This window comes from Ambystoma mexicanum, chromosome 14 (genome assembly GCF_040938575.1).
Source record: "Ambystoma mexicanum isolate Mex_15411 chromosome 14, UKY_AmexF1_1, whole genome shotgun sequence".
Taxonomy (NCBI): domain Eukaryota; kingdom Metazoa; phylum Chordata; class Amphibia; order Caudata; family Ambystomatidae; genus Ambystoma; species Ambystoma mexicanum.
This window is the reverse complement of record NC_090940.1, coordinates 155,162,124-155,726,825: the sequence shown is the minus strand read 5'-3', so window position 1 is coordinate 155,726,825 and position 564,702 is coordinate 155,162,124. Positions and strand designations below refer to the sequence as shown.

At 48.1% G+C, this 564,702-nt stretch overlaps 1 protein-coding gene across 2 annotated transcripts; it reads left to right on the top strand.

The window, feature by feature from the left end:
• Positions 1 to 158,653: 158,653 nt before the first annotated feature.
• Positions 158,654 to 516,720, top strand: LOC138527536 (synaptosomal-associated protein 23-like). 2 transcript variants are annotated; one of them, XM_069638783.1, is made up of 8 exons: positions 158,654 to 158,778; positions 281,916 to 282,032; positions 296,271 to 296,312; positions 310,777 to 310,825; positions 333,191 to 333,308; positions 377,928 to 378,074; positions 431,732 to 431,876; positions 515,148 to 516,720. In XM_069638783.1, the coding sequence occupies exons 2-8, from the start codon at positions 281,976 to 281,978 to the stop codon at positions 515,208 to 515,210; spliced, it is 621 nt and encodes a 206-aa protein (XP_069494884.1). In that variant the 5' UTR covers positions 158,654 to 158,778; positions 281,916 to 281,975; the 3' UTR covers positions 515,211 to 516,720. The 2 variants fall into 2 exon arrangements, with proteins under 2 accessions (XP_069494884.1, XP_069494885.1); XM_069638784.1 differs by lacking the exon at positions 158,654 to 158,778 and adding an exon at positions 184,207 to 184,385.
• The last annotated feature ends 47,982 nt before the right edge of the window (positions 516,721 to 564,702 follow it).

Genomic DNA, 564,702 nt, shown 5'->3' with positions numbered 1-564,702 from the left:
CCTCCACCAGGCCCCACTCATGTCTCCCACCCACCCCCACCCCCCAGTATCCAGGGGCACCCTCCACCAGGCCCCCACTCATGTCCAACTCATGTCTCCCACCACCCCCAACACCCCAGCAGTGCAGGGGCAGCCTCCACCAGGCCCCCACTCATGTCTCCCACCACCCCCACCCCCCAGCAGTGCAGGGGCAGCCTCCACCAGGCCCCCACTCATGTCTACCACCACCCCCACCCCCCAGCATCCAGGAGCACCCTCCACCAGGCCCCCACTCAGGTCTACCACCACCCCCACCCCCCAGCAGTGCAGGGGCAGCCTCCACCAGGCCCCCACTCATGTCTACCACCACCCCCACCCCCCAGCCACCAGGGGCAGCCTCCACCAGGCCCCCACTCATGTCTACCACCACCCAAACCCCCCAGCATCCAGGGGCACCCTCCACCAGGCCCCCACTCGTATCTACCATCACCCCCACCCCCCCAGCAGTGCAGGGGCACCCTCCACCAGGCCACCACTCATGTCTACCATCACCCCCACCCCCCAGAAGTGCAGGGGCAGCCTCCACCAGGCCCCCACTCATGTCTCCCACCACCCCCACCCCCCAGCAGTGCAGGGCAGCCTCCACCAGGCTCCCACTCATGTCTATCACCCCCCCACCACCCAGCACCAGGCCCACACTCATGTCTCACAGCAACCCCACCCCCCAGCATCCAGGGGCACCGTCCACCAGGCCCTCACTCATGTCTCCCACCACCCCCACCCCCCAGCAGTGCAGGGGCAGCCTCCACCAGGCCCCCACTCATGTCTCCCACCACCCCCACCCCCCAGCATCCAGGGGCACCCTCCACCAGGCCCCCACTCATGTCCAACTCATGTCTCCCACCACCCCCACCCCCCAACAGTGCAGGGGCAGCCTCCACCAGGCCCCCAATCATGTCTACCATCACCCCCACCCTCAGCAGTGCAGGGGCAGCCTCCACCAGGCCCCCACTCATGTCTCCCCACCCCCACCCCCCAGCATCCAGGGGCACCCTCCACCAGGCCCCCACTCATGTCCAACTCATGTCTCCCACCACCCCCACCCCCAGCAGTGCAGGGGCAGCCTCCACCAGGCCCCCACTCATGTCCAACTCATGTCTCCCACCACCCCACCCCCTAGCATCCAGGGGCACCCTCCACCAGGCCCCCACTCATGTCCAACTCATGTCTCCCACCACCCCCACCCCCCAGCAGTGCAGGGGCAACCTCCACAAGGCCCCCACTCATGTCTACCATCACCCCCCACCCCCCAGCAGTGCAGGGGCAGCCTCCACCAGAACCCCAATCATGACTACCATCACCCCCACCCCCCAGCAGTGCAGGGGCAGCCTCCACCAGGCCCCCACTCATGTCTCACACCACCCCCACCCCCCAGCAGTGCAGGGGCAGCCTCCACCAGGCCCCCACTCATGTCTACCATCACCCCCACCCCCCAGCAGTGCAGGGGCAGCCTCCACCAGGCCCCCACTCATGTCTACCACCACCCCCACCCCCCAGCCACCAGGGGCACCCTCCACCAGGCCCCCACTCATGTCTCCCACCACCCCCACCCCCCAGCAACGAGGGGCAGCCTCCACCAGGCCCCCACTCATGTCTCCCACCACCCCCACCCCCCAGCATCCAGGGGCACCCTCCACCAGGCTCCCACCCATGTCTATCACCCCCCCACCCCCCAGCAGTGCAGGGGCAGCCTCCACTAGGCCCCCACTCATGTCTACCACCACCCCCACCCCCCAGCCACCAGGGGCACCCTCCACCAGGCCCCCACTCATGTCTCCCACCATCCCCACCCCCCAGCAGTGCAGGAGCAGCCTCCACCAGGCCCCACTCATGTCTCCCACCACCCCCACCCCCAGCATCCAGGGGCACCCTCCACCAGGCCCCCACTCATGTCCAACTCATGTCTCCCTGCACCCCCACCCCCCAGCAGTGCAGGGGCAGCCTCCACCAGGCCCCCACTCATGTCTACCATCGCCCCCACCCCCCAGCAGTGCAGGGGCAGACTCCACCAGGCCCACACTCATGTCTCCCAGCACCCCCACCCCCAGCATCCAGGGGCACCCTCCACCAGGCCCCCACTCATGTCTCCCACCACCCCCACCCCCACCCCCCAGCTTTGCAGGGGCAGCCTCCACCAGGCCCCCACTCATGTCTACCATCACCCCCACCTCCCAACAGTGCAGGGGCACCCTCCACCAGGCCCCCACTCATGTCTACCACCACCCCCACCCCCCAGCCACCAGGGGCACCCTCCACCAGGCTCCCACTCATGTCTCTCACCAGCCCCACCCCCCCAGCATCCAGGGGCACCCTCCACCAGGCCCCCACTCATGTCCAACTCATGTCTCCCACCACCCCCACCCCCCAGCAGTTCAGGGGCAGCCTCCACCAGGCCCCCACTCATGTCTCCCACCACACCCACCCCCCAGCATCCAGGGGCACCCTCCACCAGGCTCCCACTCATGTCTATCACCCCCCCCACCCCCCAGCAGTGCAGGGGCAGACTCCACCAGGCCCACACTCATGTCTACCACCACCCCACCCCCCCCAGCCACCAGGAGCACCCTCCACCAGGCCCCACTCATGTCTCCCCACCACCCCCACCCCCAGCAGTGCAGGGGCAGCCTCCACCAGGCCCCCACTCATGTCTACCACCACCCCCACCCCCCAGCCACCAGGGGCACCCTCCGCGAGGCCCCCACTCATGTCTCCCACCACCCCCACCCCTCAGCAGTGCAGGGGAAGCCTCCACCAGGCCCCCACTCATGTCTACCATCACCCCCACCCCCCAGCAGTGCAGGGGCAGCCTCCACCAGGCCCCCACTCATGTCTCCCACCACCCCCACCCCCCAGCCACCAGGGGCACCCTCCACCAGGCCCCCACTCATGTCTCCCACCACCCCCACCCCCCAGCATCCAGGGGCACCCTCCACCAGGCCCCCACTCATGTCCAACTCATGTCTCCCACCACCCCAACCCCCAGCAGTGCAGGGGCTGCCTCCACCAGGCCCCCACTCATGTCTACCATCACCCCCACACCTCAGCATCCAGGGGCACCCTCCACCAGGCCCCCACTCATGTCCAACTCATGTCTCCCACCACCCCCACCCCCCAGCATCCAGGTGCACCCTCCACCAGGCCCCCACTCATGTCCAACTCATGTCTCCCACCACCCCCACCCCCCAACAGTGCAGGGGCAGCCTCCACCAGGCCCCCAATCATGTCTACCATCACCCCCACCCCCCAGCAGTGCAGGGGCAGCCTCCACCAGGCCCCCACTTATGTCTCCCACCACCCCCACCCCCCAGCAGTGCAGGGGCAGCCTCCACCAGGCCCCCACTCATGTCTACCATCACCCCCACCCCCCGGCAGTGCAGGGGCAGCCTCCACCAGGCCCCCACTCATGTCTACCACCACCCCCACCCCCAGCCACCAGGGGCACCCTCCACCAGGCCCCCACTCATTTCTCCCACCACCCCCACTCCCCAGCAACGAGGGGCAGCCTCCACCAGGCCCCCACTCATGTCTCCCACCACCCCACCCCCCAGCATCCAGGGGCACCCTCCACCAGGCTCCCACTCATGTCTATCATCCCCCCACCCCCCAGCAGTGCAGGGGCAGCCTCCACCAGGCCACACTCATGTCTCCCAGCACCCCCAGCACCCCCACCCCCCCAGCATCCAGGGGCACCGTCCACCAGGCCCTCACTCATGTCTCCCACCACCCCCACCCCCCAGCAATGAAGGGGCACCCTCCACCAGGCCCCCACTCATGTCTCCCACCACCCCCACCCCCCAGCAATGAAGGGGCACCCTCCACCAGGCCCCCACTCATGTCTCCCACCACCCCCACCCCCCAGCATTGCAGGGGCAGCCTCCACCAGGCCCCCACTCATGTCTACCATCACCCCCACCCCGCAGCAGTGCAGGGGCACCCTCCACCAGGCCCCCACTCATGTCTCCCACCACCCCCACCCCCCAGCATTGCAGGGGCAGCCTCCACCAGGCCCCCACTCATGTCTACCATCACCCCCACCCCGCAGCAGTGCAGGGGCACCCTCCACCAGGCCCCCACTCATGTCTACCACCACCCCCACCCCCCAGCCACCAGGGGCACCCTCCGCCAGGCCCCCACTCATGTCCCCCACCACCCCCACCCCCCAGCATCCAGGGGCACCCTCCACCAGGCCCCCACTCATGTCCAACTCATGTCTCCCACCACCCCCACCCCCCAGCAGTGCAGGGGCAGCCTCCACCAGGCCCCCACTCATGTCCAACTCATGTCTTCCTGCACCCCCACCCCCCAGCAGTGCAGGGGCAGCCTCCACCAGGCCCCCACTCATGTCTACCATCGCCCCCACCCCCCAGCAGTGCAGGGGCAGCCTCCACCAGACCCCCACTCATGTCTACCATCACCCCCACCCCCCAGCAGTGCAGGGGCAGCCTCCACCAGGCCCCCACTCATGTCTCCCACCACCCCCACCCCCCAGCCACCAGGGGCACCCTCCACCAGTCCCCCACTCATGTCTCCCACCACCCCCACCCCCAAGCATCCAGGGGCACCCTCCACCAGGCCCCCACTCATGTCCAACTCATGTCTCCCACCACCCCCACCCCCAGCAGTGCAGGGGCAGCCTCCACCAGGCCCCCACTCATGTCTACCATCACCCCCACCCCCAGCAGTGCAGGGGCAGCCTCCACCACGCCCCCACTCATGTCTACCATCACCCCCACCCGCCAGCAGTGCAGGGGCAGCCTCCACCAGGCCCCCACTCATGTCTCCTACCACCCCCACCCCCCAGCAGTGCAGGGGCAGCCTCCACCAGGCCCCCACTCATGTCTACCATCACCCCCACCCCCCAGCAGTGCAGGGGCAGCCTCCACCAGGCCCCCACTCATGTCTACCACCACCCCCACCCCCCAGCAGTGCAGGGGCAGCCTCCACCAGGCCCCCACTCATGTCTCCCACCACCCCCACCCCCCAGCATCCAGGGGCACCCTCCACCAGGCTCCCACTCATGTCTATCACCCCCCCACCCCCCAGCAGTGCAGGGGCAGACTCCACCAGGCCCACACTCATGTCTACCACCACCCCACCCCTCCAGCCACCAGGGGCACCCTCCACCAGGCCCCCACTCATGTCTCCCACCACCCCCACCCCCAGCAGTGCAGGGGCAGCCTCCACCAGGCCCCCACTCATGTCTACCACCACCCCACCCCCCAGCCACCAGGGGCACCCTCCACGAGGCCCCCACTCATGTCTCCCACCACCCCCACCCCTCAGCAGTGCAGGGGAAGCCTCCACCAGGCCCCCACTCATGTCTCCCACCACCCCCAGCATCCAGGGGCACCCTCCACCAGGCTCCCACTCATGTCTATCACCCCCCACCCCCCAGCAGTGCAGGGGCAGACTCCACCAGGCCCACACTCATGTCTCCCAGCACCACCACCCCCAGCATCCAGGGGCACCCTCCACCAGGCCCCCACTTATGTCTCCCACCACCCCCACCCCCCAGCTTTGCAGGGGCAGCCTCCACCAGGCCCCCACTCATGTCTACCATCACCCCCACCCCCCAGCCACGAGGGGCACCCTCCACCAGGCCCCCAATCATGTCTCTCACCAGCCCCACCCCCCAGCATCCAGGGGCACCCTCCACCAGGCCCCCTCTCATGTCCAACTCATGTCTCCCACCACCCCCACCCCCCGGCAGTGCAGGGGCAGCCTCCACCAGGCCCCCACTCATGTCCAACTCATGTCTCCCTGCACCCCCACCCCCCAGCAGTGCAGGGGCAGCCTCCACCAGGCCCCCACTCATGTCTACCATCGCCCCCACCCCCCAGCAGTGCAGGGGCAGCCTCCACCAGGCCCCCACTCATGTCTACCATCACCCCCACCCCCCAGCAGTGCAGGGGCAGCCTCCACCAGGCCCCCACTCATGTCTCCCACCACCCCACCCCCCAGCCACCAGGGGCACCCTCCACCAGGCCCCCACTCATGTCCAACTCATGTCTCCCTGCACCCCCACCCCCCAGCAGTGCAGGGGCAGCCTCCACCAGGCCCCCACTCATGTCTACCATCGCCCCCACCCCCCAGCAGTGCAGGGGCAGACTCCACCAGGCCCACACTCATGTCTCCCAGCACCCCCACCCCCAGCATCCAGGGGCACCCTCCACCAGGCCCCCACTCATGTCTCCCACCACCCCCACCCCCCAGCTTTGCAGGGGCAGCCTCCACCAGGCCCCCACTCATGTCTACCATCACCCCCACCCCCCAGCAGTGCAGGGGCAGCCTCCACCAGGCCCCCACTCATGTCTACCATCACCCCCACCCCCCAGCAGTGCAGGGGCAGCCTCCACCAGGCCCCCACTCATGTCTACCATCACCCCCACCCCCCAGCAGTGCAGGGGCAGCCTCCACCAGGCCCCCACTCATGCCTGCCACCACCCCCACCCCCCAGCATCCAGGGGCACCCTCCACCAGGGCCCCATTCATGCCCAACTCATGTCTCCCACCACCCCCACCCCCAGCAGTGCAGGGGCAGCCTCCACCAGGCCACCACTCATGTCCAACTCATGTCTCCCACCACCCCCACCCCCCAACAGTGCAGGGGCAGCCTCCACCAGGCCACACTCATGTCTACCATCACCCCCCACCCCCCAGCAGTGCAGGGGCAGCCTCCACCAGGCCCCCAATCAGGTCTACCATCACCCCCACCCCCCAGCAGTGCAGGGGCAGCCTCCACCAGGCCCCCACTCATGTCTCCCACCACCCCCACCCTCCAGCAGTGCAGGGGCAGCCTCCACCAGGCCCCCACTCATGTCTACCATCACCCCCACCCCCCAGCAGTGCAGGGGCAGCCTCCACCAGGCCCCCACTCATGTCTACCACCACCCCCACCCCCCAGCCACCAGGGGCACCCTCCACCAGGCCCCCACTCATGTCTCCCACCACCCCCACCCCCCAGCAACGAGGGGCAGCCTCCACCAGGCCCCCACTCATGTCTCCCACCACCCCCACCCCCCAGCATCCAGGGGCACCCTCCACCAGGCTCCCACTCATGTCTATCACCCCCCACCCCCCAGCACCAGGCCCACACTCATGTCTCACAGCAACCCCACCCCCCAGCATCCAGGGGCACCGTCCACCAGGCCCTCACTCATGTCTCCCACCACCCCCACCCCCCAGCAGTGCAGGGGCAGCCTCCACCAGGCCCCCACTCATGTCTCCCACCACCCCCACCCCCCAGCAGTGCAGGGGCAACCTCCACCAGGCCCCCACTCATGTATCCCACCACCCCCACCCCCCAGCAGTGCAGGGGCAGCCTCCACCAGGCCCCCACTCATGTCTACCATCACCCCCACCCCCCAGCAGTGCAGGGGCACCCTCCACCCGGCCCCCACTCATGTCTACCACCACCCGCACCCCCCAGCCACCAGGGGCACCCTCCGCCAGGCCCCCACTCATGTCCCCCACCACCCCCACCCCCCAGCATCCAGGGGCACCCTCCACCAGGCCCCCACTCATGCCCAACTCATGTCTCCCACCACCCCCACCCCCCAGCAGTGCAGGGGCAGCCTCCACCAGGCCCCCACTCATGTCCAGCTCATGTCTCCCTGCACCCCCACCCCCCAGCAGTGCAGGGGCAGCCTCCACCAGGCCCCCACTCATGTCTACCATCGCCCCACCCCCCAGCAGTGCAGGGGTAGCCTCCACCAGGCCCCCACTCATGTCTCCCACCACCCCCACCCCCCAGCCACAAGGGGCACCCTCCACCAGGCCCCCACTCATGTCTCCCACCACCCCACCCTCCAGCATCCAGGGGCACCCTCCACCAGGCCCCCACTCATGTCCAACTCATGTCTCCCACCACCCCCACCCCCAGCAGTGCAGGGGCAGCCTCCACCAGGCCCCCACTCATTTCTACCATCACCCCCACACCCCAGCATCCAGGGGCACCCTCCACCAGGCCCCCACTCATGTCCAACTCATGTCTCCCACCACCCCCACCCCCCAGCATCCAGGGGCACCCTCCACCAGGCCCACACTCATGTCAAACTAATGTCTCCCACCACCCCCACCCCCACCCCCCAGTATCCAGGGGCACCCTCCACCAGGCCCCCACTCATGTCCAACTCATGTCTCCCACCACCCCCAACACCCAGCAGTGCAGGGGCAGCCTCCACCAGGCCCCCACTCATGTCTCCCACCACCCCCACCCCCCAGCAGTGCAGGGGCAGCCTCCACCAGGCCCCCACTCATGTCTACCACCACCCCCACCCCCCAGCATCCAGGAGCACCCTCCACCAGGCCCCCACTCAGGTCTACCACCACCCCCACCCCCCAGCAGTGCAGGGGCAGCCTCCACCAGGCCCCCACTCATGTCTACCACCACCCCCACCCCCCAGCCACCAGGGGCAGCCTCCACCAGGCCCCCACTCATGTCTACCACCACCCAAACCCCCCAGCATCCAGGGGCACCCTCCACCAGGCCCCCACTCGTATCTACCATCACCCCCACCCCCCCAGCAGTGCAGGGGCACCCTCCACCAGGCCACCACTCATGTCTACCATCACCCCCACCCCCCAGAAGTGCAGGGGCAGCCTCCACCAGGCCCCCACTCATGTCTCCCACCACCCCCACCCCCCAGCAGTGCAGGGGCAGCCTCCACCAGGCTCCCACTCATGTCTATCACCCCCCCACCACCCAGCACCAGGCCCACACTCATGTCTCACAGCAACCCCACCCCCCAGCATCCAGGGGCACCGTCCACCAGGCCCTCACTCATGTCTCCCACCACCCCCACCCCCCAGCAGTGCAGGGGCAGCCTCCACCAGGCCCCCACTCATGTCTCCCACCACCCCCACCCCCCAGCATCCAGGGGCACCCTCCACCAGGCCCCCACTCATGTCCAACTCATGTCTCCCACCACCCCCACCCCCCAACAGTGCAGGGGCAGCCTCCACCAGGCCCCCAATCATGTCTACCATCACCCCCACCCTCCAGCAGGGCAGGGGCAGCCTCCACCAGGCCCCCACTCATGTCTCCCACCACCCCCACCCCCACCCCCCAGCAGTGCAGGGGCAGCCTCCACCAGGCCCCCACTCATGTCTACCATCACCCCCACCCCCCGGCAGTGCAGGGGCAGCCTCCACCAGGCCCCCACTCATGTCTACCACCACCCCCACCCCCCAGCCACCAGGGGCAGCCTCCACCAGGCCCCCACTCATGTCTCCCACCACCCCCGCCCCCAGCATCCAGGGGCACCCTCCACCAGGCTCCCACTCATGTCTATCATCCCCCCACCCCCCAGCAGTGCAGGGGCAGCCTCCACCAGGCCCACACTCATGTCTCCCAGCACCCCCACCCCCCAGCATCCAGGGGCACCGTCCACCAGGCCCTCACTCATGTCTCCCACCACCCCCACCCCCCAGCAGTGCAGGGGCAGCCTCCACCAGGCCCCCACTCATGTCTCCCACCACCCCCACCCCCCAGCAGTGCAGGGGCACCCTCCACCAGGCCCCCACTCATGTCTCCCACCCCCCCCCACCCCCCAGCAGTGCAGGGGCAGCCTCCACCAGGCCCCCACTCATGTCTACCATCACCCCCACCCCCAAGCAGTGCAGGGGCACCCTCCACCAGGCCCCCACTCATGTCTCCCACCACCCCCACCCCCCAGCCACCAGGGGCACCCTCCACCAGTCCCCCACTCATGTCTCCCACCACCCCCACCCCCCAGCATCCAGGGGCAGCCTCCACCAGGCCCCCACTCATGTCTCCCACCACCCCCACCCCCCAGCAGTGCAGGGGCACCCTCCACCAGGCCCCCACTCATGTCTCCCACCACCCCCACACCCCAGCAGTGCAGGGGCAGCCTCCACCAGGCCCCCACTCATGTCTACCATCACCCCCACCCCCCAGCAGTGCAGGGGCAGCCTCCACCCGGCCCCCACTCATGTCTCCCACCACCCCCACCCCCCCAGCCACCAGGGGCACCCTCCACCAGTCCCCCACTCATGTCTCCCACCACCCCCACCCCCCAGCATCCAGGGGCACCCTCCACCAGGCCCCCACTCATGTCCAACTCATGTCTCCCACCACCCCCACCCCCCAGCAGTGCAGGGGCAGCCTCCACCAGGCCCCCACTCATGTCTACCATCACCCCCACCCCCCAACAGTGCAGGGGCAGCCTCCACCAGGCCCACACTCATGTCTACCTGCACCCCCACCCCCCAGCAGTGCAGGGGCAGCCTCCACCAGGCCCCCACCCATGTCTCCCACCACCCCCACCCCCGAGCAGTGCAGGGGCAGCCTCCACCAGGCCCCCACCCCCAGCAGTGCAGGGGCAGCCTCCACCAGGCCCCCACTCATGTCTACCACCACCCCACCCCCAGCCACCAGGGGCACCCTCCACCAGGCCCCCACTCATGTCTCCCACCACCCCCACCCCCCAGCAGTGCAGGGGCAGCCTCCACCAGGCCCCCACTCATGTCTCCCACCACCCCCACCCCCCAGCATCCAGGGGCACCCTCCACCAGGCTCCCACTCATGTCTATCACCCCCCCCACCCCCCAGCAGTGCAGGGGCAGACTCCACCAGGCCCACACTCATGTCTACCACCACCCCCACCCCCCAGCCACCAGGGGCACCCTCCACCAGGCCCCCACGCATGTCTCCCACCCCCCCACCCCCCCAGCAGTGCAGGGGCAGCCTCCACCAGGCCCCCACTCATGTCTACCACCACCCCCACCCCCCAGCCACCAGGGGCACCCTCCACGAGGCCCCCACTCATGTCTCCCACCACCCCCACCCCTCACCAGTGCAGGGGAAGCCTCCACCAGGCCCCCACTCATGTCTCCCACCACCCCCACCCCCAGCATCCAGGGGCACCCTCCACCAGGCTCCCACTCATGTCTATCACCCCCCACCCCCCAGCAGTGCAGGGGCAGACTCCACCAGGCCCACACTCATGTCTCCCAGCACCACCACCCCCCAGCATCCAGGGGCACCCTCCACCAGGCCCCCACTCATGTCTCCCACCACCCCCACCCCCAGCTTTGCAGGGGCACCCTCCACCAGGCCCCCACTCATGTCTACCACCACCCCCACCCCCCAGCCACCAGGGGCACCCTCCACCAGGCCCCCACTCATGTCTCTCACCAGCCCCACCCCCCAGCATCCAGGGGCACCCTCCACCAGGCCCCCACTCATGTCCAACTCATGTCTCCCACCACCCCAACCCCCCAGCAGTGCAGGGGCAGCCTCCACCAGGCCCCCACTCATGTCCAACTCATGTCTCCCTGCACCCCCACCCCCCAGCAGTGCAGGGGCAGCCTCCACCAGGCCCCCACTCATGTCTACCATCGTCCCCACCCCCCCAGCAGTGCAGGGGCAGCCTCCACCAGGCCCCCACTCATGTCTACCATCACCCCCACCCCCCAGCAGTGCAGGGGCAGCCTCCACCAGGCCCCCACTCATGTCTACCATCACCCCCACCCCCCGGCAGTGCAGGGGCAGCCTCCACCAGGCCCCCACTCATGTCTACCATCGTCCCCACCCCCCAGCAGTGCAGGGGCACCCTCCACCAGGCCCCCACTCATGTCTACCACCACCCCCACCCCCCAGCCACCAGGGGCACCCTCCACCAGGCCCCCACTCATGTCTCTCACCAGCCCCACCCCCCAGCATCCAGGGGCACCCTCCACCAGGCCCCCACTCATGTCCAACTCATGTCTCCCACCACCCCACCCCCCAGCCACCAGGGGCACCCTCCACCAGGCCCCCACTCATGTCCAACTCATGTCTCCCTGCACCCCCACCCCCCAGCAGTGCAGGGGCAGCCTCCACCAGGCCCCCACTCATGTCTACCATCGTCCCCACCCCCCAGCAGTGCAGGGGCAGCCTCCACCAGGCCCCCACTCATGTCTACCATCACCCCCACCCCTCAGCAGTGCAGGGGCAGCCTCCACCAGGCCCCCACTCATGTCTCCCACCACCCCCACCCCCCAGCATCCAGGGGCACCCTCCACCAGGCCCCCACTCATGTCCAACTCATGTCTCCCACCACCCCCACCCCCAGCAGTGCAGGGGCAGCCTCCACCAGGCCCCCACTCATGTCCAACTCATGTCTCCCACCACCCCCACCCCCTAGCATCCAGGGGCACCCTCCACCAGGCCCCCACTCATGTCCAACTCATGTCTCCCACCACCCCCACCCCCCAGCAGTGCAGGGGCAACCTCCACAAGGCCCCCACTCATGTCTACCATCACCCCCCACCCCCCAGCAGTGCAGGGGCAGCCTCCACCAGAACCCCAATCATGACTACCATCACCCCCACCCCCCAGCAGTGCAGGGGCAGCCTCCACCAGGCCCCCACTCATGTCTCACACGACCCCCACCCCCCAGCAGTGCAGGGGCAGCCTCCACCAGGCCCCCACTCATGTCTCCCACCACCCCCACCCCCCAGCAGTGCAGGGGCACCCTCCACCAGGCCCCCACTCATGTCTACCACCACCCCCACCCCCCAGCCACCAGGGGCACCCTCCACCAGGCCCCCACTCATGTCTCCCACCACCCCCACCCCCCAGCAACGAGGGGCAGCCTCCACCAGGCCCCCACTCATGTCTCCCACCACCCTCACCCCCCAGCATCCAGGGGCACCCTCCACCAGGCTCCCACCCATGTCTATCACCCCCCCACCCCCCAGCAGTGCAGGGGCAGCCTCCACTAGGCCCCCACTCATGTCTACCACCACCCCCACCCCCCAGCCACCAGGGGCACCCTCCACCAGGCCCCCACTCATGTCTCCCACCATCCCCACCCCCCAGCAGTGCAGGAGCAGCCTCCACCAGGCCCCCACTCATGTCTCCCACCACCCCCACCCCCAGCATCCAGGGGCACCCTCCACCAGGCCCCCACTCATGTCCAACTCATGTCTCCCTGCACCCCCACCCCCCAGCAGTGCAGGGGCAGCCTCCACCAGGCCCCCACTCATGTCTACCATCGCCCCCACCCCCCAGCAGTGCAGGGGCAGACTCCACCAGGCCCACACTCATGTCTCCCAGCACCCCCACCCCCAGCATCCAGGGGCACCCTCCACCAGGCCCCCACTCATGTCTCCCACCACCCCCACCCCCCAGCTTTGCAGGGGCAGCCTCCACCAGGCCCCCACTCATGTCTACCATCACCCCCACCTCCCAACAGTGCAGGGGCACCCTCCACCAGGCCCCCACTCATGTCTACCACCACCCCCACCCCCCAGCCACCAGGGGCACCCTCCACCAGTCTCCCACTCATGTCTCTCACCAGCCCCACCCCCCCAGCATCCAGGGGCACCCTCCACCAGGCCCCCACTCATGTCCAACTCATGTCTCCCACCACCCCCACCCCCCAGCAGTTCAGGGGCAGCCTCCACCAGGCCCCCACTCATGTCTCCCACCACCCCCACCCCCCAGCATCCAGGGGCACCCTCCACCAGGCTCCCACTCATGTCTATCACCCCCCCCCACCCCCCAGCAGTGCAGGGGCAGACTCCACCAGGCCCACACTCATGTCTACCACCACCCCACCCCCCCCAGCCACCAGGAGCACCCTCCACCAGGCCCCACTCATGTCTCCCACCACCCCCACCCCCAGCAGTGCAGGGGCAGCCTCCACCAGGCCCCCACTCATGTCTACCACCACCCCCACCCCCCAGCCACCAGGGGCACCCTCCGCGAGGCCCCCACTCATGTCTCCCACCACCCCCACCCCTCAGCAGTGCAGGGGAAGCCTCCACCAGGCCCCCACTCATGTCTACCATCACCCCCACCCCCCAGCAGTGCAGGGGCAGCCTCCACCAGGCCCCCACTCATGTCTCCCACCACCCCCACCCCCCAGCCACCAGGGGCACCCTCCACCAGGCCCCCACTCATGTCTCCCACCACCCCCACCCCCCAGCATCCAGGGGCACCCTCCACCAGGCCCCCACTCATGTCCAACTCATGTCTCCCACCACCCCAACCCCCAGCAGTGCAGGGGCAGCCTCCACCAGGCCCCCACTCATGTCTACCATCACCCCCACACCTCAGCATCCAGGGGCACCCTCCACCAGGCCCCCACTCATGTCCAACTCATGTCTCCCACCACCCCCACCCCCCAGCATCCAGGTGCACCCTCCACCAGGCCCTCACTCATGTCCAACTCATGTCTCCCACCACCCCCACCCCCCAACAGTGCAGGGGCAGCCTCCACCAGGCCCCCAATCATGTCTACCATCACCCCCACCCCCCAGCAGTGCAGGGGCAGCCTCCACCAGGCCCCCACTTATGTCTCCCACCACCCCCACCCCCCAGCAGTGCAGGGGCAGCCTCCACCAGGCCCCCACTCATGTCTACCATCACCCCCACCCCCCGGCAGTGCAGGGGCAGCCTCCACCAGGCCCCCACTCATGTCTACCACCACCCCCACCCCCAGCCACCAGGGGCACCCTCCACCAGGCCCCCACTCATGTCTCCCACCACCCCCACTCCCCAGCAACGAGGGGCAGCCTCCACCAGGCCCCCACTCATGTCTCCCACCACCCCCACCCCCCAGCATCCAGGGGCACCCTCCACCAGGCTCCCACTCATGTCTATCATCCCCCCACCCCCCAGCAGTGCAGGGGCAGCCTCCACCAGGCCCACACTCATGTCTCCCAGCACCCCCACCCCCCCAGCATCCAGGGGCACCGTCCACCAGGCCCCACTCATGTCTCCCACCACCCCCACCCCCAGCAGTGCAGGGGCAGCCTCCACCAGGCCCCCACTCATGTCCCCCACCACCCCCACCCCCCAGCATCCAGGGGCACCCTCCACCAGGCCCCCACTCATGCCCAACTCATGTCTCCCACCACCCCCACCCCCCAGCAGTGCAGGGGCAGCCTCCACCAGGCCCCCACTCATGTCCAGCTCATGTCTCCCTGCACCCCCACCCCCCAGCAGTGCAGGGGCAGCCTCCACCAGGCCCCCACTCATGTCTACCATCGCCCCACCCCCCAGCAGTGCAGGGGTAGCCTCCACCAGGCCCCCACTCATGTCTCCCACCACCCCCACCCCCCAGCCACAAGGGGCACCCTCCACCAGGCCCCCACTCATGTCTCCCACCACCCCACCCTCCAGCATCCAGGGGCACCCTCCACCAGGCCCCCACTCATGTCCAACTCATGTCTCCCACCACCCCCACCCCCAGCAGTGCAGGGGCAGCCTCCACCAGGCCCCCACTCATTTCTACCATCACCCCCACACCCCAGCATCCAGGGGCACCCTCCACCAGGCCCCCACTCATGTCCAACTCATGTCTCCCACCACCCCCACCCCCCAGCATCCAGGGGCACCCTCCACCAGGCCCACACTCATGTCAAACTAATGTCTCCCACCACCCCCACCCCCACCCCCCAGTATCCAGGGGCACCCTCCACCAGGCCCCCACTCATGTCCAACTCATGTCTCCCACCACCCCCAACACCCAGCAGTGCAGGGGCAGCCTCCACCAGGCCCCCACTCATGTCTCCCACCACCCCCACCCCCCAGCAGTGCAGGGGCAGCCTCCACCAGGCCCCCACTCATGTCTACCACCACCCCCACCCCCCAGCATCCAGGAGCACCCTCCACCAGGCCCCCACTCAGGTCTACCACCACCCCCACCCCCCAGCAGTGCAGGGGCAGCCTCCACCAGGCCCCCACTCATGTCTACCACCACCCCCACCCCCCAGCCACCAGGGGCAGCCTCCACCAGGCCCCCACTCATGTCTACCACCACCCAAACCCCCCAGCATCCAGGGGCACCCTCCACCAGGCCCCCACTCGTATCTACCATCACCCCCACCCCCCCAGCAGTGCAGGGGCACCCTCCACCAGGCCACCACTCATGTCTACCATCACCCCCACCCCCCAGAAGTGCAGGGGCAGCCTCCACCAGGCCCCCACTCATGTCTCCCACCACCCCCACCCCCCAGCAGTGCAGGGGCAGCCTCCACCAGGCTCCCACTCATGTCTATCACCCCCCCACCACCCAGCACCAGGCCCACACTCATGTCTCACAGCAACCCCACCCCCCAGCATCCAGGGGCACCGTCCACCAGGCCCTCACTCATGTCTCCCACCACCCCCACCCCCCAGCAGTGCAGGGGCAGCCTCCACCAGGCCCCCACTCATGTCTCCCACCACCCCCACCCCCCAGCATCCAGGGGCACCCTCCACCAGGCCCCCACTCATGTCCAACTCATGTCTCCCACCACCCCCACCCCCCAACAGTGCAGGGGCAGCCTCCACCAGGCCCCCAATCATGTCTACCATCACCCCCACCCTCCAGCAGGGCAGGGGCAGCCTCCACCAGGCCCCCACTCATGTCTCCCACCACCCCCACCCCCACCCCCCAGCAGTGCAGGGGCAGCCTCCACCAGGCCCCCACTCATGTCTACCATCACCCCCACCCCCCGGCAGTGCAGGGGCAGCCTCCACCAGGCCCCCACTCATGTCTACCACCACCCCCACCCCCCAGCCACCAGGGGCAGCCTCCACCAGGCCCCCACTCATGTCTCCCACCACCCCCGCCCCCAGCATCCAGGGGCACCCTCCACCAGGCTCCCACTCATGTCTATCATCCCCCCACCCCCCAGCAGTGCAGGGGCAGCCTCCACCAGGCCCACACTCATGTCTCCCAGCACCCCCACCCCCCAGCATCCAGGGGCACCGTCCACCAGGCCCTCACTCATGTCTCCCACCACCCCCACCCCCCAGCAGTGCAGGGGCAGCCTCCACCAGGCCCCCACTCATGTCTCCCACCACCCCCACCCCCCAGCAGTGCAGGGGCACCCTCCACCAGGCCCCCACTCATGTCTCCCATCCCCCCCCCACCCCCCAGCAGTGCAGGGGCAGCCTCCACCAGGCCCCCACTCATGTCTACCATCACCCCCACCCCCAAGCAGTGCAGGGGCACCCTCCACCAGGCCCCCACTCATGTCTCCCACCACCCCCACCCCCCAGCCACCAGGGGCACCCTCCACCAGTCCCCCACTCATGTCTCCCACCACCCCCACCCCCCAGCATCCAGGGGCAGCCTCCACCAGGCCCCCACTCATGTCTCCCACCACCCCCACCCCCCAGCAGTGCAGGGGCACCCTCCACCAGGCCCCCACTCATGTCTCCCACCACCCCCACACCCCAGCAGTGCAGGGGCAGCCTCCACCAGGCCCCCACTCATGTCTACCATCACCCCCACCCCCCAGCAGTGCAGGGGCAGCCTCCACCCGGCCCCCACTCATGTCTCCCACCACCCCCACCCCCCCAGCCACCAGGGGCACCCTCCACCAGTCCCCCACTCATGTCTCCCACCACCCCCACCCCCCAGCATCCAGGGGCACCCTCCACCAGGCCCCCACTCATGTCCAACTCATGTCTCCCACCACCCCCACCCCCCAGCAGTGCAGGGGCAGCCTCCACCAGGCCCCCACTCATGTCTACCATCACCCCCACCCCCCAACAGTGCAGGGGCAGCCTCCACCAGGCCCACACTCATGTCTACCTGCACCCCCACCCCCCAGCAGTGCAGGGGCAGCCTCCACCAGGCCCCCACCCATGTCTCCCACCACCCCCACCCCCGAGCAGTGCAGGGGCAGCCTCCACCAGGCCCCCACCCCCAGCAGTGCAGGGGCAGCCTCCACCAGGCCCCCACTCATGTCTACCACCACCCCACCCCCAGCCACCAGGGGCACCCTCCACCAGGCCCCCACTCATGTCTCCCACCACCCCCACCCCCCAGCAGTGCAGGGGCAGCCTCCACCAGGCCCCCACTCATGTCTCCCACCACCCCCACCCCCCAGCATCCAGGGGCACCCTCCACCAGGCTCCCACTCATGTCTATCACCCCCCCCACCCCCCAGCAGTGCAGGGGCAGACTCCACCAGGCCCACACTCATGTCTACCACCACCCCCACCCCCCAGCCACCAGGGGCACCCTCCACCAGGCCCCCACGCATGTCTCCCACCCCCCCACCCCCCCAGCAGTGCAGGGGCAGCCTCCACCAGGCCCCCACTCATGTCTACCACCACCCCCACCCCCCAGCCACCAGGGGCACCCTCCACGAGGCCCCCACTCATGTCTCCCACCACCCCCACCCCTCACCAGTGCAGGGGAAGCCTCCACCAGGCCCCCACTCATGTCTCCCACCACCCCCACCCCCAGCATCCAGGGGCACCCTCCACCAGGCTCCCACTCATGTCTATCACCCCCCACCCCCCAGCAGTGCAGGGGCAGACTCCACCAGGCCCACACTCATGTCTCCCAGCACCACCACCCCCCAGCATCCAGGGGCACCCTCCACCAGGCCCCCACTCATGTCTCCCACCACCCCCACCCCCAGCTTTGCAGGGGCACCCTCCACCAGGCCCCCACTCATGTCTACCACCACCCCCACCCCCCAGCCACCAGGGGCACCCTCCACCAGGCCCCCACTCATGTCTCTCACCAGCCCCACCCCCCAGCATCCAGGGGCACCCTCCACCAGGCCCCCACTCATGTCCAACTCATGTCTCCCACCACCCCAACCCCCCAGCAGTGCAGGGGCAGCCTCCACCAGGCCCCCACTCATGTCCAACTCATGTCTCCCTGCACCCCCACCCCCCAGCAGTGCAGGGGCAGCCTCCACCAGGCCCCCACTCATGTCTACCATCGTCCCCACCCCCCCAGCAGTGCAGGGGCAGCCTCCACCAGGCCCCCACTCATGTCTACCATCACCCCCACCCCCCAGCAGTGCAGGGGCAGCCTCCACCAGGCCCCCACTCATGTCTACCATCACCCCCACCCCCCGGCAGTGCAGGGGCTGCCTCCACCAGGCCCCCACTCATGTCTACCATCGTCCCCACCCCCCAGCAGTGCAGGGGCACCCTCCACCAGGCCCCCACTCATGTCTACCACCACCCCCACCCCCCAGCCACCAGGGGCACCCTCCACCAGGCCCCCACTCATGTCTCTCACCAGCCCCACCCCCCAGCATCCAGGGGCACCCTCCACCAGGCCCCCACTCATGTCCAACTCATGTCTCCCACCACCCCACCCCCCAGCCACCAGGGGCACCCTCCACCAGGCCCCCACTCATGTCCAACTCATGTCTCCCTGCACCCCCACCCCCCAGCAGTGCAGGGGCAGCCTCCACCAGGCCCCCACTCATGTCTACCATCGTCCCCACCCCCCAGCAGTGCAGGGGCAGCCTCCACCAGGCCCCCACTCATGTCTACCATCACCCCCACCCCTCAGCAGTGCAGGGGCAGCCTCCACCAGGCCCCCACTCATGTCTCCCACCACCCCCACCCCCCAGCATCCAGGGGCACCCTCCACCAGGCCCCCACTCATGTCCAACTCATGTCTCCCACCACCCCCACCCCCAGCAGTGCAGGGGCAGCCTCCACCAGGCCCCCACTCATGTCCAACTCATGTCTCCCACCACCCCCACCCCCTAGCATCCAGGGGCACCCTCCACCAGGCCCCCACTCATGTCCAACTCATGTCTCCCACCACCCCCACCCCCCAGCAGTGCAGGGGCAACCTCCACAAGGCCCCCACTCATGTCTACCATCACCCCCCACCCCCCAGCAGTGCAGGGGCAGCCTCCACCAGAACCCCAATCATGACTACCATCACCCCCACCCCCCAGCAGTGCAGGGGCAGCCTCCACCAGGCCCCCACTCATGTCTCACACCACCCCCACCCCCCAGCAGTGCAGGGGCAGCCTCCACCAGGCCCCCACTCATGTCTCCCACCACCCCCACCCCCCAGCAGTGCAGGGGCACCCTCCACCAGGCCCCCACTCATGTCTACCACCACCCCCACCCCCCAGCCACCAGGGGCACCCTCCACCAGGCCCCCACTCATGTCTCCCACCACCCCCACCCCCCAGCAACAAGGGGCAGCCTCCACCAGGCCCCCACTCATGTCTCCCACCACCCCCACCCCCCAGAATCCAGGGGCACCCTCCACCAGGCTCCCACCCATGTCTATCACCCCCCCACCCCCCAGCAGTGCAGGGGCAGCCTCCACTAGGCCCCCACTCATGTCTACCACCACCCCCACCCCCCAGCCACCAGGGGCACCCTCCACCAGGCCCCCACTCATGTCTCCCACCATCCCCACCCCCCAGCAGTGCAGGAGCAGCCTCCACCAGGCCCCCACTCATGTCTCCCACCACCCCCACCCCCAGCATCCAGGGGCACCCTCCACCAGGCCCCCACTCATGTCCAACTCATGTCTCCCTGCACCCCCACCCCCCAGCAGTGCAGGGGCAGCCTCCACCAGGCCCCCACTCATGTCTACCATCGCCCCCACCCCCCAGCAGTGCAGGGGCAGACTCCACCAGGCCCACACTCATGTCTCCCAGCACCCCCACCCCCAGCATCCAGGGGCACCCTCCACCAGGCCCCCACTCATGTCTCCCACCACCCCCACCCCCCAGCTTTGCAGGGGCAGCCTCCACCAGGCCCCCACTCATGTCTACCATCACCCCCACCTCCCAACAGTGCAGGGGCACCCTCCACCAGGCCCCCACTCATGTCTACCACCACCCCCACCCCCCAGCCACCAGGGGCACCCTCCACCAGGCTCCCACTCATGTCTCTCACCAGCCCCACCCCCCAGCATCCAGGGGCACCCTCCACCAGGCCCCCACTCATGTCCAACTCATGTCTCCCACCACCCCCACCCCCCAGCAGTTCAGGGGCAGCCTCCACCAGGCCCCCACTCATGTCTCCCACCACCCCCACCCCCCAGCATCCAGGGGCACCCTCCACCAGGCTCCCACTCATGTCTATCACCCCCCCCACCCCCCAGCAGTGCAGGGGCAGACTCCACCAGGCCCACACTCATGTCTACCACCACCCCACCCCCCCCAGCCACCAGGAGCACCCTCCACCAGGCCCCACTCATGTCTCCCACCACCCCCACCCCCAGCAGTGCAGGGGCAGCCTCCACCAGGCCCCCACTCATGTCTACCACCACCCCCACCCCCCAGCCACCAGGGGCACCCTCCGCGAGGCCCCCACTCATGTCTCCCACCACCCCCACCCCTCAGCAGTGCAGGGGAAGCCTCCACCAGGCCCCCACTCATGTCTACCATCACCCCCACCCCCCAGCAGTGCAGGGGCAGCCTCCACCAGGCCCCCACTCATGTCTCCCACCACCCCCACCCCCCAGCCACCAGGGGCACCCTCCACCAGGCCCCCACTCATGTCTCCCACCACCCCCACCCCCCAGCATCCAGGGGCACCCTCCACCAGGCCCCCACTCATGTCCAACTCATGTCTCCCACCACCCCAACCCCCAGCAGTGCAGGGGCAGCCTCCACCAGGCCCCCACTCATGTCTACCATCACCCCCACACCTCAGCATCCAGGGGCACCCTCCACCAGGCCCCCACTCATGTCCAACTCATGTCTCCCACCACCCCCACCCCCCAGCATCCAGGTGCACCCTCCACCAGGCCCCCACTCATGTCCAACTCATGTCTCCCACCACCCCCACCCCCCAACAGTGCAGGGGCAGCCTCCACCAGGCCCCCAATCATGTCTACCATCACCCCCACCCCCCAGCAGTGCAGGGGCAGCCTCCACCAGGCCCCCACTTATGTCTCCCACCACCCCCACCCCCCAGCAGTGCAGGGGCAGCCTCCACCAGGCCCCCACTCATGTCTACCATCACCCCCACCCCCCGGCAGTGCAGGGGCAGCCTCCACCAGGCCCCCACTCATGTCTACCACCACCCCCACCCCCAGCCACCAGGGGCACCCTCCACCAGGCCCCCACTCATTTCTCCCACCACCCCCACTCCCCAGCAACGAGGGGCAGCCTCCACCAGGCCCCACTCATGTCTCCCACCACCACCACCCCCCAGCATCCAGGGGCACCCTCCACCAGGCTCCCACTCATGTCTATCATCCCCCCACCCCCCAGCAGTGCAGGGGCAGCCTCCACCAGGCCCACACTCATGTCTCCCAGCACCCCCACCCCCCCAGCATCCAGGGGCACCGTCCACCAGGCCCCACTCATGTCTCCCACCACCCCCACCCCCAGCAGTGCAGGGGCAGCCTCCACCAGGCCCCCACTCATGTCTACCACCACCCCCACCCCCCAGCCACCAGGGGCACCCTCCGCGAGGCCCCCACTCATGTCTCCCACCACCCCCACCCCTCAGCAGTGCAGGGGAAGCCTCCACCAGGCCCCCACTCATGTCTACCATCACCCCCACCCCCCAGCAGTGCAGGGGCAGCCTCCACCAGGCCCCCACTCATGTCTCCCACCACCCCCACCCCCCAGCCACCAGGGGCACCCTCCACCAGGCCCCCACTCATGTCTACCACCACCCCCACCCCCCAGCCACCAGGGGCACCCTCCGCGAGGCCCCCACTCATGTCTCCCACCACCCCCACCCCTCAGCAGTGCAGGGGAAGCCTCCACCAGGCCCCCACTCATGTCTACCATCACCCCCACCCCCCAGCAGTGCAGGGGCAGCCTCCACCAGGCCCCCACTCATGTCTCCCACCACCCCCACCCCCCAGCCACCAGGGGCAGCCTCCACCAGGCCCCCACTCATGTCTACCACCACCCCCACCCCCCAGCCACCAGGGGCACCCTCCGCGAGGCCCCCACTCATGTCTACCATCACCCCCACCCCCCAGCAGTGCAGGGGCACCCTCCACCAGGCCCCCACTCATGTCCAACTCATGTCTCCCACCACCCCCACCCCCAGCAGTGCAGGGGCAGCCTCCACCAGGCCCCCACTCATGTCTACCACCACCCCCACCCCCCAGCCACCAGGGGCACCCTCCGCGAGGCCCCCACTCATGTCTCCCACCACCCCCACCCCTCAGCAGTGCAGGGGAAGCCTCCACCAGGCCCCCACTCATGTCTACCATCACCCCCACCCCCCAGCAGTGCAGGGGCAGCCTCCACCAGGCCCCCACTCATGTCTCCCACCACCCCCACCCCCAGCAGTGCAGGGGCAGCCTCCACCAGGCCCCCACTCATGTCTACCACCACCCCCACCCCCCAGCCACCAGGGGCACCCTCCGCGAGGCCCCCACTCATGTCTCCCACCACCCCCACCCCTCAGCAGTGCAGGGGAAGCCTCCACCAGGCCCCCACTCATGTCTACCATCACCCCCACCCCCCAGCAGTGCAGGGGCAGCCTCCACCAGGCCCCCACTCATGTCTCCCACCACCCCCACCCCCCAGCCACCAGGGGCACCCTCCACCAGGCCCCCACTCATGTCTCCCACCACCCCCACCCCCCAGCATCCAGGGGCACCCTCCACCAGGCCCCCACTCATGTCCAACTCATGTCTCCCACCACCCCAACCCCCAGCAGTGCAGGGGCAGCCTCCACCAGGCCCCCACTCATGTCTACCATCACCCCCACACCTCAGCATCCAGGGGCACCCTCCACCAGGCCCCCACTCATGTCCAACTCATGTCTCCCACCACCCCCACCCCCCAGCATCCAGGTGCACCCTCCACCAGGCCCCCACTCATATCCAACTCATGTCTCCCACCACCCCCACCCCCCAACAGTGCAGGGGCAGCCTCCACCAGGCCCCCAATCATGTCTACCATCACCCCCACCCCCCAGCAGTGCAGGGGCAGCCTCCACCAGGCCCCCACTTATGTCTCCCACCACCCCCACCCCCCAGCAGTGCAGGGGCAGCCTCCACCAGGCCCCCACTCATGTCTACCATCACCCCCACCCCCCGGCAGTGCAGGGGCAGCCTCCACCAGGCCCCCACTCATGTCTACCACCACCCCCACCCCCAGCCACCAGGGGCACCCTCCACCAGGCCCCCACTCATTTCTCCCACCACCCCCACTCCCCAGCAACGAGGGGCAGCCTCCACCAGGCCCCCACTCATGTCTCCCACCACCCCCACCCCCCAGCATCCAGGGGCACCCTCCACCAGGCTCCCACTCATGTCTATCATCCCCCCACCCCCCAGCAGTGCAGGGGCAGCCTCCACCAGGCCCACACTCATGTCTCCCAGCACCCCCACCCCCCCAGCATCCAGGGGCACCGTCCACCAGGCCCTCACTCATGTCTCCCACCACCCCCACCCCCACCCCCCAGCAGTGCAGGGGCAGCCTCCACCAGGCCCCCACTCATGTCTCCCACCACCCCCACCCCCCAGCAATGAAGGGGCACCCTCCACCAGGCCCCCACTCATGTCTCCCACCACCCCCACCCCCCAGCATTGCAGGGGCAGCCTCCACCAGGCCCCCACTCATGTCTACCATCACCCCCACCCCGCAGCAGTGCAGGGGCACCCTCCACCAGGCCCCCACTCATGTCTACCACCACCCCCACCCCCCAGCCACCAGGGGCACCCTCCGCCAGGCCTCCACTCATGTCCCCCACCACCCCCACCCCCCAGCATCCAGGGGCACCCTCCACCAGGCCCCCACTCATGTCCAACTCATGTCTCCCACCACCCCCACCCCCCAGCAGTGCAGGGGCAGCCTCCACCAGGCCCCCACTCATGTCCAACTCATGTCTTCCTGCACCCCCACCCCCCAGCAGTGCAGGGGCAGCCTCCACCAGGCCCCCACTCATGTCTACCATCGCCCCCACCCCCCAGCAGTGCAGGGACAGCCTCCACCAGACCCCCACTCATGTCTACCATCACCCCCACCCCCCAGCAGTGCAGGGGCAGCCTCCACCAGGCCCCCACTCATGTCTCCCACCACCCCCACCCCCCAGCCACCAGGGGCACCCTCCACCAGTCCCCCACTCATGTCTCCCACCACCCCCACCCCCAAGCATCCAGGGGCACCCTCCACCAGGCCCCCACTCATGTCCAACTCATGTCTCCCACCACCCCCACCCCCAGCAGTGCAGGGGCAGCCTCCACCAGGCCCCCACTCATGTCTACCATCACCCCCACCCCCAGCAGTGCAGGGGCAGCCTCCACCACGCCCCCACTCATGTCTACCATCACCCCCACCCCCCAGCAGTGCAGGGGCAGCCTCCACCAGGCCCCCACTCATGTCTCCTACCCCCCCACCCCCCAGCAGTGCAGGGGCAGCCTCCACCAGGCCCCCACTCATGTCTACCATCACCCCCACCCCCCAGCAGTGCAGGGGCAGCCTCCACCAGGCCCCCACTCATGTCTACCACCACCCCCACCCCCCAGCAGTGCAGGGGCAGCCTCCACCAGGCCCCCACTCATGTCTCCCACCACCCCCACCCCCCAGCATCCAGGGGCACCCTCCACCAGGCTCCCACTCATGTCTATCACCCCCCCCCACCCCCCAGCAGTGCAGGGGCAGACTCCACCAGGCCCACACTCATGTCTACCACCACCCCACCCCTCCAGCCACCAGAGGCACCCTCCACCAGGCCCCCACTCATGTCTCCCACCACCCCCACCCCCAGCAGTGCAGGGGCAGCCTCCACCAGGCCCCCACTCATGTCTACCACCACCCCACCCCCCAGCCACCAGGGGCACCCTCCACGAGGCCCCCACTCATGTCTCCCACCACCCCCACCCCTCAGCAGTGCAGGGGAAGCCTCCACCAGGCCCCCACTCATGTCTCCCACCACCCCCAGCATCCAGGGGCACCCTCCACCAGGCTCCCACTCATGTCTATCACCCCCCACCCCCCAGCAGTGCAGGGGCAGACTCCACCAGGCCCACACTCATGTCTCCCAGCACCACCACCCCCCAGCATCCAGGGGCACCCTCCACCAGGCCCCCACTTATGTCTCCCACCACCCCCACCCCCCAACTTTGCAGGGGCAGCCTCCACCAGGCCCCCACTCATGTCTACCATCACCCCCACCCCCCAGCTTTGCAGGGGCACCCTCCACCAGGCACCTACTCATGTCTACCACCACCCCCACCCCCCAGCCACGAGGGGCACCCTCCACCAGGCCCCCACTCATGTCTCTCACCAGCCCCACCCCCCCAGCATCCAGGGGCACCCTCCACCAGGCCCCCTCTCATGTCCAACTCATGTCTCCCACCACCCCCACCCCCCGGCAGTGCAGGGGCAGCCTCCACCAGGCCCCCACTCATGTCCAACTCATGTCTCCCTGCACCCCCACCCCCCAGCAGTGCACGGGCAGCCTCCACCAGGCCCCCACTCATGTCTACCATCGCCCCCACCCCCCAGCAGTGCAGGGGCAGCCTCCACCAGGCCCCCACTCATGTCTACCATCACCCCCACCCCCCAGCAGTGCAGGGGCAGCCTCCACCAGGCCCCCACTCATGTCTCCCACCACCCCACCCCCCAGCCACCAGGGGCACCCTCCATCAGGCCCCCACTCATGTCCAACTCATGTCTCCCTGCACCCCCACCCCCCAGCAGTGCAGGGGCAGCCTCCACCAGGCCCCCACTCATGTCTACCATCGCCCCCACCCCCCAGCAGTGCAGGGGCAGACTCCACCAGGCCCACACTCATGTCTCCCAGCACCCCCACCCCCAGCATCCAGGGGCACCCTCCACCAGGCCCCCACTCATGTCTCCCACCACCCCCACCCCCCAGCTTTGCAGGGGCAGCCTCCACCAGGCCCCCACTCATGTCTACCATCGCCCCCACCCCCCAGCAGTGCAGGGGCAGCCTCCACCAGGCCCCCACTCATGTCTACCATCACCCCCACCCCCCAGCAGTGCAGGGGCAGCCTCCACCAGGCCCCCACTCATGTCTACCATCACCCCCACCCCCCAGCAGTGCAGGGGCAGCCTCCACCAGGCCCCCACTCATGCCTGCCACCACCCCCACCCCCCAGCATCCAGGGGCACCCTCCACCAGGGCCCCATTCATGCCCAACTCATGTCTCCCACCACCCCCACCCCCAGCAGTGCAGGGGCAGCCTCCACCAGGCCACCACTCATGTCCAACTCATGTCTCCCACCACCCCCACCCCCCAGCAGTGCAGGGGCAGCCTCCACCAGGCCACACTCATGTCTACCATCACCCCCCACCCCCCAGCAGTGCAGGGGCAGCCTCCACCAGGCCCCCAATCAGGTCTACCATCACCCCCACCCCCCAGCAGTGCAGGGGCAGCCTCCACCAGGCCCCCACTCATGTCTCCCACCACCCCCACCCTCCAGCAGTGCAGGGGCAGCCTCCACCAGGCCCCCACTCATGTCTACCATCACCCCCACCCCCCAGCAGTGCAGGGGCAGCCTCCACCAGGCCCCCACTCATGTCTACCACCACCCCCACCCCCCAGCCACCAGGGGCACCCTCCACCAGGCCCCCACTCATGTCTCCCACCACCCCCACCCCCCAGCAACGAGGGGCAGCCTCCACCAGGCCCCCACTCATGTCTCCCACCACCCCCACCCCCCAGCATCCAGGGGCACCCTCCACCAGGCTCCCACTCATGTCTATCACCCCCCCACCCCCCAGCACCAGGCCCACACTCATGTCTCACAGCAACCCCACCCCCCAGCATCCAGGGGCACCGTCCACCAGGCCCTCACTCATGTCTCCCACCACCCCCACCCCCCAGCAGTGCAGGGGCAGCCTCCACCAGGCCCCCACTCATGTCTCCCACCACCCCCACCCCCCAGCAGTGCAGGGGCAACCTCCACCAGGCCCCCACTCATGTCTCCCACCACCCCCACCCCCCAGCATCCAGGGGCACCCTCCACCAGGCCCCCACTCATGTCTCCCACCACCCCCACCCCCCAGCTTTGCAGGGGCAGCCTCCACCAGGCCCCCACTCATGTCTACCATCGCCCCCACCCCCCAGCAGTGCAGGGGCAGCCTCCACCAGGCCCCCACTCATGTCTACCATCACCCCCACCCCCCAGCAGTGCAGGGGCAGCCTCCACCAGGCCCCCACTCATGTCTACCATCACCCCCACCCCCCAGCAGTGCAGGGGCAGCCTCCACCAGGCCCCCACTCATGCCTGCCACCACCCCCACCCCCCAGCATCCAGGGGCACCCTCCACCAGGGCCCCATTCATGCCCAACTCATGTCTCCCACCACCCCCACCCCCAGCAGTGCAGGGGCAGCCTCCACCAGGCCACCACTCATGTCCAACTCATGTCTCCCACCACCCCCACCCCCCAGCAGTGCAGGGGCAGCCTCCACCAGGCCACACTCATGTCTACCATCACCCCCCACCCCCCAGCAGTGCAGGGGCAGCCTCCACCAGGCCCCCAATCAGGTCTACCATCACCCCCACCCCCCAGCAGTGCAGGGGCAGCCTCCACCAGGCCCCCACTCATGTCTCCCACCACCCCCACCCTCCAGCAGTGCAGGGGCAGCCTCCACCAGGCCCCCACTCATGTCTACCATCACCCCCACCCCCCAGCAGTGCAGGGGCAGCCTCCACCAGGCCCCCACTCATGTCTACCACCACCCCCACCCCCCAGTCACCAGGGGCACCCTCCACCAGGCCCCCACTCATGTCTCCCACCACCCCCACCCCCCAGCAACGAGGGGCAGCCTCCACCAGGCCCCCACTCATGTCTCCCACCACCCCCACCCCCCAGCATCCAGGGGCACCCTCCACCAGGCTCCCACTCATGTCTATCACCCCCCCACCCCCCAGCACCAGGCCCACACTCATGTCTCACAGCAACCCCACCCCCCAGCATCCAGGGGCACCGTCCACCAGGCCCTCACTCATGTCTCCCACCACCCCCACCCCCCAGCAGTGCAGGGGCAGCCTCCACCAGGCCCCCACTCATGTCTCCCACCACCCCCACCCCCCAGCAGTGCAGGGGCAACCTCCACCAGGCCCCCACTCATGTATCCCACCACCCCCACCCCCCAGCAGTGCAGGGGCAGCCTCCACCAGGCCCCCACTCATGTCTACCATCACCCCCACCCCCCAGCAGTGCAGGGGCACCCTCCACCCGGCCCCCACTCATGTCTACCACCACCCCCACCCCCCAGCCACCAGGGGCACCCTCCGCCAGGCCCCCACTCATGTCCCCCACCACCCCCACCCCCCAGCATCCAGGGGCACCCTCCACCAGGCCCCCACTCATGCCCAACTCATGTCTCCCACCACCCCCACCCCCCAGCAGTGCAGGGGCAGCCTCCACCAGGCCCCCACTCATGTCCAGCTCATGTCTCCCTGCACCCCCACCCCCCAGCAGTGCAGGGGCAGCCTCCACCAGGCCCCCACTCATGTCTACCATCGCCCCACCCCCCAGCAGTGCAGGGGTAGCCTCCACCAGGCCCCCACTCATGTCTCCCACCACCCCCACCCCCCAGCCACAAGGGGCACCCTCCACCAGGCCCCCACTCATGTCTCCCACCACCCCACCCTCCAGCATCCAGGGGCACCCTCCACCAGGCCCCCACTCATGTCCAACTCATGTCTCTCACCACCCCCACCCCAGCAGTGCAGGGGCAGCCTCCACCAGGCCCCCACTCATTTCTACCATCACCCCCACACCCCAGCATCCAGGGGCACCCTCCACCAGGCCCCCACTCATGTCCAACTCATGTCTCCCACCACCCCCACCCCCCAGCATCCAGGGGCACCCTCCACCAGGCCCACACTCATGTCCAACTAATGTCTCCCACCACCCCCACCCCCACCCCCACCCCCCAGTATCCAGGGGCACCCTCCACCAGGCCCCCACTCATGTCCAACTCATGTCTCCCACCACCCCCAACACCCAGCAGTGCAGGGGCAGCCTCCACCAGGCCCCCACTCATGTCTCCCACCACCCCCACCCCCCAGCAGTGCAGGGGCAGCCTCCACCAGGCCCCCACTCATGTCTACCACCACCCCCACCCCCCAGCATCCAGGAGCACCCTCCACCAGGCCCCCACTCAGGTCTACCACCACCCCCACCCCCCAGCAGTGCAGGGGCAGCCTCCACCAGGCCCCCACTCATGTCTACCACCACCCCCACCCCCCAGCCACCAGGGGCAGCCTCCACCAGGCCCCCACTCATGTCTACCACCACCCAAACCCCCCAGCATCCAGGGGCACCCTCCACCAGGCCCCCACTCGTATCTACCATCACCCCCACCCCCCCAGCAGTGCAGGGGCACCCTCCACCAGGCCCCCACTCATGTCTACCATCACCCCCACCCCCCAGAAGTGCAGGGGCAGCCTCCACCAGGCCCCCACTCATGTCTCCCACAACCCCCAACCCCCAGCAGTGCAGGGGCAGCCTCCACCAGGCCCCCACTCATGTCTACCATCACCCCACCCCCCAGCAGTGCAGGGGCACCCTCCACCAGGCCCCTCACTCATGTCTACCACCACCCCCACCCCCCACCCCCCAGCCACCAGGGGCACCCTCCACCAGGCCCCCACTCATGTCCCCCACCACCCCCAGCATCCAGGGGCACCCTCCACCAGGCCCCCACTCATGTCCAAATCATGTCTCCCACCACTCCCACCACCCCCACCCCCCAGCAGTGCAGGGGCAGCCTCCACCAGGCCCCCACTCATGTCTACCATCGCCCCCCACCCCCCAGCAGTGCAGGGGCAGCCTCCACCAGGCCCCCACTCATGTCTACCATCACCCCCACCCCCCAGCATCCAGGGGCACCCTCCACCAGGCCCCCACTCATGTCCAACTCATGTCTCCCACCACCCCCACCCCCCAGCAGTGCAGGGGCAGCCTCCACCAGGCCCCCACTCATGTCCAACTCATGTCTCCCACCACCCCCACCCCCCAGTAGTGCAGGGGCAGCCTCCACCAGGCCCTCACTCACGTCTCCCACCACCCCCACCCCCCAGCAGTGCAGGGGCACCCTCCACCAGGCTCTCACTCATGTCTCCCACCACCCCCACCCCCCAGCAGTGCAGGGGCAGCCTCCACCAGGCCCCCGCTCATGTCTACCATCACCCCCACCCCCCAGCAGTGCAGGGGCACCCTCCACCAGGGCCCCACTCATGTCTACCACCACCCCCACCCCCCAGCCACCAGGGGCACCCTCCACCAGGCCCCCACTCATGTCCAACTCATGTCTCCCACCACCCCCACCCCCCAGCATCCAGGGGCACCCTCCACCAGGCCCACACTCATGTCCAACTAATGTCTCCCACCACCCCCACCCCCCAGTATCCAGGGGCACCCTCCACCAGGCCCCCACTCATGTCCAACTCATGTCTCCCACCACCCCCAACACCCAGCAGTGCAGGGGCAGCCTCCACCAGGCCCCCACTCATGTCTCCCACCACCCCCACCCCCCAGCAGTGCAGGCGCAGCCTCCACCAGGCCCCCACTCATGTCTACCACCACCCCCACCCCCCAGCATCCAGGGGCACCCTCCACCAGGCCCCCACTCAGGTCTACCACCACCCCCACCCCCCAGCAGTGCAGGGGCAGCCTCCACCAGGCCCCCACTCATGTCTACCACCACCCCCACCCCCCAGCCACCAGGGGCACCCCCCACCAGGCCCCCACTCATGTCTACCATCACCCCCACCCCCCAGCATCCAGGGGCACCCTCCACCAGGCCCCCACTCATATCTACCATCACCCCCACCCCCCAGCAGTGCAGGGGCACCCTCCACCAGGCCTCCACTCATGTCTACCATCACCCCCACCCCCCAGAAGTGCAGGGGCAGCCTCCACCAGGCCCCCACTCATGTCTCCCACCACCCCCACCCCCCAGCAGTGCAGGGGCAGCCTCCACCAGGCCCCCACTCATGTCTACCATCACCCCCACCCCCCAGCAGTGCAGGGGCAGCCTCCACCAGGCCCCCACTCATGTCTACCACCACCCCCACCCCCCAGCATCCAGGGGCATCCTCCACCAGGCCCCCACTCATGTCTCCCACCACCCCCACCCCCCAGCAGTGCAGGGGCAGCCTCCACCAGGCCCCCACTCATGTCTCCCACCACCCCCACTCCTTAGCATCCAGGGGCACCCTCCACCAGGCCCCCACTCATGTCTACCATCACCCCCACCCCCCAGCAGTGCAGGGGCAGCCTCCATCAGGCCTCCACTCATGTCTCCCACCACCCCCACCCCCCAGTAGTGCAGGGGCAGCCTCCACCAGGCCCCCACTCATGTCTACCATCACCCCCACCCCCCAGCAGTGCAGGGGCAGCCTCCACCAGGCCCCCACTCATGTCTACCACCTCCCCCACCCCCCAGCCACCAGGGGCACCCTCCACCAGGCCCCCACTCATGTCTACCACCACTCCCCCCCCCAGCCACCAGGGGCACCCTCCACCAGGCCCCCACTCATGTCTACCATCACCCCCACCCCCAGCATCCAGGGGCACCCTCCATCAGGCCCCCACTCATGTCTACCACCACCCCCACCCCCCAGCCACCAGGGGCACCCTCCACCAGGCCCCCACTCATGTCTCCCACCACCCCCACCCCCCAGCCACCAGGGGCACCCTCCACCAGGCCCCCACTCATGTCTCCCACCACCCCCACCCCCCAGCATCTAGGGGCACCCTCCACCAGGCCCCCACTCATGTCTCCCACCACCCCCACCCCCCAGGGGCACCCTCCACCAGGCCCCCACTCATGTCTCCCACCACCCCCACCCCCCTGCCACCAGCAGCACCCTCCACCAGGCCCCCACTCGTCTCCCACCACCCCCACCCCCCAGCATCCAGGGGCACCCTCCACCAGGCCCCCACTCATGTCTCCCACCACCCCCACCCCCCAGGGGCACCCTCCACCAGGCCCCCACTCATGTCTCCCACCACCCCCAGCATCCAGGGGCACCCTCCACCAGGCCCCCACTCATGTCCAACTCATGTCTCCCACCACCCCCACCCCCCAGCAGTGCAAGGGCAGCCTCCACCAGGCCCCCACTCATGTCTCCCACCACCCCCACCCCCCAGCCACCAGGGGCACCCTCCACCAGGTCCCCACTCATGTCTCCCACCACCCCCACCCCCCAGCATCCAGGGGCACCCTCCACCAGGCCCCCACGCATGTCCAACTCATGTCTCCCACCACCCCCACCCCCCAGCATCCAGGGGCAGCCTCCACCAGGCCCCCACTCATGTCTACCATCACCCCACCCCCCAGCATCCAGGGGCACCCTCCACCAGGCCCCCACTCATGTCTACCACCACCCCCACCCCCAGCCACCAGGGGCACCCTCCACCAGGCCCCCACTCATGTCTACCACCACCCCCACCCCCCAGCCACCAGGGGCACCCTCCACCAGGCCCCCACTCATGTCTCCCACCACCCCCACCCCCCAGCATCCAGGGCCAGCCTCCACCAGGCCCCCACTCATGTCTACCACCACCCCCACCCCCAGCCACCAGGGGCACCCTCCACCAGGCCCCCACTCATGTCTACCATCACCCCCACCCCCAGCATCCAGGGGCACCCTCCACCAGGCCCCCACTCATGTCTACCACCACCCCCACCCCCCAGCCACCAGTGGCACCCTCCACCAGGCCCCCACTCATGTCCAACTCATGTCTCCCACCACCCCCACCCCCCAGCAGTGCAGGGGCAGCCTCCACCAGGCCCCCAATCATGTCTCCCACCACCCCCACCCCCCAGCATCCAGGGGCACCCTCCACCAGGCCCCCACTCATGTCCAACTCATGTCTCCCACCACCCCCAACCCCCAGAAGTGCAGGGGCAGCTGGAGGGTGCCCCTGCACTGCTGGGGGTGGGGTGGTGGGAGACATGAGTGGGAGCCTGGTGGAGGGTGCCCCTGGTGGCTGGGGGTGGTGGTAGACATGAGTGGGGGCCTGGTGAAGGGTGCCCCTGGTGGCTGGGAGTGCAGGGGGACATGCATTGGTGGGCAGTAGTGCAAGGTGACATGTGGGTTGGCTGGGGGGCATGGCCATGGTGGATGGGGTGCCTGCAGGACATGTGCAGGGTAGGCCCCTGTGGTGTGGGCCACCTGCAGGGGCCGTGGAGGGCGTAGAGGGAACACCTGGGAGGACCCACACGTGCAATTCACGTGTGGTGCACCCCGCGCACCCCTGGAATACACGTACCCTGATGGAATCACGTGTGATACTTCCTGCGCACCCCTGAAATACACGTACCCTGCTGCTTTTGCGTGTGATACTTCCCACGCACCCCTGGAATACACGTACCCTGCTGCTTTTGCGTGTGATACTTCCCGCGCACCCCTGGAATGCACGTACCCTGATGGAATCGCGTGTGATACTTCTCGCGCACCCCTGAAATACACGTACCCTGCTGCTTTTGCGTGTGATACCTCCCGCGCACCCCTCAAATACACGTACCCTGCTGCTTTTGCGTGTGATACTTCCCGCGCACCCCTAAAATACACGTACCCTGCTGCTTTTGCGTGTGATACTTCCCGCGCACCCCTGAAATACACGTACCCTGCTGCTTTTGCGTGTGATACTTCCCGCGCACCCCTGGAATACACGTACCCTGCTGTTTTTGCGTGTGATACTTCCCGCGCACCCCTGGAACACACGTGCCCTGATGGAATCGCGTGTGTTACTTCCCACGCATCCCTGATGTACACGTACCCAGGACAATCGATTGTGGAACTTCCCGCGAACCACTGAAATACACGTTCCCCGCTTGGCGTTTGCTGTTTGGCAGCCCTGTGAACTGGTCCAGGGTTAGCGCAGCCCTTTGCGATGATTTGGGGATTTTGAAGGCTTTTCCTTGCGCAAGGGCGTTCTTGGGGGCGTAACTGGCGCTGCTGCAGGGTCGCTGCGCCACTCTGCGCCACGGCTGGTTTCGGAGGCTAAAATCCATGAATACGCTGTGCGATGAAAAGGATTTTTTCGCACGCAACTGGCGCAGTGTATCGCACGGGGACACTGTGCGCCAGCCGCGTGCGCCATTTTTGTGCGAATTTCTATGAATTACCCTGTAAACTTGTTGATGCTTGTTTAAAGATTTGCCCCTGTTGCTAAATATTATGTTGAGAGTTAATACTCAGAAGGGCAGGACGGTCTACCACTCGACACTGAATCAGAACGTGGGCACTGGAGGTGTGACAGACCTTGCTGAACAGCTGGCATCACCACAGCGTGATCAATATTAAACAGACTTGAGCTTGGGCCAGTAACGCAAGTCCTCTGACTCAGCGGTGGCCAACCCTGGTTTGCCACTGTGGATGCAGCATCTGCCAGGCTCAAGACCACCTCCAAGTCCACTCCTACATGAGCTTCATCTACTGTAATTATCTTCTGAGTTGGATCATCTGTCATCGCACCATCTGTGTCCACCAATACAGGCTCCACCAGTGTCCTTTCAAATACAGCTTTAACAGATGGTTGAGTAAACAAAGAACAGATCCTTTTCCACAAGGCTTGTGTGTTTAAATGCTGGAGCGGCCTGTTCTTGGTTTTATTCAGTAACTGATTTTTTCGAGCACATGTAACATTCAAATTACTCACCCCTTCCCCCATTCGCTTTTCTTCAAGTTGCTGTTTGTCACTATTTGTGGCTCACATGTTTCATCCAGACAAATTACATCATCTGCGATGACCAAACCATCACTGACCCTCACATCTGTCTCTGCACAGAGAGTCTGAGCATAGGATGCTTTACCACCTCCTTTTACCACAGGTAGATCAGGGACAATTGACTTTTCAGGCTCAATAACATTGTTTGAATTAGGCAGAGCAAAAACAAAGAGGTGATGGCTGGAAGGTTTAGAATGAATATTAACCACTGGCGTTGCTCTGGGCAACCCTCCAGACCACCGTTCTTCCCCTGCCAAGCCATTACAGAAGGGGAAAGACAATATGCAAATCAGGCTTGGCCCCACCCCAAAAGGGGCAGTCCAGCCCGAATTGCTAGGTCACATCCCTTCTGCACGAGACCACAAGCATCCCCAAACATGTTTCGCCCTTGTTGGGGCTCATCAGTGAGGAGTAGCTTGGGTCTCTAGGCCCAGCAGGCACGGGACCCACGTCTGGGCATACCCGTCCCACTCGGGGTGACGGGTATGCCTAATTGTTTACTGGAAATTAAGTATATTTCCTTTTTTTGGAATTCTCTTGAATAATTGTTTTATGAAATTACTTAGATTGGGTGAATGTATGGATGTTTGACATATAGGATGTTTTTTACAAATGTTTTTTTATAAATGTCAAGTGATTAAAATGTTTAATGAATTTTTTACATATTCAAGTCAAAATAAAATGAGACAAATGACTTGATTTCACTAGCTTCTTGCCTTCCTTCTGCTGAATAGTGTTCTTCACCTGGCATCACCTTCTGTTTCATTGTATGTGCTTACCTCAAGACGCCAGTGAATGCTGAGGTTCCCACCTTGGGTTTTGTATATTAGTCTCCTGCCAGGACTTTTTTTATCTTGCTCAGTATTGGGGTCTACCCTGCCAGACTCACACCTTTCATCAGCAATCCCCTTTGCTTTCAGCCACTTAACTATGTTCTCCACGGGGGGCGTGGCCAAGAAGCCATGTGAAAAGACGAGTCCATTCGGGGGCTCCTGCAGATCCGCACATTATCCGACTGAAAACCGTGTAAGGACCGATGCAATTCGGTTGTGACAAAGAGGATCGCGTACATGAAGCTCGGGTGCACGTGTGGATACATTTCGACACGGGCCCGCACCGGGAAAAGCGCTGCTAGAAGCTAAAAGAAAATCTGGAGGCGAGAGCGCGACGAAGGAGAAAATGGCCACCGCCGCATAATCGAGGAACAAAGGAGTGGCTGGCCTGGGCGCCTGGCAGTTGCAACGGAGGAAAGCAGCATTGGTGGGGCATGGATCGGGTGCGTCGTGCACATTAGGACATCCGGTATCCAGCCCTAGGCCCACGAGGTGTGCAACCTCTGCAGTGTGGCGGCTCTGTGCGACGCAACCCCGGAGTCCGGGAGTCGCCGCAGCGGCCAGGTGTGAGAGCGTCGAGATCGGAGGGTGCGCAGCCTGCCCGATTCATCGTTGCTGAGGACAGCGTGTAACCGAAAGGGAGCCGGGCCTGGCCAGAGGTACTTTGTAACCTGACTTGTAGGCTACGGAAGTAGTGTGCGTCTGGACATGGAGCGGGCCCCTGACCTTTCGTAGCCCAAGCGCCGGCTCTTAATAAGCATACAGCTGGAGATAGATGGGGTGAAGGCCGGGTTTAGCTGGTGGTGAGAGCCTGCAATATGGTATCGGATGGTGGAACTGCAGGAGGGCGAAGGGCCTAAAGCGCAGATAAGGACCCCAGTGGTTGTTGGAAACACACGTGCGCCCTCAGAACTTTTCAAAGGGAGAAGCGCAACCTGGCCTATCATGGGGCTGTGAAAGGTAGAGGAAGAAGATAGAATGGTCGGAAGGGCCAGGGAACAAAGGAGCCTCGTGACAGGAATGCAACGATAGCGAAGGGACAGCAAAAGAGTGCACGGGGACATCCTGCTGCAGATCCGAGCGCGGACAGGAGGCTGCCTCTGACGGAAGAAATGTCTAATAAGCTCCTGAGAGCAAAGAATAAACAGCCCACGCTCGACGAATACGCCAAGACACCGACTGGCCCGGACGGAGCCAGAAGTAAAGACAAATCTCAAGCAAGGGAAATGGCCGCGGGGGGCGCGAATCAGGAGGTCCTCGCGGCGATCGCGGATCTGAAGGTGGCTTGGGAGACCAAGCTCCAGCTGGCTGTGACGGAACTGAAGACCGCAATGGAACTCCAGGTCGGGGCGGTGCAGGAAGACGTGAACCTCCTAAGGCAGGACGTGCGGACTCTGGCGGAGCGCACGGAGACTCTGGAGAAAGAAATGGGCCCTACTGCGGCAGACTGTGCTACACAAAAGCGTGAGCTCCATGCACTGGTGCAACGTGTGGGCAACTTGGAGAGTAGGGCGGAGGAGGCGGAAGGGCGCGCCCGGAGGAACAACATCCGTATTGTGGGCCTGCCGGAGGGAGCCGAGGGCCACAACCCTACGGAGTTCATTGAAAATATGCTGCTGCAGGAGATCACTGGAGGCACCCTGTCGCAGGGTTTTGCGGTGGAAAGAGCGCACAGGGCCTTAACTAGAAAGCCGCCGCCGGGAGATCGCCAAGATCCTCAATTACCGGGACCGGGAAAGGATCCTTGAACACTTCTGCAAGGGAGGAACAATAAAACGAGGAGCGGCGAACATAACTGCCTATCCTGATTATACCCTGCAGGTACAGCGCAGTCGCATGAACTTTGGATCGGTCAAGAGGAGATTGCGGGAAGTCGGGTACAAATACATGCTGCTCTACCCGGCCAAGCTAAAGGTTTTCTTTAAGAACAGGATGCTGTTCTTTGATACTCCAGAGGATGTTATGGAGTGGCTGGACGCGCAAAACTGCCCTCAAGAGCCAGATGTCCAGACGGCAGATGAAGTAGGACGAGATAAGTAACGCTGTGGGCCCGGTCGGGCTGCGAACGGTGGGACTTGAATATAGTCATTGAAGCAGTTGGAGAACATGTATGTGTCAGTGTTTAGGAAGCACGGTCCGTGAGCACGGATACGGCTGCGAGAGGAAGGAGCCTCCAGGGGCCGTTCTTTATACCCCCATTCAGAGTTCAGTCTAGTCACTGTTAGTGGGGTGACACCCTGTCGGGTTCGCTACTCGGGTTTCCCAGGGAGAACCAAACACGGGGATGCCTGAGATCCAGGGATGGAGCTGGGCAGTTGGTTGGGTTGGGGTTTTGGGGTGTGTAAGTTTAAATATGAGCCTGGGGGGAGGAACTAAAATTAGGTGTCTGCTTGGTGTGGGGGGGAGGGTTGCTTCGAAAGGGGAAGGGAAACTATTGATGAACCATGGGGGACCTTAGGATATCAACATGGAATGTTAGAGGGCTCAACAGTTATTTGAAGCGAAACAAGGTCATGCTGTATCTGAAGCGACAGAAGATAGACGTTGCCTTGCTACAGGAGACGCATCTGACGCGAGAGAAAATGGAGTTGGTAGGGAGGAAATGGAAAGGGACAGCGGTGGGGTCAACGTACTCTGCCTATGCTAGAGGAGTACTGGTTTGGGTGGCGCCACATGTCCCATTTAAGTTAACTGAGGAGGTTGTGGAGGCGGACGGGAGGTTGGTCATAGTTGGAGGGCTGTTAGAGAACAAAGAAGTATGCATTGTAAACACATATGCTCCCAACCAAAACACGGCGGCATATTTTAGGACGCTGTGTACCAAGCTCAGTGTCGGTGTGGGGGGTGCGGTGATTTGGGGTGGGGATTTCAATTGTGTATTGAATCCTAGGGTGGACAGGTCAGATGATAAGACGGCCAAGCCCAGCCCGGCGGCCATAGTACTGCAGACGCTGCTAGCGGACTTTGGCTTGGTAGATGTGTGGAGAGCGAGACACCCAGGTGTGAGGCAATACTCGCACTATTCGGCTCCGCATCAACTGCACACGAGGCTTGACTACTTCTTTGCCACTCCGGACGTAGTCGCGGAGTGCGACCATATAGACTACAGAGCGAGAGTTCTCTCTGATCACTCGCCCCTGGTCCTGTGGTGGCAGTATTGCCCCCCAAGGGCGCGCATACCAACATGGCGCCTCAGGGCGGAGGCGCTCAAGGACCCAGTCTTCAGAGAGGACATAAGGGAGGAGATTATTGCTTACTTCGAAGTGAATACTGGTAGTGTAAAGTCGGCCGGTACTTTATGGGAAGCTTTTAAAGTCGTAATGCAGGGGATCGCCATTGCGAAGTCAAAGGGACTGATAGGTGGAGTCCTAGCTGATCTGCATAGAGCTGAGACTGAGCTGGAAAGAGAGTTGGAAGGTGATGGGATCGATACGGAGGTAGTCTCCAAATTACAACAGAAGTGCGCAGAATACTGGGACAGGCTCTGTAACCTAAATTATAAAAAGTATATAGAGAGACAGCATGCGGGAGGTGACAAAACGGGCCGACTTCTAGCGTGGTTGTACAAGAGCGAAACCCCAAGATCCCCGATTCGATTAGTAATCAATGATGAGGGCGAGGAGGTGGACACCCAAGAAGGTGTAAATAGGGCATTTGTGGAATACTATAAGGCATTATATGAGGGTAGTGAGGTGGGCAGCCAGGAGGAGATAGACGAGGTACTGGAAGATATAGGCCTGCCTAAGGTCAGTGACGAGGAGAGAGAGGAGCTGGATGCTCCGATCACTCTGGAAGAGTTGAAGGAGATTGTGAGGCAGTTACCCACCAGCAAGGCTCCAGGTGCAGACGGGTTCCCCAGTGAATTTTATAAAGTGTATGGAGAAGAGGTGCTCCCGCCCATGCTAGAAATGCTTAATGAAGCGTTCGAGGTAGGACGGTTGCCAGAGTCACTCAGGGAGGCGATTATAATACCGCTCCCTAAGCCCAATAAACCGGGACACAGTTGCGGCTCCTACAGGCCCCTGTCGATGCTGAACCAGGACAGCAAGATCCTGACAGCTGTCCTGGCTAACAGAATGCGGAGAGTGATCGGCCAGTTGATCCACCCTGACCAAACGGGCTATGTCCCGAACAGGAACATCACTCACAACCACAGACGCCTCCACCGGGTGGTCGAATGGGAGTGTAGTGATGATGGTGAAATGGCGTTAGTGGCATTGGACGCGGTTAAAGCGTTCGACTCTGTTAAGTGGCCGTGGTTGCTGACGGCCCTAGGAAGGTATGGAGTGGGGCCAGGCTACATTAGGTGGGCCGAGATGTTATACAGTGCACCACTGGCCAGGGTCCGCACGGGTGCAGTGGTGTCGGAAAGATGGCACCTGGGCAGAGGCACTAGGCAGGGGTGCCCCTGGTCCCCAATGTTGTACATATTGGCCCTGGAACCCCTAGCAATTAACCTCAGGCAGCAATATGACCCGATCGGTATCGAGGTGGGAGGGGAGTGTCACCTTATATCCCTGTATGCAGATGACATGCTACTATATCTGAGATACCCGGAAGAAAATCTGCAGTATGTCTTGGAGGTGATGGGGAGATATGCCCGGCTGTCCGGTATAGCGGTGAACCCCCAGAAATCTACTCTATTTCCGCTGGGTAGCTATGTGGGGACTCCTGTGGAGAGGTTGCCAGTGTTGCAGATTCCGTGGGCGACAAGCTCTTTCCGCTACCTGGGAATAGACGTGTATCACACGATAGAGGAAGAACATAGGCACAATACTGAACTAGCCATTGGGAAGATTGGGAAATGCATGAGCTTCTGGGAGAGATTGCCATTAGCGATGATGGGCCGGGGTGCTATGCTTAAAATGGTTGTACTACCTAGGCTTTTGCATTACTTCAACAACATCCCATACATGATACCCAAGAAGTTTTTTGTAAAGCTGCACAGTATGTGCAGGGAATTCCTGTGGCACGGTACCCGGAACAGAGTTGCATTATGGAAGCTGCAGAACTTCTACGAGAAAGGCGGTATTAAACTGACAAATTTTGAAGCCTACTATGTGGCAGCGCAACTGCAATATGTGGCCAAGTGGCTCTCCGATGATGAGACCCCTGAACACAGGCTACTCGGGAGGGATTGTACCCCCTTTTATCTGCGGGAGATGATCTGGGTGGCCAGCGCAAACATGAGGGAGCGTCCTAGAATGCTGGCCTTGGGGCGGAACATGTGGCGCCGAGCCTGTCGGATGATGGGGGACCCATTGCCGTGTGTTCCACAGATACTACTGGTCGCACTGGCGAGGGGAGACAGGCAGCTGAGGGCGATCATCAGGACATACTGGGAGTCAGTGGGGCTAGTCAGTATGGGAGACATTTGGCAGGACGGGACCATTATGGAGTTCGAGGAACTTGAGGAGGCGTCGGGATTGCATAGAGGCCAATATGTCACTTATCATAGGGTAGTACAGGAGATCCGGAGTAGGTGGCCTGAAACTATCCTGGCGAATGAACCGGATGAACGGTTGAGATAATATATGACACATCGGAGGGCGGACATGAGGTCTCTAGATTGTATGAGATGTTGATGACTAAGGTCGGGAATGACCTAGTGCACTTGAGATTGGAATGGGAAACAGAGATGGGAGCCCCGATGGCAGATGGGCTGTGGGAACGTGCGTTGGGATATCACAAGAAGGTGTCGAGAAATGCCAGGTTCAAGCAGACACAGCTATATATAACACATAGGGCGTACATGACCCCCCTGAGAATATCCAAGTTTCGGAACACTGGACACCAGGCGTGCCCTAAGTGTGACGAGGAGAATGCTGACATGATGCACATGTTCTGGGCGTGCCCAGTAATCGCAAGCTACTGGGGTGAAGTGGCGCAGAAACTAGCAGGAAAGGGTGTCACGCTCAAAGTAGATTCGGCCTGGGCCTGCTTGCTGGGGGGGTATCCCAGAGCGCGAAAACTCAAACATGTTGAGAAACTGAGAGATTTGGCATATGTGCTTGCGAAACGTAGGATCGCCATGGGATGGAAGGAGTGTCATAAGCCACGGGTGGAGGTCTGGTGGAGGGACCTACAAAAATGGGCGGAGGCTGAAACAGTGGTGTGGCAAGAGGCTAGTAATGCGGGGGAGGATGAAGAAATGGGCTCCCTCATGGCATGGAAATTACTGATAGCTGAACTGTTTGGAGCAGTGCCGTCTCCTGTTGAATCCGAGGACGGCGATACCCTGCCGCACGAAGCGGATACTGAATGCGAAAACCATACAGGCTCATAGGGGGGAGGGACGGGGATTGCGGTGTTTATGTTGTTTAATGTGTTTATTTATGTTCTGTTGTATTGTTGTTTGGTTTCAATAAAATAAAAATATATTTAAAAAAAAAAAATATGTTCTCCACAGTTTAGGTTAACAACCCCCTTTCCACAGTTTTACTTTCTTTGATCACTTTTCTGGCTCCCTTGTTTGGGCTCACTTGACTTGTGAACGGTACGCGGCATCCGCCCTGAAGTGCCACGGTAAAAACAATGTCCCTCTCTGGGTTTACCGGTCTCCTTCAGCGGCTTCAGCGTTCCTCGTGTCTCTCTGTTCTCGCTGCCGCTTACTTGCTGGTTGTTAGAGCGTCCTGTCGGCTCTCCGGTACACGCTCTGCCTTCTTCTTCGTGGGGCAGCTCCTGCTGTCTACAACACCAGCTCATTGAACCTTTGTCTACTCAACTTTTGAGGGCGGTGTCCTCAGCGGCTTCTCTGCTCTAGTGTACAGCTTCCTTGCTTTAGGTGTACCCAATCCGCGTTGGGAGAATTGAGTCTCCAGTTCAGTTCAGGTGTGTTGTATTTGAATGTCCCGGTCTTGGTTAACTTTAGCCAACAACTAGAACACTGCAGTTGGCTTTCTACTTCTGCTGATCTTCATTACTCCAGCCCTCTTCCACATCTGAGTGGTTTGCAACAGAGAGAAAAGTAAGAAATGTTGCTGATCAGTCATGACTGGGAATTCCTCTTCTGTAATCCAATATGCCATACAAGAATGGGGGAAAGACAAGAGTGGTTCATCAAGAGGAACAGAAAAGGTCTAGTTTAATCTAGCGAATTTCCTCCACTTCTCTGGGGGTTGTCTTTGCTCATGTGGTCCTCCCACAGATAGCCACCCGAGGGTCAGAGTCAGGTAGTTTCTGCCTTTCCCTGGCCACATGAGGGGAGATTTACCCCAGAAAAATAGTGACGAGATCACCTGATCCATCACTGGGGGCAGTGTGGGGGGTCCTCCCCCATATTCTGTGGTAAAAAAGTAGAAAAAAAGGTTAAAAATAATTGGTGAAAGTGTAGGTTGGCAAACAAACGTGCCAATCATTCTTAGAACCACATGGGACCCTGCAGGCCTCTGTCCTTCAAACTAAGGGGACTCTAAGGAAGGCATAGTATCAAACAGTAAAACAGACACAAGTGACCACAGTTCAAGTGTTTTTATTTAACTTCAATTGGGTTTGAAAAACGCCTATGTAATCCTAAATCTAAAAATGGGAGCAGGTTACGAATATCAAACAATAATAAAGAAGTCCTGGTGGTGTCTTGTCAAAATAAAAGGGCCTATGCTAATAAACCTATTGCCAATCCTTACTTGTAAATACAAATGGGGTGGGAAACAATGTTATACAAAAGAAAAGCGTTCAATAAATGATATGCCTGGATAGTTGAGCCGTTAGCTTCCCTTCCCCATGTTTTCAGCATGGGACAAGGCGGTACACTCGAGCTTAACACATACTCTGGCTTTTCTAGCACAAGGATGCAGTACAAAACCTCAGTATCAGGGCCTTCTGTGCCAAAGTCTCTTATTTCAGAGGGCCTGATGACAAACAAACATTTAAAGTTCCTTTCTTCTCAGGATTCTCATATGCACAGCTTATCTGGTGATTCACTCTTCACCCCGGGTACCTCTTCGTCTGGCTCAGAGCCACTTGAACACAAACTTTCAATTGGTCTCCCTCTGCTTGGCTCAGACCAAATTGATCTAATTTTCCCAAACTTTCTTTACTTTATCAAAATTGAAGACTTTCAACTGTGTACAGGATTTTGCAGAACCCGTCGCAAGACCACTTTGATTCACAATTATTTGTTTCTCTTCTTAATACATCCCTTTAACTTCCACTTCTGCCACTTCTCAGCTGGATACCTTACAGAGACCTTTGATTGAGCACCGACACGGTGCTGGACCACTCTGTCAAAAGTATCGTATCTTGCTTTTCAAAGTTCAAACACTCATCAGCAGTTGGACTTTACTTGTGTCTTTTATCACACGCGTTTTAACAATGTTCATTCCAGCGGTCACCATACAATTTTGCGGTTTGCAATCTTTTTTTTTTTTTATATTGCATTTAATTGAATTTAAACAACAACACAATCAACGAAAACCACAAAAAGAAAAAACAAGGTCAAAACATACGCATTCAAGGAACAAATCAATAAGTGAAGGCACGATAAGAGTCAAATGATCTCCATTTGTCGCCCTTTCCATGTACAGTTCAGTCTAATGTCTTAGGGCATCATGAGGTTACTGGGATTCTCTCTCCTCCCATTTGTCCCAAATCTTAGAAGCTTTGGTAGGGCAGCCTCTTGCTTTATAAACTCTGTGCTCTAACATTACTAGCGTGTCCATATCATCTGCCCATTGTTCCAGTGTTGGGGACTCTGGGGCTCCCCATTTTTGTGCAATGTTCCGCTTCATCAGTCCTGAGGCCGTGGATAGGAGCAATCCTTCCCATTTATCAGTAGTGTTCTCATCGGGAGAACCCAAAAATAACACCTTCGGGTCCATTGTTATATTGCAGCCTAGCACCCTGGATAGTTCATTGCAGCAATTCCCCCACAAAGTCTGGATCCACGGACATTCCCAGAGGATGTGTATGAATGTACCGACCTCCCCCCCACATCGGAGGCAGTTCGGGTTTGGGGCACGTTTCCAGCCATGCATCATGGTTCTTGGGTAATATATTCTGTGAAGGATTTTAAGTTGGACCAAGCGGAGTCTGGAGGAGATAGCAATCTCCCTGGGATGCATTAGGATCTGGATCCAGTCCTCCGGGTCTATGGCTCCCACATCGTCCTCCCATTTGGATTTAAGACGAGGAAGTTCCGGAGTAGCAAAGGAGGACATGGCATTGTATAATATAGAAGTGACTCTAGTAGGGATATGTGTTGGGAGTATATTGCATTCTATGAGTGTATACTCGGGAATAGCGGGGTCCAACTGGATATGTGTTCGTAGGGCGTGAGTCAGTTGAGTATGGTGATAGCGTTCGGTTGCTGGAAGGTGGAATTTCTGCTGCAATGCTACAAAGGAGGCGATTTCCCCATCTATCAAAACATCCCCAATCCATGTGATTCCGGCCTCCTCCCATTTGGGCCATGGTATGAGTTTCCCCAATTCGGCCAGGTTACTATTGTGCCACAGGGGTTGTGTCGTGGTGATCTTGTCTTTCCATCCCACATAGGCGTGGGCCTGTCTCCAGACCCTTGAGACATGTGTTGCCATTGTTTGGGGTAGGGGTCTGTGGAGGGGCTGGTAGAGCAGGTGTAATGGGTCAGTGTCATGGATGGCTGCAATTTCTGCCTTTATGTGCGGAAGTTCCCTATCCCCATGTAATAGGTCGTTAACCACCGCCAGTTGGGAGGCCCAGTAGCAAACTCGGAGACAGGGCACGCCAATACCCCCCTCCCAAACCGATCTCTGGAGTGTAGCCAGTGCAATATGAGGCTGTCCCCCTCCCCATATGAGGTCTCTAAGGAGAGAGTCAAGGCGGTCAAATTCGGCGTCCTGAATCTCCAGTGGTGCGTTTTGTAGTACATAGAGGAATCTGGGCAGGGTGATCATCTTAAAGAGGGCGGCTCTACCCATTAGTGTCAGGGGGAGAAGCGTCCAGTGGCGGACATCGTCTTTAAAACGGTCCATGATCGGCTGTAGGTTATGGGCTGCGTAGCGCGTCAGGTCCTCCGATATCCAAATCCCAAGATACCGGAAGCCGCTTGGTTCCACCTTGTATGGGCATTCCTGGGGGACGGCCAGTGTACCGCCCTTTACCGCGAACAGGATAGATTTGTCCCAGTTGATTCTCAGCCCACTAAATTCACTGTATCGGATGAGCATTTGCGTTACTATGGGGCAGGTTCGTATCGGGTCACCCAAGTATATCAAGAGGTCGTCCGCGTACAGAGACGCCTTGTCTTCGTGCCCCTCCGGCCACCTGAATCCCAACCAGTCCTTGCTCTGGCAGAGCCACAGGGCGAGTGTCTCTATCGCGAGGGCGAAGAGAAGGGGGGGACAAGGGGCATCCTTGCTGTGTGCCCTTGCCCAGGGGGAAAAGTTCAGAGGGCCACCCATTTACCTTCACCTCAGCTTGTGGGTCTGTGTAGAGAAGTTGTACCCATCCCAGGAAGTTGTCCCCAAATCCCATTCTCCGCATAGTTTCCCAGAGGCTGTCCCAGCGAACCGAGTCGAACGCCTTTTCAAAATCTATGGCAAGTAGTGCAAGCGGTTTGTCTATGACAGGGGCCCTTTCCAGCAATAGGTGGAGGCGCCGCAAGTTCATACGTGTTGATTTATGTGGCATAAGCCCACATTGGTCCGGGTGGACCAGGGAGGTAATTACCGCTTGCAACCGGTTGGCCAGGATCTTGGCAAGGATTTTGGTTTCGCCATTGAGTAATGAGATAGGCCTATAGGAGGCAAATTGCTCGGGTGGTTTACCTGGTTTGGGAATAACGACTATCATGGCTTTACGCAGATCCGGCAGGAGAGCGCCCTGGTCGCGGGCCCCGAGAAACATTTTGTGAAGGTTTGGCGCCGGTTTCTCCCCACCCAGTTTCTTCCAGGTCTCGACCAGGAACCCGTTGGGGCCTGGTGTTTTCCCCGACTGCAATTGAGCTACAGCCTCAGCGATCTCCGCTTAGGTGAGAGCAGAGTACAGTTGTGCCCTCTGTTGTTCCGATAGGAATGGCAGGGTGATATTGTCTAGTAGGCAGGGATCCAGAGGGGACACTGGGGCGGCGTACAGAGTAGCATAGAAGTCAGCGAAAGCCAGTGCTATATCCCAGTCTGAGTGGCATTTCCCATTCTGCGGGGTTATGATCTCTCTAACGTGGCGTTGACCCTCATCTCTTCTCTCAAGCCAGGCCAACATTTTCCCAGCTTTGTCCCTGTGTTCATATACCCTTGCCATGGAGTCTTGGTGGGCTTGCCTGGCGTTGTCTAGTTCGATATGTCGAAGGCGTTCTCTAGCACCCTTAAGGGATCTGAGAGACTCCGGGCTTGGGTCACAAACATATTTGGCTTCCCAGTCGCCCACATCAGTTTCTGCCTCCAGCAACTTCCGAAGTCGCTCCCTCTTGTTTCCCGCTACCCAGGAAATCGCCTCCCCCCTCAATACCGTTTTGTATGCTTCCCATATCGTGACTGGGTCATCGACCGTAGAGGTATTAATTTCAAAATATTCATTAGTTACTTCCGTGAGGTGGTCAACAAGATCAGGGGAGTCCAGATAGTAGCTATCCAGCCTCCATGATCGGGGTGGGGTTTCACTTTGTATGCGCAGTACCGCCATGAGGGGTGAGTGGTCTGAGATGCCTTGGGAGAGTAGGTCTGCAGCGGTCGCCCTGTGTATATCGGTGCCTGGGAGGAAGAGGTAATCTAGTCTGGACATTGGCCCGTGTGCTCCTGAGTGGAACTAGTAGGCCTCGTTTACAGGGTGGAGATGCCGCCACACATCCCGAAGGCCCAGGGCCGACGAAAATTTTGCTAGTTTGGTGGGAGTGTTCGGGTTACGGTCCCTGATGTGAGTGCGGCCTTTCATATTACACATGACGTCATTAAAATCGCCCCCCAAAATCCACGTATCAGGTTGGTGTTTTGCCATAAGGGTGACCAACTCCTCCAGGAGTTCCTCTCCCAGTCTTGGCGGGGAGTACACTGACGCAATGGCCAGTGTTTCTTGTCCCAGTGTTCCTACAACCACCATATAGCGACCCCGGGGGTCTTGTTCAACTATTAGAAATGTGAATGGGACGCGTTTATGTATCAGGATAAGAGTCCCTCTAGATCCCATAGTGTATCCCGCATGTAGGGCCAATTGGTAGTTGGTTCTATGAAAGAAAGTGCAGCTGGACCCAGCTAAGTGTGTCTCATTTATCAGGGCGACGTCGGGAGAATGTCTGTTCAAGAATTGCAGAACAAGACATCGCTTGATTCCGGACCCCAGCCCATTCACGTTACATGTGATTATTTTGAGAGATCTGGGGCGCTCAGGGGTTGATGCGTGGGTCAGTGTGGTCGCCATTTATTGTGTACAGTACCAGGTTCGCAGACATTATGGGTTGTTTCATGGAGTTGCCGTGTGTCGGGTGTGTTGGGTGGTGTGATTCATTAATTTCGTGAATGCGTAGTAAATGTGTATTAATACTATAACAAAAACAACATAAACTCACCCATCCCCCCTCCCTATACTCCACCGCAACACGAAGTACCTGTCGCCCGAACATCGTTGGCACTCGGAACTAGAGTGTCGGCTCAAACTTGGGGTCCTGGCTGGCAGGCGAACAGAGTGGGTCCCCTCGGGTCCGCAGCTCCTACCACCTTTGAGCATTCCGTAGTTCTTAGGGTTCACTTATGAGGTTGGTTTCTCTTCGTTTCAATATTCCATCGCTTCCTAGTGTTCGTTGGTTTCCCTCGCTTTAATTGGCGGGATTTGCCGCCTGTTCCAGGATCGCTAGTTCCTGGGCCTCCGGGTGCCCCCCGGAAGAGTGACGACCCCCCCCAGGCCGGAGTCTCCTTCCCCGATCCGTCAGTCTTGCCGTCCAGTCCCCTTCAATGTGCGTTTCCGCCCATCTCCAGGCCTCCTTCGGATCCATGAAATGAACTGTGGTTCCCTTGTGGTGGATCTTGAGTTGGGCCGGAAACAACAGCAGTCTGTATCTTACTTTCATGTGGAATAGTTGCCTCTTCAGCAGTTCAAACGACTGTCTTGCCCTCTGCACCTCCCGGGTGTAGTCAGGGAAAAAGGCGATTCGGGAACCGTTATGGGTGATTGTACCCTTAAAACGAGCCATTTGAAGGAGTGCATCTCTGTCCCGATAGTTAAGGAATCTGGCTATGATCGTTCTGGGTGGTGCGCCTGGTATAGGCCTGCCCGATGGCATGCTATGAGCTCTCTCCACCGAGAAGAACTTAGAGAAGGTGTCAGGCGCATAGATGTTCGCCAACCATTGTTCCAGAAAGAGCGCCATGCTGGGCCCTTCCTCCCCCTCGGGGAGGCCGAGGATGCGTATATTGTTGCGGCGCGATCTTCCTTCCCCCTCATCCACACGGGCCTCTAACATTTTCAGACGATTTAGTGTCTGGGAGAGTTGTTGATTAATGCCTCTAATGTTAGCTTCAGTCCCCGAGATGCGCTGTTCCGCCTCCCCGAACGAGCGGAGAGTTTCTGCAAGTCATGGCGCAGAAAGGAGACATCCGCCGCTATACTGTCAATTTTCATCTCAATCGAGGAGCGGGAGTTGGCAATGGCGGCCCTCACGTCTCTCAGGGAGAGGGCAGTCTCGTCCTCGGGGGGGGGGGGTGGTGTCTGTGGTGTGTGGGACTGCGAGGCCTGGGCCTGTGCCACCGCAAATTGGTCCATCTTGCTTTGCGTAGAGGCTTTTTTCAATTTGTCTTTGCCCATCCTTGGAGAGAGCTAGTTTCGCCGGTTTCGTGGTGCTATTTAGTCCCGGTGGCCACGGGATTGTGTGCGCCCGGGAGGGACCGAGGCTTGCTGTGGATCGGGTAGGTCAGTGTGTGCGGCGGCAGTCCCGGTCAGGCGAGTTCTTCAGCCGAAGTCTCTCGCAGGTGCGGCTCGGAGAGGGGCTTCCACATCTGGTTTACCAGTGCGTGGGTTTGGGCTGGTGACTGGGGCCACTCACCGGGCTCGCTGGATGTCGCGGTAAGAGAGTCTTCCCGGCTCGGCAGTCGAGCTCCCCCGCATCCCGACAGGCCCCGAATTGCATTATGCGCCGGTGGCAGCCATCTTGGAAGCGCGGGAGCCCTCTCCGCTTCGCTCTTCACTCGCCTCGGGTTCGCTCTTGGGGCTCCGATTTTCCCTGAATTTTGCATCCGATAGTGCCCAGTACGTCAGCTATCGATGCAGGTATCAGAAGTGTATAGAACTCTCAGGAATCAGGCTATAAAAGACGGGATATTTGTAGCGGTCACGGAGCCGATCGAACTCACATCCGCTCCATTGCGCTGCTGGCCACGCCCCCCGCGGTTTGCAATCTTGACTTCAACACAGACAGGTCTTGTATCGGTCTTCCCAGCTCACCGGCTTTGTTGAGTTCACTGACGCTGCTTTGTTCTTGGAGCCAATGGTGGTACCACAGAGGCTGCTGCTTCTGCCCGCCTTGGTTAGTGACAAGGAAAGGCCCTGGGTATCCCCAACACACAATACAGGATTATTTAGCCTGGTTTCCTGGCATTATGCTTTCTGATCTTGAGGGCTCGTGAAAGTAACGGCTTCTCATCGGAAAGGTCAAGGGAACTTCCCACCTTGCGATCCCCTCCTGTTTTGCCAGCTTTCTTCTCTCGTTCAGCTGCTGTCTCGAAACTACTGTTTCCTCTAGAGGATCAAAGGGCTGAGGACTTCACTGTTTGGCTGTGGCGAGTGTCTCTATCATGAGGAGAAGGAGAGGAGTAGAGACTGAGGTGTATGTGCCTGTAGTACCTTTAACAACGGACCAAGTCACCTGACCTAGGTCACCCGGTACAAAAGGCCGCCTCTGCCGCCCTTGCGGCGCTAAGTCCTGAGGATCAAAGGGCTGAGGACTTCACTGTTTGGCAAGTGGCGCAAGGCGCTTGCCCTGCCGCGCTCCGCAGATGATGGATCCATCCAATCTAATTTCAAGGACCAGAGCCCAAGTAAAACGTATGGCCAATTTAGAGGATCTCCCTGCAAAACGACTGCGTCAACAACAGGTGAGCCAATATTTTTCATGCAGATCAGTGTCTGAAAACACAGGAATATCCGAAGAACCAACTGTAGTGATGGTAGATGATGTTTTTGAACTTTTGCGAACTGGCTGGCTCCTACTCCTGTCGCATTAGTGCCTACCGTTCACCCAGAAACACCCCTTCAACCACATCGTTGCCCCCACCCCCTTCTTCCATCATAATTCAGCAAGCTGAGGATATGATTCAGTCCCTGACGCAAAGCATAACATGCACGAAGAATACAATCAACAAGCCTGCCAACGTCATTGATCCCGACTTACCGGCTGGCGAGGCCGGGGCGACCGCTGTCCCGTGGTCGTCGTGTGGGGGTGGAGCGGCGAGCGTGGTGGCCGTGGCTCCGGGTTGCACGGAAGCCGCCACAGAGCAGTCACAGGAAACAGGGATGCTGACCACGGCCGCTTCTGATGACACTGGTGGGCGGGGCCGGGTTGTTAGTGCGGCGTCCCTGTGCGAGCATGGCGTTGCCTCAGAAGCCTCGGAAGCCGCGCAGCGTCTGTTGGACTAGGCCAAGATGCGTCTAGTCAGCCACTCGCTCGCCCTCTCTGGGTCGGCGTGGGAGCCGAAAGCCGTGTCTGGTGGAAGATGCAATGTTGGATCTGAAGATGATTTAGAAGTAAGTGTAACTCTTGTTTCTCCCAGGGGTGGAAACGCGATCTTGACCGGAACTTTAAGTGTTGATCAATGTGAAGCTCCTGCATCCATACTGAAAACCCCTACCGCTGAGGCATACTTAATGGAACCTCACTTCAAAGCACCAATCTTTACCACAGCATTACAAAGCGAATGTGAGCAGAGGGCTGTCGGGGAAGGTCCACCCTACATTGACAAAATAAACTCTTTAGAGGTGGTGTCTTCTGTATTACAAAATCTGATCAACTTAAACAAATCTCGCTCATGTAAATGGATAGCTGCGTCTACCCCGGTGCAGGATTCGATGCATAAAGCCCCCCAGAAAAGGCACTGCGTTAATATTGCTGATGTAAATCGAGATATATGGGGATCTGGCAACTACAAAAGACTTAAGTCACAAGAGATTGTATCTTCGGACGGGTCAGTACAGTCACAAGAGGGCAATGTGGCTGACTTCCAGAAAAGACGGCCTTCCCACATTAATGCAGCGCACGATCCTAGGATGAGAAATCAAATCCAACTAAGTCAATCCTCAAATTGTGAGGACTCGTCAGATGACCCCACTACAAGGGACTCTTCGCTCGTCGAGCGTCCATTTCCAAAAATTCGGAGAGAACGCGCACGGTTTGTACGAGCCGCACGTGAGCCACAGGGGAAATCTGGAGGGGGTGCCCTGCCCCATGTGTACACGTGCCTTCAAATGACCTTCTAATAGCCCTAACATCTGCAATGGCAATCTCTCTTACACCTTTCACCAAGCTGTACGAAACCCTAAATGAAAATGTGAAGGATGTTACAACTTTACTGGCTATGATGCACCTGGAAGTAATGCATGGCGCACAAAACACCAAACTAGAAGAAGTGAATCATAAAATATTGGCGGGCATAGAATCAGCTAATGATGCAAAACGGAATGACACGATGGATAAAAAACTGTTCGCAGAAGTTGCGAAAGAAGCCCTGTCTCTTTTTCGTAAATCACATACAGATCAAAGAGGTGAGGAGCTGGGTAATGTTGGCAACATGAAAGATATGGCAACGAAAGAACAATCATCTTTCGTAAAAGTTCCATCCAACACCGTCAAGTTAGCCAAGAAGGCTGCCTGCCAATTGCAGCCAGTGCAACCCCTGAAACAGACTCCCCAGCCCATCATGCTATCGGAAAGTCTTGTAGCGGAAGGGAATTACTTACTCAATCTAGGGCCTAAGGTCGCCTCTCCGCTGGTAGTAATCGAGGTGGAAAATCTGAACAACCTCAGTGAGATGCAGAGTAAAAGTGATGGGCAGCCCAATTTACTGGAAATGTCGTTTAATACGGCATTTCTGCAAGCCAAAAATGCATCAAATCCAGCCTTACTGGACTCTCAAAAGGCATCTAGCTCATCTCCTCCAGTGAAAGTGGTGGATCAGGCAGCTGGTATGAAGGAGGTGCCCGTTGTTTTCACGATGTCTGCAGGATTATTTTCTATCTTTGGAAGTCTAGATGCCGAAGCTCAAACTAAATCAAATGTGGATGCTAAAAAAAAAAATCCCCCCCAAATGAAAAAGCAAAAAAACTTGCCATCCCGTAAAAAATCTCAACAAAAAGGAAAAAAGGAGCTCGAAAATTCCTTCGCAACATCAATATGTTTCAGCTTGTAGATAAAGCAATCACTACCAGTCTGAAATTAGCAGACACAATCAAAGAGAACAAAGTGGCCCAACCAGAAACAGTGGGAACTAACATGAAACTTGCGGAAACTCTGCTAAACGAGGAGGAATTGGCAATTCATGAAGAGTTAATGGAACTATCAACCTATGAAGACCCTGCGCAAGTGGCTGCTGAACTTGTGAAAGCCCCTCTCGCAGTTCCATGCACTCAAAAAGTCACTCTACTGCCAACGAACTCAAAAGCATTCAGTGAGCCTAAGAACTTGGCAACAGATCCCTTAAACCCCAAACGGAGTATGCCACAAAAGATCCAGGTTTCACCAACTAAGACAACACGAGAGATCAAAGAGAGGTTATGTGAGTTGGTGCCTCTTGATGTAGAAGTAAGGGATGGGGGCCCCAAGCCTAGGAGCCCGGAGTTCATTACGTTACAAGCAAAGGCCAAGCGTGCAGACGAGGCACCAGGATGTTGGTGGACCACGCCAACGTCTTTTGAACGGGGTGAACTTTGCAAGAGGAAATGAAGCGCCTGCGACGGCAGCTTCGGCCGGTGTCCAGTCAAATGGTCGACAGTGATTTGGTCGACAGACAATTGGTCGACTGAATTTGGTCGAATGCCAAATGGTTGAATTTTTTTTTTTTTAATATATATATGTGTTTTGTGGGTTTTCGTGTGGGGAAAAAAAATAAAAAAGAAAAAAATGGGGTTGGGGGGGGGGGACCCCCCCCAAAAAAACCAAAAAATGGGTAAAAAAAAAAAAAAAATTCGACCATTTGGCATTCGACCAAATGGTGTCGACCAAATTGTCTGTCGACCAAATGTTTTCGACCATTTGACTGGTAACCGCTTCGGCCGCCGTTCTATCTACGCCCCAGAAATTTGACCACCATCAAGTGGAAACGTTAGTAAAAAATCAGAAGACAAGGAACCGGCAGGAAACAGCCTGAACCTTGGAACCGACTCCCTTGATTAAACTCATGCTGGAGAGGCTGGCAGGAGGTGACAAACTAATCTTGACTAGAACAAACGTGTTAAGACTGATCCATCATATACCTCGGCTCCGATCTCTCGATATAAAAAATTGCCGAATTCCCGGACGATTTGTGTACCGATAAGGTGATTCTGCACGTAAACTCTGATATAATTGCGAACGTAATCCTAGATGCAGATGAAGAGTTGTTATCGTTGGGATTCGATACTTACAAAGTAATGGAACCTGAAAGGTGTAAAAAAAGTGGAGAGGAAAGATGGAGTAGGCGAAGCATGGCTTACTCAAAAGGGTAAGTCATCGTCTCTGGAGATCTCGCAAAAAACTAAAGTAATCGAACAGAATCAGCAGGAACAGTTTGGTCAGATTGGACCAGGCCTTAAAGTTCGACAATCCGCACTCACACCTCAAAGTGTAGTTGCTGTTGAGCAGGTGGAGTCACCTAGAACCAGTCCAATGGCGAAAATTAAAATTACCATAAACAATGGTGGTCCAGCCGACAAGTCTGCTGCAACGAAAACAAGTAGCCTAATGGAACACGAACCTACGCAAGAATGGAATTGGCTGGCCTTGGCCTTGAATGCTAACTCTCACAGCTAATGCTTGAAGTCCAGCACGGTTCAGGAATGTTCCTTTGCTTCATGGAACACGCGCGGATTCATACATCTCCTAAATAATGACTGGCTACACGATTTACAACTGATCTGTCTTCAAGAAACCTGGATGTGTGATTTGCCAGTGATCCCTGAATTTGAATGTGCTTTGAATCCAGCCATTAAAGCCGAAAAGGGGCAGCCGTTAGCAGGGCTCTTAACGATGATCAAACGGTCCTCAGGCTACCGGTTGCTAAATTCTAAGAACTATACGCCCTACATTCAAGCTTGTGAGATAAGAAAAATCATTGGTACACCGAAAGTGTACGATGTCATCCACATAATCAACTTATATTGGAACCAACGATGGACCGGGACATATTCATTCATTGATCGGGTTACCTCAATAATTGATAACGTGCTAGAGTCAACCAGTGGAAGTGGCTTGATAGTCTGTCGTGATCTAAATATTGACTTTTTCAAACCACAGAGTGTTGCCAAAGGTCAATTAGCTAAAACCTGGTCAGAAGAACTGAAAGCAAGAGGTCTATCAATGTTAAACGGATGTACCCAAGGAGACATTCCGGCGAAGTCTACGTGGCAGCGTGAAAGCCAAAGCTCGATCATCGACTATATCTTTGCCTCTGGTACGATGCATGCGAGGATAAAGACCATGAATATTCTTGCAATGGTCAACAGTGACCATGAAATGCTGGTATCAAAATTTCAAGATATAAGAGGCGTGCAATGCAAACAATGGGGCACAAAAGTTCGGGTGGGTCAAATCGCCTATGTGTAAGACTGGAGGAACATGAGGTGGCCAATATATGCTCCCAATTTTTCTTTTTTTCAAATATGTTTTTATTGGTATTTATGCATGCCAGCTTAACATTGCAATGATTGAGACGCCTTTCGCAGAAGGCTAGCAAGAGGTGTATCACAACCGAAAAGAGCAACAAAATAAAACCTTAACTGAACACATATTGGGCCCAACGGTGGGCGAGTCTTTGGGTTTCTAGAGGGGGAGATCGCGGGGGAGCTATCTACTGAGGGGGTTGTCGGGGGAGCAGAGTGTTTTCGGTTGATGGTGCGAGTGGTGGGGCTTATTGCGTGTTCGGGCAAGGGGGGCCCTGACTAGCTTGCCATGCTCCCAATTTAAGTCGACACCAGAGGAGATTGAATATGCGCCTATATTGTCGCAATTTAAAGCCAAAAACAATGGAATGAAAAACTGCTCATTTCAGAAAAAACACTGTTTCGATCTAATGGTGATGCAGTGCAAAAGAACTATGAGAGCTGAAATCCGGAAAAATAATCAAGGACCAAAGGAAGAAATAACGGCAAGAAACAAAGTAACCAAACAGCCCTATAAAAATTGGATTAAAAGCCATCAATTTGTATTACACCAGAATGATGTTGAGGCTATGTTGAAGACCCTAACAAATAAGAACAGTGGTGAGTTCTGGCGAACCATTAATTGCATGGAAACACTGCAAGAGGCACTGCAAGTATGCCTGGTTTCAGAAACTGAGTGGGTGCATCATTTCATTGCGCTATATCACAAAAATCTTGCTCCGAACTTCGCAACATCTAACCAAGCATAATGGAATTTACACTTTAAAAGGGATGCCATCCGAGAGGTAATCATGAGAGCAAAAAATTCTAGGGCGCCGGGTCCCGACGGTTTGTCGAATTTCATGATCAAACAGTTTCCTGATCTTTGGGCTGACCTGTGTTCTGATCTTTTTGCAAGAATCAACTCGCAAAAACAAGTGCCAACCTCATGGAAGACAGGGACAATAGTGCCAATTTTCAAGAAAGGAAACAGATCTTCACCGAAAAACTATCGTCCGGTGGCTCTGCTCGATGTACTGGGCAAGATTTACGCCTCTTTGCTGCAAACAAAATTTATCAACTGGGCCAGAACAGCTAAAAGAGTGGACGAAAGACAAGCAGGCTTCGTGAAATTTGTTGGGGGTTCCCTGAACCAACTTGTCCTAAACCTACTGAAAATGGAAGCCCTGCGAGCTAACACGAAAGTGTATCTTGCCTTTGTCGACTTTTCTATGGCATTTGACATGATTGATCGGGAAGCGTTTTGGCAAAAAATGGAAGTGTGGGGTTGTCCGGCAGATTTACTTGCGGCAATTAAAGAACTTCACACAGACACTTCAATTGCTATTCGACTAGATCAATCAGGTTCCCTGTCAGCTCAAATTAAGACGCTCAAAGGGGTGAAACAGGGATGCCCGTTGGCAGATGCAATTTTTAGCCTTTTCATTTCCGACATCGGTGAAGCGATTCAATCTGTGAGGGCTTATCCACCTAAGCTCAACTCATCGCAGTTAAATTGGTTGTTGTACGCCGCCGATTTGGCAATCTTAGATCTAACTCCGATTGGCCTTCAACGCAAACTTGAGGCAGTGCAAAATTATGTGAGCATGAACAATCTGAAGATAAACACAGCAAAGACTGAAATACTGGTGTTTGAGAACTTAAGAACAAGCCAAAAGTCAAGGGTCTCAAAATACGTGTGATCATTAGATCAAGATCAACTACGTATTTCAAAAAGCGTAAAGTACCTGGGTATGATTCTGAACTCTAGTATCTGTGATGAGACTTGGGTAGCTGAATCCAAGAGGAAATGCGGCCAGCTGGCATGTCAGGGTCTTGTGATACACAGAAAATTTGGGCGTTTTTCAATGCGGCTGCTGCGAAACTTTTACGAACAGAAAGTGGTCCCGATCCTGACCTACGGTGCGGAAAACGCCTTTGAAAGCCCGTCGACCCATTGGGCTTTACTGGAACACACGGTCTGGACCAAGGCATTAAGCTTACCAATCGGAATATCTACAGCCTGCATAAGGTATGAACTCGCCCTAGTTTTGCTGCATGCCTGGATCTGCTGGAACCAACTAGCCTTGTTTCGGAAATCCAGAGCCGAGAAGGGAATCTTCCAATTCAAGATCTTCCACAATGCGTCAGCTAGAGTCTCAGATATTCTATCTCAATGGGTGAAACGATGTGAAGACCTCTTAAGAATTAATAATATCATTTTGGAAACTCTCCACTCAAATCCTACGGCAGCTAAAGTGATGATTTGGCGTGCCGATTGGATTAGTACATGTAGTGAGCGCCAATCTGCTAGCGAATTGAAAGACGCTCCTGCCAAAGCAAGAGGCTACAATGTGCTACAAAAATATGTGAATCGCTTCCCAAATTCGAAAGCCAGCAGACTTTTCATGTTATTCCGGCTAAATGCGATTAATACTAAGGAGTGGACTAGCCATTGGGCTTGTAAGGTAGGACTAAATTTCACTTGTCGCTTTTGCAACAATGAGCTGGAATCCCTCAAGCACCTTGTGCTTTTCTGTCCGGAACTAAAGGATGAAAGATCTATTCATCTGGGCCAGTGGTATGATGACCATCAGACGGTGTGCGCGGAGGAATGGTGGCAGAGAATGTGGAATGGTTTGGACATGAAATTAATTATGCCCCTGACTTCTTTTTTGGCCGTAATTGAAGAGACTAAAAAATGCAATTGAACGGCCTCTGGCTAAAGATGTCAAGTAAATTTAAGGACGATTCAGTAACGCGAAAACCTCGATCAGGCAAGGTCTGCTGGAATAACATGACATGGGATGTGAGAAGGGAGGAGGATAGCTGGGGCATAATATTAATGTGTTCATTGTTGTTTTGTTTGTGTAACATTTTAAAGGTTTGAATTTAAACCAATAAAATAAAAATAAAAAATACTGTTTCCTCGTGTGCTTTGCCTCACTCAGAGTATGCTTTTATGCTCTGCCTTTTATTCATTTAGGGAAGCTTAATGGAAGTCAGGTGTGAGTGTCGGTCAATGATTGCCTGACCATTGTATACTGCTCGGGTGTTAGTCTGTTTTCCCCCAGAGCGGGCTGTCCGTGTGAATACGTTTGTGTGGGAAAAAGGTGGTGGGTAGAGTTCCTACGTATCCTACTTGGTAAGTTGAGGTAAAGGTGTTACAGGGAAGGGGATACTGCATCCGTCATTCGGTGTCCCACTCCCTGAAGACCCCTTACCCAGGAGATCCTCCCACACTGGTCCACCCCCAGGAACTGGATCCAAAAGCAATGGTTGTGTCCTGGCCATCTGGATGAGAGGTTCCCGGGGACCAGTGGGTGAGACACCTTCTGGTTTCTCACAGGACAGACCGGTTTACTCCCTGGATCTGAGACCAATCCGCAGTTTTCTTCCTACTGAACTATTGGACCTTATCCCTGACCTGGTGTTCAGGAACTACCTTCAAACTGTTACATACAGTCCCTTCAGACTCTTCTCTGATCTTGACTTTGTTGTGACTAGCACTTCATGACTCAGATATATCAGTGCTCCTTTTATTCATCCACCTCACTATGATTGCTGCTTTTAACACCACTTGTCACGAGTACTATGGTCATTCAACACACCCTTGGACTCACATTGAGAACACTTTCCTTCACCTGGCATGGCAGAACGACTGTGTGCAAAATATTTCTGATTGTTGGATTTGTGTACACCTCCCTCATGATTTGATCTCTGGTTTCCCAGTAGCCCCTGTGCCCGTCAACTTGGGTGATGTTTGCCGAGACCTTCTGCTGGTATCCCGAAACCCTGTTCATGGACCCTGTAGTGGTCGCCATTCCCAGATGGTGTTTGCTGGTCCTCCAAATGTTCACTCCTCCGATCAGTTATCACAAAAGCCTGCCACGCGTCACCTTTCTGCTCAGGCTGCAGGATTGCTTTGTTATACAAGCTACAGTGCATTATTCATGGGAAACAGTAAACATCCGCCTTATCCTTCAACCAACACCAGTATATTCATAAACACCCGAAGTGTACGCCAAGTGTACCTGCTGTTTGTCTGGGGACTCTCGTGCTCTCATCTGCCTATGGACTTTGGCTTCCTTGTCTGGAGCGAGACCTCCGTCCGTAAGAGGAAGTGTCAAATGCCGTGATCGAGATGAAACTTTTACTGGACTGATACAGCGTCTCTACTGCTCAACGGGCTCCGCCCCCTTGTCCCATCAGACCTACTTCTGCTCCGTGCACGGGCACCCACAAGCGCAACCGAAGTGTACACCAAGTGTACCTGCTGTTTGGCTGCGGACTCTCGTGCTCTCATCTGCCTATGGACTTTGGCTTCCTTGTCTGGACCGAGACCTCAGTCAGTAAGCAGAAATGTCATCTGCCATGATAGAGACGAAACCTTTACTGGACTGAAAGTAATTATTCTTTTTTCACTGTGTGTTGACCTGGAAGGTCTTTAGGTTTGACTATTGCAGCTTTTTGTTTCTGCTGCCAGTGGATAATAGTCTCTCTCGACTTTCTTTTCAGCAGCGTCTCTACTGCTTAACGGGCTCCGCCCCCTGTTCCCATCAGGCCTACTTCTGCTCTGTGCATGGGGGTGCGCGGTGGAGAGAATAGTGGCTTGATGGTAAGTGGTTCTCTATATTCTATTTTGTCGGGAGAATGGCACTGTGAATTGTATAGACACAGGGTCAATCCCGTATTGCTCAGTTTTGCTTGGCTATTGATTTAGTGTTGTTCTCTCTTAACAAGGATTGTACCATTGTAAGTCTGAGAAGGTGATCGGCAAAGGGTGTAGGTGCTTTTAGTTACTATAATGAGAATAAAACTATGGCATCGAAAAAGGACACACTGCCGGACATGTTTGCGGCAATTAACACCTGCAGAGCAAGTCTGGCAATGGCAGCTGCCATACCGCTACCGGACTCAAGCGATATTGCAAGGAGTTATTAGAATGTGCCCAGGATTGTTTTAACCGTTTAAAAATGTAAAATAAAGATATTAATGCAAACACATTATCAAGTGCCAATGTAGATAGCTCCCCTCGGGAAGTGCCCACTGATTCTTTTCAATCGTTGTTTGCTGAGGATCGGTATAGAGAGGGTGGGTCCAGGGACAGGCACCCAAGTCTCTAGAGCCAAGAGGCAGCCCCCAGACAGTGACAAGCCCAGATAAATCATTTATAGATACACTGGCTATATTCCAAAACGGCGAGATATCATTGATTGGGCAAACTTTACATAATGTAGAGGGTGAAGAGGAACAGGGACTGAACCCTCCAAGGTCAGAGCTTTCCACAATGATGGGGATCCATAACGGGGTAATAATTCAGGAGCTCCGCAAACAAACAAGTATAATGAATGAGGTTCTCAGAGTGATGGGCTTGTTACGTGAACAATTTAATGAAGCAATGAAGCAATGCAGCGCATATTGGGCACCGTTTTATCCGGAATGCAAGAAGATTGCCTTGTAAGGGCGATGGCCAGCAGTGGTCTAAGTAATGGTGTGACCAACGAAGAGGAGGGCATTATTGAAATAACTGATACCCTGCCGAATGAAAGCAACAAAACGGGCTCAGTCATGGCGGGGGTAGCGGAAGCTCAAGCGAACAAAGAAATCACTGACCCTGAAAATGGTGGGATTGGAGCCTCCTACTTTACAGTGAAACTATCTAAAAAACAAGAAAAAGAAATGAGGCAGAAAATTCAAGAATCAGAACAAATCCTCGAGAAAGTTCTTGAAGGATAAGGGTCTTCGAAATAGAATTGAGGAGGATTGTGTTGAGGAGGGGCTGCAGAAACACCATAATGCTAAATTAGATAAAGTAAAAGATACCCAAGAACCTCCCAGTAGTAGATTGAAGTCCTTTAAGTCTAGAGATAACCAGGCCACTCAAAGTGAGTATCAAGATGGGGAAAATAACCTTTCGATGTTTTGAAAAATAAAAAGGATTCAGGAAGGCTAGAAATACAATTGAAGACAATTGAATACGGGGTTAATGACATATTTTAAATATTTAAAAATCCAGCTGCCCCATCTCGAACAGTGACCACAGTGCCCGTCACTTGTATGAACTGGCCTCCTGATATGTCTTTTGGAAACGGGGTCCACCCCTTGATGCCCAACACCCATAAGGAAGTGTTACCTAATGATGTGCCCTTACCTGTAAGAAACAGTGATCCAGCTCACTCTGTGAATACAGGCTTGAGCAATCATGAGAGAAGTCCCGAGTGGAATCTAGGTATAGTATCAGATAAAAGTAGCATCAGGGTTAGTAGAGAGGGTATGGACCCCATTATAGAGTTCGAGAAGACTGCAAATAAGGAGGAAATAATTCCTAAAGATCTAGACCCCAAGAGACACAATAATGGGAATTTACAAGAAGAGGCAGTGAAATGAATCATAGAAGAGATGCTGGGGAAGATGAAGGCTAAGAACGCTGATACAAATGCTAGGGGCAATGGGACAGGATGCATCGATACCAGTCACAAAGTGGCTCCTTTCGGTGCAAATGAGAGAAGAACCCCGGGGAATAATGATGGAGATCCGAGAAAGCCAGTCTATCCTGACCTCCCTAGCTTCACAATGAGTTATATATTTGAGGAAGGAGGTCCATATTATTTTAATTGGCCTTATATTTTATCTTTATTGGCAAAGATTCCAGAATTAAGATTAATTTCATCAGCAGATATTTTACTGGTGGATTTCATACACAAGCAGCGGTACGACTATGTGCGCCTCGTAATACCTTCTCCTTTGGTCAGGTCGCTGCTATTGAAGGAGGTAGGGGCATTCCAGAGACATGGCTTTGATATTATGGCCTTTAATCCTGTGCGTCCTCAAACTGAAAGAAGAATGGAGAATGCAAGGGGGGGGTCCTTAAAGAAGAATCCACCAAACTGACGAATGTTGAAGTTCTCAGGGGGTCGAACCCACAAGAATGGCGATGGCTGGCCATGTCTCTGCGAGACTCGATTACCCAATTAAAGATGTTGGGGAAACCCCTTTAGCTCTACTGGCTCACTGAGTATATTCAGTTTGAACTCCTGTGACCATACTCACTTGTTAAAAAATGAGTAACTTATGGACGAATTGTCCCGTTTCGATTTTATCTTACTACAAGAAACCTGGGCGAGAGGTAATCTTTTGTGGGAAGGTTTTGATACTATTTCCATGCATGCTACGATGGGACAAAGGGGACGACCCAAAAGTGGCTTATTTAAGGGTTATCGCAAGGGGAAACACATGGTAAAAAGAGCGGAATGGTCAATAGCAAATTCTATGACGATAGTCACGTTTTGCGTATGTGAACACTACCCCATGATGATTATTAATATCTATTGGAACCCCGCGGACCGTAATGATAAAAGGTTAGAGGCAGATCTACAAACTTTGGGGGAACACATTGACCAGTGGCTGTATGTGAAGCAAGCGGGGCAAATTGCAGTGGCAGGTGACCTAAATGCTGACTGGAATTTAGATCCACTGGACTAAGATGAATGGATGTCACACTCAGGGGACAAAGTACAGAAGGAAGGGAATAGAACATTCCGAGGGTTGGTGTGGTTAGATTTTGGGCATTTATGGGGCTTGGAGTTGGTGGCTAATAATTTACCAACCTGAAAAGCGAGGGGAAGGTCTTCAGTGATTGATTATATTTTTATTTCAAGTAATTTGGGTAAATATATGAGAAAGTTTGAACTAAAAGACTCAATTGTCAGTGACCACACCATGTTAGTAGTACATTTTGAAGTTTCGGTGTCAAATGTAATTTCTTACCTACTTTAATGTAGGTGTTAAGGTGACCACAAGAGGCACCAAAATAAAATGGAATCAACAGAAAATAAACTGATACATGATTATGAGACAACTGTGTTGGAAAAGAGAGTATTGAGGTATTCGGTAACTTCCTTCCCATCATATTTGATGGACAATATGGTCAAGTTTAAGGATAAAAACAATGTAAGTCATAATCCGGTCCGGTAGCACAGCGAGTAGAGCGCTTGCTTTGACATCTGTGCAGAGCCTGCTGATGCAGGTTCGAATCCCGGCAGGGTCAAACTCAGCCTTTCATCCTTCCGAGGTCGATAAATGAGCACCACACACCGTGGGTAATAATAATCAGCGCTCAGATACCTGAGGGGTTGTGAAGCTATATAAATGCTAAATTATTATTATAATAAAAAAACAAGTCCACAAACATAGTACAGACATCTTAATTCACGATTGCAAAGTTTTAATGTGCAACGAAGTTCGTCAAATAAGAAAAGAGGGTGGAATAGAGCAAGAAATACAAATTAAGCTTAAGCGAGTGAGACAACAATATAATAATTGGGTGTTTTTTTTTACAGAGGGAATAGAAGGATGGAGAAGATGGAACAAGTTACTTACCTGTAACTGTTGTTCTCCAGCATGGGTCTGGCATGGATTCACATGCTCATGAATATTCCCCGTTGTCAGGCTGGGAATCCTCGGTAAAGAAAAAATCAGTATCAGTTTCGTTTCTTATCTGTCTTTCTTAGTAGTAACCGATCAGTGGTCTCTGGGTCATACTGCCCCAGCCAATGACTGCCCTCTCCCTAAGCCCCACCCCTGGCAGCCATCCTCAGATTTGGTAGCATGTAAAGTGGCAGTGAAGAGCCGCAGAGGGGTAGGAGGGAGGGTTTGCATGTGAATCCATGCCAGACCCATGCTGGAGAACAACAGTTACAGGTAAGTAACTTGTTCCTTCTCCAGCATGGGGTCTGGCATGGATTCACATGCTCATGAATATAAGAATACATAGCAGTACACACATTCCAAACCACGGGAGGTGGCAAGGCGCAACATTAAGCATTACATAAACTCAACATCAAGCAACTCTTACCTCCTCACCAGGCCCACCTTCAGACGAACAGGTTGCGCAGCACTGCTTGGCCGACTCTGGACTCCTCCCTGGAATCCCGGTCGACGCAGTAGAATTTCGTGAAGGTGTGCGTCGACCTCCACATAGCAGCCCTGCAGATGTCCAGCAGGGGCACACCAGACAAGAACGCCGTAGTAGCAGCGATCGCTCTGGTCGAATGGGCTCTCGGACGGCCGGGCAACGGTCGGTTTGCCAACCGATGACAGTGCATGATGCAGCAGGAGATCCATCTGGAAATGGAAGCCTTCGAGAGGGCCTTCCCTTGATTCACAGGTCCAAAGTTCACAAAAACCTGTGATGTCTTCCGATAAATCTTCGTGTGGTCCACGTAGAACTTCAGCGCTCTAGGTATATCCAGCGAGTGAAAAGTCCTCTCGGCCGGCGACAAAGGCGACGGGAAGAAAACTGGCAACACCAAGGGCTTGTTGAGGTAGAAGTCCAACGGCACCTTGGGCATGAAGGAGGGTTGGGTCCTCAGCATCCCCCTCGTTTCGTGGAAAGTCAAGTATGGAGGCTTGTAGGATAGGGCCTTGATCTCTCCCACTCATCGTGCGGAGGTGATGGCCACAAGGAACGCTGTTTTCCACGACAGAAATTTCAACGGTGCCGAATGCAGAGGCTCGAATGGCGGCCCCATGAGCCTGGTCAGCACCACGTTTAGCTCCCATGCCGGGGCCGGAGCCTTCACCGGCGGGAACGATCGGAACAGTCCCTTCATAAATTCCTTCACCAGGTGATGAGAGCACAGGGATGACCGTCCCGTAGTCCTGGTGTAACGGGAAATCGCTGCAAGATGGATCTTGATGGAAGCATGAGCTGGCCCCGCCTTGGCAAGCGACAGCAGGTATAGCAGCACTTGATAGGCCATAATTCGCAGAGGGTTAATTTTCTGTGCACGGCACCAGACAGAGAACCTCTTCCACTTGTGTCCGTAGCACTTTAGAGTTGAGGACGCCCCAGCCCTTGCAAGCACCTCCTTGCAATCTGCCGGGATATCGTACCCTCCAAACTCTAGTGCTGCAGGAGCCAGGCCTGCAAGATCAGTGACTCCGGGTCGTGATGGAGGATGGCGCCTCCTTCTCTGGAGAGAAGATCTGCGTCCGTCGACAGTCTGACTGCGGGGGACACTGACAAGTCCAGAAGGTCCGGGAACCAGATCTGTCTCGGCCACGCCGGTGCGACGAGGATCATCCTGCACCGGGACCTCTTGAGTTGGTTGATGAGTCGGAGCAGCAACGGCAACAGAGGGAACGCATACAGGAACAGGCCGTCCCAGGGGAACGAGAAAGCATCGCCATGCTCCTCGGCTGGGGAAACCTGCTGGCGAACCTCTGGCACTTAGAGTTTGTCGCCGTCGCAAACAAGTCGATCTGGGGTTTGCCCCCTCGTTGGAAAATTCGATCCATTTGATCATGACGCAGCTCCCACTCGTGGTACGAGCGCAGCTCCCTGCTGAGTGAGTCGGCGATGACCTTCTTTGCTCCTGCTAGATGGAAGGGCACCAGAAACATCCCCTGGGCGACGGCCCAGTGCCACAGATCCTGGGCCTCTTTGGACAGGGCTGGGGATCTGGTGACTCCCTGCTTCCGGTTGTAGAACATTGTGGTGGTGTTGTTGGTGAAGATCCTCACCACCTTGCCCTTGTGGGATGGGAGAAACAACCTGAGGGCCCAGAACACTGCTCGGAATTCCAGGATGTTGATGTGGAGTGACCTCTCCTCCGGAAGCCAAAGGCCTCTTGCGTGCAGATCTCTGGTGTGCGCTTCCCATCCCTCCAGGGAGGCGTCCGTCGTCACCGTCTCCTGATGTACCGGGGTCTGAAAGTCCTTGCCCGCCGTGATATGCGCACAGGTGTCCCACCATCGAATCGCTTGGCGGAAAACCTCGTTGAGCGGGATCCTGTGTTTGAAGCTGCCCCTCGCTTGTATCCAACGGGTGTCTAGGAACTCTTGTAGAGGACGCATCCATAGCCTGCACAGGCGCACCAGGTAGATGCATGAGGACCTCATTCCGAGCAGGGACTTGATGGATCTCACCCTGGCCACGCCCGTGGCCAGCAGGCGCTGCACCTTGCCCAAGATGGCCTTCGTCCTCTCCTCCGACGGCGAAGCCAATCGCGCCACTGTATCGAGCTTGGCTCCCAGAAACAGTGCGACATGCGACGGGACCAGGTGGGATTTCGAGTAGTTGATGGAGAATCCCAGATCCGTGAGAAGTTGGACGGTCTCTGCTGTGTGTTCGACGGCGAGTTCTCTTGTCCTTGCACGGATGAGCCAATTGTCCAGGTAGGAGTAGACTTAGATCCCCTGCAGGCGCAGCCGCGCCGCCACTGGTGCAAGGCACTTGGTAAACACCCTGGATGCCGACTTCAGCCCGAATGGCAGGGCCTTGCATTGGTAGTGCCGCCCTCGGACTACGAATCTGAGAAACTTTCGGTGTCCTTTTAGAATGGGGATGTGGAAGTAAGCATCCTCCAAGTCCAACGACGATAGGAAGTCGCCCTCCTCCAGCTGTCCCAGCACGTGCTGGAGGGTGACCATCCTGAACTTTTGTGCCTTGATGTATTTGTTTAACCTCCGCAGGTCCAGGATGGGGCGCCGCCAACCGCCTGTCTTCTTTCTGACGAAGAAGTACCTTGAGTATACTCCGGAGCCCCGGAGCCTCTTCGGGACGAGCTTGATGGCACCCTTCTTGAGCATCTCCCTTACTTCTAACAGCAGTTGAGGGACGTGATTTTCCTTCCTGGCCATGGGAGGAATGCGGTGGCACTTCTTTTGAAATTTGAGAGTGTGCCTGTGGGCCAGGGCATCCAGCACCCAACGGTCGGTGGAGATGGACTCCCACACGCTGAAGAAGTTCGCCAGCCGGCCTCTCACCGGGGTGCTCCATGGGGGCCCGACGCAATGGCCAGTTCAGTCCTGCTTGGAGGCGGCCTTGCCGCCTTGGCCTGCTTGGCGACGACGACGAGAACCTCCTGACTTGCCGCGTCCTCTGTAGGCCTCCTGCGCCGAGGAGCGGCCCGCCTGGCGGTACGTCGAGGAGCCGCCGCCAGATCCCTTGGAGGCACCCTGTCTGCCTCTGGCGTTCCGAAAGGGCGGCCGTCGTTGCTGCAACACTCCCAAGGCCCGAGGCGTCTCCATGTCAGTCTTGATGGCCTGAAGTGACTCATCCACTGTTTTTCCAAACAGGTTGTTCCCGTCGAAGGGCATGTCCAAAACTCTGGTTTGCACATCCTGGCGGCGATCAGTTGCCTTGAACCATCCCCGCTGTCGAAGGCAAACACTGTTGCCCAACTGGTGGAATCCAGTGTCAGCGATATCCGTGGCCACCGTTATGGCGTGGTCCGATGCCACCTCACCTTCCTGTAGGATCTCCGGGGCCTCCGACCTCTTGTCGTTCGGTAGGAAGTCCAGCAGGGGAGCGATCTTGTACCACAGCTCCCTGTCGTAGCAGGCCACAATCGCTAGGGCGTTGGCCGCCTTAATTGTCGTTGCCGCAGACGAGATGACTTGTCGTCACATGGCGTCCAGCTTCTTTCCCTCGCCGTCAGGTGGGGAGGTCCAAGTTGAGGATGACGCCCCCGCCGCCGAGATGACCCCGAATCCGGGGTCGGTTGTGCCCTAAGGCACAAAGGGGTGGAATCGGGGACCCGGTACTTCTTCTCGTATCGATCCCTCTTGGCAGGCGTCGTGGACGGGTTCTTCAGGAGAGCAAGTCCCTCCTCCCAGATAACGTCAATCAATGGTACCGCGAGGACCGTCTTCCTCTTGGCCTCGCGCCACTGATAGAGGAAACCTTCCTTCTTCTGTTCCCCAGGGGAGAGCTGAAAAAGCTTGGATGCCCTAGCAATCACGGTGTGGAAGGAGCCAATTTCGTCGGGCAGGGAGGCCCGAGGGAGTGGTGATGGAAGGCCCATCCCGTCATCAACACCGTCGTCATCCGTCCCCGTCGTGGCCGTATCCGTTCCCGTGTCATCCCTAGGATCAGGGGAAGGAGATGAAGGCCGAGCGGGCCGAGAGGGCTGGAAAGGCGGGGGGGATGAACTCTCCTCCGCTTGTTTGGAGCGCTTCCCAACGGGCCCGGTTCTGCTGCGTCGTCCGTTGGGGTGATGGGCAATCTCATCCTTATATCCATGCATAAGGTTTGGATTGCCATCAAAATGGCCACCGAGTTGTCCTGAGGCTCGGGCACTGGCTGCGACGGGCACGATGGTTGCTCCTCCTCCACGGGAGTCTCGTCGGCCCCACCGTCGCTCTCTTCGTCCGCCTCCTCAGGGTTCTCCCGTGGGACCGGACCTCCTCGAACCTCTTGTTGAGGCCCTTCACGACTTCAACCAGCTCCTCCTCAGAGGCTGTATCCGTGTCCGTGATGGCCATCGACCCCACCCCCTCTTTTTCCACTGGGGCCTTCACGGGAGTCTTATCGATGGGCTGAAAAGAGGATTCCCTGTGTGGTGGCAGGAAAACTCTGGGCCCCGAGGTTGCCTCCGCTGGGTTAGCCTCCACAGGCTTCGCCAGGGCCACCACGACTCCCTCAATAGAGGCCTTCACCGGGTGAATCAAGGCCTTCACCACCTTGGGCGCGCTTGAGGCCTTCACCTGGGGGGAGGGGTCACTGCCTCACTCCCCCTCGGCTGATCGCTTTGAGATCGACCGGGGAATCTCCAGAAGCTTAGCCGGGTTCTCAGATTTTCTCTTCCCCGAGCCAGAGCGTTGGCTCGTGGTTGATGGCGTTGGTGAAAGTAAACCCTGCCTGGAAGCCGAGGAGCCCGACCCTTCGGCGCTCCCGGTGCCCGCGGACTCACGGTGCTTTGCCTTCTGTTGGGCCCCCGTCGCCAGGGCGCCCTCACAGGACTTAGAAGACCACTCGGACGACTTCTTCTTCTCACCTGCTGGGCCTTTCTCCAGCCAGCTGGCGAGGCAGGTCCGACATTCCCTCATAGTCCGTTCCAACAGGTTCTTGAAAAACGCACAGTCCTTTTCCACGTGCGTCTTGTCTTCGTGAAGGCAGTAGAGACATCTCGAATGCTCATCCGCCTTGAAAACATTCTGTAATCCGCATCCAGGGCAGTTCCTGAACAGCTTGGGTCCAGGTGTCGAGCTTCCCTTGTCCTGAGCCATGTCCTCGAGCTAGGCCTCAGATCTTCTGGAATCCTCCAAGAAGAGTGACTCGACGAAAACTTCGACCTTGAGGGGCGTAGAAAATTACGAAACGGGTCCCCATTGATGGGAAGTAGAAACGGTGGAGCTTGAGGCTCGATTGACCAAAAAAATGGGTTTAAACACCTTGAAAAAACACAAACGCAGTAAAAGCTCGAGAGCTATAGCACGAGGACTCCCAACACTTGAACGTGAGGTAAAAATCAGAGGATGGCTGATTTCCGCCGTGATATGCGCACAGGTGTCCCACCATCGAATTGCTTGGCGGAAAACCTCGTTGAGCGGGATCCTGTGTTTGAAGCTGCCCCTCGATTGTATCCAATGGGTGTCTAGGAACTCTTGTAGAGGACGCATCCATGGCCTGCACAGGCGCACCAGGTAGATGCATGAGGACCTCATTCCGAGCAGGGACTTGATGGATCTCACCCTGGCCACGCCTGTGGCCAGCAGGCGCTGCACCTTGCCCAAGATGGCCTTCGTCCTCTCCTCCGACGGCGAAGCCAATCGCGCCACTGTATCGAGCTTGGCTCCCAGAAACAGTGCGACATGCGACGGGACCAGGTGGGATTTCGAGTAGTTGATGGAGAATCCCAGATCCGTAAGAAGTTGGACGGTCTCTGCTGTGTATTCGACGGCGAGTTCTCTTGTCCTTGCACGGATGAGCCAATTGTCCAGGTAGGGGTAGACTTAGATCCCCTGCAGGTGCAGCCGCGCCGCCACTGGTGCGAGGTACTTGGTAAACACCCTGGGTGCCGACCTCAGCCCGAATGGCAGGGCCTTGCATTGGTAGTGCCGCCCTCGGACTACGAATCTGAGAAACTTTCGGTGTCCTTTTAGAATGGGGATGTGGAAGTAAGCATCCTCCAAGTCCAACGACGATAGGAAGTCGCCCTCCTCCAGCTGTCCCAGCACGTGCTGGAGGGTGACCATCCTGAACTTTTGTGCCTTGATGTATTTGTTTAACCTCCGCAGGTCCAGGATGGGGCGCCGCCAACCGCCTGTCTTCTTTCTGACGAAGTAGTACCTTGAGTATACTCCGGAGCCCCGGAGCCTCTTCGGGACGAGCTTGATGGCACCCTTCTTGAGCATCTGTTAGGCGATCCTCTGCACACCGATCCACTGCACACCAGAATACTGCTCACATTTCCCCAACACCTCCCTCCAGGGTTCGAGGCTCATGTGATTCGGTTTACCCAAAGGACCGAAAGCTCCGTACCAGGTATGATTTACGGGCTCGATTGCAACCCTTCCTGCACTAGCAGTTGCCATGGAGAACATACAGCAGAAGAGGCGGCGTTACATCTCCACGCCGATCGGTCACTTGCTCACGTGATCCAGAGTGGCGTTCCTCACGTGACCTTGGTGGACGTCACATGACCCCGAAACGCTCAGTATATAAGGCTTGAGACACGGAACACTCATTGCTTCTCAGCTGTCTTCAGACCCTGTTTGGCGTTATGTTTGGTGTGCTTTCCTGGTTTACCTTGATCTTGGAACTCTCTCTTGGACTCCTTCGGATTACCCCTTTGTACCTTTGCTTGGAACTGTTTACCTGTTGCTGGATTTCGGACACGACCCTGACTTGCCTTTGGATCATCCCTTGGTACCTTGTTGAACTTTTACACCTTTTCCCTTTTTGGGATTCAAGTCACGCCTTCAGTCCTACAGGTGGTTTATCCTGCATCCACACTTGTCTGCGGTCCTCATGTTCTAGGGACCGCTTCATCTGAGTCTCGAACCTCCCTCCTAGGTTTCCTGGGTTTTCCAAACACCGGATAGGTAAGGTTATTCAGATCCATTGGTTATTGTGATTATATACTGTAATTGCCTTGTACTTAACCTCGCTCTTTTTGACAGCAGCATTGGTGTTCCAGAGGTTCCGTGGATCCGGGAAGTAACATCTCCCACCTGTGGCCCCAAAGGTCGCACAGCAGGTTTCTTTTAGTTCCCCTGTGCGTCACTTGAGGACGGAGGTTTCAACGGTCTACACGACACTCAAGTCAGAACAGACTGAGAAGCCATATAGTCGTGTTAGACAATGCAGGGGTCCACGGAAGAACCCATAGCTGCTTTAGTTCAGGCGATTACAGTATTAAGGGCAGATATTGCCGCCGCTAATACGGTGATTCACCAGAGGTTAGATTCTATACAGAGTGTTCAGCATTCTCTCCCTGCAGACCCTGAATTCGGGGATGCTAGCACTTCAACCACACCGCCTCCGTTGGCAAGTACCCCAACTCCAGCTCCAGTGGTCCTCCCAACCCCTTACCCTTTGGCTGCTCCAGAATGTTATCAAGGTGATCCCAAGAAGTTCAGGACTTTCCTCAATCAGTGCAAATTACATTTCTTGTGTAGACCTCTGGCATTTCCTAATACCACCGCCAAAGCCGCTTTTGCCCTTTCCCATCTGGCCGGGACAGCTGCCGCTTGGGCTAACCCTTTATTGGAGAACAATAGCCCGGTTCTTTATGATTTTGATATGTTAGTTCTAGAAATGTCTCGAGTCTTTGATACCAGACACAAGGCACAGTCTAGGGATTTGGAGTTGTTAGAACTAACCCAGGGCAGAGGGACTTTGATAGATTACATCACCCGGTTCAATCAATTGGTTGCCGAGACATCATGGCCAGAAAGCAAGCAGGCAGTTATATTTTATAGGGGGTTGAATAACGCAATGAAAGATGCCTTAGCAGTGATTCCTTCCATGCCCACTCAGTATCAGGAACTAGTGGATCTTGCCCTGCAGGTGGATGCACGGCGATCAGAGCGCAGAGCTGAGTTGGGGGTTTCTTCCCACCCTACAGTTGTCAGTACCCCTGCTTCCAGTACTGAAGAACCTATGCAAGTAGGAGGTTTACGTAGCCCTATCACAACATCTGAGAGAGAACGTAGAAGGGCGGATAATGCATGCTTTTATTGTGGCACCACGGGACATTATGTGAAGGAATGTCCTCGACGTCCCAGGAAGAGTCAGGTTTTTCGGACAGCTCGACCTTAGATCCGGAGACCAGGTCGAGTGTTCAGTCTTCATCTCCGGGTACCCCTCTTGCCTTTGCTCGTGTCCAGCCCATCTTTGTACAGGCCACTCTTTGTCCCTCTACAGGTATTTCTCATGCAGTCACGATCATCATTGACTCAGGTGCCACTGGGAACTACATAGACATTGCGTTAGCCCATTCCCTCAATCTACCTTTAGTGGTAAAAACCCGACCTGAACCTGTTCAGGCCGTAGATGGCACTGCACTAGTCTCTGGTCCTGTTAGACACCAAACTGCACCTCTATTGTTGACCATACAAGACATTCACACAGAGACGTTAAGTTTTGACTTGATTACCACACCTCAATTCGGTAACATATTAGGAATACCATGGTTACGTGAACACAATCCTCTGATTAATTGGCAATCAGGCACGGTGCTCTTCGAGTCTGAGATTTGTCAGAACTATTGTCTCCCAACCCATCAAGCAACCGATACTCCTTCTCGGGCCTTTGGAGCTCTAGCTCAACTCACGCTGAATGATGATGGATCAGAGGTTGTGAATTCCCCTACCGTTGGGGGGGTGGTGTCAGGGATTCCATCTGAGTATAAAGCATTCGAATCAGTTTTCGATCGCGGTTCTTCCGAGGTACTTCCTCCACACAGACCATATGACTGCCCAATTGAATGAATCCCTAATTCCACCATTCCTTCGGGCAGGATTTATTCCTTGTCTCCCTCGGAAGAACAAGCGTTGAAACAGTATGTACAGAACGCCCTACGATTAGGACATATCCGCCCCTCTACTTCACCAGCTGCAAGTCCCATATTTTTTGTACCTAAGAAAGAGGGGGACTTACGTCCTTGTGTGGATTATCGGCGTCTTAACGCTATCACGAAAAAGGATAGATATCCGATTCCGTTAATCACACCTCTTCTGGACCACTTATCTCATGCTTCTGTTTTCACCAAGCTGGATCTTCGCGGCGCATACAATCTAGTGCGCGTTCGCGAAGGCGATGAGTGGAAAACTGCCTTTTGCACCCGTTACGGCTTGTATGAATATCTAGTCATGCCCTTCGGTCTATGCAACGCCCCGGCAACATTCCAGCGTTTTATGAATGACATATTCAGGGACATTCTGAACGTATACATGGTTGTTTATTTGGACATCTTGATCTTTTCACGGAATCTTGATGACCATGTAAAGCATGTCCGGGAAGTATTATCCCGTCTGAGGGAACATTCCCTATTTGCCAAACCCAAGAAATGTCAGTTCCATAAAACGTCTGTTGAGTTTCTGGGTTTCCACATTACCCCTGGGGCATTATCCATGAACGAATCCAAGGTTAAAGCAGTCCTAGATTGGCCAGTTCCCCAAACACTCAAGTCCTTGCAGGCCTTTTTGGGCTTCGCCAACTTTTATAGACGTTTTATTTCCTCCTTTTCCACAATTGTAGCCCCACTCACGGCCCTGACCAGCCCTCAGGTACCCTATCGATGGCAGAAGGAACATCAAGAATCTTTTGAGGCTTTAAAAACCGCTTTCACTACCGCACCGGTGCTCCAGCACCCCAATCCCGATCTTCCGTTCATAGTTGAGGCGGATGCCTCTTCTTTTGCTCTTGGTGCGGTATTGTCTCAGACATGTCCTACAACAGGCAAGTTGCACCCGGTGGCATACCACTCCCGGAAGTTCTCCAATACTGAGACCCATTATACCGTAACGGAGAAGCAACTCCTGGCTGTCATGGACACCTTTCGTCTCTGGCGCCATCATCTTCTGGGGGCTAAGCATCCAATCACTGTATACTCAGATCATCGAAATCTACAGGATCTGGCCTCATTGAAGTGCATCAATAGCAGACAGGTCCGGTGGCATCTTTTCTTTTCCGCTTTTGATTTCCACATTATGCATCGTCCGGGAAACTCACATGGAAAAGCGGATGCCTTGTCAAGTTCCCCGGGTGGGGTCGAATTGCAAACCTTCCCGGACACTGTTCTTGGAAAGAGTCATGTGATTTGTCTCTGAACTCCCTCTTTGTCATTGTTAGATTCTGTACGAGCTTGGACTAGCAATCATTCCGACCAACTGCGGGATTGGGATCCCGTTTATTCTGATGGTTTGCCTTTCGTGCATGAACGTCTGTTTCTTCCCACACCTGACACTCGTAACTTGGCCCTTGAGTGGTCTCATGATGCTCCCTTTAATGCCCATCCCGGTCAAGAGCGCACTTTGGATCTCCTAAAGCGCTGGTGCTGGTGGCCCTCTATGAAGCGCGATGTGGAATGCTATGTCAATTCATGCGCTGTTTGTGCTCAGGCTAAACATCAAAGAGGGCGACCGGTTGGGCTGCTGCTTCCGCTTCCGGTACCTCCAAGACCTTGGCATACACTGACAATGGATTTCGTGACCGATCTCCCCAAGGTACGAGGTTTTGACACCATCTGGGTGGTGGTGGACACGTTCACAAAAATGGCTTGTTTTGTTCCTTGTAAGGGTATTCCTTCAGCCCCTGTCTTGGCAGACTTGTTTTTTGAACATGTGTTCGTGTTATTTGGACTCCCTTCGGTCATTGTATCCGATCGAGGGTCACAATTCACCTCTCGTTTTTGGAGGTCATTGACTAAATTACTTGGCATCGATACCAGGTATTCTTCGGCCTATCATCCTGAGACTGACGGGCAGACCGAAAGGACGAATCAATCTATGGAGCAGTATCTTCGGTGTCTTATATTGCAGCAACAGACCTCCTGGTTGAGCGCTTTACGGCTTGCTGAGTTCGCATACAATAACGCGGCTCATTCTGCTACAGGTTTTTCTCCTTTCTACGCCCTCTACGGCCAACACCCCAAGGTCTTGCCTGTCCCTGATGCTTCTGTTTCTTCGAATCCTGCGGCCACGGCTTGTTTTAGGGATCTGTCTGCTGTTCATGCTAGTACTGTGGTCCATCTTACTGAAGCAAAGGCTTCTATGAAGGCTCGTGTTGACGGCAAGCGCCTGGCTGCTCCTCCCCTGGTGGTGGGTTCTAGGGTGTGGTTGTCTTCACGTCACCTTCGCCTGGTGGGTTGCCGGAAACTTCTACCTCGTTTCGTTGGCCCGTATGTGATCTCTCAGGTCGTGAATCCAGTGGCTTTTCGTCTAGTTCTCCCAAGTTCTTGGCGTATCCTTCCTGCACACCAGAATACTGCTCACATTTCCCCAACACCTCCATCCAGGGTTCGAGGCTCATGTGATTCGGTTTACCCAAAGGACCGAAAGCTCCGTACCAGGTATGATTTACAGGCTCGATTGCAACCCTTCCTGCACTGGCAGTTGCCATGGAGAACATACAGCAGAAGAGGCGGCGTTACATCTCCACGCCAATCGGTCACTTGCTCATGTGATCCAGAGTGGCGTTCCACACGTGACCTTGGTGGACGTCACATGACCCCGAAACGCTCAGTATATAAGGCTTGAGACACGGAACACTCATTGCTTCTCAGCTGTCTTCAGACCCTGTTTGGCGTTACGTTTTGGTTTGCTTTCCTGGTTTACCTTGATCTTGGAACTCTCTCTTGGACTCCTTCGGATTACCCCTTTGTACCATTGATTGGAACTGTTTACCTGTTGCTGGATTTCGGACACGACCCTGACTTGCCTTTGGATCATCCCTTGGTACCTTGTTGAACTTTTACGCCTTTTCCCTTTTTGGGATTCAAGTCACGCCTTCAGTCCTACAGGTGGTTTATCCTGCATCCACACTTGTCTGCGGTCTTTATGTTCTAGGGACCGCTTCATCTGAGTCTCGAACCTCCCTCCTAGGTTTCCTGGGTTTTCCAAACACCGGATAGGTAAGGTTATTCAGATCCTTTGGTTATTGTGATTATATACTGTAATTGCCTTGTACTTAACCTCGCTCTTTTTGACAGCAGCATTGGTGTTCCGGAGGTTCCGTGGATCCGGGAAGTAACATCTCCCACCTGTGGCCCCAAAGGTCGCACAGCGGGTTTCTTTTAGTTCCCCTGTGCGTCACTTGAGGACGGAGGTTTCAACGGTCTACACGACACTCAAGTCAGAACAGCATCACCCTTACTTCTAACAGCAGTTGAGGGACGTGATTTTCCTTCCTGGCCATGGAAGGAATGCGGTGGCACTTCCTTTGAAATTTGAGAGTGTGCCTGTGGGCCAGGGCATCCAGCACCCAACGGTCGGTGGAGATGGACTCCCACACGCTGAAGAAGTTCGCCAGCCGGCCTCTCACCAGGGTGCTCCGTGGGGGCCCGACGCAATGGCCGGTTCAGTCCTGCTTGGAGGCGGCCTTGCCGCCTTGGCCTGCTTGGCGACAAAGATGAGATCCTGCTGACTTGCCGCGTCCTCTGTAGACCTCCTGCGCCGAGGAGCGGCCCGCCTGGCGGTACGTCGAGGAGCCGCCGCCAGATCCCTTGGAGGCACCCTGTCTGCCTCTGGCGTTCCGAAAGGGCGGCCGTCGTTGCTGCAACACTCCCAAGGCCCGAGGCGTCTCCATGTCGGTCTTGATGGCCTGAAGTGACTCATCCACTGTTTTTCCAAACAGGTTGTTCCCGTCGAAGGGCATGTCCAAAACTCTGGTTTGCACATCCTGGCGGAAATCAGTTGCCTTGAACCATCCCCGCCGTCGAAGGCAAACACCGTTGCCCAACTGGTGGAATCCAGGGTCAGCGATATCCGTGGCCACCGTTATGGCGTGGTCCGACGCCACCTCACCTTCCTGTAGGATCTCCGGGGCCTCCGACCTCTTGTCGTCCGGTAGGAAGTCCAGCAGGGGAGCGATCTTGTACCACAGCTCCCTGTCGTAGCAGGCCACAATCGCTAGGGCGTTGGCCGCCTTAATTGTTGTCGCCGCAGATGAGATGACTTGTCGTCCCATTGCGTCCAGCTTCTTTCCCTCGCCGTCAGGTGGGGAGGTCCAAGTTGAGGATGACGCCCCCGCCGCCTTCTTCTTGGCCGCCGCCGAGATGACCCCGAATCCAGGGTCGGTTGTGCCCTAAGGCACAAAGGGGTGGAATCGGGGACCCGGTACTTCTTCTCGTATCGATCCCTTTTGGCAGGCGTCGTGGACGGGTTCTTCAGGAGAGCAAGTCCCTCCTCCCAGATGACGTCAATCAATGGTACCGCGAGGACCATCTTCCTCTTGGCCTCGCGCCACTGATAGAGGAAACCTTCCTTCTTCTATTCCCCAGGGCAGAGCTGAAAAAGCTTGGATGCCCTAGCAATCATGGTGTGGAAGGAGCCAATTTCGTCGGGCAGGGAGGCCCGAGGGAGTGGTGATGGAAGGCCCATCCCGTCATCAACACCGTCGTCATCCGTCCCCGTCGTGGCCGTATCCGTTCCCATGTCATCCCTAGGATCAGGGGAAGGAGATGAAGGCCGAGCGGGCCGAGAGGGCTGGAAAGGCGGGGGGGGGATGAACTCTCCTCCACTTGTTTGGAGCGCTTCCCAACGGGCCCGGTTCTGCTGGGTCGTCCGTTGGGGTGAGGGGCAATCTCATCCTTAATAAGGTTTGGATTGCCATCAAAATGGCCACCGAGTTGTCCTGAGGCTCGGGCACTGGCTGCGACGGGCACGATGGTTGCTCCTCCTCCACGGGAGTCTCGTCGGCCCCACCGTCGCTCTCTTCGTCCGCCTCCTCAGGGTTCTCCCGTGGGACCGGACCTCCTCGAACCTCTTGTTGAGGCCCTTCACGACTTCAACCAGCTCCTCCTCAGAGGCTGTATCCGTGTCCGTGATGGCCATCGACCCCACCCCCTCTTTTTCCACTGGGGCCTTCACGGGAGTCTTATCGATGGGCTGAAAAGAGGATTCCCTCTGTGGTGGCAGGAAAAGTCTGGGCCCCGAGGTTGCCTCCGCTGGGTTAGCCTCCACAGGCTTCGCCAGGGCCACCACGACTCCCTCAATAGAGGCCTTCACCGGGTCAATCAAGGCCTTCACCACCTTGGGCGCGCTTGAGGCCTTCACCTGGGGGGAGGGGTCACTGCCTCACTCCCCCTCGGCTGATCGCTTTGAGATCGACCGGGGCCTCTCCAGAAGCTTAGCCGGGTTCTCAGATTTTCTCTTCCCCGAGCCAGAGCGTTGGCTCGTGGTTGATGGCGTTGGTGAAAGTGCGCCCTGCCTGGAAGCCGAGGAGCCCGACCCTTCGGCGCTCCCGGTGCCCGCGGACTCACGGTGCTTTGCCTTCTGTTGGGCCCCCGTCGCCAGGGCGCCCTCACAGGACTTAGAAGACCACTCGGACGACTTCTTCTTCTCACCTGCTGGGCCTTTCTCCAGCCAGCTGGCGAGGCAGGTCCGACATTCCCTCATAGTCCGTTCCAACAGGTTCTTGAAAAACGCACAGTCCTTTTCCACGTGCGTCTTGTCTTCGTGAAGGCAGTAGAGACATCTCGAATGCTCATCCGCCTTGAAAACATTCTGTAATCCGCATTCAGGGCAGTTCCTGAACAGCTTGGGTCCAGGTGTCGAGCTTCCCTTGTCCTGAGCCATGTCCTCGAGCTAGGCCTCAGATCTTCTGGAATCCTCCAAGAAGAGTGACTCGACGAAAACTTCGACCTTGAGGGGCGTAGAAAATTACGAAACGGGTCCCCATTGATGGGAAGTAGAAACGGTGGAGCTTGAGGCTCGATTGACCAAAAAAATGGGATTAAACTCCTTGAAAAAACACAAACGCAGTAAAAGCTCGAGAGCTATAGCACGAGGACTCCCAACACTTGAACGTGCGGTAAAAATCAGAGGATGGCTGATTTCCGCCGTGATATGCGCACAGGTGTCCCACCATCGAATCGCTTGGCGGAAAACCTCATTGAGCGGGATCCTGTGTTTGAAGCTGCCCCTCGATTGTATCCAACGGGTGTCTAGGAACTCTTGTAGAGGACGCATCCATGGCCTGCACAGGCGCACCACGTAGATGCATGAGGACCTCATTCCGAGCAGGGACTTGATGGATCTCACCCTGGCCACGCCCGTGGCCAGCAGGCGCTGCACCTTGCCCAAGATGGCCTTCGTCCTCTCCTCCGACGGCGAAGCCAATCGCGCCACTGTATCGAGCTTGGCTCCCAGAAACAGTGCGACATGCGACGGGACCAGGTGGGATTTCGAGTAGTTGATGGAGAATCCCAGATCCGTGAGAAGTTGGACGGTCTCTGCTGTGTGTTCGACGGCGAGTTCTCTTGTCCTTGCACGGATGAGCCAATTGTCCAGGTAGGGGTAGACTTAGATCCCCTGCAGGTGCAGCCGCGCCGCCACTGGTGCGAGGTACTTGGTAAACACCCTGGGTGCCGACCTCAGCCCGAATGGCAGGGCCTTGCATTGGTAGTGCCGCCCTCGGACTACGAATCTGAGAAACTTTCGGTGTCCTTTTAGAATGGGGATGTGGAAGTAAGCATCCTCCAAGTCCAACGACGATAGGAAGTCGCCCTCCTCCAGCTGTCCCAGCACGTGCTGGAGGGTGACCATCCTGAACTTTTGTGCCTTGATGTATTTGTTTAACCTCCGCAGGTCCAGGATGGGGCACCGCCAACCGCCTGTCTTCTTTCTGACGAAGTAGTACCTTGAGTATACTCTGGAGCCCTGGAGCCTCTCTGGGACGAGCTTGATGGCACCCTTCTTGAGCATCTGTTAGGCGATCCTCTGCACACCGATGCACTGCACACCAGAATACTGCTCACATTTCCCCAACACCTCCCTCCAGGGTTCGAGGCTCATGTGATTCGGTTTACCCAAAGGACGGAAAGCTCCGTACCAGGTATGATTTACGGGCTCGATTGCAACGCTTCCTGCACTGGCAGTTGCCATGGAGAACATACAGCAGAAGAGGCGGCGTTACATCTCCACGCCGATCGGTCACTTGCTCACGTGATCCAGAGTGACGTTCCTCACGTGACCTTGGTGGACGTCACATGACCCCGAAACGCTCAGTATATAAGGCTTGAGACACGGAACACTCATTGCTTCTCAGCTGTCTTCAGACCCTGTTTGGCGTTATGTTTGGTTTGCTTTCCTGGTTTACCTTGATCTTGGAACTCTCTCTTGGACTCCTTCGGATTACCCCTTTGTACCTTTGCTTGGAACTGTTTACCTGTTGCTGGATTTCGGACACGACCCTGACTTGCCTTTGGATCATCCCTTGGTACCTTGTTGAACTTTTACGCCTTTTCCCTTTTTGGGATTCAAGTCACGCCTTCAGTCCTACAGGTGGTTTATCCTGCATCCACACTTGTCTGCGGTCCTCATGTTCTAGGGACCGCTTCATCTGAGTCTCGAACCTCCCTCCTAGGTTTCCTGGGTTTTCCAAACACCGGATAGGTAAGGTTATTCAGATCCTTTGGTTATTGTGATTATATACTGTAATTGCCTTGTACTTAACCTCGCTCTTTTTGACAGCAGCATTGGTGTTCCAGAGGTTCTGTGGATCCGGGAAGTAACATCTCCCACCTGTGGCCCCAAAGGTCGCACAGCGGGTTTCTTTTAGTTCCCCTGTGCGTCACTTGAGGACGGAGGTTTCAACGGTCTACACGACACTCAAGTCAGAACAGACTGAGAAGCCATATAGTCGTGTTAGACAATGCAGGGGTCCACGGAAGAACCCATAGCTGCTTTAGTTCAGGCGATTACAGTATTAAGGGCAGATATTGCCGCCGCTAATACGGTGATTCACCAGAGGTTAGATTCTATACAGAGTGTTCAGCATTCTCTCCCTGCAGACCCTGAATTCGGGGATGCTAGCACTTCAACCACACCGCCTCCGTTGGTAAGTACCCCAACTCCAGCTCCAGTGGTCCTCCCAACCCCTTCCTCTTTGGCTGCTCCAGAACGTTATCAAGGTGATCCCAAGAAGTTCAGGACTTTCCTCAATCAGTGCAAATTACATTTCTTGTGTAGACCTCTGGCATTTCCTAATACCACCGCCAAAGCCGCTTTTGCCCTTTCCCATCTGGCCGGGACAGCTGCCGCTTGGGCTAACCCTTTATTGGAGAACAATAGCCCGGTTCTTTATGATTTTGATTTGTTAGTTCTAGAAATGTCTCGAGTCTTTGATACCAGACACAAGGCACAGTCTAGGGATTTGGAGTTGTTAGAACTAACCCAGGGCAGAGGGACTTTGATAGATTACATCACCCGGTTCAATCAATTGGTTGCCGAGACATCATGGCCAGAAAGCAAGCAGGCAGTTATATTTTATAGGGGGTTGAATAACGCAATGAAAGATGCCTTAGCAGTGATTCCTTCCATGCCCACTCAGTATCAGGAACTAGTGGATCTTGCCCTGCAGGTGGATGCACGGCGATCAGAGCGCAGAGCTGAGTTGGGGGTTTCTTCCCACCCTACAGTTGTCAGTACCCCTGCTTCCAGTACTGAAGAACCTATGCAAGTAGGAGGTTTACGTAGCCCTATCACAACATCTGAGAGAGAACGTAGAAGGGCGGATAATGCATGCTTTTATTGTGGCACCACGGGACATTATGTGAAGGAATGTCCTCGACGTCCCAGGAAGAGTCAGGTTTTTCGGACAGCTCGACCTTAGATCCGGAGACCAGGTCGAGTGTTCAGTCTTCATCTCCGGGTACCCCTCTTGCCTTTGCTCGTGTCCAGCCCATCTTTGTACAGGCCACTCTTTGTCCCTCTACAGGTATTTCTCATGCAGTCACGATCATCATTGACTCAGGTGCCACTGGGAACTACATAGACATTGCGTTAGCCCATTCCCTCAATCTACCTTTAGTGGTAAAAACCCGACCTGAACCTGTTCAGGCCGTAGATGGCACTGCACTAGTCTCTGGTCCTGTTAGACACCAAACTGCACCTCTATTGTTGACCATACAAGACATTCACACAGAGACGTTAAGTTTTGACTTGATTACCACACCTCAATTCGGTATCATATTAGGAATACCATGGTTACGTGAACACAATCCTCTGATTAATTGGCAATCAGGCACGGTGCTCTTCGAGTCTGAGATTTGTCAGAACTATTGTCTCCCAACCCATCAAGCAACCGATACTCCTTCTCGGGCCTTGGGAGCTCTAGCTCAACTCACGCTGAATGATGATGGATCAGAGGTTGTGAATTCCCATACCGTTGGGGGGGTGGTGTCAGGGATTCCATCTGAGTATAAAGCATTTGAATCAGTTTTCGATCGCGTTCTTCCGAGGTACTTCCTCCACACAGACCATATGACTGCCCAATTGAATTAATCCCTAATTCCACCATTCCTTCGGGCAGGATTTATTCCTTGTCTCCCTCGGAAGAACAAGCGTTGAAACAGTATGTACAGAACGCCCTACGATTAGGACATATCCGCCCCTCTACTTCACCAGCTGCAAGTCCCATATTTTTTGTACCTAAGAAAGAGGGGGACTTACGTCCTTGTGTGGATTATCGGCGTCTTAACGCTATCACGAAAAAGGATAGATATCCGATTCCGTTAATCACACCTCTTCTGGACCACTTATCTCATGCTTCTGTTTTCACCAAGCTGGATCTTCGCGGCGCATACAATCTAGTGCGCGTTCGCGAAGGCGATGAGTGGAAAACTGCCTTTTGCACCCGTTACGGCTTGTATGAAAATCTAGTCATGCCCTTCGGTCTATGCAACGCCCCGGCAACATTCCAGCGTTTTATGAATGACATATTGAGGGACATTCTGGACGTATACATGGTTGTTTATTTGGACATCTTGATCTTTTCACGGAATCTTGATGACCATGTAAAGCATGTAAAGCATGTCCGGGAAGTATTATCCCGTCTGAGGGAACCTTCCCTATGTGCCAAACCCAAGAAATGTCAGTTCCATAAAACGTCTGTTGAGTTTCTGGGTTTCCACATTACCCCTGGGGCATTATCCATGAACGAATCCAAGGTTAAAGCAGTCCTAGATTGGCCAGTTCCCCAAACACTCAAGTCCTTGCAGGCCTTTTTGGGCTTCGCCAACTTTTATAGACGTTTTATTTCCTCCTGTTCCACAATTGTAGCCCCACTCACGGCCCTGGCCAGCCCTCAGGTACCCTATCGATGGCAGAAGGAACATCAGGAATCTTTTGAGGCTTTAAAAACCGCTTTCACTACCGCACCGGTGCTCCAGCACCCCAATCCCGATCTTCCGTTCATAGTTGAGGCGGATGCCTCTTATTTTGCTCTTGGTGCGGTATTGTCTCAGACATGTCCTACAACAGGCAAGTTGCACCCGGTGGCATACCACTCCCGGAAGTTCTCCAATACTGAGACCCATTATACCGTAACGGAGAAGCAACTCCTGGCTGTCATGGACGCCTTTCGTGTCTGGCGCCATCATCTTCTGGGGGCTAAGCATCCAATCACTGTATACTCAGATCATCGAAATCTACAGGATCTGGCGTCATTGAAGTGCATCAATAGCAGACAGGTCCGGTGGCATCTTTTCTTTTCCGCTTTTGATTTCCAAATTATGCATCGTCCGGGAAACTCACATGGAAAAGCGGACGCCTTGTCAAGTTCCCCGGGTGGGGTCGAATTGCCAACCTTCCCGGACACTGTTCTTGGAAAGAGTCATGTGATTTGTCTCTGCACTCCCTCTTTGTCATTGTTAGATTCTGTACGAGCTTGGACTAGCAATCATTCCGACCAACTGCGGGATTGGGACCCCGTTTATTCTGATGGTTTGCCTTTCGTGCATGAATGTCTGTTTCTTCCCACACCTGACACTCTTAACTTGGCCCTTGAGTGGTCTCATGATGCTCTCTTTAATGCCCATCCCGGTCAAGAGCGCACTTTGGATCTCCTAAAGCGCTGGTGCTGGTGGCCCTCTATGAAGCGCGATGTGGAATGCTATGTCAATTCATGCGCTGTTTGTGCTCAGGCTAAACATCAAAGAGGGCGACCGGTTGGGCTGCTGCTTCCGCTTCCGGTACCTCCAAGACCTTGGCATACACTGACGATGGATTTCGTGACCGATCTCCCCAAGGTACGAGGTTTTGACACCATCTGGGTGGCGGTGGACACGTTCACAAAAATGGCTCGTTTTGTTCCTTGTAAGGGTATTCCTTCGGCCCCTGTCTTGGCAGACTTGTTTTTTGAACATGTGTTCGTGTTATTTGGACTCCCTTCGGTCATTGTATCCGATCGAGGGTCACAATTCACCTCTCGTTTTTGGAGGTCATTGACTAAATTACTTGGCATCGATACCAGGTATTCTTCGGCCTATCATCCTGAGACTGAAGGGCATACCGAAAGGACGAATCAATCTATGGAGCAGTATCTTCGGTGTCTTATATTGCAGCAACAGACCTCCTGGTTGAGCGCTTTACGGCTTGCTGAGTTCGCATACAATAACGCGGCTCATTCTGCTACAGGTTTTTCTCCTTTCTACGCCCTCTACGGCCAACACCCCAAGGTCTTGCCTGTCCCTGATGCTTCTGTTTCTTCGAATCCTGCGGCCACGGCTTGTTTTAGGGATCTGTCTGCTGTTCATGCTAGTACTGTGGTCCATCTTACTGAAGCAAAGGCTTCTATGAAGGCTCGTGTTGACGGCAAGCGCCTGGCTGCTCCTCCCCTGGTGGTGGGTTCTAGGGTGTGGTTGTCTTCACGTCACCTTCGCCTGGTGGGTTGCCGGAAACTTCTACCTCGTTTCGTTGGCCCGTATGTGATCTCTCAGGTCGTGAATCCAGTGGCTTTTCGTCTAGTTCTCCCAAGTTCTTGGCGTATCCTTCCTGCACACCAGAATACTGCTCACATTTCCCCAACACCTCCATCCAGGGTTCGAGGCTCATGTGATTCGGTTTACCCAAAGGACCGAAAGCTCCGTACCAGGTATGATTTACGGGCTCGATTGCAACCCTTCCTGCACTGGCAGTTGCCATGGAGAACATACAGCAGAAGAGGCGGCGTTACATCTCCACGCCAATCGGTCACTTGCTCACGTGATCCAGAGTGGCGTTCCTCACGTGACCTTGGTGGACGTCACATGACCCCGAAACGCTCAGTATATAAGGCTTGAGACACGGAACACTCATTGCTTCTCAGCTGTCTTCAGACCCTGTTTGGCGTTACGTTTTGGTTTGCTTTCCTGGTTTACCTTGATCTTGGAACTCTCTCTTGGACTCCTTCGGATTACCCCTTTGTACCTTTGCTTGGAACTGTTTACCTGTTGCTGGATTTCGGACACGACCCTGACTTGCCTTTGGATCATCCCTTGGTACCTTGTTGAACTTTTACGCCTTTTCCCTTTTTGGGATTCAAGTCACGCCTTCAGTCCTACAGGTGGTTTATCCTGCATCCACACTTGTCTGCGGTCTTTATGTTCTAGGGACCGCTTCATCTGAGTCTCGAACCTCCCTCCTAGGTTTCCTGGGTTTTCCAAACACCGGATAGGTAAGGTTATCCAGATCCTTTGGTTATTGTGATTATATACTGTAATTGCCTTGTACTTAACCTCGCTCTTTTTGACAGCAGCATTGGTGTTCCGGAGGTTCCGTGGATCCGGGAAGTAACATCTCCCACCTGTGGCCCCAAAGGTCGCACAGCGGGTTTCTTTTAGTTCCCCTGTGCGTCACTTGAGGACGGAGGTTTCAACGGTCTACACGACACTCAAGTCAGAACAGCATCACCCTTACTTCTAACAGCAGTTGAGGGACGTGATTTTCCTTCCTGGCCATGGGAGGAATGCGGTGGCACTTCCTTTGAAATTTGAGAGTGTGCCTGTGGGCCAGGGTATCCAGCACCCAACGGTCGGTGGAGATGGACTCCCACACGCTGAAGAAGTTCGCCAGCCGGCCTCTCACCGGGGTGCTCCGCGGGGGCCCGACGCAATGGCCGCCTTGGCCTGCTTGGCGATGACGACGAGATCCTCCTGACTTGCCGCGTCCTCTGTAGGCCTCCTGCGCCGAGGAGCGGCCCGCCTGGCGGTACGTCGAGGAGCCGCCGCCAGATCCCTTGGAGGCACCCTGTCTGCCTCTGGCGTTCCGAAAGGGCGGCCGTCGTTGCTGCAACACTCCCAAGGCCCGAGGCGTCTCCATGTCGGTCTTGATGGCCTGAAGTGACTCATCCACTGTTTTTCCAAACAGGTTGTTCCCGTCGAAGGCCATGTCCAAAACTCTGGTTTGCACATCCTGGCGGAAATCAGTTGCCTTGAACCATCCCCGCCGTCGAAGGCAAACACCGTTGCCCAACTGGTGGAATCCAGTGTCAGCGATATCCGTGGCCACCGTTATGGCGTGGTCCGACGCCACCTCACCTTCCTGTAGGATCTCCGGGGCCTCCGACCTCTTGTCGTCCGGTAGGAAGTCCAGCAGGGGAGCGATCTTGTACCACAGCTCCCTGTCGTAGCAGGCCACAATCGCTAGGGCGTTGGCCGCCTTAATTGTCGTCGCCGCAGACGAGATGACTTGTCGTCCCATGGCGTCCAGCTTCTTTCCCTCGCCGTCAGGTGGGGAGGTCCAAGTTGAGGATGACGCCCCCGCCGCCTTCTTCTTGGCCGCCGCCGAGATGACCCCGAATCCAGGGTCGGTTGTGCCCTAAGGCACAAAGGGGTGGAATCGGGGACCCGGTACTTCTTCTCGTATCGATCCCTTTTGGCAGGCGTCGTGGACGGGTTCTTCAGGAGAGCAAGTCCCTCCTCCCAGATAACGTCAATCAATGGTACCGCGAGGACCGTCTTCCTCTTGGCCTCGCGCCACTGATAGAGGAAACCTTCCTTCTTCTATTCCCCAGGGCAGAGCTGAAAAAGCTTGGATGCCCTAGCAATCATGGTGTGGAAGGAGCCAATTTCGTCGGGCAGGGAGGCCCGAGGGAGTGGTGATGGAAGGCCCATCCCGTCATCAACACCGTCGTCATCCGTCCCCGTCGTGGCCGTATCCGTTCCCATGTCATCCCTAGGATCAGGGGAAGGAGATGAAGGCCGAGCGGGCCGAGAGGGCTGGAAAGGCGGGGGGGGATGAACTCTCCTCCGCTTGTTTGGAGCGCTTCCCAACGGGCCCGGTTCTGCTGGGTCGTCCGTTGGGGTGTGGGGCAATCTCATCCTTAATAAGGTTTGGATTGCCATCAAAATGGCCACCGAGTTGTCCTGAGGCTCGGGCACTGGCTGCGACGGGCACGATGGTTGCTCCTCCTCCACGGGAGTCTCGTCGGCCCCACCGTCGCTCTCTTCGTCCGCCTCCTCAGGGTTCTCCCGTGGGACCGGACCTCCTCAAACCTCTTGTTGAGGCCCTTCACGACTTCAACCAGCTCCTCCTCAGAGGCTGTATCCGTGTCCGTGATGGCCATCGACCCCACCCCCTCTTTTTCCACCGGGGCCTTCACGGGAGTCTTATCGATGGGCTGAAAAGAGGATTCCCTCTGTGGCGGCAGGGAAACTCTGGGCCCTGAGGTCGCCTCTGCTGGGTTAGCCTCCACAGGCTTCGCCAGGGCCACTACGACTCCCTCAATAGAGGCCTTCACCGGGTGAATCAAGGCCTTCACCACCTTGGGCGCGCTTAAGACCTTCACCTGGGGGGGAGGGGTCACCGCCTCACTCCCCCTTGGCTGATCGCTTCGAGATCGACCAGGGCCTCTCCAGAAGCTTAGCCGGGTTCTCGGATTTTCTCTTCCCCGAGCCAGAGCGTTGGCTCGTGGTTGATGGCGTTGGTGAAAGTGCGCCCTGCCTGGAAGCCGAGGAGCCCGACCCTTCGGCGCTTCCGGTGCCCGCGGACTCACGGTGCTTTGCCTTCTGTTGGGCCCCCGTCGCCAGGGCGCCCTCACAGGACTTAGAAGACCACTCGGACGACTTCTTCTTCTCACCTGCTGGGCCTTTCTCCAGCCAGCTGGCGAGGCAGGTCCGACATTCCCTCATAGTCCGTTCCAACAGGTTCTTGAAAAACGCACAGTCCTTTTCCACGTGCGTCTTGTCTTCATGAAGGCAGTAGAGACATCTCGAATGCTCATCCGCCTTGAAAACATTCTATAATCCGCATCCAGGGCAGTTCCTGAACAGCTTGGGTCCAGGTGTCGAGCTTCCATTGTCCTGGGCCATGTCCTCGAGCTAGGCCTCAGATCTTCTGGAATCCTCCAAGAAGAGTGACTCGATGAAAACTCCGCCCTTGAGGGGCGTAGAAAATTACGAAACGGGTCCCCGTTGATCAGAGTAGAAACGGTGGAGCTTGAGGCTCGATTGACCAAAAAAATGGGATTAAACTCCTTGAAAAAACACAAACGCAGTAAAAGCTCGAGAGCTATAGCACGAGGACTCCCAACACTTGAACGTGCGGTAAAAATCAGAGGATGTCTGCTAGGGGCGGGGCTTAGGGAGAGGGCAGTCATTGGCTGGGGGCAGTATGACCCAGAGACCAGTGATTGGTTACTGCTAAGAAAGACAGATCAGAAACGAAACTGATACTGATTTTTTCTTTACCGAGGATTCCCAGCCTGACGACGGGGAATATTCATGAGCATGTGAATCCATGCCAGACCCCATGCTGGAGAAATGATGCGCTTTTTGAAGGGACACAGTTCCTCAAATTTTTGGGATCTTGTTAACAGTGTAGAGACAACACAAACTCAATTGACCATTAATCCTATTGAAGAGTCAGTATGGATTGCACATTTTGAGAATCTATATAAAGGACTTGAGGAGCGGGAAGATAAATAGGATAACGGCCAACAGGAATTGACAATAGAAAATACAGTAGAGATTGTCTCTCAGTTAATTGTAAAGTCAAAGAATAGAACACCGGGTCCGAACGATCTGTCAAACAAGATTTTGAAATCCAATCTTCCTTTTTTGGTCGAATGTATTGCACATTCTTTTTGCAGTTGTTCTGAATACAAAGACTATGCCCCCCTCATGGAAACTTTCATATGTAGTACCGATTTGTAAAAAGGGTGGACGTTTAAATCCAACAAGCTATAGACCTATAGCTGACGTCGACTCAAAAATGTTTGCCTCACTTTTCTTATTACATGTCCAAGAATGGATAGAGGTGAACCATATACTTGACAAAAAACAGGTTTAAAAAAAGTAATGGGCACAGATTGTGGAGGCCTGCTACTGCAAAGTTTACAGAAGAAAGTACTTCAACAGGGTAAGGGGACAGTATTTATAGCTTCCATGGATCTTACCATGGCCTTTGATATGGTTGACCATCCTATATTATGAACCCAATTAAAAGAATTGGCTATGCCAAAGGGTTTACTAGCTATAATTGTCTCCCTCTATTCTTGCACTAAAAGGAGAGTTTGTTTAAATACAGAGGGTCTGATGTCAAGGGAAATACTAACTACAAAGGGGCTTAGGCAGGTGTGCATGCTTGCTCCGACTCTTTTTATTCTTTACACCACTGAGGCAGGAAGAGCTCTGGAGGATAAAGGTATGGTCATCACCTAAGGTAGGGGTTATGAGTATAGGATGGATTTCTTATGCAGATGACTTCCTCCTTTCAGATACTACGAAAGTGGGGCTCCAACGCCTAATTACTGCGTTCAGTGTCTTTGTGAGGGATTTAAAATTATAAATGAACCCATCCAGGACAGTCATTCTTAGATTGGGAAGGAGGAATAAGAGCTAAGCCAAGTTTTCATGGTTGTGTGAAGGAAAACAAATCAAAGCACAGAAAAACGTACAGTATTTAGGATACTATTTTACAGGTTCGGATTCAATTGCCACAGCTAAAAGCTGTTTGGAAGCAAAGGCTGAAATAGCCGCAAGACAAATGCGTCTTGTGGAGAGGAAATATGGCTAATTCTCCTTGTCCCCTTGCAGAGAGTTTTATAGGTCTAAGATATTGCAGAGATTGCTGTACGGACTTGAATTTTTTGCACATGATTTTATGGACTACCTTAAAGTGATAGAAGGTATTGGTTGGAGGGTGCTGTTGTTTTTTCTACCTAAAGGGGTACCACTTGAATTAATAAGATATGAATTTGGGTTACACTTGTTGAAATCCTGTGTGTTATAAAAAAGAATCTCACTTTGGAGGAAATGTTTAACAGCTAAAAAGGAAGAGTTATATGCAATTATAGGAGCAGATACCTCTGAGGTTTCTGTGCTGGAATTAAAAACATAGGTGGAAAGCTTTTTAATGAGTCTCGGGGTACAAATATCTATCCTCCTAATAAATCCTGAAAGTGAAGCAAATTGTGAGAGGAAACGATTGGTGTAATAACAATGCAATCATTTCCCAGTCCAAACTGTATAGTCAAGAAGCATCCCCATGGAAACTCTATCCTGCAATAGTAGGATACCTAAGTAAATATCCAAGCTGAGTGATCAGAAAAGAAATGATGCGCTTCAGACTGAATGCTATGAAAACGCAAGGGGTACTCAACATTAGAAATAGGTTTAGAGGATCAGTAAATTGGTCTAAATTCTGTAATGTGGTGGGTGAAGTTGAAACCCTTCAACATCTTTTGTTAGTATGTCCCATTCTTCTCCCGCAAAGAATTATGTATTCCTCAAAAACTTTGTAAGCTTGATTTCCATGGTTAATAGAGAATTACTTTGGTCTCAGATGTTACATGGTTCTATCATGTCATTCATAATTAGAATCATAGCCTTTTAAAAAACTTTTTGTGATTTGACATGATTTTATGAAAGTATAATAATGGACAAGTGTCAATGTCTGTTCTGTATAGATGTGGAAAATACCAATGTAGATAAGCTATCCTCACTTGTACTATTCAAATATAGGACTGACAGTTCAAGCCATTTTAGTAGTACAATAAAAATTACATTTTAGAATACATTTGCACAATTGTTAAGAGTAGTAATGGTGTGAAGAAATGTTTGTTTGATAGAAATTCTGTTCTTATAGGGTAAATGTAAATCGAAGAGATGTATAGTGTATAGTGTAGAGTTTCTCATATGTTTGTATTCCAATGTCATATTTGTGTTTTTGATGCATTTGCGAGATTTTTTTAAAAATGTTGTAAATGTTTAAATAAACCAAAAAAATAATCATCAACAATGTCATCTTTGCTTTTGAGACAGGTTTCACTTTCTCAGAATCCGGGTTCTCCACCTATCATGAGACTTACTTTCTCTGTGGTGTGTGAAAACTGAAGGTACTCTCACATATACTCCCCAGGGATCTTCTGTTCAGGTGGCCATGGAAGGGCCATCACTTTTGGATCCTGACCCTGGGGTTGAACAAGTGAGGGAAGATCACCTGGGTTGAGGGTCCTTGCGGATTGGGGAGGGAGTGCCTAAAGGCGAGACATGGTATCCCCCTTCACTAACACTGACACATACCCTACTCTTCCTCAGTATTCATGGGATATTGTCAATCTTATCCCACTTTTCCCTGTAGTTTTCCACCAAATGCTGAGCAAAGGAAGAGGCAGCTAAGAGTAGTGCACACCTATTGCAAACACCACCCTAGTACTGGGACAAAGAAGAGGGGCCTGGGGCATCCAGTAATGAAGATCAGGCATGTGACACTAACAGGCTTATACAAGGTCAGGCAATTGAGTGGAGCCCAAAAAAATACAGAGAGAGAGGGAGAGGAGAGAATCTACTGTATTGGGACAAGACCAGGAAGTCGAAACGCTGACAACAATCAGTGGAAATCTGCAAGAAGGACTTTGCAGGACCGGGATCCCTCATATTGTAAGGCAGGCAGCTGGCACTGCCGTACAGCAGACGAGTGAGAAAAGCCTCCGTGCCGATGCCCAGGTGCAGCAGGAGCTGCGTACGCCAGGGACCGGAAGGGACACGGACCGCATGTGGAGCAGAGGAGAGAAGCCGGTGTATGCATGGAGAAATGCACTGCAAACTGGTGATCTGTTTCCCATTCAGGGAGAGCTGCCGGGAGGAGCTGCGTTGAACCGGTAAGTGTCAGAAGACACTGGGGAGACCGCAACGCTACAAAGGGACCGCAAATAAGTAACGGTCCACGATCACAAGTAAATGCTATATCTGTGAATACCAACTTGAAAGACATGTGCTACTTGTGTAAACTGCAATGTTCTTAATGGTGAATGAACACTCTAAGACAAATAGGCATATGTAAGGAAGGCATGGTATCAACAGTAAAACAGACAAGTGACCACAGTTCAAGGGTGTTTATTGAACTTCAACAAGGGTGTGATAAACGCCCATCTAATCCTAAATCTACAGATGGGAGCAAGCTACAACCAATAAATAATAATAATGTAGTCCTAGTGGAGTCTCATCAAAATAAAAGGGCCTATACAAAATAATAGTATTGCCAATCCTTACCTCTAAATACAAAGTTTGGGGTAGTGTTTATAAAAAAGAAAGACGTGTTAAAAAAATGATATGTCAGGATGTTCAGGCCATTGGCGTCCCTTCCCCACGTTTTCAGCACAGGACAAGGCGGTTCCCTCGAGCATAGCACACTCTCTTGCTTCTTTGGCATGAGGATACAGTTCCATTACCAGCCTCAGGGCCTTCTGTGCCCAAGTCTCTTTACTCATCAAAATCTCTTGATGAGAGGGCCTGATGTACCAAAATAAACAAAAAGTTCCTTTCCTCTTACAAGCATTCAATTCAGGTGATTCACTCTTCACCCTAGATCCCCCTCAGCTGGGCTCAGATCCCTTTTTATACCAAAATCATTACTTTGGATTCCCTCTTCCGGGCTCAGATCCCCTTCTACAATGTTCAGAGAATATTATTTCTCGGGTGACTCATGGTTCACCCCGGATATCCCTCAGCCGGGCTCGGACCAATTTCAGTTCATATTAACTATCAAAGACTTTCGAATGTGCACAGGGTTTAGCTTGACCCGCTGCAGGACCACTTCGATTTCACAATTCCTTTTTACATTTGCCACCTCTCAGTTGGATACCTAACAGAGACCTTTGAATGAGCACCTACATGACGGTGGACCACTCTGCATACAGTATCTATCTTGGCTTCAAAAGTTCAGTTACTCCTTTGATATTCAATTATATTTGTGTCGCTCGTCACATACACTTCACACACTGTTCTCTCCAGATTTCTCCTTACAATGTTGCCGCTTGCAACCTTGGTTCTAACACAGACTGGTCTGCTATCAGTCTATCTGACTCACCGGCTGTGCTTACTTTACTGGTGGACTTTGTTGTAGGAGCCAAGGACAGTAAAACGGCAGCGAACAATCCTCCCGGCCTTGGCTATCAACATGGGAGTACCTCTGACACACCATGCAGGTTTCTTCTGCTTTAATTCCAGGTCTTATGTTTCTTATTCCCAAAGGCTCGTGAAAGTAACGGTTTTCATCTGAAAAAGTCAAGGGCACTTTCCTCCTTGCAACCCTCTCTGGTCTTGCTGTCTATCTCCTTGTATTAAACTGCCATCTTGGAACTGCTGCTTCCTTCTGTGCTTTGCCTTGCTCAGAGTGTGCTTTTGTGCTCCACCTTTTATGCGTGTGGGGAAGTGTGATGGAAGTCAGGTGTGTGTAATAATCAGTAATTGCCTGACTCTGCCTGAAAATAGTATTGGGACATGTCAGATATATGGCTCGGGTGTTAGTCCATTTTCTCTCACAGTGAGCTGTCCGTGAGAAAGTGTTTGTGTCGGGAAAGGCGGGCGGGCTGAATGCCTAAGTATCCTACCTGGTAGGATGGGGAAAAGGTGTTATAGGGAAGGGGTTACCACGTCTCACCATCCGGCTTCCCACTCCCATTCCCTGGAGACCACTCATCCAGGTGATCCTCCCACTCTGGTCCACTCCTAGGAACTCAGTCCAAAAGCAATGACCCTGTCCTGGCCCCCTGGATTGCAGCCCCCCCTGGGAACTAGCGCGTGAGACACCTTCAGGTTTCTCACACATATCAAACGGCACAATGCCAGTAAAGCATACTGTGAACAGAACTAAAGGCATGTGAAGGATCGAAGAGTTATTTTGAGTATTACAAGTGCAACGATAAGAAAGGATGTCAATTATAACTGCAAACGTGAGAAAGAGTCACTAGTATATGACAAGCCAAGAACTGGTATAAAAGAGTGTTACAAGGAATACAAGTGTGGAAAGTGAAAGCCCAAGGCAGAAGAGTCTATGAGGGTCCCAACAGCTTTGGAGAGACGTGTGGTTGCTCGACCTGTGATGGGTGGACCGTGTGGTCTGACAACTGCGCCTAGACCGGCAATCCCTGAATGGTGAACAAGCTTCAAAGAACTGTAAAACAATTAGTGAAGCAAACCTGAAGGTGGGTCAAATTAACCCAGTATTTTCTTTTGAACTTTGAGCAGATAAAACCAACGTGAGTGCTATGTTAAAGTCTTGGGGAAGGGAACCCTGAGAGTCAAACAACCAGATAACTCTCTCTTGGAGTAGGGAGTCCTAGAACCTCCATTTTGTGTGAATTGTGGTACATTTGAACTTGAAAAAGGTAATTTCAGAACTTGACAAAACAATATTGAAGTGAACCTCTATTGGAACTGTATTGAACTTGATATAGGGAACCCAAGAAGAATTCAAGCTGAAAGTAGCTTAGCCTTTAATTTTGAACACTTATATTTTTGCTGAGAAGATTCCCACACCATGTTTAGTTATAGTTGTGAGGACAAGCATAGATTTAGACACAGAGTTTTGTTTTGGACTTGCAGACGCAGACTTTCCTTAGTTTCTTTAGGTAGGGAAAATCCCACTATAGTATAGGGCAAATTAGGTGCTACACCATCCTGATCATTAATAACGTTTTGTTTAGAACTGCACATCTGTTGTCTGTGTCATCTCTCTTGATACAATGACTGTCTCACAGTGGGGATAATGCCTATCCATGACTGTACACAAATTGGGGAGGAATTAGTTATATGGGTTATGTTTTAGCGGCAATCCACAATTCCGGAACATTCCTCTTCCTGCCGGAGGAGACGTTTGGGTTTGGACAATTTCCTTGGTTGGGTTGGATACCTTATCCCTGAGCTGAGTGTGAAAGTGAACAGGGGCAAACTGACCAAGCTGTCTAAGTTGTTCGAGGATATCGCTAATGCCACCTCTTCCTCACTCCTACTGTACCACAAACAGGTTGCCATCCGTACCATGGTACTTCAGAACTGTATGTCTTTAGATACACATATAGCTTCAAAACAGGGCATGCACGCAGTCGTAAAAAAGACATCTTCACTTACATGCCCAATTCTGATAGCAATATCACTGGTATAGTATCACACATTCGACAGACTATTGCCACTCTCCATGAGAATAGCAATTCCGAGTGGTCAGTATAGTCTTGGTTTACCAATGTCTTTGGCTCCTTAGGTACATCAATCCTGCAAATTGCCTGATGAGACTTATTCTATTCCTGATTGTTAATTGTTTGTTATTACTCCTCAAAGGAGTATGCATCTGTATTTGAAAATAATTATAAAATGCCTCTGTGAGTAGCACGAATGTTATACCTAATGAAAACCACTGTAGAAGTACACTATGAGGATGCACAATTATGTTATATATGTAACTCTAAGTCAGTAATCGATGAGACCAGAGTGATGCTCTGATAGGAGGGAATTGTGGTGAAAAATAAGATGCATGCTACTATTAATTGAATTACCTTCCATGTCTTACTTGCAAAGCTTAGCTAGACTCAGGTTTGACATCTCTAATTATAATACACAGCATCAACCTGCCTAACCCTATGCTGTTGAGCGCATTGTGATGATTTACCAGGTATCGTCATTTCTCCCCAGGGGAGCCCTTTCCCATGAGGCTAGGGAGGTGAGGAAGTTACCCAATAGTCCCCCTTGGGTGATTTAATGTGGGAGGATCTCATGATGAGGGACTTCCCTCCTGGGGACAAGGATGACCACCTGAGGTACAGCTTGTTAAATGTCATACCCCAACATCCCCTAGGCCTCCCTCTATTCCAAATCACTGCCTTGAGAGTAGACCAATGTATTACTGTAATACTGCCAAGACAGAAAGTACCAGGACGAAAGCACAGGAGACATGAAGATTAAGGACTGTGCAAGTACTGGTACAAGGTGGCCTTGCAGAGGCATAAAGATCAAGCTGGCAAAAGGAACAAAGGACTTTAACAATCCACCAGGGAGGGACTGGCAACAATGTATAAGAAGAGACAAAGGACTAACTAAGAAGTCAAGCCCAGCCGGGAAAGGCAGCAGGTATGGAAACTGTCCAGCAAAGGATTTTGAATCTTGATGGCAAACCAGAAGAAGAGAATAGTAGAAAACACTGGCTAGCCGCTGAGGGAGTTCTCTGTGGGTTCTGCTGCAGTGGCCCCAGATATGAGACCGAGAACGGGAACTAAGCTGAATAGTCCGGGAACACGCTGGGTTGCAGTGGCAGTCGCGGAGAGAAGCCCAAAGAGCCGGAGAGATGGACACCAGTCCCAGGAAGCTCCAGTGACATACCAAAGTCCCTTTGAAGGTAGCAGGAGGTATGGGAGAGCCGGAGGGGACACAGAGGTGGGCACGAGATGAATCCAAGCAGTTCACCCTCGGACCAGTAGTAGTGATACAACTATTGGGCCTATCAAGTGTCAACCGTGCATCAAACGTAATCATCCTCGTGTCAGTGGCAGGGAAAAGCCCACTGACCACTAGAGAAGGTTTGGAGACCCTAGTATCAGTGTACCAAGTATCAGTGGCACGGAGCGAGGGAGAGCCAGGAATCGCCAGAGAGACGCGGCCAGTGTGCCGGAAAAAAGCACAGTGGTGAAACCATCTGTAGACCCGGTGGCGGTGCAGGAGTGCCAGAGAAGCAGAGCGTCCACGGAGATGGTGCCTCAGCGAGGAAGGGGCCAGCTGACATTCCAGGGCTGGCAAGCCCACTTCAGCAGCTGAAAACCACACTGCCGGATGAGAGACAGTGGAAATGGGAAGCTTCTGGTGATACAGGGCCGGCCACCAGGAGGGTTTGGTGCGGCATGTGCAGGAGGCAGCGAGAGTGCAGGGGGGGAATCCAGTCCACGAGAAGGCTCAACTTCAACCCAAGGCCCCTGAACTCTTTGACTCTTTGCTGTGAGGAGCTGCTGGAGGGGCAAAGGGAACTGGGACAAGATCCTTCCTGATAACTGCATTGATCATCCATCGGGACGGGTGCAATGCTGAGAAGATGGGATGTAGGTCGGACTGAGTTGGAGCGGGGCGACCAGGGCTGAGGGCATCCTTACATACTCTAGCATATGCCCCCTGTGCTTTCATTGCCGGGCTTTGGTTTATATGGGACGATAGATGCTTTAAATTGGGGGGGAGGGTTAGGGAGGCAGGATTCATTCGGGAAATGGGTTCCTGTTCTTGATGTTGGTTGTTCATTGGCAGAGCACACAAAATGGTAAGGTCTCCCAGAGTCGCAGTGCAATGAAACTTATCAGAGTAATTAGGATTCCACACCATAGACACACGAGATCTCAGGGGGCAGATGAGGGGTTGAGCAAAGAAGAAAACTGAAATGCCTCACATGGAACATTAATGGCCTGAATGTCAAAATAAAAAGGGGGCTAGCGTCACGGTACTTGGGAAGACACAGAATAGACATAGCCCTACGACAGGCGACACACCTGATGGACACTTATTTCGGTTTTCTAGGCCGGGGTCAATACACACATGTTGCACATGCGGGGGCTACGGGAGCTCGAGAGGGGTTGCTGTAATTATCAGATGCATCATCCCCTTTGAACTGAAGGTATTTAAGAGGGACCTGCTAGAGCGATTTGTGATAGTCATGTGTGATCTGCGGGGGGAGAGCATCGCAATTGTGAGTGTGAATGCACCCTCACCTCTGAAGGCATACTTCAAGACAGAAATACATGGACTGCTGGCTCAACATGGGGCTGATATTACGATAGTGGATGGTGACATTTGCAATGTCATGTGCAAAGGACAAGGCAGATCTGAGCAGGGGGAAGGGCCTCTCTAAACACAAACACGATGAGAACTTTGCTAGCTACCTTCGGGGAAGTGGTTGGACTGGTAGATGTCTGGTGGGATATGCGCCCGACGGATAGTGGTTTCTCGTTCTACTCCGGGGTGCACAATACACTTTTCCGCATAGATTATTTATTTCTCCCATGTACAGGGGCTGGAAGGGTCACTGAAGCGGAGTACCTGCCACAGGTAATATCGGACCATGCCCAGTCAACCATTAAAATAACTGCAAAGGAGTTAAAAGGACAAAGGTAGTGGAGGCTAAATGCTTATTTTTTGGGAAGTGAGGATATACTGAAGGGCTGCAAGAAGGAACAGATGAGATTTTTGAGCTTTTTTCTTTAGCTAAACGCTTGCTCAGTGGAAGGAAAGGCCACCCTGTGTGAGGCATCCAAAATGGTCCTATGGGCGAGGGCCTTGTTAGAGATCAGCAAGCATCGAAAGAACAGGTGTGCTGCGACTGTAGATTTAGAAAAAGCAATCAAAAAGAAAGAGGACTACTGCAGGCCACCCAGCGATTTAAAGAGGTGGTGGCTGATGAAGCCAAATAAGTGCACTGGGCCAGCAAAGCCAGAGTCTATGAGACAGGGGAAAAGGTCGGGAGACTATTGGCCTGGCTAGAGAAGCGAGAGGCAGGTTCCAGATGGATAAGAGGGATAGAGCCTACGAGCACTGGGACAGTTACCATAAAAATGTTTGCCCACCACACGGGACCCAAACAAAGAGAGTCACCCTAGGTGTCTGAGGAAACTGCATTTGTTTCCCTCATCATAGTCTCATGTAGTGTACGAATCTCCTCTATGGTGCTGCGTACAGTCACAGGGCTGCCTCCTTTTGTTGCCCTGCTGTCTTGCCCCGGCCGCCTCGAGTTCATCGGAATGGGTGTCAAGAGTCTCTGCACCTCGACCCTGACCTGGTCTGGGCATAGAGGATACGGATTAGCAGGTACGCTCTCGGTTCGCTTGGTGTAGCGCCGGCATGGAGTGTTTGCTTTTTCCTTCATCCTATTTCATTGCAGTGTTGTCTGCTAGAGAAGTCTCTCTTGTTTTTGCCTTTTTTAAAACAACATTCTGCATTAGTAATGTCTGCCAGTCCCACTCGATCTCTACTCACTTCCCCGGCTACTTCGTCGCCTCATACAAGGGATCGACTGTCCAAAGTTCTCACATTAAGTATATGCAAGAGGCAGGGTATTCGTGCTAAGCACACCGAGACACTTTCTGACCCCACGGGGTCGCCTACCAAGCTCTTTGTAACTCTCATAAAAGATCAAGAGCAGGGTCAATCTCTAACAAGCTCAGTTATTAAGACCCAAGAAAAAAACAAAATGCCTTACAGCTCATGTGGCTTTACATTGCGTGGATTTGTGGACTCCCATATCCCTGGTAAGTTCCTCCAAGGCAGAGGGGGGGGTGCAAAATCTAGCGATGTTCCTCCTTTTAACTCTATAAGCAGAGAGGGGCTATTGACGTTCTCCCCTATGTCAACTCCCCTACGGATGGAAGGCAAAATCTAACTATGATGCCCCACAAAGCTCTCTGGTAGCCACAGAGTAACATTACTTCCGAGCCCTGGAGGGATTGGAAGGTCACCCTTATCAACGAGCTGAACAATTGTGCTACTGCCGTGGACTTTGATGCTTGGCTTGTATCCCCAGACATTTCTGCCGAGAAATATCATGACCTTGTCCTTGAAAGAAGGGCTCATATAGTCCAGGCTCTAACCGTGAGCCCCCTGTCTATCAACAAAGTGAACTGCTCCTCTCAAACAGACTGGCTGTTACACTAAGTTGACATTCATGTGCACACCCCCAGGGTGGATGGTGTTAGTCCCACCCCGAGATCACGTTACCCATGAAGGAAGTACCTTTACCGTCTGCCCACCCAGATAGTAAGCAACCACAGAATTACTGCTCTGTTGCCCATGAGAACGTCCCTCCGGATGGTCCTTGTGAATCCATGAATTATAAATTGCCTAATTTACAGAGTTTTCGTTCAAGAAAAGCTAAGATGTCAATTCCCAAAGATGCCTCTATCAAAGCTCTGGTTTTTGACCACTGTAATTTCATCATCACGAATGTCATGAAACCTGCTCAGAGAGAAGCAAGAGATCCTCTGCGAAATAAAGTCCTTGCATGGCTTCGGTTGTTCGCTGCTCGCACTTGAAGTTCCTGCGTGGGATTGAACTGGATGACTGTTGTGCCCAGGGGAACAGGGACTGCATACTGGTTGGGTGTGGAGTCACTACTTTGCCTCTCCACTTGAGACAGTTAAATACTTGCCATGGGGCTCTTCAAACCTCAGAATGCTAATTTGAGCCGTACTTATCCTTTGTAAACCTTTGGGTTGATGGGTCGAATCTAGTCCATTCTACTGTGCCTTTTGCTTCTGCATTCAATGGTTGTTGTTAGGTATGTTGTACATTTGTGAACCATGTTTTTTGTAGCACTTTGAGGCCTATGGGCAAAAAGCGCTTTATAAGAACTTGAAATAAATAAATAAATTGCCTCTGTCAACGTTCCATTAGTGACGCATTATTATTCTGGTATTATTCTGCAGTCTTGTTACTCCATTCTGTATTAGTTGGGGGTGAGGCTGCTTTTGGAGAGTCCAGCAAAGAGAGCATTTCCCTAGTCCATTTTGGATGGAACTAGGGCTTGGACTGCCGTGCGGAGGTTGTTAGGGGAAGGATGTATTTTATCTTGTATTGGAGGTGTACTTTTGCATGTTTTGGTATTGGCTGCAATATAGTGTGTGAAGGATAGGTGGGTGTTGATGGTGAAAACTATTGTTATTTTAATGCTTTTTATTGCCATTTCAAATAAACATTACCCTGGTGGGAATTACTGCCATTTCGACGCCAGGACAACAAGACATAACATAAATACATACATAAAAACAGCATATCTATACCTTTAGCCCAAAAGAGATGATGGGCCTCATTACGAGTCCGGCGGTAACCCCGGCGGTAAAACCACCTGGTTACCGCCGGACTCGTATTACCATTCCGCCTCCGTGACTCCCGGAATTACCAGGGCATTACAGCCCCGTTGTCCCGGGAGTCACGGAGGCGGAATGGTGTTAATCCCCATTCCCATTGAGTCCCACAGGACTCAATGGGAATGGGGAAGTGGAAACACTGGCGCCATCTCGTGATGCTGCTGGTGTTTCTACGTCCGCCTGCAGGGGTCGGGATCGGGCGGTCCGGAATTAACAGTGGCGGCGGTTTTACCGCCACTGTTAATTCCGGACCGCCCGACCCGTAATGCGGCCCGATATCTTATAGAGATAAGAATTTCCAATTAAACCCTGTCTCTGGGAATGCTCATTCTTGTATTCTTAACTCCCACCCTGGCCCAAAAATCTCAAGAAATTACCTAACCCAGGAGTAACAGCTAAGTAAGAAGATATGTCAATACCCAAGTCCGGGTCAGCGTTCAAGGCGGCATATCAGCAGAAGGAAAGAACAGCAATTGCATAAGTGAGTTTCAAGCTAAAATATTCACATTCTCATTTTGTGTACCCTTATATATATTCCTGTACCATATATTAGTTTCCGCCATAGACGATAATTTAAGATCAGCCCACCAAACCCCGAATTGTGGACCAAAGGGTTCTTTCCAGATCATGGGAATCCTACAATTCATCAAAATACAGGCAAAATCCAGCAGCTTGGCTACATGTTTGTTAGTTTTTGGCCATTGGTTTATACCCAGTAGACAGGCTTCAGGTGACCATTTAAACCTGGTGATTCTCACAGTTTTCATTTCCCACTGAATGTTACCCCACAATTGTCTCATCACAGAGCAAGACCAACACATGTGCATCAAATCAGCCCCAGAAGCAGGGGGATGCCAATTGGGAGAATCTAGCTACTCAATATACTGTTGTACTCTGCCATTTTAAGACTGTGCGCTCAAAGATCATAGTGTTCTACCCTGCCATTTTATGATTGTGCACTCAAAGATTATAGTGTTGTACCCTGCCATCCTAAGATTGTGTGCTCAAAGATTATAGTGCTGTTCTCTGCCATTTTAAGATTGTGCGCTCAAATATCATAGTGTTGTACTCTGCCATTTTGAGATTGTGTGCTCCAAGATCATAGTGTTGTACTCTGTCATTTTAAGATTGTGCGCTCAAAGATTACTGTGTTGTATCTGCCTCCTTAAGACTCTCTCACATCTAGATTGCGTTCTCAAAGATTAGTGTGCTGAAAAGTTTACTGTGTTGTATTCTACCTCTTAAGACTGTTCCACATCTAGATAGAGCGCTGAAAAGTTTACTGTATTGTATTCTACCTCTTAAGATGGTTCCACATCTAGATGGTGCGCTGAAAAGTTTACATAGTTGTATTCTACCTCTTAAGACTTAGTCACATCTTGATCGTGCACTCAACGATTACTGTGTTGTATTCTGCCTCTTTAGACTGTGACACATCTAGATATTGTGCCCAAGAGTTATTGGGCTGCATACCACTCTCTTGAACTATCGAATCTAGACAGTGCACTGAAGAGTTTACTGTGTTGTACTCTGCCTCATAAGAGTTGTATTCTACCTCTTAATATTGTGTCACATCTAGACACAAAGATTACTGTGTTGTATCTGCCTCCTTAAGACTCTCTCACATCTAGATTGCATGATCAAAGATTAGTGCGCTGAAAGATTACTGTGTTGTACTCTGCCTCTTATGACTATGTCACATCTAGATAGTGCGCTGAAAAGTTTACTGAGTTGTATTCTAACTCTTAAGACGGCGTCACATCAAGATATTGTGCCCAAGAGATATTGTGCTGCATACCACTATCTTAGCCTATCAAATCTAGACAGTGCCCTGAAGAGTTTACTGTGTTGTACTCTGCCTCATAAGAGTTGTATTCTACCTCTTAAGATTGTGTCAGATCTAGATAGTGCGCTCAAAGATTACTGTGTTGTAGTCTGCCTCTTAAGACTGTCACACCTAGATAGTGCGCTCAAAGATTACTGAGTTGTATTCTACCTCTTAAAACTGAGTCACATCTAGATAGTGGGCCGAATGTTTACTGTGTTGTACTCGCCCTCTTAAGTCTGTCACATCTAGACAGTATGCTGAAAAGTTTACTGAGTAGTATTCTACCTCTTAAAACTGTGTCACATCTAGATAGTGCATTCAAAGATTACCGAAAATATTAATGAGTAGTATTCTACTGCTTTGCACTGTGTCACATCTAGATAGTGGGGTCAACGATTACTGTGTTGTACTTTGCCTCTTAAGACTGTATCACATATAGATATTGTGCCCAAGTGATATTGTGTTGCATTCCACCATCTTAGCCTATCTCAAATCTAGATAGTGCACTGAAAGGTTACTGTGTTGTCTTCTATCTCGTAAGACTGTCCGATCTAGATGGAGACCCCGTCTCGCAAGTACCTCTCACACCCGTCCGGATCCCTAGAAACCCCTGCTCCAATCCTCCCGCCCTCACTCAGTCCCCACAGCTCACCACCCACACTCTAGCACCCTCCATCTCGAGCCCCCTCATCATTCCTTCCTTGGGCACATCCATAGAAATCCCCCCACCCACCACCTTTCAGCATAATGCCACTCGTCCAATCTCCTACCACCACCCTGCATCCAACTCTAAAATCAGAGCTGCACTCTGGCACGCCAACCACCTCCCTCCTCAGAAGCCCACTCCACCCTCCCCTTCCCACCCAAACTCATTGCTTCCCACCCTCCTTCTGACCACTACTGAGAAATCCCCAATACACCACGCCACAACACCCCACGCCCTATCAAACTCCCAAGCCCGAGGAGCCCACTGGCGCTCCTAACAGCTCAAACCCTCACCTTCTTCCACCCCTTCCTTTCAACCTCCAACAATCATCCCTCCCTTCCGTTCGCCCACCCATACCTCGGAGTCCCTCTGCCCTAACCTATCACAGAACTGCCCACCCTCCAACCCACATCCCCCTCCCTTCCCCGCCCATCCCCTTATCCCCCCCTCGACACCAGCCAACAGCCCCTCTCTCACCCCTACTGCACAGAAACCCTTGAAAAGAAGGAAACGAGCCTGGTCCCCCTCCATGACTGTCTACTCCTCACCACTTCTACCTCTACCAGGCCTCCCACTCTCTCCCTCTGCATCCCCATTACACTCCCCCCTGCCCTCGCCCTGCTTCCACCCCCTCTCGACTTCTCTCCCTGCACACCCGACTTCCCCATTCCCTCGAGACTCTCCCCCCAAACCGCCCCTCGCCCACTGACCATCTGTCCACTCGCCCACCACGCCTCAACTCTACCCACACCCTTCACATATCCTCCTCCGCCTGCCTATTTTTCCCAGCCTCCACCGACTTGCCCACTCCCTCCGTCACCCAGAGTCCGCTTACATCCTACCTCCCCACTACCACCCTCTCCCTGCCTCATCGACCTTGAGCGCCCCTCCCTGCCCCACCACTATCCCCCAAGCACCTCCTACTCACACCTCAACACCTTCCATGACCACACCCCACTCCGAAGTCAAGTTCATCCTTTTTAAGGCCCGCTCTGTAGTGAAAAACAGACACAACATCTTCGAACCTCCTCTCCTCTGACAAACCTTTCCTAGTCTTTATCACTGAAACCTGGTTCTCCGATGACTATGCTCCTGTTGCACATGAGACATTCCCCCGGCTACTCACTCGTTCCGCTCACCAGACCCTCAAGAGGAGTCGGCGTGGCAGTCCTCTTTAAATCTCACTTCTCTGTCCCACTGGCTGATTCTCAAACATTCATTCCATCATGCGAATCCCTCCTTGTTAAACTCTCACTAACTCTGACTTTCTCCCACAGCTTCCGAATCATTTACAGACCTCCTGGTTACGACAGACATTTCACAACCAATCTCTGTGACTCTGTAGCCAGCATTCAAGAAAATCACCCCTCCCTGACTCTCCTAGGAGACTTCAATGTCTGGTTGGACATTCCCACTAAACCCATGACCCACTTACTGGTTGACAGTCCTGATGCGCTCAACCTCTCCCTTCATATGAACAGTCCAACCCACTCAAAAGGGCACAGCCTAGATGCTATCTTCAGCTCCCATGACCTGATACATCTAGCCCCCCCTACCAGTCATCTGGTGCGACCACTTTGTCGTTCCTTTCTCCATCATCTCCCCTGCCACTCTGCCTACCCCCTTCCCACCTCCCCCTTTCACCGCAAATTCTGAAACGTAGTAAAGATTGTTCCTGACCTAGCCGAAGCCCTTCTTCTTAGACCCCCCACCACTGCCCCTCCTGACAGATCCCTAACAATCGGCTCCTTTGACTCATGGCTCAATGATTCACTAATTCCCCTCACCCCTTCGAGCCACTCTTCCTCACGAATCGGACCATTTCCCAAATGGTTCACTCCCGAACTGAGGAATGTCAAAAAACTAAATAAATTGCTGGAACGCAAATGGCATGCAGAAAAAAACAGTCTCAGCAGTTCCACTTTCGCCTTGCACCATCGCAACTGCAAAGCGGAAATCTGAAAAGCCAAAAAAGCCTACTACAACAATCAGATTCTCAACTGTGGAAACTGCAGCAAAGAACTCCAGAACTCCACAGAATCATATCTGAATTTGTCAAACCCACTTGCACCTACTCCCAACTGCCCCATCACAATTGCTCCGTGACTCTCTCTCCATCCACTTCTACACCACCGCTCTTGACAGGACGACATCCCTCAACAACAAACTGTCCCTCCTTTCCCACACTCAACTACCGACCAATCCAACAAACCCCCACCACCCCCGCCGCCCCAACCCCCACCTTACCCACCTTTGACTCCTTCAGACCGATCTTCAAAGAAGAATTTCTTGACCTTCTGTCTGCTAACAAACCATCTGGCTCCCCCCTAGACCCCTGCCCCACCTCAGTCCTCAAAGAAATATCCTCGTCCACCTACGCAGGAGAGCATGCAAGAACCATTATAAATGACTTCCTCAGCTCTGGAATCTTTCCTGATGCCTTCACAATTCCACATGACTCCCTTTGTTAAACCAGAAACGACCCTATAGTATGTATAGTAGTATATTATGTTGCCCAGAAACCAATCGCATCACGTGACAAACATCGCAATCGCAGAATCGTCAATGTAACCAGAGAGCGTCCATTTTGAGAAATGTCAGCAATTAGCTTTTTTTTCTGTAAGAACACTTTGCAAAATGTATTCTATGCTTCGAACTCACACATGGTGCAAGGGCATGGCCTGAATGCTGAAAGACTAACACAGACAGGAATGTCAAACGATACAGAAATACATTGTTTTTCTCCCTCACTTAGTCCTTGAAGGCGAGCAGAAGCCGCATCTAATCCGCAGACCAGGTGCCGGCCTGTCTTGCAAACACTGTAGTAAAAGGCAGTTAAAGCATAAATTATATTCTTTTAGCGGTACTCCTTTGCGGAGATTGGTATTTTCTTCTTCAGAACTGTCTGACCCTTAGTTTCATGAATCGAAACACATAGATAACGTGCTAAGGAATGTTTCTCTCCTACGAACATGATTTCCTTGCTGAACTAAGAGCTTTATATTCCCCATAACAGAAAGCTGTCTCTGCTACTATTGCTAGAATAACTATATTTAGAATGAATAAGAGACTTGTCATAACGTGTCATAATTGTCATGATTGTCAATAACCGAACCCTAGCGTGAACGATACATTTGTGGGCGGATTGATTTGCCTTCAAAAGATTGCATGTTATGTATATATATTGTTGCTTGAGCATTGCTCGCTCTCTTGCGTCTCACGAGGTCTGGGAACACACGTTGCGAGACGTAGAGACCCAGTCGGCCGACTGAGAATACTTTAAAATAAACCGGACTTGTTTGGAAATCGAACCTCGTGTCTGTCGTGTCACTAGAATATATGGTTATTGTGCCTTAGTTTCCATATGTGGTCTTTATGGCCTAGCAAATATGGCGCCCGAATAGGGACCCTCCCCCTTTTGCTCCATTGTATACGTTGAGTTTGAAGAAGGCAAAAACGAGTCGAGGACGAAGCTGTCGAGCCGGGATCGAAAGGTGTTCGGGGCGCCCCTGTAGAAGTGATGAGAGACTCCTTTGCAGATCTGTACATAGCTGATCCCTGATCGACGAGCAGCGCCCAGAGAGCATCGAGGCGAGGGTCCTGGAACGAGGCAGATTGAGCCAGACATGAAGTCACGATGATTCTTGGTTGCGTCTGTATACGGACGAATTGCGTCCTGAGTGACGAATTGATTGATCAGGTGAGTCGTGCCCCGATTCTTAAACGTCCTGATATTGGTCGAGAGTTGCTCTTGCAAGATCAAACGCCCAGGGTAAGAGAAGGGTAAGGATTAACCATGCCTGGGAAATTGTCTTCCTGCTTAGTGTGATTTTTCCACTGCCGTAGACAATCTTTGGAAACTGACCAGGACGCACCACCCACAGGGTCGCCAGCATATGAAATGTATGTAAAATACGGTCTAGGGGCAATGGTGTTTGATGCGATTTGGCATAGGCATACCAGACATGTATCATACCTACAGTGGCCTGATGATGGGAGTTTTGAATTAGCGTGTATAGAACACCTAGAATCAGTATTGCTAAACAAGAAGGCCAGAACAGCAGTGTTCGACGTCGTGAGAGACTGGAGGAAGGAAGCTATCTCTGTTTGAGAAGTAGAGAGAAACACGCACGCAGACATGAAACGAATGCAGAGAAAGCGCTAGAGCATGATCAGCATCAACAGGCAGGGGCCTTAGGAATATGCACAGGGCTTTCCAATTAAGTGTACAGAAAATATATCCGCAGCAAGATTTGCATACATTAGATGAGCTAATAAACAGAATATTGAATGAGCAAAAAAACAAACATCAAAGTACTGACCCAGTAGTTGCGCCTCCTCCTTATGTACCTCCCATTCCCGTTACTCCATCTGCACCATCTCCCCCTGTGCTTGTGACATAATTTCCTCCACCGCCTTTAGAGCATGAGTTAGCCGCTTTAGTAGGCAGTTCTACAGAAATGGGGCCTGCGCAAGGAAGCACTAGAGTGACTCGTAGTACGGTTATCAAAGACAGGAAAGAAGAGCTGAGAGATTTGGCAGAAACATATGTTGAAGGTGACGATGAAGCAGCTGTGCAAAGTTCCATATCTGATCATAGAGGCCTTCGTGAACAGCAGGTATTGTTAGAATGCATGGGGAATTATCTTGTGAAAATATGGAGTGATTCAGGTGACTGACACATTGGCACCTGAAGGGTTGCGTGATTTGGTTGTTCTTTCTCATTTGCGAGATAATGCGACGAAAGTACGAGAACATGTAGGCCGAATATTTTTGTTTAAGCACGAGCTTGATCGATTGCATAGAGAATTAAGGAAGAAAGATAAACCGCATATGTCATTTGTCCAGCAACGTTGTTTTCCACGGTTGAAACCTGTTAGTGAAGAGATGAGAATTTGTACGCGAGATGCGCTTAGATGGATTACAGGTGCCACCATTTCCCCAATGGAAGTACATGACACGTTTAGTCAGTATGCACCAGAAATACAGAGAAATGTATTACAGGTTATGGTACAGTATTTGCAAGATGAATGTATGAAGAATAAGACATGTTGTCCCGCTGATTTAATGACGATTTACAAAAGAGCATTTTTGCCTGAGACTTGAACGACTGCTTTTTCTCTTGATTTAGCTTTGTGGCTTAATACACGAACAAATGTAGAAACACTTAGTTTGCAATTACCCATGAGGGAGGTGCCTCCCACGTTTGTCCCGAAAGTAGAAGTCGCTACCACTAAAACCACTCCAGCGCAAACGATAGAAGCCCATTATACTGCACAGTTTGTACATGTCTCTTTTTCTAGGCAAGAGGTAAATAATATCAGGCAAACGATCCCTGATATTAGGAAAAACCTGTCAGGATTCTATAAAGAAATTGAATCTGTTTTGAATTCATCTGTTTTTACATTGAGTGACATTGATTTATTGTTTCCCGTGATTCTTCCTATAGATATATGGAAACAGGTTAGAAATATAAATGACGTGTCGATATTAGGTGAAACATGGGAGAATTTGATTAGAATTGATGGTGAGAGAAAGGCTGGAGAAAAACCGCGCAAGTTATGTTGGCTTTACCATCGCGAATAGTAGAGAAATTGAAAACTTTGGTACCCGAAAAGAGAATAGTTTAGGATAAAGTGACTGCTTGTTTACAGGGCAAAGATGAAGGAGCAACAGATTATTTTAATCGATATGAAGAAGTATTTGCAGATTTTAGTGGTGAAGACTTGAGTACTGAACCCGGGAAGAGATTGTTTGTTGATATGTTTGTGCGAGGGTTGTTACCGAAAATTCAAAATTTAATAATGACATCTGAAAGTACATGGCAAGCAAAAACACAAAGTGAAGTATTACACATGGCCCAGTATTATGAAAATAGAGTAAATGCAGAGGACAAAGAAATAAGGGACAAAGGGAATTTGAAAACAAGAGTATTATTGCAGCAAGTAGCAAACAATATTAGAGGTGGCGGGAACGCACCATCCAGAGTCTAATATCCAGAGTCCAATTTTCCAACATGCAAGGTGGTCCAATAGGGATTAATCAATGTGCCTATTGTAGACAAGAAGGACATTGGCGAGCACAGTGCCCGCAGATACAGAATCAAAATGGGACTTTCCCAAGAAGACAGAATAGAGGTCGCCCGGGAACACAAGGACAGAATAGAAACCGAAGAGCGCCACAATTTCAGAATAACCAGGGGAATTAGAATCAGAATCAGAACCAGAACCAACAGAAAACAGCACAAGTGATGGAAATATTTTTGACAATCAGTCCAATGCATATTACACTGCCAACTTTACATCTGACGATGTATTGTTTTACTAGGACAGCCCAAGAGAGGGGTTGGAACCATTATCTATTCCCGTAGACCAGAAAGGGTCCTACGTAGAAATGAAGGTTGGGAAAAGGGAACACATTTTTCTAGTGGACACAGGTGCACAAAAATGTTCAATTGACCATCAGCAGGTTCCAGACATACCACTGTCAGGGCATAACAATGTCTCAGAAGGGTTCTCAGGTACACCAGTAATTAGTCCAGTGTCACAATCAGTGCCTATAACACTAGGTCCATTCACTGAATCTTGGCCATTTCTTTTGATGAAAAATTGTGGTGAAAATTTGTTGGGATTATATTTATTGAAGAAATTGAATGCCGTTATTTATTGTTCCCCTGATGGAGTGTATTTGACGATATTGCCACAAAAGACTCCTGTATCACAATTTTTTATCTAAGCCATTACCGACTGAATTGAGTAAAGTACCAGCTTGCATATGGGCAGTGAACGACAAAGATGTTGGTTGTTTAAAAGTAGAGCCAGTGAAAATAGTTTTGAAAGAAGGAATTACATTGCCGCGTATTCCGCAATATAAAATTTCGGCCGAAGGAGTGAAGGCATTGAAATGTATTGTGTCGGATTTGATTAAAAGAAAAGTAATTGAAGAAATTTCTGGTAGCACTTGCAATAGTCCAATCCTTCCGGTTTACAAGAAAGGAGATAATGACATACCGTACCGTCTCATAATTGATTTGCACGGAGTGAATAAAGTTGTTGATCCGCAATTTCCACTAGTCCCGGATGTGACTACAATTTTGACTATGATTCCAGCATCTGCATCATACTTTAGTGTTGTAGATTTGAAGAATGCGTTTTTCAGTATTCCAGTACATCCAGATAGGAGATATTTATTTGTTTTTACTCTAGGAGGACGTTCATTTACATTCACACGAATTCCACAGGGCTACACTGAGAGTCTGAGTATTTCCAGTAGAGCATTAAAGGAACAACTAGATATGCTAGAACTACCAGCAGGTTGCGTTTTGTTACAATATATAGACGATTTATTGATAGCAGCAGACACAGAAGAAATTTGTAAAGAAAGTACAGTTGCGCTATTGACATATTTAGCAGCACATGGAAATAAAGCTTCGCTAAAGAAATTCCAATATTGTCGAAAGGAAGTGACCTACTTCTGTTACCTCCTTTCGAAGGAGGGAAGAAGATTGACACCAGAAAGAATAGAAAGCATCTCTGATATGCCTATTCCAAAGACGCAGAAAGAAGTCAGGGCTTTAATTGGCATGGCTTCTTATTGTAGGCAGTGGATCGCTAATTTCTCTATGATTGTGAAACCGATAGTGGCATTGACAAGGAAAGATGTTACCTTACCTTTGCCATGGAACATGGAATGTCAAGAAGCATTTGACCTGCTCAAAGCTGCATTATGTTCAGCTCCAGTTTTGGGCACTCCAAATTATGACAAGAGTTTAAAGTTATTTATGCATGGAAACAATGGTTGTGCTTTGGCTGTTTTGACTCAGGAACAAGGAGGGAGAAATATACCATGCAGCTACTTCTCTTCCACATTGGATCCTGTTGCATGTGCTTTGCCGCGCTGCTTGTGAGCTGTTGCTGCAGCCGCCGCGTCAGTGAAACAAACCGAGGGTAAGGTTTTAGGTCACGTTTTAACCGTCATGGTGCCCCATTCAGTGGACGTTCTTTTAAATAGAATGCAGACGAAACACCTTTCATAAGCCAGATTAACAAGGTATGAAATTGTTCTATTTGCACCACATATCCAAATTATGAGGTGTTGATCTTTAAATCCGGCCTAGTTAATGCCCCCTCCCAATGACAAAGGGGTGAAAAAGAATTCCCCCATGATTGTTTGATGGTTACTGAACAAGAGACAAAAGGAAGAATTGATCTAACTGATACCCCACAGAAAGAGCTAGATGGAGAACTGGTTTGTGACGGTTCTTGTTTTAAATTACCCGATGGTACATCAACCGCTGCATATGCCATCACTACACTGAAAAGTATTGTAGAATAAATAAACAGTATTGTAGAATGTAAAATAAACCAGACTTGTTTGGAAATCGAACCTCGTGTCTGTCGTGTCACTAGAGTATATGGTTATTGTGCCTTAGTTTCCATATGCGGTCTTTATGGCCTAGCACCTTGTCCCCAAAAACTACAGACCCATCTCGAACACCAAATTCCTTGCAAAACTCATCGACCGAACAACATACTCCCAACTAAACGCATTTGTTGAATCCAACAACCTCCTTGACCCAACACAATCAGGCTTCAGACCGCGACATGGAACCGAAACCACTCTGGCCTCAATCTGGGACGATCTTAAGATCACTGCAGACACTGCAGGATGTGCTGCCCTAATTCTCCTCGCCCTGTCTGCAAACTTCAACACGTTTAACCACTCAATCCTCCTCAACCGTCTCCACTCCCTTGCAATCCGTGGAACCGCTCTCAAATGGATGGCCTCCTTCCTCAACAACAGGAAACAAATAACCCTCCTCTCCCCTTTTGTCTCAACTACTCACTCAGTTAATACTGGAGTACCGCAAGGTGCATGTCTATCTGCTCTCCTATTCAACCTCTATATGTCCACCCTTCCTGGAATCATCCGCCTGCACAATATCTTGTGCTACAACTACGCTGACGATACCCAAATCATCCTTATAATCCACAACTCAGACTCCAACTTCCAGCCCGACCTCGCAGACTGCCTCCTAGATATCGACCATTGAATGACTATAAACCACCTCCTCTTAAACCCCACTAAAACCGAAATCATGGTGTGCGGTAACACTGAGCTTCTACCTTGTCCATTTCCTTGGCCCCCTTCCATGGGCCAACTCCCTACCCCCTCTGTCACAGTAGAAAAACTTGAGCGCACTATGGACTCTGGCCTAACCCTCTCCCGACAGGTCAACAACGTTCTCTATCATCTCAAAACTCTCAGTCGCATTTTTCCTATCGCTCTTTCCCGAACAGACTTGCCGCAGTTAAGTCTATTGTAATGTTGAGACTGGACTATGCCAACTCCATAGACCTAGGAGTCCCGGCATACCACCTTAATAAACTCCAAAGAGCGCAAAACGCTGCTGCTAAACTGCTCCTCACCCTCGGTCCAAGAGACCACACCTCTGCAGCTCTCAGAACCCTCCACTGGCTCCCAGTCGGACGAAGGGCCACTTTCAAGACCCTGTGCATCACTCATCGTGCAGTGCACAAGACCGTCCTACTATACCTGCAAGATAAGTTAAAACCTTACCTCCCACCCCGGACCCTAAGATCAAGCACTGCCCTCCTTTTAGTGATCCCAACTACTAACTCTGCCAGGAATGGAGGATCCTCTTTCTCAGCATTGGCCCCGACTCTGTGGAACTCGCTTCCACCACACATCCGACACACCCAAGACTATATGACATTCGGCAAATTACTAAAAACATGTCTCTTTCCATAACGCCAACAACAACCTTAAAGATGCGTCTGAACCTCCAACAACCCAACAACTAAATACACAATGAGATTCCCAACCTTGTCTTCAATGAATAAGGCCACTGATTGGCCTATAGAAAACCGTATCCCTGAACACTGAACAATGATGGAATGGATGGAATGTATGTATATAGAATTAATGGATGGAATAGATGGAATGGATGGAGTGGACGCAGTGGATGGAATGGATGGATTGAATTGGATGGATGGAATGGATGGGATGGATGGAATGGATGGATGGAATGGACAGATGGAAGGGATGGATGGAACGGATTGATGGAATCGATGGAAAGGATAAAATGGATGAAATGAATGAAATGGATAGAATGGATGGATGAAATGGACCGATGGAATGGATGGATGGAATGGATGGACGAAATAGATGGATGGATGGAATGGACGATGGAATGGATGGAATAGATGGACACATGTGGTGTGAAAGGATGAAATGGATGGCATGGATGCATGTGAAATTAATGGAATGTATGTATATGGAATTGATAGATGGAATGGATGGAATGTATGTATATGGAATTGATGGATGGACTAGATGCAATGGATGGAGTGGACAGAATGGATGGAAGGAATGGATGAAATAGATAGAATGGAAAAAATGGATAGAATGGATGAAATTAATAAATGGAATGGATGGAATAGATGGATGGAATGGATGCACGCATGTGGAATGAATGGATGGAACGGATGGCATGGATGCATGTGGAATGAATGGATGGGTGGATGGAGTGTGTGTATGGAGTTGATGGATGGAATGGATGGATGGATGAAATGGATGGAATGGAAGTGATGGAAGTGGTCTTGGGTGCTTTAATGATGAATCATCATATCACATCACATCACTATGCCTACTCTCTACTATACACCATCACACAACTAGAACACAGCTATACCGCTGATAAATTCGGCCTAGCTGTTCACATACGAACACTACCCCATGAACACCTCATCACCCTAATAAAACACAACTATCCCATGACATTCCGGCCTAGTTGCTCACATAAGTGTCATTCAGGCCTAATGCAGCCAAACCCAGTCTGGATGCCCACCCACCAGACTGCACACATCCAACTGATATCTTCAACACCACACCTAACGCTAGGGTGCAGCTACCACCCATCAATTACATCGGCTGCACACATAACCGGTGCACCCACGCACCCTATGACACTATCTCTCTCTACTGACCAGAACTGTGGTTCCCGAGGGCGTTCAACCTACCAGCGCTTTGAGATCATAACAATGACATATAGAGCGCTATATAAATGCCAAGTAACATAACATAACATATGGTGTCAAATAGGTTCTACGGAGTACATAGAGTTGGACAAGGCTATGTCGAGTATTCCTATACACCCTTGGTACTGCAATAATACATTACTCAGTCTGTCTCCTCAATGTCTGTTGCTTTCACCCTAAGACCCCGCTATACTATCTTGTCAACAGTGTTCCATATAGTCTACACACACAGTGCCCACCCTATGGTAGATTGTATAGCACTGTAAGTGTCTCGTCAGCCTCCGGTTCGTCAGGTAAACAATACACTCCATATTCCTAAACCACCTCTGCAAATTGCAATAATACCACGTCTCAAAAGATGTCCCCCCAGGTGGCCACTCCCACAGCCTCCCACCACCTTCTCACAGCCTGAAGATCTCCCATATCCCAACACATAGCTGCTGTCAGTGGAATATTAGGGGAGTATGGTTGCCATATCCCCATTATTCCCAAGGTTCTATGCCAGAGTTTCTTTCCCAGCCCCAAAATATATGGGCAGCTCCTTAGCTTCTATCCACAATACATCCTTCAACATAACCAGGATTATAGCCACCTGCATCAGTTCCGTGTTGAGGTGATGTCATCTAATAGCCACCACAAGACAAACTGTACTTGTCCTGCAAGATAGTATAGTTCCAAGTGGGGCAATTTAATACCGCCAACTTCAAGTCTCGCACCATAGTGTTCAGTGTCCTAAAAAAGAAACTAGGTATTGTGACGAATCCTGTGGTGTCGTACCTTCTCCCCGAGGGGGAGACCCTTCTCATGAGGCCACGGAGGTGAGGCCACTACTTGATAGTCCCCCCTGGGGTGGCACTCAGCATGAGGATCTCATGTGGAGGGATTCCCCCTCTGGGATAAAGGGAGGACAAAATGGGAGAATGCAGTATATTAACCCCTTAACCACCACCTCTCATACACCTCCACACTCCACACATACACTTCCCTGTTACCCTCTCCCATATACATGTGTAAAATACATAGTATCAACAATACAGAGACGAGGAAGAGCAGGGATAACTTGACTAAACTCATATGGAAAACCAGTGAGATGAAGAAGAGGCGCAGAGCCATGAAGAAGCCTCCTGAAAACTGGATTGAGCATTCTAGAACCAATGGTTCAACTGGCTTAAAAAAAGAGGAAGGACTGACATGGCTGTCAGACCCTTCATGGAGGCACTGTATGCGCGAGGAGGACGTCCTGCTGGTAAAGAAGGCAGAGCTGCTGATTGGGACGCAAGTTGAGGAACCCAGGCGTCCCTTCCCAGTCCGCAGTGCAGAGGCTGACAGGAGACCGTGAAAGGAGAGAGTCCAAGTGAGAGTCGCTGTCGGACCACGCAGTCCTTGAGAGATGCACAGCCCGTCCCTGAAGAAATGCTGCATCGCAGCGGCAGACAACGCGAAGACAAAAGAAGAAGGAAGAAATCCATCCAAGGTGCCGGAAGGGCCAGTGATCGGCAGAGAGGATCAGGCAACCACCCAGAAGGTGCAGGGGTTGCCGGGATCTTAAATGGGGAAGAGAGAAACCCTGTCACCAGGGTCGAGGACCCATATCAAAACGTATAGGACTAACTTAAGTAATCTGTCTCATGATAGTACCTGGCAGGTTAGTGAACCAGGTCTATCCGCAATAAGATACAGAAAGGAAAGGAAGGTCTGGGACCCACATCTACCAAAGTGTATGGAAAGGCCAGGGGAAGGCAATAATTCCCACTGGCATTGCAAACTGCCTTGTGAAGACTGATAAAGGCCAGAGGAAGGAGGTAATTCACCCTGGCATTGCAAACTGCCTTGTGAGGCATGATAAAGGCCTGTGGAAGGGGGTCATTCCCCCTGGCATTGTGAACTACCATGTTAAGCCTGAGAAAGGCCAGAGGAAGGGATACATTCTCCCTGGCATTGTGAACTTTCAATGTTAAGACTAAGAAAGGCCAGGGGAAGGGAGACATCTCCCCTAGCATTGTGGATTGGCACATTGAGTCTGAGAAAGACCAGAGGAAGGGAGACATTCACCCTGGCGGTAAGAACCATGGGGAGTAAACCTGAAGAAGGTTAGGGGGAGGGAGTTATCCCCCTGACATTGTGAATTGTAAACCTAAGGAAAGCCAGGGGAGGGGAGCCATTCCCCCTGGTAATGTGAATTTGAAGAGATGACCCTGGAGCAAATCAGGGGAAGGAGATATTCCCCCCGACTGTCAAATTAAGCCTGCAGGACCACAGGGGAGGGGGCCATCCCCCTGGTATTGTAAACTGGAAAAGTGACCTTTCTTTTCTATTTTTATGTTTATGGAGAAACCCCACAAGAAAACTACTGGAACTATTGGAACTTTTGTTTTGCACATTGTAGAGAATATATTTTGTCACCAGGGGGTGTACATTAACTATCAGTCGAGAAGAAGGGAATCATTCTTCTGGACCAAGAAGGCCAATCTTATTGTTAGCTTAGTTAAGAGTGTAAGGGACAGAAATAGGTTTTGACACAGGACGGCAGACTATTGATTTATGAACATTCTGTCAGACTCCTTAGTGTTTTGGTTGAGGCAGGGAAACTCCTCTTAGTAATAGGAACAGATAGGTTTTCTCTTTATGTTGTCTCAAATAAAAGCCTTTAGCAATCTCCAGGCCACCTTTGTGTCAGACTAGTACATCTGCACCCTTACAGTATACAGAATGGAACATTCACAAAATAAATGATACAATAAGCGGAGGAGAGTGATCATTCTTGACCAGTACAGCTCGTCCCATCAGCGATAAGGGACAGCTTCTTCCAGGATCCCATTGATCTAGATATGACTGCTAGTGCTTGCATAGTGTTCTGCTCATACGACTCCCACGCGCCATGGCAAATAACAACCCCCAGGTAGTTAAATCGACAAGTAGCCCATCGCAGCCCAAAGTCAGGGAGATGGGTACACTCCTGAGTGGCCAGCTTCCCCTTGGAAAAAGACAGGATTTACTGTGGACAATAGTTATGCCTGAGAGTCTGGCAAAGTTATCAGTACCTCCAGAATATACAGCAAATTATGTTCAGGATTCTGGATATACAAAAGCATATTGACTACATAAAAGGAAATCAGGTGTCTGGAGCCATCTACCATTATACCGGCCATGTCAAATTCCATCTAAGAAACCCCACTCGTAATTCCAGAGCCAGTATAAACAGCATAGGGGACAGCAGGCCCCCCTGTTTCATTACTTTTTTAAGATCCCATGGGCCTCATTACGACCCTGGCGTTAAGGGTTTAACGGCGCCGTAAAAGGTGTCGGCGTCGTTTAACCCTTAACGCCTGATTACGAGTTCCCTTTGCGGGACCCGACCTTAACGCCTGCTTTTAGCAGGCGTTCAAGTAGGGTGCCGCTAAGGAGCCTTGGTGCTAAGTACGGTGCCACAATTTGCGGCACCGTACTAAGCGCCTTCCCCATTCCCATTGAGCCCTATGGGGCAAAAATGGGAATGGGGAAGGGCCCATGGTGAATGGGGAATTACCGCCCCGCCAACCTTGGAATGGGGCGGTAATTCCGCCATTCACCATGGCGGACCCTGGCATGGACCATGGTGCTAATTGCACCATGGTTTAGCGCTGGGGTCGTAATGAGGCCCCATGAGTCAGAAATAACCTTCCCGGTTCTCACTCTAGCCTTAGGCATAGTGTAAATCAGCCCCACCCAGAGTAGGAAACCCTCCCCAATACCAAAGTGTCTGAGAAAAGCATACATCAACTCCCAATGTAGTCAAATGCCTTGACAGCATCCAGTGTGGCCACCACATATTGTTCATCCAGCACCCTACTCCTGTCTATAACATAATTCAGCCTCCTCAAATTTGGCGAAGTGTTCCTGCCTGGCGCAAAATCTATCTGGTCTTTATGTATAAACAAGGTAATTCCCTGCCGCAATCTGCCAGCGAGCACAGCGGTGAGGATCTTGAAATCCTGATTCAGCATAGAGAGAGGCCTATAGAAATTTGCACCGGTGTTGCGGTTAGCCTTGTTTAAGAATAGGCACAGTCAAAGATTCCCATATACTCAGCGGATGTATCCCAATGTCAAATGCCATTTGATTCATCAGTAGTAACTTAGGGGTTACATCCCTACTGTATACTTTGGAGAATTCAGCCTGGAGACCATTACTTCCCAGTGTTTTTCCAGACTGCAGGGAGGAAAACACAACCCGTAATTCCAGCTCTGACAAGGGAGCTTCCAGCAACTCTCTCTGCTCCTGTGCCAGTCTATGTAATGTGATCTGTGACAGTGTATACTCTATGTACTCCAAATCTGGGTTCCCTTCATCTCCATACAATGCCTCATAATACCCCTGGAAAGTCCTATGAATCTCAATCTAAGATTGCCAAAGTTCCCTGCATTCATCCACTATTGAGCAAATAGTAAATCGTGGATTCTCCAAGAGTCATAATCAAGCGTGTGGTCTACCTGTGTTATCGCCTTGCTTGTGAAACTTCTCGATATATGTCTCAAAATCAAATTTGCCCAGTGTCTCCTGAGCGCCAATGCCCAGTCTCACCCGAGTGATCAGACCCATTTCGATAGCGCTGTCCAAAACTGGAGTGTTCTCGATACCATGAATATAAGTTTCAATCCTAGTCAGGTCGGCCAAAAATGTCTCCCGGACACCTCTAGCCATAGAAATCACCCCCACTCTAATCACAACTTTGAAGGACTCACATAATATGTCATAGTTTACCACACTGCCCTTATTCCACTAAAAAATATCCACAATTTTGTCCCCCAAATAGTCCTTAAACAGTATATCAGTTAATGCCTCAGCCCTCAATTTCCATGTTGGGATGGGGTGTGGCCCTCTACATAGCAGCCACGTGGTAATCAGCGGGGCATGATCTGATAATTACCCACACATGTAACTAGTGCTAAAAAACTCAAGCAGGTACTCCACTCCGGTGAACAAATAATCTATCCATGTATAAACCTCGTGAGGGGCCAAGTAATATGAGTATGCCCTACGCTTCGCATTTACAAATATCCAAATATCAAAAGGGCAAAACTGTCGGGCGGTCGTGTACATTTATCATCCAACCTATTCATCACTGGGTCTAAGCTACAGTTAAACCCTCTCACCCCAAATCCACAAACCGTCCCTAAATGGGGCCAATCTGCTATATGAAGAATGGAATAATCCAGAGGCATCATGGTTGGGGGCATAAGTGTTAATTATACACATCTTGGGAGACCGCTAGGAGGCGCTGGGAAATTGGCTGCTTGATCTCCAGCTCCCGCTCTCCCCAACTTCTAAGAGATGAGAAAGCGCAGACCTAGGAGGCCCTGTTGCCTGAAAGAGGGAAGGAACCGTGGCAGAAAGGGTCCTGAACAATCCAGCTCACCCGGGGACAACACGACAACAGAGGAGCTAAACATTGCTTAATCTGCTTCCTGTGTCCCTCGAGCCCTAATCTCCGGCCGAGGAACCGCACTGGACACCAGTGCGGGGGCGGCAGAAAGCAGGCACATAGACTCGCCAAGATACGCTGACACACACAACTGCCGGGTGTCCACCCTAGGAGCCCCTCTGCCCCTAGAAGAGCCACAGTGGCACAGGGGCGGTGCGCATCCCCCGACTGGCAGCCCAACCGCACAGCGACCCGGTGGCAACAAGTGCACTGGTCCAAAGAGCAGCAAGGAGGAGGATACATCCCTGGGCCCGGCGGTGAGTGAACCATAGCACCGGGTGGAGTGTGCAGTCCCGAGGTTGGGAGGCAGCTGAACAGGGCCACCATGCCCAAGTGCCCCAGGTCCCAAAGAGGGCGCGAGGTGTCTGTGAGAGGTGGCCGCCATTTTGGAGGTGTCTGCACCGGCTAGTGGCATGCAGCCTCACCCGACCTGAGTCCACGGTTGGTGGACGTCCACCCATTATCCCCAACACGGGGAACAGGCCCCTGCCACAGCCCACTTCACCACCTAAAGGAGCAGCAGAAAAGGGCCACAAGCTCACCAAAGGCCCGGGCTGGTGCCCTATCCCCTTATCTAGGAAGGTGACAACCATAGGAAGTACCGCAGGGGGGCAGAAGTCCATTACTTGAAACAACCACCCAGAGATGGGGGAGCAACAGAAGAAGTCCGCAGAGGGAACAGAAGAGGCGGCTGGGGGGGTCCTGGGAGGTCACCTGCTGGGAGGAATAGACGCCTCAAGGTTCGCCATGAAGGAGGACATTGGAAGTATCCTTGCCGAAATAAAGGCACTAAGAGGAGACCTGCAGGCGTCCCTTGCCGATCTAATAGGGCGAATGGGCACAGTCGAAAACAAAGTGAAAAACCTGGAAAACAATCAACTAAATGCAGACTTAGTGGCGATGCGCCTAGATGCCTGGATGACTAAAATAGAATTGAGGGAAGAGGAAGTGACACTACAGATGGATGACCTAGAGAATAAGGAAAGGAGAAATAACCTCTGCATCCTAGGCCTCAGGAACGTGGAGGGGGAGGGTCCATCGCAAGTGAAGCAAAAAGTGCAGGTTATCAACAACCTGTTGTTTGAAGCGGAAGCGATACAAAGACAAGGCCGAAGTGCTTATGAGGGCAAGGACAAAACAGTCCAGTGTACCAAGACTTATCCAACCTGATGTTATCCCGAAGACCAGATTGCTGGCCGCTCACAAAGTGGCTAAATAACAGGGGTATCCGATATCTTTGGGTATTCCTCTTCGCCCTACAGTTTGAGGTGGAAGGGGTAGAGTACCGTATTACCTCAGCCGAAGAGGCCAAATAGGCTATGTGCCACTTGACTTCGGGTCCAGAGGTGGAAATGGATCAGTTGACCCTGGCAAGGAAGAAGGATAAGCAAGATCCACTAGGGGGCCTCCCCAGGCAGAAGAGAGAACAAAGAGGATGCAACCATATATGCCTGAACGGCCCATCCCTAAGAAAGACTAACTGAACAATGCGCTGGGCAGGACTGTGGCTCTGTCCCACATTCTCGCCAGCCAGTAGCCCCACAGGACACCGCTGAAAAGGTCTACTTAAAAATGTCGGCAGAGTGAGCTAAGACTCCCCCCAAGTGGCCCTCAGTGGAAAAGGGGGCGTCTCCATGACACTCGCTGCCAGTTGCAGCACACAGTTACCGCATTTGATTCAAGTTCTGGTGGGGTTTTTGGGGCAGTTTTGCAGATCACTAAGCCGGGCACTGGGGTCTATCAAGGAATGCACTGTCTTACTAGAATGAGGCACTGGAGGGGAAAATCCAAAGGTGGTCAGCTAAGTACACAGGGATGGGTCCTACTTTGATGCGGAATGCAGGTGAAGGGCAGAACTTGGCCATTGGAACCCTAAATGTTAAGGGGCTAAATTCGCCCACAAAGAGGTCCCTGGTAGCCCAGGAATTTCGCAATGCCGGTTAGATGTACTATTTCCGGAAGAAGCACGACTGGTGGCAGGAGAGGAGTGACAGTTAAAGGGGGCCGGCATAGAAGCGGTTTATTGGGCCTCAGGCCAGTCTAAGAGGGGAGGAGTGGGTATGATAATTCATAAGCGCTTGCGCCTTGAGGAATGTGAAGTATCCAGACTGATGGAGGGATGCTTGCTCATTTTGCGGGGAAACCTGGGAGGCTAGAGGATGGTGTTTGCCGCTCTGTACGCTCCAAACCAGGATCAGGCGGCTTTCCTTAACGAGGCACTAGAGGCAATGCAGGTATTTTCCAGGGAGGTATATATTATAGGAGGAGACTTCAACTCCTGGGCGCATGAGCTAATTGATTGAAAGTCGGCACGGGACACAACCACCCAAGGAGGAGGGCGGAGTGAGGGGCACCTGGGACGGAGCATCTTGGAAAGGGGGCTGATAGATGCACGGAGGGAGCAGCACCCAAACGAGGAGGGTTACACATTTCTATCTGCCCCACACTCTACCTACACCCGAATAGATTATTTGCTGTTAAACAAGAAACTGAGAGGGAGAGTAACCAACTGTGAAATAAGGCCCATGGGATGGTCAGATCATGATGTAAATGGAGGTATAATGAATCCTTCTGGCAGGACCCACTTTTTGCGGATAAGCTCAGAGATGACATCCGGGCATATTTTGAGACGAAGGACACAGAGGGGATGAATGTCAACACACCATGGGAGTCAGGGAAAGCTACCTGGAGCGCGCTCTTTATACAGGAGTGGCACGGAAAAAGAGGGAGCCGGAGCTCCTGGATGCAAGACTCAGGAAGGATATTGTAGAGGGAGATCAGCGCATGCATGCAGAGGGGTAATATGGGGAGGAGTTACTAAAAGAAAAAGAGGGCAGAGCTTAAGGCACGTCAAATGGGCGAGACACTGGGCAAGCTACGGAATCTCCATCAGAAATACTATGAAAAGTGAGATAAAGTTGATGTGCTGTTGGCCTCGCTACTATGCGCTCAAAGAGCAGACAGATGGGTGACGGGAGTGCAAGATGATCAGGGGCAAGCAGTACACACTCCCACCGATATAGCAGAGAAATTTGCCACGTACTGTGAAGGGTTGTATACATCCACAGATACTGGCCTCTGAGAAACATCCAACAACTACCTCAGGGGGGGTGGAAATGGAGACCCTAACCGGACTGGAGGTTAAGACCCTAGAAAGACCCATAAGCAGTGAAGAAGTATCAGCGGCGATAAAGCGGCTCCCCAGTGGGAAGGCAACCGGGGAGGATGGGTTTACAATAGGATTTTACAAACAGTTTGTGGGGACCCTGCTAGCACACATGACCAGGCTGTATAACACTATCCTGGAGACTGCAGTAGCACCAGCCTCCTTCAGCAACGCGCTCATAACGGTGCTTCCCAAGAAGGGTACAGATCTGACGCAGTGCCCCTCCTATCGCCCCATATCCCTGCTTAATCGATGAAGAAATCTACACATGTATGTTGGCATCCCGCCTGGAGGCTGTACTTCCATGGTTGATACACCCAGACCAAGTCGGGTTTATTGCGGGGAGACAAGGTACAAATGCCATCAGAAAAACCCTCGACCTTAGAGCATGTATCACTTGACCCAGGGGAATATGCTCTTCTCAGCCTGGATGCCGAAAAGGCCTTTGACCGGGTGGAATGGAACTTTTCTTTTGCCATACTGGAGAGAGGATGATGCGGGCAATAGGCACCATATAGGCAGCCCCAAAGGCACAGGTGGGGTGAATGGAAAATTCTATCTGGTTATTTCTGTGGGCAGGGGCACGAGGCATGTATGTCCACTGCCCCCCATTCTCTTTGCCCTTTCAATGGAGCCATTGAGTATACAGCTGAGAAGAGATGAGCAGCTAACTGGGATCAAAGTAGGCTCAGTAGAGCACAAACTCAGCCCATATGCGGATGATATACTCCTTTACCTCTCCAATGTCCCCACATCGGTGAGGGCAGAAATCCGGTTACTGACCGATCATAGGCGGGTTGCAGGGTTTAAGGTCAACCTTAGTAAGTCTATCCTGTTTCCACTGGGTGCATGGGGCGAGACCCAAACTTGGATCGGGCTGAACTTGGATTTCCATTAGAACAGACCACCTTGAAATACTTGGGAGTGCGTATCTCTAAAGACCTGAACAACCTTTATGAGACCAATTACCCTCCCCAGCTGGGCCGGCTATTTAAGGACCTAGAGAGGTGTTCTAGCTTTAGCTGTCCTGGATGGGAAGGTTGAACGCTGTAAAGATGATGTTCCTGCCCAAACTATTATATTTTTACCAGGCGCTGCGCATCGCAATGCCTGATGCCCACTTTGCGGAAACCAAAAGCAGGCTCAACAAATTCATCTGGCAAGGCCAAAAGCAGAGAGTGCCCCATAAATTGCTGATTCAGCCGAAGGGCAAAGGAGGAGTGGGGCTTCCAGACTTCTGCCTATACTATAGGGCAGCGCAGTAACGCGCCCTGGTCCCGCACCTGTGGAAGGATAAGCAAAAACAATGGGTGCAAATAGAAAACTACATGCTCAGGCTGGTTACCATAGATGAGTGGCTCTGCCCCCCCCCCCAAGCAGCGATTCCAAAATACGGTGCATCAGCACTGGGTACTGGGCCCGCTATGGGCCTTATGATGGGATAAGAGAGAAATGAGAGGGGTAACCACATGGCCTTCCGCGGTAAGCCATATAGGGGCACCGCCAATCCGGGAAAACATCCCAGACTACCCCAGATTTCAGGACTGGTTTGAGGGTGGGCTGGAAAGAGTGGAACAGTTGGCGAAGGCTAAGGAATTTGTAGGCATACCGGAGCTAGAAGAGGGGCTGGAGCTAGGGACGCTTTCAGTATTTAAATATCTCCAAGTCAAGGGAGCCCTGCTAGGTCACAGGGGTTATGATGTAGAAATGCACATGAGGCGATGTGAAAAGGATATGGCACTGAAATTAACGCCCAGCTATGGTTTATGCTATGTAGAAATGCACAAACGACGTCTATAGCTTGCCAATACAAATTACATGGACTTAAACTACTATATAGATGGCAATGGGACCCAGTGAGATTATCGAAAATGTACACGGGTTCGGACCCGAGATGCTGACGAGGCTGCGGCATAAGGGGACGGACTACTGGCACATGTGGTAGGGTTGTGAAATGGTTCAGGACTATTGGAAAGCAGTCCTAGGGTGGATAAAAAGCTTTGATGGGATAGAAAGGTGCCCTGATCCCTGGCTGGTATTGTGTGGTTTAGAAATGCACGAGGGGAAAGAATCCAGGTTGCCACACATGATCCACTTCCTCCTTGCAGCACGGGCATGCCTGTCGGGAGGCTGTAAAAGGGCTAAGCACCCCACGGAGAAGCAATGGGCTCTGAATGCTAAAGACATTTATGAAATGGAACTGCTAACAGAGCAGTTGCATGACCGAACCTCAAACACAGCAATGGAATGGGCCTCCTTCATTGATAAAATACAATCCTGTCCATACCGCTCTGGTGGCAGGAACTGATGTGAAAATGCCTAGAAAGAGGTCAGTTGTCTAGGGAATATAAGGGAATGTAGGCCAGGGATAGTACTATATCATAGACGCCGCAGTCACCCCGCAAGTGCCCTTCACGAGGAGAAAGAAGCGCAGTTGCAGACCAAAAAGAACCAAAGTGCAGACACTTCCAATTACCCAATGGGGGGTTCACATTAGGGGCTAGGGGGACACAGTTCAGGGGGGGGACAATGCTTCATTTGAATGTTTCTCTTCCTGCTTCTTCAAAGTTTGTTTAAGTACTCAAAAATAGAAAATGGCTAAGTTGATGTAATACGACTAGACATGACATTAGCCCTCATTATAACTTTGCCGGTCCGGAAACATGATGTTGGTAAACTTACCGGCACCGTTGTTTTCGGACCGGCAAAGTACAAGTCTGCGGGCGGGTGCCGTTGCGCCCATCAGGTCTGCCCTGGCGGGCGGAACGGCACCTGCAGACTGTCACGGAAGCACCGGCACCGTTATTAACGGTGCATGTGCTTCCATGGTCCCCATTCCCTTCGAGTCCTATGGGACTGAAATGGGAATAGGGATTTACCAAACCTGCTGCCTGAATTACCAGACCGCCGGGGCTGTAATGCCCTGGTATTCCGGCAAGTCAGGCGATGGTAAATCATTATGGGTCTGGCGGCTATCTGACAGTTTTACTGGCACGGTTACCTCCGGACCCATAATGAGGGCCATGTCTCCTAATATGAATATACCTGACTGTGCAGTGCAACATTTATTTCTTGCCAATAAAAACATATTTTAAAATTACACACACCTTCCCATGTTCCACATATCCGTGGGCCATCACCATTCTACCCTCATTGTCAGTGCGGGCCTCTAGTAGTCTAAAGCGCACTGAGGCCGCTACCCAAATAAAAAAAACGCTGGCATATGTGAAGTAGTTAGCTACATACCCCATCTGCTTATGAGTTCAGCCTGTCTAGCATCTGTGAGATCAGTCTCTTGCAAGAGCACTATCATCACCCATTTCCTGCAGAGATATGACCCCACTCTATTCTGTTTAATATAACTATTCAGTCCCCAGACATTCCAGGTCACCACATTCAGCTCATTAGCAATGGCGCAATACACATAGCAGCCACATCGCTACCCCAGCATCTCCCACCCAACCATCTGTAAAGTACATAATGAGAATGCAGCGATCAGGCCCCAGGTGGAAAACTGCGTTACCACAGATTCTCCATGTGAGGTCGGGGTCAACTGCTTCACCCAGCCCAGCAGTAATTCCCTAAAGCCCAGAACACGTGTGAATGTATATAGTGCTTTTGTAAAATAAATGTAGCTGCATACAGGCAAGCATGAATGATACAACAAATGTACCACAAAACCCTAACCAAAGCATAATAGTACAGTGCTATTTGCGCGAACCCACTTATTCCACCTTGCCTAAAACATAATCAGCAAAAGGCGTCAGAGTACCCAACCAGAGGTGTAAGAAACCTGAGGGCACTGTAAGGAACTCATGTTGGCAACAGTAAAGACAGACAAATGATCACAGTTCAAGGGTGTTTATTAAACTGTACAATGGGTAAAATAAATGCCTAATCTAAATCTAAATCTAAGATCGGAGCAAGCTACGACCATCAAATAATAATAACACTGTCCAAGTGGAGACTAGTCAAATCAAAAGGGCCTATGCTAAAAAACATATTGCCATCCTTACCTCTATGCTACAGAATAGTGTGGGATAATGTTCACAAGAAAAGAAATAAGTTCACAAAATTATAAGTCAGGATGGCATAGCTGGGGTTTCCCTTCCCCACGTTTTTAGCATTGGACAAGGTGGGATTCCAGAGCACATCACACTCCTGGGCCTCTCCAGCACAAGGTTACAGTTCCTTTCAACAATACCAGAACCTCTGGGGCCAAGTCTCTTTTCTGCAAAGTCTCTTGCCTTAGAAGGCCTACTGGACCATATACAACAAACAAACAAAACTTCCTTCGGTAATCTTTCACGTTTGGCGATTGCTCTTCGCCCATTGGATCCTCCTCAGCCGGGCTCTGATCTTTCTTGCAATGTGTACCTCCCTCAGTCAGGTTCACTACAGCCTGTCATTCACAATATCGGCAGCTTGTAACATTCAAGGGTCTTAATGTCTTGTTACGCAATCATTCAATGGGGACATCTCTCGGTCGGGTTCATTCTTGTCAACACAATATTCTCGGGTGTATTATGCATCACCCCGATTTGCAGGCATCGCTCAGCATTGTTCACATTTGCCAGATACAAAGTTCACTTTATTTTATCACAGTATGGGATTTACTTCCTTTAGCTTTCCTCTTGACAACGGGTCAGAGACTTTCAATTGTACAAGGGGTTTGACGTGACCCTTGTAGGACCACTCTGACATCTTACGCCGGCCTCTCCTAGGGCCTCCTGGTATTTTTAGTTTCAACAAAGGGGGCTAGCCAGAGTCATTCGAATGAGTGGTCCCGCGGCACCTGACCACTCTGCAGCTGGTCCTTCACTGAGCTTTCCCAAAAGTTCAAACACACACAAGTTACTTGAGTTCATATAATATTGCTGATTGCAACCTTCGGCTCAACACTGTCCGACTTACTATTGAAGGCAAGTCCCTGTTTACGCTCACACCAGAATAAATACAACCCTCTAGGGAAAGAAGCCAAGAGATAGCTTGCAAGGATAACAAGGTTTAATTGTACAGAATACAAAAATATCAGCAAAGGACTCTGCTGCCCAAAAACGTTCTGACTCCAGAATGATTGTTAGTCCCTTCTTAGAGGCCACAGCGTCACTAAGAACGTCACATATAGGGTCTAAACTTGCACAGTTGATTGGTAAGACTGTATACATGGTCCTGCTCCATAGGGGGTGCCAGGCTACAATTGGTTCTCTTCTCCGCCATCTGTCAATCCCCATCTGGTTCAGCTCAGCCCATCTCTGTGCAGAGTGAAGGTCAGGTCTCTCATAAGTAACATTATCAAATACTGCTATGATACGCTAAGCCTACTACTACATCACTGTGGCATGCACCTGGAGGTTTGGTGACTGGCACCAGGGGGAGGGGAGGAAGAAATACAGTCACACTGACCCATACATTCTGTGCTTTGCTGATACTGTACCCCTCGCGCCCAAGGCCTCCACCCTCGTTTTGATCTATAATGTATCCTTCCCTGTACCTCATGTTAGAAAGGATGCATTTATGTGAAGAGGTAAAACAGTTGCACATGCTTAGATCTTTTATGGCCATTTGGTTTAGGCTGCTGTCACTCACTATCATAGAATGCAGGGGAGTGGGGGTTGGGTTAGTGGTGTGGGCTCTGGCTGTGGGTAGGCTGGGTGGGGGTTAGAGGCCTGGTGGCAGCTTGGTTGAGATGAATGGGCACTGCAAGGAGCCTGGCGTCTCACAGCCTTGCAAGGCGCATTCCTCCCAATGATACTTTCAACAGTGAAGGGACAAGGGGAAGCTTCTATGAGAACTGGCCATGCAGACTCCTCTCGTTTTAATGATCTGGACCTATTCAAGTCCTTCCACTGAGCTAAGGTTGTACCACGCAGCCCCGCTAGGCTATGCATCCATCATAACTACAAAATGGTGTTTCTCTCTATGCGCACACTAAGTCTATACAGCTATCATTTTTGTAATATTATAATATTATATCTGTGCCGAGTTTCACAGCGCAGTTCTTTCACCCCTTGTACATTACACAACCTCATACAGGGTTTGCTTCACCTTAAAGCACATACAGGGGTGGGATAGACTCATTGCCATCCCAACACTCTCAGCTCTCTCCGACTCACCGGCTGTGTTGAACTTGTTGGCGTTTCTTGTCTCTGCAGTCAAGGATGATACCATGGTAGCAGGCACGTTTCCCCGCCTTGACTATCAGTGCAGGAGGTCCTCATGGACCGTTGGCATCTCTTATACCAGAGGCCAGCTATCGTTCCCGATCTTATGATTCCTTTCACAGAGGCTTTGCGGGCCTGGGTTGAAAATGGCAAGGGCACTTTCCTCCTTGTATTCCTTTCAGGTCTCGCCGCCTTTCTTCTCGGTTTGGACTGCCGTCCTGGAATAGCTGCTTCCTCGTGTGGTTGCCTTGCTCAAAGTGTGCTCTCGTGCTCTGCCTTTTATCCTTGTGGGGAAGGGAAAGGGATGTTATGTGTGTGTAGTTGTTGTCAATTGCCTGGCTCTGCTTGACCCTTGTGTTGGGACATGTCAGGTAAACAGCTCTGGTGTTATTCCGTTGTCTATCACGGTGTAAGAAAGCGTTTGTGTCGGAAAAGGTGGGGTGCAGAGCTTCTAAATATCCTACGGGGTAGGATTGGGAAAAGGTGTCATAGGGAGGGGATACTGCGTCTCAACCTTCGGCATCCCACTTGCACTCCCTGAAGACCGCCCATCCAGGTGATCCTCCCCCACTGGTCCACCCCAGGAACGTGATCCAATAGTTCTGGACACCTGGATGACAGATCTCTGGGGTCTAGCGGGTGAGGCACATTCACGTTTCTCACAGCACTCTCATATCTACTCCCCCGGGATCCTCTTTTCAGGTGGCCAGGGAAGGGCCATTGCTTTTGGATCCCAACCCTGGGGGCGGACAAGTGAGGCAGGATCACCTGAGTGGAGGGTCCTTGGGGATTGGATGGAGGGTACCTGAGGGAAAGACATGGTATACCCACTTTCCAAAAGAGTACTGTGAAAAAAGAGGCAACTAGGAGCAATGCAGATTACCCAATGTAAAAACCACTTTGGTACAGTGACAAAGAAGAGAGGGTTAGAGGCCTGTAGTCATCAGGCAGGTAGCTCTAATAGATGTATTCAAAGTCAAGCAATTAGAAGTGACTTGAAACACCTGCATCCCCTTGACATTCAGAGAGTGTATAAAAGGTGGAGGTGGAAAGACAGGTGTGAGCACAGGGAGACTTGAGAGCCAAAGAGCAGCAGGAGGCCCATGCATGGAGGCAGCCATGGTGATCTAGGGGGAGAAGCCAAGAGGCCGGTAAGAGACCCAGAGCACTTGTGGGACCCGAAATAGAGGGGCATAGTTATTCCCTTCGAGCCCAGGAGTATTGAACCAGCAGCAGGAGCAGCTGTGAGAAACAGAACCCTGAAGCCCTGGTCTGCGTGTAAGCACCGGCGCTGGCGGTGCAGGCTCGAGAAGGAGCTGTGTAGAGAGGGAGAAGCTGTGCAGCGAGCGAGCAGAGCTCACACCTATGTGTGCCCCTGCTTCCAGAGAGAAGGAAAGCCGTAGGAACCACTGGAGCAACCAATACAATGTTGGCGAGTGTCAGAGGGAAGCTTCATTGTCGCGAAGCTGCGGACGAACTCGTAGTGAGTAATAATGCACAATTGAACATGTATTGAATACCAAACTGAATAGAAACATTGGGCCTCATCATAAGTGTGCCGGTCTGGTTACAATGCGGCACACTATGGGTCTGCTTGCCGAGTCGCTGTGCCCGGCAGGTCTCACCTTATCAATGGTGCCGGTGCTTCCATGTTCCCCATTCCCATATGGGACTCAATAGGAATGGGGAATTACAATTTACCATCACCTGACTTTCCGGAACGCCGCGGTTGTAATCCCCCGGTGTTACCATCAAGCCAGGTGCTGGTAAATTTTACAATTCCGGCGGCAACCCGCCGGTAGCACCGGCAGGGTTACCGCCAGACTAGTTTAGTTTAGTTTATTATTTGTAAGGCGCGCCTTGCCCTGGAGCATCAGGGCGCACAAGACAAGAATATGCTCAACTTCGTTACAGGTACATCTGCATGGTCATAGTACAGTATGCAATAAAAAAAAGAAAAGAATATGTACAAGTAGATGTGCGTGGTCATAATACAGTATATAATAAGCAAAATATGTACAAGGCAGGAACTAGGACCAGCAAGCAGGTGATACAGGTGAGGGTATACTTAAAAATATAAAGGAAATATACAGTGGAATAAATACAGTAATAAACATTGGTGTAAATACCAACCGAGGTAATGGTACTGGGGCATGAAGGTGGATCGCCAGTGGGGACAGTCGGGTCCAGTAGGTCAGAGTAATTAGTTGTCATTGGCTCTCAGCCACTTGGTCACATTCTGCCTGAATTTCAGGAAGGGCTGGGGTTCTCTTATGTCATGTGGTAATGAGTTCCATAGCTGAGCTGCTTTGACTGCGAAGCTATGACCTCCAATAGTGGTGCGTTTAAAGCGAGGGACATGAAGGCTGTTCGCATTGGCCATTCTTGTAGGTCTAGATGAAGTTCTCAAGTGTAGCCTGTCCATGAGGTAGGGTGGTGCCATGTTATTAAGACACTTGTAAGTAAGGGAGGCAATTTTGAGTTGGATTTTGTCCTGAGTGGATAGCCATTTATATTCTCTTCTTATAGAGGAGATATGCTCTTTTCTGTTTATCTTGAGAGCAGCTCTCAGGGCATTATTCTGGAGGACCTGGATTTTGTGGATGGTCTGTTTGTTAGCCCCAATGTAGAGACCATTACAATAGTCTAGTTTGGACAGTATGAGGGCTCTGGCAAGTGTGATGCAGCTGTCTGTGGAGAGGAATTGTTTGCTGGCTCTAATGAGTTTGCAAGTGTATGCCGTCGTTGAGGCTAGGGAATTGACTTGCTTGACAAAGTTTAAGGTGGCGTCAAGGTAGAAACCTAGGGTCTTGACTTCCTTAGCCACCTTGATATTATTACCGTCTATGATTAAGCTTGCATAGTGGGGGTTGAGTTTAGTTATGTGTGTCGGGGTGCCTAGGATTATGAGCTCGGTTTTGTCGTCGTTCAGGCATAAGCTATGAGTGGCCATCCATGCCTGAACGATGCTGTAGATTTTATTCACTAAGGCCAGGTCCACGACGTAATCGCCTGAGAGCGGGAGGAGGGTCTGGGTATCGTCTGCGTAGTTGGTGTAGGCGATACCCAAATGATCCATTTCGTCGAAGAGTGGATTTGTGAATATGTTATAGAGGGTTGGTGAAACACAGGCTCCCTGGGGCACGCCGCACGTTATGGGGATTGGGTCAGCTGAGGCTGATGGAGAGAAAACTCTCATGGTTACTCAAGAAGGATTTGATCCATATTATGGCCTCTTTGGAGAAGTGAGCAGCCGAGTCTAGGTGGCTACATAAGACTGTGTGGTCGACTAAATCGAAAGCTGCTGAAAGGTCTAGCAGGAGGAGTAAGGCTGCTTGGCCATTGTCCCTACATTGATCTATTTGGCCCTGGAGGTCGATAAGGGCAGTCTCGGTACCATGCTGTGGGCGGAATCCAGATTGGCGGGTTCCGAGCAGGTGGTTGGATTCAAGAAAGTTTTGTATTTGCATGTATGTCACTTTGTCTAAGATTTTTAGGAGAAAGGGCACGTCGTGATAGGCCTAAAATTGGTGGGAATGGCCGGGTCGAGGGTTTGCTTCTTTAGGAGTGGCAGGACCCACGACTCTTTCAGGTTATTCGGAACAGTGCCGGTGGTGAAGGATGAGTTGAGGAGTTTGGTTATGAACGGCGATAATTCTCTCGCAGCATCTTTAATTAGTTGGGCAGGGCATTGATCGCCTTTACAGTTGGACGGTTTGAGTCCCAGGATAACTTTTTCGACTTCAATGGTAGATACCTTGGAGAAGCAGAAGCGTGTTATTTGTTTAGGTTCAGGTAAAGGTGCTGAGGTGAGAGCGCCATGTGGTGTGAGAGATGCTTTTTTAAGGGCGATTTTAGTTTGAAGGTTGACTACTTTGTTGGTAAGGGCAAGCTGTATGTCTGAGCACCATTTTTTGTCCTTGGTGCAGTTTTCTTGGGGAATGATAGGGGTTTCCAGCTTTTTCAAGATACTGAACAGTTCTCTGACACTTGATTTGGATTGGGATATTCTGGTATTATATGTATCCTGTTTGGCTAGTAGGATATCTTTTTTGTATTGGGAGGATACCTTTGCAAGGTTCAGTTTGTTTTCTGCTGTCGGAGTGAGTCTCCATATGGATTCTAGTTTTCTTTTGGTTAACCTGAGATTTTTTAGGTGAGGGGTGAACCATGAGTTGAGATGTTTTTTTGGTTTGCTGGTGCGTAATTTGAGTGGTGCTATGTGGTCAAGGGCTGTGTTCATACTTACATTGAAGTGATCAACTAGCACATTAGGATCAGTGTTGGCTGGTAGCGCGTTTAGTTGTGGAAGTATGATGGGCAACAATTTTTCCGTGGTCATCAGCTTTTTGTTCCTCGTGGGTATAGGGGGGGCAGGTGTGGACTTGGCTGTGACTGAGTTTGTAGCAACTGTAAATAGTAGTAGATAGTGGTCTGTCCAGATCTGGGGGATATAGTCTGTGATGGTTACTCCACAATTGTGTTCAGCTATCCAGTCAAGGATGCGACCTTTGTTATGAGTGGGAAGGTTCACTTTTTGGGCGAAACCCATTTCTTTTAGGATCAGAGCAGTAGCTATAGACTGGGTGTCCTTAGTGTCATTGTAGCCTAGGTTAAAGTCACCTAGCACTATTGTTTGGGAGGTGCTTTTCAAATTGTTGGACAGGGTGGTGGAGAGGTCCTCAGCAAAGGTTCCAATAGGACCTGGAGGTCTGTAGACCAGGACGATGTTTAGTGTTTGGGAGCTAGTGGTGGCGAATTTGACCGAAAGGCATTCACAAGATTTTGTGATAGGGTGTGTAGAGATTCTCATGTCAAGACTGATCTTGGCTATAATGGTTAGACCTCCACCTCGGGAGGTGTGTCTATCTGCTCGTATGATGATGTAATTGTCGGGAACTGCTAATGAGAGGGCGGGACCCGCTGCATCGTGCAGCCATGATTCTGATATGGCCAGGAAGTCTAGTTGGTCTACAAGAATAATATCTGAAATTTCTGTAGCATGGGCGACTAGGGACCTAGCATTTATGAGCGCGCCTTTGAGATGATGATTGGTGAGCGTGGTACTTGCTATAATGGTAGGTTTGGAGCATTTTTGCGCAGGTCTTTTAGGGATATGGACTTTCCTAGGGTATTCTGCAGTTAATATCGGCTGTATGTTCTTTTTAAGGAGGTTTAGTTGTTCAATTTGCTTTGCTGGTAGTTCGTGCTATTTCGCTAGACGTGCACGAAGTTTGAGGTTTCTGTCTGCGGTACTACAAGGCCTATATGTAGTAGTATCTTCTTGATACTGGTTTGCTATGGGTCCTATGGTTTGTTGAGAGATGGACATGATAAGGTAGGGGATTGATAGTGCCGCTAGTATGATGAGGGAGGCGGCGTAGAGAGGTAGCTTAGCTGTTGTATCTAGTGCAGCGATATTTAGATTGTTTAGTTTTAGAGAGTACATGCTAGCGGACTTAGTCCAAGCAGGTTGGCTACGCCTAGCAGACCAGTTTAGATACAAGGTGCGCTAGTGGCTGATGCGGCAGGCTAGGAGCGTCAGACGTGACTAGGTGTAATTTTATCTCGTCTCAGTTCAAATATCAGCAGCTCTATGCAGGTTCAAGTGTCAATAGCGCACTACAGTTAGGATATGGCAAAGGGGCCTATGTACCTAAATTCCACTTTAACAGTTAATCTGAAGAGACAGTTGCAAAATGTGACTCAGAGCTCAACTAAATGCACTTTTAAAAGTATGCAGTTGCAGAGTGCGACTAAAAGAACAACTAAATTCCACTTTAAGGTTGGCATTACTAATACAGAACTTTAATGTACAATTCAGGCATACTTAGCATTGGTCGGAGGAGGTATTTCCATGGTATAGGGAGAATGTGTGTCTGTGATCAAGATCTGGGGCTCTCCTGTGTGGGCCAGGGGGGCTGGCAGCGGCAGAATCGGCAGCAAACAGGCACAAACAGGTGTTGGCCTTACTTCCCGTGGGCCTTAGAGTGAGTGGGCCGGCTTCGCCTGCCGGCAGCCAGTGGGGGAAGAGAATGGGCCGGTGGCCAATCAGATGGCTGCAAAGGCTGCAGAAGGCTCAGTTAGGTCGAGGGGCTTTGGGAATCGATCGGGCGGCCATCTTGGAATTACCAGGTACCTCGTGTACCTTAATGGTGGCTTGGGCTTCTTGGAGCTTTCTGGTGCTCCTCATGGAGAGGTTGGGCAATTCCGTGCAGTGTTTCGATTAATTCGATGCATATGCTGCCGTGGCGCTTTTTACACGGAGCGAAGCGCGGGGGCAGCGGCGCTTACCATATGCCTCTGATGGTCATGGTAAATGAGGTGGCTGGCTCCGAGTGTCCACTGCTCCTGCAGGGACTCGATCTGGAGCTCCTGCTCCAGCAATGAGCAATGAGGCCCATTGTATTGAATGAAGCAAATGGATAGTTGAACATTGAACGTAACGTTGAGCCTAGGGCTTATAAAAATGGGCTGTGCTACTAGATGGAAGGCAGAGAACGAGGCCCTTTTAGCTGATGTGGAGAGTTCCGAAGACAAACTTATAAAAAATATGGTAAAAGTCATAAAAAAGATAAAAGAACTAGACTGGATATTAACACTAGAGACCGCTAACAAAAACAAACTTACTAAAGATCTTTCTCAGACCTTCAAAAAACTGGAAACCTTGCAGAACTACATTAAACTATTCCCAAACAGACTGGCTCGCAACACCTATGAGAATCAGGTTGAACCTGCTGGAAACAATAGAAATACTGGCAATTAGAGGTCTAGCTGCCACAAACTATTGTCGCTTTTGCAACCCCTCCCCGACCAAAGAAACAATTCGCCACCTGCTCCTGGTATGTCCAGTGACCCGAAGCATTCGTTTTAAATACCTGCACCGCACTTTATCGAATTTTTCTCTTATGGATGAAGACCTTAGCTGGCAAAAATTGCTAGGAAGGGATAGAAGATCATGGCTATTGGCTACGGTTAACATCATGCAACATATAGTTAAAGAGATGTTCCCTCTAATGCCGGCGATGTTGTAGCCCTATGGCCTCTTACCATGATTATGCAAGAACGGATCCAGCAGAGTCATACAAGTTTTCTACTAGTCGCAGTTAACAAAGCAATAGACTCATGATTTTTTATTCGAATGAAATAATTGTTTACTTTTTCTTCTGCTTCTTTTGTAAAAATCTTTTAGATTAAACACAAATAAAAAATAAAAAAAGGGGCTGTTGAGCCTGCAACGTGAAACCAATACATTCTTTATTGACTTTGGGCAAGAGGGGCTGTCTGGGCCCAAACAAACAGAAACAACACATTGTTAATTTTTCCAACTAGACACCTCAAGAGTGCTTTGAACTGTTGAACCATTAAACATCAGCTAGAGGGAACTCATGGTTGTGTGACCTGTAATGGGTGAACCATATGGTCAACTGCACCTAGACCAGCAGGTTTCCTTGTGTCAACTTTATTAACATCAAGACTCAATTTACGAGCACAACAGTTGGTCTCTGGTTGCGTGATCTGTAATGGGTGACTGTGTGGTCCGACAACTACGCCTAGACCAGAAGCCACTAAAAGGGTTTTGACAAGTGGCTAGAGGTGAAAATTAAATCAACTATTGGTGAAACTAACCAAAGGAAGGTCTTGTGGGCCCTATGTTATGTCATGAACTTGTGAATCAATGAGCTTGTGAAGTTGGGAGTTTTCAACTGCTCTGATGGTGACTCTTAGCAGACAAGATCGCTAAGAGGTAAAGTTGGAGAACCTTTGTCTCGGGGAAGGGAATCCCAAGATGACAGTGATGTGTGAACTTTTTGTTGCATTTTGAACTTGGGGATGGTATACCCCTAAATCTTCATTTTGATTGGAACTGTGATATCTGTGAATCCAAAAAAGTTAGCTTCAGAACTTGTTCAATACTTGCTGAGAAGATATTATATTGGAATTGTGTTGAACTTGAACCAGAGAACCTTATGGGAATTTGAAGTAATGTTTGGTGAACATTTGCTTTGGAAAACACATTTTAGTTGAGAGCATTCCCCCGCTAGTTGTGTTGTAGTTGTGAGGACAGCATGCGTTTTTGACGAAGATAGATTTTTCCTTTTGGAATTCGTGACATAGACTTCCTTTAAAAAAAAATGTAGGCAGGGAAATCCCACGATAGCATATGGTTAGTAAGGCATTACACCATCCTGATCATTAATAAAATTATTGAAATTTCATTTTCATTGTCTGTCTCATCATCTCATCACTTTTGATACCACGTCTGTCTCACCCAGAGTACACCCAAGAAATGGAAAACATCCAGGGGGACCATAACATGGGCCTCATTCTAAGTACGGCGGTCCGTAAATAAGGGTGCTGGTAGCAACGTACCGGCACTCTTTTCGGCCGCTGCACTACGACAATGCCGGTAGGAGCACAGATCTCCCGGTAGGCCTGACCTACTGGGATATTAGGCCCCTAGCAACATTGTTTTCACTGAAGCACTGTCACTGTTAGCAACTGTGCTGGTGCTTCAGTGTCCCCATTCCTATGGAGTCCTATGGGACTCAATGGGAATGGGGATTTACTATTCCGCCTCCACTTGTGATATCCTGGTGGTAATAGGATATCCAGCAGCGGAATCGGTGCTACAGGGTTGGCAGCAACCTTGTAATGAGGCCCATGGTTTGATGAAACAAAGGAGCTTTAGCAGAGGAGCATCCAATGGATGCAGCAGAAAATCAGGTACCATGCTTGAAGTCTTTATCCATGAGGGACTAAAGTTCAACATCAGCAACCTCGATTTCCGGGAGTCATAGAGGAGGGGAATTTGATCATGCCTTTCAGCGCTTGCTATTATTCTTGTCTTGGAGTGCACCCATGCTGTTCTCATCCATCCAGTGGTGCAGATTGTCTGGAGAATCAAAGAAGTGTGATTTACCATCATATAGCACCTTCATCTTAGCAGGGTAAATCAGCATGTATTTCAACCCTTCTTGGCAAATCTCCCTTTAGCTGGAACACACATGTTCTTCTTCCTCTGGACTTGCATAGTGTAGTCTGGGTAATTAGTCAGTGTAGAAGATGTCCTCTTAATAAGGCCCCCTTCCCTAGAGAATGTCAAGGTCCTTTGCTTGTTCCTGAAGTTCAGGACCCTTGTGATAGGTGGTCTCAGAGGGGCCCCTGACTGTGGTTTCTTCATGAAGGATCTGTGTGCCCTATCAATTGTAAATGTGTTTGATTGCTGTTTCAGATCTCTTCAGTAGATGTTGGGGTGCTTTCCTTTCTGCTACCATGGAATGCTCTACTCCAAAAATACATTTTCAGTTATGGTGTCCTATGCATTGTGGGAATTGTGGTCCTTTCAGGCCGTCTGCTTCAGCTGGAGTGGGGAATGGCATGGGGTGTTTGCGAGGCCATATACATCATGCCGCAGGATTATTTGTGCTACATAGCGTGGTGGATCTTTAACCCCCCCACCCTTCACTTCCACATTCACCTTTGGATCCAAGTGTGCTGTCCTCTGTGCGTCTCCATGTATGCAGAAAAGGTGCTGCTTCAAAGAATGATGGTGTCATGACTTAAACCCTGGAAAAGAGGGCACCAGTGGGTCACAGTGAGGTCTGTGTTGTATGTACATTGCACATTCAGGGAATGGTACTGTTTCCTGTTTTGCAACACATATTCTGATATCTGGGGAGCCACCAATGCCACATGCAGGGGTGCTGGGCAGAGAGATATGCTGGTGCGCATGTTTCAGTAGCGCATCGAGCAGTTGTCGCACCACTTTGGAAAATGTTGGTTGTGACATGCCATGCAGCAGGCCGACAGTGTGATGATATGTGCCTGTGGCACAGAAGTGCACTACTGATACCAGTTTCAGCAGCAGTAGTATGGCTGTTCGTATATTGATGGTACTCACAATGTCTGGCTGGATAAGTGTGAGGAGGTCTGCAGTTGTTCAGAGGTTGAGGTGATACAGTGTTATCAACTGTGCATCCGTCAGTGATGATCTGACTCTATGTATGGGAGCCCTACTTCTCTTTTGCCTTGGCCCTGGTGGCTTCTGTTGTTGCTGCTGGTGTGGCATCCTCTGTAATTCAATATATTGTAGGAGTCCCTGGATATCATAGTTGGCAACTGCCATGGGCTGTATGGTGCTTGGCAGTGAGTTTGCGGAAGGTGTGTCCCTTACATACCCTGTTTGAGTCAGTCGGGTGCTCCTGTGGCTTCATGTGCTTCACCTGGATCTATTTACCTCCACCTATTTGGAAGTAACTGCGCCCATTTTTAGGTAGAATTACTGCTCATATTTGGCTGTGTTTTGGCAGTAGTTTCCCTTGTAATACAGTGGAATTACCATTCTTAATCCTGGCAGTGATTAATTCAGCCAGATTTCAGTGATAATTCCACTGGTGCTAATTTCGCCAGTGCTAATTCTGCCAGCGGATTTAGCGCCCATTTCCTGGAACGCTTAATTTGGCAAAGTGGTAAAAGTGCTGGTAACGGAATTACTGCCACTTTTACCACTTACCAATGTACTTGTAATGAGGCCCAAAGTGTCTTATTAGAGCAGCCAAGGGTGTATTCTATGTAGGTGCAGATTAAAAGGGACTTGTGAAAGCACAGAGCACTTCTCTGGAAACTGCCCTGAGAGAAAAGCAGGGTTGAGCTCAATTTGAGTCGTTCCATTAAAAAATGACTCGAGTCCATCAAAACAAGGCCTCAATAATGATCTGATGGTTGATGATATTGAATGCTGCACAGAGATCTAACATCACCAGTGCTTATGGTACCCAAAGAGATCCACTGAGAGCATGAGATTATTCAAAGCAGATCCAACCACTGGTTCAGCACCTCTCCCAGGTTTAAAACCAGCTTGTGGGGGTCAATTATGTTCAGTATTTTAGACATGTGGGTGTAACTCTGTCTTACAACACGCAACAACAACAACCAAACGGAATCAGTCTGATTTAATTTCAGGGAAAGAAGCTTGGTTTAGAGCACTGCATGCTTCCTAGCGCTATAGAGATCAGGGAGTTGACGACTGTTGCACTATATGCAATTGAATTTGTGGTTAGAAAACACATTATAAAGTAACACAGCTGTATGTCCTTGCATTGTGGTGCAAAGGTGCACCTGACTGACTCTAACAGGGTATGTAAGGGGCACACCTTCCCAAAACTCACTGCCACGCCCCCTGGACTTGCACTTTCCGAATACTCATAAGGCATGTTCATCACCCTCCCTCTTTTCTCCTCTGCTCTTAAATTGTGTATTGCAACTGTTGTAATGTATTCCTTCTCTCCCTCCTTGCCTTCCCTGTGGGCGCTTTGAAACAGTATATTCTTATTATATAAGCGCCTAACAAGCAAACAATAAAATAAATAAGTACATTTTTCACCAATGGTGCTTTTTTCACAAAAGTATCATTAATTTTTCAGAAAAGCACCATTATGGAAACGATGGTTGCGGATCTAAGACTGGTCTGTTGTGAATGAAGGCAAATGTGCAGGAGACGTTCTTTCCCCACTTAAATGTTTTGCTGGTGGTCTCATAGGTGATAACATGTTTTAGACTGTTACTGCTGGGAAAGGCTTGTCTAGATTTCATTGGAAGATTTAGTTGTCCTCACATATACTGAGAACCTATCTAACCTTTTTCCTTCCTTAATCCTTTCCTTTCTGCAACCTCAGAATCTGATTGAAGTCACCCTAGGGTGTAGGAATTGTGCAAGAAGCATATCCAAAGATTATCCACTAACTTATTCGGATTCTGAAAAGTAATTTTAAAGTATATTTATATTATACATGAATTGCCTTTCTAAAGAACGCTTAGTAAAAAAAAATGAATGTTAATTAAATAAATAACTATTTATAACTGAAACCTTGAGTGTAAGCGTTACTTGTCTACTTGTATTTACGGATTTCATTTGTAGAGCTCTACAGCTCACATTTATCCCTCTTGAGATATGCCTGGCTGCACAGTCACAATACTAACCTGTGTAGTACAGACCTATACCAAAAGGTGGGGTTCCTAATACCAAGCAGATAGGAAATGTTCAACCATTCCAGTTCTTGCTTGAATTCTACAAGAAAAAAGTCGTCCCTTCAATCACCTATGGCGCGGAGGCTATGCCTATGATACCAAAAATAATCTGCCCAAAGCTAGAAGGTCAGTTTTGGAAGGGGGTTCCCTCCCTTCCACAATCCATGGCCATTGCAGCAATACGGCGAGAACTTAGCCTTCTATCCCTCACGGCAACAGTCAATATTAACGCCCTACGCCTATACTGAAAATGCATCATTAAAGGAAACCAAGAAATCTATGGTCTGCTAAACAAAGAAATACAAGCAGATAAGGTGAAAATGCTATCGGCTTGGAAATCCGCCAACAAGGCCTTACTATTGTCAGTCACCTGCTCTGAAGAAGACCTCATTACCAACCCAGTAAGAGTGACCAAGAAATTGAAAGAGCTAGATTGGATACTAACACAAGAGACAGCAACAAAAAACAAACTGCTCTACCAACTCCCCCAATCGTACTGCAAATTAAATGATCCAATGAGATATCTAAAATAATTCCCCAGCAGGTCGGCACGCAATTCCCTGTTAAGGGCAAGGCTAAACTTACTGGACACAAATGAAATCCGTGGAATTAGAGGTCTTTCAGAAACAAACAAGTGTCGACTATGCGATACTGAAACCGAAACAATTCGACACCTGCTTCTGTCGTGTCCTAAAAACCAGCAACTCAGATCCACGTACCTCAAACACCTACTAGCTGAAGAACGGGGGTGGGACGTAGAAAAATGGTGGCATAGATTGATAGGAGGTGATCGAATAACCTGGCTTTTAGCGACAGTAAAAATCCTTGAACAGACAATGAAATCGTTAACATGAGCAGGGTACCGCCTTGCTAAGTCACTTTGCACACAAACGCAGCTTTTTGTAAAGTTCCAGTTTGGAACATACACAAATAAAAAAAAATACCAAGCAGTTAGTTTAGTTTATTTATTTATAGAGCGCTCCGAGCCCTTAGGCAGCTGGGCGCTAATCATACATGTTGCTAAAATACAGACAGTTTATGAAGAAACAAACAAAAGCAGTTTTACAAGATTTACAAATATGCAGCAATGCAACAGAATTTACAGCTACACAGCAATATGACAGTCTACGCAATTTCCAGATTTACATAACAAAACCATCCTGAGGTGCAGGACATCTATACAAAGAATATACAGCAAGTTTAGTACATGGTTAAGCAGTGGGTCTGGATTCTTGCCCGTGAAGCCATACTTAAAGTCTTTTTCCGGAATAGGTGGTAGGATGTTTCGTCTCTTAAGGACAGAGGTAGGGCATTTCATGTTTTGGCAGCAAGGACAGGGAAGCAAGCCCCACCTGCTTGCTGTTGCCTGAAGCGAGGAATCTTGACACACAGCATCATGGCTGATCTGATGGGGCGTGTGGATGTGTGGTGGGAAAAGGTGTCAGACAGGTAGTTGGGGGCTTGGTTGGAGAGGTATTTGTGAGTGAGGGAGAGTGTTTTGTAGGTTATTCTTTCGTTGATGTTGAGCCATTTTAGTGAATTTCTGGTTTCCAATATGTGGGAATTCCTTGGAATGTTTAGAGCTGCCCGAATGGTATTATTTTGCAAAACTTGTAGTTTATTAATGTTCTGTTTGGAAGTACCCAAGTATAGTGCATTATAATAATCCAGTTTAGAGAGGACTAAGGCTTTGGCTATTGTAATGCAGTTGGCTGGAGATAGGTACGAGCGGCAGGCTGTAAAAAGCTTACAAGTGTAGGCGGATGAGGAGGCCATATCGTTGGTTTGTCTAGTTAGTGTTAGTGCAGAATCTAGGTCAATTCCTAAAGTTTTTACCACATTTGCTACTTTAATTGTGTTGCCGTCATTGTTGAATGAGGAAAACAGAGCATCCAGGTTGTTCAGTTTAGCAGGGGAGCCCAAGAGGAGCAGCTCTGTCTTATCATCGTTAAGACAGAGCCCGTGCTTCGCCATCCAAGCTTGTATGATAAGGTAAAAGTTGTTGAGTGTCCTACTATCCACAGTATGATCACCAGTGATGGGGATGAGTATCTGGGTGTTGTCAGCGTAGTTGGTGTAAGTGACGCCCAGATAGTCAAGCTCATCAAAGAGTGGTCTAGTCAATATATTGTAGAGAGTAGGAGGCACACAAGAACCTTGGAGCACCCCACAAGTGACAGGAGTAGGTGAAGCAGAGACAGAAGGTGCAAAGACACTGATAGATCTATTATTGAGGAAGGATTCAATCCAAGCGTTGGGTTGGTCTGAAAAGTGGGTAGCTGTAGAGAGGTGTTTACATAGAATTTTGTGATTCACCAAATCGGAGGCCACACATTGTGACTACACCAACTCTTACCTAACAAGTCAGCATGATAATGTATTGATTGAGAGGGAGCTGGGTTTGTGCTTTTGACTGGGATGGCAAAGGATTCTCACCCAATGGGTGCATGCTATGTTTAGACCTCTTTCTTCAACCTTGGCCAAACATAGTCTCAAGCTTCACCCATGCCACATTGGGGATTGTGAGGGTGCGCAGTGCCTGCTTTTGACTGGGATGGCAAAGGATTCTCACCCAAGGGGTGTATGCTATGTTTAAGCCTCTGGCTTCCACTTTGGCCCTAGACTCAAGCTTTACCCTAGCCACAGTGGGGTGTCATTCAGCATAAGTACAACTAAGCAAAAGCAGAATTACAATCTGTATTGGTCTGCATATCATCCTACAAACTCGGATGTTCTGAAGTAATCAGTAAGTCATCCCCAAATCATCAAGAACAAACATGTTTCATGGGAATGCTCTTGCAGTAACTGGCAGGTCATCCCAGCATCATCCCCAAATCATCAGGGACAAATGTGCAATCTCATGAAGTGATTAACAAGGCATCTTAAAAGCATCAGTAACAAAGAATTTTCTAAAATAGGGATGATGTTAGCATCATCGTTGTCATCCTAAACTAATTCCAAAATCACTACCCACCATTCTGAGATATTTTCTGATGACTTTAACAGCGTGATGACGTCTGATAATGTGGGAATGACTTCCAGTGTAGTTCGATAATCATCAGATGAAACCAGGATGCTCTCTAAAGTCATCCTTTTAGACAAGGGAATGTATGATTAAAGGTAATGTGTCAACATAGGACTGCTGCCTTTCAGAAAAAGGGAAAAAGCGGGTTAGTGATACTAATAAACACTGGTCAAGCTAAACAATGAATGCATGCACCGAATTGAAGCAAGCTTCTAAAATACGAAAGAGTAGCAGGGGAAAGGAGAAGGAAATACATGAGAGAAGGAGTTATTATACCTTGGTAACAGCAAACGTGCAATGTATAGTAGTTAACAATTTTTTCTAAAATACCACTAGAAATGATGATAGGATTTGCAACCATTTATAGTTGATCGAATAACACAGTTGCCTAAAACCAGATTACGTTGTTAAAATGCCTAATACAGTTTCCTTAAAATTATACAATAAGCTTGCCCGGGCAAAGACTGGGCATCCAGAGGCCAAACCTAGTGGGTCTGCAGAATATACGTAAGACCATTTAAACTGTGCTGAAATTAAAGTGGATAGTGCCTCATAAAAACCACAAATAAAGTGTGCAATCAGTGTTAATTTGATCTGTCGTGAGTTCAAATGCATGTATTTTATCCCTCATAGAGTCCAATGCATGACTGAATGATGCATGGCTTAACGCTAAATGCGAAGGGCCTATGATGAGCACAAAGTGGGCCTTGGCAGAACTGAGAATGGACTTAAACAGAAAGGCCTTGTTAAATATTACAACTTGCCCGTGTCTGAAGTGCTGAGTGCATTGGTCTGGATCAGAATCTAACCAAACTTGGTCTGAACTGTCAATCGTAGGGTCAGGCCTGTATTTTAAAGTGCTATATGTATGTATCAATGATTACAAGCAGCAAAAGATGGAGTAAAGTCTAAACGGCATTGCATGATTTAATGATGCATGGCTTAACGCTTAAGTGCAGAGTGCCTGAAGTGTGCCTATAGTGGGCCTTTTACGGAACTGAAAATGGACTTGAACGAAAAGGCCTTTTCAAATATTGCAACTAGCCGGTATCTGAAGTGCTAAGTGCATTGGTCTGGATGGGAGTCTAGCCAAACCTTGGTCTGTACTATCTATTAAAGTGTCTGACCTGTATCTTAAAGTGCTATATGCATGTATTACTGATTACAGGTAGCTGAAAATAGAGTAAAATCTAAATGACATTAGGGCATGATCTGATATTGCAACTGGGCCATATCCAAAGTGCTAAGTGCAGTTATTTATAGAGGGCTTTAAGACAACATAAGAAGAGAAAAATTGGCACATAGAAACATGTAACATGGCACTGCCAAATTCTGCCTGATTACCTCATCAAATTAACCACACAGGCTCAGCCTGCGAGGTGAAACAAAGAAAAAAGGAAAATTGCATATGGCCTTCTGTAACTAGACTGAACATATAATAGGAAACACATATTAGGAGCCTGGGAGGCAGTTGTTGTACAGGGAAATAGAAGTGTGGATGAATTTCAACCGAATAAATGGTGAACTCCAACTCTAAATGCGCGCAAGCCAGATGGAATGATGGCAACAACCAAAGCAATACTAATGCAGTAGTGGACCGATAGTTATGGTCAGGGTCGGACTGGGACAAGAAATAGGTCCGGACACCAAAATTAAAGTGGCCCACCCCTCACCTCAAAAAAGTGTCCCACACCTCGCCTCAAAAAACTGGCCCACCCCTCGCCTCATAAAAAGTGGCCCTCAAACCATCATCCGCGAATCGCGTCAATTCATGACTTTACAGAAAATGCTACGTATGGATTGTGTGACTGTTACATTACAACACAACTCATAAAATAACATAATTTAGCATACAGTTCTGTGACAGGGTCCACAGCTCCGAGGCGCAGGAGTGGCCTGAACCAACCACCCCCACTGCAGTTTTGGGACCTGCTGCAAGTCGATGCTCATGCAGGGCTCCGCAACCGCAGCATTGCAGGAGGGTTAGGGTGACCATGGTTGGATAGGAGGGGGGGTACTGACAACTAATCCCAATCATGGCCCAGATTTTGCTCACCTTGATGTTGAGGCGGCTGCTGGCATGGAAGCTATTTGCTCTCGTTTCAAAAGCAAAGAATGTTTGCACGGTGGATAGACAAACCTGACTCCTGGAATGGTTGGGTGGCTAGGGGTTCAAACTCGGGCTCCCATCACCCTCAGCTGAAGGGAGCACAACACTAAACTCACAAGCAACCTGCAAGCCATTCCCTTGGGCCCAGAGATACACCACGCACAAAGTCCAGTCCCGCCTCAGACCAGCACACACTCACTGTACCCACGGTACAGGCCAGGTGCTCAGAGACCAAGTGAAGCCTCAGGGTTCTCACAGAATGCAGGCACTGAAGGCCTGCTACAACAACATAAGCTCACGGGAAAGCTATAAAGTGTTTCCTTGCATTCCCTACAAAGAAGAACAACGTGCTTAAAGGGTCTGGTGAAGGACAGGCCAGTCCTTGTTGACTTGGGTGGTTAACTGAATAAGGACCGGCGCCAGCGTAAAACTCGGGTGTCAGCCTGCTGCCACATGCTTAAAGCAATTGCTTCCACCATCTGTGTATTATCTAAGTCACAGCTTAGAATCCCCGGAGGGCCAATTCAGCCCTTCATCCTTCCAAGGTCAATAAACTGTCAACATGCCATACAATTGTCTAAGAGTAATATAATTATGAAACAGCAAAAAAAGTGATAGCAATCACCGCCGCACTGAAAACGGTTATTCTCCGTTTCTGCAGTAAGTGCCATCTCACCTTCAGAATGAAAATGCAAAAGAAAACCTAGATGGCTTGCTACCAATGCTCTACTTTGCTGAAAATCAACCCTGCCCATCCATACAGTAACTTCGAATCCGCAGTAGAGGCCCTTATGCTTTTTCGCCTGGGTGGTGGAAGCACCATGTGCGCCGCTGTCTGCCTGCCCCATTAAAGGCCTCTGGAAATGTAACCACATTATGCTCACACTCGTCGAACTACACTGCATGGCCCTACAAGCATGCATTGCCTTCAAGATCAGCTGCCCTATCTGCAATACTGTCACGTTACAAGCTCTCTTTCCTACCTAGCCAACAGGGTCCCTTTCTCTGGCTGCGGCTTCCACAAGAAGCCATGACCTGGTCAGATTAGAACTGCAAAATAAAAAATCTCATTTATGCCCACATGCATGTGGAACCTCAGTCATCAACATTAGGCGTTCATCCACCCCCCTGCAATTCAGGAAGGAGGTACCCTCTTCCCTCCCCCACCAGCAGTGCCCATAATGTGTCCTACAGGGCCCACAATGCAGAGCAAAAGGTGAGCCAATCATGTAGCTCCAGAGCTGCCAAACACAACCGGCACGAAGCTCAATTTCGCTAATTGGGCTTTAACTGTTAGCCATGGGGTCCCTTATGAGGTTTAATGTGGGTTACAGATTGATTTGCTTGGGGCACCCTTAGCGGGCATCTCCTCCAGAGGGTCCGGGCAATCACTTTTTTAACACACTTTAGCAGTGCCCTTTTTATTTTGTAAATCTGATGGAACATTTTGGACTAAATGCCCAAACACAGCTCTGGTTATCCACCAAATACCTTTATTGATAGTCATTGAAGGCGATAATAAAACTCCCCTTTTAAAGTATATTTTATATCTGATGTCTGCTAGTTTGATATGCAAAAAAAGATAGTCTGCGTCATATGAATACTCAATTATTTGTTAATGCCATGCAGAACAACAAACTGCAAGTTTGTGTGAGAGAGAATCTCCGCTTCACTGTTAGCCAAAGTGTGATTTTTGGCAAATAATGTAATCCCACTCTGCTTTACCTGTAAAATGTGGGTGTTCTCAAAGTCTGACAACTTTTCTACATCACGATAATGGTGTCAAAACAAGCCAAAATCAGTCTGTGACTGATCACTGTCTCTGGGAGATGATTGCATTAGGCTGAAATAATCACATTTTAAAGGTAAAGATTTAAAAAGTGTGTGGGGAGAGAGAAACATGCAAGTGGACCCAAATAGAGAACTACGCCAAGAATGAGACACACGTTCCTGCGGTGCCTGCTCAAACCTAGCTAGAAATCTCAAACCCCTGTTAGAGAGTGTCACTATAACATGATTAACTATATCTTTGGAGCCATATGCAACCACCCCCCACGGAAAAGACTGAAAATGTCAAGTGTTCTGGCCTAAGAAACAAAGAGAACTTTAGATCCTAGGAGGAGGGAAGAGAAACACGAAAACCTAGCACTGAAGAAGCCAATAGTTAGGCTTTTGGCATAGGCATTTGAGCTTCGTGCTTGACTCCAGCCTATAAGCACATGACCAGCTATTGATACCCAATAAGTTGCCCAAGAGCTATCCTCCCATCGGAGGAGCTATATCATATACCATTTATTGTGAACAAAAGTCAAGACAATCACACAATCAGTGCCATCAAATGGCCAAACACCCACTCATTATTCACCATGGATCGGCACAAAATGCCCAGACACATAGACAAATTGTGAGACTCGGGGCAGAGTAACGTACTACCATCTTTGGAATGCTAGCTCACCTCCACCCATTATAAGGTCATGTTGCCAGAGCATTCCATGTTGTGGGTGCGCCTTATCATCACAATACCTTGTATTCTGTAGGACACACACACATAATGTCTGGAGGTCAAATACATAACCCTTTGATCCCATCAACCCTCCGCTATATACGTAACAATAGCCAATTAGCCATATTTATTTCAATAAAATGCGTAAAACCAGGCAGTGCTCCATGAGGGAATATTGCTCAATATTGTGTATTTATCACGATTTGTTTGCTGTGTGGGGATAAAAAGGTGGCTCAAACTTTGTTTTAACACAGGGCGCCGTCTAGGCAAAGTCGTGCTCTGGGCCTCTGACGACGATCCTGAGACAAGACAAATGGAGAACCGAGAACGTCAAAAATAGAACGGTTGGAAAAATGCACATGGGAGCAGCACAAACACTATGGTACGCTTACAAAAATAAAATAAACGAGAACCCAAGCACCGTTGTGACTGCTCTACAGTGGGTGTGTGTGAGCGTGTGCTATTGTTGTCTGTGTAAATTGCTATTGTTTTGATGGAATCTCGTGCGTACAGTACTGTCCGTGGAACACAAATGTACAAAAAAAAGCTAATGTATGGTGCAGAATTTTCCGGACTAGCAGTGGGCGCAGTGGAAGGGTGGCGCACTCGCGCACACAGTCACAGTTCACAGACCCCTGGCCTCTCTCGCAGAGTCGCAGCATGAGCATAGTCACAGGGGCGTTGCTAGGGGGGGGCTAAGAGGGCTATAGCCCCTGATCTTTTGGTTGTAGCCCCGGATAGAATCTCAGGAGCTACAGCCAAAAGACTAGCTAGCCCCGAGTCCCAACAGTTCCGACATCAGCTTAGCCCCGGGTCTTTTCCAGACCTAGCAACTCCCCTGGGCATAGACCCCAGCCCAAGGGAGGCAGCATGCAGAATCTCACAGGCACCGCCGCACCCCGGGTCCTCTCAGCTTAGCACAATGTCTGCACACAGTACACTCACGCACTGATGCACCCAAATACGATTAAGCCAGGCTGCCAGCCAGTGAAGCCACAAGTTCACTTCACACACCCTGGCACAGCACTCACACGCCCACCACCACAGACCCTCTCAGAACGGGCTCGTTCATTCATTCATTGCACATGCAGCACGACACCCACCACGCACGGTATAAAACACAGGCACTGCACGGTTTCCTGTTCAAGCCAAGAATGTGTTAGTTTGTGTGACCTGTTTGTTTTACCTCAGGCAGCACGCATAATACGGAGAACTGAGCCGCTATGCTCAACTTGGCAATGGCATTCGCACGCTTTCAGCGGCAGCCCAGGTGCCCCGCTGTTTGCCTCCTTACCTGATTGTGCTGGCTGCCTGGCTGGCTGATGCTAGCTGCTGCCTGACCCTGGCTTGTTGGGCGCGCCGGCGGCCTCCACTCGCCTGGTCCTCCTGTGGGCACTGGGCGCCTGCGGCCTCCCGTCTTGCCTGGTGCCGGTAGTCCTCCTGTGGTGGTCGGCACTGGGCTGGCTGCCTGTTGGCCTTGTCCGCTCTCTGGGTCTGCTAGGTCTGACCGTGCAACTCAGTGGTGTGCTGTAGTGTGCCGTGCAGCTCAGCTTGGGCCTGGCTCTCTATCTACTCGCCGTGCGTGCACTGGCCAAAATCATGCCCAGTGTCAGAGGCCCAACTATCCAGACTGACTGAGACTGTCTAACTCAATCATGTGGTGTGACTGAATGATGCGGCCCCCAGCCCCATGCACAAGTTGCGTTTCAACTTTGCAAAGAAGTGCAACAATCTGTTGTTACTTCCTGCAAAGTTGGAAGCAACGGTCTCTCTCTGTAGTGTGAAATGCCAGTGGAGGCGGGGCCCCAGGCCCGCCACCCAGCCAGCTCTCATCATCTGATCCAACTTCCAAGCCCTGCAGGCAGCGGCAGGAAGGCTGCCCACCGTCCACGGCTCCCCAGGGTCAGGAACTGTTTGCCAAATACTTTTGTTTTGCTTAATTGTGCATTCGCAATGTGTGCAATTAGCACCCCAGCCGGCCGGCCGGCCCAAGGAGCGATCACCGCACAGCGCCGGCCCCTGCAGTGGCGGCGGACGGGCACCACGCCCGCCGATGGCCTGGGCCACCATATTGTGATATGCATCTGCTGGCTGCTGCAGACTGCATTAACATGCATGCATCATAAGATGCATGCTGCATGAAATTAAATCATCAAAGCAAGAGGTAAGGTAACACCAACCATCTCTGTTACCTTGCTTTGATTAGCTGCAGACTAGTGACTCTGCAGACAGCGCCTGAGAGGCGAGCTGCCGTGCCCAGCCCCAGCCCCTACTCCGCCAAGGCGCAGGCGAGCGGCTCCGCTCCGGCCAGCCACGGGCAGGGCCACGCCGCCATGGCATGACGCTGCACACAAAGAAAGTGTGTGTGTGTAAAAGTTAAAAAATAAATAATTACTAAAAAAAAAACAGCCCAGTGTGCCTGTCAGAAAAACCGGTCCCTAGGGTCCCCGAAAAGGCCATTCCAAGCCTGGTTACGGTTAAATAGCTCTACTCGCAGAAAGAACACTTTTTGGGCGGCTTATAACTTTGCTCCCCCTGGACCAATCCTCACCAAACTTTGTAACAGAAGTATATGCCCCCCTCGGAAAGATTATGCAAAGTTTAGTGCTGTTTCGTCAAGGTGGGGGCAAATATATAGGGGCAGTGCCAAAATGTGTGGAAATCTGCATAGATGCAAAGGAGGAAAAATAATGTTGCTGATGCATGCAGCCTAAACCGCTGGAAGTATTTTCACCAGATTTGCTCCAGGAGTGGCGGCTTGGTCCCTAAAAGTGTGCTTTTGTAAATTTGGTGTAAATCCGTCCAGTAGTTTAAAAAAGAAAATGGTCATAAAGTAGGTCCACAAAAATATGTGATATCTGGGTCCGGTCCACAGACCCACTTCCCTATTCGGTCTGCAGACAACCCCCTGGACCAATCAGGGTCCGGTGCGACATCTGCGGACATCGGACGTGCCCGATGATTGGATAGTGAAAAGCATGAGATGTGTCATATTTTTTTAAACGGTCACCATGTTGGATTTGCGGACAGCCGCCAGTGTCCGTGGATAGCATGGTGGGGAAAAAGTCTGGAAAAACACATTTGGGGTTATTTTATGGCTGAAAGATGGCCTGGAAAGGGTGGGGCAGTGCAAGAAAGACGGCATGAAGCTGTTTGTATGGTTCTATGTGAAAGTACGGCATTTAAAAGACAGAACACAAAAATGAGCGATTTTTTTCTTTTAAATGTATTTATTTTTTCGGCCGTTTTTGTGTTGGCTTTTAAAAACAGCAATATGACATCCTTCCCACCCTCTCCCACTGGTTTTTATGTCAAACAGGGGGGTTTCACTGCCCCTTCCGAGCACAAAACTCTCCAAATCCGCACGTATACGCTCACAAAAACACTCACCTGACAGTCTGTCAGCCCCTACGCTCACTCGTGTGCGGCAGGGGCTGACAGCTTGATTTCGAATGACCGCTGTGTCACAGAATGGTCATTTTAAATCAATCTTTTTTTAATTTATTTTTTAGCATCATGGACCAGGCACTGGTCTGGCTCATTTGATTTCCTCACTGACCTCCCTTCCCAGCTGCAACTGGGCTATTTGAACTCCACCACCTCACTGTGTACCTGCAGAGTGCCCCACAGTTTTATCGTACCATTGGGGGAATTACATATCTATTTGCTCCCTCTGGCTTACCTGATGTCTTTTCTTTTCTCATTTTCAGTGTTATGTTAATGACACACAGCTTTACTTAAACACTCCTGAACCTAAACCCCCCCATCATTCCACAGAGGGAAAAGCTGTAACGTGGCACGGCCAGAGCTCCAGGTCTGCGGGGGTACTGCCCCTGGCCTTGGGCACTTGTCTTCCATGTGGGTCGACAGCCCCCAAGCCCAGCACTGGTCCCAGGGAGCCCCAGCAGGGTAACCATCCCTCCCCAGAGGGAAAAGCTGTAGCGCAGCCCAGCCACAGTTCTAGGACAGCCTGCTGCCCCCAGCCTTGGGCGTCTGCCTCACACGTGGGTAGACCACCCCCAGCCCAGCAGCAGTCATGAGATGGCCCATGAGGGTCCCCATCCCTCCCGGGAGGATAAAGCTGTAACGTGGACCGGCCCAAGATCCAGGACGGCTGGGGGAACTGCGAAGGCAACGGACGAAACAACCCCAACCCCAAAATCTTTTTCTTGGTGCCTAAGTGCTCCTTACTGCTTTCCAGGGTTGACAAAATGGGACCAGACCCTCAATTTTGCAACTACCCTCCCCACCCAGGGAAGCAGAAAGGTTCTACTCCTCCTTGGATGATTCCTGTGGGGGCTGGCCTGGGCAAAATTGCCCTAAGTTGTTTTGCCTTCCTTGGGGGCAAATGGGTGCAAAACAGCACTAATTTGCCCCCAAAGAAGGCAAAACGACATTATGCCATCTTGTTGGCATTTTGTGGGGGTAGATTGGCCTGGGAGGGGGCCCACCCAGAATCATATCCCTGGTGACCTAGTGGTACTTGTTGCTTCCCATGGGGTGGCAAAATGGGACCAGAACCTCAATTTTGCTCCCCCCAGGGAAGCAGCAAGGCTCTGCCTGTCCATGGGGGGCAGGAGGAATCTTAAGAGGGCTGTCCCACAAGCACAGGGCCAGCCCTCCGATACCCTCCAAGCGCTCCGCTGTATGTTGAGTGTAATGTTGTTTGGCCTTCCTTAGGGACATATCGGTGCAAAACTGCACCAATTTGCCCCCAAAAAGGCAAAACAGCATTACGCCATTTGGTTGGCATTTTGTGGGTGTGGGGCGCTGATTGGCCTTCCCCGCCCCAAGTTCATATCCCTGGTGGCTTACTGGCCCTTGCTGCTTCCCTCCGTTCCCTGGGTTAGTAAAATGGGGTCAGGCCCTCAATTATGCCCCCCCCCAGCGAAGAAGGACCTCACTGGGGGGATTCCTGAGGGGCCTGGCCCACAGGCACAGGGCCAGCCCCCTGATGTCACTGCTGTGTGCTTTTTTTTTGCACATTTTTTTAGGCCTTCCTTGGGGGCAAATGGGTGCAAAACAGCACCCATCTGCCCCCAAAGAAGGCAAAACATTGTGTCCCATTTTTGTTGGGGGGCTGTTCCCTGGTGTTCCAGTGGTGATTGCTCGTAGATCGAACGATCCTCGACCAGCAGCCTTCTAGAGTGAGTATTCATTGCAAAGGGGAGGCTCTTACATATAATCTGACACAGTAGTTCTTGACTCACCAAGCTTACTTTTGGAAACATTGAGTAATAGCCATGTAGCTTTTACTGCAGTTCGGTGACAGGCAGACACAAGGGCCCCTGGCTTCTCTGCAACATATGGTGCCCCATGTAGGCGAAGACCTGGCACCCACAGCAGGACGATATACATGAATTCCACTTTAAATCACTTCTATGGCAGCGGTGCACCCAAAGTACTGTTGGTAATGCAGTGATTTTAGTACATCAAGGGATGCATAGACTCGCTCTATATCAGATGGCTACAGGGGTAGCTCAGCAGGTTGACAGACCGTTGCTGAGACGTTATATGGAAAATATAATTATGTGTATTGATATATTGTTGTTTCTTTTAATGTGTTTAAGGTTTAATTTAACCAAAACAATAAAGAAATATATGCAAAACTTGTTAATCGATTACTTTTTGCAATTACTTATAAAAAAGAAAGCGCTATAAAATGTGTTTGGCGATGGGTTGTGGCATTTCTGCTTCTGTAGTGAAAACCAAAAGTTGGCAGCCACAAACCCAGTTTAATTTTCCAATAATTGCTGTCGGCACAACGTAAGCATTTATTTGTGACTAACCAGTTTGATAAACATAACATCTTTATAAATATAATCTGTGATAAAACACAAAGCAGGGGCAAACAAATACAGAGTATTGGTGTGGTGCTCAGAGCAAAGAAAATATAATAATAATAATAATCTCAAAGAAAACTAGCGAACGCAAGTTTCAGCAGCGTTTTTCAGTTTAGAAATTCGTTTTTTCGTATGAACATGTAAAATGCACATTTGAACAACACTAATGTGTCGAGAATGTAGAATGCCTGCTTTCAACAGTGGTCCCCACCCCCCGCCACAGTGATGCTCATGGCCCATTAATTTCCGTGGTGTCCCTTTCAGGACAGAAGAAAACAAATGGGGTGAGCAAACAGAGCCATGAAATGCGCGAGTGACGGGTGGGGAAAGGAGCACCATATAGATTAGGTCACTGAGTCTCCAGTTTCCCTCTGCAAAGCTGGGGGGCTTGGTAAAGCCTGGTCATGGCTGGGGCAGGCCGGGTCCCGAGATCCAGCCAAACAGCTGATTCCGGATCTCAGACCCGGCCAGAGCCGTTCCATGGACCAGAGAGGGTGACAAGGCAGAGGGGCAGCCAAGGCAGGGGGACCGCTGTTGTATGATATCTGGTCCCCCCACGGCAGATTGCTGGATCCAAGCAATCTGCCGTGGGGGAGCCATATATCATACAACACTGGCAATGCATGCTTCTGTCCCCGCTCGCCTCCTCTCTCCCGTGGCCCCAAGTTAGGGGCACCAGCATTGTAGTGATCTGGCCCCCCTGCTCGCCTCCTCTCCCCATGCGTTCACCTTTGTGGGTCCAAAGGGGGAGAGGGAAGCAGAGGGACCAGCAAAGGCATGAAACGCTTGCTCCCCGGCACCCCCTCCAAATGTGGTGTGGGGGGCTGAGCCGAGAAGAAGCATCCCTTACCAGGCAAGAAGATACTGGCGGCACCAGCAGGCACACATCATGGACGTGCCATCCAAATGCAGGAAAGCGCACATGCAGCCTGCGTTTATTTCCTGTTTCGTGGCCATGTCACACTGACTGGGCATGGGGGTCAGTTGCTCGCCATGCACAGTTACGTGAGGCAAACAAAAAATATCTTCTTTTTTCTCACCGTCCTGGATCACACGGCCCTCAGATTGAAGACCTCTGGCTACGGTATGGCTATTTTTAAGGCAAAATACTCAATTGTTATCTTGCTGGTAAGACTACATAGGAGTCTACATTTTCACTGTATACTAGCAAAATATACATGAACATGCAGGCACCTAGTCAGTAAGACAACGCAGGGAAATGAAGGAATTCCTTCCTATACAGACAGACAGCGGAAGAAATGCCCTGGGGGGGCGGGTGGAAATCAAGAAAGACATCTTGTGGTACAAACACACTCTGGCCAGTAGAGCTCAAAGCACTGAGTGGTAAAGTTAGACAATAGGCCATACCCTGCAATGTTCAAATTAGAACCCCCCCCCCCCACCTCATAAAGGCAGTAAAGTTACAGATATCATGCCAAGGTAACGTCAGCCCCGCCCGCTGCTCTTCATCCAGAGCCCCTGGCTGCCACCGGACTCGTCACCCGCTCCGGTTGCGGCACATATATCATCACCAGTGCGGGAGGGCTTGGCAGCCCCAGAAGCACCCAAGCCCGCGTGAGTCTGTGCAGCAGTGCAGAAAAAGAAGCAGGCATGCGGCTGTGGTAAAAATGGGATCAACATGGGGCTTAATTTTAAACTAGCTGAGCGCATCGCTGCATACTTGCCAACATTCTGTGACCAAAAAGATGCAGGATTTTTCAAGTTTCAAAAACAATAATTCCAATAACAATGACATCAAATGAAAATGCAAAACATACATTGTTGGCACCATTGAAGCATTCTAAAATTAACAACCCATCAAACAGCACAGCATGGAAAGATGTTCTAATGTTAAAAATGTATAATTCTGAATGGTAACTTAACACCAAATTCAATTACCTAACTTCACAGAAGGTAATCACACAGAGGTGATAGGCAACATTTGCCACTGCTCTGTAGCAGCAGCCCAGGCAGTACATATTTATTGTAAGTTGAACACTGAATGACATGGCGACTGATACCCCCCTCAGTGTGAAAGGCAGATGCTATGTGATGCTGTTACACTCTGCCACTTGCCTTCACTGGTGGTTCACCTAAGGGTTGTCCCGCCAAGAGTACGGGAGTCAAGTAGCCGTCAGGTCAGTGGATTGGTCTGAGCCCAATCAAAGTATTCACCTAGCAGCCCACTGTACAGACAGACTGTTGCATGCTTTGTCCTGGCGCCTGCCTTAGAGTCACATAAATTACCTGCCACTGTAAAAAGCTGTAGGATCTGCATACATGCCAATCCTCCCGATTTAGGTGGGAGACTCCCTATTTTTAGGCGAAAAATATTGCTATTTTTCAGTCTCCCACCTAAAATAACTGTAGCCCAATGCATTCCTATAGGGAAATATGCGTCTCCCGACTTCCCTGTGGAAATCTCCCTCCCAGGTGCATCTGAATGTTGGCATGTATGGATCTGTCACTGAAATCTGTAGGCGGTAGGACTGCTTAAAAAGCAGTAGCCTACTGCCAAAATCTGTAGGGTTAGCAAGCATGTCACTGTTTCAACAGTAAAAGCTTTGTTGGGCAGATAAGGGTTAAGGAAGATGGTGTATAATCCAACTTGCTGTTGGCAGCCGAATTTGGAAAAAAACATCTGCATTGGAATTCCCTTGGCCTGCATGGCAGGCCACAAATCACTTCTGTTTGGGGGTGGAGGGAGCCGGGATGTGGATAATACCAGCCAAGAAGACACACAAAGATCCGCTGTTGCTACAACCAAAATCAAAATAGGAAAAACAAACCCACCAGCACCCAAATATACCTGGCGCTTCGAAAGACTTCCGAGATGTATAAGTGCTACACACAAAATAAATACGTTCCGTACACGGCATGGAGCGTGCAACGCCTAGCCTTGTCTTCCCGCTCGTGCAACATAAAAAAAATATGACGAAGTGAACGTTGCAGAGCACGTGATGCAGAGCACGTGATGACGTAGGGCGGAGCGTTGCTATGGTCCGTTTCTCAAATGGGAACTAGTAGACACTACCCTTTACAAAACGTCATATATCGGATTCCAGGCAGCATTAGGTGAGTGTATGCGGTCCCGCTCTTGTAGTGATTTTTTATATGCATTTCTTTTCTTTTAGCAACCATTAACTTAGATATTCTCACCCCTTTGTTTAATTGATAAGAGGTGCCCTTTTGCAACCTTTGGAAATGCACGTTGAAGCTGTAGTTCGTTGTATTGTAGTTATCACATATTGAAATGAAACATTGTAATTACGTGAATTTCTAAACATCTGCTTTTCAAATTACACAGGGCAGCCTGTTGGTCGCTGCTCCAAAGCTCAGCTATGGTACGGGTCAGGCTCTGGAATGCTCGCAGATGCAGTAACTGCTGTGTAGCTACTATACAGACCCTGCTCTGGTGTAAGTGACTACATATATAATAATCAGGCCTGTTGCTTGACCCGGGTGAAGCGGGCAGCTGCCCGGGGTGCAATTACCCCAGCGGGTGAAATTGCCCCTGTCCCTTGGGGGCAAAATTTCCCTGGGTGTGGGGCGCGATTGTCTTTGGGAGAGTAGCCGCAGCACATAGTAGCGGCAGCTGCTGACTAGCAGTCACATAGTACTTGTGTAACGTTACGGAAGTCAGAGGTGTAGTATATTAATACTTGAAGGAAGACAGGAGCCAGGCAGGGATTTCACCAGGGCTTTATTTTCCTGATAACACTGGAACTGATCTTGCATAAATAACGTCCAGAATTACAAAGGCCAACTGGGGCTGGGCTGCAGTAGAAGAAACTGTGCAGTTAAAATGTTAAATTAGTCCCGTGCTCGGAGGAGCCGGGAGGACGCAGCTGTCCGTGTCCTCAGCTCGTCCCGTAATGCGTGCGTAGCGCGCGGGGGCGGAGCCGAGGGCGCGAGCGAGATCTCGCGAGAGCGGGGCTCTCGCGACATCTCTACACACCTCCCTTTTTCCAATGCGGAACGGGTTCACTGTGTAACACATAGTCATTGTATCTCACCGGTCTTCTGTGCTCCCTTCGGGGCCTCTCACTGGTTGCAGGGCATGGTCTCTGCTGATCTGGTTCTGGACTCACATTGGGTTCTTCCCGTTCTGTTTCGGTTTCATCTCTTTCTCCATCGCCTCCTTCTGGTCCTCGTTTCTCCGGTCCTCTCTTTCAGTCTCTAAGTGGGGTGTCTCAGGGGTTCTCGCTTCTTCTTGCCTCCGCTGGTATAATGCTACCCTTTCAAAGTTCCACGTGCGCCCGTCTTCTGTGCGGACATGATTTGTTCCTTTGTGAGTTACCTTTATGGGCCGACTATACCGGGATCCCGTGGCTAGGTCCTTTCTTGGCAGTTTGATTTTGACCCAGTCCCCTTCTTCTATGTTGGGCGCTTGCTTCGTCCTTCTTCTTTCATCACTCCACGATTTCATGCGTGTCTTGTTCCTCTCCATGCGCCATACCACTTCTGTCATGTTAACAGCTTCATCTTCCCTTACTTTCGCCAGCCAAGGTGGAATGAGGGTGGATGCCGCACTCCTCCCTCTCAACATTTTGAACGGGGATATTTGAGTAATCCCATTTGGCGTGAGCCTGTGGGCCGCTATGGCTTCTTTGGTGGTTTTGAGGGGGTCCATTCCCGACGCTGTTGCCAGTTGGATGGCCCCTTTTATGAACCTGTTCGCCCTCTCCACTAGTCCATTTGCTTGGGGGTGATACAAGGCCGCCTTCTTTTGTTTGATGTGGTTCTTTCTTAAAAATGCTTCCATGTCTTTGGAAACTAGTTGCACTCCATTGTCTGTGACGACTTCTTTGGGGAGGCCTTCCTTTGGAATATTTCAGTGAGCACCTGTATGACCGTCTCAGTGGTTATGTTCGGGACGAACTCGGCTTCCACCCACTTGGATAGATAGTCGACCAGCACTATGCCGTATTTGTGTTCCGTTTCCATCGCCTCCAGGGGCCCTATGAAGTCTATGCCCACTTTGGACCATACTGTTTCTGGTATCTCCGTGGGTATGAGAGGTGCTTGTCGAACCTTCAGTTTTTTGTCATTGTTAAGGCATTCATGGCAGCACTCTATCATGGCGCGTATTTCTTGGTCCATAGACGGCCACCAGTAAGCTTCTCTCACCCTGCAGCGGGTCATCGTGTTCTCGAGGTGTCCCGCATGGGCCCTGCAGAGAATGGTGCGCCTCATTCCTGTGGGGGGGATGATTTGATCCATTTTCATGATTATCCCCTCCGTTTCCGACAACTCGTCTTGCACCTTCCAATATGGTCTCATGCCTTCCGGCAGCATTTTCTCATTTGGCCAACCTTCTTTGATCCATTTGCGAATCTTGGCCATGGTTGGGTCATTCACGTCTTCTTCTTCCCAGTGTCTCTCACTGAGTTCCAGGTAGTCTGGGTCCCTTATGTCTGAGATGGATGCGACAATGCATTCTCCGTGTAGGAATGTGGTAGCCCTTTCCTTGTTTTCTGGCAGTCTCGACATGCAGTCGGCTTGCGAGTTTTTCCATCCGGAGATGTGATGGATTTCAAATGTGTATTCCTGTAGTTTCGCTGCAATGCGAGCTAGTCTGGGAGTGGATGTTTTGGTGCCTCCCGGACTAAGCATGTGGATGAGCGGCTTGTGATCTGTCACCAGCTTGAACTTGGGGCCCCACACATATGTTCTGAAATGTTCGACTGCCCATGCGCATGCTAGCATTTCTTTTTCAATGGTGGAATAGTTCTGTTCCGCCTCTGATAGCGCCTTCGACGCAAAGGCCACCACATGTTCGGTGTCACCTCTCCTCTGCGTTAGCACTGCTCCTAGTCCGTACGCACTGGCGTCAGTGGTAATGACCGTATCCCACTCTGGGTTAAAGGGTTGAAGACATGGAGCTTTCATGATGTGTTGCTTTATGGTGTCCATCGCCCTCTTCTGGGGTTCTCCCCACACAAATTCTGTCCCTTTTTTGAGTAGATCGCGTAGGGGTGAAGTGGTTTCTGAAAACTTTGGTATGAATTTCGCATAGTACTCGGCCAATCCCAGAAAAGACCTCACACCTTCTTTGGTGGTGGGTTCAGGAGCTTTGGTGATGGCTTGCATAAGATTTTGTCTTGGGCTGATGCCTTTCTCCGAAATCTTGTACCCCAGATATTCAACTTCTTTTACTCCAAATGAACATTTCTCATGCCGTAAACGCACTCCTGCTTCTTGTAGTTTGTTGAGAACCACTTTGAGGGTGGTATCGTGCGTCTGCTTGTCCCTTGCATAAACCAATATGTCATCCTGAAAATATACCACATTTTTGACTTTCCTTAGTAGGACGTCCATCATGCGCTGAAAGGCCGATGCAGCTGATGACAAACCGAAAGGCATTTTGGTGAATTGAAACGTGCCAAATGGCGTGATAGATGCCGTAAGGGGTTTCGATTCTTCGTGGAGCTGTATCTGATGATATGCATTTCTCATGTCAAGTTTTGAGAATATTTTGGCCTCTTTCATTAATAATATGAGTTTGTTTATGCTTGGGAGCGGGTAATTGTCTGTGATGACTTCTAAGTTGAGGCTGCGCAGGTCTATGCACACCCTTAATTCCTGTGATTGGGGTTTCTTTATCAGGACGACTGGGCTCAACCATTCGGACGCTTCAATTTCCTCTATCACTCCTTCCTTCTTCATTTTGTCTAGCTGTTGTCTAAGGGTGTCCCTTGCTGTGGCCGGTACTGGTCTCACCCGGTGCTTGACAGGGGCGGCATTTCTTTTGAGCACAATTTTGTGAATAAAACTTTTAATGTACCCCGGCTCCTCCGAGAAAAGTGTTGGGTAATCGCTCTTGACAACGGATTTGCTCCGCGTATGGACTGATAGAACTTGATCTTCTGTGCTGGGATCCAGTCTGATTTTTAGTTTGTCTTGATCATCCCAGCCCAAAACAGCAGGCCCTTCATGGCTGAAGTAGACTCTGGTGATGGTTTCTCTTCCTTTGAATTCGACTTTGCCGTTGATATACCCTAGCAGTTCGACTGAAGCCCCCCCAAACACCGTGGGCTTGTGTCGTGTGGTGAGTACTTCCACTTTCTCTTTACCCAGCATGTCTTTGTATGTCTGAAGGGGTAGGATGGTGAGGTCCGACCCGGAATCTGCCATGACCCTTGTCTCTTTTCCATCGATTTTGATCACGCAGTGGGGCTTCTCTCTCCTGGCTCGTGTGCTGTTCACCATTATGACTGTGGGTCTTCCCTCCTCATCTGAAGAAGAATCCCTCTCCCTTGTGGGTTCTGTGGTGAGGCTTGTGACTTTCTTGTTCCTCCATCGACACACTATCGAGAAGTGTCCTATGCGTTTGCAGACGGAGCACTCCTTGTCTCTGGCTGGGCACTCTGTCAAATGCCAGGTGTTTGGTGCTGGTGCACCTATGACACTTGAGGGGTTCTTTCCTGCTGTTTCTTGCTTCTCTCGTGTCTGGTGCAAACTTTTCCTTTCTTGGACGGAATCCCACCGCTTGTATTTCGGTGGGAACTTGGGCCCCTGTAAGCTCTTTCCTTCTTCCCGCTGTTTCCTCAACTGCTCTGGCAATTTCGACGGCTTTTTCTAACTGTAGCTCTTTTTCGAGGATGAACTTATCTTGGACTTTCCGACTGTTGGTGTGGACGACTAGCATGTCGCATATGCGGTTTTCCGCATTGGTGCCGAAGTTACACAGGGCTGCTAGCTCCCTTAATTTCGTGACGTAGTCATCGACGGGTTCAGACTGTTCTTGTTTTCGAGTGTAAAATCTTATTCTATGGAGTACTGTGTTCTCTTTGCTGGCGAACCTCTTAATGATTCTTCTAACGGCCTCCTTAAACACATCATCATTGTCGTCATCTACTGGTATCGGGGTAAGGCCCTCGAATATTCTTTGCCCTTCCACCCCTAAGGCATTGAGTAGCATGGCCCTGCGTCTCACCGCTGAAAATCCTGATCCACCCATAGCCTCCACGTACGTCGTGAACAGGGGCTGCCATTGTGGCCAAGGAATGGCAGGCCTTCCTGGCGTTTGCAGAAAGGGTGGCGGCGGCGTGGCTCCCTGCATGTTTCTGCGCGGTTTCTCGTGGTGATCCTCGTCGCCAATTTATGTAGTATATTAATACTTGAAGGAAGACAGGAGCCAGGCAGGGATTTCACCAGGGCTTTATTTTCCTGATAACACTGGAACTGATCTTGCATAAATAACGTCCAGAATTACAAAGGCCAACGTGGCCAACTGGGGCTGGGCTGCAGTAGAAGAAACTGTGCAGTTAAAATGTTAAATTAGTCCCGTGCTCGGAGGAGCCGGGAGGACGCAGCTGTCCGTGTCCTCAGCTTGTCCCGTAATGCGCGCGTAGCGCGCGGGGGCGGAGCCGAGGGCGCGAGCGAGATCTCGCGAGAGCAGGGCTCTCGCGACATCTCTACAAGAGGCTCTCTGAACTTTTGCGCCACTTGGGTTGAGCGCATAAAAGGGCGCCTTTCCTGATGGCCACCCACCTTTTGTAATCAAGCCGAAACAACACACGACGGAGGAAAAAAGACGGCTGCCTTTGAGCGTTCCCGGCTTTCCGCACCGACACTCCAATTGCTTTCTACCTGGACCTGTGCGTAAAGAAAGAAGACTGCATTGCCTCCCCAACTCGCTGGTGTGCAGAACTACTCAGAAAGATGGTAATTACAACCCGATGCTTCTGTTGACCTTTTAGAAAATGTTCCTTTAAACTATGTACACAGCGTTCGGCTGGTGCTCAAACAGTAGTTTGCATAGTTCAGAGTGCATTCTGGACGAGAACGGGTAAATGGGACTGTTTTGGTTTACCCTTTCCTAGCACAGATTTTTTTCCAACGCCTGCCGCAGTTGAATCAAGTGCATGTGTTGCAATCGCTTTGCTGTGTTCCTGCTTCCCCTTTAGAAGGTGTCCAAAGTCTGAAAGGGTAAATGGCAGAACGTAGCTTCACTTTGTTACGTCCCAAAAAAAGTCTAAACGGCAGAAACTTTTCTCAGTTAGAGTTGAAAGCGTATATTGGAAGTTGCTGCTGTGCTGGGCACTTTCAGCTGCAACCTTTTCTTCTTTGTTGATTTTAATTGGACAGGTTTGAAACTTGGTATTGTTTTCTGCAGTTCGTCCTGATTCCGGGCAGGAACATATGGAACTAATTACACTTCTTTTCATGGTTCCATTGAAGTTTTATCCCCATGCAAATTGTTCTTCATCCTGACGGGAGTCCTTTCTGGTACTGAGTTGGCTGCAGTGGTGCAGCTAGGATTTCTCAACAGTGAAGCTGCGCTGTGTACACCTGGGCCTATCGTAAAGTTCCCTATTAATCAAGGGGAATATATTTGATGAGACAGTTTGTTTGCTATTGCTCTGTCCAGCAGACAAGATCCGAGTTTGAGCTTTGATGGTATATCTTTATTTCATTGTTTAGAACAGCAAAATGGTACTCATTTCATTGGCAGGCAAGGATGATGGGCAGAAAGGTTCTGGCCAGAATTCAAAAACACATGCATGTGTAACTGGCCCTATGGGGTGAGCCCCTTGAATGGACAGATGAAAATGTTTCCTGCCACACAACAGTAATCTGCATACAAAATAACTCTGAAGTGTGAATATTTGACCACTAGTAATGCAGTGAGACCTATTCCCACTTGTCACTTGCTTTTTTCACACTCTTGTTTCTTTAAAATGGGCAGAAGAAGCACTCTCTAATCCACTTTACAAGGAGCTTCCATCTTTGTGTTTCATTTTGCATTCCTGTAAAGGTTATATAAACAGGCCTACACGTACCAGAATGCAATCTGATATGAGGTTTATTATTTCAGCCCAGAAATTGGACTACTTGAGATCCTATCCTGTGGGTTGAATTACTTTGAAAAGTTCTACACAGGCCCCCGAAGGCCATGTGCGATGGACGGATGGTATGGTGAATGGGTTCCACTTCTATTTTTATAAGGGTTTCTGCCATTTAATAAGTGACCAAATGTAAGGTGTCTTTCACTGTAAGAGATTATGCCCAGCGGGTGTAAGGCTTAAATAAGGATTGAAAAGTGAACGCCAATAGATGTGCCGGTAGTCAGGCTGTAGTGACCTGCAGCCTATATGGGAATTTGGTCCTCGGTGAAGTGAGGGATGCTCTTACCCTCTATCTACACCCTGCTTTTTATTTACCTTCATGCCCCTTGCTTCACTCTGGCTTCGTAACAAAGCCCGTCAGTGCTCCTGTGGTGTTCTGGTTCCTCGCCTTTGTATTGTTCCAGTTCAGTTTTTGCTTTCATAATGGTAAAGACCATTCAGTTGAGGAACATAATATTAGATCGATTGAGTTTCTGGTCAAATGCTACCTGCCTATTTGACCTGGAGGCTGGCATCTGTGCTGTAGATAAGTAGGATGTTTCCACTGTATGGCTATGTGAAATCAGTAAGCGGCTGTGAATGAGACCTTCTGCCTTTTCTTCTGCACAAATCGAACACTCTGAAAGCACCATCACTTTAAAAGTGATGTTCAAATGACAAACGGCACTCCAAAAACTGTTTAACAATCTTACCTGTTTGAGGTCATTGGTGAGATGTAATTGAAAGGAAACTCAGTAAACAATGTGCCATATGGTCCTAATTCAAGTAGCCCTTTATCTGAACCAAAAGTTATTGGCTCTCACAAACCTTATAGTGCAGTTCATGGTAATGAGTGGAGTTTCCAGACTAAGCTTTTACCCCATCTGCCAATTCAGAGTGTAGTCTGGGTTACAGCGTATTTGGTTGAGAAAGGGATTGACACTTGCAATGTGAGATGGTGAACTGGAACCTGTCAACCAGTGGTAGGAATTGGCATACATCGTATTTGTCTAAATGCTAGAAAAGTATTGTTCAAATAGGTACGGCCATGTAGCCTCTTCAAGTTTGGCCCACTTTCAACTAAGCACCTTTAGAATGGAGCCTCCTTACCGCTACTTTGCTTCACAATCAATACATCATTTAAACTGAAAAGACTTTAAAAAAAAAACGTTTTTGGGGAGTATGGATTATTCCTGGCAAGAATATATAACATGTTATAATGGGCCATACATTTTGGCTATTTCTTTTAATTCAGGCGTTTGAACATACTGGCAATGTCGAAACCAATAAGACCTTAGCGAGCACAGAAACGGCAGAGAAAAAAAACAAGTGGCGCAAGGTATCAAAAGTGCCAGTTCTGTCTTCATTCTTCAAAAGAAGGAGATGAGCGCCCTCCCCAAGGCCAGGCAACAGGCATTCCTGAGGAAACGGTACTGCCTGTGGTCATGCCACAAGTTTCAAGAGATGAGGCCTCAAGAACCAAAGCACTAGAGGGCAATGATGAACAACAGGAACAAGGCACTAAAACATGTTGGTTTAAAGACATTTCCTGATGGCCTAAATCAATGCTTGGACATGTGTGTGATCAAATTGTAATGGGAGGGCCACTGGCTATGCCACCTCCTAGTTATTCATACCCAAAGGATGACAAAAATAGGCGCTTTTCTTCTTCATATGGGCTCATGGTATTACCTAACAAAGAAACAGTCTGTAGGCCAGGCTGCAATACTCTATTTTGACTGATGGTCTACTGTTTTTGCTGAAGGGTTTTCGACCCTATGCCAAAATCAAAACTTGGTAGTGATGGCATTAATAACTGGAAGCATATTGGTAACTATTTGAAAATGCATTTGAAGGGTCTCCTGAACATGCCAAAACCGCTGGCAAGTGGGTGGATTCTGAAAGGTGCCTCACAGGACATGATGGTATTGATTTTCTCATGCAAGATCAAATACAGGCAGAGACCAAGCGTTGGCGGGCTGTGCTTGAAAGAATTATGTCACTTGTCTTTCTGTCCAAAAATAATTTGGCATTTCGTGGCTCTTCAAACAAGTTATTTACTCCAAACAATGGACATTTCATAGGCCTTGTTGCTCTACTAGGGAAATTTTGTTCCGATCATGATGGATCATTTGCATCGAGTTACCTCACGAGATCCACAGTCACTAGTGCGGAAATGTTTTTCAGAATGTACTAATTAGTTTAATGGGGTCTCAAGTAAAGAATGCAATTTTATAAAGGGTAAAGGCTGCAAAATATTTTTGTTATTTTGGATTGTACCACAGATATCGGCCACACCAAGCAACTGTCTCACACTGTAGGAATTGTGGATATTACAGGCAAAGACATTTCTGTGACAGCATATTTTATAGGGTATCGCCCCGCAGACTGACTGTTAGCATGTGCCACACTCAGGATTCTTAACTTTAGCTTGCTCCGCATCTAGATAGAATTCTATTCTTACCATGCACCACACTTAGAATTCTGAACCCTAGCTTGCGTCGCATCTAGATAGAAATGTGAATGTCAGCATGTGCCGCACCTAGATGGAATCCCATAATTGCAGGGACAGCAATGCCAACTAACAATATCATCCCTCTGCATACACCTCTCAAACTCTAACCAAAGACAACCACATGCCTTAAACACAGCAATCCGCACAAACTTCACAACAATGGAACAACAAAACAAACCACACATAGACTTGCACAACAGCACACAACGACTATCGACCGTAAAACACCCCAAGCCCAGCCAACGCACCCACCGGGCTGAGGCTGCCAACAGCACATCACTGCTCTCTTGCACTTTTCCAGCTTATTCTCACTAACCCACCCCTTCTCCTCCCCATTTTCAGAGCCACCAGAGCGCCAGGGGACCACTTTGGTGGTGATAGTGCGTGGTACAAATGTCCTTTAACATTAACATCTGGTGAAGGCCTTGCAAACCTTCTGTATTCTGAAATGTCAGAATGCGGTCTAGAGATGGACAACTGCCGTGGCCAGGGGTATGATAATGGTGCAAGCATGATTGGGGTAAACTGAGTCCAAGCGTGAGTTCTCGAGCCATACCCCATGCATTTTTTTAACCCATGTGGCTGCCACAGTTTAATATTGGTGGTTGGCGATGCTTGCCAATCCTTTTTGGTGTACTTCAGAGACTCTATCATTTGGTTGCAGCTGCAACCAAACACTAGAACATTCTGTGAGCATGTAAAAATCTTTCCTTGAAAAAGGTCTTTGGAACACAATGGGAATGTAGAATTGAAAGCTTGAGAGCAGTGCAGTATCAATTTGTTGAGATACACACAGCCCTCGTGAGCATTGAAGAAAAAGTCAATGACCCAACATTGTCCTCGGAGGCTAAGTTCCTTGCTTTACACTTGGAAGATTTCAGTTTTATTTATGTTTAAGTTGTGAGGTATGACCTATTTCAGGTGAACATTGTAAGCAAATCCATGCAGTCCAAACAGATTGATTTGCCGGCCTGCAATGACCTGCTTAAGAACTGCGTTGCCTTTGTCAAAAGTTAAAGGAGTGTTGGTTTTTCAGTCTGCTGTAACAACAGCAAAAGAGAGAACCTTACTTTTTAGGCACCCTACTTTTAAGTCAACTGAATGACATAGGAAAAAAAAGAAAATGTTTGCGTATGAGACTCAGGACGAGACCCCTGAGAATGAAGAACTTTTTAAAGTAACTGTTTTAATACCCTGATTGACGCCATAACTACTTTGCTTGAAAGGCGCTTTCCCCAGTTGTCTGCCCACAATACAAGCTGGGGTTTCATGTACAACATAAAGCTCTTGCCTGGAAAAGAAGAACTGATAACAACTGTGCAAGCACCTGGAGCAATTATTAGGAAAGAGTGGTGATAGTGCACCAGAATCTGATATAGAGGGTTCCCAGTTGGCTGAGGAACTGCGACATATCCAGCCATCACTTCAGAAGAGTTCTATTATGCCCCTTCAAGTTTTGCAGCATATTCATCACACAAAAACACATTGGTTGTTTCGAAATGTGTGGGTTGTCATGGAGCTCTTACTAACAATTCAAGTGGTGAGAGGAGCTTTAGTAAATTGAAACTGATAAAGACATACTTGCGCTCCACAGTGGCAGAGGAAAGGCCATCAGCCCTTGCAATACTTTCAATTGAGCGTGAACTTGTTGAAAAGATTGGTTATGCAGCAGCAATAAATGCTTTCGCAGCAGCAAAGTCAAGCAGAGTGCCCTTAACATAGACTAAAAATTGACACAGAACTTTAAAAGTAGTATATACTGTTTGTGTACTCTGCTTTGTCCGAGGAATTACTGAAAAGTTCTTGAATCATGATGTAATAAAACAGATTTCATTTTGTTAAGCAGTGATTTATTGACCTTGGGTAGGAGTTAATTAACAGTGTAGTTTGGGAGTGGCGCCTGGGCGCGCTTTCTAGTGGTTTGTCCTGGGCTCCAAATGGACTAGAAACTGCCCTGATCATAATAATACCTGCACAGACTAATGATTACAGACGTGTACTGTCTCCAGCTCCTCTAGTTTCGTTATGTCCCCCTTCACCTCATGCAACGATTGGGACAGTCCCGCTCGCATAATACTCAACTGCGACTGAATGGTGACTATCTTGTCCCTAAAATCCTGAAAGCATTGGCAAAGGACCTCCTGGGTGACCACTTAATCTTTTGCAGTGCCTGCCAGCGCCCCCCAGATCCTCTCCTGCCCCGGGTCCCTGATCTCCCCCAGCCAGTACCTCGCTTTCTCTGTGCCAGTCTGTGCAGATTGCTCTCCTGTGGTTTCTTCACAGACTTGGAGGCAGCTTGCATGTCCTTCCCCTTGTTTTTGGACATAGTGTGTAGGGAGGTCTGATGGGGGAGAGCCCTGCCCCACCTCTTCTCCCTGATATTGTTTTGCATCCTTTGGCTCTCTTCTGAACATTTTTTCAGGGCGTAGGAACCTCCTCCCTCCGCCGCTTTGTTGGTCAGCCCTTGACTGTGCAGGGGAAGGGGGGATTGAACCTCCCCTCTAACTGTGCGCAGTTGAGCCACTGTTTGTCCTCCTCAGGTTTCAAATTACCCTCCTCCTGGCCTTGGTGCCTGGATCACTCTGCTCTGAACCCAACCAAATGGCCTCTTGCTCCATTCTTCGTTGCCCACCATGGATGTAGAATGGACTCTTTAGCCTTCTATTTGGCCTCATGATTGGCCCGGGGAGGCCGGGGCCCCACCGGTCACTGTCTTCTATGTGTGGTACGCCTCTTGCTCCCTTGTCTTCCTTGCTGTGGTTCTGGATGGGGGTGTGCTGGCTGAGGCACTGTATGCAGTTCCAAAATTGTAACTCTCTTTTGAGTCATACATTCATTAGGTTCCAAAAGCGGATCGCTGGGGTTCTGTGGTTGAGGATTCCTTTGAAGACGTCTGGGGGTCAGGGGTCCTTTGTAGATCCCGCAAGGTTGGTGTCCTTGATCAGTGTGGCAAAAGTTTCCTCTCTGATTGGTTCTAGGCAGATGAGTTTTGTTTTCATCTGTGCTTCGTCTGGTGTCTGTGATCCAGTGGGTTGTATTTGCCCCGGGTAGGTTGATGGTCTCCTGTATTGTCTATTTTTGCTCTCGGGTGGTTGGTGATTTTGTCTCAAAGTGTTTGTGAAAGGGTGATGGAATTTTTGCAGGAAGAGTTTTTTATTATTATAATTTTTAAAAAAAAAATTTTTAGGACTTTTGTACAGTTTGAGTTGTCTTTGGTATTTTATTTGGTCTTGTCTGGTGTATTGTTCACTCCATTTTGTTTCTATTTTTCAGTTGTTTTTCTGGAGTTATTTCAGTTGTTCTGTGAACCAGTTTTTTGGGTGTTGCTTTTGAATGTTTTAGCTGGTGCTAATTGGTCAAGGACCTAGGTGATCCAATTGTTGCGTGTGTCTTCTGTTCTATCTATGTTTGTATCAGTGGGTTCTCTTTCGCTTGGATTGGATTGGTCGTTGAATTCTATATTGATTAGGAGGGATTCATAGTCTTCTGCGTTGGTTGTGATGATTCAAGATGCTCAGGTGGGTATTGTCGGGTATTGCTTAGTTCCTGATGGCTTTATAGTTGTCCAACAGCCAGGTTTCTGTAAGGAAGAGCACGTCTGTGCCTCCTTCGGTTAGGTCATGAGTTTTTTGCCATGGATCTAACGTTGAGGAGGCTGCAGTGTAGTTTGCTTGATTTGCCTTAAGTGTTGTTGTTAGTATTGTTTGTTCTGATCTTTTGGGTGGTGTGGTTCTTTGTTGTTCAGTCTCTTTGTCGAGTAGACTGATCAGGTTTATGGCGGGATTGGTTAATTCTGGGTGGTAAACAGGGTAGCTACCACTCTGTTCCAATCTTTGTGATACAGGAGGTGTAGAGTGTAATGGATTCCAATTTGTTCCTTTTTCTGGCCGAGGTATTGTCCATGTTGGAGAACGGATTGGGGATGGTTTATTAGTTGTCGTGTTCCGTTTGCTGTCCTGGTTGGGTCTGTTTTCGTGGAGTTTGTTGGCTGTCAGTTTGTTGTTGCTGTGCTGCTTTGTTTACCACGTTGTCGTATGTGGACAGGTAGTGAGCATTGTAGTCTGTCTTTGCTCTGTTATTTGTATGTCTCCTTGGGCCATCATCTTGGGACATGCTGGTCAGTGCCTTCCAGAGAAGTTTGGGATTTTTTAAATATTTCTGTTGTCTTTTCTGGTTTCTTTGTCTTTCTTGTGTTGAGGCATGATGTGTGGGTTGTGTTCCTTAGTGGACGTCCTCTTTCGATTGGGGTTTTTCCTGGTCTTTCTGTAGAACATTTTAATTTTAACCCTAGAGGGAGTGAGACCTTTTTCACATGCCCTCGTGTGTTTTGACCTGAATTGGATTATGCGTTTTCACTGTTTTGGGAGTCTGACAAACTCCATATGCATCTACTTTTTGTAAGGTGACACGCACAGCACCTTCAGTGCAGTGTCTCTGAGAAATCCTTTAGATTTCTCATAAGGTTTAAAATACCTTTTTCGTGTGTGAAATACTGTTCCCAAGAATAGTAACGGGAAATTGACTTTACTTACCTTTTCTCTTTGTGGGTCCAGCACACCCCATCTTATGGTGAGTGCTGGTGTGGGGGTTACCTAGTAGCCTCTTATCCTACATTCTCATGTAACATTTTTATGTTACCGTCCCTTCTTTAAATGGCTGGTGGCAGTGGTTTACTTTTTCCTACTATTGTGCTTTTCTACCGCCGGCTGAATCCTCAGCTGCAGTATAGCACCCATGGGTGACCCTTTTATCAAAATGGCCTGTCTTCTTTTTTCTACATTTTCTGTTTGAGGTCTTTCTTGGGTTTTACTCTGTGCATCGAAACAGATTGGAGCCCCTTGTTTGTCTTTTCTTTGGCAGGCTTCAACCCCGAAGCCCACCTCTGGCTCCAGTGTGTCTGGAAGGACAGGATGTGAGGGAAGGTCCCAAAACTCAACTGTCCTTTGTCTCTAGTAATACCCCAATGCAACCAGCCCTGATTGACTGGCTGTCTTTTCAGGACAGCCACCCTGCTGTGTGATTGACAGCCAAGGCTGTTCATGAATGGGAGAAACCTACTTAAAAGGCAAGTGTTTTGGGACTGGAGGCAGAGATGACCACTGGGAGAAACACCATAGGAAAGAAACTGTGAACGAAGCTTGCTGCCTCCTCCTGGACCTTTGAATTGCCAGGTGAAACCCTGCTGCGCTGAACCTCCTTTTTCAATTCGGCAGAGAAGCTCCGGATTGGATGACTTCTCCCAATGGGTTAGTGAGACCAACTAACCAAGAGACTAACTCCACTGGACCATCTTCCCTCTCTGGCTGTACTTCTTCATTGCTGCAAGAACCGAGTGCCAGGGGTCGAGTAATCCGTAGTCGAGTGAAACGTCTGAAATCTGGCTAGAATCACCAGGAGTCTCCTAAGGACCCTCCAGAAGCAGGACGACCAGAGCTCGAGACCCCTAACCAGAGTGCAAGACCCAAGGAGTGAAGGAAGCCCAACCGAGATCTGCAACAGTGCTGTTTACTAAGCGCTGAAACTGCAAAGCGCTGCTGAATTGAAAAGCGCCCGTAGCTGGTGACGACCTCCCAAGTATCACAGTAGCCCTACAGATGTCCTCCCTCTTGTCCCGATGACTTAGGCTCAGGAACACTGGGTCTGCATCACTGGAGCAGGACAGAAGCCAGCTGGACCACTCTTCTTCAAACCAGTGGTACTGTTAAGACTTAGGGTACTTACCTCACTGTCTTGTAGCCTTGTTTTTTTCAGTTGGGAATTGCAGTGGCCTACTTTTAGAGTTGATTCCAACTCTGTTTTCACAGACTTAACAGCTTGTGACCCTTTGCAAGACCTTTGATTCTAAGAAGTGCCTCAGCTCCATAGATTGTTTCAAATTGACTTTGGCTGTCCTGGCTCCCTGCAGACTTCTAGTCCGTTGACTTTGATATTGTTTCTCTCTCATAGGCGGTAACTTGTTTTAGACTGTTACTGCTGGGAAAGGCTTGTCTAGATTTCATTGGAAGATTTAGTTATCCTCACATATACTGAGAACCTATTTAACCTTTTTCCTTCCTTAAACATTTCCTTTCTGTAACCTCAGAATCAAAAACCCTAGGGTGTAGGAATTGTGTATCATATCCAAGATTTATCCATTAACTTACTCTGATTCTGAAAAGTAACTTTAAAGTATATTTACATTGTTTCATGAATTGCCTTTCTAAAGAACACTTATTTAAAAAGGGATGTTAATTAAATAAATATTTATAACTGAAACCTTGAAAGTGTTAATGGCTATTTGTATTTACGTTTTCATTTGTAGAGCTCTACAGCTCACAATTATCCCACTTGAGAGATAGGCGTGGCTGCTCAGTCACACTACCACCTGTGTAGTACAGACCTATACCAAAAGGTGGGTTACCTAATACCAAGCAGATAAGTGTTGTGTAGTCTCACACAGTGGGACTACACCAATTCTTACCTAACAAGTCAGCATGATAATGTATTGATTGTGAGCGTGCTGGGTTCCTGCTTTGGACTGGGATGGCAAAGGATTCTCACCCAGGGGGTGTATGATATGTTTAGGCCTCTGGCTTCCACTTTGGCCCAACATAGTCTCAAGGTTTACCCTAGCCACATTGGGGGTGTCATTCAGCATAAGTACAACTAAGCAAAAGCAGAATGACAATCTGTATTGGTCCGCATATCATCCTATAAACTCTGATGTTCTGAAGTAATCAGTAAGGCATCCCCAAATCATCAAGAACAAATGTTTCGTGGCAATGCTCTTGAAGTAATCGCATGTCATCCCAGAATAATCCCAAAATCATCAGGGACAAACGTGCAATCTCTTAAAATGACTTGCTGATCACTTTAAAAGCATCAGGAACAAAGGGTTTTCTAAAATAGGGATGATGTTAGCATATTCGTTGTCATCCTAAACTCATTCCCAAATCATCACCCACGATTCTGACATATATGCTGATGACTTTAACAGCGTGATGACTTTGAAATGACTTCTAGTGTAGTTCGATGATCATCAGATGACACCAGGATGGTCTCTAAAGTGATCCTTTTAGACCAGGTAATGTATTATTAAAGGCAATGTGTCCACGTAGGACTGCTTCCTTTTGGAAAGAGGGGGGGAAAAAGCGGTTAGTGATACTAATAAACACTAGTGAAACTAAACAATGAATGCGTGCACAGAACTGAAGCAAGCTCCTAAAATAGGAAAGAGTAGCAGGGGAAAGGAGAAGAAGATACATGAGCGAAGGCGTTATTATACCTTGGTAAGAACAAACTTGCAATGGATAGTAGTTAACCATTTTATCTAAAATACCACTAGAAATGATGATAGGATTGGCAACCATTTATAGTTGATCAAATAACACAGTTGATTACATTGTTAAAATGCATAATACAGTTTCCTTAAGATTATATAATAAACTTTCCCAGGCAAAGACTGGGCATCCAGAGGCCAAAGCTAGTGGGCCTGCAGAATATAGGTAAGACCATTTAAACTGTGCTGCAATTAAAGTGCATAGTGCCTCATAACAACCACAAATAAAGTGTGCAGTCACTTTTAATTTGATCTGTCGTGAGTTCAAATGCATGAATTTGATCCCTCATAGAGTCCAATGCATGATTGAATGATGCATGGCTTAGCGCTAAATGCGCAGGGCCTGTGATTAGCACAAAGTGGGCCTTGGCAGACCTGAGAATGGACTTAAACAGAAAGGCCTTGTTAAATATTACAACTTGCCCGTGTCTGAAGTGCTGAGTGCATTGGTCTGGGTCAGAATCTAACTAAACCTGGTCTGAACTGTCAATCGTCTGGTCAGGCCTGTATCTTAAAGTGCTATATGTATGTATGTATGTATGTATGTATGTATCAATGATTACAAGCAGCAAAAGATGGAGTAAAGTCTAAACGGAATTGCATGATTTAATGATGCATGGCTTAACACTTAAGTGCAGAGTGCCTGAAGTGTGCCTATAGTGGGCCTTTTACAGAACTGAAAATGGACTTGAACGAAAAGACCTTTTTAAATATTGCAACTAGCCGGTATCTGAAGTGCTAAGTGCATTGGTCTGGATGGGAGTCTAGCCAAACCGTGGTCTGAACTATCTATTGTAGTGTCTGAGCTGTATCTTCAAGTGCTATATTCATGTATTACAGGTAGCTGAAGATAGAATAAGATCTAAACGACATTAGGGCATGATCTGATATTGCAACTGGCCCATATCCATGCTGAGTGCAGTTATTTATAGAGGGCTTTAAGACAACATAAGAAGAGAAAAATGGGCACATAGAAACATGTAATATGGCACCCCCAAATTCTGCCTGTTGACTTCATTAAATTAACCACACAGGCTACATATCATATCGGGCTCAGCCTAGGAGGTGAAATAAAGAAAAAAGGAAAATTGCATATGGCCTTCTGTAACTAGACTGAACATATCATAGGAGACACATGTTAGCAGCCTGGGAGGCAGTTGTTGTACAGGGAAATAGAAGTGTGGATGAATTTGAACTGAAAAAATGGTGAACTCCAACTCTAGATACGCACAAGTCAGATGGAATGATGGCAACAACCAAAGCAATACTACTGCGATAACGGCTCTGTAGTTACGGTTAAGTAGCTCTACTTGCAGAAAGAGCACTTATTGGGCGGCTTATAACTTTGCTCCCCCTGGACCAATCCTCACCAAACTTTGTAAAAGAAGTATATGCCCTACACCCCCTCGGAAAGACTACGCAAAAGTTTAGTGCAATTTCGTCAAGGCGTGGCAAAGTTATAAGGGCGGTGCCAAAATGTGTGGAAATCTGCATAGATGCAATTGAAAAATATGTTTGCTCGTGTAGGCAGCCCAAACCACTGAATGAATTTTCACCAGATTTGCTCCAGAAGCGGCAGCTTGGTCCTGAAAGTGTGCTTCTGTAAATTTGGTGTGAATCGGTCCCGTAGTTTAAAAAAAAAAAAAAACTGCCATAAAGTAGGTCCACAAAAATTTGTGATATCTGGGTCCGGTCCGCGGACACATTTCCCTAGTCGGTCTGCAGACAACCCCCTGGACCAATCAGGGTCCGGTGCGACTTCTGCGGACATCGGACGCGCCCCATGATTGGATGGTAAAAAGCATGAGGTGCGTCATATTATTTAAAACGGTCGCCATGTTGGATTTTTGGACAGCCGCCAGTGTCCGTGGATAGCACAGCAGGGAAAAAGTCTGGAAAACACACTTGGGGTTATTTTCTAGCTGAAAAGGGGTGTGTAGCTGGCGGGGGAGGGGACGTGGCCAGGTTACCAGTGCAGATTCAACCAGGAATTCAGCAGGGGAAAGGAGAAGAGAAAGCAGAAGCAAAGAGGAAGGTTTTGAGGTGCTTCCGGAACCAGAGGTTCTCCTCAAGTTTCAGGGAGGCTGTTCCAGAAGTAGGCCCCAGCCGAAGAGAGAGATCTACCACCAACTTGTTTCTTGGAGAAGCGAGTCTTGTTAGAATGGAATGGAATGGAATGGAGCTGATGCGGGAGCTATTCGTAGCCTCGCGTATCTGTACAGGCAATTCACTAAGTAAGCTGCCTGAGACGAGATGGAAGAGAGCGTGTGCATTAGACCCTGATTATCTGATAATCTGACACTGCCTACTTTGGCTATTCGAATGGAGTGAAAAAGGGTGGGGGTACCTGGAAGCTCTGGAAGTGTGATATGCTGAGACGTGCTTCCCGGGATAGCTATTTGTTTCCCGATGCGTTGAGCATTCAAAAATTTCCGCCCACCGGAGTTTTGTAAGAAGTATCTGAACTGAAGGAGTAATGAACACTATCAGGCTCCATAGGTCAAGATGGAGGTTAGGATGAAGACGCTATACTGAAGGGTTGCTTACCTTCTCTGAATGTAAGTTGTTCAGACACGTGTGTCTGCTGTGGCATCTGAGCAAGCCGGCTGTTCCCTGTAATTCGGATGCAGAGCTGGTCTCCTGGTCGCATGACAATGTCACGTGATCCTTCTTTATATGCTACGCTGTCAGCCATTTTCTATTGGGATCAGGGCTAAGCAGGCATAGAGCACGGTATATGTCAAGCGTCTCTTAATTGTGCGGCCCGATGGTTAATAAGGTGTCTCATAACTGATTACAGAAGAGTAAAGAGTAATCCGGAAAGACTATAGGTGTGAAGTCCCCTGTTGAGTAGCACCGAAAAACTGTCAGCCGTTTTAAGATGGATGGAATCCCATGGGTAACTTGGCCACATTTCAGATGTAATGTGCCCCACTTATTCCGTCATGTGTATTCCTTAACCAAATGTTGACAGCTCTTCATTAAGGCCCCTTTTCAAGCTGTTTAGATGATAAATCCATCTTGCTTCTTTGTTTAACAAGGACCTTTGTTGGTTTGATGTATATTTTATTATATATCTAATACCCACCATTTAATCTCATCTGAGCAATGTTGTTTCTCCATTTAGTGTGAGACCAGTGCTGAGATGTTCTTACAGCGGGTTCTGGATCTGTGCTCATTTATTCTTATATGTACCGCCCTTGATGTTTGCCCGACATACCTGAGGCCACAGGGGCATTCAGTACAATATATCACATTAGTTGTTTTACAATTCGATGGAAATCTCTGTTCCCATTCTTTGCCATTGATCATAGCTGTTGTGGTTTTGGTAGTATATTTAAACGCTTTACATGTGCCACATGGGAAATTACATTTCATGGGTCTCAAGGGTCTCAAGGCTCAATTGGACATGGCTGCTCTAGTTCTGATAGTTTTAGAATTGACCAATTTGTCCTTCAAATTCTTAGATTGTTTGAATGCAAAGAGGGGTATTGGAATGTTTGGCATGCATGTTCTAACCATTGGCCAATATTCCCATACCATGTTCTTAACTTGGAAGGAATTTGTGTTGTATGTTGTTAATTCTCTCTTCCTTTTTCTGACTGCATTTGGATGCCTTATTTGGTTGTCTGACACCTAGGCTTTGAAGTGGGCGAGGAGTGTGATATCCCCCTGGCTGGGAGCACACTATTGGCTTGAATTTCAGCACTCCTGCCAGACTTGCCTGGGGGTGACAGGACCCTTGATCTTTTCCCACATATTGCAGAGAGTGGTCAGAAATGTGGATGTAACCCTATTATTTACTGGGGCCCCTGACTGGGTGATCTAACAAAGTGCAGTGCAATACAGGGCTGCCCCTGAGCCCTTGGAGACTGTGAGAAGCGAAAGGATAACTGGTCTGACGCATCAGAGATGCAGGGGAGGAGATTGTGCTCACTATATCCTCGCTTGTGGGTGGTTTCGACTGCGTGTACAATTGACACGCAGTGAGAGCGGGGAGTGCAGTGAACAACAGAAGGGTGAAGCCATGTCTGTCACAGAAGGCCGGTAAGCAACAATCAAAATTGCAATTTGAGGCCTCAACTTCGGAGGACTCCCAGGAGGCGCCTCTCAGCCCTCCATCTCGGACCCTAATGGAGCGCTCTGTGAAGTTAAGAATATGCTTGGTCAAGTGTAGGCAAGCATAAAGTCATTAGATGGGAGAAAGGACACCCTGACATGCAAGGTGGACCACATGCTGGTACGCCTGGATAAACGCTGACAACGCCTAGATGAAGTCGAGGGCCGACTGCAACAATTGAGGATGAATCCAGCTCTGCTATGATGGAACTAGTTCTAGTCAGGAGAGCGTTTAAGGAACTGGTAGAAAAGCAACACAATCTCTAGTCACGATCCCGTCGGAATAATCGGAGAATTATAGGGATGCCCGAGGCAGCTAACAAGCGCAATGTGGAGTCCATGGTAGAGCATCTCCTGCGAGAAGTCCTCTGAGGGGAAGATTTCTCAAGAGATTTTCATTGTGGAGAGGGCCCACTGAAGCCCCAGTGGTAGGAAGCCAGTGCTGGGGTGCCGGCTAGGCAAATAATTGCTAGAATGCTGATCTATTGTGGTAGAGATTTAGCACTATGGAAGGTCAGAAAAAGAGGATTACTGACATATTAAGGAGCATCTGTCTGTTTTTTTTCCCTGACTTTTCGGATAAAGTGGAAACATCTAGGAAGACTTTCAATGATGTTAAGAAGAGACTTGGGGCGAGAGATTTGAAATATGACATGCTCTTCCCTGCCAAACTCAGCGTGGAACATGATGGGCATGCACCATTTTTTTCAAACCCTATAAGAAGCTAATGCGTTTCTAGAATCGCTACACAGAGCGCCACGCCGCAAAGGGTACAATGAACAAGGGGACTGGGGCCGGGGGGGGGAAATTCCCCATGAAAATAAGCATGGGTTGGTAATGGTTGACGGTTATGGAAGAGACCCTTCATGGAAATGGCAGAGGGGTTATAAATCTTCACAGGGGTTGCCTGGGCGACTGGGTTCTGGTAAGCCATCATGCGTAAGCATACGTTTGATGGTGGGGTGGGGGTAACTGGCATGTTTGGGTTGCTGGTGGGGATGAAGACAGTGGTGCTAGGGGCTGCTCTATATCACTCCTGGATTGTTCTTCACTGGTTAATGGGGTGGTGCAGTGTCATGGACTACAATGCCGAAGAACCTCAGAAATGTTGTGATGCTGTTACGATAGAATGGCTAAGACACTTAAGGTATGACATGGAATGTCAGGGGTCTGAACTGTCCATCTAAATGTCGCAAGGTATTCTTGTATATGCAGCGCCACCGAGTTGACATAGCGTTTCTCCAGGAGACTCACGACCCCATCGAATGGGGATGCCGATGGCCGCAATGGCTTCTCATTTCATCTCTAAATCTCAGGACATCCTGTTCTCTCTCTCCTCTCCCCTTCCTCCCTCCACGCCCTGTTCTTCCTCTGGCCCCTTTTCAGCCACCTCTCCTCCCTCTTTCTCTGCCATTCCCCTGTTCTACCCTGATGAGGTTTCTAGACAAGTCCGATCTATGAAAGTCTTGTCAAAACAGGTCTATCCCTGTTCCTCCAAAACCATCAAGGGCCACATTGACTCCCTGGCTCCTGCCCTGGCTGACTTCTGCAACCACTCCTTTGCCACTCGGGTCTTCCCTTCTCCCCTGAAGCACTCCCTAGTCCAGCCTCATCTTAAGAAACCCTCTGCCGAGCAGTTAATGCCCAGCAGAACTCTTACTAGCGCATATAAGTTATTTGGTATATTTACATGGTAACACATAGGCCATGCTCTTGCCATAGAGAGCATGGCCTACGTTAGTGCAGCAATTGTAATCCTCAATGCCTCATAATGTGGGTACCTGGAAATAGTCTGGCAAATGGTGCGAGTAACTGAGCATTACTTCACAATTGGTCTGAGTACGTGGTAGTTATACCCGGCCTAAAATAGGAGTGCCTTGGGAAATCATTGCAGTAACTTGCAAATGTTGTGGGTAGCTGGGCATCTGATGGCAATAGGCATGTGGTGTGTCTGCCTCGCAATATCCTGTAATGATACAAGTACATTTATTGCCATATTTTATTTGGTAACTTTGTATAGTTCAGACATTTCAGCAAGCCACTTTTTAGACGTCTTAATGTTTTGATAGATCACCATAGAGCACTAAAAGGTGCTAGAAAAGACGGCTAGGTCGCTGTACTCTAGTTTATGGACTACATTCTGTGATTGGGCTCTTGAGATCTAAGCTTGCACATTTCCATTGCTGGATGGGTGATGTCCTGCTGTTTCCGATGTTCATTGTCTCTTCGCCGCCGCCTGACCATCTAGCTGCTTTGGTGTGAATGATAACCATCTTCATTGGCTTATCTAATCCTGCTCCACTGTACCATATTTGTTTAGCAGCAGCGTGGGCTACAATTCATGCTTTATCCAAGCCTTTATCCATGGACACTAGTTCAAGAGAAGATGCTAACTGTGGGGAAGACATTAATGAAAATGTTTTTGGCTAATACATTTATATCCCATCTCCTCTGTTTTTTAACATTTGAATGTTGTATGGCACATCTGGGGCATTTCAGCTTTTCTTTCAACAAAAGTGAAACTCCTCACAAAGGTTATGAAGACACCGAGATCTTTCCCCCGTTAAATATGTTTTGCTGGAGGTTTAATAGCCTTGCAAGGGATGGAAGGCATTGCATGAAAACGGAGAACCAAATGTGTGAAAAAACCATGGGCTTCTGCCCCACCTCGTACCCAAAGACTAGTCCCTCAAAACGTTGCTCTGTTAAATCTGGAGAGTATTGAGCCCATTTCTGATATGGTTGCCCAGTTCTAAAGGTCTGGTGAATAATTGAATAGGTTTGGACAAGTAGCTATATCTCGATGAAATCAGCAGATGATCAGAATCGGAAAAACGCACCATACTGTGCTTCAAACTTATTTTAAAGATTAGACTGCCCTAGAGTGTGTGTTTTTGTTTTTTGCACCGAGAGACACAGGATGGCGAACAGTTTGAGATCTACCATATCCATTTGGCTTGGATGTTGAAAGTAGTAGAAGGGTAGGATCTCACTTATTTACACTAATACAATGAGCCCTTTCGACACTGCATGCTTTAATTGTAACTGCATGGGACAGCAGCTACTATTCAGCTGAAGGGCAGTACAGGCCAAGAGAAGATGATTAGGGAGGTTAAAAGCAAGCCTCTAGTGCTGACCCATATTGATAATGGCAAAACCCTACTTATGACTCTCCCCAACTTCACCATCGCCTCAATAAAGGCTTTTTCACACCACGGGATGCTGAATTTCAGGTTAGCTTAAGTTCGATCATGTCTCCTCCAAGCTTATGGACCTCTGCAGGTTCCCTCTGAGACTACATACAAGGAAAGTCTTTGTACATACTCTCCAGCCCTGAAAACGGTTCAGCTCTTTTCTTGAGTTGCTCTACATCGTTGTGCTCCTCCCCTTTTGGCATGCTCGGCACTCTACACATCTCTAGGATCATGGTTATAACCTACGATTTGCTGGTTGGCTTGATCCCCCCCCCCCACCGCACCCCCTACCCCCCAACAGCTACCAGGAGCTGCTTTTGACTCCCCAAGGCAACCGGTTTCATAGATGCATATCTATGCAACGTTAACTGTGTGTGTTTGGGAATATGTATAAATGAGCATTAGGATACACGTAGAGGCCATTTAAAGCTTTCCAGTCATAGGCGCCCCTCTGCGAGAACGAACACGGCTAAATGACCTGTTCTTTGGGAAGGTACCCACTTGAGAGTCCACAGCCACACTTGAGCTCACTGTACCTTTCACAGAAGGGAAATATGCGTTTGCATATCAGTCTTTGTCCAGACACATGTGCAGTCCAACACCAAAATGATATGGCAATTCTCTTCTGAACAAGAGTACCAACAGCAAACCCAGCCACGTTTTTCAGCATTGTTGGGCCTCATCAGTAAGGTGGAGTTGTGCCTCTCTGAGCACAGTGAGCATTTCCGTGCTGGACTGCCCATGTGGGCGGGACAAACCCTAATATGCAAATGGTTATTTCCCTTCTGTGAAAGGTTAAGTGAGCTAAAGTGTGGGTGCAGACTCTCGAGTGGGTACCTTCCAAAGAGCAGGTCATTTAGCCGTGTTCGTTCTCGCAGAGGCCCGCCTAGACTATTGCGTCTTCCTTCTCCATGAAGTTTCCTGGCTATCATTGTGGGGTATTTGCATTTTCAAAACAGATCTTGCCCATTACGTGTATTTAAATACCAGGTGGCGAATTTGGGACAGTCTTAAGTGGGTGAAGGAAAGTCCACGGTTTCTTCTACAACCCAGTTGCACCAAGCAATAATGCGCGGCTCTACTTCCAAACACAAACTCGTGGAAGGCAAACCCAGTGTTCAGGTCTGAAATTAAACCTAAGTTACTGAAACAATTCGAAAATGCGTTTAACTGAGTAGACAGTAACCCCTTACTTTTAAATGTCATGGTTTTTTCAAATTCGAGATTGCACGATGTACAGGAAACCCCTACTGTGTAGTCCTGTTTTTCTATAGTTTTAAAATCATGTAACTATTTGTGAAACGACGTTTCAATTCGTTAATTTTGGTGCCTTGCACTGGAAATGCCGATTGTAAATCTCGCTTCTATTTGCTATAAGCGTTCAGTTCTCCTGGCCGCTTCGAAGTCAGGAAATGAGAACTGTAATCTTGTTTTGTGACGCCCACGTGAGAAGTAGTTTCCTTCCTGAGCGAGAATCTTACCCAATGAGAGCGCGAAACGTCGCTGCGTGCCTGCCAGCTGAACAAGCCTCGCGCAGCCTGCTAAACTGCAGACCGTCCAGGATATAGTGTCTGCTCTTGGGACTTTTCAGGAAGAATCCATTTCCTCGAGGAAACCGGGCACTTTTCGATTGTCAAGTGAATCGAGCCCATTCTTCAGAATAGTGGACAACAAATTCCAGTCCTCACTTCCTATTTTGCAAGGTAAGGAATTCTGGGAGTTGGTGTTTATCTTCACTTGTAAAGATATCCTAAAATGCAACATTTTTCAGAGCATGGCGTCTTTTTTAATGTTTTTTTTTTGGCGTGGCAAAGATGTGATCTTCTTTTCAGTGAAGGTTATCTTTCTCGTGAAATGGTTATATGTAATGAACAGGTCAATTTATGTAACGGGGGCTACTTTTCTGTTAAGCGATTGTTTAAGTGAATCTGAATTAGCTCAACCGAGGTGAATCTCATCAGCCTACCACTCGGTTCATTGCCATTTTTCCGACGGTAATTACTTTGAATTACCGCAAGCCCCCCTGCCCCAACCTTCGTCTACACCAGTACCACTACCCCCTCCTCATACAACGCCCTATATAACTAAAAATGTTTTTGAAGTAATTACAGTCGGAAAAATTACATAGAACCGAGTTGTAGGCTCAATACGATTCACCTCGATTGAGGAAAGATTCACTCAAGCACTTAACAGAAAAGTAGCCTCTGTTATATGAAGTGACCTGTTCGTATATAACCATTTCACATCGAGAAAGATGACATTTAGTGAAAACAAGATCACATCTTTGGCACTCTAAATACAAAAAAGGGTTCTATGTCATTTTTCCAACGGCAATTACTTCTTTCTTTATTATTTTTATTTTGGGCGGCGAGGCCCTCCCCACCCCTTAACCCACAACCCCCTATTTAATTCTGTATTTTCGAAATAATTATTTCAAAGTAAATTACTTCGAAGTAATTACTGTCTGAAAAACCACGGGATACCCTGAGAATCACCCTACAACCAACCTGTGATGAGAATATCGGCCTTCTATTGCTTTTTCTTTTAAAATTCAGATACAACATTGTAACCCTAGTTTGTAAATGTTTAATGTATATGGTACTGCCACAATTTCCATGGCTCATTTCTAACCCTCATCTTAATTTTAACGTTTTCTCTTTTCTGGAGGTCTTCCTTCTGTGTTGAAGTTAGTGGAACAAATGGTTCCATGCTTTTCTTTGTTTTAGAGTTCCCCCTCATTGCCTTCAAACTTTTCTTGTCTTTTATTGTCTTATCAGATGTGCATTTGTCTCCAGTGTATATGCGCGTACATACTTTTCTGATGTAAACAGACCGCCGTTCGGTTGCTTCATAGCGCTTTGAGACCATGCATCATACAGCAATAATTGATGAATTCCTGAAACACAGGCTGTCGGTACAAACAAGTTAGTAAGTCCTAAGTGGTCTGTTTTTATTATGTGTTAAGATGCGTCCAAAGGGTATCATTGCCTTGTACCTGCTGCTGGTGTAGAACCCAGCATATACACACTGGTATACATTATCATTAAGAGAGCATATTTACATTAGTACGATTGACTGGTCGCATAACAACTGCTCACACAGATGTATCGTTTGTAGCTGCTTTTACTCTCAACAAAAAAATGGGGAGTTAAATACTCCAACAAAAGGAGGCCTTTGGGCGAGTTGCCTCGTAACTAAACATTTAAATAAATAGACTTTTACAGAGAAGCAGTTCCTTTTGAACACAAACGTTTATACTCTGTGCCTTGGAATCTGCGCTGGGAGTTTTCTTAAGCTCGCGCACAGCAAACACTCGCTCCCAGGAGGGGGCGGAGCACAGTGCAACTCACGTGACTGCTCACGTGACTTTCCCTGCCCACAAAATCGAGCCAGTCTACCCTTGTGGCGTTAAGCCCGTTGGAGTAAAGCACATCGGCTGTTGTGAAGCCCGTTGGAGTAAAGCACATCGGCTGTTGTGAAGCCCGTTGGAGTAAAGCACATCGGCTGTTGTGCGGCTGTTTGGCGCTGGGGCGCACCAACTAAATTCGGGGGAAGACTGCGGAGTTCTCATCTCTTTGATCCCCATCCTGAATGTAAATTAAATATCATTTCAGTCATAATCCCCAGCGGGGAAGGAAACGATTCACAAAAAAAAAAAAAAAAATCCAGCGGCAGAAGGGCTGTGCTCGAAAGTAGCAAGAAAATCACAAAGAGAGGCATTGAACGATGGCCTCGACTACAACAATAATAGAAGACAGTAGTAACATCTCTATAGGTGGGGCCACAGCCCGCCCACTCACAAGAGCAACCTCAAGACTTCCACTGCAACAGCGAGAGAGGCCGGGGAACATCTACGACATACACAAGGAAAGGGACAGCTGCGTTTCCCAGAATATCGATCATTGACTTGTCTAAAAACTCAGAAAACACAGAGTTGGGAGGGAGGGAAGCAGTCAAACGAGATATGAATATCAATCCATTCATATCGACAACATCAGCAATCGCATACATAAATACAACCACAAAAGTCTATGACGAAGGAAATGCTCTTTGTGTCAAAGCCCATAGAGAAAGTATGATAACTGAGTGTGTAGACAAAGACCAGATCTCATCCACAGTCGAAAAACCATTAGTAAAGCAGTGTACAAACATAAAGGAATTTCACTGTGAAGATATAGAATCAACATCACCATTGCCAGTTGAACTCCTAAACGTGACTGACGCCGAACTAACAGATCTTGGAATGTTGTTGGAAGTTCAGCAAAATAGAACTGATTTAAGAACGGAAGAAGTGGAAACAAGAGATAATCTGCCCGCGGAAGAAAGGAACGAGGGTAGTCTAATAACGACAATCAGGGAACACGACGGAGTATATCCACCAGAAACTCTGTTTGGCCAAAATCTAAAAAACAAAGTACTATCAATAATTGAAGACGAAGACATTACCAGCGAAAGCAACACCGAAAAAGTCTTACAACCACTTAACAATGACATGGACGAATCAGTCTATTCAGACGCGTCCGAAATACTTTCAATAAGTGACAAAGGAGAGAATCACAAGACAGACAACAGCAGATTACCACTCGACGACTTGAATGTCTCCAAAGAACAAATAACTAACATAAAGGCTCAATTGGAAGCAGGACCAAACGAGAATGACTATAAAAAATTAGAATCATTAATCAAGCAAAGAGTGCAGAAAATTGGAACTAGCCAGAAAGAAGGGAATGACCCACACAGACAGACAATTCAGCTCATTCAATCAGCAAAGAAAAAATTGCATTCCCCCTTAATCGGGAAAAGACCTGCTGCTAAAAATGGTGGTCAGGAAAACTCAATTGCCGAAGAGATTGGAGAATACGAATGGAGAGAACAGTTTATTAAAACAATGGAAGGAACCACAATGAAGAGAATAACAACAGGTAGTAGATCAAAACCCAGCCAGGAAAGCAGTCCCACTATAGGGAGAGGTGAACTTATAGACCCGGGAGCACGAACAAAAACTTCGACCAGCGCGTACGGACTTCGACCTGAGAAGACCCCGTGTCGGGCACTAAGAACTCAGCAGTTTCTTAATTTCGAAGACGCTGACTTATCGACATATTCACCAATTGACAAAAGATGCTTGCACTCAACATTCGAAAAGAGGCGCCGGTTCCTTGATTCTCAAATACAACAAGGGGACAAGTCCAGCGAAAACATCACAACGAGATGCATCGCAACACAGACAGATGAATGCTCACCACAAAGAAAGACGCAATACATCATTCACGCGCATAGTACAAAAAAAAACGCAACAGGAAACACAAAAGAGAGCATAAACATCAACGAAGAAATAGTTGCAGGTCCAACTTCATTCCCACAACTAGGAACACAATTGCAGAATAATATAATGGCTGCCTTAACAATCTCGTTAGCCCCATACATGAAACTGTACGAATCCATCAGTGAAAACGTAAAGGACAACAACGCTCTCGTAGCTTTAATGCTCACCAAGCTAACCGCCCAAGAAATAACAGCTTTAAAATGGGAAGCAAGGTTAAATCAAGAAGCAGAAACCTCAGCGGAATGGCAAAGGAGACTGTTTGACCTTGCAAGTGGAGATAGACATGAAAAAGACATCTTGACAAACGCCTTGTTAGACTCACTAAAATGGATGCGGAAAGCCACTGAGTCCGGAGAGAGGAACCAAAAACTCCAGAGGCGGGATGCAACCACCAAACAAATGGTCACGACGGAAAATAGACCCGATACAAGTAGTTTTGGGAGCTATGATAGAGAAAATCGAGAAGACTGCATAGCACTAACACATAGTGGAAAGTTGAATAAAGGTACGTTAGCAAAAACCAGAGTGCAAGACCCAGACGATTTAGGAACTCGATCAAATTGCACCAGCGAAAACACGAACTTTAAGGAAAAAACCTCTGAAGGTCTGGTTGAAGCCCCGAGGAAGAACAACAAGACTAAACGAGCCGACGAGCTCTTAGCCGAAACAAGAGACAACGAGCTTACAAAGAAAACCTTGAATAATGAGGAGCACTATCCCGTGTTTGGTTGTAATCAAAACAAAAACACGGTCGAAGCTACAAAAACATCAAAAAAAATTCTTAAGGTAACTAAAACAGTAGAGACCAAAGAAAAGAGAATTTCGAAAACTGCAAAAAAAGGATAGGGATCTACAAAAAGCATACGGTCAATATTTAGGAATGTTAAAAAAACAAGTGAAAATGAGGACGCGACCTTAAGTAAAGAACTAGAACGAACAAATCGACCGCCTCTCAAACAAAGTGATAGGCATGTAGTGCGGATCAATGAGGAAGAAGAAAGCGTCCTAGAGTCGCAAGATAATTCAAGAGATCTGATTGAGGATGCCTCTTTTTACATCGAAGAGGTGGAAGCTTACAATAGGCAAAATATAATGGAAGTGGTTGAGTCTCCTTGTCAAGTGCAAAACGAAGTAAGTTCACTACAAGGTGAAGAAAAAACAAAGGATGACGAAAGCTCGTATTTGGAATCGGAGGAAGATGAATATCATGAATGTTCAGGCTTTCTAACTTTAGATGAAAAAAGAAATAGAACCAACAGGGAAAAACTCCCGACAGAAAAAGCAAAGACCAAGAGCGACCCCTCAGGAGAAGCGCATAATCTATGGAACCCAAAGCACCCAAGGAAAAAACAGTCCATTGTGCAGAATCACAACTACATGAAAAAACAACAAAACGAAAGAGTCCAGTCTCCTGAAAAGGTGCTGGTCGAAAATCTGCTTGAAGAAAACGAAGGAAAAAACCTAAATCGGAAAAACGTGATAGCCCTGCTTCACTGTGTGGATAAATTGAGAAAGATAAGAAATTAAGACGTAGCGGTGGTTGAATACATTGACGAAGAACGTGTGGACAAAGTGGTTCTACATCTGAAATCAAGAACTCTTAAAGAATTAATTTTAAAAGACGGAAAAGAGTTGTTGAAACGAGGCTACGAGATTCGTGAAGTTTTAAACATTCCAAAAACAGATGACAACAAGAAAAAAGAGCAATCACCTCGTGAACAGAAAAGAGCATCAACAACGTCTGTACCACTAAAGGGAGGGGTTAGAAAGCAAAAAGAAAACTTCAAAATAACAGTGACAAACACGAAGGGAGAACTGGAGGAAATGGTGAAAGATGACTTAAGAAAAACAGAAAAAACAAATGGGGACAGAAAAGACAGTCTGAAAAGGAAAGTAGAGCTCCAAGAAGACTGGCTATGGTTAGCAAGTTCCCTATTTGAAGATGGAAAACACCGATAGCAAAGAAAGTTGGAAGTAAAAAACAAGGAATCACTGTTCCCGTGGAACACGAGGGGATTTAAGCACTTGATGACGAAGGAGAACCCACTTTGGAACAACGCCACAATAATATGTTTACAGGAGACCTGGTTACGTGAAACGCCGGTATGCAGAAATTTCGAGATCGCCATGAACCCCGCAAAAAAAGAACGAGACGGGAGACCTTATGCCGGCCTAATCACATTAATAAGTAAGGGAAGTGGCTGGCGGATCATGGAGAAAGGAAATGCAACCCACCTCATAAAATGGACTCTGTTAGAAACCGACAGTGACTCTAAGAATGTGGAAATGTCGTCCTTTATTAGTGATAAACGTCTATTGGAACCCAGTAGGAATCACAACCACCCAGTTCCTTCAAGCTATAACAGACATAATAGTCAAAAGAAGGGAACAGAATTCAACGTGTCAAATAATCGTATGTGGTGATCTAAACATAAAATGTTTGACAAAAAATGGGCTCCCGCGATTAGAAGAACTACAGACGGGGAGCTCAAACGCGGCCAGATGGGCACAGATGGCAAAAGGTTTTAACCTGCAGATGTTAAACGGTCAAACACGCGGCGACATTCCAGGTAAATACACGTGGTCGAATGGTCAAGCAGCGACAACAATAGATTACATTTGGGTCTCTTTACCACTGATGTTGGAAATAGAAAACTTTGAAATACTATGTCAAACCGACAGCGACCACAACATCCTTAAAACATCATGGAGGAGTGAGAAAAACTTAAAATCTTACGGGAATAGTACTAATCTAGCCTTAAATCCATTGGTAAATCGAATAAGGCTGACAATGAAAAATATTCAATCATTGAAAGAGGTCTTCGTCGAACCAGATAATAACTCGACGGGACACCTCAATTAGGAAATATTGCTAGAAGCCTATAAAACAACGAGCTCAGGACTCAAAACTGACGCATTAACACACAAGCACAAATACAGCAGAGAACTAGTTGAAAGGAGGAAACAACTAAGAAAGGAAATAAGAGCTTGTAAAAAAAGAAAAAATGACTTAAACACAGATAAACAAAGGAACATCAAAATATGCCAAAATCAATACAAAAACTGGCTCACAGACTTCAAAACAAAACGACTCCAAGAGCAAGGAGAGGCAATGCTAAAGACCCTACAAAAGGCCAACACCAGAGAAACATGGGACCTAATAAACAATTGTACCCTGAACCATCAAAGCAGATTAATATGTGGAGTATCTGAGAATGATTGGATAAAACACTACACAGAAGTCTTCTCAGCCAGAGCGGACGACGTAGACCTACCCGAAGAGATAACAACACTTCCTTGGATAAAAATGATGGACGAGGAGGAAATTGAAATCGCTATTCGGAAATTAAAAGACTCTTCCGCTGCAGGACCTGATGGGTTGACGAATATCCATCTGAAGAAAGATCCAAAATCATGGGCAGTGATAATAAACATCTTATTTAAGAGAATTGTACAACAAAGAAAGATCCCAGAAACATGGACAAAAAGCATAACAGTGCCAATATACAAAAAGGGTCAACGTGATTTGCCTATAAATTATCGACCTATCTCGCTACTAGCAACAACAGGAAAGCTTTTTGCAGCAGACTTACAGAAAAATCTGTCAAAATGGGCAGAGACGAACAACATCATTGACCCGCGACAAACAGGGTTCACAAAGCGTACAGGAACTGATCTAAACCTATTTCTCATATCAATGGTAAAAACCAATGCAATTGAGTTCAAAAAAGAACTACACTTGGCATTTATTGATCTAAGCCAAGCATTCAATACCGTAAACAGAAGAAAGCTATGGGAAAAGTTAAAATCCTGGTCTTGTCCTGCGGAACTGCTGAACCCAATAAAGGCTTTACATCAAAACACAACCACTCAAATCAGAGTAAACGATCGAGGGGACTTGACGGCCAACATCAGAATCAACAAGGGTGTGAAGCAAGGCTGTCCGCTTGCAGCAACATTATTCAAACTGTTTATAGCCGACATTCCAGAAATAACATCATGCACAAGACATTTCAGTCCGAAAATAAACAACCAGGAAGTGGCGATATTATGCTATGCAGACAACCTAGTCTTACTAGATGAAACGAGAATGGGGCTACAACGACTCATAAACAACTTACAAACCTATATGCAAAAAACGACCTGAAGATCAATGTGGGAAAATCAAAGATCATGACAATCAACGACAAGAACAACGCCATAATGAAAAAAATTAAATGGCATATAGCAGGAGAACCTCTTGAACGAATACTGACGATAAAATATTTAGGAGTCGGTCTTAACGCCTCAACAGTGGAAAAGAGTTGGGTAGAATCTCTGCTCGTAAAAGTCAGAAATCTAAGTGCACAAGGAAGGGTCCTAGACGGCAAATATGGAAAATTTTCGTTGGCTCCGGTAAGATTGTTCTACGTTCAAAAGGTCCTGCCCTCCTTAACATAGGGAAGTGAAGCCGGATTGAATCTATCATATAAAGTATGGTCGAAATTGGAAAGCGGATTTTGGAAACCAGTACTGAAGCTTCCAAGGTTGTGGCCGATAGTAGCAATAAGAGCAGAACTTGGGCTCGAGTCACTTGAAGCCATAATGAAATGGAAATCATTATGCCTGTTGAGAAAAATCTGTGAAACCAGTCCGGCAGAGAGCTACAAAATACTGGCATCCAATGGAGTAGACAAAAGTTCAACTTATCTTAACCTTTGGAAAAGAGAATGGTTGCAGGTACTACTAGAAATGGATTCATCTAAAGAAGAACTTATTACAAACCCCAACAATGTAAAAGAAAAGCTCATGAGACAAGACTGGATTGCAACAAGAGAGGCCAAAATGAAGTTAAGGAACATAAAAACCATGGCAGTCGAACATAGAAAAAGAAATGTGCTTCCAGAGTATCTAGCAAAATTTCCCTCATACACACATAGAGCAACATTACTAAAAATCCGGTTGGGAGTTTACCCAACAAACGAATATAAAAACAGAACTGGCGGAAGAGGGATCAATGAAGGGCGCTGCAGGTTCTGTCAAAAAGAGCGTCAATTGGAGACACCGATGCATCTCATGCTGAACTGCACAGCCGTCTCAAAGGACAGAAAACGTTTGCTATCGAGGTATATGCTAAAAATAACCCAAAGCAACGATGAGGAACGATGGGACTATTTTATTCAAGGACATAATCCCAGATTCTCATGTGCGGGTATAAACTTTTTGGATAAAATACTCAAAGAAAAAGGCGACGAACTAGCGGATGAAAACATACAAAAATGCGGATACACCAAGTAAACATGCAAACATATACCTTAGGAGGTGATGGACGTAAAGTCAGTCTTGACGAAACGAAAGGAAAAGAGATTAAATCGAAATGCTATGAAAAGTGTGATAAAAGTTTAAATTTAAACTAAAATACTACACTATAAATAAAAAAATAAATAAATAAAAAATAAATAAATAAAGAATTAGGACAGCAATTTTGCTTAGAAGTAGTCTGCCCCCAGCTTCTATCCACACAGCTCCAAGGCTACGTTCATATTGGAGGTACCAGCGGAGCAGCGTCACAGGAGCGTACTTGTGTTACTATTGTCGAGCCCGAAGAGGAATTTAAGGGTAAATCTGCATATTTTAATTTGCATTCATTTCTGTATGCAAATAATCATGGATTGTTACATCTACCTCCCTTAGAGTTAAATATATATACTTTTCTTGCCTACAAAAGATCCCTTTGGGAATGAACTATTTTTCTGCCTAAAAAGAATTTTATTGCAAAGTTCAGAAAATATGGAATAAAATAATTCCAAATCTTGTCAGAGCCATGGTTGTAATTAACATTTGTGTACTTCAGTCTGTTCTTTTTCAATGCAGGCTGGTCTGAGAATGAGGTTTGGCCCCCGGTGTTTATAGTCCATGCGGTGTAGATGTTACTGCAGGGATAAAGAACATGAAACGTTTAGCAGTGGGCAAGCAATGGTGTTATTTACGTATCCTCCTTCTTTTGAGCTAGTGCAGAATGGGTGCATGGCATGGATTTCCCGAGTGGCGAATGTAGTCTTTCAATCATAGCTGATTTCTGCAGTGAAAGATTTAGGTTCCGTGATCCGTGTTCCAAATGCAGATTTCCTGGGCCTTCCTTTCCCACTTCAACTATAATAATTAATAATAATTTAGCATTTATATAGCGCTACGAACCTTTGGTTATCTGAGCGCTGCGTATTACCCACGGTGTGTGGGGCTCATTTATCAACCTCGGAAGGATGAAAGGCTGAGTTTAGCCCTGCCGGGATTCGAACCTGGCACAAATGTCAAAGCGAGCGCTCTACTCGCTGTGCCACTTGACCTAACTATGCATCATGGCCACCTCCCTGCAGGTCCTTCAGTGCCGGGCACTCGCCTGCTGCTCCATAGAGGCCCCCCCTAACTATCCCAGACCCCCAAATTAAATTAACTGCCCACTCCATCTCCCTTCTCGACCCTCATCCACCTACAGCATACCTGCACTCTCTGCTGCCACACCAACCTGCACGCTTAGGGACAGGCCACCCTTTGCTAAGGGCAACCTGTCTGGGCGCAGGCTTTGGTGAAGCCAGGCTGCTCCAAGACTTGGACTGAGCACTGCCCACACCTTCCGTATATGCTATGTGGGCTTGTCGGATGCCTCTTCATCTTACCCCTTTTCAGAGAAGTGCATAATCTACCTTCTGGAAGTGCTGTGTCTTGTCATAAAGCACCAAAAGGTTTAGTAATCGTGCTCTGCAATGCTGTTTTACTTCCGTACTACATATGTGCCTCCTTTGCATTATTTAGGTGACGCACATTCCAATGTAGATTTTTCACACTTTGGGAGATGACATTTTTTTAGGACCAATGTTATCTAGTCTAAACTCTTTCTAAAGTGAGGTTACCCTTCAGTGCTATTTTGTAAAAGTAAAGTTGCCTACAGATTACTACCCTGAAAGTCACCATATTTTTAAACATTTATTATGATTGAAATTCATTAAACTTCAGAAAATACATAATTTATGCAGTTCATCGCATTTACATTTCATTGGAAAGTGTAAGTTACTGGCACAGCATTTAAAACTAGACTATAATTTCATATTCTCAATTATACAAAAATCTTGCAACGAACAAACATTTTTATCATAATTGTCATGCTCTTTCTCTATTTATTCCAAAATGCAGCCAGTGCCAAGATAAGAGATTGGTCTGCCTTCACATGTTCTAACCAGACTTGTTTGCGAGATAAGTAGTCTACATTGCATTCAAAAGCCAAGACATTTAAATTCTTAAGTCGTACAACAGCACAAGTCATAATTTTATTTCTAAATCGTTCCATGCTCCGGAAAATCCTTTACATATTCAATGCTCAAAAATGTATTCTTAAAATATAGGTTATTGCTGTACCAATCCCACTTAAGCAACTTCCAATTTAATGTTGTCGTTGAGCTGACCCATCCCACTTAAGCAACTTCCAATTTAATGTTGTCCTTGAGCTGACCCCGTGAAATTACTGTCTTCCTTACACTGAATATTAAAGAGCTGGATCTAAACCTCCCTGTCAAGTGTTGCCAAAATGGTGCACTAAGGTGAGGGAAAGTGTGCCAGAGATAACAATGTTTTGGGCTATATCGAGGCCATACAGCAACATTGCCACTACTTTCTGTTTTTAATCTTCAATTGAACAAAGAGAGAAGACATCCTTTTATTTGTTGAATCCTCTTATGCCAGTCATAGGGATATTTTGTTCTCTAGTTATGTCTTAAATCTAACGCTGCACTTTCCGTTAACCTAATAAAAGCCTAAGTAATGAAATTCTGAAACCTCTGAAGTTTCGACACCTACTTTCCAGAATTGGGGTGCTTTTAAGAGTTCTGGAAAAACAGATTTTCGTAGTCTTTGCACTAATGAGGCGAAACCCATTACGCCTAGCAAGTGTTACAGCTGGGATTTTCTGTGGCCCCATCTGTGCCCTGTCAACACCATTATCATTTGCATAGCTGAGCCAGTTTGTGTACAATGCCTGGCTTTGGTAGAAAATTACAAACTTGCTGAAGCTGTCAGACTATGTTCACCAAATACGTGTTGAATGAAGACTGTGCTAAGACACATTATTGCTTCAAGTCCAAGTTTAAACTCTTCTGTATAGAACCCATCCGCGTGAGTTTGGACGTGCATGGTCGTATTATTATGGAGTAAGATGAACTGCAGCAACAGGGAATGATCGATCCCACAAGCATGGAGTTTACTCCACATCCTTTCTCTGATGCCTCATTAAAAGGCTGCAGTGAAATCTAATATATAAGTTCATATAAGGATTTCCCTGTCCTCCCAGGTCAGGAAGAAGAGTTAGTAAAAAGATGGCCAAGGGACAAACGAAAAAACATGGCACATGTTTGGACACTAGCTATAGTAGGTAGCCAAACACGGTAAGGCTAAAATACGCAAAAAAAGAGCAAAAAGTAACTGCATCCACCAGCTTGTCCCTTAGGCACATAGCGTAACCAAAAAATACTCTGTGTTAGTCTAATGCATAGCAAAAAAAAAGTGTACTGCATTGTAAGATGCATTGTACAGTGATAAAAAGTTGCCCAAAAAGATGTGGCAGGATTATTATGCCAGGTTATGTAGGATTCTTCTTATGCTATGTTATGCAATGCTGTGGTATGCTACATTTGGGTCTCCCATAGAGTTGGGCCTCAGACCCTCCATGTCCCCTCCATGTGCCTGCTCCACACTCTGCACCCCGGACAGGCCCAAACCTCTCCTAGGGCAGAGGACATATCACACCTTCCCTTCCGCTTATTCTCTACAAGTCTAGCATTAGCCCCATATATGGGAGATGACGGAAGGGGTTTCTACAAATGCTGCTTATTCATAATACAACACGATGTCCCTGCTAGGCTGCGTCACAAGGTCACAAGTGAGATGGCGACAGTGCTTTCAAAAGATCTGCACTATCGTGCCAATGTAACACCCCTTTGCGTAAGTACTGAAACATATTAGTGTTTGCCTATGATATGCTATAAACCGGCACTCTAGGGAGGGTGCCTTAGCGAGAGCTCTGTGTGCCAAACTGCAGGAACACTTGCATGCTGTGTTCCCTGCTGATCCCTCTGTATGCTGTGTATTTGCTATCTAATACACAAAGCTTGATTTGACCACCAGGCAGTGTCTCCTCTCATTTGCTGCAAGCTATAGTCTGCCAATGGTGGGGTGGGTGGGGTGTGCTCTTGGGAAGGTAACCACAAGACTAATGACTAAGGGAAACCATGTTTCCCAGTACGGACAGCCTGAAGGACATGTCAGTTTCCCCATGGAAAATGTTAGCCAGTGTAGTGAAGCTGACGGCTTCGCTGCACTGTAAAAAGTTAGGTCTGATTCAAAAATAAAAAAGCAAAACGTTTGGGGGTTCCATAAAAATGGAGGGAAATGTGTTGTGTTGTAAAGAGTAATCCTTGACAACCTAATACTTGTTGAATAAAAAACACTGCTAAAACACATCTTTATTTCATGTCTAAGTTTAAACTCTTCTGTATAGAACCTGTCCGCTTGAGTTTGGATATGCATGGTCATGCTCTTATGGAGTAAGATTAACTGCACCAACAGACCATGATCGATCCCACAAGCATGGAGTTTACTCCACATCCTTTCCCTGATGCCTAATTAAAAGGCTGCAGTGAAATCTGGGGTATCTATCTATTTGTGATAGTGTGTTTTTGTATGTTCGGGGTTGACTCCAGCCCCACAACAGTTGGTGGGCTGGAAATTTGGCAAAATCTCAGCATACCTGTTTAGGATGTATTGGTGATTGTGAAATCTGACCAACCCCACCCCTTGGCGCTGCACCGCGCGAGGACCGGTCCTCTGTTATCTGTAAAGGCAATTTCGGGATATTGCCAATTTGCGACCTTTCAAAAAATAGGAAGTTAGGATTCAAGGGCTGCATACCAGTCTGGGGTCTACTGGCGATAGTGAAATTTGACCAACCCCACCCAATCGCCCTGCACAGCGGTGGAGCAGGGTCCAGCCCATTGCTATCAGTATAAGTGGTTTCGGGAGATTGATGATTTAGCTATTTTAAAAAAGAAAAAAGAAATTAGGAAGTTATGACACAATAAAACATGCACTAGGCTATAGCAGACCCCCACGTGCATGTCAGCTACAGAGGCAGGCAACGCCGTGTGGTACCGCTAGTTATTGTATAAAGCTTGTTTTTTCCAAACCTTTTCAATTAACCATTTTATTTAGGGTACGTATGCCCATCCTAAATCTGGTTCGTAATTTTGAAAGAATGTTGTTTCTTTCAGCCCAATTCTGACTTCATCTAGCAGAAGAGGTGAATATCTTCTCGTGGACATCCTGAAGGGCAATGAGCCTTTATTTGCTAGGCTTGCCCCTTGAACCTTTCCGGTGGAGGGGCACAATTACAGAGCTAAAACAGGACACTGGTAGTTTGGATGCGTTTATGAAAGTTTCAAATAACCTTTCCAAGCTAAAAGCCATCCACATGATTAGGCTTGTAATGACTATACTGGCTAAGCCAGATCTGACCTCTGCTCGGTTACCTGCCGAATGCCACAGGACACAATCCTCTCCCTGATAATCTTTAATCTATACATGGAAATGGTGGTATCACTCCTTCACTACCCAGACATTCTCTACATCAGGACGTGGCTGACACCCAGCCGTACCTTAAAGTAAACTGCTTGCATGATGTGGATGACAAACGCATAACTAAATCTCATTGTGAACAAAGTGGAATTCATGCACTTGGGCCATCACTCCAAACGGGAAGCCATCAAATTATGGCTGAACGAAATGTATCTGGCCGGATTCGCCCCACTACTTACTCTGTCTGCCAAATCCCTTGAGTTCATTTTGGACAGCAACATGTCCTTTCAGCAGCACATCAACAAGCAAACCCATACTGTGTGGTACCAGATCAACCTGCTCCTCAAGAGTAAACCCATCCCCTTGCCCCAGAACTTGCTGACCATGGTACAGGTTCTCATGATTGCGCACATTCATTGGGGTAACAGTCCTTGGCAGGCTCCCTTGGTACACATGGCTTCCTTCAAAGCAGTCTCGCACCACGTCCCGTACTCCCTGGTTCTAAAAAAATGTGACCACATCACCCAAATCCTGCGTGGCCTTCACTGGCTCTCTATCCCTACCAGGACCATTTTCAAAATTGCTAGTAACACTCCTGGTCGCATGCTGCCTTGCTAACAAACCTAACAACTTGTCTGGTAAATGGACCTATCCATTGCTCCTGCAATTCACGCAAGAACTGAAAGCCTTACTATTCAGTGAATTCTTAGGTGATACTCTCTGGGAAATCTGTACCCAGTTATTCCCCTGCTCTGGACCCAAACTGCCCTCCTGTTCCTTGAACAACGCTCCGTTATGCTCGAGCTAGGTTTGTGCGATATGAAATGCAAAAAAATACAAAAGGAATAATAGCCAGTCCCTGGCTGTCATCTCTATCGCTTCCCATGACTTTCCTATTGTTCAACAGATTTTAATTAGTAATTTCGTTATTTACTGGAATAGGGTAGAAACCTAGGGAAGAATGAAGTGTGCGAGTTAGCAGAGGTGATTGGGTTGGTTGGGTGAGCAGGACTACAGATAGAGGGGTGGAGTGCACGATTTGTGTTTCTTGGCAATTCATTTGGTTCCACAGTGGTGTGACAGTAGCCCTTACTAAATGAAAGGCAGCCACACAGTGATGCTGTTTCCCAATTAATAAATTACCATGGGTTTACAGAGGCTGTCTTTTGGTATCAAGACCCTAGAACTGTCTTTCTGTCCTTCATGCAGGCGAATGTAGTATTTGGCTGAGCTTGTATGTTCGGTCTGATCAAATGGGATAGGATTGACAATTGTCTAGTTTTTTACATATAGAAATTGGAGTTTTGCAAAACTAACCTTTGACAAATGTAGTATGTTTTACCGTTGCTTTTACGGTACGAATCGTATGTCCATGTCCAGTGTACCAAGAGGTGTTTATCCTTGTGTGAGATAGATTAAGGCGGGTTATTCACAGAGATCACTCTTGCTCAATGGTGTGTGCCTAATAAAGAAGTAATGGGAGCCCATACCTTGCTAAACCTGTATACAAAGAAACCTTTGTCTTGCTACTAAAAGCATTGCTATTCATCCTACCTTTTGAATGAGAGCAAAGACCTAGTTGGAGGCTAATTGGAGACTATGGTGGGGATCTCCGTGTTTGGTCCTTCGCACGCCAACCACGTCAGGTTTTCAGGATGATTTCACATTACGTAACTGACCCAAATTTAGATTTCACTTCTTCAAATGTATTGTGGGTAGCTATTCAGAAAACGTGGACCGGATTTAGCTATTTACAGAAGGGCTTGAAGACACTGATCTACAGGGTTCTGGCTGGAAATTGGCAGACATTGTGGGCCTGATGGTTGATCTGCACTTTCAATCCTCGTTTAGATTTTATTTCAACATGCTCCACTGCTTTCTCGTGAGTTTCAGCAAATGTGTAACTCAACATTTTTTTTTTTTGGTTTATTTCCAAAGCCTGCATGCTAATCAAAACACTCGTTTTCTGGTGGAAACAGTGGCATACCCAGTGAGCAGGCAAAAATGAGATGGAATGCAAACAGTCTGTCATATTGTTCTAGTAACAGAGGGTCTTTGCATTTGAGAGAAACTCTCTTTAGCCACAACTAAAATAAGTCTTGATAAATGAGGAAGCTTTAATAAGTCTACCATTCCCTTGCTGTTGTAACGTTTGTCGTTTGCCAACCAGTTTTCTCCTCTGTTGCACTTGACCCTACATTGGGCAGTGATTGCGTTATTCTCCGTGCTTGTGAACCCTTACGCCTTTTGTCATTGAGATCTGTCATATCCTTTTTTAGTGTTAAATTTCATAATCCTGTTTGCTGTACTGCTACGTAATGCACGTTTTAGCCCCTGCCGCTTAACAAAAAAGCATGGCAATATCAATGTCTAACTTTATTTTGTGCATGTACACCATTTCAATTTGAGTATCATTCTAGAAAATTGTATTCTGGTGCAGTATAATTCTTTCTGCCAAAGAGTGTTCCTGTGCTTTCTACACATGGAGAAGAGCAGGGTAACTGTTGCTGCAGTGTTGATGTGTTCAAATGGGAAGAATATGGTGGCTGAATGTTGTTACGCATAGGCCTGTATTGTCCCGTGTTACAGTCCCTCAGGCACCGGCGGACGTCTGAAGTGTCTCCTGCCCGGGCGCTTCCTAGTTTGCAGTTACGACATAAGGCCGTACACCATGGCAACCACTGTTGGCGTGGGGAGGAGCTGCTGTAGGCATTTTGATGCCATGACAACAGCACGCACGGTACCTGCTGTGTGCTACTATAACTGGAAGACGCCACCATCCCTTGGTGCGTCTTATCGCTCTCCAGTTGGTTCTCAACTCGTGCCCTTCTCGTCCCTTCTGCCTCGCTGCCTGTTCCCTCTGTGGCCCTTCTTCCTTTCTCTGGCTTTCCTTTGTTTTCCCTGCTCTACCGTTGCTGGTTCCTTGCGCCTACTTACTCCTGGTCACTCCTTACTCTTTTACTGCCTCCTGTTACCTTGCTGAATTCGTCCTCTTCTTCATCCCAGTACCTTTGCTTGCTTCATTTCTTGGCTTTGCTTGTTCCTGCTCTCATCCAGACCTTGCTCAGTATTGCCTTTTCTTGTGCCCTTGATTCAGCTTCCTTGGGTGCTGCTGCCTCTGTACCATCCACCTCCCGGCACAGTGTTTCACTGCTTCCATACCAAATTAATTCAGTGTGGTGAGCCTATGGTGTGGGGCAAACGGTCCTGCCTTTTCCCCAGTTCACCATCCTCGGTACGGAACAGGGTTGGGTCCTCTTGCTTGCTATACTACAGTGACAACCTGGACGTACAACGAACCAGTGCCTCTGACAAATTAGCACAGGTGCAACACTTCCGAGACCAGGTACCCGAGAAACAGCATCCATGAGATCAGATATTTGACAGATGCATGTTATATGATGGGTGTTTTAGAGGGTGCCTTGTACTTTGAGACCTCACCTGAGTATACCCTGGAGTGTGCATGGTTGGTGTCTAGTGCAAGTTTGTGTGGTGACCCGGTCTGTTTCATGTCTGCGTTCCATCTGCTTTCAGGTTGTGGTTGAGTGTATTTTGGCATGCAGTGTTTCAGTGCTCTGTGTATGTGCAGGGACGTGGTGTCTGTTTCTGTTAGAGACTGAAAGGCTTATTTGAAGTTAGTCTTGGGTTTGGGTAAGGCAATGCCACGGAGCACTGCAAACAGGTGCCCACCATCTATCTGCTCCACCATTGCAAAGTAAAGTATTGAGATGAAGTTATTTGAATAATGGTAAGCATTGATCACTTTTATATTTACAAATGGGCATTCACTGAAAATTGCACAGAAGCATAAGAAATCAGCAGAACATTGTTGACTATCCTTTACCATTACTTGTTAGCATGGTAATGCTGAAGGTTGCAGCGTGGAAAGATCTGATGTGCTGTTTGCTTGTTTGTCCTTTTCCAGTGCATGAATGTATGGTTGGAATACTATGAGGTGTTAGTGGGTAGTCTGAAGGGAGACTCCAGCAGATTGACTCAAAATTACAGGCTCTGTGGTCTTACCTGACATGGCTGGATCTGACATAGCGTGGCATGGCTTAACATTCCTCGATATGTCTTAGTAAGGCCTGAAAAGGCATGACAAGACTTATGAAAGCAAGTGATGAAAAGATGCAGCATGTCCACCTCCCCACAATCCTCACACTCGCATCCCTAGAACGCTTACATTTCAATTTTTGCTTCCCTATTCTGCTGTCTGTCCCAATATTTATCTGTTGTGTGTGTGTGCCTTAGTGTGTATCTTAGTGTTATAAATTACGCAAGAAATCTGTAGTTGCAGATTGGCTTGGATTCCCTAAAGTGAAAGCACGTTTTCAGTGGCTTATAAGTTAAGTGGTGGTAGAAACTGGGGCTCTTAAATAAAATCCCCATTTTTTTTTTTTTTTTTTTTTTTTTTTTTTTTTTTTTAATTTTTTTTTTGTGTGTGAAAGTTTCCGTCCGGGGGAAGGTAATGGGGGAAGGGCAAGGTTATGTTTCCAATGCAAAATTTCATAGGAATTTTTGTTCTCACCTCCAGTGAACGCTGGAGGGATTGACAAAATAGAATGTGCAAGAAGCTGTTATCTAGTTCCACTGGTAATCTATATTTGGTCTGAAAATCTAGCCAGAGCTTTGAAAAAAGCCTGGAAATGTGGCAAAAAAAATAGCGAACTTTTTCGAGCATGCAGGCCCACCCACAGATATTCACAGTAAGTAGATTGGGACTTTGAGATGCCCGAAAATAATTGAAGACCCTCCCCTGTGCACTGTCTGGCCATTTTGGGTATATTTGTTGTGCAAGGGGCACGGAGGAAGGCTGCATATCATAAGCAGTTGAGTAAAACATCCAAGCAATACACTGGGGGAAAAACCTCTTATGGTTAATGTTATCTGATAAAAATCTTTAGTCGGAGGCACATTATCGTTGTAGAGAAAAACAAACACAACATTCTCCATTGTGGCTCTCAAATTAACAAGTATGCAGTAAGGGCAAAAGAACCCTCTTTTTTTGGTGGGAGTCTGACTCCGGAGGGTTTAGGCAAATATATCGAAAAAAGGAACATGAAGTCAAAGGCTACCCTTGTCAGTGACGCTAAGGTGGTTTGTCTTAAAAAGTGCAGTGGAGCTTTGGATACCGAATATCAGTATTCCCTTCCAGAAAAAGTGGAGACAGTTAAGTTCTGAAATTTATTAGTTCACATCCGATAAATGAGTATTTAAAATAATGACATATGCCGTCCTGGGCACAAAGAGGTATTTTATATAGATCACAATACTTTGTACATATGTCAGTGGGTTAGTACAATTCCAGTGACTGTGATTTTATGTATTGCTAATAATAAGGCAGTACACAAGCATGGTCGACACACAAACAATTGAGGTGTTTCTGGTGCGGTGGTTGGGTGGAGAAGACCAGCGGTTGAAGTGGTCGTGACCTGCTGGTGATGACACCGCACTGTCGTCAGGACTGAGGGAAATTGGAGCACAAAGGTGCCGTAAGGAGAATGACGTGCGCCTAAGGTAGTTCAAGTGTCATGACTGTTTGTTGTTGAAGGTGCCGGCGGTTGAGTGCCTGGCGTGTTGATTGTAGTCCGCAAAGTGGATAGGTGATCTCTGTGGTTGCTTGCAGGATCGATCTTGAGTTCAAGTCGAAGAAGTGGCGGGAGCCGGTGTTTAATGGCTACGTCTAGTGACTGTGGGAGTCCTCTCAGCGAGCTGTATCAGTGGCTTGCGTTGTTGTCTGAATGGTGCGCATGTGTGATAGCTGAACTTAGCCTTTCGGCGGCAAAGTCTAGACTCAGGATCCTGCAAGCAACCACAGAGATCACCTATCCACTTTGCGGACTACAATCGGATGTGAACTAATACATTTCAGAACTTAACTGTCTCCACCTTTTCTGGAAGAGCATACTGATATTCGTATCTAAAGCTCCACTGCACTTTTTAAGACAAACCACCTTAGCGTCACTGACAAGGGTAGCCTTTGACTCCATGTTCCTTTTTTCTCAAATTAACAAGAAATGTGCTTCCGCCATGCACTGCTGATGTGACCTCACAGGTGGAGGGTACGCATTCACAGTTCTTAGATGATCTGCGGGTTAGAAGCCGCTGAGGGTCAAACGGTAGTAAAACCGAGTGAGGCTCAATACAAAAAGCCCAAATACACAGTGAATCTGATTATTGCAAGGTTATTTGCCACAACAATTTTCAAAATTCCATTGAACAGGTTATTTGAAGCATTTTCGTCCCCACTAGAGGTGCTCCCACACTCTTGTATAATGTTCAGCATAGAAGTGTTTGTGGATGGGAAGGCTAGTGGCCTGATTTGCATCTAGTTGGAAAGCAATCTAGGAATCATCCGCATAAAATTGAAACTTCAATGAGAAAGCTTCAAATAGGAAGTCAAGCAGTTTGATGTAAGCATTGAAAAGGCCATGGGGACAGAATGAAAGCCTAGGGGGTGTCCCCATGTAAGTACAAAAGAGGGAGATTTGTAGTCTCCTAATGTACCTTGGGCTGTATACTCACATAGGCAAGAAGATGGCCATGTCCAAGCCATAACCTTGATGCATATGGTGTGCTGTAGCCTTTTGTGGAATCTGGCATGAATGATCTACTATGTCATATGCTGCTGATACCGTACCCTAGGGGAATTATCCACCAATTACTTTAGGAATCTGTTCTCTGATCAATAAGAGCATTCTCAGTATTCCTGCGTGTCTAAAGTTAGAGTGGTCCTCCTGATTTCTTCCAGGGCTGGAGTCCCCTTTATCTTCCGTAAAGAAACAACCTACAATCATCCTTTGTTTTATCCATCACATTTACAATGAACATTGGGGCGGGGGGGGGGGGGGAGGGGTGTGAGTGTTTATGTGCTATACACCTTCAGCCAATAAGATGTTTGTGGGTCTCCTATGTCAGCACAGCATAGTCACAAGTTATAACAAGAACTAGTCGGCACTCTGTTTGGCGGAATGAGTGCTAAAACATTTCACCAACCCGGTTAAGGTTTCACCACAAGCCCAGCCAATGTGTGGTTGGAATAGCCAATGCATTAGTATTTTGTGTTTTTACAAGGCAAAAACCATCGATTTTGATTCCAAGATGGCCGCCGACACCAGGTAGACATGTGTCGACGGCGCTTCTGTGCCTTAAACTTATTTTGGGGGTTCCACCACCCCCTACGTGTTGAAGAGCGGAGAGCCTGGGCGGTCTGGACGCCCCCGTGCTTGGGGGCAGCCGTGGATAGCAGCAGAGTTCGTCAACCCGGCATACGCTCGAATCCCGCGGGCCTGAGGGGCCCTGCGTACAAAGGTGGGAAGGGAACGGAGTCCCCGCTCCCCCCAGGCAGTGGAAGAAGCAGAGCAGTACCGCTGTTTTGGGCGCCTCTTCACCGACCAGCGGGCGAGGCGATCGGCGTGTCTCCGTGCCCCCCGGGGGCTGCGGCAGTCGGATCCGGCCGCAAGGAGGAGGGAAATCGGCGGCCCTTGGGAGCTGCTCGACCGGCAGACGAATCACGGCGACGCCCATCAGCGGGGCCTCAGGCGAACGCCGACACCGGACTAGTCTGGGAGCAGCCCCCTGGCGCCCTCTCCGGGGCAGTGGAGCGCCCTGAACCGACAGCGGCAGGAGGCACGGCACCAAAAGGCAGTAAGCGGCGGGGGGTGCGGGACACGGTTCACATTGGCCCCTCGGGTCAGGCACAGCTGCGGAGGGGGGGCCTCTACTCTGGGCACGGAGGGCCCCCCACCTACGGCATTGACAGGGGGTGTCCGGGACTAAAGATCGCTCCCCCGGGGACAACACGGAACGGGGGTGCCTGGGACTAACACCTGCCCCCACCCCATTGGTGGCCCTGGCCACACGCTGATACACTGGGGGGCCCGGGCCCGACACCTGCTCCTCCCCCCCCACCCCACCAACACCCCCAGCATAATACGGAGCGCGCTCACAAGGCTGAGATGTGCTCCCCCTGGCATAAGGTTGGCCTAGTCTGGCCGGTAGTCGATTCAGGAGAAGGGGCAGACGGGGCCCTGGTCCCGCAACTATGGCAGCCAAAAACAAAAGCAAGGGGAACAAAGGCGGACAACCCCAAGGGGAGGCCCCCGGCCACATTATAACTCTGTGGGCAAGCAAAGATGCAGCTGATGGCCGAGGGACCACACGGGGGAACCGTGGAGCAGGAGCATACGGAGACTTCGGAAGCGGCCGGATCGATCTCGCGGCAGGACTTGCGCGGGGAGCTGCTCTCACTTCAAGCGTCACTGGGGAAGATATTTCAAGAACAATTTCAGCTGATCCGCTCGGACATTAATCAAGCAATGGCGGAAATCAAACAAGAAGTGACTCAGCTGGGGGAGAGAACTGATATAGTGGAAAAAGGCCTGCAAGAGGTAGGCAGGGAAGCCACGGAGAACAGCGAAGCGATCGAGAGGTTCGACATGGCAATGCGGAACTTGGAAATTAGAATGGGAGACATGGAAAACAGGTCCCGAAGGATCAACATCATGCTGAAATTTCTACCAGAGACGATACAAGATAGGGACCTTAAGGAGACGGTTCAAGCGATATATGCAGAGCTGCTGGGGGAGCCCTCGCCTGATCGGATCGAGCTGGACAGGGTCCACAGGGTGGAATTCCTCAACAAGAACCCTAAGTCCAGGCCGCGGGATGTTTTAGCCAAATTTACAAGATATTCTCAAAAAGAAGCAGTTCTCGGGGCCGCCAGACAAAAAGAGCCGATCACCTACAATGACCAACGCATTGAATTGTACCAAGACCTGGCTAACAGCACTCTGCTCAAAAGGCGACAATGGGGACCACTCACCGCGAAACTAAAGGAAAAGGGCATCAGATATAAATGGACCTTCGCCTTCGGCCTCGTCTTCGAATGCGCCGGCTCCCAGAGGCGGATAACCACGATGCAGGAGGGGGCGGACATACTCCAATTGGACCTAGATCGGGACCTGCACGAGGGCCGGAGGGCGGCGGGCCCGAATGGCTCGCATGAGGCAGGCGGCGGAGTACGACCCAGGCCATGGGAATGGTCGATGGCAGGCGAGGGGGAAAAGGAGGAGACCCGCACGGCGAAGGCCCCCCGGGGGGGCAATGGAGCCAGCAGAGGAGGAGAGTCTCAGGGACAAGGAGCACTGACTTGATGTTCGATTGATCTTAGGGGGTGGTGGACAATAAAAAGGCTGTATTGGAACACGAGGAGGAGAGAAGGAGCTGCGAGCAAACATCATGGGATCTCTAAGAGCAAGGGAGTCTAGAGAGGAAGGGAGGGAGGCGGGAAGACCTAGCATTAAGGTCATCAGGGGTTGGGAGTGGGGGGGTTCTTCTCAGGTGCTGTCCAAGGGGCGAGGTAAAAGTGGTTCACGTTCCAGAGGAACCAGAGGGGTGCAAACAGGGGGAGGAGAGGATGGGACAAAGGGTCATGATGGGCGAGAGCGGCAGTTTATTCACAATTCAAATGGGTAACACATAACGTCGGGGGCCTCAACACTCCGCTGAAAAGAAGAAAGTCGGAGCAATTTACGAAGCGGGGTAAACAAGACTTTCTGGGGCTGCAAGAAACGCATCTACTCTGTAAAGACCAGAGCCGCCTGAGGCTAAGAGGGTTCGACCAGGTATTTCAAGCATCCGGGCCCACGAAAGCGGGGGGGGGGGTGCCGCTGGCTATCAGAGGCACTGTGAATTTTCGCATTGGAGGACACCCTAAAAGATAAAGAGGGTAGGTTCGTACTTGTGAAAGGCAAAATCGCTGAGAGTTTTTCACAATAGGGGTTATTTACGCGCCTAACACGAGGCAAGACCCCTTCCTCCGCGACCTTATGGGGAGAATAGGCGACTAGACAAGGGGCCAGATAGTTATAATGGGTGACCTTAACATTGCATGGGACAAAGCTAAGGATAGATCAGGAGCACCTAGGAATGGAGGTGGTGGGGCCGTGGCCTCGGCTGAACTAAGGGATAAAGTGGCGAACATGGGTATGAGGGATGTCTGGAGGGAACTGAAGGGGGGATGCAGACGGCTACACCTTTCTCTCCGAAGTCCACGGGACACAATCTAGAATTAACTATATCTGGGTCTCGGCCAACCTGGTGGGTAGAGTTAAGGAGGTGGAGGTGGGGCCCATGGGAATAGCTGATCACAAAATATTGTCAATGCAGCTGGAACTGGGAGTGAGGAGAGGGGGATTATGGGGCTGGAAATACCCGGAACACCTGCTGAGAGATCCTTTGGTAAGGGAGGAGATGGAGGGCAAGATGAGAGAGTTCTTTAATAGCAACAAGAGAGGGGACACGGGAGAGGGTATAAGATGGGATGCATTTAAGGTTACGATGAAGGGAGAAATCATAGCAGCCAAGGCACAAAGACAGAAACAGCTCCAGGCACTGGAGTCCCGGCTGGAGGCAGAGGTCGAGGAGGCGAGAGGGGTAGGGTGGCAACAAATCCCAGTAGGTCCAATCGGAGGGACTATAGAAGGGCGGTGGGACAGCTAGGGGTCCTCCGTACTAAAAAAGCAGAGGGGGCCCTACTCTTCGTGAGGCAAAAATTCTATGCTAAGGGAACAAGGCCGATGTACTGCTGGCCCGCCTCATTCGGGGAGCCGCCTCAAGGACTACAATCACGGCGTTGAACTCAGATATGGGGGGCAGGGTCACTCGAACAGAAGACGTTCGAGAAGCCATGGCTGAATTTTACTAGACCTTGTATACATCGCAGCACCCCTGCGACCAGGCCCAGGAAAAATTCTTGCAAGTCGTTAACTTGTGCACACTAGAGGAGGAGGCCCAGTCCAGTCTTCAGCAAGACATAACGGAGGAGGAAGTTACCTCCCGCAGGGAAAGCCCCGGGCCCGGATGGGTACTCGGCGTCTTTCTACAAGACCTTTGCGGGGGTGTTGTTACCACAGTTGACCTACCTCTTCAACTCCTTTAAAGGTAGCGGGCATATAACCCCATCTATGACAGAAGCCAAAATCTCTCTGATTCTGAAGGCGGGCAAGGACCCTCTCGAGAGATCCTCCTACAGGCCAATAGCACTTATTAATGTGGACGCAAAAATATACACTAAAATTCTAGCGAACAGGGTTGAGGGGCTCCTCCCGGACCTGATCCACCAGGATCAGGCGGGATTTGTGAAGGGGAGGCAGACTGCGGATAATATCAGAAGGGTGGCCCATCTAGTGGAAAAAGCAGAAAAGACTGGTACCCCTGCAGTGCTGCTTTCCCTAGACACAGAAAAAGCGTTCGACCGGGTTGAGTGGTCCTTCCTCTTCAAGGTAATGGAAAGAATGGGGCTGGGAGGCGCTTATCTTCAGATGGTCAAGGCGAACTGAGGGGCCTCGGGCGAGGGTGATGGTCAACGGAACCCCTAGAGCATTCCAACTCCAACGGGGTACAAAGCAGGGTTGTCCCTTATCGCCCCTGCTCTATGCGATCTACCTAGAACCCCTCCTACAGGCAATTCGGGAATCGGAATGGATTCAGGGGATACCGTTTGGGGGGAGACAGCACAAGGTAGCGGCCTTCGTAGACGATATGCTGCTCGCCCTGACCAACCCCATAGAATCGAGTGAGCGATGCAGGCTATTATTAGAGGACTTTGGCAAAGCATCCGGTCTGCGCATTAACATGCACAAGTCCGAATTAATGGACCTGACGCTGGCAAGGGAGGAGAGGGAGGAATTAAGAATGTCAACGCCCTTTGCCTGGCGCCCGGGCGGAATCACGTACCTGGGGGTGAGAATCACTCCGGCTCTTAAGGGGTGGTATGGGGCGAACTATCCCCCTCTTTTGCAGAGAATCAAAAAGGATCTCATTAAGTTGAGGAACCTCCGAATTTCCTGGCTGGGGAGGCTGGAGGCAATAAAAATGGTCACTCTCCCGAGACTCCTTTACTTTTTCCAGGCTATCCCCCAGGCGGTTCCGGCCAGCTTCTTTAAGGAGCTCCGGTCGATAACGAACGAGTTTGTATGGGAGGGGAAAAGGGCAAGGGTCAGCAGACAGCTGCTTATGGCTCCAAGAAGGGGTGGAGGACTTGCACTTCCCAACTTCCGTCAATACTACGAGGCGGCCCAGCTAAGGGTGATTAGGGAATGGCTTCGGGAAGGGGAGGGAAAACACTGGGTCAAGATGGACAGAGCAGTCACGCAGCATGTATTGGGGGAGGTCCTGTGGCTACCCAAACACCATCGGCCAGGCCATATGCACTTGAGCTCTATCACCAGGTTGGTTCCGGACAATTGGGACAGACTGGTCCAACGTAAGGAAATCACAACTTATCCATCCCCATTTAGTCCTATCTTTAATAATAAGGACTTTACCCCCGGACTGGAGGGAGGGGCATTCAGGAAATGGCGAGAGGGAGGCTGCCAGTGGGTGCGAGACATGTTTATAGGAGGGGAAATTAGCACTTTCATGGAGTGCAAAAGGGACTTCGCAGTGGGGGAGGGCGAAAGGCTGAGATACTCTCAATTGCGGCACTGGCTCCTACACCCCACAAACAGGGAAGCGGCCATCAGACCGCCGACTCCTTTTGAGAAATTCTTGATGACCAGTGATGGCTCGAAGGGCCTCATCTCGCAGCTCTACAAGATCCTGGATGACGCAACCCCTAGGCCGCATTGGGCGTATATGGGAGGGTGGGAAAGCATACTGGGCAGGGAAATGGAGAAAACGCAGTGGGAAAAGCTATGGAGGAAAATCCCCAACTTGGCGAGAGCCTTGCAAACCCGGGAAACATGGTACAAGATACTGTATGGGTGGCACTACACCCCAGCTCACCTGCATAGGATTTACCCAGGGTCATCAAGAACTTGCTGGAGGGGATGCGGTCAGGAGGGGACTGCGGAACACATCTGGTGGAGATGCCCACAAATTGCCCCGTTCTGGGAAGACATCAAACAGGCAATGGAACAAGCGTTTGGGGCAGAGGGAGGCATACCCCTAGAATGGTCTATTAGGATTAAAGCCAGCGACAGGCGGCTCAAGGGGTAGGGAGAGGGCGAGGGTGATGCTTACTTTGGCGGCATGACAATCATCGCGCAAAGATGGAAAGGCACAAGTGTCCTGATGTTCCAGGACTGGCTGCGTAAAGTTTGGGAGCTAGTAGCAATGGAATGGGCCTCCTATGCGATGAACAACGCAATACAGGACTTTGCAAGTGAGTGGGGGGAGGTCCTTGCCTTTCTCAAGGATGACTTTAGGATTGGCTGGCGCCCACAGCGCTTGAGACTCCTGGACCTGGATTGACTCTGAATGAACGCTTAGGTGGGACGATTAACCACACGATCCTTGCATCAGCACCGAGCGGGGGAGGGTAGGGAGGTGGGAGGTCTTTGGGGCTTGTTACAGTTGTTGGAAAATTTAATAAAGAGAATTAAAAAAAAAAAACATCGATTTTAATATTTTTATCCGTGGATTTTTTTGCGTGCCGCTGTCCCACTAAGTCTTTTAGCCAGTAAAGCTTGACACCTAGCAGACAGCCCTTTTCCAGCCCTGACCTTGGCCCATAACGTACCTTAGTCAAAGCCATTAGATTCTAACATTGCTTGTATGCATTGAGTGTTCTGTGCTAGTAGCAGGCAACCCTGGCTGTCATAGCCACATTTTGTGCTGTCCTACACACCGGTTACACATATTAGCTCCATAAACCTCTTCCCCATTTGCTGCACTTCCATGGTCCAATATTGGTGCAAAAAAGAGTTCTGCAACTTATACCTTTCCTGCAACCCTAATTCTCCCGCACATGACTTAAAGCCCTTGTCTGACACACCCTTCTTCAATTGAGCCTCTATTATGCCGTCACCCACGCAGCCGAGGGATCTGGAGCCTAGACCCGGCCTCTCCAAATTTCGCACCTTGCTCTCTAGCATTCAAAGGAGAGCGAATTCCCCCGGACCCTGATGCCTTGCCTTTCCACATGCCTTGTTATGCTAGGGAAATGAAGGGATGTGCACTTCGTAGTGGCCCGAGCACTTGCAATCCTTCACTTACTCGCAGGTAAATGTATCAAGCGAGGGTGTGGAAAGAACTGTACGCCTGCGACATCTGCCCAGTGCCCATCTCATTCGGTTCCTAAACCAGGTGCCAATCGCTGATGGATCCTGGTGGATTTTACTGTCCCATCAATGATTTTCCTGCCTCTTATGCCCCATTACCTGGCTCATTTCCCCACTTTCTTGTGGCCTGCAGGCAGCATTAAGTGATACACAAGACAGCAGACTTGTTCAAGGGTGCAAAACTGTTTGCATACTGTGGTTGTCAGTGTTAGCTTTAGAATTTAGAAAACAAATCTCTTGAGCTTGAGCAGACCTGTAGACCTCGGTTTGGATCGAGGATGCATAATTGTTTGTGGAGATGATTGGATCGTGTTTTAGTTATTTGGTGGTATAGCTGAATGCCATCCGTTTAGGACTGATTTGTGAGACTGTGGTTGATGTTCAGTGATGAGAATAAGGAAAGGTTATAAAGGACTTGGGACTAGTGGATTGTTTTTGGTGGTCTTGTCTGAGTGCAAAGGATGCAACCTTGTTTCAGTTGGCATGTTACCAATAAGTACTAATAATATGCAAATTAATCCAAAAATAGAAATACTTTGTGGTATTCAAAGGAAGGGGCGGACTTTCAAAATAGTATTTTTGTAGTCAGGTAGTTGAGAGCGCAAAGAATAATAAAACCAGCAAACCCTGTGCTTTCTAGATGCCTCAAACACAACTGTGGAACTCTTAAGACTTGAAAGAAGAAGAAATAAACATTGGCAAAGCCAGTTATTTTATCTTTTTGTGTATGCATGGCATAGACATTTATCAGCCACTGCCATGATTGCACTACCGGGACATAAATTGGCAACAGCAGAAAGATTGTCTGAGTACCTGGACTTATAATGGCAGGGCCTGGCACACGTCTAATGCCTATAACTGAGCCAAAACGGTTTCCTTGTTCAGTGCTTGTTTTTTCAAGTATTGAGTGCAAGGAACAGATAATTATAGCTTATGAATTAAGACTTTGCACATTCAATCTCCCTCACAACTCTTTTTTTGGCTTAAGCACCAGCTAATAGCCAACCCAAAAAGGTAATAGTGAGCAAATCCTGGCTGTCCGATAATTTGCTATGGGTGCGGCATGATCTGCGGGGTTTACATTGGTCGATATGTATGGAGGGCTGTAAGAGACTTTGGTACATAAACAAGATGGGAGCGGTGGGTTGTTAGGCTTACTTGGCCTTTCAAAGAAAAACATGTTTAGTTTCGTGTGAACAGACCCCCATACCCTCATAATGCCTTTCCTTTTGGGCAAAGGGATTGTTTGATACGGAAGCAAGTGTGAAAAATGGGTGGTGTAGTACATTTGTTAGCACAATGCAAAATGTGGGTTTTAATTTGATTGCCTAGTGTCTTGGTAAAACGGTAGAATCCCTAACTAGAGGTGTTACCTGGGGTATTATTGATATTTTATATGTATCACGCTCGTACACAAGTGTTTCAGAGCGTGATGAGGCAAGGGTGGGGAACAAGGGAGAAATAAAAACAACGATCTTACTAGGCCCAGTGATATTGAGAACGCGCAAATGCATGGGAGAGGGAAAGGAGAAAAGTGCATGGGAGGGGTGAGAAGTGGAAAGTGCTGAGCAAAGAAATACAAATGAAAATAAATAAGTAAATAATAAAAGCACCAAACAGTGGTAGTGCAGCCAGCAAGTGGCAAGTGCTAGGTTTAACGCAACAGACAGGATGTGTCTTTAAAGTGCAGAAAGAAAAAAAGAGGGCTGGGGAACTGTAGGGTTACAGATACAGACCCCATTGCAAGGGATTGCCAGGAGGCAGTGCGGGTGGGTGGCAGGGTGAGCGGGTACCTGTGCCCGAAAGTCAGAGGGTGACCAGGTTCACAATGCTGAGACGGAACAGATCAGCAGGGGAGAGGAGGAGCAAAGGCAGAAGCAAAGAGGAAGGTCTTGAGGTGCTTCCCGAACCACAGATGGTTCTCGAGTTTCAGAGTGGCAGGAAGGCTGGTCCAAAGGGAGGCCCCAGCCGAAGGCAGAGATCTACCCCAGGCTTGTTTCTTAGAAAAAGGACTGACCCTGAGGGAGTTGGATGTGGAGGAGCGAAGAGCTTGTGAGGGAAGGTATTTACGCAGGGAAAGCTGACGGTATTTTGGACCCAGGCCCCAGACAGCCTTGTGAACAATGTGATGTGAAACAGTTGTAGAAGGGGAGCAATCCGACATAGAAACGCAATCATACATTCACAATTTAAATCATGGAAATGTCTGCAATTAAATGTTAGGCGTGCATATGAAAGGCAGGTGGTTGGCAGTCCATTCATGAGGAACCAAAGTTCTGCTTGGGCTTGGAAAATTAAATTAAACTCAAGGAGGTAGTACCGGCCCATCGGTATATCTGTTTCATTAGGTGCTGGAGACCAAATAATGGTCCAGTTCAGGTAAGAACAGCCATACAGATAAACAATGTTTCAGCCACATTTACTCCCTAAAAACTGCCGAATAAAAAGGAGTAAAATACTTCCAACAGGAACCATTGAACACAGAGGAGCCTTTGCACTGCTTTCACCCACTCTGCCATACGGATTGCTTTGAATCCTGTCTCTGGAGGATAGCTCGAGGGCAACGCGCTCGTCTTGGAAGCAAGACGACGCACAGCAACACAGGTTCGATTCCCCGGGTCCGTGCTTAGAAACCTCTGATTATTATGCACATTCTAAATAACCACTTACAATTGCAGACAGTGCCACAGAAAGAAGCTTTAATATTATTAATGCAAATTACTTTTGTCTCATTAAATAAAAGAAAGACTCCCAACTACAAAAATGGGGAGTGAAGTACTCCTACTTCAAAATAATACTTGAATTGCTGAGTGTGAAAAGTGCGGGAAGGCGAGAAAATGGAGGTGATGAGTAAACCAGCAGTAAATGTATGGAATACCTTGCATTCACAGGTTTATTGAAGCAGTGCAAGGGTTGTCTGGTCAAAGGATTTCGTTTGTGTGACAAGGCATTGGATTAAGGCCGAGTGACTGAGTGGTCTGCTTGAAATTTAGGTTGGCCTTTGGCAATGATCTACCCAGGAGACTAAGGTTAAGCAGCTTCTGTGGCAGGTCCATGGTGATGCATTATTAGATGCTAAGTGCTGGTCAGTATTGTTAGCTTTTGATGGAGGCTGTTCCATGAAGACCAGTCCTATCCTACCCTGTTCTCACCTTTCCCCAGAAGATCAATGTTTCCAGAGCTCTGGTCCTCTCCACGCTGGACTACTGCAACAGCTTCTTCCTCAATCTCACCATTTACTCCCTACGCCCCCTTTAGCTAATCCAGAATAGGGCTACACAACGTATCCTTGCCCTCAAGCCCGGGACCATATCTCTACAGCCCTAAGATCTCTCCACTGGCTCCTGGTAGCTGCAAATATCAAATTTAAGATCCTCTGCATCATCCACAAAGCTTTCTTGGGCCTGTGCCCACGCTATCTCCAACTCTCTTGCCCTAAAAACCTCCCTGCTAGAGCCCTCTGCTCCTCTAACTTCAACTCTCTGATTGTTAAACGCTTCTCCATGCAGAGAGTGGGGGCAGGTCTCCCTTTGGCTGGTGCCTCTCTGGAACAGCCTCCCTGCCCCGCTCAGACCTCCTTAAATTCCAGAAACCTCTTAAAACTCTGCTTTTCTCTTTCCCTTCGCTGCTAACCACCCTTCTGCCACTGAGAATGGTGGCCTGGTACCTTCATAAATCTCACGGGTTACCAGGCCCTCTGCCGGGTTGACACCAGTGCCACTTCCCCCCCACCCTCCCCTCATCACTGCCCATGTGGGCCCCCTGCATGGTGACTGTACATCCCACTCCTTGGGAGCCTTCCACCCAGCACTTGGCCAGTGGACTCCTCCCAGCACCCCTTGCACTTCCCTCCCGGGTTCACCAGCACTTGTCCATCCTTAATTCTCTCCTCCTTACCTCCCGCTCTTCCTTACCTCCTGCACTTCTCTTCCTTGCACATGCACGTCCGAATGCCACAAGGCCTAGTGGGACCATATTTGTATATTTACTGTTCTTTTGCAATGTATTTACTCCCCTTATCCCCTCGCCATTTGTCTAGTGGGGCTTGGAAACACGATTTTGTTATATAAGCGCCTAACAAATGATCAGTAAATACATAAATTGCCTTTATTGGTGACATTTGCTAAGCGCTATAAAGCAAATCATTCTTCTTTGCAGAAGAAACTAAGTTGTATAACAGTTTATACCTATGGGGGCTTCAGAAAGTTAGAAAAAGTGTGCAGAGATGGCAGCCAGGATTCAACATAACCAATTACAACAGCTTGTAATTATGGTGCACAATCCTTTAGGAGCACTATGGGGAGGAGCATTGAGAAGTGTAGTTGATGACTTAAACGAGGAATCCAGAGTTTCTCTTTACAAACTCAGTTTTTGGTGTGATGAGACTGGTTATTGGTGTATTGGATAGAGCTGAACCACTGAGTGTGGTATGTGTCATCGGAGTGGTGTCCAGTTATCGGGGGCCACAGCTGCAGAAAAGGTTATATCCTCTCTAGGGGATTGCTTGCAGAATAATGTAAGATCTGCATTCAAAACCATCAAAGCGATTAACAAAGTCCTAAATAAATATATCCTGGAAGAGATGGGAGTTCAAGTAATTCAAGGGTATATATTCAGTGTATGGTGAAAACCTTTTTCAAGTGAGGTTTTATTCTAGAACGTGCGCCATGGCACACACCTCCTTGATGCAGCAAATGCCTTGGAGTAACACAAGTAAACTGTTCTCAAGAAGGGCCATAAAATTCATGGGGATTCTTTGCAGCAGGAGTGGTTAAAACCAATTCTGTACCAGAATTTTATAAACTCCTAAGAGTTGATGCAGCCGTTATAAATAGTGTTAAGGCAAAGGCCAAGCTGTTTAAGCATGAAGGACAATTGCAGGCTAATTCTGTGTTGGACTGAAAGCAAGAGTCTCCCTTCAGAGCAAAGATTGCTCCCAATCATCTGAAGAGCCAGACCAGCTTGTTGGGTCCATGTAGCACCAAAGCCACTGCACCTCATTGTCTAGAGAGTACTATTTTCTGCATGATGCCAACTACCCAGCCTTCCCGATGGCACCAACATCATAGAAAATGCAATGGAGCCATTTTTTGGTAGCCCTTTGAGGACTTGTTGAAGCAGGAGGGTATTGTTGCTAAAGCCTATGAGCTTGGCTAGACACTTTATTGGATCCTATTCAGTGAGTTGCTTTTGAACTAACATTGACCTTACTCTACACACATTGCTTAATTTCCTCCCATGGGAAAGATAATGGTAAACAACCATATAGTTCTGCGCTTTATAAACCAGCAGAGGGCACAGCGTCCATTCACAAGTGGGGAGGTGGTCAAACTGTGGAGCTGATGACAAATGTCCCAGAAAAACGGTAATAACTAGCGGGATAATTGAGACATAGGGCCCAACAAACAGACAAAGGCCTCACCATGTGATGTAGTTTTTCAGAACCATTTTGTCCTCTGCAGCATCTGTTTCAATCAGGAAAAACAGTATTGCATACATGCTCTTTTAAGATCAGCAAAACTGTTTGTGGTGCATGCTCAGTTACCTGACTAGAAGAGTTGGTGATTGTGTATCTTTCTTCTTCATCCTCTGTATAAACAAAGTGCTGAAGTTCTACACTCCTATTGACCCCATCATAACCTCTTTCCGCCGCTAGCGGTCTTGAGGAAGCCACTCCGTTTGTCAGACGAGACCAGAGTGCTGACACGGCAGAAATTACTGGCGCTCCACCAGCTCCTTCCCTCGCTCAGTGTGGTAGCCTGTTCCTGATATGTTAAAATATAATCGTAAGTGTGCTGAAGATTATAGCAAAAGCTCAAAGTATGTAGCAACGGGGGAAGTCGGAAGGATATTTGGCTTTTAATGCCTCTGTACGTATTCATTTACCACTCGTGTGTCGGGTGGCTGTCTTGCTAGCTTTAATCCAAATTACTTTGAGAAAATAAAATGAAAGCAAGCAGAGGCTCTATTGTTATCAATAGAACAGTATATCAGAATGCCTTGAACACCATAGGAACCCCCAATTGTTGCACAATAGCACCAACGCTATTGAATTTCTATTGGTCAGTTTACGATTCCCCTGAGGCCTACAATAAACACCACCAAATGGGTACAGCAGGAGGCAGCTTTCTCAAGGATCTTGCAGCTGGCAACTCCGCAAATTAAGTTGGTGAGTGTGGGTTGCAGCATAGTCTTTTTGTGTCTATAAATGACAGTAACGTTTAATATGCAAGTATTTTTAAGTTTTTACCCTTTAATAATTTGAAGATTAAGTAAATTCCCTCCCAGTGTTAGAGTCCTAGTGTCTGTCAGTGGATAGGTGTTCTTCCATAGGCCTTCCAGCGCACCACTACAAATGTACTGCTCGCAGTTTTAGCAGGACAAACATTAGCTGTTGGAAAAGAAACCTGCCTACTTCCTCATCAGATTGCGACATAAAATGCTCCTAACAGTGCTTTTCGTTTTCATCAAACAAGATGAAGAATTACATATTTTGTTTAAAAATAAAGAGTGGGTTCTTCTGATACTTTCTTGTTACCAAGCTAAAACATTGACAGGTCAACCTATTCCAGTTCCCCTAAATCCATTTGAGAATGCATCACGGTTCCCTTGCCATTTAGTAAAATTTCTACATCTTAGAATATGCATAATAAAGTAACACCCTGGCCCTTTCGATATTTATCACCTTGGTGCTTTGGTGCTAAAGCAGAGCTGGACCATTTTGATCTGGACTAGAACACTGGAGTCATCAGCAGTCAGTCCCTTTACAAGACTATTTCCTTTTTGTTTTTGTCCCTGCTTTCACATCAATCAAGGAAAAGACAACCAATGGTCACGTCCTTTAAGATGCGATATCACATAGAATGTAATGTTTCAAAGCTGGTGGTATAAAAGTTATTCCAAATGGTATCTGTTCTGACTCTATTCCTGTCTGCAATCCTCATATGGAAAGCCACCAACTTGGGTCTGCAACCTCTGGCTCTAGATCTTTTTGATTACGACTGCCATGACCTTACACCACTAACTGCTAGCTACGGCTGATGGGTGTTGTAGTCCAAAATATCAAAAGAGCCAATGGTTGCAGACTTCTGAACTACCCCATGCTCCATTCATATGACCTTTGACCAAATGGTTAACTCTCTTACAAAGCAAAAGGGCAAGCCGTCTCCTCCTACAGGGAAGGTTTAAAAAAGTAAAAAGTCCATTTGTTTCTCCTCAAACGCTGGGTAGCAAGGGGTGTTCTTTGTGCTGTGAAGTTTAGTAGGCTCCAAGCAGAGGGTCCTATCACGGAGCACTAAGATTTGATGAATTAAATAATGGATAGTTTTTAATGGCTTTTAATGCCAGAATCCTCCCACATATTAATGCAATAATCGGTCTAATTACCCAATTTAATTAGACTCAATGCATTGACTTTGTTAGGGTGAAGGGCTAAGGCAGGTGGTCAGCATTTGCATTTGAACCCATGACTGCAGAATGCACACAATCTCTGACTTTGCACTTCGCTCTCTTGCTCATTCAAAATATAGCGCATTTATAAAAAGTTGACTTTTTACAATTTTAATGTCTGATAACACACAGCCCTAATATCATGCCAAGTGATTGTGGAACGTTAAATCATATGGCAATTCTACCTGAGAACAGTGTGTGCTTTGGCTATGAGAATGATGCTTAGGCAGATGGTTCTTTGGCAAACATTGGATCTAAAGTAATCCCCCTTGATCTTGAGCCCCCTAAAGCATCAAAATGTGTGTACTCTAAATGGCTTTTTTGCTACAGTACTAGAAGGCCTTACTTTAAAGGGCCATCTTCACACACTTTAGGGGATCCCCATTGGAAGAGATTCCTCCATTAAAACAGATACATTGGATACAGGGGATCTACCCTATGAGCAAGGGTAACAGTGTGTGATCGGCATAGGCCAGGTTTTGCCCTGCCTATACTATGCAGTGTCATGGTTCAAAACCTGCAACATGGGACACTCTGAGGACCTACATCTACTAGGCCATCCCTGCATGGTCTCTTTTTGAACTTTACAAATGACTTTTGTGTGGCCCTGAGCCATGAATTAAAGTATCATTTAAAAAAAATCTTATGGGAAAACGAAAAACACAGCACATATAAGCATCAACACACAGAGAAAGGAGCCCCACAAACATACCTCTATCCCAACACCACAGGGGAAACTATCTTGAGGTTTTCACTAGGGGGACTAAAACACTTTCAGCAGCTATGCAGCATAAACCATTAGTCGACATCTCGGAATCAGAAGGGGATTGCGAGGTTGAGGATTGGGGAAGTGTTGGCATCGAAATCTTCAAAGCCAAAAAACAAACATTGCAGATTTAAATTTCTGACCGTCTGAGAATACCCCTCTAGATCAGAGAGTGTGGCCCATGAGAGATTTTAGGGAAACTATATCCAAGGTGGTCTCAAAATCTTCCATAAATGAGAAGAGCAATAAGAGAGAGGATGCACCGAACCAGGTAGAAACTCATTCAAAGAAGGCTACACTTGAGGGGCAGTTTAGTTCTCAGGAGGACACCTACTCTGTCCATGATGATCAGGAGGAAACTGATGATGCAAACTCACACTTGGACCGCCAGGACTATGTGGACCCTGCCGATTACATCATGCCATCCCCAGATGAGGAGGAACCACCAGCGTCATCCTCCCCTACTGAGGACACTTTTCAATACACAGATCGAATTGCCAGAGCAGCTCAGCACTTTGGGATCCTCATTGAGGACCCATATGTAGATGTAGATTTCATAGAAGACCTCTTAGAAGAAAAGAGGCAAGTTTCACATTGCAGTCCTCTACTGGCTTCAATTAAAAGAGAATAAACCCTTAATTATTTAAACCAGTCACCACTAAGGCAGTGAATCCAAGAGTGGGAAAAAGTATAGGCCACCTGCCTCTGATCGCACCTACATCAGGGGACAAAAAATTCCAGACTCCATAGTAGTGGCAACTGCTTGCAAAAGAGCAAGTTTAGCAATGTCGGTCACCAGATAAGGAAAGTAGGCACATGTATGCTTTAGGCAAGAAAGCAGCAACCTCAGCAGTGTATAGCGCAAGGATTGCCAATGCAAGAGCTCTTGTGGCCAGATACAACAGGTCACAATGCTACGACATGGAGGATCTGGCTAAGCAAATCCCAGTGGAACTGCAGGGAGCACTCTGAAAAATTCTAACAGAAGGGAAACAATCTGCCAGTGCCGTTATAAGAAATAGTCTAGATGCAGCATAAAAGCAGGCTGCCAGATGGCAGCGGTGACCGCCATCAAGTGCCATGCATGGTTATGAGATACTGGATTCAAACCGTAAACCCAGGCTACACTCTTAAATAAGCCAGTAGAGGAGTCTCTATTATTTGGCAAAGCAGTTGATGATGCTCTAGAAAGAGCCAAAAAGGATCATGATACTCTGAAAACTCTTGGGCAAATATTTGACAGGAGCTTTCGAACTAGAGGGTTCCCAGCTAACAGGCGATCATTTCAGACCTCAACTCATACATACCCATCCGCACATCAGTCCCAGTCAGTGGCGGGTTGGTTAGGCAGGGTCTCTGCCTCAGCAAGTCGCATACACTTCACCAACAGAGCACATACATAGAGGTAAACCGAGAGGAAGAGGATGATCCTCCTCGTCAAAGAAATGACTCGCAGATACAGGTCCTCTCCCATGCATCTCCAGTACAGGGACTCCTAAAACATTTCAACCATGCATGGGAGGACATAACGTCGGATCAGTGGTGTTGGACCAAATATCCAAGGGGTACTGCATCAAGTTACTCCAGTCTCTGCACACTCTACCAACGCTGGATCTGAAAATGCCAAAGAGAAACCAAGAAATGCTGCAGAAGAAAACCAAGGCATTACTCATAAAGAACACCATCAAACCAGCTCCTCCGCACCAGGTAAACAATGGCATATATTCTTTATTTTCTGGTTCCAAAAAAATGACAAAACAAAAAGACAAGTATTAGATCTGAAACTTGCAAGCGTGTAAAACCTCAAATTCAGAATGACTACTCTTCAGGAGGTCATCTCTACTCAAAAGGTAGATCCATACATGACCACACTAGACATGAAAGGTGCATCATTTTATATTTCTATGTTCCCAAGTCACAGAAGATTAAAGGTAGAGATGTAACACTACCAATTCAAAATAATACATTAAGGAATAGCACCTGCACTGCATGTTTTCAGAGGTCCTGGGCATAGTGGTACTGCCTCGTCATTGCCAGAATACACCTGTTTTCACCTATCTAGACGATTGGCTCATAACAGAGGAAGCACTACAGTCAGACCTAGCAAGCATTTAAAGAACTGTGAACCTGCTTTGCAAACTAGGCTTCAATAGACAAAATCAAGCCCAGTACATCACAGAAGAAACTGTTCCTAGGGGCCGTAATAGACTCAAAACTAGCACTAGCATACCCATCACTTGAAAGAGTGCAAGCATTTCCCAGGAGTAAGGTGGGAAACAAATATTAGTGTGGAAGGTCATGATACTGCAAGGCGCGATTGCATCCTGCATCTACGTTGTTCTACATGCACACAATCCAGCAGTGGCTCTCACGTCTGTGACCTCAAGTAGCTGGCGACTTAAATTATCTAGTGGTTCTATCAAAAGAGGTAGTGAGTGCTCTGCATTGGTGTACAAGATCAAACCTCTTTAAGGGAAGTTGGATATTAAAAAGTGCACCGTTGTGTTGCGACGGACACCGTTGAAATAGTCAAGAACTTTGGTTTGTCTTAAATTAGTTTATTCTATTCTTAAGCCAGTCTATGTTGATGTGTTTCGGCCATAAGGCCTTTTTCAAAACCAGCTATATCAACATTATGCATTTGCGACCTCATTGTACAGTTTAGACGGAGATTAAGGATTGGTACTAGGGAGGATTGGTTAGAAGAAAGAGAGAGTGCCATTCAACATTAGTTATCATATTTGACATTTCCAACATTCATGAAAAAAAAAATTCAAATTATATGTACAAATTGGTTATATAAGTGATCTTTTTTTTCTCTATTAACTGATTACATGTTGTATATTAAGTTCATTGTAGTATCAATTGTACCTCCCAATGTTATTTGTCAATCTGATTTCTATTCTGATTAAGGGCTGTGTGCGAACTGCTCATTGTTGATGCATCGGTTTTGCCCACCCTCCAAGTGACACCATAGTTTCACTAACAGTCATGCCTTTTATCGTTTGACCTATTTGTTACTAATTTGACGTCTCCTACTGACCCACTGTAGTGTTTTCACACCATATGTTCCTTATTAGTCATGTTGCCTTGTTCCTGTGAAGAAATTATCATGTTCATATTCCTATTCACGTTAGTTTCTTTCTAATACTAAAATCTTTTTTTATTTCACTTTGTTAATTGCATTCAAAATGGTTATTTAAAATATTGGGAAATGGTTTAATTGAAGAACTATTTGAAAAATGATCAGATCCCTAGAGGTCTGTTAATATTGATTTTTCCAGACTTTTGGAATGAAGAAGATACCATCTTGCCAACTGATGGGAGGGTACTCTTAAAGGGAAGGCCTTTCAGGCAACCGCCAGAACAAATGACACCAACTACAGATGTCTGTTAGGTTGGGTAGATCACTACCAAGAGCATATAATGCTCAGGGAGCATGGTCCAAGGAGAAGTCAGAAGAACACCTAAATGTGTTAGAGATTTTAGCCATTAAAATGACCCGATTATGCTTCCCAACAACTGTAGCATGTTTGTCAAAACAGACAAAACCACTGCAGTATCATAAATAAATGGGGGGGGAACACACTCATTAACACTATCCCTACTGGCACAAAACATGTTAATGGTTCATTAAGAGAGATTTACATCCTGGCACAGCATGTTTCTGGGGATCACAACTTTCTGGCACACAATCTAAGCAGAAAGTTTCAACAAAATAATGAGTGGGAAATCAACACAAACCCACACCCCATTTAAAAAAAAAAATGGGGTCATCCAATACTGGATCTATTTGCAAAAGACCAGAACTCGAAATGCCTCAAGTTTGCATCCAGGTACCCAGAGAAAGGGTCGGTAGGGAACGCACTATGGATTAACTGATCATGTCGAACTAACTTACCTTTTCCCTAATCCTCAGAGTAGAGGGGAGCACGTGTTGCATAAACTATATATTACCTAGTGTGGTAATCTTACTTTAACACAACTTAATTTCTTCTGGTTCCTCTTCTGTATCTTGTTGCTGTGGGTGCCCTAGAGTGTTTTGGTGATATATGGAGTGAGGGCATTGTTTTCCCTTGTGTTCCTTCCAGATGTTTCTGGTCTTTTCCTGTTCAGTACAGGTATCTTTCTGGAGCGTCTAGTATCGTTGGTGGTTGTGAGTTGTTTTGGTGGGTGGTCCGTTACCAGGTATGTAGTTGGGTATAATGATTTTTCCTTTTTCTTGGAGTTTGTTCTACCTTCTGTCATGCCTATGTGTGTATGTTCCATTTTCATGTCTGTTGGTGTGGTGCCATGGTGTGGCTCCATTTGATTTATTTTGTTCTTTCTCCTAGTTTTCTCTCACGTCGTCCCGTTCTGTGTCATGGCATATTGTGTTCCTTTGGCGTCTACTAGTTTAAAGAGTTTGTGTTATTGTTTTTGTTGCAGGGGCCCTTGCCCACCATCAACGTTTCACTGATATTTTTTTAGGGTTGTAGTTGTCCTTCAGCTTATTTGTGGTTTTAGCAGCCTGTGTTGTTTGTTTGTGCTTGGTGCTCCCTGGGTGTCCTTGTCCTTTGGACTGACTGTCCCTAGCTATACCTATATTGTGAGTATTGTGGTGGTGATGGAACACCTACGGTTGAAGTCCCTTACTATGCGGTCACTTAGTTATGCTGTTGTTTCACTTGGAGCATAGCTGTACCGCTAGAGTGCAGTTCGGGCTGTACCCCCTAGAGGCGGTGGAGCACCTAGAGCTGGGAGCACAGTGCTGGAAGGAGGGGAGGATGTCACTATCTCTAGATAGAGGGAAGAATGCTCCAACTCCAAACACATCCGCAAATGCAAAACACCCAGCCTATAGTACCAGACCTTTTTTTTGGATTGTTTAGGAACCTTGGGTTTGACCGTAAATTACCCAGGGTAATCCAGACATGGACTCTTTGCTCACTGTGCTTAGAGAGGCACAGCTTCACCTCACTTATGAGGCCCGACTAGGCTGAAACGCTTGTCTGGGGTTGCTATTGGTTCTCTTGTTCAGAGGAGATTAGCTTAGCATTTCATTGCCTAAGTGGTTGGGACCAGACTGATGTACAAATTGATATTTCTCCTCTGTGAAAGGTACCGTGAGCTAAAACGTGGTTATAGACCCTCCTGTTTGGGCACTTTCCCAGAGAACAGATTATTTGGCTGTGTTTGTTCTTGGTAGAGGGTCTCCCAGCCCATTCTTTGAACATTTGTTTTTATGTTTGGGAAAATGTGGTCTTGTCTGTCTCCAAAAGGATACTGCATTTTTTAAAATATTTATATCACCTGACAAACAGGGGCCAATGTAATTTGCACCCTTTAGCGTTAGACACAGGAAATGAAAGTATTGTGATTGCATTAGTATTAATATAACATCGAAACCTAAACACAGTTACAAACATTTCTTTCTTTGTTTGACTTATGTTTATGACGTTTTCTGATTTGTTATTAACACTAGCATTCTGGAAAATTGTGTGCATGATATAGAATTTCACATATCTGATCAGATACGAGGATGTTTACATGACATGGGTGAGAAAGTTATGATTTAATTGGTTGGAAGTTTGTTGGACCTGTAGATTCTTCTACAACTGATTCATTTGTGGAATCTGATATCTTAGTTGATGCCTGTCGACAGGTATGCAAAGTTGGCTTTATTTGTATGACTTGTTTTGAAGCAATTGGTTGCAGACATTAAAAAGGGTTTTGTACTTCATGTCTGTGTTTTTTAAAAAGGTTATCCACAGCATGCTAGAAGAGGGACTCGAATGAGATAATGCACACGTGCGCATACATGAAGATGAACATTAAAACAAACCTTAGCTTACTGCATCTTGTCATTGAGTAGAAATGTGTATGGATGTGGCACGAGTTAGGAGTATTTTGCAAGAGGCTCTTTGGCCAATGTACTTTTATTTTACAAAGAGTTTTTTTGAGTGACCTGCTGTACATTGGTGTAATAAGTGTCCTTACAGAGTAAAAACACATTGGAAGTCTACTATAGAAAAGACACATTTCTTGTGTGTCATGCTGAACACTGTTTAAAATGGTAATATTGTGAAGTGCTCTTTTTGAAGGATTTGTTTGAAGTCTAAGTTGGTGGTGATACCATAAGGCTTCTCATAAAATGAACAGTGAAAAACATTTTGGAGTAGTAAATCGTGTAAGTATAACTTTTATTTGGGAAGTTTATTACATAATTTCCCTGCTGGAAAATGTCATGTTAATTGTTACTGCACACACTTGATAAGTGAAATGGGTGTATTTTGTAGGACTACACTCTGATGCTTTTGTGTACTTGTAGGTTACGTAAGTAAGACGTGTGATGATTGTATTTCTGTACAATATTGCAGGGTTTTTTGTATGGTTGCATTCATTACATATGCAATAGGTAAGTGCTTCAGTATATTTACCATTGTACAATATACTGATTTGTATTTCTTATTGTGAGTTGTAGATTGTTAGTAGAAAGGTGGAATTGAGAATCCATTTTGGAAAGGTATGAAGAGGGGTGCAATTTTTTAAATGAAAACATGCTGCCCAGTTTATATCAGTAAAAGGGAACCAAAATGCAGGACTGTGCCCTGCAAGGAGAGCATTTTTTTTTTATTTTGTGTCAATGTGTTTGTGAATATTTCATTGACTTTTGAAAAGTGTGTTTCTCTCCAACTGAAATGTAAACATCTATTCTCAAACCAAAATGTAAGACTGCCCTGCAAGGTTGTGGAAATTTAAATCTTGCACCACGTTTCTTTCTCCTGTAAACATCAACTTTAGGACCTTGGTCTGCCTGCACTACATGGATGACATTTATGAATGCCAATAAAACTTGTCTATTTTGCAAAGTGGGGGTTACACATTTTAAAGACCTTGAAGGTCATTGGAGAACGTTACAACGAAAAACTACTGTAGATTTGTATTAATGTAAAAAAATCTAAAAAAAAGAAACTTTTTGTTCCCCCCCCAAAATGGGTGTGGTTTGCTTGTACATAAAAAATACAACATTGTTTAGGTTTTGGGAATTTTTATTTTGTGATGTTTCAAAAGGCGGTAGGTTTTGCTGTAAACCTCTAACGGCAGAATATTCTTTGCACTGCAAACAGCTTATGCCAACACGTGCTCTGACTCAAGTTTAGAGGAAGTGGGAAAGGGGCAGATACTAACAATGGGGCATGTGGTGAGCACGTTGGACGTGTCGCTGTCAGTCGGTTTCTACTTCTTGCAGTGTTTTGTAATTCATTGGTGTCCTTGTGTTTGTGAAATTTCAGTCCGTAAGTGTAGTGCAGGTTGGAACATGGGAGTACAATCTTCGTGTATCAACATACAACTGGTGATCAAGTGATACTTTCTGGGATTTTCTTCATGTACGGAGGCAGAGACAAATTGTGCAATTCACTGAAGTAGCACTCTTTATAGCATTGCGGGTTGGGGCATTAAAATAGTTCATCATCCAGAAGGGTATGGTCTCACTAGGTATCCCAGCATAACACCTTTAGGTGCACATGTGATGGGTATTGGTTTCTCTTTGTAATGGGATGCTTTTTAGTATGTGATAGGTTTTAGTGTATGACGTTCTTGCATGGCTATTGTCACAGAGTGTGCAGCTGATGTGGTGGAGCATGTGGGGCTTGGGGTGTAAGTGTCTGTATAAGAAGTGGTTGATTTTTTTGGAGGGGAAAACTTCATGGGTTTGGATATTTCGCTACAGTTCGGGTTGAAGTAGTGATGATTAGTGTGGTGAGTGTGCATGTTTGTGGACAAAGTGCATGTGACTGATGTGATTGTTCATGTGAATGTGCAGGTGATTGTAATCTTTGTAGCAGTTGCTACATTAGCTGTGTGTGTGTGTCTGTGTCTGTATTTGTACCAAGTGAGGGTTTGCAAAATACGATGGGTGATAATTCTTCTGTTTTGGTTTTGTTGATGTCCGGATTGTCGGTGCTCTGTGTGCAATCCTGTTAATGTTTGCCTTTTTGAGATTGCCCCCTTTCTCTGTCCCGACTCCCTAATGCATGTGGGAATCACATTCTTTGAAGGAAGAATTCTCGAAGCTAATTCAGATAAAAGCAGTAGAGAAAGTACCATTTCCGGAGAGGCCAGGGGGTTTACTTGCAGCCTGGTTCAACTTTGGCACAGTAAACCGGTGCATCTGCCCCTAGAAAAATTCAAGGTGATCACTCCTGCCCAGATTTGGTCTGCTTTTCAATAGGGAGACTGCATCTGCACGGTGGATCTGAAAGATGCATACCTCCATATCCCAATCTTGTCCCCTCTCCATAGGTTTCAGTGTTTATGACTGGGGGGAGCTTCACTTCCAGCCACAAGTGGTTCCATTTATCGTGAATTCTGCACCCAGGGTAGGGGTGGGGGGGTTTCTTTATCTAGCCTCATCAAATCTGAAAACCAGAACCTGAATGGCCACATAGGAGCTATGAAGATTAGAGCACTGCACTGCTTCCCTGAAGTTGCGAAGAGAACAGTCAATCGACGGGTCAGACATAAGCCATCATCCCTTTCTGCAAACTCTCTAGAGCATCCCCTATGGAGTTCAGACCAAAGCCCTCCCAGGGGGCAAAGGATAAACATTTCCTGTTTGAGTCTGTGTCAAACAAATTAACTTGTGAAACTACCCAAATGGAAAACCAGGACTGGATCACCTGTGAATGTAGTTCCCACTTGTCTCCTTTATTATAGCAATCACATCAGCCAGGCATGTAAGCAAAATCCAAGCCCTTCCAGCCGAAGAACTGTTTTCCATCTGGACCAAGTCGCTCTCTGAACTTGCCCATCGTTTATACCGAAGGTTGTATCGGAGTTCCATATCAATCAGGATTTGTCTCTACCAGTTTTATTCCTCAACACATCTTCTGAGGCAGAAAGGGTTCTTTACTCCTAGGTTATCCAGTAATTTGGTAGCCGAAAAATGGCAGTTTTTACAAACGATCACGCCAAAAAGGACGTGGTGTGACCCGGTAAAAGTGTTTCCATTACACCACACTAGGGATGCAGGGTTGTCCTCCGCTCCCCTTGTGTGGTATAATGGGTTGCGGCGGTTACATGGATTACATGGGCCACACCACAGCTTTTTTGCTGGTATTTCTATTTTTAAAAAGGCCATTTGCGCTGCAACATTATTACATGGAACCACTCCTAAGCTGTCAGGAGGACCCCAAAATTATATTTAGGCAGAACCAAAGAATTTAGAACATTTCTGCAGCTTTTTTTTTAAGTCTTTAAGGCATTTAAAGCTTTCGTTTCCAGGTGAATTATATCTTGCATATTAGAGTGCTGCATGATCCCGAAGTATCTTCAGCCCCCAAGGATCTAAATGCACATCTGGTAAGGGCCAAGGCAGTGTCTGTTGTGTTCCAAAGACATGTGCCCTGGGACTTAATCGCAAAGGCTGCTACATGGGCCTCACCATCGGCCTCACCATCTGCCTTCTCGAAGCACTATTGTCTGTATTTGAGTTCGATGAGGAAATGTGAGAGGATGTAGAAGAAAGGAAAAGTTACTAACTATACTGACTGCTGTACTAATCTAGAGTCCCCTTTCCCTTTTGTTTTTGCAGCTCTCTTTTACTGCTATCCCCTGCTTGTAATCTATAGCCATCCTGCTCAAGAACCACTTGTTAAGATGTTTTGGGTCTGTTTGGTGCTGTTTTAGAGGAATAGATCTGTGTTTTACTGTGATTTCCAGTCTGTTTTTGATCTGGACTGCTCCTAGAGTGCACTTTCTTTGTGGTCTAGTCCTTTGGTTCTGGCCTTTTTCCATTTCTCCTCCCCACCCCCCACTCTACCTCTTCATTTCTTATGCTCTGTTCCTAGGGCAGCCACTAAGGCAGGTTCTTGTGCTGCGCTTATGCCAGGCCCTGCAAAAAAATAAAAAAGGACACATTTTTTTTGGAGTGCTCCATAAAATGCTCCTGCCCAGTCCTGTAGGACCCACAAGTAAGGAGGAAAGGGGACTCTGGGCTAGGTGTACAGCAGTTACTGCAGTGAGTAACGTTTCCTATTGGACCAAGTCGCTCTCTGAACTTGCCCATCGTTATGTATTTTGACTTTGTTACATTAATACCACCATACACTTTACTCTTCTCAATAGTGTTTTCTTTTTTTTTCCTACATTTTTCTGGGTGATGTTGAAGACTGATATGCAGAATGTTATGTTTGCTTATAGTGTTGGCAGATGTTTTTACCTAGCATGGCAAATGTCATGTTATGTAAATAGGGTATGGTGCATATTTCTCAAGTGTGTTTTCTGCTGTACTATACGCTAGGCTTTCTGGAGCCCTTGCCTGCACTACCTCCAACTCTCTCTTCCTAAACACCTTCCTTCTCGAGCTCTCCGCTCATCCACCTCCAACTCTGAGGGTCAGCCGCTTCCCCAGCAGAGTGTGGGGGGGGGGGGGCAGATCTCTTTCCTCGGCTGGGGCCTCCCTCTGGACCAGCCTCCCTCACACTTGAGCAGAAGCACCTACGGTTCCGGAAGCAACTCAAGACCTTCCTTTTCGCTTCCTCTTTCTATCTTCCTCTACCCTGCTGGTGTCCCTGACTGCTCTGTGCACTGGTCACCTGGCCTCCCACTGAACTCGGACCCAGACCCAGGCTCCTGCATGTCCAGTTGCCCTCTCGCACTGCCTCCGTGCTCCCCGAGCACTTAAGGGTCTGTATCTGTAACCCTACAGTTCCTTTTCTTTCTGCACTTATGAGCCACCCTCCGGCTGTACTTATTGAGTACCTGCACTTCTCCACCCCCTTCCCCTTGGAACGTATTGAGCTACCTGCACTTCTCTCCCCTCTCACTCTCCCCAGCACTTGTGCGATCTGAATGACACAAGGCCTAGTACGATCGTTGTTTTGTCCTCCCTCTGTCTCCCCCTCCTTGTCTTGTCGCCTCTACAAACACTTGTGTACAGGTGCATTATAAATGACATAGATCATGCTCTGTATGTGTATTTCTGAACAGGGTTTACTCTGGTACTAGCAATGCCCCTTCAAACACGTTGTGTACCATAGATGCCTACTTCTCAAGTGCATTTTCATTCTATGGAATAAAAATCATGTGTACATTGCGTATTGCTCAAGTAGATGGTTTCTGGTGACCTGTATAGTGCATTTATTTGGTGCTGGTGTATCCAGTGTGGTGTTCTTGGTATGGCATATGTCTGCACTGTGTTTTTTCCAGTACTACTGCTCTGCTCGTGTCCAGAACGTTGCTCCCTTTTGCCGTATTCATAAGTGGCTATCTCGAGTTTAGCTAACTCGGTTTTTACAGGTTTTGAGCCATGCAAAGTTTCTAGGCAAAGTGTACATGTGTGCCCCCCCAAAAAGGGAGCCGACCATGTCAAGAAATAGTTTCCACAATATTCATTTTCACTATGGAGAGCCTCATGTTTGCTAAACTGAAACATTTGTTCCTTATAGCGTTAGAACCCATGTATAGACACGCTGGCATGCTTAATCGGATTAGGCACAATAATTTGCCTGCCAAATTTGGTGAACATCCAGCCAGGGGTTGAAAGGTTATGGTGGGTACAAATGTCAGCTTCAGAAAAGGAAAGTTCAATGTAGCCTTAACTATAAAGTTTCTACCATGTTTATAATACTCCTGCAGTTGGGGCAGTATATAATGGAAACTTCCATTCTGCTTTAACCTTTGACCCTAGCACGAATGAGAATTTATCAATATTTTTCACATACACACTGGAGTACTAATGTGTAAATCGAACATAGGCACGTCCCTTCTGAGTGTTGAATATCCAAATTCTAGTAGTCGGTGCCTTCGTATTGTGGAATGCGAAATACAAATGTAATAGTCCTCTACATGCTCACATTCACTTGAAAGACCGATCGCTCACTGCGAGATGGTTGCTGCTAAGACTTGAGCGCCCGCTGTCTGACCTTGGAGCAAAGTGTTTGAGAGTGAACATTAAGCCATTACCTAGAAGGACACCCAGACACTCAACTATGTAAGCAAGCATTGTCAAAGCCAGTTTTATAGTTGTTGATTGTAAAACAAACGGTCCTACCTTTTTATAGCTCCTTACATAAGGTGATACTTTATGCATTGACCATGTTAGTAAATTCAGATCTAATTTCATAAAGTTTGAAAGGTAGCCCATAATTACAGGGCTACCCCTTAAATATATGGGGTAACGCTAATCACGCACACACCAGATTAAAGTTCATCCCTCTAGGGAATTAAGGTCAAGAGTCTTGTGTTGCAAGGATAACAATTTAATCTGTACAAAAATGCGGATGGGTGGGCAAAGGACTCTGCCCCCCCCCCCCCCCCCCCCCGACCAGCATTCTGTCCTTCTTCTGTGGCTGGGTCCTCCAGACTGATGCCAAGCAGTCATCTTATATACTGTTTGACTTGATTACTGGATACTGGCATAGCTCATCCAAAACTGCAGAATCCGTTGTAAGGCAAGAAGGACAGTCTTCCTTCTTGCATGGCCAAGTTACAAACTACTTAGCAAACTGCTGCAAAGGCAAGAATACATTGTAGCTCCTTTTTAGCATCATTTTCTATATTATAAACATTTATATATAAACACACCTTCCCGCCATACTCTCAACACTTCGGTCAATATCCTCATATTTTATCTGGTCCAGTAATTCTGCTTAAAAACCTTGTTTTTCCATAAGCATGTACACTCCTATTCTTAGTATACATGGACTTTTGATGGACAGGAAACGGCTGCTCAGCCACTTTTTGTGCCTGCCAGAGCTAGCCGGGCACCAGTCAATGCCTGTAGTCAATTTTTAGCACAGTCCGCATTCCTCTTGGCATAGCGGATTCTGCTCTTTACCATGCTCTGAGAAAACTAAATACAATGTAACATTTTTACAAATTAATTCATCTAATGGTTATTTGCACCTTATATTTAAATACTAACTATTTTCATTTAGTGCCTGGCCACGTCTGTGTGTGATTATTTTTGCATGAAAAAAGCTTTCTCAGTGCTGTAGTGCTTTGAGAAGTCTTGCCTAATTGTAAAGCTAGCGCCTTCCCAACAAGTTTAACATGATATATCGATATACACTCATACCAACAAAAGTAATCAAACCAACAAAGGCAATAGTTTTGGCCTTTATAGTATATTCATTTACAAACAAATGGTCGTAGATTTGTATCTCTTTCTGTAAAGTGTAACATGATAAAGAAACTGCAAGTGAAATCTCATCTATCAATCCTTAGCAAAGCAATTCATTTTGCTGTTTTTTTAGTTCTTCATCGTCAAAGAAACGGTTGTAACTTTGTATGCCCTTTTGTAAAATGGAAATATACGAATATAGGACTGAAAACTCATCTAAAAAGAAGGCATTGGCAGTGCCCATGCTTTTGGTGTTAGTTCTTTGGTGTGTCTTTAACAAATTGCCATAGCTGCATTTTTCGGTTCATAAAGTATGATGGTATTGACAAATGGTCGTAGCTTTGGATCTCTTAGTGTAGCAATATAATTCAGAATAAATCTAGTTTGACCAGTAACTCGATAGAAACATTGGCGAAGCCAATATTTTTAGCTTTTGTACTTCATAGACTAAGTATCATTACATTCGGTTGTAATATAATAGACCAATAAACGAATGAAAACTCATCTGAAAGCATTGGCAATGCCAGTAGGTATGCCATTTGTAGTTAACTGCCAAACAAATCAATTATGGTCCCAGGGGTAACTAATTAGGCCATTTCAATGCACTGCTCATGATGCCACAGACCTCACAACTGACATGTGATTCCGCGATTTTTACAGCACATGTTGAACAAATGGAGACAAGATCAAAGTACAGTTTAGATCAGTTATACACCCTTCTAATTTGAGGGTCAAGACAAAGCAAATGCCAAATGCTCTATAGATTTTCAACAGCCGATTTTCTACGTCCTTAAGCACGAAGTGTGACATCAAGAGCATTTCAAGGAAGTGGCCGTGCTATGCTTATTTTAGAAACCATAACTGCCACATTTTTTTTTTTTTTGTGCTGCACCTATAATGTGCCTTGGACCAAGGTTTTTCCCAGGAAAATAAATATTTATATTGATTCATTTAAAGTCCATTAAGCTGAAATGCTGATACCCTTGCAGTGCAAAACATCATCCCAGAAACTGCCCAATAATTGTTTCCAGGGCAACTAAAACTCGCCCCCTTCTATGCACTGCTCGTGATATCAGACTTTGTGCTGATTAATGCAGAAAATAGCATTTTGAAAATAATCTATTTGGTCTATTTGGCCTTTGTTTTGGCCGTTAAAGCTAATGTAAAATTTGCCTCATGCATTGTAGTGTTATACTGTTTATCCTTCTTGTCCTGTAGCAATGGTTACGTGCATATCATCTGTGATGTCATATGTTGGTCCATTAGCAGTTAATGGAGGTTGGCGAGGTATGCTTGCCTTGGTAAGCATAACTTGTGACGTTCTATGCTTTATTATGTTTTGAGGTGAAACATTAACTTCCCTTTCTTCCATTTTAGGTTATTTTGTGTTTATTTCCAATGGTTAGTGAAGCATTGCTACTCAGTTAAGCGGGTGCTCTATGTATGCCCTGGAATCCAGTAGCAAACGTTCTTCTTAATAACAGTTCAGTCACATTCAATGACAAAGTCACTGCTGTTAATCGGTCGTAGATCAATCGTGTTCATAAAAATGGCAAAATATCTTCTTTAATCATCTTATTGTGAAGCGGCAGTGTTAATCACATTGCGTGTCCAAAAAGATGTGCCAATGCATTTCGGAATAAATTGTGTCATCGGGGCTAGACACTGAAGTAATGCACATGATACATATATATTTACAAATCACAACTAAGTGGTTACAGTATAAGAAATGTATGCATACAAGGCATAAAATAAGCGGTGTCGCATAGCAATTTACTATGCAATTCTGTAGGTTTGCTAATTAAATTGGTACTTGTATAGCAAAGCTAGCTATTTAAGTGACCCTGTTCAATAAAAGCACAGCTCACCCTACATTCCTTTCTTTCCGTTGTGACTCTCTCCACCCTATGTTTTCTGTTTACTGCAAGTTCAAAGGAGCTAATGGATCGAGTGCAGCCATAATCATCCCTTCCACTCAAATGCCTATGTGGGAATGTTGGGCAAGATTTTCTTTTTTTTGTCTTCTGATGATTGTGACCCTGTTCAATAAAAGCACAGCTCACCCTACATTCCTTTCTTTCCGTTGTGACTCTCTCCACCCTATGTTTTCTGTTTACTGCAAGTTCAAAGGAGCTAATGGATCGAGTGCAGCCATAATCATCCCTTCCACTCAAATGCCTATGTGGGAATGTTGGGCAAGATTTTCTTTTTTTTGTCTTCTGATGATTGCAACCCAGAAGTAATCGGGATGCTACTTTTATTAAGTTAACTGTACCCTGTCTGGCAAAGACAAGTATATTTTTTAAATTTTTTTAAAAAGACAGTCCTGCAATTCCATTCCTAAAAATGTAAGTTATTACATAATGAATCATTGAGTATTGCTACTGTAAAACATGCATTGTCTCCATGCTTTACAGTAAAGTTTCAAGTGTATCGAACTATGTAATTTATATTTTGTTGGGGAAGGTGCATCATATTGACAAGTGAACACTTTTCAAAATGTACAGGATCACACAGCCAAATGCTTTTCATGGTGATCCCTGTTCTGTGGCCTGCTGGTTGCATTTATATGTTCAACTGGTGCTCATCCCACAAGCTGCTCACATACCCCTTGGCATTCTATCACCCTGTTTCTCTATAACAGCTACCCTGAAAGTGAGATGGCCATAAACTACACTATTACGCCTAATTTGCCTAGTTCTCTGTCTGCTACACCATCCACTCTGCTTAAGTCTCATTTTCTTCCTCTTACATAATTAATACACAAAGCTAACTAGATGTTTATGCAAAGTAGTGATCAATAGTTCCATCCAGTCTGTACATATACAGATCTACTGCAATACCATACATTGTAGTTACCCTCCATAGCTCACTTTGCTCTACGATTGTGGTTGCATTATATATTGGCACCTGCAGGAGAGGGAGGTCCAAACAGTTTTCAGTGCCTTTTTAATCATATCTATTTGTCTCCATTCATGCAGCTAACCTTTTAAACTTTACAGACCTTCATGCAGGGCTTGCAAAGTCTAATCACCCACTTGCACAGTCAAGTAGATTTTATGAAGGGTCAATACCATTTGTAAGGGATGTTGGAAACTTATTTAACTTACTTTGTTTGCAGTAATGGTAAAGTAAATGTTTCATGGTGCATGGCTAGCAGCAGTGTGCCAAACGAAGTGGGTTTGTGGTGCACTGCACCATTTTAAAGAGCGCATTTAAATATTTTGTCATTCGTTGCCATGGGTCAAGTGTATTTCTATTAGGCCAAGTTGGTAAACCAAGATGCTCAACCTGCAGGTCTACTGGAACTTACAATAATTTGCAAGACCTGACCCATCTCACTAACGTCGTACTTCAGCAATACACAAAAATGCTGGATTGTTGCTTATTTTGTGTCTTAGGTACAAATAACTTCTGGTGGCTTAAATATTCATACGACATTGCTAATCAAATGGGTTTGTTTGCTAATCAAGAAAAATGTAATTGGCAAACTCTGCTACTCAATTGTTTAAAACAAATTTATGCCTTAGCATTCCAAGTTGGCAGTAATTCAGATGTAGTCATTATAAGGAAACATAAACAAAACATGCAGAAAATATCTCAATAGGTTAGTGTCTCAACAATGGAACAATATACAAAACCGTTATGATCAAGTAAAAACATTCCAAATGATTTACCTGGGACGTACTGCGTATATACACATCTGTGAAAATGCAACAAAAACACAAACGGATGGGGCTGAAGTCCTTTGTAATGATGAAGAGGTATTTGCAAGTAGGCATATGCAGAAAAGGTGCACATGACAACGTGTGTCTAGTACTTAAATTACATGGGCTTGTCTTGGAATTGCTCAGACAAACGTGAGCACAGATAATATCCATAAAAGATTGGGAGAATATTACTATCTCCCAAGTGCCCTTAGGGAATTCTTTTAAATACTTCTGCATGTAACTTACCCCTCTGACGTTGGAATAACACCTGCTGCAGATTGAGGGTTCTGCTCAGCGTCCTCCGACTCACCTTAAGCTATGTGGATCGCCGGGTAAATGCCACGACATCTTGCATCTTTTGTGCCGAAACCAGGGCGGACGGTGCACTGACGAGCGGAATCCGTCAAGTGATCATTGTGGGAAAACCGCCGTCTCGCATAGATGCGCCAGGGTGGCAACACTGAGGACCGGGATCCTGCAAGCCCCTAGCCTCTGAACATAACGGCAGGTAGGAGGCGTGGCAATCGTGATCAGACAAATCCTCTGGGAATGTAAGAAGTGCACTTTTCGGCAAATCCCTTACAGAACTCCTTCAGTGCATCGTAGTTTACAATGATCAGGTAATTCTAAAGCTTAGCTGCCGTAGTCTTGCAAGAGCACCGTAGAGGACCTCCAATGTCAGTCCTCACCCCTCCCACACCGATCATGGTCCACACCAATCACGGATGGCGCTCATAAATAGCAGTGTCATGATCGACGTGGAAGGGGTGCGTTGATGGTGTCTAGGCTATATTCCCTCTACCGTTGCCTGTCGTGGGGTTGTGTGATCCATACAGAAATAAGGAGAACCGTACGTTTGTTTACCGGTGTCCTCACTTGTGTTTTCCCCTGCGCCCCCTGGACTTTCTCCTTACCTTGATGCATCAAGTGACCGCCCCATCACCACAGTACCGTTCCTCCTCAAAATCATAGACAAAGTAGCATATCAACAAATCCAACACCTCGAGCACTTCCAGCTCTTAGGAGTCAGACAATCCGGCTTCAGGCCTCAACATGGCACCGAAACTGCACTCATAGACCTTAAGGCACCGATAGATGAACTGAGAGATCAGGGCAGGACCGCACTCCTGCTACTTCTTGACCTATCAGCTGCCTTCGACCTGGTCGACCACGAGATCTTATGTAATCACCTTCAAAAATCAGCCCATTTCTCTCAAGGGGCTACTGACTGGATCCAATCCTTTCTAAACAACGGCACAATGAGAGTCGTCTCACCTCTAGCAGCAGCCGACCCTACGCCCATCACCTGTGGCGTGCCCCAGGGTTCATGAGTTTCCCCGACACTGTACAACATATTCACGAAGCCCCTTTTTGATGATCTAGGTGGCCTGGGTATCACCTACACCAATTATACCGATGATACCCAGATCCTTATCCCGCTGACGGGGGATTATGATAAGGATTTGGCCTTCGTCAATGGAGTGTACCTCATAATTCAGGCATGGATGGCCTCACACGGTCTATGCATGAATGATGACAAAACAGAACTCCTCATTCTGGGATCGCCACATAACCTTAGCAAATTGGACAACAATTACTCCTCCTTTGCAATTGACAATAACAAGATCACGGTAGCCAAGGAGGTCAAAACCCTCGGATTCTACCTAGATTCTACTGTCACCCTCAAAAAACAAGTTAATGCCATGGCCTCCGCCACAGCGTATACTTGCAAACTCATCAGAGCAGCCAAACCTTTTCTCTCCCCTTCCAACTGCATCACACTAGCCGGGGCATTGATCCTGTCCAAGCTGGACTATTGCAACGCACTTTATGTAGGCTGCAACAAATATATCACCAACAAAATACAGATCCTTCAAAATAATGCCCTAAGAGCGGCCCTCAGCATCCCGAAGAAAGCCCATATTTCTGACTCTAGGAGATCCGTCAATTGGCTATCCACTAAAGACAAAATATTCCTCAAATCAGTGTCCCTGACTCATAAATGTCTCCACCAAGCAGCCCCTCAATACCTTATCACCAGATTCACCAGACCTACTTCCTCTTGCCCCTCCAGGATGGCCAACTCTAATCTCCTTCTGGTGCCTAGGTTTAAACGTACTATGTCAGGAGGAAATAGCTTTCCGGTAAAAGCAGCACAATTATGGAACTCCCTCCCTCCCACCTGTAGGGAGGACCTTCCCTACCGCTAATTTAGGTCCAAAACCATCCATTGGCTCAAGAATCACGACATATAAACGACCACCTGCTCTCTTGCTGCCCTGATGCTCCAGACTACTATGTTTGTAAATATGTACATTTAGGTTGCTACCTGCTTTGACGTAGACATCGGTCATGTGACAACCTGCTCCTTGTATATAATATTGCCTATATTGTTTTTCTTTGTAAGTTATGCCTCCTCGGCATGCATTGTTTCCATTTTTACGCGTCCAGCACTGTAACCACATCCGGACCGCGTACCTTGTATGTAACCAAGCTTTGCAAACCTCTTGTTGCCTCTGCGCCTTGCTACCTCCCGGTTAGGTGCGCAATATAAATAAATAAAATACAATAAAATAAATAAATAAAATAAATAAAGGCTGAGCTGGCAGGAAGGTGATTGACCGAAGGTTGTCCAGCTAGTTGGCTGTAATGGGCAAATGCTATCATAGCGATGTGTGGGTTTATGGGTGCAATGGAGGGTGTAAGTTCGTATAGTGTGTGTGCCCAATGTCCCAATCATGATCGTAATAGACAGCATCACTATATGCAAATGTTTTTCCTGCTGATCAGAACACAGCCTGTGATTGACTGATTCCTTTAACTGAACTGTGGGAGTGGGAAGATGTGGGGTAACATGCCACCAGGGCAAGTATATGCCAGTCAATCACAAAGTTTCCACATATACAATCACAAAAGTAAGATATGGCACATTCCCCCTTCTGGCGGCTACAGCTATGCCCAACTCAAAATAAGACAGGACACCCCACGTAAGAGTCACACTGAGATGCAAGTGAGACTGCCATGATGCATTGCAGGAATGCTCATATTGTTATTTTAAACTGTGAACTTTTCTTGGATCTACTTCTTGTCAGGCAAATGCCAATGCTCACTTAAACCGACATCGAGCAATCTGTGGTTTGGTCATTAACTTTTGGGTCTCGAAGAAGGTGCTCATAAAGGTTTTTCTGAAACGTGATTGTCTACCACTTTTCACTTTTTCATTGTTGTATTAACCATGTAATATTTGTGATCACCAGTTTCTTTTTGTAGTGTTCCATTCATTCGTTTGTCTAAATTTGTATGTCTAAATTACTGATATTGAAATGGCATGTTAATTTATCTGCTGGCCACACTACCTGTTTGTCTTGATTGTCTCCAAATGATCATAAAAAAACAAAATGTATAGATGAATACGAATGCTTAACGTTCTTGTACTATTTAGATAATGTGTGAAGAAAAAAAATATTGAAAACCGAGCTTAAAAAATAACTTCATTTGATTTACACCAATTGTCCTCCTTTCCATTGATAAAACGGGGATCTAACGCTGTAGTATAGAATTTATTCCCAAAAAAAAGGAAATGCATTTTTTAAAAAATCTGCCGTCGGTGGTAGTTTCTTAAATACTTATTTAAATTGCAGGGCAGGTTTTTCAAATCTACCTCCTTTTATACCATCAGTAGTTTGGAAGTGTGCCTCTGTTGCTCATTTCACCTTCATGAACGACACAGAGGAAGAATGAAGTGCTCTCTTACATGCATGATGAAACTTGAGGAGAGCAGTTCAGAAATTAACTTGCTGTTTAAGATTCCAAAGCTCATAGGTAAATCTGATTCCACAAACATTGAGATGAAGTAGATTACAATGGGTTACTTTTTGCAAATGTGGTTCACACTTGAATGTAGAGAGCCAGTGCACTACAAGCATTGTAAAATACATTTTTGAGCCCGCTTTTAATCTTGGGAACTACTCGATCACTACTGTGAATGCTACAAATTGACGTATTGCCTGGGAGCGGTTAAAAAGACCTGGCCATGATTCTTTTATCAAGGCGGCTCTGCATGTTTGATGTAATGCTAGAACACAAGCTCTTTATTTCACGGTTTTAGCCCGGCATTCATTGCAAGTAGGTTATTGCTCAAGCAAATTCCATGTTACAGATTTTGTAAATTCTTGGTTGGTGGAAAATGTTTCAGGGCGGTTTTGTACTTGAGGGTAGTTTTTCTTATGGCTGAAGCACAGCATTTCTAACAGTTGTAATAGTTTGTGCCATTTACGGTTGTGCCATGGTAGAAGGTGGGCAGTCTCTGATTAGTCAACCCTGAGTAGGGTCATTCAAGCATCGGAAGCAGAACATGAGATGCAAAACCACCAGTTTTGTCATGTTTTAGACACAGAAGCCTTAGTAGAACTCGTTTTTGCGCTCCATCCAATATAATGTTACAGCCAACTCCGATACTTCAGATGTTTATCTTTTAAAAAGGGGGCAGGAGAACAGAATTTATGCTATTTGATTACTTTCCCATCCAGCATTTTTTTTCCCATCCTACCCTTCTAGGTGTCATGATGCCTACCCCCGGGCATCCGGATCAAGCCCATCGGCCCCAGGAGCAGGCATCCAGACATTTACAAAAACACCAGCAGCCCCAACTAGGGGCTGTCTGGGTTCAGTCCTGGCGCCATAGGCGCCAGGCTCATAGACATTACTTACCTCATGCAGACCATGCTGCAAATAAATCCAAGCCAACGTGAGGCCAGGATGGGACTATTTTACGACAGGGACTATTTTTTACTCGGGTGTGGTCCTGGGGAACTTCTTTCCTGGGACTACTTTGGAGGCTATTTAAACCACGCCCGAACAGCAGCACATGCTTCGTGTTGTTCTGCATACAGCAGCGTGACTCTCACCGTGCCTGCAGCCAGCATCCAGTCTTCTGCCACGCCCGCGTGCCTGCAGCCAGCATCCAGTCTTCTGCCACACCCGCCTCGAATCCGGAGCTCCTAGAATAAAGAGGAAGAAAAGAACAAGGTTAGAAAACAAACTTATTTGAAATTCCTCACCTAATTCCGGATCCATTTCATCTCCCGACCTGGAAAGTACATCAGTCCTGCATGTGTCGCTTCGCCAGCTCCAGCACGGCGCCATACTCCCCAGATTTCACAGCATCTTTTGATACGGCACTGTCCATCATTTCTTCGCCGTACTCCGGCACCTAGGGGCACAAGAATAACAAGGTGAGCCAAGGGAATCAACAAATACCTCTTACCACCATAGACTTACCTGATTTACCACCGGCGGTATTATTCTCCATATCTTCATATGCCGCATCTGTAAAGAGGGAGAAAAACAACACGTTAACGCATACAGTAGTTACCGGACAGCGTTGGGTAACATACTTTTACCTGAACGCCAGCAGCAGCTACGAGACCTTCTCACGAACTCAGTTGCAACTTAAGGAAGGGGACAAGAGTGAACATCGGGCACATTGAACTCTTTGAACTTGATACTTACCAATCCCGCCTGGGACTTCAGAGTCAATGCTTACTGGAACTCTCCCAACGCCTTCAAACCAGTGAAGTAACTGGTATCTACACGCCCCTGCAAGACACGCAGGATGGAGAGCTCATCTTTTACAAACATAAGGTGAGGTTACTAAGGGGATATCGGAGGTGATTAGTGGGAGAGAGCGAGAACAGTTGGGAGGGCATCCCTAAAACCCACAGGTGGCTAATCCCTGTCTCCACTTGCAGGAAAATACTTCTTTGGGTCCAACAGACAAGACTAGGCGGGCCGGTCCAGACAGTCATCTCTGCATCACGTTGACGGAGACCGCAGCTGTCGTGGTCCGATCGACACCCCTGTGGGGGTCAGGTGAGCATAACACTAGGGTCCACATTAGCCATTTGTCTGTTCACCAAAAACAAATGTTTTGGATTATTGGCAAAGTGTTCTCTCACTTCACTTGATCCTCTCTAGCAAAAGGGACGCTCCTAGATGTGCAGTTCATTTTATGAAGGAACTTCAAAGGTACATTTGAATAATAAAATGCTGACACTGTCCACAGAGGCAATTATGCTTTTTTATCAGAGCTGGAAGGGTATTAAAAATCTTTTCTAGCCATTTTTCATTTAATGGACCCACATCTTCCCAGGGCTGTTAATCGTATTACATACGGGTATATCACTGGTATATCTACTTTGCTGCATCTAATCACCTGCAATTGTGCGACTGTCTGTTGAAATTCTGACCCATATTTAGCACTAACTTTAGTATTAGCGAGCTTAGCGAGCTTATCCTAAGGCGGCCTACCTTCTCTACAGTATGCAGGTGTTGTTAACTCTAATTATGTTCCCCTTCTGCATAATACCCTACGCCACCCCCTGAGCGAAGGGTCCCTTCATCAAGATTGATGAAGGGCTAGGTAGACTGGGATGTCTCCGCTACTACCCCATCATCTGCCCCACACCATTCCTCCCTTCACTACCCCCATTTCCCGTACTAACGATACCTAAACTATATCCAGGCTCCACTACTTCATCCGCCTCCCGTCCTGACATTTCCAAGCGTAACGAGAGACTAGCCAGTAGACTACCGTCCATCAGGCACTCCGTAGCAAAATACACCCATAAGACCACATGCTTAGATCATTCTGCATCCACCAACAACAACCTTGGGCGTAAAAACAAAATGTACACAGTCGCAATGAAAAACTCAGATGACACTAGTCCCAGATTACCATTAAAGTGCTCCCTGACACAGCCCACTAAAGGAGCATTACTGAATGTCAGGTCCCTTGCAGCTCACGCAACAGATATTGCTGACATCATTTTGAATAATAGCCTCGATTTCCTTGTAATGACAGAAACTTGGCTGCACGAGGCAGCAGGCCCTTCTATTGCCCTAGCTGTCCCGGACAATTATTCCAGTCTCCGAGCAGACAGACCCACTGCTCGCGGAGGAGGAACAGCCATTATCTTTAAATCCACTCTCAATATAAGCCTAGCCACCCCCACCTCATTGGCATCATGTGAACTCCTCTCAGTCAAGTTCCAAACTTCACCGAACAACACTATCACACTACACATTATCTAGAGGCCCCCAGGACCTCCTGGGTCTTTCGAAGAAGACATCACATCCCTAGCAGCTGACACCACCAAACCCATGCCGCAAAATATTATTCGAGGGGATTGGGTCCTCCGACGTATTCGATATCTATGACATGTAATCACCACAGCTGTGCTGCTTCGGAAACTTTTTTCTGCGTCCTGCGTCGATGAAGTCGATGCGCCGTCGTCGAGGACCTCCTCCGACGTCATCCGATGTGATAAGTAGGACGCACGACGCCCGTAGCCTCAGTTCCGTTTTTTCCGCGAACGTGTTGCTTCGTGATTCTCGGTTCACGCCTCGACTCTTTGGAGTTCTGTTCTTCTCGGTTCTTCGAACCTGTTCGTTTTGTGAAAATCCTTCGTGTGAAGATGTCTTCTACTTCGTCTTCGACCCCGCGTCCGGGTTTCAAGAAGTGCGGGGAGTCTGGGTCCAAGATGTCGGTGACGGACTCGCACAACGCCTGCCTCTGGTGCCTCGGGGAGGCCCACGACACGGATGACTGTATCGACTGCCAGTCGCTCACGTCCAAAGCCTTACGCGAACGTAAGAAGAAGTTGTCGGTAGGTCGGGTGTCCAAGCCCAGGAAGTCGAAGTCTGCGGGGCTTTCGACGGATGATTCGAGGGGTGACTCTCCGCGTCATCGTCGGAAGTCTCGTGGGTCTCCTCCTAGGAGTCGTTCTCGCCACTCCTCAGCCTCTTCGAGGCATTCTCGGAAGCGCCGACACCGGTCGCCTTCCAGGTCCTCTTCGGAGGACTCTGCCCGGCACGTCGCCTACCCCACCTGCCGTGCGACGCCAGAGGAATGGGCTTCCTTCGGGAAGAAAATGCTGGCGATTCTTGAGTTGCAGGGTACTAAGCCGTCCGCGCCCCCGAGTGGGGTCGGTCGTGAGAGGTCGAGAGACACCGCTCGCAAGAGTGGTCGGCACGAGTCACAGGAGAGGTCCCGTTCGGACAAGGGGACTCGTTCTCGACGTACCCGTTCCAGGTCCCGGTCCTCGACGCGTTCGAGACCGTGTGCACCTGTGAGGAAGACATCGACGTCTGAGGCGTCGAGGGCGTCGACAGGCTTTCTCGAGGCTCCGGCTCCGAGGAAGTCGTCAAAGCCGTCGACGCTCAAGTCGTCGAGGGACACGCTCGGGGCTCCGGCCTCGAGGGCTGTGTCGACGCCGCCGATGCTGGAGGCGCTGCATCTGACGTCGACGCTGATTTCCTCGACGTCGACGCCGATCCTCTCGGCGCTGATGCCGGTTCTCTTGACGCCGGCGCCGATTCGCTCGACGCCATTAACGCCTTTCGTGTCGGAGGTACCCCGTGGCACGGGAGAACCCCCTAGGAAGGCTCTGGTTAAGAGCAAGCACTCTCGGGTGCCTTCTTTTCGCCACCTGGACTATATTTCAGAGGCGGATGAGGATTCTGATGGCCTGGTTCCTAGTCAGGTTCCAGATGAAATTGTCTCGGGCCATAGTCAGTTTGACGATTTGAGACAGTCACTGCATGATGCCAGTGGACTGGACACCTCTCCGGAGGTGGAGTTTGGTAGGCCTGAGCCTGGCTCTCATGCCGATTCCTCGTACCGGCGCCTTATGGCTAGGGTTTCTGAGTACTTGGGATGGTCTGCTCCCCCAGGGGAGTTTGTGCAGGATGATCTGACGGACATCCTTGATGTTGGTCCCCCAACTGATCCGGTACTGCCGTTCCATATGGCTTTACAGAGAAGGGTGGTGGGCTTGGACTGCTCCAGGAGAGTCTCCCGGCGGTGGGCAGATCCTTGTCGCGAACATACCGTCCAGCCAGTAGCGACCCCTGCTACTTGACCAGGCACCCCACTCCGGAGAGTTTGGTGGTGCAGGCGGCCACGGCCCCGGCAAAGCAGGCGTCGTACCCTACCATCCCTCCTGATGGGGACGACAAACGTTTTGATGGCTGGGCGAAGAAAGTGTTTTCTTCTGGTGGTATGGCACTTCAGGCGGCCAACTCCATTTGTGCCTTGTCTCGTTTCACACACACTCTGTGGAACTGTGTTGCGTTAGCGGCTGAACATATTCCCGAAGGGGACGAACGGGATGGTTTCCTTGCTATGGTCCAGGATGGTAAGGATGCCATGTGTGAGTCCGTTCAGTCGGGTTTGGACTTAGCTGAATGCGTCAGTAGGTCCATGGCGGCGAGCACCGTGATACGCAGGTTTGCGTGGTTGCGGAAGTCTGGGTTTGCTCCTGATGTGCAGTCTCGGCTCCTCAACATGCCCTTTGACGGTGAACACCTTTTTGGCAGCAAGGCTGACGAGAGCCTTCGGAGGTTGCAGACCTCGAAAGCTGCAGCAAAGTCGTTGGGCGCTGCAGTTCGCCAACCTCCGCCTTTTCGTCCTAGGGGACAGCAGTGGAGGGGTGGTTCCTTTCGCTATTACTCGTCCTTCAGTAAAGCGAGAGGAGCTGGCAGTCAAAGAGGCCAACGCAGGGGTACCAGAGGTGGACGACAGGGTACCCGTGGTGCCAAGGCCGCTCGGGCAGTTGCCTCTTTGCCCTCAGGTAACGCCGCGGCAGCTCCCACTCAGTCATGAGGCCATGTCCCATGGTTCGCCGGTTGGGGGGGGGAGGCTGGCGCAGCATCTTGTAGAGTGGCAAGCCATTACTTCAGATGTGTGGGTTCTGGAGATCATAACCCATGGCTACTGTCTTCCCTTTCGGCACAGGCCTCGCGACAATCCACCGGGGAACCTCTCTTTGCAGAGTCCGGATCCGCTCCTTGCGCAGGAAATTCAGGCCCTGCTTGAGAAAGGCGCCATAGAACTGGTGCCTGTAGCGGAGAGGAACAAGGGATGGCATTCCCCTTATTTTTTGATTTCGAAGAAAGACTGGGGATTGAGACCCATCATGGACTTGCGCGGTTTGAACAAACTCCTCAGGAAGGACAAGTTCAAGATGGTTACTCTCTCTCAAGTCCTCCAGGCCCTTCAGCTTCAGGACTGGTTGGTGCCACTCGACCTCAAGGATGCTTACTTCCATGTGCCGATCCATCCCAAGCACAAGAAGTACCTGAGGTTCGCGGTTGGCGACTCGCACTTTCAGTTTCGGGTCCTGCCGTTCGGATTGACCTCCGCCCCGAGGGTTTTCACCAAGCTCATGGTGGTGGTGGCAGCGCATCTCAGGCAAGGGGGGATTCACGTCTACCCCTACCTGGACGATTGGTTGATCAGGGGGAGCTCTCCCGAGCAAGTCCTGGATCATCTGTCCTTCACCTGCCACTCCCTTCACAGGCTGAGCTTCTCCCTCAATTTAAAGAAGTCCCATTTGACGCCAACACAGCGGCTCCAGTACATCGGAGCAGTGCTCGACACTTCCCTGGGGCAGTGTTTTCCTCCCCAGGTGAGGGCTCTTCACATTCAGCAGATGGTGCACAAGTTTCAGCATGCCCAGAGGCTCCCAGCGTTCGTGTTCTTGAGGCTGCTCGCCTCATGGCATCCCGCATTCTTCTGGTGCCAGAGGCTCGCCTGCGGATGAGATCTTTGCAGTGGGCGCTCAAGACGCAATGGTCGCAGTCCTCCGGCAGGATGTCGGACCCGGTTCAGGTGCCGCCCTCGGTCGCCCGGGACCTTCTGTGGTGGGCCGTCGAAGGCAACTTGATGAAGGGGGCTCCTTTTTGGCTTCCCTGGCCGGAGGTGACGATCGTGACGGATGCATCCCTCACGGGTTGGGGAGCTCATGCCAACGGGCTGACAGTCAGCGGTCGTTGGTCTCCGTCGGAGTCCAGACTCCATATCAATCTGTTGGAGCTGAGGGCCGTCAGGCTAGCCCTGAAGGCTTTTCTGCCGACTGTGCGAGGAAAGAGTGTCCTGATCCTGACGGACAACACAGTGGCCATGCACTACCTCAACAAAAAGGGGGGGCAGGGTCACTTCCTCTGTGCAGGGAGGCGATGCAGCTCGAGTTCTGGGCCATCCAGCAGGAAGTTTCAATCTCGGCAGTTCATCTGGCCGGAGACGAAAACGTGACGGCGGACGCTCTGAGCAGGCAGAGCACGATCTCTCACGAGTGGGAGTTGGCTCAGGAGATTCTCCTGGAGATCATCGCCCTTTGGGGGACCCCTCAAGTGGATCTCTTCGCCTCCAGTGTCAACCGGAAGTGCGAAAGGTTTTGCTCGCGGGAATTTCCTCCAAAAGGAGCCTTAGGAGACGCGTTCGTGGTGGAGTGGTCGTTCCCGCTGCTGTACGCGTTTCCTCCAGTCCCTGTCATCCCGCAAGTGCTGCGAGGTTACGGAAGTTCGGTTCCCGGATGATCCTCATTGCTCCGGCGTGGGCTCGGAGGACGTGGTACCCGGACCTTCTCGACTTGTCCATCTGCCCTCCGCGTCGTCTTCCCTACCGAGACGATCTGCTCTCACAGGAGGGGGGTCAGGTTCTCCATCCAGAGGTCAGACCCTTCAACCTTCACGCTTGGCTTCTGAAAGGTTGAGGTATAAGGATTGGGACCTCCCTGAAGACGTGATGGAGGTGTTGCTTTCGGCCCGAAGGCCAGCAACAAAGTCTCTGTACCGTTGCCGTAAGTTCTGCGACTGGTGCCGAGTTCAGAATGTGGATCCTGTTGCATGTGACATCCCCATGGTTCTGTCCTTTTTACTTTCTTTGGCCCACAGGGGGTTGCAAGTGGGTACCGTTAAAGGTTACCTGGCGGCGCTGTTCACCTTTAAGCGCTCGTCTGAAGAGTGTTCTTACTTTAAAATCCCTTTAATTTCACAGTTTCTGAAAGGGCTCACTAATGTGTTCCCTCCGTCACCTTTCCTGATGCCCGGTTGGGATTTCAACCTTGTTCTTAAGTTTCTTATGGGTGCTCCGTTTGAGCCTTTACATTCTTGCCCTTTGAGGCTGTTAACTCTGAAAACTGTGTTTTTAGTTGCGGTTACTTCCGTTCGCAGAGTGAGTGAGTTACAGGCACTTTCAGTTAAGCCACCCTTCACTGTATTTCACAAGGACAGGGTTGTCCTTAGAGTTCGTCCTTCTTTTCTTCCGAAGGTAGTGACGGAATTTCATTTGGCCCAGAAGGTTGTTCTTCCGGCATTCTATCCTCCTCCGCATCCTGGTAAGGAAGAGGAGAGGCTCCATAGGCTTGATCCTAGGAGAGCTTTAAGCTTTTATGTTTCACGCATGTCCCGGGTCAGAGTGGACGATCAACTCTTTATTGGTTACGCTGGAAAGCGTTTAGGGCAAGCTGTGACGAAACAGACTTTGTCTCGCTGGATTATTTTGGCCATCTCGGAGTGCTACCGCTTGGCGGGTAAGGACCCAGCGGCTGGCTTGCGGGCCCATTCTACCAGGGGTATGGCTGCATCTACTGCCCTGCAGAGGGGTGTTCCTATTCTTAACATCTGTGATGCAGCCACCTGTTCTTCAGTACATACATTTGTACGTCACTATTCCCTTGATTCCATCCGAGCACAGGATCTAGCCTTTGTCAAGGCGGTCCTTTGCTCTGCTATTTGATTGGCTATTCTAAATTTTTATTCTAAATTCTTTCCCTCCTCCTTGCTCTGGTACTGCTTTGGGAGTCTGTCATAGATATGGAATACGTCGGAGGACCCAATCCCCTCGAAAAACAAGTTACTTTCTTACCTGGTAACGTTCTTTCGATGGGATGGTCCAACAACGTATTCCATATCGCTCCCGCCCTCCTTCCCCGCTGCAGAATTTCTTTGCGATTGCAGCTTACGTTCCGCAAGGCTTTGTGTCTGACTGGCAGTTGGCTAGTGTCACACGTTCTGGGGGAAAAAACTACAACTGAGGCTACGGGCTTTGTGCGTCCTACTTATCACATCGGATGACGTCGGAGGAGGTCCTCGACGACGGCGCATCGACCGCATCGACGTCATCGACGCAGGACGCAGACGCCGAAAAAAGTTTCCGAAGCAGCACAGCTGTGGTGATTACATGTCATAGATATGGAATACGTCGTCGGACCATCCCATCGAAAGAACGTTACCAGGTATGAAAGTAACTTGTTCTTCTAGGGGACTTCAACCTTGGAAGGACACCAGTGACCCACATGCCATCTCTCTAGCCTCTGCATTATCAGAACAATGCTATACCCACATTAGCACCAAACCCACCCACGAGAAGGGTAGGATACTTGATTGGGTAGCAGATCTGAATTGTAACATCACTCTATTAGATTCTATACCACTAGTGTGGTCAGACCACCACCTTATCACCTTAGAAATGAACATTAACAACTCGGAAAAGAAAAATCCCATTATTGCTCCTCTCTGCCTCATAAGGAATAAAGGTAACATCACAGCAGAAACCTTAGCTCCTATGGTAGTCCCCATACTTAATGCCCTACCGGACACCAATGATCCCAACACACTGATTACCACCTATAATGAGACTGTGACCAAAGCCATCGACGCTATTGCTCTGCTAAAATTGCGTAAAAGCAAACCCAAGGCCCACCTTAACTCGTGGTTTACTCCAGAACAAAAAATACTCCGTACTGAAAAAAGAAAAATGGAAACACGCTGGAAATCTTACCCTACACCTGAAAATAAAACTAACCTTGCCATCATCACTGCCACATACAAAAATAAGATCATCCAGACTAAAAAAGAAACTTACAATGACAGAAAGCCCAAGCCAGCTCCAGCACTAAAGCATTATTTAACATCCTAAGAGAACTAGAGAACCCCAACCCCCTACCAGAAACATGCACCAAGGATAAAGTCTGGTGCACCAGTATACAAAACGCCCTTTCTAGCAAAATCAAAGGGCTTCAGTCCAAAATAGCAGACAAAAGGTTACAACTTACAGTCAACACTCCAGCACCACCCTCTACCGCACACATTAACTCAGGCTTCATGTTTAAAAAAGTCACCATACCCGAAGTTCAAAAAATCATTGCTTCTCTTAAACCATCTAATTGTAAGGGTGATAGCTGTCCGGCTCAGATTATAAAAGACGCAGCCAGAGATTTAGCCCCATTCATTACTAAACTCATAAACTCCTCCATATCTAGCAACTCCGTCCCAAGTAATCTCAAACAGTTTTGGGTTCTACCACTACTAAACCACTACTAAAGAAACAGACCCTCGACCCGGCTATACCAACTAACTACAGACCAATTACGACAGTCCCCTTCTTACTGAAAATTTTGGATAGAATTGCTTACCTGCAAGTACAAGACTATCTTGAAACTCACAAATTACTCGGAATTCGTCAATCTGGCTTCAGACCTCAGCATGGCACAGAAACCGCCCTTGTTGACCTCAAAAGCCAGATCGATGAACTGAAAGACAAAGGAAAGATGGCCATCCTACTTCTACTGGACCTCTCAGCGGCTTTTGATCTGGTGGACCATACAATACTTTGCGACCACCTATCATCAGCAGCTAATTTCTCCAGCTCTGCAGTCTCCTGGATACAATCTTTCCTCACAAACAGAACAATGCGTGTGTTCTCACCTTCGGCAGCTGCGGATCCTATCCCCATCACCTGCGGAGTCCCTCAAGGATCCTGCGTCTCATCCACTTTGTACAACGTTTTACAAAGCCACTATTTGACAAACTGGACCGTCTGGGTGTCACCTACACAAACTATGCTGATGACACCCAGATACTCCTACACCTATCAGAGACCTATGATATAGACGTTGCGCGGATTAATGAAGTCTACATCATCATTCAGGCATGGATGGCCACACATGGCCTCTGCATGAATGATAAAACAGAGTTACTCCTAGTTGGCTCACCTAACAACCTTCTCAAACTAAGTCCTAACTATACAAGCATCCTCATCGATGGGAATAGCATAGCCGTAGCCAAACATGTAAAAACATTAGGTTTTCACCTTAATGCCCAGTCAAATTTAACTAAACAGGTAAACATGACCTCATCCGCCACTGCCTACACAGGTAAGCTGATCAGAGCCTGCAGACCCTTACTATCACCCACCAGTTGCCTTACATTGGTGAGAGCGATCATACAATCCAAACTGGATTACTGCAACAGCCTCTACCTAGGTGCCAATAAAGCCATCTTAAATAAATTACAGATCATGCAAAACAATGCGCTTAGAGCAGCGTTAAATATCCCCAAAAGAGAGCACATATCAGAAACTTGAAAGCAATACAAGTGGCTCTCTATACACGATAAAATTGATCTAAAAACTATCTGCCTCACTCACAAAGTGCTCAACTATCAAACCCCTCCCTATCTCACTGACAAGTTCACATGGAAAGTGTTTAATAGAATCACCAGATCATCCAACATACCATGTCTGGCGGTGCCTAGATATAATTTTAAAAAGAGCTGGTGGCACTAGCTTCCTGGTACTAGCTGCCCAGCTATGGAACACTCTCCCTCAGAATATTCAATCTATCCAAACATTTGACAAATTTAGATGCCATGTTATCACATGGATACTCAACAAAACATAAATGCCACAGCCATTTGGTACCACTGAACCTAAGTTGGGACTGCATAATTTGTATATATTTAGCCTTATACTATTGTTATGACCCAATGTTATGACTGTATAATATGTATAACATGTATATATCTCCCATTGTAATCTTACCCTGACTGTATAAACTGCACCTCTTCTCTCATGTATAAAATTGTCTATTCTATGCCATGTAACAATTACTGTCTTACCAGCGCCCAGTTACCTTTGGGTCAGGTGCGCGATATAAATAAAATAAACAAACAAACATTGCCAGTAAATAGCACTTATTTTAATAACCAGTTTCAAAACGGAACAAAAGTGCTGTGTAGTTTCCACTTTGTTGTAGCACTATACTGGTATTTAAGAGTGCACCGATACAAGCTCATGTTTGCCCGATAAAAAGGGAACCGGGCCACATCGGTAAAATAATAATCCCAGTACTGCACATCGTGGTCTAGTGGCAAAGCTGAGGCTACAATTTTGAATGTTTGCATGCTTGTCTAGCTGATTTTATATGTTCCTTTCTGACATGGGGCGCCCTGCAGTTTTCAGGTTCAAATCCTGCAGCAGGACTTACTCAGCCCTTCATTCTTCCGAAGCCGATGCATTCACTACATTTAAATTTGGTTATAACGGTTATCGTTCTTAGAAGTGGGAAGAATAGGACAAGAAATGATATTGTTATAGACGTTTGATACCACGTCACTAAGTGGAAACAGGCTCTTCAATTTGAACGTACCACAATGAACAAGGTTTATTGTCCTGTACCAACCTCAATGAAGCAGGTCTGATAATTGGAGTTTAGTTTATATGCTGGTATTTTACCAATTTCTAAGGGGTTCCAATTTTGGCTGATAGGGTGGTGCAGGGAGAAAGCGGTTTATTTTCTTTAATTATTATTATTATTATTTTTTTTTTTTTTTTTAGTACACCATTTCTGGGAGTCCTGGTTAGAACCCAAGTCACGTGAGACCACAGCCACTAAAGTACTCACTAGTGAACATTGTGTTATATAAAGTAGTTTGTACTTGCTCCTTCAGACCCTTAAAAGATACACCCTTCAAAGATTTAAAACTTCTGAAAGGTTCATAGGAGCAGGGCAGCCTCTCTTGTGCATAAATTGACCAGATCTCTACTTGCATTTGCATATAGTCTAGTCAGTTTCTGCCTAAAAAAAGTGAAACAATATTGTGTATATTTATTACTATTTATACAAATTGTCCACAAGGCTTTCTTGGGCCAGGGCCCGCGCTACATCCAACTCTCTCTTCCAAAATAACTCCTTTCTCGAGCCCTTAGCTCAGCCGTCTCCAACTCTTGGAGGGTCAGACGCTTCTCCAGGCAGAGAGTGTGATGTGGGGGTAGATCTCTCTCCTCTGCAGGTGCCTCCCTCTGGAATGTTCTCCCTGCCCCTCTCAAACTTGAGCTGGACCACCTGAGGTTCTGGAAGCAGCTTGAGACGTTCCTTTTTGTCCTCTGCTTTCTCGCTTTCCCCTCCCCTGCTGCCTTACCTGCCTGCTGCACCGACTGGTTACTTAGCTACCCTTGAATCACACTGGGTACCAGGCTCCACCACGATCCGTCTCCCCTGTACTTCCTCCAGGCCTACCGCGCCCTTGGGGGATGTTCCTGTAACCCCTAAATTCCCCTGCATCCTTGCACTTACCTAGAGCCGCGCTGCCCTGGCTGCACTCCCCCCTGAACATTGCGTTGGCACACTTGCACAATCTGAATGACACAAGGCCTAGTAAGATCATTTGTCATGTCCTCCCTGTGTCTTTCCTCCCTTGTCTTGTCGCACCTAGAAGCACTTGTGCACAGGCGCATTATAAATTACACATATCATAATGACCCACACACATATGCTCCTTTGGTATTGAAAAACGTTACTTGGGGTTAATACCTGCAAATCCACTAGGACCTTTATCATTAATACACTCTGCCAAGCATGGGTTATTCACACATCAGTTTTACATATACCTGAATTAAGTATACAAAGTCACCCTGGCTGTAATGTGCTGCACTGGGTTTTTCATTTATTTATTTTAATTCTAGCACTTCGCCAATGAATTACAGTGATTTGCCCAGGATGTCAAACTATGCTCAAGGTGGGGGACTGGAAGCAGGATTAGGACCCGGGTCACTGAAAACCACAGTCACAAACTAATGTTATTAAACCACATCTCTTCCCAGGCAGAATCTGCTGGCTTACACATAATACCGGATCATTCCCACCATGTGTGTCCTTCTGCAACCATTGTAGTCTGGGTCTGTGCCAGCCACATGCTCGTCTGACAAGTCACAGCATGTATTTGAGTCCTTCTCTTTGCTCTGATCAAGTGAGCCAATTTCTAAACCGGAAGATCAAACTGGGCCCTTTGAGCTCATTGGGTTTGAAAGAAAAGGTACTTCTTATTTTTTCTCTTTGTTTTAGTTGTGAATCGCAACTTTTCATATATTTGATGGAGGATTCACGTTAAAAGAAACATATAATACATATATCCTATAATCACATTCTTTGTGTCCTGATGTACGTGCATACTTAATCGGATTCAAGTTACATAAAATACATATAAATACACAAGTGAAGTTTAAACTGGGGAAGATCTCGATTTGTCTCCAACAGCAACGCTTTTCGGTTTGCGGCTGCCTTAAATCTCAAAGGACTTCTGCTAGGTCTTATTAAGACCATGTTATAGACCCCAGTTTCATTCATGTATAGTAAAAGGTTATTACAGACGAGATTCTATAAATGAGAAAGTAAGCAGCAGAACATATATCACTTTACAAATTGTTAGTAATGCATGTTTGGTAAATTCTGACAAGAGATGGGAAGTTTCTTATGTCACAGCAGGTGGATGTGATTGTATATTCTCAATAAAAAGTTAATTGTGGCTAGATTTAGAGATGTATGTTGTGCATTAAAAATCATGATCCACGTTTGATGGGGCAATAGTAAGTGATATTCACAAAAAGGTGGTGCAATGTACAAGCAGATCTTCTAAGGTCTCTGGGTGGTTGAGCAGGTTACAAAATATGCACATAGCTTTTATTTCTTGATCCTTTGCTTGGGCTGCTAGCAATGCTTTTGTTGGCCACATATTAAAACGCAGTCTCATAACGTGGGCGCGGTAGCTTAGGTCTGGAAATTTCTGCCAATATGTAGGAATTTTATTTAATAATTTTGGAAGAAGGTTTCCATAGGTGAAGACTTTGTATTGACCACATTTTTCCCCGTTGTTGTTCCAGTCAAAGTACCAAAGCTTTTGCTTAGCACTGTCCGGGTTAGTAATTAGCAGATTGTCGTCAATATCGTCTTTCCTCATGGTAAGAATGCAATGTTCTTTCCAGGTATCTAGCAATTAATCATGGTTATTTTCTATAAGAAGTGCTAGTATTGGTGTTTGGATTGCATCAAACATAGTTTTCATTAAACATTGTCTATAAAGCATTATAGAGTGTCAAAGAGACAACAATCTTCAACGATATGAGTCCTAATTCATAGCGAATTACTTGGATGGGAAAGCTTTTTGGTATGGATAATATGATCTTCCAAAATGCCCATTATAAGTAGTCCCAATTCGGATGATTTTCATGGAGTTTGGCATGAGCACCGTATGTTATTAACGGTGTGACTCTTTGCTTATAGTAGTTTAGCCGAAGAAGACGGGAGAATTTGCCGGTTTTGTGATGGACCAATTGGACCTGTGAGCACATTGACTCCATTTTATATTGCACTCACATTTATACGGGATGTCTAATCTGATGTCATATTTTGGCCTAGGTATTTGTACTCCTGGATGTTATTGAGCATCTGCATTGCTATGGTCCATTTGAAGGTAGATCTTTTATTTCTACCTCTATTACACTGCATTATCAAAATATTAGATTTGCTAGTGTTAGCCATGAGCATTTTTTCTAGTGCGTATTTATGTAGTGCAGCAAGTTATCTCTGGAAACCAATAGGGGTCTGGTCAGCTAAAACAAGATCATCAAGTATAGGACCCATGCTATTGGATGAGCCTCAAGTTTAGGTGGAAAGGCTCTGGTAATGTTCAGATGTTTGTGGAAATCTCTAATGTAGAAATTGTAGAGGGTCGATGCTAGAATGCATCCCTGTTTGAGACCATGATATGTAGCAATTGATCGTGATAGGAGTCCTTCTTGATTTAGTTTCACTTTGATATAATACATTCAAAATGTATGATGGACAACCTGCTTCTGATCAATTTTTTTTAGGGCTGATAAAATGAGTACATTAACAGCCGTGCCCAAGCCCGATACAAATCCGGATTGATGGGCTTCCATCATGTTTGCAGATTTCAGCCACGCGTGCAAGTCTCTGAGAACTAGTCTGGCAAAGATTTTAACGGGGGTGTACAAAAGGCCAATGTTGTCGATAATTAGATGGTATATTTCGGTCTCCCTTTTTGAATACAGGAATAAGTATTGATTGTTTCCAAAACAGAGGAATAGTACCTGTGCAAATCGCGGTTTGAAATATTGCATGCAAGATTGATGCCCACAGTGGTTTGCTTTTAAGGTGGCATTTGAAAGTCCATCAGGCCCCGGCGCACGTGAGGAACTCATTTTTTTTATTTGAATGATGATGTCTGCATGGTCAATCAGCAATGCCGTTAATTCATTTTTATTGGTACTCGCGGTGTAAATAGAGCTGGTTGGATTGGCAAATAGGGTGGTAAAGTAATCAACCCAATTTTGTTCACCTATTGCATTCAGAAGAAGTGATGGTATGCCAGTGTTTGTACCCTGTCTCCTCTCTAAGGAGGTTCCATATCTGGGCACTTGATTTGGACGCTAAATCTGCAAGCATCTATTCATTGACTTGCTGGGCCTTTAATGATTAGCGTTTTAGACATTTCTTGTAGTTAGTGCGAATGTTGGGTAGATTTATTTTCTTTATTTTTTTTACATTATGTGCATTTAGTACATTTAATGGTTTTTAATTCACTCTTCATCTTGGCTTTTCTTTTCATAATCACTGCATCAAATGTATGTTTTTGGCACATAGTTGGCCATGGTCTAGAATGACATTTCTCGACAAATAAGGTTAGAGTATGTGCATACAATGGATGCGAGGATGGATTGTGTAGTTTATCTAGCAAGCAGTTTAATTTCAGTATGGTCCTTTTAATTCTGTTTCTCCCCTCTGAGAGTTGCAGTACAGGTCTTTAGTATTGATGAGAGGGGAGGGGTATTTGTGCCCGTACAGTTTCTATAATATTGTGATTACTATCTGTCGTGGGAATGATGGAAATTTTCTCAACGCAATTAATTGCTTGTGTGAAGATAACACATAATCCAAGATTGCATCTGATTTATCTCTCTTCCAGGTTGGACAGGACGGAGTATCACCCTCAATGGTTCCATTGAGAGGAGTGAGGTTTCTTTCTGCCATTAAGTTCATCCACCTAATTACTCTAGGAGTTAGCATTGATTTATTGGCCGTGATACATATTGTGTTTGTCTCCAACAACTAGTGTATTATAGCAGTCGGGTTCATTAGCAATAAAATCTAACATGTGATTGACATGGTCAAAAAATGTATCATTAGTCATAATCGCTGAGTTCCAATAAAGATTTAGGATGGCAGTATGGGAGGCGGGGTGTGCAGGGGGTTTGCAGAATTAGAGTTTTGATAATTGACTACAGGGGTCGGTTGACACCCATGAGGATAGGTCACCATCCATTACTATTTTAAGTGCTATTAGGAGACCCGCCATTGGTCTACTTTTTGGTTGTTTAATTGCAGGTATCCAGGATATCTCATAGTTAGACCAACATGGCTGTACTGTTATCCATAGGTGACTTATGATCTCATTATACTGCAAGAAACCTGGATGAGTTTTATTGGATCGCATAAGGTGTTTATACCCTCTGGTATTCCACATCGCCATCTTTACCTAATGAGACAGGGGTGTGATTTGGCGTTAATGATTTCCCCTGTGGTTGTTATTGTTAATTGCTTTTTTGAGCCAAGACCATTTTGTGTCTGGAGAGGATTGGTGTAGGTTTTCAAGACATACTTCGCGTTTAAGATGTCTCCTGTTGCCTTCACAATTTATAATTGGATGTTCCGCATTTTCAGGTTTTGAAGAGGATGCCCTGTCTCTGGCTGATGCAGAGTCTTGTCTATGTCTCGTGGAATTTTGTAATTTACTGACTGCTAGTGTGAAACCTTGTTGATATAGATTCTATGACAAGACCGGAGGCGAGCATTATGCTTTATCTTCAATTACTGCTAACCACAGCTTTTTAAATCTTTCTTTGTTTTCATATATAACACTTTTTTTTTCTTTTTTTAATAACTCGTATAAACAGAGAAAAGAAAAAATGAAAACACCGTTTTAACATGACAAAACTACATTTCCCATGAGGCTTCTCTGCCTGGTAGTCCCACAGCCTCTCTTTCACTGTCCAATCCGGCCATCCTTCCTGCTATAAGTCCCCGTTTCCCTGGGTCCCTTCCTCTTTTTTTGCTGCAGCCACAGATAAGTGACGTTTATTATGGATAGTGCTTGATTATACTATCTTTGTCTGTTGAAACGTTTCAAGAATGGCCTTTACTTATTCTTAATTGTGCGCGCGTGTAACTAACAAGCGACAAAGCGTTCGCGCGAAGCTTTATATGCGCAGACCTCGCGAGTAGCATAGCGTATTTCAGAGCGGCCGCCTGCCGAGCCCGCGAGTGATCTGACACTCGCTTTAGGGCTCAGGTAGCCGTCCGCACGACAATGCATCTAGCGTTGATAGAGCTCGCGTAATACGCGGAGTAAGCCCAACCGACCTTAGAAACAAGGTGAAGCGCATGCGCATCGACTTACAATCTCCTCAGTGGAACGTTTTCTTGCTCGGAGAAAACATACGGCCAGTCCTCCGCCCTTATTTCGTTCCTAGGAGCGCGAATTTCGCTATTTTCTTAGCGGTTCGCCCTAGCACAGCAGAGGTATCCCAGATTTAAAAAAAAAAAAAAAAAAGATGATGATAATAATAATAAATAGTTTCAGTGACCATTGTAGAGGAGCTACATCTTTAACCCACTAGTTTCCTCTGTACGGCACATACAATTACCATGGCATACAGCATGGGAAATGAGGCTTGGAGTGAAGGGAGCGAAGGAGGACTGGACCAGGAAGCAGAATGCATGGAGGAAGATATAGACCTCTCCCAAAGCTTCAAGAGAGTGCTAGGCGACTCATTAGTTCAAGCCGTAGCACTAGGAGTTAAGCCTCTACAAGACAGGCTATTAGTCCTGGAAGAGATGCTGGGCAGAAAAGCTGGCACGTTTGATGATCCCGGAGAAGGAACCGCCACACAAAATCCTCTGCAAAAAGGTGAGAAGCGGAAGAAAGTGGCCCGGAAGAGGAAACACTCTTCTACTCCCCCGGGCGAAAGTACAGGGAAGGATAAATCCCTAGAGGTGGCTGATGCATTCAACAGGCTTAAAAGTGCCTTCCTGACGAAGACAGCCCTGCCCAACCTCGTACCCCCTAACCCAGGGGCGAAAAATATAGGGGATGCCTACTCATCATCCTCGGAGCACTCAGATCAAGAACAGCCAGAGGACGATGTTCAAAGCATAAGCCAAGTAAGCGTGGTCTCGCAAAAGAGTGCAGGCAAGCCTAAAGCCAGCAGTTTGGAGGACCCTCTGGATGAAGAGGACATATCGAACATGTTCGACCCGGACACCATAAGGCACCCCAGATCGACAGACTGGACGCCTTCACCAAGAGTAGCCCTTTACATGGCCCAAAAAATGAGGAAGCCTATGGAAAAAGACATTAGATTCAGACTCCAAGCTGAGTGTCCGAGGCCAGAGCTGACTGGGAAAGTTGCAGATACACCCGAACTCGACGCAAAGATGCTAACCTTCATTACGAAGGCAGGGAAAGACACCAGGAAAGGTATGGATAGGGCATGGAAAACATGCCAAGACAAGCTGCTAGACATAGCCGGCCCTATAGCAAAGATAATGGACCTAGCCGAAAGGGCCAGAGATACAGGGGAGCCAGTCGACCCATCCATCCTAGCAAGCTGGGCGCAGAGGGCAGTCTGCATGCTAGGCAATGCAAACTGCGCCATATCTTCGGAAAGACGCAGATCAGCCCTATTGAAAATTGATAACAAACTTGGGGACTTAGCGTCCTATGAAGCCGGGGAAAGCACCCAAGGTCTCCTGTTCAGTGATACATTCGTTAAGGAGATGAACAGGTTCGTCGGTACATATACGGCGCTGGAGAAGGTGCAGGCCTCCATCAGAAAGGTGTTTCCGGGAAGAGTTTTTTCAGGGGCCGGTCGATATAGAGGCCGCTCGACCGGCCGCTTCAATAACAGAAGAGCGCAAGGCCCCAGAGCCCAATATTGGGAGACCCGGCACAAGACGCCTTCTTCCCGAACAGAGGACGAGGCTCGCGGGGACGCGGATATTACCGACATCAGAACAACAATACAGGTGAGCAAATGCGCAGCGGCCTATCCTCCTGTGGGGGGCAGGACAACGCTCTATGTGCACAACTGGCGCGAGTTATTGTCAGATGCGTGGGTCCTTCAGACCGTACAAGGCTTTATGCTAGAGTTCATAGATTATCCAGTGCAGAATCGGCCTCCTCACAGAATTCAAATGACGCAAACAGAAGAAGCGCTATTAGGAACAGAGATCCAAGCTTTAGCGCAGAAAAACGCGATAGAGAGGGCGACCGAGAGTGCCCATTCCTTCCTGAGCAATATTTTCCTAGTACATCGCAAGGACAAAGTTCGTCCAGTGATCAATCTGAAGGAGCTCAACAGCTGGTTAGTGTACAAACACTTCAAGATGGAAGGGATCCATCTACTAGGAGACTTGCTCAGGAAGGGAAATTGGCTAGCACGCCTGGACCTGAAAGATGCATATCTCGCCGTGCCCATAGCAGCGCCTTTCCGACACTTCCTAAGATTCAGATGGGGAAGCGTGCTCTGGCAATTCAAATGCCTGCTGTTCGGTCTAGCTTCCGCACCATGGGCGTTCACCAAGCTCATGAGGCCCGTTGCGACAGCACTTCGAGAACAAGGATGTCGGATGATCGTCTACTTAGACTACATCCTTTTCATGGCCGAAGACAAAGACCGCTTACAAAAACAGATCCACTGGGCGATAGAGCTGATCTCCAATCTGGGATTCCTGGTGAACAGAGACAAATCAGAGCTAGCGCCAACCAGGCGACTAGAATTCTTAGGCTTCACCATAGATATAAAGAAAGCTACATTGGAGTTGCCGACTCAGAAAATGAAGGCTATCAAGAAAGATTTGAGGACAGCGCTCAAGAAGCCGCTGATCTCTCTTCGTTATCTAGCTAGGATAGTAGGGCTTTTGGCAGCATCCATACAAGCAGTATTTCCCGGGCCGTTACATTATCGAGCTCTTCAGAGGCTGAAGATCAAATACCTAAGGAAAGGCTGGAGATACCATCGACTAGTGCCCTTAGACGAAGAAAGCAAGTCCGAACTCATCTGGTGGCTCCACAATATGGAAGCCTGGAACGGCCGCGCCATTTTCGGCGACGTACCAGAGTTGGTTATAGAGTCAGATGCCAGCAGGTCCGGCTGGGGGGCGCGATGTGGCGAAATAGAGACAGGAGGAAGATGGTCAAAAGAAGAATTAGAACTTCATATCAATTGTCTAGAGTTACTAGCGGGATCTTTTGCAGTGAAAGCATTTACCAGGGGCAAAGCACAGTGCAGCATACTTCTCAGGATAGACAATATATCTGCAGTAAGATATATCAACAAACTGGGAGGTACCAGGTCCAAGATGTTAGCGGAATTAGCGAAAGATTTCTGGCACGACTGCCTACAGAGACAAATCACAGTAAAGGCAGAGTATCTCCCAGGGGCCTGAATTCAGTGGCGGACTGGAACTCCCGACACCTAGTGGATAACAGCGACTGGAGACTACACAGAGACATATTCGAGAGACTGGAAGCGAAATGGGGTCCCCTGCACACAGACCTGTTCGCCTCGAGGCTGAACACTCATCGGGCGAACTACTTCAGCTGGAGGCTAGACCCGGAAGCCCAAGGCACCGACGCGTTCATGCATCACTGGGGGTCGCAGAAACACTACGCCTTTCCCCCCTTCGCGATGCTGGCGAGGGTACTAGCAAAAGTGCGCAGAGACAAGGCGCAAAGAGTGGAAGTCGCAAGCTTGGTTTCCAGTTCTGATGGAACTTTCTACGGATTTTCCACAGAAGATTGCATACAGACCAGACTTGCTGGTCGATCCAGCAGGAGTCCCTCATCCTCTGATAGAGAATCAATCCTTGTCACTGATAGCGTGCAGAATTTCAGGCATAGATGGCGATTGCCAGGCCTTTCAGAAGACGCTACAAGACTTCTCAATCTATCATGGGCCCCATCTACGATCAGGAGCTATAATTCCGCATGGCAAGCCTGGGACCTATGGTGCAGGAGGAGGAGTATATCTCCCATTTCAGCACCTGTAGTGCAAGTAGTGAATTTCCTAGCCAGCCTCCCTTCAGCAGGTAGAGCTTTCAGGACCGTAGGGGTATATAGGTCAGCAATCTCCGCGGGGCACGAGTTAGTGGACGGGGCACCAATAGGGGAACACCCGGCGGTGTCCCGATTGCTGAAAGGTGTGAAGATGAGCAAACCTCCCGGACCCAAGTACTCATCACTGTGGGATGTCCAAAAAATTATACATCTGTTCGAGCAATGGCCTAGTAACAACTCCCTATCAGGAAAGCAACTTTCAGGCAAATTAGCTACACTCCTTTGCCTAGTGTCTTGTAGAAGAGTTTCAGACGTTAAAGCACTCGAAATAGACAGAAAGATGTATATCCCAGAAGGGATAGCCTTTACCATAGCGCAGCGTACAAAGACCAATTCTAAAGTGATCTCATACCCATATTGGCCGAATAATGAGAAATTGTGTGTGGCAAATTGCATAAAGTGTTATGAAGCAGCGACAGCAACGGTTAGGCCACAGGGAGTGAAACAATTGCTTATAGCGCATATAAAACCATACAAAGCAGTCACATCAGCTACTATAGCTAGATGGGTGAAGGAAATAATGGAATTGGCAGGTATAGACACGTCTAAATTTGGGGCTCATTCTACCAGGGGAGCAATGGCTTCACAGGCTTTTGCAGTAGGACTTCCGCTGCAAGAGATCATGAAAGCAGCAGACTGGTCGAGCGACGCAGTATTTAAGACTTTTTATTTCAAACCAGTATCCAATATAGCAGCTGCTGTGGTAGAAAGCTTTGAACAAGCATAATGCTCGCCTCCGGTCTTGTCATAGAATAAAGATTGCTCATGCGACTAGCGCAGGAAGTCTTGATTCTATTAAAGACACGGAGGCGAGCATTATCCCACCCTATGGAATACAGCAATGAGTGTTGTTTTATGATCTGTAACAGTTTTCAAAGTTGTGTACGTAAAGACTTGATTATGATATGTGACGAACTGTATTCCCCTTCCCTAACATGCGCATTTCTCTTTTTGCGTAGGAGAGGATCAAAAGAGTACAGAGATTAGTGTATGGAAAGCTATCGAGGATAGAAAAGACAATTTCTGTTTGGAGTTACGATAATTCAGTTGGATTTTAGACTTTGTTCAGTTAATCAATGTGCTGCAAAAGAAGAGGAAGGGACCCAGGGAAACGGGGACTTATAGCAGGAAGGATGGCCGGATTGGACAGTGAAAGAGAGGCTGTGGGACTACCAGGCAGAGAAGCCTCACGGGAAATGTAGTTTTGTCATGTTAAGACGATGTTGTTTCATTTTTTCTTTTCTCTGTTTATACGAGTTATAAAAAAAAAAAAAAAAAAGTGTTATATATGAAAACAAAGAAAGATTTATAAAGCTGTGGTTAGCAGTAATTAAAGAAATAAAGCATAATACTTGCCTCCGTGTCTTTAATAGAATCAAGGCTTCCTGCGCTAGTCGCATGGGCAATCTTTATTATCTTTTGCTCCCCATATCGTTTCTTTAACAACCTGAGATCGCACAGGCAGGATTACTGTGTCCATTTTTCAGGTGTGGATAAAGGAGAGGGATTTGATATCTTGTGTTTCAATTAGATTTAATTTTGGGATTGATTTAAGACAGTATAGTTCTGTTGGGAAAAGGGTCTCTTCTTTGTCTTTCATTGTCAGTATTAAAATGTCTGATCGCCTTTGACTTGTTTCGATAACTCTTGAGTTCTTTCAGTTGGGGGCGAAAACTATTGTTGTCTGTCGTTCAGCACGAGTAGAATGGAAGCGCTCTCTAAATTGTGGCGTGAGGGGTTTGTTTATATGTTGTCGAGGTCGGCCACCTATCATTTTGGAGTCGAAGGCTAATATGTTGGTGTAGAGATGCATGACCTTTTTTTGTTCCATGGTTAAGATGTTGGTAGTGTCTGAGCTCATTTCCCAGGTCGAGTCTTTCACCATAGTTGAAGGGGCTAAAGCATGTGAGGGATCTTGCCTATATCTCTGTCTTGTGGTAGGGATGTGATGGAATATGTGGAGTCCTTAATTAGGTCTTCATTTTCAGCGTATAGTGTGGCTGGGTCGATGGATGTTTGAGTGGCCATTTTGCTTAAGGTTTGTTCAGATTGTTTTTGGTGTTTAGATTCAGGTTGTACTTTAGGGAAAATCAAGTTAGTTTTAGGTTGGCTTTGACATGGAGTTGTCCAAGCGTCAATACATTTTTCTGATTTAGAATTAGTTGGCTTATTCCCTATAGATGGATTCTTGATTTTCGTCATGTTGGTAGCTCGCTTTATTTTTCTTTTTTGCACTTTACGGGTTGAAAGACATCGAACACTGGTTCCCGGGTTTCCTCAATTTCTACTATTGTCTCTAGTATTGGGTCTGGTTATATAGTCATATTCAACATATTAGATGATACAGGTTTTTCTGGTGACAGAGAACCTACCCAGAGTCTCTTGCTGGGTTGCAAGACCATGTTAACTATGTCTCTAACCGTATTCAGAGCCAATGGGTCACAACAATCCTTCTTTTGCTGGTGTAATTCTGCATCTAACCCAATTGATTTTGTAGGATAGAATGTTCAATAAGTTGGAATGTAAACCTGTTTTCCTTTCTATAGATTTTTGTTAGACTGAAGATCCCATGATTCATAGCTGACAGCGTTCTATCATATGAAGGGATAGGTGGTTGCTTTAGCCCAAATGAGGGTCTCGGGTACGTTTTACAATAAACATTAGAGGAAGCAGATGCATTAAGAGTTGAATTGGGAGATTCTAGGTATAAAATCGGAGAGTGACGAGAGAGGCATGCTTGCGGGTTCCAGTTGGGTCTCTAGAATTGTATGCACCACGGATTCCCTTTGAGGGGCATCTTTGTTCAGTGTTTCTGTAGGAGCAGTGCTCGTTTTGGCAGTCTAGGGGGTTTCTGGGACATGCTTTTTTAAAAAAAAATGTTTAACTTTATTTTTGAATTTTGCATACATTTCGGTGTACAATTGCACCAACTGGGTGCACATTCAGAGCAAAAAGAAGAAAAAAAAAAGAGCAATTCCCAACTTCGGACCCCCCTACAGAGCCACTCCCTCCCTCCCGTATCCACCAAGATAACTTCCGACACATTTCTTCATTAGTTTCAACTACTTTGACTCCAGAGTTGTTTTATGGTTCACAGTCTCAGAACCGTTTTTCAAGTTCCAGGGGTTTCGGAATCTGAGGACTCAGCGCTGTTTAGCAGATATGCGATATACGGTCCCCAGATGTCAGGGGGGCGAGCATGCAATGGTAAGGTTCTTATAAATTTGCTTTCCACATCTTGACAGTATGTGATGTCTCTTTTCCAGTCTTCAATCTTTGGAAGTGGGCCTCGGCTCCATGTCATGGCGATTCTCCTTCGAGCTAACACTAGAAGAAGGGCTGCCAGTTTTCGTGATGCGGGTTGAAGGTATTTGGTGAGACCGGGAAGGGCCCCCAGTGGCAGTGGGGTCACTTGTTCGCCTATGATGTCGGCATTTATTTGTAAAACTGAGGTCCAGAAACGCTGTATTCCTGGGCAGTCAAGCTAGGTGGAGAAAATCTGCGTTTGCTGCTGCGCATCTTTCGCATTGGGCCGACACTTTTGGGTGATGTTTGTTTTTCTTAACTGGGGTGAAGTACGTTTGATGTACGAAGTTGAAGTGAATTAGTTTATACCGTGTGTTTAATGCAACCTTTTGGGTTTGACAGAGGATATAGGACCAGTTGTTTCTTGGATGGCAGTTTCCCATTTTGTTGTACTTTGAGGCTGGGTTTCCCGGTGTCGACTACTAGGAATTTGTATAGAAGCGACACTAGCCTCCCTTCCCCCTGTGCCTGAATTGTGTTGTGTAATAAATCCCATGTAGGAGGTTGTTTGGGGAATGAGGGAAACAGCCTTTGTAGGGTGTGGCGCTGTCTAAAGTAGAGGAACACATCTAGGGAGGTGTTTCCGCCCCGATCTTTGGCCATTTGTGGGGTTAGAAAGGTACCCTCCGGAAAAAGGTCCCCGTAGGACTGGATTCTGACCTTGTCCGCCCATGTAAGGAATACTTTTGCATTTGTGAGGGGGTTGCCAGGAATAAATTTGATTGGTAATGGGGGGGGGGGGGAATCGTATACTCACTCCGTACTTGATGGCTATCTTTTTCCAAATTACGTATGTGGATAGGACCGTATTTAACGTGTTGTATGGAACCGGCATATGACTGATAATGATGGCTCTTAGCAAGTTGGGGGAGGCCAGGGCTCGCTCCACCTGTACATGTGGGCGAACGAAATGGGTCGTGTACCAGTGGCTCAGAAATTGAGCCTGGGCTGCACAATAGTATTTCTCAATGTCGGGAAGCGCTAGGCCACCATTTGAGTTAGTGTGCTGTACGCAACACGTGCAGGTTTACCTGCCCATAGCAACTCTAGGATTAGACTCTTGACTTTTTGAAGAAAGGATTTGGGGATAAGTAGCGGGATGTTCGTAAATAGATACAGAAGCTTAGGAAGGATGACCATCTTCGTCAAAGAGGTTCTGCCCCGTAGCGTTAACGGCAGCGATTTCCACCTATGGGTTCATTCCTGCAGGGAATTTATTGTGGAAGCATAATTATCTTTGTATATCTTGTGGTGGTTATGTGACATGTAGATACCCAGGTAACGGACCTTTGAGTTTTCCCATTTAAAACCATGATCGTCTGTGAATTCAGTTGTATTAGGGGTCAAGGGGAACACTACTGATTTTGAGTGATTGGTTTTAAGGCCTGACATTTTCCCAAATTGTATTACTTCGCGCATTACAGGGTTAAGGTTGTCTTGGGGGTCACTGACAAATAGCTTGACGTCGTCAGCGTAAAGAGAGACAATTAGTCTATGGGGACCTAGTTTAAGACCCCGGTGCAATTGGTTGGATCTTAGCCTCGAGGCCAGGGGTTCCATAATAAGGGCGAAAATCGGGGCTGAAAGTGGGCAGCCTTGCCTTGCCTTGTTCCGCGCTCCAATGATATGCTTGAGGACCTAGTGTTTCCAAGCGTGACGTATGAGCGTGGGTCGTTAAATAACGAGGATACTAACTTAATAAAGAAATTGCCTAAACCCATTTGTCTGAGTGTTGCGAGCATGAATGGCCATTCTACTGAATTGTGTTGGGTCTAGGGCCTCAATGACGCCGAACAGTCTTCTAATGCCGTAGGTAGTGCTGCGCCCTGGGATGAATCCGGCTTGATCTCCGATTACAGGAGCCGGCATTAGAGGGAGTAGCCATGATGCGAGAATTTTGGCCAGAATTTTATTGTCCAAATTGATCAGGGAGATCGGCCTATATGATGCACAATCATCTGTGGGCTTTCCGGCTTTGTGCAACACCATTACGTTGGCTTCGCGTAATGTGGGCAGGAGGCTCAAACGCTCTGATTCCTCGTAGACTCGGACCAGAAGGTGGGCCACGATGGTTGCATGGGCCTTGTAGAACTCCCCAATGAGCCTGTCAGATCCGGGCGCATTAGTGTTTGGAAGAGATGTTATTGCTTCCAGTATTTCATATTTCATCCACTGTTTATAGGTGCGTTCAGGGATTCACTAAGGTCTGCTTCTACCCAATACAACTCGGTGCCGTCGAGGAACTCCTGTATAGATTCAGGGTCTGAGTTACTTTTGGAGCTGTACAGGTTTTGGTAGAAGTTAAGAAATGCGTTGGTGATTTTTTTTCCTCTGAGTATACATGTTGCCCTTGTGCGTCTTTGATGCATTCGACACGGGTTGGGGCTTTGTCTATCGATAGTAGACGGGCTAACAAAGCGCCTGGCCTTTGCCCTTCTCCGCATTGGCGGACCTGGTGATTGCGGCTTAGGAATTTTATTTCTCGTTCGGCTGTTTCTTTGAACTTCAGAAGTTCTTCCTTTAATGCGGCTTGGATATGCGGTTCTGGGGCTGTTAAGGCTTTCAGCTCTAGTTCTTTCAAACGTTGTTCACTACAGGACAGTTCTCCATGGATCAGTTTTAGTATTACGTTTTTTTTGGCCAGGCATATTCCTCGCACGTAGCATTTTAGTGTTTCCCAAGTGGTGCTGGCCAAAACGAAGAGTCGTGGTTTGTTTCAATGAAGGATATTATTTCTTGGCGCATTTCTGCTGAAAAAACGGTATCGGTGAGTGAGCCGGGCTTGAATCTCCTGTTGAGTCCAGGGACTGTAGTGCCTGCTAGGGTGACGTCGAGTGTGACCATCGAGTGGTCCGAGGAGGATCGTGGTAAAATTTGACTCATTCCCCAGACGAACGGGCTGTGGGTGGATGACAAAATGTAATCTATCCGGGAGCTGGTCTTGTGAACGGCTGAGTAAAAGGTATAGTCTCTTGTGTCATGGTTGTGATGTCTCCCATGTGTCGGATAGATCAAAAGTTTGGCAAATCTCTTGAACTTGGGCGCTGGCTTTGGACGGATTTCCTGTTGCGTTGTGGGAATTGTCGAGTCTGGGATCAATTGGAATGTTGAGATCCGCACCCCATATAATGGTTGCTGCTTTGGTCTTTCCTAGTTGGGACATAACCCAGTTGAAGTTGTTAGGGCCATCGGTGTTCAGAGCATAAGAGTTCACAATTACTACTACTTTTCCTGCGATTATCCCTCTCACTAGCAAGGCTCTTCCCTCGGAGTCTTTCTGTGAGTCGATGAGACTGAAGTTCGTTCTTCTGTCAATTAGGATTGCAACTCCTCTGGCATAGGACGAATAAAATGAAAAATACCTATGACAACCCATTGGTTTGGCCCAGTGAAGTTCTGACGATGGCAGGAGATCGGTTTCCTGTAGTATGGCGATGTTAATTTTGTGTCTTCGGAGGTAATGGAGGATTCTCCTAGTTTTCGCTGGTTGATTACCGCCACGAATGTTCAGGTGGCGATTTTAAATATTGTTGCTGCCATTTGAGAGGCCGGTTGATTTCACGTCTGCCAGGATGTGAGGGTGTGACTGGTGTCTCGGTCCATGTAGGTGTCTGGAGGACGCCGATATACTGTGTGATTGTTGTGAAATGAGAGTGAGGGGTTAAAGTCAGCTCTGCAGAACTTGATTCCCTCCCTTGTGTGGGCAACCCCCAACTGGCCCACAAACAGTCCCTTGTGAACAATACAGTCAACATTGCTGTGCTAGGGGCGCTGGTGGCCCTCCAAGAGGAGGCTGGCTCCCTACCACTGTTAGAATTTTGTTCCATGGTGGTGAATTCGTTACGTTGGTGGTGATTGGATACCTTTGTTTTGTGTCACTTATGGAGTGAATTTTTATGGCGGATCTCTCCTCGGCCAGTTTCCCCTTTGTGGGTCTCCGTTGTTTTGGGTAGGCCTGCAGCCGGTGCGGTCCAGTTAATCACTGGTCTCCTCTGGTGTGTTGAAGAACTGGGTTTTACCTTCATATTGGATGCAAAGTCTCGCCGGGAAGAGCATTGAGTATTGAATTTGGTTTTCTTGCAGTCTGCGTTTAACGGCTGTAAACGACTGCCTTTGCACCTGGACTGCTTGGGAGAAATCTGGGTAAAATTGAATCTTGTCACCTTCGTATTGGAGATCTCCTTTATCTCTCGCTGCTCTGAGAATTGCATCTCGATCCCTGTAGTTTAGCAACTTTGCTATGATAGGACGAGGGTTTGTTCCTGGGATGGGTCTCGTGTTAGGAACTCTGTGCGATCTTTCGACGACGAACAGCTTGGAGAGGATCTCTGGTCCAAACAGGTCTGTGCAAATCTTCTCCACATGTTCCTCCATTTTGGTGGTAAGTTGATGCTCTCTGACTCCAACAATCCTTATGTTATTTCGCCGGGAGCGACCCTCCAAGTCCTCGTTTTTGGCACTTACTGCTTTCATTTGCGATTCTAGTGAGGGTACCCTGGTAGTTAGGGCTGTTGCACCGTCATCGAGGTCGGATACCCTCTGCTCAACTGTGTCTAGCCTGTCCGCATGTTTGTCCAGCTGATGTTGGAGCTGGTCAACTTTGGAGGAAAGTGTCTTGTTTGCTCCCCAGGCCTCCTATGCCTGCTTTGAGATCGAGGAGAATTTCCCTGATGTCGAAGTCCTGCACCTCTTCCTCATCTTGGGGTGGTGCTTGAGTGGGCGATTGTGATCTACTGTTGGAAGAGGTCGTTTTGGTGGAGGAAAAGCTCTCAAAGTTCAGTTTTCTTTGCGACCTATCAGTTTTCCCCATATTCGGTGTAGATGTAGATGCCAATGCACCAAGGAGGCGGCGCGGAGCAGGATAGGGAGAACCGGCTGGGTGAATGCGTTTGTGTTTTGCCGGGCGGCACGGTGTAGTAAGCAGGCCGGGGGCAGGACCTTCCGCTGCGTTCAATGGTGCTGCGTCGTCGTCCACAGGATGTTTACGCCTTTTGGTTATCTCCCGGGCGAGATGTTGGTGGTTACAGCAGTGTGTGGCTTATCTTTGGTTGAACGCTGGTGACAGGGCTTTGTTGGGGGCCTGGGGCGATTTTCTTTGGGTCTAGGCGGGATGGATTGCTTCCGCTAGGTTTTTGTGCCCCTGGGTTGTTGGGTTGCACTGCTGTGGTTTATCGCTCGTATCTAAGTGTGCAGCTCATTGATGGCCATTCCCCCGTGGGCCCTCCGACACGCGCACCAATGTCAGGCTTCTAGGCGCACTTTTTCATCTTTCGGTCTCCCACGGTGTTCTGTGTTCGGGATTGTCGGTCCTCGGGCAGACGCGGCGCCGTGGATTGAGCTTTCAAGACGGCCGCCGGTAGTGAGGTCTTGATCCCCGCTCCCTCTGTGCATGTGGTCGCGGGTCCCCACGGACCCCTGGCGGCCGTTGGTGAGCCGTATGTCACATGGGAGGTTCGGGATTCTCAGCGGGCCCGCTGCGCGGATGAATGATTATGGAGACGCGCAGGGCACTCGTACCTGGATTCCAGCCGGGTCGCGGTCGGCTGCCTCTGTGCTCCTCACTGCATCTGTATTGGACAGCTCCAGCTTCCCTGGCCCCGCCTGGGTGCCGCAGTCGCGAATCCGCCAGCTCCTTTCTGTGATTCCGGAGCTCGAAGTACAGTCAGCGCCGCTGGTATGTTTCTGTCGGGCGCTGGTCCGCCTCCCAGCCGACTGCCTCCCGCACTCCTGGTCTTCCGCGTCCTCGCTAGAGGCCGCATTTCCACGTTGACAGGGGCGGGGGGGGCGCTCTTCTCTGCCAGATAATCAGGGGCAAAACACCAGGTGACAGGCGGGGTGACTGCAGGGTTTTGTGCGGAATCGCCTCGGCTATATATAAATGGTGACAGCTAGCAGTTTAGACCCCACGGAAGCTGTGATTTGTCAGGATCTTGTGGGAGCTACACGAAGCTCACAGGGAGGCCGCTATCTTGGATGGCTCTCTAGCACACTCTGTGCTTCTGGGCCATGCTTGACGTTCATTGCATCTTTTAGGATCTGCGAGTACAAAGTGGGGAGTTTGTGTTATCCATAACATTGATTTCAGCGTCAATAGTTGTTGTAGATCCCCTAGAATCTTTAGATAAGTGAGTCATGGATTTGGCTCAGATTGCTTCTTATCTGATGCACGACATTGAGTGGGGCTCGGCATCGGTTATGTGATGCATGGGCAGCACGGCGGACACCGCTTCTGGTATATATTCCGTAGACAAGGTTGCTGATCAGGTGGGATTTTTCCTTGCTGGATTGGTTGGTTGTAGTGGTATGAAATGATTCTTAACAAGTATATTGTTTGGAGTGTTGACCGTGGTTTGTTCTTTGGAGCTGGGCTGCCAAAACTGCCTTATGTCCACGCTTAATGATTTCAATCGTTGGCCTTTTATATTTTAGAATTTCTGTTTGTTCATTGATCCTGCTTGCGCCATGGGTATCGATGTTTCAGGCTGCTGAGCCTCCAGGAGTTTTTTCTGCATGAGGGCATAGCAGATTTAAAGGTGTATGAGACCATAGTGTCTTGCTTGCAGGGCAGGTCAGATTACAGCAAAGATAATGTGTACGATATTAGAAATGAAAGGGTTGCGGGGGAAGCTTGTAGCTGTTCAGATGAACAGCTGAACAGCACTTCCAAGCACTTGCGTGCACGCGAACCCAAGTATAAATATGGCTTCTGGATAATGTGGGCAGAGTTTAGGTTGCTTTGGAAGCAGTTTGTTGAACGCCACAGGTAGGACTGGATTCGAGGTTGTGGAGTGTAACGGCGTTCCAGCACATCCAATAAATCACAGCAGGGCAGACTGCCAAGCCGAACAGCACTTACAAGCACTTCCACGATGCACCAAAGGTACTTAGATTTTCTGTGGTGCCAGCATGCTGTTCAGAGTGAATACACACCATGGAGAAACATGGCTGTAATCATGCACCAATTGTAGACCTTAAATGGACTAGACCTGATGAATATTAGAAAGAAATCCTTTGTAAGCTCCTTTCAGTATCTTTTGTTTAGTTTGGTAATGCTTTCACAAAATGAGGGACAGTAGCTAATGGGTCTACTTCTATTTGGCTACGGGTGGGAAAGGAAGGTGTCTCCATGGTCTTTAAACAGTAACTTGTAAAATCAAAAACCTAGAGGGCATTCATTTGTCAGTGTATATAGTATTGAAATATCAGTAACTTTGTTTTCATGACCCTGCTATACATTTACCTCACCCTTAAATAAAACTCAGAGGCAATTGTTGAATGATTATCCTGTCCACTACTTAATGTAACACAAGGAAAACCAATCCACATATGTTATGGGTTATTTGTATGGCGCTCAAACCCAAAGGCGTTAGAGAGCTGGACTGAATTGAGCTCCTGCCCTGGCTGATTTCTGCAATCACTCCTTCGCCAATGGAGTCTTCCCATCCCCCCACCTCTGAAGCACTCCCTTGTGCACCCTCTTAAGAAACCCTCTGCCGACCCCTCCTGCCCAGCTAACTATCGCCCAAGCTCCATCACTCCCTTCCTGGGCAAGCTCCTGGTGAAATTGGCCAGCTCAATCTCCACACTTCAGAGCTGCCAGAAGCATGGAAACTGCTCTCCTGAACATCTGTGAAGACCTGCTCTCCAACCTTGACTCCAACACCCCGTGTGTCCTCATCTTGCTTGATCTCTCTTCTGCCTTTGATACTGTCAACCATGCCATCCTGCTCAACCGTCTCTGTGATAACCTGAGTATCACTGGTCAGGCTCTGGCGTGGCTTCCTCTCCGATGGACCCTCCTAGGTCCAACTTGGGTCCTTCCTCTCTGCTATCTTTCTCTCTCTACCTGTGGTGTCCCCAGGGATCTAAGCTCTCTCCCTGGCTGTTCAACCAATACCTGGCACTCCTTGCCCACCGCATCGCCGCTCTCTGCCCCAATTTTCAGTGCTATGAGGCTGATACCCAGCTCATTTTCAGGCTACCCTCTGCCTCCTCCTCGCCTTCCCTCATCTCGGACTGTCTGTCTGCTATCCAGGAGTGGTGGGGATCGCCAATGACCTCTGCCTTAATGCCAGTAAGACTGATATTTTACTTATTGGCACACCCACTCCCTCCTTCCCTGCAGCTCTCTGGCCGGCCTCTCTTGGCCCTCTCTTCCTGCTCCCACCTGCAAGGCCAAAAACCTTGGGGTCATCTCCGACTCCACACTCTCCTTCTCTCCTCACATCTCTGACATCTCTAAGAAGTCACACTACCAGCTACACCTCCTCAGAGGTATTCTTCCTTTCCACTCCTTCCCCCAGAAGCTCACCGTCTACAGAGCCCTGGTTCTCTCTAAGCTGGACTATTGTAACAGCCTCTATCTAAATCTGCCTGCCTCTACTCTCTGCCCTCTTCAAAGATTGAAATAAAGATTGAAGATGTCATGATTCGCTTCAGAATTATTTTTCTTCCAGCAATGCTATAGTTTCCTCCGCTTACAGTGTTTGCAAAGCTCAGAAGTCGTGTTTTCATGGGAATTTAGGTTGCCACTGAACTACCCTCCAGGGAGCTAAATTATTTCTGAACTGAGTCTTATTATGGAACCCAACTTGCTTATTGGAGGTCAGAGTTCAGGCTATTTAATTCAAAAGCTGAAATGAAAAGAGGAGGCAACCTTGTTTTTGAAGAGCAGCATTATCAAAATAATTAAATACACTTGTGCAAGCTAAGATAAAATTAACAGACTTATGATCATGCCAGTCCAAATCTGCAACCGAGGAAATGGTAGGCCTGATATTGTTTTACAGAATCCACTCCAACTGACGGCCCTTAATGTGCATTGGAGCAGTGCTTAGACAAGTGAATCGTAAAATTCAAAATATTTTGGCGGTAACCTCTGCCATGCCCACCCTATTCACTGCCTTCTCTGTCAAATTGATAGAGTTAAACATTTCAAACACATTTCACAAGCAGGACCCAATCCTGTCTTCCCACCAACTGCAATCTGTGATTACAACGCTGGCTTGTTTTATTCAGCCTTAAAAATGGGAGCTGTGAGGGTATTTTACCCCTTCTAAATCACAGGACGACTGAACTATTAGGGAGATTGAATATATTAAACACTAATGTTTGAGTTGATGTAACTCTCAAACACACAGCCTAGCGATGCTTGTGAAGATGGTCACATGACATTGAGCATTAATGTTCATGTGGCTTTGTGGAAATCAACATGAACTGTATTTCAAACAAGTTACTCGAACTGTAGCTAGTTATATATCATGAATACATGATGATTTTGTATTAAATTAACATTTAAATGTGATACTGTTTTGTGTGGAGTTGAGCATTGGTGGCCCCACATTGAGAGGTAAGCCCAGTTTTGATCATTACCACCATTATTCTCCCCCAAAATGGATCCCACCATCTGCTGTTCTTCTTGTATGAGTTCCTGCATCAATGTTAGGGTGTAGGTTTGCATTAGGGTACTCCTGGTCTTTTTTTTCTTTTTAAATATCTCTTGGTGAAGCGGGATGAACCCACTTCAGTTACCCATTTTTAATGTCTGACCTGTACTCCATATTTCGCTTCATTAGCAGACTCGTGTCTTCTCCTCTGTTCCTCAGGGGTTGTTTCAATCCACCTTGTTCTGTTCCTGAAGAAGGCATAACTCTAACTGCAAGACCGCTGAAACCTACGCCACCCCCCTCTCCCCACACCGTTTTACATTTAGATACACAGCAGTGTGGCAGCACAGGCTCCTATATCAGCATTGTGCAATACGTAGACCCCAATTGGTATGGGGCTTGTTCTTATATGTTTCAATGCTATATCTAGCGAGAAGCACCTGCATGCATTTTCTGTAATCTTCTCCTATCATTAGGAAACGCTGCAGGGTTTCTATCCGAGGCATTCAATGTTCTGTTTTACATGTTGTATCTTTGACTTCTTTATTAATGTCATTGTATTAGTTTGAAACCTTCATGGTTTTTAACTTGAATTGGATCACGTAAAAAAGTAATGGATTTATGCTGGTCTAAACATAAATATTAAATAGCTGTATGAATTTTGTGAAAATTACTGCTGCATTATATCAGACTAAATAAGTAAAGAGCGAAGTTCAAAAAAGCAAACTATTCCTTTATACAAATGCTAATCGTTTTTTATTTTTCATTTTGAGAAGATATAACCCTGGATTATGATTTAAACTACCAGGACTAGAGAGATGTTTTAGGAGTACCAGCTAGTTATTCATACTTGGGAACTCGTCTCCTCCTTCAGATTATTTTCCCTGACAGGACATTTTCCTCTCCTACACGGCAACTCTCCTCCTCCCTCCACTCTCCTTCCTCCCACTTTTTAGGAATTGTAGATTAAAAAATGCAATTTACTCCCTAACTGCGATTTGTTGTGCAGTGAAATAAACGCGTGGAAGTGTGTTGAACAGAGTCCAAGGAATGTAGACCAAACTGTTGTGACCCAGTGAAACAAAGTTACTAGGTCAGTCAACAGTACATTCTTAGTTAACCTGGCCAGCGAGTGAGTGGAGTTATAATTAATGCTGAGTAAATCTAAGCTAAATTCTGCCCACAGCAAGGACTAGGAAACGTGAGAAGTGTTAATCGACCTGGGTAATGAATAGGGTAGTTTTATGCCTCAGCAGTTTATTTTCAGGATATTTGTTGATTTGAATGCTGGATTTATTTTTTGGTTGATAAGTGGTACTTGTGCAACTTCAGTGGCCAAAATAATTATTTACAGTGACCTTTCTGCCTCTTGAAAGATACCTCCCTCATTCCTGCTAAGCATTCATCCAAACCTGTTTAGTTTGACACTGAAATGGCAATATTCGGTAAAATCTGAATGGAGGAATCCTCTAGGCCACAGCTGCCCCCAACAAACAGAAAATAGCACTAAACTAGTCGCTCTCATTCCCTGCAGCACACTTGGTCCCTCCTTTCCCTAAATCGCATTCATGGAATGCAGCATTGCTGTGCAAAGCGTATGCAATAGTAGATGGCCTTACTATGCTATCTGGGTCTAATGGTATCTGGCACTTAACAAATTAAATCTGATTTAATAACTTACCATAATGGAACCTGGACTGCTATACTAAGCTAAATGGGCTTATCTTTGCATTACTGTGAGTACCTCGACATTGGACGCCTACTTGAGTATCGAGTGTTTTGCTGACCGTATTCAATGGTGTTACTGAGTAAAACCTGGAAATGGAGAGTACAGCACATTATTGCACTTCCTAGGACAATGATATAACAATAACTGGCAAATTGTGCTTATGCCCAGATATCATCCAAAACTGTTGGCCTGGTCAATGCTGTTTTTTCTTTGTTTCACAGCCAGCATAATCTACTGTCAAGTTCCAGTCTCTTGAAAAATTGCTGTTCAAGCACCTCACCATGTGACATATCCAAATATTTGCTCTTGAATGGGGGATTTCCATGGGCGGTAATGTTTAATTTGGTCTTCCTAAGCTTACACATAAGCTATTCTGAATGACAGAAATAAGCTGTCAAATGTGAAAATATATTGTATGTTCACTGGGTAGTCTGAGCACTGAAATGTCTTTTGTCAGAAGTTCAGTGGAGCAATGTTCTTGTTAAAATTGTCCAAGTTTTATCAGATTCTCGTATTCAGATGTTCTGATTCTATTTTTTATTTCTCATTACTTCGTGCTGCTTGATCGGTTTAAAGACAAAATGCTTTTTCAATCTCACCAGACAAAACATATTTTATCTTGTTGCCTGATAAAACATGTATGATCGAATACGCGATCTCCTTTTCATGCCATGATGCACCTGTTTAAAGGAATGTACCGTAATCTCTGAATTGTTCATGCGAGCAGCTGCTGAAAAATCAGTACAGTGTTCAGTTTCATTCATACTTATATTATAAATATGCCCCATCTGCATTCCTAATTGGAAAGTGAAATGGACAATTCTTATAACAATACATGCTTGCTGAAACTTTCATTAAAAACATGCAGAGACTGTAACGTATAAATGTGGGTCAGTTTCCAGATTTTCTTAAAATAAACTCAGCGAAGTAAAAAAATATATACGTTGAGGAAAGGATTATACAAAACAAAAGGTAATGGCTGGAAGGTTAAGAATTTATCTTAACCTCTGGCCGCAGCTCTGGGCAACGCTCCAAACCATCGATCTTTAGCCTGCCGAGCCATTAAATAAATGGGGAAGATCATATTCAAATCAGTCTTAGTTCCACCCCAAAAGGGGTAGTCCAGCCCAGACAGCCTGGTCACATGTTTTCTGCATGAGACCACAAGCATCCCCAGAAATGTTTTGGCCTCATTGGGCGTTCTTAGTGAGGAGTAGCTTGGGTCTCTAGCCTGGACTCCTTTTTGCAATGGTGCAGATGGCTAATGAAATGGTGGTGTGGAAGGTTGCCCAGAGCATTGCCAGTGATTCAGATTTAGTCAAAACCTTCCACCCATCACTTATTTGGTTATAGAGGGAAGGATTATGGTACGCGGACAAGAACGTTTTTTTAATGGACATGTTCATCCATGGTTTGTATTCCCCAAAGATGCAAAAGCAAGCTTTTATTATTAAGCACAATAAACGTATTTAAGTGCTTGTAGAATTCTTTTGTAATTTTACAATGATTAAATTATGGGTAATTTGTTGAACCGATGTGTGTTTCACAACGTTAATTATCCTCTGATCATCAGAGCTCTTGTGTTATTTACAATTAAAATGAGTGCATGAAAGGTAAGCAGACAATACACTATGGTGGTCACTGTGTGTGCTGGCACATGGGCTGTGCTGTACTTCACCTCAGGGAATTATAACATGTATTGAGTTGTGCAACCCATCCTTAACATCAATCATTAAAACAATAGTCCACTCCAACACTTCCCAGCTATTCCAAATCCTTCTTTCTGCAACCCTTGTACGCTTCAGAACCGTGTTTAGTTAGTCTAGTTTTCTAAGCTTGAACCTTATCTTTCATACCCAGTGTTTGAGCTGGGCTACTCGCCAAGTTTGTTGCTTTAGATTTAAATCATCTCAAGTGGGATCTGTTTGTCTAATTGTTATTGCAAGAAAACAACATAATTTCTATGTTGCTGGTGAAAGGTTGCCAACGGACTACATAGCAAATTTTAGTCCAATTTACACTGAAGCTTGAAGTCGCTTAGTTCGAACAGCAATAACTTAATCAGTGTTCCTTGGCCTAAAATGCTCCCTTCTCCTTCTAACTTGTAGAGGGTCATGGCTGTACAAGGGGTGGACAATGGAACATGTGAACTTGATACTGAGTTGTGCAGACCGTGCAGTGGGTAACAGCATAGCATTTAAACTATTTAGGTCACTTTAGGGCAGATGATCCTTACCTGACTTCTATAAATACTATTGGACAGCACACAGTCCAGTGGTTAATGACTGGCAGTATGTGTTGCAGTTAGATCCCTCTGTACGCCTTGAGATGCAATCTCAAAGGAAAGGGACTTCATCAACTACATAATGGATCACCGGACTACTGTCTCACATTAGTAACCCTTACTGAGTAAATTAGTCTGAATTGGGCTCGAAAGGCAAATTGCCATGCCAAAGGCCTCTGCGCAGGCAACAACCAGCTTCCACAACTAGCACAGCAAGAGAAAAAACAAATTGAAACACATAGTCTGATTTGAAACCCCCTGCTTAGTCGAAGGATCATCTGACAGCAGAAGAGAGTGACACACATATGACTAGCGTCCTGCATAAGCAATTCCCAGGGATAAACGAGATTCTTGGACAGTCTCCTATAAGGACCAATATTCTTTAGAGCAAGCTTGTCCATAAACCGGTCTGCGTTCTGTATACAGTGACCTTGTCATTCTTCCAATTGAGCTGTGCGCCACTTAGAATGGAGAAAGGTTCCCTGGAGAAATAAAGAATAGAGTGAGGCAGTTAAGGGACCCAGGGAAGTGGCAGTCAGGATGAAACTGAGAGATTCCTCCACTGGGTCCTCCACAGCAGGGGCGTATTATGCAAAATGGGAAGGGCAGACCCTCATGTGTCTTAGGTGAAGAATGTAGGTGGGGGATTTTTACCCAAAGACATGACTGTGCCCAGACAGCCAGAGAGAGTGAAATGTTTTATCACGTTGCCCCAGTCTTAGGAAAGGCATTGGAACAACACGTCAAAATTGCACCATGGGTATTTGAATGACACAAAGTCTTCAGATGTGTTAAACCTCATGTGACTCTAGCCATAATGAAAGCTAAATGAGACAGCATTGAAGTTGGTTTGCCCGTTGTGGATTGTAATTGGGTTTCCTGGTGAAAATATAAGCAAATATGGACGAAATGTGTGGAGTTGGATGGACAGACACAAGACTGAAGCACTGTGGAAATTGAACTACACAACACAGCTGAAGAGAGCAGATTCTCTAGTGGAGACAGAAATACGTGGGGTGAATTTCAAAGTATTGTGGAGTTTGTGGGGTATTTATGATCACTGCCCAACTCATTGTTAACATTGTTCTTCCTGTACTGGTTGTTGGGTGGTTCTATACTTGCCAATCAGTTAAAAGTATTCTTTTCTAATCTAAGAAAATAATCTAAGAAATACAAATAAATATCAAAGAGAAAATACATATAATATGCTCTGCCATTCTACTGCCATCATCATTCAGGTTCTGGTAAAATGCTTTTGGCCCTCAGTTGTGCATTCATCTTTCAGTGGGTGTATCCTCCTGCAGTAAAGCAACCTGCTTCATATTTGTTCACCAAAGTATCTGTTTCTTTTTGTGTTACTCCTACCTAAAATGGACTTTTAATTTTGTGATTTTTCTTTTACAGAGACGAAAAAAAGACTACTTTTGCTTTCTCTTTAAAGAGTATAAATCCTCTTAATTCATCATGGATGACATGTCACCAGAGGAAATCCAGCTGCGGGCAAACCAAGTCACAGATGAGGTAAAGTCCCCCTTTCCCCTAACTATTTTGGCCTGTATTTTCATTACATCTCTGCCTTGTAACTATAGTCTCTATTTACAAAATACACCCTAAAGAGTGTCTTGGAAATTACGGGTAGTAAATAAGTTGTATGGCAATATTACCCATGTTTTGACTGGTCGTGCATAATGGCTAAATATTGACATGTAAGAAAATAAATGGTCTTCTATGTTCAGTCGTAATTTATTGCTCTGTAGACCAATGATCATCAGTTGCAGGAGTCTGAAAAATATATCTGAACTTTCATGCTTGCCTGCTAAATGTACTTCTCCCAGACCAATACAAGACAAAAAGTCTTGTTTTCTTTCAGAAAATAAAGATCTCTGGCATGGGATTTATTTTATTTATTATTTCATTTTAAAGTTGTGATAAGGCAAAATGGTGGTGCAACTGCTTTGAGGCACAGCAGGGATGGGGAACAGGAACAAGGGCACATTCACGTGAGTTTGCAATGTAATAAGGCGCATTCCAGGATGGGGACAGAAAATAGCACAACAAGCATACATGGGTACTAAGGATAAGTAGACTCATAGGGAAAGCAAAATCCAAATTCATGGGAGAGACCAAGCAGGAGGTAGGGAACAGGTGGTGGGTAGACCCTATTTTGCTGATTTCCAGCAGAATACTGTAAAGGACCGTTCAGATTTTAGATCCAGTATACGGTTCCAGTATTTGGACCCAAAGGCAGCAATGGAATGGCCACTGTGTCGATTTCTTCTGAATTTGGGTGTGCTTAAAAATATCCGTGAGGGCGATCTCAAGTTTGAGCAGGTCAGTCTCTTTTTGCGACAGAGAGGGGGTGGGTGGAGCCTTTGTTGGAAGGGTCTAAATAAAATGAGCCTTTCTTTCAAAGATGGCATGGTAGGGTGCCAAGCCTTGATGGCAAATTTGAGTAATGGTGCCTTATTTTGGAATTGCGACTGGTGGATTGTCTTTAAGGCCTATGTTATGAGTTAGAGTAATCTAATGCTGATAGAGCCTGGGCTTGAGAAGGTTCAACATTTTGGAACATTTCAAGGAATTGGGCGAGTACCCCATCTGAAAGGTAGTGTGACCGGGTTGGGTTGACCAAAGAAAATTCAACAATGACTATACATAGAAGGGAATTCTGAAGTTAAAAAAAATAATAATGAGTATTCTATTGTCCGTCAGTAATGATTAAAGAAAACCACTTTTTAAGAATGTAAAGTTGGCCTAATCATTTCTAAGTCTCTGCCAGCTGTTCCCCAATAGTGTTACATACTTTCTGTTCTTCTTTTGCTGAGATGTGGACTGATTTTGGGGACATCAAAGGTTTTTTGGGGAGGGGGGTCGGATCTTTGCTCTGACCAGCTATGCTAAATGGTTTTTTCACTCCTAGGGATTGGCCTAGGAGAGTTTAATATTTCAGTTTTTGTTTTTCGATGTGCAATTATCTGTCCGCAGATATTGAGGAGGGAAGGGCTAGTGTGAGGTGGGGTATGGCTTTTTCTGGGTGGTCTTTTAAAAAAAAAACATTTTATTTGACGTCAAATTAGATGTCCTGACTGCCATGAGCATTTTTACTTGGTTGCTGAAAATGTGGCTTTTATTATTGCTTCGGCCCGCTGTAGGTCAACACATTAATTATATTCCCGAATTCTTTCTGGAATCTCCCAACTCCACTCTAGATTAGTTTGTATATTTGCTACAGCCCAATGTAGATCAGCACAAATATCTAATTATATTTGCTAATTCTTTCTGGATTTTCCAAACTCCACACCTGATTAGTTTATATAAACAATAGCTTATTAATTAATGGAAATTCCAGTATAAAATTAAGAACATCAGCTGAATTGCCTATTGTACTATGCATTTAATTTTGTAATTCTATTTTTATATACTGTGGTATTATCTGGTGAGAGCACTTGGATGGCCCCATGAGTCCCTAGTGATCATTTATTGTGGACATGTCTAATCACTGGACTGTTTAGAGAGGGGGCTCCTGCGAGCCCAAGCAAGATACCATTGCACACTTAGGCTCTTAACAGCCTCTGTCTTTATCCTTCTTAGTCCTCCACTGATTTCCCTCTTCCGATGTCACAGCTTTCTGGGCCCCATTGTTTAGCGTTGACTCACCTATCCATAACCTATTTACATTGCCAAAGGTCCTAGAGAAAGGGGAAAGAAAAGCCTGTAAATACTCATAGACCATCTAGCTTTCCAGGTAGTGTAGGTTCTGCCCAGCCCCGGCCTGTGTCCCAATGCTCTTGTCCTTTGTGAAAAGGACAACCAGGGCTTACTTCCCAGGTCCAGTGAACCTTTCCTACAGACCCCCACCTACAACTTAGCAGAAATATCCACCTGCTAACAGGTTTAAGGGACCATTTTTAGGTTCAGTAGCTAGACCTCGACCCACTATACACTGAGACGGAGAGTCCAGTATGCAATCACCCATGTTGCATGTGTATCCTACAGAGGTACTCTGACGACCCAGACATAAATACTTTGCTCTGAAAAAGCATATGCCAAATGTGGTGACATTGTGTTGGTTATGGTAGTAGGAGAAAAGGCACCAGTGTCCAAATAAAATGGTGACTCCCCACATGAAGAATGCCAACACGTGTGCAGTACGGTTCCTGGCAACTATTGATCCTGGACCTTGAGTGACAATTCATAAGGCATATAAAATGAAGTGGAGCACAAGTGGACCTCTTGGCATATCTGTCTCTACTGGAAATCAACTGGATGTGATCCTAGATACTGTTGCTTTACTATTTAAGATTGCATCCACTTTAGTAGCCTGTGACTGAGGTCCTTTACATCATCAAAGCCCCGAGCTTACTTTAGTCTTTTCTGCAGTGCGTCATCCAATCCTATCAGTCTTTTGTTCCTGTCTTTTTTTTCCTCCTGCCGCTTTTTCTCTAAGTCTTTTAAGTGTAATGTGCCTTCTTCCCTTGCATTAATGTTAACTTAAATTGTTTTTGTTTTACTTGTCTTTTTATGTGTCTTAAATCGTGGTGTTAGTTCATTTTGGCAGTATGTGTCAGTAGTACCTTTTTCAATCCTTCATTTTTGTGCATAATAATTTAATGCAAAACTATCACATTACACCGATGAGCATAATGGATCCGGTTGTTGGAAGAAAAGGGCCCCCATACACATCTAATCGGTCTGCTGAGATTGTTGTTTCATATACTAGTTAGACTGAAAGCAATTCATCTGCTTTAGCGGCCTCATGTGGTAACATAGAAGTCCTAATATGTGTTGATATATGATGCAGAGCGCTGTGAAACACTTAGCGCAATAGAAATAAAATATCAATTCAATTCAGCTGCTCCCAGTGAAATGCCTCTAAATGGAACTCTGTATTTGACAATTGCCGTAACTCCCTCCCATGCTACCACCATTATAGTTTATAATTAGTATATATTTGAAACAAATGTGTGCTCTTCAGGATTTCTCAATAATGTAGTTTATTGTCTGGAAATGTGGAATGTTTACGAGGGGGCGGGTCAGGAGAGGAAAATGTAAAGGGGTGTAAGCCTGTTCATGAAAGAAAGAATGGAAGAAAGGATGATGGAGGGGAAAGGAAAACGCAAAAGGAATAAATCAATAAAAGGAAGGAAATTAAAGCTTTTAGCATTTAAACCTGGAGATAAACAAGCAGAGTGCGGCTGTGAGTGTGATTTTCCGTGGTTCACCATGAGGAGACAAGGTGACTGTTTTTTTCATTCCTCATTTTGCCCCTAGACACATGATCTCATCTTAGCGTGTCACCCAGGGTGCTATAAAAGAGCTAACGTGAACGCCCTACAATTGGGAAGGTATTTGGTAAAGACTTGCAGCCCTATTTCATTGGGTAAATGAATTATATTCACTTTTCTTAAACCTCTACGACGAAGCACCTAGCGCACGTGAGTAGCTGCTAAAAATGTCTACAGAGACCCGTTTGACAGAGAGACTTGCACATACTAAGCGACTGCGGGCTAGACTGGCCTTTGAGCTGCTGGATATATCTCCATCTTTAAACTTTCTTTAGCGCGTCCCACCCATAGTATGACGTGCATTTACAATTTAAGAAGTGAGGCAAAGGGGGACAACTAGAGAGCCCCAGAAGTTGACTTTACCACGTGGGATGGTAACGGAACCGATAAACATTCAAAGTCCATTTTCAAGTCCATGCTTAGCGCACAGTCTCACAGGGAAATTTCATCAAGGACAGCAAAGTTCCCTCGTTCTCAGGTTTAAATGGCAGGGTGGAAAGTGAAGTAATGATTGTCTCAACACTGAACCACTTCTGGCTGAGGTCTTAGCCACAAACTTTGAATACACCCTCACGGCAACCACATTAAAAAAATACCATATTGGATTCAAAACAACAATCGGAAATGTTGACGACTCTGCCGGGTAATGGGAGGGTGTGAATGGCAAATTAAGATCTCTGAATGAGATGATGAAAGTTATTAAACTGGAGTCTTACTGCTAACACCAGTACAATTGTAGACATGGAGTGGACAAAGTAATCCACTCTCGGAGTCCACCTTGGAGGAATTTGTGTGGTTGGCACCAATATCTAAGGAGGACTACCAGAAGGCTCTAAAAATCGGCTCAAATTTTGAAGGGAAAAATAATCCTGGGAAAAAACCAACAGAGTAAAGTACCCAGCTGAATGGGAAAACCAAGAAAAAACTGAAAAGACAGCCGAGTCAGTTGCTGGTGGAACCGGCTGGAATACATTCACATGAAAAAGAAATACATCAAAGAAGCAAAAAAGTCCCGGAAGTCGGAAGCAACTCAATTTGTTTGCAAAATCAAGTTGACCCATTTGTGTAAGAAAGATCGATCAGCAAAGAGTAAAGGAGTCAAAAGTAGAAAGAAATTGTAGAAAGTTATAATGAAAGTATTAGAGGGGCGAAATAAAAAGTGGAGGGAGAAGCTGGCAGCTGCCATAAATATGGAGGAGCCAAGGGCAATAACTGTCGGTGTCCAAACAGAAACACAAGTGTAACCAAGAAAGTTAGCACTGATCTTCGTGAGAGGACTTGGGGCCTCCAAGGAAGATAATTTGGTCTCTGGAAGTCAGGGTGGAACTACAGGGGTGCCAGATGTAAATACAGTAGTGGGCATCAATCCTGAGATTGATAATGGGAGAGAAAAATCGAGCCTGGAAGAACAGCACAAAGATTGTATAATTATCCAGACCCTAACAGAGCAAAGACAGAGTAAGGACCCACATTTCGATTCAAGTCCAGAAACAATGTTGAAGCAAAGAACTTTGTATTGTAAATGTTCAGCTAATCAGACAGATCAACAAACTACGCATCAAGAAAGGAGACCGCAGGGTACACAGTTGAGCACAATCCCAAAGTTTTGGATGAAACTGGTAGTCGAGACAAGGACGAGGTCAAGGCCCCTGAATCGAAGTATGATCCTATCCATTTTTAAAGGCATTCCAGACCTGTTTTATCTGTCTACAGTTGACATTGAGTATATTCGATTTCCACATGCCAAATGTACAGACATTGTGGAAATGGGTATCAAATCAAGGTTAGGAGTAAGTGCTATCTTGGAGGCAAGTGAAGAATTGATGGAAGAGGGTTACGAGGTTTCCCCTAAAAATAAGTTGTATATAAGCGGTAATAAGGTAACACGTAAGACCACCATGGACATGGAAGGTGTGTAGGCGAAATGTACATAAAAATGATGCTACCAAAGATGGACAAACAAATGAGAAAGATCTGACGCTAAAGCCTTAATGCCAGACATCCTGACACAGGTCTTTCAAATATCAGGGTTGCCTGAGAAATCTCTCTAGCGAAACAAGAACTGAAATTGTTGGGTTGGAATAAGAGGGGCTCCAGTTATTTTTAAAACACGGTAATCAGGGGAATATGTATTTAACCAGTTTGATATAATTGTATTTAAGGAGACATTGTTAAAATAGAGCTTTAAGGTGGACAGGTTTTCAGTTTTCCAACAGCTGGCCATGGGTGAGGGGGCACGGAGACCTTCTCGAGGCCTGGTGATCGCATGCAAAAATTCATTCTTTGTATTCTCAGAGCTATTATGTAATTTAACACCAGGAATTCTGGCTGTAAAAACTGCCATTGTGGTTGGCACACTTTGTAAAGTGTGAATAGTGATCAATCTATACTGGAGCCCCTCCTGTTCTTCCTGGTTGGATTTTCAGTAGTCACTCTCAGATTTACTTTTGAGCATTCATGTTCAGTTCCCATCTGCCAGTATAATTTTATTGGGGGATCTGCACTCCCAGTGTATCCATATTAGTGGTCTGGGGGGGACAAACTAAAGAACCAGCACTAAATGGGAAGAGTTGGTATCGTTTTGACAGAATGGAACATATTAATGGCCAATGGGAACATTGAGGGGGAAGCCCTGCCAGCAGCTACCTGCAAGAGAGGTGTGTGGTATTCAACCATAGTTTATCTCTTTCTCTCAGAGGACTTTTTTGAGCAATGTAACCATTTTTGTGTGAAAAAAGGGGTCCAAGTGATCATGAAATGCTCGAAGGTACTCTCTCCCAGCCAAATGAAATTAATTTGGGAGGAATACCATTTAGATGAATTATGTTCAAATAATGGGAAAAATAGAGTTGTGAAATTTTAGAGCAGGGGAATCGATCTAATAGTCTGAATAAAATCACAAGTGCCATGTGCGATAATGATTTGGTGATAATGTGTAACCCAAAAAGCTTTGTAAATGTCTTGTGGGACCTAAACCCACCGGATAGGGCGGGCAAACAAACTACAAACAAGCACAGACATCGCTTTGGTGATATGACTTGGGAAAAGGGAAGGGAATTGAGGAGAGCACTGTGGGTATTAAATTGAAAAATGGGGATGAGGATGTGTACCTGAGTGAAGTAAAATCATTGAGAAACAGGTATAGAAATTGGTCGATCGAATAAATATTTACGCATGCTGGATTGATGCTATGGGCTGTGGGTCAGATCAATTCAAGAAACCTTTGGTCTTTGATTAATTCAACTTTGGCAGAGCAGAGTAATCCACAAAGTGTTAAGAAATAGGGGTCCCAGTAGCGCTGCGCCACAAAGGTGCCAAAATTAAATGGCGAATGGTATTTATTTTGAAGGTATCAACAGCCTGACACGTGTTTCGAACTTGCTTAGCTCTTCTTCTGAGGCTTGTATCCAATAGAAAATAGAACCAGCTCAGTAAGGCAGGGAAATTTTGCTTGTTCTGCAAGAAACTCTATTCTAGTAGTGAGAGTAGTTGCTTTAATGAATAATGGGTGCAAGCGCTGTGGATAACTTTGACTTACTCTGCCACTCAACTTTCTCTTAATCCACAAAGTGGTGTTATACAGGAAAATGTGTGGTGGGAGCATTTACTAAAACTCTATGGGGCTGTTCTAGGTCCTAAGCTTATCTCCTCAGAGGGTGTGACTTGGGAACTGAACATCACACAAGCGGGGACAAGAAAGACAGAAGAACTGATAAAAAAAAAAATCCTCAGCCTCTCGGGCCGCTGGCCCCAACGGTCTGAGCAACCACATTTTTTTAATCTGATGTTGGTCTATGTTCCTGCTTATTGACAGTGCTATTTAAGTTAATAGTGAGTGGAAAACATTTCCCAGAGTCATGGAGGAGAGCCATTATCATCCCAATCTATAAAAAGGGGGATCATCCGGATCCTATAAATTAACAGATGCAGATGGGAAGATTTTTGCAGGTTTGGTATTGAGAGTTGGAAAAGTGGGCAGAACAGAAAGCAATTTTATCGAATCATCATGTTGGTTTTCGAAGGGTTCTCTACTTCATTGTATGGCCTGGTAATGAGCACAGGATGTAGCGGGTCCTTTCAAAAGGGGGGCCCGACACTTTATGGTGCTTGGATCGATTTATCCCAAGCCTTCGATACTGTTATCAGAGAACATTTGTGGGGTAAATTGAGAAGCTGGGGTTTACCTGAAACCTTTCTAGCTATAATAGTTGAGATACAAAAGGATTCACAACTGCAGGTTAGGCTTGATAAAAAAGGGGAGACTGTCTAGTGTTATCAAGACGGAAAGGGGGGGGGCGGTAAAACCGGGATGTATTGTGACTCCTTTTCTCTTTAACCTCTACCTATCGGATTTGGTAAAGAATCTAGAGCGGTCCGCGTTGACCAGTCCTAAGATTGGGAAGGAGAGAATTAATTGGATTGCCAACGTCGTGCTACTGGACTACACCCAGATAGGTTTGCAATGTATGTTGAGCACACTAGAGGAGCACGCAAGGTTAAATGATTTGAAGAGAAACCCCTCAAAAGTCTAAAATTGTGATATTCAAGTGTCCACTTAAGGCTGTTCATCCATTTGTATGGTGGTGAGATGATCAAATCATCCCAGTTGCTAAAGAAGTAACATGCTTGGGGGTCAATAGTGAGATCCTTTCCAACTAAAATACATCTAGTATCAACCTTGGAGGGGAAAATATTGCAATTTGCAATACGTATTGTACATTTTCCTTCACCCCGGTCATAAAATACTACACTGGTAAGGTTATCCTGTCCTTGCTATTTGGTTTGGATGCAAATCCACAGTCGAGACTAATGGATTGGGATGGATTGGAGGGCAAACTCTGGAAACGTGTATTAAATCTCCATACTGTGCCCCAAATGCTAGTCCGAGGTACGAATTGGGCCTTCAGTCTATGAGATCATTGATGGAGTGGAGGTGGGTATCTTTGTATAGGCTTATCCTGGTTTCCCCCAAATCCTCATATGAGGGTGTAGGTTGTGCATTAGCAGGTTCTACCAATTGCTATCGGATTGACTTGAAGGCCCAAGTACTTAATTCTCATTAGATGTTAACGCACAGAAATCGATCTGATTCAAAATCCCATGAAAGTGAAAGTCAATAAAAATAGCTGATTGGATCAGGACAATTGCATGAATGCGGATCTCGATTGCATCTCCGTCACTGTCGTGTGTGGACAAACCGCGAGCGTGCTTGGCCACGTACTTGATAAGATTTCCGGATCCTTGTATCAGGTCGGATTTTTGGAGATTCCGCCTCAATTTGCTGCCCACATGAGAAATGTTACACATTGGGTATAAGGAGTATGGGGACAATCTCTGCCCACTATGTGGTGGAACTAGTAAACAGACTCTAACTTTTGAGTGAGTATGCTGGGACATTAGTAAGGAGAGTGATGAAATTGTCAAGATTTGTGGATGAAGGGTGGTGGTTAACAACCGTCTTCTAGGAGAGACTGGTGTCGGGTCACAAAACACTCCTAACAATGGAAACGTTAAAAGAGCTAAATCTTACTGCTGCTTAACTGTGAAATTGTTGAAAGAGTTGCATTTGATTATTTTGATTATAATTATTTGTTTCTTTTTAGATTGTGTTTGTGTAAAGCCCTAATCTTGGGAGTGGACGATTTTTAGGTTAGGGTAAATTGCTAATAATGGAATTGCGTGATAGTCGAAAGAGCTAAAATGTATCCTTGTACTGTTTTAAACTGTAATTTATTTTTGTGAAAAGTCTGACTACAACACAATAAAACAAATATATATATATCCTGGCAACCACCCGGTAGTGATCAGTCACGACAGTTCCATTAAAAAGATGTCCACGCACACCCTAAAAAAGTTAGAGATCTGCTATGGGCCTCCCCTAGAACCATCCCCTCCTATCTCAGAGAACACCCCACACTGGCAGTCTTATGGGCACTCTGGAAGCCGAATAAAGATAACAAAATGTTGTCGTCCTGGCCGGCCCCTTTAACGTCGCGACACGCAAGCTTGGTCAGATATGGGGTTGGAGAGAGTTTCCCAGCTCTCCCGTGAGGAGGGCTTCATTGACTACGAACAATTGACCGAAGCACTGGAGGATAAACCACCAACAATCTTTGAGTACTTGCGTTTGAAGGGAATTCTGACTCATCCTTGGTGGGCTGACAATCTAACCCACCCCCTTACCCTCTTTGAAGAAGTATTAACTAAAAGTGTCACTCGAAAGGGCTCCCTGTCCAAGTTCTATAGTACCTTGAAAACGGCTAATCTGGAGGGGAGGCAACCCTTCAAACGTATATGGGAAGAAAGGCTGGGCATGGCATTAGATGACCATACATGGAGGGCAGTTTTCAAAACCATATTTACTGGTACTCTGTACACTGCAGCCATGGAGCATAGTTTTAATATTCTCCACTCCTGGCATCGCCCCCCAGACACCCTCTCCAAAATGTTCGCGGAAGTATCCCCCTACTGTCTTAGGCTGTGTCACCAAAGAGGCACATGGTTCCATATGTGCTGGGGATGCCCGGTTATTCAGGTGTTCTGATCGGAGCTTCTCAGCTGGATTAAGGATATGGAGGGATTCTGTCCAACGCTTCTCCCCTTAGAAATCCTCCTGGGTACTCCCATGCTGGAAACGGAACAAAGTGCATTCCCGAGGGTCATCGGGGCCATGCTGAGGGCGGGGAGGCTAGCACTGGCCCAAAAGTGGAAAAGCGCTTTTGCACCAACCAAGGAGGAGTGGCTCGGTAAATTAAGGGTTATATTCACTTATGAAAAACTTACTGCAGTAAAAAACGATAGAGTCTTGGAGTTCTCACAGGAATGGACAGCAGTTCTCCTCCACGATGAATGTGTCTCTATGCGACTGTAATGATGGATCCCAATATGTATCTCCCGGGCTCACCCCAGCGCCGGCCCTAGAACGGGAGACTGTCCAACATTTTGCTTGGATCCATGCTGCTCCCACGATGTCAAATTGTACAACAAACGCATATAATGATGTTCGAAAGTTCTCACTGCTGCTTCCGTAACCTGCAAAAACCTCAAAGCTTGGTATGTTGCAAAGTTGGGGGGGGGGGGGGGGGGGGGAATTATGGGGGAGGGGGGTGGCAGGATGGGAGTAAAAAGTAAAAAATACTGTCAGTTATGGTGTCCAGTCATAATATCGAATGCAATATTTTCGAAAGTCAAAATGTCGAAAATAAAAATGTCGAATTACAAAAATGTCGAATTTATTTCGATATTTTTTCGAATTAATGTTTAAATAAATAAGTAATTAATTATAGTTTATAAAACATAATTTTTTTAAATGGTTAAAGGTATATCCATGGTGGGTGGGGGGGATGGGGAGGAGGGGGGGTTGGGGTAGGGGTTTGGGATGGGTTTTTTTAATAATTATTTAATTAATGTTTTATTAAATACTTTTTTTAAAAAATTAAAGGTATATCCATGGGGGGTGTTGGGGGGGATGGGGAGGAGTGGAGGGTTGGGGTAGGGGTTTGGGATGAGGGGTTTGGGGGGGGGCCCCAATAAAAAACGTTAGTATGTGTGACATTTTACAGTTATTTTAACACTGGTTTTTCAATTTTTTTTTTTCGACATTTTATTTTCGAATTAATGACTTTTTCTATTATATGTATGTGTTTTTGACATTTTTGAATTCGACATTTTTTTTTCGACATTTTTGTAATTCGACATTATTTTTTCAATATTATGACTATAAACCATCAGTTATGTTGGCCTAGTGTATTGCTGGTAGGGATTGCTCGTGCACCCTACCTTATTTGTATTATGTCAATAAAAACAAAGTTAAAAAAAAAATAATAATACATATCATGCAGTACACCATGACGATCACCTAAGGTCGAGCAGTCTTTGTCGATCCATTTAGAACGAACATTAGGCATAGAACTGTTCATGTTTTCTAGCTGCTGCTAAGCCTTTGTTCATATTATCTCGGACCTGCATTCCGGCCTTGGAGAACATGGAAATGATAGGCCCGTTTACAAACTGTTAGAGACATTTTGCCTCACCCCTATAGTGAAAACTCTCTAACCATCTAACGTAATGGTAGATCATCCAAAATAAAAGCGCAGGTGTTTCAGTATTGGCTATAGTAGAGCAGTCAGGCTTCCCTTTAGGGGGTGAGGAAGGCCGGCAGGGAGGTAGTTGTTGCCAATTATTACCCTCAACGAATACTCCAGACTGGTATACTGAAAAATATACACTTTCGTTTTTTACAAGGTCACTCATATAATATCTGAGATTAAAATAGGTACATACAGTGGAGCATAGTGTAGTTATAAAAACAGTAAATTATCAGTTGTGACCCTAAAATGCAGGCCTGCAACTGATGGTAGATGCTATACATATAGACTTTGAGAGATTGGCAGAGAAGTGAAGCCTAGACAATAGAAACATTAATTTTATATTATCCTATTCAGGAGCCAAAATGCCATACTAAAGCTGGTCACAGGTTTCCACCTATACTCTAGCACAAAAGTAAAATTAATAAAACATGCATAGTTGTATAGCTCGTAGACCGAGGGAACAGTGGTACATAATGTCCAACAAAGCAAGTGGGCTACCAAAGTACACTACCCAAGCCTGTAAGGGCATATTACAGCCCAAGAAAAGAATCCTATGTAGCTAGAAATTATAAAATATAAATAAAGGCAGGAGTGTAATAAATCTGGGGTAGATGCTTAAGTTCCAAGTCTTGGTGGAAAACTCCAGGGACCCTGGGGTGGGGGAGTGGCCAAGAAAAGGTCACCCTGGGAAACGGGGCAATTCCTGTAGGCAGATCAGCGGTTATGGTGAAAAGCCAGGTGTGGAGAAGGCAGCAAATTACCCCAGGGGACACCAGAGAAGACCCAAAAGAAGAGATCCAGTGCAGTGATCGAGGCCCAGCAGCCCCAGGCAGGAAGGAAGCGAAGCAGGATTCAGACCAATGTAAGTCCAAGGCCAAATGCGGTTAAATCGGTCCTACAGAACCCAATGGCCATGCACCCCAGAAACCCCCCGCGGTAGGTATCAGGGCTAACGCATCCATCCTTGGAGCTTAGAGGAAGGTATTTCCAATGGCAGTTCCCGAAAAAAGATGCGAGGACTAGGGAAGAGGGGGCAAAGGGAAGCCCAGGAAGGCCGTACAGCAGCCAAGATTCGCAATGGGGAGCATAGGGGAAGGACAAAGAACCCAACCAGTTTGGTCACACCTGATCCTGAAGGTACAGCAGCTCTGTGGCCCAATCCTCCAGCTGGTAAGGAAATCTGCAGGGTTATCCCTCCAATCACACACCAGGGAACCTAAACAAAGATTTTGCCAGCCAGCCTATCAGGTTGGCCCCAAAAACATGCAAAGGTGCAGGTACACTCCCACAGGATATGTATTGGCCGACTTAGTATTTGGGGACCGGACCAAACCACAATGGAGGGTGCAGGACAGGGCTCAAAGTGAGCCCATCTGTGCACTGTAGCCTTTTATTGGCCTGCATCGTGCCTTCCCAAAACAAAGAATGGCCCCTAAAACAAAGCGGCCGAGAGAGTTTTAAGAACACACGTTTGTATCCCCAAAGGCTACCAAAAAGTTTCATTGGGCTACTAATGCGGTAAATCAGCTCGCACCCTTGGTGAAGCCCAAATCAAGCGGCCACCAGCTCACTCCAATTTAGAGTTTAAAAAAAAACCAGGGCCAAAATACAGGGCTTAAAAATCACCCCAGCATTCAAATGAGACTGCAGTACTCCCAAAAATGGAATTCTGCCCCAACACAAACTGTCCACCTCCAGTTACATTGAATATGCTAGGAAGCACCTCTGTCCTCGGGTTCTTAGGGGCTACCATAGAAACCTATACTAAAAAAGGGATATAGTAGAAAGGGGACTTCAGCAGAAGCGAAAATATATCAGAAAACCTAAATACCAAGAGGGCGGGGGGGGGAGCAAAGAGTAGGGGTACATTAAAATGAGACTGCAGTACTCCCAAAATGGAATTATGCCCAACACAAACTGTCCACCTTCAGTTACATTGCATATGCTAGGATGCAGTTCTTAGTGTGCTTCTTTCAAGAAAAGGGTGTTATGTATGCCTTTCACGAGCAGTGCCACTGTGGTTCCAGCTTCCAGACATAATTGGATTGTTGTACATAGTGGTGGTTTGAAACCAGCATAAGGGCATTGTGACATTAATCGTCGTGAAGATTACTTCAAAGCAGTCTAAAAACTATTGGTAGGGTTTGGTGGCAATGTGACATTTGAAAATGGTCGTACAAAATGGCTGTACACATTTTGTGGTTTTGTAAACCTGTCCTTGCAGCATTAAGATTTGTGGTTTGTGTAGGGGTACACAAGTTAGTAAGGGCATGTTGGAGTGAAAGCATAATGTCTTGTTTGCGATAGCCCTCTCCTTCACTGGATTTTCTGCAGCAATTTTAATTCATGTCTTATATTCTAACCTTTTTATCTTACTTTCCTAGTCTCTGGAAAGCACACGGAGGATGCTGAACATGGCTGTGGAGGTAGGAAGACTATTCATTTTCTCTTTTAAAGTATTCATAATCATCAATTAACAGAACTCTTAAAGAATAATCATTGTAGCATGCTCTCGCACGCACAACTACAGACCTTAGGATGCTAATTTACATCAGTTTATTTTGGACATTTTTGGAATAACACAAAATGCATACCATCTTTAAGTGCAGTACTTTCAGCCAGTCAACAGGAGTCCTATCTTCATATTCCCATTGCTGAGTATTCTATTTCCTTTGCCACCTTGTAAATCTGCCTCTGCTAAACTGTTCATGTTTTGTATGGCCTTTCCCTCTAAGCCAGTGGTCTTCAAACTTTTAGGTCTGTCCCCCACACCCCCCCCAAGCAAAATGTGGGCAGGCCGGGCCCCCCCAAAAATGGCAAATGGACAGCAGGTCCAAATGGCTATGATCTATTGCATGCCGTCACCACACCCTACTCCCAGTATGGTCCCTGGGCTCCCCCACCTGCTCCCATCACGGTTTCTGGGATGCTTCATCCCACTCGTACCCAGTCCATGGGCTCACCCCACCAAAGACCCTGGGCTTTCCTCACCCTGCTCCCACCACCGTCCCTGGGCTCCCCCACCCTGCTCCCAGCACAGTGGCGGCTGGTGATTTTTTTTTTTTTAAAGTGGAGGGGCATCAATATTTGCCCCATATATTCCATATTCCATATCGACCGAGCATAGCGAAGGAGCCCAAACCAATCAAGAGGGGATCAGGGGGTTGCCCCCCCACCCCCTTTGGGAATTATTTTAAGATGATGGCTTAAAAAGTCACTTTTTAGAGCATACTTTTACAGTTTGCAATTGGCGCTGGGGGGTCCATGGGGCAGGTATGATATTTTTTACTGGACATCTATAATAGATGTCAAGTAAAAATATACCATCCATGTCCCCTGGGCCCCACCCACAGTGCCTAACACAATCAACATGATTGTGTGTATGCAAGGCGCTGGGGGGCCTAGAGGGAAAGCATGGTATTTTTGACTGGACATCTCTGATAGATGTCCAGTAATAAAATACGATCCCTGCCTAAAAAGACAAATCTTGCTTGCTGTTTTTGCGAAATCCTCTGTATTTTGCTTGTATACTGTTTCTTCTCTGTAATTGCCAGCCCAGTGAACTCACCACTCTTTTGTCCCACACCTTACCTGCCTTAGACACCCAGTATCTCCATCCTCTCCTCACTTCCACCTCAATGGCGCTTTCTGTTTCTCCTATCTTTTCCAATTGCTTCTCCATTGACTATCCTTCCCTACTCACTAAGTCTGGTAGAAAGAAGTTCAAAAAGGCCTCTAACCCTGGTCTTCCTATCGCCGACACCTACTCCAATGCTTCTGCCAGACAGACCCTTACCGCCATCCTCTTTGTCGTTCCTTCGCCAGATCTATGGACTCCTCATATGGTCTCTGTGCTCTGCCGTATGTCCTCCTCTCCCATTAATGGTGGCACTCGCTGGTAAATTCTCATGGCTTCCTTCGACTCCTCTAAAGTCATCATTAATGTCTACCTAAATGGCACTGTCATGGTCCAAGGCCCTCAGGCCAATCTCCTCCTCTTTGATAGGCGCTTCCCTCGCCTCATCAATTTCCTCTCATCTCCTGCTGTCCCCTCCTCTTCCCCCTTGGCTACCTTGCACTCACTCTCCTCCTCCTCCTCTGCCCCTCCTAGGGCTCTTTCTCCTCCGCAGGGCGTACCTCTGATCTGTACCCCTCCCCGGAAGGTAAGGCAACCTTCTTCATATTGCCACTCTCAACTCTTGCTCTGCCGTCAAACACTCCTCTGACATCTGCCACCTCCTTGAAGAACTAGACCTTGATGTCCTTGGTCTTACTGAGACATGGTTCACGGCCAGCTCTGTCACGAGCATTGACACTCTCCTCCCTGATGGCTACAAGATCCTCTCAGCACCCAGATCCTCACGGTCCGGTGGGGGGGTAGCCCTGATCTTTCCTGAGTGGATTCCTGCCTCTATCATTCCCTCTCAGACCTACTCCTCTTTTGAATGCTTTGTCTGTAGGCTTTCTCTCTCGCTTACCCATTCTCTTACTGTGGTTACCATCTACCGGCCTCCTGGTCAAATCACCTCATTTCTCTCTGAGTGGGCAGACCTCTCCTCCTCCCTCCTGGCCCCTACCACTCCACTCCTCCTCCTCGGTGACCTATATATACATTTAGACTCTCCTTGCTCCTCCTCTGTACTCTTCTGTGACCTCTGCGACTCCCTCTCCATGTCCATCCTCCACTCTGGCCTGACTCGCTCTGCAGGGCACACACTCGATGTCTTGATCTCCTCTGACCTCCCCCTTTCCATCCCTCTGACCACTCCTCTCTCCTGGAGCGATCACTCCCTCCTTTCATCTCATCTCTCCCTCTCTTCCCCCCCCCCAAGCCAAGCCTACCCCAACACTACGACCTATCCTCCCCGGACATCCGGCCCATGAAGCGTGTGTCAGTTGAGGCTTTTGCCGCCACTTTCTCCCCACCCCCCTCCACCTTTGGCTGTCTCACATCCTGACACAGCCCTGTCTCTGCTCTACTCTTCAATTTCTGATACGCTTGATGCTCTTGCCCCTGTCATGAGGATCCGTTTGAAGTCCAAAGCTAAGTGCCATTCCTGGTATGACTCTGACCTAGCTACACTTAAACATAAGTGTAGGGCAGCTGAGAGGAAATGGAGGACTTCCTCTTCATCCTCTGACAAACTGGCATGTCGCCTGCTACAAAGGCAATACCGACTCTCTGTCCTCACCAAGAAGAGAGTCCACATTCAAGCTCGTGTCTCTGCCGCATCTACCAACTTGGCCGAACTCTTTAAAATCTGCAAGGAGCTGGCCAACCCTGCTGCAGTCTGTACCCCTGCTGTTGCCTCCCAGGCTCTTTGCAATGCCCTTGCCTCTCACTTCATTTAAAAAACCCAGGACATCCTGTCCATCCTCTCCACCAACACCCCTCCTCTCCCCTCTCTATCTGTGCTTGCTGACCCTCCTTTAGCCACCCTCCCACCATCCTTCTCGTCCTTTCCTCTTTTCACCGCTGACGAGGTCGCTGACCACTCCGATCTAAAAGTCATCAAAACAGGTTCATCCCTGTTCCTCTAAAACCATCAAAGACCACATTGACACCCTCGCTCCGGCCCTGGCTGATTTTTGCAACCACTCCTTTGCCTCAGGATCCTTCCCCCTCCCTTGTGCATCCTCTTCTCAAGGAACCCACAGCTGATCCTTCTTGTCCAGCTAACTATCGCCCAATTTCCATTACTCCCTTTCTTGGCAAACTCCTGGAAAAGTTGGCCATCTCTCAGCTTAACCTTCATTCCAATTCTGTTGGCTTGTCTGGCTTCAGAGCTGCCAGAAGCATGGAAACTGCTCTCATGAACATCAGTGAAGATCTGCTCTCCAGCCTTGACTCTAACATTCCCTCTGTCCTCATTCTCCTCGATCTCTCTTCTGTCTTCGACGCGGTCAACCATACCATCCTGCTCAAACGTCTCTGTGAAAACCTGGGTATCACTGATCAGGCTCTGGCCTGGCTGACCTCTTTCCTCTCAGATCGACCCTCCCAGGTCCAACTTGGGTCCTTCCTTTCATCTATCTTCCTCTCTACCTGTGATGTTCCCCAGGGGTCTAACCTCTCGCCCTGGCTTTTCAACCAATACCTGGCAACTCTCGCCCACTACATTGCCACTTTCTGCTCAAATTTACAGGGCTACGCTGACGACACAACTCATTTTCAGGCTGCCCTCTGCCACCTCCTCTCCCTCTCTCATCTCTGATTGCCTAACTGCCATTCAAAATTGGTGTTCCGCCAATGATCTTTGTCTGAATGCCAGCAAGACGGAGATCCTCCTCATCGGCACACCTTCACCATGCTTTCCCCTCACTCTCTGGCCGGCCTCCCTTGGCCCTCCTCCTACCCCCACCTGCGAGGCTAAGAACCTCGGGGTCATCCTTGACTCCACCCTTCCCTTCTCCGCCCACATCTGAGGTCTCTAAAAAGTCAAATTTCCGACTGCACCTCCTCAGAGGTACTCTGCCTTTCCTCTCCTTCCCCCAGAAGCTCATGGTATCCCAAGCTCTGGTTCTCTCTAGCTTGGACTATTGTAACAGCCTCTTTCTAAATCTACCTGCCTCTACTCTCCACCCTCTGCAACTAATCCAGAACAGTACTGTGAGACTTGTCCTTGGCCTCAAGCAAGCCCTGGGATCGTATCACTCCAGCTCTGAAATCTCTCCACTGGCTCCCAGTGGATGCAAGGATTAAATTCAATACCCTGTGCATTGTCCACAAGGCTTTCTGGGGCTTGGGTCCAAAATACCTACCCTCTCGAGCTCTTCGCTCCTCTACCTCCAATTCCCTCAGGGTCAGTCGTTTTTCAAAGAAACGAGCTGGGGGTAGATCTCTGTCTTCGGCTGGGGCCTCCTTCTGGAATAGCCTCCATGCCACTCTAAAACTTGAGGAGAACCATCTCCGGTTCCGGAAGCACCTCAAGACATTCCTCTTTTCTTCTGCCTTCGCTCCCCCTCTCCCCTGCTGATCTGTTCTCTCTTGGCACTGTGCACCTGGCCACCCTCTGTCCTTCGGGCCCAGGTACCTGCTCACCATGCCACCCTCCCGCACTGCCTCCGGGCCACCCCTTGCACTGGGGTCTGTATCTGTACCTATACAGCCCCCCCTTTTTCTTCCTGTACTTATCAGACCTACCCTGTCTGCTGCCTTAAACCTAGCACTTGCAAATTGCTGGCTGCATTACCACTGTTTGTTGCCTTTATTATTTATTTATTGTTATTTATCTGTTTCTCCTCTGCTTCGCACTTTCCACTTCTCCCTCCTTCCATGCACTTTCCCCTCCCCCATGCACTTGCCCGTTCTCAATGTCACTGGGCCTAGTAAGATCGCTGTTTTTTTCTCTCCTGTTCCCCTCCCTTGCCTTGTCACGCTCTGAAACACTTGTGTACGAGCACGATAGAAATAAAATATCAATCAATCATTGGTGCCCAACGCAGTTTTATGCTACAGTCTGGCCCTGTGAGCCGCCCCTGCCCATTTCCTCCGTTAAAAAAAAGTGTTTTTAAAATCTTTTTTTTAATTTAAATTTCAGGCTAGAGAGTCGGGCTCCCCCCGGTAATGTCGCCATACCCCACAGTTTGAAGACCTCTGCTCTAAGCACCAACAAATCTGTTTTCTTTAACACACGACTCTGCCTCGCTCAGGATTAAGAAGTTCTTGTGCATAACTGCCAAGTAGTTTCATGTCATGTGCGACACCTTCTGTCCGTCCTTCTGCCAGTTCTGACTTTTCACTTTGCATGCTGGAACTTGAAGGCATATACTCATGAGAAAACTAAAACTTCCAGAATACAAAGTGGAAATCCAGGACTGGTCTCAAGGTTTTGAGCATTACATGGGAACACTTGGCAGCTGTGTGTACAATTTAATTTGACCTCAATCAATAGAAATGGTTTCTAGGCCTTGAGCACTGCTTTATGCATACTGATTTTCTAAAACGGAGAGAAAACTCCTCCTCTTGGCTAAGGGGTGGTATGGATCTGGTTAGTAACACTTGTGGTTGTGTCGAAGTCTTCAGTATCAAATTCTTAAGTGGAGCAGATCTAACACTCCACACCTTCATGCTTTGTGGGATACCTCGTTGAGTATTCCTTGACGCTTTCGACAGTACAAGTTATAATCCTGCCTGGTTTCCAATGCAGCCCAGACAGCAAAATCCAGTAAAGGATCATGGTAAGGATTTGCAGAGGACCACGGCCAGCTTCACTCAGCTTGTTCTTTTCGAATGAGTACTGGTTGGAAGTGCCTTCCAACCTTGCATAGATTGTCAGCACATCCCAAACCCACTCTGCACTTAGCCTCATACTCAGAGTACTTACAAGGTAACAGAGTAGCCTTGCAGTAAGAGTACCAATCCATGTCTATGCAGCCACTCTGTTGCCTATGTTTTGTCGCTAGTCCATATTTTAGTCTGGTCAGTACCCTCTGTATTGCAGTTGTCACTCCCTGTGCTGTTGATACATTTCTCTTAGACAGAACTACTCATCTTGGTCTGTCTCAGCAGATCTCCAGACCATGTTCGCTGATAGTGTATGGAGATTTTGACTCGTAATATTCCCAGATGCCAAGTTGAGACTTACCAATAAAAGATAAGTAAAACGTGTGTGTTAGCCTTCATTACATTTGTTGCAAAAACTGCCTGTATTTACATGGCTGCCTCAGGTCTTTTGAAAGGGTGTGATGACTTTTCCCTAAGGTCTTGCATGGTAAAGACGCCTTTGCAATTCTGTGCCATTTACATTTCGTCAAATGTCTATTCTGGTGGTTTTCATTGAGCCACAGGATTTGATTTAAGGCAGATGTGCTTTTCTATTGACTACCATCATGTGGTTAAACCAGAGATGCAGTCTTTTCACTGCCTACTGAAATAAATGTGGATTTTTGGCCAACATGTTTTTCATTCCATTTCTCTTCTGGCTTTCTGTTAAATATTACCCACTGTACACTTGTTTTTAGGCAACTACACTTGTTGTCCTTTCACTAGACTGTGAATCATTTGCTTACAGTTGTAAATACTGTGCCATCATAATGTTGGTACCAGTTCATTCTGGTGTGGCTTAGTTAATGTTTGGTCTCTTCCAAAGACATTTTGCATTCTGGACCTAGCATTGTAGAATGACAGCCATCTGGGTGGACTGCAGCAGAAAATCTCTAGACAGTTGTATATCCCGATAGTCCTTATGTTATGATGATTTATACCACGCACTGCTTCCACCAAAGGGCATTCTCCAGGCACTGACGTTCCTCTGCAAGAGAGGAGGACTGGGTGAGTTAGTGGATATAGGATAGGTTCAGAACCAGGAGGAACTGGCGTCTGTGTGTTTTGCATGTGGGAATTGGATCAGGAGGCCCCGTGTATTGTAACCGTATTGGTAGGACTCAGTGCCTCAGATGTCTGCTAGTGTTTGTGTTGGTATGTGTGTCGTGTGATGTTAGGGTGGGTCGTGCGCATTGGATTAGTTGTATCCATAAGGGGTCCAGAATCGCGGGTGGCTGGTTGGTGTGTGAGTCTAGTTTATGGATTTATGTACTATGTGCTGAGGGCTCCCTCTAGGTTTGGTTCCAGAATCTCAGAGAGATGGTAGGGTGCATACAGTTTGTCGGTTAAAATTATAAATGTCTTTACTATTGCTTTCTCCTCCCCTTTTGGAAAAGAAAATTCATTTATTATTTTTCCTTAATTTTGACCATTTGTCAAATCCCTCCAGGATCACTTTGTATAGACTTCTCTGTATCCAACCATTGCGGCACTGGTACTGCCCAAAGGCCTGTGGCTCTTTTCGTAGATTTTTGGTTCTCAGTCCAATTATCGGCATCCCCAGCCTTGGTACAAGCTTACGTTTCCCTTTCACTTCCTTGTTCGCAGGGTGTGTGTCCCTGAGATTCTTGCATTGCATGCAGCGTCCCCTGTCTTGATATGCAGTGTTCGTATCTCTTCACTCTGATTTTCTTGGGGTGCGTACACGTTCCACTCTGACTTTCATGCTGTTGGCCTTGAAATGCAGTATTAGTATCTCTCTCACTCTGTTTACCTGGGTCTTATGCCCATTCCGTTTTCCCAGCTTTGAGTACCTTGGATGGCTTCAGTAGTCTTTGACCCCTACGTTTACAGCGCTCACTGACGTTCTACCGTTGGGAGCGTTTGCTTCTCTATTCGTGCTAGTCTCGTCGGTACCAGCACTCACCGTGTGGAGCTCAGGGAGTCCTTCCCCCGGGTCTCGGCATTGGTTGCTGGGTGCCAGGCCCACCACTTTTCTCTAGTGATCGCACCACCAAGGAAGACTGTTTTCTTACAGTCTCCTCACCTTTTCTGACCAGAACCTCTTGCTCGGTCAGCGCAACCTCCTTGCAGCCTCGAGCTAGAGGGTTTCGCTACACCTACGCCACCACTCGCTCTGTGTAGCTCTGCCCCTCCAGGACATTTCTACAGAGGCTCACCTCTTCGTAGTACGGATTCTCCTCCCCACATAGGAGTCGCTCCCCATTCACATTTCTTACTGTGTTTAAATACTTAATCACAATCGAAAAGGGTGTGTCCTTCCATGACAGCGGCAATCGGGTGAAACCCAGCATTACCTGAAGCCAACTTCTTGGAAGGAGGAACGCTGGTAGTTGTATTCAAAATATGAGAACAGCCGATTTTTTTCAAGCCCCACATATGCTGACAATGTAATCCGTTTGGGGTGGTCCTCAGTGGACTGGGAGTTCTTGTTGCCGAGTGGGGAGTCACTGCCAGTGAGGTTCCACTTGCCCAGGAGGTGCTTGCAAAGCGGCCTCACCTCCCTTGCCTCACAAGGTTGACTCCCATCTGGGGAAAAGGGACGAATTGTCCAGATTCATCACACTGCCCAAACCTCACACAGGTGTTTGGGAGTGACCGGACGCACTTGTCAACTATAATTGACAGTGCCTCAAACATGTTAAAGTGAAGCACCAGTTAAGAATCTTGAAAGAATGTCTGTGGAATCAAAGTATTACAAGAACTGCAACCGCTGGCCAGCGATTACACCTCGCTACTCCCTGAAATGTACTGGCTCAAACAGCACAGCTGCACCATGCCATACCTTCAGCAGTTTGTAATTTCCCCATATCAACAACTTCACTGATGGCTCTTCAGTCATAATGCTGGCCTAAGAAACATCTTTGTTACCACTGAAGCCATTGCTGTCCAATTTGGGACTGGACTTCCAATGATGACTTTGTGAAATTACAACGCTTTCTTAGACAGCAGTCACAACCAACTACATTTACCTAACTGCAACAACAGATCTGAAGGATTGGGCCTTTACATGACGTTCGGGGTGCAGCAGCATTAGGACCCTTATTTTGCTCAGCCAGTCAGAACTAGTCCATCTCTGCCATTTATTTCTTTGATAAATGAACTCTGAGTCAGCAGATGTCTTGACATGCCCCTAAGGTACAGGCAGCCATACTAGGTGTTCATTTGATTTTTAGAAATTGTTGCTGGCCCTAACTAGTAGAGACTCTTTCTCAAATAGTTAAATACTTGTATCCTGCACACCATTTTACTTCAGTGGATTAAGTGCTTTTTTCATAACTTGTATGCACATTCACTTACCTATGAAATGTTGAGATATAAATCCATCAATGAAAAAACTTAGTTAAGGGGACGTTATGGTTAAGTTGCACTAATAAAAACCTATGACATTCAATGGAAAAACATTGTTACAGGGACGTTATGGTTACAGGTAAAACCGAAAACCACAGAAATTCGCGAGATATGGTTAGCTAATCAATCATAATTTGCGCCACCACCGTGCACTGCACGTGCCACTACCACCACCACCAGGTGGAGGACCTTCATAACAATAAAAGCGCAGTACTTTTAAAGACCATGAAGAGGACCAAGAAGATGAGGTAGAGGAAGTGCCTAGCACCAAGATCGAATCATGGGTGTGCCAGTTCTTTGCTACTGTTGGGAGTGTACCAAAGGCTAAAGCTACCAAAGTGAAATGCACTGAGTGCAACTCAGTCGCAGACTACCTGAACGGTACTCCTACGGGACCACCTCCATGCGCCGCCACACCAAATCCAATGACCACAATGTTCTCAGAAAGGTTGTTCCTTTCTCAGCAAGTAGTAAGCGGTCTTCCTTCACCTCATCTTCCTCGACAAATACTGTAACCACACAGCCTGATGTCTACGGGCATTGGTGCGTTATAAATAAATAAGGAGGGCTATGGACCATTATCGTCCATTGCAGCCCCTGAAATGGGGGATAAAGGCCATTAGCACCCCTGGTTCCCAAATCGACAATCCAGGGTGCTAAAACATAGATTTTTCTTCCTATAGCGGGACGCCCGCTGTAAGAAGGAAGGATTATTCTTCCTACACCGGGACAATGTGAAATATTGGGACCACCCGCTATAACTTTGCCCCCCCCCCCCTTGTCCAAACCTCACCAAGCTTTGCAAAAAAAATCAGAGTGAGCCTTATACTTTTTTTGCAAAGTTTGGTGAGGATTCGTCCAGGGGGAGCATGTGCCTCTCAACCCCCTGAATACAGGGCTGACCGCAGTAGAGATTATCCAAGTATTCTGATAGATTTAGTGATTTTGTCTTCCAGTAGAAGCCTTGGTGGCATAGAGAAATTAGTCTTGCCTTCAACTTCTAATTGTAACCCACCCCAGTAGCAAGACTTCGGATTTTTATTATACATAGACACACAACTTTCAATTACATTGCACCATGTTTAAGACGCCGGATTCATATTGACAAAAGTTGTTCTCATTTTTGTATTCTCTCCATTGTATTTGTATAGCATGGCAATCCTACTTTCCGTCCCCTTTCTTCCATACGTTTGAAATATTGTTCCTGTGAAGAGGACAGGAATAAATCACACATTGAGTTTCGGTACCAGTATTACTTTTCTTCCCTCTTTAAATAATTGTGTTATATGATTAATATTAATACATGGTTTCCCAAGCAATTGGGTAACCTATGGAAGATCAATATATATATGGAAATCAAAATAGTTTGTGAGGGATGTGACATTATACATACCAAAACCATCCCAAATCCTAATTACAGAATAAACTTAATTACTGTATATAGGCCACCAGGAGTCTCGAATAAATTTAATGAGGATCTTGTTAACATATTAAATGCAATACAGAAGGCTAACTCTGCTATAACACTAGCAGGGGATTTGAACCTGTGGAAAGGAAATGCTTTAGACAAAAAAGCTAAAGAACTGGAAAAACTGTTAACAACAACAATACAAAAACAAAGCGGTGTTGGCTGGAAGGTTTAGAATGAAATTTAACCACTGGCATTGCTCTGGGCAACCCTCCAGACCATCGTTCTTCGCCTGCCAAGCCATTCCAGAAGGGGAAAGACCATATGCAAATCAGGCGTGGCTCCACCCCAAAAGGGGCATGTCCAGTCCGAACTGCTAGGTCACATCCCTTCTGCACGAGACCACAAGCATCCCCAAACATGTTTCAGCCTTGTTGGGCCTCATCAGTGAAATGTTTTTTCTGGAACTGTTGAAACCAGCCATATGACAAATCACTCACTATCAGATCAGGAATCACTCCCTACAGGGTTTAAATTTCCAGAGATACTAGTCTCTGAAATCACTGCTATTATGAGAGCTATGAATCCGACAAGTTGCCCTGGTGAACTCATTCCCTCCAAGATAATCTCAGATCACTCGGATATCTTCGCACCTTTTTGTGTAGATTCATAAATGCCTCAGGTCCACAAGCTATTAAAGTGGTGTTAGTTACACCATTACTGAAGATCGGCTTGGATCCTAAGGATGCCTCAAATTTTCGTCCTATCACAAACACCTTATTTTTCCTAAAATTGGTTGACAAGGTGGCTACTATCTTCAACTTTATATGGAAAGCTCCGGTCAATTTCATGAAAGGCAATCGGCTTTTCGCAGATTTCATAGCACAGAAAGTGCCCTGGTGGACCTCCAGACCCACATGTTGACACTAGTAGACAAAAGAAGATCAGGGCTGCTGATACTGCTGGACTTAATTGCAGCATTTGATCTACTAGACCATGAGATCTTATTAAAACTGTTGCAAGATACGGCCGGACTTGCTGTTGAGACAATAAATTGGGTCAGATCCTTCCTGGAGGGTAGAAAATCAAGGGTGTTTTGGGAAGATTCATCCTCTGAGTTGGAGACCATTTTGTGTGGTGTCCCCCAGGGGGCATGTTTATCCCCTTTATTCTTCAACATCTACATAGTACCCCTATGTAGAGAATTAGAAAAACTGGGTTTTTTCTTTAGAAATTATGCAGATGACTTCCAGCTGTCACTAGAGTTATCAGGAAACCACCAGGAAGATCAGAACAAGTTAAGTGAGGTCTACCAAGTTATAAAAAACTGGATGACCACAAACTGGCTGTGCTTAAATGCCGGAAAAACAGAGCTGATGATGTATGGATCCCAGAAGTCCAGAGAGACTTTAGCCCCCACCTTCTCTAGTCTTATGGTGGAGGGCAGCCAGATAGCAGTGGGCCCAAGTGGATGCCATCGTAAAAAACACTCAATACCACACCACCTAAGAGTATTAAGACAGGTAGCTCCGTTAATTTCTAAAAATAATCGAGCCACATTGGTGAGGGCCGTTATTCTCCCGCGTTTGTATTACTGCAATGCCTTGTTGGGGGATGCCAATAAGGAAGATCTTTCCAGATTGCAAAAAATCCAAAATGCATCTGTGCGCATTGTTTATGGCATGAAAAGGTATGAATCGACTACTCTTGCTAGGAAGGAACTGCACTGGCTGCCTATATCAGCCAGGATGTTACAGGCTTGCACCTAGCTATTTAAAGGAAAGAATCTCCATATACCAGCCCATCAGAAGCTTGCGATCAACTTCCGCCCAGTATCTAAAAGTGACAAGGACCAAGAGTATGTGGAAATTGATGTTCCTTTCCAGTGCTTGCGGCATATGCGTGGAATAACCTGCCTCAAGCGCTTAGAGAAGAAGCTAATCATTTAACTTTCAGAAAATCCCTGAAAACCACACTGTTCATATAAACATCGGCCATTCTCGCTGTCCTCTTTTTTTTCTTTACTTGTGAGTGAGCGCCTGGATGCCCTAGGGCTTTGGCACTATATAAATATCATAACATAACAAGATAAATCTGTCATTTGGTAATCAGACTCTCTATTTTTCACTGGTTATTGCTGACCATTCCTGATGTGAAACTTTGGCTTTCCATCAGATAGTCTGTACCATATTCTGTTTATCAAAAGCATCTATTTTACTCCTGCTACTTCTTTTGTTTTGGGCCACGCCTTAAGTACCGAAACGGAATATGATATTTTATTTGTATCGCGCTCGTACAAACGTGTTTCAGTGCGCGACAAGGCAAGGGAGGGGGACAGGGGAGAACAAAACAATGATCTTACTAGGCTCGGTGACATTGAGATCGTGCATGGGAAAGGGAAAGGGGAAAAGTGCATGGAAGGGGAGAGTGGAAAGTGCAGAGCAGAGGATAAACAGATCAATAATAATACATACAAATAAAATATATAATGGAGCAATAAACGGGGGTAGTGCAGCCAGCAAGTGGCAAGTGCTGTGTTTACGGTAGCAGAACTAGGTAAGTCTGATAAGTGTTCAACAAGAAGAAAAGGGGGGGAATGGGGGACTGTATGGGTACAGATACAGTCCCCAGTGCAAGGGGTGGCCGGGAGGCAATGCAGAAGGGTGGCAGGGTGAGCAGGTAACTGGGCCAAGGGGATGGAGTGTGGCCAGATGCACAGTACAAGAGAGAGCAGTTCAGCAAGAGAGTGGGGGAGCAAAGGCAGATGCAAAGAGGAAGGTCTTGAGGTGCTTCCAGAACCGGAGATGGTTCTCCTCAAGTTTTAGAGTGGCAGGGAGGCTGTTCCAGAGGGAGGCCCCGGCCGAACACAAAGATCTACCCCCGGCTTGTTTCTTTGAGAAACGACTGACCCTGAGGGAGGTAGAGGAGCGAAGAGCTTGAGAGGGGAGGTATTTGCGGGGGATAGCTGAAGGTATTTTGGACCCAGGCCCCAGAAAGCCTTGTGGACAATGCAAAGGGTTTTAAATTTAATCCTTGCATCCACTTGGAGCCAATGGAGAGATTTCAGAGCTGGAGAGATACGATCCCAGGGCTTGAGGCCAAGGACAAGGCTCGCAGTCCTGTTCTGGATTAGTTGCAGAGGGCGAAGAGTAGAGGCAGGTAGATTTAGAAAGAGGCTGTTACAATAGTCCAACCTTGAGAGAACCAGAGCTTGGGAGACGGGGAGCTTCTGGGGGAAGGAGAGGAAAGGCAGAGTGCCTCTGAGGAGGTGCAATAGGAAGTTTGACTTTTTAGAGGCCTCAGAGATGTGGGCGGAGAAGGAAAGTGTGGAGTCGAAGATGACCCTGAGGTTCTTAGCCTCACAGGTGGGGATATGATGAGGGCCAAGCGAGGCCAGCCAGAGAGAGAGGGGAAAGGATGGAGAAGGGTTGCCGATGAGGAGAATCTCTGTCTTGCTGGCATTCAGACAAAGATCATTGGTGGCACACCAATCTTGAATGGCAGTTAGGCAATCAGCGGTGAGGGAGGGTGAGGAGGTGGCTGACAGCAGCCTGAAAATGAGTTGTGTCGTCAGCATAGCACTGGAAATTTGAGCATAGAGTGGCAATGCAGTGGGCCAGAGTTGCCAGGTATTGGTTGAAAAGCCAGGGCGAGAGGTTAGACCCCTGGGGAGCACCACAGGTAGAGAGGAAGATGGAGGTTAGGAAGGATCCCAGTTGAACCTGTGTGCTGGTGACAATGTCCGTCTTATTGATGCTTACTGTGACTGTTTCTTGCACTTGAAAATGAACTTGCATTTTGTTTTTAAATGCAGCATTTCTAATTCTCGCTTGCTTTTCACTAGAGTCAGGATGCTGGCGTCAAAACCATTACTATGCTGGATGAGCAAGGCGGTAAGTTCCATTGAATCATGGTTGATGCGTTTACTGTTTTGTGTCTTCTTTATGATAACATTGGTGTTTAAGCTCCTTAAAGACGCATTGAATTGTTCTTGTAGCTAGCATCACAGTAGTTTGTGTGTTTTCTATATTAACTCCTCCCCAATCCTTTCAAATGCCTGCTTATGTGGAAATCCTCAAGACTTTGAACTGGGCAGAGCTTGCATGTATGTTTCAAGGAGTATGCCAAGACAGTCCTAGCTTTGTACACCATGGTCCTTCTGTTCCTTTATCCCATTGCCTCACATGCTCAAATTCTGCTTGCAAGATAGACATAACTAGTCCTGTTGTATGGCTCCAACAATTCAAGTCAGGGTTTCCTCCCAACATCTTATCTGCTTTTGGGCAGTTGTTCTAAAGTCCACCCAAAGGACTTTTTAAAACAATATCTGGGGCAATACAGAAACTGCCAACATGCCTGTACCACCTAGTATTTCGGTAGCAATGACCGAGCAGCCATGATCATCTTAGGAGGGAGAGAGAGATGTATGGAGATACAAAAAACGTGTAGCATACATATGGGCAAAAGAAACACTTCTACATAGATATATTGTAAAATAATGGTTTATTTTATATATTCACAGGCAAAGAGAATTCTTTGGAAAGGTAAGTAGTATTATAAATCATAAACACAATATAAAAACCAACACAATACTTCTGGTAAGTAAATCAAAGTATATAACACATTTAGAATAACAGTATGGAATTCAAGGGAAGTAAAACCACATTATTAGATTTTTAGAATGGCAGTATGCACTTAAAGGTGAGTAAAAACCTATTAGTAGTAAACTGTTGCACTAGTGTTTCAGGAATAATTCAGTTATATCACAAACATTGCAAGTAAGTACCTGGCCAATTAGGTAAGTTATTTTGTTTTAGGAATAGTACAATTACACTACTACCCTTTACAGATAAATACTTTGCAACACATGTAACCTATTCTGTTTCAGGATATGCAGTTAAACCAACACTATCTTTTAGAATAGTAGAGTAAAATTGAAAGGTAAGAAAATAACGGTGTAATACTTTTCAGAATGGCAGTATGCACTTCTAAGGTAAGAAATAGCGTAACTTATTCTATTTCAGGAATATATAGTTAAAGCACCAACACATAGCAAGTACTTTGCAAAGGAAGATGCAATACTCCGAGATTAACACTATATGCCGGGCTACATGCACAGCATGTGAATCTAAGCAGATACTATCTTCAGAATTGCTGTTACGGTGAAGAATGCATGTCTTACAGCACAAACACATAGCAATTAAGTACTTTGCAACACTTCATTCCTCAACAGATGCCTTATGCTTTAGCAGTCCTTCCCTACTCTAGAGCATGAGTGTTCTCAGAGGCAGAAGGGGGCACTGGGGGTCCAGTGGCCATCAGTAGGCAGAACAGTAACAGGCAAACTGTAGGAAATCAAAGTTCCAGAAGATCTCTTCTTAAAACAAGTACAGTACTTTAGAGTTGGTAAAAGGGTAATGGTTCAGGGACTTCGTAGAAGGCTTTCTGAATGTGTTACAGCGTTGGGCCTGGGCGAAAGGTGTGGGCAAACTCCCACCTACACGAATCGCCACCCTAGCCACACAGGAGCGACACAAAGACTTTAGGCAAGTACTTTAGGACACAACCGCAAGCCACACAGTACGTCCACAGTGAAGAAAAGCTTGCAGGCAGGAGGACACCTTCACAATGCAGTAGCACAGGACCGGGTCTCTGGATTCTTAGTCGTGGTGACAAAAGAAAGGACACTGGATGGGAAATTGCAGCAGCAGTCGAGAGGAAAGGCTCCCAGCAGATGATTCTTAAGTGCTTCTCACGGCTCTGTGCACTTGGCGCTCTTTTCAAGGTACCAGATGAAGAACAGTCGTCGTCTGATCGATTTCATCTTGCTGTCTCTGTACAGCACTCTGGTGAGGGGACTTCAAGGCATGGGATCATGCGTCTGTAGGTCCAGCAGGAGTCCACCAAAGTTTCAGCGAGATTCGTTCACTGGAAGACGTTGCACAGCACTCAGGCTTGAGGTCTCGGGATACTGGCGGTTTGCAGCCCAGAAAGGTCACAGCTCATTGTGGGATGGCTCAAAATGCAGGTCCTCTTATGACTGATTTGTCCCACCAGTCCAAGGTTTGAAGCCGCTGTCTTCGAAACTCCTCTATCGCATGGAAGAAGGGGTCAGCACAGGCAGCGGTTACACAGCAGGCATCTCCGGTCGCTGGAATCTGCTATATCCTTCTTCTCTTCTTCCTCCTCATCAGATTCGGCTCCAGTTGTCGACTTGACTTCACTTTCTGATCCAGGCCATTTATCCAGGAACCCTACTAATTGGCACACATGCTACATTCAGACATTGGAAACAGCCAGCCTCCCAGTTTGGACGGGTTTCAGGCAGGCATGCCAGAAGACACAGGACTGAGGTTTCGGGCTCCTCCCTCGTTTCCTGTGTTCAGACGCTCTGGAGCCTCCGTAGGCTTCAAAAAGGATTCCCACCGAAGACCATAATCGAACCAGGATCTCCTCGTCCCAGGCCAGCAGAAGGACCAAGAAAGGAGACACTCACAGGAAAAATGGCGAAAAAAAGAATGCAGCCACCATTGTAGATGATGACCCTTCTGTGCATTACCGCAACTCGGTTGACAGCCTGCGAGTAAAATTCACACACAAGTCGGTAGAACACGTCCACTGCCACCAGCCATACATGTATCTTTGTAACTGTAACATAAATGTTACAGGAGAAGTGAGAAGGGGTATACAGTGGATTCCCTCAGCACTCCACATAAGGTGGGGTGTGCTGATCTCACAATATAAAATATAGAGTATACAAAATATCCTCTCTACCCTTGAGAACATGTGTTCTGCAAGGTAAGTAAAAGACTGTAACAAAAATGTTACAGAACCAGCTCGAAAGGGGATGCCATGTAACCCCTCAGCACTCCACATAAGGTGGGGTGTGCTGATCCCACATTGGGGATTGGCGAAAGGATAAAAAGTATCCTTCTAACATTAGTTCACACAAGGAACCCAAGAGAACATAAAAAAGGGACGCCCAAAGGGCTCCCCAGTGAAACACTGCACAGATAGTGCTGTGTGCTGCAATAATTAAATGTAGATGCCCAAAATGTTAAGTATGGAGTCACATAAATGGCTTCCATTGAAATAGTTAAAGAAAAGGTGAGTGGGGGTAAAGGTTCCCACTGACTCAAACATAGAAATATAATCCACAAGTCAACAAAAAGTGCTGGGGGTCTCACGGGTGCGGGAGATTTTGCATATGTATGAAAATCTAACCTAACGGGCATTTATATTTATAGCTGCATTACTAGAATGAGGCGCTTGAAGTATTTGGATGTATGATACCTGCTTCTGACCCACACGTGTGCCAATGATGTTTAGAAAACACATCTACCCTGCAACTTTCAGACTCTCCTCAAACTAACTCTTCATGGAGTTGTTTTGTTCTCTTGCCTTTGTGGCGCCCCTGTGCATGAAGGAACAGAATGCTCATATTTGCAAAGAAGAAAAACCTGTCTAAGGTAAACTGCACTGGATGCTAAGGCATCTACAGAAACCCACCTGCATCTGAAAGTGAACAACTTTCCAATTCCTCCCAAAGTAAAAGTGTGGCATACGTGATGTCCTCATATCAGTTAATTCCTGCATTGATTCTGTGCTCTACGCAAATGACACATTTTGGTATTAATCATTTGATTTATATAGTTTGTTTTATTGGTAATGGAACATCTAAAACATAGCAAGGGGGGGCGGGCGGGCTTGGTGAGTAACTGGAATGTGGGCAGGGGGACAGAGAGGCCAGAAGGAAACAAAAATGAAGCTTATGGTGAATAGTGTTCATCACCAAGACCAAAAGCCAACAGAGGTTGGATATTCTCCTTTGATCCCAAACTAGTTATTTAGTATATTTTGCAGTCCTCATATTCGGACTTCCCACAGCGATCAGGAGTTTTATTTTAACAGGCTCCCATAACTTCTGTTTGTTTTCACTCTCATGCCAGGAGAGCATTTTCTACTTAAGCATAACTCTTAAAGTCCATCAGCGATGTAACTTTGAGTGCCGCCAACTTATCAGATTTAGACTTTTGCATTGATCAATCAGATTTAGAGATCCCTTGGTTGCCAGAAATTAGGAAACCTACTAAATAAAAGGAATTTGATATATATAAAGATTGGGAGTGCCTACTGGGAAAGTCTTCTGGGACCCAGTTGGCCCAGAGTGTCTTCTCTGAAACCTCCTTCCACAGGAACGTTTGTCACCCACCTAACAACTATTGCTTGAGAAGCATTACTCACTGTGAAGGCGACTTTTCCCAGAAAACCTCAGCTGCCACTTCATGTGTGCTAGGTCTCCTGCCAAGCCCGATCGGCCTTGATTCCCTAAGGACCTCATCCACATGGGCATTTTCTACGTTTTTACAGTTCTATACTTTACATGCTGTTATGAAAAACATTTATTGTGGGATCCTAACCATAAAGCCCTGTTGGATATCTTTTGTTTTTATCCCTGTAATGGGTATTCTTTGCAATAATTGCTCATTTAACATGTTGATGGTTTCTAGTTGATACATTATCCCTTTGTCTGGACAGTACGTTTGTTTTAACCTTTTTGAATTGTGTATTTTGATTCTGCACAACCCATCACATTTTATCTGGTTATGGTGCTCATTCTTAACCTCTACTTCTATTGTCCAGATATCACTCTTGCATGGCTTTCTAGTAGTTTACTTAATTAGTTTGACTCTTCACTGGTAGAAAGGCACACACAGATAAGGTAACTCTTCAGTAGGAGTGAACTGCTTTGAGTACAGTAAATCATGTCATTTATCACACAATAAACGAATGGTCAAACACTATTTCTATAAATGTATTCATCATATAATAAAGTTGTGCATGGTCTTTGGATAAAAAATACAGGTAAGTACACATGATTAGGACATTTTACCTGAAGGGCTTAGTAAAACCATTCAATTGAGGCAGTACAAGACTCCACTCTTAGTATAAGGCTGTACCACCTGAGTTCAGGGTAGCGTAGACTGAGCAGCCAGGCTTATTTTAAGAGGGAGAGAGGGCTGTAGAATCAGTACGAATAAATTGTAATACAAATGGTCCAATTAAACACTATGTATTGTAAAAATAAATGGTTTATTTAAATTCAAGTAGGCCCAGATAAATCCTGGAGGAAATAAGTACTATCACATTATGTATAACCACAATTCTATAAAAACAACATTATCCTTTAAAGTACACAGACCAAAGGATTACACCTTATTTAGAAAACGAACAGTATTTCTAGGTAAACATTTCAAAGAAGGTAGCATGCGATCCTCTCCAGAACAAACATGGCATGATAACCTGTTCTGAGATGAGTTTGCAGCACATGCTTTTTGCTCACTGTACCTTTCACAGATGGGAAATATCCATTTGCATATCAGTCTTTGTCCCGCCCACATGGGCAGTCCAGCACCGAAATGCTATGGCAATTCCTCTCTGAACAAGAGTACCAAAAGCAACCCAATACACGCGTTTCAGCTCCGCAAGAAATCACTCAGTTAACTAACTGGACAATATACATTTTGTGGGTAGTGGAACACTTATTTTAGGTACAGTAAAAACCTATACCTTCTGTGATAACCCACAGTTCTACTAGGTGAGTAAAATCTAAGTATGTAATATTCTATTACAGGTGCTTTTGAGAACAGTAAAACACAGATTGAGATAAGCAGTAACTCTTGAAACTTATTTTAGGATGGCAAACTACTCAAGGTAAGTAAAACCTATACACTTTTTAAAGGAGCTATCAGCAACTTAAAGGCAAGTATACACCTCAGATTGTTTTTGGGTCTGTCTAAAACCGACCAGGGGAAGCAAAACCCAGTGTTACACTTTATGAATGACTCAAGGTTATTCTAGGTAGGTAAAACCTAAAGCAGACATATTCTGGACAGGCTAAGCAAGTCGGGGGAAGCAAGACCCAGTAGAGAATCTTATACACCTATTGTCTGAAAGAAATAGTTAGTGAAGCCAACAGCATTACTTTTGGGAAAGAGTCGCAGCCAATTTAAAAGTAATTAAAATAACATCACATCTACTTTCTATTAGAATGGCGAAACAGTTTCTAAGGATAGAAAGATGTTGCATATACTTTTCAGAATGGCAGAGCATTTCTAAGGTAAGTAATAACCTTACAAATACTTTTCAGAATGGCAGAAAATGTCTAAGGCTATTATTAACTGTTCACTCTCGGAGTTGGTTACCAAACAACTTATTTTGCAAGTAAGTAACTTTTAAACACGTATTCTCTTTTGTAGGCAAAAGTATCAATCCTTAGAAGTCTTTTCCTTTTTCTTGGAGCATGAGTGTTCTCAGTGGCAGAAGGGGGTCACTAGGGTCTAGTGACCAACAGGCAGGTCAGGGTAGGTTTGTAAGTAGTAAAAGTCAGCGTTCCTAAGGAAGACTGTTATAACAATTAAGTACTTTACTTTAGAGTTAGTTGAGGATCCAGGGGCTTCAGAGAAGACACCCTAGGAGGATTCCAGCAGTGGGCCTGGGTTAACTGGACAAGAGGCCTCTCAATCACAGAAAATGCCCCAAAACTAAACAGGAATCACAAGAGACTTAAGGTAAGTAAATACCCAAGCCAGCACAGTACCTCAGCATAGAAGAAGATTTTGCAGCAGGAGGACTTCAGGATCTGCAGCCCAAAACCCAGTTGTTGAATTCCTTCATTAAGAAGACAGGACACTGGAACTACTTTTGCAGCACGGACCATGGGGAAGGCTCTAGGCAAGGTTTTCCTTGCGGCTGGATGTGGCTGTGTGGATTTGGCACCTTTTTCAGGAGCACAGAAGAAGACGGAATATTACTGGTTGGATTCTCGTTGTTTGCCAAGTCCAGCACTCTGGTGAGGGGACTTTTCAGACTGGAATCGTGCCCCTAGAGATCCAGCGAGATGCCCACAGTTTTAGCGAGATTCGGCATTCGGAAGACTGTGCACCGCACAATGGCTCGAGGTCCCAGGTCATTGGGGTATTGCAGCCCTGCAAGGTCTCAGCACGGCGTGGGGTGGCTCAAAATGCAGGTCTTCTTGAGTCTAGTGGGTCTCGCCATGCTCTGGTTCGGGGTTCGTCATTTTCAGAGTCCTCAGGTTGATTGGAAGGAATGGCTACAGTAGGCTCCGGTTACACAGCAGGCTCTCTGGTCGTTGGATATCGTTTCAGTCGTGAATTCTTCATCTTCATCTTCCTCTTCCTCTTCAGTTTTGGTTCCAGTGTTCGACTACCAGGATCAGACTTTTATGCAGGATCCCAGCCAATAAACAGCTTTGCAACATTTTAAACTTGGGGTTGGGGGGTGTTGGCAATCCTTACAGGACAGCCAGCCTCCCAGTCAGTGCTGGAATCTCGCAGTCAGGCTGGAAGACAAGGGGCTGCAGAGTTTTGGACTCCTCCCCTGCTTCCTGCCTTCACAGACACTCTGGAGCCTGGGCAGCGAGTCCACAGGATTCCTGCTGAAGATGAAAATCACACTAAGGAATTTCACGCCCTGGATGTCAGAAGGAACAAGAAAGGACAAGGGACACTAAAATGGCGAAAGAAAAAAAAACACAATAAATTTGTCCTTGTAACATAAATGTTACATTTAAAATGAGAAAGGGGATATTCAGTATCTCCCCAGCACCAGTTCACAGGCGCCCAAGTTGACTTTTCGTGAGACACACAGGCCTTAGAAACACAATTACTGCCTCCATGCAACCGCACCCCCCCAAGTCCCAATGTGAAGTCTATGGGTTCATAGGAAACAATGCACCAATTTTATCCTAGGGAAGCAAGCAAAAGGGTCTACACGCGGAGCCCTAAAGATAGTTTGACCCAAAGAAGAACCAAAGCGGGGTTAGAGGGCTTGCCCGAGACCGTCCAGCACAAGAGCTGCCCTCAACAAGCCCCAGAATGGAAGATTGCAGAGTTGACTGTTGGCGTCACCAGCAAGAAATGTTAGTTTGGTCCTGGACCGGCTAGCTCAGCACAGGAGCTCCACAGCCAAGGACTAAAGTAACTGTTAGGGGAGTTTTCCTTAAGTCTAGACTTTATAAAATTATCCCTTGGTATACAGGCCCCAACCTCTAGTATAAGTCTGTACTACTTAAGGTTTTGGTAATATGGCAGAGCAGCCAGGCTCAGTTTAGGAGGGAGATGTGAGCTGTACGTAAGTACAATCAACTCAGTAAATACATAAGCCCAAAGAAACTCTTACACACATGTAGTTATAGTAAAATAGATATTTATTTTATGAACACAAGGTAAGGTTATTCGGGTAAGTAAGTACTTTTTAAACTAATCAACACAATAGAAAACCAATGCAATACTTGTAATGATGATTATAACGAATTTCTTTACTTGGCTCAAGCATCAACTAGGAAGCACCTACCTTGTCTTCTGTCCTGTAATTCCACTCCTCCCGGTCTGATGGAAGTAGGGAACTACCTAGAAATCCTTCCACATACCGGTACAATAAAGACCAGTCTGGTGAGACCTACAGGGAAAACTCCAAAGGGGAAGAAAACCCTGAGAAGAGCTGCTAGGGTTCAAGGGCTCCGGAATACAGCTCCCCGGATGTTGTTGGGATGTGGGGTCCCTCAAAGGCGATTGTGTACTTCTCCAGGTCAATGATGACTAGGAATATGCCAAAAAATAAGAAGTGAGAGGTCAGAAATTAGCGACCATATAACACTAAAGGAGAGAGAGAGAGAAATTGAGTTGGAGAAGGCTTACCCAGATTTCTGGAGAGAGGGGAGATCTCTCTGAATGTCGAATATAGAAAGTCCCGCTATGAAAGAGAGGGAGTTGATCGAGGATAAAGGCAAGCGGACTGAAAGAATGGACAAAAATGTTAATTAACGGAGGAAAGGTAGATATCAGGGTTTCCTAGGTATCTATATCTGGGTTCCTTACATTTCGAATGAGACAGTCGTGGATCGTCGCCCGCTAAAGTCCTCCCGAAGAAAGGGCTATGAGAATCAAGGCGTTTCTTGTGGTTGTCTTGGAATAATCGCCTCATAACAATACAGGGAAAATGAGCTCTGCGTGTTAAAGATACAAATATCCTGACCCCGAAAGAATGGAACCCGCCTAAGCCTACCAGGCAGGATCACTGCTAGCAAAGGATTCCGTTCCTCTGTGCTGCTCGCATGTATTTACCCAAGAGCAATGGCGAGTCCCTGAAGCTGAAGACTAAGAGGGAACAGAAAGGTGAACAGTTCAATGCTCGAATAGAAGCACAAGATTGGGTAGAGGCAGGAATGTTAAATCAGACAAGCCCTACAAGTGAAATAGAAAAGGAAGAGCGAACTTACTGAGCGCGGCTGGTCTCGAAAGAGAGTAGCAACGCATTGGACTGCGTTCCGCGTCTCCGGATATACGTTGGACGCGTCGGGAGGCGTGGCCACCGGCACGTTAGCACTGGCCCAAGACACTAGACCGCTGACACCGATGCTCGAGTCCTCCATATTATGGGGAAAAAATGGATGCCGTGCTGCCAATCCGTTGTGTAATGGCTCCAAATTAACAGCGTTTATTACAATACTTCAGTTGAGTAAACCAAAAGTCAAGAATTAATCAGTTCATTAACACAGTTCAAAGTAAGTAAAACCACTTGTTATAGCAACTCGGAAAATGTTCTGTTGTAGGAATAAAAAGGTTAAACCACACCAACCATAGCAGGGCAATACTTTAAAAGACTTTTTTATTACTTTTCAGAGCCCTTAAGGCTTTAGCAGTCCATCCCCGAGTTCTTCAAAGTCAGATTGGGAGGTAAAGCAGGTAAGGCAAAGCAGCAGAAAAGGCAAAGTTACAGGGGATTTTTCAGTTGTAAGTAAAATGCTTTTGTGGGTTCAAAAGGTTCTGGGGACCGTTGGAAAGGCTCCATATGGGCGAACAAACATTGGGCCTGTGCAAACACCGGAATCAGCACTCCAGCAGCAAAGGAGCGACATAATGACTTGAAGTATGTACTACCACGAGTGCCACAGTACCTGAGGAGTTGTAAAGAAGATGCAGCTGGATTCTTTTACGATGCAGCAGCGGTGGAACCGGTGTCCTGTTCCGGTCGTGGTGAAGAAAGGAGGGACTGTGGCAGGTATGCCGCAGCAGTCCGAGAAAGGACGCGCAGCAAAGGATTCTTTATGCTCAAATATTGGTTTGCAGTTTTGGTGCCTTTTTCACAGGCTCCAAGGATGAACCTTCACCACCCAGTTAATCTGTCTCCATTCTTCGGTCCTGCACTCTGGTGAGGGGACTTCGAGGAGAGGGATCTTGTCTCTGGAGGTCCAACTGGAGCTCACTAAAGTTCTGGGAGGATTTGTTCACAGGAAGACTATGCCCTGCAATATGGTCGGAGGTCCCCAGGTATTGACAATTTGCAGCCCAGGAAGGTCTCAGCACATCGGGGGGTGGCTCAAACAGAAGAACCAAAGACGACCAGAACCTTGATCTGAAGACCCTGGTTGTAGTGTCCAGCACATACAAGCGCCCTAGCAAGAAGAAAAAGGAACTGACCAGACAGTCCAGAATGGCAACCTTAAGAGACCTTCCCACTGAAATCGAGGATAAATGCAGTATTGCTCCAGTGAAGAAAAGCCTATCACCCACATCTTCCAACAAGGAGACCAAGGAGAAATCTAGAGTCTCAAAAAGAAAAAAGGGCCTCAAGCCCAAACCCTTCTCAAAGACCAGAGCTGTCATAAAGCTCCAGGTCACCCCAGTGACTCCAGCTGAAGCTGAGCTGGCAGAAGAATAATCGCCTGAAAACCCCCTTAGTGGTGAAACAGTGGTGAAGGAGACTCCACTCCCCTGCATAGAGGAGATTAATCCTAGACATCATCCTGAGCTGCAGATTTACTTGCAGAAGGTGGATCCTCTAGAACAGACTTTAGCAGGGGACAGAGAGAGTGTCCCTCTCTTGAAGGTCTGTGTCAGCAGGCAGCTTCCCAGCTTGAAGGGCAAGAGCCAGGGAAGCATAGACTCTACTGGGAGGATGGTTTCCTCTACAGCAAGCCTATGGAATCTACTCCAGGTGATCTCAGGAGACTGGTGGTACCCCAGGAAGTAAGATTCACATTTCTGCCATTAGCCCATGAGATCCCGCTGGCTGGTCATTTGAGTACAAAAAGGTCCAAAGGGAGGCACTCTCTGTATTTCTGCTGGCCCAAGATGGGCACAGAAGTAGATAAGCATTGCAGGAGCTGCCATTCTTGCCAATTGGCAAAAGTGGAATCAAGAATGTGGCACCCTTAGGCCCTACTTGGGTATTTTAACCAAAGTAGGTTTTCCTAATGAGTCAAACTTTGTCCCACTGCATGTGGAACACCTGTGGGGCCACCTATACATTCTCAACATCCTACCACTCCCAAACCAATGGATTGGTGGAGAGGTTTAACAGAACCACGAAGAGCACAATGGGTGCTTTAGAGGAACCCCTTAGAAGAAAGTGGCAATGCCTTCTTTTTGCTTGCAAAGAGGGGCCTCAAGCTGGGGTGGGTTTTAGACCCTTTGAGCTCATCTATGGCTATCCAGTCAGAGCCCCCCTTCGCCCTGATTAATGAAGGGCTGGAGGGTGATCCAACCACAAAGCCAGTACGAATGACTTGCTGGTTGCTAGGCTTCAGTTCAGACCGAAGATGGCACACATGAGGACTGAAACTTCAGAAACTTGAAGGCTGGTCAAACCCTGCTCAATCATTGGCATGACCAGAAAGCTAACATGGTGGCGTTTACTCCAGAGCAGCTAGCCCTAGTTATGGTCCTAACAAAACCGATTTTTACAAGACAAATGGACAGGACCCTTCAACTTTGTAGCCAAACTTGGAAAGGTCAGTTATCTGGTGGACTTGAGCAACCCCAAGGAGGCCCCTATGGTCTTTCGAACCAACCGCCTGAAGGCTTATGTCCCCAGACCAGAGATGGGAGCTTTGCTTCTAGCTTCTGATCAAGAAGATGATGAGAGAGAGCCTTTCCCTGATCTTCTAACAGGACACCCTTCAGATGGGTCTGTAGAAGGAGTTAAACTCTCCTCTGTCCTGATGCTGCAGCAGGAGGGCACAGCTCTGTTAAGTTAATATGCCTCTCTGTTCTTACTGACACCAGACCTGACCCCTTGGGGTCAGCATGATATTGATACTGGTGAGTGTCCCTGTCAAAGGCAGCAGCTAGAGAATGTCGGACCATGTGAGGAAACGCATCCAGGAAGAAGTCCGCAAAATGCTTGATCTTGGAGTTGGTGAACGGAGTACAACGGTGAACGGTGTGGAGTACAAGTCCATGGGCTAGTTCAGTTGTACTAGTGCCAAAAGCAGGGATCAAAGAATGAAGGTTCTGCATAGACTATAGGGCCTTGAATTAAGTCACCAAGACTGATGCCCATCCATTGCCATGGGAAGATTAACTGGTGGATAAACTTGGATCAGCTAACTCCTCAGTACTTTTGTCTTGACATTTGGTTATTGGCAAATAGCCATGACCGGCCAAGCAAACGAAACAAGGTCTTTTCTACCCCAGAACACTTGTATCAATTTAAGCTCATGCCTTTTGGACTGAAAACGGCACCTGCCCGTTTTCTGAGAAACTTCTGCATGGCATACTTGTATGACATAGCAGTGTTCAGCTCCACTTGGGAAGAAAATCTTCTCCATCTGGAACAAGTGTTGCAAGCTGTCCAACAGGCCAAAATGTCTGGTTGGTCAGAGTAAAGTGGTCTACCGTGGCATGAGGTAGGAGGAGGTGAAATAAAGCCCTTACCCAGCGAAGTACATGCTGTACAAGACTCGGCCACCCCTACTACTCAGAAACAGGTTGAGGACCTTCTTGGGCCTCACATGCTACTACAGGAATGTATAGAGAACTATGGGACCATAGCTTCTCCTTTGAATACCATACCTTCTCCTAAATACACAGAGGGTGACGTGGAATGAAGAATGTGAGGAGGCATTTCAGGGACTGAAAGATGCCCTCTGTAAAGCTCCAGTGTTGAGAGCTCTAGATTACACTTGGGTCTTCTTGGTGCAGACGGATGCATTCAATACAGGTATTGGGGCAGTCTTGTGCCAAATCGATGACCAGGGCAAGTAGCACCCCATCTGCTTTATCAGTAGACAATTAAAAGATAGAGGAACAAGGTGGGCAACAATTGAGCATGAGTGCTTTGCCATTGTGTGGGCATTGAAGAAGTTTAGACCTTCAACCCTTTCAAGAGTTAATGCAGGTGAAAGGGCGGGGGGGATAATCCAAAATTGCTCCAGTCATCCATTATCCTTCAGGGCTTTGACTTCACCATAGAATATCTGTCAGCCAACATAAAAATGCTGATGGTCTCTCCAGAAAGTATGACCAACTGGAACCAGTGATCCATCCAGGACCTGTCCTTTAGTCTGGGGGTTATGATTATTAGGGAGATATTTCATTTTTATGCCAAATCCCCTCTACCTGAGACACCGGGTACTTTTTGCTGGACTTTTGGACATTTTTCTTGTTCTCCTGAATAAGGGAAGCCTTATTCTTCAGTTTAAAGAAAGGGGTGGATGGCTGTCCAATCAGGCCAGCCAGCCCCCCATTGGGAACTGGTTTCTCTCAGGCACACCAGAAGACAAAGGATAGTGGAGTTTCGGAATCCTCCCTTGCTTCCTGTACTTAGACATTCTGGAGCCTTGGCGGGCTACACAAAGGGTTCCTGCCGAATACCGAACTCAAACCAGGATCTCCCCTCCACCCCCCACCCCAAATTGTAGAAGGCCAAAGAAAGGACAAACACCCAAGGAATGGCGATAAAAGAGAAGCCACCATTTTGGGTCCATTATGACCCTTCTGTGCATAACCGCAGCTTTGGAGACAGCCTGCGAGTACAAATGGCACAAGTCAGTAGAACATGCCCACTGTCACCAGCCATAAGTGTATGCCTGTCACTGTAACAGAAATGTTCCAGGAGCAGTGACAAAGGGGAGACACGTTAACCCCTCAGCACTCTACATAGGGTGGGGGAGTGCTGATCTCACAAAAGGAAATGCTAAGAAGGAAAAAAAAGTATCCCCCCTACCCTTGAACAGTAGTTCTTAAGGAAAATTAAAGAATATAAAAAGAAGAGCCCAAACGGCTCCCAGCAACACTGCACTAAAGGTGCTGTGTGCTACAAAAGTGAAACACAGATGACTTAATAAGTATGGGGGAAAGAGACTCCAAAAACTAAGGTGTAAACACAATGAACAGGTTTCCCATGGTCTGAGCAAAAAGAATGAATGGTGGGGGGGGAGGCTCCCCTCGTTCAGGAGAACATGAAAAAAAGTCCAGAAGTCCAGCAAAATGTACTGGAGGGTCTCACAGGTAGAGGGGATTTGGCAGAACATTAACAAGCCTTACAAGTGAGTTTGCAGATCCCCAAAAGAAGATGCTCGCCAAGTAAAACGCCTAAAGCTGTTCTTGTGAATAGCCAGTAGGGTGGCACACTTTGAGCAGCGGCTGGGAGGGTCGCAGTTTAGCAGCCGGGTAGCGCTGACCTGTGTAGACTTGATGTCCAGCTGAACTCAGGCACCCTATGGGGAAGTGCAGGCAGTTGTGGCCCTTTGGCTCTGAGGCACTTGGTTGCGGTTCTGAAGTGCAGCATCACATGTTGCTCCAGGTCTCCACGCTGAAAGGACATTACCGTTATCCAGCTATGCACATACATTATCATGGAAATGTTGCAGCAGATGGGACAGCCTGATGGGACTGCAGGTGGTTGCAGTGGACAGTGGAGGTCAAGCATACAGGTGAGTCTTGCAACTTCAGGAATCACAAAAACTCATCCTGAAGAAAGGATACAATTGTCCCTACTGTATTAATGGAATGGAGCATCACACACGGTTCCATCGGGTCGCTAGAGAGGAAGAGCTTTGTAGTAAGAGTCCCAAGAAATTCTGGCGCAGAGCTTTCATGGGCATCCTCTGGGTCAATCGTGTCTCTTGGATCTTTCGGTATCTACAAAGTTCCTAGTGCAGAATGTCAGCTTTTATAGGTCAGAGGGTAGAAGTTACCCCCAAACTAAAAAATCATACACAGATGCACCGTTCAAACTCTGGGGGTGGGGGTTGCTAACCAGTAGTGGCTACCACACATACGCTTTTGTGGGCATTCTTGTGGATGTGGATTCCAGAGGCATGCCAGACAGCCAACCCCTCCCAAGTAACACTACCTGCTCATTTGTAAGCTCCTGTCTGGAGCCCACAAGAGGGAATTTACCTACATGGTCATTCTTGTGTTGCACTTTAAGGTGGATTTCTAGAATCTGGCCTGTTGGACAGATTTTAATTATAGTGAACAGGGAACTGTGGATTCCCCCCTAAAGCCGTGCCTAGAATCTCGTCCCAGGTGGCCAGGAGATGGCAGCCACTTCCTTATCCCAATCCTGGGGGTGGTGTATCAACTGGGTGGAGTTAAAAAAAAAAGACTTTAACCACAGACTTGGAGGAGGAATTGCCTTATTGTCATTTTGATGCATCTCAAACTCCTACTAAGGATGAAAGGGTAAATCCTGAATGAGTGATTCAAGTTTTAGTGTTGAACCCAAAGAACAAATCTTTTATACCCCCACGTTCTCCACAATATCAAAGGTATACCAACAGGAACGGTAAAAATGCGCCTTATCCTGCCCCTTCTGTCTCTAAAAAAGTTAAACCTTATAATTCCTCTTTTTATAATATCAAGGGATGAAAATCCATCTTTAAACCTTTCAAAGAAGTGGAGAAATGGAATGTATCTAAAGGGGACTGCATGTCCCAGAATCCATCAGGGACTGTGAAGAAGAGGAGGGCTAAAGAGGCATGTAGCAGTCAGTCAGTCAGGCAAGCCTAATAGGTTTTGGCAAGGTCAGACAATTGGTCCTAATGGCCTGTACCTAAAACCAATTAACCTACCTCAGGGGCATAAAAGGCTTCAGCAGATGTGAGCACAGAAGGGACGCTGGAGCAGATTAAAGGCAAATTTCACATGCAGGCTCAGAGTTGGTCCTGTGCTCACAAACCCTGTTTGGCCGTGGCAGCATTGGAAGAGACTGGAAGAAACCGGCAGTCTTTCCAGGTGCGCTTTGTTGCTGTGAATGCAGAGTTGAAGTCATTTGCTCTCCCAAGGCCCGTGTGCAGAAGCAAACCCAGGGAAGTTGGAAAGTGGAAGACTCCCTTAATGAGGCCGGATCAGAGATACCCGTGAAGCAGAGGGGTGTGGATCCTAAGAGTGCCCGTAGCAGTAGCAGGAAAAGAAACCAAACCGGAAATCAGAAGCAGCCCTCAGTCATCGTAATTGTGGAGTCGGGAAAAGGAAGCTCCGGACTCCAGATTAACAGAAATACCTTGCCGGTAACTGTAGACGGCTTTATTCGCACTTGCGCATACATCTAATCAAGAAGAAGTTGTTCACAGAAGTGGGAAGTCTTTCTAATTAGGGAAAGGTAACACACACCTATGTTAACAAGCTGAAGCACCCGCGTGTTGTGAAAGCATCCCTTTCCCCATTATTAGAAATACCTTGTTGCCGAGCAGTTACGTGGCTACTATTAGCAAGGAGAGTGTTGCCGGTAACCTCATTGAAGCCGAAATGACTTGCCCGAAAGGTTACAAGAACAGTTTAAAGAGGCCGTGCAAGCAACCGTCATTCCCGATACCTTTGAGGCTGAAAGCTGACCAAAAGTTGGGAACAAACATCCTCTGAAGTGGCAGTTCAAGACTAAAACGAAGTTGCGGGTGCCTAATTTTGTTTCCATCGAGAAACCCACATCTTGTAACTGATCGAACAATAGAAGCAGAGGTCGTCGAAGTGGCTGAAGCTGAATAAAAGAACAAGCATTACCCAAGCCCATAGAGCTGAGAGTCCTCTAATATTAAGGTGACCATATTACCCAAAGCTATGAGTGGCACAGCAGCTTGGGGTAACCATTGGAGGAAAAGGTGTATATGAAGCTGCGGAAGGGAGCTGGGTGCTTGTTAAAATAAGTTGTTTTCAATCTGCTTGGCTGAGACTGAGTGGAGAAGAAATGGTCAGAAAGCTAGATGCAAATTCTGTGGTAGCTGCAAGACAGAAGAAGAGGCAAAGAGGCTGCATTTTCTTGCCATACGAGAGCGAAGAGTGCCTTGCCACCCTGTACAGGTGGAAGTCTTGTTGCAGTAGCAGCAGTAAAATCGTTTTAACATTAGAAGTATTAGTAGCAGCAGCAGAACTGTGGTTGTCAACATTTCTTGTCAGAGCTGTATCAGTTGGAAGTAGTAAAAGTCACTGTACGCCAAGGGTGCCTGCTCACACAGTAAGAGTAGTAGAACGGAGTTGCTGAAGAGGGAGCAAACCTTAAGTAGAAGCATCCTGACAAACCGTTTATAAAAGACGCTGCAGAATTTGAAAGCAGAGGAGTTGATGTAGACAGAAGTGGTACTTTTGTTCTCCACTTTACCCATTCCTTCCTGGAAGAAAGTCATCCAGGAATCCCCATTGGTGCTGTTATTTTCTCTGTGAAACTGGGAAGGAGAATCTTTTTCATCAAGCAAAGAAGGAACTGTTACCAGTGGATTTTTATTTGTGTGAACTTTGTTTCTTTCGAACTTAAGTTTTTTTTTAAAGACTTTCTTTTCCTTAGAGGAAATGTACTTTGGGACATTCTTGGGGGAGCAATATCTGCCTAAGACCAATAGAAGTCATCCAAGACACTGGTTCTTGGGTAACCTTTTTATTTTGTTGTCATGTTTCTTTGTGAATGCTACAAGGTTTCCTTTCGATCCTAGACTAGCTAGGGAATCCCCTAGTAAAGTAGGTTTAGTTAAGGTTTATTTGATAAGTTTGTTTAAAATACAATGTTGAATTTTGAGTAGACAGTTGTGATCCTCACATTGTTGACCCCTCACAGAACTCCAAAAACCAAACAAGATACGTGGATGCGCAGTTCAGGCTTATTCTTAGGACAGTGAGTGTGGGGTCGGGGGCCCTCAATGAGTACACCCAGTGTGGCACACAATAATTGAATTTAGACAGTTGTGTACAAAAAGTTATTTATTGTAGGGCTTCTGAACACACTGGAAAATTAATCTAACAGGTATTATTATTGCACAACACTGATAAAAATATATACTGTCACTGTAGGCAAAAATATATATACATCCAATAACTTTCTTCAAAAAATAGGGAAGTACTTTTGATGCAGTCAATGATGGAACCAGATCACAAGACCATAACATAACTTAAGAAGCCAAACTTTAAGATCAATGGGGCCTTGTGCCCAAAAGTCACAAGGGCCACAATGTTTCACACCAGTATGACTTCTCTGTAGGCTGATTTCAATAGGCTTGCGTTGATGATGGTTTAAAAGTTCTACAACAATTTTACCAGAGGGTAAGTATTTGTTTTCTTTTCTTCCAGACCCAAGGTTAACCTAGGTGCAGAATACCTGACCCAGGCTTGACGACCAAAAGGTGAATGGAATAAGGAAACAAAGGAACGTGTTCCCAATGTTATCCTATGGAGGACAGGGTGCCCAGGCCCACTGCGTTTACGTACCCTCCCTGACTCAGATTTTCCCAGATGTCGATGTGGATCATCATGGGCTTGATCTTCCGCTGCTGGTTCCGGTGAGAGGTGCAGTTGCGGGTTCGAAGATTCTTCCAGTCGGGTGCAGCTGCAAGATGCAAACTCTGTTAATGAAGAAATGCAAGAATCACTGATGCAGGCCTCTTCAGGACACTTCACAGGTTGGAGAAAGGTGAGTTCTTTTGACGTCTCTACACGCACGTCCTTCCAGTCCCGGTCACAGCGGCTGCTCCAGGACAGATTCCTGTGAAGGTGGAAAGCTGAAATTCTGGTCAAAGGCTACTAGTGCACAAGCTGCCGACCACCGAAGTCCCGGACTCTATTGCGGTACAGCGACGGTTCTGGCAAGGTAGCCCACGAGACAGCTGGTCAGTCCACCGGGCAGTCTACGGACACAGCTGAAGGCTTAGAAGGACAGGATCCTTAAAAGCGTCGACTAGTTAGTGCCACTAGTCCAAGGGACAAAGCACCGCTCTGGGTCTTTGGAGATCGGGCAGAGGCACAGGGCTGGCTAGTGGAAGGAATGCTGGGCCAGTTCAGGAGGAGTCTTCTGATTTTCAGCAGGCTGCTATTCTTCAAGTGATTTTTGGCTCCAGCGATGATCTCCGGAAATGGCTGCAGAGGTCCTCCTGTTATCCGAGCTGGAAGTAATTTCAAGCCTCCCAATGGTAAGGATCTACACCATTCCAACCGTCAGTAGTTGTCCAATCAGGGACAACTATTGGTTTCACATTTGCCCCACACCTAGACTCTCTGGCACGAAGTATGTAGACTAGGACCAGGCAGTCCCATCCCCTTCCTGTGTGTCATACATGTGTATAAAGACAACACTACCCCGTAAAAGCAGCAGCCTTCTGGCAAGTGCATGGACTAATAAGGGATTTCCTGACCTGGCAAGGCAGGAAGAAGGCCAAATAACAATATGACCAAAGAAGCAAGCAGAAATCTCGTGGCACAGTCCTCTTGTGCACTAGTCACGTTTAGTAGCAATATGTGGTAAAACACAATGTGCACACAAAGTAAATGCAAAAACAGTAAACATGTCTCTGCTGCCAAAAGCTTGTCTTTAGGCACATACAAAAGTAATCAAAAATCCCAAGTGTAAAAAGCTAGGGTGATAGAAATGTATCCCCATTGCACTGCACTGTAAGGTGATGTGTGCAAGAGAAGAATTAAAGGGGGAACCCTAGTTTCCCAGTACTGATGGTATGAAGGACTCACCAATTTCCCCATACCATTGAGCAAAAGTGAAGCTGAAGGCTTCACTTCAAAATGTCAGGTCAGAATAAAAACGCAGCAAAAAGAATGTGGGGTCCTATAGAAAACTATGGAGGAAAAGTTGAGAAAATCTGCCTAACTCACTTTAGTGCATTTTACCATTGATAGACACTAAATGGAAGTGCTACAAAGGAACATCCAATACAGGGGCATTCTACACCGACCTGGGCCTTAATTACATGGTGAAAAAACATATTATTTTAAAAAAACATTCTGAATAATGCAGTGTTCACCCCTAAAAGAAAAAACCTTTCCCTCCAACCCATTTGTTATAGAGGTTAACCAAGAAATAATTGTTCCATAAGCAAGGGGGTAAATCCCAATTCCAGGTCACTGACTGGATCCCCAGGAAGGAATTCCTGACCAGAACTCCAGTCACTTATGGGTAGTTGGAGAGATTGGCCGATATGGCCAGTGAATACCTTTGGGGGGGAGGTTGGCACCAAAAGTGGTAAGTACAATTTGGTCACAAACTTTGATTCCCAAAACTACTGTGCCCTCAGGAAGGGTAGGAATCACTGGGATCAACTACTTGTGCCCCGATTTCAGTTGATCCAGGATTTGTAAGTGCAGAAGTCTGTCAGGTTTGATTAGCGGCAGTTCCAATCTCCAATGTCAGAGAAGACATGATTCCAGGGATCCACCAGCTGGATGGGATAGACAATCGTAAAAGATTACCACTTTGACTCCCATGATTAAGCACGACTCCCAGGATTCTTCAGGGATGGTAAATTGGCGAGGTGAGCAGGCTTGAATTTTACAGGCTGTAGAACTCGGGCTCCAGACAGGCTACTGTTCTCAATGTGGAGCAGCTGCTGCTGGTAACTAGGTTTCAGTGCCACAAGGAAGGGGTCTGCCAAATGTCGAGCCTTCAGGTGCCACGGTATCTGGTGCAGTGCTGATGTCCCTTTAGTGAATGGCCAGCCCCCAGGAGGATCCAGAGACTCTTTCGAAGTCCACCGATGGTACACAAGACTGTTATACCCCTGCCCCCTGTCTATGGGAGGAAAACACCCAATGTGTTTTCCCTGGTGGCAAAAGCGGATCCAGAGGTTCCCCAGTATAGTTTTGGCAGTAAAGGCTTCTCGGGAGGCGTTCTTTGGCTCTCTTCTGCATTTTCTTTGTTCTTCTGACTCTTGGATTCATTGTTCAACCTCTTAAATGCTCTAGACCCTTCTATCCAAACAGGCTAGGGGGCTGCCCAGCCCACCCCACCAAAGGAAAGGGTAGGCACTAAATAGGTAGTAGCTGTCCAATCATGGACAACCAGAGGCCCCATGTCTGGCCAGCAGTAGACATCCCTAGCTGGAATGGTGATTGGAACCAGACAGTCACTCTTCCAGTTCATCGGCATCACTGACCAGCAGTCCAAGGCTGGGTCCCATAAAAGTGTATTACCTCCTTTTGGAGTTTATGCATTCAGAGGGTAAAACAATTGCCAAAAAGCAAGATGGCACAAAAGGTACGTCGTATAGCATGAGGAGCAGCCATTTTTAGTATATTATGGTTTTATTGCAGTAAAAAGAATCTGTCCCTGCGCTGTCAACCTTAGAGACTGACCAGTGTACCAAAACATGTCTTTTTGAGGAAGTGGGTAGGGGGATATAAAGACCAAACTCGCCCCAATAGCAGCAACATTAACAAGTCGATGACACACATGCTCATCAAATCAAATGAGAGAAATTTAGAAAGGACACTTTTCCTGAAGACTTATTGATGAAAGATAAGAAGTTGAGACAGCAAGCCATTGTCTGAGAACATGGTGTTTACCCCACCCAGCTTTGAAATATGCCTTACTGACGAGTATAAGAATGTTCTCATGTGACACAATCAGCAGGGATGTTTACCATCCAAGAGAGAAATGAATGCACTTTTGGGTCAATGTCAGTAAATGTCCACGTTTTTGTCTTTTCAGAATAGTTATCAATTGTTTGCAATTGTAATGCATCCATCAATGTCTGCACTATACATTGGTTACAATAAAGTACTGACCCTCCCAGTCTATATTAAAAACATGGTGTCCCCTTACAAACCCACAAGGAGGCTCTGATCATCGACACAAGCACTGGTCAAAACTCTGAGCTTCAAGCTGGTCAACGGCCTACGAAGATCATTCCTGGTCTTTTCAGCCAAAATATGGACCGCCCTGCCCTTAGACCTTAACTCTTTGAGTGAAGCCCCTTCTTATGCTGTGGTCTAGCTAAACTGTCTGTCCCGTTCTTCTATTGTAATCTTGTGTTTGTTTGGCGCCCTATAAATAAAATAAATAATTTTCTTCATTTACTGCTATGGTAAAATAAATTGTGGGAATATCCTCCGAAATATATCTTTGGACTGCTAAAAATTTCTTATTTTACTATTCAATGTACCTTGTGCCAAAGCTTGAATAACGCTAGTTTTTAAAGTTGCAAAGGCTAATGTAATGCGCTTTCCTGAATGTTTATTTAGAAAAATTGAAAAATATAGAGGCTGGAATGGACCAAATAAACCAGGACATGAGAGAAGCAGAGAAAAACTTAACTGAACTCAACAAGTGTTGTGGCCTTTGCATCTGTCCAGGCAAGAGGTTAGTATTCGGTCATGTGACTTTGTAGGCCAATGGAGGCTTTTGCCCAGAAATCCTGTTTTGCAGTTTTTCTGAATGTTTAGTGGTAAAGGTATTGGTCATTAGAAGGAATCGTTTGCAATTGAGTTTCGAAACCTTAATTGTAATACGCTATGTGCTCCAACCAGAAATATCTGAATGTTGAGTAGGTAGCCAGAAAATGTATTTGTATCATAGGTTTACCCTTTAAATGTATTTTTATTTGTGTGGCAATGAAGTACTAAATGAATCAAATATCATTGTTGTGATCAAGTTAAGAAAACCAGTGTCTTATCATACATTTGTTCTTGCAGCACTGTTGAACAGTGGTTTAGCTGCCTTCCCCCTGAATACCTAAGCGTTGCTCATGGATTAACACTGCAATCTCATGCTTGATGTACGGAATCTATGAAAACACACCAAGTGGAAATTGATCTTAAAAAGGGTCTTTGTATAAGATTTTTGTGATTAGGGTTGTAGAAATGTAAAACTAGAACTCAGAACGTCAGCGTGAATAGTTTTTGTAACGAAAGGTAACCGTAGTATGAAAGGTAAACCACATTTTTGAAAGAGAGTTTGGCACTGAGGTTTCCCAGATGTTTTTCTGGAAATGGTAATACTCCAGATAATTTGAATTGGATTTACAGTGTGTGGTGGTGTGCATGAACAACTGAGATATTAACAATGTGCTGTCACTAATATTTTAAATCTGCTGAGTTTTCATTCTTCTCTTACTGTTCTCTTTTCTCTTTCCCACTTCCTTTGCTTACTAAAAACGAAGATCTAACAGTGGAGGCTGCTCTCTCTGTTCAGCGTTGGCTACAAGTGTTGTGTCAAGTAGACTCTTGTAACACAACCTGTTAGTCAGCTGCTCTGAAGGTGATGCTTCATTGTTGCATGTTTGTATACATGTGCTGTCTGCATGCAGATCAGTCTACCGTGGTGTCTGTTTTAGGTTGTATACATCATTATGTGGCTTCCTATATATATTTTTGTTTTGTTATTCTATAATATATCTTTACACTAGTGAATAAAATGTTTGCAGTGGCTAGGAATTCCTTGTTAACATTTTCTACATCTGATATGAAGTATCCGATATGGTGGTATATATAAAATCATAAAACTAATCTGTTACAGGCACTACTTTCCAAATTTCAAAATGAATTAAAACAATGTAATGTTTAGCTATCAAAATGAATATGTTGTGTGCATAGCATATATGACTAACTTAATAGGCATGAAACTCTGGGATTTTTGTCTTTTTTTTTGTTTTTATTACGTTAATGATGCATATCCTGAAAGTATGCCCAAAAGTGTCTTCTGTATGTCCTGAAAGCTTGATAATTCAAAGCGAAGTCCTGGCCCCTACAATATGCAAAGAATACAAACCGCTTGGGGCATGATGAATCTCCAGGGATTTCAACATTAGACCCAAGAGGGTCTTTTCTGTTGAAGGGGTATAGTACTCTTTAAGGCAGATTATAGGGGTGGCAAATCTTTCTCCACAGTTCCAGCATCTTTGTCCAGCTCTACACTGAGTGTAGGTGAGAAACAGAAAAGTATTGTTGGCTTTTATAGCCTTTAGCTGTAGAATATTTGTTCTGTGATATTTGTGCAGTGTCTAACTGACATTTCCATGCCACAAAGTGCTTTAGATCATCTGGGATTTTGGCAGACTATAGTCTGAACATGTTCTGGTAAAACAGTGCATTGCATCACAGAAGAAACCTATTACGTGGTTAACTTGTGCATTACAGTTGCCTGAAAATGACAGTTTATTTGGCAGAGAGTGCTAGTAAGCTAATGCTATAGTTGGCCGTTTTTGTGTCAGGTTCTGCATGTTCTGCTTAATCAATAAATGACTGCTGGCATGAGAACCACATTTAAGCATAGCATTATAATAGCTAATATGGGGACACTGCGGTAAAAGATGGAGCAAGCAGCATTTGAAGATCCTGTCATCTACCTGTGGTGCAACTGATTGCAGTTGTGGGCTCTGCAGGTACATGTTAAAGTGTACATTATGTTGCATGCATATTGGGCAGAGCACAGTTTTGCCATTACAGTTGCAGGAACATTATTTGTCAAACCTAGATGAAATCTAAACCGGTTCATTCCATGCAGGCATATTTGGCAGACTAGTCTGTTCTTACAGTTGCAAGACAATGCTAGTTGTTTTGAAAGAGATGACTAGCGCTGTCCCATTATCTTTAGCAGTTTTTATGTGCTGGGTGCTTTGTTTTGCTATGTCAGTGAAAATATAAAGTGTAGATATGCAACTGCTAACATTGCTTCTTGAGAGCTCCACCTTTGGCCTCAGATCTACTACATGGCTCTTCTTTGTAAAGGCCTTTGCTCCCGTTTGGTAGTAAAAAAAAAAAGGTTTTTAATTGAAAATAAATGTTGATGTGAATCCTGTAATTTAGTGGACTGTGTAGACCTAAGTAGACCTATGTTTAAGGTGTGGTAATAGTTCTCAGTTTTGGCTTTGTGGTACAATATGGGTTCGGGGTGGGGGGGCCTGACAATAGTTAACAGGTTAATTTATTTTGTTGACTGGCACCCACTGCTAATCTGAAGGTAATGGTTTGAATGGTTGAATGGTTTGAATGTACAAGTGTTTTAGGGATTCTATTATGTTTTTTTGTGGACAAGGAGAGGTGTTGCCAGGTATTCGGGATTGAGGTGAATAGGATGTATGTTTCATTGTAGTTGTTGGCTTTGCAGGCACCACGGATGTGGGTGGGGTGGGGATCGCTTGTGTTGGTTTCTACTTGTAGATAGAGTTGAGATAAAGGGCTGTAGGCACTGTTCGAGTCGATCAGCAAGTTTGCTGTGCTCAATGGAATTATGCGACTTACTTTGGTGTTCCTTGAGAAACTTGCAAGAACTCCTCAATCTGGTTCATAACATCTGCTACCCCGGAGGCATGAAATCTTCTAGCAAAGGGGCAGTCAAAGTAATACCATGTGTGTTAGGCAAGATTGTATGTAGTAACCCTGTGGGAGACCACACCAGCCTTGTCCTCTTGGCAGTAGGGAACCCAACCTTTGGTATAGGCCTGTACTACACAAGTTGGTAGAGTGACTGAGCAGCCAGGCTTATCTCAAGAGGGGTAAATGTTAGCTGTGGAGGTGCAACATAGAGATTCACAGTGACAGGTATTCAAATAACACTTATGCTCAAGGTTCCTTGTTAAAATAATGATTTATTAACTTAACAGTCAGTTTTAAAATGAGCCTTCTTTAGAAAGGGCAATATGCAGCAATAAAATACACCCAAATAACACAAGAAAGACTTTGGGGAAAATTACATGCCCAAAGATTCGTCCCCCATAGAACGGCTTGCGACAGCTTCAAAACTAGAGAATCTCATGGCCTCCATGTTACACCTCTGGGCTGAAACACACCACCCTTCAAACAACCTTGACATTTACAAACACTTATGCCATTAGATATTGCATACAAATATAATACTTCATTAGATCATCAATTCATGAACATATTCATACAAACTTAAAACTAAGTGCTTGGCACTTATCTGTTAAAATCAAACAATTTATTTCTCTTTCTTGAAAAAGTGCAATTAAGTCTATACACCTAGACTCTACCTTCTAAAATATGAATGTAAAAAACTATACCGCAACCTGTTATGCTTTAATACTGGTTGCCTAAGTAATATATAAGACAGTATGGTGATAAGCACTTCTATCTAGTACATAAAACAGTCCCCATTTTATCGGATACTCTCTTCCTACACCCTGTGCCCCCATAATCACATTAATTCTCATGTGTACTGACATGCGGTTCTTATCAACTTAATGACTCATTGATTAATGTTGGCTACTTATACAACATATTGGAACACCCGACATGTTTTGTTCTTTATCAGCAATTAACAGTGTACAAGAACTTCTTCAGGGGCAAAAACAAGCAATTTATCAAAAAAACACAAGTCTTGATACATTTAACACCATCTAAATATTCTTGCTTCTGCGTGGTGTACTTCACATGCCCTAAGGGGGAACAACATAGAGAAACAGCCATTAGTTAGGCTGTTCACTTTATCAAAAGCCCAAATTAAAGCAGGAGCAGAAAGTATCGTACTAAAGGCTTACCGTATTGGCATTCACAATTAATGCTTTTAAACGGATGGGTAGACTTGTCTTCACTGTAGACAAAAAAGATCTGAAAACACAAACAAGCCGATTGATGGCAACCACACCCATCGAATCACATTCCAAAAAAGCACAGAAAAGTGCCCTCTTGGCCTCTACTGGCTAACTGGCATCATCAATTACTGCGTATTAGCATGCCGCTAGAAGCAACACTACTGAATAACCTTACAACTACATTTCTCTCGCAAAATATGCGACAACAACAACCCATACTCCTCTACTTTCAAAAAACTGCAAACTGTAACAAAGCTATTAGACTTTCAGCTATTATCACTCGGTGTTGCCAAAAATCTTTACTGTTTTTGCTAAACACTAGCACAGTCATGGTGCCTTAGCTCAAAAATACCAATCTTATGGTAGCAGTCACTCGACTGACAGTATCCATAATGGCGCAGCTTACCCTTTCTTAAGCCGCACACGTCCACCTGCATTCGGTCCTAGTGGGACAGTCTTTTCTGGTGCAGGTGTGCATTCCCTTGGCGTTCGCGCACTGTGAGTGTCCTGCCGAAATGGGTTTCCGTAGGCGCTGGCGTCTTACTCAAACTTCTAACCTATGTAAAAAGAGCCAGATATTAAAGAAGGCTCCATTTGGAGATGTGGTAAAGTTACTTCTCTCGTGTCCACCTGGCGGGAAAAAAGGCGTTGGGAACACGAGAAGTTTAAAACTGCGGGTCAAGCGAGTCAACACAGAGCTCGGAAACGAACTTCCCACTTACTCGGACGGAGTGTGGAATGACGTAAGCCTCCTGCCGACCCGAATCACGTTCCTGGTCACCTGATCGTCCGGCGTAACGTGTGCACTGCATTTATAGCTGTGGACCGTAATATGCAGCTGTACCTAATTCCAGGCATTTACTACGTGCAATAGCTAAACTCGGACCACTCAGTCCCTAATGGCAACCGTGTGTAATGCAGATCAGCTGCATACCAACCCAGTACGCGCATACTTAAGACACCAGTCTTGGCTGGCGGCTGCATTCAAGTGGGAAAACAATTGAACGCCCGTGTTGCTTGCACAACATGCGGTTTTAACAAAAACCGTGTTATACTCTTTGCCATTCAATACCAGAATGAAAAATAACCTTCGGATTTCATACCGCATTATTCCAGTCGATTACCTCATTTAGCCCTGTCACTGTTGTGTTACATCGAAAAATGAGCCATGATTCTTTTGTTTACAGTCTTTTGATTACAGTTTCGCCATCTAGAGATGGGACCACGTGTAGAAGCACGCTCCATCTAAAGCCGTTCTCTTCATGGTCCATCATTACAAAATGTTTAACCATTGGGGCTGTGGACACCTTATTTTTTATGCAGCTTTTGTGTTCCGAAATTCTCACTTTAATTTTTCGTTTGGTCATCCCTATATGCAGTTTCTTACAGGGTAACCAAATTCCATATACTACATTACTAGTATTACAATTGGTAAACTTCATTTGTGACCACGGTTTACTCAAATAAAATACACTCCTTCAGTTTCAGTTAAGCAAGTAGATACCCTTTTGGGATCACACGCACACGCACACAAACACACACACACATACACATATATCCATATACACACATATATATATACACATATATATACACACATATACATACATATACACACACATATAGGTCTCCCCCCCCCCCCCTCGAGGTGACTTCAATTGCTAGGACACTGTGGACATTAATATACACTTATATGCAATACTGAGATTGTGGAAAAAGGTTAGGGAAGGAAACAAAGGTTAACAAGCTGTCTGAACAGGTAAGTAAGTACTTTACAATCCCCCAATGAAACATAGGTTAGCCCTTTCCCAGCTATATAAGTAATTTATGTATGACTTTTTGAGGGACAGATAAACACAGTCAGCGGGTAAGAAGAGTCTGCAGGGAAACAGGACAGCTAATGTCAATTGAACAAATTCTAGGGGAATTGAGGCACAATGTTATATAGAGAGTTGGTAAAAAAGAATCACAGTTGGGCCACAAGCTGGGAGGCTTGTGAAAAGCAAAGATGCAAGCAACTCATCAAAATGGCAGCAAATGCAAGTCTCCAGTGAGAGCACGCAAGCTACACACAAGAGGTATTTTCCCCTATTTAGACAGTACCTTAGTTCTGAAGAAAAGGGTCCAGCTGGCTTCTGTTCCTGTTGTTGTCCTGCAGATCTTGTGTTCCTGGCCCTCAGTCGTGGGGACAAGAGGGAGGACGTCTGGGGACTCCTGCACTACGGTTTGTAGGTTGTCGGCAGAAATGGGCTCACTCCAGATCAGTGGCACTTTGCGGTTTCAGCTACTGGTCAATATCACCACCGCGGTTCTTGGACACCTTGTGGGCTCCCCTTGCTTCTGGGGTCCAGCAATCTGTTGAGGTGGCTCAGGCTTGGGTCGTCCTGCTTCAAGGAAGTCCTTAGGATCTTCCTGGAGCTGGGGTCCGGCTTAAAGCCTATGCACTCGTTTCTGGTGTGCCTGTCCCCTGGTAATCGGTTCCAGCAGCAGCAAAGTATAGCCAGCAGGGAGAGGGGTTCCAGTCAAGCTCGTCTTGGGTCATTTGGTCCCACCAACTCAAAGAAATAAGTCATCCATTCCGGGCTCTTCTAGTCGATACGAAAATTGGAGCTTCAGCACTGCAGCAGGGCTTCAACTGGCAAACTAAGGGTCCAGGAGTGTTCAGCAAGCTTCTCTTCCAGTTTCTTCGTCGGACAAAACGAACAAAGGGACCAAACCTGGTTTGGCACGCAGAGTAAAACCTAAGAAGGAGCTCACAAGAAAAAAATGGCAAAAAAAGACGACCGGGACCATTTTGACTAAATGGCCACCCACGGGTGCAATACTGCAGCTGTGGAGTCAGCCTGCGGTAAAAACGCACAGTGCTAAGAAAATTAAACCACTGCCACCAGCCATTAATTGTAGTGAGGGTAACATAAATGTGTTACATGAGAAAGTGGACAAAGGGGATACTAAGTAACAACCCCTCCTCCCAGCTCACCACATAGGATGGTGTGTGCTGGGTCTACAAAGAGAAAAGGGCAAGTAAAGTCAATTTTCACTTAAGAGAAATCCAAAGGACTACTCTGACACTGCGCAGAGGGTACTGTGTGTCACAATGTAAAGATGATTTTATTTTATTTATAAAGCGCAAAAAAACCAGGCCCAGGGGCAACCGGGCGCATACTCTTAAACATGTTACAAAAAGCAGTAGTTACAGAAGTTACAAAAATATACAGCATATATACATGTACATACTCTTAAACATGTTACAAAAAGCAGTAGTTAGTGAGTTACAAAAATATACAGTATATATACATGTAACGAAGGGTACCATTAACACCGTATAATACAGGGACAGAGCAGAGAGAACATTTATATTCAGTCCTGTACCCCACATGGAGTCTGGACTGTGTCAAGGTCTCATGAGTCTTGGGAGAGCAGCCATGTTTTAGCATTGTTCTTGAAGGAGTGGAATGATGGTTCAATTCTGATAGGTGTGGGCAAGGTGTTCCAGAGTTTGGAGGCCAGGACGGGGAAGCTCACCCCACCAGCTTTTTGGAATTTGCATCTAGGCACGATGAGGCTGTGAGTTTGGGCTGCTCTGGTAGGTCGAGTGGAGGTGTGGCGTGAGAAGCGAGCGGACCGGTAAGGTGGGGCGTTGTTGCTCAGACATTTGTGAGTCAATGCTAGGGTTTTCAGGGCAATTCTCTGTCTTACCGGGAGCCAGCGTAAGTCACATCTGACGGAGGAGATATGAGAGAGTCTCGGGATGTTTAAGGCTGCCCTTAAGGCATTATTTTGTACAGTTTGCTATTTATTAAGGTTAGACTGACTGGTCCCTAGGTAGAGAGCACTACAGTAATCAATTTTGGCCATAACAAGAGTTCTGGCTAGTGTGATACAGATGGTGGAATTTAGGATGGGTCTACAGGCAGTGATAAGTTTGCAGGTATAGGCCGAAGCTGACCTAACTGCATTTATTTGTCTGTTCAGAGAAAGCGAGGAGTCAAGATAGACCCCTAACTGATTGGTATCTTTGGAGACTTTAATGTCATTGTGGTCATTAATGAAGGACTTGTAGGTTTGGTCTAGTTTGTTGAGCCGATGATTTGATCCTAAAAGTAAGAGCTCAGTCTTATCATCGTTAAGACAAAGTTCGAGTCCAAATAAGATAAAAATACTTTAGGGGGTGAGAAAAATGTTTCACTCCCTCTGGGATGAAAATTAAAAGTCCTAAAGTCCAGCAAAAGACCTGGGGGTCTCTAAGGTAGAAGGGAATTGGCACAGAAATGAGAATTCTCCCTAACACCGTGCCTTTTATATTTCATATGTTATTGTTGAGGAAGAATAACACAAAAAATGAATACACATCATGGACCTGCATTACCTGAAGAAGTTCCTTTGGAAACGGACCTTCAAAATGCTCACACCGCAAGGAATAAAGGCAGATTTCTTCCATCCCACATTCAGATTCAATGAAAGCACAGGGAGAGTCTACAATTCAATGTTCGCTAACCAGCACTATAACATGCTAACTTTCTGAATCCAATCCACACCACAAGTAGTGGGTGTTCTTCTCAGAAGGCAGGTTTGCAGGTTTACTGCTTCCTTAACAATTGGCTCATTTAGGGTTGGGTGGCAGATGGCACAAGCTCAATGTAAGCCGCCTTGGAACCGATGAAAGGACCTGCTAACCTCTCTGGGTTTCCTTTCAACTAGACAAATCATTCATTAATTTCTTGCAACAATTGGATTTCTGAAGGTGCTTTTCCAGATGGCAAAAGGTCTGGAATGGCTGATCCATAACCAGCATCATTCACTGTTAGGGAGAATTCTCAGAAATGTATTAATTCCCTTCTACCTTAGAGAGCCCCAGCTCTTTTGCTGGACTTTAGGACTTTTCATTTCTAACCTAGAGAGAGTGAGAACTTTTTTTCCACTCTCGTATTTTTCTGTGATTTTGACTCGTTCTTTTGACTTTGGAGTCTGACAAACTCCATAGGCATCATCTTTACATTGTGACACACAGCACTTTGTTAGTTTTGCCTTTGGCGGGATTCACGAGTGAAGCCCGCCTCTGGCTCCAGTATGTCTAGCAGGGGCAGGAAGTGAGGGAGGTGCCTGAAACTCCCTGTGCTTAATCCCCTTGGTTACAGGGATGCACCCAAAGGTGATTGGCTGGCTGCCTGTCCTTTGAGGATAGCCACCCTGCTGTGTGATTGACAGCTAGGCATAAAAGGCGAGACTTTTTGGCTTCGAAGGCAGAGTCGACCACTGGACGAAGGAATCCAAAGAAGAACTTGGAAGAGACGCCTGCTGCAACTCCTGGACCACTGATTTTCCCGGTGAAGCCCTGCTGCTGTGCTGAAGCTCCGAATTCGCCTCGACTAGAGAAGCCCTGCAAGGACGACTTCTCACTTTGAGTTGGTGGGACTAATCAACTCCAAAGTAAGCCCGTCTGGACATCTCCTCAAAGCTGGTTGTATTTCTGCTGCTGCTGGAACCGAAGTGCCAGGGAGAGGAACACCAGATTGTGTGCGTTGCTTTTAAGTCGGACCCGACCACTAGGAAGATCCTCCAGACTTCCCTGATGCAGCACTGACCAAGCCTGAGCCACCTCAACAGAGTGCTGGACCCGAGAAGCAAGGAAAGTCTGAAGTGGTATCGGAGAACCGCAGTGTTGCAATTTGCTGTTGGGGGTGAGGAGCTGAAACACTGAAGGACCGCTGAATTAAAGTTTGCCCATTGCTGCCGCTGACCTTCCCATTGCAGAGCAGGAGTCCCCAGAGGTTCTCCTTCTTGTCGCCACAACTGAGGCTCAGGAACAACAGGATCTGTAGAGCTGTACAGGAGAGGTACTGTAAAGTGTAAGAGAACTTACCTCTTGTTGTGTAGCCTTACTTGCTCTCAGTTGAGATCTGTCTTGGTTACCTTGCAGATTGCTAATGCTTTGCCCCTCACACGCCTCCCAGCTTGTGGCCCTTTAAGTGTTCTATTTTCTACAAACATTTCTAAAAACATTGTGCAAGACTTTTTACCTACTTGCAAAGAAGATCTCCGGTCCCCCTTGACATTGCGCAATTAACATTGGCTGTCCTGGCTCCCTGAGTGGCTCTTCTTACCTCTGACTCTGTGCTTTATATTTACCCCAGGAAAGGGTTAATTTACTTAACATTGGAAGGTTTTCAAAGTGCCTACATGTTTCTGAATTATTTGTTAATCTTTGTTTTATTCATCTATTCTATCTTTTACACCAAACTCAGTATTGCTCTAAATGTACCATTGATAAATCAATGTCCACAGTGTCCTAGCTATTTAAGTCACCGGAGTGTGTAGGAAGTGTCTGTGTGCCATCCCCAATGGGTATCTATCATCTGATTTAGAGAAACTAAGAGTGTGTTTTGAAGTGTATTATAAGTGTTACATATATATTGTTCCCTTCTGAAGAAGGCTTATACAACTGACTGTGAAATAAATTAATAAATGTTTTATCAAGAAACCTTGGGTGTAAGTGTTTATTTGAATAACTGTACTGTGAAACTCTGTCACAACATTACTGGTCAGGGTTATTGTAGTGCACCCAAAGGATACTGCATACAATATTGCCTAAAAATCTTTTCCAGTGGAATATGAAAATAAATCTGAGAACGGGCATCCCAGGCGAAGCAGGGTACTTAGGCCAATTAATAATAAATCAATTCAAGAATGTTACATGTCATAAAGTATAGTTTTTAATCTGAACAGAGGGATCTCCATGTCTCAAATTGGCCAAATTCCCACTAGCGCCGCACCAGGATAATCGCCTTTTTAAAATCTGACGGAACATGGGTTCACCCAAAACAAAAGTCCTGCAAGCATACACAACCTTAATCGGGTAATACAGCCACTTCCCAATCAACCCACCCCGGTTAACAACCGCCCCTGAATATACATAACCAATTACGGATTTGTAAAAGCAAATGCTATCGTATTCTATTTGTTATTTATATAGTGCTCTTTCCCCATTTGTATGTCCTCGATTCGCTTTGTGTTTGGAACACCATCTGTGTCTGCATTCAATGTGTAGGAGGTTCTGAGAGTTTCGAATAAGAGATGCTTGTGTTCATTTTCGCCAGCTTGGGACTTAGGTGGCTGGCTAGGCTCCAAAGGTCAGGCACTTGGGTGGGCGCTGTTGGTGGTTTAGGATAGAGTTCTATTCCTGAAGATTCAATGTGTGCCCAGCTATACCGAATTTTATTTTCATTGGTAGGTGCTGTATGCTAGTGGCAGAGGTGTTGAGGTACGTCATGGGGTTCAGTGTGGGCGGCTATGTGCACTACTAGACCGGAATGGCATAGTCATAGCTGCATTTGATGGTGCATGGATGGATGGCCGTGCCTGTGTCCACAGACGTGGTGTAAGGTATATGTACCGTGTACTTTGATGTAGTTCGGCTGTTGCGTACTTTTTCTTTGTCCAAAGTGGACGGCATGGTCTCTCTGGAGCAAAGGTCTGAGCATCGGGTGAGTCCCAGAGGGTGTGTGGGATCAGGACGACCATGGCGGGAGAGGGAGGACAACTGTGAGGGCGAAGGTTTGTTGTGAAGTGACTTTACGAAAGGAAAGTGGGGGGGGGGTGACTAACAAAGGGTACTACAGTAGGAAGGAAAGCTCTTTAGAATCTGGATTTTGCTATGAGGGGGGAGTAACAATAAATGGTTGAATGCAGTGCACCTGGATTTGGGAACAGCTGGGTGTTGGGAGAGGCACCTTACTGGGGTACAGCAGCAGACCCGAAATAGACTGGCACCTAGATTTGTGCAGGCAGTGAAGTACAGTGATACCTGGGTTTGGGACACCTGTATAATGGGAGAAAAACGCATAAATGGGTCTTTCAATTTGGCACAATCTCAACAAAAATCAGGCTGAATACAAGGTATGACTATCTGTCTTAGAATGTCAATGAATTTCAACATAATCCTAACAAGCGGAATCGCAAACCAGTCACCAAATGAATAGTCCCAGAGACATTGAGCATCCAGTTGGGTTAAATGTAGACAATTGTCGCCCATCTCTGGAATCTAGAAGTGTTCTCAAGAAAGATCTGCAAGCCATTCCTGGGTGGAACAACAGAAGCGGCAATATCCAGGGACCAAATCAGAACGGCTGACGACATTCACCTCAGATCACGCCTGTTTAGGTTTCAGGGGCTTTCCTTTTGAATGTATTAGATCCAGCACTCTGTGCTTGCCTTCATTTGCACAGCCCTGTCGAATTCTCTCACATTCATGGTCGTTGTGGTTTTCTCTGGGTGGTCTGTTTGATCCAGAAAGAGGGGCTCATTGCCTTCAAAGGAAGGAACAGAACAAGGGGTGGTTGTTGTAGCTAAACAAGAGGGCACAGGGGAAACCCCAGCAATTTTGCACATTGGCACTGATGAGACAAGAGATCTCTTCACAAAGAGCCCTGTGTGTTTAGTCAGCGTTGATGTCGAGAGATCCTGTAACAGTGAGATAACTACATCACTGGGGAGTTCCTGGATGCTTTTAGGATGCACTCATTAATTTGGTAAGTGTACCTGGGTGATAATATGCCAGGAGCAAGAAAGCCCTGCTGGAACAACCAGTAAATCTGATGTGTTCTGCCAAGGATTAGCTCCGAGTCATCTGGAGTTGATGGTATGTTTTGAAGCGGTTCCTAGACAAAGCTTCAAGGGTGCCCCTCCCCCGCCCTTTTGTCCCTTTGTGAGATTTCAAACCCAGAAAGTGTGTTGGAGAAGAGGTTGGAGGGAGATACATTTTATTTTTGGCTATACCATAGTGTGGACTACATGCCCATATGTGGCGTGGTGGCCATTGGACAATCAATGCTACGTAAAAATACCACACACCAGCCATTTTGCAGACTTCACCCAGGCACTGTGTGTGTGGCATTAGATACTGTCTGGATCTCGGTCTCCCAGACAACCCAATCCACATTCTTGAGAGTGACTATAAGATGGTCGCAGAACTTTGAATGATGTGTGGAAGAGGATTGTGTAGTTCCCTGTTCTGTGTGTGCATCTCTGTGAGGATGTAACGCTCACCTGATTCTCGCAGAGGCGCCGGTCTTGACTGGGCGACTACCGTATCTTCAAAGGTGATGTGTAGCACCCGGTTGGCTCTTTGGGCTGGACCTCTGTGCACTGTATGCCTGACGTGTAGAGTAAGATGTCTGCAGATAGAAAATATGGGGTTAATGAACTGGGGTTATTGGGGTGTCCCTATCTCTTTCCTCTTCTCCTCTCCTGTAGACCCCCAAAGGTTAACGCTCTCACCTTAGGTAAGTGAATGCCGAGCTCTCCATCTGCCTCGGGGCAGGGTGCTGTAACCTGTTTCTTCACTGGATAGGTAGCGCAGGCCTCTTGACTTCAGAGGACTGCTGTCCGTCGTTTACTGCACGAACGGTAAGTTTCGAGTCATTCAAATGTCTTTAAAGTCTTTAGTAATGATGTCTCTTGTTTTGCAGGGTTCCGGCGATGGCGGATGACGGGCTGAAGTGAGTTGAAGATGGAGCCCGTGTGATGAATAGAAGCGCCTGGAAGCACGTAAGTAAGCGCTTGTTGCCTGCTTCACTATGCGCTCTAACTGTCTTTTTATTTTGCAGGTACGAGTTCGGAGCGGCTGCAGGGTGCCGGAATACACACTGGATTAGATGTGGAAAGGAGTAATGGCACGTGAGTATTAAAGTTCCCCAATGTCTTTAAACGCACCTTGTTTTGTCTTTCAGATGAGGGATGCAGCGCCGAAGGCCTCCGGAGCGTGCGAAGAGTTGGTAAACTTTTGTCTTTCAGATGCCGGAATGCAGTGTGAAGACCTCCGGAGCGCACGAACAGTAGGTAAGCCTTTGCCTTTCAGATGCCGAAATGCTAACCTGTTCTTTCTTGTCTTTATAGGTGTTGCTGAAGACTGGATTCAGGATGGTAAGCCTTTGCCTTTCAGATGCCGGAATGCTAACCTGTTCTTTCTTGTCTTTATAGGTGTTGCTGAAGACTGGATTCAGGATGGTAAGCCTTTTTCCTTAGGCCCAGGACCGGATGCAGAAGACACGATGAGCGTTCTGCTGCAGAGGTTGCAGAATAACGCAAAGCAAGATTCATCCACCGGGTGTGGTTTAAATAGCCTCCTGTAGTGCTTAGGTGTCTCCTTCCACAGCCACGCCTAAGTAAGAAAAGAGTTCCTGGTAAGAAAAGAGTTCCTGCCTTCCAGAAGAGTTCCAGTGTTCTGAATCTAGGGAGTGGCTCCAGCCCCACCCAACAGGAAAAGTAGTTCCAAACAGAAGAGGATCAGAGGCTCAACTGGCAGGCAAGTAAGCAGCATGGTCTGCTGAAGGTAAGTCCACCCAAGCATTATGAGCCCGGCGCTTCCAGCGCTGGGACTGGGCATATTTGTGAGCCTGGTGCCACTGGCGCCAGGACTGGGTCCAAAAGGTCCCAATTGGGACTGGTTGGCACTCGGAACCTGGGTTATGGATCTGCTTCCAAGGGAGTTGGGAAAACCCTGACCTTTTGGAAGCAGAGATCATGACAGAGGATGAAGCACTTTTTCTTCAGATCCTAGCTGGAGCAACATCCTTGTAGCCTTGGGGGAAGGAGCTGAAAAAGAATTTAGCTGTGGGCCTGTGCTGCTGCTGCCTCCCCTCCCTTCTTTCTCCAGGTAAATCCTGTCTCGTACTCTTCCTCACTCTGGCACAGCAGCATTAGCTGGATTAATCATCACTGCAGCTTTTTGAGCCTTGTTTAAAGCTCCTGCCTCCTTTGTAAATGACTGATAGAAATGAGGGCCTTGCAGCTCTACTGGAACAGTGTGTTGTGCAGTGCTGATTCACAGGCCTTTGATCTCCTCATCATGGGTGTCTGGAAATGCAGTTCTTGAGCTGCTCCCTGTAGTGTGATGGTCCTGGTACCTGTGCTGATTCCATTGTGCCCTTCTGAGCCATCTTTGACCTGCTTGCCCCTGCCCTCAACATTCTGGTTTGTGTGGAAAGAGGTCCTCCTGAGGTTCTGGTCTTGGCACCTTTTTGGACTCTGAAACAATCAAGAGTCCTGACCTGCCATTCAGCAGGACTCAATCTCCACCTCTGGAGAGACCTGTGCTCTATGGTCCTTCATTGCAGCAGTCACATTTCTAGACAGCCTTCCACCACATCCTGAGACCTCTGGGCTCTATATGTAGTATATTCTGGCTGGTCATACCCCTCTCCCCCATACCCCCCTTAAATGCAATCTTAATTTTTGTGGTCGTAATTCCCACTCTTCAGCAGCCTGTCTTCTGGCCTTTAGTGGTGGATCCTGAGCTACTGATTCTGCAGCTTGATGTGTTGCCATTGTCTCTGGACCTATGAACAGTAAAACATATATACTTATCTTTTCACCATAACTGTGTCAGACCAGTTAGGGGACGTGGCTAACTAGCCATGGAATAGGACATGCCTTCGTGTGCAGCTCCTGTTGATCCGTGGTAGCGCTTCCGGGCATGAGTGAATGGAACGATCGATAATTGTAACAGTTTCTGTGTCACGGAGGACAAACGCCTGATGTTTGCGCGGCTCCCAGCTGCTCGTAAACGAGACTGCAAACTATGAACGTTACAAATAAAGGCATGACTAGCGGGCGGCGGTGAGATCAGCAGGGAGGACACCGACCTTGAGCGTTATATAAATAACGGCAGCGGGGCCCCGGACGCCAGTGATGGAGAGCGTTCACATAAGCACAGAGCAGACGGGAACGGAGTGCTGGTGGCGAGTTACACGGGCAAGGTTGACGCTCGAGTCGACAGAACATTTCCTCTCATCACTGTAGTGCACGGCAAACATGGATTGGCATGCTATTCTGTCGGAGCGCTGCAGGGGAAGAAGTGCCACATGAAACGCAGTGAAACAAGCGAATGAGGCGTACCGAAAAGCCTGCCCTTTCACAATAAAGGCCCAAGAACTGATTCCTCCCATTGCCGTGGTGCACAGCAAATACGGATTGGTAAGCTGTCCTGTTGGGGCACTGCTGGGAAGAAGTACCACATGAAACGCAGGGATAAATAAGCGCATGAGGCGCACCGAAAAGCCTGCCCTTTCATAATAAGGGCCCAGGAACTGATGCAACGTTGTGGGCCTTAAAAGTGGCTAGGACCTGTAAAGAGGATACAGAATCCATGCTGAAGCGCTGCCAGGAGACACAGACACCTGAGCAAACTGCCATTGGGTGCGAAGGCACTGTGGTAGGAGGAGTGGGGTGTGTTCACTGGCCCCTACAAGTAGGCTATTGAGATACTGACTGCAGTGGCCAAAGAAGAGATGTGGGAGGACGCAGCCCACTCTAAGTGCAACCTTATGTGCCGCCACGCAGCGCAATCCACTGAGGACGCCCCAGCACTGAACTGAACTGGTGAAGACACAATAACATCGGAGAGCTAATACCAGACGCGAAGTAAAGATTGCATGATGTCGGTGAAAGTTGAGAAGGCCAAGAGCAAGCAACCAACAATGGACACCTTTGCAAAGGCACAGCGGACCCCCTCGACCCCAGCACGAAGAGCGGTGGCGGCCTCTGGGGATGGCGCCCCGGAAGGAGAAAACGAACAGGTCCTAGAGGCCATAACGGATCTAAGCGCTAAGTGGGGCACAGCAATGGCAGAACTACGGATGGCCCTGGAGAACAAAATAGATGCTGTAGGAATCGGAGTCACTCTGCTGCGACAAGACGTCAGAGCGCTGGCAGAAAGGACTAGTGGCCTGGAGAGCGCTGTGAAGACCAACACAGACGTAAGCACGAATAATGCGAAAGAGGTCCACGTGCTAAAACAGGTTCCCAATCTTGAAAATCGAGTGGAGGAAGCAGAAGGAAGGGCGAGACGGAACAGCATCCGGATGGTGGGCCTGCCGGAGGGAGAAGAGGGCCAAGACCCCACGGACTATGTGGAGAACATGATTCTGCAAGAAATAGGAGCAGACAAGCTCTCACAAGGGTTCACGGTTGAGCGGGAACATCGGGCCCTGATGAGGAAACCACAGCCTGAGGCTCCACCGCGGCCGATAATTTGCGAAAATTCAGAACTATAAAGACAGAGAGAAGATTCTGGAGTATTTTCGTAAGGGCGGAACGATAGAAAGAGCTTCCTCCAAGATCACAGCATACCCTGATTATACTATGTTGGTACAAAGACAGCGATATAGCTATGTGGCGGTCAAGAGGAGACTGCGTATAGCGGGTATCAGGTACATGCTATTGTACCCTGCGAAGTTAAAAGTTTTGCACAAAGGCAGAGCGCTGTTCTTTGATACCCCAGAGGAAGCAGCGTCATGCAGGCTTGGACTGGCCCTTTCGGTCATTCGGCCAGTGGCCGAACGAAGTTGGGGACCCTAGGGGCCGGTCTTTCTGACAGGCACAGTGGGCCTTTTTTATTTTTTAGTAATTTTTTATTTTTTTTTACTTTTACACACACACTTTCTTTGTGTGCAGCGTCATGCCATGGTGGCGTGGCCCTGCCCATGACCGCCCGGAGCGGAGCCGCTCGCCTGCGCCTTGGCGGAGTAGGGGCTGGGGCGCTCGGCACAGCAGCTCGCCTCTTAGGCGCTGTCTGCAGAGTCACTAGTCTGCAGCTAATCAAAGCAAGGTAACAGAGATGGTTGGTGTTACCTTACCTCTTGCTTTGATGATTTAATTTCATGCATGCATCTTATGATGCATGCATGTTAATGCAGTCTGCAGCATCCAGCAGCCAGCAGATGCATATCACAATATGGCGGCCCAGGCCACCGGCGGCCGTGGCGACCGCCCGCTGCCACTACAGGGGCCGGCGCTGTGCGGTGATCGCTCCTTGGGCGGGCCGGCCCGGCTGAGGTGCTAATTGCACACATTGCGAATGCCAAATGCTTTTGTTTTGTTTAATTGTGCAAACAGCTCCTGACCCTGGGGAGCTGTGGACGGTGGGCAGCCTTCCTGCCGCTGCCTGCAGGGCTTGGAAGTTGGATCGGATGATGAGAGCTGGCTGGGCGGCGGGCCTGGGGCCCCGCCGCCACTGGCATTTCACACTACAGAGAGAGATCGTTGCTTCCAACTTTGCAGGAAGTAACAACACATTGTTGCACTTCTTTGCAAAGTTGAAACGCAACTTGTGCATGGGGCTGGGGGGCCCCATCATTCAGTCACACCACGTGATTGACTTAGACAGTCTCAGTCAGTCTGGATAGTTGGGCCTCTGACGCTGGGCATGATTTTGGCCAGTGCATGCACGGCGAGTAGAGAGAGAGCCAGGCCCAAGCTGAGCTGCACGGCACACTACAGCACACCACTGAGTTGCACGGTCAGACCTAGCAGACCCAGAGAGCGGACAAGGCCAACAGGCAGCCAGCCCAGTGCCCACCACCACAGGAGGACTACCGGCACCAGGCAAGATGGGAGGCCGCAGGCGCCAGGTGCCCACAGGAGGACTAGGCGAGTGGATGCCGCCGGCCCGCCAGTGCGCACAACAAGCCACAGTCAGGCAGCAGCTAGCATCAGCCAGCCAGGCAGCCAGCACAATCAGGTAAGGAGGCACACAGCGGGGCACCTGGGCTGCCTCTGAAAGCGAGCGAATGCCATTGCCAAGTTGAGCGTAGCGGCTCAGTTCTCAGTATTATGCGTGCTGCCTGAAGTAAAACAAACAGGTCACACAAACTAACACATTCTTGGCTTGAACAGGAAACCGTGCAGTGCCTGTGTTTTATACCGTGCGTGGTGGGTGCCGTGCTGCATGTGCAATCAATGAATTAACACGTTCTGAGAGGGTCTGTGGTGGTGGGCGTGTGAGTGCTGTGCCAGGGTGTGTGAAGTGAACTCATGGCTTCACTGGCTGGCAGCCTGGCTTAATCGTGTTTGGGTGCATCAGTGCGTGAGTGTACTGTGTGCAGACAGTGTGCTAAGCTGAGAGGACCCGGGGTGTGGCGGTGCCTGTGAGATTCTGCTCCTTTGGACTGGGGTCTATGCCCATGCTGCGACTCTGCGAGAGAGGCCAGGGGTCTGTGAGCTGTGACTGTGTGCGCGAGTGCGCCGCCTTTCCACTGCGCCCACCGCTAGTCCAGAAAATTCTGCACCATATATTAGCTTTTTTTTGTACATGTGTTCCACCGACAGTACTGTGAACACGAGATTCCACCAAAACAATAGCAATTTACACAGAAAACAATAGCACATGCTGACACGCACCCACTGTAGAGCAGACACAACGGTGCTTGGGTTCTCGTTTATTTTATTTTTGTAAGCGTGCCGTAGTGTTTGTGCTGCTCCATGTGCATTTTTCCAACCGTTCTATTTTTGACGTTCTCGGTTCTCCATTTGTCTTGTCTCAGGTCGTAGCCAGAGGCCCAGAGCACGTCTTTGCCTAGACGGCGCTCTGTGTTAAAACAAAGTTTGAGCCACCTTTTTATCCCCACATCGTGATAAATACACAATATTGAGCAATATTCCCTCATGGAGCACTGCCTGGTGTTACGCATTTTATTGATATAAATATGGTTAATTGGCTATTGTTACGGATATATAAGAGGGTTGATGAGATGAAAGGGTTATGTATTTGACCTCCAGACATTGTGTGTGTGTCCTACAGAATACAAGGTATTGTGATAAGGCGCACCCACAACATGGAATGCTCTGGCAGCATGACCTTATAATGGGTGGAGGTGAGCTAGCATTCCAAAGATGGTAGTACGTTACTCTGCCCCGAGTCTCACAATTTGTCTATGGTGTGTATGTGTCTGGGCATTTTGTGCCGATCCATGGTGAATAATGAGTGGGTGTTTGGCCATTTGATGGCACTGATGGTGTGATTGTCTTGACTTTTGTTCACAGTAAATGGTATATGATATAGCTCCTCCGCTGGGAGGATAGCTCATTGGCAACTTATTGGGTATCAATAGCTGGTCATGTCCTTATAGGCTGGAGTCAAAGCATGAAGCTCAAATGCCTATGCCAAAAGCCTAACTTTTGGCTTCTTCAGTGCTAGGTTTTTCTGTTTCTCTTCCCTCCTCCTGGGATCTAAAGTTCTCTTTGTTTCTTAGGCCAGAACACTTCACATTTGCAGTCTTTTCCATGGGGGGTGGTTGCATATGGCTCCAAAGATATAGATAATCATGTTATAGTGACACTCTCTAACAGGGTTTGAGATTTTCTAGCTAGGTTTGAGCAGGCACCGCAGGAACGTGTGTCTCGTTCTTGGCGTAGTTCTCTATTTGGGTCCACTTGCATGTTTCTCTCTCCCCACACACTTTTTAAATCTTTACCTTTAAAATGTGATTATGTCAGCCTAATGCACTCATCTCGCAAAGACAGTGATCAGTCACAGACTGAATTTGGCTTGTTTTGACACCAATATTGTGATGCAGAAAAGTTGTCAGACTTTGAGAACCCCCACATTTTACAGGTAAATCAGAGTGGGATTACATTATTTGCCAAAAATCACACTTTGGCTAAAAGTGAAGCGGATATTCTCTCTCACACAAACTTGCAGTTTGTTGTTATGCATGGCATTAAGAAAAAATTGAGTATTCATATAACGCAGACTATCTTTTTTTGCATATCAAACTAGCAGACATCAGATATAAAATATGCTTTAAAAGGGGAGTTTTATTATCGCCTTCAATGACTATCAATAAAGGTATTTGGTCGATAACCAGAGCTGTGCTGTTTCATCAGATTTACATAATAAAAAGGGCACTGCTAAAGTGTGTTAAAGTGATTACCCGGACCCTCTGGAGGAGCTGCCAGCTAAGGGTGCCCCAAGCAAATCAATCCGTAACCCACATTAAACCTCATAAGGGACCCCATGGCTAACAAGTAAAGCCCAATTAGCGAAATTGAGCTTTGTGCCGGTTGTGTTTGGCAGCTCTGGAGCTACACGATTGGCTCACCTTTTGCATTGTGGGCCCTGTAGGACACATTATGGGCACTGCTGGTGGGGGAGGGAAGAGGGTACCTCCTTCCTGAATTGCAGGAGGGTGGATGAACGCCTAATGTTGATGACTGAGGTTCCACATGCATGTGGGCATAAATGAGATTTTTTTATTTTGCAGTTCTAATCTGACCAGGTCATGGCTTCTTGTGGAAATCACAGCCAGAGAAAGGGACCCTGTTGGCTAGGTAGGAAAGAGAGCTTGTAACGTGACAGCATTGCAGATGGGGCAGCTGATCTTGAAGGCAATGCATGCTTGTAGGGCCATGCAGTGTAGTTCGACGAGTGTGAGCATAATGTGGTTACATTTCCAGAGGCCTTTAATGGGGCAGGCAGACAGCGGCGCACATGGTGCTTCCACCACCCAGGTGAAAAAGCATAAGGGCCTCTACTGCGGATTCGAAGTTACTGTATGGATGGGCAGGGTTGATTTTCAACAAAGGAGAGCATTGGTAGCAAGCCATCTAGGTTTTCTTTTGCATTTTCATTCTGAAGGTGAGATGGCACTTACTGCAGAAACGGAGAATAACTGTTTTCAGTGTGGCGGTGATTGCTATCACTTTTTTTGCTGTTTCATAATTATATTACTCTTAGACAATTGTATGGCATGTTGACAGTTCATTGACCTTGGAAGGATGAAGGGCTGAATTGGCCCTCCAGGGATTCTAAGCTGTGACTTAGATAATACACAGATGGTGGAAGCAAGTGCTTTAAGCATGTGGCAGCAGGCTGACACCCGAGTTTTACGCTGGCGCCGGTCCTTATTCAGTTAACCCCCCAAGTCAACAAGCCTGGCCTGTCCTTCACCAGGCCCTTTAAGCACGTTGTTCTTCTTTGTAGGGAATGCAAGGAAACCGCTTCACTCGGTCTCTGAGCACGTGGCCTGTGCCGTGGGTACAGTGAGTGTGTGCTGATCTGAGACGGGACTGCAATATGTGTGTGGTGTATCTCTGGGCCCAAGGGAATGGCTTGCAGGTTGCTTGTGAGTTTAGTGTTGTTGTGCTCCCTTCAGCTGAGGGTGATGGGAGCCCGAGTTTGAACCCCTAGCCACCCAACCATTCCAGGAGTCAGGTTTGTCTATCCACCGTGCAAACAATCTTTGCTTTTGAAACGAGAGCAAATAGCTTCCATGCCAACAGCCGCCTCAACATCAAGGTGAGCAAAATCTGGGCCATGATTGGGATTAGTTGTCACTACCCCCCCCTTCCTATCCAACCACGGTCACCCTAACCCTCCTTCCATGCTGCGGTTGCGGAGCCCTGTATAAGCATCGACTTGCAGCAGGTCCCAAAACTGCAGTGGGGGTGGTTGGTTCATGCCACTCCTGCACCTCGCAGCTGTGTCACAGAACTGTATGCAAAGTTATGTTATTTTATGAGTTGTGTTGTAATGTAACAGACACAGACTCCATACGTAGCATTTTCTGTAAAGTCATGAATTGACGCGATTCACGGATGATGGTTTGAGGGCCACTTTTTTTAGGCGAGGGATGGGCCACTTTTTTGAGGTGAGGGGTGAGCCACTTTATTTTTGGTGTCCGGACCTATTTCTTGTCCCAGTCCGACCCTGGCGTCATGGCTGGACTTGCAGGGCTGTCCGGAGCGAGATGAGGAACAAGATTGCCAGGAGCACGATAAGTGAACATACTGTATCATGTACACTGAGAGGATAAGCAGGAGGGGAGTCCTAGTATGATGCCTTGAGACATTTGATTGATAGTGTGTAGCCTTTGGACTCTATGACCCTGTTGAACTGGAATATAGTAAATAAAAGCGCAAGTGAGCATGGGAGCACTAGGCGTAGCAAACTTGGAACAAACAGGAGCGGCAGGATGGCAGCTACCTACCCCCGAGAATTAGTAGTAAGGTGGCCAATAGAGCGTCGTCACCCTGCTGAGCCGTGAGTACAGGCTTTTGCCAGAAAGGGCTAGATGCGGGGGTGCCTGAGATCCAGGGATGGAGCTGGGCAACAGTTGGGGAGGGTGTTGAGGGGGAAAAGCAGGGAGGTGGGAGGGGGGGAGGTGGGCGGGGTTGTTGTGTATATAGTTAGAGGGTGTTTGAATTGGGGTACGAGCCTACATAGAAGAGTTAAGCAACTGAAGTTGGACTGCATGGGTGGGGGGGGGGGGACGAGGGACACAGATGTACCATGGGGACCTTAAAATAGTCACCTGGAATGTTAGGGGGCTCAATAGTTACCTGAAGAGAAATAAGGTTATGCTATACCTACGGAGACAAAAGATAGATATTGCCCTGCTGCAAGAAACGCACCTGACGCCAGACAAGATGGAGATAGTCAGGAGGAAATGGAAGGGAACGGTGGTGGGTTCGCCATATTCGGCCTATGCCAGGGGAATGATCATTTGGGTAGCGCCACACGTCCCATTTCAGCTGTTACAGACGCTGGTAGAGACGGACGGGAGGATGGTCATGGTGAGGGGATTGGTGGAAAATAGAGAAATAAGTATTATAAGCACGTATGCCCCGAACCAAAATACTGCAACATATTTTAAAACGCTGTGTAACAATCTTAGCATGTGTGTGGGGAGCGCAGTGATTTGGGGGGGGGGGGAGACTTTAATTGCGTTCTAAACCCTAGAGTGGACAGGTCAGATGGGAAATCAGATAGGCCTGCCCCATCAGCCAAAGCGTAAGACGCTGCTGAATGATTTTGGGTTAGAAGATGCATGGAGGACGTGCCATCCTCACGATAGGCAATACTTGCATTATTCTGCCCCGCAGCAACTACATACAAGGCTGGACTATGTTTTCGTCACCCCAGAAATATTGACAGAGATCACGCAAGTTGAATATAAAGCTAGGGTCCTCTCGGACCACTTGCCTTTGAGCCTTGGATGGCAATATTGTCCCCCGAGAGCGAGAATCCCGACGTGGCGCCTCAGAGCAGAGGCGCTCAGAGACCCCCTTTTTAGGGAAGACATGAGAGATGAGATAGTTAACTACTTTGAGACGAACACGGGCAGTGTAGATTCAGTGGGCACATTGCGGGAGGCCTTTAAAGTTGTGATAAGGGGAAGTGGCTATAGCAAAATCCAAAGGATTGCAGGGAGGGATTTTGGCGGACTTGCAGGAAGCCGAAGGAGAACTGGAAAGGGCACTCGGAGGAGAAAATGGTACCAACCCAGACAGTGACCTGATAATAAGATTACAGCAAAAGTGCGCAGGGCACTGGGAAAGATTGTGCAACCTCAACTATAAAAAGTATATAGAGATTCAGCATGCTGGAGGAGATAAACCAGGAAGGATTTTGGCATGGCTGTACAAAAGCGAGACCCCTAGACCCCCGATTAGATTGATAACGAGGGAAGACGGTAAGGTGGTGGATACCCAGGAGGGAATTAATCAGGAGTTTGCAAACTATTATGGGCTGCTATATGGGGATGAAGGGGAGGATAATCGCGCAATGATAGTGGAAACGCTGGAAGACATAGGATTGCTACAGATTAGCGCAGAGGAAAGAGAGGAGATGGACGCACCGATTACTTTGGAGGAGCTAGAAGAGGTGGTGAGACAGTTGCCAACTAGTAAGACCCCGGGGGCTGACAGACTCCCAAGTGAGTTTTATGAAATATTTAAAGATGAAGTGCTCCCCCTCCCTTTGTTAGATATGTTGAATGAGGCGTATGAGCTAGGCAGACTACCAGAGTCACTCAGAGAAGCGATTCTACCACTTCCCAAACCAAATAAGCCAGAACATGGCTGCAGCTCTTGTAGACCCCTGTCGATGTTGAATCAAGACAGCAAAATGTTGACTGCTGTTTTGGCTATTGGATTGAGGAGAGTCATAAGTAAACTGATACACCCGGTACAGGCAGGCTATGTCCCTAATAGGAACATCTCCAATAATCTTAGAAGGCTCCACAGAGTCATCGAATACAGAAACGGAAGTGAGGACGAACTGGCAATTGTGTCGCTAGACGCAATAAAGGCCTTCGACTCGGTCAAATGGCCATGGTTGTTGGCGTCCCTGGCTGGTTATGGGATAGGTCCGAGGTATCTACAGTGAGCTAAAATGTTGTACAGTGAGCCGCTGGCCAGGGTTAAAACGGGGTCAGTGGTATCGGAAAGATGGAAGTTGCTTAGGGGAACCAGGCAAGGCTGTCTATGGTCCCCTATGCTCTACATATTAGCTCTGGAACCCCTAGCGATCTACCTAAGACAGCAATATGACATGATGGGCATCCCTGTGGGTGGAGTACAACACCTAATATCATAATACGCAGATGATATACTACTGTATTTGCGATATCCATAAGAAAACCACCAATATATTTTGGAGGTGATGGGTAGATATGCGGAAATGTCCGGAATAGCGGTGAACCCTCAGAAGTTCAGCATGTTCCCATTGGGTGGATACAAAGGGATCCCCCTGAAACAATTACCAATGTTACAAGTGCCATGGGCATCCAGCACATTTCGCTACCTAGGAATAGATTTATACCACACGGTGGAGGAAGAGCATAAGCGCAACACAGAAGTAGCCATTACCAAGATAGAGAATTGCATGCGGTTCTGGGTAAAACTGCCCTTAGCAATGATGGGTTGTGGTGCAATGTTAAAGATGGTGGTCTTGCCTCGGCTCCGACACTACTTCGGGAATATCCTGTTTATGTGACCAAAGAAGTTCTTTGGTAGATTGGCTGGCATATGTAGAGACTTTCTGTGGCACGGGACACGGAACAGAGTGGCCCTCTGGAAGCTACAGAACATTACTCCCCTGCTAGGGCCTTCCCTCTAGACACTGCCAACACTAAACCATTTGCCTTCTCACCGCTCACCGTTACCGAGGTAGAAAATATCATCCTGAGAATTAAACCATCCAACTGCCAAGGTGACCCATGCCCAGCTCCCTTCATTAAGGACTCTGCACATGATCTGGCCCCATTCATTACGGCCTTCATCAACTCCTCTTTAAAACAGGAATTGTCCCGGACAACCTTAAGGACGCTTGGGTGATCCCACTGCTCAAAAAACCATCCCTAGACCCAGGCATACCTACTAACTTCCGACCTATCACCACGGTCCCGTTTTTGCTTAAGATTTTAGACCGCACAGCATACCTTCAGATCCAAGATTACTTGGAATCTAACAACTTGCTAGGTCTACAACAATCCGGATTTCGCCCCAGACATGGGGCGGAAACTGCTTTAATAGACCTAAAAACCCAAATTGAGGTATTGAAGGATCAGAGCAAACTAGCAATGCTACTACTTCTCGACCTCTCAGCCGCATTTGATTTGGTCAACCACCAGATCCTATGCAGGCACCTCCACTCTGCGGCCAATTTATCATACTCTGCTGCGGCCTGGATCAAATCCTTTTTGAGCAATAGATCCATGAGGGTCTTTGCCCCATCCGCGGACCCTTCCCCAATTCACTGCGCCGTACCTCAGGGATCTTGTGTGTCACCTACACTCTATAACATTTGCACGAAACCTCTCTTTGATATGCTTGACTATCTGGGTGTCTCCTACACTAACTATGCGGATGACACCCAGATACTCCTTCCTATCACAGGTGATTATCTAGCTGACACCAAGGCCCTTAACGACGTGTACCTGGTCATCCAAGCTTGGATGGCCCAACACCAGTTATGCCTAAATGACGACAAGACGGAGCTCCTGATCCTGGGCACTGCACAACGCTTGAGTAAACTAGAGCCGTCCTATCCGTCATTCACCATAGACGGTAACACCATACGAGTCTTGAAAGATCCTAAAACTTTAGGTTTTTACCTTGACGCCACCCTATCTTTATCCCGACAAATAAATGCAGTCAGATCTGCTTCTGCATACACCTGCAAACTTATTGCAGCTTGCAGACCGTTCCTCACTACTCCTAACAGTGTCACACTAGCTAGAACTCTCATGGCTAAAATTGATTATTGTAGTGCTCTTTACTTAGGCACCAGCCAAGAGAACCTGAATAAACTCCAAACAACTCAGAACAATGCCATTCGTGCTGCCCTAAACATCCCCCGCAACCACCACATTTCAGAATCTAGAACCAACCTAAAGTGGCTACCTGTCAAGCAGAGCATCTCACTAAAAACACTCGCCCTTACGCACAAATGCTTGGCTAACAAAGCCCCTTATATCTCTGCAGTCGGCTGTCGCGCCTCTCGACCTCCCAACCACTAAGAACTGCCCAGTCCCACTGTCTATCGATCCCTAGGTTTAAACTGCAAAAAGCGGGGGGGCTTGAGCTTCCCTGTCCTAGCCTCTAAGCTATGGAACTCCCTTCCCGCTACAATCAGAGCTGAAGACTCATTCAACACATTCAAGGCCATAACCAAATTTTGGCTCTTCGACCGGCTTTAAGACATGTAGCACGCTTGTCTTACTTACACTGACCCTCTGATCTTCATTACTATTTTTTCCTACATCCTATGGGATATCCACTGCTAAGCCTTGGCGGCACTGAAACCACTGTAATATTTGTAGATAGAAACCCTGTTAATATTTCTGGTAATGTAATTTTTATGTCTGTATATATGCATTTCTGTAACTTTGTACAAATTGCGCCCTGATGCCCCCGGGCCTGATGGTCTGTGCGTTATAAATAAACAAATACAAATAACTACGAGAAAGGGGGTATAAAATTGCTTAATTATGAAGTTTACTATGTTGCCAGTCAGCTACAGTATGTGGCCAAATGGCTTTCAGAGGATGTGACCCCGGAAACCAAGCTGTTCAGACACGATTGTGTCCCATTTTACCTGAAAGAGATTATGTGGTTACCCCAGGCTGCACTAGATGGGCGCCCCAAGATGTTGTTACTAGGATGGAAGATGTGGCGAAGGGCATGTCAACTGATGGGGAACCCATGCCCGTGCTCCCCTCAGGTACCGCTAGCTGCACTGGCGGGCGGGGAAGAGTAGCTGAGGATGATCAGGAATCACTGGGAACCGGCTGGCGTAGCGACAATGGGAGAGATCTGGCGGGAGAGCACTATAACAGATTTTGGGGAGTTGGGGGCGGAAACTGGGCTACACACCAGCCAGTATATCGCGTACCATGGATTGGTGCAAAGGACCAAGAGAATGTGGTCAGAATTGGTGCTTGAGGAAGAACCAGACGCTACTGTAGACATAATATATGACATAGCAGAGGGGGGGGCACGAGCTATCTAGGATATACAAGATGATGTCCAAAGTAGGAAAGGAGGTGGTACAATTGAGATTAGACTGGGAGGAGGAAGTGGGTACCCCGATGGAGGATGGGATGTGGGAACGAGTCCAAGGGTATCATAAAAAGGTGTAAAGGAATGCAAGACTTAAGCAGATGAAATTGTATATTACGCATAGGGCGTACCTGATACCCCAGAGGATAGCCAAGTTTAAAAATGCAGGACGGCAGGCATGCCCTAGGTGTGATGAGGAGAATGCGGGCATGGTGCATATGTTTTGGTCATGCCCGGTCATTGGGCGCTTCTGGGGTGAGATTGCACATAAATTAGCAGGAAAAGGTATTAAGATTGTGGTGGATAATGTGTGGGCCTGTCTGCTGGGGGGGTTCCCTAGGCCGAGGAAACTCGGGAACGTGAGCAAACTGAAGGATCTGGCATATGCGCTTGCGAAGAGAATTGCTATGGGGTGGAAGACATGCCACAAACCTCGATTAGAGATATGGTGGAATGATCTGCAGAAATGGGCGGAGGCGGAAACCATGGTATGGCAAAAAGCCAGCAATGCTGGGGGGGGGGAGGGGGAGGAAACTGAGACTCTCATGGCCTGGAAACTGCTGATAGCAGAACTATTTGGGTCTGTGCCGGACTCGACGGACCTCACGGACAGGAACCCCCCAGAACAAGATGCAGAATAGAACATTAGTAGAAGTAGGCTCGTAATGGGGGGAGGGAAAAGGGAAGCAGTGAGCTCGATTGAATAATGTATAATGGATATGTTACTGTATACACTGCAAGTTTGGTTTGTATTGTTTGTTTAAATATTCAATAAAAAATTTTAAAAAATAAAAATAAAACTGTCAGACCAGTTTTTTCTGTTGCCTAAAACCCTAAATACAAACTTTCTGGAACTGTTAAATATCCCCAAAAATGACAATGTTTCCATGCCTGTAAACTGCCATTGTTCCTCTGTCCCCTTTGGGGGTCCTGCATTTTTCTAAACAATCACTCTGATTATTTTGAATAAATCACTGTTTTTTACCATTTTGACAGTGTAAAATTGTTTAAAAAATATGCAGGCATTTGTAAACATTTTCATACAGACTGTAAAGGTGATTTGGATTGGTTAGAGATCCTTTTGTTTCAAATAAAGGTCTGTGTAGAAACCCCTGCTCTTCATCCCTAAAGTTCTCTAATGGGGATAGGTGTCTACTATTGGTAGCCTGTATAATTCTGAAGTGAATAGAAGGGAGTTTGATGCCCCAACACCAAACTGTTTTGTATCATGCATGTTTCTAAATTTAGTACTTGCTGTAAATGTATGAGTGCTTTTCTTTTCCTAAAGATACTGTTTCAGTAGTTATATGTGAACAATCCTTTGTGTGCTTGTGGTTAGATGAACTTACCTTCTTTCCACCCCGCTTACCACCTGAGAGAGGGTACCCTGACTGTTCTGTTACATTACCAAGGTGAGGGTCAGGTCTAAGTTGGTGGTAATCCCTGCCTAGGTCGACAGGTTGGAATTTCAAAGCCCTCATCACAGGATACTTGATAAATCTCCCTAACATATGTGTGCTTTCGAAAGAAAGAATTCGGCGGAGGGCGCTGTGCATCTCTGAGTCGACGACATTGTAGGTACATAGAGCACGCGCAGCGCCCATTAGCTTCAGTTCTGTTTTTCCGCGATGGCTAACGCTTCAAGAAATACATCACGCTTCGGTTTTTGCTATAAAACTACGACATCCTTGAGATTGATGGCCTCATCATCGACACTCGACACGGTCGACCCAAAGACTGGGTTAAAAACATTTCACGACTTTGGTGCCTTTTGCATGGAGCATAAGACGGCGAACTGTGGGTCCTGGCAGTCCATAACTGGTAAGGCTCTAAAAGTGTGTAAAAGAAATAAGCAGCGGGTAGGCCCCGAACTAAATCCCCCTTCATGACCATGTTGAAGAAACACTTGTCCCACGAGTCGAGAGGTGACTCTCCTCGAATGAAAAAGTCTAAAAAGCCTTCACGCTCCAGGAATGGGTCTCACCATTCCTCGTCTTCCAACCTGGCTAAGAAAAGGTGCTATGGATCGCCTTCCACTTCCTCTCCAGAAAGAAAAATATCCTGTCCAAACAAATCCTGGACTACTGGACAATGGGAGGAGTTCAGGCAGAAAATGCTAAATGTTTTTGAGAAAGAGGCCCGACCCCCTCGAAAGAATAATAAAGAAGCCATGCTTCTGTCGCGCTGTCAATGGCCGAAAAGGAAAGGGCTAAGGCTAAATCCTGCACGCCCTCGAGCCCAGGACGAAGGGCGGAGGCCCATCGAGATCCTTTGAAGCCTCGACTCGATGAAAAAGCATCAAAGACTCCATTGAGTCGAGGGTCGAGCCCTTCAAGGGTTCAATCAATGCCTAAATCGTCAAAAACATTGATGCCATCAGCGTCCAAACCATAGACTTTCTCACTAAGAAGGCAGAGAAAACCTATAAACCCTTGCCAGGGGAGGATTTCTTCAAATTTTAATCTTCTATTCATGAGGAGCACGAGCCATTGGACCAAGACACCCCACCTTTTGGTTTGTAGTTTGGCACTCCTAATTTCGCAGAAGTCCTTATTTTAGAGTCTAGGTTAAAGGACTTGCAGAATGAAGGTTTCATACAAGTGATATTGACACTTCACTAGAACTTTTGAGTTTTGCAGACCAGACCCGGCAGACATTGCAGGTGCCTCTTACAAGCAGCTTATGACCAGCGTTATGGATTTTCTGGGATGGGGCAGACCTGCTCCTCCACTCGAGCAAACAACCTGACAGACTTTCTCGACAAAGGGTCACAGAAGGATCCTGTACATCCTTTTCATATCACCCTTCAGAAAAGAGTAAAGGTGTACTGGGAGGCTCCTGAAACAAGTCCAGCAGTGAATAAGAACTTCACCAAAAAGTACAGGCCTTCAAGTAGCGATCCTGACTATTTGTCAAAGCATCCTACACCAGAAAGCCTGGTAGTTCAGGCAGCAACATCTACTTCCAAACAGGCGGCTTATCCAACCATAACGCCAGGCAGGGATAAGTGTGTTGACGCTTGGGCTAACAAAATGTTTTCTGCCGGGAGCAAGGCTTGTAAATCTGTAAATGCCACTTGTGCCTTAGTAAAATATACGTTCATCCTGTGGGACTGTATAGCCTTGGCAGCTGAGCATATTCCTTAAGGGGAAGAAAGACTGCTTCCTGAATATTGTAAGAGATGGAAAGGATGCTATGTGGAGTCTCTTCAACCAGGACCAGACTCTGCTGCCAGCATCAGCAGAGCCATGACAGCAAGCACTGTGATGCGCAGGTTTGCTGGTTGCGGAGGTCTGGATTTGCACCAGACGTGTAGTCTAGGCTCCTGTTAAGTTATGTTAAATCATTTATAAAGCGCAAACTCTCACCCCGTATTGTTCGCATGAAAATTGAATAAGTACAAAATCCACAGGCGTAAAAGAAAAATAACATTTTTGATTGTATGTAGTAACTATCCATAGAGCAAATAAATGCACTATCGCCACAAACTATGACAAATTGAATAAGGTTTGGTGAAGACATTGGTACATAATATGACAAATATTTAAATAAAACGCAAGTACCGAGTTAAATCAGTTCTGCTAGTGTAAGTCCCTGTTTGCGGGCGTCGTACTAGGAAGATAGCTGAACAGAGCTGAAACGAGTCACGGGCGATCGAAACTAAATACAGTGACGACGATTGAAAAAATTGTCTGCTCAGAAAGGGTCTGTTTATAATTGTCAAGGAAAGGGGTTTCCTGGGATTTCCATGGAGACAAGCCAATAGCTTGTGCACAGAGAACGTTGAGACAAGACGTGCATTGGCATTGTGACAAGGGGCGTAAGCGTCTAGTGATCTCAGTTTGAGGGGCAGGCGATCTGTATTCTTGCTGCAGGGGCACTTGAACTTAGGGCGATGCATCAACGGATAAGATTAGCACAAGATGGTGGCAGCCATCCTGTTGTTTTCGAATGTGTAAAAGTGAGGAAAACTAAGGTAAGATGAATAGGATTTTCTTTTGAAAATCCATTACAGTATGCTTAAAAATACATGGCCGGACGATCGGGACAATAACATTTTTGAGTGAACTTGCCCTTTAACCATGCCTGTCAACCTAGGACTTATATCCAGCAGATGTGTTCTAATTTCTTGTAAAATGACTTGTTTTTTCCTCAAACCTTTTTTGGAGAATTAAATCCCCTTTGCCATGCCCCTTTTTGTGTTGGGGCTTGCTTGCTGTCTGTGGTCTCAGTGTGATACTGCTTCCTGCTTTCCCTTCCTTCGAATACCTATACAAGTCCTTTTCTTCCCCTCACCCTAGCTCCTTTCTAATCATCTACAGGCCTCCTGGACCCCTTTCCTCCTTCTACGACGACCTTGATCACCTCCTTTCACTTATCTCTCCGTCCCCTCTAACTGTACTTGGCGGCTTTAATCTTCACCTCCCTACTCCCCCTCAATGCTCCCCCTTTACTCTATCCTTGATTCCTATCTCCTTTCCCCTCTCCCTTCTTCTCCCACTCACTCCTCTGGCTCCACTCTTGATCTTATCTTCAACTCAAATTACCCCTCTTCTGTCTCTACACTTCCTATCTATCTCTCTGACCATGCTTTGCCCTCCTTCTCCCTTACTCCCCTTCCACATTCATCTTCTCCTATACTCTCCCCTACCATCTTTTCTCGATGTGACCTTCGTGACTTTAATCCCTCCCTCTTTCTCAACACTTGCTCTTCCTCTCTTCCCCCACTTCCTGATTTCTCTTCCCTTTCGGCCAGTGAAGCACTATCCACTCTTTCTCTTCTATCTCCTCCACTCTTGATCTACTCTACCCCCTCTCCTCTTTCCGTCCTACTCGTAAACCCTCTGAACCATGGCTCTCTCCTCAACTTCTCTCTATGTGTCGTCTCCTTCGACGTCTCGAGCGTCTCTGGCTCAAATTTCCCTCACTATCCAACCAAATCTCATATTTCTCCTACCATTCTCTTTATGACTCATGCCTTACCTCTGCTAAATGTTCTTACTAGTCTAACCTTCTCCACTCCCAAGCCTCTCGTCCTCGCCGTATTTTCCAAACCCTCTCCTGTCTTCTCTCCCCTCCTACCCCTGACCCTTAAACCTCTTCCACCCTTTCTCCCTCTGACTTTGCAAACTTCTTCTCCTCAAAGTTTCTTTCTTAGTCAAAAATTTAACTGCTCTTCCTACTTCCCCCCTTTCCCCACCTCCCTTTTCCCCTTCAATCTGCATGTCTGACTTCTCGCCCATCTCCCCTTCTGACGTGTACCTCCTCCTGTCCAACGCCCATCCTACGTCTGCCCCTACTGATCCTCTCCCCTCCCTTCTTATCCCCAAGATCTACCCTCTTCTTATTCCTTACTTAACTTCCTTTTTCAACACCTGCCTTTCCTCAGCTACCTTCCCCTCCGCATTTAAGCATGCCACCATCATACCTATTCTGAAGAAACCTTCTGCTGATCCCCTTCTTACCTCCAACTTCCGCCCAATCTCTCTTCTCCCATTCCTCTCTAAACTTTTCGCGCCTTGAAACACTTGTGTATAGGCGCGTTACAAATGCCATATCATAACTACTTGAGTGCCTCGCCTATTCCCAGCTCTTTGCCTTTGTCACTTTGTCACTAATCTTTCTCGCCTACCCTCCTCCCAATCTGGTTTCCGACCTAAACACTCTCCTGAAACTGCTATCACTTATATCCTTACCCCCCTCCTCTCCACTCGATACTCTAAGCAAACCTCTGTCCTTATTCTCCTTGACCTCTCTGCTGCTTTCGAGATTGTTGATCACCCCCTACTTCTCAACACTTTTTTCCTTTGGTTTCAAAGGCTCTGTTATTAACTGGCTCTCCTCTTACCTCTCCTCCTGCTCATTCACTGTCTCCTGGTGCGGCCGCACCTCGCCTACCCACCCCTTGGAGTACCGCGTACCCAAGGTTCGGTTCTCGGCCCTTTCCTATTCTCTCTCTACACCTCTCTCCTTGCCCCTGTTATCTCCTCATTCGGTATTTCTCACCATTTCTATGCTGATGACACCCAACTCTTCCTTCTCCTCTGACCTCCACCTTAAACTCTCATCCTGTCTCACTGCCATTAAAAACTGGATGTCATCCCGCTTCCTTTCTCTCAATACTGATGATACTGAAGTCTTATTCTTTCCCTCCAATACTCTTCCCCCTCCCTCTCCTCCACCTTTCATTCACTTTCCCCCCTCTAATCTTCCTATCTCTATGCACGCTCGCAATCTAGGCATACACTTTGACTCCTCCCTCTCCTTTTCCCCCATATTTCTCTTACCTCTCGCGCCTGTCGCTACCACCTCTTCATTATTCGCAAAGTCCGCTCTTCTCTCACCTTCCATGCTACTAAACTTTTAATCTCCTCCCTCATCTTCTCTCGCCTCTTTTATTGCTCCTCTCTACTCTTTGGACTACCTGCTTCTCACCTTGCTCCCCTCAGATATATCTACCCCTCAGCCGTCCATTCCCTCTGTCTCCTTGCCATGACTCCATTTCTTCTTCGCTCTCCTTCCTCGGCTGGCTTCCCTTTCACTCCCAACTTAAATTTAATTTCCTCTGTCTAGTCTTTAAATCCCTCCACGATCTGGCTCCCCCTTATCTCTCCTCTCTCCTCTCATTCTACACTCATTTCCGCTCCCTTCGTTCAGCTGACCACTTCCCTCTCACCGTCCCTCCTTCCCCATGTGCCTCCTCCTGCTTACGCTCCTTTCAGCTCCTAGCCCCCCTGCACTGGAACTCCTTACCTCTCTCAATCCGCTCTATACCTACCTTTTCCTCCTTCAGCATTTGAAATCTCTCCTTCTCCATTCCCCACCATGAATCCTTCCCCACCTCACATTCTCTCTCCTTCCCTTGAATCTTCCCTATGATCCTCTCTACCCTCTGCCTTCCCCTTATCCTCACTCATTTTCACCCTTATTCCCCTTCCGCTTCCCTCCTCCTTCCCTTCCCTATTGCCCCACAGATTAATTGCTCTACCTGCTGTTTTATTGGTTCGATTCATGATTGTTTATTGCTTCTACTGTTATAAAGTTCTATGTATTCTGTTGTTGTAAAATGTTAAGCGCTTTGGCTGAAAGCGCTATATAAACAAATAAATACAAATACAGTTGGGCTTTGACATTTTTCCAGGGCTACCTTTGATTCCCATCCCAGCCCTTGCCTTCTCTTATTCCATCACACAGCCTAGTCCTGCCTGGAGCTAACCTGATCCACCAGAACCTTCCTGTCACGTCAGCCTAGGCATTCCATTCACTTATGGATGATGTCACCTTCTGGCCTACACCACGTTCACCACCTGCTATTATCACCTCAATACCGCCTTTTTTTGTGCTACCTTGTCTAGGCTACCCGCTCCTCCTCTTGATGTTTTCAGCTTCTTTGTATCACAACAGCTGGATGATGTTTTTAGCTCCCCCTTTTTCGTCTCTCTTCTGGCTCCTGATATTATTGCTGCCTCCGGTCATTCTTGTCTTGCTTCTTTTTTCCAGATGACCACCTTCTCTGCTACTGTTGCCGCCTCCTGCATGCTTGATCTTACCGCCACCTACCGACTTCCACTGTCTCCTCATGCCCTTCACCACCACCTGAGGTTACCGCCTAACCCTGCACCCTTGCTCTCACCCCTTCCTCAAGTCTCTTATTTATCTACCACCAACTTCCCACTGGCATTGCTTCTCCAACCTACTCCACTCCTCCATATCTCCCACCTCCACTTTTCCCAACTCTTTACGGTCTCCAGCCATCATGTTAATTGTCATAACATTTCGGCCTTAAGAAGTACAAATCATTAAGTGTAAAGACAACAACCTAATCCTCTTAGATTTTGAACCAAAGAATGATGTCACATTTGACAGTTCAGTCTTGAAAGTTGTGTGCATATCAGTTGCCTCAATGTCTATTTGTGGGAGTAGTGAGTGCTGTGGTAGTTGATTAAAACAATGGTTTACTTTAGCGGTTGTATACGAATTGTTCCTTTTACAACTGTTCGAATTACAATTGACCTTTTCACAATTGACCATATATATATTTCTGAGGCTTGTGGAATCTGCTTAGATCACATGAAGTGCATAGGCCGACATCTAGTGGAAGCTGCGGAGTATTACAGTTTGTTTTTCGAAACTCGAAAATGGGCGTCGACACAGGGCGTGCCAGTAATACTATCCCTGGTGTGTCCACTGTACCCAAGATCCCTCACGCGTCTAGGATCCTCAGATTGTTTTTTTCCGCCATACTGGTCGGAAGCATTTTGCGGAGTCCCCTGGCCTTAGCCATACTTTTGCTAAAATATTGATTAATTGACGTCCTTCCCCATCCCAACGTCGAACTTCGACGCTGGCTGGAGAAGAAATCGACCGTCGGCTGCTGCACGACGGATTTGGGCCTCGGAAGGCCTCTGGCCTCGGCCCTGCAAGTAGGGAGAGTGGGGGGTTGGACATACTCTACACTCTTGGTATATAGGTACACCTTATACATTTCCTACACTTAACAGCCCGCTGCCTCAAGATGCGTATGGAGGGTACCCCTTTTCAATTCTGCCCCAAGTGCAATCGCAAATACCCTTGGGTCGACAGGCATGCCACGTGCAATCTCTGCTTGCCGAGGGACCACCCTGAAGCAAACTGCAGAGCGTGTAGTAGGTTTAAACCTAAGACACTTAAGGACCGTTCGACGAAGCGTTGGGCCCACCACGCCAGGCAGGCGGCCATGGCAGCGGAGGGCGCCTTCAGCGATGGCAGCGACGCCGTGCTTTCGGACGGTGAGGGCATTACGGCGTCGAAAGACAGCCGAGCGCAGGTCCCCAACCTCGGAAAGGTCGTCCGACAGGGCGGCTATGGGGAAGACCCCCGGCGACACAGGCGCTTCACACACCACCCACACTAAACACACGAAGTCCAACCGAGACTCGACGACGTCGAGTGCTTGGAAAGATGCACAAACAGAACAGTCCGAATCGGTGTCCTCTGGGCGTTCGAGATCGCCGCATGACTCCAGGCAATCATCCACTCTTGCCAAGAGTGCCTCGCTCCCTAGGCTAACGGAAGTTCGATCGTCGGAAGACGAAGACGACTTACACCCCCAGGCCGCACTCCAGGAGTCGGAGCTCGCAGACAAGATCAGCGCGGCCCCACGTTCGAAGGACAGGGACTCTACCCCCGATCCTCGACGCCAGGCGTCGAAAACCTCCGGAGCCACAAAGGGACAGGGAAAACACTTTTCCACTCACGGGGAGGGGGGGAAAACAGCAGAAGAAGCAGCCTCTGCACTCTTCCACACCTGTGAAACACTCCACTCCTCCTAAACAGGCAGACAAGACCAGGTCTGCTGATATTTCAAAGAGCAAATCTACTCAAGATAAATCTCCAAAACTTTCTGAGAGAGTCATTCCCAGTTCCAAAAAATGGTCCAGTGATGACATAGATAGGGTCATGTCAAGGATGTTCTCTTTGGCAGACTTTTACGATAAAAATCCAGACCATTTCCTTTCATATGATCCACAAGGGGCTACACCCTCAGGCTCTAATGATCCTATCCCCCCGAGTAAGAAGCCCTGGTGTGAGACACCGATGAGGTCTACAGACCCCTTCGAGGTACCACCATATTCACGACCATACTCACTATATCAAGGAGAGACTTCCTTTGGTGAGGACCAAGATTTTGCCATGGTAGAAGAGCAAACCGGGACGGGCTACTATGGGGACGATGAGGACCAAGAAGAGGAAGACCCTGAAACCTACAGAGTAGATTCCCCGGTAGAAAAGGAAGCCCCAGTTACCGACTCCCCTGTCGATAACCAACCCCTCCTGAACGAGGTTCTCGCACGTGCAGCAGAACATTTCCATATTGACGCCCACGGTGTCCAGGAGGAGAGGGACTTCGCTGAGGAGTTAGTAGGAGAAAGGAGGCCTGTTGTCCAGACCATCCCTATCCTCAAGTCTATTCAGCGAAGAATAGACCCGTCCCTGGTGAACCCGAACCTCACCAGAGCAGTCAATCCCAGAGTTGAAAAACTTTTCAGGGCAGCCCAGTCTGACCCTCTCTATATAAGAGGACATCTGAAGCCAGACTCCCTAGTTGTCACTAACACTCATAAGAGGGCTGGAACACCCTTGTCATCGTCCGAAGCTCCTCCAGACAAGGAGAGCAAAAAACTATATGGTTTCGGCAGGAAAGTAGCCTCAACGTCAAACTCCACCACCCTGTTGGCCAGCTACAACTGCCATCAGTGGGAAGAAGTCGCGGCACTCATAGCCTCTGCACCAGAACCCTTAAAGGGCCAGTTAGCTCAGATTTCCGCAGAGGGTAGAGCCGTGTCTGGTTGCATTTTAAAAGCAACCTTTGATGCCGCGGACAACGTAGCAGAAGGTACTGTTATCAAGAGACATGCGTGGTTACGGCAGTCTGGTTTTAAGGCAGAAACCCAGGCATCATTGTTGGACAAACCGGTGGAAGCCGATCTGTTTGGTAAGGCGGTCGAGGACGCACTGAAGAATGCCAAGGACGAATACGAGACACTCAAATCCCTTGGCCAGTTAACCAATAAACCCCCTAACCAGAGAGGGAATAGTAATTTTTTCGTCGCCCACGCGGCCAAAATTCCCAGAGGATCTAACTATTCCCAGTGGCAGGATACACAGTGGAACAACAGCCAACAGTCTACCCAGGGTTACGGCAGGGGTAATAGGAGAGGACGTGGTAAAGGCAGAGGCAGCCCCAGCAAAGGAGGCGGCACGCCTCCACCAAAGCAGTGACGCTCAGTTCAGGGTCCCTTCTCACGCAACCCCAGTAGGGGGACGCATTTCCAACTTCACCCAGGCTTGGGAAGGGATCACATCAGACAGATTGGTGCTGTCAACAGTATCCACAGGGTACTGTAGAACTACTGCAGCGTCCCCGGAACCATCCTCCACGACAAAGAGTACACTCTTTAGAACATCAGAAGATTCTCCTCGAGGAGATCGCCATTCTGCTAGCAAAGGACGCAATAGAACTCGTCCCGGGACACCAGTTAAACAAGGGTATTTATTCAACTTACTTCCTTGTGCCAAAAAAAGATTTGACAATGCGCCCAGTATTGGATTTACGGCCTGCCAACAAGTATGTCAAACCCCAAAGGTTTTGTATGACTACGCTACAAGAGGTAATCCCTCTCCTAAAAAAGGGGGATTACATGGCAACCTTGGATATGAAAGATGCCTATTTTCATATTTCCATGTTCCCAGCGCACAGAAGGTACTTGCGCTTCAAGGTGGACAGTCGGCACTACCAATTCAAGGTACTGCCCTTCGGGATAGCTTCGGCACCAAGGGTATTCACCAAGGTACTGGCGGTGGCGGCTGCACACCTACGCAGGTAGGCAATCCTGGTGTACCCTTATCTGGACGACTGTCTCATAACGGGGGAAACCCCAGTAATTTGCAGGACAAACATTCAAAGGACTATCGACCTCCTCCACGAATTAGGCTTCTCAATCAATGAGAAAAAGTCAAGCCTGGTGCCAAGCACCTCCAAACAGTTCCTTGGAGCAATCCTAGATACTCAAGCGGGGTTTACCTTTCCTTCAGAGGAAAGAATTTGGAATATACTACTGCAAATTCCGCAATATCAGTCCGGTCACCAAATAACGGTACGCAAAGCAATGCGTTTACTGGGCATGATGGCGTCATGTATTTACCTGGTCCCCCACGCGCGCCTGCGCATGCGTCCCATGCAGGAATGGTTGGCAAAACAGTGGTCTCAGGCAAGTGGTCAGTGGGACGATCTAGTGGTCGTTTCGCCAACACTAGTACAAAGCCTTCACTGATGGACAAGAGACAATCTTGCACAGAGAAAACCCTTTTACGATCCCGAAGTACAGGCAGTAGTCACTACCGATGCATGTCTGACGGGGTGGGGAGCTCACCATCTCCACCACACAGCTCAGGGTCTCTGGTCTCCCTCAGTGGCCAAGAACCACATCAACCTGCTAGAGCTTCTGGCAGTATTCAGAGCGCTTCAAGCCCCACCTACTAAACCTGTCAGTGCAAATCCGGACGGACAGCTTAACAGCCATGTTCTACCTGAACAAGCAAGGAGGGACTCGTTCGCCAAATCTGTCCAAGCTTGCCCAGAAAATCTGGATATGGGCATTCAGACGGAACATCTTCCTGTCATCACAACATGTTCCAGGGGAGCTCAATTCCCTAGCGGATGCTCTGAGCAGAGACTCCCTCCCAGAGGAACACAAATGGGTTCTACACAGAGAGGTCGTAGAAGATATCTTCTCTCAGTGGGGTTTCCCCACTATAGACTTATTCGCCACAAGTGAAAACAGACAATGCCCAGGATTTGCATCCAGGTTCCCCCAACCAGACTCCCAGGGGAACGCCCTGTGGATGAACTGGTCAGGGATGTTTGCGTACGCTTTTCCACCAACTCCTCATCAGGAAGGTGGTGAACAAGATGAGCAGAGAGTCGATGACGCTCGTCCTAGTTGCTCCCATGTGGGCAAGACAACCGTGGTTCCCACAACTACGCAGGATGGCGGTGTGCGAGCCCATCAAACTTCCAGCCTGGTACAACCTACTGTCCCAGCACCAGGGTCAAACAGTGGATCAGCAACCCAACTCAATGAACCTGGCAGCATGGCTCCTGAGGTCATAGAGTTTGGACATCTCAATTTACCACAGAGGTGTATGGACATCCTAAAGGAATCTAGGAAACCAAACACAAGGCACTGTTACTTTGACAAGTGGAAGAGATTCGTTATCTGGTGTCAGAGTAGACAAATCAACCCAGTTAATTGCACTCCTTCCACTATTGTTACATACATGCTCCACCTGCTAGATGCAGGATTGTTTTTTAACTCACTGAAAGTACACCTGGCAGCCCTGTCGGCATACACCACTTCCCATAACAAGGTCTCGTGGTGGAAAGTACCAGTAGTTAAAGCCTTCATGGAAGGAGTAAAGAGACTTCACCCTCCTATTTCAAACCCACCAACAGGGTGGGACCTTAATGTGGTGCTATCTAAACTCATGGGGCCCCCTTTCGAGCCCATGCATTAAAGCAGTCTCAAACACCTGACTTATAAAACGGCCTTCTTAGTAGCTATTACTTCTATAAGAAGGGTCAGTGAAATTCAGGCTCTGTCAGTGCAGGATCCCGTCTTTACTGTCCATAAAGACAAACTGGTTTTACACACACACCCTAGGTTCTCACCTAAGTTTATATCTAAATTCCACGTAAACCAGTCCATCGAGCTTCCGGCTTTATTCCAGGACCCTCAAAGCTCGGCTGAGGTGAAACTACACACCCTAGATGTGCGTAGGGCGGTCCTCTACTATGTAAATAAAACCAGACCGCTAAGGAAAACAGATCAACTGTTTGTCTCCGTAGCTACAGGCAGAGAGGGGGATCGCGTCTCTAAAGGTGCCATCTCGAAGTGGATTATTAACTGTATCCAGCTGTGTTACTCACTCTCTGAAAGAACTCTGCCTTTCACGCCAAGAGCCCACTCTACTAGAGGCATTGGGGCCACTCTGGCTTTCATTGCAAATGTACCCCTTGACACCATTTGCAAAGCAGCTACTTGGAGCTCTATTCACACTTTTACTCAGCATTACTGCATTGACACCCATTCCAAGGCAGATACACAAGTGGGACAAGCGGTTCTAAGACACTTATTTGCTCATGACCCTTCTCACATCCCACCTCCTTCTTTAGGTACTGCTCGCTAATCTATGCACAGCATGTGATCTAAGCAGATTCCACAAGCCTCAGAAGGGATACATTACTCACTGTAATCGTATTTCTGATGCTTGTATCTGCTTAGATTCGCATGCGACCCACCCTTCCTCCCCTCTGAGAGAAGGCGCATGGTTGCTTGTAGTCTTACCTTTCTATCTATCTGCTTGGATTATCTGTACTCCCGTTACGCCTCATGATACCTCATGTCAGAAAAAATACAATCTGAGGATCCTAGACGCGTGAGGGATCTTGGGTACAGTGGACGTCACACTAGGGATAGTATTACTGGCACGCCCTGTGTCGACGCCCATTTTCGAGTTTCAAAAAACAAACTGTAATACTCCGCCGCTTCCACTAGATGTCGGCCTATGTACAGCATGTGAATCTAAGCAGATACAAGCATCAGAAATACGATTACGGTGAGTAATGTATTATATATATTGATTGTCAAGATGTGCGTCCCTAGGGCGCTGCGTACCTGTGTTTCCTGTAGGCTTGCGTGCCGGGGTCGCCAGGACGTTGCTTGTAGAACGAAAGATGAGAGGGTAACGCCAGGAACCGGCCCAGGTCCCGTCCTGATTGCAGGATTGAAAATGGGTCCGATTCCTGAACAGGGAAGGCCGGTAGATGTAGACTGCGAGCTTGAGTGCGTTGCTGTGATTCTGCAGAAGATGTTGAGAGAAGCCAGCCGGGACTGTAGTATGGCAGAAAAGGCAGACGGCAAGTAGGACCGAACAAAGGCACCGGAGGCACTGGCACCCAGCACAAGGCAGAGGAGTATTCAAGTAAGGAAGGTGGTCAGGCAGGAGAGGGATAGGAGGTAAGGAGGAATAATGAAGGGACCGGGGGTACCAGGCCAGGACCGGACAATACCCAACCCAAGAGAGCAGACCCCCAACCAAGGAACCTAACCACCAGGGTAAGGGAAGGCCGGGCAAACTGGAAGGAAACAAGGGAGGCAAGCGAGGAGACCAAGGAAGAACAAGGATTTCCAGAAGCGAGCGGGAGGTCAGGACCAAACCGCGTTGAGACGCGGCGAGTTCAGATCCAGAAGCCCCTTTATAGTGATTCGGCACGGAAGCGAGACTTGACCCGCAATCCGAGTCGGCGCATGCGTGGAATCACGGTATTCGTGGGAACGAGGCTTGGACCACAAGCCCGTTCCCTACCGCTTCCGCGCATGCACGCATGCACCCCAACTCGCCCGAAGCGGGCCCGCACCCCAAATGAGCGATGAGCTCGGAGAATGCGCCCATGACCAAGGCGAAACCGCGGGTACAGCCGCCAGGCATCACCCCGCCCACGAGGACACGGCCGATCCCGATCCCGGGTGAGTGTCCTAACATATATATTCAATTGTGGCCCTTTAAATTTGGTCAATTGTTCATTCGAAAAATTGTAAACAAACAATTTGGGTAATACCTAATTTAGCTGGTGACGGAAGGAGATTAAGAAGCTATCTGTTGTGGGAAGCTGACAAATTGATCAGTTGAAAGCAAAAACCATGCATTGTACACACACCTTCATTCCTCTCCTCTGTGCCTTTTCTCGGTTTACCAAATTGTATTTACAATTAGTGGGGAAACGATTGAGGGAAAGAGCCCCTCTGCAGGCACATGCTGATTTTGGTCCAACAGTGAAAGCAAGATTTACATTTATTGGCTCCCCTGGCTACTATTTTGCTGTGACCAGACCAATCGTGGTCTCATTCGGAGGTGTCCCCATTCTGTCTTTACAAAGCAAGCACACCCACTACAAAGAGAGATGGTTCCCACAAAAGGTCTTTAGTTTCTCTGGGCGTGAGATAGAGGACCATACAGTTTGGGCCATTGTCTATTAGAGGCTAGAAAGTTTGAGAATGTGTAGTTGAATCCTTGTGTCTTAGTATATAGTGTTCTGGGTTCCACAGTCTGCGAGAGGGAAGGTGGGGGTTTGGTGACATTTGTGGCTTTGCTTCTTTAAATTGAAACCCCAATTTCTGTTTTGTGTTAAAGCATTGCTGCCCTGTATCGTTTATTGTACAGAGTCTTGCATTCACAAAGACTTATGCAGAGTGCATGGATGAAGCCATCCCAAAAAAATGTGTTCTGTAAAAACTAGCTTATCCTTCATTGGATCATTAGAATGTAAGCGGATGAATTCTCTCAAGTGAGTTTCTTGATGCAGGGAAGAGATTCTGTTTCAGAAATACCCTTTCGGCAAAACACTGTTCTAGTAAATTAGGCTATTCTCCAAACATTGATTGTGCATAAGATATAGGCACTAGTTTTAAAGTTGAATGTGAGAAATTGTATCCCTAATGCCCTTGTATTGTACGCCATTTGCCCTGTCCCACACAATTTCCAAAAGATCTCTGGTCACCCCCTATGGTTCATGGAAGGATACATAGAGGGATACATAAAGCAATCTCCGAGGAAGGCATATTGCATGTTTTCAATAGTTGTCCATAGAATGCAGGACTCCATGTAGTGTCTCGAATACTGTCTGCATATTGTAGATTTCCTTTGATGTAAGATCATATTATCTTGCCTTTTTATTCCTTCTCTTAATGGTAAGCATTGTTTTGTTCCAGGGCAAAGAACTACGAGACCGGTGATGCATATAAGAAGGCCTGGTCTGGCGGTAATGGAGAGAATGGCCAAGAAGCAGTGGTTGCACACCAACCAGTTGGTGTCTCCAATGGGCAACAACAAACAAAGGGCGGTAAATACATCAATCGGTAATGCAGCCATTTTACATTCTTATCCATTTCTGTTGACTGGTGTACATTGTTTATATTTTAAAACCACTTTCCTGTATTTTGACAAAGGTGAACCTTACAGGGGTTGTCACATTTTAATTCTGATTTATCGTTTCATATGTTGTTACTGTGCTCCTATATTTCCTGTGCTCCTATATTTCTTTATTATTGGTACCATGCATATTTTTCCTTTTTGAAACATTGAAGTAATCATCATGGTTGACTACCTAAATGGCAATAGACTATATGTAAACATGTAAATTAGCTCTCAAATGACCACTCAAATTGGCTCTTGTTGGCTGCTAGTTTGGAACAAATATGTTATAAAGTAACATAAATAGATTGTGCTCTAGAAGCTATCCGTGGCTCTGCTGAGCCTACCTCCTGTCAAAGTAAGCACAAGGCCTCTGTGGATCACATTGTGCTGCTGTTGGTTACTTTGATGTTTTAAAAGAATAATTATGTGCAACACTACTCCTTTAAGAACACTATCTGAATTTGTGGAAAGCTCAGATGAAGATACCCCTCCCACCGTACGAACTTCCACATCTTGCCTTTTAACAAACTTCCCTCCACCTGGAACTCACCCCTTTCACCCCCATGTGTGATGAGCTAAATATGTGTCTCCAAATGCTCTATGTAAAGAGTTGTGCTGCCTCTTGCTGCCTTTTGTACAAAGGTCTGCACTGTATGAAATAATTGGGACACTGGTGGGTTCTGTAAGAAAATGATTGAACTCTAGGCTTTGGCTGCCTCAACTATTTCACTTGTTTACCAGAAGGAATGTCACTTGCAGGTCTGTCATTCTCCACCTATGCTGCACAGGGGCACATGGACCAGATGGAGAATGGTGGTCTGGTCAAGAACGTTGAAGATTGTGGCTTAGGCCTTTAATGAAAAACTGGTGTGCTGTTAATTGTGTGGATAAAGGCAAATCTGGGAGCAATGTGATTGCACAAGATGTATTTTACGATATTACTGAGGAATAATGAAAACTGTGTTAGCAATATATGGTGGGATACTCTGCTCTACTATTTATTAAGGGCATGGAGACTTGTAGGTGATTGACGTTGCTCTGTATATGAATGATGAAATGGACACAACATAACACAAGGCAGTGGTCGGGCTTTTGGACAATTTCTGGTTTTCTGTATAGATGTGACATTTGGACTTTATCTACTTTGGATTCAGATACAGATGGCCTTCTCAGCAGGTGCTGAATAGTCTGTTGGTTGAGTTAGTTTGAGTCATTAAGTCCTAGAGGTTGCAGTCCTCGACCATATTTTAATTTGGATAGTCTCTGTTGGATAGTGCCTGTCTTTGCATGTTGGAAGCCTGTGATATCACATGGAATGTTGTGCTGTGAATGAGAGAATGTTTGGTTGAGGGTTCCAAGCCCAGGCAGTTAGAGAGTCCCTGCCTTGGGCGATGGGTGCCAGTGTTTTATGTTCTATATAACTTAAGATATAATTGTAACTTAAGAAGCTGTTAATAAACCTGAAGTAACCTACAAGAAGCCTAGAGGTCACTTCATTACATTTTCGACGAGCTGGTCAAAAAGAAGAACCTATGCGTGAGAAAAAGAAGTAAAGCTGTTGATTCTGCTGCGGCGGGTGCAGAAAGAAGGAAGAGAACACACTGCCCCTAACAAGTAAGACCCATCACCCAGGGAAGAAAGGGACGTAAACTCCAGCGCAGTATCCACAGAAAAAGGAAGATCAGAAAAACCAACTGCCACTATGCACAATTCCATAAAAGAGGAAGAAAATGATGTCAGGGTCAGTTTGGGGTGTTGTACAACCCCAATGCTACCTTGCAATTTTAACGAAGACCCGTTTAGGATAACTATGAGGAAAATGGCTGAATTAGACGAACAGGTCAATCAATCCATTAATATGATGACCCCACTTGTTCATAGATCATCCAATATGGAGATTTCAAAAACAACTTGCAGAGAGGACATTATGAAAACTCACAATGAAACAATAGGCGAAGGAGGTTCTGAAGGGATTTTGCATGCTTTATTATACTATCCTGAACAAACTAAAGAACAAAGAAGGCTCATAAATGATGATCCTGAGGGGAGTATATCTGATAGTGGCAACTCTGAACATCAATCACCTAGTGCCCTTCCAGTGATTACTAAAATACTAGATCTTCTTGACAAGGGCCATGAACTTACACACTTGGAACTAAAGAAATTAAAGGCAATTATGCATTATCTCTGTTCCAAGATGGATAAAATTGAGGGCTTCATAACTGCAATTGATACCCTGAGATCTATGCAATATGAAATATGTGGCCAAAGATCTAGAGAGGCTCCAAATGAGAGCCACGAGAAAAGTACGCAATGTTCGCAACCTGTTCACCTGGAATGTGACAATACTAGACAATCACATGGGGTATCATTTGAGCTGCTGAAGTGTAACTGTGAGAACGATCTGAGAGAGATTAAAGCATCGTTAACAGCATTAAACGATACAATTGTTTCACAACTATCGAATAAAGCACAGCCTGTAGACATGCCGCTTAGTCCTACTGCCAAAGCTCCGATTTTAGAGCTGCCGGATAGCCCATCTGTCTTGTTGGATGAAATTGAAAAACAAAAAAAGGCAGAGATTGAAAATATTCCTACTGAAATAACCCCCACCTTTGTCTCGCCGGGCTAAAAGGATGCATATGCGTGCTGTGAAAAGACTTGCCAAAAGGAGTGAGGTTTTATTACATGACAAATGTATCAATGGCAAAGAAAATAAAATCAACTTCTATCCTAGAAATTGCAGATGAGTAGCATATTGACTTGGACCAATTGTCCAAAGAGAGTCAGGATGCCCTTACACCTGCAATTGAAGTAATAGCGGACATGAGAAGTGGAGGTCTTAGTACCTCTTCGCTAATGAAGGAAGACGTGTACACCAATACGGGAATGATAAAAAATAGTATCACGCAATCGGCAAAATCAAATTCTCAGAAAACCATAATTTCCAAAACTGTGTCACATCAAAAAATAGGCATGATTATTCCAAAAGACCATGTAACCCAGGAAAAAGAAAATGAAAAATCGAACATAGATCTCCCTATTAAAAATTCGGCAAAATCCACCTTAAGTAAATATTTCCCTATAGTAGGCAGATGCTGTACGTCAAAAAGTCAAATGAAACATCAGGACGGAGGGGTCGGCGTCTCCCTAAAAACACCCATAAGGAAATCCTATAGTGAGATTTGTACTAATGTCCCAAATAATCGAATACATGTAAATAATGTATGCATGCTGAGAAATGAAAAACAATTAGAAGTCGGAAACAGAAATAGTAACATAACGAATGTAATATGTGATGATTCCATGAGGCTTGAAAATTGTTTATTGGACATAAAGCAAAATGTAGTAATGGTAAATGGCAAAGGGAAAAAAGTGAAAATGGTTGAGGCACTTTTGAGGACCCAGCCTGGGAACTTATCAATAAATGAAGTAAATAATGTAAATCATATGAATACTCTTTATGCCCCGAGCAATATATCTGTAACGCTCACCTGATTCCCACGGAGGCGCAGGTCTGGCTTCGAGTGCTGATGCTTCTTCAATGGTGAAGCGCAGGACTCTGAAGATGGACAGGAAGGGCCCTCTACTCTGGCTTCTCCGGCTTGCAGGAATATTCCCCTGTGTGTGAAAAGGGAGTATTACCTACTGACTGAGTTATGCTCAAGCCTCCCACTCTCTTCCAACCCTCCACGATACCCTTCCACGATTCCCGTGAAGTCTCACCTTAGGGTCAGGAAGGATGAGCTCTCCATCCTGCTTCTGATGCAGGGGCGCGTTGAAACCCAGTTACTTCACTGGATTGAGGATTGATGGGAGTTCAGGTAAGCTTGACTATTCAGGTAAGGCTCTGTAAAAGTTCAGTTGCAAGTTCAAAAGTCCAAGCTTAATAATAATGTTCATTGTCTTTTTGCAGCAAGCGCTAATGCTTATGTCTTTTTTCCCCTTAGGGGCCGGGGTTCGGAATGCCGGAGATATGGCGCCGACCCGAAGTGAAACGTGCAGTTCCAGTTCCAGTAAATGGCAGGTTAGTTCTGGATGAGCGCTCGGGAAAGGTCTTTGCATATGCTCATTCAATGTCTTTGTCTTTTTTCCCCATAGGGGCCGGGGTCCGGAAAATGCCTGGAAGCGGCAAGACCCGAAATGAAATGAGGTAAGTCTTATTCCCTTCCTTCTCTCACCTCTTATTCTTGTCTTTTTCTCTAGGCTCTGGGAAGTGGCTGTGTATCCGGATGATCGCTGCTGAAGATGGAGGAACCCAGGAAAGGTGAGTGAAATGCAGCGCTGCAGCGATCATAACGAAATGCTTTTAAAAATGTCTTCCCTTTCAGGATCGTCGGTGATGTCTCCGTGGTGCAGATTTAGCTGGTAAGGTCTCTTGTCTCCCTTTGCAGGTGACCCAGGATACTGACTGGCGTAGCTGAAGTCCAGATGCAGGAGCTGACACGGTGAGCGTCCAGCTGCGAGGAGCAGAACAACGCGAAGCGCGAGTTGCTGATCGGGTGTGGTTTCAATTTCTTTGGAAGAAGTTCCAAAAGTGTATCCTTCCTCCGATCAGGTATGTATCCTTCCCCGACCACACCCGGGTGGAAAGTAATCCCACAGGTAAAGTAGTTCCATTCAGGCCTCAAGAGGGCATGGATGAGGCAGAATGGTCTGCATCAGGTAAGTGCACATTAAAACACTTGAACACATGTCTAGCTTTATGAGCCTGGGGCCTAAGGCGCCAGGACAGGGGTCCAACATGAGCCTAGCGCCATGAGGCGTCCCCCCCCCCCCCCCATTGGGTTACTAGGCTCCCACAATCTCTCCTGAGGTCCATATCCCTTCCAGTCAACAAGATAGAAGAGTTTCGACTTTACTACCTTGGAGCCTAAAATGTCTTTAACTTCGAATTCTAATTCCCCTTCAATTTGAACTGGATCTGGAGGCTTGGACAATCGGGTTCCTGGTTGTACGGGCTTCAAAAGTGATGCATGAAAAACTGGATGTATACGCATGTTGGACCGTAGATCCAGTTTTAAGGCCACTGGGTTGATTATAGCCTTGATGGGATAAGGTCCTATGAATCTGGGATTGAAGGTTCGCGGGCCCTTGAGGGATAAGTGTTTAGTTGCTAGCCATACCTGGTCTCCTACTTGGTAAGGCGGAGTTTTACTCAGGTGCAAATCTGCATTTTCTTTATACTTTTTCTTGGCTTGCTGTAAATGAGTTGCAGCTTCTTTGAAGGCTCGGGTTATTGTGGAATGCAGATGATTTACTGCGGGCATTTCCAGGGTCAGAGGTGGATCTAGGTCAGAGGTCCGAGGATGGTGACCATACAAAGTATAAAAGGGGGTTTGTCCGGTTCCAGAATGCACTGAATTGTTGTATGCATATTCTGCGATCCAAAGGATGTCTTTCCAATTTAACTCGAATTGGTGTAACATGCACCGAAGATATTGCTCGAGAGTCTGATTGGTTCTCTCGGTTTGTCCGTCGGTCTGGGGGTGGTGGCTGGTGGATAACCGCACATCTATTTGTGCTAGTTGGCAACACTTCTTCCAAAAATGGGAGATAAATTGACTTCCACAATCCGAGACTAATATGGAAGGGAAACCATGTATGCGAACTACATTCTCCAGGAATTCCTTGGCCAAGGTGGAAGCAGAAGGCAAACCCTTTAAAGGGATAAAGTGGGCCATTTTGGTGAATAGGTTCACAATTACAAGGATTGTGTTGTAACCAGCACAAGGAGGCAGGTCGGTTATAAAGTCCATTGACGGGGTGTGCCATGGCGCCGGTGGAATATCCAAGGGTTGAAGTAGGCCGGCTGGCCTTTTCTTTTGAGCCTTGTTTTGGGCGCAAATTCCGCAAGACAGAACAAAAGACTTTGTCTTTTCTCCAAGAAGGCCACCAGAAGTGACTTTTAATTTTTTCCTCCGTTTTAGCGATACCAGGATGTCCTTCCATTAAAGATTCATGATGATGGGCAATAACAAGTTCTTGCAATTCTTTACTTGGCAGAAACAACCGCTCCTGGAAGTAGGGTAAGTCGTCCTTAACGGTGTAATGAGGACCCTTCTGACTCCATTCCAGTAAGGTTGAAGGGTCTAGAAGTTGTTTTACTTGCGTTTGGATGTCCTCAATAGTGTGCAATGAGGTTAAGCCTAAGATTCTTTGCTCAGGTATGATGGGCACAGGTTCTAAGCTCGAATTAGGTTCTTCCATGCCAATCCGGGATAAGGCGTCCGCTTTTCCATTCTTGCAGCCAGGGCGATGGGTAATTACAAAATCAAATTCCGCAAAGAATAGAGCCCAGCGGAGTTGTCGTGAAGATTGAGCTTTGGCCGTTTTTAAATACTGTAAGTTTCTGTGGTCCGTAATTACGGTGATGGTGTGTCTTGCCCCGAGAAGGTAGTGACGCCAAGCCTTGAAAGCAGATTTGATGGCCAGTAACTCTTTATCGGTAATTGCGTAGTTGATTTCAGGAGGAGAACATTTTCTGGACCAAAAGGCCACTGGGTGTAGTTGGTTAGTTTTTGGGTCTCTTTGCGACAGGATAGCTCCCATGGCCGAACTGGATGCATCGGTTTCCACTATGTACGGGAGATCTGGGTGCGGGTTCTTCAATACAGGTGCAGAGGTGAATTTGGTTTTCAGGTCCTGGAAGGCTTGTTCGGCCTCAAGAGTCCATTCGAAGCGTTTGTTTTTCTTTAGGAGAGCGGTGATGGGTTGGACTGTTCGGGAAAATTCCGGGATGAATCTTCGATAGAAATTGGCAAAGCCGAGCATGCTCTGAACTCCCTTCACCGAGCTTGGAGAAGGCCATTTGAGGATGGCGTCCACCTTTCGCGAGTCCATTCGGACTCCTTGAGGTGTCAGGATGAATCCGAGAAACTCAACTTATGTGGTATGAAAAACGCATTTTTCGAGTTTTGCAAATAGTCTGTGCTGGCGCAGTTTCTCAAGAACTGCCCTAGCATGTTTTCTGTGATCAGATTCTGAAGAAGAGTACACCAGGATGTCGTCAATGTAAACAATGACACAGACATCGATAAGTTCCCGAAGAACATCATTCATAAAGTACTGAAAGGCGGCAGGTGCATTGCACAAACCGAAGGGCATCACCTGATATTCGAAGAGCCCAAACTTGGTGCGGAATGCAGTCTTCCATTCGTCGCCTTCTTTTATGCGCACCAGGTGATAAACTCCTCGGAGATCTAGCTTGGTGTACACACAAGCGTCTTTCACCTGGTCGATAAGCTCAGGGATCAAGGGCAGAGGATAACGATTCTTAATCGTTATTTGATTTAGGGCGCGATAGTCTATATACGTTCTAAGGTCGCCTTCTTTTTTCAGCACGAAGAACAGAGCTGAAGAGACAGGAGACTTGGACGGGCGAATAAAACCATTGGCTAGGTACTGATCTAAATACTGACGCAAATGCAGGTTCTCGGGTTCCGTAAGAGCATAAATCCTACTACAAGGTAGTTGAGCATTGGGTACCAGATCGATTTGGCAATCATAAGACCGATGGGGAGGTAACTTGTTAGCCTGTTCTTTCTGAAAAACGTCTTGGAATTCTTGGTATTCTGACGGTAGCTGTACAGGGGTGGAAGTTGCTGAGGCTATACCCATAGCTGGATTTCTTGGATAACAAGTTGGTTCACAATCAGGAAAACTTATCTTCTTTGCTCGCCAGTCAATTCTGGGATTATGTATTTCTAACCAAGGAATTCCAGGAATTACTTGAAATTGTGGGGCCTTGATCACATCAAACACGATATCTTCCCGATGTCCATCCTGACCCACCAGTGTCACTTCAACAGTGGAATGCGTTACAGGCCCTGAGGCTATTTCGGTTCCATCTACTGTAGTAATGACATGCTGGGTTACTTTCGGGCGGAGAGGAAGCTTAATCCTGGAAGCCAATTCACGGTCTATGAAATTTCCAATAGCTCCACTGTCGATGTATGCTTTTATAGCATGCAACTGCTGAGGCTGTTTTGGGTCCACGAGCACCATTGGCATGACAAAATGCGAGGTCAAAGAGTTAGTTTTCAAGCTCGGCAAGCGGACCCCTACGCTTGCCGGGCTAGGTCGTTTCCCGAATCAGGTGTCACTAATTCGTTATTAGTAGCTCCAACCACCTTCTTAAGTGGTTTAACTGGACAATTTCGAAGAAAGTGACCGGAAGTGCCGCAATACAGACAGAGTTGCATTTGCCGCCTTCTTTCTCGTTCTTTCTGCGTTAATGGTCCTTTAACACCACCGATTTGCATAGGTTCAGATACGTCGGTACTCTTGGAGTTAGCGTGGGTTTTGATCGGTGCTCGTTTTTCATACTTGAACCGATCTGCTTTTCTATTTTGAAGTCTGTGATCAAGTTGAACCACCAAGTCAATGTAGTGTGCGCAGACCTTGGGTGGGTTTACTATCTGAGCTAAAACATCCTTAAGCTCTCCGCTCAGGCCTCGATGAAACAATGTGATCCTTTTGCTTTCTGGCCATCCAGTTTCCACAACAAGTCTGTTAAAGGTGGCTATGTAGGACAGAAGATCCTGATTACCTTGTCGTAAGGATAGCAGTTCGTTATCAAGGGCCTGTCCTTGAGAGTGTCGAGCGAACAATCTTTCCATGCTGGCCTGGAAGCCCTGAAAATTCTGGAGAATGGGATCATCCTGATTTACCAATGGAATAGACCAATCGGCAGCACTGCCACTGAGGTAAGATAGTATAAAGGCTACCTTGGTCTGGTCGTTAGGGAAGGCTCCGGGTCTGCATAGAAAGTGTAAATTACATTGGTTCATAAAGACGGCATATTTCTTGGGATCCCCCCGCAAAACGTTCAGGCGGGGCCAAAGGCATGTGTCCAGGTAGATTAATTTGTACCGGGTTACTCAAACCCATTGATGTGGAAATGTCCCCGGAATTAGGTAAAGGAGTGTGCCCTGCCTGGGCCTGTAATAACCTTTTGGCTAGGTCATCTGTTCTTTTCTTGGATAAGATCAGTTCTCTTTTGAGAGCATTAGTCTCCTGGCGGGCTGAGTGCACCTCCGCCCGTAATTCCCCCAAAAGCTGGGCCAGCTGGTCAGTCTCGGAAGTCTCCATAGCGCCCGGGTGGGAAATTGTGGGTAGGCTTCGCGTTCTGTAACGCTCACCTGATTCCCACGGAGGCGCAGGTCTGGCTTCGAGTGCTGATGCTTCTTCAATGGTGAAGCGCAGGACTCTGAAGATGGACAGGAAGGGCCCTCTACTCTGGCTTCTCCGGCTTACAGGAATATTCCCCTATGCGTGAAAAGGGAGTATTACCTACTGACTGAAATATGCTCAAGCCTCCCACTCTCTTCCAACCCTCCACGATACCCTTCCACGATTCCCTGTGAAGTCTCACCTTAGGGTCAGGAAGGATGAGCTCTCCATCCTGCTTCTGATGCAGGGGCGCGTTGAAACCCAGTTACTTCACTGGATTGAGGATTGATGGGAGTTCAGGTAAGCTTGACTATTCAGGTAAGGCTCTGTAAAAGTTCAGTTGCAAGTTCAAAAGTCCAAGCTTAATAATAATGTTCACTGTCTTTTTGCAGCAAGCGCTAATGCTTATGTCTTTTTTCCCCTTAGGGGCCGGGGTTCGGAATGCCGGAGATATGGCGCCGACCCGAAGTGAAACGTGCAGTTCCAGTTCCAGTAAATGGCAGGTTAGTTCTGAATGAGCGCTCGGGAACTGTCTTTGCATATGCTCATTCAATGTCTTTGTCTTTTTTCCCCATAGTGGCCGGGGTCTGGAAAATGCCTGGAAGCGGCAAGACCCGAAATGAAATGAAGTAAGTCTTATTCCCTTCCTTCTCTCACCTCTTATGCTTGTCTTTTTCTCTAGGCTCTGGGAAGTGGCTGTGTACACGGATGATCGCTGCTGAAGATGGAGGAACCCAGGAAAGGTGAGTGAAATGCAGCGCTGCAGCGATCGTAACGAAATGCTTTTAAAATTGTCTTCCCTTTCAGGATCGTCGGTGATGTCTCCGTGGTGCAGATTTAGCTGGTAAGGTCTCTTGTCTCCCTTTGCAGGTGACCCAGGATGCTGACTGGCGTGGCTAAAGTCCAGATGCAGGAGCTGACACGGTGAGCGTCCAGCTGCGAGGAGCAGAACAACGCGAAGCGTGAGTTGCTGATCGGGTGTGGTTTAAATTTCTTTGGAAGAAGTTCCAAAAGTGTATCCTTCCTCTGATCAGGTATGTATCCTTCCCCGACCACACCCGGGTGGAAAGTAATCCCACAGGTAAAGTAGTTCCATTCAGGCCTCAAGAGGGCCTGGATGTGGCAGCATGGTCTGCATCAGGTAAGTGCACATTAAAACACTTGAACACATGTCTAGCTTTATGAGCCTGGCGCCTAAGGTGCCAGGACAGGGGTCCAACATGAGCCTGGCGCCTAAGGCGCCAGGACTGCGTCCAAAGGGCCCCAGCTTGGGCCCGCTGGCACTCCCCTGGGGGAAATGATGACTGCCTCTGGGGTTGCTGGGTCGGACCTGGCTCCTTGGAGATAGGCATCATGACAATATCTATCCATGGTCCTGCATTAAGAAGGTCCTTACCTGAGAACCAAATTAACATGAATAACTCATATAAGGAAAACGAATCATCCAATAGCAAGAGTACATTTTCACTTGAGCCAAATCAAAACGCAAATGGTATTAGTAGAACTTTGCCACTACAAGCTCCCTGTGTGGTTACTAGGGCATCTCCGATAGCTGTAATATCAACAAATACAGAAATAAACACACCTTCCACCAGGCCACATCAAATTGAATCTGAAAGACAGTATATTATTGGATTTGAGGGGGATGAAAGGACATTGGCGGATAATCTCATTAATCGATCCTATACATTCTCCGTATTCTCAAAAATACCTCAATTGAGAATAATTAAATCTGAAGATATTACAAGGATTTCTTTGGCAAGTGCAAACAATCACAGGGCTATTTGTTATCTTAGCTCTGAGGCCATAATGAAATTCATCTGGTTTAATCGTGAGGAAATAAAAAATGAGGGTTTGACGCGGTTTACTTTTGATTGTGAGTCGGAGGCGATACTATTCTTAGAAACACCGGGCAAGGGTATTGAAAAGATCGAAGAAGCAGGTAGGCTTTGTACGCAATCTGAAGCAGGTTTGGAAGGAGGGATGATGGAAATATTGAAATTTGTAGCCAATACAAAAGGGCTACCGTGGTTGGAACCTATGCTTTCGGCAATTGTATGTCCAAAAGCATCCATTCCTGCCAAATAGCCATTCAATAATATGAGCATGCAAATTATATCTTGGAACTCTTGTGGATATGTAAACTTAATGAAGTGGCACTCCGCTTTAACCTATGTAGACCAACCAACAATAATAATGGTACAAGAAACGATGAAAACTGAGCCATTCGTGATACCTGGTTACTTAACTTTTTCTTCACCTGCAAGAAGATCTCTGCTCGGGCGTCCATCTGGGGGTCTGATGGTTGGAGTTAATATATCCTTGCAGGCTCAAGCGGAATTGGTTTGGGAATCTGCCAGTATGTTGGGGATCCATCTTATTATACCCTCACTTAGATACTCCTCACTCATGATAATTTCCCTATACTGGAATCCTGTCGCCTCCTCAGTTGAAGAGATGTTGGACGAACTAGATGCATGCTTATTATACATATCTGGCAGATACCAGACTTGTGAAATCATTATGGGCGGTGAATTTAATTGTGATTGTAGAGATTTGACTGAAACCCATGAATTTAAATCGTCCACCCTTTCTCGCAGTAGAGGAGTTAAATTTAGAGAACTCCTCACAGAGTGGGATATGGATTTAATGGTGAGAAATGATATGAAACTTGGAAATACATGGGCAAGAGGCACGATGTATTCAACGATAGATTATATATTTGTATCCCACAATCTTATCATGCATATGGCACCCCTAGTAATAGGACAGATTGAGATTGGAGATCATGCACAACTTTCTACTTTTATTCAATTGAAATGTCATTCGCTTATGCCAAATATAACCTTGGCAGTGGTCGAAACTGATCGTCCTCTGCATTCCATCAGATGGAATCGAGGGACCTGTAACTTTGTTGTTAAACAAATATCCTCAGAGATTGGGAGGATTAGACGAGCAGGGGGAAATTATGAAAATACACTGTGCACGCATTATTCCGATATAGTTGCCACAGCACTTGAGCGGTTTTCCAAAATACAAAATAATGTGAAACATACACATCCATATGATCACACATGTAAACTATTAAAAAGGGATAAGAATAGGGTGTTGAGATATTTAAAGAAAAGCAACTCGGGCATCGAAGATAGCAAGGCAAGGAGGAATAGAATTTCATCAGCATACAAACATAATTTGAGATCTGCTCGTATTTTAAGATACAACGAGGTGAATTGTACATTAATTCGCGCCATTCTGGCTCATGACACACAAGTAATTTGGCGCACCTTGAAAGCTGATAATAAATGTGTGGCACTGTTCTCGTCGAATTGTATTCCCGAGCAGACATGGCAAACATTTATAAAGATAAAATATCAACTGCCTTGCGAATTTCGTTTTGTCCCAGATGTTTCTCTAGAATATTCTAATATACCAAGGCTGAAGTGGAACTGCAGTGATATTATTTGGGCAATTTCCAGGTTGTCATACTCAAAAGCTGCAGGACCTGATGGTCTTCCCCCATGTCTTTATAAGGCGGATCCAGTGTTGTGGGCTGGCATTATAAATAATAAGTTCGACTCTATCATCAGGTCCGGGGAGGTTCCACCTTCATAGCTAACTGCTAATATAGTACTCGTGTTTAAAAAGGGTGATCCATCTCGCCCAAAGAATTATCGTCCAATATCATTAATTGATACTGAGGCTAAGATTTTTTCAATCCTTCTCTTATATGAATTAGAGAAAGTAATTGGGGTCAATGACATGTACTCGAAATACCAAACTGGATTTAGGAAGAACATGAGCACAACCCTAAACGCTTTTATTATGTTGCATGTTATTGCTGGAGCAAAAGAAAAGAATTCTAATCCTGTCTATATAGCAATGATCGATATGAGCTCAGCTTTCGACACGGTCATCCGCAATCTATTGAAAATGACGAAGATAGGGATTCCAACTGTGCTGATGTAATGGATCATTAAGTTGCACAAGAATACATCGTACAAAATAAGAATTTCACCAGAAGGTGACACTACTGCTCCTATATGCACAACAATTGGTTTGAAACAGGGTTGTAACCTTGCGGCCACCCTGTTTAACTTATACCTATCTGACCTGGGTGAGAACTGGGAAAATGGGAATTTGTTTTCTGTCAAAGTGGGGAGTATTCAGTTGAAATGGATTGCATTTGCTGACGATATTATTTTGTTTGACCCTACCCCGGTAGGGCTTCAAACTAAACTCTCATTATTTGAGACTTTTGCAAAAGCACATAACTTGACACCTAACCCAGCGAAAACTGCCATTATGAACTTTGGAGTTAAATCAAAAAGAGGCAATCTTAGATGGCAAATATTGTATACACAAATTCATTGTGTGAATAATGCTATCTATCTAGGGTATTATTTATCAGCCCTCAACTCCATTAACTCTTGGTCTACTATCATTAAAAATAAGTCGCCCACTATTATCTCAAATGAAAAGGATCTTTATCAAATATTGCAAATTCTCTTTAATCCCGCTAATAGATTTTATGACATTGAAAATTGAAAGTGTCATATTGTATACATTAGATATTTGTCTATGTGATATGACAATCACGCTTGATAGTTTACAGGCTCTCTGTTGAAATCTGCAATGTTTCTTCCAATGTCGGTTCCAAATGCCATTATTCGACATGAATTGGGGCTGGTTTCACTCTCAACTCGCTGGAAATGGAGACAGTTGTCCAATTACGTTAAGATTCATTATCCTACAACAAATTCGCTGTATATGGACTTGAACAAAATGTTGGGTTCTCAAACTTCTAAATCTTTTTTAACTATCAATTGAAAATGCAACAAATCTTAGACAATGTAAATATAACTGTTGAGGATATACAATATCGTCCTGGTTTTGCTAAGAAAAAACTCTTTGAAATGGATTGGTGTATAACAATTGATTTAATTAAGACCTATGGACTATATAAAGAATATGGTCTATATGTTAAACAGTGCATTCCATGCTACGATCATGTCTTGTTATTCCCTTGTGAAAATATCCGAAAGGTATATATTCGCGTTAGACTGAACCTATACCATACAAGAGAAAGAACTAAGAACTGGGAAATGATTAAATCAAATAATTGTGTGGGATGTAGATTTGTTGAATGTAATGAATCATACGAAACGTTGAAACATCTTATACTGTACTGTCCGCATTTTTAGAACATAAGGACACTTAAATTGATGAAATTTGTGAAGATTGAATTTGAGGACTGCCTTGAAGTTTTGTGGTCCAGAATGATGCAGGGAATACATAAACCCTTAATATGAGTTGGCAAGTTTTTGTAAGCATATTGAGAATGAATTAGAGCTATTTTTGTAGTTGCAATGATTGATTTAATGATTATCTGTAAGATTTTAAAGATTTTGAATTTTGTAAAGGTTCTACATGAAATGTTTTATGTATTTTGAACCAAATGCAAATAAAAAAAAACCAAAGCTCTGCGCAGTACCCAGGGGAAGAGAATGGGAAGCTAAACCCATTACAGAGGATGTAAAGCGGGGTAAACTGCTAAGAAGGGGAAGTTGGGAACAGTACAGAGCCCACGAGAAAAAGGGAAGCAGAAACCCCAGTGCAGTACCCAATGGACAGAAAAAGAGGAAGCAAAAAGGGCTGTAAGTAATTAATACGGTTTCAACTCCAGAGGGAGTAGCAGCATGTTGCTCAGAGTGACTAAGGGCATGCAAGAGGGAAAATGCACCCTAGTTAAATAGCGCCAGGACTGGAGGAGACCGCAGCATTGAAGTGTGTAGCAGCCCTGGTGACTAAAGTTGGGAAGCCATTTTATTATATGCGAGCCCGCGGTGAAAATGAAGAGTGCGGCAGTGAGGAAATAAGCATTCGTTAGTTGGGAGAGTTTCCTACCTACAAAGATGCTGGAATTGACTGTTGCGTGCCAGGAGATGTTACGTTGCAATGTGTGCCAGAATTTGCGGCAAGGAGAGCGCTAATGGAGGCTGGAGGTGCTCCACAATGGCCCGCAGTCAGCAAGAAATGGTGACGTCATAAGCTCTGCAAGGGGAAGTGGGCGATCATGGAGTGCTGCGCTCTCCTTCCGTTCCTAAGCTAGTGGAACGGTACTCTGCTTAAAGGAAAGTAATATGACTTATTTGTCTGTGTTCACAGTGTACATGGCAAAATATTGGCTGCCCAACGGAGTGAGGTACAAGAGAATAATGATTAGGAAAGGCACACAAAGCATGCCTAGCGTAGTGACGTGTGAACCCAGAAGAGTTTCACAAAGAGGATCTGCATAATGGTCAGGAGAGCATGCAATGATATGTTCATCTGGAGAGGATGTGATGATCTGTTGGTGATATGGATATTTGTGTAGTCCTTTTCCAACGGACCACAGGTGAGGCAGCCCCTGGCTGAGACCCTCGTGGGCCTCCATCCTACTAATTTGGCCTATCCTTGAGCCCCCCGTGCAGCGTGTCTCCCTTCCGACACCCATTTCCTGATTTGTGCTTCCCTCTCGCCTCCCAGCCCGCCCACTTCCTCTGATTGGGCATTCCCTTGCCCTGTGTTGAGCCCTTCTAACCCCAAATGGAGTGCTCAACGGCCATAAGTGACCCTCCCAGGGCAGCACTCTGCCCAGTAGCCCCTGCGGCTAAGGTCCTGAGGCAAAGGGCGGCTCCAACTGAAGCGGCTCCACATCGTGTCTGCAGGTGTCAGCAGGGGAAGCCAGCCATCAACCAGCAACGACTAGGACTAGTACGGTAGGAGTGGCCTGGGTGGGGATTAGAGCAATTACTCTATCCTGGAAGGCTAGCCACTTAGCAAACTTATCCAAAACACTGCGACTAGTTTCCTCTCCCTCTCACTATCAAATCTGGCTGTGTTTAGTACTGTACTCAATTGCTCTGTTAGGCGTAGGCCTCTCTCCCACTATACAGGACTCTCAAATCTAGCTGTATTTAGTCTTGCACTCAACTAGTGGAAATCAACTTGTTTCACACTTAGAAGGGTCCAGACTTGGATAGTGCTGTGATTGCTGGCCTGCTCCACACCTGATAGTATTGCAATTGCCAGCCCGCTCTACTTTACCATAGTCTGTGGCCACTAGTCTGCGCCAAACTTTGTTACACTGGGGAATTTGTTGAGACTTACTTGACTCGCATCTTGAGGGAGCCACACAGTGATGGTGCTGTGAGTGCTAGACCGCTCCACACTAATTGCTAACCTTGCCTACACTGTGATAGTGTTGTAACCGCTAGCCTGCTACATACCACTATGGCTGCTAGCGTGCATCGCACACTAAGGTACCCGGATAACGGAGCCGGAGATTAACTTGATTCACATTCAGAAAGGTCCACACTGTGCGAGCGCCTCGATTTTTAAAGTACGTCAATCTCTAGGATTTCGATCATACCTACCTTGAACCTAGACATCCATACTCTACACCACTACCTGAAGCCTAGGCCTCTCCCACTGTCCAGTTGTCGGGTCCTGATTCTTTCTCCACGGAAGCTGCTGGCCCCAAGGTCCCCCTAAGATGTGTAGTCAACTGCTGAATGGGACAGCAGAAATCTCCACACCCCGGAGGGAAAAGGGGAAGTGAAACACTAAGTGGGAACACTAAACACATGCGCGATGTCGGGTGATTATCACGAACAACTCCGACTCGAGCGCATTCAAAAATATATAGTGTCTCCTTTTCTGCACTAGCGCGATGACGGAAAACTCATCCAAACTACTCCGTCACTCGCGCATGCACGCATTGCCTTAAGGCTTTTCTAATGCGCAAGATGGAAAATATATCTGAGCCGTCTTGTGCGTTTACATTTAAACATTACTGAAACACCTTTTTGAAACCAATGAAAACAACGCTCGTAGCTGAGAAGCGTTAACTCCTTAAATTACAAACAGGTAAATAATTGCTCTTTAAAATAAACATTCACAAATGCTTTCGTCAAACAATTGTTACGAGTGTAAATAGCTTCAGGATCATCATAACATCAGTCACTGAAGGGCAGATACTTCAAACACCTAACTAAATACCTAAACTAATTTAAGGATCTGCTCTTTAAAGTCAGATTTCTCTCTTGTAGAAATTATTTGAAATGTTATAATTTGGCAATTAGTTTCTGGTCATTTCCTAAGTTCTAGAGCGCTGCGCTCCCACCAATGTGTCCGCTTGCCTTGTCCCACGAAGAATTTCCTCAAAAGTGGATTCAAGTTCAAAATAAATAACCTGAAGTTACAAGAATTTAAACCTAAACTCAGACTAAAAAGAAACAGGACCTCCCTGTTTCAGGTAAGACAATGAAAGGCAGTCTAGAATTCTGCTGAAGCTCCCTTGTCTCATTGTCACACAATCACAATGCCACTTGCTATTGACCAATCAAACCCCTGCTTCTTTACCACCATGTTGAATTGGGACTCTCTCCCCCTGTAATAATGAAAGTTAAGGATACATACAATACAAAGTTTAAAGAAACCAGACAGGAAACCTGACACCAGTCGCCTCTAATCTGGGCGCTGTATTGCTATTCTCTAAAAAATAGACCTTCCTCTAGCTATCAAGGTGTCACAAAAACCACTATTCGAACTACCACCTGAGACCGTTTGAAACACGGCCCTCTCTGGCCGTCCGGACCCCAATTGAAGCATTAAGCACTGCGCACCAATATTGGTCAGCAACACCGATGTAACCAAGTCCCACCATCCTAACAATACCCCCAAGAACCCATCGCTGCTCACCTTAACTGAGTCCCAAACCACACGACAGCCGAATGCCTAGCGCCCGCAAAACCCCCTGACAGTGCGCCCATAGGAAACACACCTGACCCATCGTCAGGAGGGACCGAACAAACTCGAGAGCATCCAAGCAGATCAAGATTAGAGTCAACATCAATACTGTCATTGCACAATACATCACAGAGTACCACTTACCCCGCTATCTCTGCATCAAGAACCAAAATGCCCGACGCAGAAATGGATGCCGTGAAACAGAGCAAGATCACACAACAATGGACACAGACACACAAAACCAACAGCACCCAGTAGAAGCAGCCTCAAATGCAGGAACACCCCGCCTAACACTGTTATCACTAGAACAAACTATGTAAGAGAATAATCCTTATTTCTGATGCTTGTTAATCTGCTTAGAATCACATGCTATGCTGTGCATATGGTCCGACATCCAGTGGTAAGTGCAGAGTATTGCATCTTGTCTTTCGTGGACCAAAAAGGGACGTCGGCATAGGCATGTCTGTAACACTATCCCTATTGTGACGTGTAGTGTACCCAAAATCCCTCACGCGCCAAGGTCCCTCAGATTGTTTTTTCCGCCCAGATAACTGGTCGCCCCATTGTGGAGCACTTCATAAGAGACATTGTTTGTCCTTGTTTACCGACTTTGCCGGTTTATTCCCCTAAAGTCACTTTGATGGTGCTCCAAATACTACAACGAAGACTGCAGCAACTTTCGACAGCGGTGGACCTCGACGCCTAAAATCCGGCGCCAGAGTCGTCCACGTGGCCGGCCTGCACAGTAGGGAAAGTGGGGTCAGATTGGTCATATCTTTCGCTATGTCTCTCCTCTTTGCCCCTCTTTACCCTCTAGGTCTGTTCATCATATTTATTACCTTTTGCTATGGAAAGGACACCATTTAGTTTTTGCCCCTCTTGCAGGGTCAGATACCTGTGGAAAGACGAGCACGATAAGTGCAATAATTGTCTGCCCCTTGACCATGACAAAGCGCAGTGCACGGCTTGTAGACTCCTTCGACCCAAAACACTTAAGGAGCGCTGTGTTAAGCGGTGGGCCGCCTACGGCATATCGCGGGCTGGATCTTTTTCCCCCCCCATCGCCGCACCTACCAAAAGTGACGGGGACACCAGTGATGACCAACCATCCGTACTGGATGCCATCGACCTTACGACAGACCCTTCTAGTACCGCCACAACCATCGCCAACCCCTCCAGGCCTGACGCAAGTCACGCTACAGGTATAACACCCGGTGACAGGGACGTACATAAAACACACACTAAACACACAACCCCTTCCCCAATTTCGGCGGTTTCGTCGAAACGGGTGAAAGCGCCAACAGGACCGGAGAAAATTTTGACGGAACCCTCTGATCCTGCAGATCAACGGCCTTCCCTGCATCCGCAGCAGCGTCTTGTGACTGGGCCTTCTAAAATTAAGGGCGCTACCTCAAAATTACATTTGGCCGGCGAGGGGCGCTCGTCTGACGCTCCCTAAGACCCCAGTAGGACAAAAATCTACCGTTGGGCCTTCTAGTCAATCGATAGGCTAGGCCTCCTTCTACCTCTAGGCATCCTTCTATAGCTAGGCCTATGGCACGCCCCGATTTGCCAGACATCGCCAAAAGTATTGCGAGGATCACTTTGGCAGTGGGGCTGATGCCTAAGGAATAGTCGAAACGCAAGGATCGTGCCGCGGACACGTCTGAAGACGCACCACAGCACTCCGATGCTCGCAAAGACTATGAGGATAGTCAGGAGCCTTTGTCTAGCACTATTACTAATACATTTTGACACCAAAGGCAATAAAATTAAGATTTTCCACCTTTTTGGACCTTCCGGTTCATCTAAATGGACCAGGGAAAAATGTGAAGGGTGCATCGACCGCCTTTCTGTGTCAACCTTAAGGATCCCTGGAAATTTAGAATATTCTCAGGACCATTTAATTTCTGGCCACCCTGAGGAGGAAATTCCAATGGACACGCATCAAGATATTTATGATGAGGGAGAATACAATACCTTCCTACAAGACTATACTGCAGATGACCAGGCGGATGCAACGGACAACAAGCAGGACACTCATCAATTTGATACAGAGCCATGGGCACTCTCTACTCACAATCAGGACACAGATGTCCTGTGTGTGGACTCACCTCCTTCCACCCCGGCCCGCCAGGTTTCACTTCTGCCTTTAATGTAATGCAATCTTAAGGAAGGCAGCCGATCACTTTTAGATCGCCACGGAAGAGGCCATACCTGAACAAGATTTAATGGAGGACATTCTTAAAGAACCCCCCCCCCTCCAGTCAAGCCATTCCTCTCCTAAATTCCATTAAAAGGAGACTGGCTCCTTCTCTTGTCACACCAGCCCAGACCAGGGCAGTCCATCAGAGGGTGGAGAAATTATTTCGGCCATCGCATACTGACCCTCAATATATTAAAAGCCACGCCACCCCTGATTCCCTAGTGGTTACCACCACCTGGAAATGGGCGGGACTACTCCTTGCTACGGAAGAGGCACCTCCCGATAAGGAGTCGAAAAGATTATATGCCTTGGGTAAACGTATTACCACGGCAGCTACCTTTACCACGCGCATAGCAAACAACACCACTTTGCTTGCCAGTTCTGCCGATGCGCAATGGAACCTTATACAAGGTCTCCAGGAGGTACTTGAACCCGCAAGATCCAAATTACTCGCCATTGTGGCTGAGGGCAGGCAAGTCAATCAAAATGTTTTAAAAACAGTCTGGATACTGCAGAGACGGCAAGAAGATCCCTGGTTTAGGGCACTCTACTTAAACAGCACGTTTGGCTCTGAAACTCAGGTTTCAAGCCGGAAACCAAAGCTGCTCTGATTAACAAACCTATCGAAGAGTCAAATCTTTTTGGTAAAGCAATCGACGATGCTGTGGAGACTGCCAAAAAAGAGCATGAGAAAGTCCCTGCAACAGATCACACAAAAACCCTCCCCCCAGAGGGGAAGTGGTTCCCGACGGTCCTTTTCGAGGCCAATCTGTTTCCGCCCAAAACATCTACAACAGGGGAAACAACTGGAAGTCAAGCATCCAGCACCCCTATCCACCTAGGGGTCTGCGACGCGGGAAGGGCAGAGGCAGAGCCCCCAACTCCAGGGGTACTGCAGCCTCTGGTCACAAACTACCTACGTATCCAGGACCCCTCCCATGTCACCCCAGTCAGGGGCCGCTTAATATCTTTCCTTTTGGCATGGGAGGGGATTACTTCAGACCAGTGGGTTCAAAAGACGGTGCCCACGGGTACTGCGTGGAATTCGCTGGCCTCCACAGTTCAGACCGCCCAAGACAAGACGCCCGACACCAGATCTGAGAATCCTGAAGCAAGAGGTGGAAGCACTTCTGGAAAAGGACGCCATAGAAGCTGTCCCTATTCTTCAGGTAAATAAGGGTATATGTTCAGTGTACTTCCTTGTACACAAAAAGGACCTCACCATGCACCCTGTACAAGACTTGCGTCCAGCAAACACATTTGTCAAACCTCAAAAGTTTCGTATGGTAACTCTGCAGGAAGTAATTACACTGTTGAAACAGGGGGATAACATGGCAACATTGGACATGAAAGATGCATACTTTCATATTTCAATGTAGCCAGCGCACAGAAAATACCTAAGGTTCATGATGGAGAACAAGACCTATCAGTTCAAAGTACTCCATTTCGGCATTGCCTCGGCGCCAAGGGTGTTTACGAAAGTCCTGGCAGTGGCAGCAGCACATCTGCGCAGACTATCCGTCCCTGTCTACCCTTACCTCGACAACTGACTCATAACAGGGGACTCTTATGAGACATGCCTAAGAAATATGCAGAAGACAATAGACCTTCTATTCAGTCTAGGATTCTCCATCAACAAGACCCCAGTCAAGCCAAACAATTCCTAGGTGCTCTGATTGATTCAGACAAAGGAGGGTTTAATCTACCCTCCAACGAGAGGGTTCAGAACATGCTTTCTCAGATCCCTCAATATGTAGCCAGTTGGGAAGTGACGGTACGCAAGACTATGCGCTTGCTAAGTATGATGGCGTCATGCATTTATTTAGTTCCCCATGCGCGGCTGCGCATGCGTCCATGCAAGAGTGGCTCAACAGCCAGTGGTGTCAGGCCAGCGGAGAATGGGAAGATCTGGTAGTTGTCTCGCCAGCCCTTGTTCTCTCTCTCTGCAGTGGTGGTCGAGGGAAAACCTCTTGAAGGGGAAGACCTTCACCACCCCCGTAGTGGAAGCCACTCTCACGACAGGCGCATCTCTCACGGGGTGGTGGGCTCACCTACTTCAGCAGACAGCGCATCGAGTGTGGTCTCCACAAGTAGCAACCAACCATATAAATCTGTTGGAGCTAATAGCAGTATTCAAGGCACTAAAGGCCTTTCAGACTCCACTACAAGGGAAGACAGTTCTGGTCCTGACAGACAGTACCACAGCCATGTACTACCTAAACAAACAAGGGGCACACACTCACCAGGGCTATCCAAGCTGTCCCAAAACATTTGGATGCGGGCTCTAAAACACAAGATGTTCCTGTTGTCCCAACACGTTCCAGGGGTACTCAATTTTCTGGCGGACGTGCTCAGCAGAGATTTCCCACTGCCCTTGGAGTACGAATGGCATTTACACGGAGACATCGTCTTCAACGTCTTCGCAGAATGGGGCGTCCCAGCGATAGATCTGTTCGCTACTCAGGAGAACACCCAATGCCAAGACTACGCCTCCAGGTATCCCCAGAACCGCTCCAAGGGGAACGGACTCTGGCTAGCACGGTCAAGGAAATTGTCTACGCTTTCCCCCCCGACTCCCCTTCTCAACAAGAAACCAGTTACCATGATACTGGTGGGCCCCATGTGGGCCTGCCAACCCTGGTTCGCTCATCTAATGGAGATGTCCCTCTTTCCCCCCTCCCCCCTGAACCCTCAAGTAAAACTACCCTGCCCGTACAGCACGTTGTCTCAGGACGGGGGAGGCGGGGAGACCCTACACCCATGCCCACAAACTCTGAAGTTAGCGGCCTGGCTCCTGAGATCGTAGAGTTTGGACACCTTCAGCTCCCTCAGAGATGCATGGACATACTCGGGGAAGCTAGGAAACCTAACGCGTGCTATTGCTATTCCAGTAAATGAAAACGCTTTGTCATCTGGTGTAATACCAAGGGCGTCAATCCCAGTGATTGCTCACCTACACACATTGTGCTGTACCTAACCCATTTGTTAGACTCAAGACTGGTATTCAATTCCCTAAAGGTTCATCTGGCTGCTCTTTCAGCCTACACAACGTCACAACAGAAAGTGTTGTGGTGGAAAATACCGGTTATTAAGGCTTTTATGGAAGGGGTTAAGAGAATCCATCCCTCAATTTTTCACCCAGCTCCTGGATGAGATCTAAATGTGGTTTTGACCAGACTCGTGGGATCTCCCTTTGAGCCTATGCATAAAGGACGTCTAAAAGACCTTACTTACAAGACAGCCTTCCTAGTGGCTATTACTTCTATTAGAAGGGTTGGCGAACTACAGGCCCTTTCAGTTCTAGACCCTTTTGTTACAGTCCACGGGGATAAGGTGGTTCTGCGCACTCATCCCAGATTTGCGCCTAAATTCATCTCGAAGTTCCATGTGAACCAATCGATCGAACTACCCACTTTCGTCCAGAATCCCACTAGCATGGCCGAAAGAAGCCTACACACATTAGATGTGCGCAGGGCAGTCATGTTTTACCTGGAAAGAACGACACCACTGAGGAAGACAAACCAGTTTTTCGTTTCAGTGGCAGCTTGTAGAGAAAGGGATCCTGTCTCTAAATCAGCTATCTCAAGGTGGATTGTCAAATGCATCATGCTGTGTTACACTCTTGCTAAGAGAGAACTACCCTTCAAGCCTAGAGCACACTATACTCCGGGCACTGGGGCTTCCATAGCATTCATTACAAATGTTCCCCTAGAGTCCATTTGCAAAGCAGCAACCTGGAGTTCTGTACACACCTTTACAAAACACTATTGCCTAGACACTCATTCTAGATCCGATTCTCAGGTGGGACAAGCAGTATTAAGACATCTTTTCACTACTGTTCCTTCTCACAACCCACCTCCAACTCCGGGTAGTGCTCAATGGTCTATGCACAGCATATGATTCCAAGCAAATTAACAAGCATCAGAAGACATGCATTACTCACCGTAATAGCATTTGTGATGATTGTGTCTGCTTAGATTAACATGCGCCCTCCCTACCTCCCCGCTCTGGGTGGAAGGAACATAGACGTCTTACTACTTTGTCTCTTTATGTACTCCCTCACAATAGCCTTGGGCTCCCTCATGGCAGAAAAAATACAATTGGAGGGACAGCAGCGCGTGAGGGATTTTGGGTACACTACACGTCATGATAGGGATAGTGTTACAGACACACCTATGCCGACGTCCCCTTTCGGTCCCCGAAAGACCAGATGCAATACTCTGCGGTTACCACTGGATGTCGGACCATATGCACAGCATAGCATGTGAATCTAAGCAGATGCAATCATCAGAAATGCTGTTACGGTAAGTAATGCATGTCATCTTGCACCATACCTCGCGACAACCACGGAGCCTCGATACCTCAACGACACTGAAATCTTGAGGCAGACAACTAATCCCCCTGGAAAAAGACTGGAGCACCCAATAAGAGAGTGGGATGACTCCAAACCCCTTACCCCATACATCACAAGAATAGAAGGGCACCATCGATACCCACAACATATCAGACAAGATGACGAAGCCCTGTTAAACAACAACCCAACCATTAACCTAACAGACCGATTCATTGAAGCAGAAGCCATCGCTGATCTTCAACCAATCGTCATCACCGGAGAAGCACCACGGTTGAACAGCCATGCTATCAATCTAGTGGACCACTTCAATGAAGAAGCAGCCATCGCTGTTCTTCATCCAATCAACATCAATATAGAAGCACCAGGACTACAAACCAAAACCAGGAACAACCAATAAACAAAACCTCACCAAGAAAATCTACTGCAACTTAATAAATGCAAGATCAATGTCCAAACATTCAACCAAAATATAGAACCTCCTATCTGACAGAGGTATCAACATCCTGTTTGTAACTGAAACATGGCTAGATGACAACTACAAGATCACCCTCAACAACTGCCTGCCTGTAAACTTCAAATGCAAACAGAAAAACTTATATAGGGAGTGGGTGCGGGGAGGGAGGGGTTGGGAGGAGGGACTGGCTATCCTCCATGAGGAACACCTGACTATCAAACTGGAAGACCCATTAAACATCGATAAATGCGAATCCTTAATACTACGCCGATCAGTAAATCCCAAAACAAACCTGAAATTCATACTGATATACAAACCACCAACCTACGATGCAACCTTCGTAGACGCCTTCACAGAAGCAATCGCCATCACGCATAATCATCTGATTATCCCCGGAGATTTCAACATCTGGTTCGATGAAGAAACGATGCAATGAATCTACAACTAGTCAAAGAAGCAATACACTTGACGTAATCTTTGCCAATAAAGAACCCATTACCACGACACCCCCAATTCAAATACTCTGGAGCGACCACCTCATCATTCCATTCATAATCACAATGACTGCTCCAATAAACAAACAACAAGACAAACAACCGATCACCATGAAAAGAAACTCGAGAACCATCAAAAATTCGAATCTAACTGAACTTCTGGAACTCAGCAAACCCCAAGCAACAATTATGGAAGAAGCTGAAATGGACAAAAAAGTAGCTTTACTCAACACCTGGATTGGAACAACCATAGACGACATTGCCAAAGAAAAACCTTTCACTCTCTCATGTAATAGAACAATGGCAAAAGGATTCACCCGCACTACTCCGCAGCATGAAAAGGAAAAACCGAAAACTAGAATTAGAATGGAGGATCAACAACACTGCAAATAAACTGAAATATCTGCAACAGATCCGCTCATACAAAAAGGAAATACAAAAAGCAAAGAGGAAACACTACGATAATCAAATCTTCAAAGCACCAAAAACCCCAAAAGAACTCTTCAAAATCATAAATGAAATAAAAAACCCACCGGGATGCAACAACACGCCAATTCCATCGATGAAACTATGCAAAGACCTAGGAGACCACTTCAAAAACAAAATCATTACCATTCAACAAACCATACAAAGCAGGCCACGCGACCACACTACAGACCCCACCTATCCTCACGAGGAACATCCGAACAAACTACGAAGCTTCCCCATCAGTGGAGACTTGCGTCAAACTGGTAAATCAAAGGAACAAATCAGGCTCTTCCGAAGACCCCTGCCCTGCGGACATATACAAATCATTTCTCAAACCAGGAACTCCCATGGAATACCATAGGAATGTCCTCAACCTTTCGATCGCAACAGGTAAAGTACCTTACTCCTTCAAATCAACATGCATCAGACCGCTACTCCAAGAAACAGCAGGAAAAGTAGTGCGCCTTTCCAACTACAGACCCATCTCCAACATTCCGTACATAGCCAAACGGCTAAAAACACACATATATACAAAACAACCCAAGAATTCAAAGAAGAGCACTGCCTACTAGACCAGGCACAGGTTTGCTTCAGACCAATGAGAGGAACGGAATCCGCTCTCCTCTCAATATGGGACGACCTAAAAGTAAACGCAGACTCAGACTAAAGTACTGCCTCGATACTTCTAGACCTATCCGCAGCATTCGAGGACTGGGAATAACAGACACCGCCCTACTATGGATCAAATCCTTCCTAACAAACAGAACGGAAACCGTATGGATGAAACCTTTCAAGTCCAACCCAAGAAACTCCACTTGCGGAGTACCACAAGAATCACCTTTCTCCCTGCTTTTATTCAACATCTACCTATCTCTATTAATCAAAATCATCAAAAGACACAGCCTCATCTGCTGGAACTACGCGTACGACGCACAAATAATTTTCAAAATACAAGACACCCAAGAAGAAAACACCACACTAGAGAACTGCCTTTGTGATGTATTCAACTAGATGAACTCGAACCACCTCAAAATTAACCCAGGCAAAACAGAGATAATCGTCACAAAAAACAGAGGAGACCACAGCTGCATCCCTTGGCCAAGAGAATTTGATACAACCCCATCGCCATCATCGATTGTTTGTTTTTTTTTTTTACAAACACCTTGGGGCCCTGATGGACCACAATCTTAGTCTAGAGCCACAGGTAAACGCTCTACTTAAGAAATGCTTCTTTCTCCTGCGAGCGGCAAAAAGGATCCTACCGTTCCTGTCATTCGCCAACAAAACACTTACCATCATCGCTCTCATGTCCAGAGTAGTTTACGCCAATAGCATATACCTGGGTATGCCTGAACAACAAAATGTGGCAGCCAGACTCCTTCTCAAACTACCCCGAAGAGAACACATCACACCTGCGCTAAAAATGCTAAATTGGCTACCAAGAAAACAACGAATAAAATTCTAATATATCTGCATCACACACAGAGCAATACACAACCAAGGCGCAGAATTCCTGAGAGCTAAATTATGCCTACATCAACCAACAAGAACGCTCAGATCAAGCAACGACATCTGCCTGGAACCGAAACCGATCCTTTTTCTCTCACCAGGCACCGAAAACTTGGAATGACTTACCAAAGAATATACAGAACACAAGAAACCACCTACTATTCAGGAAACTGCTCAAATCCTGGCTCTTCAATGCGTAACTAGAAGACCACCCACAAGAACACACACACAGCAAATACAACGATGAATTACGATACCGATCCCGGATCCCACCAAGCGATCGAATACAAACCAAATCTAAGGTACACACCCCACGACATACCAAACGACATAATGAGAGATAGCTACGAGAGGAGGACACTAAAGACTGAATACATAGGCATACCAAGACAGAAGCACTTAGACGATTCAGCTATAGCATCCTGGCCATGTACTAAACTAGAAGTTCCAGCAGACCAATTTCACATAAATAGCAAGGGAAAAGGGGCCACCCGATACCCGCTCTGATACGTAAGGAGGAAAATAGACACACCAATCACATTATACATTGTTCATTAGAATACAACAGGGAGTGTGTTGCGCTAAAACCCACAACAGTCAGACGTTCAAGAAAGGATATTAGCAACTAATACCACCCATAGTAATACAGATTAAATTGAACAAGATGTGCCCAACCAGGATTCTCACACACTAACCATACCTTCAAATCTCTGCATACCTAACTCGCCCAAAAATTCACACAACCTACTCTCGCCCAGCAAACACACCAACAGCACACAAGGTCTCGCCCCGGTCCAATACTTGGACCAAATCTCAGTGTGCGGTGTATACCGGACTGAAGCCGCCAACAGCACACCACCTCTCTCTCTCCTACTCCCTTTTCTCCCAACTAACCCACCACTGCCCGCCTTCTTGTTTTACAGATCCGCCAGAAGGCCTGGGGACCAACTCCATTGGTGACGGTGCGGGATATAAGTACCTTTAACATTTCCTACAGAGGTATTTGAGTCAAACAAGTAATTGTAACGCAATGGAGTGTGTTACAATAGCTGACACGATGTTGGAACTTGTTTCGTGCTGGCTCCAGATGAAGGGAAGTATCAACAGATGAGTATCACAGGTAGCACTGAAAACTGTTATTGTGCCCGAAGCGTGATATGTATCCTTTTTGAAGTGTGCCCTACAGGTCATGCCCATATGGGTTATTTTAACAGTCAATGTAAAGTAAAGTTGTATACTATATATGGTGCATTTGTTGGTGTAACTATATCGGGAGGAGTTACCGGTTAGAGGTGCAATGCACCTATGGACTTTAAGCAATTAAAGTAATTGCTTGCAAGGGGGATGGAGAGTGCCTGGAGTGTTATTAGAGGCTGAGAGGTGCCCTAGACTAACCTGTGAGGATTTGCAGCTTAGGGTTGATAACAAGCATAGACCTTTAATTGCTCAATTTTAAAGTTTAAGAAGAAAATAGTTAATGTAGTTTAATGATGCTTGTTGAGAAATATGGTTAATGTAGTTTAATGATGCTTGTTGAGAAATATGTAGGCGTGAGTGGAAGGAAATTATTTCCCAGTGTGGCGAGTGTGGGTATGGTATCCCACAAGAATTTTACCTTTTGAGGAACTTGCTGGTCAAGTTAGTGGAGAAACGTTTGGACTGTGCATGTTTGGACTTTGCAGGTTACAAGTTTAGAGCTGACGTTCATCAGCATGGACCTTTAGTCATTTGACCGATGTTAGTGTTTACGTGGGGAAAACGATGTTTAAAATGGAGGCATGTTGATGCTAGAAATTGTGAAGTGCCTGAAGTAAAGTTGGATGAAGAAGTGGGTGGGAATGGTGTCTCTCACTAGGTCGGAGAGTCGTGCTTTCCACGAGAGAATGTGGATATGATGACTCACAAGGTCAGAGGGTAGCGCCTTCCGTGATGAGTGGGTGAATGTGGTTAGCGTGTCCAATATGGTTGGAGGATAGTGCCTGCCACGTGAGACTGGGTATATGGTGTTCCACAAGGTTGGGCGGGTAGCGCCTTCCGAGTGTATGAGTGTGGTGTTATACTAGGTTGTAAGGTTGCACCTTTAGAATGTGTGTGTAGTGTCTCTCACTAGGTTTGGATGGTCGCGCCTCTGGTTGTAGAAGTTAGTGTGGCTGTGTATGTCACAGGGTCTGGATGGTCATGCCTCCGGTTGTGGAAGTGAATATGCAATAATGTAGCGGTACCTGTTAGGGATGATTTCCCCTGAGAAGCTTGCAGAGTGAGGATGGTAGGTAGCATACGAAGTGAGGGGGTGACGCCCTCCGAGCACAGATATGGCGTATGCTGGAGGAGTGTCCCAGCATGTTTTATGAGAGTTGCATCTCTCCCTAAAAAGATGCACAGCTAGAATGGTCCCTCGTGTTTCCTGTGTGGTCTTGTGTGTGTATGTAGGATGGGAGATGTGTTGTGATGTGCCCCTGTGTGTGTGTGTGTAGTGTATTTGTAAGGAAAGGAGATGTGTTGGATAGTGCCTGTCTTTGCATGTTGGAAGCCTGTGATTTCACGTGGAATATTGTGCTGTGAATGAGAGAATGTTTCTTTGAGGGTTCCATGCCCAGGCAGTTAAGAGTCCCTGCCTGGATAATGGGTGCCAGTGTTTTATGTTCTATATAACCTAAGATGTAACTGCAACTGTAACTTAAGAAGCTGTTAATAAACCGGAAGTAAACCTACAAGAGGCCTAGAGGTCACTTCATTATTGTCTCCTTTACCAATTCTTTGCTTTTGATCATCTGTGAGAATGATTAGTAATACAGCTAGTGGATTGCCCTTTGAAGCATTTCACTCTACTTGCTCACGGGTGTTATTTTGAATTTTACCTTCAATTTTGTTTAACTTGATTTCAGACATTTTCAATTGCTTCCATCACCACAGATTTCACATTTTTGGAGTTCCCATCCGCTCATGTTTACAAGTTGCGTGGATCGACCTTAAACTTGTTTAGATGCCTGTGCCACAAAACAAATAAACTTAATTTATACTCTTTCTCTCATATTTGCAGTTTAATGAATAAAAACATTCCTTCTTTTTGAGGCAGTCAACAAAAAGAAGCCATTTGGATTTATTCATTGAACTCTAAATTTGCACATGGACTAAATGAGTACTGGTTAATGAAAACCTACTTTTTGCAGATAAGTTATAATAAGAATTGAGTTTAATCAATTCAACCATATGTCTCTTGTATAGGTAAAATAAGTTAGTCTCCCTTCTGTATCTATAATGCTAAACAAGGACTTGACCAATCTGGAAGCTACGGTAGAATGAACAGATGATTGGAGGCAGGATAGTTTAGGAAGTTAGTCTGAGAACATTTTGGAGGTGAACACATTGAATTAGTTGCGCTTGTTTTAGTAGAAATGAGGAGAGCTCATAAGTGTACATATAAATATGTCAGGATGATTATGAATGTAGTTTTTTTGTTATGCAGACATCTGAGTAAGGTTAAAGACTAAACATGTTATTTCTAAACGGGTGTAGTAGACCACCATATGTGAAATATATGTGGAAAGTGAACCAATTGAAAAAGAAGTTAATGAAGTTAATCACAGCTGAAGATGAGATCAAGAAATAATAATTGAGAACAAATAGAGCTTAATAATTTTATTTTGTTAAAGATAAGTGTTGGAAGCCGGGATTTAGTCTTACCTGTATGGTGTAGTGTAACCTAAAAGATTTGCAGAGGCAGTCAAATAGATCTATGCGAAAATATTGAAAAACTGTGAATCTGAAAATACTGTTCCCCCCACTTCACCCCACATATATACGGGGGGAGCACCCACCCTCATTCCCCCAACTATACTCCCCCACATTTATTATCAACTTAACCCAGCCCCCCCCCCCCCCCCCCCACATATGTGTGCAGTGAATGGGACTTCAAAAATTTTACATTTTCGGATTCGCAGTGATGTTCTGTGTTATTTTGTAGTACTACCATCTATTCAAAGAAAAAGAAGTGTCCAGGGTTTGAGGAAAGACCAATGTCCAAACATCGTGGAAATGTATCAGCGGTGCCAACATAGGGAAGTATCCAAATAGAGTAGAACAGAGCTGGACAAATCTGTAAGGAGCATGTTTTTGGCATGTGAAAACATTTATACATGAGCATAAAATATTTAATTGCATTCGTTGTGTTTCTAAGAGGATGTGTGGAAGAGATCTTAAGAGAATCATCTGCTTCTAGGAAGCACTGAACACCATTGCTAGAGAAGTAAAGGGATGTTTTACAAGAGCATTGTTATGTATGGAAGGCAGTTAGGTGAAACAGGGCCCCATTGAAAGACAACATGGTACAGACCTTCCAGTAGTGGCATAAAACCTCTTCAGATGTATTCATCACAAGTGAAGGTGCCAGGGAGCCATTGCGAGACAGAAAAGGCAAAGTGTGCATTAAGGAAGATTAAGAAAAAGGCAATTTATTGAATGAAACGTTGTGAAGTATTCACCTTGTGTGTCTGCATTTCAATGCAAGAGTGGCAATAACATTTTTTTAAAGAAATTGCAAAACGAAAATTTAATAAGGCCTTACGTTTGGATGGCTTGCACCAGGGATGGGAAGAAATGCTTCGTTCTTAGACCTGCTGGCAAAACTGCTAAATGCCCCTATTTAGTTGCTCAATAGAAAACATTGTTGCACTGGATAAGATGAGATTTACACCTCAAAAAAGCTGGGGTCATGGCGGATGAAGTCTATAGATATGTAAACCTGGCCCCCTCTGTTGTGTATTTACTTAAACTATCTTTTATCAGTGAATTGTGTTCTGTTGCAGCAGGTTTTGCCAGGGAGAAGGGACACTTGTACACAGAGCACTCATAGCCAAGTTAAATGGGCTTGGAAACGTTGTGTGCTACTGTCGGAGACCTGAGCCAAACCTTCCTGGTGAATAGATCTCTCCAAAGGAGAATCACAAAGATGGGTATTGTGGCTAGTTTTCTTATGTTTCTCTTCTATTGTACAGAGATTCGAATGACACATAGACCAGGAACAGTGTAAAACAAGAAGGAATATAAGGTTTGCATTTAATGGAACAACTAGTAGGAGCGGTTGATGAAGAAGCCAGGTGTATTTGAGCCCATCTCACAGCAGAGGAAACATTTGAAGTCCACTTATCAAAAGACCTCAGTATGTTCACTTTCAATAGACCATGTGAGAGCGCAATATTCAAGGGTTGTTATTTTGGGACCACAAGGGGGTCTCAGTGGTTACCCCTATGTCTGCCTGTGCAACCTCTGCAACTGTACAGCCGTGGCCATTTTTGAAATTGTTGTACTATTCTAGTCCTGCTTGTGGTCTATTAAAGTCTGATTGACTTGACTCCAACAGAAGACAGGAGCTACTTTTGACTCCCAAAGCCAACTGGTGCCATGCAAATATACCAATTTGATATTCACTATGTCTTTTTGAATGTGAGTAAAGGAGTATTCGGATCTAGTAGATACTTAAAGCATAATGGATCATACATAATGGGCAAGATGCTATAGCTTGCATCTCATGTGGAAGGTGCACTTGTTTTAGCTAGTTACTAGGTGAACTCCTGCTTACAGGATGATATCGAAGTGCTACCTTTAGCAGCTGCCTATCCAATCTTTATTTCGATCCATAATAGAAATGTGAGTCATCTCTGCCACCATACTGGTCTTAACAAATCTGTTCGCTTTATGGAACTGGGGGTTTCATAAAGGTGCTCCCGCCACAAGTGTCTCGCTTCAGCACACACCAACAATTGTTAGAGGGTGCACAGCAGTAGGGCACACCGGGGACAGGGCAAGACATGAAAAGAGCATGATTAATGGTTATTTTGCTCTCCCTGTGCAATCTTGCAGTGGCCCCTTCTGTAGTATGTGGCGGCAGGCCGTAGGCATCTGCGCTTACTGCTTCTAGTCCCTCCCCACAATAAGGCTTCTATTCCCTCCCCACAATAGGAACCATAACAAGGATGCCCGTATGTAATCTAGACGTTGTTCCCCGCAACAAGAGGCAAACCTTTCCTAGCCTGCATATTATTATACCTATTTGTACCCGCATGTAATCTAGACGTGGTTCCCCGCAACAAGAGGTGAGCTTTACCTAGCATGTATCCCACATTACCTATCTTGCCCTTTGTATCTAAGTCAAATAAAGCTCCTTGTAACATGAGGCAAGCTCTTCTGAAACTGATGTAGACTTATATATGTCGATACTGTAAATTATCTCATGCACTTATCTGTAACCATATTCTTATGCTGAATGCACCTAGATACCCACGGTTTTTGTGCGCTATATAAATGTCAAAATAAATAAATAATAAAGTAAATAAATCCCTCCAGCACTGACCGAAAAGAGCAAGGCCTCCAGCCACTCACTAATTTGCCCTGACGCTCCAAGAGGTAATTGGAATGTAGGTGAAAACCAATGAGCATCATAGGGTATTACAATCTATCAGGTTTTTATATAGAGCTCAACCTGCGTGTTACACTTCCAAACTCAGTAATAGCTGTTATTACCCACTTAAGGCTCCTACGCTATTTGGCGCAGTGCTGCAGCATTCTGGCCTTCAGGTTTGCTTGAAGTAGGAATAACTCTGAGTTATCATTGTGTATTAACCCAAGCGAAGATGGTCTGCTCTTCGACTCCACACACTCCTTCTCTCCTCACATCTGACGTCTCTAAGAAGTCACAATACCTGTTGCACCTCATCAGAGGTATTCTTCCTTTCCTCTCCTTCCTCCAGAAGCTCACTGTCTCCAGAGCTCAGCCTCTTTCTAAATCTGCCTACTTCTACTCTCCGCCCTCTGCAACTCATCCAGAACAGGACTGCAAGACTTATCCTTGGCCTCAAGCCCAGGGATCGTATAGGTTCAGAGTGACTGTCACATCCATTCCTCGATTGGCCTTCTCTAGGACGTACAAAATAAGTTTGGTTCTCAGCACGAGAACGATCAACTCTTCGATCTTGCAAACGCTGATCTAATTGTATGGTGAAATCGATGTATTCAGCAATGTTCTCCGGAGGATTTACTACCTGCGCCAGAACATCCTTCAACTCGCTGCGTAATCCTCTATGAAACAAGGTTGTTCTTTTCTCATTGGCCCAATTGGTTTCGGCCACTAACCTGTTGAAAGTAGCTACATAAGCCAACAATTCCTGGTTACCCTGTCGAAGTGAGAGCAGTTAATTATCCAATGCTTGACCTTGGTTATGTCGTGCAAAAAGTTTTTCCATCTCTTTCTGAAACTCAGGGAAGTTTCTTAACATGGGATCATCCCTATTTACTAATGGAATTGACCAATCGGCAGCGTAACCACCCAAATAGGATAATACAAAGGCTACCTTAGCTTGATCGTTTGGGAAAACTCCTGGGCGGCATAGAAAATGTAACCGACACTGATTTAAAGACTGCAAATTTCTTGGGGCCCCCCAAAAATCGTTCAGGAGGGGCTAATGGAATGTTACCAGGAACAATTACTTGTACAGGAGCTTGGGCCAGCACTGGGGTTGAAGCTGGTGGATTGGTGGTAGGTAAAGGAACTTGCCCTGCTTGTGTTTGCAATAGTTGACGTGCTAATTCCTCTGTCCGGTCTCGGTTAACCACTAACTCCCTGCGAAGGGCACTTGTCTCGGAGCAAGCCGCGTGGACCTCAGCTCTTAATTCCCCCAATAATTGTGCTAACTGATCCATTTCTGGAGTTTCCATGGCACCCGGGCAGAGTGTAAAATTTTAAAATGGGATTGCTTCGCGTTCTGTAACGCTTACCTGAGATAACTCTGCGGGAGCGCCTTGGAAGTTCTTGGTGATGCCTTCCTTTTCTAAAAGTTTCAGGGTAATTCTGTAAGAAAAAATATGGAGGTCTAAGCTATCTTGCTAAACTATTAACAACCAATAATCTTAGTAAATAGATTACATCTCGTTTGCTAGTAATATCACTAACTCACCTTAGCTTTTAGTTTTTGGAGCTATCCATCCTGAACTTAAGCAGGGGCGCTAGTTCAGAAGAAAACGTGACGTACACCTGTGGTAGGGAATCTAGAATGGGTTACGGGACAGGGAAAAAGGATAAGATATGCAGTGAGGAAGGAATGGGAATTCCTAATTGAGCATTAACAAGTTGGCGCTAAAAAAAAGGTGGCAAGTGCATAAAAACACCTCTTGCTGTAGACAAATTGAGGAAAGACTTTCATTCACTAAAACAGTCACAACCCTAAACTCGCCAAGGAAATAGTGCAGGAGGCTTAGCCAAAAAACCATAGAAAAACATTAGTGAACAGCGCTCATATGTATCCTAAAATAACATCAAGGAATACGTAACCGGCTGTGCACCTTTAAATCAACTCATGGAAAGGCCAGTACAGACGGAGTTAATGCATATGAAAAAAGTAACATAAGTGAACGGTACTTGCGTGACACGAAAGAAAAATAAAGGTCTGGAATCTTGTTCTTAAACCCAGCAACAAAACTGTAACAGCTGCGGCTGACAAGGATTCTTAGCCGCGAGTGACAGGAATATCAGCCGACTCTGACTGGAACTTGAGAAGCAGCTGACAGGAATCTAACGGGAATTGTAGCGGAATACTGAAAACTAAAAACAGACTGGAAACTAAGGGAACATGGATAGGAACTAAAACTCTGACTGTAAATACAGAGATAACTAGGAATTTCTCTGAGGAAAACTCTGTGGAACTCGGAGCTCGCGGTAAGCGTTGCTCTGCATAAAGCAGTCACGACGCGAAGCGCGGACCTCCAGGGGGGGCGGGGCTTAAAAGGAAGGAGTGATCTAAAACCTAGACCTGCGAGATAGTAATACAGAGGACAATGCAGGCGGCCATGATGAAAGGACAGAGTATCTCCATTCCACATTAAAGCCTATGCCTACTCTGATGCAGTTCGCCAAACATGCCATGCCAGAGCCCAACCTTTTAAGACCCTCTTATGGGAATTAACCCCTAGTGAACTGCCCGTGATCATGACAGCTGGAGAAAGGCGCTATAGAACTGGTGCCTGTAGCGGAGAGGAACAAGGGATGGTATTCCCATTATTTGTTGATCCCAAAGAAAGACGGGGGATTGAGACCCATCATGGACTTGCGTCGGTTGAACAAACTTCTCAGGAAGGACAAGTTCAAGATGGTCACTCTTTCTCAAGTCCTCCAGGCCCTTCAACTTCCATGTGCCGATCCATCCCGTGCACCAGAAGTACCTGAGGTTTGCGGCTGGTGACTTGCACTTTCAGTTTCGGGTCCTGCCATTCGGATTGACCTCTGCCCGGAGGGTCTTCACCAAGCTTGTGGTGGTGGCAGCGTACCTCAGGCGAGGGGGGGGGGGAGGGATTCACGTCTACCCCTCCCTGGATGACTGGCTGATCCGGACACACTCTCCCGAGCTAGCGTTGGATCATCTCAGTGTCACCTGCCGCACCCTTCACAGGCTGGGCTTCTCCCTGAATTTCAAGAAGTCGCACCGGACACCTTCCCAACAGCTCCAGTACATCAGGGCTGTGTTGGACACGTCCTTGGGGAAGTGTTCGCCTCCCAAGGTTAGGGCTCATCACGTTGTGCAGATGGTGGACAAGTTCCAACATGCCCAGTGTCTCCCGGCTTTCGAATTCTTAAGGTTGCTCGGCCTCATGGCATCCTGCATTTTCTGGTGCCAGGCCAGGCTGACGATGAGATCCCTGCAGTGGGCGCTCAAGACGTAGTGGTCTCAGTTTTCCGGCAAGATGTCAGATCCCGTTAAGATTCCACTCTCGGTCTCCGAGGATCTTCTCTGGTGGGCCAACGAAGGGAACCTGATGATGGGGACCAGTTTTGGTAACCGTGGCCGGAGGTGACGGATGCTTCCCTCACAGGATGGGGCGCTCATGCCAATGACTTGACCGCCAGCGGTCGTTTGTCTCCGTCGGAGTCCAGATGCCACATCAATTTGTTAGAGCTGAGGGCCATCAGGCTAGCCCTGAAGGTGTTTCTGCCCTCTGTACGGGGGAAGAGTGTCCTGATCATAGAGGACAACACAGTGGCCATGCATTACCTCAACATAAAGGGTGGGGGGGGGCAGGGTCACTTCTGTTGTGCAGAGAGGCAATGCAGCTCTGTTTCTGGGCCATCCAGCAGGAAATTTCGATCTCGGCAGTTCATCTGGCCGTAGACAATAATGCGGCGGACGCTCTGAGAAGGCAGAGAGCGGTCTCCCGCTAGTGGGAGTTGGCTCAGGAAGTCCTTCAGGAGATCTTTGCCACTTGGGGAACCCTGCAAGTGGATCTCTTCACCATCAGTGTCAACCGGAAGTGCGAGAGATTCTGCTCAAGGGAATTTCCTCCAAGAGGAGCCTTAGGAGACGCGTTTGTGATGGGTTGGTCATTCCCACTGCTGTATGCGTTTCCTCCAGTTTCCGTCATTCCTCAAGTGTTGCAGAGGTTACGGAGGTTCGGTTCCCACATGATCCTCATTGCTCCGGATTGGGCCAGGAGAGCATGGTACCCGGACCTTCTGGAAATGTCCATCTGCCCTCCACGCCGTGTTCCCCACCGAGAAGATCTGCTCTGGCGCTCGAGGGGTAGGTGGGAGGGGGGGTGGACAGGTTCTATGTCCAGAGGTCAAGACTCTCAACCTTCACGCTTCTTATCTGAAAGGTTGAGGTATAAGGATTGGGACCTCCCGGATGACGTGATGGAGGTTTTGCTTTCGGCCACGCGGCCTGCAACAAAATCCCTGTACCGTTGCTGTTGGCGCATGTTCTGCAACTGGTGCAGAGATCACAATGTTGATCCTGTTCAGTGCTCCATTCCTATGGTTTTGTCTTTCTTACTTCCTTTGGCCCACAGGGGCCTTCACGTAGGTACCATTAAAGGTTACCTGACAGCGCGGTCTATCTTTAAGCGCTCGTCTGAAGAATGTTCTTATTTTAAGATTCCTTTTGATTTCTCAGTTTCTTAAAGGACTGGCTAATGTATTCCCGCCGTCCCCTTTGCAGGTGCCGGTTTGAATTTAAATTTGGTTTTGAAATTTCTCATGGGTGCCCCATTTGAACCTTTGCACTCTTGTCCTTTGGGATTAGTGTCTTTTAAGACTGTGTTCTTGGTTCCGGTTACTTCCGCTCGCAGAGCGAGTGCATTGCACGCTGCGAGTACGTCCCTCCTTTCTACCTAAGGTAGTTTTTGAATACCATTTGAGTCAAAAGGTGGTTCTTCCATCTTTCTACCCTCCTCATCATCCTGGTAAGAAATAGGAGCGACTCCATCGGTTGGATCCTAGGAGAGCTCTGAGCTTTTACATTTCTAGGATGTCCAGGGTCAGGGTGGATGATCAACTCTTTGTAGGATATGCTGGACACCGATTTGGCCAGGCTGCAGACCTTGTCCAGGTGGATTATCCTCACCATTACGGAATGTTATCGATTGGTGGGTAAGGACCCTCCTGATGTGTTGAGAGCTCATTCCACTAGGGGCGTGGCTACTTCCACCACCCTCCAGCAGGGTGTTCCTATTAGGAATATTTGTGATGCCGCTACATGGGCTTCCATCCACACCTTTGTAAAACATTATTCCCTGGATACAATCCATGGTCAGGATATGGCCTTTTGGGAAGGCAGTTCTTTATTACGCAATCTGATTGGGTACTCTAAATTCTTTTCCCTCCTCCATTTACTGGTACTGCTTTGGCAGTCTGTCAAAGATGTGGAATGCATTGGAGGACACAATTCATTCAAAGAACAAGTTACTTACCAACTGGTAACGTTCTTTCGACTGGATGTTCCTCCAACGCATTCCACATCGCCCTCCCAGCCTGCCCCTCAGGAGAATTTGCTATGCGATTCCAGCTTCCGTTTTCCACAAGGCTAAGTGCAGTCCAGCAGGCATCAGACTGGTGCCACACGTTCTGGGGGAAAAACTTAAACTGAGGCTACGGGCGCTGTGCATCCTATTTATAACATCCTGCGATGTCGCCCTCGATGGAGGCCTTTGAGGGACATGGACCCGATGCCATCGATGCAGGACGCCCTCTGCCGAAAAAGTTTCAGAAGTGCACAGCTGTCGGGGGTGCTGTTGAGCAGCCGAGGAAAATGGCTGCCTAGCCAGTGAGCTCCGTCTCTGCCCACTGCAATCCGTTGGACATCAGCGTTATTCTGCACACCTGCCCTACGAATCCACCACGATTCTTGTCCCCTCATCCTCCTGATCACTTGGCCGAAATCCGGATAGAAAACGGTGCTTGGAGTCGGCGTGGCAGACCTCTGGCCCTGCGGCGCGGCACCGCCTCTTCGCGAACCCTTGCGGAGGTGGCTTGCGGCCTCCTGACACGCCGCTCTCGCTGGCCCTGTGAGGCCGCGGCCCGCGGGAGCCTCATCGCTGGAAGACGTAATTCCCCCGCGAGTGCCATGTGGAGCGGACCTTCATCTTGTGCACCCCCACCACCCTGCTGCTGGTCCGGAGGCGGCCGTGAGCTCGGGACGCCTGATCGGCTCCAGCTGCCGCAGGCTGGGCTGCTGGCCCCCTACGCCCGTGTCCAGACCTCGATCTCCCGGCGGACGGCGAGGGCTCCCAGTACTGACCCCGAGGCGCGGGTGCTGCCCCCTCGGAGGTCCTTTGTGGTAGGGGACAGGCGGCTGCGTCGGGGGACCTTCCTGCGTGGCCCCACAGAAGCGATCGGCCCGGAGACACTGGGCGGGGGCCGCATCTGAGCCGACGCCGACACTCCCGGCTGGCTGGCCGTGCTTCGACATTACATCGGCTCCGGATTTAGACCTGGCCTCGGGGGCGAGCCCCGACCCCCCCGGGGGAGAACTACGCATAAGACACGGTTCCAGCCACCTGAAGGCTGTGAGGTGGGTGAATGTGCCTGGACTGTGCCCCCTCCCCTCTACGCTGGTGGGGCCCCCTGCACTCCCCTGCATTGCAGCCTGCGTGTGATCACGGACGCTAGCCCTGCTTCCCCCCCAACTCCTGCGGCTTAAGGCATCTCAGCCCTCCACGGGCCAACCTCTCGACATTATCTCTCCTTTAACCCCTTGGAGGGGTGACATCCTCGTGGGGCGGCCGCCTCATTGGGCTCCAGGGACTGTGCTGCAACCCCTACGGTGCGGATAGAGGCTGAGACCCCCCACCCAATCAGCCTGCACTGCTGAACGTGAGGGCACCGGAAAGAAGCCCCTGCCTGCCTTCCCAGTAGCTCTTTGCTCATTGCACCCAACCACACTCTGAGGGTTACACATAACGTGAGACTAGCCGGCCCTCCCTGGATCACCCCCAACTGTAGCTCCGCCACCAGTGCCTCGCTACCTGCTGGCCTCTATACCCCGGCCGTACAATACTACGCCTACTGCTCTTGAGCGACTCACGTGCCGCAACTGTGGTCTCACTACCGCCCCACCAGCGAGGAGATATCCTAGAGCCATCACCGGTCAGACCTAAGCAGGCGCTGCCTTCCTCCACTGCAATGCCCAGCAAGACGCAGCCCAACGGTAAAGTAGGCGCCATGGACAGGTTCGCCAAGATGGCACCTAGAGCGGATCACGCATCGGCCTCGCCCCACAGGAGGACGAATGCAGCCCAGACCCCCCTCAAGCAGACCTCTCCACGATGATGGAATCCATGGCAAAAAATTTCCCAGCCTTCCACGAAAAGCTGGATGACATTAACGCAAATGTAGCCTCCCTGAGAGTGAAGCTCGATCAGCATGGGGCCAGAATTACCGAGGCTGAGCAAAGGATTGGGACCAATGAAGACAACGTTCATACCCTACAAAACACAGTCTCAGAACTTGTCCGCGACATGAAGCTGGTCAAAGCGAAGTGTGATGACCTTGAATCAAGGTCTCGGAGGAATAATGTCCGCATTGTGGGGGTTCCCGAATCTGCTCTGAAGGGCCGCATGGAAATTGCGGTCGAACAACTCATTAGAGACCTCCTGGACAACCCGGCACTCTCACCATTCTTCACTGTGGAAAGGGCACATCGCTCCCTGGCACCCCGGCCTAAAACTGGGGATTTCCCTAGACCAATAATCGCAAAACTACTGAGCTACAAGGACAGGGACCATATCCTCCGATTGGCCAGGGAGAAAGGAGAACTTAGGCTGGATTCACAGGTCATCAGGATTTTTCCGGATTTCTCGGTAGCAGTGCAGGCGGAGAGGCGACAATTCAACGGGGTGAAGAAACTGTTAAGAGAGCGGAGAATCGAATATGCAATGCTTTTCCCTGCTTGCCTCAAATTCACCCACTGCAACAAACACTACTTTTTCACGGTCCCAGATGAAGCCGTCAAGTTCATCGAGGCGCAGATCCCACTGGCTGACCCTCCTGAGGAGCGGATGGAAGACGACTAATATCTGGACCCTTGGATTCCCGTAGTAGACACCAGTGATGGTGGTGTAATCACTATTGGCTTCCCTGGTGGGCTCTAAGCTCCCCCCTCTCTGTCCCGCAGCAGGCACCTTGAGGCCCAGCAACACTGCAGCGAGCGCATACCTTATTGAGGGGGACGCACTATGGGATCATTCAATTGCAACACCACACACTGGGCCTGAACTCCGCAAAACTGAACAGCACTGTGGAACACTGTCCTTAGAGGCGCAAGCTATGACTTTGCTGCTCCAAACCAAGGGGGTCTTCCCCTCGTAATCTAAGTGTTATATTATCCTCTCTTTGCAACCGTTTGTTCATCAGCTGATTTCCAGTCCTATATGTTATTATTGAAACTGCTATTAGTACATGTGGGCAGAACGGCAGCGGCAGCCCCCACTGCAGCTGCAATTCCTTCTGAGTTTAAGTGTTTGTGCTTTGGCTCCGGTTGGGCTCGTTCCCCTGTGCTGCCAAGTTGGGGATGGTGCGCAGTTGATCAATGTATGGGTGGGTTCCTACACACTGCTGGTTGGGGCAGGGTGGGGGGGTGAAGAAGTTGGGGCAGGTTATATACAAAATGGCAGGGAAGTTGGGACTGATTCTAGAGGGTGGCACCCTTATGCCAGTGCGGCACACACGGTGGGAATCAACGACCAATGCTTTACTTGGGATGTTCCATAAATTGGTGATATGGCGGTCAAAATGATGTCATGTAATGTTCGGGGGCAGACAAATTTTACGAAGTTTCGCAGGATTGCGGCCTATGCACAAAGACATGGGGTCAAGATCCTCCTACTACAGGAGACGCACGCTTTGAAACATTTATCGTCCAATATAGCACATACCTGGGGTCTCAATAGGTACTATACACAATACTCCACTCAAGCTAGGGGAGTCCTGACCCTTATCCATAAGTCCTTAAACTTCACACTCCGCACGTCCCACATCGACACAGAAGGCAGATATGTTAATGTACCTTAGCTCATGAGGACTGCATACTGGTCAATTTATACGCACCTAATACCGACTCCCCCGAGTTTTTCGACAATGTGGCCTCCATTCTAATGAGATACCCAGATATCCCCATCATATGGGGGGGAGACATGAATCTGATAATCGATACTGTCCTAGACAGAACAACAACCACCCGCAGAGTCACTACGCGTGCTGCCGGGAGACTCCGAACACATATGGTTTCTCTAAATTTACATGATATATGGAGGACTCTCCACCCCCACGAAAGGGACTATACTTTCTATTCCACAGTACATGATAGCTCTTCACGAATCGATCTGTTCTTGCGCTCTGGTGGGTTAGTGGGTAGGGTCTCGGATGTCAGGATCCTGGCACGCACGCTGTCTGATCACTCCCCTGTGCTGCTACAGATCCAGCTCGGTAACACAGGCCCAACACGTCCCACTTGGCGCTTTAAATCTGCCGCACTGGCAGACATTGTATTCAAAGCCGAGATATTAGCGGACATTACCACGTTCTTCGAAAAAAACAGCACGTCAGACACATCGGAGGGGGTCAGGTGGGAGGCATTCAAGGTGTACATCAAGGGGATGTGCATCTCTAAAGAAGCAGGTGTCCTGAAAGCTATAAGGCAAGCCCTAAATATCTCGGAAACTAAGCTCAAAGCCCTTGAGCGGGAATATCTCGCCACTCCGTCCCCAGGGGTCCTAGCAGGGATCAGAGCTGAGCTGGAACAGTTCGAGTCACATGCTATGAGGGAGGTGCAATACCATGCCCGTCCTGTCGCCGCCCGTAGATATGGAGAGGGGGACAGACCGGGTAGAACACTGGCTAGGCTGGTGCGAGCGGAAGGTGGCAAGACTCGGATTGATTGCATTATGGACGAGCAGGGACTGAGGCACTGGTCGGACCGGTCCATCCTTGACATATTTGCTAGCTTTTATGCCAATTTATATGGTCCCCAGCCTGGACACTCAGATCAGGATTTAGATGACCTCCTAGAGAGCATCCCTATGACTATTATTTCCCGGGACACCAGAGAGCGTCTTGAAGCCCCGTTCACTCTAGAGGAGATAGTCCAGGTGATATCAGATCTCCCCAAAAACAAGGCTCCTGGCCCGGACGGACTCACCTCTGAGTTTTACCAGGAGCATGTGACCGCTCTGGCACCAGCGCTACACGGGGTCTGGACCGAGGCGCTTCGATTACGCATCCTCCCCCCCTCCTTAAGGGAAGCCTTAATAACAGTCCTCCCCAAACCTGGAAAACCCCCGGAGGAGTGCGGGTCCTATAGACCCCTATCCCTCATTAATACTGACATGAAAATCTTCGCCAAGATAATTGCAAATAGGTTTCTCCCCTTCATGACACACATGGTTCATCCGGACCAGAGTGGGTTCATCCCCGGCAGGTCTACGGCACTCAACATCCGTCGCCTATTCAATGTGATGTCCAAGATTGACCCGAGTGCCGATGCTGTAGCGGTAACTATAGATGCCCAAAAGGCCTTCGATATGGTCTCATGGCAATACCTGTGGGCGGTGCTGGAGAAAATGGGTGTAGGCCCAAACATGCTCTCTTACATAAAGCTGTTATATACAGAACCGCTAGATAGGGTTCTTGTAAACTCTGTTCCCTCCTCCCTCTTCAAGCTACACCGCGGGACCCGCCAGGGCTGCCCAATCTCCCCCCTCCTCTTTGCACTCGCCATCGAGCCCATGGCGGACCATATTAGAGGGCGTCACATCAATAAAGGCATTCGGTTAATTGACACTCCGGAAGTCATCTCACTTTATGCGGATGACGTCCTCCTCTATATCAGAAACCCCTCCACATATCTGGACCCGATCATCCGCGACATCACTAAAATAGGCACGTACTCTGGGTTTACAATAAACTACTCTAAATCTGAAATCTTCCCTCTCACTGTAGCAACACAACAACCAACATGTGAGTACCCCTTGCGCTGGTCCCCGGAGGGAGTCGGGTATCTCGGGGTTCAGGTGTCACTAACCAAACCGACCCTACTAATGGACAATTATGAGGCTGCGGCTCAGCTCATTATTTCCAAGTTCTCCAAGTCACATGTGTGGGTTCATGAACTTAGCTAGGGGTGCCGAAAGCGGTTTAAATGACGCAAGCATAGTTTCTGTTCAGGAGTCCACGGCGACTGGCGCTTTTCAGTTGGAGGGGTTTTCCACCTATTGTAAAAATGCAAGCAAGGGCCGACCGGGGGGTTTGGGGGTGTTGTTGGCTACACTAGTCTCCACACAGCGAGGTAGTCACAAAATGTAACCATTTATTGGCTGTAAGAGTTTTGTTTGAGGGGTGGATGGAGGATGTGTTTCTTGCGAACATTTACTGGAACCCCGTCAATAAGATCTTTGATGACTTGTTGGAGGGGTGGTTGCAGGATAATATGCCACAAACTATCATTTTAGGTGGTGATTTCGATGCTCGTTGTGCTGAGGTTTTGTCCAACAAGGGCCATGACGGAGCGAGCTTTAATACTTTTTTTCCTGGAAGCAGATCTTGCCACTATGTGGGGTAACTACTTGCGGAACTGGGGTTTGGAAATATGTCTTCCCAGGGGAGGGGACCTTGCTCAGGGGTTCCATAACTGGCGGAGGGGGTCGGGTGTTCATGGATCCACCATTTTTGTCTCCTCGTCCTTGGCTCTCAGTGTGGTCCCCTGCAGTGCGACCCTTTCCTGAGAAGTGATGATTATCCCCTAACGTTTAACTTGAAGGGGCTGATGTAGATGATGTGCATGATTACATCTTTAGCCTCCTTGGTCACACCAGCAAGTAACGGCTTGTCGGTAAACTGGAATGTATCTGCTTATAAGAACTTTGCGGACATTGGGGGGGAAGGATGGCAGGGAGGGAGGCCACATGGTCAAATAATTTCTCAGTGGAAGGGTTTCGTGAAACTCTCAACAAATGTCTCAATTTACTGGCTGAAAAAGGCAAATCTGTATAAAAACAAGGTGGCGTTGGCAAAGAGGAAAAAAAGGCAAGACCTCAGGGCCCCGTTTAGGTCGTTGGACCTGCCCATTTCCCAGTATACTTCCTTAAAGAACACCATCTTGTCTCTTTACAGGGGCACTGTTAAATATCTAAAAGTAAACACAAACATTGTGGGAAATCAGGAAATTGTACGGGCCTTGGGGAAAAATAATGCACATTTTTGGTCCCTTATTAAGGGTACGACAAAGCGCCACGGTACACAACTGGGATTTTCCATAACGGAGCAGGCGTGGATAGCTTACTTCAGGGAGAAATGTGCGCGCCCTGTGGGGGAAGTTGACTGCTCTGTCCCTTGGACTGGCGTGGGTGATTCAGGATTGTTCCCTTGGGAGGACAACATTCTTTGAGCCATAGGATGTGCAAAATCACCCAGAGCGCCGGGCCCAGGCGTCGTTCCACTTATGCTGATAAAGAAAGATCCTCAGGTCTGGGTGAGCCCTCTCTTGACACCCTTTAAGAGTGTTTACGAAACGCATAAAATCCCTTCCACGTGGCACCAGTCCATAATCATACCCATCTACAATTGCCTTGCTGGATTGAACTAGTAACATTTTTGCTACACTTTTACGTAGAGACCTCAAACACCAGTTAGAGCCTTTAGACCTACCCTCGCGCTATAAGGTGGGGGATCTGTTCCGGTATGGGGACCACCCTAAACGCAACAGTACTCTCATATGTACTGTGTCAAGTGCATTTGATACGAATTAACATATATCGAATATTTTATAACGAAAATAAAAACCCACCCCAACCATTGCCCAAAAATATTTAACTCTTTACACCACCCTTAAATGCATTCTCTATGAATATTTTCATTATAAAATATTCAATATAAATGTGAATTCTTTATAAAATATTCGATATAAACACACTCTGGAGGAAACTCCTTGGGTGGAACATCCCCCTGAAAGCATCTGGCAATTTTACATAGTAATACAGTGCTGAGGGTAAGGGTGACTTGGGGCGGAAGGGATATTGTTTCTGGCCCAGTTACAACTTTTGTGGGACTCTGGCAGAGCTGCGTCATGGCCCCCACTCTCTTCAATATGTACATGGCAGACTTGAAGACAGTATGGAAGTCTGGTGTTAACGTTACCATTGAAAATCAGCAATATGATATTAAAGTTGCTAGCATTTGCTGATGACATTATTCTGTTTGACAAAACACCAATAGGCTTCCACAGGAAACTGCCTGTATTCCATCAATATGCCGTCATTAACAATTTAAAAGTAAACTGGAACAAATCAAAAATATTTTCTGACCAAAATGGCATCCAAAGGGGTTCATCTGGAAGGTGGGCGAAAAGCCCCTGGAGCGAGTACAGTCCATGAGATATTTGGGCTTTAACCTGACCAACAGCTACTCCAGGGAAGCCTGGAAACAGTTTTGAAGGGAGGGTTCACTCCACTGCTCGCTCAAAGGAAGTGGATTCTCAATTGTGCCGTTGCTCCCTCCTTCCTTTGGTGAGGTTTTACCTGCAGTAGGTTGAGCCGACCATACCGTATGGGTTGGCTATTGTGCCATTTGACATGGGGGGGGGCTGTTGTTGAGAATTCGCAGAAATGTGCAAATTCCATTCTACCTTAGAGACCCTCCGCTCGTTTACTGGACTTTAGGACTTTACATTTTTATCCTGGAGAGAGCAAGACCTTTTTCCCCACTCTCATTTATTTTTATTTGATTTGAACACTTGTTTCTTTTGGTTTTGTAGTCTGACAAACTCCATAGGCATCATCTTTTTATATTGTGACACAGAGCACCTTCAGTGCAGTGACACAGGGAAGTCTTTCAGATTTCCCAGAAGTTTAAATACCTTCCCTTGGTTAAAGTACTGTTTCCAAGGGCAGTAAAGTGAAATTTACTTTACTTACCTTTTGTAACTTTGTAGACCCAGCACACCCTATCTTACATAGAGTGCTGGAGGGGTTACTTAGTACCCACTTTGTCTACTTTTTCATGTAACATGTTTGTTACCCTTTCTACAATGAATGGCTGGTGGCAGTGGTTTACTTTTTCCCACCATTGTGTGTTTTTACCGCGGGCTGAGTTCGCAGCTGCAGTATAGCAACTGTGGGTGGCCATTTTGTCAAAATGGTCCCGGTCTTCTTTTTTCACCACTTCTAGTTGGAAAGGTCCTTCTTGAGATTTACTCTGCGCGCCAAACCAGGTTTGGTCCCTTTGTTCGTTTTGTCTTTGGCGGGTTCACTGCTGAAGCCCACTTATCCAAGGGAGGTTCCTGAAATTCCCTGTGCTTCGTCTCCTTGGTTACAGGAATGCACCCAAAGGTGATTGGCTGGCTGTCCTTGGAGGACAGCCACCCTGCTGTGTGAGTGACAGCTAGGCTGCGAATGAATGAGAGAGACTGGCATAAAAGGCGAGGTCTCTTGCAAGGAAGGCAGCATCCGAAGAGGAACTTGGAAGAGAAGCTTGCTGCAACTCCTGAACTGTTGGTTTGCCGGGTGAAGCCCTGCTGGAGTGCTGATGCTCTGAATTCGCCTCGACTACAGAAGCCCTGCAAAGGACACTGATTGCCGGAGAGAGGAACACCAGAGTCGAGTGCATAATTTTTAAGTCAGACACGATCTCCAGGAAGATCCTCTGGACTCCCTCGAAGCAGGACTAACCAAGCCTGAGCCACCTCAACAGAGTGCTGGATCCCAGAAGCAAGGAAAGCCCACAAGGTATCCGAGAACCGTGGTGGTACTATTTGCGAGAAACTGAAACCACGAAGTGCCGCTGATCTGAACTTTGCCCCTGTTGCTGCCGACATTCAAACCGTAGTGCAGGAGTCCCGAGACGTCCTCACTCTTGTCCCCACGACTGAAGCCCAGGAACAGCAGGAACTGCCATACTACAACAGGAACAGAAGCCAGCTGGAACCAATTTCTTCAGACCTAAGGTACTGTGAACTAAGGGGTACTTGCCTCTTGCTCTGTAGTTTGCTTGTTCTCAGTTGAGACTTGCAATTACTGCCTTTTTATAGAGTTGCTTGCAGCTTTGCCTTTCACAAGCCTCCCAGCTTGTGGCCCAACAGTGATTTATTTTTCAACAAAAACTCTCTAACATTGTGCACGACATTTGACTTACCTTCAAGAAGAACTTTAGCTACCCTAGACTTTGCTGAATTGCCATTGGCTGTCCTGGCTCCCTGATAGACACTTCTAACATCTGACTTTGTGATTTGATCCGTCCCTCCAAAAAGTCATACATTCTTTACTCGTATAGCTTGGTAAGGGTTAATCTACATTGCATTGGGGGGTTCAAAAGTGCTTACCTGTTTGAGAAACTTGTTAACCATTGTTTCTTCCTCTGACCTTTTCCTTTTGACACCAAACTCAGTATTGTTCTAAATGTTCCACTGATATATCAATGTCCACAGTGTCCTAAGTATTGAAGTGAACTCAGGGTGTAAGTGTCTGTGTGCCATCCCAAAAGGGTATCTACTGATTTATTGAAACAGTGTGTATTTTGAAGTATATTTAAGTGTTACATATTTGCTCCCTTCTAAAGAAGTCTTATTCGACTGACTGTTAAATTAATAATTATTTTACTCAAGAAACCTTGAGTGTAAGAGCTATTTGGATACTTGTCACTGTGAAACTCTATGCAACCCCTATAGCTCTCGTTGACCCCCCCCCCCCCCTTGAGATAAGGCTGGCTGCTCAGTCACTCTACCAACTTGTGATTTATACAAAAGGTTGGGTTGCTGTTGCCAAGAGGACAAGGCTGGTGCAGTCTCCCACAGGGTACTGCATACAATCTTGCCTAACAGCTAGATTCTGAGCCGATAGTATAGGGGTCCTCGAAAGAAAAATCTTGAGATAAACAAATGAGAAACTAGGTGTTGGGGAGAATTCTCATTTCTGTGCCAATTCCCTTCAACCTTGGAGACCCCCAGCTATTTTGCTGGACTTTAGGATTTTTTATTTTTCACCCTGGAGAGAGTGAACCTTTTTTTTCTCACTCATGATTTTTGATCTGATTTGGATGATGTTTCCCTTGTTTTTGGAATCTGACAAATTCCATAGGCATATACCTTTTGTATGCTGACACACAGCACCTTCAGTGCAGTGTCACAGAGAAATCCTTTAGATTTCTCCAAAGGTTTAAATACCTTTTCTTGTGAGAACAAATGCTGGTGGAAGTGGTTTCATTTTCCTACCATTGTGCTTTCCTACCGCAGGCTGAATCCTCAGCTACAGTATAGCACCCATAGGTGACCATTGTGTCAAAATGGCCCAGTCTTCTTGTTTGTGAGGATTTTTCTTGGGTTTTACTCTGTGCGCCAAACCAGGTTTGAGCCCTTTGTTCATTTTGCCTTTGGCGGGATTCAGTACTGAAACCCACCTCTGGCTCCAGTGTATCTGGAAGGGCAGGACGTGAGGGAGGTGCCTGAAACTCTGCTGTCCTTTGTCTCCTTCATTACCTGAATGCACCCAGTCCTGATTGGCTGGCTGGCTGTCCTTCCAGGACAGCCACTCTGCTGTGTGAGTGACAGCTCGGCTGTGCGTGAATTGAAGAAACTTGCTTAAAAGGCCACTGGACAGAAAATCCAAAGAAGGAACCGTGAAAGGAAGCTTGCTGCATCCTCCTGGACCGTTGAACTACCCAGTGAAGCCCTGCTGCTGTCCTGAAACTCCTTTCCCGAATCGTCAAGAGAAGCTCCGGAGCAGATTACTTCTTCCCTTGGGTTAGTGAGACCAACTAACCCCGAGACGAACTCTGCTGGAAGACCTTCCCCAACTGGCTGTACTTCTTTGCTGCTGCTGGAACCGAGTGCCAGGAGTCGAGAAATCCGTATTAGAGTGCAACGTCTGTAAGCCAGCTGGAAGCTCCAGGAGTTTCCTGAGAACCCTCCCGAAGCAGGACAACCGTAGCTCTAGTCACCTCACCAGAGTGCTGGACTCAAGGAGAGAAGGAAGCCCAACCGGTGTCCAAGAACCGCAGTGGTGCTGTTTACCATGCACTGAAACTGCAAAGTGCAGCTGAATTTAAAAGAGCCGTAGCTGCCTCCGAACTGCTGTGCAGGAGTCCTCCCTTTTGTCCCCACGACTGAGGCCCAGGAACCCAGGATCTGCAACATTGCAACCAAGACGGAAGCCTGCTGGATCCTCTTCTTCTAACCTAAGGTACTGTGCTGACTAAAAGGTACTTGCCTCTTAGTCTGTAGCTTGCTCTTTTCCGTTAAGAATTGCAGTAGCTGCATTTCTAGAGTTGATCTCAGCCCTAACTTTCACAAGTGTAACAGCTTGTGGCCCAGCAGGGATTTTCTACAACAAACTCTCTAAGTTTGTGCAAGACTTTTACTGCTATCTAAGTGCCTCAGCTCCATATACTTTGCTCCAATTGACTTTGGCTGTCCTGGCTCCCTGCAGACTCTTCTAGTCCAATTACTTTGATTCTAACTGTCCCTCATAGGTGATACATTGTTTTTTAACTAATATTGCTGCGAAAGGTTTTATCTAGACATCATTGGGAGATTTAAAAGTGCTCACATGCTCTGAGAACCTAACATTTTTCCTTCCTTTAACCTTTCCTTTTGACCTACCTCAGAATTTACAATTAGCAAAAGTGAGATACAAATGCCATTACTGTCCTAGTTGGTGAAGTCACCTCATGGTGTGGGAAGTGTGTATGAAGCATCTCTAAAGGGTATCTACTTGATTTGCCTTGATTCTGAGAACATATTTTCAAATTATTGTCGCAAATTGCCCTTTTTAAAGAAGGCTTATTTAAAACTGACTGTTAAATACATAATTATTTTACTAAAAAACCTTGAGAGTAAGTGTTATTTGGATACTTGTAATTGTGGATTTCGATGCTACAGCCCACATTTACCCCTCTTGAGATAAGTCTGGCTGCTCAGTCACACTACCAACTTGTGTAGTACAGACCTATACCAATAGGTGGGTTACCTAATGCCAAGAGGACAAGGGTGGTGTAGTCTCCCACAGGGTTACTACTCCAATTCTTGCCTAACACTAGGCTGGATTGGAACTGATTGCTTGATTTGTAAATAATTGTGACAATTGTGTTTTTATTTTACAATTGGAATTGTTTAACTTTTATACTTTGCTTTCTTCTTTCTTTTGTTTTTCTTTTCTCACTGTTATGTGAAAAGCTTATTTTTATAGGCTGAAACACAACATAAAAAACGACGACCTGTTGTTGCACCCTAGTGGGCCTTCTTTTCTTCTGAGGTTGATTTAAAAAATGTTTTTAAAAAATAGTACCCATCAATTGTGTAAATATTCTAACTCCACTGTCATCCCTTTTCGAGGACAGCTTCCCAGTGACGAGAAGATGGTTTGCGGCTGATGCTAGCAATGTTACTATAAGTCATAGAAAGGCTTTGCCAACCGTACAGTATTGTCTAGTTCTGGAGGCCCTATAAAACCAATCAATATAAATACACAGTTCAGAGAAATCATTGTCTAAAATGGTGGCAAATCAGCATCATTTGTCTTTTGGAGAATATGCACTAATTTAATTCTGTTAATTCTGGAGGAATTAAGTAGAGGAGAAATGATAATCACCTAATCTGTTTACATACTGAGGTATAGCTCTAGAAGAAAGGATTACAAGTTTGCACTTGGTGGTTGGTTCATGCTCTTAGGAGTAACCAAAGGATTTTGCTTCCTTACACTAAATCTTAGGTTTCAAATGACCGCTCATTTTCAGGAACAAATTGAAGGCTTTTCTATTCCCACCTTGATCGGCTAGGGGATGTTATCCAGTATGGTCCATTCACTAGTGCGAGAGGCCCAACTTGAGGCATAGTTGCGCTCCAGAAAACACCCGTAGCATAACCCATTCGAAGCAGAAAAGTGTCGCAAGTCTCTCCCCTTCTCACCTGTCTTTCCTGTTGGCTTGCAACCTTCTTTCATGACTTCTTCCGCATAGTCTGGGATTTGTATAAAGCTGTGCGTGGGTCTTCAGATTCCAGCGTGCTTCGTTCAGACTGTCCGGGATGGAACCAGGAAGAAACCATGTCCGCGCACGGAGGCACGGTAGCCGTGACTCGAGCGCGGTGAAAATCCAGGAAGTTGGGTAAGTTTAGAGGATGAAAGGAAAGGAGGAAGAATCAAGGAACCGGGAAAGGGGAAATTCAAGAGGATAGCCCCGAGAGAACTCTGGCAGCACACGTCCAGCTACGGCGAACAGCAGCGTGAGACGCGAAGCGCCGCAGGGGTGTGTCTGTTTAATAGTGTGTGAAGCGCGGAACGTAAAGGCTGGCAAGCTACGTTTCGTATACGACAGCCATGTTGGGAGGGTTACTGCATTCAGAGCTCTATAGGTCAGCGACCAGGAGGTTCAAAATGGACGCATGCGACGGTTCATGACAAAAAGATGTGAATCTGTAAATGTGGTGAATGAGGAATATATAAACTATTTTTAAAAGTCCTGGTGAGGTATAGTACTGCAAATGTAGAGTGCAAAGATGGGCATTGAAACAAAGTTGATTTTACACTAAATGTTATCAAGCATGATGAGGGGCATACTTTAGACATATGCCTTCATTGCTTGCTTTCAACATTGCTACCTTTTACATCAGTTTTAGTATTGTAAATAAAGGGTCATTAGATAACATTGGGATGATTCACTAATCAGTATGGAAAGTGATTCCATGTTGTGACTTTCTAGTTAAACAAAATGGTGGTTTGGGGTTTGAAGAAAATATTAATATTTTCGTAGAGAAGTTAAGCTTTCATGTCCAATGTTTTGTCACTTATTTCTATGGTGATCTGTTTGCATCTTAATGTATGGGTCTTCATATACACAACTGTCTCCCCGACAGGATTACAAACGATGCTCGAGAGGATGAGATGGAGGAGAACCTGGAGCAGGTGGGCAGCATCCTTGGACACCTGAAGGGCCTGGCTTTAGATATGGGGAATGAAATTGATTCTCAGAACAAGCAGATTGATCGAATTAATGAAAAGGTGTGTAACCTCTCTGAACACGTTTTTTTGTGCCTATTTACGTAACATCGCCATCACAACGGCAATTAACCATGAGCTGTTTCTACCACTTTAGAGTTCCTGACAAAAATTAAACAAGGACCTGGAAATACGTTTTTTCAACTCAACCTGTTTTGCAATGCTCAGAAGAGGATGGTTGTAAAAAAGGATGCCTAGTTTTAAGGGTCTTTTGTCTAAAAACATGCTTATCTTTTTTGAAACTAAATGCTGTCACGGTTCAGTTATTTTCAGCGGTGGTAGTCACAATTAAGCCACAAATCCTAGTTAGTTACTGTTAAAGAGATTTATCATTTGTATGCTTCATCCCCTCCCCTCTTCTAGTGAGACCCTCAGCACCTTTTACTTTATATCCTGAATGAGTGGAGCCTCTTTACATTCATTCATTCTTATGGGCTCTACCTCTTGGAACTCTTGTTCTGTGTGTTACCTTCACTATGGAGTCTACTTTCCTCCATATATCGTTTAAGGCGCCTCTGTTTAAAATTTGCAGCACACAGCTCCTTATGGGCAGTGCTGCTGGGAACCCTTTGGGTCCTCCTTTGGGATTCTTTCCTTATCCTTACTTTCTACAGTTCTTAAGGCTAGAGAGATACTTTGTATTTCTCCTAAAACTTTATATTCTGAGAGATTGGAACACACCCCCTTATGTGGAGTGCCAAGGGGATACTTGGTATCCCCCTTCTCTCTGCTCCTGTGACTTTTTAGTCAAATAGACAACTCTCTAGTTATGGTTGTGGCAATGGACGTGTTCTACCAACTATTGTGCTATTTTTTACCGCAGACTGTATTCACAGTCTCGGTTGTGCACAATAGGGTCACCAATATACTAACGTGGCTCCTTTCTTTTTTCAACTTTTCTAGCGTGGTTGTTCTTTGTTAGCCTTTCATCTGCCATTCTGGGAGGGGGAGGTCTGTGTCTGTGTGTGTTTTGTCTTTGGCGGGAACCCTTGGTTGTCCCCGCCTAAGCTCCAGTGTGTCTGGGCAGGCAGGAAGTGGGGAAGGAGTTTTTCAGTCTCCCTGCTCTTTGTCTGTCAGAGTGCCTGAATGGAACCAGCTCCCGCTGGGGTTCTGGCGCTGTCCTGTTTAGACAGCCACCCTCCCCTTTCTGTAAACTGCTTAGAGAGATTGAAGAGGAGTGTGGGCTGAAACTGTATAAAAGGTGAGGTTCCTGAGGTGAAATGCAAGTCGACCACTGGAAACTGAAGTAACTGAAGAAGACGACGAACAGGGAACCCTGCAGACCCTTTGCAACACTGTGTAGTGACCACTGCTGTCCTAACCCTGTTTTCTATGTGACAGAGGAACTTGGAAGAGGACAACTCCTTCCCCTTGACTGGTGGGAACAGCCTAGGCTGGACTATTGCAACAGCCCCTTTCTAAATCTGCCTGCAACCACACTCTGACCTCTGCAGCTCATCCAGAACAGGACTTGTCCTTGGCCTCATGCCCTGGGATTGTAGCTCTCCAGCCCTGAAATCTCTTCATTGGCTCCCAGTGGCTGCACGGATTAAATTCAAGACCCTTTGCATTGTCCACAAGGCTTTCTGGGGCCTGGGTCCACAATACCTTCAACTCTCCCTCCGTAAATACATTCCTACTCAAGCTTTTCTCTCCTTCACCTCCAACTCCCTCGGGGTCAGTCGCTTCTCCAAGCAACGAGTTGGGGGTAGATCCCTTTCCTCAGCTGGGGCCACCCTCTGGAAAACCCTCCCTGCCTCTCTGAATCTTTAAGCGAACCATCTTCGGTTCTGAAAGCACCGGAAGAGCTTCCTCTTTGCTTCTGCCTTCCCTCTTCCTCTCCTGTGCTAATCTGTCTGCTTTGGTACCGGGCACCTGGTTACCCTCTGATTTCGGACCCAGATCCCTGCCCTCCCAGCCACATACCTGCACTGCCTCCTGGCAACCCCTGCACTTGGGTCTGTATCTGCAACCCTATAGTCCCCTTCCAGCACTTATCAGACACCTGTTGTCTACACCTTATTCTTGTACTTACCATCTGCTGGCCACAATACCTGTTGTTGTTCTATCACATGTTCAGGACTTTCCGCCCCCCCACCCCTCCTGCCCCTCGCACTTTCCCCCTTCCCTCTCCCCTGCAGATTCTCAATGTCACTGGGCCTAGTAGGATTGTTTTGTCCTCCCTTGTTTCCCCTTCTTTGCCTCTTCGCGCTTGAAACACTTGTGTATGGGCGCAATACAAATAAAATATCATGTCATAACCAGTCCTAAGATAAATTACAATCTGAGCCATCTCCTGAGGTGCTGTGGCATTCCAGAGCTGCACAGCATGAATACCAGGAGACCTCCAATTGAAGTGCATCGTATTTGAAAGGCCAAATCCATCCAAGTCTTTGCTGAGCTCCAGGTGAACCTCCAGAGACACAGTCCAACTCATCCAAGTCCACTCACCAGAGTACTGAACTCCAGGAATCGAAGAAGGTTGACTGGGCGAATCATGTCTTTTGTTGGTGCTCAGACTGACCAGAGAAGCTGAAGAAATCCCTGCCAGAGGTCCTCCCTCGAGGCTGCTACTGAGAGAAGCCGTCCATTGTCTTGTCTTTTGTCACCAGACCAAGAAATCCGGAGGTCGGGTCCAGCGCTGGAAGATTGAGGAGAATCCAGCCACGAACATTTCTTCTAACCTTAGGTACTGTGGGGGGTGGGGGGGGGGGTATTGCTTACCTTGATCCTAGAAGTCGCTCCAGATCGTTGCAGTGCATGTAGAGGTGTCTGGGTTGTCCACTCTTACCTCCGACCCACGCTGCCAGCTTGTGTCCCTTTAGCGAGTCCTTTTAGAGGGTCTCTGACTTTGTTATTCTTCAAGCATCTTTGAACTAGAGATTAGAAGTATCCTAAGAAGCTTTTGCAGTTTCCCTGCTTCGTAAGACTTTAAGCCCTCTCCGAACTGACTGCTGCTAGTTAGGATTTGGACTTTTAAAGCGTTAGTTTGCTATGAAACCGTCTCTAAAACCTTAAGCTCTGCTACTGTTTGACTAACCAACTGTTTTCCTTCCTAAAACACAACAGGGGTCATTACAAGTACAGCAGTCTGGAAATAAGGATGTTGGTAGCAACATAGTGGCACCATTTCCGGACCGCCGAACTACAACTGTGCCTGCCGGGTGCTGTTGTGCGCAGCTGGTCTGACCTGCCGGGCGCACAGGCCCGTTAGGCACAGTTGCCATGGAAGCACCGTTGCGAACAGTGCCGGTGCTTCCGATGTCCCCTTCCCATGGAGTCCTATGGGACTCCATGGCAATGGGGACTAAGATTTTCCGCCGCCTGATAATCCCGGGCCGCTGGGACTTGTAATGTCCCGTTGGCACCGGGATCTCAGGCGGCAGAAAGAGTGTTAGTCCGGCAGCAAGCCGCTGGTAGGTTACCGCTGGACTTGTAATGACTCCCATTATTTTATGTGGGTTTGCCAACTAAATACCTTTGTCTGTATGCGGTACATCAGATAGTACGGTAAAACTGTCATTGAGTGTCACACGCTGTAACAATTGAAACCGCAAGCAACTACAAACTAAGCAGTGGCCTTTGAAAAGTATATGGAAGTAATTCTGTGTTTAATGGTTTAATGAAATATGTATTTTAAGACATTCCTTATGTAAGTATAATATATATTTTAACATGTATTTATTGGTATGTTTCTTTGATCTGCTTTACTAACTAGGTTCAGTGTACTTGCCTACAGCTCACATCTTCCTCTTATGGTAAGCCTGACTGCTCTGCCACTCTACCTAGGTTCCACGAGTAGTACAGACTGATGCTAGGAGTTGGGGACCTGTATACCATTGGGATCATTTTATGAAGCCTTACCTCAAGGGGACTTTAGGAAAACTCCCCTAAAAGTCACTTCTTGTTTGATGCCATAAAAAGGATTGTACTATTCACGTTTATAGGGCTTACACGTTCGGTGAGCAAAAGAGCTCTTCTGCTGCAATGGGAGACTAGAGGTGGCTGGAATGGCACATCCCGTTCCAAACCAGATGCACTTACTTCTGGATAGAAGGCTGCTGTGGTTAACTTGTGATTTCCCCCTGGCCACCATCTGGGGATTTTACTTTGGAAGATGTGTCAGAGAATCACAGAGATGAGTACAATCCTATAAAATGATCCCATTCCCTGATTATTGGAAACTCTGTGGATGACTGGGGCCTAGGAGAGCAAGAAATGTGACCTTAGATTTCCATGCACATGTTACCCGACTGCCTGAAGCTTCCCATGCCAATCTAAGCCTATGGGTTTGGCATGATAAAACAGATCCTAACGTTCAGCTGTTCCTCCATTTCGGCCAAGCATACAGAACACATTGTATGCTTGCCAGTTAAACATGGATGGGCCATTCCTTGTCCTCTTTCTCAGTGGTGTTCTTAGCAATCGCAGCTACATAGGGTAGAGCCAAGTGCATCGTTATGAGGAATATGTACCAGAATACTTCACTTGCTGTCCACCAGGCAAATGTGTAAATAATGACAGAGTGCTGGATACAGATGCCTGAGGAGTTATTTTAGAATTGTCCACAGGACTATTGTGATCAGGTGAAAGTTGCAGCAAAAGTGTAGTAGTCTCATGAAGTGACCACACCAGCTTGGTTTGAATCGTCTTATTCAGAAGTATGAAAGCAAAAAAGGCTCAATCCCTTCCTTTAATGCCAAGTTGCTTTTTCTTTTTGAATCACTTCGGATTACATGTCAGTGAAACGTCCCTCTCCATTATCCCCACATCTTTGCCTTACTTTATTCAGCTTATTGCAAGGTATGTGGTAGAGCCACCTAAGGTTTTATCATTTTCAAGTCATTAAATACAAGTAGTATACAACTGTGTTAACAAAATATAATGCAAGTAAAAAACAAAGGAAGGGTAACATAAGTAATTCAATTTGAGATCTTGCAAAAGCAGAACATAGCAAACAAATCAAAACATCTTGTATTGTTGTAATAATACAGATTCTGGAGCTTGTGGATCTGCTTAAATCACATGCTATGCATAGTCGGACATCTAGTGGAAGTCGCAGAGTAGTACAAGATTTGCTTTCCGAAACTCAAACCGACGTCGACCGGTCTTGATTAGTAATACTCTCCCTACTGCGGTGTGTACTGTACCCATGGTCCTTGACGCGTCGAGGTCCCTCAGATTGTTTTCTTCTGCCATCGAAGTCACGCAAATGCAGAGTTCTCTTCTTGGCTGATGCCTTTGATTTACTAAAGTTGTTATATTGGTAAAATTTCTTTCTTTCCTTTATTGTTCGCCTCGCTGCATGGCTGCTCATCCACTCGACGGCTCCTGACTAACACCCACAGCGTCAACGACTGAATAATCGACGCCCAGACGCGGCCTTACAGACCTCTTCTTGCTTCAGCCCATTGCAGTAGGGAGTTTGGGAGTAGGTTCTCTATACTGACTCCTTTTAGAGAATGTTTATCCTATAAGCCCCTTTCTTCTCTTTTCGCCCAGCTGCCCCGTTTAAACATAATGGACAAAACTCCATTTACATTTTGTCCATCCTGCCGTCGTAAATTTCCATGGAAGACACGCACTGCATGTGCAACCACTGTCTCCCAAGGGATCACGGCGAAAAGCACTGTGAATCTTGTCCGTTTTTCCAGCCGAAGACGCTAAAAGATCGGCGGATGAAACGCTGGGCCGCTCATGCTATGCAGGCCGAGGCTTCCATAGAGGTGATGGAAGACTCCAGCGAGGGCAGTTACTGAGTCATGAGTGACGCTGAGGGCGATCAGGATCCATCCAGACCCCAAGTGCAGGCCCCCGACTCTGAGAAGCAGACCAGCGGTCCTGTGATGAAAACACTGTGTGGCCAGGCAACACACAAGCACAAACGCGTTAAGGACATACCTCTCGACCGACTCTCGAAGACACCGTCGAGCCCCATGCGGTGACTGGAGATAAACCCTCAAGTTCCTCACTGTCCTCTGGGCCATCGCACATGATTTTGTCTATAGACGGCTCCGAAAAACCAAAAGAAAAGGTTGGTTCGGACACTGCATATAAAAAATCCCACCTTTCGCGCTCCGAAGAACAGGTGTCGAAAGTCATCTCGGTGTCTCCTAAAAAAGCACCAAAAATACAAGCGCTAATTCAAAAAACATGTTAGCGCCTCTCTTCTAAAGGCAAAGTCTCAGGAAAAAATACATCGTTTTGACGCCATTAACTCTCGAGGCCACCCAGACAGTCTTCCACTCCCTTAGACACCCTCTCTGGGGCTATGCGCCATAAAGCCAGCATTCCCACAAAAAACCACCCCAGCTAAAGATGTCACCCCTTCCCAGGGCCCCGTCATCTCGGGCTTCCCACCAGAATTTCGTTTTACTCCAGAACAATTTAACAACATTTTAGGGAGAATGTCCTGGTTCATGGACTTCATGGACAGACACCCAGATCAATTAACAGTACTCAGAGATGCCTAGCAGCCAGGAGCATCAGCAGAGCCACCCGCTGCCATAAAATCCTGCCTTGAGCCACAGCCCAGCACCTCGGCTCTAGGCACTCTGGCCTCGGCACCTCAAGACATCACTCAGTATCAGGACCCATCGCAAGACTCATATTATAAAGCAGGGTCTCGGGGGAGGGGCGGGGGGCTCTGTAGCCAGGATCAAGACCATTACTATGATGATGACATTTATATAGTACAGTCACCAGACCAGCCGGTTGCAGACTTGCCAGTTGACAACCAGCTACAGTATAATGAATTGTTACGGAAGGTGGCGCAACATTTCATCATCATTGACACTGAGGAGGCCCAAGTCGATAAGGGCTTTGTGGAAGACATCCTGGGGACATAAGGGCAGCCACACAATTCATACCTCTTGCAGTCAATCCAGAGACTTATTCAACCTTCCCTCATAACACCTAATCTTACAAGGCCAGTCAACCCAAGAATAGAAAAACTGTTCAGCCCCACACCCACTGACCCCCTGTACATTAGGGGCCAGCTAAAACCAGATCTGCTGGTAGTTACCACCACAAGTGAGAGGGCAAGCACCCCCCCTGGCATCGGGAGAAGCCCCGCCAGACAAGGAGAGTAAAAAGATGTACACGTTTGGGAGAAAGATAGCTTCCTCTGCAGCGTACCAAACAAGAATTGCTAACAATGCAACCTTGTTATCTAGTTACGGCTGCGACAAATGGGACGAGCTGGAACAGCTGCGGCCCGTCTCAGAACCACTAAAAGCCCAACTGCGTAGCACCTGTTTCAGAAGGCAAACAAATCTCAAGCTGCTTCCTGAAAAACAACCTTGATGCGGCAGACAACGCAGGACACATCATAGCTGAAGGGACGCTTATTAAGCGGCATGCCTGACTTAGGCAGTCGAGGGTTTAAGCTAGAGACCTAAGCAACCCTCCTGAACATGCCAGTAGAACCAAACGTCCTATTCGGCAAGGCTGTAGAGGACGCCCTAAAGGGTACCAAGGATGAGTACTACACTTTAAGTCCCTTGGGCAGCTGACTAATAGACCTTATTCCCAACGGGGTTCTCCAAACTCGAAGTCTCAAGGCCAAGGTTCCTCGTCCAGCTTTCAAAGCAGGAATAAAAGAGGCAGAACCTCACCTGGGAGAAGCTCAGCTCCTCCCAAACAATGACACACCGTTTCAGGTCCCCTTGCATACCACTCCAGTAGGAGGCCGAATCACTCAATTCACCCACGCATGGGAGGGGATAACATCAAACAAATGGTTGTTGTCCACCATGGCAGGCGGGTACTGCATAGAGTTGTTTCAGAAACCACCTTACCGCCCACCAAGACACTAGAAACTAACAGCAGGAGAAACAGCCACACTGCTGGAGGAAATAAAGGTGATGCTCGAAAAGGACGCAATAGAAATTGAACCAGTTAAACAAGGGTATCTATTCAACGTACTTCCTAGTGCCAAAGAAATACTTTACCATGCACACAGTACTAGGTCTTCACCCCGGCAAACGAATATATCAAACCACAGAAGTTTTGTATGACCACGCTTCAGGAGGTGATTCCACTCCTGAAACGGGGAGACTACATGGAGACATTGGACATGAAAGATGCATACTTTCAAAATTCAATGCACCCTGCGCAGAGGAAAATACCTGCGTTTCAAGATGGCGGGAGTACACTACCAGTTCAAAGTACTCCCATTCAGCATCGCCTCTGCACCAAGAGTGTTCACCAAGGTGCTCGCAGTAGTGGCAGAACACCAGCGCAGAAAGTCCATCCCGATATACCCGTGTCTGGACGACTGGCTGATCATTGGGGAATCTCCTCAAATTTGCAGGTTAAATGCGCAAAAAATGATAGACCTTCTTTTTTCAATCTGGGTTTCTCCATCAACGAGGAAAAATGAAGTCTAATCCCCAGCCAAACAAACCAATTTCTGGGGCCTATCATAGACTCAAAAGAGGAGCTGGCATTCCCCTCAAGTGAGAGAGTACGAAATATGCTGCTGCAGGTACCGCAATAAAGGGTTGGTCACCAGATAACGGTATGCAAAGCAATGCGCTTGCTAGGGATGATGGCCTCTTGCATTTATTTAGTTCCTCACGCGCATATGCGTCCAGTGCTGGAATGGTTAGCGAAACAGTGGTCTCGGGCAAGCTGACAGTGGGACGATCTAGTGGTTGTTTCGCTGGTGGTCCAAGGACAACCTGTTAAAAGGAAAGCCTTTTCGTGCTCTACCAGCCCAAGCGATTGTAACTACAGACGTCTCACTCGCTGGTTAGGGGGTACTACCTCCACCACACAGCCCATGGACAGTGAACTCTCGCTACTGCCCAATTTTGGGGAGAATGCTCAGAAATATGCTAGTTCTCTTCTACCTTAGAGACCCCCAGCTCATTTTGCTGGACTTAAGAACTTTTAATTTCAAACCTGAAGAGAGTGAGACCTTTTTCCCACCCTCTCATGTATTTTTATGTGATTTGGACTCTGTTTCTTTTGACTTTGGAGTCTGACAAACTCCATAGGCATCATCTTTACAAATTGACACACAGCACCTTCAGTGCAGTGACACAGGGAAGTCTCTTAGATTTCCCTAAAGGTTTAAATACCTTCTCTTGATGAAACTGTTTCCAAGAGCAGTGAAGTGAAATTGACTTTACTTACATTTTGTAACTTTCTAGACCCAGCACACCCCATCTTACCATAGGGTGCTGGAGGGGTTACGGGTTACTTAGTTTTGTTTAATTTGTTTTTTTCTTTGTTCGCGCTCCGAGCACGTGGTTGTTTCTCCCTCCCCCCTCCCCTTGCAGCCTCTTCCTGGTGCCCTCCTCCAGCCCGCCTCCCTGCCCGCCCACCCCCCCTTATCTACCGACCCTCCTGGGCAGCCCCACTGCCCGGCAGCCCCCACGGCTAAGGGCCCTCAGGCAAAGGGCAGCTCCTACAGCGGCGGCTCCCACTGTGTCTGCAGGTGTCCGCAGGGGACGCTTGGCGCTGGTCCACCTTGTTAGCTCCACCTGTTCCCTCTGCCCGCCGCACCTACACCTGTTCACTTCAGTCGCATGGTGCCCTGAATTCACTTTGCCCTGCAATTAGTGGTAAACTAGGGACTTTCTCTCCCCTCGCAGGATTCTCAAACCTAGGTGGCCTCTCCACTGGGTACCTGTTATGCATTACTGTGTACACTGTGTCCTGATTGTGTGGTAAACTAGGGACTTTCTCTCCCCTCGCAGGATTCTCAAACTTAGGTGGCCTCTCCACTGGGTACCTGTTATGCATTACTGTGTTCACTGTGTTCTGCATTTGTGGTAAACTAGGGCTTGTCGCTCTCTTTCTGTCTGCTTGCGCTTGTCCTGTCCCCCCCCCTCCTATCCCATGGTGCTCTCTATCTCTCCTATCTTTTCTAACTGCTTCTCCATTGACTATCCTGCTCTCCTCACTAAATCTGGTAGGAAAAAGTTTAAAAAGGACATCCTGGTCTCCAACCCAGGCCTCCTATCGCCGACACCTACACCAATGCCTCATCTAGGGAAACTCTCACTGACATCCTCTTTTTGTGTCTTCGCCAGACCTATGGACACTTCATATGGTCTCTGTGCTCTCTCCTTTCTCCTCTTCTCCCATTAATGGCGGCACCCGTTGGGATGTCCTCTTGGCCTCCTTCCACTCCTCTAAGGCCATCATTAATGTCTACGCTAATGGGACCGTCTTGGTCCAAGGCCCTCAGGCCAGCCTTCACCTCTTTGATAGACACTTCCCGTGCCTCATCAATTTCCTTTCCTCTCCTGCTGTCCCCCCTCCTCTGTCCTCAGCTACCTTGCCTCTACCCTCCCTCCCTGCCCCCTCCCTTGCTCCTTCTTCACCTCCGCAGGGCGTACCTCTGATCTGTACCCCTCCCCGGAAGTCCTTTAAAGATGGCAACCTTCTCCACATTGCCACTCTTAACTCTCGCTCTGCCGTCAAACATTCCTCTGATATCTGCCACCTTCTTGAGGAACTGGACCTTGACGTACTCGGTCTCACTGAGACATGGTTCACGGCCAGCTCTGTCACCAGCTTTGACACACTCCTACCTGACGGCTACAAGATCCTCTCCGTTCCCAGGCTCTGCCGTGCTGGGGGGGGTGTGGCCCTTATCTTCCCTGAGTGGATTCCTGCCACTGCTATTCCCACGCAGACCTACTCTTTTGAATGTCTTGTCTGCCGACTCTCTCTCTCTCTCCTAGCCATTCCGTTACCATTGCTACTATCTATCGGCCACCTGGTCAAATTTCCTCCTTCCTCTCCGAGTGGGTGGACCTCTCCTCCTCACTCCTGTCCTCAACCACTCAACTCCTCATTCTTGGGGACTCCAACATCCACCTGGATGCCTCCGGTCCCCCCTCTGGACTCTTTCGCGACCTCTGCGACTCTCTCTCACTCTCTATTCTCCCGTCTGGGCTGACCCACTCTGCAGGGCACACTCTAGATGCCCTGATCTCTTCTGACCTTCCCGTCTCTGTCCCTCTCTCCACTCCTCTCTCCTGGAGTGATCACTTTCTCCTTTCTTCCCACCTCACCCTCCCTACCCCACAGGCAAAGCCACCCTCATCACTGCCACCTTCCTTCTCGGTCATCCGACCCATGAAGCGTTTGTCAGTTGAGGCTTTCGCTGCCACCTTCTCGCCCCTCTTCCCCCCTCGGCTGACTCCCATCCTGACACAGCCCTCTCCTCTCTCCACTCTGCTATATCTGATACTCTTGATATCCTTGCCCCTTTCATGAGAATCCGCCTGAAGCCCAAAGCCAAATGCAACTCCTGGTATGACTCAGATCTCGTCACCCTTAAACGCAAGTGCAGGGTGGCAGAGAGGAAATGGCGTGCTTCATGTTCATCCTCTGACAAACTGGCCTGTTGCCTGCTCCAAAGGCAATACCGGCTCTCCGTTCTCACCAAGAAGAGAGCCCTTATCCAAGCCCGCATCACTGCAGCATCTAACAATTCGGCCGAACTCTTAAAATCTGCAAGGAGCTGGCCAACACTGCTGCAGTCTCCACCTCTCCTGTCCCCTCCCAGGCCCTCTGCACGGCACTGGCCTCTCACTTCATTTAAAAAACTCAGGACATCCTGTCGTCACTCTCCTCCTATCACCCCCCCCCCTCTATTACCTGCCCGTCCTCTGGCCCTTCTGCAGCCACCCCTCCTCTCCCCTTCTCTAACTTTCCCCTTTTTTCTGCTGACGAGGTTTCGAGACAAGTCCGATCTATGAAAGTCTCGTCAAAACAGGTCCACCCCTGTTCCTCCAAAACTATCAAGGACCACATCGACTCCTTGGCTCCTGCCCTTGCTGACTTCTGCGACCACTCCTTCTACCTCTGGAGTCTTCCCATCCCCTCTAAAGCACTCCCTTGTGCACCCCCTTCTTAAGAAACCCTCTTCCGACCCTTCCTGCCCAGCTAACTATCGCCCAATCTCTATCCCTCCCTTCCTGGGCAAGCTCCTGGAGAAACTGGCCATCTCCCAGCTTAATCTCCATGCTGAATCTGTTGGTAGCCTTCATGACCATCAGTCTGGCTTCAGAGCCGCCAGAAGCACAGAAACTGCTCTCCTGAACATCCGTGAGGATCTACTCTCGAACCTTGACTCTAACATTCCATGTGTTCCCATTTTGCTCAATCTCTCTTCTGCCTTTGACACTGTCAACCATACCATCCTGCTCAACCGTCTCTGTGATAACCTGGGTATCACTGGTCAGGCTCTGGCTTGGCTGACCTCTTTCCTCTCAAATCGACCCTCCCAGGTACAACTGGGGTCTTTCCTCTCTGACATCTTTTTCTCTACCTGTGGTGTCCCCCAGGGTTCTAACCTCTCTCCCTGGCTGTTCAACCAGTATCTGGCACTTCTTGCAATCCGCATCTCTGCTCTCTGCTCCAACTTTCAGTGCTATGCGGATGATACCCAGCTCATTTTCAGGCTACCCTCGGCCTCCTCTTCTCCTTCCCTCATCTCTGACTGTCTTTCTGCTATCCAGGAATGGTGTGCCGCCAACGACCTCTGCCTTAATGCCAGTAAGACTGAGATTCTACTCATCGGCACACCCACTCCCTCCTTCCCTGCAGCTCTCTGGCCGGCCTCACTTGGCCCTCTTCCTGCTCCTACCTGCAAGGCAAAAAACCTTGGGGTCATCTTCGACTCCACACTCTCCTTCTCTCCTCACATATCTGACGTTTCTAAGAAGTCACACTACCAGCTGCACCTCCTCAGAGGTATCCTTCCTTTCTCTCCTCCCCCCAGAAGCTCACTGACTCCAGAGCCCTGGTTCTCTCGAAGCTGGACAACTGTAACAGCCTCTATCTAAATCGGCCTGCCTCTACTCTCCGCCCGCTGCAAATCATCCAGAACAGGACTGCAAGACTTGTCCTTGGCCTCAAGCCCAGGGACCGTCTCTCTCCAGGACTGAAATTGCTACACTGGCTCCCTGTGGCTGCGAGGATAAAGTTCAAAACCCTCTGCATTGTCCACAAGGCCTTCTGGGGCCTTGGGCCAAAATACCTTCAACTCTCTCTTCCTAAATATCTTCCTTATCAAGCTCTTCGCTCATCCGCCTCCAACTCCCTCAGGGTCAGCCGCTTCTCCAAGCAACGAGTTGGGGGGAGATCTCTCTCCGCAGCAGGGGCCTCCCTCTGGAACAGCCTTCCTGCCTCCCTGAAACTTGAGGAGAACCATCTCCGGTTCCGGAAGCACCTCAAAACCTTCCTCTTTGCTTCTGCTTTCTCTCCCCCTCTCCCCTGCTAAATCACTGAAACTGTATTGAATCAGCAACTGGGCCACTCGCCAATCTCGGTCCTTGGCCCAGCCACTCTCCCCTGCACTGCCTCCCTGGCAACCCCTGCACTGCGGGACTATCTCTGTATCCCTTCAGCAGCACGTGTCTGCACTTATACTGCACTTGCCACCAGCTGGCCCTTACTATTTATCTTGTATTTTACTAATCACTTTGTACTGCACTTTCCCCCCCTCCCTTTCCCCGTTGCACTTTTTTCCATCCCCTCTACCCATGCACTTGCGCGATCTGAATGACACCTGGCCTAGTAGGATCGTTTGTCTCCCCTTGTTCCCCCCTCCCTGCCTCGTCGTACCTTGAAACACTTGTGTATAGGCGCGTTACAAATGCCATATCATATCATCATATCATATCCCCTTTGTCTAGTTTCTCATGTAACATTTTTATGTTACCCTTTCTACAATTAATGGCTGGTGGCAGTGGTTTACTTTTTCCCACCATTGTGTGTTTTTACCGCAGGCTGCAATTGCAGCTGCAGTAAGACACGCACGGGTGCCCATTTTGTCAAAATGGCCCGGTCTTCTTTTTTTCACCATTTCTTGTTGGAAAGGTCCTTCTTGAGATTTACTCTCCGTGCCAAACCAGGTTTGGTTCCTTTGTTTTTGTCTTTGGCGGGATTCACTGGTGAAGCCCGCCTCTGGCTCTAGCGTTTCTGGCAAGGGCAGGAAGTGAGGTGCACGGAACTCCATGTACATAATCCCCTTGGTTACGGGAATGCACCCACAGGTGATTGGATGGCTGGCTCTCCTTGGAAGACAGCCACCCTGCTGTGTGATTGACAGCTAGGCTGCGAATGAATGGGAGAAACTTGCAAAAAAGGCGAGGCTTTTTTCTTGGAAGGCAGAGTTGGTCACTGGACGAAGGAATCCAAAGAAGAACCTGGAAGAGATGCTTGCTGCAACTCCTGGACCGTTGGTGTCCCCGGTGAAGCCCTGCTGCATTGCTGAAGCTCCGCATTCGCCTCGACTAGAGAAGCCCTGCAATCAACGACTTCTCGCCTTGGGTTGGTGGGACCAATCAACCCCAAAGTGAACTCGTCTGGACATCCTCTCGGAGCTGGCTATACTTCCCTTGCTGCTGCAGGAACCGATTGCCAGGGAGAGGAACACCAGATCAAGTGCATAGCTTTTATGTCTGGCCCGAGCTCCAGGAAGATCCTGTGGACTCCCAGGAAGCAGGACTAACCAAGCCTGAGCCAGCTCAACAGAGTGCTGGAACCCAGATGCGAGGAAAGTCCATTAAGGTATCTGAGAACCGCGGTGGTGCTGTTTGCGAGAGCCGCGAGCAGTTGAAACCGCGAAGTGCCGCTGATCTGAAGTTTTCCCATTGCTGCCGTCGACCTTCCATTCGTAGTGCAGGAGTCCCCAGAGGTCCTCCCTCTTGTCCCCATGACTGACGCCCAGGGACACAGGATTTGCAGACCTACACGGGAACAGAAACCTGCTGGACACAGTTTTTCTTCTAACCAAAGGTACTGTAAGATTAAGAGGACTTACTACTTGTTGTGTAGCCTTGCTAGCTCTCACTTGAGACTTGTCTTGGTTCCCCTTGCAAAGTTGCTTGCAGTTCTGCCCCTCACAAGCCTCCCAGCTTGTGGCCCTACCGTGATTTCATTTTTATACAGAAACTTCTAAAACATTGTGCAAGACGTTTACCTACCTGCAAGAAGTGCTTCAGCTAACCTAGTCTTTTGCTCAACTAACATTGGCTGTCCTGGCTCCCTGAAAGTCTCTTCTTACCTCTGACTTTGTTCTTTGCCTTTCCCCCAGGAAAGGGTTCATTTACTTTGCATAAGAATAGTTGTTAACCATTTTTTTTATTCCCTCAACTTCTTCTTTTGACACTAACCTCAATATTGCTCTAAATGTACCAGTGATATACTAATGCCCACAGGGTCCTAGATATTTAAGTCCCATCATGGTGTAGGAATAATCTGTGTGCCATCCCAAATGGGTATTTGCTGATTTAGAGAAACTAAGAGTGTATATTTTTGTGTTACCTCTCTATTGCTCCCTTCTAAACAAGGCTTATTCAACTGATTGTTTAATAAATGAATACGTGTTTAATCAAGAAACCTTGAGCGTAAGTGTTTATTTGGATACTTGTCACTGTGAATCTATGTGTGATAACCCTACAGCTCACATTGACCCCTCTTGAGATAAGCCTGGCTGCTCACTCTACCAACATGTGTAGTACATGCTTATACCAAAGGTTGGGTTAACTATTGCCAAGAGGTCAAAGCTGGTGCAGTCTCCCACAGGGTACTGCATACAATCTTGCCTAACACCCAGCAACATAACTTCCTGGAGCTCTTGGCAATCCTCAAAGCTTCAGGCTTTTCAGCAACATCTCCAGAGTCAGACAGTGCAGATCCTCACAGGCAGCACCACGGCCATGTTATGTCTGAACAAGCAGGGAGGCACACACATTCTCTGTCTGTCCAAACTATCCCAGAAGAAATGGAGGTGGGCACTCAAGCGGAACATGTTTCTAACATCCCAACATATTCCAGAGGAACTCAATTCTCTGGCAGACACGTTAAGCAGACACCTTCTACCAGAAGAACACGAGTGGCTACACGACAGAGATATCCTAGATGGAATATTCTCACTGTGGGGTCACACCCCACTAGACTTGTTTGCCACAAAGCTAAACACTCAGTGCCCAGACTTTGCGTCCAGGTTTCCCCAGCCAGGGTGCAAGGGGAAGGCCCTGTGGATGAACTGGTCAGGGAAATTTGCTTATGCTTTTCCCCCCCAACACCACTCCTGAGCAGAATAGTGCACAAGATGCACCAGGAACAAGTAACGCTAATCCTGTTTGCTCCTATGTGGGAGAGACAGTCTTGGTTTCCACATCTGCTCAAACCGACGATGTGCGACCCCATCAAGCTCCCGTGCCCATACAACATGTTGACACAACACAAGGGGGGCATCCCTCCACCTCAATCAATGAACTTGGCAGCTTGGCTCCTGAAGTCATAGAGTTTGGCCACCTGAACCTTCCACAAAGGCGTATGGATATCCTCAGAGACACGGAAACCCAACACCAGGCACTGTTATTTTAATAAGTGGAAAAGATATGTGATATGGTGCACATCACAATCCCTAAACCCATTAGAATGTTCACCAGCTTACATTCTACACTACATGCTTAACTTACTAGACTCCGGCCTAGTATTACATTCTTTAAAGGAACATCTGGCAGCCCTATCCGCTTACACCAGTTCACAGAAAAAGGTGTCCTGGTGGAAAGTCCCTGTCATTCATGGAAGGGGTAAAGAGGCTATACCCCCAAATTTCCAACCCTCCACCAGGTTGGGAATCTCAATACTGTGCCCTCCAAGCTCATGGGGCCACCCTTCGAGCCTGTGCACAATGCCAGCCTAAAGCATCTTACCTATAAGACTGCATTTCTGGTAGCTATCACCCCCATAAAACGAGTCAGTGAGCTAGAGGCTTTATCTGTACAAGACCCCTTTTTCATCATACACCAGGACAAGGTTGTCCTCCAAACACATCCTAGGTTTTCACCTAAGTTAATTTCAAAGTTCCATGTAAACCAGTCGATAGAACTTACCACCTTCTTTCAGAATCCAAAAAACCTCAACAGAAAGAAGCCTCCATACACTTGATGTACGGAGGGTGCAGTATTGAGTTATTGAAGGAGGGAAAGGTTAGGGTTGGGTTGGATCAGAACGGACTGGTATTCTATAAAAACAGTTGGATCCTCCCAAAGGCATGCAGGCAGTTTTTTATCCCAGCATTAAGAGTGTTCAACAATTAAAAACTGTAAGGGAACAAGCACTGCCAAAGCCAATAGGTTCTGATGGAGGCCTTTAGGGAGCCGGGTGAACCAAAGTCAATGCTCAAAGTCAAAGTTCTGATGCTCTTCTTAGAAAAATGTTCTTGAATAGTGACTGTTCAAAAAGAAATCACACCAACTCAAGAGGAGTCACCTTCAAGAAGCACAAGCTGAAAGGCCAGTGCAAGTGAGTTAGTCAACTCGAGACAGGGTAAAATAGCACTCCCAAAGGTAGGAAGCATCCCAAATGGCAAAAGGATAGTGACCCAAAGCCCCACAGTACCTTTTGAATTGAAGAAGTTCCAGCTGGATGCCTTCTGGTTGCAGTGCAGCAGACTGGTTCCTGGTCCTTTGTCGTGCTGACGAAAGGGACGACGTCTGGCAGGCTCCTCCGGCAGCACTCGAGAGAGAGTGACTCGGCAGCAATAGATTCCTTGGGATTCAGCGGCTCCTTGTGGTTTTGGCGCCTTTTTCTCAGTACCAAAGAACAACCAACAGCTCTGGTTGGAAGTTCCTTGATCCCTCGTTCCTGGACTCTGGTGAGCGGACTCTAAATGCAGATTTCTTGCTTCTGTAGGATCGTCTGGATGCCCACAAAGTTTTGGCCGGATTTGCACTTCAGAAGACAGTGCACTCACAGGTGGTCGAGGTACCCCTGGGTATTGGGATTCTGCAGCAAGTCAGGGGTTGCGCCAAAATACTTTGTCTTGAGGCTTGTCGGTTCCACCAGCCTAAGGGCGGAAGTTGTCCTATACATGTCTTCCCTGTCGATTCTAAAACTGGGTCAGCACAGCTGCAGGGCTTCACCAGGCACTTCGCTGTCCAGGAGGGTGCTCCTGGCGTCTTCTCTCGTCTTCTCGAATGTTGTCCTCCAGTGGTCGACTCTGCCTCTATTCCCAAAAACCTCGCTTTTATGCAAGTTCCCATTCATTCACCGCCCTAGGCTGTCAATCACACAGCATGGTGGCTGTTTTCCAGGACGGTCGGCCGGCCAATTGGAACTTGTTTCACTCATGCACACCTAGAGATAAAGGATAGGGACACTTCAGGACCCACCCTCAATTCTTGCCTTTCCACACACACTGGAGCCTGGACAGGCTTCAGGGCTGAAACCCACCAGAAGGCAAAACACACAAAGGACTCAAACCTGATTCAAACATCAGAATAAAAGTACAGAAGAAACTGACAAGAAATGGGAAAAAAGACAGGGTGCCATTTTGGGAAAATTGTCACCCTTGGGTGCTGTACTGCAGCTGAGGTATCAGTCTGCAGATACAGGTCACCGGGTAGTAAAAATGAAACCACTGCCACCAGCCATTCAAGTGAGTAAGTGTAACAAAATGTTACATGAGGAATGGGTTAAAGGAGTTACTATGTAACCCCCCCTGCAATCCCCTTCGGCATGGCCTCAGCCCCAAGGGTCTTCACAAAGATACTGGCATTAGCAGCGGCTCATATGCGCAGACAGTCCATCCCTAGGTATCCCCACCTCGAGGACTGGCTCATAACGGGGAACTCATACGGAGCGTGCCTAGCAAATCCCAGGTGACAGTGGATCTCCTATTCAGTCTAGGATTCTCGATCAATGAGAGGAAATGAAGCCTGGTCCCCAGCCAAGTGAAACAATTTCTGGGGGCTCGGATTCGGACAGAAGACGGGCTTGTCTTCCCCTCCAAGGATAGGGTTCAAAACATGCTGTCCAGATCCCTGACTATGTAGCCAGTCATTGGCTTACTGTTCGCAATGCCATGCGGCTATTGGGGATGATGGCTTCCTGCGTCTTCCTAGTTCCTCACGCTCATTTGCACATGTGCCTCATGCGGGAGTGGCTCTCGAGCCAATGGTGTCACTAGATCAGCCAGTGGGACGATCTAGTGGTTGTCTTGGCAGCCCTCGTTCAGTCTCTGCAGTGGTGGTCAAGGGAAAACTTTTTTTTTTGTAACAGACTTTATTGAAATGTGTCAACGTACAAAACAGACAGGTTGTCGACATGTCGCCGCGACCCTCTTACCCACATTTCCCAGCTCGATACCAACCTCCCTTCTCAACTCAGGCCCACACTCCTTTCAGCGTCACCTTCCACAAATCTCCTCGGATAGTCCAATGTACATGAAATCTCATCCCCTCTCACCCCAATCTCCTTTCCACATGTGTTCACCTTGATTTATCCTCCAGAGGTGCAAACATTGTCTGTGTCAACTCGTTCCAGAATGCTACTTCGGTGCTCACCCCTCTCCTCCACTGTCTCTGTGCTCTATGCCACACATTGGTTTCAGCCAGTGACCAGCACTTCAGGTCCGCCCACCTAGCCTCAATACGGGCCATTGCAATTCTGCGCTTTGCTGATACACAGATCAAACCTTTCATCCTAGAGAGGTGCCTGGTGTGCTTCCATCCCATCGGGAGCATTTCCAGCAACCAAAACTCCAGAGGCCATGAGTGCATTTGGATCCCTCCACTTGCTGCTCTATTTGCCACCTCACGTTAAAACCTCACAATCACTGGACAGGCCCAAACCATATGCATCATATCCGCCCTTACCTGCGTGCAACTTGGGCATCCTCAGTCTCCTCCCAAAACGTGACACCTTATGAGGGGTTAGGTACGTGCTATGCGTAACGTATAATTGAGTGAGCTTGAATCTAGAATTCCTGGAGACTTTGTATGCAACAGGACTCTCGTCCATTCCTCATCCGTAAAGGTCTTTCCCAAGTCCCCCTCCCACTTTTCTCGTGCTACCAGCCTTTCATTGATTACCCAGGAATAGGTTGCATACCCTAGAGACCATGTGACACATCATACATGGTGTCCAGCACCGAATTAGTCTCAACACGCTCCCGAAAGCCCGGCCATCTCCATTTCAATCCTCCCAACCAGGCTCAGATACAGCAGGAACTGTCCCTTACGCATACCGAATTCTCTGATAAGGGTTGGGAAGTCTACCACCCGGTTATCTTGCAATAAGTCCCCTATGACTGCTATGCCCTTGTTCTCGCAGTGTCTGCAAACCTGATCGGTTAAGTCCCTCTGCCTAGTGATTATTCCCGCCAAGGGGATGCCTGGCGAATAAGGGTCAGGGGTCCCCAGATTTTTCCAGGCTCTGCGCCACAATTCCCTTCCCAGTATCAAAAGCCTTGATGGGCACGGGAGCACAATCCTCCTCATCCACAACACTTCCTTCAGAAAGTGATGCTCCAACATTGGATGCCGCAAGAGGGTTTTTTGCAAGATCTCATCCCTTAGCCAGAGCATTGCAAACTGCAGCTGCCCTGCCAGATAATACAACTCAATATTGGGCACCTAGATTCCTCCCTCCTCATAATCTATTTGCAAGCTACACAACGCAATTCTGTGCCTCTTCCCTCCCCACAGAAACTCGCAAGCTAGTGAGTCCATCTGGTTAGAAAAAAACCTGGGTATATTCTAAGGTATGTTGATGAAATGATACAGGAGGCGCGAGAGTACTATCATCTTTAACAGTGCCGCCCATCCTGGCATCACCACGGGGGAGCCTCTTCCAAAACTGCATGGATTTCGCCATGCCATCAAGATCCCTCGGAGTGTTATGCCGGTGCTCCGAGACAGGGTCATGCCACACCTCAACACCTAAATATCGAAAAGTATCTGTCACCCATCGCAGGCCCAAATTAAGGCAACTGTTCTAGTGGGAGCCCCTGGAGCTCCGCCAGTGAAAGCAAGCAGAATTTCTCCCGATTCATACTTTTATCCGAAAGTTCTGAAAACCTGTCAAATATATTAAGTATGTATGGCAAATTAGTCTCTGGTTGATTAGCGTACAAGGAGATCAAATGTCCCACCCTGTCTATCACTATGCCTGCCTCTAATTATTCCAATCTAACAAAGGCTGTAAATTGCTCCAGAATGAGGATGAATAGTAAAGGGGACAACGGGCACGTCAGAAATGCCATATCACATAATTTCACCCCTGTTTCGTACCTCTGTGCAGCTCCCATGCTTCTGAAATCTGCTTCCTGGTTTTTACCTTTGCTCTAGGTTCTGTGTAAATCAATTTGACCCACCTTAAGAAGGCGACTCCTATTCCAAACTGTTTAATGGCCTGCAGTAGTCAGTCCTACCTAACTGAGTCGAATGCCTTGACTGCATCCAGTGAGGCCACTGCACAGTCCTCTTGGAGGATGCTGGTACTATCTATCACATGATGCAGCCTTCTCAAGTTCCATGAGGTGCTATGCCCCGGGACGTACCCCATCTGATCAGCGTGGACCAATGTCATTATTACCTTTTGGAGTCTATTGGCCAAGACTGCCGTTGGAATCTTGCAGTCTTGGTTAGCTATTGATAGAGGTCTGTACGAGCCACAGCATTGCAGGGGTTTTCCAGGTTTCGTGATGGGCACTATAGTGGATTCCCTCATACTTGTCGGCAGTATTCCCTGTTCATGCGCTTCTGTGAATATTTCCCGGAGGCTAGTCACCAGAGTATCGACTTACTCTTGTAGAATTCCTCTGGGAGCCCATCCGGCCCCAGGGTTTTGGCTGTCGGTAGGGCCGCTATCACCGCCCTTAATTCATTCAGGGTCAGTGGCTCATCCAGTACACCTACGTGGTCCCCATCTAGTCTGGCCAACTCAATCTGGGCCAAGGCCTCTTCAATATTCCCATCTCCCTCAGTGGAGTCATCTGCATATAAGGACTCCAAGGGAAAACCTTCTGCAGGTGGAAACCTTGACCACCCCCGCAGTAGAAGCCACTCTGACCAGGGACACATCTGTCAACCTCCTTCAACAAACAACGCACAGCGTATGGTCCCCGTTAGTAGCATCCAATCACATAAATTTATTGGTACTACTTGCAGTATTCAAAGCTCTGAAAGCTTTCCAACAACTTCTACAGGGGAAGACAGTCCTGATCCTTATAGACAGCACCACGGCTATGTACTATCTGAACAAACACAGGAGCACTCACTCTCTAGGACTATCCAGACTGTCACAGAACATCTGGAAGTGGGCACTCAAACACAACACGTGCCTCCTCGCACAACATGTTCCAGGGGAACTCAGTCTTCTGGCAGATGGGCTCAGAAGATGTTAGGCAAAGTTTGAATGCAGTACCCTCTGGAAACACTACAAACAATTATGACTACAGGTATAGGCAACCCAACCTTTGGTATAAGCTTGTACTACACAGTTTTGGTAGCGTGTTGAGCAGCCAGGCTTATCTCAAGAGGGCAAATGTGAGCTGTAGTGGAGTTAGACAAAGATTCACAATTACAGGTAGTCAAACTCTTACACTCAAGGTTTCTTGCATAAACAATAATTTATCAGACAGTTATAAATCCTTCTTCAGAAGGGAGCAATAGAATAGTAACACGCAAATATACTTCAATACTGTACTCTTTGAGTGTCTGAATCAGACAAGGCCCTTTTAGGATGGCCCACAGACACAACCTACACCCACAGGTGACTTCAGTAACAAGGGTGCTGGGGACATTAATACCTTACTGTTGGCATTCAGAATACTGTTTAAAAGTTGGTAAAAGGCAAAGGTTATTAGAACATAAGAGACCACAAATATTCAAAAGCAGTGCAGATACTTTTAGAGTTCACTAGAAGAGTCATTCAAATCAATAGGCTAAGCCAAAGTCAATGGGCAAAAGTTTTGGATAGGATAAAGCACTTCTGGTAAGTAATGGAAAAGTCTTTGCACAAGTTGTTAGGAGTCTTTGATGAAATGAAGAATCAAATGTAGGGCTACAAGCTGATTTGACTTGTGAGTTGTGGAAGTTACAAGCACGTCTACAGTAAGAGGTAAATTCTCTCAGACTTGTTTTACAGTACCTTGGTAAAGAAGAAAAGATGCAGCTGATGACTTCTATTCCTGTGCAGCTCTGCAGATCTCACTGCTCCTAGGCCTGCACTGCACTGTCAAAACTTGCAACCGGCAAACGTTACTTTCAGGGGCTATTTCGCGTTTCAGCTCCTTGCGGTATCGCAAATAGCAATAAGCGCGGTTCCTGGCTGTCAAGGTGGACTGTCCTTGCTTCTGGGGTCCCGCACTCTGCTGAGGGGGCTCAGGCTTGGTCATTCCTGCTTTGTGGGAGTCCGGAGGATCTTCCAAAAGCTTTAGGCCAGCTTAAAAGTAACGCACAGAATCTGGTGTCCCTCTCCCTGGCTATATGGTTTCCTGCAGCACTCTGAGGAAATTCAACCTGCTCCGAGATGGGTGTCCAGGTGGCTTACTTTGGAGTTGATTGGTCCCACCAACTCGAAGGGAGAAGTCGTCCTTGCAGGGGATCCTCTGTCAATGCGAACTTGGCAAGTAGTCATTGCAGCAGGGTTTCACCGGGCAACCAACGGTCCAGGAGTTGCAGCAGGCGTCCTCTTCAAGCTCTTCTTCGGTTCCTTCGTCCAGTGGTCGACTCTGCCTTCCAAGCCAAAAGACTCGCCTTTTATTCAGTTCTCTCCCATTCATTCCAGCCTAGCTCTCACTCACCCAGCAGGGTGGCTGTCCTTGCTGGACAGTCAGCCAGCCAATCACCACAGAGAGCATTTGGGTCTCCTAGGAGACTAAGCACAGGGAGTTTCGGGCACCTCCCTCACTTCCTGCCTACCCCAGACACTCTGGAGCCAGAGGCTGGTTTCTCTCAGAAACCCTGCCAAAGGCGAAATGAACAAAGAGACCAAACCTGGTTTGGCGCACAGAGAAACTCTCTAGAAGGACCTTTCTACAAAGACCTGGCAAAAAAAGATCGGGCACCATTTTAGCCAAGATGGCTGTACGCCCTTTTGAAAAAGATGGCTCCCGCGGTTACTTTACCGGAGCGCGAACGGTCGCGGTAAATGCAAACCAAGGTAGTTCAAAACAAAACCACTGCCACCAGCCAGTTAATTGAGGAAAGGGTAACATAACAAATGTTACATGAGCATTTAGATACAGGGGACACTAAGTAACCCCTCCAGCACTCTATTGTAAGATAGGGTGTGCTGGGTCTAGCAAGTACAATGCTAAGTAAAGTCAATTTCACTCCACCCCCCCCCCCTCCCAAAGCCCTCCACCCCACCGGTAACCCGATTACCGTGCTCAACAGGTTAGTGCACAAAATGCACCAGGAACAAGCTACAATCGTGGCACCAATGTGGACCCGACAACCTTGGTTCTCCCATCTCATGAAAATGTCGGTCTTCCTTCTGATAAAACGGCCATGCCCTTACAACATGCTGTCTCAAGACCAGGGACAGACACTGCATCCGTGCCCTCAAACACTCAATTTAGCAGCCTGTCTCCTGAAGTCTTACAGTTTGGGCACCTTCAACTCCCACATAGAAGTATGGACATGCTCAGGGAAGCACATAAACCCAACACTAGGCATTGCTATCCAACAAGTGGAATCACTTTATCTGGTGCAATAATAATGGCGTCGATCCCATTGACTGCTCCCCTGAAGATATTGTCTATCTAATACACCTATTCGACTCGGGACTTGTTTTTAACTCCCTAAAAGTCAATTTAGCCGCTCTCTCTGTGTATACCACATCACAGAGCAAGGTAAAAAGACTTCATCCCCCTATTTCCAACTCAACTCCCAGACGGGACTTGAATGTTGTTCCTACCAGATTCATGGGGCCTCCTTTTGAGCCCATGAACAAGGCTAGGCTTAAGGCCCTCACCTATAAGACTGCCGTCCCAGTGGCCATCACCTCAATAAGGTGGTTCAGTGAGCTATATGCCCTTTCAATTCAAGATCCTTTTTTAACTATTCGCAAAGACCAGGTAGTTTTTTGCTCACACATCCACGCTTTGCGCCTACAGTTATTTCAAAGTTCCATGTAAATCAATCGATCGAACTTCCAACTTTCTTCCAAAATCCCACTAATTTGGCAGAATGAAGCCTCCACACACTAGATGTGAGGAAGGCAGTAATTTACTACCTTGAGAAAACACCACCACTGAGAAAGACACATCAATTCTTTCTCTGTGGCAGCTGGTAGAGAAGGCTACCCTGTCGCTAAATCAGCTATTTCCAAATGGATTGTAAATTGCATCACAAACTCTTGCAAAGCGAGATCTACCCTTTATGCCTGGAGCTCACTCCACTCTGGGCACAGGGGCTACCATTGCATTAATTGTAAATGTTCCTCAAGATTCCATTTGCAAAGCAGCAACCTGGAGTTTTGTTCAGACTTTCACCCAACATTACTCATTAGACACACACTCTAACTCTGATTCTCACGTGGGGCAAGCGGTCTGAAGACCTCTTTCCTACTGTTCCTTCACATATCGCACCACTATCTCCGGGTTCTGCTCGCAAGTCTATGCATAGCATGTGATTCTAAGCAGATTCGCAAGCATCAGAAGACATACATTACTCACCGTAATTGTATTTCTGATGGTTGTACCTGCTTAGATTCAGATTACCCTTCCTCCCCTCTTGGAGTAGAAGGAACATAGATATCTTACACCTTCTATCATCTGTACTCGCTCACGAATTCTGTAAGGCTCTGTCACAGCAGAAGAAAAACAACCAGTGGGACATTGACACGTGAGGGATCTTGGGTGCACTACACATCACAATAGGGATAGTGTTAGTCATGCCCATGTCGATGTCCCTTTTCGATCCTCGAAAAAAACAGATGCAATACTCCGCGATTACCACTTGATGTCGGACTATATGCACAGCATGTGAATCTAAGCAGATACAAGCATCAGAAATACGATTACGGTGAGTAATCTGTCATTCCTTCCTTTAATTCTGCATTCAAAACCTATTCTGTGCTTTTCAACTTATTCGATATTCAATAGTTCATACTTGGTCATCCGACCCATTTAGCAGTATTCAAAACTCATTACTTGCTTTGCACTTCGTTCAGTGTTCAATAATTCCCTTTTCGGTCGCCAGACCTGTTTATTGTGTATTCTTGCTTGTTCAGCGTTCGCCTGCAACCCACACCATACCCCTGGAGCGCCCTGGTCTGAGTGAACTTTCCCTGTCATTCACCAGTGTGCAGCTGCTCCTCCAGGTGCTCTGGTCTCGCTTCTGGGTTTTCACTTGCTCCTCTTTCACTGTGAGGAGCTCTGGCGAACAGCGCTCGCCCCCACCAGTTCTTCCTGCAACAGCCGGCGGGCTCTTTGTTTTCCCCACTCCCAATGAGGAACACAAGGCAACAGGCTTTTTTTTTTTTTTTTTACTGCTCCAGGCCCTCTCACTACCCTCAATGGCCTCTGCGTCCTGCTGGCTTCTCTACTGTCGATGTCATTTTCACCGCCCCACACTCTGCCCACTCTTCCTCGGATGGCCGCGCTCTCCAGCCCAACTGGTTCTCCTTGCTGCTGCTTCTCCTTGCTGCTGCTTCTGACTTTTTATACACCTGTAACCATTTAACAGGTTGCAGGTGTGAACACTTAATTTCATTTGCCTGGCCATAAGTTATTGGTACATGCCTGACCCTTACAGCAGTCCTCAGGGCTCCTCCTCATCTCAGTACTAGAGTGGTGAAATGCCCTGTTAGTGTTCACTACTCTTAGTCGCCTCTTCCTCGTCCCAGTACTATAATGGTCTGAATTAGGAAAAGTGAGGGGAGAGGGTGTACAATGGCCTATAAAGGAAGCGGGGAGGGTAAGATTGGTTCTCAACAGCTAAGGGGGGAAACCATGTCTCACCCTTGAACCTCCTCATCTTCACCCTCTTCCTGGTGTTCCCTGGTGTTTCTAGACTGATATCTTCAGGTGTTATCCTGGCCAGAGGGAAAGGGATAATCCCATAAATGCATATGGGATTAAGGGTTCATTACGGAATGGAAATGTGGGGGATCCCATGTCTCACTTAAGGGCATCCCTCTACCACTCCCCAAGTCTCCCCTACCAAGGCTATCCTCCGTCACATCTCCACCCCCAGGGTCGGGATCCAAAAGCGATTGCCCTTCGTAGGCCAGCTGAGTTGAGGAAAATATGATGATCTATGGCATTTATAACTTGCCTTATACAGAAGTGTTTCAAGGGAAGACGAGGCAAGGGAGGGGGAACAGAGAGAAGACTGAGACAATGATCTTACTAGGCCAGGTATCATTGAGATCTCGCAAGTACAGGGGAAGGGAGAAGGGGAAAGAAAGTGCAGTACATGCGATCGACAGTAAAAAAAAATGTTACAAAAAGGAATAAATAAAAGTAATATGTAAAAAGTGCAGCCAGCTGGTGGCAAGTGCAACGGTAAGTGCAGACATCAGGTGTCGGTGCTCCCGACTGTAGGGATACAGAAAACAGTCCCCAAGTGCGTGGAATGAATTGATGCCGCCTTTAGGTTCCTCACTACCCAAATACAGAATGTCTGTCATTGCAGGCCAAGAACACCTCCTGTAATGGTTCCAGGTACCAAACCTGTTGACATGGAATACTTTCCTCCCCTTCAATCCCCAGATCGCAGTAAGCATATACTGTTCTGAATGATTCTGCATTGCTTTTTTCAGGGTGTGCCGGTGGCCATCCTAAATCTAGACATATAGGTTTCTGTATCTTTTCCTTGGCTCATCGAGTGATCTTTGTGGTCCAGCAGTTAAGGCCAAGTCTCTGGAAAAGAGATTAATTCATAACAATGTAGGATAACTGTCTTATGTTGAATTAAGGAATGCCTACAAAGGGGTATTATGAAAATAAACATTTTCATCTTGAAATGTTTATTAGCAAAGATGTTGGTGCAAGTTACGAATAAGTAAACCTTTCTGAAAATCTCTAGGCTCGCGTGTTACTTTCCACAGCATTGGTATTCTCTGGCAGGCCAGTCTGGCCGTTTGTTCATCCAAAGAAACCCAGGCAGGGTTTGCAGACTCTGCCATGATAGTCTGTGGTTCATGTGAACTTTGGTGCTGGTGATGGTGAGTCACATGTTTATTTTTTCAAATGTTTTTTATTGTGTATGGTTTCAAAGGAAACCTTTACAATATATAACAACCATAGCATACACATTATTATTACATATAACATTACAAGTGAAAAAATAAACAATTGATACTAAAATTAAATTTCCTGACATTTCTATACATCCTAAAATTCATAATCGTCACTAGCCTAACCTGAGTGATCACAAATAATACACATATCATCATACAGTTGATCTAAAAATTTCCATATCCTTAAAATATTTTCACATACCATCAGAACATACATTTATAGAATTCATAAAATGTATAAGGGAATATATTGCTTGATTGCATTGCCCATTAAATAGATATGTTCATAAAGCATCACAATTGATCAAATCAGTCATACCGATTGTCTAAACAATAACATCTGTTTATATCTCAGGGCTGGACAAATGACCACAATGGGCCTCATTACACGGAAGGCAGTGAGCCATGGCGCTATTAGCGCCATGGCTCATGCCGGTAAAATACCGGTACCGCCTTGGCGGAAAGGGGATTTACCGCCCCATTCCAATGCTGGTGGGGCGGTAAATCCCCCTTCCGCCATTGCCCTTCCCCATTCCCATTTCTGCCCCATAGGGCTCTATGGGAATGGGGAAGGCGCTAATTACGGCACCGCAATTTTGCGGTGCCGTAATTAGCTCCGAGGTCCCTTAGCGGGTTGGTTTTTAACGCCTGCAAAAAGCAGGCGTTAAAGCACCAACCCGCTAAGGGACCTCGTAGTAAGGCGGTAATGGTTAACGGTCACCGTTACCATTAACGGTGGCCGTTAACCATTACCGCCTTCCGTGTAATGAGGCCCAATGTGTTTCAGAATTTCAATACTATCTTTTTCCTTGCAATATCAGCATGCAATATGATCACGTAAAAGTATATTCCTTTTGACCAACACTTCATGACTAGGAAGGATTTTTAAGTGAAATCTCATGAAAAACTCACAACCTTTCTTACTAGGGAAAAGATGTAGGTATGTCGACAATATGCACAGCTTTTTATTTTCAAAGTACAAATGATTTAGGGAACTATAGCTATGCATGGTTTCAATTGTATGACTCCAATCATTTCCATACAAAACGTTTTTTAATTCTGACCATCATGATGTATACGGCAAGTCCCCAAATGTGAAGCCTAAGCTCTCAATAATTTGAGTACAAATTGCGACATATTGCAACATAGCCCGATTTTTTTCCACTTTCTAATAGCCTGCCCGTATTCAGGTATAAGGAATATTTTGGAGGAAGGAGAAGTTTACATACTATGCTCAGGAAAGTAATACCATTTCATACCTGATAAATGCCATAGGACTACAATTTGGAAGCTTCAAGGCTTTCCTCCAAATCAAAGCTTCATAACGTTCAAGATTTTCGAGTCCCCCTGCTTGCATTACTTCAGTACCATAGGTCAATTTAGGAACAACTGTCTTCTCATTGAGGGGTCGTGGCTACAGAGCCATGCGATGGGTTGTGTTTCTACAATGCTCCTGCCGATCCTGGAACGATCCTTAAGAGAAGATCTGAATGCAATCAGCAGTTTCGTGTAGTTGAAGCTGCCGAGGCATAAATACGCCAAGAATAGAATGCTCAGACTTCCTCTGTGAATCGCAGTGCTGAGCGTGAATTGATAGTAAAAGAAGATCGTCGGCTCCGCGTTGGAGAAGCAACAAGATGGCGACCGGCAGGGCGCAAAGGATTGGGCTGACAGGCCACCGCGAGGATTGAAAGCGGCCACAGCACAAAGAAGCAGATTTAATCTTCCGCAGCTAACACAGTGGCAGAACTGACTGAAGCAAGCAGACTGCTTGAAAACGAGTAGATGGTCATGAGAGCCGCTGCAACGACAAGAAAAGGTGTGGCGATCTGTACTGAAGCGAAAAAACACGGCGGACAGTCCTGTGTGACATACCAGAGTACCAGAGCTATGGGCACGAATAGATCAGAACTGCCCAGCAAACAAATTGAGTGGAAGGACCAGGAAGTCTCTGCGAGCCATGCAGCATAATACATTAAGAGAAGACTGTTAAGGCAGCAGCTAGCTGCTTGTTAACACTGACACTGGAACATGACAGAGACGTTGGGATCGATCCCACTAGCAAACGCAGAAGCAGTGATTGTAAGTCAATACGTGGCGGTACCTCACATAAAAAGGCCACTGGAATAGCATTGACATTAGGAATCGCAACAGTTGCAAGCACATAACAGCCGGAACAGGGGCGAGATGCGGGCATACCTGAGCTTCTGACCCGAAGCTGGGCAAGTAGGGGGAACAGTTGGGGGCGGGGAGGGGGGGGGAGGAGGAGGAGGGGAGTTGGCCTACAGACACGCACAGCAGAGAGGGGACGGGAGAGACAAATGGCTTATGAAAGATTAGTGAATTGAAGATTGCAACCTGGAATGTCAGGAGCCTAAATAGTTATATAAAACGGAACAGTGTAATGACATATTTGAGACGGCAACAAATGGACATGGCCCTCCTGCAAGAAACGCATCTGACCAAGGCGAGACAAGATACCTTGGCAAGGAAATGGGGAGGCATGACCTTGGGTTCCACATATTCGGCATATGCCAGGGGGGTGCTGATCTGGGTGGCGCCGACGGTTCCGTTCAAGGTCCTCCAGACCTATTTCGATGCAGATGGCAGGATGGTTATACTTTCGGGGGAGGGTGTAAAATAAAGATATATGCGTGATTAACACATATGCCCCTAACCATGACCCGGCCGCATATTTCCGATCCCTGTATGCCAAGTTTGGCCCGTACAGCGATGGGGCGCTGATATGGGGAGGAGATTTTAATTGCCATTAGACCCAGTTTTAGATGGGCCGGATTGTAAGTATACTCATCCATCCCCTGCAGCGAAGGCCTTAAACGTGTTGCTGCATGCATTCCAGTTGGAAGATGTGTGGAGAACAATGCATAAGCAAGACGGGGGGATATTCCCACTATATTGCTCCCACAAATCTCTACACGAGGCTAGACTAAGTATTTACGGAACCACTCAAGGATGCAGGGTTCCGGGAATATTTAAGGACGGAGGTGAAGGACTGCTTTCAGCATAACGGGGCAAGTGTGAGCTAATTAGGAACACTATGGGAGGCCTTTAAAGTGATAGTAAGAGGAGCAGCCATATCGAAGTCAAAGGGCATACAAGACAGGATCTCACGAGAATTGCAAGAGGCGGAGGGTAGGCTGGAGGCCATAGTGCAGGCAGGAGAAGGGTCCCGCCTACTACAAGATTGTCGAAGGTACTGGGACAGGTTAGGCAATTTAAGTTACAGAAGGTACATCGAGACGCAACATGCTGAAGGGGACAAGCAAGGGCGATTGCTGGCCTGGCTCTATAAAAGTGAGAACAAATGAGGGACAGTTAGCGCATTGGAGGGAAGGGATGTAGAGTTGTGTGAAACACAAGAAGGGGTAAATAAGTGTTTATACAAATATTATAAACGATTGTATGAGGAAACCTCAGAGGGGGACAAAGCAGAGATACAGGAAGCACTATCTGAGATTAGCCTACCCAAGCTAAGCATGGAAGATCAAGATATGCTGGAAATCCCCATTACAATAGACTAACTAGAGCATGTCATCAAGGAACTGCCGACAGGCAAGGCTCTGGGGGCTGACAGGCTCCCCTGTTCATTTTACAAAGAATTTAAGGGAGATAACCTGGCCCCACTGCTAGAAATGCTAAATGAATCCCTGGAAACGAACAGGCTGCCCGGATCCTTGAGGGAGTCGTTGATCGTCCCCCTTTTGAAACCAAATAAGCCACACACAGACTGTGGCTCGTACAGACCCCTGTCATTACTGAATCAAGATGGGAAGATACTCACGGCAGTAATGGTGCTAAGGCTTAGACGGATCATAACCAAGTTTATACATTCAGACGAAACAGGATATGTCCTGCAAAGGAATATCACCACCAACTTGTGTAGATTGCACCACATAATAGATTGTACCCAAGGAGATACGAGGCAATGCGTGGTAGCATCATTAGATGCAGTTATGGCATTCGATTCGGTCAGATGGCCATGGTTACTGGCAGTATTGGAATGATTTGGTATGGGACCGACATATATTAAGTGGGTGCGTCTGTTGTACAATGAACCAGTGGCTAGGGTCAAGATGGGCGCAGTTATATCAGAACAATGGCAGCTGGGTAAGGGTACGAGACAGGGGTGCCCGTGGTCTCTGATGCTTTTCATCTTGGTGTTAGAGCCACTGGCGGTTTACCTAAGGGACGAGTACAGTGATGCAGGAATAGATACGCCGGAGGAAGACATCTAATTTCATTGTACGCAGACGACATGCTTCTTTACTTGCAGCATCCCGAGACAAATCTACAATATGTTTTGGACGTGATAGAGCGATACGCGGTTTTGTCAGGCATAACTATTAACCCACAGAAGTCACGTTTGTTTCCACTAGGGGAATATGCAGGGAAGACGGAGCGCATGCTGCCGGTATTGCCAATTAAATGGGAATTGAACACATTCCGTTATTAAGGGGTGGACATTTATCATGACCCTCAGACAGAACATACACTAAATACAGTAAGAGCATGGAACGGAATGGAAAACTCTCCTTCTGGGCTAGATTACCATTGTCAATGATGGGACGGGCAGTGCTGCTGAAGATGGTGGTGCTCATGTGACTCCTTCATTTCTTCACAAATGTCACGTTTGCGATACCAAGGTAAACTAAGAAGCATATGTAGACATTTCCTGTGGCATAACACAAGGTGCAGAATGGCGCTCTGGAAGCTTCAAAACTCTTATGACTAAGGGGAGATCAAACTACCCAACCTCGAAGCATATTTTGTGGCCAGTCAGCTGCAATTTGTAGCTCAATGGCTATCGGATGAACAAACGCATGAGTTGAGATTGTTGCGAGGAATAGGAACCTGTTTCTTTTTAAACAAAGTTATATGGATCCCCGACTCTTGCATAACCCAAGCGCCCAAACTGATGAGATTGGGTTGTGGAATGTGGTGCAGAGCATGCCAGCTGATGGGAAATACTGTCCCATACCCCCCACAAATTCTGCTGGGGGCACTAGAAGGGACGAATGACCAATTGTGGTTGAATGTGCGGAAACACTGGGAATCCAAGGGGGTGGCCACAATGGGGGGTTTGATGGAGGAAGGTTTGCCTAAAGGGTTTGAGGCATTGATGAGTGAAACAGGGGTGCATCCGGGCAACACCTTACATATTACAGCTTACTAAGGAATATAAGAAGCAGACGGCCGGAGACCGATGTGCCACTGCAGCCAGATGAGACGATCGATACATTCTATGACGTGTCAGAAGGTGGACATGAAGTCTTGCGAATATATGAGCTGTTAATGTCCAAGGTGGGAAAGGGGTTGGAACAAACTAGACAACAATGGGAGGCAGACTTGGAGGTACCGATATCTGACGCGGGGTGGAATGGAACTTTGGGGTATCACAAAAAGGTGTCCAGGAATGCAAGGGTCCAACAAATCCAATTATACATAACCCATAGAGCATATTTGACCCCGAACAGAATAGCGAAATTTAGCCAAACAGCAGTACAATCCTTTCTGGAATGGTGGGGAGGTGGAGGCGGACCTGGTTCATATGTTCTGGGCCTGCCCAGAGATTGGCAGATTCTCTGAGGAAGTGGCTCTGACACTAGCAAAAGTGGATATCACCCTGGAGATAGGATCGGCCCTGGCTTTTTTTTTTTTTTTTACAAGGCCTAGGAGAGATAAACGTGTGTAAATTGAAGGATTTAGCATACATTTTGTCAAAACGTAGGATAGTGATGAGTTGGAAAGCGCAGACAAAGCCTCTGGTGGAGATATGGTGGAGGGACATGCTAAAATGGGCGAATGCGGAAGAGGTGGTGTGGCAAGAAGCAATAAACAGAAACTTGGACCGAGGGGGTGAAGGAGTGGAAGCTTGGAGACAGGAACTAACTACATCCACATTGGATAACCGGGTATCGGAACACAGTCCTGCACAGGAGAGTGCAGACGGCAGAGCGGGTGTGGGGTACAGTAAGCAAGAGATTACAGTACGGTGCAGTGCAAGGTAGGCTGGGGTAAGGGGGGCTGTTGGGGGGGAGTAAAGGGAATGAACAGACAAGATTGGTGTAGTGATATAAAGGAATGCATATGGTAATGTCTAAGTTATTGTGGTGTAAAATAAATTGTTTTAAAAAAAAAACTTTATTCTCATCAAAACGCAGTATTGGCAGTACAGGAAATGTAGAATATTTTGTATTGATCCATTTTTATTTGGTTTCCATGTACCTCAGCCTTATGCCTGAGAAACTCCAAAATTCGTAACTTAGTTTATTAATAATGGGAAAGCCCAAGTAAATTAAAAAAAAAATGTCTCTTTATTTAAAAAGCAAGAACAAAAAGTGGCGATGGAGTGGTTGACATACAGGGCCCAAGGAGACGCAGACAGATTCCAAAAGGAAAGGGGGGAGATAACATTTCTGAAAAGTGACCTTTGTGCAACAATGGTGCCGTGCTGGATATGAACTATTAAGGAGACACACATATAGGAGGCCAACAGAGAGAAGAAGCATTTGCGACAAGAGACAAGGAGTGGACAGCCGTTCCTCTTGGCGTGGGGAAGAAGGGTGGGGGATGGAAAGTTGGTGTTGAGAATTGTTTATAAATGCAAATAAAAATAATTTTAAAAAAATGTGATTTGTTAAAATTAGTAAAATCCATAAAAATAGTTTTCCCTGAGTTTATTTTTAAAAAGCTTTTTAGCATAAGCAGCAAATGCAGTAATTAATCTTTGCAGGCCGAGCTGTGTACAATAAAACAACATAATATCTTGCATAAGCCATCTAGCTATATTTAAAATTGGCAATCTTAGGACGTGCAAAAAATGCCAAAGAAAGATCCTATTCTATATCGGAAAGGTACAGATTAAAGAGGCAGGGAGAATGGATGCATCCCTGCCTCAGTTCTGTATCAGTGTAAATCCTCTCTGATAACTGGCCTTGATTATCCACCCTAACCTGTATACTGGAATTGTTGTGCAAAAGCACTAGCAGTTTAAGCAATCCTTCGGGGATCCCCCAGCTGGTTAATTTACTCCAGAGTAAGTTCCTGTTAACAGAATCAAACGCCGCTGAGAGATCTATTGATGCCACATATACATGATGATACATTTTGCTCCATGATATTTCCTGGAGTAGTTTAATAATAAAACTATTCATTGTGGTACTTTGATTCATACGTAAACCTGCCTGGTACCTTTTCAGTCTTGCATTATCTGCTACCAAAGTCTCCAGATGGGACAGTAGGGCTGAGGCAAATATTTTCTGATCAGCATCCATGATCATGAGTGGCCTATAATTGGCCAGGTCGCACCTTTGCCCCCTTTTTAAAAATTGGGAGAACGTGCGAAGTCTGCCAGGATGTTGGAAATACCTCAACCTCTATCAATCTCTTAAAAAGAATGAAAATGACTGGCCACCAGGGGGCGCGCGGATGTGGTCTGACTTAGCGTGAGCTCTGCTACTTTGGGTCCCTAGGAGGGATTGAGCCCCCACTTTGACGACCCCCCCAAGATTCGACCCCTGCAAACCTGAGATATACGTCCTTCCAAAAGACATCACACATCGGCTCCGCGGCCCGCTCGCAAGGAACTGCGCAACGGTCGGAGGCGGACCCTGGGCCTGATGAACGAAGAAAGCCTGAAAGAACCTGAACCCCGGCCACGGAATTCATACTGCCGACGTTCCTTGCCGCAAAGGGGACGTGACAGCCTCGGTCGAATCGGCAGAGCTTCCGAAGAGCGTGATCGGACTAGGCCTTGAGACAGCGCGGAGACGGTAGGCCCATCCCATCTACCCCGTGAACAACCGGTGGTGCGGACCTCTCTCGCCCTGAATGTTTACCCCCGCATCTCGCACAAGAGGAAAACACCCCCAAAGCGTCGGCTCACCCGGACACTGCTTAAAGGACACCCTGGGTGACCCATACGCATTACTGTGCCGCCCGTGCCCTGGGCATATCAACAAACGCACCAGGGTCACCCCTCCCAACACCTAACGAACTTCCCCAGAACACTGATGTCAGAGTGCAGAGGGTAGGGCCCCCGACCCAGGGGCGTGTGCCTCCTCTGCCCCCGAGCCCATCTCCCCGTCGAACAGCACTGGTGATGCCACGGAACTTCGGGAGAACCAATGGACATAAGGGAGAAACTAGCTACATTCTCCTACGTCTCGACTCCTACCGAAAATTCTGACCATACCATGGCGAACCAAAATACCTCGGGGAGTGAATCAGCAGCTACCAAAGGGGACATTGCCACCTTGCTGGGCGAAATAAAGAATATGGGTGCCAGCATTGGCTCCGAAATTGACAAGATCACCCAACGCCTAGATACCATGGAGGAGAGGCTCGAAGGGGTTGAGAACAATCAAGCGTCCATAGACACCCTTGAAGCACAACTCGAACAGCGGATGACCGAACTGGAGCAACGAGAGGAGAGCTTCAAACTCAAGCTTGATGACTTGGAAAACCGGGAGAGGCGGAACAACCTGAGGATTTTCGGAATCCCGGAACGAAAGGGGAGACAGAGAGCGATCTGAAGAACACCCTACATGACATCATCAAACTCTTAGTTGCCGATGACGCGTTTGATGAACCTAAGACAGAGAGGATACACAGAGCCGGAGGGCCTCCAGGCAGACCAAGATCTGTCCTTGCTCGATTTCACCGCTTTCAGGACAAAACACGGATCCTCGAGAAAGCAAGAAGCAGCGATTCAATTACCCTCCAAGGATCCCAAATCTCGATATACCAGGACCTATCATCCATGACCCTGGCACTCCGACGCATGTGCGGGCCTATCACCAAACATCTGAAGGAAAAGAACATAAGATACAGGTGGGGATACCCCTTCTCTCTGTCCTTCGAATACAACGGAAACAAAATCAAGCTAAGCTCAGAGGGGGAGATCAAGGCGTACATCTCTGACCTCCTTGGACCAAGCGCAGAGGAACACGATCGGGGAGACCCACGTCGAGAAGAAAGAGGATGGCGTATGCAGGGCCCCAGAACGAAACGTGTCAAGGGATCGAGGAAATTTCGGAGAGGTAATACCCCCCCCCAGGGGGAGAGAACCGATTAACTGCAACACTGGTAAGATGACATATATTCTAATGCATATGTCCATGGCCTGAACTGTGTAAGGATGTATAGGCTCAAAAGAGACTCGGGCCATGTAAACGAAGGAGGGGGGGGGGGGGTGAAAGGGGGCTCAATCAAGATTATGATGTTATAATAATCTTGGGGACCCGAAGTGACGGTCCCTAAAGGTGGTTCGATGCAGGACCAGTGTCTTTATCTGGGTCCGCACGGACGCCGTCAATGTGGGAAGGGTGGAGGGTGGGGAGGCTGGGCAGACAAGAAATGTACAGAGGATGAAGCATTATCGGCAATACAAAGGATCACTCAAGACGACGTGAGTCCTTATGAACAATATATCTACTTGACACGGGTCACGAATCCACAACTGAAATACTCTGATAATGGCACCAATTGAAGAGCAGAAGGGTGGGGAGTCTCTAAGGATAGGAACACTTAACGTGAAAGGCCTCAACTCGCCGACCAAGAGATCACTAGTGGCAAGGGAATTCCGTAGATCTCAAATAGACATTCTCCTTCTACAAGAGACAACGTTTGCCAAGGGGGAGGAGAGAAGCATACTAGGAAAAAGAGGGGGAAAGGAATTCTGGTGCTCGGGCCCACTCAGGAAGGGAGGAGTTGGAATCCTGATCAAGAAAGGAATCAATTACGAAATAGATCAGACCTAGTCCGATGTAAGCGTGCGTGCACTCCTGATATCTGGGACAATCGCAAAGGTTAAAGTGACAGTCGCAGTGAAATACTCTCCCAATGCAGGACACGCCAAGTTCCTAGAAAAAACAATACCCAAAATAATGTTAGCAGCATCCGGCCAAGTTGTTCTCGGAGGAGACTTTAATCAATGGGCAGACCCGACCAAAGACTGGGAACCAGGCAACCCCGAGATAAGAAGCCAAACGAGAAGTGATCGCACTGGGCTTTCTGACATAATGGAGATATATGACCTGCAAGACGTGTGGAGAATCAAACATCCTAATGAAAGAGGCTACACATTTTAATCCAATCCGCACAAAACATTCACCAGGATTGATTACTTGTACCTCACCAAGGACCTCCTTGACACCACAAGGCTATCGGAAATAATTCCGATAACATGGTCAGACCATGACATGGTCCTGTCAGATATAAGATGGGCAGACTTACCTGTTTCAGGAGGGAAGTGGCGCTGTAATGAAAGCCTGTTGAAAGATACAGTATTTAAAATTGAAATGGCAACTGAAATTGAGGAATACGTCAAACTAAACAACAATGGGGAAGTCTCCAAGCAGACAATATGGGAGGCAGGCAAAGCCACCTGGAGAGGCATCCTGATACGAGAAGGATCTAACAAAAAGAGAGAGAGAAAGATCATTGAGCACAGACTTGGGTCCAAAATATGCCAACTGCAAAGCGAGAACAGGGAACACCTGGGCACGGACCGCAACAACATCAACATAGCACAACGTAAAAGGGAAGAACGAAGACTATTGGAGCACGAACAAATTGTGCGTAAACTTCGATTCCTCAAACAGAAATTCTATGAGAAGGGGGAAAAGGCTGACGCGCTATTGGCAGCCAGACTCGGAGAACAAAGGGCGGAACGGAAAATGAAAGAGATGCTTAAAGAAAACCCTACGACCCCCCCCCCCTCAACCCTCCACACTATCCCACAGAGTTTTGCTAACTTCTACGAGGCATTGTACACCTCGGAAGTGACTCCAGGACATTCAGATACAGATCACTATCTCTCCCAGATAGACATGCCCAAAATCTCGTACCCCGAAACTGAGCTCTTAGAATCCCCGATATCCGAACCTGAGGTCCAAGAGGCAATTAAAAGACTAACTGTAGGCAAATCCCCCGGAGAGGACGGCTATAGCGCTGGGTTTTATAAAACCTTCAGCGACCAGCTAACACCATTCCTGACGGAGCTCTTTAACGAGCTATTAGAAACAGGGACAGCCCCCGACTCCTTTACGAAGGCGCTCATAACAGTGATCCCAAAGGAGGGAAGGAACCCCAAACATTGTGGTTCATACCGCCCAATTTCATTGCTCAACCTAGATGCCAAAATTTACACCAGGGTACTAGCCGCCCGATTGGAAGTACTGATCCCTCACCTCATACACAATGACCAAGTCGGATTTATATTGGGTAGGCAAGGGGCCGACACCATGCGCAAAACTCTCCATCTCATCCACTCATCACCAGAACTACCAGGGGACCCTGCCCTACTGTCAATAGACGCAGAAAAAGCTTTTGATAGAGTGTAGTGGAAATTTTGAGGGCAGTCCTTCGCAAGGTGGGGATAGGGCCGAGATTTAGGAAAGGAATACAAGCAGTATACACATCCCCAAAGGCATCTATCTCTGTTAATGGGGAATATTCCAGATGGTTTGATATGGGACGTGGTACTAGACAGGGGTGCCCCCTCTCTGTAATGCCTTTTGCGCTCTCTCTAGAACCCCCTGGCCCAAAAGATACGATCCGACTCCAGAATAGAAGGCATGCGATTGGGAATGAAAGAATATAAGATAGCACTCTATGCTGATGACATACTTTTACACATTACCAACCCCTCTGTATCTGTCCCTCATGCTCTCCAACTATTAGAAGAATATGGCAAACTCTCTGGGTTTAAGGTGAACAAGACTTAATCAATATTGTTCCCTTTGCAAGGAACGAAAGAGGAAAACGAAACCAAGTTCTTGCCCTTAGGCCTCAAACTCGAACACTCTGCGTTTAAATACTTAGGCATCCAGATCACTAAAAACATAACGGAACTATACAAAGCTAACTTCCCTCCCCTCCTCCAGAGCTTACTTATGCTCAAGTTCCTCTGGCAGGGAAAGAAGGCGAGGATTGCATACGACACTCTGACGCTTTCCAAAGACAAAGGAGGAGTAGGTCTCCCCGACCTGTGAGCATACTACAAAGCCTCACAACTACGTATCCTTATCCCACACCTACGTGATCACAACCACCTCCAATGGATCCACATGGACAATCATTACTTCTTGCCGGCCACTGTGTCAGAATGGCTATGGACCCCTCACAAAAGAATACAACGGAAAATTAAGGGCCACCCGATACTGAGTACCATCTGGAACATCTGGCAACCAAGCACAGCAGTGAACAAGATCACCACCTGGCCGTCCCCACTTAGCCATAAACGATCACATACCCGAGGTAGGAAGATTCCATTCCTGGTACGAGGCGGGACTCGAAAGGGTAGGGCAACTCCAGAAGAAGGAAAACTTCATAACTCTTCCAGACCTAACTGAAGCCCTAGGGATAGGCCCATTATCCACCTTCCAATACATCCAGATAAAAGGAGTCCTCACAAAATCTGCATGGAAGGAAAAGCTGCAGAGAGAACTCGCCCCATTCGAACAACTCTTGGATTCTAAGTCTGAAATGAAGGGTTTGATATCTGCTATGTACAAAGATCTTATGGAAGCAGGCACCGGGTCCACGGAACATCTCAGAAGCAGATGGGGGAGAGACTTAGGAGAGGAGATAGGTCCAGAACAATGGGAAATTATGTGCATAAACGCATCCAAAACATCCTTATCCAGTCAATATAAATCACACGCCATTAAACTCCTATATAGATGGCAATACGACCCGCTCAAATTGTCCAAGATGTTTCAGACTCTAAGCCCGAGATGTTGGCGAGAATGTGGAAAAACAGCCGACTATTGGCACATGTGGTGGAGCTGCCCACGCATTAAGGTATTCTGGGAGGAAGTCCTGGCATGGATCAAAGATATAGACGGCATACAAAGAGACGTTGATCCACATTTGGTTCTCTTCGGAATGGAAAAAGACGAGGATGAATGGACTAGACTCGGGGGTCTTGCCTCACACCCATTACTGGCAGCTCGTGCACTGCTAGTAACAAAATGGAAATCCAAAAAGGTTCCAAGTAAGAAGGAATGGATCAATTTGTCAACCAACATTTATACAATGGAATTGATCATGGCATCCCTACACAACAAAGCATCGCAATGCAAGATCTTATGGTCAGAATTTCGAGGCAAACACCTCTGAGACGACGGACTCCCAACCCGAAGACACTACAGGATCTTAATTGAACCAAGAATCTCAAAAACTCTCAATACAGGACAGTTATGACCCAAGAATCAAGGAAACCTCACAATAGTGAACCGAACATTACCCGCTATGAACATGTCAACAGAGAAAAGATGTTGCAATGATGTCTGCCCAACCATGGGGAGGGAGGTGGGTGGGTATGGGGTATGTTATACTGACTGTTACTACTAGAGATCGGAAAAGAACACAAGGACGATCAATTGTATAATGAGACTCTAGTTTTGTTCTTTTGATGTAACCATATGGTAACAGAGTTGTAACAAGTGAAATGCTCAAATCTTTTGTTAATCTTTTGTTTCTCTTTGTATTTTTTGTTTCAAAATCAATAAAACCAAATTTTAAAAAAAAAATTAAAAAAAAGAATGAAAATTATGTTTGCCCATTGCTCAGGTGCACTTTTAAAGACCGGGTTGCTTAACCCATTTGGACCAATTGCTGTAGACGAGGTAGTTTTCTTAATAGCTACAAGTACCAATTCATATGTAACACATTCCACTGACTTATAAATGGAATCTAAAAATAATGGTGCCGTGTGTTCACCTGCTGTTTCTTTTTTATAAATCGATTCAAAATGTCAAGCCCACCTTTCCTCAGATATTGGATTCATTTGTAACATTGCTTGACAGTTGTTTAATCAATTAACAACCTGCCAAAAACCAGAGATAATCTTTAGACTCAGCAGTCTCAACATTATTTCTGCATCATTTTGGTACTTAATATATCGGTGGCTGGTTAGCCAATGCTTATAATCCCTTTTAACCATTTTAACCTTAAGCGGGTGTCCAGATAAGATTCATACCAAGCCTTTTTATGCATGAAAATCTTGTAAATACGACAGCTTTATTATTTTCCTGTGTACATTTACTCATAATTTGAGAGCACAGGCCAGTGCAAAAGTCAGGTTACTTGACAGAAACCAGAACGCTTCTTTTGATTTTGATCTACATGGATGTAATTGCAAGCCATGGAGAAAAGACTCTGAAACTGATATTTCTCTGCAGCCTTTCAAAAAAGAAACTGCACACTGATAAAAGGAATGCCTTCTTTCCATTCAGATTCCTCTGTGTGTTGTGTGCAGATGCTCATGGAGCAAACAGAAGCACTGTGCATATTTATTTTCCTAGCGAGTTCCTGTGCTGTGCATGATCATGCGTAGGCAGATCATTTTTACACTTATCATTTAATGTACACTCTAATTATAAACAGTGTGTAGAATGAGTAAGCACGGTCTAGTTTACATCCATTCAACCTTGCAGTCAATGGAGTACATTACTATAACTTGGTCAGTGGGAACAGAGTCTTTGCTCAAGGGTGAGTGATTGTCATTAGACCAATCACAGGTGTTATAGCCTCTCAAATCTTCACGCTCAACCACCAAATACTCTGCCTTCTCCTTGAAGACACTGACCTAGACATACTTGTTCTCACTTTGACTCACTCCTACCTGACGACTTTAAGATCACCTTTAAGCCTCGACCCCCACCGTGCTGTTGGTGGGGTTTCCTTAATCTTCCCAGAGTGGATTCCTTCTTCCATCCTACCCACTCAGCCCTATTTGTCCTTTGACAGCGTAGTATGCAAATTGGTCATCTCTCCTTCCACCCTCTTGACCATTGCAACCACCTACCGCCCTCCCCCCCAGGCACTTCTTCTCTGTTCCTCTGAGTGGGCGGACCTCTCTACCACCACCAACCTGCAACTACCATGTGACTTCAACTTCCAACTAGTCTCCCCTTGCACAGCAACCACCCGCTTCACTGACCTCTGCTCCTCCCTATCCCTCTGGCCCTAGCCATTCTGCTGGTCACACGATAGACTCCATCATCCATTACAGTCTCACTCTTTCTAGTCCCCTGGTCACCCCTCTCTCCTGGTCTGACCACTCTGTCCTCTCCACTCATTTGGGTCCCAATGGCCATGTGACAACTCCTCATAATGCTCTGCCAACCTCGTTCACGAACATCCGTCGATGACTGTCAGCTGCTGCCTTCTCTTCCACTTTCATTCCCCCTTGCCCACCCAACAAAGGCTCTTCCACTGACTGCCCTCAGCAACCGTATCTGTAACTAAGAGACCTCTCGGTCACATGTAACCTGCCAACTGAAAATGCTTATACACTTCATGTAACAAGTGCCACAATGCCTCTGGGCTGCAGGTGCACTATACAAACGCAAATAAATAAATAAATGTCCATTACCAACACCCTTGACATCCTTGCCCCATTAATGTGGACCCTTCTGAAACTTGTTTCCAAGCGTAACATCTGGTACGACTCCAAACGTGCAGACCAAAATCGTAAGTGCTGGGCTGCTGAACGGAAGTGGCATACTTCAGGCTCACCCTTTGATGCCTGCCGCCTGATCCAGAGACATTGCAGACTGTCTGTGCCAAAAAAAGAGCCCACATTCAGGCACAAGTGTCCAATGCAGCCAACAATACATCTGAACTCTTCAAAATCTGCAGGGAACTTGTCAACCCATCCACAGTATCTTCTGCCCCATCTCCTTCCCAGACACTATGCAATGCACTCGACTCTCACTTCAATTCCAAAACCCAGGACATACTGAACAGCCTTGTCACGCACTCCTCCAACCCAACCCTCCAACCTCCGCCCCCCTACCATTCACCTTCCTCCTTGTACCCTGTCGACACTGAAGAAGTCCCCAGAGTTGTCAACTCCATGAAGGTCTCTTCCAAACAGGTTGCCCCTTGCTCTTCCAAAACCATCAAGGACAACATCTCCTCTCTTGCACCTGCTCTTGCTGATCTCTGCAACCTCTCCTTTGCTACTAGTTCTTTTCCATCCTCCCTCAAGCACTCCCTTGTGCGCCCCCTCCTTAAAAGAACCTCTGCAGAGCCTTCCTGCCCAACCAACTACCGCCCCATTTCCATCACCCCCTTCCTGGGGAAACTGTTCGGGAAATTGGCCCTCCCCAACTCTCTTACTGAACTTGTTGGCGGCCTACATGACCACCAGTCTGGATTCCGAGCATCCAGAGGCATGAAAACTGCTTTTCTGAACACCTGTGAAGAACTGCTTGCATCCCTTTATTCTAACTCCCTTGCTGTCCTCATCCTTCTTGATCTCTCGTCTGCATTTGACATAGTGAACTACTCCATCCTCATAAAAAGGCTCCATGATACCCTTGGCATCTCAGGGCGGGCACTGGATTGGCTCACCTCCTTCCTAACTGATCGTTCCTCCAAAACCATTCTGGGCCGTTTCTCCTCTGCTACTTCCTCTTCCCCTTCCAGCGTCCCCCAGTGCTCAATTATTTCGCCCTGGCCCTTTAACATATAACTTTCTCTGCTGGCACGCCTAATTTCCTCTTTCTCCCCCAAGTTCCAGTGTTACGCTGATGAGACACAACTCTTCTTCAAACTTCCTACTGGCGCCCTTGCACCCTCCTTCTTCCACGACTGCCTCTCTGCCATCCAGGCCTGTGGCATTGCTAATGACCTCTGTGTCACAAGTCTCTCCCCTTCTCGCCTGTTTTTCTTTACTTGCAGCCTTCTAGGAAGTGACTTCCTTCTTTCGCCCAGTCCGGGATTTATACAGACCCGTGTGCAAGTCTTTGGATTCCAGCGTGAGGTTTGCAATGTCCTGCGCTGGGTAACGTTCAAACATCCATGATCGGGAACCAGGAAGGGAACAATGTCCCGACTCGGGCGTACGGAAGTATTGTAGGACCGAGTACAGAAAGGATCCAGGAAGGAAGCACAGAAGTAGGTAGGGCAAGGAAAGGGAATGAATGGGCAATATAATCAGGGAATTGGGAACAAGGACTAGAAAGGAAGCGCCGTGCGGACTCCGGCTACACACGTCTGACTACTCCAAGCAGTAGGGTTGAGACGCGCAGAGCCACGGGGCGTGGCTCTTTAGTAGGAAGTTGCACGTAACGCGCAAAGGCTGGTAAGAAGTGTTTCGAAAGTGACGGCCATGTTGGAAGGAACACGCAGTTCAGACCTCGGTGCATCATGGACCACGAACTCCAGAATGGACGTAATCGGCGGTTCATGACAGTATGCCTCCTCCGAAGCCCCGCACCTCCGGGTTGGCCTGGGTGGATATGATGATATCTTTGCATCAGTCGGGGGGCATTTATGTTAGAGACAGGTTCCCAGGTGCGCTCACTGGGAGGATATCCTTTCCATTCGACCAAATACTGGAGTTGACCTCCTCTGTACCTGGAGTCACAAATCCTGGAAACCTCGAATTCGAGTTGGTTATTGACAATTACTGGAGTTGGTCTTGGAGCAGTTTGAGTGGATTGTACAAATGGTTTTACCAGAGAAGTGTGGAATACTGGATGGATCCTTTTCCACGACTCTGGAAGTTGGAGTCGACAGACCACTGGATTAACAATTTCCTTTATGGAGAAAGGTCTGTAATACCTGGGGGCCAACTTATTTGGTCGTAGATATCGAGGAAGGAGCTTCGAAGACAACCACACCTTATCTCCTTCTGTATAAGAAGGACTAGGCCTTCTTTTATTGTCTGCATAGTGTTTAACATCTTTTTGGGCCTTTTCAGGTGTTCTTTGGCTTCCTTGTGCACATTGATCAGTGTTTCAATCCCGGAATCGACTGCAGGAACTGGGGTAGGATATGGAAGAACGGAGGGTAGTACTGAAGGGTGAAATCCTTGGCTGCAAAAGAACAGACTGACCTTGATGGCTGAATGATCCAAATTGTTGTAGGCGAATTCGGCCACAGGAATCAAGAGTGACCAATCATCCTGTACCTTGGTGGCGAAGCAGCGAAGGTACTGTTCCAAGGTCTGGTTGACTCGTTCAGTTGCTCCATTGGTCTGTGGATGATACCCCGAGGACAATGCGCGCTGAATCCCCAATATCCGACATAGTTGTTTCCAAAACTGGGATATGTACTGGGGCCCTCTGTTGGAAATGATCTTGGAAGGTAGTCCATGAAGCCTGAATATGTGCTCCATAAAAATACCAGCCAATTCAGATGAAGATGGTAGCTTGTACAAAGGTGTAAAATGAGCCATGTATGTAAACAAATCAATGGTAACCATTATGGTCGTGTATCCTCTGGATGGGGGCAATTCCACGATAAAATCTGTGGAAATTATTTCCCAAGGTCTTGTTGGTATCGCTGGTTGGTGTAAGAGACCCGCTGGTCTTCTGTTATCATATTTATTCTGATTGCACACTGCACAGGATTGGACATAAGTTATTACGTTGTCTTTCATCCTTGGCCACCAGAACTGTCTCTATATAAGACGGAGGGTGTTGGTGATTCCACGGTGCCCGGAATGGAGGGTATCATGGCATAGATTAGTGATCTTATGTCTCAGCTCTTGTGTGGGAATGGCCAGCCGTGTTTCCTTGAATAGAAATCCGTCCTTCATCTTGAGATTCCTTAAATTGCTTCCTTTAAACTGCTTCCAAAGTTCGGAAGACACTGTCTTGGCTCGAATATCCTCTAGTAGTGTAATGGCTTGAGCAACAAACACTGTGTTAGGAAACATCTTGGGAAAGGTCCGGTCCTCAAGGGTTTCATAAGACGCCTGGACAGGGCATCAGCTATGAGGTTATGCGCTCCAGGAAAATGATGGATTTGGAATTGATATTGGGCAAAAAAGAAGGCCCAGCAGGCCTGACGGCTGTTTCTGCACTCCTGGGATTGTAAGACCTGTATGTTCCGATGGTCTGTACAGACTTTTACTGGGTGTTTGGCTCCTAGAAGGAGATGACGCCAGTCAGTGAAGGCTTGTCAGATGGCTAGCAACTCCTTCTCCAGGGTGGAATAATGAGTTTCACTGCGAGTCAAAGTACGGGAGAGATAGGCAATGGGATGTTCCATCTTGTCATCAAGTTCTTGTTTCAATACTGCTCCGATGGCGTAGTCGGATGCATCAGTTTCAACTAGGAAGGGTCGGTCTGTATCCGGTTGAGCTAGTATAGGGGCTCGAGTGAACTCCGATTTCAATCGTTGAAATGCTGACTCCTGAGCTGAGGACCAATGAAACGGAGTGTCTTTCTTTAAAAGTGTGACAATAGGGTGTACAATGTCGGAAAAAGTGGGTATGAATTTCCTGTAAAAGTTAGCGAGCCCCAGGAAGGATTGAATATGTTTCACGGTGGTAGGAACAGGCCAAGACAGGATGGAATGAACCTTGGAAGAATCCATTCCGATGCCTTTTGGGCTAAGAACAAATCTGAGGTAGTGAAAGGTTGATACATGGAAAATACATTTTTCAGGCTTATCCAGGAGCTTATGTTCACGTAAATGCTGTAGAACTGCCTTGCCGTGTTCTGGGTGTTTCTGAGGTTCCTTGGAGTAAATCAATATGTCGTCTAAGTATACAATGACGAAAAGGAACAACATGTTAGAAAAAACCAGATCCATGAAACGTTGGAATACAGCGGGGGCATTAGCAAGTCCAAAGGGCATCACCAGATACTCAAAGTGGCCAAAGGGAGTTCTGAAGGCTGTTTTCCACTCATTCTTTTATACGAATGAGATGGTAGGCACCCCTGAGATCGAGTTTAGTGAAGATGACTGCACCCCTCACTGCCTCCAGGATGTCCAAAATAAGAGGTAATGGGTCCTTGAGGGTGCATTGATTGAGGCCACGGTAATCCAAACATGGTCTAAGCTCCTTGGAATCTTTCTTAGGAACGAAGAAGAGAGAGGCTCCCGCTGGGGACTTGGAAGGTCGAATAGTTCCATTTGTTAGGTTGGTGTCCAGATATTCTCGGAGGGCCCTCTTTTCTGGCTCAGATAGAATGAACATTCTTCCAAAGGGAATCACCGCTGAAGGTTCAGTATCAATGGCACAATCTTCAGGCCTGTGAGGTGGGAGAGATTGAACAATGGCCATTGAAAACACATCTGAGTATGTTTGGTAAGCCTGGAGAATCTGGACGATGTTGGAGACTGTTACCAAGGATTGCCGGGGTTCCTAGAGATTTTATGAGGGGCTTGGCAAGGTGATAAGAGATAAACAATGGGACATGCAGTGTTCTGATCCAAGAAACAAGGAGCCTGCTGCCCAATTGATGAATGGATTGTGTTTCTGTAGCCAAGGCATGCCTAAAACCATGGGATAGTGGGCAGATCTTATGATGTCAAATCTAATCATCTCTTGATGGTTGTTTATCGAAAGCAGAATCTCCTTGGTTTGATGAGTTATGGGTCCCGAAGACAAGGGTCTGCCATCAATGGCTTCAACAGGTTGCATTACCTCTTTGGTTTCTCGGGGAATGTGATGGCTGAAGGCCCAATCATGATCTATGAAAATGCCCATGGCTCCGCAATCCACTAGGGCAAGGATGGGGTAGGATTCTTTTTTGGAAGGTGACAGAAATGTCTGTAAAATCACGAGATTGTTCTGTCCTGGGGAGGTCAAGGAAGGAATTGATGAGGAGCAAACATCTTTCTCCCGAAACTGTGCTCCATTTAGGATCGGGAGCTGGCGTTTCCCGAACGCCGAGGCGGTGCAATAGGACACTCTTACAAGGTGTTTATCAGAGGCACAATACATGCACAGCCTTGTATTGATCCGACGGATCATCCTTTCTTGGGGGGGAAATTGGTCCTCGGAAGGCGCCTAATTGCATGGGTTCTGGATCTGAGGCCTGTGATGCAACGGCTTCTTTCTTGTAGGGGTGGTCAGTGACCTCCTTTGGGGATGTTGTCTTAGTCTTCCTTTTCTCTGCCTTTCTTTTCTGGATCCGGAAATCAATCTGTAGGAAGAGGTCCATGAGAGCTTGGAAGGAGCTTGGGCGAGCTACCCTAGCTAATTCATCCTTTCTCATCATTCAGACCTCTTCGAAAGAGTGTGAAGCTGGCTTCTTGGGACCAATCGGCCTCTTTTGCTAGTTGTTTAAAGCGAGTCACATATGTGAGCATGTCCTGGGACCCTTGTTGGAATTCAAGCAGTCTTTCTTGTGCACTATACACGAGTTCTGGGCGATCAAACATGGCCTTGAGGGCGTCCACAAACCCATCGTAATCATCCAGGAGTGCATCACCCGCATTGACTAAGGGGGTTGCCCAGGTTAAGGAATTGCCCGTGAGATGTGATATCATAAATCCCACCTTTGCTCTTGGGGTGAAAAGTAGTACGGTTTGAAGGTAAAATGTACCAAACAAGAATCGCAGGGTTTTTGATGAGCCATCGTATTTGTCCACTACTCCTCCCAACAAGACACTTTCTTTGGCTGCAGAGTCACAAGATAAAACTAACTGCTTTAATGCTGCATTCTCTGCCTTAAGGTTCTGGACTTCAGTGGTTAATTCCTGCATACCTCGCATGAGGTCTTGAACTGCGGCTTCCATATCTGCCTTTGTATCAGGTTTTAGGCGTCTCAGTCTGTCACAAGTCTCTCCCCTTCTCACCTGTTTTTCTTTACTTGCAACCTTCTTGGAAGTGACTTCCTTCTTTCGCACGGTCTGGGATTTATACAGGCCCGTGTGCGAGTCTTCGGATTCCAGCGTGAGGTTTGCAATGTCCTACGCTGGGTAACGTTCAAACATCCAGGATCGTGAACCAGGAATGGAACAATGTCGTGACTCAGAGGTACGGAAGTATTGTAGGACCAAGTACAGGAAGGCTACAACACACGTCTGACTACTCCAAGCAGTAGCGTTGAGACGCGCAGAGCCACAGGGGCGTGGCTGTTTAGTAGGAAGTTGCACGTAATGCGCAAAGGCTGGTAAGCAGTGTTTCGAAAGTGACGGCCATGTTGGAAGGAACACAGAGTTCAGACCTCAGTGCATCATGGACCACGAAGTCCAGAATGGACGTAATCGGCGGTTCATGACACTGCCTCAATGCCAGCAAAACAGAGATTTTCCCTATTGGGTCCCCTGCGCCCTACTTCTTCCCTTCACTCTGGCCTTCCTCCATGGGACCCCCCCCCCCCCCCCGACCCCTCCTCTGTAGTTAGGAATCCCAGAGTCATCTTTGTTTCCTCCCTTTCCTTCATCACTCATATGCAGGACACTGTCAAGAAATCCCACTTTCAGCTCTTCCTTCTCAACGGAACTCTACCCTTCCTCGCCTTCCCCCAGAGACTCGATGTTACCCGTGCTCTGGTTCTCTCCAGACTAGACTATTGCAATAGCCTCCTCCTTAATCTTCCTTCGGCCAACCTGCAACCCCTCCAGCTAACCCAGAAGAGGGCAGCAAGACTTATCCTTGGCCTCAAGCCCAGGGACTGCAGCCCTCTTGCTCTACAAAGCCTTCACTGGCTCCTGGTCTCGGCACAGATTACATTTAAATCCCTCTGTATCATCCACAAGGTTACCTGGGGCCGGGGACTACTCTATCTTCAATGCTTCCTGACCAAATACTCCCCTTTTAGACTCCTGTATTCCTCTGGCACCAACTCCCTGCATGTGAAGCTAACAGAGCTGGTGGTCGATCACATTCCTCGGCGGGCTCCCTCCTGTGGAATAGCCTCCCTCTCCGTCTTGAGCAGGGCCTCATTAAGTTCTGAAAAAGCCTCAAGACCTTTTGAATGTATTGTGTCCTCCAACGTATTCCTCATCTTAGATATTCGTATCTTCCAGCTTGCTACTTTGGAATTTTTTTTTCACCGGAGGGCGCTGTGCTTGAGGCAGTGGCATCGAATGTCCCTCGAGGTCCGCATTCGAACATCAACGTCATCCTTAGTATAAAGGGCTCGAGCCGTGCTTCAGTTCCATTTTTTTCCGATACCTTACTTCGTGACACGAAAACGGCGCTTCAGTTTTTCAAGTCATTATGTCTTCATCGTCGAATCCTTCCACGCCCAAAACTAAAAATGTCAGAAGTGCGGGAAGAAAATGTCGATCATGAACGCCATCGAAATTGTCTCTGGTGTTTGGGCCCTGACCATCGGGTCGACTAGTGCGGTTCCTGTCAGGCGATGATCAACAAGGCTCTGAAGGAACATAGAGGTAAACTGGCGGTGGGGGAGGAATCCTCGAAGTCTTCTTCGAGAAAACAAAAAGAAACGAGGGAATCGGGCAGAAAGTCTCAACATATGTTGAGGAAATTGAGATCGAGAAGTCATTCGAGGAAATCTTCCTCGTCTTGGTAGAAAAAAATCTAAGAAAAGACAACACCAATCTCCTTCCTCCTCCTCGTCGGCTGACACAAGGTTCATCCCCTACCCTTACAAACATGATTCCACTGAAAAATGGGAGGTTTTCAAAACCTCCATTCGAGAATGCGGCCCAGACCCCCTCGAAAAAACCATGTGGAGACCATGCCCCTACTAACTCCAAAAGTGACAGAGGGAGGTCAAAGACCAGAGGCGCAAGATCCGACGACAAGTCACTGAGGGTGTCATCGGAGGATATTTCCTGGACACCTCATAAAAAATCAGACCTACCGCTGCATAAATCAGAGGTGACGGCTGGCAAGATGGCATCGGGAATCCACCCGCCATCGGAGTCCATGTCGAAGGTTACTTCGACGCATCCTTCGAAGGTGCTCTCGAAGCCGACCTCGAAGATGGCGGCAACGCCTTCCTCAACGGCATCGAAGCCTCCTTAGACGTTATCAAAGCAAGCGTCTATGACCTCCATGCCTTTGACGCTGTTATCGAGGCTATCGTGAATTCCGGCGCCAAAATCGACACTCTTGTCCAAGCCGAGATCGATACATGTCGAATAAGTATACCAGCTACAGCCTAGACAAGACTTTTTCAGATCGATGTCTTCCAAATTTAAGGAGCAATCCTCTGAAGAGGACGTTACTCCGGCTGGAGTAAAACTTGGGACTAGAGATGTCGCTGAAGAATTAGTAGACCCTAATTCTAAGATGGCTGATTTATATGAATGCCTTCAACAGCTAGTAGCCTGGATACTTCCCCTGAGGTAGACTTTGACAGATCCTACCCTGCCGACTATGCAGACGCGGGGTACCGAAACTTAATGAATAGTTATTGAATTTATGGGATGGAATGCAGATTCCCCAAATTTTGATCAAGATGACATGACGGACATCCTCAATGAAGGCCCTAAAAAGGACCCTGTCCTCCCTTTTCATAAGCCATTACAAAAAAGGGTCATGGCCACATGGGAAACCCCAGATTCTGGCCCAGCTATAAATAAAAAATGTGTAGGGAAGTACAGGTTTTCCTCAGCTTATCACAGCACCCCTCGCCTGAGAGCTTAGTGGTGCAGGCGGCCACATCTACGAGACAGTCGGCCTACCCTTTGATTCCCCCGGATAGGGACGATAAAAGGATTGATGCCTGGGCCCGTAAAGCTTTTTCTTCAGGCAGAATGGCCTTAAAATCCATGCATATATCTTGCACTCTCGCAAGGTTTTTTTTTTTTTTTAAAAATATTTTTTATTTTCAAGATAAAACAATACAAACCAAACTTGCAGCATTATACATTACACACTGTAAACATCAATTAATGCCATGTTACTGCACTTCAAACCCTCCCCCCAAGAGCTTATCAACCTTACAGTTCTGTGTACACTTGGTGGGGCTGGGCGTCGCCCCTCTCGGAAGCAGCAGGGTCCATCTCCGTGCCAAACAGTCCCGTAATTAACATTCTCCAAGCCGCCAGGTTGCCCACTTCTTCCTCCCCACAATTACCACACGCTTCCTGCCATACCACCGTTTCAGCCTCCGCCCACTTCTGCAGGTCCCGCCACCATATCTCTATTCTTGGCCCATGGCGTTGCTTCCAACTCATAGCTATCCTTCTCTTAGCAAGTACATACGCCAGGTCTCTCAGTTTCCCGAGATGTTTGGTGTTCCGTGGTCTAGGGAACCCTCCCAGGAGGCAGGCCCAGGCTGTGTCAATGCGTAGCAGAACACACTTATCTGCTAATTTCTGTGCCACTTCCCCCCAAAAGCCTTCAATCACTGGGCAGGACCAGAACATATGTGTCATACCTGCGTCTTCTTCATCGCATTTCGGGCATGCTTGTCTACCTGCACTCGCAAACTTGGCTATTTTCTTCGGGGTCATATATGCTCTGTGCGTGATGTACAGCTGTATTTGCTGCAATCTAGCATTCCTGGACACTTTCTTATGGTATCCCATGGCCCGTTCCCACATCCCATCAGTCATCTGTGCCCCCACTTCCGCTTCCCAATCGAGCCTCAAATCCATCAAGTCCTTCCCCACCCGGGTCATCACCACCTCATATAATCTAGAGATCTCATGCCCGCCCTCTGATATATCATATATCGTTCCGATCAGTGTGTCCGGATCTTCCGCAGCACCGTCTCCGGCCAAGTCTTGCGGATGATCTGTACCAGCCTTAAATATGTAACATATTGGCCCCCGTGCAGCCCTGTTTCTTCACCCAGGTCTACAAATTCTCTAATGGCCCCATCCTGCCATATGTCTCCCAATGTGGCCAGCCCAACCGTTTCCCAATATGTCCTGATAATTTTCCTGAGCTGGCTGTCCCCCATAGTTAGGGCGGCCAGTGGCACATGCGGGGAACACGGGCACGGGCTCTCAATCAACTGGCACATTCAGCGCCAAATTCTCCACCCCAACAGCAACATACATGGGCGTCCTTGCAAGTCCGACCTAGGGACCCAGACGACCTCCTTTAGATAAAACGGGGCGCAGTCCCTCCCAACCAGCCTAGACTCAGGAGTTTCTTCATCAGAGAGCCATTTGGTCACGTATTGCCGCTGGCTGGCCACATAATAGGCCTCAAAGTTCGGCAGCTTGATGCCTCCCCTATCGTGGAAATTTTGCAGTTTCCACAAGGCCACCCTGTTGCGGATGCCGTGCCACAGGAAGTCCCTACATACACTATCAAGTTTGACAAAGAACTTCCTGGGTATCAAGTATGGTATATTGCTGAAAAAGTGCAAAAGCCTGGGCAGGACCACCATTTTGAGCATCGCCCCCCGGCCCACCATTGCCAGCGGCAGCTTCTCCCAAAACCGCATACTATCGCGGATTTTCTTTACCGCCGCCTCGGTATTGTGCAAGTGTTCTTCCTTCACAGCATGATATACATCAATTCCGAGGTAACGGAAAGACTCAGTTGCCCAGGGCACGGGCAACACCGGCAACCGTTCCAGAGGGACCCCAATGAAGCTCCCCAGCGGGAACATGCTCGATTTACTGGGATTAACCGCTATGCCGGACAACTCTGCATACTTTTCCATGACCTCTAAAATGTACTGGAGGTTTTCCTCTGGATACTTCAGGTACAACAACAGGTCGTCAGCATATAGGGATATCAAATGGTTCTCTCCTCCCACCTCGATGCCAACCAAGTCGTATTGTTGTCTGAGGTACACCGCCAGGGGCTCCAGGGCCAATATGTACAGCATCGGGGACCAGGAGCATCCCTGTCTGGTGCCTCTGCTAAGTCGCCACCTTTTGGATATCACAGATCCCGTGCGCACCTTGGCCAGTGGCTCGCTGTACAGCAGTTTCGCCCACCTCACGTAGCCAGGCCCAAACCCGTACCCCTCCAAGGCCGCCAGCAACCACGGCCACCTCACTGAATCAAATGCCTTAACTGAATCTAGGGACACCACCACCATCTCTTCATCACTTCTGTTCCCCTCTTCAATCACCCGGTGAAGTCGCCTGTGATTGTGAGTTATGTTTCTGTTGGGGACATAGCCCGTCTGATCCGGGTGTATCAGTTTACTGATGACCCTTCGTAGCCTGTTGGCCAGGACCGCCGTCAGGATCTTGCTGTCCTGGTTCAACATCGACAGCGGCCTATACGATCCACAGCTTTGTCGGGGTTTATTAGGCTTGGGGAGCGGCACTATCAGCGCTTCTCTGAGCGTTTCCGGTAGCCGACCCTTCTCAAAAGATTCATTGAACATTTCTAGCATCGGGGGGAGTATCTCTGCCCCATACACTTTATAAAACTCACTCGGGAGTCCGTCCGTGCCCGGAGTCTTACAAGTGGGCAATCCCTTCACTACCTCCTCCAGTTCTTCTAGTGTAATAGGTGCGTCCAGCTCCTCTCTTTCTTCATCACTAATCCTGGGCAGCTCTATGTCTTCCAATGTAGTTCTGATCTCTGCCTGATATTCTCCCCCTTTGTCCTCATACAGTGCTCTATAATAATCAAGGAAGGCTGCATTAACTCCTTCCTGGGTGTCTACCTCCTCTCCGTCCTCTCTAACTATCATCCTGATCGGGGGCCTAGGGGTTTCTCTCTTATATAGCCATGCCAGTAGGCGGCCAGTTTTGTCTCCACCCGCATGCTGCCTCTCAACATATTTCTTATAGTTAAGGTTACAGAGCCTTTCCCAAAGCTCCGAACACCGCTGCTGCAGCTCAAGTACTAGGTCTGCGTCCCCTCCTGCCTCGCTACATTCGCGCTCCAATTGTCTCTCCGCCTTCTCTAGCTCCATCAGAACCCCACCCTGCAGGCCCTTTGACTTGGAAATAGCGTCCCCTCGTAACACAACCTTGAATGCCTCCCAAAGTGTACCAGCCGAATCTACACTGCCCGTGTTAACCTCAAAGTACCGCTGGATCGCCTCCCTGATGTCCTCCCTAAAAACCGTGTCCCTAAGCGCCTCCGCACGGAGGCGCCATGTAGGTATCCGTGCACGAGGGCGGCCATACTGCCAGGTCAACACTAAGGGCGAGTGGTCCGACAGGACCCTCGCTTTATATTCAATTTGAGTGGTCGCCATCACCACTTCTGACGTGGCAAAGAAGTAATCCAATCTCGTGTGTAGGCGCTGTGGAGCAGAGTAGTGAGAATACTGCGAGGTATCAGGGTATTTCAGTCGCCAAACGTCCGCCAGCCCAAAGTCGCCCAGCAACGTCTGTAATATTCTGGCCGCCGGGGTGGGCCGATCAATCCTATCATCGGACCTATCTGCCCTTGGGTCGAGAACACAGTTAAAGTCCCCTCCCCAAATGATCGCACCCCCCAAGCATGAGCCCAGACGGGTGCATAGGGTCCTGAAGTATGCAGCAGCATTTTGATTGGGGGCGTATGTGTTAATAATGCAAACCTCTCTATCCTCAACCAGGGCTCTGAGCATAACCAGCCTGCCCTCCGTGTCCACCTCCTGCCACGTGACTCTGAACGGAACGTGCGGTGCTACCCAGATTAGCACTCCCCTGGCATAGGCAGAGTATGGGGAGCCCACCACCATGCCACTCCACTTTTTCTCAACCAGTTCTAACTTGTGCCGGTTCAGGTGTGTTTCTTGCAATAGTGCAATGTCAATCCTCTGCCTTTTGAGGTACAACATAACTTTATTCCTTTTTAAATAACTATTAAGTCCCCTAACATTCCAGGTGACAATCTTAAGGTCTCCCATGGCAAGTACGTTCCTCCCTGCCTCCCATGTAGCGACCCCCAACCGCCCACATGACACAGATAGCGTTTCGGTCCAGTAACTCCTCATATAAGATCAAACTCCCTTCAACTATATACACAACTAAACCCCAACTTCCCTCCCCTCCCCCCACCCGTGCCTTCCCCAACATCACACACCCCAACTGCTGCCCAGCTCCAGCATCAGTGCTCAGGCACCCCCACATCTAGCTCCGCAAGCACCGGTCGGTGAACGGAGCCCAGTAGGGTGAGGTCACCCTAACGGCCACCCAACTAAAACTATTGTGGGGTAGAGAGTATCGCCCCGTAGGGCTCCCGATCAAATAAACATTCACAGTGTCTGGACAAAATAGTGCAATCATCTGACCTTCTTTACCGAAGGTGTCACACCGACTATATTCAAGTCCCTCGAGCCACGCCATCTTGCGACGCCATTTTACGATTCCCGTATCTCTTCCGAGCCCTTTCTGGGCCGAACTTCTGATTCCTGGGGGCATCCTTGCACATCGAGCCATCCCATAGCATCCTCCGGGGTTTCAAAAAACAAGGTTTTATGTGCATGGAAGACCTTCAATTTTGCAGGATAGAGTAACATATATTTGTGGCCCGCTTCTCTCAGCCTCCGCTTTACAGACCCGAAGTTCATGCGACTACGCTGTACAGTCAGAGTATAATCTGGATAAGCCGTGATGTTTGCCGCTCCTCTCGTGATCGTCCCTCCTTTACGGAAGTATTCCAGTATCCTCTCCCGGTCGCGGTAGTTAAGGATTTTGGCGATCACAGGCCTAGGCGGGTTCCCCGGAGGTGGCCTCCTAGTTAGGGCTCTATGTGCTCTTTCTACTGCAAATCCTTGAGATAGGGCCCCTCCAGGTATCTCCTGTAAGAACATGGATTCGATGAAATCCGTAGGGTCACGGCCCTCTATCCCCTCCGGTAGGCCCACGATGCGGATGTTGTTGCGACGGGCTCGTCCCTCAGCCTCCTCCGCTCTGCTCTCCAGGTTGCCCATCCTTTGTGTCAGGGCATGCAAATCGGCCTTATGAGTGGCGCAATCTGCTGTATTCGGGCCAACTTCTTTTTCGAGGGACTCCGTGCGCTCCGCCAGGGCCCTGACATCTTGTCGTAGCAGATTAACGTCCTCTTGGACCTCTCCAACCTTGCGGTCCAGTGCAGTCTTTAGTTCAGTAACGGCCAGTTCCAGCTTTGATTCCCAGGCCGCCCTCAGTTCCACAATCGCCGCCAGGATTTCTTGGTTGGTGCACGGCGACGTCGTGCCACTACCAGCCAGCGCATCCTTACTTTTGGTAGTGTCCTGGCTCGGGGGAGTTTTAGTGAAATCGTCTAAGGTAGGCTGTTTCACCTTCGGCCGCACCGGCCTGCTCGACATGACTCAGGAAATCGATCGGTTGCTAAAGTAGCAAGTTTGTGTACAGTGCACCTTCACAGCCAGGCCACCGTTCAACTCGCTCCTATTCCAGTCCCGGGCCCTGGTCGGCCATTTTGAGTCGCCCTTTGTTCGCGGAGTCTTTTAACTCGTAGCCACCGATCTCCGTCGCCGTTGATCCTATTCTCTCCAGAAGTTCACAATGCGTGGCCAATACCTTCACACACCATCATGTGTATCGTCGGTGGTCAGCGATCCGTCGTACCGCACATATTTGCCCGGATCGTTGCAGGATCTCGGGAGCTCCTCCAGAACGCGTCGTCCTACATGGCTCTCGTAGCCACGCCCCCCTTGCACTCTCGCAAGGTTCACATACACCCTGTGGGATTGTATGACTGCAGCGGCTGAACACATCCCTAAGGGCAAGGAACAGGAAGGTGTTCTCACAATTGTCAGCGATGGAAATGAGGCTATGGGGCAATGCCTCCAATCAGGGCTGGACACTGCTGATAGCATAAGCAGGTCCATGGCGTCTAGCACAGTCCTGCGCAGATTTGCATGGTTGGGGAAATCGGGTTTTGCACCGGATGTGCAATCCAGATTGCTCAATATGCCTTTGGATGGCTTGAGGTTGTTTGGCAGCAAGGCAGACACAAGTTTAGAAAAGTTGCAGACCTCAAAAGCGGCGGCTAAATCACTTAGTGCCTCTATAAAACCACCTCAACAACACTGCTACTCAGGGTTATCTTCCTGGAGGAGTTGTTCCTTTCGATTCTACTCCTCATTTGGGGGAGGGAAGGGACAGGCCAGTCAGAAAGGACAACAAAGAAAATTCCCTTGTGGTGGAAGAGGAAAAGGTGTTAGATCAGCCCCAGCAGCGGCAACTGTCCCCTCAGCCACTGCTGCAGCCGCTGCAAAGCCACTCTGAGGTCTTAATCCACAAGACCCAGTGGGAGGCATTTCATTCGGTATCTGAACGAATGGTAGGGCATTACTTCAGATGCTTGGGCACTGGAAACAGTAGCCCAGGGTTACTGCCTTCCTTTTCGACAAAGACCTCGGGACCATCCACCGGGAGCCAGCTCTGCCAAAATTCCGGACCCGCTCCTTGTGCAGGAGTTTTTAACCCTGCTAGAGAAAGATGCAATAGAACATGTACCTGTGGCGGAGAGGAACAAGGGTTGGTACTCCCCTTACTTTCTCATCCCAAAGAAGGACGGAGGATTGTAACCCATCTTGGACTTAAGAAACTTGAACAAGTTCCTCAGGAAGGACAAGGTTCAAGATGGTTACCCTTTCTCAGATCCCTCAGGCTCTGCAACTCCAAAGACTGGTTGGTATCATTGGACCTTCAGGATGCTTACTTTCATGTGCCGATCCATCTCAAGCACTGGAAGTACCCGAGGTTCGCGATGGGCCATTTTCACTATCAGTTTCGAGTTCTGCCATTCGGGTTGACCTCCGCCCGAGGGTTTTCACCAAGCTGATGGCGGTAGTGGCAGCGAGTCTCAGGATAGGGGGGGATTCACCTCTACCCTTAACTGGACGACTGGTTAATGAGGGCGAGTTCACCCGAACGAGCCCAAGAACATCTGACCATGACCTGCCACTTCTTACACAGACTGGGCTTTTCCCTCAATTTCAAGAAGTCACAAATGATAACACTCCAAAAGTTCCAATTCCACGGAGCAATGCTGGATACGTCCTCGGGCAAAGCCTCGCCTCCTGAGGAGAGAGCTCACCACATTCTGCAGATGGTAACAAAGTTCCAGAATGCGCAGCATCTACCAGGCTTCGATTTCCTCAGGTTGCTCGGTCTCATGCCATCCTGCATTTTTCTGGTGCCAGAGGACAGATTGAGGATGAGATCCCTTCAATGGGCCCTCAGAACTCAATGGTCCCAATTTTTGGGGGAATGTGTCGGATCTTTTGCAGGTTTCGGCCAGAGTGGCTCAATATCTACTATGGTGGGCTTGCAAGGACAATATCCTCAAAGGAGAATCTGTTTGGCAACCATGGCCGGAGATTACAGTAGTGACGGGACGCCTCACTCACGGGGTGAGGAGGCCACACCAACGATTTGACAATCCGCGGTCGTTGGTCTCCATCGGAGTCCAAACTACAAATCAACCTTGATATGATATGGCATTTGTAACGCGCCTATACACAAGTGTTTCAAGGTGCGACAAGGCGGGGGGGGGGAACAAGGGGAGACCGACAATGATCCTACTAGGCCAGGTGTGATTCAGATTGCGCAAGTGCAAGGGTAGGGGGACTGGGAAAAGTGCTAGGGGAAGGGGACAGGGAAAGGGGAAGTGCAGTACATGGTTAGTAGAATACAAGATAAATAATAGGGCCAGCTGGTGGCAAGTGCAAGGTAATTGCCCGGAGAAGGGGCTATAGGATACAGAGACAGTCCCGTAGTGCAGGTAGGCAGTGCAGTGAAGAGTGGCTGGGCCAAGGACCGAGATCAGTGAGTGGCCCAGTTGCAGATTCAGTGCAGGTTCAGTGATTTTAGCAGGGGAGAGAGGGAGAGAAAGCAGAGGCAAAGAGGAAGGTTTTGAGGTGTTTCCGGAACCAGAGATGGTTCTCCTCAAGTTTCAGGGAGGCAGGAAGGCTGTTCCAGAGGGAGGCCCATGCTGCGGAGAGAGATCTACCCCCAGCTCGTTGCTTGGAGAAGCGGCTGACCCTGAGGTAGTTGGAGGTGGATGAGCGAAGAGCTCGAGAAGGAAGATATTTAGGAAGAGAGAGTTGAAGGTATTTTGGCCCAAGGCCCCAGAAGGCCTTGTGGACAATGCAGAGGGTTTTGAACTTAATCCTCGCAGCCACTGGGAGCCAGTGTAGCGATTTCAGTCCCGGAGAGATACGGTCCCTGGACTTGAGGCCAAGGACAAGTCTCGCAGTCCTGTTCTGGATGAGTTGCAAAGGGCGGAGAGTAGAGGCAGGAAGATTTAGATAGAGGCTGTTACAGTAGTCCAGCTTCGAGAGAACCAGGGCTCTGGAGACAGTGAGCTTCTGGGGGGAAGGAGAGGGAAGGAAGGATACCTCTGAGGAGGTGTAGCTGGTAGTGTGACTTCTTAGAGACGTCAGATATGTGAGGAGAGAAAGAGAGTGAAGAGTCGAAGATGACCCTGAGGTTTTTTGCCTTGCAGGTAGGAGCAGGAAGAGGGCCAAGGGAGGCCGGCCAGAGAGCTGCAGGGAAGGAGGGAGTGGGTGTGCCGATAAGTAGAATCTCAGTCTTACTGGCATTAAGGCAGAGGTCGTTGGCGGCACATCATTCCTGGATAGCAGAAAGACAGTCAGAGATGAGGGAAGGGGAAGAGGAGGCCGAGGGTAGCCTGAAAATGAGCTGGGTATCATCCGCATAGCACTGACAGTTGGGACAGAGCGACGATGCGGTGAGCAAGAAGTGCCAGATACTGGTTGAACAGCCAGGGGGAGAGGTTAGATCCTTGGGGGACACCACAGGTAGAGAAAAAGATGTCGGAGAGGAAGGAACCCAGTTGGACCTGGGAGGGTCGATTGGAGAGGAAGGAGGTCAGCCACGCCAGAGCTTGCCCAGTGATACCAAGGTTATCACGAAGACGGTTGAGCAGGATGGTGTGGTTGACAGTGTCAAAGGCAGAAGAGAGGTCGAGCAAAATAAGAACACAAGGGGTGTTAGAGTCAAGGTTTGAGAGCGGGTCCTCACGGATGTTCAGGAGAGCAGTTTCCGTGCTTCTGGCAACTCTGAAGCCAGACTGGTGGTCATGAAGACTACCAACAGATTCAGCATGGAGATTAAGCTGGGAGATGGCCAGTTTCTCCAGGAGCTTGCCCAGGAAGGGAGTGATAGAGATTGGGGCGATAGTTAGCTGGGCAGGAGGGGTCGGAAGAGGGTTTCTTAAGAACGGGGTGCACAAGGGAGTGCTTGAGGGGGGGTGGGTAGACTCCAGAGGCGAAGGAGTGATTGCAGAAGTCAGCCAGGGCAGGCGCCAGGGAGTCGATGTGGTACTTGATAGTTTTGGAGGAACATGGGTGGACCTGTTTTGGTGAGACTTTCATAGATCGGACTTGTCTCGAAACCTCGTCAGCAGAAAAAAGGGGAAAGGCAGAGAAGGAGGGAGGAGGGGTGGCGGCAGAAGGGCCAGAGGGAGAGCAGGGAATAGAGGAGGGGAGGTGATAGGAGGAGAGCGAGGACAGGATGTCCTGAGTTTTTTAAATGAAGTGAGAAGCCAGTGCCGTGCAGAGGGCCTGGGAGGGGACAGGAGGAGGTGGAGACTGCAGCAGGGTTGGCCAGCTCCTTGCAGATTTTAAAGAGTTCAGCCGAATTGTTAGATGCCGCAGAGATGCGGGCTTGGATAAGGGCTCTCTTCTTAGTGAGAACGGAGAGCCGGTATTGCCTTTGGAGCAGGCGGCCGGCCAGTTTCTCAGAGGATGAACATGAAGCACGCCATTTCCTCTCTGCCACCCTGCACTTGCGTTTAAGGGTGACGAGATCCGAGTCATACCAGGAGTTACATTTGGCTTTGGGCTTCAGGCGGAAACTCATGACGGGGGCAGGGATATCAAGGGTATCGGATATAGCAGAGTGGAGAGGGCTGTCAGGGTGGGAGTCAGCCGAAGGGGGAGGGGGGGGCGAGAAGGTGGTAGCGAAAGCCTCAACTGACACGCGCTTCATGGGTCGGATGACTGCGAAGGTGGGTGGCAGTGATGAGGGTGGCTTTGCCTCTGGGGTAGGGAAGGTGAGGTGGGAGGATAGGAGAAAGTGATCACTCCAGGAGAGAGGAGTGGAGAGAGGGACAGAGAGGGGAAGGTCAGAAGAGATCAGAGCATCCAGAGTGTGCCCTGCAGAATGGGTCGGCCCAGACGGGAGAATAGAGAGTGAGAGAGAGTCGCAGAGGTCGCGAAAGAGTCCAGAGGGAGGACAGGAGGCATCAAGGTGGATATTGAAGTCTCCAAGAAAGAGGAGTTGAGTGGTTGAGGACAGGAGTGAGGAGGAGAGGTCAGCCCACTCAGAGAGGAAGGAGGAAATTTGACCAGGTGGCCGATAGATAGTAGCCACGGTAGGGGAATGGCTAGGAGAGAGAGCAAGTCGGCAGACAAGGCATTCAAAGGAGGAGTACCTTTTGGAGCTGAGGGCATCAGACTAGCTCTGAAAGCCTTTCTGCTCTCTGTACAGGGAAAGAATGTCCTGATAATGACAGACAACACAGTGGCCATGTACTACCTCAACAAGAGATGAGGCGTAGGATCACTACCACTGTGCAGAGAAGTAATGCAGCTCTGGTACTGGGCAATACAAGAAGGAATCTCTCTGTCACAAGTTCCCCTAGCCGGAGAGCAGAACTCGGCGGCGGACGCTCTGAGCAGGCAAAGCACAGTGTCCCACGAGTGGGAACTAGCTCAGGAAGTCCTTCAAGAGATCTTTACCCTTCTGGGAACCCCTTAAGTGGATCTGTTCACGACCAGGGTCAACCGGAAGTGTGATCAGTACTGCTCAAGGGAATTTCCCCCAAGAGGAGCTCTACGAAATGCGTTTGTTGGTGGACTGGGAATTTCCACTTCTGTATGCGGTTCCTCCAGTCCCTGTGATTCCTCAAGTAATCGGGAGGTAATTACATTCTTGCCCGTTAAGGCTTCTTACTTTGAAAACAATTCTGCTAGTGGCAACTACATCAGCCCGCAGGGTGAGTGAGTTGCAGGCGCTCTCTTGTAAGCCTCCTCACACCATTTTCCATAAGGATCCTTAGTCAAACCCTCTTTCTTACCAAAAATAGTTGTCACAGAAAATTACGTTACCTTCTTTATACCCTCCTCTGCATGCAAGTAAGGAGGAAGAAAGATTACACAGACTGGACCCAAAAAGGGCTCTCGGTTGCTATATCTCCCGACAATTTGACCAACTTTTTGTCAGATATACCGGGCACAAATTGGGTTTACGGTATCAAAACAAACGCTATCCAGATGGATAATATTGGCAATCTCTGAATGTTATAAATTGGCTGGAAAAGAGCCTCCAGATGGGCTAAGGGCTCATTCAACTAGGGCATGGCGACTTCAACGGCTCTTCAGAGGGGTGTCCCAGTGCAAGACATTTGCGCAGCGGCCACTTGGTCGTCTATGCATACCTTCGTGAAACATTATTGCCTGGATACAACATCATTTCAAGGGTCTTTTTGCAAAAGCAGACCTACACCAAGTGCATGACTAACTTCTTTTATCTGATACTCCCTACTCCAAATTTCATACTGGTATGGGAGCCTATCTAAGATGAGGAATATGAGGGAGGACACAATCCATTCAAAGAACAAGTTACTTACCAATTGTAATGTTCTTTCGATTGGATGTTCCTCCCACGTATTCCTCATCTACACCTCCCATCCTACCCCACCGTACAGTTTACGCCAATTGCACTCCAAATTCCTACAGAGCCAAAGGTCAATAAAAGACTGGTCAACTGATGCTCGACCTGTTTATACTAAAGATGACGTCAATGTTCGACGGCCCTCGAGGGGCATATGTCACTGCCTCGAGCACAGCGCCCTCTGGTGACATTTCTTTCCGAGGCAGCAAGCTGGAAGATACGAATATCTAAGATGAGGAATACGTGGGAGGAACATCCAATCGAAGGAACGTTACAGTTGGTAAGTAACTTGTTCTTCTCTTTACCTCTTCCTTCTCCTCCTCTCTTCCCTGCTAATCATACAGTAGTGTTATTCATGTGCAGGGCCCTTATTTATACTTTAGCGGTATCCCTACATATTATCCCCACCAAAAATATCGCCGTACATATGGTTGTCTGTCTTGCCCCAGGTGATATTTTTGGGGGGGGGATAATTTGTGGTTGCGGGGGTGTTCCCCGCACATTTAAAAATAATGCAGGGGTTGTGGGGGTGTCCCCCGCAGGGTCCATGGCCCAATATCGCCGCAAATATATGGCAATCTTTTTGTATCGCAATATGTTTGCGGGGATATTAACACAAGGAACCCTCTGGGCCTGACCCCCCGTATCTCCCATTCCAGTAGCTGTCTCATTACTGGACTTACTTAGGCTCACTCCCCATGAGAGGTTGCATTTACGTTCTTCTTTTCTTAGCACTCGACCCTGAGCACTTTTCCATGAGCACCACAGCACCTCCCTTATCCCCCTCCCCTCTGCACTTGCACGTTCTGAACACTCGCAAGGCATAGAAGGATGAATTTAGATATGGGCCCAATATCCTCTGTGAAAGCTGCATTTAGAAGTATGCCCAATAACCACGCTGTGAAAGTTGCATTTAGAAGCGCTAGCGATAGCATCTGTGAAAGTTAATTATAGAAGTGTATCCAATAGACACTCTGGAAAGTTGCATTTAGAAGTTTGCCCAATAGCCTCTCTGGAAAATTGAATTTAGAAGTGTGCCCAGTAGACGCTCTGTGAAAATTGCATTTAGAAGTGTACCCAATAGCCTCTGAGTGTTACACGTAGACGTGTGCCAAATAGCCTCTCTGATAAATTGAATTTAGAAGTGTTCCCAATAACCTCTGTGTGGAAAATTGTACTTAGAAGTTCGCCCAGTAGCCTCGCTGGGAAACTTGCATTTAGAAGTTTGCACATTGGAAGAGCATATAACCCATCATACCTACCACCACGCTTACTCTCTCCTTTACATCACCACTCAACTAGAACACAGAGATACTATGACACCATTCGGTATAACTGTTCTCATACGAACATCCGCCGCTTACTCCACATCATTCTATGTAAACATTGCTGGTCTCGCACCCCCAGCCAGGCGTTTTCCTCAGGCCTAACGCAGCCACATCCGTTCCGGATAAATCCTGCCAGAACAAACACATTCTCCTGATCCCTCAACCACCACACCTACCGATAAGAAGCAGCTATTACACGAGTACCGCACGAGCTGCACACATACCCGGTGCTCACACGCACCTTTTGACTCTCTCTACTGATCTGAACTTCGGTTCCCAAGGGCGTTCAACCTACCAGCGCCTTCATACCATACCAATGGTATATAAGGCGCTATATAAGTGCAAAATAACATAACATAACATAGTAGGTTTGTCTCCCCTCCCTCTTATTCTCATTATTTGTTTGTACTATTAATTCGTCAACCTTCCCCTGTCCACACCCTGTTGCTCTGTGGGTGCTTTGAAACAGTTTTCCTAATTGTATAGTCGCCTTATATGTGATAAGTGTAGCCAAGTATCTAAGCGTCTGATGTGTTTAAACGGGACTGAGGTGAGGCACCGCAGGGTGGGGCCTCAGCGGGGCGTTCCCACGCCGGAGGCTGCACACCATGCACTATGCTAAATATAAAGGGGAAGCTCAATGTTTGCACTGCCAAAGGTTCCAGTACCGGCCCCATGTTGGGGGACGCCCCACAAGGATAGAGAAAAGGGGACTATGAGTACTTTAGTCACTATGATGAGTAACTTTAATTACCTTAATTACCTCCCCACTAGAGCCCTTTGCTCAGCTAGCTCCAGCTCTCTGCAAATCGGACATTTTTACAAGCAGAGAGTTGGGGTTAGATCTCTCTCTCCTCTGCTGGTGCCTCCCTCTGGAATGGGCTCCCTGCACCTCTCAGACTTGAACCGGATCTCCTTAAATTCCAGAAGCTCCTCAAGACTTTCCTGTTCTCTTCCTCCTTCCCCCTCACCCGCTAATATCCCATCTGCCTGTGACTGGTGGCCTGGTTCCTTCTGAATCTTACAGGGCACCAGCCCATCCCCTGACAAGTCTACCCTTGCACTTATTCTCTCTCTTTGCCCTTCACTTGCCCTCTCTCCCTCCACCTGCACTTGATTGGTTGGCTTTCTCCCCCTGTAGACTCCTAGCCACCCAATTGCACTTCTTCCTCCCCCTGGCCCTTCCCACCTGACCCCTCGACACTCTCCTTCGCATGAGCCCTTTCACCCAGTGCCTGCACTTCTCCACCTCTCTTCCCCCATGCACTTCTGTTACCACACTTGCACGATCTGAATGTCGTAAGTCCGATTAGGATCGCTATCTCCCCCTTCCTGTCTCCCCCCCACCCCTCCTGCCTTGCTGCGCCTCGAAACACTCCTGTGTAGGCGCATTACAAATAAACAATACATAAAAAATTTTATGTAGATGTAGCATTTAGGTTAATTAATGCCATGAAGAAGCGTGGAAGCGAGAATCGTGCGCTAATGAACACACATTACTTTTATCAGGAGTGTGGATCAGTAAGATCTAGGAATTTGTCTTCTCATATTTGACGGTTACAGTGTGTTGTATCCGACCAATCAAAACCAGCAGCTAGAGAGCACAGTAAGAGGGCCAAGTGTGCAGTAATCTACAATTGCGCAGTTCTGCTCTTCTTGCATGTCCTGTTCAATCTGTTCAGCCCGACACCTAAAACTGTTCCGTTATGTGTCTCGGGAGGATAGCTCAGGGGCAACGTGCTCGCCGTGGAAGCAAGACGACACGGAGCATCACAGGTTCGGTGCCTGGGTCCACGCTTAGAAACCTCTGGATATTAAGCGTGTTATAATCTATCATATCATGCAAGGCTCAACGTGGCACTCTGGCTTATGATTGCCTCTATACCTGTCCTTTCGCGTGCACCACCTACAGTACGGTCTCACTCATTGTATAAATCCAGACAACTACATCTATTCTCATATTTACCCTCCCGCCCCCCCCCCCTCGTTGTCTCTATTACCATCTACAATGCCTGCTGAATTTGTAAAACCATTACATCTACTCTTGATCTTTTACTTTTTAACCTTCAACTTCTATCACACTGAAACACAGATTTCACCTTTAACAGAAGTATTTTCGTGGCTTTTATTCCCCTCAAAGCGCTCTCCTCATTTTAGTAGAGCTGATGAAGGTGCTGGCTTCCCTTACAACTGTTCCTAAATCCCGATCTCCCTTGCATGCGCTTGCTGCATTTTTATCCTTTGAATATCCATGTCCATGGTTTATTATTTTTAACCTCTCTTTCTGGCTTTCCTTATAGTCTATTGCCCTCCAGCCAGCCTTCTTTCTATAGAAAAGTGTATTCTTTGTTAGTTATGGAGATTTTCCTACAGCTCTCTGCTGAGGCATGTAAAACCCTCTAACCTAAGGACAAGTTAGGGTTTGCAACTAAAAGAAAGACCGAATGCTCTAAAGACTATCTGTTAGGGCGATTTCTCATTTGTATGAGTTATCCCTTCTCCTAGTGAGACCCCTAGCACCTTTTGATGGACTTCTGGAGCTCTTTCTGTAATCCTTAATGTGTAGAGCCTTTTTCCACTCATTCAGTTTTATGGGCTCTGTCTCTTGGAAATCTGTTCTTTGTGTTTTACTGTCCTATGGAGTCTGCATTCCTCCATATCTCTTAAGGCATCTGGATTTTACTTTTGCACCACACAGCTTCTTATGGTCAGTGTTGCTGGGAACCCCTTGGGTTCTCCTTTGAGATTATTTTCTATATCCTAGAGTAACTACATTTCTGATGCTTGTTAATCTGCTTAGAATCACATGCTGTGCATATGGTCCGACATCCAGTGGTAACCGCGGAGTATTGCATCTTGTCTTTCGGGGACCGAAAGGGGACGTCGGCATAGGCATGTCTGTAACACTATCCCTATCGTGACGTGTGTAGTACCCAAAATCCCTCGCGCGCCGAGGTCCCTCAGATTGTTTTTTTCCGCCCAGATACTGGTCGCCCTTAGCAGAGCTCTTACTAGAGACATTGTTTCTTACCGAATTGTCGGTTTATTCCCCGTTAAGTCACTTCGCCCAATAAGAACATCTTCAACGAAGACTATGGGGGAATCGTCTACGGCTGTGGGTTTCGACACCTAAGATCCGGCATCCGGATTTCCACGTGGTCGGGCCCTCTGGCCGGCCTATACAATAGGGAGAGTGGGTTCAGGGTAGCCATATTGTTATGTCTTTCCTCCTTTCCACTGTTTTCCCTTTCGGTCTGGTCATCCTTCCCTTTTGCTATGCAAAGGACTCCCTTTAGATTCTGCCCTGTGTGTAAGGTCAGATATCCTTGGAAGGATGAGCACAGGATGTGTAACGCCTGTCTCCCCCTAGAGAACGATGAAAGGCGGTGTTCGGCATGCAAACTCCTTAAGCCTAAAACCCTTAAGGATCGCTGTGTAAAGCGGTGGGCCGCGTGCGGCATGTCACGCTTGGAGACTCCCTCCCCTACCGTGACAACAGCCAAAAGTGACAGGGGTACTTCGGATGACCAAACATCCAATGCGGATGTTATAGACCTTGAGGTGGACACTTCTAGGTCCGCCACGCCCGTCCCCGACCTGGTCTTGCTACAGGGGCCACACCCGGCGACAGGGGCGTACAATCGCATCGCACTAAACACACAACCCCAACGCTGTCTTCGACACCCTCGTCGAAGAAGGCGAAAGCGCCAACGGGCCCACCGAAAACTTCGGCGGTTCCCTCGGATCGTTCAGATCCAAAGCCTTCCCCGCATCCGCAGCAGCGTATGACTGGGTAAACGAAACCTAATAAGGGCGCTACTCCCCAAACGACACGCGCCGAAGTTTCGGAACCAGAAACTTCGACTATTTCCAAGGCCTCTATAGGCCCGAAAACTATGACTAGGCCTTTACCCGGAAAACCGTCCGCTGGGCCTTCTGGGGCCACGGACGGTGTTTCTGCTACCGACACATCATCAGGGGCTTTGTCTCACTTTCGGTTACTATCCGAATAAGCATCGGTAGGATCGCAGCGGCGATGGGCCTTATTCCGGTTCCGTCAAAAGTTACGGGCCAATCCGCGGAAGAGTTTTTCGACGAATTTGGGCTGTGATTCCGATGATTCTTACGAGGATAGCCAAGAGCCCCTCTCAGACACCCTGAGAAGCTCCTCTCGACGCCATAGGGCGGAGAACGTTGTTTCTACTCACCTAGGTCCATTTGGGTCTGCTAAATGGACTACGGAGAAATTCGAGGGGTGGATGGATCGGCTGGAGCACTTTATCAGGGCTTCTGATCAGCCTCTGCCGAAAAAAGGCTCGGGTAGATCCTAACCTTCAAACACAGGATGTTCAGCCTCAGGTTTTCCAGCAGGAAGACAGGGTCCAGATGGACACATATAGGGACATCTACACTGAAGAAGAGTCCTCTTTTCTCGATAATTATGAAGATCATCAACAGGCAAAGGACAACTGGGAGGAAACCCAGCAGGAAGGTCAGGATCCTTGATCACATCAAGATCAGGATTCTCCTCCGTCCACCCCGGCTCGCCAGACCTCCCCTGTGAATGACCAAATGGCTTTCAACTCCATGTTGAAAAAAGCAGCAGAATTCTTCAAAATTGTCACTCAGGAGGCTTTGCCTGAGCAGGATTTTATGGAGGACATTATTAAAGAAAAACCTCCGGCAAGTCAATCCATTCCTCTCCTTAACTCTGTTAAGAGACGAATAGCTCCATCTTTAGTCACACCTGCCCACCCAAGGGCCGTGAACCCGAAAGTTGAAAGGTTATTTCGGCCCTCTCCCACCGACCCTCTGTATATTAAAGGACATGCCATCCCGGACTCACTGGTAGTGACCAACACTCGTAAGAGAGCAGGGGTTCCCCTTGGCACGGGATAGTCACCTCCGGACCAGGAGTCCAAGAAATTGTATGCCTTAGGCAAACGTGTCACGTCAGCAGCTGCTTATACCATTCGGGTTGCTAACAACACGGCGCTATTAGCAAGCTATGCTGATGCCCAATGGAACTTGCTCCAAGAAGGCCTCCAAGAGGTTCCTGAGCCAGCCAGAACAAAGCTTCTCGCCATTGTTTCGGAGGGAAAACTGGTTAATCAGAATGTGGTGAAGAACACCCTGGACACTGCAGAGGCAGCAGGCAAGTCTCTTGCACAAGGTACTCTTCTAAAAAGACACGCATGGCTGCTCACGTCGGGCTTCAGGCCTGAGACCCAGGCCTCTCTTATTTACAAACCCATTGAGGAGACTAACCTCTTCGGGAAAGCGGTAGATGAAGCGTTGGAGACTGCCAAGGAGCACAAGACTATTAGGTCTTTGCACCAGATTTCACAGAAACCCTCCTCGCAGAGGGGCAATAATTCTCGGCGGTCCTTTCGAGGACAAGCCCGTGCCGGTTAGAATAACTACGGCACGGGTAACTTCAACACGAATCAATCTTCCGGAAGCCCTACCTACTAACCCCCAAGGGGTCAGAAACGCAGCAAAGGTAGAGGCAGAGGCCCCAATCCCAGAGGAGCCTCAGCCTCGGGTCAGAAATGACCACCAACTCCAGGTCCCCTCCCATGTCTCCCCGGTCGGGGGGGCGATTAACATCTTTCCTCCAGGCATAGGAGGAGATAACTTCAGACCAGTGGGTCTTAAAGACGGTCGCACACGGTTATTGCATGGAATTCGCCCAACCTCCACAGTTCAGACCGTCGCGATCACGACGCCTTTCATTGGACCATCAGCAAATCCTGATCCAAGAGGTGGAAGCTCTGCTGGGAAAGGACGCTATAGAAGCCGTCCCGATTCTACAGGTAAACGAGGGTATCTATTCAGTGTACTTCCTTGTACCCAAAAAGGATCTCACCATGCATCCTGTTCTAGACCTGCGCCCAGCGAACAAGTTCATAAAACCCCCGAAGTTTTGCATGGTAACACTAAAGGAGGGGATTCCATTGCTCAAACGGGGGGACTTCATGGCAACATTGGATATGAAAGATGCATACTTTCATATTTCAAGGTTGCCAGCGCACAGAAAATACCTAAGGTTCATGATTCAGGACAAACACTACCATTTCAAAGTACTCCCCTTCGGCATCACCTCAGCGCCAAGGGTGTTTACCAAAGTCCTGGCAGTGGCAGCAGCACACCTGCGCAGACTATCAGTCCCAGTTTACCCTTAGCTCGACGACTGGCTCATCACGGGGGACTCGTTCGACGCTTGTTTTTCGAACACCCAAAAAACAGTAGATCTCCTCTTCAGCCTGGGGTTTTCAATCAACGAAAAGAAATCTAGCTTAGTCCCCAGCCAAGTAAAACAATTTCTGGGATCGCTAATTCGGACGGAAGACGGCCTTGTCTTCCCCTCCAGCGAGAGGGTTCAGAACATGCTCTCTCAGGTTCCTCAATATGTAGCCAGTCGGGAGGTGACGGTACGCAAAGCCATGCGAATGCTAGGGATGATGGCGTCATGCATATACTTGGTTCCCCACGCACGGCTGCGCATGCGTCCCATGCAAGAGTGGCTCAACAGCCAGTGGTGTCGGGCCAGCGGACAATGGGAAGATCTGTTAGTTGTCTTGCCAGCCCTTGTTCTTTCTCTGCAGTGGTGGTCAAGAGAAAACCTCTTGAAGGGGAAGACCTTCACCACCCCTGCAGTGGAAGCCACTCTTACGACAGACGCATCTCTCACGGGGTGGGGGCTCACCTGCTGCAGCAGACAGCACACGGAGTGTGGTCCCCTCAGGTAGCGTCCAATCATATAAACTTACTGGAGCTACTGGCAGTGTTCAAGGCATTGAAAGCCTTTCAGAGACCACTGCAAGTGAAGACAGTGCTGATCCTAACCGACAGCACTACAGAAATGTATTACTTGAACAAACAGGGGGCACTCACTCTCCAGGGCTATCCAAGCTGTCCCAGAACATTTGGATATGGGCTGTCAAACACAAGATGTTTTTGTTGTCCCAACATGTTCCAGGGGAACTCAATCTTCTGGCAGACATACTCAGCAGAGATTTTCCTCTGCCAGAGAATACGAATGGCGGCTGCACGAAGACATTGTGTCCAAGTCTTCGCAGAATGAGGTTTCCCAGAGATCGACCTGTTCGCTACTCAGGAGAACGCCCAATGCCGAGACTACGCCTCCAGGTACCCCCAGAACCGATCCAAGGGGAAGGGTGTCTGGATAACTTGGTTGGGAAATTTGTCTACGCTCCGCCCTCCCCCCCCGACTCCCCTTCTGAACAAGATAGTGCACAAGATGCACCAGGAACCAGTTACCATGATACTAGTGGCCCTCATGTGGGCCTGCCAACCCTGGTTCGCTCACCTGATGGAGATGTCCCTCTCCTCACCAGTCAAACTGCCCTGCCCGTACAGCATGTTGTCTCAGGACAGAGGGGGACCCTCCACCCATGCCCACAAACTCTGAACTTAGCAGGCTGGCTCCTGAGATCATAGAGTTTGGGCACCTGCAACTCCCTCAAAGATGCATGGACATACTCCGGGAAGCAAGAAAGCCTAATACACGTTATTGCTATGCCAGCAAATGGAAACAGTTTGTCATCTGGTGCAATTCCAAGGGCGCCATCGATTGCTCACCCTCACACATTGTGTTGTATCTAACCCATCTGTTGGACACTGGGTTAGTCTTCAATTCCCTAAAGGTTCATCTGGCTGCGTTGTCAGCCTACACCACATCACAGCAAAAAGTATTGTGGTGGAAGATACCAGTAATTAAAGCCTTTATGGAAGGGGTTAAGAGGATTTATCGTCCCATCTCTCATCCAGCCCCTGGGTGGCATCTGAATGTGGTTTTGACCAGGCTCATGGGAGCTCCCTTTGAGCCTATGCATAAAGCAAGTCTGAAAGACCTGACTTATAAAACAGCCTTCCTAGTGGCTATCACTTCTTTCAGAAGGGTTAGCGAACTACAGGCTCTTTCTGTTTTAGACAGCTCTGTTACAGTCCACAAGGATAAGGTAGTTCTGCGCACACATCCCAGGTTTGCGCCAAATTTTATTTCAAAGTTCCATGTGAACCAGTCTATCGAACTACCCACGTTCTTCCAGAAACCTACTAACATGGTCGAAAGAAGCCTTCACACACTAGACGTGCGCAGGGCAGTCATGTTTTACATGGAAAAGAACTAAACCACTGAGGAAGACTAAACTGTTCATTGTTTCAGTGGCAGCTGGTAGAGAAGGGGATCCTGTCTCTAAATCGGCAATCTCAAGGTGGATTGTCAAATGCATCACACTATGTTACATTCTTGCAAAGAGAGAACTGCCCTTCAAGCCTAGAGCACACTCTACTCGAGGCACTGGGGCACCCATTGCATTCATTGCAAATGTTCCGCTAGAGTCCATTTGCAAAGCGGCAACCTGGAGTTCTGTACACACCTTTACAAAACACTATTGCCTAGACACTCATTCTAGGTCTGATTCTCAGGTGGGACAAGCAGTACTAAGACATCTTTTCTCTACTGTTCCTTCTCACAACCCACCTCCAACTCCAGGTACTGCTCGCTAGTCTATGCACGGCATGTGATTCTAAGCAGATTAACAAGCATCAGAAGACATGCATTAATTATTGTAAAAGCATTTGTGATGATTGTATCTGCTTAGATTCACATGAGCCCCCCTGCCTCCCCGCTTGGGGTGGAAGGAACATAGACTTCTTACTACTTTCTCTCTTATGTACTCACTCACTATAGCCTTGGGCTCCCTCATGGCAGAAAAAATACAATCGGAGGGACCTCGGCACGTGAGGGATTTTGGGTACTACACACGTCACGATAGGAATAGTGTTACAGACACGCCTATGCCGACGTCCCCTTTCGGTCCCCGAAAGACAAGATGCAATACTCCGCGGTTACCAATGGATGTTGGAACATATGCACAGCATGTGAATCTAAGCAGATACAATCGGAAATGCTTTTACGGTAAGTAATGCATGTCTTCTTAAGGATAGAGAGATACGTATCTCTCCTAAAACTTTATATTCTGAAAGATTGGCACAATCCACCTTATGTGGAGTGCCAAGGGGATACATAGTATCCCCCTTCTCTCAAGCTCCTGTGACCTTTATGTCGCATAGACATGGCTGATAGCAGTGACCGGGTTCTACTAACTATTGTATAATTTTCTACTGCAGCTTATGTCCATAGCCCCGGTTAGGTACAATAGTGTCAGCAAAGTACTAAATTGATGTTTCCCCATTACTAGCGTTGTTGTCCTTTGTAAGCCCTTCTTCTACCATCTTGGGAGGCGGAGGCCTGTGTGAGTGTTTGTTTTTTCACTCCCCTGCTTTGTTTGCCAGAGTGCCTGAATGGAACCAGCTCCCACTGGGGGTCTGGCTTTCCTGATTGAACAGCCACCCGCCACCTTTCTGTAAATTGCTGAGAGAGATTTCAGAGGAGTGTGAGCTGAAACTGTATAAAAGGTGAGGTGCCTAAGGTGAAAGGCAAGTCGACCACTGGAAACTGCTGAAGTAACCGAAGAAGACGACGAACAGGGACGCCTACAGACCCTTTGTAACACTGTGAAGCGACCACTGCTGTCCTGACCCTGTTTTTTGTGCGACAGAGGAACTCTGGAGGACGACTCCTTCCCTTTGACTGGTGGAAACAACCAGTCCAAAGACTAACTTTAATCAAAGCCGTCTCCTGAGGTGCTGTGCCTCGCCAGAGCTGCGGAACCCCAATACCAGGAGACCTTCGACCTAATTGAAGTGCATCGTCGTGTAAAGGCCAAATCTGTCAAGGGCTTTGCTGAGCTCCATGTGAACCTCCAGAGACACCATCCGGCACAGCCAAGTCCCCTCAACTGAGTACAGGCCTTCAGTAATCGAAGAGGATTGTCCGGGCTAATCGCATCCTTTGTTGGTGCTGCAGAAAAGGCACCAAAACTGCAGAGTGACCAGAGAAGTTGCTGAAATCTGTGCCAGAGGTCCTCCCTCGAGACTGCTGCTGAGAGATCCCATCCATTGTCCTGCCTTTCATCATCAGACCATGGAATCCAGAGTTGTGGTCCAGCGCTGACACATCAAGGCGAATCCAGCCACATTTCTTCAAACCAAAGGTACTGTGGGAGAAAAAGGTATTGATTACCTTAATCTGAAATGTCACCAGTGCACGTAGAGGTGTCCTGGACTACCCGCCTCTTACCTCCAAACTACTACTTGTGTCCCTTTAGCAAGTCCTTTAACCGGGTCTCCAAAATTGGTTGTATCCGCTGACAATCTTAGAGACTAGGAAATATCCATAGGAGTTTTTGTTGTTATGCTGCTTGTCAAGACTTTGAGCCCTCTCCGAACTGCCTTTAGCTAGGGTTGCAGTTTGGACTTAAAAAGACTTGCTTTGCAAAGAAACTGCTTCTAGAACCTTAAGCCTTGCTAGTATTACACTAACCAACTATTTTCCTTCCTAAAAGTCACTATCTTATGTGGGTTTGCAGAGTAAATGTACTTAACGTATTTCTTCTACGTTTCGCGAGTGTTTATTACCGATAATAGGATAAAACTGTCATTAATGTCAAAAGCTGTAACAACTGTAACCGCGAGCAGCTACAAACTAAGCAATGAGTATTTAAAAGAAATTCTTGTGTGTGTGTGTATATATAATAAATCTATATTTTACTATACATTTATTTAGTGTTTCTTTGAATTGCTTTACTAGCTGGGTTCAGTGTACTTGCCTACAACTCGCATCTTCCTCTTATGATAAACCTGACTGCTCTGCCACTCTACCAAAGTTGCATGAGTAGTACAGACTGATACTAAGAGTTGGGGATCTACAAACCATTTGGATAGTTTTGTGAAGTCCTACCTTCCAGAGGACTTTGGGAAAAGTCCCCTAAAACTATCTATTGCACAGCAGTCGACAATGGTGGACTGGGCTACAAGGAGCTCTCAGGATTTGCTGGTGGGCTTTCACACAATGGGCCTCTTTAGTATAGGTACCCCAATTTGCTGCTCTTCTAAACCTATCCCAGTCACCACCCCCCTTTCCTTTCTTCCCTCCTCGTCCCCCAAATCCATTTGAAGCAAACTGGCTTTGTTATAAAGCTTTCAGTATCTTATTCCTCATTAGTACCCGGCGATGGGGGTGTGGCCAACTCCCAGCCAATGGGGAGGCTCAGAATGCAGGCATTACCACATGGAAATCCCGCTGCCCTGACCCTCCTCACGGCCAATGGCCGCCATCTCCCGTCGCTAGGGAATTGGGTAAGGCTTCTCCCACCCCGCTCCGCCTTCCACAGAATTCCCTCCATGCCCTCCCACGCCCAATTACTTTCTTTTTTTGTTCATTTCGAGAGCAGACGCGCTGGGAACACTTCAGTCCCCAGCGCGTCCGCTGCTGATCTGCGACAGGCCGTCATGGAAAGAAAGAAGGGACTTGTAGTCCCTTCTCCCTTCCCTTGGCGGCCATTTTGTTTACTTTTTCCCCATTTTTTTCAATGGGTGCCATGGAACGGCAAAAAGGAATAGATTTCCCTTCCTCAGCGGCCATTTTTTTTTTTGGGACATTTTATTTGTTTTCTGTTCCAAAACACTAACGTTTCGGAACGGAAAAAATAAAAGCCTTTAGTACCCTGGTCTAACGGGCCGGAATATGGCACTAAGCCCCGAGACTGCGGCCTATTACCAGATAGGTAATGCCCCCGGGGCCTTCGGTAAGGCACTCGCGTAACTATGGGACCCAGGGGCATTACCTTATGCGGTAATGGCCCGCAGTCTCAAAGCTTATTGCCTAACTATGAACACATGTTTACGTCAGTTTTCTGTTATGTTTGACTGCTTTTTAATCTGTATACAGACAAATCTGCTTTTTGTTTTGTTGTTTTATTGTGTTATTTTTAAACAGTACAACGCACCATTACCTTCTGATGAGGCAGTGCTTTATGCATTTTATAAATATAATTGGCCAGGTTCATTTAATAGCAGAGTAGGTTAGCTGTTGAAATGATTGATTGAGATCAGGCTCACAGATATGCAGAGTATCTGACAAGGTGTTCAGGCTCTTCTGAGGATGGAGCTGTGAGATCTTCAAGGACAAAGCTGTGTGGACAGCCCATACATCTGGAGGATGATGGGCAGAACTAGTTCCCAGTATAGGAATAACACCTTTTAGTAAATTCCACTTGATGACCTGCACACAGAATGTGGTCCTTTAACAGATTCATTGTGCAGAATACAATTTTTTTTTTTTTTATTTATTTGCATTTATAAAGTGCGCAGAGCTGCCCTAAGGCATCGTGGCGCTGTTACAGCAGGCTTAGACATACATAGTTATGGAATAGCAGTCGGTTAGGTTGCAATAGTACATTTAATATGCTTTGAGATTGCTATGGTTACAGTGCAGGCATAGCTGTACATGCGGTTTTAGGAATTAGCGGAATAAAAACGTTTTTAGGTTTTTATGAAAGGTGGTGTATGATTTTTCATTCCTTAATGAAGTTGGTAGGGAGTTCCAGTTTTTGGGTGCAAGGTGTTGGAAGCTAGATCCTCCAGCTCTTGTTCTTTTGAACGTGGGGACGTGAATCTGGTTGGCACGGTGGGCTCTGATGGGTCTGTTAGAGGTGTTGATGGTGATTCTTTCTGCGAGATATGGTGGGGGATCTAATGTGAGGCATCTGTGTGTGATGGCCATGGCTTTAAAGAGTATGCTATGCGTTCCTTGACCGGTAGCCAGTGGGCATCTTTTCTAGCTTGAGAGATGTGTTCCCTTTTTGGGATGGTCAGTGCTGCTCGGAGCGCGTTGTTTTGTGTGATTTGAAGTTTTTTTAGGTTGTTGACAGAGGTACCTAGAAAAAGGGCATTGCAATAGTCCAGTTTGGTCCCTATTGTGGCTCTGGCAATGGATAGGCAGTTTTTTTGTGGAGAGAAAAGGTTTGACTGCAGTGATCACTTTGGTGGTGAGCGCTGAGGAGGCTATGGCGTTGACCTGGCGAGACATGGATAGTGAGGAGTCTAGGTGAACACCTAGAGTTTTAACAGTTTTGGAGACTGTGATGGTGGAATTGTCGATGTTGAAGGATTTGTATTGTGGGGGGGGGAATTTGTTGAGGCTTTCACTGGTCCCTACTATGAGGATCTCAGTTTTATCCCCGTTTAGGCAGAGGCTGTTAGCAGCCATCCAGGTTTGGATGGCTGTGTAGATTTTGGTTAGGGCTGTTGCGTCCTCTTCATAAGTCCCTGTTAGTGGGAGTAGTACTTGCGTACCATCTGCGTAGTTGGTGTATGCTATGTTACAACGGTCGAGATCATTGAAGAGTGGGAGGGTAAATATATTGTAGACAGTGGGGGCGGTACAGGAGCCCTGAGGGAAGCCGCAGTGGATGATAGTAGAGGTGGCCGACGCAGTGTCTGAGAAGACCTTCATAAGTCTACCATTTAAAAACGAGGCAACCCAAGCAATGGCTTCTGAGGAGAAGTGCGCTTCATTTTTTAGGCGCATGCCTAAAATATCATGGTTGACGAGGTCAAAGGCAGTGGACAGATCCAGTAGTTAAAGGAGTGCCGGTTTGCCTTTGTCCATGATGTCTCCAAGTTGTATTTTTAGGTCGAGTAAGGCTGATTCTGTCCCGTGACCTGGACGGAAACCGGACTGTCTTTTCCCTAGGATATGATTGGATTCAAGATATTCCTGGATTTGCGTGTAGGCAATTTTATCCAGGATTTTGAGCAGACCTACCTATAACAGTATGTTTTCTGCTGAATATCTGTTGGTCTGATCTTAAGCAGTGGCTAGGCAATCAGAAGATGGTGCCCAAAGGAGGGTGTTATGGTGGCCTACTTAATGTTTCCAGAAGGTCTAATAAGACATGCCCTAGAGTTTCCCAACAGGTTTGCTGATCACTCATTTGTAGGATTAGGCGCAGAATAAAAATGTGTAATGGGCATCAAGGTGCAACACCAATTAAGGGGGTAATAAGCAGAGTTACTGTTTTCATGACTGGCAGATAAATGTCCCCAAAATCAGACAATTGGAAGCAGACCCATGGCTCTTTCTTCGGGAGACATTCAATCAAAACTAATACTGCTGCATTGTAATTGCTTTCCAAAAGTATGTTGCAATTGGGGACACACCAGGCTACATTCTGAATGATTCCTATGGAGTCCGTAAGAAAGATTGTATGCATTCCTCATCAATTTGTGATCCGGTTTTGGTCAGAATGTTAAAATAAACTTGTTTGGTACAAGCATGGGTTGTGCTAATGCTGTCTGCACCTACTCTTGTTTTTATTATTGGTTGTATTTTCGGAATCTTTGAGAATAAGATTGTCATTTTAGTAAAGAAATGATTGTTCTAAGGTATAGTTGCACGGGACGGGCACGCCAAGCCAGATATGGAAACATTTGACGCAGATGTGCCTCAAGGAGCACGGGATATGAATCGCACCCTACTAATTTCCTTGGCGCCCTCTGACATAATGTGGCCAGCTGGATTTCTACCCTGTCCTCAAAAATCCAAACTACTGCTACTACCACTTTGCCCACACTCCAGTGTGGTATGCTGAACACACGCTCATTGGTAGCTCATGCTATGCACTGCCATGATCTGGTGTCCACACACCAGTTTGATTTTTTTTTTCTACTCCCGGAAACCTGGCTTCAGGAATCGTGGGGCCTCTCAGTAGTTCAGGCTCTTCCCTTGGGTTATAGTCTGATTCATGCTGACTGTATTGCTGCTCATCCTGACGGAGGGGGTCTGTAGTCTGTATAAAGATATTTATACTGCTCGGTGCACCTCACCTCTCCACTCTCTGAGAATGGAATGTCTCCTTGCTCACATGACCATTTCACCTCAATCTACTCAGACTATCCTGCTTGTATATCGACCTCCGGATGCTGGTGCTAATTTGTGCACCGCATTCCCTGAACTGATATCGGAACTCATGATAGAATATCCTAGCCTCTGGGTTGCTGGCGATTTCAACCTGTCTCATAATACTTTTAATCCTAACCAGGTCTCGTCCTTTTTAGTATCTATGGACGATTTGGGGCTCCCTCAACTGATCAGCAAACCCACCAACCAACTAGGTAATATTCTTGACCTCATATGCGCCCCCGTTTCCTCCATTGACATTTTGTCGCTATGTCCTCTTCCTTGGTCGGATCATTTCCTTATTCAGTTCATCCTTCCCTGACATTCCTCTAAGCCTTCAGTCACTAAACCTGCTGCCCTCAGACGTGACTGGCGGAAAATATCTCAATCGGAGCTTTCTTCAGCTCTTCATGAATGTCTCTCTACTGCTAATTCTCCTAGTCTTATGACAATTGAGAATGCCTTTTTTGAAGTAGCCGACCTTATGGCCCCACTTAAACTATCCAAAGGCATTAAGCATAGATCAGAGCCTTGGTTCTCTACGAACTGAAACTAATATAGCTGGCCTGCAGACAGGCTGAAAGGAATTGGAGGATATGCTACACCCCAATAGCCAAGCTCACCTTTCGCAACCTGCTGCTCAACTATCATCAGGCTATTCTATTGGCTAAAAAGACTTTTTTTGAGGCCAAGATTGAAGCAGCCATAAATAGACCTAAGGCCCTATTTGAACTGGTCATCTCTCTTTCTGCCCCTACCAAAACTGACTCTGCAATTGTCCCCTCACAAGTTCTATGTGCCTCCCTTGCGGCTTTCTTTTCCTCAAAAAGTGAATGTATATGTGCAGATATTGCTAAAACTGCTTCTGCTACTACTGACCGTCGGAGCCTTCCTCAGCTGGCAGTCCCTATGGCATCATGGTTGTCTTTTCCGGTGTTTTTGGCCCCTTAGATACTCAAAGCCATTCATGGCCTGAAGTCGGCCTTTGCTGCAGATGCCATACCTCTTACATTGATTAAAGACACTGCCACTGAGCTACTCCTCTGTCACAATTGCTATTAAGAACTCACTTCAAACTGGTAAAATCCCTAGCCAACGTAAACATGCGTTGGTGCTTCCTCTTCTAAAAAAAATGCCCACCCTTGATCCCAAGGTAATGGCTAATTTTAGGCCCATCTCCTTGCTTCCTTTCAATATGAAGCTGCTTGAGACCTTGGTCTCCCCTCTCCTCTTCTTTTATGGAATCCTCTGGCTTCTTCGACCCCTTCCAATCTGGCTTCCGCCCTGGAAGGGGAACCGAGTCTGTACTCAACTCTGTTATGGACGACCCTGCCCGGTTGGTTGATTAGGGCGAGGTGGGAGCGGTTCTTTTATTGGACGTATCCGCCACCTTTGATACAGTAGATCATTCCACCCTTTTAGCGTGGCTGTCCGACGCAGGCATCTCCGGTCAGGTTTTTGACTGGTTCCAAGCCTTTCTGACTGACGGGTCTCAGTCTGTGTCTCTGCCTCCTTTCCGTTCCCCTCCGGGACTGCTCCTCTGTGGCGTCCCGCAGGGATCGGCTCTCTTCTCCCATCTTTTTCAACATGCACATCCGCCCCCTTCTACTTCTCTTACTGCTGCATGGCTTCAAATATTATTTGTATGCCAATGATACGCTAATCCTGGTTCGCCTTGATCTTACCAGGGCTGATACTGCGTCTCGGCTACCAAGCTGCCTGGAAGATCTTGGCGCCTGGATGGCGACAAAATTGGCTAAAGCTCAATGGCTCTAAAACGGAGGTACTGGTGGTGGGCACCCCTAACCCCCACGCCTTTTGGATCTCTGACTTCTGGCCTGCCTCACTCGGCACGCGCCCTACACCTGCAACCTCAGTCAAGAACTTGGGTATCCTGCTTTCTTCCTGCCTTTCCATAGCACCCAAGGTGGCATCTGTATGTAAATCTAGGTATTTTAAACTGTGGATTCTACGTCCTATCAAACATTGTGCTCCTGTGGTGGCTGCCCTGGTATGAGAACCATGGACTACTGTAACTCTCTTTAATTAGGTCAGCCGAGCCTCCTCGTGCCCATATGACCCTGTTGCTCAGACAACTACATTGGTTGCCGATTGAGAAGTGCATCCTTTTCTGGTACACTGTGCTTTCTACAATCTAGGTGCCGAATACATACGTGAAAAATGTTCCCGTTATGTGCCTTTTCGGCCCTTGCGCTCTCAGTGGGCTCTTCTGATCGCTGTTCTCGTATCAGACTGTCCCGGATGGGCGGTCGTGCTTTCTCTGCGAGGGCCGCTATAACCTGGAACAGCCTTCCCTTCCAGCTCTGTGCCTGCGAAAACTACCTGACTTTCCGTCGTGATCTCAAGACCTATCTGTTTTAGTTCCCACTGCTGCAACTCTCTGTCTACCCTTGCGCCAAGATACCTGCGGGTGAACGTGCGCTTTAGAAATTCTCTAACTTAACATAACACATAACATTTTACGTTGTGGTTTCCACTCTTTCCTGGTGACAGTTGGTACACCCTCTTCTCAGTTAATGGAAAGTTACAGCTGGCTTCGCATGTGATAACTGGGCTGAGTTGCACATGTAATGAACACGATGGACACAACGGGTGGTCTTTATGCACTACTGTTGGTTGGTTTAACCCAGCGGTTCTCTGTGGTGTAACATATGTACCTGATTTTTGTAAATTGAAGAAAGCTTTTGACTGAATAGGAGTCTTCCTGAATGGGATTCTCCTGATCTTTTTACGCTGAGGTTGTGGGGGGCATAGTATGAAGGGAGGAAGGGGTAAACCATTAACGTTATGCACAGATGTTGGCTGTAATTTGAGGTTGCCTAGATTTACTAATTGCTCTTTTGTTTCTTCCAGGCTGAGAGCAACAAAGGGCGCATTGATGATGCAAACATAAGAGCCAAGAAACTCATTGAATGAAGATATGAGAGTGAAACCCTACACCTGAGAAATGTTCTCAATCAGATATGCTTCGGGGTTGGAACTATAGGGCGTCTGCTAGGATATCCTTTTCATTGACTTGGACATATTATTTCTTTTCCCAATTTCAGTGAAGCATCAGCCCAGGCTTTCCAAATGAACTATCTGGCATTCACCAGCCTAGTGGATTTTCTTCGGGGTTGTGTGCCTTTTCATACCCTGCTGCCTTCTTAAAATACCTTACTCTGAAATGAGGGTGGGTTGGATAAAGGAAGAGGAAATTATTAACCTTGTGTTACACTTCTGAATAAGTTGCCTCTTTCCATGTGGTAAGCTTGTTTCTATCATAAACCGACAAGTACTTGTATGTGGGAACGCATACATTTATTTCTTTTGTTTAAAAAATGGTTGCTCTAGAATTAATTAGAAATGGCAATCACCTTGGACCGCAACATTGGAGCAATGGGAATACATCACAGAGCATTAAATGAAAGAAAGATTGCCAAAGAACACAGACTGTTTGGGTTGCTTTTGACATTCTTAGTTACTTTTTGTTTGTTTTATCCTGGTCAAAATGCTTTTGAAAAAGGCACAGAAATATGTCAAACTATGAATCCAACACTTTGTTCTTGGTTTTTACCTCCACCTGTACAGTTAGAGATGTGAACTACCATGCAAATGAATTCATTAATAGTAAACTTTCAGTTTTCATTATGTGATTAATAGCGGTTTCTTTATAAATGTTTCCACAGTATTGAGTTTAATAAGGGGATCCACCTACAGTGAAACACTGACTGAAAGATAGGTTTTACTATTTAATTTTGAAAGAAACTTGTGAAAGATCATTAGATTGCATTAATGCTGAACGTTCCATTATTTGCTGCGTTGTAATTAAATATAAAGTTTCTCAGTGTTGGTTTTCTCCCCTTTTGAGGTACTGAGAAATGTGTTTAGTGTACCATTTGTTCTTCATATATGCCGTACTGCTCTGCAGAAACTTAATTGGTTTCAGTCCATAAACATAAACTGTGTGACCCGACAAAATCTAAACATGACAAACAACGTAAGGTGCGTTTTTTCCAAGTTGGCAAGCATGTGTACTTTTGTTCTCACTTGTGTTACGTTCTGAACAGTTCACCTTCATATTGAAAGTGAAATAGCCAGATAGGCTTTGCAAAGGGCAGCAATCCCACCCCTCGTCTTTGAGCACAGTTCCTGTACACAATGCTTTGCTTTTAGTGAACCACCAAGAAATGGTCAGGATACACCTCAAAAAAGCAAGGTCTAAAGATTCCACACGAAGTGAAATTATCAGAAAAGTAAATGATCTTTTAAATGCCTGTCGTTATTGACATGTTCTTTCTCCTCCCACTTTTGAACTGCATTTCATGGTTGCTTCTGTAGTATAATCGCTATTCCCACACATTATGTAACTGTCATCTTGAGCCTTCTATTTTTATATTTATTGTACCCCCCATACTCTGAATAAAAAGGGGCTGAAGAAACCTGTCATGAGATCCTGTCAACAATCTGTCATATTCATGATATGGTCTTCAGTATTTTGCAACTTTTAAGCTGAGTGTTGAAAATGTAATTGTTGGATGGCTGTTGAAAGACTAACTTGGCATGTGCCTCTGGTACCTCTGCTTATTTCATGATAATCAGTGAACTAACTAATTTCTCTGGGGATGCCTTTAAAAACACTTTTATTTCAAAATGAGTCTAGTTTTGTTATTCATGAGGTTGTGTTGATCATTTCTGTTATGAGCAGTGGAAGTAAATCACTGTGAAATGATTGAAGATACTTCAGTTTCAGATGTACTTTAAGGGTGTGCATGTGCACAGGGAAATGTACAGCCGACCACCATCTACCAAAAATTCAGCGGAAAGCCCATTTAGGAGTCCAAAGGGCTGCAGGGGAGTAAAAACTGAAGTCCATGTCAAAAGATACTGGCCAAAGCAATCCACCAAGGCTTAAAGGCTGGCCAAAAAAAGGGGCACCCAGCAAAGGAACCAAAACCTCTAAAATTGAAGCACAAAGACATGACATCAAACAGAGCACCGAAAGACACAGCTTGGAAAGAACAAACATACACAAAAAGGGTGTCTAGCATTAAAAAACATGATGCCAAAATAAAAGGCATCTTGAAAAAAGACAGAACATTTTTCATACTCCTACGTCCTGTCCCCTTTCCTCCATACTTGTAGGACATTCTGTCCTTCGGGACAGGACCGGAAAACTTTTTTCCAAAAAGCATCAAAATTGAACATTTTTATCCTTCTTCTCTTTTTACGTGGAGTAACCCCGCCCTCCTCAACTCCGCCCCATGCATCACCCTTCAGTCCTTTTCTGCGCGCGGTCGGGCTTGGAAGCACTTGCATCTTCAGGAGTTTTTTGTTCCCGTTGTCCTTCTCTCCTGCTCCAGTTCTGCGATCGCATAGTGCTCCGTCTATGCCGCAGCGTCTGGGATTTGTGTCCTGTTGTTCATGCGAACGTCGCTTCGCTAGGGTGGATCCTCGTTCTCTCTGCTTGGAGTGTCTCGGGCCGGACCACTGCTGGGATACTGCAATTCCCTCTCCATCCGGGCTCTCCAGCGCCGTCTTCTTCGGTGGGAGGACGTTTTTCAGCGTGTTCCTCCGCCTCATCTTCAGCTTTTCATCGACAAAAAGAAGACGCCCAGTTAGTTCCTTACTTTTTAGTGCACCCCAGCCGGTGGACTCCTTTCCGGGGTCTTCCCTGTCCGGTAGTGGCTCTAGTAGCTTTACCACCAGGATTTCTCCTGAGGTGCCTCGCAGGCCTAATAGGCGTACCAGAGTTTTTTCTGAGGGTTCCCACGACGGACCTTGCAAGACTGGAACACCTTTCAGAGGTTCACCTGTCGGGTGCTAAATGTTGGCCCAGTTCGTCTGCTGCTTTGGACACCGGGGTTCACTCTGAGGTCTGTTTCTGGAGCTTTCCACACAGACACCAGGGTACGCCCTGAGGCCTCCATTTCTGGAGCTTTCTGTACCAAGCCACGGCTTGAGGCCCCCCACGAGGGAGCTATACATACCGGGATGAAACCTGAGGTTCCTCTTCTTGAGGCTAAGGTCTGTACTGACAAAACCGATTTGTCTGGAAGGGTAATTCCTCAGTTTTCCCACACTCATTGCGGTGATACCGGTTCTTTTGAGGGGGTAAAGAGGGCGGTTATGGACCGTAACTCCTCTGTTACCGGTTCTGCCGCGGTTCCTCCTTTGAAGGCTAATGTTGGGGCCACCTCTAAGATGTCAAGCAAACATCCGAGACCCCCCAGTACCGGCTCGGCCGAGGATCCTTGTGTCAAGGGTAAATTGTTACTTATGTCTGCTGACCAGCCTGTGGAGACTATTGCCTCAGCTGTACATATGACGCAGTTCTCTTCAGGCATTGACAAAATGGCGGTCCACCCTCATGGTCCATGGCAGCCATTTTGGATGTTTCCCTTACACCTACGTTCTCGGTGGCGGGTGCTGGGAATCTTAGTTTTGGAGCAGAAAAGCCTGTTTCACCTCGGGTGGAATGTAAAAATCTGTTCCGCCCTTCTTATGACTGGTGTGCTCGGATGCCGCTGCCACATACCGTCTCGCTTCCTCCTACTTCTGCTCCGCTGATCTATGCGGACCCGATTGGTGGTGGGCCTTCCTGGCAACCATCCTCATTGCGTTCGTGGAGGTACACCCCTTATGAGAGGCCTCTGCCTTCCCCAGCACCTAAGCCTTCATCAGAGGATGTGTTTTTCGGGACATTTCAGAGGCTCATGCATTCTGACCCTATGGAGAGTACTTTAAGGGTCTTTTCAAGGAAACCTACCCTGAACCTCGGGCGCCACCTTCCACTCCAGTGGCTCCAGCGGCTCGGGCGGTTGCACCACCTTTCCCTATTGGCCCGCCTCCTGCTCTCCCTTCCCTACCCCCGTTGTCTCCCGTAGAGAAGACACTAGTAGAGTGGGATAGCACTTTAAAACTTGTGGCGGCCCAGCCATAGACCATTGATCCGTTGGATGACCCTCAAGCAGATCAGGATAGCGATGAGCAGCCCCGCTCTGTCAGAGCATTCCATGACCGGGTTCCGGATATGATGGCCCTCCTCGACATTCCAGTACCTGAGGCCCCCGCTCCGCAGGAAAGGGTGCTTTCGGGAGTGTTCACCTTGTCACCACAAGCGCGCACCGGCCTGTTCCTCCAGAAGGACATTTTGACTGAGGCCCGTAAGGTCTTGGATGTGCCCCACACCGGGCTGCATATTAATAAGGGAATCGATGCCCGTTGGCTTCACACCTCTGAGGAGATGGCCTTGGTGTCTGGTCCGCTCCCTTCCCCTTCCCTTGCACTCTCCTGCTCATAGCTCCTTGGTGGCCAGCCAGATTCTGGTTTTTGGAATTTCAGCATTTGTCGATTTGTCCTCCGATCAGGACTGCCGTTGATTCCCAACCTGCTTCACCAGTGCGATCAGCAGATGTAGCACCCTTTCCCACAATCATTCAACTTGGCGGCCCGGTGCACCTGAATTCAAATCCCTAGCGCAGTTTTTAACCTGTCTGAAGACAATATGCGCATTATCCAAGCGGCCAGGAAGCCTTCTATGAGGTCTCAGTATAGGAGCAAGTGGCTCTGGTTTTATCACTGGTGTTTAGCTAAGCAATTAGACCCCAGACATGCTACAATTGACACTGTCCTTTCGTTCATTTCTCATCCAGCTTCTTCTGGCATCCATGTCCTCTCCTGTAGGACTTGTCGGCTATGTGGTGTCCCCCAGGGTTCTTGTGTCTCCCCAACTCTATATAACATCTTCACCAAGCCCCTGTTTGATGATCTGGACCATCTAGGTATCACCTACACTAACTATGCAGATGATACACAGATCCTCCTCCCGCTTTCTGGGGATCACGTGAAGGACAGGGAATTGGTGAACAAGGTATATCTTATCATCCAGGCATGGATGGCCACTCACGGCCTCTGTCTGAACGATGATAAGACCGAGTTGATAATTTTGGGCACCCAAGTCATTATTAAAAGACTAGGCCAGGAATTCTCCTCCTTCAACATAGATGGGAATATCATCCAAGTCTCCAAGGATGTAAAAACCCTTGGATTCTATCTTGATTCCACCCTTTCTCTTGATAAACAGGTAAAATCCCTGGCCTCCTCTACGGCTTACACCTGCAAATTGATAAGAGCCGGTAAACCATTCCTTTCTAACAGTTGTTTAATCCTGGTCAGAGCCTTAATACTCTCCAGAATCGATTACTGCAATGCACTATATTCTGGAGCCAACAAAACAACAATTCAAAGATTACAAATATTACAAAACAATGCCTTGAGAGCAGCACTAGGCATACACAAAAGAACCCATATCTCATCCACCAGGCGTCATCACAAATAGCTGACCACAGACAACACAATACAACTCAAGATGCTATCTTTGACCCATAAAGCCCTCAATAACTCTGCCCCCAGATACCTGATAGATAAATTCCACAGGAGAACCTCTCTCAGCCCGACCAGAGCTGTAACTTCTAACTGTTTGATAATACCTAACTTCAGACTCACCACGATCGGGGGAAATAGCTTCCCTGTAAAGGCTGCTAAAACCTGGAATTCACTGCCACAAGACCTGAGGGGACCTGCCCTACCTTTGCTTCAGAAAAAATGTCATTCACCTCCTAACCTCTACTGACCTGAGCTGACGTGTCACCTACCTCCCATTGTAATCATTCGCGTTATACCTTAATGTATACTTCTGTAACTCCTATTGACTATACCTTTGAACATTGTATATTCTGTAATTATTTGTTACGTTCGGAGACCTGAAATGGAAACCCGCTTCAAAAGCTACTATCTCCCGGTGGATTGCCTCCTGTATCTCAGAGGCCTATACCATTCAGGGCCTTCGACCTCCGAAGGGCATTCATGCCCACCTTGTATGTGGCAAAGCGGCTGCTGTTGCCTTCCAAAAGTATGTTGCCTGGGAGACCATTGCCAAGGTGGCTACGTGGGCCTCCCCATCAGCTTCTTGTAAACATTACTGCTTGGACCGGAGCTCCAGTGCCGATGCTCAATTTGGTCAGGCTGTTCTTAAAAACCTCTTTCAGTAATAGTTTCCATCCACCCGTATTGCCTGTGAGGAGTGCTTTGGAATCTCCCACAAGTATGGAGGAAAGGGGACGGGACATAGGAGTATAACAAAGTAACTCACCATAGTGACTACCTTACTCCTAGTCCATAGTCCCCCCTAATAAGTATCCTCTATTATTGCTGAATTGGTCACAGACCTGGCGATGGAAAAGGGTGTCCAGTCATAATATCGAATACAACAAAATTTCGAATGTCAAAAAAGTCGAATCAAAAATGTCGGAAAAAAAAAGTAATTATTTTTTTTTTCGATATTTTTTTTTGGGCTCTAGTTTATATAAAAAAATAGGTAAAAACAAAAAAAAAAGAAAAAACAGGGGTTGGGGGAACCCCCCCCATTTCGAAAAAAAAACGTCATAAAAAATAAATTCGACATTATTTTTTTTGACATTTTTTTTTTGACTTTCGAAATTTTTGATTTCGAAATTGTCTATAAACCATGGAAAAGTACTGAAAGCCGATGCGCGGGGTGGAGCTCAGGAGGGCGGGTTTATGGCCGCGTGCGGTACCCCGGTACCCCACGTAAAGAGAAGGACAAACATTTTCAATTTTAATGCTTTTTGGAAAAAAGTGCTCTGGTCCTGTCCCAAAGGATGGGATGTCCTACAAGTATGGGGGAAAGGTGACTATGGACTAGGAGTAACGTAGTCACTACAGTGAGTAACTTTGTTAATCTTTCATGTCTGGAGAGACCTCGGAAACCAAGTAGCTCTTACATCACGCAAAAAGGATACATTGACTGGCTAAACACGAGTCAGGCCTCTCAAAGAGGACGACTAATACTCTTCAAGGCAGGAATAGATCTATAATCCCACAGAATGACACTTTCATGGCAGGAACACGCTTTCTACCAGTTGTTAGCAAAGGCCACTTATGATGTCAGAAAGAGAAGAGCAGATGGAACCTTTCCTTACGGGGAAGGATAACATACCTGTAAAATCCCCAAGATTAGAAGAGCAAGGTCGCACACATTTTGCATCTACCTTTACAAACTTGTAAAGCATTGTCATGTAGGATGACTAGGAGTTTTGCGATCCACAAGACTACAATAGTGAGTCTCCAAAGGAGACAGCCAACTACATGTGCATTGCCCACAGAGGATTGATTCCTCTGTGGATTGATTCACATATGGGGCATTAATAAAGAGGGCAGCAGCAATGCTTATTACCAGTTTTAACCAGGAAATAGAAGAAACATACTTTATATAGAAGACGGCCTAGAAGAGTAAAAACCAACAGCACAATACATCCACATATGGAATCTGTAAAGAGCCAACGAAAAGCCTCTACAATGCCCCTGCTATTTCTAAACCTGTTAAAACACATCAAGAAAACCAATCTAAGCCCTCCCAATCAGAACTGCTCATAATTGGGAATCAATTCAAAGCAGAATAACTGGTACACGAGTGATCTCAACAAGATGGCCTTTTAAACATGGTGTTTTCGCCGCTGATGTTTGTCAATTTTGTTTATTTATTTATTATTAATGTGTTATAGCTTAGTATAAGCTTTTCACATGATATAAAAAATTACATTTACAAAACAATTGTACTTTAAAAACAGAAAATAGTAACATAATGAGTTAACAAAGGAAATAGTAGAATAAGAGAAAGAATAAGAAGAGAAAGAAAGAAGAATAAAAGCAAAAAAAAGAAAAAATTAAAAAATAAAATCTTAACTTAAAAAGTTCAAAGTTAAAAATGTACATGTCTAGGAAAGTGTGTAAATAAGTCCTTAAGATCAATGATTAATGAGTGGTAGTTCTTTTGCATGATCAAAACTTCAATTTTGTTTATGGGGGGGCCGTGAGTATGGGTCCCCCACCAATACCCCATCTAACCCAACACCCTACCCCAAAACACACAACCCATGTGTAGTTTCAAAACAAATCTGTGGCCGTTGAAAACACAGCATCCGCAACATGATATATTAAAATGTTATGATATATTACTAATTGCGCCACCTCCTAAATAGTTACATGTCTTTATTTATTGGTGCAGGTACCCATCATGTAGATCAGAAATACATTTACATAGATTAACAAATAGATTTATTAACAATGTGGAAAATGTATTTTTGATCTACTTGACGGGTACCTGCACCAATCTGAATTGGGAAACGTGATCTATTTAGGAGGTTGTGCAATTAAGTAATCTATCTTGTTAATATGATTTGCTTACATGTATCAGACACTTTAGGTAGGAGTGTGGACGATGACCTAATGCAGCCTACATTTCTGTTCCTATATCTTGGCAAGTGAAATCATTTGGTGTTCTTCAGACCCTTTATGCCTACCTGAATTATTGGTATTAGAAGCCGGATGACATGGAGTACAATCCTCCACTATGGAGTACCCCACAGATATGGAAGGCACAAGGTTGTACCGAACAGTGGCTACAACCACGGCATACATTAGGATAGTTAATCCTGTGGTCTTTTTAAGCAGGTATGATGGCGTGTAATAGGACACTATAGAGGAATTGTTGAATGAAATGCAAGTAAGCATCAGTGGTAAATCTCAGACATTAATCAAGGAAGATAATAAAAATTAAGGCCAAACAGCTGCTAATGCTGTCATAAAAAGAAGTTTAGAAGCTGTGGAGACAGCAGGGTGCCCATTGGCACGTCCATTGGTGGTCAAGAGGTATTCTTAGCTACGTTTAAAGGCAGAAATGCATGCTTTAGTGATTAACTCAATGACGGTGAACTGCTTATCGGAAGGGTAGCAGAAACACTCCAAGAAGCAAGAGACTGTAAAGGCATTTAATCAACCCACAGAAAAAAGATTCCCATGTAGGGGATTGGGGTGTGGGGCCACGTATTCAGACACTCACTTCCTTGCCCCAATATACCAGAGTGTTCAATCCACGGAGGGCTCATGGCACACCAAGGATACTTGTAGATGCAGGGCAGCCGGCCTTACTACTTTCAACATCTAGGGTGAAGATGTAGAGGAAGAAGCATCCGACAAAACATAGATCACAACCTCAACAGTGACTACCCTAATAAAGTGAGAATCGATAACTCCTCAGAAACCACTTGTACTGAGCTCTTCTGTGGATCTAAGTATCCAAAATTTAATTAATTAAAATTGTTATTTTATTAATGTTTGTCTAAGAAAATATTCAAATGAAACATTAAAAAAGACTGTTACTACATATAATTCACTTGCGTTGTAAAAAAACAATATAATTCATCTGGTAGTTTGTCATGCAATGTTCACAGAGGGAAAAGACCAAATAGTAAACGGGAAAACAAAACTAGTTTCTGGATTTTGTAATAAATGGAAACGTCGATGAAATCTCAATATTTTTTGTTTTGGGTCAAACCCTTCTCCAGGATCCAAAGTTCATCAACTTCATATAATGATTCTAAAAAATGTGTATGAGAGCCATAAATCAGCTTGCTAATGAGCTTCCCAAATCAAAAGGAACTTGATGGATCCCACTGTTACTATAAATGCTCACCAAACTTGTAGAGCTCCACTATCTTTTTCTGCATGAGCGCCCCTTGTGCAGTTGGTGTAAAAACAATCTAGAAAGCTGAAAAGTCAACAGCCTCCATCAATTTTTGTGAAAAGATTATATACCATATATATAAATATACACCTATGCAAGTGTTGGACAATTACCCAATCAAACAGTGAAATCCTTCATGTTCTCTCGTCTATCATAGCAGATAAAGTGCATGTGTAGCCAAGTTAGACTGAAGTCATATATAATACGAATTGACTGAAATTCTAATTCCTCTAGAATGTATGCAATACTACCCTATCTACCACATCATATTCTGGCCATTTCACATTAACCCAGTGTTCAGTATTGAATCCAGCCTCGCTAGCAAAGTCCATAATTGTATTCCGGTAGGAGCAGCTGTCTCAAAACCTCAAATGGATTGTTGACATCCAACTCCAAAATGCTGAGTTTGTATATTATGTAGATTATTCTTGTTTTACAAATGCACCTGTGCCTTTTTACCAAAATTCGATGTTAGGCTGTGTGTAGCTGTACCAGCTGTGCATCTCTCTTGCATTGCATCTGTGCCTTTTTACAAACATTTCGATGTTAGTGCACCTCTTGTTTCTTGATACTATTTTCCTTTCTGGGTTGCATTTATGCCATTGTGAGTACTTCAACTAGGCCACCTTGTGAGTTTAGCTAGAACTGTGCGGTGCAGCCACTCTTCTTGCATTCCTCAACTATCCTCTGCCACCCCTATGGCTCTCTCCACCCTTCCTATTTCTTCTGTTACACTATCACCTCTCCCCCCCCCTCACGAAGTCTCGTAGAAAAAAGCACAAAAAAGACATCTTGAATGCAAACCATGGACTTCCCATCACAGACACCTACGTCAGTGCTGCCTCCAGAGAGGTTTTCACTGATATCCTCTTCTCTGTCCCCTCTCCAGATCTATGGACCCCCATCTCATCTCCACTCTCTCTCCCCTTCCACATCCTGTACCATTCATGGTGGCACAAAGTGGGAAGTGTTCTTGGCTGGCTTCCCATCCTCAAAGATCTACACACAATGCCTTTTTATAGATATAATCAGAATGATTTATACGTAGGTATCAGTACTTGTGGACGTACTTCATGCTCCTCAATCCCCCTGCACCTCGCAACGCCACACACCTGAACAGCCAAACAGCAGGTACACTTGGTGTGCACGCTGGTGTGCGTGCACAGGGGAAAAGTAGGCTTGAAGGCAAATGGGGGTGGAGCAAATGGAGCAGTCGAGAACACTGCAGGGAGGAAAAGTTTAAAAAAAAAAAAACCTATTAGCCGCAGTCAGCGAGCAGAAAGCAGCAAAGTCTCACCTAATAGTCTTTCAAGTCTCACCTAAGTAGTGAAGACAATATTTACACAAAGTGTAATACACAGAGTTTCGCCGCCTTTGCTGCAGATCATGCTTCCTCTTGCAAACAGAGGTACTTGATCTGGATGGGAAGCAAAAACCAAGGTTCAGTCAGGAGCATAGAGTTCCCAACCAAATAGCAGGTACACTTGGTGTACACATGCACAGGGGAGAAGTAGGCTTGATGGGAAATGGCGGTGGAGCAAATGGAGCAGTCGAGAACACTAGTAGTGAAGACAATATTTACATTAAGTCCAATGCATGGCGTTTTGCCGCCTTTGCTGCAGATCGTGCTTCCTCTTGCCGACGGAGGTACTTGATCTAAAGTTTTTGATTGCAAAGAACGAGTTCCATCATTACGGCATTGTAGATGGGAAAGCTCTTCCTTCTCCAAGGAATTCTCCCTTTTCTCACTTTCATCTAGAGGCTCAATGTTTTCTCTAGGCTTGACTATTGCAATAGCTTCCTCCTGAATCTACCTTCTTCCACTCTGCGATCCCTCCAGCTAATCCAGAATCGGGCAGCAAGACTTATCTTTGGCCTTAAGTCCAGGGACAGCATCTCTCCTCCCCATAAAAGTATTAATTGGCTCCCGGTTGCTGGACGGATAAAATTAAATTCTCCAGCATGGGGTCTGGCATGGATTCACATGCTCATGAATATTCCCCGTCGTCAGGCCGGGAATCCTCGGTATAGAAAAAATCAGTATCAGTTTTGTTTCTGATCTGTCTTTCTCAGTAGTAACCAATCACTGGTCTCTGGGTCATACTGCCCCCAGCCAATGACTGCCCTCTCCCTAAGCCCCGCCCCTGGCAGCCATCCTCAGATTTTTACCGCACGTTCAAGTGTTGGGAGTCCTCGTGCTTAGCTCTCGAGCTTTTGCTGCGTTTTCGCGCTTTTTTCAGGAGATTTTCTCATTTTTTCGGTTAAAAGAGCCTCAAGCTCCACCGTTTCTACTTCCGATCAACGGGGATCCGTTTCGGAGTTTTCTACGCCCCTCAAGGGTGAAGATTTAGTCGAGTTACGCTTTTGAAGGATTCCAGAAGTTCTGAGGCCTACCCCGGACATGGCCCAGGTGAAAGGGAGCTCGACGCCCGGGAAGCTTTTCAGGACCTGCCCTGGATGCCAGTTTCAGAACGTTTTCAAGGAGGACGAGCATTCGTTATGCCTCTACTGTCTCCATGAGGACAAGACGCACAAGGAAAAGGACTGCGTGTTTTGTGGAAACATGTCGGAGCGGACCATGAAGGATCGCCACCTCCGTCTCGCCAACTGGCTGGAAGGTAAGAGTGCCAGGCGAGAAGAAGAAGAAGTCCGAGTGGTCTTCTAAGTCCTGTGAGGGTGCTCCGGCGACGGGGGCCCAACAAAAGGCTAAGTACTGCGGGCACCGGGAGCGCCGAACGGTCGGGCTCCTTGGCTGCCAGGCAGGGTGCACCCTCCCCGGCGCCATCGACCACGAGCCAACGCTCTGGCTCGGGTAAGAGGAAGTCCGAGAACCCGGTGAAGCTTCTGGAGAGGCCCCGGTCGATCTCGAAGACTCCGGCAGAGGGGGAGCGAGGCTCGGACCCTCCCCCGAAGGTGAAGGCCCCAGGCGTACAGAAGGTGACGTTGGCTGTGATTCACCCTGCTAGGACCTCGATTGAGGATGTCGCGCGGCCCTGGCTCAGCCTGTGGAGGCTACACCAGTGGAGGCTCCCACAGGTACCAGAGTCTCCCTGCCACCGCGGAGGGAGTCGTCTTTCAGACCCATCGAGAAGACCCCCATGAAGTCCTTGTTGGAAAAAGGGGGGAGGGGGTGGTGGCCGTCGTGGATACGGACACGACCTCTGAAGAGGAGCTCATCCAAGTCGTGGAGGAGACCCAGCCCATCGGGAGGGATCCGGACGAGGGCGACGACGAGGGCAACGGTGACGCAGACGAGGCTCCTCAAGAGCCCTCACGCCCGTCGTTTCCGGCGTCGCAGGACACCTCGGCGGCCATTTTGTCAGCCATCCAGTACTTATGCTCGGAGATAAGGACTAGGTTGCCCCTTCATCCGAAGGAGGAGCCAGAGCCAGTCCCGACGGTGGATCCGGAGCCAGGACCTTCGGGGAGCCCACCGCCTAAGAGGAGGACGACGCATCCTAGGTCTCCTCTCCCGCCTCTGCAGCCTTCTCTGCCTTCCCCCCGGTCCACTACCCACGGGGATGATACAGGCATGGACACGACTACGACTGGTACGGATGACGACTGAGGCGACGACGGGACGTGCCCCCCGTCGCCCCCTGCCCGGGCGTCCCCACCCGACGAGATTGGACCTTCCATGCAATGATCTACAGGGCATCCAAGCTCTTCCAGCTCTGCCCCGAGGAAAAGAAGGAGGGGTTCCTCTACCAGCGGCGCGAGGCTAAAAGGAAGACGGTCCTCGCCGTACCGCTTCTAGATGACATCTGGGATGAGGGGCTCGCCCTCCTCAAGAACCCTGCCACGGCTCCTGCGAAGAGGGACCGGTACGAGAAGAAGTACCGGGTCACCGACGCTGCCCCCTTGTGCCTTAGGGCGCAACCAACCCCGGACTCGGTCGTTTCGGCGGTGGCGGCCAAGAAGAAAGCGGGGGGGGCATCGGCCTCGACTTCAACCTCCCCTCCAGACGGTGAGGGTAGGAAACTGGATGCAATGGGACGACGGGTCATCTCATCTGCAGCGACGACCATCAAGGCGGCCAACGCCCTGGCCATCGTAGCCCGCTACGACAGGGAGTTGTGGTTCAAGATCGCCCCTCTGTTGGACTTCCTTCCGGATGCCAAGAGGGCCGAGGCCCTGGAAATCTTGCAGGAAGGTGAGATTGTCTCAGACCACGCCATTACGGTGGCCATGGACAACGCCGACAACGGTTTGAGTCAGTTGGGCATCAGCGTTTGCCTGAGACGACGAGGATGGCTCAGGGCGACGGATTTCCGCCAAGACGTTCAGACCAAGGTTTTGGACATGCCCTTCGATGGGTACAACCTTTTTGGCAAGGCGGTTGATGAATCCCTTCAGGCGATCAAGACGGACACGGAGACGGCCCGTGCACTGGGTGTGCTCCAACAACGACGGCCGTCCTTTCGGAGTTCCGGAGGCAGACAGGGTGCCTCCAAGGGAGCATGCAGCAGCGCCTCTACTTACCGTCAAGCGGCAAGGTCTTCGTCGCAGGAGGCCTATAGGGGACGCGGCAAGTCAGGTGGATCCCGCCGTCGTCGCCAAGGTGGTCAAGGAGGCAAAGCGGCCTCCAAGCAGGATTGAACCGTCCGTCAGGTCGGGCCCCTGCCGAAGCACCCCGGTGGGAGACCGGCTGACGAAGTTCGTCGGCGTGTGGGAGTCCATCTCCACCGACCGTTGGGTGCTGGACGCCCTGGCCCTGGGGCACGCCCTCGAGTTCCAGAAGAGGTGCCCCTGCATTCCTCCCGTGGCCAGGAAGGAAAATCACGTCCCTCAACTGCTGTTGGAAGTACGGGCGATGCTCAGGAAAGGTGCCATCGAGCTCGTCCCGAAGAGGCTTCGGGGCTCCGGAGTTTACTCAAGATACTTCCTTGTGAGGAGGAAGAAGACAGGAGGATGGCGTTCCATCCTGGACCTGCGACGACTAAACAAATACATCAAGGCACAGAAGTTCCGGATGGTCACCCTCCAGCACGTGCTGGGACAGCTGGAGGAGGGCGATTTCCTGTCGTCGTTGGACTTGGAGGATGCGTACTTCCACATCCCCATTCTAAAAAGACACCGAAAGTTCCTCTGGTTCGTGGTCCAAGGGCGGCACTACCAGTTCAAGGCTCTTCTGTTCGGATTAAAATCGGCGCCCAGGGTGTTCACCAAGTGCCTAGCACCGGTGGAGGCGCGGCTGCGCCTGCAGGGGATCCACGTCTACCCCTACCTGGACGACTGGCTCATACGGGCAAGGACAAGGGAGCTCGCCGTGGAACACACTGCGAAGTCCGTCCAGCTGCTCACGGACCTGGGGTTCTCCATCAACTTTCCAAAATCCCACCTGGTCCCGTTGCAAGTCGCCCTGTTTCTGGGAGCACAGCTTGACAGAGTGGCGCGGCGGGCCTCACCGTCGGAGGAAAGGATAAGGGCCTTCCTAGGAAAGGTGCAACGTCTACTGGCCACGGACGTGACCAGAGTGAGGTCTATCAAGTCCCTGCTTGGAATGATGTCCTCTGCATTTATCTGGTGCCCCATTGCAGACTTTGGATGCGGCCCTTACAAGAACTCCTCGACGCCCACTGGATCCAGACGGGCAGCTTCAAGGACAGGATCTCGCTCGACGAAACGTTCCGCCAGGCGATACGATGGTGGGGTGTCCGCGCTCATCTGACAGCGGGAACAGGCTTCCTAGCCCCGGCCCACCAGGTGACGGTGACGACGGATGCCTCCCTGGAAGGTTGGGGAGCGCACACCGGGAGCCTCCACGCGAGAGGCCTTTGGTGCTCGGAGGAGAAGACTCTCCACATCAACATCTTGGAGTTCTGCGCAGTGTTCTGGGCCCTCAGGTCGTTCCTTCCGTCCCTCAAGGGCAAGGTGGTGAGGATCTTCACCGACAACACCACCACAATGTTTTACATTCGGAAGCAGGGCGGAACCAGATCCCTTGCCCTGTCCAAGGAAGCCCAGGATCTGTGGCATTGGGCCATTGCACAAGTGATGTTTCTGGTACCCTTTCATTTGGCAGGGATAAAAAACATCGCCGACTCACTCAGCAGGGAGCTGCGCTCGTGCCACGAGTGGGAACTGCGCCAGGATCAAGTGGACCGACTCTTCCGACGATGGGGCGAACCCCAGATCGATCTCTTCGCGACAGCGGCGAACTCCAAGTGCCGGAGGTTCGCCAGCAGGTTTCCCCAACCGAGGAGCATGGGCGATGCTTTCTCGTTCCCCTGGGACGGCCTGTTCCTTTATGCATTCCCGCCGTTGCTACTCCGGCTCGTCAACCAACTTAAGAGGTCCCGGAGCAGGATGATCCTCGTCGCACCGGCGTGGCCGAGGCAGATCTGGTTCCCGGACCTTCTGGACTTGTCAGCGTCCACACCAGTCAAGCTACCGATGGACGCGGATCTTCTCTCCAGAGAAGGAGGCGCCATTCTTCACCACGAACCAGAGTCGCTGAACTTGCAGGCCTGGCTCCTGCAGCACTACAGTTTGGACGATACGATATCCCGGCCGACTGCAGAGAGGTTCTTGCAAAGGCCAGGGCTTCCTCAACTCTCAAGTGCTACGGACACAAATGGAAGAGGTTCTCTATCTGGCGCCGGGCACAGAAGATTAACCCTCTGCGGATTACGGCCCCTCAAGTATTACTGTACCTACTGTCCTTGGCCAAGGCGGGCCAATCTCGCGCTTCCATCAAGGTACACCTGGCTGCCGTCTCACGTTACACCATAACTACAGGACGGGCGTCCTTGTGGTCTCATCGTCTGGTGAAGGAATTTAGGAAAGGACTGTTCCGATCATTCGCGCCGGTGAAGGCCCCTGCCCCGGTGTGGGAGATCAACGTGGTACTAACTAGGCTCATGGGGGCCCCATTCGAACCTATGCATTCAGTGCCATTGAAGTTTCTGTCGTGGAAGACAGCATTCCTCGTGGCCATCACATCTGCACGACGAGTGGGAGAGATCCAGGCCCTGTCTTGCAAGCCTCCATACTTGACTTTTCATGACACGAGGGTGGTGCTGAGGACGCACCCCTCCTTCATGCCCAAGGTGCCGTCGGACTTCCACCTTAACGAGCCCTTGGTGTTGCCAGTTTTCTTCCCGTCGCCTTTGTCGCCGGCTGAGAGGACTCTGCACTTGCTAGATGTAGCTAGAGCGCTGAAGTTCTACGTGGACCGCACGAAGAGTTTCTGGAACACATCACAGCTGTTTGTGAACTTTGGACCTGTGAATCAAGGGAAGGCTCTCTCGAAGTCTTCCATTTCCAGATGGCTCTCCGGCTGCATCATGCACTGTCACCGGTTGGCAAACCGACCGCTGCCCGGCCGTCCGAGAGCCCATTCGACCAGAGCCATCGCTGCTAGTACGGCGTTCCTGTCTAGTGTCCCCCTGCTCGACATCTGCAGGGCTGCTACGTGGAGGTCGACGCACACCTTCACGAGATTCTACTGCATCGACCGGGATTCCAGGGAGGAGTCCAGAGTCGGCCAGGCAGTGCTGCGCAACCTGTTCGCCTAAGGTGAGCCTGGTGAGGAAGTAAGAGTTGCTTAATGTTGAGTTGTTGTATTGCTTGATATTGAGCCTTGTGCCACCTCCCGTGGTTGTGCATGTGTATACTATGTATTCTTATATTCATGAGCATGTGAATCCATGCCAGACCCTGTGATGCTGGAAATGCATCTGAGGGACAGGGCCTCTGAATCCTTGTCCTTTTTCTGTTTTTACCGTGTGTTCTGTTATGTTTTCTGCCCCGGAGTCCATGTGGGACTCCTGGCAGTGCAGCTCCCTCTTTTGGTTTGGTGAACAGACCCATGGGATACCCTTATGGCACCCATGGGTAGGGGTACAACCCTGTGCCCCTAGTGTATGTTTTTGGGCACCTGTGGGTGACCCCAGAGCAGGGTATGGGCTGGTGGCAGCTCCATGCTGAAATTGACAGGTGCTCTGGGTGTCCTCCATTTTGGGACACCCTGGCCCTGCCATTGGGATCTGTTGATTCCTGATAGGAAACAAGATGGCCCCTGTGGCCTCTTGCTTTCTATGGCCTGTTATCTTGTTTTTCCCAAAGCCCTGGGAAGCCCTGTCTCTGTCCCTTCCCCCTGACTGGCTGTTGGGTGGAAGTTCCATGTATGGTATTGTTGTGAAGGCCCAGCTAGACTGGCTGGAGCCTTCCCAGTGACTGTATGTTGTGGGTACCTCCTGTGGGTGGGACCTGGGTGAATGGAGTGTGTGACCAATATACACTTCTTGTTGTGGTTGTCTGGTTTCTGGCATGAGAGACAAAGACTGAGACAGCCCTGCCCGAAACTGGCCTGAATGCAGTGTGTAGTGTTGAATGGCTGGGTACTTGTCCCAATCCACATTCCTTGTTGTGAGTGTCTGGAAGGGAGGAGTGTGGCCTGAATGCACTGCGTGCCTGATTGGCTGACTGACTGCATGAATGCCCTGCAGTATGATTGGCTGCTCAGTGTGTGCCAGCAGCGTGGATGAGAGAGAGGATAGTATATCTGGGGACCTCTCACCACTGGAAAAGTGTTCAGAAGCGTTCAGAAGCTGAGTCTCCACTCAAGAGTAACTGGAACTGCTGACCCTCGGCATCCAGCTAGAAGAAGAAGACTTGCTGTGGCATTTGCTTCGACCGATCCGAAGGCTGTCGAATTCGTCGAGGACTGACCCGAGAGAGGACCTGGTAAGGCGCCCTCTTCCCGTGCTCCAAGGGACCATCGAGCACCGCTCCATCTTCGCCGAAGCGCCCTGGAAGACAGATCCTCGAAAGGCTGTCGACCCGAGACGGGACCGCCGAGGAGATCGAAGTGAAGCACCCGGACATCGACGCCGTCGAAGTCCATTGCCGTCGACCAGGGTTCGCAGGTTTGTGGAACCGCTGGAGGCCCGTCGAAGTTGTGTTGCCCAGCCGTGGGAACCACTTGACGCCGTGCCGCCGCCGACCGGAGCCGTCCGCTCCATTGCCTAAGAACATTCAATCGAAGGACTCTCTCGACCGCATCATCGACCGCTTATCCTGCCGGAGAAAGTCGAGGACGACCAACGCGCCGAGGAGAAACCTGCCGGTGGGTTTCCCGCCACCCGACGACCTCAAAGACTCGGACGACTCGACGCCCTTGCTGGGCTCCCGTCCCTACAATCTTTGCGGTCCAGAACTATTGTCATCGAGGTGCCCCGCACAACTCCGCCTTGCAGGACGCCGACGCCCCGACGCCGACGAGCACCGCTCGGACGAAGCTGCCGCCTCTTCGACATCGTTCTACCTCGTTTGTCGACGGACGTTCGACGCCCCGTGCCTCCCGCTTGAAAGGGAAGGCATTCAAGAAGGGCCGTCGATTCCCCGTCGCCGAACAGCGAGTCCCTCAACGTTTGTCGACACCTTTTCGAGGAACTCGACTCCACCAGGTACATTGGGGGGGTAAAAACATTATAGGGGAAAATAAGACTTGCAGAGCAATATATGGACTGGGCTTGTGCTATATCTTTCTTTACAGGTTGCCCAGGTGGGGGATCTCCACACAGAACTGTGCCTAGTGGTAGGGGTCAGTATTCTGCCTATTGCTCAACCATCTTATTTTCTCTCCTCTCTCTATTGCTGGTTTCACTCTATTGGTCTGTGTGACATTGTACAGTATTGTTCATGCACTTCAATGAGATCTAGGGTGGTACCACTTTAGGATTGTAGATATTTGTCATTGTAGATTTTGCCAGAGTACAAAGTGAGTTATCATGATGAATGTACATAACCTTAACTATTGATTATATAAAGACTGTGTTCTAACCAATACAGAGTGTGGATATTCCTTTGTGGGGGCTTGGGGATACACTGTACTTAAGAACCAGCCTGCATCACCTCCTGAGAAGCTAGGCCTTGATTGCTCGACCATTGCTACCGAATAGAGAATCTTGGCTGGGGTCTCCTGTACCTCTCCTCCACCATATAGGGAGTGGGAGTACAGACACCCCCCACCGGTCGTTGAGATCCGTTCTCTCACACTGGTGGCAAGCGGTGGGATGCTTATGGTTTTAAGAATCAGTGTATAACCGCGCCACTTACAAAGGATATTTGCCCTTTATTGAATTGAAGTTTAGTTGTGTACAAGGTAACTGCATTACAAACAATGGAGTCTATTGCGAATGGCAAATTAACTCGGATGAGCTTGGAGGCTCTCCAGAGTGCTTGTGAAGCTAGGGAGTTAGACTTTGTGGATAAGTCTAGGGCTGAGCTGATAGCTGCCCTGGTGGACTACCAGACTGATAGTGAAACTCTTGATGAGGGGGGGAATGCAACCAATGAGGACTCTGCCCATGGGGTTTCTGCTGAATCTGTTTCTGGGAATACCGCCATTCCTGCTGCCTCTGTTCCAAACTCCAGCAATTCCTTAGAGCTTGAGTTATTAAGGATGAAATTGGCCTTTGAATACCGCAAGTTGGAAATAGATGCTGAGCTTAAGAAAGAGGAGTTGGCTCAACAAGTGGAGCTCAAGAATAGGGATCTTGAACTCAAAAATAAGGACCTTGAACTCAAGAGCCAGGACACTGAATGTCAGAGGATCCAGCTAGAGAAAGCTAGAGTGGAGACTTCAGCTAGATCCAGTGAGAGTGTCAGGTCCCCAGCCACCAAGTTTATGAAAGATTTGGTTGGTGTATTTGTGGAGGGTTCGGATATCCTCCAATGGATTGAAGCGTTTGAAATGGCTTGTGAAATTCATGATGTGGATAAAAGAGATTGGGCGAAGTGTTTGTTAAGCAGAGTGCCTCAAACTGGGTATGACTGTATTCTGAAGCTGAGTGTGGAAGAAAGGGGTCAGTACGAGTGTATGAAGTCTGCTTTGATTGCCAAGTTCGGCAAGACACCTACCCAATACCTTAGAAGGTTCAGGGATTTTAAGAAAAAGGAGAATATGTCTTGGGTTGACTGGGTGAGTGCTGCGCACATGGACATGATGGGGTGGATCGATGGATACAAGGTTAAGACTTTTGTTGAATTGTCCCACCTCTTGTTTTTTGAGCATTTCTCTGAAGCCTGTTCACCAGAGCTGCGTCAGTATGTGGCTGACCAGAACATTTTGGACCCCTTTAAACTGGCTAGGTTGGCTGACAAGTGGGTCTCCCACCGGGTGTCCCCTAAGGACTCCAGTGGGAAGGACAAGGATAAAGAGAAGGGGGCCTCTCAGAAAGCTGAGGAGTCCCCCAAGCAGCCACAGTCGGGTAAACCAAAACCTTCCTCTCCTAAGACCCAAAAATCTAGTGGGGATAAGTCATCTGGGGGTGGGAATAAGAGTAGTGGTCCACCTGCTGCAAAGCAGGCTCCCAGTGGTTCCAGTACCGTACCCCGCACTCCTAGCGCTTGTTGGGACTGTGGAGCTCTGGATCACAAAAGGGGTGACCCCAAGTGTAAAGGTAAGGCACTTGGAGTACAGGCTGTCAGCCTGACCTACCCTTACCCCGTGTCTGAGGTGGAGGCCACTGTCCTCCCCTCCTCTGCCGGGATCAAATTTGGTGCTCCGGTGGAGATTTCCTTAGTGTCCCTTGGGGCCTGGGACCAGTACGCGGAAGTACTGGCGACTATCCCACAGAACACCCGTAGGTTTTTGAGAAGTGTCCTCTTGAATGGCCAGCCTTCTACTGGTTTGAGAGACACTGGGGCAAGCATGACAGTGGTGGACAGGACCCTGCTCAGGCCAGAGGACTATGAAGGTGCTCCTCTGCAAACCACCAGGTTAGCTGGTGGGCCTCCCAAATTATCACCTGTAGCCTTAGTCACACTCATGATTGGAGACAAGACAGCGAAGCTTCCTGTCCTGGTTCAGGACAATGTCCCTGCTAACATTTTGTTAGGGAATGATCTAGTAGAGTTGGGGTTGATCTCGGATGGTCTTCCCATGACTGCTGCTGCCGTCACTAGATCACAGGTGACATCGGGTATGGCTGTGGGTCAGATACCCGAGCCAAAGGCGAGGCCTAAGGCAAGAAGGAGGAAGACCAAGAAGGCCACCTCTGTGGAGGGAGCACCTTCTCTTCCTGCCGCACCCATTGGGATCCATGCTCCGGACGGGCTGGGTCCAGTGGAAAACCCAAACTCAACTCCTTTGGGAGAAGAGGCAGAAGACTCTCCTGTGGGAGAGGTTCTTAACCCGGAGGATCATCCCGACCTTCAATGCTTGTTAGCTGAAGGGGGACCCTCCCGGGCGGACTTCTGTAAGGGACAGAGAGAGTGCCACTCTCTCGAGGGACTGAGGAAACAGGCCCTGGCCCAGGCACAAGGAAAGGTGCCTAGGAATTTCCGGATTTATTGGGAGGGTGAGCTCCTTGTTAGTGAGCCCACTAAGCCTGAACCTGGTGCCCGCAAGAGGTTGGTGGTACCCCAGGTTTACAGGCCCTTCCTACTGCAGTTGGTGCATGAGGTGCCCTTGGCTGGTCATCTTGGGACCAAGAAGACTAAGCAGAGGCTCTCTGCCCATTTCTACTGGCCACGGATGGGAGTAGAGGTGGAGTCCCACTGCAGGACCTGCCCAACTTGTCAGTTGTCTGGCAAGACTGGAGGCAGTGTCATTGCCCCACTGCAGCCGTTGCCAGTGGTTGGCACCCCATTTGAGAGGGTGGGCATCGACATCGTCGGTCCCCTTGACCCTCCCACTTCAGGTGGACATCGGTTCATCCTGGTCTTGGTAGATCATGCCACCAGGTACCCTGAGGCGATACCCCTTCGGACGGTTACGGCCAAGGTGGTTGCCCGGGCTCTCCTGGGCATTTTCACCCGTGTTGGATTCCCCAAGGAGGTTGTCTCTGACAGAGGATCCAACTTCATGTCGAGTTACATGAAAACCATGTGGAAAGAGTGTGGGGTAACCTACAAGTTCTCCACCTCTTACCACCCCCAGACCAATGGTCTGGTTGAGAGATTTAATAAAACTCTCAAGGGCATGCTAGGGGCTTTGGAAGAACCCCTAAGGAGAAAATGGGATCTCCTCCTGCCATGCCTGCTGTTTGCTTACAGGGAGGTACCTCAAGAGGGTGTTGGTTTCAGCCCCTTTGAGTTACTCTTTGGACATCCCGTAAGGGGGCCCCTCGCCTTGATCAGAGAAGGCTTGGAAGCCACCCCTCCGGGTCCCGCCAAGCAAGTGGGGGACTATGTGTTAGGCCTCAGACGGAGGATGACACAGATGATGGGTCAGGCAACAGCAAATCTCAAGGCCAGCCAGGAATTGAATAAGTACTGGCATGACCTTAAAGCCTCGCAAGTGGATTGGACTCCGGGACAGGAAATCCTTGTGATGGAGCCTACCAAGCCTAGGGCTTTGGCAGACAAGTGGACTGGACCCTTCAGGATCATCTCCAAGATGGGCGAAGTCAACTATCTGGTTGACATGGGAGCCCCTGGGGTAGCTCCTCAGCTATTCCATGTCAACAGGCTCAAGCCTTTCCACAGGCGAGCGGAAGTCTCACGTCTCTTGCTAGCTTCTGGGCAAGAAGAGGATGAGAGTGAGCCCCTTCCTGATTTGCTGCATAGCAACCCTCAGGATGGCTCAGTGGAGGGAGTACATCTCTCTCCAGATTTGACAACAGAGCAACAGAGGGCCTGTAGGGCTTTGCTCCAACAGTATGCCTCTCTGTTTTCACTGAAGCCAGGCCTTACACCGTGGTGTAAGCACGAAATTGACACTGGTGACAGTGTACCTGTCAAAAGCAGGTGCTACCGTATGTCAGATACCGTTAAGAACCACATCCAGGCTGAGGTCGCCAAGATGTTGGATCTGGGTGTTATTGAACCCTCAACCAGTCCCTGGTCCAGTCCAGTGGTCCTTGCCCCCAAGGCAAGTTCCCAGGCGGGTACCAAGGATTGGAGGTTCTGTGTGGACTACCGAGGAGTCAATGCCGTCACCAAGACTGACGCACACCCATTGCCCCGGGCTGATGAGCTCGTGGACACCATAGGTGCTGCCAAGTTTGTGAGCACCTTTGACCTTACCTCAGGCTATTGGCAAATAGCTCTGACGGACCATGCCAAGGAAAAGACGGCCTTCTCAACACCTGAGGGACTCTACCAGTTTAGGGTCATGCCTTTTGGGTTGAAGAATGCCCCTGCCACCTTCCAGAGATTGGTCAATCATGCGCTCAGTGGGCTGGAAGCCTTTTGTGTGGCTTACTTAGACGACATTGCCGTCTACAGTTCCACCTGGGAAGAGCATTTGACACATCTGGATAAGGTGTTGCAGGCCTTGAAAAGGGCTAACCTCACTATCAAGGCTACCAAGTGCCAGATAGCTCAGGGGAAAGTTACCTATCTTGGTCATGAGGTAGGAGGGGGTCAAATCCAACCTCTCGCCAGTAAAGTACAGGATGTACAGAACTGGGAGACTCCCACTACTCAAACCCAGGTGAGGGCCTTTTTGGGTCTCACTGGGTACTATCGCAATTTCATGGCAGACTATGGGACCATAGCTGCACCTCTGACAGCTCTAACGTCACCCAAGCAGCCTAGGAAGGTTACTTGGACCGAAGACTGTCAGAGGGCCTTTGATGGCTTGAAAGAAAGTCTGTGTAGGGCACCTGTGTTGAGTGCGCCTGACTACAGCCGACCCTTTATCGTCCAGACGGATGCCTGCGACACCGGAATCGGAGCTGTCTTGTCCCAGTTAGATGACAAAGGGAGAGAACACCCTATCATATTCATCAGTAGACAACTCAAGGGTAGAGAACTTAGGTGGGCTACTGTTGAAAAGGAGTGTTTTAGTATAGTTTGGAGCCTAAGGCGTTTTAGGCCCTACCCTACAGGGTCTACCTTCAAGGTCCAAACAGATCATAAGCCCCTGAAGTGGCTTATGCAGATGAAGGGTGAGAACCCGAAATTGCTCAGGTGGTCCATTAGCCTGCAAGGGCTAGACTTCACCATAGAGCACAGACCAGGGAAGAGTCACGATAATGCAGATGGCCTTTCCAGAAGGTATGTTGACCGTCTGGATGAGGGTGTCTATCCCGTGGGAGATTAGACACCCTCCACCTCAGTCTGGGTGGGGCGACTGTGATGCTGGAAATGCATCTGAGGGACAGGGCCTCTGAATCCTTGTCCTTTTTCTGTTTTTACCGTGTGTTCTGTTATGTTTTCTGCCCCGGAGTCCATGTGGGACTCCTGGCAGTGCAGCTCTCTCTTTTGGTTTGGTGAACAGACCCATGGGATACCCTTATGGCACCCATGGGTAGGGGTACAACCCTGTGCCCCTAGTGTATGTTTCTGGGCACCTGTGGGTGACCCCAGAGCAGGGTATGGGCTGGTGGCAGCTCCATGCTGAAATTGACAGGTGCTCTGGGTGTCCTCCATTTTGGGACACCCTGGCCCTGCCATTGGGATCTGTTGATTCCTGATAGGAAACAAGATGGCCCCTGTGGCCTCTTGCTTTCTATGGCCTGTTATCTTGTTTTTCCCAAAGCCCTGGGAAGCCCTGTCTCTGTCCCTTCCCCCTGACTGGCTGTTGGGTGGAAGTTCCATGTATGGTATTGTTGTGAAGGCCCAGCTAGACTGGCTGGAGCCTTCCTAGTGACTGTATGTTGTGGGTACCTCCTGTGGGTGGGACCTGGGTGAATGGAGTGTGTGACCAATATACACTTCTTGTTGTGGTTGTCTGGTTTCTGGCATGAGAGACAAAGACTGAGACAGCCCTGCCCGAAACTGGCCTGAATGCAGTGTGTAGTGTTGAATGGCTGGGTACTTGTCCCAATCCACATTCCTTGTTGTGAGTGTCTGGAAGGGAGGAGTGTGGCCTGAATGCACTGTGTGCCTGATTGGCTGACTGACTGCATGAATGCCCTGCAGTATGATTGGCTGCTGAGTGTGTGCCAGCAGCGTGGATGAGAGAGAGGATAGTATATCTGGGGACCTCTCACCACTGGAAAAGTGTTCAGAAGCGTTCAGAAGCTGAGTCTCCACTCAAGAGTAACTGGAACTGCTGACCCTCGGCGTCCAGCTAGAAGAAGAAGACTTGCTGTGGCATTTGCTTCGACCGATCCGAAGGCTGTCGAATTCGTCGAGGACTGACCCGAGAGAGGACCTGGTAAGGCGCCCTCTTCCCGTGCTCCGAGGGACCATCGAGCACCGCTCCATCTTCGCCGAAGCGCCCTGAAAGACAGATCCTCGAAAGGCTGTCGACCCGAGACGGGACCGCCGAGGAGATGGAAGTGAAGCACCCGGACATCGACGCCGTCGAAGTCCATTGCCGTCGACCAGGGTTCGCAGGTTTGTGGAACCGCTGGAGGCCCGTCGAAGTTGTGTTGCCCAGCCGTGGGAACCACTTGACGCCGTGCCGCCGACGACCGGAGCCGTCCGCTCCATTGCCTAAGAACATTCAATCGAAGGCCTCTCTCGACCGCATCATCGACCGCTTATCCTGCCGGAGAAAGTCGAGGACGACCAACGCGCCGAGGAGAAACCTGCCGGTGGGTTTCCCGCCACCCGACGACCTCAAAGACTCGGACGACTCGACGCCCTTGCTGGGCTCCCGTCCCTACAATCTTTGCGGTCCAGAACTATTGTCATCGAGGTGCCCCGCACACCTCCGCCTTGCAGGACACCGACGCCCCGACGCCGACGAGCACCGCTCGGACGAAGCTGCCGCCTCTTCGACATCGTTCTACCTCGTTTGTCGACGGACGTTCGACGCCCCGTGCCTCCCGCTTGAAAGGGAAGGCATTCAAGAAGGGCCGTCGATTCCCCGTCGCCGAACAGCGAGTCCCTCAACGTTTGTCGACGCCTTTTCGAGGAACTCGACTCCACCAGGTACATTGGGGGGGTAAAAACATTATAGGGGAAAATAAGACTTGCAGAGCAATATATGGACTGGGCTTGTGCTATAACTTTCTTTACAGGTTGCCCAGGTGGGGGGATCTCCACACAGAACTGTGCCTAGTGGTAGGGGTCAGTATTCTGCCTATTGCTCAACCATCTTATTTTCTCTCCTCTCTCTATTGCTGGTTTCACTCTATTGGTCTGTGTGACATTGTACAGTATTGTTCATGCACTTCAATGAGATCTAGGGTGGTACCACTTTAGGATTGTAAATATTTGTCATTGTAGATTTTGCCAGAGTACAAAGTGAGTTATCATGATGAATGTACATAACCTTAACTATTGATTATATAAAGACTGTGTTCTAACCAATACAGAGTGTGGATATTCCTTTGTGGGGGCTTGGGGATACACTGTACTTAAGAACCAGCCTGCATCACCTCCTGAGAAGCTAGGCCTGGATTGCTCGACCATTGCTACCGAATAGAGAATCTTGGCTGGGGTCTCCTGTACCTCTCCTCCACCATATAGGGAGTGGGAGTACAGACACCCCCCACCGGTCGTTGAGATCCGTTCTCTCACAGACCCCATGCTGGAGAAGGAACAAGTTACTTACCTGTAACTGTTGTTCTCCAGCATGGGTCTGGCATGGATTCACATGCGAACCCTCCCGGCTACCCCTCTGCGGCTCTTCACTTGGTCATACTGTCACTTCACGTGCTACCAAATCTGAGGATGGCTGTTACTACTGAGAAAGACAGATCAGAAACGAAACTGATACTGATTTTTTTCTATACCGAGGATTCCCGGCCTGACGACGGGGAATATTCATGAGCATGTGAATCCATGCCAGACCCATCCTGGAGAACAACAGTTACAGGTAAGTAACTTGTTCCATCCTTCTGCATCATACAAAAAGCTGTCCGGGCCCAGGGACCACACTAGGTTCAACTTTATCTTACTTAATACTCTCCCTCTAGACCACTTTGTTCCTCTGGCACCAACTATATTTGTGTGTAAAGTGTTTTGCCAAATGCAGCATAGGTGGTCGATTGCTTTCTTCAGCTGGCTCCCTCCTTTGGAACAGCCTCCCCGTGCCACTGTGCCTTGAGTAGGACTTTTCTTAAATTGTGAAAGCTCCTCAAGACCTTCCTCTTCACCTCCTCCTTGCCTTTTTCTCTCCTAATCCCACAGTTGCTGTGATTGGTGTCTGGGGCCCTTATGGATCTTTGGGGCCCCTGACCACCTACAACCAGTCGGCCAAGCTACTGTCTTCCCTCAGCGCTTGCCCTGGAACACCCTCCACCCTGGAGGATCGCACTTACTCCTAACATGGCCCTTGGCCTTGTAGCACTCCTCAACCAAGCACTTCAGGACCCCCCCAGCACTTACTCCTTCTGCCCTTTTCTTTGCTGCACTTGCATGTTCTGAATACTCACAAGGCATAGTAGGTTCATCCTTTTCCCTCCGCTGCTCCTATTAGTTATGTAATGTATTTCACTCCCTCATCCGCCCCTTTCCTGTGGGCGCTTTGAAACGGTATTTGACTTGCTGTGTAAGTGCCTAACAAGCGAATAATAAATTAGATTGAGTGCAAAAATTCCTGGAGCGTCTTCAGCCCAAATTGCAGAGCTTAGTGCACTGACAGAGTGTGTACCATTGGAGAAGGTAAACGAATTATGGTGTATGACTATGGTTTACTATGGAGAGGGGTTTGCGGGGGTTCTAATTGCTTGGAGCAAAGCAGGTTGTGCATAACACACATATAACGTATGTTGCTGAAATTATGCACTATTGGTTGCCCCAATCTTTTTTTCTCTCTGTTGTTTTGCACCACAGGGTGACATGTTGGCAAAGGGGGTTGTCCCAAACATTAAGCATAAGTATCATGTAGAACAAGGGTGCCAGTGAGTATTAACAGTGACTGCAGAACACATGTTATCATGCAGGAACTCTGCAGATCTGGCAGAGGATTCATTGTCCATGTCGGCCTCAATCTGCGTGATCAGGGAAGACCAAATGGGGTCCTGAAGAACAGAATTTCAAAAATCTGTACCGAGACTGGTTTGAGATGGCCAGACACTACCACTCACCTTGGGCACGACAAGCATAAAGACAGGTTTGAGCTCCTATACAAATCTCTCTGATAGACCAATGTGTTCACAAGAGCCACCTACAGTCCCCACTAAAGAGAGCAAATGTTCAGTTACTTGATGATGCAGTGTTGCAATATTGCCAAAACTTGATAAAAGTTGTGAGGCATATTTATTCACAGATCCTGAAGGTGCTGCCAAAGGAACCTAAAACGTGGTTGTCAATTCAAGCCAAGGGATTCAGTGTAGGAAAAATACGGTCACTGTAAAATCTTTGAAGCCTGCTGACTAGGTCTATGCCAAATGCTCTTAATGGCCTACATGGCTGTTTGCGTCAGAGATTTTTCTGGGAAGCAACACTGCCTCCAAAGTGAAATGTTAGTGTCTGAAACCTCAGGTTTATTATAGACACTGAGAGTAAGTACTGAGCAAATCAGGAACTGGCACTAGTAGAGGAAAAGTGCTGTTGTTTGACGGGGGGGTTGTGGGTAAATATATCATGGGAATGAGGGATAACTCACGATTTAGGGTTGTTTGCAGGTGCAAGCAAGTATGTTTACTAGAAGGTGTCTTCAAGCTGTAACACTCCGTAACTGGATTCCCAATAAGTAGGAAAGAGAGACTCATTTAAAAGCAGCATATACATTGGAATTGGGCAAAAGGAAGCTGGCTCCAAAAATGACTGCAGAAACCCCAGCAACTAATGTTCCCATTGAAAGACAAAATGAATTGCCAGGGCCAACACAGATAAAACCTACTTGAATTCCAATTGTGTGACCCATCACTATTTCACAGAGCAAAGAAGCCTGCACCAAAGAGTAGTCCAGTGGATGGCAGAAGGCCGAAGGTTGAAAAGGAGCAGATAATGGGTGAGGCATACTGTTAAGGTGGATTTCCAAAATCCTGAGGGTGGATTGTGGGAGGCCAACATATTCTGGGGAAGAGGGAGACACCAGGAGCTAGCCAAACCCAATCAAGGTAAGGTAGCAGAGCGGCAAGGCTTAGACTCCAGAGTGCTGTGAGTGGTTTAGGGTTACAATGAGCTCACACAGAACACCACCAATAATTTGAGTTAGACAGGCAAGTACACAACTATACAATGTTTTATTAGTCCTTTAAAATACACACAAAGAAAGTAAAACCTCTCAGCAAATATTGTTACTCCCATACTATAAAACCAATATATTCACCCTCAAGAGAAGAAAGAAGGAAAGCATATGATTCAATTACCGGTTTAATACACATAGGTAGTCTGATGCGTACAATTCTGTAAAGACAAATAAGATAACCACAGAACAGTTTAACAAACACTTACTGAGTCCAGTCCTAAGATGGTTTGGGGTCGTGTGCCCCAAGTCATCAGTTCTAAAGTTATACTTTTCAGATAGGTTTACTAAGACATTGGATGATGGTATGACACTAAATTCAAAAAGATAGTAAGTTCACTCATTACCAGACACTAGGATAGGCATATGAAGAGATCTTTGACCAGGCCTTAACTGAAGTAAGAAGAGTGATTTAGGGACATGAATTTATGCCCCACGTAACCCTATGGAAAATGGGTAGTGTAAAGGTGGGGAGGAACTTTTGTACACGTGATTTTCAGATGGTCGCAGTGCTGGAATCTCCGTTTCTGATACCTTCCAGCTGAACACTCAAACAAGCAGAAGGCTTCTGCAGAACAGGCGACCTCGGGACACCTCTAGGATGCAAAGAAGACTGATGGCAATGGCAGTCACCACGATCAGGTGGCAACAGGTGATCTTGGAGGCATTCACTAAGTAGCAGGCAGTGCATGGCTTCTGTTGATGTAAGAAGGCTGAAAATGCCAGAGCAGGTATCTTAAGGTACAAGTTGAAGATCCTCCAAATTCCAAGGATGCACACGGAACAGCGTCGGCTGCAGCGAGGTACCCTGTGAGAGGGCTGGTCAGTCCTCTGGTTGGTCAAGGGACACCTCTTAAGGCATGGATTTTTGAGCAAGGGTTGAGACCATTTCTCACCGGTCCAGGGGTTGAAGCACTGATGAGTCTTCCTTAGATCAGGCATAGGAACAGGGCTTCAACTAGACTTCACGGGGGTTGGTGCTGGTCAGCTGCAGGAGGCGTCAATGGGTTGCTCTTCTTTGTAGGTATCGTACCTCCAACGATGATCTGAAGAGTGGCAGCAGGACAGGAGTCCTTTTTCTTTTTACCCAAAAATTCAGATTGGAAGCTCACCAATTGTAAGGATCTGCACCGTTCAAGCTGGCATATCTCATATGTGACAGCAAATCCCTACACCCAACGTATTCAACAATAATCCTTTCACACATCATACATCACAAATTGACATTAAATAAATACAATTAAACTTCCTCTAAGTGAGATCTCCCTCCCTGTTCCAACCGGCTTCAACTGAAAAATGTCTTTTAAAACGTTTTTCCAGGCACAGAAATGCTGAATATTTTTCACCCATTACAAGAAATGTTCAGATTCCTTCCATGTCCTGATACTGTCTATCCATGATTAACTTGCCCATTTAACTAGTTCTTAATCTTGTCAAACCTGTACAGAACAAAATGATGGGTTTTAACATTTCCAGCTTTCCTTCTTCAGCACAAAATCTACATACCAGATTTTCAGCCTTTTATATACCTACATGATTTGTTTTGTTGGTTGGAGGTTCAGACAGAATCTCATGAACTGGGATATATACCACTGACTGGGAAATTGTTTAAAATATTTAGGAAGACCGTCATATGCTTTACATCAATTTTCAAAGAAGACTGCAAATGATGGCTACTTTTGTTCTTAAGGGTCAATATCCAGTCTTGTTGCCAGAGTTTCTTTTTAATCTTTCTGGATTTCCAATCAACATTTCACGTCCCACTGCCAGCATTTCAAGAATACCCTGAGAACCCAAAATGCACTGAGCCAAGAGATCGGGTCCTCTCTTCTCCATTTCTGTTCTTAGAATTTGGTATGGGGCCACCAGCAATAGCATCATGCATTTCCGAAACAAGGCCAGCGCCTTCCAAACTGTCCTTGCATAAATAAAAATCGATCCCAATTCATACCTGATCACTGAAGTTGGAACCAAATTAGAAAGCGTCAATATCTTTCTCCAGAAACTACCTTCCAGGGAAGCCCAAATTGTCCATGTGGAAAATAAAAACTCCTCCGCTCGATGAGTCAAAATAGGGAGTACTTTTAATGTATAAAAAGTCAGAGCTGGCAAGATTGAAAATTTACCAAATCTTTTGTTAACCAGCAATCCTTGAGATGTTAGCATTTTTACTTTCCTTTTTAGAGTCAATAGGCTGGGGGCCATCATCTATGCTGGTATTTACACAAGTCTTTGCTCTGGAAAGGACTTCTCATGTATGGACTAAAGAGGGCAGGAAGAAGGCCAAGGAACAATATGGCCAAAGGACAGGCAAAAACCTTATGGCACGACCATCTTAGTGTGCCAGTCCACTTTAGTTGCCATTTGTGGTAAATGCAAAAGTGTGTGAGTAAAAAGTATAAAGTATGGTAGAAAATGTAAATGTAATCAAAAAAGCTGCTACAGAAAAGGTTAAGGTTGTAAAGTATCCTAACCACATTTCACTTTAGGCCGGTGTGTACAATTGAAACAATACGAGAAATTCATTACGGGAGATGAGGGGCCTCATTATAAGTTTGCTGGTCCGAAAACAAGGGTGCCAGTAAGAACCGTGCCTGGCAGCTGACATGGCTGAGACATGCGAGTGTGTAACACACTATTACTCGGGTCCGGCACACCCTACATGTGACTAGGCCATTGCAAAGGAGGTGAGCAGCTGTTGAGTTCTGTGTCACACCTCGATGTACGTTGATGGCGCATGGATGATTGTGTGCAGCAGAACACATGGGAGAAGACAGCCCATTTGCATACATTGCCGCGCTTCACAGCACAACACAACCCGCTGCAACTAGCGCCCTAGCGTTTGAGGGCCTAGAGCACGACACATCAGCATTGCAGTGTGTGGAGACCAGATACGATTGAGAATCGCGAGATGTCTGTGAAAGGACTGAGAGCCAAATCCTAACAATCCACAAAGGAGGTCTTTGCGAAAATGCAGCGAACCCCCACGGCAGCGGCGCAAAGCACGGGCGCGGCCTCCGCTGATGGTGCTACAGAAGGAGATAACCATCAGGTCCTGGCGCCCATAACGGATTTGAGCACCAAATGGGGCACAGCGATGGCAGACTTGGGGACGGCCCTGGAAAATAAAATTGACGCTGTGGGAATCGAAGTTACCCTGCTGCGTCAAGATGTCCGTGCATTGGCAGAGAGAACAAGTGGCCTGGAAAGCACAGTGAAAGTCAGCACGAGCAATGCAAAGGAGGTCCATGTGCTAAAACAGCAGGTCGCCAATCTTGAAAACCGAGTATAGGAGGCGGAAGGAAGAGCGAGGAGGAACAACATATGTGTGGTCGGCCTGCCCGAGGGGGAGGAAGGCCTGGACCACACAGACTATGTAGAAAACATGATCCTCCAGGGGATAGGAGCAGAAAAGCTCTCACAGGGGTTTACTGTTTAGCAGGCACATCGGGCCTTGATGAGGAGGCCACGACCTGGAGCTCCGCCGAGGCCAATAATCGCAAGGATACTGAATTACAAAGACGGAGAAGATCCTGGAATATTTCCGTAAGGGCGGGACAATTGAGAGAGGATCCACCAACATCTCGGCGTACCCAGATTATACGATGCTGGTGCAGAGGCAAAGGTATAGTTACGTGGCCGTCAGGAGGAGGCTACGTGCTCCGGGTATCAAATATATGCTTCTGTACCCGGCGAGGCTAAAGGTGCTGCATAAGAGCAAGGCGCTTTTTTTCGACACCCCGGAGGAGGCGTCGTCGTGGCTGGACCTGCACGACTGCCCGGAACAGGAGGCTGACGGAGATCGCCTCGAGCGTGACAAGTGAGGAGTCGGTGCCATGGACATTAAATGGATAAGTGGGAAGGTGGACTTGTTTCGGGAACACAGGAGTTTTAAGTGAATTTGTAGCCCTTTGACCTTGTGCTCTGGCTGGACTGGAATATAGAGTATCAACTGCATGTTGGAACTGAATAGCATTAACATCATGCGTGATAGTATGGGTAGTAGGAACAATGGGATGGTAGCAACCTACCCCCGAGATTTGGTAGTTAAGTAGCCATTAGGGCGACTTTACCCTGCTGAGCCCTGAGTTTAGATTTACTAGGCAGGGCTAGATGTGGGGGTGCCTGAGATCCAGGGATGGAGCTAGGCAATGGTTGTGGAGGGTGTTGTTGGGTGTGGGTGGGGAGGAGGAGGGGTAGGTTGTGGTGTGTATATAGTTTTGGGGAGTTTTAGTTTGAGTTTGTGTGTGAGCCTACAGGGAAATGACGAACAAATCAATGGCATCGGGTAATCTCAGAATTGTGACCTGGAATGTGCGGGGCCTTAATAGCTATCTGAAACATAACAAGGTGATGATGTACCTTAAGAGGATGCGGATTGACATAGCTCTGCTACAAGAAACCCACCTCACCAAAGAGAAGTTGGAGGTGATCAGGAAGAAATGGAGGGGTACGGTCATGGGGGCCACATATTCGGCATATGCGAGAGGGGTGATTACATGGGTGGCACCGCATGTACCATTTCAGCTGCTTGGCTCGACAATAGACCCGGAAGGCAGAATGGTGGGGGTGGTGGGACTCCTGGAGAACAGAGAAGTGAATATCATAAATTTGCTATGCCCCTAACCATGATACAGCGGTATATATTAGGTCTTTATATGGTAAAATCAGCCCCCTGGCGGGTGGCGCGTTGGAGCGGGGAGGGGACTTTAATTGCACTCTGAACCCCAGGATAGATAGGTCGGATGACAAGTTAGAAAAGCTGGCGCCGGCGGCTAAGGCGCTGAGGACACTGTTGATGGACCTCGGCCTAGAGGATGTGTGGAGAAGGCTACACCCAACGGATAGGCAATACTCACACTATGCAGCACCACATGATCTGCACACAAGGCTAGACTACGTGTTTGCATCTGCCGAGATAGTGGGAGAAATGGTGGGAGCGGAATACAAAGCCCGGGTACTCTCCGACCATTCGGCTTTGGTCATAGAGTGGCGACATCAACCCCCCAGGGCACGGATCCCGACGTGGAGGCTCAGGACTGAGGCTCTACAGGATGCGGGCTTCCGAGAGGATTTGAGGGAGGTCATTGAGGAATACTTTGAAATTAATACGGGCAGTGTAAGTTCAGTGGGAACAGTATGGGAAGCATTCAAGGTGGTGGTGCGGGGAGTAGCAATATCTAAATCCAAAGGGCTCCAAGGGGGTATTGAGCGGGAACTGCAAGAGACAGAAAGAGAGCTAGAGGACCTGATACGAAATTAGGGGACCACCCGTGCGAACAGGGTTAAAATAAAGGACTTACAGCTAGCTTGTAGTGAACTCTGGGACAGGTTATGCAAACTGAACTATAAGAAATACACGGAGAGGCTGCATGCTGGTGGGGATAAGCCGGGTAGGTTATTGGCTTGGTTGTACAAGAATGAGACCCCCTGCTCGGTGATCAGAAAGATCAGGGACGCGGAGGGTCAAATTCATAATACCCAGGAAGGGGTAAATGAGGTGTTCCTCAAGTATTACAGACATTTATACGAGGACACAGGAGAGGACATGAGTCGAGATATACTAGATACGATAGAGGACATAGGACTGCCCACCTTGGATGACCTAGAGCGAGCGGACCTGGACGCCCCCATCACCGTGGACAAACTGGAGGCGGTGATCCAACACCTGCCCACGTGTAAAGCGCCCGAGGCGGATGGGTTACCCAGTGAGTTTTATGAAACGTACAAGCAGGAGCTACTCCAGCCTCTTCTGGCCATGTTTAATGAAGCATATGAGCGGGGGAACTGCCGGTGTCTCTCCGCGAGGCGGTGATCATTACGCTCCTGAAACCAGGCAACCCAGATGCGGAATGCGGATCCTACAGGCCCTTGTCTATGCTCAATCAGGATAGTAAGATACTCACGGCAGTGCTAGCCAATAGATTGAAGAGGGTAATTAGTAAATTGATACACCCAGACCAAACGGGCTATGTCCCCGTAGAAATATTTCAGATAACCACAGGAGGCTACACCACATTATTGACCAAACTGAGGGAGACACGAGCAAGCTGGCTATCGTGTCGCTGGACGCGGTGAAAGCTTTTCATTCAGTGCGGTGGCCGTGGTTGAAAGCAACCCTGAAAGGATACGGGATGGGACCAGGATATATTAGATGGGTCCAGATGTTGTACAGTACCCCAACGGCGAGAGTCAAAACCGGAACCACAATCTCAGATAAATGGCAATTTAGCAGGGGTACCAGACAGGGATGCCCCTGGTCACCTATGTTATACATCCTGGCATTAGAGCCGCTGGCAATATGCCTGCGCCAACAATACGGGGAAGTAGGAATTCGCACGACAGGGAGCACACACCTGATATTGTATGCGGATGATGTGCTTCTCTACTTGCGCTACCCGGAGGAGAACCTGCAAAATGTGCTCGAGGTGATGGGTCGTTACGCCACCCTCTCGGGCATATCGGTGAACCCCGGGAAGTCCAGTTTGTCCCCTCTGGGAAGATACAAGAGCACCCCGTTGGAGAGGCTGCCCGTCTTGCAGATACCCTGGCAGACGATGACTTTCAGATTTCTGGGCGTAAATATCTACCACAATATAGAGACAGAGCACAAATATAACACAGAGAAGGCGATGGAGGGAGTTGAGAATAGCATGGGGTTCTGGTCTAAATTACCCCTAACCATGATGGGGAGAGCAGCTCTACTCAAAATGGTGGTCTTGCCCAGACTTGCACTTTTTTGTGAATGTCCCGTACCCAATCCCCAAACGCTTTTTTGTGAAACTTCATGGCATGTGCAGGGACTTCATATGGGGCAACTCCAGAAATCGGGTGGCCCTGTGGAAACTACAGAACACATATGATAAGGGGGGCATAAATCTACCGAATTTTGAGCTGTATTACATGGCAGGACAGTTGTATGTGGCTAGGTGGTTGTCTGCAGAAGACTCGGCAGAAGCTAGGCTTTTGCAAAGTGAATTGGCTCCTTACTTTTTGAGGGAGACAGTATGGCTGCCCAAAACTAAAATGGCGAAGATGGGGAGATTATTGAAGCTGGGCTGGGAAGTATGGCGCAGGACATGGAGAACGGTGGGTGACCCAGATCCCCTTTCCCAGCAGGCCCCGCTGGCAGTGCTATGCGGGGACGACTCAATTGTTCGGAGTGGTCCGTAGGTACTGGCAACCAGTGGGATTGGCCACCCTTGGAGACATATGGCAGGAAGGGGAGGCGTTGGGATTCCAGAAGCTGCAGGGTGAGACAGGGGTGCATAGAGGCCAATTTATTACTTATACCAGGCTCATGAAGAAGGTGAGAGAGAGGTGGCCTGAGACTGTGCTGGAGGAAGAACCCAATGCCTCCTTAGAAACGATGTATGACGTCTCGGAGGGTGGGCACGAAATATCCAGGATACATGAGCTCCTGAGGGCGAAGACGGGGAAGGAGCTGCTGCACTTGAGGCATGACTGGGAGGAGGAGGTGGGGGAACCCATGACAGAGGGACAGTGGGACAGAGCCCAAAGGTACCATAAAAAGGTGTCCCAGAATGCGAGACTCCAGCAGATCCAGCTGTATGTCACTCATAGAGCTTACCTGACTCCCAGTAGAATAGCTAGGTTTGGAGGCTCGGCTGTACAAAAATGCCCCAGGTGCGGGGAGGAGGAGGCAGGACTACTACCCATGTTCTGGGCCTGCCCTGAGGTGCACAGATTCTGGGAGGAAATGAAGATGAAAATGGCTGGTGGGGGAGTGGTACTGGACGTAGGATCTGCTTGGGCTTGCATGCTCGGGAATTTCCCCAGGCCACGTCATTCGAAGCATATCAGTAAAATGAAGGACCTGGCCTATATTTTGGCTAAGCGCAGAATTGCAATGTGCTGGAAAGCGGCCCACAGACCTAGAGTGGAGATATGGTGGGCGGACCTCTTGAGATGGGTGAAAGCAGAAACTGTGGTATGGTTTGAAGCTGTCCCCAAGGGGGGGGGAGGAAGCGGGCCCCCCGATAGCCTGGAGGCAGCTGGTGACCTCAATGGTAAGCCCCCACCAGGTCAATCATGAAACAGAAGACTCGCATGAGTCAACAAACACAGAGATTCCCGAAAATGCACATGTAGATGATGAGGCTTTGATGGCTCGAGTTTGTGGGGAGGGAGGGGGGAGGACGGGAAGCGACAATGCATAATGTGATGTTTTGATATTATGTATGTCCTAAAAGTTATTATGTTTGACGTGTTTGTTATAAAATATGAAAAATTGTTTTTTTTTTTTTTAAAAAAGGGTGCCAGTAAGCTCCCCTTGTTTCCGGACTGGCAAACGAAGTGTCTGCCTGCCAAGGCCCCTGTGCCTGACGGGTCTGACCCTGCTGGGCGCAGTGGCCACGGCAGGCAGACCGTACATGGAAGCGCCAGCACCGTTAACAACTCGTAATGTTTTACTGCCACCAGACTTGTAATCTTCCGCTGGCACCGGAAGTCAGGTTCCTGTAAAATATTACGAGTCCAGCTGCAACCCGCCAGTAGCAATGGCAGGGTTACCGCCAGACTCGTAATGAGGCCCATAGTCTCTCAGTGCTGATAGTCTTATGGACTGATCAATTTCCCCAGGGATTGAGCAAAAAGACAAGGAAGTAAAGCATTTGGCTTTACTTGCCTCCAAAAAGACAAGTCAGACATCCAAACAAAGCAAAAAGAAAGAGTGCATGGCAGTTTATGGGAGGAAAGCAGCAAAGATATTTCCTAACACAAATCATCTAGCACAGCAACAGGTTATGCTGGGAGTCAAAAGTAAATTGCCCCACCATAGATGCAACCTTACAGCTCTGTTAAGTCAGTGTCCTGAGCATACATTACATATCTAAAAGCCAGATCCACATAGCTAGGTTGGGATAGCTGGAGAAAGCAACAGTGTTGATTACGGGTGCTCAGCTCAAATAGATGCAAGTATGGGAGAGCTGCTTGTAATTAAAGCTCTAAGTAGCAAAACACAGAAAGTGTTAACAATTTTCATTTAGCTGCTAGTCAAAGGGATATCACACGTGCGTAAACACAAGACTAGCTGAAAGAGCACCAGAAAAGGGTCGGAGATGGCATCTCATCAGTTCTGGCCTGAGGTGTTGAATGAAACACTGAAGTATTGCCCACTCTATTTTATTCATACAGGGAGGATCAATTCTCTTTTGATAACAAAAGAACGTACAATCGATAAGAAATCAGATTTGACGGGAAGCAGTGAGCTTCTTACATTCGGGTGAGTTTGAGTGACATTCTGGCCAGGTTGTGGTCGGGAGTAAATGGAACAATCACCGGGGACAATACATAGGTGCCAATCAACATTGCATATTTTTAAGTGCAGGTAGGCGGTATAGCCAGCTGTGTTAGGGATGTGAACATGATGGGTGAATGCTAAGAGTGGAGGCAGTAGAAAGTGAGGGACAGAGGCTAGGAAAAAATGTTAGTTTACGCATTGACCAAACAACCCCCATCAGACATTTGAATTTATTATACTCCTTTTCCACGTTGGCAGACGACATACCTTTTGCATAGTCCACCCCAAAAGAAAGGCACCCATTGTGCTAGGGGTGCAATGTTTAAATACTCATTAGTTTGGAATTTCTTCATTCAATAAGGCCCCAAGGGACTACTTGTTAAAACAAAGCCATGACAAGAGTAAAAAAAATGAGACCATAATGGCTTTATTGTACCTTGTATGATCTGATCTCCCTTTTTCAAACTCTTTCTCTCTTCCCTCCACCCCCTTTCTGCTTTCTGTTTTCACTGCATTTTATGATTAGAGCAGGGAATTCAATTAGGAGACTTCAACACAGATAGAACTTGGTTCTCCTTTTTTCTCTTTAAAATACCCAGGGTCTAAGATTACGCATGAACATGTTTTTTTCCTTCTCTGTATTGTCTTATTTCTTTTTGTCATTTTTTGATGTTTTAAATTCACTTACATTGTTTTGTGTCCACTGTTGGACACACAGGTCATTTTTTGCAAATAGGCAACAACTAACTACTGCTATGAACCACTAACACTGTTTGACTTTTTCCCTTTCCTTCCACTACTCTCCTTCAGAAATATTTTATCCATGTAGCATGAGAACATAACGTAACAGTTGACGCAACATACAGGGGTGCACAAAGTGCAGCTTATTTAATTTGGTACCATGGAATTACGGAATCAGTAACCCATCCTCAGCTAAAACAAATCCCACTCAGAATCTTTGTCTATTCTTTATCTTCCAGTGGTAACCCCATTTTTGTTCTTGCTTACATTGCCCGACTACCACTGAAGACTGGGCTCCACATCCTTTGATTATCCATGTTCACAGCACCAGGAATGACTCCCTTGCCCAGATTCCTGTTATCAATATGCAAGTTTCTTGTCGCCCAAGTGGATGGCTTCTCTCTCTAGGAACACATACAGTTCTTGTGAAAAATAGCTCCTTTCCCCAAGCTCCTTCCCAAAATAAGTTTAAAACAAAGAATTCCAAATAGTTCAAGATCTTCTGGCATGTGACTTCCTTATGGATTCTCCTGAACTTAACACACAATTGATTTGCCTGGTATGTTCTTCTCTCAGGACTTTACACAATTCTCTTCAACTGGTATACTCTCCTGCCAGGACTTGTATATCACAACTTTATTGCAATTCTCTTCACCTGGTATACTCTCCTGCCCGAAATGTTTAATATCTTGGTAATAGATGGGTATAATGGAAGAGATGGCTCCCTTTTTGTTTCAAATTGACATAGTGTCCAACCCAGCTTCACTGTCTTTAGGTTTATCAGGTCTCTTTTTCCTCTGAATCACCGAGGGATGTCTGTTGGGTGGATGAGGCTTGCTCTTCCTGGTCTAAAGGGCAATACCTTGGAGGGAATCTGCATTCTTCTGATGAAGTATCCGGCTCATCTTTCATAGAAGAGGATGGTCTAGGGGATGGTATCTCTTAAACCTCTCTTCCTACATCGATGACTTCTTGTTTGTCAGAGGGGGGAGGATACCTCCGGTAGGGTATTTTCCTCAAGGGGAAACCTATCTTTCTCTTCTTTTTCAGATGTAATGGAATTGTTGCCCGAAGGGGAGAAAAGGATATTTTGAGACTGGGAACTTTTGTAGTTTTCTGTCGCTAAGGGACAACACAAGAGATCTCCCCCAAAAAAGTGGAAAATTGGGGAGACTGTTATCGGTCCTGATAGGGATGTGTATTTTGGTGGGCTGGGTGAGATCCTGATTCTGGTTGCATGGGTGTTCCAATATTTTGCAAGGGTAGAGTGGTATCCTTGTTGGTTTCAGGTTCAGTTTCTTGGGGGGAGAAATATTTCAAAGATATTAAGGCGTTGGGAGGTTTGGCCTTTTCCCATTCTCATCCTTGATTTGCTCATAACCTACCTCTCTTTACAATAGATAGAGAACATTTTCTGGCATTTCCTTCTCATCAGATGGACTCTCAGGGTGACTTCTTCCATCTTCTCTAAGGATCTAATTGTCAGGAGGTTCCACTAAGGTGCCATACACTAGACTTTCCACCATCTCACCCCTTCTGATCTTAATTACTGCTGAAGAAAAATTCAAGAGAGCAAATCTCAGTTTGTTTCCACAGGAGAGGAGGGGGTATTACCCTAACTCTCTTTTCCTGTGGGGTATAATGTAGATGCCAAAGCTGGTTGTCTATGGAGATTGTTTTGTCTCTCCCCTGTACCAGATAGTCCAGGGACAAAAGAGGTGGTAAGTGTTCACCTCCATAGTTCTCTGCACAGGGAGAATGGCCTGACACATTGATGCCCTAAAGATACCCCCTATTCTAGGGTTTTAATGAAGGAGGGGCTTGGGGTTTCTCAACCAGTTCTGACCTTGTGGTCCTGACCCAATGAGGTTTGATCGACTGGCTTCTATCCCTTGAGTAAAAGACCCACTGGTTGAAAAGATTACATTACTCCACTCTTTTCTAGAGGGGTCTTTGAATTGGTTAGAGCTTCCACTGTCTAGCTTACTACTCATGTGGGGTCCCCAGAATGTGTCAGCTGAGCTGGATCCCACCTCTAAAACCATATGTGAGGAGCCAGGAACGAGACACGTACACAGAGGACTCAAAGTGCTGGCTAAAGACTTATTTGAAATTTAAAGGGGTTGGGGGAATGCCTTCTCTATCCTAGGAGGTATTTCCTACCTTAACCAAAAAATAAGGGGTCTTTCCTTTATCAAGATGTCCAAAGTAAAAAAGTATGTCCTTTGTCCAAAATCCTATTCTGGCCTTCACACTCTAAAAAGTAAGGTGTAAAGGATAGTCTCTCTGGATCTCAAGGTGTACAGATGTTCCATTCAAATGAAAAGTTGTAACTCCAACAAAAATGTCAAAAGTTGACAATGTTCACAGCACCAGAGAATGACTCCCTTCCCCCAGAGACTGTTATCAATATACAAGTTTCTTCAGCCAAAGAGGATGGCGTCTCCCTCTTGGCGCACATACATTTATTGGGAAAAATCGCGCTTTTCCCCAAGTTCCTTCTCCAAGAAAGTTCAAAATAAAGAATTGAAAATAGGGAAGATTATATGGTAGGGAATAATAAGCGAATCAGTACTGATCTACAAAAAACTTTAGATGCAGAGGAAACACAATTCAAGAGTAATCCTTTACTTACTGATATAGAGGTACAACTCTCTAATATCAACAAGCAATTCGAACAATTCAAGGTCAATACCTTGACCAAGAAAACCAACAAGTTGAACAAAGATATCAAAGATTTCAAGACGGAAATCATATATCCCTACACAGCCGAAGGGTACATTGATTCCCTTAAGAAACAGGGAGGGGGATCTCAATCTTCACCCAGCGGTAGACGCAATAGAGTCAACTTCTCAGGATCTAGTAGCTCTGGATCCTCCAGTGGAGGCTCACAACAGAACTTTCCACCTTTTCGGGGATACCATTTTGGTCAACCACAATATCAGGGCCCCTACCCACCACCGTTCCCTTTTTTAGGCAGAGGAGGACAAGGCGGAGGATGGGGCCCCCCACCCTGGAACGCACCGTATCAGGGACAACGGAGACGCCCGAGGAGACGGAGGCGATAGACCAAATCCCTGACAATAACCAGTTACCCATTTACAATTTGGGCAATTTTCACTTGACTCCATGTCAAATTTCTCTTTTAGCAAAGGGCCTCTCTTTTGTCCCTACTGGTGACACAGATTGGAACAAGACTGAAACTGAGATTCATCGTTTTTTTCGCAACATAAGACTCCGGGTCTTTTTTCAGGACCACACTGAACAAGAGATTGATCCTGACACGGGCTTACATCCCAAATCATCCTTCACTCCCACAGACAGTCAAATACCTGATGATCTACGCACGTTCGAGAAATGCGTGCTGAAAGACATCAGACAACTAAAAAGGACCAAACATACACTTCAGCAGAACCTAACCAAAGGTGAGAGACAAGCTTTGAAAGACCTTTCAAGCAACAGGGACATGATAATCAAACCAGCCGACTAGGGGGGTGGCATTGTCCTCATGACAACTGATCAGTATACAGACATGATTATGACTTTACTGAATGACAGAACCAGTTATCAAACACTCAGGAAGGACCCCTCTGGAGATATGAAAACTGCAATCTCTGAAATGGTTTCTTACGCTCGTGATAGAGATTGGATTACAGACAAAGAATCTAATTTCCTGACCACATCTTCAAACCGCACACCTTACCTATATGCCCTCCCTAAAATTCACAAAAATGCACAAAACCCACCGGGGAGACCCATAGTTTCAGGGTGCAGCTCCATCTTGGAACCATTAGGACAATTCATTGATCATTTTCTCAAACCTTTAAGCAGTAAAACTAGATCATACCTTAGGGACACCATGCACACTATCCAGGTTTTTGAAAATCTGCCATTTAACAATTCCCAACAGATCTTGGTAACTATGGACATCAAGGCACTATATACTTCCATAACACAGGACAGAGCCATTGACTGTGCATATGAACATCTTATCCGCGAATATGCCCAACCAGGATCTTACCGAGTCCCTCCTGAATTCATTATTGAACTGCTGACCTTTGCCCTCAACAAAAAAATTTCACTTTTGACAACCAGTTCTTTCTTCAAATCAAAGGCACAGCCATGGGGGCGACCTTTACTCCCAGTCTAGCCATTCTATTCATGGCCTCATTCGAGGACCAATACATCTATAACCAGATCAACCAGTGGGAAGCCAAAATCTCCCATTGGCATCGGTATATAGATGATGTCATCTTCATTTGGACTGGAGATATCACATCCCTCCAAAGTTTCTTATTATGCCTTAACTCTTGTGATAACAATATTCAATTCACAATGGAGCATAGCTCACCGTTGATACACTTCCTGGACCTTGAGATCTCATGCTCGGCAAACAAACTTGCTTGCAATCTTTTCAGAAAACCCACTGATCGCAACACCCTTCTGCACTATCAGAGAGATCACCCTCAACATATAAAACAAAACCTTCCCTACGGTCAATTTTTGAGGATCAGACGGAATTGCACCCACCTTGATGATTTTTATGCCAATGCAGGCGCACTTGGTACCGGACTACGCTTACGTGGTTACCCTACAAGACTGCTGAACACCGCTTCCAAAAGAGCCAGATTCACGAACAGAGACTCTTTGCTATCACCGAGGCCTGAATCAGTCACACACAAAAATGAAAGACTCACCTGTGTGGTCACACATGGTCCCAACACCTTCAATTTCAAAAAAGTTATCAAGAAGTACTGGCCAATAGTGAGATTACAACTTATTGATGAACCCATACCCAGATTCGCCTTCAAGAGAGTGAAAAACATTGGGGAACACTTGGTTCACTCTTCTTTCTCCAGACCTCCACCACGCACTGGCCTTTGGGATTTACGCAAAAACCACAGGTCACTACCCCTGTGGTTCTTGCTCAGTTTGCAAATTCACAAAGAAAATTCTTACATTCAATATTGGCACCCAACAATGGACTTTGAACAACTTATCCAATTGCAAAAGCAATCAAGTTATTTATTGCTTCGAATGCCCATGTGGCCTTCGCTACGTGGGACAGACCATGCGCAAAGTTGGCACTCGCATTTCGGAGCACCGCTCCCGCATTCGATGCAAGAATCTCACTTCCCCATTGGTCTCACATTTTCTGGCCAACCACCACACCCCAGATGACATTCTGTGGTGGGTTCTTGACAGAATTCATACTGGTCAGAACATACCAATTAGACTCTCAGAGTTGGAAAGAAGATGGATCTACAGACTTGATTCACTGGAACATGGTCTTAATGAACAAACCCCCTTTTAAAGACTGCAGGTATCATGCATGATTAAGCCATCTTGGTTCAGGTACCCTCCCCGGCACTATCCCAGGGTCCCGCATCCATTTCCTTTCTGACACCTCCAGCAGCACTTTTCATTTGCCCCCGCTGCAGGAGCCCACTACCCATTCCACTCCATGACAGGACCCCACGGATCCTGTCTCTCTGGAGTGCCCATGGCTCACAGGGATTTTGACTTTGCTGCATTTTTTCGCATGCAACTGGTCTCAAGCAGCGCTTCACTCCCCAGGCACATACCTGACTTTCTCTCATGTACACATCAGAAACGACTCCAATAGAACTCCTCCGCTGCAGGAGCCCACCACCCATTCCACTCCATGACAGGACCCCACGGATCCCATCTCTCTGGAGTGCCCATTGCTCCCAGGGATTATGACTTTGCTGTACTTTTTCGCATGCAGCTGGTCTGAAACAGCGTTTCACTCCCCAGGCACATACCTGACTTTCTCTCATGCACACATCAGAAGTGACTCCAACACTTCCCCATGTGCTGTCCCAGCTGATCGGACTCCTACCAGACACAAGATCTCTCCCTCCGCTCTGAGCGAGCACGGGTATAACGGACTATCACTCGCCTCACGGGCGGTGATATCCTTTCTATTCACGAACCTTGCTTGGGTTCGTTACTCCCCGCACCCCTCATGCCACCATTGGATGCCCGTGGGCACACCCACCTGCCAATCACCCTCCCTGGCAGGTCCGCATCGGGGGCTTCGCAAACTACATTTTGGCTCTTTCATTCCACCAGTCCGCTCACACATGGCAGGCCGCCGAGCACTTGCATTGGCCGTCCTCAGCGCACACCTACTTGCCAATCACTCTTGAGGCAGTTCCTGATTGGGTGTAGCGCGAGCTACTGGGAACCTCCATTACGTCCCTGAGTCATGCTTTACACGGTTGCTAGGACAACCGTTTTTCTCCGGCTTTTCCTTGCCTTCAGCCCGCATTTCTACAGCAGGCGTCTGAGAGCAAGACACTTCGTGGTTTTTTTCCATGCGCTCTTCACCTTTCGGCTATGTTTAAGGAGCGCTGTTCTTTATGAATTCAGGCAAGTTCCTTTTGTATCTCGCAAGCTTTCCCTTGAGCACATGGCTGACAGTCTTACTCAGCGGAGTGCCCCATTCTCAGCCCTGGGCATTACCTCTGGCCCGCTCTGTACTCTGCATTTTCTTCGGTTTTCACACTAAATATTTTCCCTTTTTCTTATGTCATTTTCCCTTGCAGCATCGTGCTCTGGGACTATCACCACGAAAACAACCTACAAACTGTAGGTCTCGTCCACGACTGCTTTGGCGTGGACATAGATGTCCCCAGTTACTGCATGAACTGGCGATCCCTCTTCTCTTCTCTTTCCATTTCTTCCTGAGAAGATATTGTCCAGGTAAATTCATTTCCTGACTAGCTCTTTCCCATCATACACTAATCTTCGTCTTTTCCACCTAACGTCTTTCATTCACCGCACACATTAATGGCTACCTCCCTCTCTTAGGTCTCAGATGCCCCATATAGCGATGATGACTAATGGACTACTAAGAGTTTCCAGCGGACTCTCTCAGTCCCCCGCCTAAGCAACTAGCCACCTTTCATACCTCAACCACCCAGCCCCACACGGCTCCTACCCTTACTACCTATGCTAGGTAAGTTATTCATTACCCCTCCAGCCGACCCTGCCTCACCCACATGGACCTTGGCTTGCCGACCAGCGGGTTGGGTTCAGGGACTCATGCACTACTCCTCCAAAGGGGACCTAATGCCGCAATCTGTTCTTTCTGCCCTCTCTTTTGGGGCGAGATTCATCTGAATTTCTCCAGAGGCTTCCCTCATTATATGGGGGTTTGGCTGCATGTGGCTATGAGATATATTTCAGGCTCTACTAGGATCGATGTCGGTTTTCTTGATTATTTCCTATTTTGCATGCAGAACAATTTTGTACAGATCCACCTCTGTTTGTTTGATTTCATATCTTTATTCATTTTTGGTGACTTATCCCCCTTCTCTTTCTACCATTTTCTTTTTCTTTTTTCCTCTCTCCCCCTTTTCACCCATGCAGGGTCCTGCTAATTATCGCCCTGATGAAGGCGGAGTACATTCACTTCACATGAAAAGTACTTCTTTACTGATTCTGTTCCGCTGAAACGCTTCCTTCAACCAGAGGGGAATCAAGGTCCCTCACAGAAACATTTGTGGACTACCAGGACCGTGTTTGCTCATAATCCATTTATGGGACCATGTCACTTATGTGAAGCATCCGCATTTCACGTTGTTTATTCATTCCCCCTGTAGCGTTGGCAGACCCTATCCCGACACACAATACCTTCAGCTTCGGGAATTGATTCTAGTCACTAATGAACACTGCTCATTTGCTCTACTTCTTATTAGTTTGAATAGAGTTGCAGTTGTATTTATTACTTTCTGTTTGTGTCTTTGTTTCTGATTTAATCATGCATCCCAGTGACAAATAACTGTTTTTTTGTCAATATTGAAAATTGCTTTATGTTTTTCTTTGATGGACAAATTCTCCTTTTTTTTTTGATTGTTTGAAAGTTTCCACACTCAATCTACAAATGGGAGATTTATGTTTATGTTCTTGATTGTATATGTCCTTGCAAGTTGGATTTTATTATATGCACCAATTTTCTGATATAAAGTTTTAAAATCAATCTCTCCAACAATCTGTTTATTTTCAAGGAGTGTTCTAGTACACACATTTGCATGCAACATTTATAACCATTATGGTTACATGGGTTTAGACCGGGTGAATATTTCTAATTTATTTACACTTCACACTGGCTAACCCCTAGCATACCAGTACCTTTGTTTTATTGAAGGCAGACCAGCCTCTGCAACATTTCCTGTGCAGTCTAATTCCCTGACATTCCAGCCCGTACTCATGCAGGTAACCACGCAGCTCAGCGTCTGCAGCTATCTTGCCTTGCTGTCAGCTGTCCATATTTTAAATCTCCTGGTTTGATTAAAGTGTTTCCATAGACTAGACCACAGCGTAGGCTTCCCGTTCTTAGTGATATTTGCTGTTTTTTGTCTCTTCCTCGTCTCAGTAGTTGATGGATGATTCTTTATCTGGGGATTACAGACAAGTTCATTGTTGGTTATGAAGGAAGATTCTCATTTAACTTTACAATATGTCACGTAGTATTGTGGAATTACTGGGGAGTTGTGATCTTCATAAAGACATCCTGATATTTCCACAGAATGTAGAGGGGAGGGATTTTGGCTCTATGTTCTTTTTAAGTAGGCAAGCGAAATGCCATGTCTCATCTGGCGAGTCTGTCCTATTCCCGTGAGGGCCGGCTCCCCTCATGTGGTCCTCTCACGGAGAACGAACCGTAGGGTCAGGATCAGGTAGTGGCTGCCATCCCCTGGCTACATGACAAGAGACTTTACTGGGGAATGAGTGATGAGATTGCCAGATTCATCACAGTGGGCAATTTATATAGTCCTAACAACCACCATGATTGCCTTCTTCCTCTGTTTGTACTGCTGCAGAAAAAGCAGCGATGAAACAGTACATACTGAAAGAATGCAGCCAATGTTGTTCGATAGCATTGACTTTACTAGAGCGGAGGCGGAGAGAAGGGATTAAGTGTCAAATGAGACCATTAAAGAGATCAGCATTGAAAATCTCAAAAAGATAAATGATATAAGCTGAGAAGAAATAGCATGACAAACAGAGAAAATTGATATACACTGAAATACATTGAATTATGATGATCTACTTAATAAACTTTCCTTGAACTTTTCTGTACAGGCAGGAGCAGAAAATAAAGGCTCAGTTGAGAACCTGGAACAGTCAGGGATAGAACAACTTTTCAGATGTAAGACTTTTGTGTCGTGAAAAGAAAAATAAATAGCGGGGTTATAATCACAAAAGGGGGATTCTGTCAGTGCTGGCAATATTTAAGGTTCTCTCATGAGCATTGAGCATGCAGCTGTACTGAGCAGAACTCAGCCACAGTCATGTTACTGAAGCAGACATGTCTAAACACCAAAATGTATATGATGTGGGTATCCGTTACCAGGCTGTTATGCATGATGGAGCAATCCACCACAGGCATAGACAATGTCACGTGGGTAGGAAGAATGGAATTACACAGGGAAACATGGTACAGTTAGCTGTGTCCCTCAAGGTAGGAAATATAATGGACTAAATGTATCTTACTGGTTTGTGTATGACTTCCATCCCACTCCAGAATTGAGCTCGGAAAGCTTCAGAAGTCTACACTTTCAATCACGCATGCCCTGTACTATAACTTGAAAGTCACTATTGTTCTTGTAGTCTCCATACCAAAACACATCACCAGGTTCTGTGCTGTACATCGCATTAATCTACCAATCATAAATATGCCTTTATAAATAAGTGCTTAAACAGAATGACATTAAGAATCTTAACCAGGATGGTATCTAATCAATTCATCTAAACCCATTCCATCTAATATCATTCCATCTAAAAAACGACCATCTAA

Bases quoted from the DNA above. Each gene is read 5' to 3' on its own strand.
- LOC138527536 (XM_069638783.1), top strand. From the start codon at position 281,976: ATGGATGACATGTCACCAGAGGAAATCCAGCTGCGGGCAAACCAAGTC. The intron at 282,033-296,270 runs GTAAAGTCCCCC...TTACTTTCCTAG, and splicing joins CAAACCAAGTCACAGATGAG to TCTCTGGAAAGCACACGGAG. The intron at 296,313-310,776 runs GTAGGAAGACTA...GCTTTTCACTAG, and splicing joins TGCTGAACATGGCTGTGGAG to AGTCAGGATGCTGGCGTCAA.